At 41.8% G+C, this 468,349-nt stretch overlaps 5 protein-coding genes and 3 long non-coding RNA genes across 19 annotated transcripts; 4 read left to right on the forward strand and 4 right to left on the reverse strand.

Moving 5' to 3' along the window:
* Window positions 1–263: 263 nt before the first annotated feature.
* klhl18 (kelch-like family member 18) lies at window positions 264–25,752 on the reverse strand. Its single transcript, XM_063057136.1, has 10 exons — window positions 25,626–25,752; window positions 25,328–25,458; window positions 23,330–23,470; window positions 17,641–17,839; window positions 17,079–17,239; window positions 16,331–16,467; window positions 14,980–15,202; window positions 9,438–9,542; window positions 6,354–6,465; window positions 264–5,477 (listed from the first exon to the last, which is right to left on the reverse strand). The coding sequence occupies exons 1-10, from the start codon at window positions 25,740–25,742 to the stop codon at window positions 5,091–5,093; spliced, it is 1,713 nt and encodes a 570-aa protein (XP_062913206.1). The 5' UTR covers window positions 25,743–25,752; the 3' UTR covers window positions 264–5,090.
* A 1,060-nt stretch (window positions 25,753–26,812) lies between these two features.
* On the forward strand, window positions 26,813–97,761 carry zgc:162816 (uncharacterized protein LOC571260 homolog). Of its 3 annotated transcripts, none has more exons than XM_063040214.1 (8): window positions 26,813–26,940; window positions 33,812–33,975; window positions 39,706–39,986; window positions 56,499–56,679; window positions 68,508–68,629; window positions 73,064–73,253; window positions 76,025–76,130; window positions 94,917–97,761. In XM_063040214.1, the coding sequence occupies exons 1-8, from the start codon at window positions 26,935–26,937 to the stop codon at window positions 95,004–95,006; spliced, it is 1,140 nt and encodes a 379-aa protein (XP_062896284.1). In that variant the 5' UTR covers window positions 26,813–26,934; the 3' UTR covers window positions 95,007–97,761. The 3 variants fall into 3 exon arrangements, with proteins under 3 accessions (XP_062896284.1, XP_062896336.1, XP_062896341.1); XM_063040266.1 differs by lacking the exon at window positions 26,813–26,940 and adding an exon at window positions 32,604–32,818; XM_063040271.1 differs by lacking the exon at window positions 26,813–26,940 and adding an exon at window positions 33,478–33,651.
* A 17,878-nt stretch (window positions 97,762–115,639) lies between these two features.
* LOC134341972 (tumor necrosis factor receptor superfamily member 16-like) lies at window positions 115,640–145,353 on the forward strand. Of its 4 annotated transcripts, none has more exons than XM_063040001.1 (6): window positions 115,640–115,794; window positions 116,852–117,114; window positions 118,153–118,234; window positions 140,754–140,961; window positions 141,712–141,854; window positions 142,268–145,353. In XM_063040001.1, exons 2-6 carry the CDS (start codon window positions 117,094–117,096, stop codon window positions 142,573–142,575), a joined length of 762 nt encoding a protein of 253 aa, XP_062896071.1. In that variant the 5' UTR covers window positions 115,640–115,794; window positions 116,852–117,093; the 3' UTR covers window positions 142,576–145,353. The 4 variants fall into 4 exon arrangements, with proteins under 4 accessions (XP_062896071.1, XP_062896016.1, XP_062896209.1 ...); XM_063039946.1 differs by having other exon boundaries at window positions 115,640–115,790; XM_063040139.1 differs by having other exon boundaries at window positions 115,642–115,790; window positions 141,712–141,782.
* Window positions 145,354–166,969: 21,616 nt separating this feature from the next.
* On the reverse strand, window positions 166,970–299,700 carry setd2 (SET domain containing 2, histone lysine methyltransferase). 4 transcript variants are annotated; one of them, XM_063057166.1, is made up of 24 exons: window positions 299,036–299,700; window positions 289,410–290,101; window positions 266,709–266,828; window positions 246,104–246,119; window positions 233,052–237,742; window positions 230,584–230,712; window positions 229,322–229,450; window positions 226,024–226,147; window positions 221,924–222,001; window positions 219,063–219,160; window positions 218,044–218,179; window positions 216,855–216,989; window positions 215,581–215,709; window positions 210,977–211,600; window positions 209,409–209,463; window positions 207,480–207,666; window positions 197,293–197,962; window positions 196,971–197,123; window positions 190,237–190,376; window positions 188,042–188,153; window positions 185,304–185,372; window positions 182,222–182,305; window positions 169,566–169,667; window positions 166,970–169,047 (listed from the first exon to the last, which is right to left on the reverse strand). In XM_063057166.1, the coding sequence occupies exons 3-24, from the start codon at window positions 266,768–266,770 to the stop codon at window positions 168,886–168,888; spliced, it is 8,085 nt and encodes a 2,694-aa protein (XP_062913236.1). In that variant the 5' UTR covers window positions 266,771–266,828; window positions 289,410–290,101; window positions 299,036–299,700; the 3' UTR covers window positions 166,970–168,885. The 4 variants fall into 4 exon arrangements, with proteins under 4 accessions (XP_062913236.1, XP_062913227.1, XP_062913218.1 ...); XM_063057157.1 differs by lacking the exon at window positions 289,410–290,101 and having other exon boundaries at window positions 190,237–190,373; XM_063057148.1 differs by lacking the exon at window positions 289,410–290,101.
* Window positions 299,701–299,762: 62 nt separating this feature from the next.
* On the forward strand, window positions 299,763–355,766 carry LOC134351121 (uncharacterized). The gene is made up of 3 exons (XR_010019076.1): window positions 299,763–299,880; window positions 350,631–350,765; window positions 353,534–355,766. It is a non-coding gene; the product is annotated as an uncharacterized LOC134351121 (long non-coding RNA).
* On the reverse strand, window positions 338,199–360,797 carry LOC134351116 (uncharacterized). Of its 2 annotated transcripts, none has more exons than XR_010019075.1 (4): window positions 360,677–360,797; window positions 350,629–350,692; window positions 348,388–348,461; window positions 338,199–338,548 (listed from the first exon to the last, which is right to left on the reverse strand). It is a non-coding gene; the product is annotated as an uncharacterized LOC134351116 (long non-coding RNA). The 2 variants fall into 2 exon arrangements; XR_010019074.1 differs by lacking the exon at window positions 338,199–338,548 and adding an exon at window positions 347,778–348,250.
* On the forward strand, window positions 360,765–395,961 carry LOC134351125 (uncharacterized). Of its 2 annotated transcripts, none has more exons than XR_010019077.1 (4): window positions 360,765–360,873; window positions 382,010–382,117; window positions 382,609–382,742; window positions 395,766–395,961. It is a non-coding gene; the product is annotated as an uncharacterized LOC134351125 (long non-coding RNA). The 2 variants fall into 2 exon arrangements; XR_010019079.1 differs by lacking the exon at window positions 395,766–395,961 and adding an exon at window positions 388,201–389,094.
* On the reverse strand, window positions 364,910–468,103 carry kif9 (kinesin family member 9). 2 transcript variants are annotated; one of them, XM_063057198.1, is made up of 21 exons: window positions 468,005–468,103; window positions 465,760–465,861; window positions 458,350–458,515; window positions 439,486–439,592; window positions 436,062–436,286; window positions 419,020–419,103; window positions 415,238–415,330; window positions 412,271–412,418; window positions 410,651–410,715; window positions 406,023–406,100; window positions 400,133–400,201; window positions 398,849–398,953; window positions 394,791–394,846; window positions 394,091–394,181; window positions 382,569–382,696; window positions 380,249–380,401; window positions 379,112–379,320; window positions 378,239–378,418; window positions 375,187–375,299; window positions 370,720–370,824; window positions 364,910–365,104 (listed from the first exon to the last, which is right to left on the reverse strand). In XM_063057198.1, the coding sequence occupies exons 2-21, from the start codon at window positions 465,853–465,855 to the stop codon at window positions 364,991–364,993; spliced, it is 2,385 nt and encodes a 794-aa protein (XP_062913268.1). In that variant the 5' UTR covers window positions 465,856–465,861; window positions 468,005–468,103; the 3' UTR covers window positions 364,910–364,990. The 2 variants fall into 2 exon arrangements, with proteins under 2 accessions (XP_062913268.1, XP_062913258.1); XM_063057188.1 differs by lacking the exon at window positions 458,350–458,515.
* Between the last annotated feature and the right edge of the window lie 246 nt (window positions 468,104–468,349).

A 468,349-nucleotide genomic window follows, 5' to 3' on the forward strand; every position in this document is an offset into this window, starting at 1 on the left:
GTAATAGATGACTGTAGTTTACTTGAGCCATCTTATTAAGAGACAAAGACTGAGGATCTGTGCATACAAGGAATAGAATACTCCTAATTGCATGGTTTTCCAACACTTCCCACTGTTGGCCAACAATTTGAACTAAGAATACTGCTTACTAGACACCAATTTGTATATACTAGAAGGTTACACACCATGGGTGATTAAGCAATCAAACTTTGAGCTATAGTCCAAAGAACTGGTAACATCCTGCTAATAATAAATAAAACACAGATTCATATGATTTGGCTCAGTACGGATGCACATAATTTATTAGTTTTTACATTGAAAACATTCATGTATTTCAAAATAATCTGGTAATCAAGATACTGTTTACACCTCCGAGAAAGGATATATATTTCATTCATGAACTGAAGTGTGACCTATCATTTGCTAGGGGGTTGTCATAAACATACTACAAATAGAAATATGTTTCCATGTTGTCCATATTCCATGCAAGAGATCTCCATTAGCCACTTTCTGATGGTGACAAACTTATATTTCCATCTTAATCTTTCCAAGTCAGAGAAATGTCCTCACGCTGGATATGAGGAGGAATATGGAAGCACAGGGATCAAATTATCCTCACATTTCACCTTTCTATTGCACCTTTAATGTAGTAAAATATCCATAGACTCAAGAAAGATCACACCTTGAACTGCAGTGTCAAAAATCAGAAAAGTCATTAAAGGAGTGTATTACGAATGAACAAGTTGTTCAGTAACATTGCTTCCCACAAGCTCCCACTACAGTCCAGTAAAGGTCACTAGCTAAGGACTCAGTTCAGGTGTCCTGTGGAAAGTGCATTGTTCAGTTAATCTTTATCAACCACATTAAATGACAAAAAGATACAAGTGTAAGGTTAGTAGAATAATGACTAGAAAACTCATACAGACTCTCAAGTCTGATAGAACTAAACATTCTATAACATAAACACAGAAAAGTACTTGTGTACCCTTAATTAGGTTTGAACTATCCTTCTGGGAACCTTACATTTAAAAGAAATTACATTGAACATAGGTCCCAAGCAGTGCAAAAAAAAATTATGTGTTCCAGAGATAACTGCGTGGAGATTATAAAGTTTTTTTTTGTAACAAAAACTTTAATAGTTATTCCACACTGCAATCCATTTGGTAGAAGTCTCTCCCAGTCACATTTTCAAGTCTAATACTTAAAAATTTGAAGCAACATATGAAATGCAGAATGAATGAGAAGAATTTGTAATACCAACACTTTATATGAGAATATATTTAAAAAGGAAACATTCTGGATTGTAGGGAAAAAGCAGGAGAATAGGATCAAATGAATTAAGTACCTGCACAGTCATGATGGGCAGAGTAGTCATTTACTTTTTGATCTGAAGTTTTCTTTTTGATCTGAAATGAACTGTATTTCAATGAGATATAGTTTCTCTGGTGTATTTTATCAGATCTAACCAGTTGTGGTAGAGACCAATGTGCAACAACAGGCACACTTTGTGATGTGAATTAACCATTTCCAGCTGTTGAATGCAACCGTGATATCAACAAGACCCGAAAGTTATTTACAAACAGAGCAAAGACAGGGGTAACAGATATCCAAAACTCCCCCCATGTGCAGGGAAGAGAATGACAGAAATCACTTCCATTTTTATTCATGAGCTAAGGTTTACTGTTAGCATATATTAAGGATAACTATATAGTGGCAGCAAAACACAGACACTTACCATTAAACTGTGTAAAGTGAGGACTGACATCTACTGAAGTAGATGAAAACAAAACAAAATGCTAGAAAGTAATTTTGGTGTAACAATATTATCTAGAGACTGTAATATCTGAACCTCGATTGCAATCTCATCACTCTGACAATCAATTACATTCAATAAATAAATGAACTCAATCCCCTAATCAACACAAAATGCTGGAAGAACCCCTTAATTAGATTTGAGTGGAATTCACTACTGAATACCTGTTCTACAAATTAACTATCCAAGCACTTCAAATTTTTACTCCAAATATTTCATTAGTACATAGTAGTTAACAGTACAATATTAAGAATAGAATGCAATTAAGACAAAGAAATTAATTATGTAATATACCTCCAGGAGGAAAAGTATCCCACAGCAGCAAAATTAAGCTAAATGTTATCTTCCTGCTTAAAACAACCTCTTTAGATACCCTCATACTTGCAAAGACAGCATCTATAATCATACAGCCAGTGGTTTTTTGTTGAACAAAATATTGCAGGTGGTTTATATACACATCACATCCATTCTAACATATGGAAAACTTAACTACACCCCACTCCCATCTATCCAGCTATTGAAATGTAGTTATTGTAGTGCATTTAGAGATTAGCACATATGATAGTGTGGGCATCGCTGAGACGGGGTCGAAAGAAGATCATAGTTGGGAGCTTAACATCCAAGGATACACCTTGTATCGAAAGGACTGGTGGGTAGGCAGAGCAGGTGGGGTGGCTCCGTTGGTAAAAAATGAAATCAAATCCTTAGAGTGGTGACATAAGGTCATAAGGTGTAGAATCCTTCTGGGTAAAGTTAAGAAGTTGCAAGGGTGAAAAAGGCCCTGATGGGAGTTATATACAGGCCCCTGAACAAGATAAGGGCTCATGGTATTACAGGAAAGATACTAGCATGGATAGAAGATTGGCTGAATGGCAGGAGGCAAAGAGTCGGAACAAAGGAGGCCTATTCTGGTTGGCTGCCAAATGGTGTTCTGCAGGGGCCGGTATTAGGACCGTTTCTTTTCATACTATACAGCACGACAACGATTTGGCTGATGGAACTGATAGTTCTGTGGACAAGTTTGCAGGCGATACAGACATAGGTGGTAGAGCAGGTAGGGTTGAGGAAGCAGAGAGTCTGCAGAAGAATTTGGACAGCTTGGGAGAATGGGCAAAGTGGTAGATGGAATATAATGTAGGGAAGTGTACGGTCATGCACCTTGGTAGAAGGAATAATGGTGTAAACTATTTTAGAAATAGGGAGAAAATTCAAATATCAGTGGTGCAAAGGGACTTGGGAGTCCTTGTGAAGGGTCCCCTAAAGGTTAACTAGCAGGCTGAGTTGGTGATAAGGAAAGCAAATGCAATGTTAGCATTCATTCCATGAGAATTAGAATATAAAAAGTGTCATGCTGAGGTTTTATAAGGCATTAGCCAGATGGCATTTGGAGTATTGTATGAAGTTTTGGGCCTCTTATTTAAGAAAAGATGAGCTGGCATAGATTGGGGTCCCAAGAATGGTCCCAGGAATGAAAGGGTTAACTTACGAGGAGCATTTGTTGGCTTTCACTGTACTCACTGGAATTTAGAAGAATGAGGAGGGGGGATGTCTCTGAAATATATTGAACATTGAAAGGCCTGGAAAGGGTGGATGTGGAGAGGATATTTTCTCTTGTGGGAGAGTCTGGGATTAGAGGGCACACCTCAGAATAGAGGGATGACCATTTAGAACAGAGAGAAGGAATTTCTTTAGCCAGAGGATGGTGAATCTGTGGAATTCATTGCCACAGATGGCTGTGGAGACCAAGTTATTGAGTATATTTAAAACAGAGGTTGCTAGGACTTGGTTAGTCAGGGCGTCAAAGGTTTCAGGGAGAAGGCAGGAAAATGGGACTGAGAGGGAAGTGAATCAGTCTGATTAAATGGCGGAGCAGACTCGATGGGCCAAATAGCCTAATTCTTCTCCTATGTTTTATGCTGCCACTTTCCATAAAATTCAGCAAACTGAGGAACAATCTCCCTCTGTACCAGGATCTCACCTGTGTCCCTCAACATCTTTGAACTTATGCAAGTCAAGCTTTTATATTCCATTGCTTAATCCAACATGGCAATTTCAACCAGAGAGATCTTAGAAATCCAAATGGAGATCACTAACAAACATCTTGGTGAAAGACCTGTTGCAGAATTTTGATTTTCTGCATGGGTTATGGTCATTTTTGAACTGCACCCACACAAGCTACAGTAGACGTGGGTAAATGTCACAAATAGAAAATAAGAACTTCTCCTGTGTGGGATTATGGTCATCAACACATGACATTTCAATAGCTGACTCACAAACATTAAGAATGTATTGTAGTGTTATATTCAGCCACCACTGTACAATTATCTGGCTCAAACATTCACACGTAAAATCATACACACGCCCTTTAAAGGGAGTTCATGACCAATGATTAATTCTAATCAGATATTCATTCTTGACATTACTCTAACAAACAAGGAAAGAAAAGTGAAGACCTATGTTAAATATCAAGATTGTTGTAAACATTGAAAATCTTGACGGAATTTCCAAAGGACAAATAGCACATGAATTAAGGTTGAATTAGAAGAGGAGTGAGACAAAGGTTAGAATCAGAAAACTGAATTATCATATATGTGCAAATTTTATCTGGTTTAGGAACAGTAGCAGACTGCATTAAAAATCATCCTAGAAATGTATAAACAGACTCTTCCACATTTGAACACTAACACATTCATACAAAATTAGAGTATTCTAACAAATATTAACAGGGCATAAAATTCTATTATCTTTACAACTTGTATCAGTAACTAGACAAACATATATGCATCAAACAATCAACCTTTCTGAAATGGTAGATTGCCCATTAGCCACGGACACAAGGAAGACATGGAGCACCCCTAGCAAAACTGAAGAAGAACTCCCTTTGGAATGCTAATTTAGTACTTCCCACACAGATCCTGATGCTGATAGAAAGCACCTAATCCATGACAAAACTAGTTTGAGGGACTCCTTTAATTGTACAATTTTCTGCATAATTACAGAAACAAATGATTAATAAGTTAATTTGGTTTTTTAATAGACATTTATAAGTGATTTATTATTTTACTAAATGGATGCCTTTAAAACACCTGCAGACTGAACATTGATGACTAGGAAGTACTAGCAACAGCTGCCAGTCTTTGTTAAGAGATTGTAATAGTCATTGGACACCACCAATGAGCCATCAAAAATGGTGTCTAATTTTCACCCCACAAACGTACCATTGTTTTGACACAGGTACCAAGTACTAGACTCCCCGATATAGAGAACGTTGACTGCCCTATGCACTGAGAAGTGGTATGCATCCTACACCAACTCCACCTTCGTGGCACACCATGGGCGCCATGAACGTCCAGCTATTCATCTCAGCGTCGTACATTTCCATAGAGTTCAAATTATATTGTCCATCATAACCACCAATGGCATACAAGCGGCCACAGTTTGATACAAGGGACACTCGACTTCGACGAGTGTTCATGGGAACAAGAGGATACCACTGGTCGGAAGAAGAGTTGTAAACCTCCACAATACTCAGGAAGCCTGAGCCGTCATAACCGCCACAGACATACATCTGGCTACCCAGGGTAGCTGCCCCATGGCGACAGCGTTTGTTGAGCATACTCGGTGCAGGGTACCAGGTAGTGGTGTGATGATTGTAACATTCAACCTGTTTTACATATATGTAAAAAAAGAAAATATTTAAAACAGGACTTAGAAAAAGAAATTTAATTCAGCTTGTTCATTCAGATTAACCTAGAAATCTCCCAAAACCTCAACTAATATATTTTTCAGCTTTTCAAAACTTTTGTTTTCATCACTGTCCAGAAGCCCCTCTCTGCAAAGGACTTCAAATGAATGAAGTTCAAGGTACGGTTTTCACATTTACCCCTGGAATTAATGACAAGGTGACATTGATCACCTTTTCCCTTCTGCACCAAAAGTGGTGCTGTTTATGGGCCATAACATGAACCAGCCAAAATCTTTTACGTGAAGATACTCTTTCTCTATTGAGTAGAAAGTTCGAGATTTTAATTTGAAAATCCTGGGGAGTACATTCAAATCATGACAGCCTATTCTTAATTTTCTAGACAGTGAAACTCTTGAATTGGCAAATTGCTGTAGTCCCTACTATATGTAGGTGGTGCACACTACTGCTCTGATGCATTTGTAGAGGAGGAATGCATTACTGGCCCAGTTGTGTTGCAATTATGAGGGAGTACATATATTTGATCCATTTCTATTATCCTTGTAGCCTGGCACATTGTGCACTCTTGCACATTAGCTGTTGTCTCTCCTATGGGATGCAGTCTTTCATCGACTCTACTGTTTTATGGATTTACCATGCATGCTCACAAGAAAAGGAAATTCCAAGGTTGTGTATGATGACATATATGTCCTTTGACAATAAATTTACTTTGAACTTTGGTTAACTGTTTTTCACCCAGTGTTTTCTCATTTGTTCCATTTGAAATTTTCCACTACACACTTCAAGTACCCCATTACTGCCTCTCTCCCTCACTTGAGCTTGGCTGTCAGAACATACCGTGTTAAATATCTGCAATCCATCATGGCCTCCTGAAACATAGATCCTTCCTTCAAACACAGTGACTCCTGCTGCACTGCGACATGCATTCATCGCAGTCACTGCCACCCATCTGTTGGAAACCAGAGCAAAGATCAATTACCTTTTGCTGATAAACCTAAATTTAGGCATATCAGTACAATTAATGTTATCCTCTTTATTTTATAAGAACTTTCATAACCTTAAAAACTCACTTCCTAGATCACAAACAAGAGGAAATCTGCAGATGCTGGAAATCCAAGCAACACACACGAAATGCTGGAGGAACTCTGCAGGCCAGGCAGCATCTATGGAAAAGAGTACAATCGATGTTTTGGGCCGAGACCCTTCATCAGGACTGGATAAAAAAAGATGCAGTCAGAGTAAGAAGGTGAGGGAAGGGGAGGAAGACAAAAAGTGATAGGTGAAACCGGGGCCGGTGGGGTGGGCTGGAATTGGGTGAAGTAAAGAGCTGGGAAGTTGATTGGTGGTCTCTTTCAGTAATCAACTTCCCACTCCTTAATTCACCCCTCCACCACCCCCCTCCTGGTTTCAACTATCACCTTATGTTTCTTCCTCCCCTCCCACTACCTTCTTACTCTGTTGCATCTTTTTTTCTCCAGTCTTGATGAAGGGTCTCAGCCTGAAACGTCGACTGTACTCTTTTCTTTAGATGCTGCTTGGTTTGCTGAGTTCCTCCAGCATTTCATGTGTGTTCCACCTCCTGGATGAACTTTTTCATCACTCCTTCTAATCTCTAGTTTGGGAGTCTATTCTTCCTTTACACTGTACAGGAGTGGCTTGGCTGTTAATCTTAAGAAAAAGTGTGAGATTAATGTTATCAAAAAATGCTGTTGGTATCAGCTAACTGACTCTTTATTGGTGACAGCTGTGGCCCAATTAGTAGCAGTCTTGCCCAAGTCAGAAGATGTGGGTTTGCCATGCTAAAGATCTGAATACAAGATCTAGCTTGATGACTACATTACTGGAGATACACTGGAGACTCTAGCTTCCCAGACCTTTTCTTCCCTCAGATGAGCATAAAAGATGTTATAACTGCAATTAAAAAGTATGATTCCTAAACGCTTCCCTAGCATGCATCTCTGAATGGAAGTACCAAGGTGAATATTTTGCTGTTTCTGTATAGTGGAGCTTGTAAGCAAATTAACTAATTTCCTACAGCACCAGAGTCACTATGTTCAAAGAATAATTTACTGGTTGTAAAATACTTGGTTACTTCCTGAGTCATGAAAAACGAATAAATTACTATATTTTCGTCCGAAGAAAGTTGATAGGAGGCCCAAGTGCTAATTTGCTCAGGTTTTGATCCTGTATTTGATATTCCATTTAATAAATGGAATAAGTGAACCTTTATGTTTATTTTCCAGATTGCCACCTATCCTACTTCTTTCCCTAACTTGTAAATCTGATCATCTCAAAGTTCTTCTTATAGATGGCAAATAAAACAATCTGTTTAACCAAAAGTCCTGTGTATTCCTTTTTAATGCTACATTACAATTTTCACAAAATAATCTTATTGTCATAGTATATATCCTTAGAGATGGGTGCCAATACTATTAACATTAATAACAATCCTTGCATTTACAAAGCAGCCTTTACATTTTGGATATTTCAGTGTTTTGAATCAAATGGAGTACTTGCAAAATATAGGCATTGTTATCTGTTATAATGAAGGACACTGTCGAAGCAAGCTTCCACAAATAGATAATGATCAGAGAATATAGTAATGTTAGTTAAATAATAAATATTGACTATAATTATCATACTGGATTCCAAAGTTCATAGACGAAGCCTTGGTTTACTACTCATTCCTGAAGTTGGTTATCCAGTCTTTGTAGTGGACCTTGAATACAACATTCCAAATTAGAGGCAGCAGTGCTTTCTATCTCACCATAAGTGAATATGTTCATGAAAAATACCACGTTCTTACCCTTAACCAGCATCCCTTCCATTTTATATTTTCCATATCATACACAGTATCAAATATTACTGAGCACTTCTTTTAAAAAGTCTACATACATAATTTGAACTGCATTTAGTTTGCCAACACAAACCTCAACATAAACACAAGCAGCATCCATCATCAAACCATGCTCTCTTCTCGCTAACATGAGGAAATCTGCAGTTGCTGGAATTTCAAACAACACACATAAAAGTTGCTGGTGAATGCAGCGGACCAGGTAGCATCTCTAGGAAGAGGTACAGTTGACATTTCGGGCCGAGACCCTTCGTCAGGACTAACTGAAAGAAGAGCTAGTAAGAGGTTTGAAAGTGGGAGTGGGAGGGGGAGGGGGAGACCCGAAATGATAGGAGAAGACAGCAGGGGGAGGGATGCGGCCAAGAGCTGGACAGTTGATTGGCTCCATCCCTCCCCATCCTGTCTTCTCCTATCATTTTGGATCTCCCCCTCCCCCTCCCACTTTCAAATCTCTTACTAGCTCTTCCTTCAGTTAGTCCTGACGAAGGGTCTTGGCCCAAAACATCGACTGTACCTCTTCCTAGAGATGCTGCCTGGCCTGCTGCATTCACCAGCAACTTTTATGTGTATTGTTCTCTTCTCGCTATTGCTATTGGGAAGGAGGTGCAGGAGCATAAGGTCCTTATATCACCAGGTTCAGGAACAGTTATTACCCCTCAACTATCAGACTCCTGACCAGTGTGGATAACTTCACTCATATCAATTCTAAACTGATTCCACAACCTGTGAACTTAATTTCAAGAACTCTACAAATCAGTTTCTCAATATTATTTATTTGCTTGTTTATTTTTTTTATATTTGCACAGTTTGTCTTCTTTTGCACACTAACTGTTTGTCAGTGTGTGTCGTTTTTCCATTGATTCTATTGTATTTTTATGTTCCTTTATGAATGTCAGCAAGAAAATCAATCTCAGGGTAGTATGTGGCTACACACAGGCACTTGGATAATAAATTTACTTTGAACGTTGTATTTTCATAATTCCTTCATTCATCACGGAATCTCACGCATCTTTCTCAGTTAACCATTTATCTTTCACGGTTAAAAATGGACCATGAAAATATCTTACTTGTCAGTTTCTGGAGCATAACATTCCACTGAATTGAGGGAGGAGATCCCATCGTACCCACCACAAACGTAGATATGTCCATCCATTACAGCTGTCCCCATTGCACTAGAACAAAGAACAGAAATACACTGAGATACTAGTTATTTGGTCCCGAAATCCAGGGATCCAATTATATCATAGACAGAAATAACTTTTCTGAGTGTGCACGAAATAGGTCAAATCTATCTACTTAGAAAAGTACAAAATGATGTGCGTGTCATTCTTCGCAAGTTTGATTTGACTCAAAGTTCTTGTCACAACTGAAGTAATGATTCTAATCAAGCTTTTTCTTATCAGTTACTTCCTTATTCAATGCCACTCGGAAGCATTGAAGTTGGTGCAGCATAATCGTGGGAGATTGTCTCAAGACATTTTACTTCCGATCGCAAGACTCTGTTGCACAATGATAACGTAAATTGCCACAGGCCTGTTACCCTTGTCTGGTGGAGGGACAGTTGACATGAAAACTGTGTAGCCTCAGCTGTAGCGAGAATTAGGCCTCAAGCCTTGGGCTTGTCTGCTACTGCAGACCAGGTGAGAGACGCTGAAGTGCTATAGTGTGGTTGAGCTCGGCTGGGCCTGAGCTCTCCCACTGGTGCTGCCCTCCCATGTTCAACCAGTGGAATGACAGGCTAGAATGCATGCATCTGTACACTGCCGGAAGACTGTACCATCGATTGTTGGATATTGTCACTCAGGGTCTAGGACTATATATTTTTTTTGAGTGAACATGCTTCTTTGCTCAATATTTTGAATTACGTTTCTTGCTATTTTTAAATTCTTGCTTGCTATTTTGAATTTGCACTTTGGCCCCAGAGGAATGCTGTCTTGTTCAGCTGTATCTACGTAAGGTTTGAATGATATTTAAACTTGATTTGATTTGATTTAATTGATTATATCCCTCTGAGCAATTACCCTACAGGCAACTTACTTCCAGGCCAAAAAGTCCAGGATCCCCAACTGTTCCGTATAATTCAATTACCTGACACCAGGGAAATCTGGTGGCTCTCTGCTGCACTTTCTCTACATATAAATACCCAAGTTAAGGCTCAATTTGGCATGTACCCTCACAAATATTGAACTCATTTCTGGACACTGTGGGTCCCAACTTACTTTTTTCCCCAAAGTTCAAAGTGTATGTATTACACCAAAAAGTTCTATTTTAACTTCATCAGTCCACAGGACTTGTTTCCAAAATGCATCAGGTTTGTTTAGATGTTCAGAATAGAACTTTTTGGCCGCAATAAGCAAAGGTATGTTTGGAGAAAAAAGGTGCAGAATTTCATGAAAAGAACACCTCTCCAACTGTTAAGCACGGGGGTGGATCAATCACGCTTTGGGCTTGTGTTGCAGCCAGTGGCACGGGGAACATTTACTGGTAGAGGGTAGAATGAATTCGATTAAATACTAGCAAATTCTGGAAGCAAACATCACACTGTCTGTAAAAAAGCCGAAGATGAAAAGAGGATGGCTTCTACAACAGGATAATGATCCTAAACATACCTCAAAATCCACAATGGACTACCTCAAGAGGCGCAAGCTGAAGGTTTTGTCATGGCCCTCACAGTCCCCTGACCTAAACATCATCGAATATCTGCGGATAGGCCTCAAAAGCGCAGTGCATGCAAGACGGCCCAAGAATCTCACAGAACTAGAAGCATTTTGCAAGAAAGAATGGGCAGAAATCCCCCAAACAAGAATTGAAAGACTCTTAGCTGGCTACAAAAAGCGTTTACAAGCTGTGATACTTGCCAAAGGGGGTGTTACTAAGTACTGCCATGCAGGGTGCCCAAACTTTTGCTTTGGGCACTTTGCCTTTTTTTGTTATTTTGAAACTGAAAAAGATGGAAATAAAGTTTTCTTGCTTAAAATATTAAAGAAATGTGTCATCTTTAACTTTATGCCTTTTAGAAATCAGTTCATCTTTTATTCGCTTAGCTATTCACAGTAACAGAAATTTTGACCAGGGATGCCCAAACATTTGCATGCCACTGTATAACAGTGGTCCCCAACCACCGGGCCACAAAGCATGTGCTACCGGGCCGCGAGGAAACAATATGAGTCAGCTGCACCTTTCCTCATTCCCTGTCACACCCACTGTCGAAATTGAACGCATGCGAGGTCATTACCCACGCGAAGTCATCAGTCGGTCATTAACCTACAACTACTCGATGAGTAAGAAACAAACGTCGCTTGAGAGTTTCTTTGGAAGAGGTGGTAGGGAACATAAAAGGCCTAATGATGATGAGGCCGAGACTGCAAAAAAAAAAGCTTCCTTCAACAGAAAATATGACGAGTATTACTTAAAATATGGCTTTACTGTGACCGGTGACTCGCACGCTCCAAGCCCCCTATGTGTGACATGTGGAGACAAGCTGTCTAATGAGGCAATGAAGCCCTCAAAACTGCTTCGGCACCTTGAGTCCAAGCACCCTGCACTTAAAGGCAAACCCGTTGAGTTTTTGGAGCGGAAGAAACGTGAGCAAGCGGGACAGAAGCAAGTGTTGAGAGCCACCACCTCCACAAATGCTGCTGCTCTGAGAGCGTCGTACTTAGTGGCTAGCCGTATTGCTAAGGCTAAGAAGCCTTTCACTGTTGGTGAAGAATTGATTCCGCCTGCTGCCAAGGACATGTGCAGTGAACTGTTGGGAGAAGCTGCAGCTAACAAGACGGCACAGGTTCCTCTTTCAGCTACCACAGTTTCAAGGAGAATCGATGACATAGCGGAGGGCATCGAAGCACAGCTGTTGGAACGGCTTAACGAGTCACCATGGTATGCTATCCAGGTCGACGAGTCTACCCATGTCAACAAGGCAATACTGCTGGTTTATGTGCGATATATATTTTAAGACGATGTGCACGAGGATATTTTGTGTGCACTGCCGCTGCCAACTAACACAACTGGGGCAGAACTATTCAAGTCTTTGATGACTACATGTCAGGCAAACTGGACTGGTCATTCTGTGTTGGAACATGCACAGATGGGGCTGCAGCAATGACTGGACGTCTGTCTGGTTTCACTACCCGAGTCAAAGAGGTTGCTCCTGAATGCAAGTCTACACACTGTATCACACACAGGGAAATGCTGGCTAGCCGGAAAATGTCACCTGATCTTAACAGCATATTGAGTGATGTTGTTGAAGTCACAATCACATCAAAGCAAAAGCCCTTAACTCACATCTGTTTGAGCAGACGCCTCCTCTTACACACTGAAGTCAGGTGGCTATCAAGGGAGAGAGCCCTGGCCAGGGTTTTTGAGTTAAGAGAGCAGCTACAGAGACTTCTCAGGAAAAAAGTCACCACTGGCAGCACCCTTCAGTGACAAGGAGTGGGTAGCAAAACTCACTTATCTGTGTGACATCTTCAACCTGCTCAATGAACTCAATTTGTCACCTCAGGGGAGTATGACAACTGTCTTCAAGTTGGCAGATAAAGTGTCTGCTTTCACAGCCGAACTGGAACTGCGAGTGGACAGGGGCATATTTGACATGTTCCCAACATTAGCTGGGATTTTGCGAGAGACTGAGGCTGCACCGTCCTTCTCATAGCTGGTGGGCGATCACCTATCTTCGCTGTCGACAGAATTCAAGCGTTACTTCCCAACCGCAAATGACCCAAGATGTGCAAAGGAATGGGTCCGTGACCCATTTGTGAATGTCCCCGGTGAATCATCCACGTCAGTGCGGGAAGATCAACTCCTCGAGCTTGCAAATGACGGCGGGCTGAAAAGTATGTTTGACGTAACATCTCTGCCGGCATTCTGGATCAAAATCAAGGCTGAATATCCTGAGATAGCCAAGAAAGCACTGAAAACGTTGCTTCCATTTCCAACATCATATCGCTGTGACTATAATTGACTTAACACTATATTCATGCGAGGAAAATATGCGCTGTGTGTTTAATATTAAATTTGTTAGATAAACCCTTTTAGAAACAAAATTGAGTGTATTAGCCACTTACAAGTGACTTATAGTTGACTTATCACCTATATTCCGGTTGTGATTAACACCCTCCCCGCCTTCGGCCGGTCCGCAAGAATATTGTCAATATTAAACCGGTCTGTGGTACAAAAAAGGTTGGGGACCCCGAATATAGAATGAATTCTAGTGCCTATAAAACAAAGAAAAATTAAGATAATCAAATGGGTAAGGGATTGCTGCTGTAAAAGATGGCCCCTTCTCCCCTTCTCTCTGACACGTGCTGTGCTCTGGTCCAAGGATACCAATCTCCTTCTTGCAACTAGACTTCAATTGTTAATATAGCATGACATTGGAATCGACACGATATAAGTGGACCAATACAACACAATATAGTCAGCTATTAATTTATGCAGGCAATCCCTTGTTAAGTCATTAAAGCACCAAATTTAGTGACCTTTTTCCCATTCTTCAATTTTTCCTCTCTTCTCCCCAAAACCTCTCACGTTTAGTAGCAGATACACTGCTAACTCATTTATTAATACCTCTCATAACACTGATTTGTTGCAGTATTTTATAATCATATAATCCAAATGTGCCCACTCTTGTATTTTCAAAAGGTCATCTATTTGGGATACTTCCTGCTGTGCTGGGAATTTCTACAAACCACTGTCCTTCACAGATCATCCCACGGCAATGAAATGGTAATCTCATCATTGCCTGGTCTGTGTCGAGTGAACGACCAAGGCAACATGCAACAAATGCCTGCAAGGGCTGTGGCTACATAATATCGTATCCTGAATGGCCTGGTGAGCACAAGTCATTGCTGTGAACTGGCAGCAGCTGCTCCACATGTGATTGTCCAAATCCCACTAACTCTCTCATCACCTCCAGTTAAATGTGACTAAGCTGCTCTCTTCCTCCCTCTCTCTCTGCTTGATTGCTGAGCTCTGACCTTGCAACCCCTGATCAGGGTCATGTGAAGCCATGGGAGCAGGTGACTGATGGTTGCATGAGCGGCCTATGCATAACACAAGGCCTAGTTATGTGAGCACTGACACCAGGCAGACAATCTCTGAAAGGTATAGATAATGGCTGGGGTCACCTGTCTTGTAAAGACACTGCCAGAAGAAGGTAATGGCATACCACTTCTGTAGGAAAATTTGCCAAGTACAATCACGGTCATGGACAAGACCATGATCACCTCTGTCATACGACACTGCACATAATGATGCCGATGACTGTGCAGTAGTGTCAGCAGGGTTTGAACCTTCGGCCCGGTTCCGGCCCTCCAGTGACATGAAGGGGAAGGATTCACGCCAGGCTCCAACTCAAATAAGTTGGTGTCAGCTATCAGGCAAACACAAAGTGAACAGATGGCAAAATTTTGAAGGACAGCAGATTTATCATACAGTCCTGGCCAACATTAGTCTGGAGTAAACATCATTACCACACACTATCTAGTTATTATCACATCACTGTTTGTGGGAACTTGCTGCGCCCACGTGGGCTGCTTTGGGATGCTGCTAGGTCCAGCATACACAGGATAGTCCACAGTGTGGCTGGTCATGCCCATTTGTTCCTACCTGCGCTTACTGTTCATGCTGGCCACTTTGGTCCATTTGTCCGTCTCTGGATTGTAAACTTCCACTGTGCTCAACCTCGACTGCCCATCAAACCCACCTATTGCATACAAGAGCCCGTTTACCATGGCCACACCCACACGGCTCCGGGAGGTCATCATCTCCTGACACCGCTCCCATCGGTTGGCAATGGGGTCAAACACCTCTGCCACGTTCAAAGAGTCACCTGCAAAGTCAAACATGCAGCAGAGAAGCTGTTAGATGAGCAAGAGGTAGAATCTACAATACATTCCCATTATACCAAGGCAATCTAGCATCTAGCTATCCAGTTAGTTCCACAGAATACTTTGCTTACAACAGTTAAATAATATGTACAAAAGTGAACAAAATTGCTGGCTAGCATTGTACTCTTGTGAGGGCCAACAGATGGACCACTTGTTTCAATGGTCCCACACAAGGGCGCACAGCCTTTCCACATTTGAAATGCTTCACGACAACAGCATCCAATCAGTACTTTCCGCAAGTCCACAGCATGCATTTAAAAATTCTATTTGGCCAGTTATCCTTTCCCTTCTTCCAAAGCATTCCCAGAAATACAAACACACCAACTGGGGGTGAGTGGCTAATACATTTATATCAATGAATATAAATATCAATGCATGGTCTACGTCAGCAATTACAACCCTGCTGCCTCCATTTTTGAGCCAATTTCAATATTCTTATATTGGGGCGGCATGTTGGCGTAGTGGGTTCAATTCCTGCCGCTGCCTGTAAGGAGTTTTTTACGTTCTCCTCGTTACCGCATGGGTTTCCTCTGGGTGCTCTGGGTTCCTCCCACAGTCCAAAGGTGTACCAGTTGGTAGGTTAATAGGTCATTGTAAATTGTCCCATGATTAGGCTGGGATTGAATCAGCAGATTGCTGGGTGGCGCAGCTTGAAGGACCTATTCTGTGCTGTATCTTAGTAAATAAATATAAATCATACAATCTGCATGCGATTACTAGGGTAACGTGTTCTGTAATTTGTCCGATTCAGAGATACAATTGTATGAAAAACATACACAGATACAAGACTTTGACTGTCATCCAGAAGCAGAAACCTAGGGTGATGGCAATGGACACAGATTTTCCAAATTCCTTGAATGATACTTGCTGCAGGTGGATCTTTAATAATTTTTATCAAATTTCAGACAATGCAACTTATTGCTAACTTACTACAAGCCTCCAGCCAAGAGAAAAAATTGCTAACATCTCTGCTGTTCGTTGATGAATAAAACACAAAAGCTGCTCAATGAGAAACACAAAATGTCCTTCAAAGGAGCCAGAATTTTTGAACATCCTGAGTTAATACAAACCAGCAGAATTGAGACCTCCCACGGCATAGATCAAGCCAGCAATAGAAGTGCAGCATCTTGGCCGTGTTTTGAAAGATGGCAGGTGTGGTCGGCGCTCCGGCATCAGATGGTAATCCTTTGCCTCATCAACAAGGTCCCTGCAAAACAAAAAGTCAGTCTTGCGCTACACAGATTTACAATAAAATAAACTATCATCCCACACAACCAAAATCTAGAATTCATCTGCCCATGTGGTCCTGGAAGTGCTAGCAAGCTACTGAAACATCCCAAAGAGTGCAATTTTTACATATAACCACTCAGGTCCTTGCCAACGTCATGTGAAGGGGCAGGGTACGAGGGATATGCGCTGAAAGCAAGAAATTGGGAGCTGGTTGGGCACTGGGGTCAGTATGGACACATTGGGCTGAAAGGCAAATATCGGTGCTGTATTGCTCCATAATTATTTAAGAGCACTCCCCAAGAGATTTCACTAGAAGACAATTAGAGACTCACCCACTCCTTCCACCAACAAAATACTTTTCCTTGCCAAGCAATGCTAGGACTACAAATAATATTTGATGGACTGAATTCTTCGATCTCTGACTAAGCTCGTCCAACCATTCAATGTGATCATGGCTGATCTACCCAGGCAGAGAGGTCAATCTAGCTCATCTGTAATTATGACAATGAAAAAGAAAGTTGTCTCTGACAAAGTGTAACTTATACCTTGTTTCTGAACATTGCTAGAGGAATTACTACGTGACCTTACCTGCACTTGTGACAGCACCGAACCAAATCATCCTGTTGGACTCTGTCAGTTAGGAACTGTGGTCGGCAGAGGGGGAGGCGTACTTTGGTTAGCAGCTGAGGCAGATAGCTCTCTCGATTTTCACGATTAAATCGTACCCAAGCAAGAACTGCCTCAAACACCTGCAGGACAGAAGGAATGGCAAATCATTAAACAAAATACCAAAACTATTCTAGCCCTACCTACTCTTCTCCAAATTCCTGGTGCTCTCAAGTCTCATGTTATCGATTCAGTTTGCTAATAGAATGAACATATAGGAGTTATGTTTACATTTTTAGGATTTAAAAGAGATATTATATACATTTCTAAATGGCCACATATGTGTTAATCACTTAAGAGATATAAATCAGCAGTCATGGTTTTCAGGAAGTCAGGAATAATCCAAGGTATTTTATTATTTAAAATGAAACCCTTCACTTTTCCCTGTGCTTTTCCTGCAATCATCATCCACCCTCGTCACTTAGCTTTCTTTTCGTAAACCTGCGCTCCCACCAAGTCGCTCAAATACTATAAATCCCCATACCTGTTCTTCGGATTTCACATTGAGCTCATCTCGAGCAACAAGTTCCAATACTTCCTCAAAGGATAATGCCAAGAACTCCTCAGACATGGACACCTCCACAAAGTGCTGATGAATGAAACTGTTGGCAGAGTCATAAAGGACAGTGCACATCATTGTCTCTGCAAACTGACGCACGCCCAGGCAGTTTTTAGGATGCAGCCTGAAAGATGAAGGCAACAGTTGTTACTGGAAAATGATATCCAGCCTTTGGTGTTGAGAAGGATTAGCATAACCCATTAGCACTAGAGTGAATTATAAATTCAAATCTAAATGATGTAATCAGTACTTCAAACCAGTGTTGAAATATATTTTGGCATTCAGCAATGCTGCTGCAGGACTCAAGGGCAACCGAGGAATAGCATGTTAAAAAATGGAAGGTAATCGACTAAATATCTTGAAATTAATTCAATTGTCTGAATTTGTTTCTCCTTTGAAGTTCCTGCCAAGTGAAATGAAATGGAATTACAAACGTGTGCCAGATCTAATCAGCTGAAATTCAGCACCCACATCCTTGGAACTAGATATCCAGTGGACTCTCAATGTTGCAATACCATCCGTATATCAGCAATAAAGACTCTCTCAATAAGCTCTGGACTCATATATTTGAGAGATGTACACTCCATAGTAACTACATGGCTTCAGAATAAGGGGTCACCTAGATTCAGATTAATTTACTTATCATGTGTAAATTGAAACAGTATCATGAAATGTGTTGTTTGCATCAACAATACAACCTAAGGACGTGGTGGGGACAGCCTGCAAATGTCACCACACCTTCTGGCTGCAACACAGAATGCCCAAAGTGTTCAGCAGAACAACACAGAACACAGCAAGCAACAGAATAGCAGCAAGACAAAACCCTCACAGACAGTCCTCCAACCCTAGGCCAGGCTAGAGTTAAGTCGGGGGGTTATTCGGGGATCGCTGTGCAGTGCAGCTCGAAGGACTGGATGGGCCCATTCCACATTACAGCTCTAAAATTTAAAAAACAGGACAGCCCGCCAGCAGACTTGCAGTCAACATGCTCATTTAAAACAGAAAAGAGAATAAATTTATTCTTTTTTGGGGGTAGTATGAATCTTTAGAATTCTCTACCAATGAGGACTGAGGAGGTGAGATTATTCAGGGCAGAGTTTAATTTTTAATGTACAAAGGAGAAAAATCATGGAGTAGGAAACTGGTGCAAAGACCAGGCTTAGATCTGCTAAGATCTTATTAAGTGGAGAAGAAGCTGCATGATAACACCATAAAACATAGGAACAGAATTAGGCCATTCCATCATGGCTGATTCAGGATCCCACTCAACCCCATATACTTGTCTTCTCGCCATATCCTTTGATACCCTGACCGATCAGTAAACTATCAACTTAAATATACCCACGGACTTGGCCTCCACCACAGTCTGGCAGAGCATTCCACAGATTCACTATTCTCGCTAAAAAAAAAAATCCTCCTTACCTCTGTTCTAAAAGGTCGCCCCTCAATTTGAGGCAGTGCCCTCTAGTTCTGGATACCCCACAATTGGCAACATCTTCTCCACATCCACCCTACCTAGTCCTTTCAACATTCAGTAGATTTCAATGAGATCACCCCGCATTCTTCTAAATGCCAGTGAGTACAGGCCCAAAGCTGCCAAATCGTCCTCATATGTTAACCCCTTCATTCCCATAATCATCCTCCTGCACCTCCTTTGGACTCTCTCCAATGACATCACATCCTTTCTGAGCTATGGGGCCCAAAGCTGTTGACAATACTCTAAGTGCAGCCTGACTAGTGTCTGTTAAAGGCTCAGCATTATCTTCTTGCTTTTATATTCTATTCCCCTTGAAATAAATACCAACAATGCACTTGCCTTCTTTATCACAGACTCAGCCTGTAAATTAACCTTCCGGGAGTTTTGCACAAGAACCCCCAAGTCCCTCGGCACATGTGATGTTTGAACCTTCTCCCCATTTAGATAATAGTCTGCACTATTGTTCCTTTTATCAAAATACATTATTATGCATTAAATGGAAATGCATTTCCAAACACTGTATTCCATGTCATTTTTTTGCCCATTCTTCCAATTGGTCTAAGTCCTGCTGCAATCGCATTGTTTCCTCAGCACTACCTACCCCTCCACCTATCTTCTGTTGGTATGTATGTGGCCACCTATCTTGCCACAAAGCCATCAATTCCATTGTCCAAATTATTGACAAACAATGTGAGAAGTAGCGGTCCCAGTACTGACCCCTGAGGAACACCACTAGTCACTGGCAGCCAACCAAAAAAGGCCCCCTTTATTCCTACTCGCTGCCACCTGCCTGTCAGCCACTCCACTATCATCATCAGTATCTTTCCTGTAACGTCATGGGATTTTATATGGTTAAGCAGCCTCATGTGTGGCACCTTATCAAATGCCTTCTGAAAATCCAAGTAAATGGCATCCACTGCCTCTCCTTTGTCCACCCTGCTTGTTACTTCCCCAAAGAACTTTAACAGATTTGTCAAGCAAAATTTCCCTTTTCAGAAACCATGCTGACTTTGACTTATTTTATCATTAGTCTCCAAGTACCTCAAAATCTCATCCTTAATAATAGACTCCAACACTTTCCCAACCACTAGGGTTAGGCTAAGACCTATAATTTCCAGAAGACCATAAGATATAGGAGCAGAAGTCTGCTCCACCATTCAATCATGGGCTGATCCAATTCTTCCAGTCACCCCTACTCCTCTGCCTTCTCCCCATACCCTTTGATGTCCTGGCTAATCAAGAACCTATCTATCTCTGCCTTAAATGCACCCAATGACTTGGCTTCTATGGTCGCTCATGGCAACAAATTCCACAAATTTACCACCCTCTGACTAAATTAATTTCTCCACCTCTGTTCTAAATGGACGGCCTTCAATCCTGAAGTCGTGTCTTCTTGTCCTAGACTCCCCTACCATGGGAAATAACTATGCCATATCTAATCTGTTCAGGCCTTTTAACATTCGGAATGTTTCTACGAGATGCCCCCTCATTCTCCTGAACTCCAGGAAATACAGCCGAAGAGCTGCTATACGTTCCTCATACGGTAACCTTTCATTCCTGGAATCATTCTCGTGAATCTTCTCTGAATCCTTTCCAATGTCAGTAAATCCTTTCTAAAATTAAGAGCCCAAAACTGCACACAATACTCCAAGTGTGGTCTCACGAGTGCCGTATAGAGCCTCAACATCACACCCCTGCTCTTATATTCTATACCTCTAGAAATGAATGCCAACATTGTATTCCTCTTCTTCACCATCGACTCAACCTGGAGGTTAACTTTTAGGGTATCCTGCACAAGGATTCCCAATGCATTTGGAATTCTCTACCCATCTAAATAATAGTCTGCCCATTTATTTCTTCCACCGAAGTGCAGGACCATACTCTTTCCACCATTGTATTTCATTTGCCACTTCTTTGCCCATTCCCCTAAACTATCTAAGTTTCTCTGCAGGTTCTCTGTTTCCTCAACACTACCCGCTCCTCTGCCTATCTTTGTATCATCGGCAAATTTAGCCACAAATCCATTAATCCCATAGTCCAAATCATTGACATACTCCCTTCTTAAAAAGTGGAGTGACATTTGCAATCATCCAGTCCTCTAGGACCATGCCAGATTCAAGTGATTCTTGAAAGATTATAACCAATGCATCTGTTATCTCTTCAGCAACCTCCCTCAGGACTCTGGGCTGTAGTCCATCTGGACCAGGTGACTCATCCACCTTAAGACCTTTGAGTTTACTCAGCACTTTTTCCTTTATAATAGCAATGGCACTCACTCCTTCTCTTTGACATTCACAGACCTCTGGCACACTACTGCTGTCTTCCACAGTTATGATGCAAAGTAGCATTATGTTCATCTGCCACTGCTTTGTCCCCCACCACTACCTCACCAGCATCATTTTCCAGTTGTCCAATATAAACTCTCATCTCCCTTTTAACTCTTTATATAACTAAAAAAACTTTCAGTATCCTGCTTTATATTATTATTTAGTTTGCCCTCATATTTCACCTTTTCCCTTCTTTTTTAGTTGCCTTCTGTTGGATTTTGAAAGCTTCCCAAGCATCCAACTTCCCACTCATTTTTGCTACCCTATATGTCCTTTCCTCGGCTTTTATGCAGTCCTTCCCTCGGCTTTTATGCAGTCCTTCCCGTCAGCCACGGTTGTCTACCCCTGCCATCTGAGAATTTCTTCTTCTGTGGGACTCATCTATCTAGCACCTTGTGAACTATTCCTAGGAAGTTCAGCTACTCCTGCTCTGCCATCATCCTCATCAGTATCCTCCTGGGCAAGCTCCTCTCTCATGCCTCTGTTAATTCCCTTTATTCCATTGCGATATCGATACATGTGAGTTATACTTCTCCTTCTCAAAGTGCAGTATGAATTCAATCATATTATAATCACTGCCTCCTAAGCGTTCCTTTACATTAAGTTCCCTCATAAGATCTGGGCTATTACGTAACACCCAATCTAAGATAGCCTTTTCCCTAGTAGGCTCAAGCACAAGCTGCTCTAAAAAGCCATCTTGTAGGCAATCAACGAATTCTCTCTCTTGCGATCTGACACCAACCTGATTTTCCCAAACCCCTTGCATATTGAAGTCCCCCACTACAATTGTGACATTACCCTTATTACTTGCCTTTTCCAGCTCACATTGCAATTTCAACCCCTCATCTCGGGTACTGTTTGGAGGCCTATATATGATTCCCTTAATGGTTTCTTTACCCTTGCAGTTTCTGAACTCCACCCACAAGGATTCAACATTTTCTGACCCTATGTCACCTCTTTCTAAAGATGTAATTCCATCTTTTACCAACAGAGCCACACCACCACGTATGCCTTCTTGCCTGTCCTTTTCATACAAAGTATATCCTTTGATGTTAAGCTCCCTACTATGGCCTTCTTTCAGCCACAACTCAGTGATGCCCACAACGCCATACCCCCCCAATCTCTAATTGCGCCACGAGTTCATCCACCTTATTCCGAATGCTGCGCACATTTAAATACAACACCTTCAGTTCAGCATTCTTTGTCCTTTTGAGTTTTTCCCCTGTGGTACAATTTAACTCTTTGCTCTGTCTGCTTTTGTACCCAGTCATTGGCTTGTCCTTCCTTACATTCATGTTACACCCATCATCTACTTGTAAACCTGCTGGTTCATCCTCAGCTCTATCATACTGGTTCCCATTCCCTGCCATATTAGATTAAACCACTCTCAACAGCTCTAGTAAACCTGCCCATATTCACATTCATACTCCCATTCCTGATTTTTACCGAATTACGTGGCTGGGGTGGAACTCCATAGATTACATTTATCCCTGCAATAGCTTGTCCAGTAGCCAAGCATTAGCAAGTCCATACACGTTTCAGCTTCAAGCAACTTAATCATCAGCCAGCCATTTGAACATGAGAGAGGTAATGCAGCCGAACACAATTTGCCCTGCTCCAACGTTCACGCAAACTTTCAAGCAGAAATCTGAAAAAAAGTAATCAAAAACCAGAATTCTGATTTAATTATTCCTCTGTCTGACTCAAGAATTGTACGTTTCTGTGAAGTCAGCCCGGACATGCTGAGCCCAAAGCAAAATGGTGACAATGCTTATACATGACTGCAATCTCTCCTACTCTCCACACTTACCTTTCTCTGAGGAAGGTACAGCATGCATCTTTTACATTCTGTAGTTGCAGGAAACTGGCACCGATCAACAATGACTGCACATTCTGTTGGTCTATCGCCAGTCGACCATTGTAGGCAAAGTTAATAAGTGCTTCCAGGGCACTACAAGATAGACAAATTCACCTTAGACTTCAGTCATAATCCTATCATACAAACATCAAAAAAGTTAACAATCACTCATGTCCAAGGCATTTTCCATATATACTTTATAATCCAGAGTCTCTCTCCATCTCCCCTGAAGACATCTGTTCATGTTGAGCTAACCACTATTATTATTATTATTATTATTATAATAACAACAACTTATCAAGTGATCAAAAGCTATGTTCAGTTCCTGCTGCATGGGTATTTTCAGTCAATTGTTTGCAGTTAACAACTAGGCAGGTAGTAGAAATTTTAAGCAGCTTCACATCAGCCAATTTGTGTAGTCAGAACCAGGTCTCGTACAATGTCTTGATCTCCAACATAATAGGAAAGAGAAGAGGAAGGTTTTTTTTTAAAATCCAAAAGGAGAAATCAATGTTCATGCCATCAGGTTGGAGGATGCCTAGACGGAATAAGAGATGTTGTTCCTCCACCCTAAGAGTGGCCTCTTCATGGCACAAGAGCTCTCCTCTTCTATTCCTCACTCTGGCCTCTTATCTCCTCCTCACCTGCCCTGGTGCCCCTCCTTCTTCCCTTTCTCCCATGGTCCACTCTCCTTTCCCATCAGATTCCTTCTTCTCCAGCCCTTTACCTTTTCCACCCACCTGGCTTCGCCTATCCCTTCTAGCTGGTCCTCCTTCTCCCCTCCCCACCTTTTTATTCTGGCAACTTCCCCCTTTCTGAGTCCTGAAGCAGGGTTTTGGCTGAAACTCTGATTGTTTATTCATTTTCATAGATGCTGCCTGATCTCCTGGGTTCTTCCAGCATTTTGTGTGTTGCTCTGGATTTCCAGCATCTGAAGGATCTTTTGTGTTTAAAATTATGGTGTCTGGTCCCAAGCTGCTTGCACAGCCTGATCTCCCAACAGGTCTAGTGTTGTCCCCTTCTCTGTTAGGACATATACACAGCCTGATTTCCCAACAGGTCTAGTGTTGTCCCCTTCTCTGTTAGGACATATACACAGCCTGATTTCCCAACAGGTCTAGTGTTGTCCCCTTCTCTGTTAGGACATATACACAGCCTGATTTCCCAACAGGTCTAGTGTTGTCCCCTTCTCCGTTAGGACATATACACAGCCTGATCTCCCAACAGGTCTAGTGTTGTCCCCTTCTCTGTTAGGACATATACACAGCCTGATTTCCCAACAGGTCTAGTGTTGTCCCCTTCTCTGTTAGGACATATACACAGCCTGATCTCCCAACAGGTCTAGTGCTGTCCCCTTCTCCTTTAGGTCATATACACACTACTATGTAAATATAATTAGAAGTAAAAGGAGGAGGTACCCCTGATCATAGATCCTGTTATGCCAGTCAATTAAGATAAAAGCTCTTATTTAATCTCAGCACCATTTTCCTGCCCTAACCCCACCCCCCGATTCCTTTATACTTAAATTCCTACCAATCTCCACTTTGAACATACTCAGTGAGAAACCCTCACAGACAACCCTCTTGACTGGAGAACTGCAAAGATCTATTACCCTGAAAGTGAAGAGTAACACATAAAATGCTGAAGGAACTCAGCAGGCCAGGCAGCAGCTATGATAAGGAATAAACAGTTGACATTTCAAGCCGAGACCCTTCTTCCTCTTCTTATCTAACCTTATTTTGAAACTGTGATCTCTGGTGTTAGGCAACCAGACGAGGGAAACACCAGCTCTGTATCTATCCTGCCAATTATCCAAGGTCACTTAACGTTGTATTACATTCGTCCAAACAGCTGGCAAACAGCACTGCACTGCAGCAAGATAATGGCGAGGAATAAACAAATTTTAACGATATGGGAATACAGAGATAAGAAAAAGAGTCCATGACTAACCTAGGGTCCATTCCTTGCATGACGATCTCGTCCTGCTTGCATTCGATCATATCGTTAGTGAACATGGCATGAAAGTAGGGAATGGATGCAGCCAGCACAATGCGATGGGCACTATACTTGTGATCACCAATCTATAAAGAAAGGCCGTTAATTCACGAGATATTAGTGAAGCAGGAAGAGCACAAACCCAACCACCCCATACATTCGCCACCAACCAGACGTCCCGACAGCTTCCCCATCAAGTGGAGCAATCAGCAGACGGTTGAGATGCCCCTAACTCCCGCTACCGGGCCCTTACCCGCAGGGTCACGTCGCACAGTTTTCCCTGCCGCCGGATCTCCTCCATCAAGCCGTAACCGCGCACCGGCAAATCGCTGACACTGAAGAGCATCAGATCCTCGTCCGGGTCTGCCATCTTCCCTGAACCAAACGTCACGTCCGGCACAGATTAACTACCACGTGACCTGTGCCGGCCGACAGGTGGTTTAACTTCCGGTTTGCCTTCGCTCCCATTTCGCTTCGCCGCTCTTTGAGCACGGAGGGAACGTCATCAAATCCTCCGCTTTGGAGAAAACGGAAAGAGCAGGCAGATGAAGTTATTGATGAAGACGTGCTGACTGCTGACAACCCAAATAGCTTTCCAAATTCACTAGTGTTATTTCTTATGCACAACACTGCCCCACACTTCTAAATCTGCCAAGGTCAAGCCTCCGCCTTTGAAAATAGGAGCAGGGATAGGCTATACGACGATTCAAACCTGCTACAATCCTGATTTATCGTCCAAATCCACTTCCCTATTCCTGTGATACCCCTGATCTCTTTCACCCTTAAGTTTCAGCTGACTCCTTAAATAAATATAATAATTTGTTTTTATCTTCCTTATTGAAGGTATTCCTCTAAACCTCAGATAGTCAGAGGCTTTTTCCCAGGGCTGAAATGGCTGGCACGAGAGGGTATAGTTTTAAGGTACTTGGAAGTAGGTACAGAGGAGATGTCAGGGGTAAATTTTTTACGCAGAGAGTGGTGAGTGCGTTGAATGGGCTGCCGACGGTGGTGGTGGTGGAGGCGGAAGCAATAGGGTCTTTTAAGAGTCTCCTGGGTAGGTACCTGGAGCTTAGAAAAATAGAGGGCTAAGGGTAAGCCTTGTGGGCGGAAGAGCCTGTATTGTGCTGCAGGTTTTCTGTGTTTCTATGTTTGCTTAAATTAGATTCCCCTATAGTATCTAATTCTGTACTTTTCCATCATCAAGAACTTGTTTTCCCACAGATGTCTATTCAGAACGTTGAGATTTTCTATGTCTCAATGTGGTCCCCTCTCCTTCTAAACTTTAGGATGAGGCAAATGTGACGGACAAGGCAAGTCAAAGACCACATTAAAGGAAAAGAGATGGCATATAGCAAACAACACACATCAAAGTTGCTGGTGAACGCAGCAGGCCAGGCAGCATCTATAGGAAGAGGTGCAGTCGACGTTCCAGGCCGAGACCCTTCGTCAGCATCTGCAGAATTCCTGTTGTTGGCATATAGCAAAAGTTAGCGGGAAGTTAAAGGATTAGGATGCTTTTACAAATCAACAGAAGACAATGAAAATGAAAGAAAAGATGAAATATGAAGGTAAGCTGAGCTAAAAATATAAAATAGGATACCAAAAGTTTTTTTCAGATATATAATGAGTAACAGAGAGGTTGTAACAGTGGAAAATAATGCTGGAGAGGTAGTAATGGGGGACAAAGAAATGGTAAACAAACTTAATAGGTATTTTCTGACCGTCTAGTTGGCCTTCAGCATGGAAGACTCCAGCAGTATGCCAGAAATTCGAGCATGTGGGAGAGGTGAGTGTAATTTGCTATTACTAGGGAGAAGGTACTTGGGAAACTGAACGGTCTGAAGGGAGGTAAGTCACCTTGACCAGACGGACTACACACTAGGGTTCTGAAACAGGTAGCTGAAGAGATTGTGGAGGTAGTAGTAATGATCTTTCAAGGATCACTAGATTCTGGAATGGTTCCGGAGCACTGGAAAATTGCATATGTTACTTCATTTTTTAAGAAGGGAGGGAAGCAGAAGAAAGGAAATTATAGGCCAGTTAGCCTGACTCCAGTGGTTAGGAAGAGTTCATTACTAAGGGTGAGGTTTTGGGCTACTTGGAGGCACATGGTAAAATAGGCCAAAGACAGCATGGTTCCTTAAGGGAAAAAATTACCTGACAAATCAGTTAAAATTCTTTGAGAAAATAACTGGTAAGATGGACAAAGGAGAGTCAGTAGAGGTTGTTCACTTGGATTTTCAGAAGGCATTTGACAAGGTGCTGCATATGAGGTGGCTTAACAAGATAAGAGCTTGTGTTAATTTGCAGGTTGAGTCAGTGGTAAAGAAGGCAAATGCAATGTTAGCATTCATTTTGAGAGAACTAAAAGATAAGAGCAAGGATGTAACTCTGAGGCTTTATAAGGCATTGGTCGGACCGCAATTGAGTATTATGATCAGTTTTGGGCCCCTTATTGAAGAAAAGATGTGCTGGCATTGGGGAGGGTACAGAGGACGTTCACAGGAATGATTCTGGGATTGAAAGGGTAAAGTGTGAGGAGCATTTGAACGCTCTGGGCCCGTACTTGCTGGAGCTTTGAAGAATAAGGGGGGTCTCATTGAAACCTATTGAATGTTGAAAGGCCTAGACAGAGTGGACGTGGAGAGGATGTTTCCTATAGAGGGTGAGCTTAGGACCAGAGGGCACAGGCTCAGAATAGAAGAATATTCATTTAGATGAGCTGGAATTTCTTTAGCCAGAGGGTGGTGAATCTGTGGAATTCATTGCCATGGACAGCTGTGGAGGCCAAGTCATTGAGTATATTTAAAGTGGAATTATTCAGGGTGTCGAAGGTTACAGGGAGAAGGCAGGAGAATAGGGTTGAGAGAGATAATGAATCAGCCATGATGGAATGGCAGAGCAGAGCAGGACTGGCTCATGGGCCGAGTGACCTAACTCTCTCTATGTCTTAGTAAACTCAATAGTCCGAATCCCTTGGTATGCAAGTCCTGCCATCCCAAGAATCAATCGTTTGCTTTTGCAAATAATGGGTGTCTGGTTTTTTTTCATCACTGCATCTAAAGTCCTTAGGCAATCTATTTTTCTCCCTAATTTTCTTGTCCTAATTCTTTGATTTCGTAGATCATGCAAAGATGGATGATGATTGTGTGATTGCACTGGAAGGACTGGTCAAGTTAAAAATGCAAATGCATGAAAACTGAAATAAAGATAGGAAAGGCTGAAAATAATCAGTAAGCCACGTGTATCTGTGAAGAGAAAAGCAGTGCTAATGGTTCTGGATCAGAGTTGGGAAAAGTTAAATTAGAACTCAAACGTATTTTAAAATGCTGAGAAGGCATATACTGAAGCGAACATCTAGAAGATCTGTGATAGGGGAATTGCAACAGGACTGAAAGAGGATGTTCTGCAGAGTGATCATGCACTCTTTTTCGGTATTGATGTTGGTTTATTATTGTCACATGTACAAGGATACTGTGAAAAGCTTGTTTATACTGTTAAAATCATTACACAGTGCATTGAGCTGAAATAATATAAAACAATAACAATGCAGAATAAAGTGTAAAAGATACTAAAAAATTGCAATGCAGGTAAACAATAAAGTGCAAGATGATAACATGGTAGATTGTGAGGCCAAGAGTCCATCTTATTGTAGAAGAGGTTGTGATATGCTGAGCTGTGTTCGTAATTCTCTGCAGTTTCCTGCAGTCATGTTCAGATCAGTTGCCATACCAAGCTGTTATACATCCAGGAAGAATACTTGGTTTCTACAGAGAGCATATTATGAGCATTGAATACAGAATCTAAACTGGAAGAAGTGCAAATGAATTGCTACTTCCTCTGGGTTTCTTGGAAAGGAAACAGGGTAAAAGGCGAGCCTTGCAGTTCTTGGCAGGAGCATGAGAAGGTGTCACGTGATTGTTGTTGGAGTGGACAAAACTGAATTGTTTTCTCTGGAGTGTCGGAGGCTGATGGACAACCTAATACAGTAGAAGTATATAAAATTTTGAGAGCCATAGATAGACGTTTTTGCAGGGTAGAGATATAAAATATTCAAGAGTTTAGCTTTAAGGTGAGAAGGGAAATGTTTAAAAGAGATCTCCTGGGCAGATCTTTTACACAGAGAGTGATAGGTACCTGGAACGCATTACCAGGGAAGCAGTGTAAGCGAGTGCGATGGTGCTGTTTGAGAGGACCTTGGACAAGAGAATGGAGAGAATGTAAAATGTGTGCAGCCAGGTGGGATTAGCTGGACTGGCATCATGGGCCGAAGCTTCATCCTGTGTTGCGCTGCACCATACCGCGTTCTATGGAGTCATGGAGGAAAATGGTCCCTGAAAGCCGTGAGAAAAGGAAGACTTGCCTGGTGGTGGCATTGTGTTACAGGGGGCAGAAATTATGGAGCAGGAACGTGGAGATTGGTGGATGAAAGACGACAACAGGGAAAAGCTTATTCTGCCTTTCTTAGGTGAGAGCAATAGGGCTGGAGAATGGATCAGATGCAGTCAACGATGGTCGAGAGAAAGCCACGGTGAAGGAAAAAAAAACAAAATCATGTTGGAAGCACTGACGTGGAATGTGTTGGCATCAGAAATTATGTTTATGTAACAAAAGAAACTGGGAGAATGAAATAGAGTCCTCAGAGAAAGCAGGGTTGAAGGAGGTGGAGTTGAGAGGAAAGCTAGGGTAGAGTAAATTGCTTCTGCTGGTAGGGGAGACTGAAATGAAATATACAAAATCTTGACGGGCTTGGCTGGGATAAATAGAAAGAAATTACAGGTGACACTGTGTAACACTAATCTTGTTTACCTTTACATGGTTTACCCAAAAATCAATATACGGAATAAGATTTGCCCTTATGAAAGTGAAAAAAGTAAATAAATTGACACAAATTGATTTTCAACTTGCTTTACTCAACACATGAGCATATGACCCAGCTTTGCATTATGGAAAATTGTACTGTGGTGTATATTCTAGGAATGTAACTCCCCTGCAAAATAGGTGTCACCAAAGGGACAAAACCCAGGGATATAGGCTTAGAGTAACTGTTAGAAGATTTAGAGGGGAAATGAGGAAAATGTTTTTGGCCAGATGATACTAAGATTCTGGAGAAACTGCAGAAGCTCTCATTGTACCTAAAGTGTATCTAGGTATGTATCTGAAGAGATGAGGGATTTTGGATCTGGTGCCTGGTCATGGATTTAGGGTGTGCAGCTTTGGTTTGACCAGCACAGATAAAATGGGCCAAACGGCCTCTCTAATATTGCAGACTTTCCATGATTCTGCAACTCACCATTCTGCTTCCAGTTGATCCTGAGCCTTTCAGACTATGGGTAGTGGCGACACAGTTCTCCAGTGACCGGTACAGATGCTCTGATTACAGCCTGCAGCCTAATACAAATAAGTTCAGGAGTGCTCAGGCAGACCCAAGTTTGAGTGGCCAAGTGTTCACTGAAATGTCTCTGGATGGTTGTTAGTGTTCAACACCGGAGATTTTCCTTGTTATGTTCACAGCCATTTCTCTCAGCTCATTGCTGTCTTTCTGGTGTCAGGCCCGCAACTTTTTTCCCCCCACATAAACATGTAGAAGAATAATTTTGTCCCTTTGGTGACACCTATATTGCAGGGGTGTTTTGTTCCTAGAATATACATCATAGCATGATTTTCCATAATGCAAAGCTGGGTCATCTGTTCATGAGTCGAGAAAAGGAAGTTGAGAACAGCTTCTTCCCTTCTGCCATCCGACTTCTAAATTGACTTTGAACCCATGAACACTACCTCACTTTTTTATTATTTCAGCTTTTGCACAATATTTAAATTAACTATTTTATTTATATATCCTGTAATTGATTTATTTATTTTCTAGATTCATCATGCATTGCATTGTACTGCTGCTGCTAAGTTAACATGGATACAGGCAGTCGTCTCAAGTGAGGAGTTTGTGTGGAGATGCAGCTTCCCTGGAGGTGGAGGAAAGAGGACACACCAACAGGTGGAATCAGCTGTGGGAAGACATGGTTTGTCAGGTCTGACGACGAGCTGAATGTACCATTACCTTCAGACTGAATCAGAAAACCATTCTGAGGGTATTTGAAATGTCAGAAGCAGGGGAGATGTGATCACATGTGCAGAGGGCAGGGGTTATGTCTCCATCAGACCCTCAGTGAGATGGTTCAGGTTACAACGTGCAGAGATGAAAACACAGTGTTTGGTACCGGATTTAATCATTGATTCTGACACAGTGAGAGGGTTAGTTTTGTTGTAAGGAGGGAACATTACTGCCCCCTTACTGTCTTCCCTCTCCACCCCGTCTTCCCTCTCACCCCCACATTGGACACAAGTTCAGGGTGAAAGTGAATTCTTTGAGGGGAGTCTGAAGGGGAATTCTTCATTCAGAGGTTGGTGGGAGTGTGGAATGAGCTGCCAGCGGAAGTTGTGGATGTGGGTTTGATTTAGACACTAAACAGAAATTTGGGTGATGAGATGGATGGGAGGTGTATGGAGGCTATGGTGCACATAGTTGGAACTAGGCAATAAAAACATAAACAGGTCAGCATTGACTAGAAGGGCCGAAGGGCCTGTTTCAGCTGCTGGGCTCTGTGACTCTGTGACTCTAATATGCCGGTGATAGTAAACCTGATTCTGATTCTGAACATAAGTTTGTGTCAATTTATTTACTTTTGAGTCCTGAAGAAGAGTCTCAGCCCAAGCTTCGACAGTTTATTCATTTCCATACGTGCTGCCTAACCTGCTAGGTTCCTCCAGTGTTTTGTGTGTGTTGCTGTAGAAGAATAAAACCAGAATTACTCTGATCTCCACATCCAAACTACAGGTGGTGGGACATACACTACAGCTTGGATTTGAGGCATGTATGTGCAGACTTCCTGCTGGTATGGTAACAGGTCCTGCATGAAACACTTCTCTCTGTAGGTGATGCCTCGCCCATGTTGTGTGTCGCTCATGAATGGTGAGTTGTTTCATAGGACTAAAGTGTGGGTGCGTTCCCAGGGTAATTCCTGACAAGTACTGTAGTATTTCAAGTTTTCTGATGTCCTAATCAAAACTCTGAAGGGTATTGATAATGGCTGGGGTTACCCGTCTTGAAAGACGCTGCCCAGAAGAAGGCAATGCCAAACCACTTCAGTAGTAAAATTTTCGAAGAGCAATCATGGTAATGGATAGACGACATCATTTGACACAACACCTGATGATGATGGTGATGAATCAAAACTTAAATCACATGCAACACCAGAACATATCATGTGGCCGTATATTTGCTATTGACAATACTTTGCGCTTTCCATCTTTGTCTTCTTAAATTCAGTTGTGTATGTTTCTTTTGAAAATCAATTTAGGGACAGTCCCTTGACTCACTGCAACATTAAATCTTTGTGTCTAACATGAGCTTTGAAGTGAATTATCCTGAAAGGGACAGACAGTGAAAAGGTAAAACAGTATGAAACAGAATGATTGTATAGCCTATTCCTTACATTTAAATATAGCTATGCTTTTAGTTTGGATGTGTAAGACTTTATTTTCACCACTAATTGTAATGCATAACAGGTACCAGATTCTGCCTTCATCCAATTTATAAACGCTGACTTGCCTTGCATAATTTTAATCTTAATAAACCCACATACAGGAGAAGCCTTTGGGATGAATGTAAAGTTTTAATTTGTTGGGAGGGGCAGCAATATTTTTGTATACCTCTCAGGGGAAGTTCAGGGGAGCCTGATGTAGCTTGGCAAATTGACTCCTCCTTTGATTTGTACACCATGTCGCTGTTTATTAGATCCAGTAACATTTATTGATGGCCTCATCAATATGTCCAGATGCCTTTAACTTTGTTAACATTAAACCATTTTCCTTCTGAGGGAGATCCTCGAGATCTAGGATGATTTGCTTTCACTCTGGTTTTGTGGGTTCTGGGTTACTTCTAAGGTGGTGAAAACCAGATTTTGCCACAAAACCATAAATGGTTGACAGGGTGGGTGGTAATTTGTGAGGTGGTGTTCTCCTCTTGCTGTTTATATCATATGCGCTTTGCGTGCTCCCAGTGCATGGGCTTGAAATTAATGCCATAAAACTTCCAAACTTATCATTGCTGTTCAGTGTTGGTGTATTAGCTTTGTGGTGGGGATGGAATGTTCTGCAGCTTCCTAAAGTTAAATATTAACCTTGAGGACACTATTGTGAGCAACTTAGGAGGGAAAAAATAATGGGGCAATAGAGTGGTAGGAGGAAGACTGTTTCATGATGGTCAAGAATCCTCCAATCAGGTAACAAGAAATCTTTCTACCTCCCATGGAGTAGTTGCTGTGTAGATCGATGTGTCAGGCAACTAGAGTGGCAGGTTTTCATAACAAATCAATGTCATTGACCTAAAGAAAATGCACTACCTGACAAAGTCATTGATCAGAGTTTGTGCTTTTACTCTAGGGATCAAAAGAAGCCATGGTTTCTGTCGCATCAATCCAGCAACTTTTCACCCCAGCGTTCACTGTGGACATCCAGAAGGTTAAAAGTAATGCCAGGAAAATGACTGAGCGATGTCAGACTCTGGGAGTTCAGCTCAGGCCACATATGAAAACTCACAAGACTCTGTAAGTACCTGGCTGATGAAATAGCAAACATGAAAAATCTGGAAATTCAGGAAGCCGGTGGGGAAATAGTTCAGGGTCCTAGGCCTGGAGGAGAGAACATGTTATGGTGAAATCTGTTTTAGAACTGCATGTGGTTAAATTATTATTATTTTTATTCCACGGTATTCTGCAAAAGCTGAAACATTGGTACAGAAAAGATCTTAGAGCATTTTAAATATATGGGAAGAAAGTCAGTGGAAATCATTAATCAAAAAAATGTTTCGAACTTCTGTGACGTTACAACATCAACCTCAATTCTTTGTTGGGAAAGACTGTGCAGGGTCTGAGCCACAGGGCATTGGCAGCAGAGTAAGGTATGAGGTAAATGAGGGGGATTCTGAGGTAAGAAGCAATGGATGGAACTCTGAATCATGAGGCAAGGGGGAGGGGAGAAATGAGTCCAAGCCCAATCAGGGAGGGACACAGAGAGTCACAAAATCAAGGCAGAAGAAGTAGAGTTTAAAGCATAAAGAATATGAAGGGAGAACGGAGGAAGATCACAAAGGGACAGGGTGGACAGGAGTTAGAATTAACCCGTGGATCTTCAGGAATGAATTACAGATGATTAGGCACCCGTGAAAATGTTGGTGCAAATAGAACCTTGTTTGGGACAATGCAGTTTCAGATATAGAGACTTTATTTCATTATTATTAAGGTGTCCAATCATTATTATTAAGGTGCCAAGACAATCGAGGAGAAGGATTTTTGGGATAGTTTACTCCAAACCTTGTAACACTGAGAATCAGCAGATTAAGGGATACTTGTTAGTGTGCGGGAGGGCAGAAGAAGCACAGAATCTTTCGCAGTTAAGAAATTATCAGGCTGAGAACTGGAACAGTTAACCAAAGAGGAATCTGTAAGTGGTTGACAGTGTCAACAGTTTCCAGAATAAACATACTGATAAAGTACATAGATAATCAAGACTGTGACCTCATATCTGCATTCCCTATTTAATGTGGTAATACTGCATGCCCTTGCTTATCAAATATCTATTTACCTCTGATTGGGAAATGTTGAATATATAAACCATGACACTGGGGGTGTGGGCTTTTCAGCCAGGGCTCACTCCAAAGTCCCAAGAAACCGGATAACTTTTGTATACAGTATTGGAGACTCAGGAGACTGCGTATGCTGAAATCTGAAGCAGTGCACAAACGGCAGAGGAATTCAGTGGGTCTTGCAGCATCTAAGGATGGAAAAGGACAGTTGAGATTTTTACCCATCCTCTGGACTAGAAAGAAAGAGGGAGAACGGCCAGTATGAAAAGATGGTGGAAAGAGGTGAAGCAAAATCTGGCAGTTGATAGGTAGATGCAGGTGCAGGGAATTACCATAAATCCGTAAGACATGGGAATAGAATTAGGCCATTCAGTCTGCCTGACATTCCATCATTTGCTTTCCCTCTCAGACCACATTATTTCACCTTCTACCTTTGACACCCTTACAAATCAAGAACCTATCAGCCTCCACCTTAAATATACCCAATGGCTTAGTCTCCACAGCCATCTGTGGCAATGAATTCCACAGATTCACTACCCTATGGCTAAAGAAATTCCTCCTCATCTCTGTTGTAAAGAAAAGTCCCTGTATTCTGAGGCTGTGCCCTCTGGTCCTAGACTTTCTCACTACTGAAAACATCCTTTCCACATCTCTCTATTGAGACTTTTCAATATTTGGTAGGTTTCAATGAGATCTCCCCTCCTCGTTTTTTTAAATTCCAGTGAGTACAAGCCCACGGCCATCAAATTCTCCCCATACATGAACATTGCTGGAATCATTCTCATGAACCTCCTCCGGATCCTCTCCAATGCCAGCACATTTTTCTTAGATATTGGGCCCAAAGCTGTTCATAACACTCCAAATGAAGTTTGACCAATGCCTTATAAAACTTCAGTCTTACTTTTATATTCCAGTCCTTTCAAAATGAAATCACGGACAAGAGAAAATCTGCAGATGCTGGAAATCCAGGCAACACCCACAAACAACTGGAGGAACTCAGCAGGCCAGGAAGCATCTGTGGAAAAGAGTACAGTCGCTGTTTCAGGCCTAGGCCCTTCTGCAGGACTCCTTCTCAGCTTCCCAAGCACCTTCTTGCAATAGCAACTATACTCATTTCTGCTCTCTAACAGTCTCAAATTTCTGGAATACTTCTGTTGTCTTTATTTTTAGTTCGTCCAACATTTCTTTTTCCCCAATTACTACCTCTCCAGCATCACTTTCCAGCAGTCCAGTATCCACTCTTGTCTCTCTTTTACTCTTCTTTGTATGTCCGAGAAAAAATCTGGTATCTCCATTTATATTATTGGCTAACTTACCTTCATATTTCATCTTTTTCTCTCTCAATTGCTTTTTTTTTAGCTGCCTTCTACAGATTCTCAAAAGTTTCCCCATCCTCTAGCTTTCCACTAATTTTTTGCTGTATTGTATGCCCTCTCTTTTGCTTTTTTGCTGTCTTTGACTTCCCTTGTCAGCCTGCTCCCTTTAGAACGTTTCTTCATCTTTGGGATGCATCCATCCTGCATCTTCCGAATTGCTCTCAGAAACTCCAGCCATTGCAGCTCTACCATCATCTCTGCTAGTGTCTCCTTCCAATTAACTTTGGCCAGCTCCTCTCTCATGTCTCTGTAGTTCCCTGTAATACTGATATAGGGTACAGGGTGAATTTTATCATATTATGATCACTCATCTCCTAAGGATTCCTTTACCTTAAGCTCCCTGTTCAAATCTGGTTCATTACACAACACCCAATCCAGAATTGCCATTTCACTAGTGGGCTTGAACACAAGCTGTTCTAAAAAGCCATCCCCTAGGCATTCTACAAATTCTCTCTCTTGTGATCCCAATCTACCTGCATATTGAAATCCACTGTAACCATTGTAACATTGCCCTTTTTACATGCCTTTTCTATCTCCCATTGTAATTTATACCCTATATTCTAGCTACTCTTTGGACGTCTGTATCTAACTCCTGTAAGGGGCTTTTACCTTTGACGTTTCTTATCTCTACCCAGAAGGATCTTACATATTCTTGTGCTATATCACTTCTTTCTAAGGTTTTGATTTTACTAACAAAACCACCCCACACCATCTAACCACCAGTCTGTCCTTTCGATAATGATGTGCATCCTTGGATGTTAAGCTCCCAGCTGTGATCTTCTTTCAGCCACAACGTTGTGATGTCTACAGTGTCATCTATGCCAATTCCAAATTGCGCTACAAATTCATCTATCTTGTTACATATACTGTGTGCATTTAGATTTTACACTTGCAGTCATCGTCCTGTTCAATTTTGTCTCCATGTTACCTGAGGTTAAATGCTTATCTCTTTTTAAATGTTTTGTCTTTTTTTTTACCTTTGGCACTCTCTTTCCCTTTTCCAAGTTGTTGACAATGCCCCATAATATTCAGCTTAAAGCCCTATTCATAGCCCTAGTTTTGTTATTTGCCAGGATTTTGGTCCCAGCATGCTTCAGGTTGAGCCAATCCCATCAGAACAGCTCCCTCCTTCCCCAATACTGCAGTGTCCCTCCCACAAGTTCAAACCCACTTCCCCCCACACCAATCTTTGAGCCACACATTTAGCTCTCTGATTCCACTAACTCAGTGCCAATTTGCACTTGGCTCAGTTAACAATCCGGAGTTGATTAGCAGATGCGCTTGGGGAAAGAGTGGGAATGATGTCAGAAGCTTGGAGGTGATAGGTGGAAGTGACAAAGGGCTGAAGAAGATGGAATCTGATTGGAAAGGACAACAGAGCACAGAACGTGACTGTTGGGAGGAGTGTGTGTGGCTGATGGGCGGGTGTGGAAGAGCAAGGAAATAGGGTGATGTGGCCAGTTAGATCAGATGGAGAGGGAGGAGAAAAAAAAAGAGAGGAAGGGACAGAGAGGGAGTGGTTAGTTTGAGAATTCATTGTTTATGCTGCCAACTTGGAGACTGCCCAGGCATAGGTGCTATTCCTCGAATCTGCATTTAGCTTTGACCTGGGAATGGTAGTGGGGGAGGGGTCTTCGCAGTCATAGTCATAGTCATACTTTATTGATCCCGAGGGAAACTGATTTTCGTTACAGTTGCCCCAACCAAGAATAGAGTATAAATATAACAATATAAAACCATAAATAATTAAATAGTAATATGTAAATTATGCCAGGAAATAAGTCCAGGACCAGCCTATTGGCTCAGGGTGTCTGAGCCTCCAAGGGAGGAGTTGTAAAGTTTGATGGCCACAGGCAGGAATGACTTCCTATGACGCTCGGTGTTGCACCTCGGTGGAATGAGTCTCTGGCTGAATGTACTCCCATGCCCAACCAGTCCATTATGTAGTGGATGGGAGACATTGTCCAAGATGGCATGCAACTTGGACAGCATCCTCTTTTCAGACACCACTGTCAGAGAGTCCAGTTCCATCCCCACAACATCACTGGCCTTACGAATAAGTTTGTTGATTCTGTTGGTGTCTGCTACCCTCAGCCTGCTGCCCCAGCACACAACAGCAAACATGATAGCACTGGCCACCACAGACTCGTAGAACATCCTCAGCATCATCCGGCAGATGTTAAAGGATCTCAGTCTCCTCAGGAAATAGAGACGGCTCTGACCCTTCTTATAGACAGCCTCAGTGTTCTTTGACCAGTCCAGTTTATTGTCAATTCGTATCCCCAGGTATTTATAATCCTCTACCATGTCCACACTGACCCCCTGGATGGAAACAGGGGTCACCAGTGCCTCAGCCCTCCTCAGGTCCACCACCAGCTCCTTAGTCTTTTTCACATTAAGCTGCAGATAATTCTGCTCACACCGTGTGACAAAGTAGATCAGGCAGTGATCCAAGTGATCATGCAGATCAGGCAGTATCCAAGAGGAATGCCTGGTAGTGGTAATGGGGAGGCTTAGCAGATTGTGCTGTGTCCATGGATGGGGAAACAAAGTTGATATTTAAGGTCAAACACTTCTTGTCAGAACTATGAAAGGCAGAAAACAAGTAAGTTGAAAATTGCCGAAGGAACGAGGGAAGGGCCTATATCTGACGCCAGAGTTACCATGGTGATAAGTTGCTGATGAAGTCAACTGGTTTGTAAATTAATGAGAGTATTTAGAGGGAGAACACAAACCAAAGCTGTTACATGCAGTGCTAAAGGAAGTGTCCAATTGATTACGCAGTGCTAATAGAAAGAACCTGACTCAGTATTACATTCCAACCACTGACCCCATGTACTTGGAAAGCACTGGGTTCAAATCTCCATGGGAATCTGTCCCACTTCAGGTCTTACTGTAGAACAGTGTTCCCTCTGGCTTGGGGTGGAGATGGCTCAGGCTTCAGCGTGACCATGCCATGTGGATTTTCATCCCACTCAGATGAAAGTGCCTGCACCAAGTGAAAATTAAGCTACAGTAAATAGTTCGAGCTGTTGTTAAAATTTGTTCCAGATATTATGAAGCAATTCTTGACAAACCTAGGTGGATGTTTTGAGTTCATTAATGGCATGGATGGAACAATATTTTAAAATTATTTCTATATGGGTTTGTAGAAGACATCAGATAATGTTTCACACAATAAGTTATCAGCAATATTGAAGTTTGCACTCTTGTAGGTAACCATGTGACAAACTGTTTGATATGTAAGAGCGGGAAGGTGATCTGATTAGTTTCAAATATCCACATGAAGCTTGTGGCTTCTGCTTTTCTAATTTCAGGGAGTGTGCAGATATAATGACTGGAGGCTCTCGACGCTGCATTGCAGTTTCTACGTTGGCTGAAGCCCGTTTCTATGCTGACAATGGCTTTGATGATATCCTATATGCCTACCCACTTCCTATTGACAAGGTGGAAACCTGTGCAGAGCTAGCAGAAAGACTGGAGATGTTCCATGTGCTGGTTGACAACCAGGTGGCAGTGCTGGAGCTCGAGAGGAGACACCTGCGAGACGAGAAGTCGTGGCTGGTGTGGTTAAAGTTGGATTGCAACAATGGAAGAGGTGAAGTGGCTTGGTGTGATGTATGGACTAGGAAAGGAAAGAAAGATGAAAGGTCTATTCATTATCAAACCATTCAATGCAGGAGACATAGTAGGGATCCACCATGTAGTGATGACTGTAAAATCTGATGATGGGTGAAGGATTAAATGTTGGCCGGGGTATAGTGGAGAATACTCGGGAGGGTCCATGGTACAAAGGGTAATGGGAAAGTTAGAGTATTGTGATACTCTGTCTTAGATCACTGGTGTTATCTTAATCTTGATGTCAGAAGAAATGTGTTGAAACCCTGTATTTGAGGTTCACTACAATGACCTGTTTTTATTCTAATTGTGTCCTTCCTTATTTACATTGTTAATTTATGTTATTTTTGTGAGTGTTGTCTATCTGTGTGCCAGTGATGCTGCTGCAGGTAAGTTTTTCATTGTAGCTGTGCATGTCGTACTTGTGCATATGACAATAAACTCGACTGACTGGTGTATTGACTTATATTTGTAATTCAGCCTTATACTTCAGTGCCACTCCAGGAAAAATTCCTTAAATCAGTAGAGGCATTAAAGTCAGATCCTGTCATTCCACTTGGATGGATGTAAAATTCTATTACCATGTAACATCTTTCGTCTTCACATGTTATCTCTTCTGTCTTCCAGCTATCTCAAACCTGAACTTTTGCTTTCTATTCACTCTTCCCATTTATTTACTCTAAAACATATTTATTTCTGTACTTCCCTAGTTCTGATGTAAGTACATCAATTTGAAATATTAACAATTCTCTCTCCATAGATGCTGAGAGTTTCCACAGTTTTCCCCTTTTGCTTTAGATTGCCAATTTCTGCCCTATTTTGAGACTGTAAGATCCTGTGGCATGACTGACAGAAGAGGAAGGAAGTTGCATTAATCAATTTTCCCTCAACCAGCATTTCTACAAGTATCCCACCGACATCATGTTATTTGTGGGACATAATACTGGCCGACATTTGCTTACATTCCCACAATGTTTATATTTCAAATGGTTATGAAAAACTGAGATTTTCTGTATGTACATGCAAGTTTTTTATTTTGTTAAAACATTGTGCTTTGATGGGACAGTTAGTTACTAGATGAATTCATTTTGATAGGAACACTATGGTGTGTATAAACCTAAGGCGGCATGGTGGTAACTCTTTACAGTGCCAGTGGTTGGGGTTCAATTCATGCCACTGTCTATAGGGAATTTATACATTCTTTCCCTGACTGTGTGAGCTTCTGCCAGATGCTTTAGTTTCCTCCCACATTTCAAAGAAATGTGGGTTAGTAAGTAGATTGTTCATTCTCCCCATGACCATGTAGGTTTCTTTCAAGTGCTCTAGTCTCCTCCCATATTTCCAACCATACATGTTAACAAGGGTCATTAAGTTGTAGGCATGCTGCATTGGCGTTAAGAGCATGGTGACAATCATGGCTGCCCCCAGCACATCCTTGGACTGTGTTGGTTGTTGATGCAAAACGATGCATTTCACTGTGTGTTTTAATGTTTCAATATACATGTGACAAATAAAGGTAATCTTTAATCTTTATGAACAATGAGCAGAAGTAGGCTAAGTTTGGTCCATCACTCAGAAATGGGAGCAGGCATAGGCCATTTGCACCTTTGAACCTGCTGCACTTTTCTGCAGGATCATTGCAGATGGACATCGTTTTCCCTGCGCTACCCTTTGAAGTTGTGGCCCCTGTCTTTGATTCCTTATTCAGGGAAGCACCTTCCCTGCATCCACTTAATGAATCGTGGAAGCATTTTGAAAGTTTCTATGAGATTCCTCATTCTTCAAGACAGGAGAATACTGTTTCAGTCTGCTCAATCATTCCTCATATGGCAAAACTTTATTGCATTTCACTATGCCCAATACATCCTTTTTAAACCAAAGACAATACCCATAGTGGGGTCTCACTGGAGCCCTATATAATTGCATATAGACACCTTCATCCCTGCACTCAAATCCTCCCGTTATTAAGACCAACTTGTGACTTATCTTCCTGACTGTTTGGTGCACCTGCATGTTACCTTTCAGTGAATTACACACACCAAAGTCCTTTAGGACAGAATTTACCAACTGGACAAAGTTTACTCAGTTTTTTTTTCACCCTCTCCCTTAATTTGTCTGTATTCCCTTGAAGATTTCCCTTTTCATCATCCCACTTACTTTTGGTAAAATGACATTCGGTCCCCTTAGCCAAATTTTGACAAAGAAAGTGAACAGCTGATCGTTTTGGTATCCCACTAGTCATAATCTGCAACCTGGAAAAAGATCTGTTTATTCCCAATCTTTGCTTTCTATCCATCAACAAATTCTGAATCCAGGCTAGTGTATGCCATATGATCAAATCTTGTCCAACCACCTGTGTGAAGCCTTACTGAAACCCAAATGTAAAAACAAATACTCCATATCAACTGGATATAGAGTATTTCCTGTTCCCCTTTCTCTATTTCACTGCTCTCAAAGAACTCCAAATCGATCTGGCAAACTTAATTTTCCTTTTATAGTTCCATGCCGGCTGTGTTCAGTCCTTTTGCAGGTATTCTGTTACAATATTCTTTATAGATTTCCTTACTCTGATGTTAGGCTAACAGGTCTCTTTTCTCATTTTCTGCCTTTTTAAATAGTGGAGTCACATTTTGCTCTCTTCAAATCCGGAATCTATGGAATTTCAAGTGACCAGAGTATTCACTATTCAATAGCCACTTTTTCCAGAAGTGGGTGTCAAGGTAGTGGAGTGTTTATTGCAACACTATTGCAGCTCAGGGCATTGTAGTTTGGAGTTCAGTCCCCCCCCCCCATCTGTCAGGAGTCTCCGTACATTCCCCCGCTGGAATACGTGGGTTTTCTCCAGGCCCCCTGGTTTCCTCCCACAGTCTAAAGATGAAGTGGGTGGGTTAATTGGTCATTGTAAATCGACCCGTGATTAGGTTAAGGTTAAATCGATGTCAATAGACAATAGGTGCAGGAGTAGGCCATTTGGCCCTTCGAGCCAGCACCACCATTCACTGTGATCATGGCTGATCATCCACAATCAGTCCCCTGTTTCTGCCTTCTCCCCATATCCCTTGACTCCGCTATCTTTAAGAGCTCTATTTAACTCTTTCTTGAAAGAATCCAGAGAATTAGCCTCCACTGCCTTCTGAGGCAGAGTATTCCACAGATCCACAACCCTCTGTGTGAAAAAGTTTTTCCTCAACTCCGTTCTAAATGGTCTACCCCTTATTCTTAAACTGCGGCCTCTGGTTCTGGACTCCTCCAACATCAGGAACATGTTTCCTGCCTCCAGCATGTCCAATCCCTTAATAATCTTATATGTTTCAATCAGATCCCCTCTCATCCTTCTAAATTCCAGTGTATACAAGCCCAGTCACTCCAATCTTTCAACATATGACAGTCCTGCCATCCCTGGAATTAACCCAGTGAGCCTTCCCTGCAGTCCCTCAATAGCTAGAATGTCCTTCCTCAAATTTGGAGACCAAGACTGCACACAATATTCCAGGGGGGTCTCACCAGGGCCTTGTACAACTGCAGAAGGACCTCTTTGCTCCTATACTCAACTCCCCTTGTTATGAAGGCCAACTTTCTTCACTGCCTGCTGTACCTGTATGCTTACTTTCAGTGACTGATGAACAAGGACACCCAGATCTCGTTGTACTTCCCCTTTTTCTAACCTGACACCATTCAGATAGTAATCTGCCTTCTGGTTCTTGCCACCAAAGTGGATAACCTCACATTTATCCACATTAAACTGCATCTGCCCACTCACCTAACCTGTCCAAGTCACTCTGCATTCTCATAACATCCTCCTCACATTTCACCCTGTCACCCAGCTTTGTGTCATCTGCAAACTTGCTAATGTTACTTTTAATCCCTTCATCCAAATCATTAATGTATATTGTGAATAGCTGCGGTCCCAGAACCGAGCCTTGCGGTATCCCACTAGTTACTGCCTGCCATTCTGAAAAGGACCCATTAATCCCTACTCTTTGTTTCCTGTCTGCCAGCCAATTTTCAATCCATGTCAGTACCCTACCCCCAATACCATGTGCTCTAATTTTGCCCACTAACCTCCTATGTGGGACCTTATCAAAGGCTTTCTGAAAGTCCAGGTACACTACATCCACTGGCTTTCCCATGTCCATTTTCATAGTTACATCCTCAATAAATTCCAGAAGATTAGTCAAGCATAATTTCCCTTTCGTAAATCTATGCTGACTCAGACCTATCCTGCTACTGCTATCCAAATATGTGGCTAATTTATCTTTTATAATTGATTCCAGCATCTTCCCCACCACTGATATCAGACTAACTGGTCTACAATTGCCTGTTTTCTCTCTCCCTCCTTTCTTAAAAAGTGGGATAACATTAGCTACCCTCCAATCAGCAGGAACTGATCCTGAATCTATAGAACATTGGAAAATAGTTACCAATGCGTCCACGATTTCTAGAGCCACCGCCTTAAGTACCCTGGGATGCAGACCATCAGGCCCTGGGGATTTATCAGCCTTCAGTCCCATCAGTTTACCCAACACCATTTTCTGCCTACTGCGAATTTCCTTCAGTTCTTCCGTTACCCTAGGTCCTCTGGCCACTATTACATCTGGGAGATTGTTTGTGTCTTCCCTAGTGAAGACAGATCCAAAGTATCTGTTCAGCTTGTCTGCCATTTCCTTGTTCCCCATAATAATTTCACCCGTTTCTGTCTTCAAGGGCCCAACTTTGGTCTTAACTAATTTTTTCCTCTTCACATACCTAAAGAAGCTTTTACTATCCTCCTTTATATTCTTGGCTAGCTTACCTTTGTACCTCATCTTTTCCCCCCATATTGCCTTTTTAGTTATCTTCTGTTGCTCCTTAAAAGTCTCCCAATCCTCTGGCTTCCCGCTCATCCTTGCTATGTTATACTTCCTCTCTTTTATTTTTATACTGTCCTTGACTTCACTTATCATTCACGGTCACCCCTTACTCCCCTTAGAATCTTTCTTCCTCTTTGGAATGAACTGATCCTGCACCTTCTGTATTATTCCCAGAAATACCTGCCATTGTTGTTCCACTGTCATCCCTGCTAGTGTATCTTTCCAGTCAACTTTGGCCAGCTCCTCCTTCATGGGTTTATAGTCCCCTTTGTTCAACTGTAATACTGACACTTCTGATTTTCCCTTCTCCCCCTCAAATTGTAGATTAAAACTTACCATATTATGGTCACTACCTCCTAATGGCTCCTTTACTTCGAGTTCCATTATCAAATCTGGCTCATTACACAACACTAAATCCAGAATTGCCTTCTCCCTGGTAGGCTCTAATACAAGTTGCTCTAAGAATCCATCTCTGAGGCATTCCACAAACTCCCTTTCTTGGGGTCTTGTACCAACCTGATTTTCCCAGTCTACCTGCATGTTGAAATCCCCCATAACAACCGTAGCGTTACCTTTGCGACATGCCAATTTTAACTCTTGATTTAACTTGCACCCTATATCCAGGCTACTGTTTGGGGGCCTGTAGATAATTCCCATTAGTGTCTTTTTGCCCTTACAGTTTCTCAGTTCTATCCATAATGACGCTACATCTCCTGATTCTATGTCCCCCCTCGCAAGTGACTGAATTTCATTCCTCACCATCAGAGCCACCCCACCCCCTCTGCCAACCTGTTTGTCTTTTCGATGGGATGTATAACCCTGAATATTCATTTCCCAGCCCTGGTCCTCTTGCAGCCATGTCTCTGTTATTCCCACAACATCATACTTGCCAATTTCCAACTGAGCCTCAAGCTCATCCACTTTATTTCTTTACTTATTCCACTTCATGTCGTTGTGGGTTGCTGGGCTGGAAGGGTCTATTATGCCTCTAAGTAAATAAACACAAAATCTGGATTGTATAACATCAAGCCTTTGGAATTTGTCACCTTTCAGTCTCATCAGTCCCTTGTATGTTTCTTTAATCAGTATTAAGTCCCTCCTGCTTGTTGGATCCCTGGTTCTCTGGCAGGTTTTGTTTTGTGAAGGCAGCCACTAAAGTACGGGTTTAATTTCTCTGCCACTTGCTTCTTCCTCGTTACAAATTCTTCTGCCACTGTCTGGCAGGGACTGACATTTGTCTGAAATCCTGTAGAAGCTTTCCTGCCAGCTTGCTGTCACTGTATCTTTCCATTTGTTGCCAATTCTGTGGTCGTTGTAAAACCCTAGTCTCTGCAGTCTATCAAGTGAATCTCCTTGGCTAAAGAGTTCCACGATTATGATCCAGTGCTGATGACAGAATGGCTAATACATTTCTGAGACAGGATGTTTTTCCTGTCCTGCGATCAATGGCATTCCATTGCATCTGCTTTCCTTATCCCTTTGCAGGTAGAAGCTGCGGATTTGGGAGACTCTGGCAAGGAAATCTTAAGAATTTGCTACAATATATCATGCACATGAACGCACTGCAGCCAGACTGAGCTGGTGCTGAGGGGAATGAGTTTTTGGTGCTGGATAGGGTGGCATTCGGGTGTGTTGCTTTATCTTAAACAATGTCGAGGTCCTCGAAGGCATTGGAGCAGCACTTTTTCAACCAGTTTGCAAGTATTCCGTCACTTTTGTGACTTGTGCTTTGTAGATGGTACAAAGCCTTTGGGGAGCTGGGAGGATAATCATTCACTCGAAAATACTCTAGCTCCTGGCCTGCTACAAGTTTTTCTGGGGTGGTCCAGTTACTTTTCTGATTGCAGTGATCTAGGATGCTGATGCCATTAGTTATCAGCTGGAGCTGAATAACAATTTCCAGCTGGAACTTTTCGTTGTTGTACACTTGTAGCATTTCTTGCCATTTCTTAGCCAAGTCTGTATGATGCTTCGGCTTTCTGTCAGGCAGAAATTAATTATGAGTTCGTATTCAGATTCAGCACATTACTTTTTATTAGGGTAAGCACAGCAGTCAATTTGTCTGTAGCAAAATTCCTACAGACCACAGTAAGAAAGGTGATGAAGTTTGTTTGTTTCTGGTAATGTAGGTCAAAGGAGAAATATTAGTTAGAGAACATTTTTTTTTCAATTATTCTATTAAACTCACTTTCTTAGTCTGAGAGCATGATACTCACTTAGTGGTGACTTTATTAGGTACACATGTAAACCTGCTCGTTAATGCAAATATCTAATCAGCTAATCATGTGGCAGCAACTCACCACGTAAAAGCATGCAGATATGGTCAAGAGGTTCTGTTGTTGTTCAGACCAAACATCAGAACAGGGAAGAAATGTGATCTAAGTGACTTTGACCATGGAATAATTGTCAGATGTGGTGGTTTGAGTATTTCAGAATCTGCTGATCTCCTGGGATTTTCATGCACAACAGTCTCTTGAGTTCACAGAGAATGGTGTGAAAAACAAAAAAAAATCCAGTGAGCGGCAGTTCTGTAGGTGAAAATGCCTTGTTAATGAGAGAGGCCAGACTGACTCAAGCTGAAAAAGTAACTCAAATAACCACAACAGTGGTGTGTGCAGAGAACATCTCTGAAAGCACAACACACCGAACTTTGAAGTGGATGGGCTACAGCAGCAGAAGACCACAAACGTAGACTCAATGGTCACTTTATTAGGTATAGGAGGTACCTAACAAAGCAGCCATGAAAAATTGCTACCATGAAATTTTACTTCAGATTTGCAGCGGCTGCATTTTTAAAAAATGTAATTGTCTTTTTATTGAATTTTGTTTGTAACTTGCAAATTTTTCAATGGAAAAGGGAGATTGAGAGCTGCTTTAGCTGCACTTTTCATTGGAGTGAAGAAGATGAGGAAGGTCAAAAGGTGGCGAGTCTTTGGTATGACTCATCCCCTGGCACCCAGGGTTCAAGGCAGGAACTTGATGGGATATGGTAATAAGGTTGCCTATAGCTTCAGCAACAGTTAAAAAATCCCCGAACCATCTGGGGCGAGCGAGGTAGAATATTTCAACGACCTTTACCTTTCACTGTATTATTCATTCACTTCAGCATTGATACATTGTGCCGATGGTGCATGTGTGCTTGGCTGAGCTCCCTGCTTCTGTCTGGATCGTTACTAGGTCTGCGAGGGAGTGAAAGAGGGGAAGAGATCCTCTGCAGTGAATATAGCAAGTTAGGAGAGAACCTATGCAGTAGGACTTCCAGAGCAGCAATTTCTGGATTATTCCTTGTGCCACGTCCTGGTGAGTGAGTAGGGGGCCGGCGTCAGGCATGATGACGGACTCTCCACTTCTCCCTCTCCCTCATCAGTGTGTTCAGTTCATCTACATTAGCCGTGCCACTGCCTTCTAGGAACGTGTTGGCCATAGTCTTGGGAGGGCGCCCAGGGTTCATCCTCCGTGCTTGGGCTCCCATATGATGACTAGGCTGGCAGGTAGCTCGGGGTGGCGTAGACAGTGCCCCACTAGATGCAGTCTTCTCGCCTCGATTTTAGTGGTGAGCATCGGTAGGTCTGGAAATGAAGTGACCTATTTATATTTTATTTATTTAGCGATACACCGCGGAGTTGGCCCATGACGTCCCAGCAACCCTGATTAAACCTAACCTAATCTCAGGATAATTTACAATGACCTATTAGTCTACCTGCTATGTCTTTGGACTGTGGGAGGAAATCGAAGCTGCCTCGAGCTGTAATGGCGTCATGCTAGCCGCTACGCTACTGTGGCAACGTGTACGAAAGGGATGGGCTGCACCCAGTGGAGGTGGACAAATATCCTGTTTGGGAAATTTGCCAGTGCTAGTCAGGAGCTTTTAAATCAGAGTTGTGGGGGGTGGGGGGGGCCTGTCCAATAGAGTGGCTGATGAGGGCCGAATTTAGCCATCAGCACAAACAGGATCACAATAAAGAAAGAGTAAAGACCCTTTGTTTGAACTGCATTTAGTACAATGCAGGAGGCTTGACAGTCAAGGATTTTGAGTTCTGCATGGACAGCTCCGAGGACAGAAATATTAGAGCTGTAACAGAAACATGGCTGAGGAAGGGCGAGGCAGCCAGCTCAGTGTTCCAGTGTACAGATGTGACAGCCATGATAAAGGTGTAGGTAGGAAAAGGAGAATGAAAGAAGGCATAGCAGCCCTTAGGAAAGATATTCATGGGGGATCATATGTGTAGAAGTTAGAAACAAGAAGGGGATGGTCACTCTGATATAATTGTATTATAGCCCTCCCACCCCAGTATTCAGTGGGAGTCGGAGGAGCAGATATGAAGAGAGTGCTGCTAGTTAGGAAGTTATATTACAACAGGTGTTCACAACCGTGGACCCCTACCATTAACCAAGGGGTCCACGGACCCCAGATTTGGAACCCATGCATTACAGTTATATAAGATATTGGCGAGGCTGCACATGGACTTTAGTGTGCAGTTTAGGTTGTCTTGTTATAGGAAAGACATTATCACAGTAGAAAGAGTGCAGAAAAGATTAACCAGGATGTTGCCTGGACTAGGGGGCCTGGGTTACAAGGAGGGGTTGTGTAGAGCAGGAGTGTATTCCCTGGAAAGCAGAGGAAGGGGAAAAGGGGGTGACGTGATATATGAAATCACAAGGGGCAAGGGTGAACGTATTTAACCTTTTTGTGGAAAATAGGTGCTAAAAGCAAGAGGACATAGCTTTAAATTCAGAAGCGAGAGATTCAAAGGGACATTAGGACAGTTTCCTCATGTTAAAGGGTGATGGTTATTTGAGCCGCCCGAAATAGCAATATTTAAAAGCCATTTAGATAAGTACATGGATAGGAGATGTTTAGAGGTCTATGGGCCAAACGCAGACAGATGGGACCAGCTTGTAGGGCAATACAGTCAGCTTGGATGAGTTGAGCAGAAAGGCACGTTTACATGCTGTAAAACTCGGTGACTCTATGTCTCTTTAGCAAGATTGAAAATGGCCATCTATGGCAGGTGCTGTATTTCTCTTGCTGCCATGTTGGGGAACATCAGCCAGAAATCCATGACTTTATTACTCATAGCTGGAAAGTGGGGGATACATCAGGAGACCATAATGATGCTGCAATTGTGATGATCTTCAAGAGATGGACAAATCTAAAATGGGGCTTCCTTGCTGCCTGCTGTGGGCAGGGCTGGATTAACCTAGTTTCAAAAGTAGGATATGCTACAGGCCCTGCATTTTCGAGGGCCTCGCCCGCACTAAATGCTTGTAAACTGCAGTCTGATGAAATCAGCATCTCACCGTATTCTCACGACTGTTAGAGTGAGTTTTGGGTAGATGATTCATTTACACTTAAATAAATGACTTCAGCCATCAGTCTTCTGTTCTTTGACAAAGTACTGTGGATTGAGTGCATAACAATGCATTTCCTAAAAGCTGTGAACCCAGTTTCATTTGTAACAATGCATCTCTGGCGCCTCTGAGACAAGAATGCTAAATTTACAGGTAGTTGCAAAGACACCATATCTATGCTTTTTTGAATATGTATTGTCCTCTATGTTAGCATGTAACATAACAAATAATGCATTATGGACTTTAACTTGCATCCCTAAAGGCCACGAATGCCAGTTTAGGCATACTGGCGCGAGTAGAATGAATTTAATCAAAAGATATGAAAACTTCAAAGAATTGTCTACACTTGTAACTATGAACTGTCCTTTGTGTTTAGCAAATAAATATCGAGGCTCAAGCACAAGGTGGTTAGACCTGTTCTGCCAGGGGTCTCTGCCTGCTGTAACCTTGTTTTGTCGAATAAAGAAACTACCTTTTACCTACCGGTAACGCAACACTCTGTGATTTCATCCACGCCACAACAACAACGATCTGGCAACGCTGTTGTTTTCATGTTGGGGGAGCTGCATGCTGCATGGTGCAGTATGTGTGGGCAGGCGTGTGTTGGCTTCTTGCTGAGTCGTGGTATAAATGCTCATGCAAACCAAGGAAGGGGACATAAATCATACCTATCTAAAACAACATGTGAGGAATTCATCAATCTGATTGGATCCAGCATACTGGATCACATTATCATATCAATGAAGTGAAGAAATACAAGTATTATTCTGTTTCATTGGATTCTACTCCAGATATATCTAATGTGGACCAGCTGACTTTGACTGTGTGCTATATTTTGCCGTCTGGACTAGTTGAAAGATTTGTGATGTTTTAGGATATGGAAGGTCATAGTGCTGAACAGCTCGCTCAAAGTTTACTTGACTTTTTAAAAGAAAATGACATTGATATAAAAGACTGCCATGGTCAAAGTTATGACAATGCCAGCAACATGAGTGGCAAGTATAGTGGCTTATAAACACGAATTAAAGAGCTGAATGAGTTTGCAGATTACATTCCATTACACTAAATTTGGTTGGAGAATGTGCTGCTTAATGTTGTCAAGAAGCATTAATTTTCTTTCAATTTGTAGAAAGCCTGTACACGTTTTTTTCTGCTTCTACTTATCGGTGGGATCTCCTTTCTGCTGCATTATCTGATGGTGGTGCTCATTTGCCTATTGTGAAAAGAACACCAGTTACCAGGTGGTCAGCTCGTGCAGATGCAACTAAAGCACTTTTACACAGGTTTTCTGCAATAAAACAAGTCTTGGATGACATTTCAAATAACAATGATCAGAAGGCAGAGTGTTGACAACAGGCTCGTGGACTACTTCCAACCATGATGAAGTTAGAAACAGGAATAATGGTCATATTGTGGGATCAAGCATTACAGTCTTTTCAAATGACCAGTGCTTCTTTGCAACCTTCTGGCCAAGACTCGGACACAGCTTGTGCACTCTATGAACCCTTGCATGGATATATTCAAGCTATGTTTTCAGACATTGAGCAAAAAGCCAAGGATCTGACTAAGTGTGAAGATTATCAACAGCAAACTCGAAGAAAACACAAGCAAAATTGCACGTATGATGATTTCAGTGGTTCCAGCACTCTTGATCCATTTGTTGAATCTCAGACACCTTCTCAGAAGTTTGAAAGCCGAACACTTCTTGCCATTATTGACAGCTTGCTTTCTGCCCTGTAAAAAGGCAGAAAGCTTACCTAAAGGTGAATGGTGTTTTTGGATTCCTTCATCCGTTACAGTCATTTACACCTGAAGAGATCGTAAAGAGGTCATCAAATCTTAGTAAATCATATCCGGAAGATCTGGAAGAAAGTCTTAACGAAGAATTTGTGCAGTTTACTGAACTGTTGAAAACTGATCTTGCTTCTCATATTGGCGCCAAACAAGACCTTGTAGAGTTACAGTTGTACTGTTTGATAACTGTAAATTCTTTGCAGTTATGTTTTCCAAATGTAGAAAATGCCTTGCGCATCTATTTGTCACTCATGGTTACCAACTGCAGTGGAGAACACTCATTTTCAAAACTGAAAAGGATTAAAAATGAACCAAGGAGCACCATGGGTCAAAACAGATTGAACAATCTCACTCTAATGAGCATTGAACATGAACTTCTGCATGTAATAGACATTTCCAGTATCAACAACAAATTTGCTCATGCTAAATCTAGAAAATCTAACTTTTAAATTATAGTTTTGTTACATTTGAAATTGATACCTACATGTAAGTAATACTATTACTGAAATGTCAGACATCTGTCGTATTATCTGGCTGTATAGCAAATGAAAAAATTGAATTACTTTACTATGCAAGTAAAAAATTTATGTTTTAATACTTATGTGCATTTTAAAAATTTAGGGCCCCTTTATAACATATGCTACAGGCCCCTCACTAGCTTAATCCGGCCCTGGCTGTGGGGGAGCCCTCCTTGTCCACCTCTGTCCTGTGGCTCAAGGAACAGGCAGCCATGATCTTCACTGTGAAATAATGTCACCAGATCATTACCACCATACGGCCACCAGGTGGCACTACAGTCTGTGGTTTGAATATCATTCGGCATTAAATAAGACTTCCACACCACTGAATACATATTCAGATTTCCACCTCACGGGTTCACAGAAAGTTTGCAATTCAGGAGGCCATTTCTCCCATTGTGTTTTTCCTATCACATGAGGAGCTACCTAGCCTAATCCCATTTTCCAGCTTTTGACCTATAATTCTGCAACTTTTCATGTATGCATTATGCTTACTATTGTTTACACTTTTCCATAGGTGCTGCCTGGCCTACTGAGTTTTCCAGCATTTTGAGTGTATTATTTTGATTTCCAGCATCTGCAGATTTTCTTTTGTTTGTGATGTATACATCCTGACATGTTTCAAATTTGGTGAGGGTTTCTGTATTTCCTGCCTTTCACGCAAGGAGTTCCAGACCTCCACCACCTTCCAGGTAAAATAATTTTACTACTTCTTCCCTCCAATCTTTTTACTAATTAGTTTAAATTTATTCCTCCTAGTTTCTCAATCCTCTGCCAAGGGAAACAAGAGTCCTTCTTATTTAATCTATCTTTACCTTTTAAGGCATCACAATTTAGTCTCGCCATAGCCTCATCTGTTTCAAAAAAAAATTGCCATTCTATCCATAAGACCATAAAAGACAGGAGCAGAACCAAGCCATTTGGCCCATTGAGTTTGCTCTGCCATTCCATCATGGCTGATGTATTTTTCCCTCAACGTCATTTTCCTGCCTTTGACACGCTTAGTAATCAAGACCCTCTTTAAATATACCCAATGACTTGGCCTCCACAGCTATCTGATAATTAATTCCACCCACAGATTCACAGAAATTCCTACTCATCTCCTACCCAGTGAGATTCCTCTTCATCCTCTGAACTCCATTGAGTATCGGCCCTCAAATGCTCCTCGTACGTTAACCCTTTCATCCTTGGAATCTTCCTCGGAAATCTCCAACGAAGCACGTCTTTCCTTAGATATGGGGCCCAAAACTGCTCACAACATAGAATCTCAGCACCATATCCTTGTTTTTATATTTGAGCCTTCTTGAAATGTATGATCACATTGCATTTGCCTGTCTTATTACTAACTCAGCTTGCAAGTTAACCTTCAGGGAATCCTGCACCAGGACTCCAAAAACCTTTTCTCCTCCAAATTCTGAATTCTCTCCCCATTTGGAAAACAAGTCTGCACCTTTATTCCTTCTACCAGAGTGCATGGCCATACACTTCCCTACGCTGTATTCCGTCTGCCACTTTGCCAATTTTTCTAACCAGTCCAAGTCGTTCTGCCGACTCCCTGCTTCTTCAGCCCTATTTGCCCCTCCACCTACTTTGATCGTCTGCAAACTTGGCCACAAAGCTGTCAATCCATCATCCAGATCACTAATACACGATGAGAAAACTTGATCCAGCACTGAGGTTCGTCTCCTTACAGGCCAACACTGACCCATGGGAACACCACTGGTTACCGGCAACCATCTAGAAAAGACCCTTTTGTTCTCACTCTTCGCTTTCTGCCAGTCAGCCAACCTTTCTATCCATGTTAGTACCTTTCTTTCAATACCATGAACTCCTATCTTATTTGTCTCATGTGTGGCAACTTGTCAAAGGCCTTCTGAAAATCCAATTAAGCAACATCCACTGATACTCCTTTGTCTATCCTGCCTGTTAAGAAAACACCCCTGACTTCTGCCTATTTCATCATATGCTTCCAAGTACCCCGAAACATCCTTAACAAAAATTGTTGCTGAAATCTTAATAAACAAGCACTAAAGTCCAGCTAGCTAGTTTATAATTTCCTGTCTCTTGCCTCCTTTCCTTCTTAAAAAGTAGAGTCACTTTTGTGATATTCAACACCACTGGAACCATAGCAACACACACAAAATGTTGGAGGAACTCGGCAGGTCAGGCAACATCGATGGAAGTGAACAAGCAGTTGATGTTTTGGGTTGAGACACTTCCTTAGGATGGGAAAGGAAGGGCGAAAACACCAGAATAAAAGGGTGGGGGGAGGGGAAGAAACCAGGTGGGTGGGAAAGGTTAGAGATTAGAACGGTTAAAGATTAGAAAGGCTGGAGATGAAGGAATCTGATAGAAGAGGAAAGTGGAGAAAGGGATGGAGGAGGGGCACCAGGGAAATGTGATAGGCAGGTGGAAGAGTTAAGGGGCCAGAGTCGGGAATAGAAGAAGAGGGGAGGGCAAGGGAAAAATTATTTTACCAGAAGGGGAAATCGATATTCATGCCATCCGGTCAGAGGCTGCTCAGACGGAATATGAGGTGTTGAACCTCTGGAACCGTTCCTGACTCTAGTGATTCATGAAAGAGCATTACTCATGCTTTACAATGGATTTAGTGATGTTCTCTCTAAGTTCTTTACAGCTACGCAGACCAACCATTGCCCTGAGCAGCTTGAAAGCCATGTGGCACTGTAATAAAACATTATAGAAAAGAAAGTTCCAGCTGCACAGCAACAAAGGCAATGTGTGTAGGAACATTTCTGTTACTGTACTGTGTGGCTGCGCACCCATGCAGCTTATATCGAACAGTGCACTTCAGCTATCTTTTTCAGCATCCTAGCCTGTCGTCCATTTTACTTCATAACTAAATCGGTTTAAGGTGGCACTACTGAAGAACAGTGACAACTCATGGGCAGTTCCCTAAGCAGGAAATACAACTAAATACTTTATTAATAACACTTTTTCTGTATGAAATTATAGTAGATGATCACTGCAAACAATGAAGAGGAGAGCAAAGGTGAGGCTGACTCGAGGGTCAAGGCATGTGGTTTGGAGGAGAAGTGGTTGGAGTGAAGTTGAGACATGGTCGAGGTGAAAAAGCAGAGAAGAGTTGGAGTGGAGGAGTTTCGGATCTTGTCCACCTTAACTGAGAGTGAGGTTTGATTGATCTAGCGCCAGACTGATCTGGAAAGGTCGGGTGCGGGCTGCAACATGGTGGCAGGGTCCAGGCCCAGAGCATATCGATGCAACAGGGCCTGGGTCTTAGATCGAGGAAGGATCCAATGTATGTGCGATTTAAACGCTGGGCCAGATGGATTGGATTGAAAAGGCAGGGTGCTGGGCCTGGAGGCGAGGCTCAGGTTGGTTCCGCTTGCTGCTCTGCAATATTTGCTCGGCTCTTTGTGACACCGAGACTGAGGCGGTGGCTTCTGGGCCTCGTGTCTGCAAGCTCCAGGATGTTTGGCTCCACTGTGTGATGAACTAAGGCTGAGGCTGCTCCGGGCCTCATGTCTACCGACTCACCTTCATCCTTAATGCTGTAGCTCGCTCTTATTGCTTGCATGATTTGTATTTTTGTTTCTTTTTGGTTGTTTGATGGTCTATTTTTAAATGGGTTATTTTGGGTGTCTTGTTTTGTTGCTGTCTGGAAGGAGACGAATCTCAAGGTTGTATGATGTACACGTACTTTGATAATAAATATACCTTGAACTTTGAAGTCCTCCTGTACTGCTCATTATCTCATAAATCTCTCCTGCACCCTCTCCGGTGTAGAAAACAGCCACAGGAGAGGTAAAACAATATGCCTTCTAAAATGGCTCAGGCCTTTACAGTGCCCAGCTGTTAAGTAATTTTAATCCTGTTATTTTATTGATATCTGCACTTATGTTAACATCAGTAATACTGTATATTTACAAAGTCACATGACAATAGCCTACTCCACATTCTATTCCTTATGTTCTTAATGTTTTTCTTCCTGCCCAGCCGGAGTGCACCCTGAGGACTCAAAGGCATTGTTACTGGCGAAGTCTATAGCAGACAGCGAGGGGATGGAGCTGGCTGGTGTGTACGCACACTGTGGGAATTCTTATGAAGCCACTGGAGTTGAAGAGATCCAGGCTGTGGCACAGGAAACCACAAGCGCCACTCTGAAGTTTGTGGAAAAGTATGAGTATTTGCTTTATATAATAATTTGCCTTGCATTCTGGCGATTTTGGAGGAAGAAAAGCAAAAGAGAATGCATCCATTTATCCAAGAGGTTATCAGTAGCTAATTGGCTGCATTCTCTCCTCCTATTCAAACGATTGTGGGTTTAATATTACTGCAGAGACAAGCATGATATTTAGGCTGATAGACTCATGATATAATGAGGGAATGCTGAATTGTTGTATGAAATGGTAGGCTCCTCCCTGAACTAACATGATCCTTTGACACCATTTTGAAGAAGATAGGGAGTATTAACCTGGGGTGCTGGTGAATATTGATCTATCAATAAACCACAACAATAATAAATTAATTTCCCCATCATCACATTGCGCAAAAGAAATACTATATTTGCTACTTTCTAACAGTAACTGCATTTCAGAAGTACATCATTGGACGAAAAGTGTGTTGGGGCATTGTGGAGTTTGAAAGAATCTTTATCAATGTCTCACACAAAGGATCAGGTTCAGAGCCAGTTAAAGGCCTTGTGCCATGATCTTCGTCTTGATGTGCTGATAAAAGACTCTATCTACCATTGTGACAAAAGTCGTTTCCAAATCTCCAAGGAAGGATATTAAGTTTGAGTAGGACAAACTATAAAATCAGAAATATGCAAAATTAGGACATATTTTCAAGGATCTTGGTCATAGATCTCCTCTTGGTTCTTCAGATGGTCTTGCATTGACAGCTTTTTCTACAGTACTCCTTTTAGAACTGTGTGAATTAATCACGTGGCACTGGCAGATTTTTAACTCCTCATTTAAGTGGTCATTCTTTAGTGTGGAAATCTAGACAGGGGATGCCTGGAGGGCTATTTGACACCATAAATAATAACAACTTGAATTCTTGTTTTGTTCTTGTTCAATGTCCACAAACACAAATTTTTGAACTTTGCTATTAGGATAAGAGTTGAAATTGAAGGTAAGAGGATATAAAGAGCTAGAGGCTTTTCTTCTGTGGGAACTCTTTAGATGCAATTTAGTTAACGTCTCCCTTCACTGACCCAGCCTGAAGGTTAGAGCTCCAGCTTTGTGCCATGGAGACATTTGAGACATTTTAAGAAAAGCTTCTGGTAATAACACATCCTTTGAACTCAACCCTATCAAACAGTGGGGAAGTGGGGGAGTGGAAAGGTTATTAAGGGATGATGAAGACTAGTAAAAAAGGCTTGTAGCAACCCTGGTAGATAATGGCTGCTTCCATAACATGAATTGTCAAGTGTTTAACAGCTTTTTGTGACACTTTCCTTTTGCCCCTTCTCCCACCCCTGCCTTCAGGGCTCTGACATGTAATCTTTTTTATAATTGCTTGCAGATACTAGAACCTTTAATTATTCTGCTTTTGATGTTGAAAATTCAGTTACTACAGGCTTCAAGCAGGAGGCACAGTCATGACTCAACACTGCTATGAGCTGTCATTGTTTGAAATTTTATTAATTCTGTATTGGCAGCAGAAGATTCGGGGAAATCAGAAAATATGCCTTTGTAAAGAACACCTTAACAAAGAGCACAGGCCAGCAAGACTATTTTAGATAATTTTAAATCACAAAATCATGAAATAATTTTGCTTGTGAGGGGACATAATTCAGTTTCACAGAGAAATTCTTCTCGTTCCCATTCCCATTGGATTATGTCCCTTAGATGGATTCTTGCCTCCAGTACGTTTGGACAACCCAATCTTATCTCTGTTATTCTACATAAAGAAGAATTTCTTACTGCTTATCCTAAAAATGCATTTAATGAATATGCAGTTGTTTCCAGCATTGATATACATTCACCGTTTTCTACATACACGTTTTCCATTCACTTAATTTTCTGTATTTCTCATTTTAAAATGAGCTCCCTGACATTTTGTTTCCAGAACATTAATTATAAATTTTTTCCAGGGCCACGGATAAAACATACATGATTCCAAATATTGCCTCAAAACCTTCTAAAACTTGCTAACATGTGAAATAAACAACATTTAGCCTACTTCATTACTTCAATCATACAAAAGCCTGAACAAGACATTGTTGACTCATTCATCAAAGCACGCAAGAGGATAAGCCTTATGCTCAATACCTGCGCGATCAAGGTGACAAACCAACCTTCCTCTGTTGTACCATGCTGTCCTCCGTCAAGAAAGATTCATGAGGGAAAGCACGAACCACTCCCCAAAGTTTGGGAGCCACCACAATGGTTATTTGTCTGCCTTTGTCTGTGTATTCTATTGTATCTCTTTGTTTTACTCTGAATTCCAGCAAGAAAATCAACCTCAAGGTAACATATGGTGATATATATGCACTTTGCTAATAAAATTAGTTTGAATTTTGAACCCTTTGGGTAGAGTTGATGATGAAATTCACTGCCTTCAAAGAACCAGCAAGGACATTAGTTGATGGAAGCAAAATATACAGAATATATCTGATGATTAATACCCTGATGTGCTCCAAAACCTGTGGTCTACCAGGCAGCAGTGATCCTGTTCTCCCGTATACTGGGTTATCAAAAGCGGACTGTTCCAATGCTGCCTCTGTAAAATCCATCAAATTCTCTCGACGGATAAGAGAGTCAGTATAATCTCACAGAATAACACTGCCAATGCTGAGGCCCTCAATACATTCTGCTGGCATGCCCAACAAGAGACTCCTGAAATAGACACTCCATTCCAAGCCCTGAATTGGAGGAGATAATCAGGTGGTCAGAGAAAAAAATTCAAGAATGTGCTCAAAGCTTCCTGAAAGAAATGCAACATACCTATAGTTGTTCCAGGGATTGTATCTCATCCCATTTTGTAATGCCTTCTTGGGAATTTTCTGTGGATTTACTTTTAGCTTTTATTCTTAATCCTTCTTGACCACACCAGCATAGCAGTCAGTGTTGCTACTTTACAGCACTAGGAATTGATCCTGACCTTGTGGACTGTCTGTGTCCCACCCATGATTTTGTGACCTTGTGAACTGCCTCTGTCATTTTCCACCTCCGATGTTTGCGCCACCCTGAGCAGGGTGAATATACGGAAGGCAGCTGGTCCGGCTGGAATACCTGGCCGTGTGCTCAGAGTCTGTGCAGAGCAGTTGGCCGGGGTCTTCACGGACATTTTCAATCTGTCCCTGGCCCAGGCAGTTGTCCCCACAAGCTTCAAGATTGTCACCAACGTGCCAGTGCCGAAGCATTCCACTGCCACGGGCCTGAATAACTTCTCGGTGAACGCAGCAGGCCAGGCAACATCTCTAGGAAGAGGTACTGAAGAGGTCTCGGCCTGAAACATCGACTGTACCTCTTCCTAGAGATGCTGCCTGGCCTGCTGCGTTCATCAGCAACTTTGATGTGTGTTGCTTGAATTTCCAGCATCTGCAGAATTCCTGTTGTTCCTGAATAACTTCTGTCTAGTTGCACTCACCCCCATCATTGCAAAGCGCTTTGAGAGACTGGTTCTATCTCATCTGAAATCCTGTCTGCCCACTACCCTGGACCCCCATCAATTTGTCTATTGCACCAACAAGTCAACAGAGGACACCATCTCCACGGCACTTCACTCTGCCCTGACCCACCTGGACAGCCCCAACTCTTACATCAGAATGCTGTTCATTGACTTTAGTTCGGCATTCAATACTGTGATCCCCTCCAAGCTGATCGCCAAACTTCGCCAGCTTGGTATCAGCTCATCCCTCTGCAATTGGACCTTGGACTTTCTGACTAAGAGACCCCAATTTGTTAAGTTAGACAACCTCTCCTCCTCCACTCTCAACCTGAACACCGGCGTGTCCCAAGGCTGTGTGCTGAGCCCTCTTCTGTACTCCCTTTTTCACCTATGTCTGCGTTCCTGTACATGGTTCTAACTCCATAATCAAGTTCACAGACGACACCACGGTGGTTGGCCTGATCGGAGGGGATGACGAGATGGCCTGCAGGCCGAGGTCCAGCACCTGGCCGCGTGGTGTGCCAATAACAACCTGGCCCTTAACACCCAGAAGACCGAGGAGATTATTGTGGACTTCAGGCATGCTAGGAGCCACACTCTTGTCCCCATCTACATCAACGGAGCTGTAGTGGAGCGTGTATCAAGCTTCAAATTCCTTGGTGTTCACATTTCCGATGATCTCACCTGGTCCCTGAACTACTCCATCCTGATCAAAAAGGCGCAACAGCACCTTTATTTCCTGCAGAGCATCAAGAAAGCTCACCTCTGTCCCAGGATACTGACGGACTTTTACTGCTGTACCATGGAGAGCACACTCACCAACTGCATCTCAGTGTGGTATGGCAATTGTCCCGTATCGGACTGCAAAGCACTCCAGCGGGTGTTGAAAACTGCCCAGAGGATTATCGGCACTCAATTGCCCACAATTGAGAACATCTACCATAAACACTGCCTGGGCAGGGCGAAAAGCATTATCAAGGATGCATCTCACCCTAACCATGGACTTTTTACTCTCCTCCCATCCGGTAGGCGCTACAGAAGCCTCCGCTCCCGCACCAGCAGGCTCAGGAAGAGCTTCTTCCCTGAGGCTGTGACCCTGCTGAACCTCACATCACAGCGCTAAGCAGTATTGCATCCATATTGTACTGTCTCAGTACTTTTATATTTGTGTGCTGTAGCACTTACTTTTTATTCACAGTTATTTTGTAAATAATACTATTTTTTTGCACTTCTGGTCAGATGCTAATTGCATTTCATTGGCTTTGTATCTGTACTCAGCACAACGACAATAAAGTTGAATCTAATCTTATCTAATCTAATTTTGTGTTTCCAATGAGTGCTCTTGTTTCCTATCGCATATCAAAGATAGATTAATTGGCTGCTGTATATTACCCCTTGGTGTAGGTAGTTGCGAGAAAGGATGACAGAGAAATAAGAAGAGAGTATTGGGACTGATGGGATTTCTCTGCTGGATGCAGCATGAGCCTGAGTGGCCAAGTGGTTTCCTTGTGTCAAGTAAGAACTCATTGACAGATGTGTGTCACGTATGTTATCAACATCTTCTCTAACATCTGGCTGAATTTCATTATTACCTTTATGCTTTTAGACTGATTATTCAACACCCATTTCAAATGGTTAAGAATGGAAATGACCAAAGTTCTCGTCAAAAACTCTGTAACCTCAGCAATTCACTGCCATTCCTGTCCCTTTTATTATCAGGTTGAATTGGGCAGCATGAGCTTAAATTTCTCTTTGACTGCAAAGTAAGCTTCATTATAAAGAAATATAATGGCCCTATTCTTCATTATTTAGGCTTCTTGCTTCCATCTGTGCTCTTGACACCAGAATATTGCCCTCCTCCTTTCTCAATCCCATAATTTCTCCCCCTTCTTTTCCAGCCCTGATGAAGGGGCTCGGCCTGAAACGTTGAGTGTTTCTTCCTCTCTGTTAATGCTGCCTGACCGGCTGAGTTCCATCAGCATTTTGTGTGTATTACTGTGGATCTTCTCAAGCTAAAATGAAAAGAAAATATATTTATATTTAATATAATCACTAACCATCCTTTTAGTAATATTTTCCAGCACCCCATGCATCCTTCTGGGCCAGAGTTTAGCTTAAAAGATTTAGGTAATCTTTGCATTCTGCTTCAGTACAATTCGTTGCTCTACTTTTGCAATGAACCCTGCTTCATTTAGGACAGCAGAAGCCAATACAGATGTATCTGAAACTGTCAGCATGATGAAGCTGCAACACAGCACCACATGGATATTAAGCAGTAAAAACAAAATGCAGTAGACAGGGGTAAGAGACTAATGGATAAGATCAAAGCTCTGATGCCCTACCATATCTATTCCTGAATGTTGTGGAGAATTGTACAGCTGATGAGAGGAGGAGACTCCAAGAATATCCCACCTTCTCACACCTTAAGGCTTTGCTGCCATCCATAAAATGCAAGTCAGAAGAATGATGGAGTGTCTCTGAACTGCCTGATAGAGTAAAGCTTGAAAAGCATCAAGAAACCCGACACTGTTGAGAACAAATTAGTCTACTTGATTGACACCCCATTCATTCATTCCCTCCCCCACTGGTGCACAGTGGCCTACCCAATGCTTCACAGGTCTTCACAACAGCTCTTACATAAATTCTATCTCCAAGAAAGTACAAAGGGTGCATCACAGGGGAACACTACCATAGAGTCATTGAAAAGTACAGCACAGAAACAGGCCCTTTGGCCCATCTTTGTGCCAAACCATTTAAACTGCTTATTCCCACTGACCTGCACCAGGACCGTAGCTCTCCATACCCCTATCATCCATGTACCTATCCAAACTTCTCTTACGTGTTGAAATCAAGCTCACATGCACCCCTTGTGTTGGCAGCTCTTTCCACACTCTCACGACCCTCTGAATGAAGACATTTCCCCTCATGTTCACCTTAAACTTTTCACCTATCACCACTCACAGGCCTCCCTCCAAGTTGTACACTACACTGACTTGGAAATCTATCACTCTTCCTCCTTTGTTGCTGAATTGAAACTATCCCATTAATGACACTGGACTACAGCAGTTCAAGAAAGTGACTCATCACCAGCTTCTCAAGGATAACTAGTGATGAGCAATAACCACAATGATCCCAAAATTGGAATTTAAAAAAGCATACGTTTCCTTCCTTAAAAAGATTCCATAAACCTTCGTCTTTGTTCTGAAGCATCCTGGGTTCTACTCAAAGGATTTGTAAAGATGCATAGGGTTGCATTGTCACTAAATTTAAAGAAACACAATTGATAGGTAAATTTATCTTGTGCAGCAGTGAAATAGGAGACTTTTACACTGTCTATTTTTGTACTTTAGTTCTTTTGAAAGGGAAATCAGGTGGATGTAAACTGAGCTACCAAATAGCTATTTCTCATATTATGCTGCAACCAACGTGTTACCCAGGTTCAATTTAATTGCAGTTTGGCACTGAGGCCTGTAAGTGTTCACTAGGAAATGCGGGGAAAGACAAAAGTCCTTCAAGCATCCGTCATTTCACCAATGAGAATGTGGGTGACTATGTCGCAATCCTGTGTGAGAAACTAAAAGTACATTTAAGGTCAAGAACTTTTCTCCCACCCTGGTGTCATCATTAGTTTACTCATTAAAAGAGTCACTGTACAAATACTTCCAACGAAATTTCCCCTGTCCACAATATGTTGGCCATCAGATCCAGGTCTATCACTTATTTTAGGAATCATATAGCACAGTTCCATTTTGTTAGTTCCAGGAATGAGACATGCTTTTTTTCTCAATTTGCTGCGTTGGCAGTGATCTGTTTTATAGATGTTGTCTGGTCTGTTCAGTAGAATGGGGGAGGGTTAGCTATAAAGATAAAAGAGGGTTGCAACATCACTGCTTAGAAATAGAGTAAGTATATTGTCCAAGTACATAGATGTCACCATATACAACCCTAAGATTCATTTTCTTGTGGGCATACTCAATAAATCCCCAGTAGAATAATAGCAATAATAGAATCAATGAAAGGCCGTATCCATGTGGGCATTCAACCAGTGTGCAAAAGACAGCAAACTGTGCAAATACAAAAAGAAAGAAATAATAAAAATAGATAGATAAATAAGCAAGCAAGCAATAAATATTGAGAATGTGAGATGAAGTCCTTGAAAGTGAGCCCTTAGATTGTGGGAACATTTTAATGATGGGGCAAGTGAAGTTGAGTGAAGTTATACCTTTTGGTTGAAGAGCCTGATGGTTGAGGGGTAATAACTGTTCCTGAACCCGACGTGCGAGTCCTGATGCTCCTGTACCTTCTTCCTGATGGCAGCAGCACGAAGGGGACATGGCCTGCTTGCTTGAGAGTTAAGTCCGCTGAGTCCTTCATAAGACTGTGAAATCTGTAGATCATTAAGTCAATTTAAAAGTACATTGCTTAAAGGGAAATTACATGCTGCAGACTGCAGTGAGAATAACTCAAATGAGGTATATTTAGAAGTATTGTACATAGCCTGCAAAACTTCGCGGTGGTTCACCAGCGTCATCTTGCATTAAGCTAGATGGTTAATGGTTAGTGGTTTTCTTTGTCCTCTTCCTCTCCAGAATGGCTTGGAGAAGCAAGTTGCTTAACACTGACATTTCATCTTGGCTACTTTGTATAGACAGGGCACCATAAACAAGAATGATGTTATCCTTCCCATTTTTTTAAACATGAATACACAGAACTATTAACTCTTCTCCCACATACTGAATATTCACCTCTGCTCAGGAATTCACATATACACTGACACACAGGACTTCATGAACATATAGACCAACACATGTAATTGTGGACATTTACCTATGCAATCAAATACAGTCAATGAAGTATTCACATTCACAAGCACATTCACATTTAAATACGCGTATTTACCCACACGCATGCACACATGTACACTTAAGTATGTACAGATGGACACTTTCCTCCATACACTTACCTCATGCTCAAACAGACATTCTTGCACATACAATTATGTATGTTGACAGACCTGCTTAAAAACCTGCAAAAAATACATGCATTTCCTAGTCAGAAAATGATGTGACCTTGAAGAGGTTCCAGGGATCATTTTTCCCATCTCAATCCAGAGGATGTTGAAATCAATTGTAGCTGACTTCCAGCAGCTAACAGCACAAATTTAAACTTATCACAATTTAACAGTGTCTACACCTGTCCTAGGAATGGTGGATATTCTTAAGTATGAGAGTCATAGACTTATACAATATGGGGACAGGCTCCTTGGCCCAACTCATCCATACTGACCAGGAGATTTGTCCAAGCTGGTTCCATTTGCTTGTGCTTGGCCCGTATCCCTCTCAACATTTTCTGCCCCTGAAACTGTCCAAATGTTTAAACATTGTAATTGTACCAACATTTACAGGTTCCTCTACCAACTTGCTCCATATATCCGCCACTCTCTGTGTGTAAAATATTAGATTAGATTAGATTAGATTCAACTTTATTGTCATTGTGCCGAGTACAGATAGAAAGCCAATGAAATGCAGTTAGCATTTGACCAGAAATGCAAAGAATAGTGTTATTTACAAAATAACTGCGCATAAAAAGTAAGTGCTACAGCACACAAATATAAAAGTACTGAGACAGTACAATATGGGTACAATACTGCTTAGCACTGTGATGTGAGGTTCAGCAGGGTGACAGCCTAAGAGAAGAAGCACTTCCTGAGCCTGCTAGTGCGGGAGCAGAGGCTCCTGTAGTGCCTACCAGATGGGAGGAGAATAAAAAGTCCATGGTTAGGGTGAGATGCATCCTTGATAATGCATTTTGCCCTGCCCAGGCAGCATTTATGGTAGATGTTCTCAATTGTGGGCAATTGAGAGCCGATAACCCTCTGAGCAGTTTTCACCACTCGCTGGAGTGCCTTGCGGCCCGATACGGAACAATTGCCATACCACACTGAGGTGTAGTTGGTGAGTATGCTCTCAATGGTACAGTGGTAAAAGTCCGTCAGTATCCTGGGACAGAGGTGAGCTTTCTTGATGCTTCACAGGAAATAAAGGCGCTGTTGCACCTTTTTGATCAGGATGGGGGAGTCCAGGGATCAGGTGAGATCCTCGGAAGTGTGAACACCAAGGAATATGGAGCTTGATACATATTCAATGCAGCTTCATTGATGCAGATGGGGACGTGAGTGTGGCTACTAGCATGCCTGAAGTCCACAATAATCTCCTTGGTCTTCTGGGTGTTAAGGACCAGGTTGTTGTCGGCACACCACTCAGCCAGCTGCTGGACCTTGTCCCTGTAGGCTGTCTCGCCATCCCCTCTGATCAGGCCAACCAACGTGGTGTCGTCTGCGAACTTGATTATGGAGATAGAACCGTGTACAGGAACGCAGTCATAGGTGAAAAGGGAGTACAGAAGATGGCTCAGCACACAGCCTCGAGGCACGCCGGTGTTCAGGGTGAGAGTGGAGGAGGAGAGGTGGTCTAACTTAACAAATTGGGGTCTGTTAGTCAGAAAGTCCAAGGTCCAATTGCAGAGGGATGAGCTGATACCAAGCTGGCGAAGTTTGGCGATCAGCTTGGAGGGGATCACAGTATTGAATGCCGAACTAAAGTCAATGAACAGCATTCTGACGTAAGAGTTGCGGCTGTCCAGGTGGGTCAGGGCAGAGTGAAGTGCCGTGGAGATGGCGTCCTCTGTTGACCTGTTGGTGCAATAGACAAATTGATGGGGGTCCAGGGTAGTGGGCAGACAGGATTTCAGATGAGATAGAGCCAGTCTCTCAAAGCGCTTTGCAATGATGGGGGTGAGTGCAACTAGACAGAAGTTATTCAGGAACAACAGGAATTCTGCAGATGCTGGAAATTCAAGCAACACACATCAAAGTTGCTGATGAACGCAGCAGGCCAGGCAGCATCTCTAGGAAGAGGTACAGTCGATGTTTCAGGCCGAGACCTCTTCAGTACCTCTTCCTAGAGATGTTGCCTGGCCTGCTGCGTTCACCGAGAAGTTATTCAGGCCCGTGGCAGTGGAATACTTCGTCACTGGCACGTTGGTGACAATCTTGAAGCTTGTGGGGACAACTGCCTGGGCCAGGGACAGATTGAAAATGTCCGTGAAGACCCCGGCCAACTGCCCTGCACAGACTCTGAGCACACGGCCAGGTATTCCATCCGGACCAGCTGCCTTCCGTACATTCACCCCGCTCAGGGTGGCGCAAACATTGGAGGTGGAAAGTGAGGGAGGCAGTTCATCAGGTGGGAGATCCGCTTTGAGGGTGACCTTGTTCTCTTGGTCAAAGCAAGCGAAGAAGTAATTGAGCTCATCAGGGAGGGAAGCAGAGCTGGAAGTGGGAGCAGTACTAGGTGGTTTAAAGTCTATAATGACCTGTATGCCATGCCACATGTGCCGGGGGTCTGAGGAGTTGAAATGGTTTTCGATTCTCTGTTTGTATATGTGTTTAGCCTGAGAGATTCCCCTCCTCAGATTGGCCCTGGCAGAGCTGTAAGCCTCCTGGTCTCCAGACCCGAAAGCTGAATCTCTGGCTTTAAGCAGGAGGCAAACTTCTCTGTTCATCCATGGTTTCTGATTGGGGGAAACTTCTATTTGCTTTTGTGATGTCACTCTGTCTACACACTTGTTGATGTGCTCAAGGACAGAGTTGGTATGTAAGTCAATGTTAATCTGAGAGTCTGTGGTGGCATGGGCAGCAAACGTGCTCCTCATTAAAATATGCCCCTCAAATCACTTTTAAGTCTTTCTTCTCTCACTTAAAATCTATGTCCTCTAGTTTTAGGTGTCCTTACCATGACCATCTACTTATAATTTCCTCAATTTACTGTATTGGCAGTGACCTGCTGTCTGGTCTGTTTGGGGGTTGGCTGGATGAAAGGGTGTAGCTTAGTGGTCTTCCTCTTCCTCTCCAAGCCATCTTGGAGATGTGGTTTGCTCAACACTCTCATCTCATTTTGGTTACGATTTCATACTCCTCTTTAAAGTCAACCCTCAGCTTCCTACACTCCAGGGAAAATGTCCCAGCCTGTCCAGCTTCTCCTAGTAACTCAATCCCTCCAGTCTCAGTAGCATCCTTGTAAATCTTTTCTGCATATCACCTTCCTACCGTGGAATGACCAGAACATCAACCAGTGATGTTCCTATCTACCAAATTTTAAAGTGATAGTGAAAATATAACCACTGGAAATTTTAACTAAACAGAGAGCATTCTGGGAGTACAGAGCACATCTATTGAAACAGAGAAGGAATTTGAAAAGGATCTCCATCCAAAGAATTGATCCATTTTCATGTTTTTTTGGTCTTATTGGCCATTAAGATAATATTTGCCTACCATCAGTTGCTGGAACCTGTGAACATGTGTTTAAATTATCATTAACTTTGCAGGTTGGAGAAGGCAGGTGTGAGGTGTCCTCGCAGTAGCATTGGATCAACACCTTCCTGCAGTCACCTCGTAACAGACATGGGACGTCTCAGTGAACTCCACCCTGGAAACTACATCTTCTATGGTGAGATTCACATCATTTTGTTGCTGAACCTTATCCGGATTTGGTTGAGATCACCTGAAGCCATTTGGATAATAGTTAAGAGTCCAACATTTTATGATGGAAGTGGAGTGTCAAAATACTGCAGAGCCAATGCAGAGAATCAGGGATATGGGCTAGGTGGATGGTGTGCAAGAGTACATAACTTTGTCCATCATAACAAAGACATGCATCCTTGCCTTTCCATAAGCTTGTAAAATTCAAATACACACACACATCCTTACAGTGTAGATGGAGAGAAGCTCTTCACATTATGAACCCCCACAGCCCCCCATGACCCTGTGATTTCAGTCTCTGAGGCCAATGTGTGAGCACCCTTCCAGAGGGTGAACTCACAGGAAGCATCTGGCAGATGGGGTACATGGCCGAGTACAGAAAACCTCTGCTGATAAACTGACTGGAGTGTCCACTAAGATCTTTAACCTCTCACTTCAGTAGTCTGAGGTACCCATCTGCTTTAAGCTTTAACCTCACCATGTCCTATCAATCCAGCTCCAAGAAAACTAACGTTGATGCCCTGTTATGACAGTTTGATGCAGCTGAAGCAGAGAGTGACTCTCCGCCCATCATTCCATCCTCGCCCCGATTGGTTGGGACCTTGAGAACCAGATCTGCCAAGCCCTAAGGCACGAGACTGCTGCGGGTGACACGCTTGGCAACCGACTGTACGTGCTGGTGGCCATGCCCTCTGAGGGATTCCAGTGGACCCACTCCTCACCCCTCTCCGGTCACCCAGGGGCACAACGGACTCCGGATTTTCTGCTGTGCCGATTCTGGTGACCCACTGTGATTGCAAATGTACGTAAGTTCGATGCTGCCTGCCTTCAATCTGCCCAGTCTAATTCCTCCGGCCAGTGGTCCTCTGAGCTCCTGAGGCCCCTACTGGTCTCCTAATTCCTGTGTTTCCAGATTGCCGTGGGTTTGAAACATTCTTTTAGGGTACTGGTGATCATGACAATAGTGGACCATTTCTCCAGGGTGGTTCACTTCATTACCCTCCCTGATATTCCTTCAGCTGCTGAGACGGTGGACCAGGTTCCCCAACATATTGTTCGCCTCCATGGTTTCCCTCAGGACATTGTGTTGGACTGGGGCCCACAATTCATCTCCCGCTTCTTGTGAGCCTTATGCTCCCTCTTCCACATCTCAACGGGTTTGTCCTCTGGCTATCATCCACAGACCATTCTGGTCACTCTAAAAGAGCTAACCAGCAAGTGGAGAAGCTTCTATGATGCTTCGCCATCTCTATCCCTTCCACATGGCAGAAGTATCACCTCCTCTGCCACAGGTACGTCACCTTTTGAGCTGCTTCATGGCTTCCAACCCCCACAGAGGAGCCAACAGTGGAGGTCCTGCCTACCAGGGCCCAGTTCACCACTGCCGGAATGCTTGGAAGATGGCATGGAGAGCCATCCTAGCTGGCAATTGCACCCACTGCCACCTGGCCAACCACCATCTGTGCCCTACCAGACTACTCTGGCTTGGGGACTGTCCACCCAAGACTCGCCCCTTCACGAGCTCTCGCTCCAGTTCATTGGTTCCTTCAAGATTGCCCATTTCCTCAATCCAGTCACTTACCTGCTCCAAGTGCGACCAACCCTCAGGATCACATCTACCTTACACATGTCGTGCGTCAAGCCTGTTGTCCATGGACTGCTCAACCCACCTGAGCCTGCGTCTCCAGAACCTAGGTGATCCAGTGTACCCGGTTCACCAGTTGATGGATTCACGTTGTCATGGGCATGGCGTGCAATACCTGGTTGTCTGGGAAGGGTATGGCCAGAAGAGAGGTCATGGATGCTGTCCAGTTTCATTGTGGAAGCATTGGTCATCGAGTAGTTCCACCTGACTCATCGAGATCATCCTGGGCCATCGGGTGCCAGCCATAGGTGGTGGGTCCTGTCAGTCTCCCCACATCTGCCCGACTAGCAGGAGTCTCCTGCCACTTGTTTCCAACTCATCACCTGTAGCCTATTTAAGCCAGTTCTCATCCTCAGTCCTTATCCACCCATTGAACCAGCCAGCCTCAATCAGATGCTTCTCAGCTTCAGTTACCCTATTTCCTGTGGCATTTAGTATCTGCTGTCCGTCATTTAGTGGCCCCGTGTGGCTTGTTATTTTCATAGTCTTTCATTAAAGTTATTGTCCATTGCTGAATCGTCTCCGTCATTCTGCTTTTGGGTCAAGCCTCCTCTGCAGCTCCTAACACTTCGTCCTCACTGAGATCCGTCATCTCTGTCATCTTCAAATACAGCCTTGCCTGCATACCTGGAGTGCATTGTTCCTGGAGTGCATTGTCCATGAAGGTCAAGGTTACAGTCCCTCAGCTTTCTAGCCTCAGTAACATTCCAAGCACATGCTGCTGATCTGAGCTACTTAAGAAAATGAATCTCAGCATTGTATGTGGTGACATGTATGTACTTTGATAACAAATGTATTTTGAACTTTGAACTTTGATGTCCCAGTTTGTTTCTTATGGCCATTAAGGGTGTCTTCAAAACTCCACACAGAAGGAGAGGAAATTTCATGTACTTATCCTTCTGCCCACAGAAGCAGAGGAGGCAGACTTGGGCAATGGAAGGGCTGGAAAGGATTGCAGGGGTTCTTGCTGGAGTTTATTCTGAGTAGCTGCAAACACAGAGGACTCTCTGATCTACAGTCTGTTCCCAGGGGCACCCAACTAAGGGAAACATCAAGGCACTGAAAGGTGCACTTTGCACCCTGATCAAAACCTATTGGTCTTCCAGACAAGATGTCTACAAGGGAACACCGCTTACAAGCTGCAGGAGTATGTGTTAGACGATGCACTACAGCTTGGTGCAGCCAATGCAGTGTCTTTGTATGGAAGGACTACAGTCTAAGGACCTTCTGCCACTAGACACTGAGGAGCTAAGCCCTGTGTAAAACCTTCTCAATTACTTGATCCAAGGAGGCTAGGAGTCTCAACGGTGCTCTGTACACATGAAGTGCTAACACTACTAACGTAAGTGGCACTATGAAGAAAACCTTGCAATGTTTACTGTATTGTAAGTATTTTTATGAATGAAGTCTATCTTTTTAAATTTAAAAATTGGCTTCACTAAATTGGCATTCACAGACTACACCTCCCTAAAAATTCCCTGCAGTAGAGATTGACTCTGGCCTTGGAGATCTCTAGGAACCCCATAAACAAAAAGTTTGGCTCCTGTGGGCACTCTTTTGCACCAGCTTATCCAAGTTCCTGTGAACACAGTTCCAGTGTTCATTCGTTTGATAGCAACAATCCCTTGTAGCATGAGGAATATTACTTTTATTGTTGTACAGCAGGTCCCTTTTAAAACTCACTGTAGAGATCCCAGTTAACAGACTGGGAAGAGCAGTATAATGAAGTAAAGTTACTGGGCTAGTAGCAAGTATTTTGTACCGTTGATAGAGAGTTGGATCAAATCCCACCATGGCTGCTGAAGAATTAAAGTAATTATTTAAATTTGGAATAAAAAATAATGTTAGTGATATTAACCGTGACAATATTGGATTTTTTATAAAACATTTGGTGAACAAATGTCCTGGAGAAACAAATGTTCTGCTGTTTACTAGCCTTGTCAACAGTACAGGTGACTCATATGCATCAATGCTGTTGACTCTTTAGGACATTAGGAATTGGCAATAATATTGGCATTGGCAATAATGTCTATCTGAATGAATAAAAAATGCTTTAAATGACAGAGAACATATGGTGGGAATAACAGTGTTAAGTTTAGTATGGCATTGCACAGGGTAACCTGAAAGTTTGGTGAACCTCTCAATTGAAAACCTCTATCTTTGGGCAGTCTGGTGGCGCAACGACATCGGCGCCGGACCCAGGAGTGGAGGTTCCTGGGTTCGAAACCAGTCGGGTCCGCTCTCGAGTACGCTTTCCATCCATGCCGGGTTGAGTGTCAAGATCGCAACTCGACCTCATAAAATAAAGGGAAAAATACTGCGAAGGTGTCTGTGTGAGGAGTGGCGCTCCACACAGTCTCTCTCTCGCTCTGCGCCTTGTGGAAGCCATGAAAAAGACATCATCACGGACGCACGTACGCACATGCCAAAAAGAAAGGAAAGGAAATCTCTATCTTTATGTGACATACAGAGGGGATGTCAGGGGTAAGTTTGTTGGGTGTGTGGAATACACTGCCAGTGATGATGTTAGAGGCAGATGCAACAGGGTCTTTTAAGAGACTCTTTGGTACATGGAGCTTAGAAAAATAGAGGGCTATGCGGTAGGGTGATTCTAGACAGTTTCTAGACTAAGTTACATGGTCGGCACAACATTGTGGGCCGAAGGGCCAGTAATGTGCTGTAGATTTCTATGTTCTATGTTCTGTTTTCTATTATGTTAGTAAAAATCAAACATTTTTCAAATTTATTTTCTTCCAGATGTCCAGCAGCTAATGATTGGCTCCTGCCAGATGGATGATATCGCTGTGCGTGTGTTGACAAGAGTCATAGGTCATTATCCTCATCGCAACCAACTACTAGTCAACTGTGGCTGGACAGGATTGAGCCTGCATAGTCTAGGAAAACTGCCTACTGGTTATGCAATCATTGAGGGGCATCCTGAGCTGAAGTAAGAAAATATGAACAAGATTGATTTCTGAGTCCTCTCCGTGTTCTCCCTAATAGTTTTAATTCTGGCTGAGTTACTTCTACCTGGGCAGCTATCGGCTTCAAGTTCATCACTCAACAGGATGCTCATCAATCAGCACAAGGAAGCAGATTGAAGTAGCCCGTAGTAGTTGTGTTTTTTATCCGCAGAGAGAATTGATTTCAACGGCAAGGCCACGATTGCTAGTGCACGTCCTATGCAAAACCCAGGATGATCAGGCTTTTCTACCTACTCACATTTACAAGGTTGGATTAAGTACATTATATCTCTGGATAGGTTGGTTGGATCCAAACAGATCAGAATTTCCCTGACCGCAAGTTCCCAGACTTGATGGAGGATAAACTCTTCCCAGGCAACAAAAGGATGTTTTGCATACATATATATACATATATAAAATGTTTCTAGTGGACTCAGTACATTCCATATACTTAAAATTCGTTGAAGCATCTTTTGCAGTCACTATGAAAATGGAAAAGCACAGCTTGATCTTTTTAGGCAATCCTTCAAGATAAGAATGACTTGCTTCCATTCTGCTTCTGTGAGTTTTTGAGGTGATTGTTGAAGCCAGTTTGGGAACCTTAAAGGGGACAGGAGATTCCCAAAAGAATGGGGGGATCATTAGATTATATGGTGGTGACTCTTTGTATTCCTGATGCGTTAAGTCAATGTGCTCAATACCATCCTGAATGCTCCTTGTCCATTTTGAGTGTTTGTGGACTTGGAATTCATAAGGTTTATTGGGTATGTTGTATTTTTTTCAGGGAGGCTTTGAGCACATCCTTGAATCTTTCCCTCATCTGTCTAGCAACCCCCTTGACATAGAATGCCTGTTCTTGGGTTTGTTGTCAGGCATTTAATAAATTTGCCCAACTGAGGCTACTTGAGGCCTCAATGCTGGGAATGCTGTCCCGGGAGGAGACCCTGACATTAGTTTGCTTGTCCTCCCATTTTTTTTTGAAGAGTTTACATGACAGCATTGATGGTGCCATTCCAGTGCCTTGAGGTGCTTACTGTAGGTCATCCAGGCCTTTTAGTCCCTGTTGTGGGGTCTGAATCTTCAAACATAGTTGACCAAAAGCCGTCCTGGCACACCGAAGGCAATAGTAAATTTTACCCTCAATGTCTGAGAGATGCCTCCCAAAATAAGACTGTGATATGATTTTTATAATCAAGTAGTTTCTTACTGAGGTTGGAGTGACTTTGGTTCTGAAGTGTATCCACCAAGGTTTGAAGAGTTTCCCATTAGATCAGAACCAAGTTTACTATTGCTGCTGCATATGAAGTGAAATTTGATGTTTAGCAGCAGTCGTACAATGCAAAAACCTAAAATTACTATATAATTATTAAGAATTTTTGCTATAATTATTAGTTCAATGCCTGCAGGAAGTTTGTTGATGAGAAAGTTTGGAGGACGGTAACAGCAGACAAATTGTAATAAAATTATATGTACTTTAATGAGATAATGATGCAAATGAAGAATAATTATTCCTCATAATAAGGAAGAATTCCTAAGCTTTTCTTCATTCTGTTGTTGTGGGATCATCTGTGCCATCTGAGAGGGCAAACAGAGTATTGGATTAATGTTTCATTCCAAGTCTTTGCTCAGTTCGGGTAATATAGTATATCACTTCTGGTGCAATATAATTGAGGTTCAAGCCAAAGGTAGAGAAAGATATTTTCTTTGTCCCTTTAGCTTTAATATGCACACTAGAGACAGGCTGGGGGATAGGACTTAAAGATCAAAGATTAGCTTTATTTGTCACATGTACTTTGAAATATTGAAACAGCCAACACAATCCGAGGATTGGATTGGGACATAAGTGTCACCATGCATCTGGCGCCAGCAGGGCATACCCACAACTCACTAACCTTAATCCTGGACATATGCCTTTGCAATGTGTGAGGAAACCAGAACACCATGTGATCACAGGGAGAATGTACAAACTCCTTACAGACAGTGGAGGGAATCGAGCCCCAATCTGTGCTCTCTGGCACTGTAAAACATTGTACCTTGCACTCTTGCACGAGCTCAACTAGCAACTGCTCCCTCTTTGGATTACCTTTAAACATGGAGAACAGGATTATGTCATTCCACCTCTTGGGCCTGTTCTCCGACTCAAAATGATCATGGCTGATCTGATTGTAACCATAACTCTTGATTTCTGTCTACTCTGGTAACCTTTCACCCCTTTACCTCTCAGCAATTCTACAGTATTCTGCTTTAGAACATTCAAAGGCTTTCCTCCTCTGCCCTTTGAGGAAAAGAATTCCAGGGACTCAGGTCCAAAGGGAAAATCTCATCATTGTCTAAAATGGGCATACCTTTACTTTTAAACATTGACCTTCAGTTCTAGATTATTCTAAATGAGGAAGTATCCTGCCCTCATCCACCCTGTCAAGCTTGCTCAAAATTCTATGCTCAGAAGTCCTTGCTCAATTTTTAAAATCCAGATGGATACCAGTCTAACCTGTCCTCATAGGTCAACGCCCATTCCAGGCACTAGTCTAATAAGCCTTCTCTGAACTGTTTCCAATATAGTACCATTCTTCTATAAATAGGGAGATTGCTACTCTACAACATATTCCATTGTGGTCTCATAAATGCCCCATTTAACTAAATACTATGGACACTTAACTATTGATTTAACCCCCACATTTCTGGATCTTCAGTTTTGTCTACTAGGGCTGACACCCTTTACTACTTTAGTTTTAATTTGTATTTTTCATTACAGGCTGGTGGGAATGACACAAGAACATGGGAGGATCGAATCAATCTCAGGAAAGCTGGATTTTGATAAGTTCCCACTTGGGAGTCTCATCTCACTCATCCCTTATCATGTACGTATCCTGCTTTGCTATGATAAATTTCTTAGTTTGCTGGTGTGCAGACTTGTGTATGTGAAGCTAAGAATATCTTAGAGGTTCTTGCAGTAGTGGTTGCCTGTCGTGTCTGACAATGATGGGAAACCTGTGCGGGAAGGTTTTTAAAGTGCAAAAGCCATTGCACAGGGATGGTTCCACTCTCTCAACCTCAGAAGTCTGGATCCAGTGGTGTGAGCAAGCACCTCATACTGGGGTCTTCCTTGGTTGCAGTGGGTGACCATGACGTCTTCTGTGCTTTGGCATGCTCTTTGTGCTCCATGGACTATCCATGCACTGTCACCTTCCTGGCCATTGGATCTCACCATAGATCTCATCCGCCCAATCCACTGGAGCTGGTTTCGCATGGTAGGACAGGCATGTCCCTGACGTTGGAGAGGGTACAGAGAAGATTCACTAGAATGATTCCGAGAATGAGAGGGTTAACATATGAGGAACATTCGTCCGCTCTTGGACTGTATACTTTATACTTTATTGTCGCCAAACAATTGGTACTAGAACGTACAATCATCACAGCAATATTTGGTTCTGCACTTCACACTCCCTGGATTACAAATATTAAATATTAAAGATATTAAAAATAGTTTAAATTAGTAAATATTTAAAATTTAAATTATAAATCATAAATAGAAAATAGAAAAATGGGAAGTAAGGTAGTGCAAAAAAAAACCGAGAGGCAGGTCTGGATATTTGGAGGGTACGGCCCAGATCCGGGTCAGGATCCATTCAGCAGTCTCATCACAGTTGGAAAGAAGCTGTTCCCAAATCTGGCCGTACGAGTCTTCAAGCTCCTGAACCTTCTCCCAGAGGGAAGAGGGACGAAAAGTCTGTTGGCTGGGTGGGTCGTGTCCTTGATTACCCTGGCAGCACTGCTCCGACAGTATTCCTTGGAGTTTAGAAGAATGAGGGTAGACCTCATAGAAACATTTCGAATGTTGAAAGGCATGGACAGAGTGGATGTTGCAAAGTTGTTTCCCATGATGGGGGAGTCTAGTACGAGAGGGCATGACTTAAGGATTGAAGGGCGCCCATTTAGAACAGAGATGCGAAGAAATTTTTTTAGCCAGAGGGTGGTGAATCTATGGAATTTGTTGCCACAGGCGGCAGTGGAGGCCAAGTCATTGGGTGTATTTAAGGCAGAGATTGATAGGTATCTGAGTAGCCAGGACATCAAAGGTTATGGTGAGAAGGCCGGGGAGTAGGACTAAATAGGAGAATGGATCAGCTCATGATAAAATGGCGGAGCAGACTCGATGGGCCAAATGGCCAACTTCTGTTCCTTTGTCTTATGGTTTTATGGTCCCTATCTCAGCGGAGTATGAAGCCACTGGCTACCCCCGCCCTCGCCTGTTGAAGCAGTGAACCGGGGCATGGCCACTGTCACATGCAAACAGCTGTGTGGAGCCGCTGGTGAGAGCTGAGTGTCTGGTAGGGATCGAAGATCAGTGAGTTGCCCCAGAATGGACACGCGAAACCCCTACCCCTCCATGGACACTCGATACATCTCGGTTCTTACAGTAGTACACACTTAGAACCTGCATCAACTATATAGACACAAACTATAGTGAAATTTAAAAGTATAAAAGCAATGTGTTACAATTTCAGTCCAAACAACCCAGAGTGAAAATATTTCCCCTACATAATTTCTGACTAACTCAATGAAACAGGTAGAAGCACAAAGGCAGAGAAGGTCACAGACACTATAATATGGAGCTATGGCTATGGGTAACCCTAGGTAATTTCTAAGGTAAGGACATGTTTGGCACAGCTCTGTGGGCCGGAGGGCCTGTATTGTGCTGTAGGTTTTCTATGTTTGTATGCTTCTATGGAGCAACACACAAAGCACTGGAGGAATCTAGTCAGAGTTTCAGGTTAAGACCGTTCATCTGGACTTCATATGAATAGTCCAGTTGAAGGGTCTTGACCCAAGATGTTAACTATCCACTTCCCTCCACAGATGCTGCCTGACCTGCTGCATTCCTCCAAAATCTTTGTGTGTTTCTGGGGGTTGAAGTACAAGGCCTTGGAGAGAATTTAGGTTCTTCATAGCTTAAACTGGTCGAGTTGCTTCTGCTACACAAAGAACAAACCTAGTACTTCATTCTTACCTTAAAGTAAGAGTGAGCAACACTTCTACAAAGTAATGTTGGTGAGGGGAGGGCATAGTTTCAATCTAGCCTGCCCAGTGGGAGTCTGGAGGGCTCTGATCAGTTACACCTTTAAAATTCCAAACAAGTTGACTTTCTATCAACCTTAATAGAAAGAAAACCAGGTGAGGAGTAGAGCAACAATTGGATCAGTATGGTTTGAATGTTTAAAGGGAATCTTCTTGATTGTTGGGAAACAAGCAGGGAACATTTAAGATGGCACAGCCCATTTCTTGCCAGTCCTCACTATCTCTGCCTAAGTTCCAGCTATGCACTCGTCATAAACGGATGGGAGAATAAGTGGCGATGATTAAGTGTTGACTGCTAAACAGATGATATGGTCATCCTTAGAAACCAGAGAAAATATTAACTGATCCAATTGACCTGTTGTCCAGATCCTGTCCTAATTATATTGCTGTCAGTACTCACTGTAGCAACAAGCAATATGCTAGAGCAGGGGTTCCCAACCTTTTTTATGCCATGGACTCCTACCATTAACTGAGGGGTCTGTGAATCCCAGGTTGGGAACCCCTATGCTAGAAGAATTCCGTGGGTTGAGCAGCATTTCTGGGGGACAGGGATGTGGGTGGGGAAGGGGAGGAAATGTTGCCATTCCAGGTCAGAGCCCTGCATCAGGACTGTTGTTACCCCAGATTCCAGTTTCCACTGTCCCTTGTGTCTCATCACTGGTTGAAGTGCTCTTTGAATGCGGATCTGGAAATATCCAATAGGACATTGACTCAGTACTGAGCCATTAGAAACAGATAGCCCTTCCATCTTCTCTTAATTGGCTGATTGTGGTTGAGGAGGTAGTGTGATTAGACATAGCTAATCCTGACTCAGGAGAGGAAATGTGAGCATCTTGTCAAACTTTCATGTTAAGTTTGTATGCATTTGAAGGTATCTTTGTTGCTAACAGTGTGTGCAAGTCTGCAACTGAGTCAAGATTTTAAGCAGTCATGCCTGATACAGTAGAGCCAATACATCAGTGTATACATACATGCAGTACAAGTTATGTAAAGTGGAACAATTACTTCTGGATGATGTAATATCGCAGCATGGAGTTGTTAAAATACATTAGGACAGGTAAGTCCCCGGGGCCTGACGGAATATTCCCCAGGCTGCTCCACGAGGCGAGAGAAGAGATTGCTGAGCCTCTGGCTAGGATCTTTATGTCCTCGTTGTCCACGGAAATGGTACCGGAGGATTGGAGGGAGGCGAATGTTGTTCCCTTGTTCAAAAAAGGTAGTAGGGATAGTCCGGGTAATTATAGACCAGTGAGCCTTACGTCTGTGGTGGAAAAGCTGTTGGAAAAGATTCTTAGAGATAGGATCTATAGGCATTTAGAGAATCATGGTCTGATCAGGGACAGTCAGCATGGCTTTGTGAAGGGCAGATCGTGTCTAACAAGCCTGATAGAGTTCTTTGAGGAGGTGACCAGGCATATAGATGAGGGTAGTGCAGTGGATGTGATCGATATGGATTTTAGTGAGGCATTTGACAAGGGTCCACACGGTAGGCTTATTCAGAAAGTTAGAAGGCATGGGATCCAGGGAAGTTTGGCCAGGTGGATTCAGAATTGGCTTGCCTGCAGAAGGCAGAGGGTGGTGGTGGAGGGAGTACATTCAGAGTGGAGGATTTTGACAAGTGGTGTCCCACAAGGATCTGTTCTGGGACCTCTACTTTTCGTGATTTTTATTACCCACCTGGATGTGGGGGTAGAAGGGTGGGTTGGCAAGTTTGCAGATGACACAAAGGTTGGTGGTGTTGTAGATAGTGTAGAGGATTGTCAAAGATTGCAGAGAGACATTGATAGGATGCAGAAGTGGGCTGAGAAGTGGCAGATGGAGTTCAACCTGGAGAAGTGTGAGGTGGTACATTTTGGAAGGACAAACTCCAAGGCAGAGTACAAAGTAAATGGCAGGATACTTGGTAGTGTGGAGGAGCAGAGGGATCTCGGGGTACACGTCCACAGATCCCTGAAAGTTGCCTCACAGGTGGATAGGGTAGTTAAGAAAGCTTATGGGGTGTTAGCTTTCATAAGTCGAGGGATAGAGTTTAAGAGTTGCGATGTAATGATGCAGCTCTATAAAACTCTGGTTAGGCCACACTCGGAGTACTGTGTCCAGTTCTGGTCGCCTCACTATAGGAAGGATGTGGAAGCATTGGAAAGGGTACAGAGGAGATTTACCAGGATGCTGCCTGGTTTAGAAAGTATGCATTATGATCAGAGATTAAGGGAGCTAGGGCTTTACTCTTTGGAGAGAAGGAGGATGAGAGGAGACATGATAGAGGTGTACAAGATAATAAGAGGAATAGATAGAGTGGATAGCCAGTGCCTCTTCCCCAGGGCACCACTGCTCAATACAAGAGGACATGGCTTTAAGGTAAGGGGTGGGAAGTTCAAGGGGGATATTAGAGGAAGGTTTTTTACTCAGAGAGTGGTTGGTGCGTGGAATGCACTGCCTGAGTCAGTGGTGGAGGCAGATACACTAGTGAAGTTTAAAAGACTACTAGACAGGTATATGGAGGAATCTAAGGTGGGGGCTTATATGGGAGGCAGGGTTTGAGGGTCGGCACAACATTGTGGGCCGAAGAGCCAGTACTGTGCTGTACTATTCTATTACCCCATGAAGTCATAGTCACAGAGGTATAACATAGAAACAGGTCCAAACTTCAACATGTCAGTTTATACAGACATGCAGTAAAATGGAATAATTACTTCTGGGTAATATAATATCTGGGCAGTTCCTTGTGGAGTTATAGTCATAGAGAGATATTGTATAGAAACAGGCCATTCAGCCCACTGAGTCCATGCTAACCACCAATCTACACTAAAACATTTTTATTCTCTTCAATTATTCCTGTACTTGTGCTGTGGACGCTACATAGGGAATAATAGTGTACAATTCATTACTGACTTGTATTGTACAGTTTCAACCAATACAACTGTAAGTCTCCATAGATAAATATCTTGTCATTAACTCCTTTCTGTTACACTTCCCACATACTCTGCAACATTTTAGCCACCTTGGGTTAAAAAGTTATTGTTCCAGGGCTTCTCCTAGGAAGACCAGTCTCAGGTGACATTCAGTTTTCATTATCAATTACCTTGAATTTTTCCAATTAAGTTGTGGTAATTGATTGACCATTCCTATAAGTAGACCGTGTGAGGAATGATCAAGTCTTTGGTCACTAATAGATATCCTCTCTCACAAAGACACATCACACATCAAAATAAGAGAGGAAAGAGCTTGATGAATGTGTCTCTCACTCCTCTTTATTGAATTCTTTAGTGTTGACATGCTTTCTCTCTTGAGAAAGATTCTTTCTAATATAATAGGAGATTCTTTAAAGATTCTTTCTAATATAATAGGAGAAACAAATTACAGATTTTTTTCCCCCCGATTTTGGCGGCCTCTGACAGCAGATTTCATTTCATTTTCAACCTGTGATTGAAAGCTGCAGGAAGCAGTAGAGTTGTCTAAGCACCAGACATTCATGGACAATGTGTGACCCACCACCTTTAGTTTTATTCATGAATGATGCATTATCAACTCCCCTGTTTAGATCACATCAAGATACTGCATTCAGATTTCAGAGTAAGTGTTTATTTTGGAAGGTGATGAAATGCAGATTTATCAAAATTATAACCAGACCAAAATGCATTAAAGCATGAAGACAGTATGGTAAATCATGATTTGGGTTCCCTTGTGAGTTATCTGATGAATGAAGGATTAATGGAGTGTACAGCTAAAACTATTTCCTTCGAAGGGGCATCCAGAAAAAAGGGCGCAATATAAACTTAGTGAGATGGGCGTTTTGGGAGTGAAAGTCAGGAAACATTTTAAGCAAAAGTTAGCTATGATCCTTTCCCACTCTTTTGAGCTGCAGGGTAACCTCCTCCTGAATTGTTCTAATCACAATACATTCATTCCCATGTACGGGTGCAGTGATATCATACGCCAAAGCCCAGAGTTTGAGCTCCTCCAGCTGACAACAATTCCCGCATTTGTTGATGTTCAGGACATGGAAATGATTTGGAGTTCCCACATGGCACAGGATATGCATTCCAGAGGAGTGAGCTGCCCTGCTATGCCTCAATATATTAATTTAACCCAATAACAGAAAGAATGTTCTTAAAGCAGTAATGTACTATTGTTATCTACCATCTCCCAAGAAGACTGTATCGATCATTAAGGATCATCACCATCTGGCACATGCCCTCTTCTTGTTACTACCATCAGGGAAGAGGTACAGGAGTCTGAACATCCATACTCAATGGCTTAGGAACAGTTTTTCCTCCATCCAGCATCTGACTTCTGAATGGTCCCTAAACCCATGAACACTACCTTGTTTTCAAACTTCACGTCTTATGTCGGTGATAATTCTGATTCTGCTGTTAGATTACTTGCTGTCTTACTCATCCTGAGGGGACTTATAGAATTCCCAGATTTTTTGCTTAAACCAAATGCTCCTTTAAACTTACTTGGCCTTTGCTTCTCACACATCTTTTGAAGTTATCCCTAGTGTATATGAAATAGAAGCAGGAATAATCTACTCTATTATGTTTTGTAACTTCAGAAGTTAATTGAAAGAAAACCACAGGAGCCAAGGTACTGGTCTACTTAGTTTTTCTTTTGATTCATTTCTGGAGTTAAAAAACATAACAGAGGTGATGAGGAAGTTTTGAAATAAACCCAAGACTGCTACCTACCAGTTGAAGCACAGCATGTTTTCCTTCAGAAGGGGAGAGCAATGTTCAGGTTTTGAAAAAAGGCAGAAGACCAAAAGACGAATGAAATTAGCAAGCAACAAGTACAGGCATGGGTTCATAAACAGTGTATACCGGAACATAATAAATAAATCAATCAAAAGCAGACATGGCTGGCTGCATAGGAAAAATAGACATGTTTGATTGCACAAGAGATAACTGGATGATGTATACTGCATGAATTGAGCAATATTTTGAAGCAAATGAAATAGCTGATAAAAACTGCAGTGCAGCTGAGTGCCATGGGTGGAAAGGCATACAGTTTGCTTAGAAGTTTAAGTACTCTAACCAAACCCTGAAGAAATGGGCTTTGCTGATATCGTGAATGTAATGCGGGAACATTTGGAATCAAAACCATTGTTGACTGCAGAACACTTAGGTTTCATAAGTGGAATCTAAAAGAAGGGGAGTCTATTTCACCTTATGTGGCTGAATAGAAGTAATTCTTTAGTCATTGTCAGCACATTCGCAACACGCTGGAGGAACTCAGCAGGTCGGGCAGCATCCGTGGAAACGATCAGTCAATGTTTCGGGCCAGAACCCTTCATCAGGACTGAAGAGGGAAGGGGCAGAGGCCCTATAAAGAAGGTGGGGGGAGGGTGGGAAGGAGAAGGCTGGTAGGTTCCAGGTGAAAAACCAGTAAGGAGAAAGATAAAGGTGTGGGGGAGGGGAAGCAGGGAGGGGATAGGCAGGAAAGGTGAAGAAGGAATAGGGGAAGGCACAATGTGTATTAGGAGGTGGAACCATGAGGGAGGTGATAGGCAGCTGGGGGAGGGGGCAGAGTGAAATAGGGATAGAGGAAGGGAGAGGGAGGGAATTACTGGAAGTTGGATAATTCAATGTTTATACCAAGGGGCTGGAGACTAACTAGTCGGTATATGAGGTGTTGCTCCTCCAACCTGAGTTTAGCCTCATCGTGGCAGTTGAGGATCTCTGCCCCCTCCCCCAGCTGCCTATCACCTCAGTCATGGTTCAGCCTCCTTCTACTACCCATTGTGTTTTCCCCTATTCCTTCTTCACCTTTCCTGCCTATCACCTCCCTGCTTCCCCTCCCTCACCCCTTTATCTTTCCCCTTACTGGTTTTTCACCTGGAACCTACCAGCCTTCTCCTTCCCACCCTCCCCCCACCTTCTTTATAGGGCCTCTGCCTCTTCCCCCTTCAGTTCTGATGAAGGGTTCCGGCCCGAAACGTTGACTGATCATTTCCATGGATGCTTCCCGACCTGCTGAGTTCCTCCAGCGTGTTGTGAGTGTTGCTTTGACCCCAGCATCTACAGATTATTTTGTGTTTACGATTGTCAGCACATTGGTAGGCTTAATAATGCACTGAGAGATTGTTTAGTTTGTGGAATCTTACAAGAAAGCATCATAAGTGGCTCCTAACTAAAGCAAAAGAGCAGTTGAAATTACTGTATCAATGGAAACAGCAGCCAGAGACAGCAATTGAGCTGCAGTCAGGAATGAAAGTAAAAGATGAACAAAATTGCAACCTAAACAGAAACTTGCCTGGCCAAGCAAATTAGAATCGTAGAATCAAAGAAAAGTACAGCACAGTAGCAGGCCCTTTGGCCCATTTATTCCATGTCGAACTATTTAAACCGCCTACTGCCATCGACCTGCCCTTCATAGCACTTCATATCCATGTACCTATCCAAACTTCTCTTAAATGTAGAAATTGAGTTCACATGCACCACTTGTGCTGGCAGCTCATTCCACAACCTAACAACCATCTGAGTGAAGAAGTTTCTCCTCATGTTCCCCTTAAACTCTTCACCTGTCACCCTTAACCCATGACCTCTATTATAGTCCCACTCAACCTCAGTGGAAAAAGCCTGCTTGCATTTACCCGATTTATACCCCTCATAATTTTGTATACCTCTATCAAATCTCCTGTCAGTCTTCTAGGTTCCAAGGAATAAAATCCTAACCTATTCAATCTTTCCGTATAACTAACACCCTCCAGTCCAGGCAACATCCTTGTAAACTTTCTCTGTACTCTTTCAACGTTATCTACATCTTTCCTGTAGGTAGGTGACCAAACTGCACACCAAATTAGGCCTCACCAATGTCATATACAACTTCAACATAACATTCCAGTTGTGTTACCATTGTGGCGGGGCTCACATACACCAGATCAATGCAGGTTTAAGGGCGAAACATGGAAAATGCAGTGAAGTAGTTCATATACAAAGAGCATGTTGGGCAAACTAAAATAAATGGATTGCACAGGGAAGGGAACAGGATTTTTAAAAATCAAGTTACTGTTTCAAAATGAGCACTAATCTGCATGCGGTTGATGAAAAATCTGATAATGATGACAGTGACACAGGACTGCATAGCTTTGAGATTTTCAATGTGGAAACTAACAAGAGACAAGCAATATGGCTCACACCAGAAGTGAACGGCAAATTAATTAAAAGGGAAATAGACACTGATTCGGCTGTGTCAGTCATTCCACAAAATGAGTCTGAACAGCACTTCAAAGGTACTGAACTGAAGCCTAAAAAATACCCAACTAAGAACATATACTGGAGAAAAGAGAACTCCTGTGGGACTGACATTCATAACAGTGAAAGACAAAAACCAGCAAGCCACATTGGGTGTGTATGTGGTAAAAACAGGAGGGCCAGCATTGTGGGGATGTGATTGGCTGAGACAACTACAGCCTGACTGGAGATCCATCCACCATTTGTATGCCACATCCCCTGCAACAGAATCACCTGAAAGTGAATTAAGAACGGTACTGGATGATGCCACAGCAGTGTTCGAGGATGGCATTGGAAAGCTCAAACATATTAAGGGTAAAATAGTGCTACATAAAAATGCCACACCCATGTTTTACAAAGCCAGCTCAGTTTCTTATACCATCCATGATAAAGTAGCCAGTGAGCTACATTGCATGGAGGCAGAAGGAATTCTTTCCAAGGTTGAGAGGAGCCCAAGGGAACATCAGTGGTCCCAGTAGCAAAAAAAGATGGGTCTGTCAGGATCTGTGGTGTTTTTAAAGTCACCATCAAACCAGTATTGAAAGTAGGTCAAAGCCCTCTACCCAGGATCAAGGATATCTTTGCAAACCTTTCTGGAGAGAAACACTTCAGCAAAGTGAACATAGCTGAGGCCAACCTGTAGATGGAGATGAAAGAAGAGTCCAAAGTTTTTTTCACCATAAACACTCACAAAGGGCTTTATTGCTATAATAGGTTAATTGTTGGAGTGACGCCTGCACTCGCATTCTGGCAGAAAGCTATGGACCAGAAGCTGCAAGGCTGCCCAGGCCCTGTGTTACATGGATGATATCATTGTTAACAGTGTGGATGACAAGAAACATTTCCAAAATCTCAGGACAGAAGATTAGAAGATTATGACATAACAGATGTTAATTTGTTAAATCAAGCATCACTTACTGTGGTCACATCATTGATGCACAAGACTTACACAAGTGTACTGAGAAAATTCAAGCAATAGTGGATGCACCAAGGCCAAAGGATGTGTCATAGTTGCAGTCCTTTTTAGGTTTTGTCAACTAATATAACAGGTTCCTGCCAAACCTGTCTACTGTGCTCCACCTCTTGAACTCATTACTACAGATCACTAAGAATGGCAATGGACAAAGCAGCGTCCACCATCAACTCTGCTCTTAAATGCATCTCCCCCATTTCACGCACATCTGCTCTCACTCCATCCTCCCGCCACCCCACTAGGAATAGGGTTCCCCTTGTCCCTACCTACCACCCCACCAGCCTCCGGGTCCAACATGTAATTCTCCGTAACTTCCGCCACCTCCAGCGGGATCCCACCAGTAAGCACAACTTTCCCTCCCCCCCGCTCTCTGCTTTCCACAGGGATCGCTCCCTACGCGACTCCCTTGTCCATTCATCTCCCCCATCCCTCCTGGTACTTATCCGTGTATGCGGAACAAGTGCTACACATGCCCTTACACTTCCTCCTTTACCACCATTCAGGGCCCCAGACAGTCCTATCAGGTGAGGCAACACTTCACCTGTGAACAACAGGAATTCTGCAGATGCTGGAAATTCAAGCAACACACATCAAAGTTGCTGGTGAACGCAGCAGGCCAGGCAGCATCTATAGGAAGAGGTGCAGTCGACGTTTCAGGCCGAGACCCTTCGTCAGGACTAACTGAAGGAAGAGTGAGTAAGGGATTTGAAAGCTGGAGGGGGAGGGGGAGATGCAAAATGATAGGAGAAGACAGGAGGGGGAGGGATAGAGCCGAGAGCTGGACAGGTGATAGGCAAAGGGGGTACGAGAGGATCATGGGACAGGAGGCCTAGGGAGAAAGACGGGGGGGGGGGTGACCCAGAGGATGGGCAAGAGGTATATTCAGAGGGACAGAGGGAGAAAAAGGAGAGTGAGAGAAAGAATGTGTGCATAAAAATGAGTAACAGCTGGGGTACGAGGGGGAGGTGGGGCCTAGCGGAAGTTAGAGAAGTCAATGTTCATGCCATCAGGTTGGAGGCTACCCAGACGGAATATAAGGTGTTGTTCCTCCAACCTGAGTGTGGCTTCATCTTTACAGTAGAGGGGGCCGTGGATAGACATGTCAGAATGGGAATGGGATGTGCAATTAAAATGTGTGGCCACTGGGAGATCCTGCTTTCTCTGGCGGACAGAGCGTAGATGTTCAGCAAAGCGGTCTCCCAGTCTGCGTCGGGTCTCACCAATATATAAAAGGCCACATCGGGAGCACCGGACGCAGTATATCACCCCAGTCGACTCACAGGTGAAGTGATGCCTCACCTGGAAGGACTGTTTGGGACTTCACCTGTGAGTCGGCTGGGGTGATATACTGTATCCAGTGCTCCCGATGTGGACTTCCATATATTGGCGAGACCCGACACAGACTAGGAGATCATTTCGCTGAACAACTACACTCTGTCTGCCAGAGAAAGCAGGATCTCCCAGTGGCCACACATTTTAATTCCACATCCCATTCCCATTCTGATATGTCTGTCCACGGCCTCCTCTACTGTAAAGATGAAGCCACACTCAGGTTGGAGGAACAACACCTTATATTCCGGCTGGGTAGCCTCCAACCTAATGGCATGAACATTGACTTCTTAAACTTCCCCTAATGCCCCACCTCCCCCTGGTACCCCATCTGTTATTTATTTATATACACACATTCTTTTTCTCTCTCTCCTTTTTCTCCCTCAGTCCCTCTCACTATACCCCTTGCCCATCCTCTGGGTTTCCCCCCTCCCGCTTTTCTTTCTCCCTAGGCCTCCTGTCCCATGATCCTCTCATATCCTTTTTGCCAATCAACTGTCCAGCTCTTGGCTCCATCCCTCCCCCTCCTGTCTTCTCCTATCATTTCGGATCTCTCCCTCCCCCTCACACTTTCAAATCTCTTACTAGCTCTTCTTTCAGTTAGTCCTGATGAAGAGTCTCGGCCGGAAACGTCGACTGTACCTCTTCCTAGAGATGCTGCCTGGCCTGCTGCGTTCACCAGCAACTTTGATGTGTGTTGCTTGAAAGCAGTGTGAGGTAACTTTCCAAAAGACAAAGGAAATGGTGGCGTCAGACACTTAACTCACATGTTATGATCCCCATTATCCAGTCAAGCTTGCCTGTGATGCCTTGTCTTATGGTTATAGGTACAGTCAATGTCGCATGATGGAAGTGAATGCCCTGTAGCTTTTGCATCACATTCACTTAGTGCTGCAGGGAAAAATTATGCACAGATTGACAGAGAGACATGTAAGGGAGAGAGTTGGGATGTTATATTGAAGTTGTTTAAAATGTTGGCGAGGTCTAATTTGGAGTACTGTGTGCAGTTCTGGTCACCTACCTGCAGGAAAGATGTCAATAAGATTGAAAGAGTGCAGAAAAATTTACAAGGATGTTGCCGGGACTTCAGGATTTGAATTATAGGGAAAGGTTGAATAGGGTAGGACTTTGTTTCCGAGAGTGTAGGATAATGAGGAGAGATTTGATGGAGGGATGCAAAATTATGAGTGGTATAGATAGCGTCAATGCAAGCATGCTTTTTCCACTGAGATTAGATGAGCCTAGAACTAAAGGTCATGTGTTAAGGTTGAAAGGTGATATGTTTAAGGGGAAAATGAGGGTGAATGTCTCTACTCAGAGGGTGGTGAGAGTGTGAAATGAGCTGTCAGTGGAAGGGGTAGATTCTGGTTTGACTTCAAAGTTTAAGAGAAATTTTGGATGGGAGGGGTATGGAGAGCTATGGACTGGGTGCTGGTTGATGGGATATATTCAGAGTTCAGTATGACAAAGATGGGCTGAAGGACATGTTTCTGTGCTGTAGTGTTCTATGACTATCAGGGCAGCAAACCACACGCCATCATAAATTGAAGTTATATCACCTGTCCTCCATTCTCACTGGGTCTAAATCCGTTTTTCTCGAACAGTTTTGTGGGAGTACCTCCACAAAGACTGCACTGGTTCCAGGAGACTGCTCCTCACCACTTCCTCAAAAAAAAGGTTTAGAGTAATGCTGGCCTTGGCAACAATGCCTACATCCTAACACAAGATACTGCATTTTGATGCATGTGTACACCAGAGAAAGACAGTGTCTTCAATCAATCATTGGGGTTGGAATCAAGAAATAGCATAGTTAAAGTGAATAATCTAAATTAGTCTCATTCAGACTAACCAAAGTGTAACAATTAGAAGAGGTGAGTACTGAATTGAAAGACTTGCTGGAAACCACAAATTAACACAAGAAGCTCATTAGTTGGTGCCTGGCAGAGAACCATGTTGTGCATGAGATTAGTCATAAACAACAGGAGTTCTGCAGATGCTGGAAATTCAAGCAACACACATCAAAGTTGCTGATGAACGCAGCAGGCCAGGCAGCATCTCTGGGAAGAGGTACAGTCGACGTTTCAGGCCGAGACCCTTCATCAGGACTAACTGAAGGAAGAGTTAGTAAGAGATTTGAAATTGGGAGGGGGAAGGGGAGATCCAAAATGATAGGAGAAGATAGGAGGGGGAGGGATAGAGCCAAGAGCTGGACAGGTGATTGGCAAAGGGGATATGAGAGGATCATGGGACAGGAGGTCCGGGGAGAAAGACAAGGGGGGGAGAACCCAGAGGTTGGGCAAGGGCTATAGTCAGAGGGACAGAGGGAGTAAAAGGAGAGTGAGAGAAAGAATGTGTGTATAAAAATAAATAACGGATAGGGTACGAGGGGGAGGTGGGGCATTAGCAGAAGTTAGAGAAGTCAATGTTCATGCCATCAGGTTGGAGGCTACCCAGACGGAATATAAGGTGTTGTTCCTCCAACCTGAGTGTGGCTTCATCTTTATAGTAGAGGAGGTCATGGATAGACATGTCAGAATGGGAATGGGATGTGGAATTAAAATGTGTGGCCATTGGGAGATCCCGCTTCCTCTGGCGGACAGAGCGTAGGTGTTCAGTAAAGTGGTCTCCCAGTCTGCGTCGGGTCTCGCCAATATATAGAAGGCCACATCGGGAGCACCGGATGCAGTACATCACCCCAGCCGACTCACAGGTGAAGTGTTGCCTCACCTGGAAGGACTATCTGGGACCCTGAATGGTGGTAAGGGAGGAAGTGTAAGGGCATATGTAGCACTTGTTCCGCTTACAAGGATAAGTGCCAGGAGGGAGATCAGTGGGGAGGGATGGGGGGAACGAATGGACAAGGGAGTCGCGTAGGGAGTGATCCCTGCGGAAAGCGGGGGGGGGGGGAGGGAAAGATGTGCTTAGTGGTGGGATCCCGTTGGAATAATATGTTGGATCCGGAAGCTGGTGGGGTGGTAGGTGAGGACCAGGGGAACCCTATTCCTAGTAGGGTGGCGGGAGGATGGAGTGAGAGCAGATGTGCGTGAAATGGGGGAGATGTGTTTGAGAGCAGAGTTGATAGTGGAGGAAGAGAAGCCCCTTTCTTTAAAAAAGGAGGACATCTCCCTCGTCCTGGAATGAAAAGCCTCATCCTGAGAGCAGATGCAGCGGAGACGGAGGAATTGCGAGAAGGGGATGTCATTTTTGCAAGAGACAGGGTGAGAAGAAGAATAGTCCAGATAGCTGTGAGAGTCAGTAGGCTTATAGTAGACATCAGTGGATAAGCTGTCTCCAGAGACAGAGACAGAAAGATCTAGAAAGGGAAGGGAGGTGTCGGAAATGGAGCAGGTAAACTTGAGAGCAGGGTGAAAGTTGGAGGCAAAGTTAATAAAGTCAACGAGCTCAGCATGCGTGCAGGAAGCAGCGCCAATGCAGTCGTTGATGTAGCGAAGGAAAAGTAGGGGACAGATACCAGAACAGGCACGGAACATAGATTGTTCCACAAAGCCAACAGAAAGGCAGGCATAGCTAGGACCCATACGGGTGCCCATAGCTACACCTTTAGTTTGGAGGAAGTGGGAAGAGCCAAAGGAGAAATTATTAAGAGTAAGGACTAATTCCGCTAGATGGAGCAGAGTGGTAGAGGGGAACTAATTAGGTCTGGAATCCAAAAAGAAGCGGAGAGCTTTGAGACCTTCCTGATGGGGGATGGAAGTATATAGGGACTGGACATCCATAGTGAAAATAAAGCAGTGGGGGCCAGGGAACTTAAAATCATCGAAAAGTTTAAGAGCGTGAGAAGTGTCACGAACATAGGTAGGAAGGGGGGACAAGGGGGGATAAAACCGTGTCGAGGTATGCAGAAACGAGTTCGGTGGGGCAGGAGCAAGCTGAGACAATAGGTCTGCTAGGACAGGCAGATTTGTGGATCTTGGGTAGGAGGTAGAAACGGGAAGTGCGAGGTGTGGGAACTATAAGGTTGGTAGCAGTGGATGGGAGATCCCCTGAGCGGTTAAAGTTGGTGATGGTGTGGGAGACAATGGCCTGGTGCTCCTTAGTGGGGTCACAATCGAGGGGTAAATAAGAGGAGGTATCCGCGAGTTGTCGCCGTGCCTTGGCAAGGTAGAGGTCAGTACGCCAGACTACAACAGCACCCCCCTTATCGACAGGTTTAATAGTAAGGTTAGGATTAGTGCGGAGGGAGTGGAGAGCAGAGCGTTCCAAAGGAGTGAGGTTGGAATGGGAACAAAGTGCGGTGAAGTCGAGACGGTTGATGTCCCGTCGGCAGTTAGCAATAAGGAGATCCAGAGCAGGCAGAAGACCAGAGCGGGGTGTCTATGAAGAAGAGGAGGGTTGAAGACGGGAGAAGGGGTCATCGGTGGGGGTGGAAGAGTCCTTGCCGAAGAAGTAGGCTCGGAGACGGCGGAAGAAGAGTTCCGCATCATGGCGAACACGGAACTCGCTGAGGGGTGGGCGAATGGGGACAAAGGTGAGGCCCTTACTGAGGACAGAGCGTTCTGCCTCCCCCTCCCACTTTCAAATCCCTTACTAACTCTTCCTTCAGTTAGTCCTGACGAAGGGTCTCGGCCTGAAACGTCGACTGTACCTCTTCCTAGAGATGGTGCCTGGCCTGCTGCGTTCACCAGCAACTTTGATGTGTGTTGCATGAGATTAGTCATCATGGCTTTTGAACTTAATAGGTATTTTGTGTCAGCTTTCACTGAGGAAGACACTAATAGGATGCCAGAAATGCAGGAGTGTCAGGATGCAGAAGTGAGTGCAGTTGCTATTCCTAAGCAGAAGGTGTTTGGGAAGCTGAAAGGTCTGAAGGTAGATAAGTCACCTGTACCAGATGGACCTCACCCCAGGGTTGTGAAAAAGGTGGCGGCAGAGATTGTGGAGGCATTAATAATGATCTTTTAAGAATCACTAGATTCTGGAATGGTTCCAGAGGACTGGAATATTGCAAATGTCACTCCACTCTTTAAGAAAGGAGGGAGGCAGAATAAAGGAAATCATAGGCCGATTTCAGTGGTTGAAAAGGTGTTGGTCTATTAACAAGGACGAGGCTTCAGAGTACTTGGAGGCGCATGACAAACTAGGCCAGAGTCAGCATGGTTTCCTTCAGGGGGAATCTTGCCCGACAAATCTATTAGAATTCTTTGAGGAAATAGCAGGCAGGATAGAGAGAGGAGAGTCACTGGATGTTGTGTACTTGAATTTTCAGAAGGGTTTTGACAAGGTTCCACACATGAAGCTGCTTAACAAGGTAAGAACATGTGGTATTACAGGTAAGATACTAGCATGGATAGAAGATTGGCAGACTAGCAAGAGGCAAAGAGTGAGAATACAGGGGGCCTTCTCTGGTTGGCTGGCGGTGTCTAGCGGTATGCCAAGGGTCCGTGTTGGGCCTGTTTCTTTTCCCATTATACGTACATGATGTGGATGAAGGAATTGCTGGCTTTGTGCCAAGTTTGCGGACGATATGAAGGCAGATGGAGGGGCACGTAGTGTTGAGGAGGCAGGGTATCTTGTAGAAGGACTCTGACAGATTGGGAGAATGGACAAAAAAGCGGCAGAAGAAATTTAGTGTAGGGAAGTGCATGTTCATGCACTTTGGTAGAAGGAATAAAATGTGAGCTATTTTCTAAATGGGGAGAAAATTCAAAAGTCAGAGGTGCAAAGGACTTGGGAGTCCTCATGCAGGATTCCCTAAAGGTTAACTTGCAGGTTGAGTCAGTGGTAAGGAAAGCAGATGTAATTTTGCCATTTATTTTGAGAGGACTGGAATGCAAACACAAGGATGTAATGCTGTGGCTTTATAAGACATTCATTAGATCACATTTGAAATATTGTGAGCAGTTTTGGGCTCCTTATCTAAGAAAAGATGTGCTGGCCTTAGAGAGGGTCCTAAGGAGGTTCACGAAAATGATCCCAAAAATGAAAGGAATAAAATATATGGAGCACTTGATGGCTCTGGCCTATACTTGCTGGAGTTTAAAAGAATGAAGGCGGGGGGGGAATCTCATTGAAACCTATTGACTATTGAAAGACCGAGGTAGAGTGGATGTGGAGAGGATGTTTCCTTTAGTGGAGGAGTTTAAGACCAGAGGGCATAGTCTCAGAATAGAAGGATGTCCATTTAGAACAGAGATAAGGAAGAAATTCTTTAACCAGTAGGTGGTGGAATCTGTGGAATTCATTACCACTATGGCTGTGTAGGGTGTCATTGGTGGAGGTTGATAGGCTCTTGATTAATCAGGGCATCAATGGTTGCAGGAAGAAGGAAGAAGAATGAGGTTGAGGGGGATAATAAATCAGCCATGATGGAACGGCAGAACAGACTAGATGGGCCAAATGGCCTAATTCTGCTCCAATCCCTTATGATCTTATAGTCTTGTCATGTCTGAGGCCTCATCAGCAGCTGAGTAAATCTGGTGACTTTGGTACCTCACTGTTACCATTTCATGGCACTACACCATTTGCTTGTCTCACCCACACCACTTGTTTGCTCTGCCCATGTCCTTGAACTCTTCCTCTCCCTTTAAATTTCCTTCATACACTAAATTTGACATTTTCTGCCTCACCTTCCATTCTCCTGCAGATTCTGAAAATGTAGAAATGGATGAGTATTTCTGAATAAATGCTTGTTGTGTTTTGTACAAATCATGAAGTAATCTCACATTTGTCCATTTGTTTCTCCTTCCCCCTTTGTCTCTTCTCTGACTCCTTTATACAATCTCTTCATTTTCATCCCATTGTTCCAACATCTGTTCTCCTCCCTCCATAACCTTTTAATCTTTCCTGCTGTACTCTATTTCCCTCTTAAATTCGTTGCTCTCCTTTCTGTTCTATCTACTTCTGAATTCTCTCTGTTTCTTTATTTGTTTTTCCCCATTTGTGATGACTTTCTTTCATACACTTTCTGCCTATTTGATTCATCTCTCTCTCCCCCCCTCCCTCCCTCTCTTCCTCATTTTCTCTTACAATCTCTCCTTCTATCTTCCTGTTTCTTTTTTTTTCCCTCCTGACAGGCCTGTGCAACTGCAGCAATGCATCCCGTCTACTACGTGCATTCGGAAGGGAAAATTATAGCTGAATGGAGACCAACACGAGGCTGGTAGAGATGTTGAAGAACATTTTACCGGTTGCTTGGCAAACAGGAGAGAAAGCATACAAATTTAGGCTTAGAAGTTCATCATTTTTTTTTTAGGTCAAACAGTTACAATGTCCCTATTGCTGTTTTCAAAAACTCTCCAAGGTATTATTTCCAAGGTGGTGCAGAGGTTCTATTTTGTGTTCTCTGTGTTCAATGGAAAGCTCTACTGACAAAGTGAGGAAACTTCAGTTTTGATAAACACCATTATTAGACTGATACCTGGAAGGACCATTTGGCTGCACTGCAAAGAAATAAAAAGTATAGATATTTATAGAGCTCTTCATGCCTTTCCAGACACCTGGAGGTGAGTTTGCAGAGTTTTGTAGCTCACTGTCTATAGAAGTGCCTGACCCTTAAATAACATTGAAACTTAACCATCAGTATTATTAAAATGCCATGCCTTTATGAGAGAACATCGCTGGTTGTGATTCTCACAAATGTAGTTGAAAATCTCACCTGAATCGAATTTTGGATGTCGCACTATTGCAGTTGAGTACCTCTTATCTGAAATAACAAAATCTGAAAAACTCCGAAATCCAAACTTTTTTTGAGCGCTGATGTGATGTCAGAAATGGAAAATTCTACAAGGTGCTGGAAGGTTCCCAGGTGACATTCAGGTCATTGAGCACCACAGACAGTTCTGAGAAGTGACCTCACATATATGACGAACAGAGTTTAATGAAAAATAGAAAAAAAACATTGCTTAAAATGGCAAATGAAGATCTAAATCATATATTGTAAGAGTGGATTCATCAGTGTCGGAGTGGACGTATGCCACTTAATGATATACTGATCATAAAACAAGCAAAAATCTATCATGACAACCTAAAAATTGAAGGTACTTGTAAATATTTAGCAAGGTGGTTGCAGAAATTCTAAGAAGAGGCATGGCATTAAATTTTTAAAGATTTGTGGTGATGACGTGTCTGCTGATCACGAAGCTGCCGAGAAATTCATTAATTAGTTTGCCATGATTGTTGCCGATGAAAATCTAACATGTTGATCGGCTGCATTAGTACATATGTATGATGAACAAGTGAAAGACAAATACTGCTTAACAGTTGCACATAAATTCAGAGTCAGAAATGATAGCAATCCTGAGCTTTCTCATCATATATTCCAAAATCTTAAAAAATCTGGAATCTGAAATACTTCCGGCCCCAAGCATTTTGGATAAGGGGTACTCAACCTGTGTTAATATCATTTGTGTGACTTTATTGAGAGAGGAACAATGCTAGGAGCTCATGTTTAATATCCTTATTAACGATTAGCGTGGAATCAAATGAAAAGATGTAAATTTGGTCAATGGTACATTGATACATGTTATGTCTGTTTCTTGGGCCAAGTGTAGGGACATTTTAGGTCTGAAGTCTTACAGATACACATCAGTTAAATCTTGACTGCTAAAAAAGATGATAAGCTCTGGACTCCTAAGATGAAATACTGAAATAAAGCTTACCGTGTCAACAGCCTACGACCTCTGGGTAAATTTCCTTTTCATTTCATGGAATTTTACTTTGTTGAAGATTGTGTTTTGCTCTGTTTACACTTTTCTTATTCTTTTTCCATTCACCCTCATGTTAACCATACCTCCAGAGATCCCTTTTTCAATATACTTTAAGGTTTAAAAATGATTTGTAACTAGTAACTAGCAAAACAAATGAGGGAGAACTAGTGTCCATGTGTATTTGGACTTTTGGAAGTCTCTGATAAGGCACCATGCAAGAGGTTATTGAATGTACTCTCTAGAATTTGCAAGAAATGAGAAGTGACCTCAATAAAATGTATAAAATTCTTATGGGTCTTAACAGAGTGAATGCAGAGATGATGTTCCTCATGGTTAGGTCATCTAGAACTAGGGATAACTGTGTCAATGTAATGGGTCGGAAAAGCTCCTCATCAAGAAAGGAGTATATAATTGTATTCTCTTCGTAAATGGCTGTGGAGGCAAAGTCAGGATGTTGATAGATTTTTGGATATTAAGGAAACATAGAAACTTAGAAAATAGGTGCAGGAGTAGGCCATTCGTCCTGCCATCCCAGGAATCAATCTGGTGAACCTTCTTTGTACTCCCTCTATGGCAAGGATGTCTTTCCTCAGATTAGGGGACCAAAACTGCACATAATACTCCAGGTGTGGTCTCACCAAGGCCTTGTACAACTGCAGTAGTACCTCCCTGCTCCTGTACTCAAATCCTCTCGCTATAAATGCCAGCATACCATTCGCCTTTTTCACTGCCTGCTGTACCTGCATGCCCACTTTCAATAACTGGTGTATAATGACACCCAGGTCTCGTTGCACCTCCTCTTTTCCTAATTGGCCACCATTCAGATAATAATCTGTTTTCCTATTTTTGCCACCAAAGTGGATAACTTCACATTTATCCACATTAAATTGCATTTGCCATGAACTTGCCCACTCACCCAACCTATCCAAGTCACCCTGCATCCTCTTAGCATCCTCCTCACAGCTAACACTGCCACCCAGCTTCGTGTCATCCGCAAACTTGGAGATGCTGCATTCAATTCCCTCATCCAAGTCATTAATATATATTGTAAACAACTGGGATCCCAGCACTGAGCCTTGCGGTACCCCACTAGTCACCGCCTGCCATTCTGAAAAGGTCCCGTTTATTCCCACTCTTTGCTTCCTGTCTGCTAACCAATTCTCCACCTACACCGATACCTTACCCCCAATACCGTGTGCTTTAAGTTTGCACACTAATTTCCTGTGTGGGACCTTGTCAAAAGCCTTTTGAAAATCCAAATATACCACATCCACTGGTTCTCCCCTATCCACTCTACTAGTTACATCCTCAAAAAATTCTATGAGATTCGTCAGACATGATTTTCCTTTCACAAATCCATGCTGACTTTGTCCGATGATTTCACCACTTTCCAAATGTGCTGTTACCACATCCTTGATAACAGACTCCAGCAGTTTCCCCACCACCGACGTTAGGCTAACCGGTCTATAATTCCCCGGTTTCTCTCTCCATCCTTTTTTAAAAAGTGAGGTTACATTAGCCACCCTCCAATCCTCAGGAACTAGTCCAGAATCTAACGAGTTTTGAAAAATTATCACTAATGCATCCACTATTTCTTGGGCTACTTCCTTAAGCACTCTAGGATGCAGACCATCTGGCCCTGGGGATTAAGCAGGGAAGATGGCTTAGTGCAGGAAATTGGTGCTGAGGGAAAAGATAATTTTGCTATGTGAATGCCACATGGAAGATGTATTAGATAGACTTTCATCTGACAGTTCCTACGTTTCTCTGATACTTCACCTGAACTCCAACATTATCACAGAGAAACTGTCTTAAAAAATCTCAAAAATTGTTACTCAGTGACAGTACCCAAAAGGAAAATAGTTATTACAGATGGGAGAAATTCCTTGTTCAATCCGCAGGTTGTGCTGATGTACTTGCACACGGGGTGCATGTTTCGGCATCCACCAAATCTGGGAGAAGTTAAATTACAAATAATTTGGGTGAGTATCAACCAACTTTCCTACGCGTGGTTCATAGAAGATGGTGCCTTCTGGAAACATGAAAGGCAGATGAAGCATAAATCAATTCCACCTGCAGTGCCATGCCTAGCACATTTGGAGAGTTTGCCCATTCTGGAATAATTGAGTGACATACTGGAGGAGTCTTGTTCAAGCAAAAGAACCTCTGTGAACAAATTGCAGTTTTGAGGGAACAGAAAAGGATTGTATTTGTTTCATTAGGTATGTTCAATTTATGTTAGTTATTGATTATTCTTGTCTGCTGTATTGTATCACCTATGAGTGTGAGCAGGTGAAAATGCTCTAGTGAATCAAGATGGTTCCTCCCCACTAGAACAGGAACACTCATCAGTTGTACAGAAACATGTTCCGTGAAAAGAAAATCAAATAAAAATACATTTGAAACATTCGGTTTTACTTTCTTAGACGCTTTTTGTGGGTTGTTATAGATTGCAGAGGAGAGTTGTCAGTTCTGGATGGTGATTTGGAACCATTTTAACTTGTTTTAGTAGCAAGTTAGGTACAATTTGCCATTGTGGCTGTGTTACTGGACTGGTAAATTAGAGCAGTGGTTCTCAATGTGGTCCATATGGCTCTCCAGAGGGCCACAAGTAAAAACAAGAAACAGGGGAACACAGGAGTTTCTGAATGGGCCCTGGTAAGTGTAAAATAAAAAATAAAACAAACTGTGCAAATACAAAAAGAAAGCAAAAAGAAAAAAGAAATAATAATAAATAAATATCAAGAACTTGAGATGAAGAGTCTTGAAAGTGAGTCCAGTTCTGTGGGAATAGTTCAGTGATAGGGCAAATGAAGTTATCCCCTCTGACTCAAGAACCTGATGGTTGAGGGGTAATGGTGATGTCGGTCCAGACCTTCTTCCTGATGGCGGCAGCGAGGAGAGAACATGACCTGGATGGTGCGGGTCTTTGATGATGGATACTGCTTTCCTGCGACAGTGCTCCGTGTAGATGTGCCTGATGGTGTGGAGAGGCAAATCAAGGGTGGTGACAAATGATGATGTCAGTATCAGGGTACTCAAAGCCTGTGCCCCTCAGCTATGTGGAGTACTTCGCCATGTATTCAACCTGAGCCTGAGGCTCTGGAGGGTTCCTGTACCGTGGAAGACGTCCTGCCTCGTCCCTGTGCCGAAGACGCCGCACCCCAGTGGCCTCAATGACTACAGACCGGTGGCATTGACCTCCCACATCATGAAGACCCTGGAGAGACTTGTTCTGGAGCTGCTCCAGCCTATGGTCAGGCCACACTTAGATCCCCTCCAGTTCGTCTACCAGCCCCGACTAGGAGTTGAGAATGCCATTATCTACCTGCTGAACCATGTCTACGCCCACCTGGACAAGCCAGTGAGCACTGTGAGGGTCATGTTTTTTGACTTCTCCAGTGCGTTCAACACCATCCGCCCTGCTCTGCTGGGGGAGAAGCTGACAGTGATGCAGGTGGAAGCTTCCCTGGTGTCATGGATTCTTGATTACCTGACTGGCAGACCACAGTACGTGTGCTTGCAACAGTGTGTGTCCGACAGAGTGATCAGCAGCACTGAGGCGCCACAGGGGACTGTCTTGTCTCCCTTTCTCTTCACCATTTACACCTCAGACTTCAACTACAGCACAGTCTTGTCATCTTCAGAAGTTTTCTGATGACTCTGCCATAGTTAGATGCATCAGCAAGGGAGATGAGGCTGAGTACAGAGCTACGGTAGGAAACTTTGTGACATGGTGTGAACAGAATTATCTGCAACTTAATGTGAAAAAGACTAAGGAGCTGGTGGTAGACCTGAGGAGAGCTGAGGTACCGGTGACCCCTGTTTCCATCCAGGGGGTCAGTGTGGACATGGTGGAGGATTATAAATACCTGGGGATACGAGTTGACAATAAACTGGACTGGTCAAAGAACACTGAGGCTGTCTACAAGAAGGGTCAGAGTCGTCTCTATTTCCTGAGGAGACTGAGGTCCTTTAACATCTGCCGGACGATGCTGAGGATGTTCTATGAGTCTGTGGTGGCCAGTGCGATCATGTTTGCTGTTGTGTGCTGGGGCAGCAGGCTGAGGGTAGCAGATATCAACAGAATCAACAAACTCATTCGTAAGGCCAGTGATGTTGGGGGGATGGAACTGGATTCTCTGATGGTGGTGTCTGAAAAGAGGTTGCTGTCCAAGTTGCATGCCATCTTGGACAATGTCTCCCATCCACCACATAATATACTGGTTGGGCACAGGAGTACATTCAGCCAGAGACTCATTCCAACGAGATGCAACACAGAGCATCATAGGAAGTTATTCCTGCCTGTGGCCATCAAACTTTACAACTCCTCCCTTGGAGGGTCAGACACCCTGAGCCAATAGGCTGGTCCTGGACTTATTTCCTGGCATAATTTACATATTACTATTTAACTATTTATGGTTTTATTACTATTTAATTATTTATGGTGCAACTGTAATGAAAACCAATTTCCCCCGGGATCAATAAAGTATGACTATGACTATAAGCATATAGGCTGGGCTGTATCTACTACTTTTTATCGGCTTTTCCATACCATTGATATTTCCATACCTGGCCATGATGCAACCAGTCAATATACTCTCCACCACACATCCATTGAAGTTTGTCATAGTTTTAGATGACATGCTGACTCTTCGCAAACTTCTAAGAAAAATAGAGGCACTTATGTGCTGCACCCAGGACAGATCCTCTGAATTGATAACACCAAGGAATTTAAAGTTGTTGACCCTCTCCACCTCCGATCCCCCAATGAGGACTAACTTATATATCTCTGATATCCTCCTCCTGAAGCCAATAATCATCTCCTTGTCTTGCTGCAATGAGTGACACCAGTCAGCCAGAGTTTTCAATCTTCCTCCTATATGCTGATTCGTCACCACTCTTGATTTGGCCAATGGCTGTGGTGTCATTGGCAAGCTTAAATATGAAGTATGAGGCACCTAGAGTACTGTGAGCAGTTTTGAGACTCTTATCTAGGGAAAGATGTGCTGACATTGGAGAGGGTCCAGAAGAGGTTGATGAGAATGATTTCTGGGAATGAAAGGGTTAACATATGAGAAATGTTTGACGGCTTTGGGCCTGTTCTCGGAGTTCAGAAGAATGAGGTGGGATCTCGTTGAAACCTATCGAATATTGAAAGACCTAGATAGAGTAGATGTGGAGAGGATGTTTCGTATAGTGGGTGCGTCTAGAACCAGCCTCAGAATAGAAGGGCCTCCCTTTAGAACAGAGGGGACAAGGAATTTACTTACCCAGAGGGTAGTGAATCTGTGGAATTCATTGCCACAATTGGCTGTAGAGGTCACCTCATTGTGTATAATTAAAGTGGAGGTTGATAGGTTCTTGATTAGACATGTTGTCAAAGGTTTTGGGGAAAAGGCAGGGGAATGGGGTTGAGAGGAATAATAAATCAAACATGAATGGGTAGGCTCAATAAAGTATCCTATTCAGAGCTTTGAAATAGTTTTATTTTTCATCTACACCCATATATAAAACATTATATTAACATATAATATCTAAACCTGTGAAAGCCTAACTATTGACTGTATATTAGAATAATTAGTACAGTTGACCAAAAAAAATATAGCAACTAATGGATACTATAGAAGATGAGGGCCACTGAGGTAAATGAAAGTCATGTGGGCCACAAGCAGGAAAAGGTTGAGAACCACTGATGTAGAAGAAATTAATTCATGATCTCTATGTAACAGTAATAATCTGCATAAGTGACGCTAGCTGTTAGATTTTCTTTAATACCCTTACAGGTTCCCTTAAGTTCTTTAGAAAAGGAAACATGATGCCCTGAACCAGTTTGGATCATTTTCAATGCCAGTTTTACAAACACATGGTTGATTCTAACTATTCATTAAATTGCACTGCGATGCACTCAGTTGTATCACTATCTTCTCAGAATGATAAATGACAGTCGTGCCAGTGACCTCCTGAGAATGAATTAAAATAACGATTTAAGTCAAATGTTGAGATTTCTTTCTCAAAATCTTCCTTTTTCCTCAGCCAGTCAGTTCAAACCTTTTCAAGACAAATTACAGTCCCTATAAAAAGTATTCACCTGCCCCCCCCCAGAAGTTCATGTTTTATTGTTTTACAACATTGAATCACAGTGGATTTAATTTGGCTTTTTTTTTACACTGATCAGCAGAAAAAGATTCTTCCATGTCAAAGTGAAAACAGATCTCTACAAAGTGATCTAAATTAATTATAAATATAAAACACAAAACAATTGATTGCATAAATATTCACCCCCCCCTTTAGTATCACACACCAAATCATCACTAATGCAGCCAGTGGGTTTTAGAAGACACATAATTAGATTAAATAGAGCTCTGTTTTTTGCACACCTGTGCAGAGTCAAGATGTTTCAATTGTAGTAAAAATATACTTGTATCCAACTTCTGGAGAGTCACTATCCTGGCAAAGACTACACCATGAAGACAAATGAACACTCTAAGCAACTCCAGAAAAAGGTTATTGAAAAGCACAAGTCAGGAGATGGATACAAGAAAATTTCCAAGTCGCTGACTATCCCTTGGAGTACAGTTAAGTCAATCATCAAGAAATGGAAAGAATATAGCACAGTTGGAAATCTGCCTAGAGCGAGCGATCCTCAGAAACTGCACAAGAAGGGGACTACTGAGGGAGGCCACCAAGAGACCTATGACAACTGTGGAGGAGTTACAAGCTTCAGTGGCTGAGATGGGAGAGACTGTGCATACAACAACTGTTGTCCAGGTACTTTACTGGTCGCAGTTTTATGGGAGAGTTGAAAAGAAAAAGCCACTGTTGAAAAAAACTCACACGAAATCTCAGCTGGAGTTTGCCAAAAGCATGTGGGAGACTCTGAAGTCAGCTGGAGGAAGGTTATAAGGTCTGATGAAACCAAAATTGAGCTCTTTGGCCATCAGACAAAACACTATATTTAGTGTAAGCCAATACTGCACATCATCAAAAACACGCGCCGTGAAGCATGGTGGTGGCTGCATCATGCTGTGGGGATGCTTCACTGCAGCGGGCCCTGGAAGGCTTGTGAAGGTAGAGGGTAAAATGAATGTAGCAAAGTTCAGGGAAATCCTGGAGGAAAACTTGATGCAGTCTGCAAGAGAACTGTGGCTTGGGAGAAGAGTTGTTTTCCAGCAAGGCAATGACCCCAAGCATAAAGCCAAAGCTACATAGGAATGGTTTAAAAACAACAAATTTAATGTCCTGGAGTGGCCAAGTTAGAGTACGGACCTCAATCCAATTGAGAATTTGTGGCTGAACTTGAAAAGGACTGTTCACTTTGACACAAAACAGTCTTTTGACACGATCAGTGTCAAAAAAGCCGAATTAAATCCACTGTGATTCAATGTTGTAAAACAATAAATCATGATAACTTCCATACGGGGTGAATACTTTTTATAGGCACTGTATATTTCCATATCTGGGTATATATTTTCTGCCTCTCAGACTCTGAATGGCACACAAGGAAACTTGCCATCTTTTTCTGGTATACCCCTTGCAGAGTTTTAGTTTTATGTGTTGGTTCTGTGATGATTGATACTCTGATTTTTTATTCTGACTGCAAAATTTCCAATTCTCATCCTCCTGCTCACCTTGATGTTATTCCATAAGACCATAATCCCATAAACCCATATGATATAGGAGCAGAATTAGGCTATTTGGCCCAGTGTCTACTCCCCAATTCCATCATGACTAATTTATTATCCCTCTCAATCCCATTCACCTGCCTTCTCCCCTTAATTTTTGCCATCCTGTCTAATCAAGAAATATCAGCCTCTGCTTTAAATATACCCAGTGACTTGGCCTTCACAGCTGCTTATGGCAATGAATTCCACCGATTCACTATGCACTGAAGAAATTCCTCCTCATTTCTGTTCTAAAGGGCCATTCTTCTCTTCTGAGGCTGTGCCCTCTGGTTCTAGGCTCCCCCACTATAGAAACCATGTCCACTCTTTCTAAGGCCCTCCATTGGTCAAGGTCAACCATGGATGTTCTATCATAGCTGTTGGTACACAAGCCAGTATTGCAAGCCAGGGCTGTACAGTATGGGGAGCATGCTGTTGTCCATACAACAGAGACCACTACTATTTGGCACCAGCAGCATTGCAGGAGTTGCCAGCCGACGTTGACCTCAATGTAGGAGTGCCTTTGTGACTCCAGCTTTGGATTTTCCCCTCTGGGTTTACTCCCAAAGCCTTCCCTATGAGTGGGTATAGCTGCAAGGCAGCGGAGGTTAGAAATCAGAGTCTTCCTTCTCTTGGATGAGCTGCCAACTACAGCTAACGAGGTCCATCTGTCTGAAGCGGCTGGTTTTAAGGTGCCAGTAATCTGCCTTTGCCCCTTCTCCTGTCAGTGAAAACGGTTCTGCTGGGCTTAGTAGCTAATCTACATATGAAGGTCAGTAGCTAGACATCGTTGTAAGAGACTATTTCAGACGCATGCCATTAGGAGCATTTTTTATATAGGCATCCGTCAGTCTCATGAGACCATGGATTTGTGCCTTGGAAGGTTTCCGGGGTGCAGGTCTGGGCAAGGTTGTATGGAAGACCAGCAGTTGCCCATGCTGCAAGTCTCCCCTCTCCACGCCACTGATGTTGTCCAAGGGAAGGGCATTAGGACCCATACAGCTTCACACCAGTGTCATCGCAGAGCAATGTGTGGTTAAGTGCCTTACTCAAGGACACAACACGCTGCCTCAGCCAAGGCTCGAACTAGCGACCTTCAAATCACTATAAGAACGCCTTAACCACTTGGCCACATTGGGAGCATTAGTAGGAGCTTATCTCCACCAGCCCACCCCTCGGCTCTGACAACTTTAATGAACCTGACTCTTTCTAGGCATTTCACTATTTGATGGGTTCAATGAGAACATTGCCCCCTCCATTCTTCTAAACTCCAGCGAATACAGACCCAGAGCCATCAAACCTTCCTCATACGTTAAACTTTTCATTCCCAGGATCATTCTCCTGAACCCCCTCTGGACCCTCTCCAGTGCCAGCACAACTTTTCTTAGAGAAGGGGCCCAAAACTGCTCATAATACTCCAAGTGTGGTCTGACCAAAGTCTTATAAAGCCTCAGCATTACATATTTGCTTTTATACTCTAGTCCTCTAAAAATGAATGCAAACATTGGATTTGCCTTCCTTGCCACTGACTCAACCTGCAAGTTAACTTTTAGGGAATCCTGCACGAGGACTCCCAAGTCCCTTTGCTTTTCTAATTACTGAATTTTCTCCCTATTTAGAAAATAGTCTATGCCTTTATTCCTTCTACCAAAGTGCATGATCGTACCCTTCCCTATGCTATATTCCATCTGCCACTTCTTTGCCCATTCTCCTAATCTGTCTAAGTCCCTCTGTAGATTTCCACTCCATTCATTTTGAATATTGGCCATACCTCAGTAGTAGCACTTTGGCCTCTATAAAAGAAAATTGTGGATTTAAGCACCATTCCAGAGACGTGGGTACACTGATCCAGTGTAGTACTGCTGCACTTTCAAATGTGTGCTCATTTGGACAAGATGTTAAACTGAGGTATAGTTTTCCTTCTCACGTGCCTGTAAAAGATCCCATGGTGAGGAGTGGAAGGTTAGTGGACACTGGCTGGTAGTCATGATCCTATTATTATGCTGCAACCAACATTACTGAAATTAATCTTCTCATTATTGTATTGTTTCTGGTAACTTTCTCTGAAGTGGTTAAGAAGATTACCACAACAACTAGACTTCAAAGATTCTCATTGAATGTATATACTATACGATATCTTTAAACCTTGAAATAAGCTTATAAGTGGAAATACTTCTTGGTGCCTTTTTCTCAACAGTTTATACATACGCGTACTGCAAAATATTAATTCCCATTGCCCACCTTGCAAAATCCTCCCTGAATTCGCCTTACCAATGCCTCTATAACAACAGTCATGTCCCCCTCCCACATCCCTGTCAGCCCCTAATCTTGACAATCAACAGAATTTTTAAACAAAATGGCTTTAGGTTTTATACATTGCTTTACCTTACGTGTTACTCACTGAATTCTGACTAAAATAAAAACTGTATTACAAAGCAATTACTTAGGCTAAACTGAGGCAGGAATACTTTTGAGCAAGATGTTTTTATCACTGTCCAGTTTTGGTTTCTCTACTGCTGTAAATCTTCCCAGTCCTCCCCAGGAGGAGGGTCTAGTCCTGTAGTGCACACATACACCTCCGGACATCAGTACACTGCTTTGATGTTGGGGCATAAGCTATTGTTAGGCAGGAAGCTTCCATCTGTCACTTCAGACAAGAACTCCCTCCAGGGGGTGAGGGGAACTTCAATAGATTACAAGCGGCTGCAGTAAACCACTGTTTGTTGAATGACCAGGAGAGGAAAGTGTTAGGGGATGGGCACGGAAGGAAAAGCAGATTTTAAGACTAGTACATGATCATTTGGAGTTTAAAAAAGAGTATAGACGAATGATAAGAAGATCCAAAACCAGCTCATTTACAGATGGGAACCTTCTTCATTTAGATTCATCAGGCTCCTGAACCAGCATGGATAACTTCACCCAACTCAACTCAATTCCTTAATCTACACACCAGCTTTCAACGACTCTACATCTCATGTTCTCAGTATTATTCATTTGTTAATTTGCATAAGTTGTCCTCTTTTGCACATTGGTTGCTTGTCAGTCTTTGCTTATGTATAGTTTTCATAAATTCTATTCTATTTCCTTATCTTCCTGTAAACCCCTGCAAAAAAATGAATCCCAAGGTAGTATACGGTGACATAGATGTACTTTGATAATAAATTTACTTCGACAACTCTGATGGTTCAGTTAGTTAATGAACCACCAGATCTGGAGTGCAGATGCATAGATCAGCAAGATCCCAGGCCATCTCCTTGTCTGAGTTGACATTCAGTTGATCAACAGGAATGAGCCAAACAGTAAATGAGGAAAGGTATTGTTCTAGATTATTCATCCAAGAGATCATGACAAGATAACATACGTACACACAACATGGAGGAATTAGAAATGATCTTTTATACTTTATACTTCATAACGTAAAGATGTAGCAGACAACTTGCAAATGGTAGGATCCCACAAAGGAAAAAGAGGTAATGGCTATTTGAACTCTTTCCATGAGGTTTCTTAGCAACACACACAAGATGCTGGAGGAACTCAACAGGTTAGGCAGTATCTATGGAAGGGAAGTAAACAGTCCGAGGCCCTTCATTAGGACTTCAAAATTGGCAGTAAGGTACTTTGAGATGCCTTGAGGCTTCAAATGAATCTGTTTTGTGTTTCTTTAACAGTTTCATGATTCATCACAGGTAATTCCAGGTCAGTCATGCATGGAGATTGCATGAATTAACATATTTATCTTCTTTCCTATCTTTTCTGCTGTTTTTACCTCAGTCCTCAGAAACAAATCCAACATCCAACCATTGCTTCCACTCCAAAACCTGTACATGTTTGCACAAACATATGCTGGAATCTGGAGCCAAGAACAGACTTCTGGAGGAATGAGCAGTCTCTATGGGGGGAACAGGGGAAATTGCTGTTGACATTTACATTTCTCCCCCCTTCCTCCACAGATGCTGTTTGGTCTGCTGAGTTCCTGCGGAGGTTTTGCTTTTGTACAATGTTGTAGTCACCACATTCATGCCCATCTTTCCAAGGACTTCTTGTTCGAGTGCCTCCAATCAGAATTTTTGCTGTACCATAGTAGCAAAATGACCCTCATTAAAGACACAAATGAGCTCCGATATGACTGTGAGAACTTCCCAGCACCACGTTGGTTGGGTGTGTAGATGAGTGATGGAGTCTGGGGGATGTGTTGAGAACGTAAGGAGAACGTAAAGTGGGATGAATGTATGATTATTATGATACAACAATAGGATAATAACTGAACTTTTTTGTTGTTGCTATTTTTGTGTGATTTTGATCGAGGTGGACAGGCCTGTGGCCTGCAGATAACAAAGATACAGTATTTTCCACATTTAATCTGAGGAACCAGTTCTACCTCATCAGCACTTCTACGATCTACCCCTCTAAATTGCCATTAAGTCCTTGATGTGCACTAGTTTATTTTAATGAAGTACAGAGTACTTGGAAGAATGTAGCTATGGTTTTCAGTTCCCACTGTATTGTTACCTGGTTACTGTTTCCTCCCCCCCACCCCCCCAGCAACTATCTGAAACTGAATGGAAACTTTTTTCACGTTTAAGTAATCTCCTTCAGTTTTACACCCTTGGTTATCTCAGCATCCTTCCAGTCCTCCCTTGTTCATAACTGGATTTAATCGCTGTCATTAGCCACTAAGCTGTCAGCTGCCTAGGCTCGAATGGCTGCAATCTCCCTCTTACACTCTTCTGGGTCTCTCTTTGTTTGACAATGCTCTGATGAAGTCTCTCCGAATGTTTTGCTGCATTAGAAACGCTATATAAACACAAGTTGTTAATGTTGTGTTAGTCCCTTCCCCTGCTTGCATTGCAGTGCTGTAAAATTACCTCTTAATTGGCCACAGTTTATATGGCTGGAGCAGACAAGGAGAAGGTTCACGTGTGAATATGTAAAGAGGGTTGGCGAGGGGCAGGGCCAACGCTGGGTTTGATAGACGAGTTGTATAGTCTACCCTTTTCCATCCAGCATGTTTTTATAAAGCTTACTCTGTATTTCCTGTGCTGGAACTCAGAATGCTTCAAAGGCACCGAAAACCAAACCAGGCTTAAGTACAGGAAACCTAGCCTCCAGGCCTCTAAACAAAACCCACCCCTTTAAAGCAACACTTCTCTCCATAAATTTAATATGAAGCAGCTCTAGTAAAACAAACCATGTGAGAGACTTTAAAAAAATGTACCCCTCATACATTTGATCATTTTTATGTAAAATATTAAAGGAGTAGATTTGATTTATTGAATATATAATATAAAACTGGAGTCTTTTATGTTATAATTATTCTTGAGGTATAGCTGTAAGCATTAATACACAGCTGCTCTTACTGGCTATTTCTAGTTACCCAAATTTGATACAACTGAGGGACTTATAAAATTTCCAAAATAGACTTCTTTCATGAAATACATGAACAAGAAGTACAAAAAGCAGTGCATGGATTTCTTTCACAAACAAGAGAATATCTGCAGATGCTGGAAATCTGAGGAACACACACAATGTGCTGGAGGAACTCAGCAGGCCAGGCAGCGTATATGGAAAAAAGTATAGTCGACATTTCGGGACCAGTCCTGCGGAAGGGTTTCAGCCTGAAACGTCGACTGTTCACAGTTTTCCATAGAAACTGCCTGGCCTGCTGAGTTCCTGGAGCAATTTGTATGTGTTGTATGGATTTCTTTACTTTCATAGCATTGTATAGTTTATATACTTACATAGTGCTATAAGGTCATACATTTATAGCACTAGTATATTCTATGTCCACGCTGCATTACACCCCATGAGGCATTTTTGAAGAATACACACATTGGTAGATTGAGAAGCTTTTCCACAGAAGCCAGCCAATCACTCCATTCAGTGGTGACAGAACCTTAGCCTGCAGTCTTTCCCCACAAAGCCTTTGTGTTGGCTGCACTATGCTTCAGTGTGTTCGTTAATATGTATTCCTGCACCTGGAAAGTGCCAAGCCCCAGCAATCCCCTATAGACATCTTGTACTGGAAGCGCAACCCATTTCATGCAGACCAAAGTGAACTTTTCAGAGTTGATGATTTTCCAGCACACTTGATGCTTGTCTCAGTATGTGTCCTTAGGAACAGCCCTTATATCAGAATGGAACACAGTTGTTTGGGATGAACTTTGACTAACACCCTTGCATCCTTTTATTGACCTTCTTTGCATTATTCACAGTCCCCAAAGGGGTGATCTCAACTTCATCACAGCAATTTTAAAAGCACCATTATTGTGGTGAGATGTTAACTGTGTAGGAGAGATCTGAAGGGGAAGGAGTCATTCTCACTGCCAGCCATGTGAGGTCTTCGTTGCCCAATGGCAAATTCTGCTGATGAGGTGTTCCACCAAATAGTTCTGGTAGTCTTCTCAGGCAACCATTCCACAGGATCCATCATGTTCTTCTCCCATGCTGACCACTGCCTGATGGACTTGCGGATGAAAATGTTTTTTCCTGAGAGAACGTTTCGACAAAGGACAGGCAGCGCAGCAATGTTCAACTCAAAAGAACATGGCATGGCAGAAAGGTCAGGCTCATCCTTCACGACACCAGAGACAGTGAAACCTCAGCTCAGAGTGACACTTGGTGCTAGTGTACTTCAGTTCAACATACAGTTTGAAGTAATCACCCACAAATGTGCCCATCAGGGCAAGGGCAATGATGAGCGTGCTCTCCCACCCATTTCTCTGGACACTTGTGCATCGTGCAGGATATGTGCCATACCTGCATCATCAACAGCAGCACCGAGAGCATTTTGCACCTGATGGGCAAGTTCTTGGCCACCACTGAGAGGGAGTACACTCCCCTTACCAGATCACTTCACAGCCCAGATAACATGTTCATGTGGGACTAGAAGTCAAGGTGGTTAAAGCCTTTGTTTTTAAATCATTCCAACTTTTGAGTTTCAATTTTTTTAACTGAACTCAATTTTTTAAATTGCTGTGCTGGGAGATGAACACATTGTTCTCAGTGTAGTCTCATAGCTGGGTGAGAATTTATATTTTGTGCCAAAGTCAGATATGTAGAAGAGCAGATCTGGATGGATGATTCCGAGATCCAAAAGTCTTCGGCACCTGTAAAAAAATTACAACGAGGAGAAGTTACAGGGGCTGCCTATCACTATGTAATCCCTATTAGAATAGGAGTAGAGGGTAGAATCTGGCATAGAATACCTATCCCCCCCTTCCCCCCCTCCCCATAGTGCATGAAATTGCTCAATCATTTGAAAATTGAGTAGTCTTCTGTCAAGTCTCTTCAACATAATTTAGATTGGAATTCCTGCATATTAAATACTGTGTATGTTGCAGTGTCAGATGCCTAGTATGTTGAATGTAATGCAAGAACACAAGAAACTAAGGATATCCACATTTGAATTCATGCCTGAGATGTTTCCACTTTTAAAAGTTATGTCTCTTACAAAATTCTATGTGTGTTGAAAAGTCAAACAAAGGATTTGTCCATTTATATACCTTTGCAACATCAGGACACCCCAAAGAGCTTTACCACTAGTAAAGATCTTCTACAACATCATCACTATTCAACCCAGTGAAATAATTTGCATATGCCAAAATGCACAACCAGCAGATGATAATCATCAGGTAACCCACTAAAGGCGACCAAAACTCAGTAGTGTAGTACCGTCTTGGCTAAGTACAACACTGTTAACACTAATTCATTTCTCAACTGTCTTGGGTGGAACCTCGAATTTCTAGCTCGAAGACTAATGTGTTATCAACTGAGTCAAGTGTGACCAAAGTCAAAAAGCTACAAGTTGGGTCACTCCTCAGTTCAGTTCAATAACACTGAAATATTCTTGATTGTTGTAGAGAACTTCCAGTCATGCAGTTCACTGAAGCTAAGAAAGCAAAGTCATATGAGACAAGGTAGGTGAGGTTTTCAGTTAATTGTCTTTATTGAGTTGGGTAGTATGATAGATAAAGAAATAGGTTCTATCTTTAGCTCAGAATCCCTTGCAAATCAGAGATTCACATTCCAGACTGGTGGCAAACGAGCCTAACTGGACTGTCTGTCCACATGATAGCAGGCAAGAGCATGTTGTGATGTATCTGGTGTGGCCAAAGAAAAAATAAATGCTTCTGTTTATATAGCATTCTTTGACTCCGGATTCACCCTAAAGCAGTTTGCAGGCAAGGAAGTACTTTTCTGTTGGAAATGCAGCAGCTAATTCGTGAACGGTAAGTTCTCACAAACACTAATCTTTTCACTTACAGTTTTGATTAAAGGATGAATATGAACTAAAACACTGCAGATAGTTTGCCTATTTTTTTCCAAAATAGTGCTGTGAGACCTTGTAAGTTCACTAAAGAATGTAATCAGACATCTCTCCCAAAATGACACCAACTTACTACATATGTATATAGCCTCTTCAGTATTGCAAAAATACCCTAAAATGCATTAAAATTATCAAGCAACATTGAAAGTCTAGCCACATAAGGATATATAAATAAAGATGGACAAATGTTAGTTCTATGGAGTTTGTCTTTATGGGATCTCATAAAAGAGGAAGGGAGGTAATGGAATGCTTTAGGGAAATTTCAGAGTTTAATGCCTCAGGATCTGAAGGCACAGCTGCCTGTGTTAGAGTAATAAAATTCAGGGATGAGCCAGGGTGGGGGTGGGGGTGGGGGGAGGTGAGGACTGTAGGTATTTTGGAGGGATAAAGACCAGAAGGAGATTACAAAGATAGTGTGGGGCAAGGCAATCAAGAGAATTAACATCAAGGCATTCCTTAACCAGGCTCCATTAAGAATGACAGCACCACAGCAGAGCCTCGGCCTCGGCTCTGCATTGACGTGTCAGCCTAAGGTTTTTGTGCTGAAGGCTCTGGAGTAGGACTTGAGCTCACCATCTTCTGAGTCACAGGGCTACTAACTAAATCCAGACGAGATAATCTGCTGTAAATCACCGTCTCACCTCACTCATATCAAGGGTGGCTGCTTAGGGTCTTTACCCCAGCAAGGTACAGACCCTAAGCAGCCACTCTTGATTTGAGTGAGGTACGGTGAGGTACAGCAAGAGGTTAGTGCGACAATATTATGGCTGGCTCGTGGTGTCCTGGAGTCTGGAGTTCAATTCTGGCGCCATTCTGTAAGGAGTCTCGGTATATCCTTCTGGTGGAATGCATGGATTTTCTCCAGGTCCTCCCTCCAGTTTTCTCCTAGAGTCCAAAGATGTACCGGGTAGGTTAATTGGTAATTGTAAATTGTCCCACGATGAAGTTAGGGTTAATCAGGTTTGTCAGGTGTAGCTGGGGCAGCGTGGCTCAAAGGAATAGAAGAGTCTACTCTGCGCAGTATCGTTAAGCAAATAAATAAATCAATAAACAAAATGAATGAAGGAGTAACAGTACAATTAGAGAAAGTGTGGGAGGGTATGGTTAAAAAGAGAGGAGAGCTCATGCTTTGAATTGTTGCTTTGCCTTCTGGACTTCAAACATTTCCAAAGGAAGTGATGTGTTTGGTGTTATTTTAAGTTAAGTTCACCCAAGTCATAGTTTGAATCTAAAAACAGCAATAGAAAAAAAACAAGATTGACAGTTCAAACTGAGAGTACTGAACAAATCTGTCAGGTTAACATTTGGGGAATGTATAGCTCTAGGCAACCCAAGTAATAATCAGCTTTCCTTTGCCTAACACAGTAGTGAGGACACTAACTGATAAAATTAAATTCTGCACAATGACAGTCTTGTGTTTGTGCTGCACAATTTACGACTGAGTTAGGAGTGAATTAGCCAACCTCGGATCTCACTTCTGATCGCTATCCTTTGTCAATAGAGCACTAGCAGGCAATTCAGCCTGTTGTCTGTGTCACCATTCAACCACATCAGGGCTGACCTGAACTCCAGCTGTATGTAAGCCTCATTGTTCCTGATACCCTGGTTCCATTGCCTGGCATTCCCCTAGTCTTGAAGAACTTAGCCTTTTGAAGGATGGAGTTCAAGATTTCTGTTCCTTTTGTGTGAAAGTGGCTTTTTAACCTTAATTCTGCATAATCGAGCTAATTTTAAGAACATGCTCTCTTGTGCTGGTTCCTGAATGAGATGATTTTGTCTTTTCTGCAACCTCCACTTGGAACATTTGGCCAAACTGAGTGAGGAGAAGATTGTTGTGTATAGTCTAACCAAATGCTTGATCTTACACAGGAGTATCTAACCCACCTGAGACTATTGTGTAAGCACCATGGCTACAGGGACTTGCGTGTTTCAAGAAGATCATAAGACCATAAGATTTAGGAGCAGAATTAGGCAATTCAGCCCATCAAGTCTGCTCCATCATTCCATCATAGCTGATTTAGTATCTCTCTCAATGCCATTCTCCTGCCTTTCTCCCATTACTTTTGACACCCTGACTAATCAAGAACCTATCAACCTCTGCTTTAAATCCTTCCGCTTTCAGAAACTATGGCATGCTTGCCAAATCCCATTCTTGCTTGCGATATCTGGCACTTTGAAACTAATTGAATACCAGTGGAACTTCGCCTTCAGAAAGTAACATTTCTGGACAGAAGTAGTGAAAAGAATTGGTAAGATGAATATAAGATCGGAAAAGTATAAACTGTTTTATCCACGAGAAAGGGGGCGTATTCTGTTGTGTTAAATTGTGTTTAGCTCAGTCAGAATCTTTGTCATGGAGTTAAAGAGTGCAATCTTGAGCCTCACTCCACAGTCATAAGCACATCATCTAATGCAACACTTTAGAACTTCACTGTGTGTGAGCTGCATGGCTGATTGTGTCATGTATGAAATGTTACATTGGCACTCCATCTGCACTCTTAAATGGATATAAAGGATCACATAGCATTGTACCGAGATACACAATGCTGGAGGAACTCAGCAGCTCAGATAGCGTCTATGGAGGCGAATAAACAGCTGACTGTTTCTTCCAGCATTTTGTGCGTTATTCTGGATTTCCAGAATCTGCTGAATATTTTGTGTTTAAGTCTTGAGATGTTGCAATAGTTTGCTGACAAACTGAATTTACACCTCCATCAACAATATCAAGTACACAACATTCATCTTCATCGATATGTGTGGGATATTGGCAAACATAAATCGACTTCTTTTATATAATTGTAACTACCACGTTAGTATAAAAATAATTTGCTGTCAAATTATATGAGAGCTTCTCTATAAAAATCAGTTCTTATTCTCTTTGAGGTTTTCCTTTAGTAAAACAATCCAACAAATCAGTTTAATTTGATGTTTAATAGTTAGACAATTTAAAATCGCAAGCGTGTGTGGTGCAGCTTTAAGAGACCACGCTCGGGAACGGGATTATTATCTCCCGGGGAGTTATAATACTGCAGCTCCCAGCCAATCACCATGAAAGTATGTTCCCCCTACCTTTTCCCCTCCCTACATTAGTACCACGTGGGGTGGAGGTTTAACTCCCTCCCTTTTTTTTGTTGAAGATATTGAAAAGTGACGAAGTGATTGAGTCATTGAAAGACGAGAACGAGAGAGGGGTAAAAAGAGACGGGAATCATAAGAGAGTGGGGCTGAAAACCAGAGGGAAACAGTACACACGTGAGTAAGAGAAGCTTATTCACTCTAAGGTTTCGGGCTTGTCCAGTTTGTGATTTAAGATCTGTCTGCTCTTGTGTGTGGAGTGGGGGGAGGGGGTTATTAAGGTTTGCCTTGTGCGAAGTGAAGGATCGCTTGATGTACTGTGAGACCGAAGACTTTTTTTTTGCCTAGTGTGAGACTGGAGGTTTCTGGCTCTCCAGTGCAGTTTCATCTTTCCTTGTGCGCTTTTTAGAGTTTATCCAGTGCGCGTGTAATGTTTCCCTTGTGTGAGATTGAATGTTTGTCTAGTTTTGGGTGCATTAGTTTGCTGTGTAGTGTAGAGTTTGTTCAGTGTAGGGACAGTCTGCCTGGTCAGCGGCATAATGTTTTCCAGTGCGGAGTTAATTTACCTGGGGTATAATATCCGTGGGGCGAGGTGGGTCTTTTTTTCTTCTTGTAGCTATAACGTTTGTCCGACAAGGGGGTGAGTTTATCTGGCGCGGGGATTTCTGTTGGTCTGGTTTGGCATTTAGGACCGTGATTAATCTGTGCCTGGTGTGGACTTTATGGTCTCCCTGTGCGAGATTCGGTGTTTGCCTGGGTGGCATTTATGGTTTGCCTGGTGGCGGTTTGACGATCTGTTCAGTGCGTGGTTTGGAGTTTCCTTTGTGGTGTCTTCTATCTGTCTCAAGAGTGAGTTCTAGTCTCTCTTGGGCTCGGTAGATAGCTCTCTCTTGTCTATGTTAATGGTAGGTAACTGGAACCCACAACCAGGAGAGGAGGTGGGAAGTAGAGGCATTTGAATCAGCAGCTAAGCATGCAGAGAATTGAGGAATATAGATTACAAGCATATGTGTAGTTTAAATTGGCGTCAGGGTGGGTACAGACATCGTGTGTGGAAGGGCTTGTTCCTGCTTTATATATTGTGTGCACCCTCATTTGCCACCTTGTGAAGTTGCCATACTGCTAACACTGGCTCCAGGTCTAGGAGCAGAATTGTCTGATACCAGGACAAAAAGAGATTACCATGGTACCTAACTTCATAAAACTCTTCATGATTTCCTGTTGCTTCTGCCTTCCAGTTCTCCATTGCTTTTGCAACACTTGGGTTATGTCCTGGACTCTCTCCTCAGAGTAGTACAACTCTGACATCAGTACCGCCAAGGACCTCAATCAAACCACAACTGGAGGACACCCTAAACTAAACCAGACCTGAAATTCAAGCCACAGCTAACCAAACCTGCATACTGAGCTGAACCAATCTGCGCAGAGCACCAGAACATGAATTTAATTGATTCAGAGCTGGAGGCTGATCAGGGGCAGAATGCAACCCCTTTTTTCCCTGGTAAGTGGAGCACTCCAGACAGCAGAGGCCACCTGTCTTGTTATAATATCTCTTATAAGATTTCAAAGTCAGTATGTCCAAAAATAATTTTTAAAAAACTACATGTTTGGTGTCTTTTACCAACTCCAGAGTTGCAGTTGCTTTGGGTTAATGAAGTATAGTCTTTGTGGGGTCAGTTTGGCAGACAATTGCTTGTCCAGCAAAATCCCACTGTAAGCATGAAAATAATGATGCTGGGCCACATTGCAGAGAGTGAATTGTAGAAAACTGATGACGGAGCTGTAGAGTACAAAGAACTGAGTCCTCTTCCTGGGGTCTTTCACCAGATACCCTCCACCATATTGGACAAATTTGAATGAATGCTGGTACTCAGCTTGAGTTCCAATTACCAGCAAGATCCCAAATTTTCCTGGTTTTGTTGGTAGCAATAATGGCTTTCAATTCATTCTCTCTATAACTTGTTCTCCTGAGAAAGTGAACTTTTTGATCCACTTCTCAAGACATTTAGATACAGCTGAGTTTTAGGTCTGTTACTTTGGAGGTCAATCATGAGTTGAGCTCATTCATGTGGAACTAGTTTGAATTCTCCGAGTTCTGTGACTGGAATATTTGTCGAAATACTGCATTTAGTTTGTGTACATTCGAACCGTTGGTTGCTATTCTCTGCTCACGACTCATTCCCTGTGTGCAAATCTGTGTTTAGGGTCAGTCTGTTCTGTGACAATGTCTCGGGTGGCATTGACAGGTCACATTTAGGAAGGGTAAAAGGAGAGTTTGTGGGAATGTAACTCAACAAATGTTAACAGTGTCAGTGGACAAATTTAACAGTTGTTGGGAAATAGGAAGGGATATTGAGAAGTCCTTCAGGTCATGACTCCTTTTGTGGTTTGCTTGAGCTTGTTTGAAATCTGCGATTCATTTTGCACTGGTTATTTATAAAGTTATAATCATTCCAATTTGACTTCTTTGGATGATACTGTTAAATCCTGCAGAGCAAGAGTGTAATATTCTCAACACTACAATGCATTTATTTTATAGATGGACCATAGAAAGCATCATGTCTGGATGCATTACAGCCTTAGTATGACAACAGCTCTGCCCAAGTCCACAAGAACTTGCTGTGAGTTACCAATGCAGCCTGGTCCATTACACAAATCAACCTCCACTGACTCTGTCTACTTCCTGCTGCCTTATAAAAACCACTAACATAATCAGTGACCCCTCACACCCAGTCATTCTCTCTTCTCCTCTCTTCTGTCTGGCAGAAGATGTAAAATTCTGAGAGCACAAATGACCAGACTCGAGAGTAGCTTCTATCACACTCTTATCAGAGTACTGAGTGGACCCTCATGATAAAGATGAATTATTGCTCTCCCATTTGATCTCGTCATGAGCCTTGGACTTTATTTGTCTACCTGCACTGCAACACTATATTCTGCACCGTTTGCTTTTCACTACCTCACTGTAATGATCTGTCTGCAAGGCACACTAAAGCTTTTCACGGTATTTTGCTTTATGTACAAATAATAAACCAATGCCAAGTCCCTAACCCCACAGATCTTCTACAGGACCTATTATTAATTAAGTTAACTTTTATAATCGACGTGGCTTTGCTAGGAGCACAAGTTACCTGAGTTACTAAGCAATGAGTTCAAGACCTGCTCCAAATCTGTTGCTGTTCTGCGGTGCTGAAGGAGTGGTGGACAGTTGGAGGTGGTGGCCAGGAATTAGGTTTTAAACCAAGGTCCCTCCTGCTCTAGCAGTAGGATGTAAGAAGCAAGGGAGTTACCCTTAGTGTCCTGTCCAATAGCTGCTTTGCAAACAGTTCCACAGAAATAAATTATCTTGTCATTTTTTGCTTTACTATAATGTCCAAACTTCAAAATTACTTTGGCTGAAACTTGCTTTCAGATGTCATGAACATATTATAAAATGAAAGTTGCTTGATACCATGTCGTAGCAGTCCTCTTGTAGAGTCCAAACAGCCAATTCAACAGCATGTATCATGGAGTCCTTGTACAGTGCTAATTCTTACTCAACACTTCAATCCGACTCTAGAGCAGAGGCCCCTGAGCATGATTAAAGATGGGAGTCTCCCATCTCAAGTATTTTATCATTGAAGCCAGCTAGCGCTCAGCCTAATTCTTTGATGTGCAAACCTAGATCAAAGTATGACTTCTGTTGCAGGTTGAATCATGCAATGTTAGCATTCAGTTCATAAGGACTAGAATATAAAAATAAGGATGAAATGTTGAGGCTGTATAAGACATTGGTCAGACCGCATTTGGAATATTATGAGCAGATAAGGGGCCCAATCTAAGAAAAGGTGGAGAGGGTCTATTGGATGTCATGAGAATCTTTCCAAAAATGAAAGGATTAATGTATGAGGAACGTTTGATGGCTGTGGGCCTGTACTTGCTGGAGTTTGCAAGAATGGGGGGAAAGTTAAATATTGAAAGGCCTAGACAGAGTGGATGTGGAGAGGATATTTCTGATAGTGGGGTAGTCTAGGACCAGGGCACAGAATAGAGGAATGTCCATTTAGAACAGATGAAGAGGAATTTCTGTAACCAGAGGGTACTGAATGTGTGGAATTCATTGCCACAGACGGATGTGGAGGCAAAGTCATTGGATATCTTTAAAGCAGAGCTAATTCTTGATTAGTCAGGGTGTCAAAGGTTACGGGGAGAAGGCAGGAGAATGGGGTTGAGATGGATAATAAATCAGCCATAATGAAATGGCAGAGCAGAGCCAATAAGCTGAATAGCCTAATTCTGCTCTTCGGTCTTATGAGATCTCAGTGTATAGCTAAATCTGAAAGTTCGGTCCCTATTTTAGAGGTTCAGTGCCATGGTTAGGCTGACAGTTCAGTGCAAAGTTGAAGGAAGGCAGCACTTTTGGAGTTGTTAATTTTTCAGCAGAGGCATTAAAACTATGATGTAAAAGATTGCATGCGACTGTTCAATAAAAGGTAGCAATTACTTTCCTAAGATTAGATCAACGTTAGTAGAATAGATTAGGTAGCCATTTATGTCAGGTTGTGGAATCTTACTGTGTGCAATTCAGTTGCTACCTTTCCTCAGCAGTAACACACATTCAGATACTGTATGGGTGCCCTAAGGTTGTGTTGGGTGATTATGGTATTTTGTCTATATAAAACCAATTACTTGTGAAAATCTTAAATCAGAGCAACTCTGGGGAAAGAAACATTTTAAGTGCAATGAACTGGATTAAGGAACATTGAAATTGGTTTCTTTAGTTCTGTGAAATAAGCTCTGTGTGAGGTGGTAAGAGTGTTTAAGATGACGACTGTCTGCTGAATTGCAAATAATTTATGCTCTATCAGAGGCCACTCGTTACTGGAGGAATGGTGGTATTTTGGTTAAAAGGGCAGATTACTAATCTTCAAAATTCTGATTAATAATACGGGGCATAAGTTCGAATAGCAATTGGGGAATTTAAGTTCAATTAATTAAATGTCTGAATGGATATTTGGAGCAAATGGGGAATTGAAGAATTATGAGGACCATGCAGGAAAGTGGAGGGCAAAATCAAATTTGCCATGATCTTATTGAATGGAGAGGTTTGAGAGGCTTTTGTAGTTTATTCTTGGTATGATTTATGATATGATTGTTAAATTCTTGTCACTTTGCTCCATGAAAATCAGTCATTCATCCGGTTTGCCTCATTCCTCATCACCTGGGGTGGGGTGGACTGTCGAAGTTGCTAGAAAAGACCTTCTAGTCAACCTTCTTCCAGAGTGCATCTGAGGAAGTTTTGTACCTTTTGGACAACAAGGTGACAAAGAGCTCTTCGAGCAGTCAGGAGAAATGGCAAAGACCTCTGCACACAAAACAGCCAGGAACACCTGTCCAACAAACCAAAGCATATGTGGCTAGGCGTCAAGGGCATTACTGACTATGCAAGGAAAAACGGTCAACTGTATTAGTGATGCCTACTTCCCTGATGTTCTAACAACTTTTGTGCATGCTTTAAGGCATGCAGCACAACCCTCCCCACCCCGGTGAGTAGCCATTCTCTGTAACAGTAGCAGATGTTAGAAGAACTCTGCAGAGAGTCGACCCCTGTAAGGCAGCTGGGCCAGACAACACCCCACCCTAGGCTGAGTACTTGGGGTTTGTGCACACCAGCCCACTGATGTCTTCACAGACATCTTCTTCAACACTTCCCTCATTCAGGTTCCTGTCCCCACATGCTTCACATCAGCAACCGTCATCTCGGTACCAAAGAACTCAACATCCTCAGAGCTAAACGACCTCTGTGTGGTGGCAATGACACCAATCATTATGAAGTGCTTTGCGCATATTAAAGACTCCATTCCGGCCACATTGGACACTCACCAATATGCTTACCAACAGAACCACTCTATGACAGATGCCATAGTATCTGTTGTGCACTTGACTCTGACACACCTAGAAAACAAGGACACTGATGTCAAAATGCTGTTTCTGGATTTCAGTTTGGCATTCAACACTGTTGTCCCACAGATGTTGGTGATCAAACTCCTACTCCTCGGTCTCAATACTCCACTGTGCAACTGGGGGTTGGACTTTCTAACCAACAGATCTCAGGTGCTCGGGATGCACAACTGATCCTCCCTTCTCATCGTCCTCAGTTTGTGTCTCCCCAGGGCTGTGTGCTGAGCCCATTGCAGTACACTCTGCTCACACATGAGTGCACGGCCAGACACTTGAGTAATCACTTCGTTAAGTTTGCCAATGACACGGCAGTGGTGGGGCTCGTCACCAATAACAATGAGATGGCTGATACAGAGGAGGTGGAAGAACTTGAGGTCTGGTGCCAGGCAAATAACCCCTTCCTCAGTGTTAACAAGACAAACAAGATGGTTATCGATTTCAGGACAACTCATAACCCACTTTACATCAACGGCACAGCAGTGGAAACTCCTAGCATTTCCAAACTCCTAGGAGTGCACATCTTGCACAATCTCTCATGGCCCCAGAACACATCCTACACAATCAGGAAAGCTCACCAAATGTCTGTACTTTCTGAGGAAGCTGAAGAGGGCAGGCCTATGTGCATCTATACTCGTGTCCTTCAACAGATGCATAGCAGAGAGTATCATAACCTGCCGTATCACTGCATGGTACAAAAACTGCACTGCAATGGATAGGAAGTCTCTACAACGGGTAGTCAAAACTGCCCAACATGTCACCAGCATCAGCCTACCTGCCATTATGTAGAAAGGTGCCAGAAAAGGGCCAGTAACATGAAGGATCCCACTCGCCCTGTTTGTGGATTGTTTGTCCCGCTCACATCAGGAAGGAGGGTACATAGGATCCACAACAGGACCACTAGACTCTAAAACAGTTAGTTTCCCCAAGCAAAGAGGCTGACCAACACCTCCATCCAATTAACCCAGCCCTCCACGATCCCCCCCCACACCATCATTCATCATGTCCTGTCAAAATCACCTTGTGTACGGACACTCCTGTGCCTAGCACCACTTTATGTACGTACAATCAGTCTAAGTATATAAGCTATCTTGTGTATTTATATTTGTATCTCTCTATCTTATTATGTTTTCTTTGTGCTGTAGTGGATCCAGGGTAAGAATTATTTTGTTCTCCTTTAACCTTGAAGTCTGGCAATGACAGTAAACAGTTCGAGATCAGCAGCAGCTGCAAGTTTCCCTACAAGCTGTGCTCCAAGATTATCTTTGTTACTTCATTGTCAAAATTGTTGAAGTCCCAACCCAAAATCATTGTTGGAGCACTTTCACTGTGACTGTCGCGGTTTAACGAGCGACTTCACTGTTGCCTCTCGGGCAAATTGAGGATGGTGATTTAAAAGCTATCAAAAGCATCCACACCCTAAGTAGAAACAAAAAAAGAAAACCAATTATTAAATTCCCACTTCAGTACAAATGTATATGAGCAAAGTGCAATGTGTTCCTTTTCTAGTTTGGATTCCAACCCCTGTTTCTGTGTTCTGGGGCTTAGTTACATTTTTCCGATGAATTTGCTGGATACAGAACATGTGCAGGCCTTGCCTGACCTTTCGGCTCTTTCCCATCCCCCTACGAGCCTGAGGGCGCAGACACCAGCAGTTGCAATTTCATTGATGTCCTGCCTGTGTTCAGCTAACTAAAATCAGATTGCAATGTCAAACCTTTGGAGTTTTTTTGCTTGGCTTGGCTCAGTACCATATCAGATGGAACAGTTGCCTATTAGACAAGCCTGAATTAAAAAGCAGTTTTAAACCCCGACATGCTGAGAAAAGAAATGGGCGTCATTTTTCCTCAGCGACACACCTGAAGCCAACTTTAGACCCAGAACTTCAATGCCAACAAGTTTTTTTGCTTTGTATTTCAAAGCAGAGAGCCAGTAAAGAGTTACATCAGTTTCTGTATAAACAATTGGAACTCCCCTCCTGGTGAGATAATTAATCCCAGGACATGGCTTTCAATAAAAAGGCCTGCATTCAATGCCCCTTCACAGTTGCCCTTAAGGAAGTTACGGTGGGTCTTTCTCTTGAACAACTGATTTTCTATGAGAGGAAAAAGACCAAGTACTCTGAACTGGCAACTGAAGCTGCCCAGAATGGCTGGAAGACCAAGATTTCCCCTGTAGAAGTGGGATGCAGGGGATTCATTGCTGCATCTACGACCAGTCTATTGAAGAAGATGGAGGTGAGGGGTCACTCCCTCCAACAAACAATCAAGGCCTTGTCAAACGCAGCAGAAGAAAGCAGTGACTGGATTTGGATTAAAAGGAAAGACAACAACTGGGTTGCAAGATGGAGGGTATGGAACTGAGGGGGGTGTATCTGCGATGCCAGGTAGCACCGTTGAGCCCTCTGGAGACATCGTGGGCTTATCAACAAACCGTCAAAGAAGGAGGGTGCCCAGCTAAAGACCCCGATGACAGACCTACCTTCCTTGTCACCACTCCAAGCCCACTGCCAACATCGAGAGTGCCGACTTACCATAGGGATCGAAACATCAAGTCCTAGTAGCTCTACTGTAGTTGTGCTTATTGTTAGACCAGTCAAGTCGTCTCGGCTGTATGTGGAGGTGTTGAAGCAGGTAAGCAGAATTCAGCGGGTCATTTGAAAATCCTTTACCTATAATTCCAGCACTGCTGTCTATTCTTTAGCAGTTAGATTTTTCAATACCCAGAAAACTTGAGTGGCCGTGTTCGTGACATGATGATTAATTATCAGATGCACAAAATCAGAATCAGGTTTAATATCACCAATGTAGGTTGTGAAATTTGTTAACTTAGTGACAGCAGTACGATGCAATACATTAACAGTAAGTGTGTGTGTGTGTATATATTAGTTAAATTAAAAATAGTGCAAAAACAGAAAAGAAAGAGAGGTAGTGTTCATGGGTTCAGTGTCCATTTAGGAATTGTATGGCAGAGGGGAAGAAGCTGTTTCTGAATCGTTGAAACATAGAAAACCTACAGCACGATACAGGCTCTTTGGCCCACAATGCTGTACTGAACATGTCCTTACCTTAGAAATTACCTAGGGTTACCCATAGCCCTCTATTTGTCTGAGCTCCATGTACCTGTCCAGGAGTCTCTTAAAAGACCCTAATGTATCCACCTCCACCACTGTCACCCCATTCCATGCACTCACCACTCTCTGCATTTAAAAAAAAACAACTTACCCCTGAAATCGCCTCTGTACCTACTTCCAAGCACCTTAAACCTGTGCTGTCTTGTGCTAGCCATTTCAGCCCTGAGAAAAAGTCTCTTGACTATCCACACAATCAATGCCTCTTAGGCTTTGTACCTCCTTCCTGACAGTAACAAGGAGAAGAGGGTATGTTCCAGGTGATGGGGGGCCCTAAACTTTGGATGCCACCTTTCTGAGGCACCATTCCTTGAAGATATCTTGGATACTATGGAAGCTAGAACCCGTGATGGAATTGACTCGTTTTTACAACTTTCTGAAGCTTCTTATGGTCCTGTGCAGCATCACCAAACAGTGATGCAGTTTGTCAGAATGCTTGCCGCAGTACATCTATAGAAGTTTGAGTGTTTTAGGTGACAAGCCAAATGTCCTCAAATAACATTTTAATATGTAAGCTGCCAACCCAGGTCCTGGGAGTAGATCTGTTATCTACTTGAGCTTCTCAATCTCTTTGCCACCGTTCAAACAAAGTGGGTTAGAACCAGTCTAGGACTGAGCTTTAGAATGTTGGCCTTTTAATTTCCCAGCCAATCCGAGCTTGCTTCTAATTAGTAGTTGGAATGTAGCCCTTTAATCACTCTTATTAATGCGCCAGCTAGTCTGGAACTATTCTCTGGATTTGCAATTTTGATTAAGCAATTAAAAACATATTTTTTGTAGTTTGTAGCATCATTAGCATAGCCAGCTTTGAATTGCAATTGACCTTGAGAAGGTACAGGTGAATCACCAGCTTGAACTGCAGCAGTGTTTCTGGTGAAGGTCTCTGACAATGCCACGGGTAGTGGAGCTCCAGTATTTAAACACACTGAAGCACTAGCAGTGTACACTCAGTGGCCACTTTATTAGGTACTCGGGGATGCTTTTCTGCACAATACTGTTGGGACGTGTGGTTATCTGAGTTACTGTCTCATCCTTGTCAGCTTGAATCAGTCTGGCCACACCCCTCTGACCTTTCTCATTGGCAAGGCATCTTCGCTAAGAGAACTGCAGCTCACTTTTTTTGGGTTTCTGCAGCATTCTCTGTAAACTCTTGAGACTGCTGTGCATGAAAATCCCAGGAAATAAGCAGTTTCTACGATACTCAGTTCATCCCATCTGGCACCAACAATCATTCCACAGTCAAAGTCACTTGGATCACATGTCTTCCCCATTATGTTTTCTGGTCTGAACAACTTGACCATATCTACATGCTTTTGTGCATTGAGTTGCTGCCATGTGATTGGCTGATTAGATATTTGAATTAATAAAATAGCCAGGTCATGTTAAGATGATAAACGTCTTGGAAGAACTCTGCAGATGCTGTTAATCTCCGCTGCCCTTGTTCTTGGTGGTAGATTTACAGCTGGATTAGCGTAGGTGAGTAAGTGCAGTGCAGCCACGGTACATAGAATAAATATCTAAAATAGGGATGGAGTGTCAGCCAATCAGCTGTTTTGTTCTGGATACTGTTGAGCTATGAGTATTGTTGGACTCATCCAAACAATTGAAGCACATTTCATCATCCTGACTTGTGCCTTGTAGATTCTTGGAAGTATTTAGAGCATCTGGAGTTGCATTGTTCATTATTTGCCTCTATTTGGAACTTGTCATTATCTGGCCCTTTGTGGTGCAAATGTTACTTGTCACTGACCAAGTGCTCTCTGAATTTTTTTCTTGGGTTTGAGGTAATCATCTTGCAACCATCAGTAACCACCTTTTATTTGTGCAAGACATTGGAATGCTCGACCTTGATGCTCATTGACTTTAGATCTAGCCAAGTTGACTTGACCAGGGTCAGCTGTCAACTGCATGTCAATGTCTGTGAAACTACGCTGCTGAGACTCCGACTGTCTTCCATTTGGCTCGAAGTGTTTGAACTTGTATAGTGTGCGTCTGTATCTCCTTCAAAAGTTAACCCATCATTTGAAGAGATCTTGCGCTCTCTCTCATAGTATACAACAGATTATCAAATGAATTGGGTTTTTTCTATTGCTTTACAAGTTTATTCCAAACAATGAAATAGTACTTGTCATAACATTTTTTAGCTTTTAAATTTTTGAATCTTCAAGGAAGAAGTACTGTGGGGAAGTAGTGGGGAAGATCAACCTTGGTTGAATTGAACAGCAGGGCAAGCTTGGTGGGGTAGGTGGTGGTAGTTGGATCCAGGGGCTTATTCCTGCTTGTGTTCTTAACTATTATTCATTTCAATTTTCCATTTGTTCTACTTCCACAGTATAATTGGAAATAGAATTCTGGATCCCCCTGACCCATTATTATTATTTATAGCCCTCTGAGATGATTGCTTATGCTCTTTTTAGCTGAAAAACCTCTGACAAGAGCTTTCTTGCTGTTCAAGTGACTGTTATTTCACGATTAAATCAAATTCAAACCACTTTATAGTTTCATTGTTAACTTCATTTAAACTTCAGACCCATGTCTGAAGTTTAGCTTCCTGTGTATTCGGAGAAATCTGCAGTATAAATGAGGCCATTTAGGCCTTGGTGCTTGTAACATCTGTTTGAAAGAGTTTGTCCAAACAGCCCCTCTCCTCTGCTCTAACATCATAAATTTTAGTCCAGGAATTTTTTTTCCTTTCCAAGCATTTAGCTTCAAGAGTACTTTTGTTTCTGTTTCTATCATCTCAAATTATACAATTTAGTTTTCTTTCCTTGCCTCCAGCTGGCATGTTGACTTTCGCTACTGGAACTTCGCAGGCGCTGCATCCTCTCGGGTACCTTCCCTCATTATTTGGGTGACCACATACTGAATACACACGACTGACTACAGAATACCAATTGTTTTCTCATCCAACATCAATCTCAAAATCACACTGGAAACACACATCACGTTTGAGAGGGCTGGTTTCATAACATTGAACCACCGTGGTGCAGAAAACATTTCCCACGGGTAAGAGAAAGACTACAGTCAATGTTATGCTAATTAATGACTTAACAGTAAGGTGGCAACTACCTCCTTGTTAGGGGAAGTAATCAAGTGATGCTTCCTATGGTGTGGCATATCTAAATATACCTTGACATGCAGGTGACAGTTGACCCCAGTAAAGTCACCCTGCCAGATCAGATGGTTTTTAATTTTTGTAACAATTTATTTTAGCGATACAGCCTGGCATAGCCTTTCTGCCTCTTCAAGCTATGCTGCCCCTGCATCCCTTGTCAAATCCAGCCTATTCACGGGACAATTTACAATGGCCCGTTAACCTACCTGGTATGTCTTTAGACTGAGAGGAAACCAGAGCACCCAGGGAAAACCCAAGAATTCCACAGGGAGGATGTACAGAGACTCCTTACAGAATGGCACCGGAATTGAACTCTGAATTTCGGAAAGCCCTGAGCTGTGATAACGTCATGCTAATTGCTACGCTGATTTCCCCATTTTATGATGGGTTTGTGGGCCTATTTTAGTGATCTCAGCAATCCTAGGGAATTAGGAGCTCAGGAATTTGGGTCTTCATGTATGTGATTCATTAAGCGTGTTCAGGAAGGTTTCCTGACACAATATGTGGATAAGCCTACAAGAGGAAAGGCTGTACTTGATCTGGTATTGGGAAATGAACCTGGTCAGGTGTCAGGTCTCCCAGTGGGAGAACATTTTGGAGATAGTGATCACAATTCTATCTCCTTTACCATAGCATTGGAGAGGGATAGGAACAGACAAGTTAGGAAAGTGTTTAATTGGAGTAAGGGGAAATAGGAGGCTATCGGGCAGGAGCTTGGAAGCATTAATTGGGAACAGATGTTCTCAGGGAAATGTACGTTAGAAATGTGGCAAATGGTCAGGGGATATTTGTGTGGCGTTCTGCATAGGTACGTTCCAATGAGACAGGGAAAGGATGGTAGGGTACAGGAACCATGGTGTGTACAAAGGCTGTTGAAAATCTAGGCAAGAAGAAAAGTTTACTAAAGGTTCAAAAAACTAGTTAATGGTAGAGATCTACAAGATTATAAGGCTAGCAGGAAGGAGCTTAAGAATGAAATTGGGAGAGCCAGAAGGGGCCATGAGAAGGCCTTGGTGAAGAGGATTAAGGAAAACCCCAAGGCATTCTACAAGTACATGAAGAGCAAGAGGATAAGACGTGAGAGAATAGGACCAATCAACTGTGACAGTGGAAAAGTTTGTATGGAACCGGAGGAGGAAGCGGAGGTACTTAATGAACACGTTACTTCAGTATTCACTACGGAAGAGCATCTTGGTGATTGTAGGGATGACTTACAGCAGATTGAAAAGCTTGAGTATATAGACATCAAGAACAAGGATGTGCTGAAGCTTTTGGAAAGCATCAAGTTGGGTAAGTCTCTGGTACTGGATGAGATGTACTCCAGGCTACTGTGGGAGGCGAGGGAGGAGATTGTCGAGCCTGTGGCGATGATCTTTGCATCATCAATGGGGACGGGAGAGGTTCCGGAGGATTGGAGGGTTGCAGATATTGTTCCCTTATTCCTACATTCCAACCTGGGCCTTAGCACTCAGATCTGCAGCTGGATCTTCAATTTCCTCACAGATAGGACCCAGGCTGTAAAAATAGGGGACAAGCTCTTCTCTACAATCACTCTGAGCACCGGTGCCCTACAAGACTGTGTACTCAGCCCCCTGCTGTACTCACTGTACACCCATGATTGTGTAGCCAAGTTTCCATCAAACTCAATATATAAGTTTGCTGATGACATAACAATTGTAGGCCGCTTCTCGGGTAATGATGAGTTTGAGTACAGAGAGAAAATTAAGAACCTGGTGGTATGGTGCGAAGACAGTAACCTATCCCTCAACGTCAGCAAGACAAAGGAATTGGTTGTCGACTTCAGAAGGAGTAGCGGACCACGGGACCCAATTTACATCGATGGTGCGCAAGTGGAACAGGTCAAAAGCTTTAACTTCCTCGGGGTCAATATCACAAATGACCTGACTTGGTCCAACCAAGCAGAGTTCGCTGCCAAGAAGGCCCACCAGCACCTTTACTTCCTGAGAAAACTAAAGAAATTTGGCCTGTCCCCTAAAACCCTCACTAATTTTTATAGATGCACCGTAGAAAGCATTCTTCTAGGGTGCATCACAACCTGGTATGGAAGTTGTCCTGTCCAAGACCGAAAGAAGCTGCAGAAGATTGTGAACACGGTGCAGCACATCACACAAACCAATCTTCCGTCCGTGGACTCACTTTACACCGCACGCTGTCCGAGCAGTGCTGAGAGGATAATCAAGGACACGACCCACCCAGCCAACAGATTTTTCGTCCCTCTTCCCTCCGGGAGAAGGTTCAGGAGCTTGAAGACTCGTATGGCCAGATTTGGGAACAGCTTCTTTCCAACTGTGATAAGACTGCTAAATGTATCCCGACCCGGATCCGGGCCGTACCCTCCAAATATCTGGACCTGCCTCTTGGTTTTTTTGCACTACCTTACTTTCCATTTTTCTATTTTCTATTTATGATTTTATAATTTAAATTTTTAATATTTACTAATTTAAACTATTTTTAATATCTTTAATATTTAATATTTGTAATCCAGGGAGTGTGAAGCGCAAAATCAAATATCGCTGTGGTGATTGTATGTTCTAGTACCAATTGTTTGGCGACAATAAAGTATAAAGTATTCAAGAAAGGGAGTAGAGATAGTCCAGGAAATTATAGACCAGTGAGTCTTACTTCAGTGGTTGGTAAGTTGATGGAGAAGATCCTGAGAGGCAGGATTTACAAACATTTGGAGAGGCATAACATGATTAGGAATAGTTAGCATGGCTTTGTCAAAGGCAGGTCGTGCCTTATGAGCCTGATTGAATTTTTTTTAAGGATGTGACTAAATACATTGAGGGTAGAGCAGTAAATGTAGTGTATATGGATTTCAGCAAGGCATTTGATAAGGTATTCCTTGCATGGCTTATTGAGAAAGTAAGGAGGCATGGGATCCAAGGGGACCTTGCTTTGTGGATCCAGAACTGGCTTTCCCACAGAAGGCAGAGAGTAGTTGTAGATGCTCCACAATTCAGCATGGAGCTCGGTGACCAGTGGTGTGCCTCAGGGATCTGTTCTGGGACCCCTTTTCGTGATTTTTATAAATGACCTGGATGAGGAAGTGGAGGGATAGGTTAGTAAATTTGCTGATGACACAAAGGTTGGGGGTGTTGTGGATAGTGTGGAGGGCTGTCAGAGGTTACAGTGAGATAATCAATAGGATGCAGAACTGGGCTGAGAATTGGCAGATGGAGTTCAACCCAGATAAGTGTGAAGTGGTAGGTCAAGTATGATGGCAGAATATAGTAATAATGGTAAGACTCTTGGCAGTGTGGAGGATCAGAGGGATCTTGGGGTCCAAGTCCACAGGATGCACAAAGCAGCTGCGCATGCTGACTCTGTGGTTAAGAAGGCGTACGGTTTATTGACTTTCATCAACCATGGAATTGAGTTCAAGAGCTGAGAGGTAATGTTACAGCTATATAGGACCCTGGTCAGACCCCACTTGGAGTACTGTGCTCAGTTCTGGTCACCTCACTACAGGAAGGATGTGGAAACTATAGAAAGGGTGCAGAGGAGATTTACGAGGATGTTGCCTGGATTGGGGAGCATGCTTTATGAGAATAGGTTGAGTGAACTTGGCCTTTTCTCCTTGGAGCGGCGGAAGATGAGAGGTGACCTGACAGAGGTGTATAAGGTGATGGGAGGCATTGATCATGTGGATATTCAGAGGCTTTTTCCCAGGGCTGAAATGACTAACATGAGAGGGCACCGGTTTAAGGAGCTTGGAAGTAGGTACAGAGGAGATGTTACAGGTAAGTTTTTTTAAAAATGCAGAGAGTGGTGAGTGCGTGGAATGGGCTGCCGGTGATGGTGGTGAAGGCGGATACGATAGGGTCTTTTAAGAGACTCTTGGATAGGAACATGGAGCATAGAAAAATGGAGGGCTATGGGTAACCCTAAGTAATTTCTAAAGTAAGTACATGTTTAGCACAGCATTGTGGGCCGAAGGGCCTGTATTGTGTTGTAGGTTTTCTATGTTCCTAAAAGGTAGCTCATGGCTTCAGAGGGTAGGGATAGGAAAGTAAGCAAGTGATTATTCAGTTGCCATTACCCTTGGTCATGTACAATGAAGGTAGTTGGCATAAACTTGTTTAAATATCTGAAATGTGATCTAATTAAGAGAATTAAAATGGCAGTCTTGGATACAGCTAAATTATTCCTACTGATACAAAAATCAAGCTGAAGAGCGTAATCTCAAAATTCATGAGCAATAAATATGGGGCTCTGGAGAAATCAGTTCTCCACTGCTACCATAACAGGGCAGCAGGGTAAATTTGGTTACTTAGATTAGTTTTAGAATTTACAAAAAAAGTCCAATCAGTAACAATGACCAGAACTACCAGTTTGATTCAGCTAAAGCCAAAGGAAATTGGCCATCCTTGCCTTGCCCGGGCTATTTGCGATGACAGACTACAGCATTTAGTCTGTCATCTTTTAATGGTCTTCTGTAAAGGCTCAATAATTTAACATGACACATTCAATTGTAACAATTATCTGCATTACAACTTTGTATAGTAAAACTCAACAGGCAAGTAAGCTTCACTCTCAGTACTGTTTTTGGTTGGTTGCAAGTCATGATTATGTTGTGCTTAAACTGGGAGAGCTGACCCACATACTTGATAAGCAATGACCCCACTCATTGAATTAAAACTGTCATCTAATGTCCCAGCCTTCTCCAAGTTCCCTGGGTATACTATATCACACCAACAAGATGAGCCCACTGGGGCAAGTCTTACCGTGGTTGAGAGCTGTGGCCTGCCTTCAATATTACTTCCATACCCCAAGTAATCTCATCCCATCAGGCCAAGCAGAGCCAAGGAATCATCCAGTTGATTACCACCTATCACCCTCCATCAATTGCTGTATCAATTCTCAAGGCTGGAAATCACACTTCAACGGTTACTTTCATTCATTTATTTCATTACTTCAATGTGCACAAATGTCCCAAGTTTTACCAGAGTAAAGTTAGTGCTGAGCCACAAAAAGATAGATTTTATTTGTCACATGAACATCAGTGAAATGTGTCATTTGTGTCAGATTAAATCAACAATGATTATGCTAAGATCCACGCTTCTCGTGCAAACAGCATGTCCACAATTTACTAATCCTAACCATAGTCTTTGGAATGTGGGACGAGCATACAAACTCCCTACAAACAGCGATGGGAATCAGATTAAATGGCATGATAGGGCTTGAGTGGTTGAATTTTCTACTGTAATTTTTCGTATTTTACAGTTGGATGTTGATGGCCAGTAATGGCCAGATTTTGTTGGAGAAGACTTGGATAATGTTTGGATGTTTAAATTAACTGGAAGGGGACTGACGGGTGAAGAACTGCAAATTAGTTGTTATCTGCACTGCTCTGTATATTCTATGACTGTAGGAGTGAGATGATGCAGGAAAACAGATTTCCCACATGGTTGCAAGTAAATTGCAGCACTAATGGAAAGACATGGCAGAAAACTTGATTTGGGTCTTCTGCAAATTCTTTCCTGTACTGCTGCTATTTGGTTGCACCCAGATACAGTGGCACACTGGAGCAGCAGTTAGTGCTGCTTGCTTGCAGCTCCAGGGGCCTGGCTCAGTCCTGACCTCCAGTGCTGAGACTGCATGTTGTCTCTGAACAAATCGGCTTGCTCTGGTTCTCCCCCCACAACCTAGTGACTTGCTAGTAGCTGAATTTGCTACTGTAAATTAACCTACTCCAAGGGTAATGTTAAAAAGAATCAAATTGTCACATGAGAGGAAGAATTGTTAAATGGGTACAAATAAACAATCACGGGCCTGCCTGTTGGATTGCTGTGCTGGGGAGCCAGCTTTGCCTGGTGGTCTGGCGTTGCTATAAATATGCTGACTTTCATTGCCTCTCTCCTTTCCATCCCTTGTTGCCAGAGCACAGCCTTGACCCCAAAATTAAGAAAGTTTATGATGCTAGAGAAAAAGGAGTTGGAACACCGATTCATCACTATCAGCAACAGTGTAAATTGGCGGCAGGAAGCACGGTAAATTTAGATAGATATTTGGTGTGTGGCTGCTGTATTTCAATGAAGACCAGCACCTTAAAAAATGTCAGTTTAAGATACTACTATCTCAGTGTGAATACCAAGGGAAACCAACCGTATTACAGGTTGGTTCTGTCCCAATGGTTTTCAAGTAACCATTGGGACAGAAAGAGGTTATTTGGTCCATTGTCTCCAGTGATATACTGGTTTAATAAAGTTGTTATTGTCACTAGAATAGGCAAATAATCCAGTGTTGAGACTACACAGTACTCTTGTTCTTCAAGCAACTGTAGTTTACAGGCAAGATGCCATGCATGCTTCGTGCAAAACTACTTGAGGCTTAATTATCAAGCCAATCTGCTTTTAACTTTGCAGTCCACCTCATTTTAGAGGCAGTGGGGGAGAGAGGGGCAGAAAGAAGGAGAACTGTTTTTGAAAGAAAGTCTGCAGGAGCTCATTGTGGAATGCACTGGTTGTCTGCATTCAGGACCTCAAGTTGAGTTTAATTTTCCTCTTAAGAAAAAAAGATCCTGCTTAATCATGGAGAGAGGATGTTTGTCATTTTCTGTCAGGCACACATTAATCTCCAGGCTCTGCCACAGATGCATCATCTGCAAAGATTTTATCTGAACTCATTTCCTCCTTAATTGCCTCTTCACTCCTATTGTGTGGGATTAAGGAATCTTAACTATTTACAGTGAAGCTTCACTGCCCTTTCTCTTTGTGGACTTTGATTCATTTTGTTTGTGTGTGGCTTTGGCCAAGGACTTGTACATATGTTCTCTCCTTCCAAAAGCTTTGCTGAGGAGCACGCCCGTTGCCGTCATTTGTTTTCCCATTATTTTGTGTTGGCCTTGGTTCAAAGGAAAATGCACCGTCCCAGTGAGAAAGAAAGGGGGAGCAGTAAGCTGATGAAGACTGCACATAAGGCCACATTCACAGGTCCAGAGTGACATAGGAAGGGTGGAAGACCATGAGGCATAGGAACAGATTAAGCCATTCAGCCCAATGTAAAATGCTGCAGACTGTAGAATAGCACTGAAATCCAACTCTTCATTAATCTTTCCCTGTGATAGACTGAGCAATGTCTCCCTGTCATATAAGTGAGGAATCATAATGATGTTTGGTTTGGTGTATTGGGTCTTAATGCCTCTGGAAAAGTGAAGATCAGTCGAAGGATTAGTTTAAGAGACTACTAGACAGACTAGACTACTAGGATCAGTTTAAGAGACTACTAGACAGGTATATGGAAGAATCTAAGGTGGGGGCTTATATGGGAGGCAGGGTTTGAGGGTCGGCACAACATTGTGGGCTGAAGGGCCTGTACTGTGCTGTACTATTCTATGTTCTATGGATCTGAATCCGTTAACTGAATTCGTGAATTGAGAAAGGATGGAGGTCAGGTATTTTGAGCCAAGTGCTACTACCCTCAATCAGAAGATGAAGCTCGGCTGTCTACAAGTTTCAGAGCTGTCGACTGTGTATTTGCCTCCTTAGATGTAGCCTGACTTGCTGAGTTCCTGCAGTATTTTGTGTGTGAAGCTGTGCTGTAATGGTTCCTGCCACAGAATTACTAAACAATGAATTATTAAGATGTAACATACATCAAAGTTGCTGGTGAATGCAGCAGGCCAAGCAGCATCTATAGGAAGATGCAGTCCTGACGAAGGGTCTCGGCCTGAAACGTCGACTGCGCCTCTTCCTATAGATGCTGCTTGGCCTGCTGCGTTCACCAGCAACTTTGTATGTTGCTTGAATTTCCAGCATCTGCAGAATTCCTGTTGTTTGCGTTTAAATTATTAGGATGTACCACTTAATGAAGTACACCACATATAATGCTATATCTTCTCCTTTTGTCTTGTGAAGTATGGTTCAATTGTGAAGTGGCAGGCAGAAGGACCCTGGGGGGAAAACTTTCAGGATCAGAAACCTCAATATAATTCTCAGTGTTGGAAATGAAGATCAGACAGAATGGGCCCCAGCAGCTGTTAAATTCCTTCTTCCCATTGTGTTCACTGTGGGGTTTTTCAGAGTAAGGATATTGACACACGGAATTTAAAGCTGTAAATAGCACTAAGGATCTGAGGCAGCTTCACATGAGTTGCATACCCACAGTGTCCTAGACATGTTAGAATGAACAAAGGAATTTTGTTTTGTACATGGATGTGTGTGTTACTGCAATGGCTGCCATTTTTATCCATCACTTTCAATCTTTAGAAGATGATGGTTAGCCACTTAATCAAACCATATCAGTACCTGGATTTAGTGCAGAATTTTACTGTTTAGAAGAATCCAGTCCATAGCTATTGTTTGTTTTTAAAAAAACAAGCAACAGAAGCTGCTGTAGGGCATTCAGTGCTTTGTCCCTTTGTTGACAATGTCTGATTTCTTCCCTTAGTTCTACTTTCCTCTATCAATATCATATCCCTTGCTTTACTTAATATCCAACAATGCAGTGAATATAATCAAAAACCAGGACTTAACCATAGAACCATAGAAACTACAGCACAGAAACAGGCCCTTTGGCCCTTCTTGGCTGTGCCGAACCATTTTCTGCCTAGTCCCACTGACCTGCACACGGACCATATCCCTCCATACACCTCCCATCCATGTATCTGTCCAATTTATTCTTAAATGTTAAAAAAAGAACCCCCATTTACCACCTCGTCTGGCAGCTCATTCCATACTCCCACGATTCTCTGTGTGAAGAAGCCCCCCCTAATGTTCCCTTTAAACTTTTCCCCTCTCACCCTTAACCCATGTCCTCTGGTTTTTTTCTCCCCTTGCCTCAGTGGAAAAAGCCTGCTTGCATTCACTCTATCTATACCCATCATAATTTTATATACCTCTATCAAATCTTCCCTCATTCTTCTACGCTCCAGGGAATAAAGTCCTAACCTATTCAACCTTTCTCTGTAACTGAGTTTCTCAAGTCCCGGCAACATCCTTGTAAACCTTCTCTGCACTCTTTCAACCTTATTTATATCCTTCCTGTAATTTGGTGACCAAAACTGAACACAATACTCCAGATTCAGCCTCACCAATGCCTTATACAACCTCATCATAACATTCCAGCTCTTATACTCAATACTTCGATTAATAAAGGCCAATGTACCAAAAGCTCTCTTTACGACCCTATCTACCTGTGACGACACTTTTACGGAATTTTGTATCTGTATTCCCAGATCCCTCTGTTCCACTGCACTCCTCAGTGCCTTATCATTAACCCTGTATGTTCTACGTTGGTTTGTCCTTCCAACGTGCAATACCTCACACTTGTCAGTATTAAACTCCATCTGCCATTTTTCCAGCTGGTCCAAGTCCCTCTGCAGGCTCTGAAAACCTTCCTCACTGCGTACTACACCTCCAATCTTTGTATCATCAGCAAACTTGCTGATCCAATTTACCACATTATCATCCAGATCATTGATATAGATGACAAATAACAATGGACCCAGCACTGATCCCTGTGGCACACACTAGTCACAGGCCTCCACTCAGAGAAGCAATTCCCTACCACCACTCTCTGGCTTCTTCCATCGAGCCAATGTCTAATCCAATTTACCACCTCTCCATGTATACCTAGCGACTGAATTTTCCTAACTAACCTCCCATGCGGGACCTTGTCAAAGGCCTTACTGAAGTCCATGTAGACAATATCCACTGCCTTCCCTTCATCCACTTTCCTGGTAACCTCCTCGAAAAACTCCAACAGATGGTCAAACATGACCTAGCACGCACAAAGCCATGTTGACTCTCCCTAATAAGCCCCTGTCTATCCAAATGCTTGTAGATTCTGTCTCTTAGTACTCCCTCCAATAACTTACCTACTACTGACGTTAAACTCACCGGCCTATAATTTCCCGGATTACTTTTCGATCCTTTTTTTAAACAACGGAACAACATGAGCCACTCTCCAATCCTCCGGCACTTCACCCGTAGACAGCGACATTTTAAGTATTTCTGCCAGGGCCCCCGCAATTTCAACACTAGTCTCCTTCAAGGTCCGAGGGAACACTCTGTCAGGTCCCGGGGATTTATCCACTTTAATTTTCCTCAAGACAGCAAGCACCTCTTCCTTTTCAATCTGTACAGTTTCCATGGTCTCACTACTTGATTCCCTCAATTCCATAGATTTCATGCCAGCTTCCTTAGTAAATACAGACGCAAAAAACCTATTTAAGATCTCCCCCATTTCCTTTGGTTCCGCACAAAGCCGACCACTCTGATTTTCAAGAGGACCAATTTTATCCCTTACAATCCTTTTGCTCTTAATATACTTGTAAAAGCCCTTTGGATTATCCTTCACTTTGACTACCAAGGCAACCTCATGTCTTCTTTTAGCCCTCCTGATTTCTTTCTTAAGTATTTTCTTGCACTTCTTATACTCCTCAAGCACCTGATTTACTCCCTGTTTCCTATACATTTCATACAACTCCCTCTTCTTCTTTATCAGAGTTGCATTATCCCTTGAGAACCAAGGTTCCTTATTCCTATTCAATTTGCTTTTAATCCTGACAGGAACATACAAACTCTGCACTCTCAAAATTTCCCCTTTGAAGACTTCCCACCTACCAATCACATCTTTGCCAGAGAACAACCTGTCCCAATCCACGCTTTTTAGATCCTTCCTCATTTCTTCAAATTTGGCCACCTTCCAGTTCAGAACCTCAACCCCAGGACCAGATCTATCCTTGTCCATGATCAAATTGAAACTAATGGTGTTATGATCACTGGAACCAAGGTTCTCCCCTACACAGACTTCTGTCACTTGCCCTAATTCGTTTCCTAACAGGAGATCCAATATTGCATCCCCTCTAGTTGGTCCCTCTATATATTGATTTAGAAAACTTTCCTGAACACATTTTACAAACTCTAAACCATCTAGACCCCTAACAGTATGGGAGTCCCAATCAATGTATGGAAAATTAAAATCCCCTACCACCACAACTTTATGTTTCCCGCAGTTGCCTGCTATCTCTCTGCAGATTTGCTCTTCCAAGTCTCGTCGATTATTGGGTGGCCCTCTTATGAGTATTACAAGCATCTTCACTTTCTTATTGAAGATATTCTTTCTCATCCCAATCTACTAAATCTAGCTCTTAACTTTGAGACTGACTCCTGGTTTAGTATCACCCCTGTCTTCACTCTGGAAGAAATTTGTATCCTTCAATGAGAGTATTCTGCCAAATTTAATGTTAACAACCGTAGTCTGCTTAATCTGTCTTCATAGATCAATCTCTCTGGTAATTGTTGCATCTTTAATACACTTCCTCTATTGCAGGTGTACCCAACCTGGGGTCCATGGACCTAGGTTAATGGTAGGGGTCCATAGCATGAAAAAGGTTGGGAAACCCTGCTCTATTGCGATGTTCTTTAAATGGGATGAACACATTATTCCAGATGTCACACCAATGTCCTACATGATTACTGTAAAAGGCTATTTACTCTTCAATCCTCCTGCAATAAAGCCAACATACTGTTTGCCTTTTTATTGCTACAGTGTTCACATGTTTACTTTGATTGTGTAGAATGACATCCAGATCCTTTCAATAGCATAGCTTTTCATTCTCTCACCTTTGTATTTATTCTGCAAAATGAATAATCTCTTGTTTGTCCACTTTGTATTTAATTACTTGGTGTGTCCATATTGCCGAAGGTCTCTTTGCATTATGCTCTGGCCTATAGTGCTATCTAGCTAAAGCGAGAAAACCAGCTTGCACTGTACGTACTGCATTCTCTTTCAACGACAGAAAAATTTTGTCTGCCAGTCTCAACATTAATGTAAATTTACATTTTAATTTAGACTGTGGTAAATTAAAACCCTTTGCTCTACCATCTCTATGAAAACCATTAAGTACCCTTTTTTTAATACTAACCCCATTTACCAGCATTCAGTCGATTGTCTACATTGTCTTGGCAAACTTCATTGCAACTTCTTGCTACGATCATTGCTTCTTTTCAACAGCTCGATTCTTTCCTTCCCACTCTTGAGTTCTTCTCCAGCTTTGGGAAGATGAACTTGCCCTGATTCAGGACATGTAACACTGAAGAACTCCTGGAGGCAGTTGCTTTGAATATTATTTATCCCTGTGATCCTCTCCCTTACCACAACTACTTTCTCTTTCACACCAGCCACCCCACCCCATGTCATGAGGAGTATTGTTTTTCTGGGATATTTTTAAGCCAAGGAGATCACAATTTTACTTTTCATAATTATATTCCCCATCTACTGCTCTCTCCAGTGACCCAATTCTAATGTCCTGCTTGTTCTGGATTAGAACAATACTTCCTCTGCCTCTATAGTCTTGATTTTGTTTAATATATAGAATGTTAAACACCTCATTCAGCCTTCTCTGCTGAAGAAAATAAAACATGCATTTCTTCAGCTTGTCCTCATTTAATCCTCGATCCAGATACCATTCTGTTCCCTGATGGTAATTTGGCTAAACTGGAAATAATCTAGTTTAGTCTTATTCCTACACTCTTAGCTTGTGTTCAGTTCCCTATAAAACAACATTTTCTGTCTTATTAGCCTCATTTTTTAAAGTTAAAGTCTGTCCCAAGCCTTGTAGCCCATCAGGCTGGTGCTTATGCCGGTTTCTGTGGCGTGAAGTGACTGAGAGTACGAGACTCCCCGCCCCAGATAGGTTGCCAGTCTATCGCGAGGTTAACCTCCAGCATTTGCTGGTACCCATTTTTAGCTGGGTGGACTGGAGTAGTGTGTGGTTAACTGTCTTGCTCAAAGACACAACATGCTGCCTTGACTGAGACTCAAACCCACGACCTTCAGATTGTGAGCCCAACGCCCTAACCACTTGGCATCGCGCCACACTATTAGCCTCATTAGGTAACTGAAAACTTTCTCCTTCTGTTCTACCGATTTTTATTGGATTAGTCAATGGAACTAAATTGTTGCTTTCATTTCCTCTTGCCTACTATAGACAAAAACTCGACGCTGTTGAGGAAACCAAGGATTGGACTCGTGAAGGATGATCTCAAGTTCCTGACAACTGCTGAGCCAATGCCCACCACCATAATGGGGCCTGTCAACTTCACTGCCTATGACACAGGGAGGGACATTATACCAGTTTACTGCTCCATCCTTGCAGCGGTTATTGTGGGACTTGTCATCTATGTTACCGTGAAATGGTGAATATCACATCCCCAGGAACTTCAAGTGAAGAATTTTCAAAAAAACTGTGCTCTTTGCATTTGGCTATTGTTTTATTTCTGCCTTCTCCCAACAAGAGGCAAAATGTACAAATGTCAAATAGTCAGAAAGCCCCAAGTTAGATGAGATTAGACCATGTATACCATGAGATTGTCATGTATACCTGTTTGCATGAAGCTTAAACAGTTTACCTGTTAATATAAAGACACCAGCGTGAAAATAGCAGAAAGGTGAAGTACAGCAGGTTTGACTGCTGGGACCTGGGGTTGTCTAGTTTCACCCCTTTGGGTGGGAGGGGGGAAAACAGGAATGAGAAGGGGTAGGGAGTGAGAGAGAGGAAAAGGGGAGGGGTGGAGAGGAATGGCATGGGAGAAAAGTGATTAAGGGAAAAGTGGAAAGGAAAAGAAAATAAAGGAGTGAAGAATGAGAAAAGAAAAAGTAATAAGGGGAAGAACAAAGATGGGGGAGGCAGGAAGCAGAAGGGGATGATGGAGGAAAAGTTTTTAACTGAATGCTGTTTGATGACCTTAGATTTGTTTTGGCAGACTGATTAGTCTAATTGTTGGTGTTCACCTTGTTCCCTGCTGCCCCAGATGCCCTCCCTTCATTAACTACATCCCCTCTCTCCACAATAATAGGCTACTCCACATTTGGAAAATGTACTGCACTCTTGTTACCCCTCTCTCGTTGTCCTTGCACTTAATATTCTTCCTCCTTGCTCCCTGCAGCTGGAACACATGCAAGCAGAAGCAGCAGCTGGCCAAGGCACGGGCTGGTGAGCTCGACGGAGGAGGTGAAGGTGAGAAGCTGCACAGTGACAGTGGAGTGTTTGTTGACACACACAGTCTCTATGAACCACAACTCAGCAAAGGTATGCCGGCATTGGCAGGAACCAGCAATTTGTTTCACGGGTTCCAACAATAGGTGCATGGGAATGCCTTGGGTATTGACTTGTTTAGTCTGAATGCCATTCAGTGGTGGAGACACTGCTAGCAGGCACGATAATGTTGCTAACTAAACTTTAAGTTGTTGGGGAAGATTATCTTCATTTACTGGTGACATAATCTCCTTCCTACCTTTGGCATATCACACTTCAGATCCATGGTTAAATCCTCATGATACCTCAGGTCTGCAAGCCCTTCATCCATTATACATTGTGCAATATAGGTTGTTCTCACCGGTCAGCACCTGAGCCCCTTGATCCTCTGGCTCATTCCAGGGTATCCATTCTCTTGATAATTTCTGCAGTTTGTTCCAGTGTTGACAGCTCTCTCTTTTCTTCAGTTGTTCATGCAGACCCAGCCCTTTACAGTAAGCTTCCACCACAGAAACGGGAGGAGATTGAGCAACTACTTGATGGCCCGGGAGCCAACCGAGCTGACTGGCGCAACCTGGCACATCTCCTAGGCTACGATGAGGAACGTGTGGCCACTATTGGCCGAGGGGAGGATCCGGCTCACACGCTGCTGTCTGATTGGTCAATGAGGGCTGATGCCAACTTGGATGTGCTTTGTAAGGCTCTGGGAAGGATGGACAGGAACGACATCATAGAACGCCTAAAATCAGAGCCAGCTGTGACTTCTGTAGTGTGAAGGAGAAGCCACTACCCATTGTTAGAGACTGAGTGGGTCACCCTAATTCAAAAGTCCATCTTGTTCTTGCAAATTTATTTAAAAGTAAACCCCCTGGTTGTAGCTTGGACATGAGGCAATCCATTAATTGTATAAACTGGAAATCTTATCAGTAGCCATTTGTTTATACCTGACAACTTAGCATGAAATTTGTGGGGAAATTTCATTTCTGTTGATTTTGAGCATCATGCATCCTGCACTCTGTTCCTCAGGCTGTGTGCCCTGCTCAGCCTCATTTGGAGTTTTTTAAATATCTGCTCAATTCCTCCTCTTGTACCAATTCCCATTTGTAGATTCCTTGAACTCTCACCCTGCAAAGCCTCATGAAAGTGCCTTCACTTGTCTGGAGCAGCAAGTTTTGGGAACTTTTTGGAGAGGCAACATGGCCAAGCCAGTCTTCTCTGCTCCTGATCTGACAAGGTGGGACAGACTCTTCCTGTCAGCTGAGGGAAAGGGAGGAAGAAGCTGAATCACAGTACACTATTCAGGTTTGGGATTCCTCCACATTAAATTAAATCTAACAAGTTAATATGGTTCTCTGGATTCTGCAGGTAATACCCAACTTGTCAAAGGATGAGTTTAGGACCATTCTCCTTGATGGTGGTATTCCATATTCATAAATCACATTGTATGGAACAAGAGTTAGACACTCAAAATGACAACAACCTTTTGTGACTCCCTACAAAATGGTTTCCTTCAAATGGAAGTCAACACTGGTGCATTAACCCACTAAGGTTAAGGAAGGGGAAAATGGAGTCGGAGATATCTTCACTGTGGACTGTCTGGTGAACTATTAGAGTATGCATTAATTGGGTATAGAGAGGCTTAGAAACTGTTTTGTAGCATTTTCTTGACCCGGGGATTTTTGGGTGGGGGAGGAGGGAGGGGTTTAACCGAGCACTGTTTGTGGAAGTTACATAGTGCAGACTTCAGATATGAGGTTCCACAAAGTTTTTTGCTAGATGTATAAAGCTGCACTAAAAATGATAGTATCAGCACAACATTCTCTGTTAACGTGCAAGAAGTTCTTGCAGTTGTTGCAAGTAGCCAGCATGTGCAATTTTTTGCAGTCTCTGAATGCCGGAACTTCTGAGGGGAGCCTGTGCCCAGTCTGTCTGCTCTGGTGAGCTACAGGAAATGTAGATCAAGTCTTACTCAGTTTGGAATTTGAGTGTTCTAATTTAGTAATGAGCAGCGATGTGGCAGATATCTTCACAAATAGAAGCTAGGAATGATCCTGGGAAGCTGAGAATGACTGTGACTCTAAATATCATGGGCATGGGGTTGTATAAGGTCAAATATCTTGCAGTCTTTACCCCTTTTAAATATCATTTTAGTGGAAATGGGATTAGAAAAACAAAGCAAAACACAAACCGCTGAGGAACTGGTGAGTAGGCAGCTGAATAGAAATGGACAGCTCATGTTTCTGGTTAAGACCCCTCCTCTAGTACCAATCTGGCTGATCTGTGGATAGATTAGACATGCTAGGTTGGAAATCACACTGCAGATGAATGTGCTGCCCTACCATTTTTGTCATTTGGTGGAGTTTTAGCCAGCTAAGAAATGCTAGGGAGAAGAATCAAAACTTCAATGAGAAATGAGATGAATTTCCTGATGTGGACCAAGGCACCCAGAAAATGCCAACCTAGTTTTCTGCAGCGCAGTAGTTTTTTATTTTGCAGTCATGTGAGTCAATCTAAAGCCTGAGTAATTTGAGAGAGGGTATTATTAGTTGTCACCCCTACATTGTAATCCCATAAGATGCTCTAAGTCATGAAAGGCAGTGTGAGAGAGAAGTGGAGGAGTGGGGAGAGTTGGTCTGTGTGAGAAAATGTTCCTAGAGAAAACAGGCAGCAGTATCATGAGAAATGGATTAATGTGTTATTCTTAAAAATCCAACTTATTTGGCCGAAACCCACCTTTGCATATTCACTTCAGAGTTCAAAATGAAATCTCATATTGTAAACAGATGCAAGTTTTCAGAGTCCATGTGAAATGAGTTCAAATCTATCTTGGAATCTAGTTCCCAATGGAAGGAACGTAGATTTAATCAACTGGGATGACGTGTAAAACAGAATACACAAATGCAGAAGTTTCCAAGAGAATCTGGTATAAATGTTGCCTGATTCCCAAAGACAACTGTGTGTGAAACCCCAAATGTAGCTTGATCAATGGTGGATCTGTGGTTAATGCTCAGCCCATTGGAGATTATGGGGAGGCATGCCTGTACTAAAGATAATTTCAGAGGAGATTGTAACTTTGCTCAGCCTAATCATTGCTAATGCTGTCCCTTTTGTCCTCTCACAAACTACAGCGTGCTGAGTATTGAAACCTTCACCTAGATTCATACACTGTTCAGTCAATCCAAATAGTCAGATCTATCAAAATGATCCCTTATTAATTAAAACAGTTGTTGTATTGAATAAAATGGCAGCTAATGCCCAATAATGAAGTATTTACTAATTATTTGTCATTTTTTGAGGCAATTTGTTAGCATTATTTGTATTGTTTATATTTTTAATATTAAATACTGGACATAGGTAGAAAAGGCACAGCCTTGGAGAAGGAAGCTTTTAACTCACTTTTTTAATGGAACTTGTACAATAAAGAAATGAACAGTGGGTTTTTTGGCTCTTGTTTCAAATCGTCTCAATGTGATATTGTACTGTAACTGTGTCAGTGCCTTATGAATAAATTCATATCCTAAATAATCAATTTTACATTATGGCAAATAAACATTTGGAAAAAAAAATCATATCCCATCTTCTCTCGTCATTGTCTTGTGGTACCCTAAGATGTTCAGTAATGTGATGTTCCAATTATTTCCTTATTCTGCAAGCACAAACATTCCTCTTCCCAGTTGCCAGACTCATTGGAGTTGATGAGTTTTCATAAAGCCAGTTCAAGTATGGATGGACTGTGGGCTTCCGTCCATGATAATTCATTCATTAAGGAGTATCAGAATCTGTTGGTCTCAAGTAGGACAACTGGGTTGCTGGTGTCTGTAATGAATGTAAAGTAGCCCCTTAATTTAATTCTTTCCTGCTGAGGTTTCACTGCAAGTGCTGCTGCTCTGCTTGTCCCCATTCAGCATTAGCAGAGAAGGAAAGATGTTTTTAATTGAGATCAAAGTGATTGAAGGAGAATGTGATACTCAGGGTAAAAAGAACTTCAACTAGTTCAGATTTGCAGAGGTCAAAGGTGAAAGACTGCACCCGCACAACTGGCATTGATAGTTGCTGTGTATGGAATCTATATACTACCAAAACTCTCGTGCTCTGTTTGTCTGTTTGTGACCTCCAATTAGTGCAAACGGTGCATTACAGCAGCACTTTTTTTGGCTACATCAAATTAAAATGCGCTAGCTTACAAAATGCAGGCAAAGTTCAGGGTTATACATGTGTATAAAATCGTCCATTCGCAAAAATCAGCAGGCTCCCTTTTAACCCGAGAGCCGATCTGCCATCGTGGAAAGCGGGACGTGACAGCCCGATGCATGCGAATGGCCAGCCTCAGCAGCGACACCTACCGCAGCAAAAGGGCAGGGCAGCTCTATTTCGAGGGGTCACATTCTGCTAATCATCATCAGCATGTGCAGGATTGGGACAGATCAAACTGCCACCCATCAATAAGAGATAATCAAATCTTATTGTAATGACGTACTTCATGACACCCATAAAACCCTTTGCTGCAGTCAGAGGACAGTGGTGACTATATCACGTCCATTTAGAAGCGCTCCAACCACATCATCAAGAATAATCAGCATCCTTTGGTGTTAGTGCTTCGTATCTTCTATCTAGCATTTGGGTAAAAAAAAAGGTCAGCCTAATTATGCCGCCTGGAAAGGGAAGGGGGATATTATGGTCAAGAGATGACGCCAAATGTCGTTGGTAAGTGGCAAGGAGAGGGAGAGGACAAGAATCAGACGAGGCCAGGGCTGCGTGACTCCAGGATCAAAGAGGACAAAAAAAGATGAGAGAAAAGAGACAGAGGAGGAGAGGCATTCATGTCTCCAGGATCAGAGACAAAGAACAAACAGCAGAAGAGATGAAGTGATGGGGTTGAAAGGACTGCATGTCTCTAGAATGACAAAAACAGGCACAGAAGGAGGAGAGAGGAAGAGACAAAAGAGCTGAGAAATGCACGACTCCAGGATCAGAGACAAAGAACAAACAGCAGAAGAGATGAAGTGATGGGGGATGAAAGGACCGCATGTCTCCAGAATGATAACAAGAGCAACAAGGGTGGCAGATAAACCAGAAATGATGCCATTAAAAATGTCCTTCGTTAAATGAGGAACAGCTATATTTGCTTTGCTATGCATCTTCTTTAATAAACTTTGATTTTCTACTTCAGTTTCCAAAGCAAAGCAATACTAATAGCATTCAGGAAAATTTAATGTTCATTCTGGTCACATCAGACTGCACTACCCTTCTCTCAAAGGGTGCCCCAATGGATCACCCCGTTGTCTAGTATATTTATATTGACAGGTTTCGAAGGGTGAAAGCGTACGAGAGACCTGAGTGAATGAATATCTCAGAATTCCCCTCTTCATTTTATTTCACCAAGAAGGTACTGATTGTTTTCCAAAGCTTCAACCTTCTGACCAGTTTATCTTTGAATGTAGTAAATGTATCACACAGATTTTTAAAGGAAAACAATTAATGTGTCAGTACAGAGGCGTCACATCTCATTAGGAGAATGCTGTGAAGATGTTACATAAGAACATAGGAGCACTTGGCCCCCTCAAGTCTGCTCTCCCTTTCATGGCTGATCAGTCCCAGACCTTCTGTGCCAGTACTACAAAGCCCTCAAAAAATTATCTACTTTCTCTTCAATGAACTTGCCTTCACAACCCTCTGAACAAAGAATTCTGGGGATTTGACACTGTGTTCTAAATGACCACCTCCTAATCTTGCAAGTATGAGTTTGAGATTCTTCCACTAGTGGAAATATCTCAACATCTATGCTAAGATCTTACAATAAGATCACCCCTCATTTTTCCCAATGTCCAAAATAACGTGAATCGATTTTCATTAGCAGCTCGTGATAGAAACATCCTTTCATTCCAGGAATTAGGCTAATGAGTCTCTTGGCAAATATATCCTTTTTTAAACAAAGAAACATCCTGTACTGGTGTTCTCCCACATTCCAAAGATGTACACGCTAGTAGGTTAATCAGTGACATAGGTGTTAATGGGACAGTTACCGTGCTGTACCTCTAAGCATAGTAAAAAAAATTGTAAAAAAAGTAGCCTATGTCCAAACACCTAGACCAGTATCATCCCAGTACCTAATAAAAACAAGATGGCAGGCCATAATAAGTACCACCCAGTGGCTCTGACAACCATCATGGAGAGCATCAAAAGACTGGTCATGGCATGCATTAACTTAGGGCTTCCAGACAATCTTGATCCACTGTAATTCAGCTACTGCTGAAAGGAGTCTACAGTGGGTGCCATCTCCCTGGCCCTTCACTAAACTCTGGATCATTTCGGCAGTAAAGAGAGCGACATAAAATCATTGTTTATTGACTATAGTGCCACCTTCACTACGATAATTCCAACCAATCTCTGGACCTTGGGAGTCATCACGTCCCTTTGCAACTGAACTTCCTGACTAACAGACCATAATCAGTAAGGATGCCACTATTATTATGAACACTGGTGCTCTTCAGCCCCTTTCTCTGCTCCCTATACATTCATGACTGCATGGGCCAGACTCTGCTTTAACTCCATCTACAAGTTTGTGGAGTTCCCTCAAAGTCTGCAAAGTAAAAGAGTGGTCATTGACTTCAGGAAGGTGGTGGTGGGGGCACAGTGCACGTGCTACTTCTACATACACAATTATGAGGTTGAGAACGTCAAGTTCTGAGGAATGGACATCACCAATAGCCTGTCCAGATCCACAGCAAGAAGGCACGCAGATGCCTCTACTTAATCAGAAACCTAAAGAAATCTAGCATATCCGAATTGACACTTACCAAGTTTTATTGATGTACTATAGATGAATCACAGCTTGGTATGGCAATGGTTCTGTCCATGATCACAAGGAATTGCAGAGCTGTGGATATAGTTCAGCACTTTACAAAAGCTGGTCTCTCCCTCCATGGATTCGGTCTATACTTCACCCTAGCTTAGTAAAACACCAAGCATAATCAACGACCTTACCCACCCTGGACATTTTCTCTTCTCCCCTTTTCCATCTGGCAGATAATACAAAAGCCTAAACTCACATACCAGCCGGTTTAAAAACAGCTACCACCCAATTGTTATAACACTATTAAATGATTCCCTAGTATGTTAAGGTGAACTCATGACTTCACCATCTATCTTGCCCACACTGCACTTTCTCTGTAGCTATTAGTTTATTCTGAATTCTGTAATTGTTTTACCTTGTTCTACCTCAATGCACTATGTAATGATTAGATCTGTATGAGCAGTTTGCAAGATGAGCATTTCACTGTATAGTGACAACAATAAAGCAGTTCAGATTCTAACTCTTGAAATAAAGGCAAATATGCAATTTGCTTACCTGATACCATGTTAGACAAGGAACAGATGGATTCTTGTATCTTTTGCACATCTTCAATCTTTTTCCATTCAGATAAGAGCTTGAAGTGAACCTCACATGGTCCCAAGGTAGACTTCATTTGCCAAGTTTTCACCTACTCACTCAATGTACGTATATCCAGTTACAGAGTGCTAATATCACAACATGCTCTCCTACTGATTTTCATGTCATTGTCAAACTTGGATACCTTGCACTGTGTCCCATTTCCAGGTCCCATCTCCAGGTATAAAATGTAAATAATTGCAGGCCAAGAACTGGTCAGTGGGGCACTCCACTAGTTACGTCCTTCCATCTGCTTATACCATCTCTATCCTCTGTGCAAGAAACCATCTTAAATTAATTAATCTCAGCACACTACTTGAACACCAGCCGTTATGTGCACCTTGTTAAATATCTTCTGAAAATTCAAATATGCTGCATCTACAGGTTCCTCTCTGTCTACTCTGGATGCAGGTTACATTTTGTCAAAGTGCATTTACCTTTAAAAAAAAACACATTTACTTGGTTTGAGTAGATTAAGCTTCTTTAGATGACAAGCCTCTTCTTCCATCAAGCCAAAACTGTTGAAGGGAAAGCTGCAAGTAGTAGGGCAAAGAGAGGGGGAAGTTTCATGGGCTAGAGGAAAGAAATAGTCTGCAATGATGACTATGGAGCATTTTATTCAGTCAAAAAGAAAAAGGAAAATAGTGGAACAAGTCCTTCAAAGTTTACAAAATGCTGGACGCCCCTCTATCCTGAGGCTGTGCCCTCTAGACTCCCTCACCATGGGAAATATCCTTTCCACATCTTCTCTGTCTAGGCCTTTCAACATTCAAAAGGTTTCAATGAGATCTCCCGCGCACCCCCCCCCCATCCTCCTAAATTTCAGCGAATAAACTGACACTAGAAATGCAGTAAATACAAGGGTAGAGGGCTTGGGGGTGGAGAAAGATTTATGGTTTTAGATGGCTTGAGGACAAGAAGGGCACTTGGAATTAAAGGGTGAAGAGGGAGGGTTTTATTAGAAGAAACTGAGATTAGGGACCATGACTAGGATTAGGTTGAGGGATTCATTCCATATCTTGCCACTTTTAGTGTTTAAATTCATAACCTCTTGAGCACTATCCAAACCACATGGTTACCCACATTAACCAAGCAAGTTGGTACAAGCAAAGCCTAACTGAAGAAAGAAGGTGAGAATTATGAAAGAAACATCTGAAAAATGTACCTCTGGAAAGGTTTGTAGACTTAAAAGCAAGTCAGAGCTGTTCTTAGCCTCACATTTTAATCAGTTCAGTCTCTCTGTGCATTTGGGAGGTATTCACTAGGTAAGTCAGGAGATAACGTGAAGTTAATGAAAAGCCTCCTCTCATTTATTAACTGAATGGTGAGCCCCTGATTTATTTTCTGTACAGTACTTAAGCTTTGAGAGAAATGGTACCTTTTCTTGTGTTTGCATCCAGCACATCAAACAAAGCAGTTCATTCAAATCTTTGCTATTCTCTGAAGCTGAAAAATATTTCTCCCACTTTGGGAAGCATATTTATGTTACCACCCGTCTCCAAAATAACTTTCAGCTTGGGAGGTTGGATGGTTATTTACTGTAAAACCTCCTCAATTTGAGGTCTACGAAATAAAGAAAAATGTCAACCCTTATCAGACTGAAACCCAATCCATGTACAAATACAAAGTTACACCTAATTTCCACAGGTAAGACAGGATTTGAAGGAAAATTTACCTGTTGTAACTTGTTTTAATTTCTGACAGAAGCCTGCCCCTTGCGAAATTGGATATGGCATTTTCTGTTCTCATTACACCATAAGATAGAATTACTTCCCTGTCATATTTCCTGCATAAGATAATATTATCAAAGTGAAAGGCCTGTTTAAATTATATAAATTATTATTATTGGTTTATTATTGTTACTTGTACTGAGGTACAGTGAAAGATGAGTCTTGCATACTGTTCATATAGATCAATTCACCTCAACGGTGCATTGAGGTAGTACAAGGTAAGGCAATAACATAACTGCAGAATAAAATGTTACAGTACAGAGAAAGTACAGTGCATGCAGACAGTAAGGTGCAAGTTCACAATGAAGTAAATTGTTAAGTCAAGGGCCCATCTCATTGCGCTAGGGAGCCATTCAAAAGAAGTGGGACAGAAGATGTCCTTGAACCTACTGTACATTCTTTAAGGCTTTTGAATCTTCTGCTTGCTTGGGGTGTGGGATAGTAGGGTGAAGTTGGGGAGGAAGAGAGAATATCCAGGATAAATGGGATCTTTGATTATGCCGGCTGATTAGTAAGAGTGTCAAAGGTTATGATGAGTAAGGTCATCAAATTTTAAGGGGAGAAGGCAAGAGAATGGGGTTGAGAGGAATGATAAATCAGCCATGATGGAATGGCACAGCCTAATTCTGATCTTATGTCTAATGGTCTTGTGGCCTTTCCTGAGACAGTAAAATATGTAGAGAGTCCACAGAGGGGAGGCTGGTTTCTGTGATGTGCTGAGCTGTGTCCACAACTCTGCAGTTTCTTGCAGTCATGGGCAGAAAGGTTGCCATACCAAACATGGTGGGGGAGGGATGGCAGTTGTTGTGGGTATGTGGGGGGGTGGATTATCATGGCTCCAGCTCATGCCGGATCTGAATGTGGCTGACTGCAGCCTTTCCCTCTACCTCATATTCAGCATTTCCAATTGGACCCCATCTGGCTACTGGCTTCAACAGGCTTTTCCATAGCACAGAGAGCACTGGGATGTTAAAACCCATCACATTCCTGATTCCCCATTCCCATCTTAATCTCCACTGGCTCCACTTGCCGCATAGCCCTCATCCTGATCATCATCCTCCCCTTCCCTTCCTGATCATATCACTCACTACACACACAGTTCATCAACAGTTCTCCACTATTTGTCTCTGGTTCCATCTGCCATTCTCCTCAAAGTTCAAAGTAAATTTATTATCAATATCTATGTGTTAAACCCGGCTGGTGGCGTAGTGGCATCAGTGCTGGACTTCGGGATGAAAGGTCCCGAGTTTGAATCCAGCCGGCTCCCCTGCACGCTTTCCATCCGTGCTGGGTTACGAGCTGGTGATCTCCTTGGAAACTCACCCGGCAGAAGGCAATGGCAAGTTACAGCCTTGTACGCGGTTCTGCACTACATCAGAGAGGCATGGAGGGAAATCGTCCACGAACCGGAGAAACTCTGGATGTGACGTACCTTTCCTTTTCCATCTATTTGTTACCATATATTACCTTCAGGTTAATTGTCTTGCGGGCATTTACAGGAAAAAAGTAAATGCAATCAAATTTTATTAAGAACTTCACATAAACAGTCAGGCAGCGAATGTGCAAAGGAAGACAAACTGGGCAAATAAGAATAATACTGAGAATGAGTAAAGAATAATACTGAGAACATGAGTTGTAAAGAGACCTTGAAAGTGAGTCTGTAGGTTGCAGAATATGTTCAGAGCAGTGGTAATTTGAAGTTATCCATGCTGGTTTGGGAGCCTAGTTGCTCTGGGGTAATAACTGCTCTTGAATCTGGTAGTGTGGGACTTAAGGCCAATCTCCTGCCAAATGGTAGTCGCGAGAACACAGTGTGGCCTGGGTGGTGGAACTCTTTGATGATGGATGCTGCTTTCTTGTGGCAACGCTCCTTGTAAATTTGCTCAATGGTGGGGAGGGGTTTTCCTTTGGTGGAGTGGTTGTATCTTCAACTTCCTGTAGTCTTTTCAGTTCCTGGGCATTACTGTTTCCTCACCAGGCACTGTTACAACCAGTTAAGATATTCTCCACCATGCATCTATAGAAGTTTGTCAAAGATTTTGGTGATATGAAGAATCTTTGCAAACTTCTAGGGAAGTAGAGGTGCTGTTGTGCCTTCTTTGTGATGACACTAATGTGCTGGTCCTAGGACAGATTTTCAGATATGTTAATGCCAAGGAATTTAATGTTACTGACCCTCTCCACCTCCAGTCCTCTGATGAAGACTGGCTCATGGACCTTTGGCTCCTTCCTCCTGTAGTTGATAATTAGCTCTTTGGTCTTGCTGACGCTGAGTGAAAGAGAGCTTGTTGTTGCGCCCCATTCAGCCAGACTTTCAACCTTCTTCCTATATGCTGATTTGTTACCACATTTGGTTCGGCCAACAGTGGCAGCAAAATTAAATATAGCATTGGAGCTGTGCTAGGCCTCAGTCACAAGTAAAAGGTGAATCAAGCAGCGGTACTTAGCCTCTGTGGTTCACATGTGCTAATGGAGGAGATGATATTGCCAATCCATACCGACTAGGGCTGCAAGCATCCTGATGTATGCATCTTCATCGTCCAGGTGTTCCAGAGCAGGTGAAGAGCCAATAAAATGGTGCCTGCTGTTCACCTGTTGTGTCGGTAGGCAAATTGGAGCAGATCCAGGTCACTCCTCACGCAGGAGTTGATATGCTTAATGACTAATCTCTTAAATCACTTCATCACAGTGGATGTAAGTGCTACTGGGCGATAGTCATCAAGGCAGGTTACCATGTTCGGGTTAGTCACCAGTATGATTGATGCCTGCTTGAAGCAGGTGGGTACCTCAGGCTGCTGAAGTGAGAGGTTCAAGTGTCTATAAGCACTCCAGCTACTGATTAACATAGGTCTTTTGTACACAGTCAGGTATGCTGTCTGTGCCAAATGCTTTCCATCTGCACTGGAATTCACCCTCCTGAAGGATGCTCTCCCATTGACCTCAGAGACAGAGATCATGGGGTCATCAGGGGCTGTAGGGTTCGTGAAGGTGCCTTCATATTCTGTCACCTCTTCTCTAATGGTTTCCTGTCACCTCCTTCACTTATCAGCAGTGATAGCCTGAATATTCCTGATTCTCTCTCTCTAGCAGCTATCTCCAACCTCTTCCTTCCCTCCACTCAGCTTGCTCCATCAGCCTGTCAATATTTTTTTCTCTTCGTCTGCCTCCAACCATCATTTACCCACCAGTGTCTCCCAAACCCAACCCATCCCCAACGCAACGTGCTATCATCTTACAGCCCTCCTCAATCCATCAATCCTTACCGCCCACTGTCGTTACTCCATATTTCTGTCTGTACTGGCCATCTCCCACCCTCAGTCCTGATGCAGGGTTTGACCTGAAATCTTGGCAATTCTTTTCCATTCATGGATGGTGCTTGATCTGTTGTGTTCATGTAGCAGATTGTTCATTGATCCATCTCTCCAAAGCCTGAGGCTGCCAAGGAGAGAACTGCCTAATGGTGCTGACCAACTGGATGGGTTTAGAAACACGGGTCGCTTCAGCTGTAGCTGTGATACATGGAGAATGGTTTTTAACATCTCTCAGAGAGAGAAAACCATCACAAAGGCTGAGTTCACTCAACCTATTCTCATAAGGCATGCTCTCCAATCCAGGCAACATCCTTGTAAATCTTCTCTGCACCCTTTCTATGGTTTCCGCATCCTGTCTGTATTCAGGCGACCAAAACTGAGCACAGTACCCAAACGGGGTCTGACAAGGGTCCTATAAAGCTGTAACATTACCTCTTGGCTCCTAAACTCAATTCCACGATTGATGAAGGCCAATGCACCGTAGTCCTTCTTAACCACAGAGTCAACCTGTGCGGCAGCTTTGAGTGTCCTATGGACTTGGACCCCAAGATCCCTCTGATCCTCCACACTGCCAAGAGTCTGCCATTTATGCTGCCTGACCTGCTGAGTTTCTCTGGCATTTTGTGATGGTTTCCCTGGATTTCCAGCAATTGTATAATCCCTTCTGCTTATTATTACACTCATGTGACTAATTAACCTATACGTCTTTGGAATATATGAGGAAACCAGAACATCTGGAGGAAACGCCTGTGGTTACGGGGAGAATGTATTAATTCCTTAGAGAAGGTGGCGGAAAGGAACCTGGTTCGCTGGCATTATACTATTGTTACACTATCCACAAAGCTACCTCTATGGTTAGAATCTCTGTGAGATTCGCAAGCAATTTCTTTGCAGCTGGTGCATGCGACATTTACCTAATTATATCTAACACCACTCTCAGATCATGATCCCCAGATTAAGGTCCTAAATGAACCCAGTCCACACCAATGGGCAGGCCAAGTCTTAAGCAAACCAAACACTGGAATTCTGACAGATGCTCTCTTCCGAATTCTCCTATGGGAAGAGTTTACACTGGACAACAAAGATTTTGCTTCCTGAATACTTTTGGATGTGTCTTATAGATTTTAGGCAGCTGATCATGAAAATCACCATATTTCCCTATCACGCACCACTTTAAAAAAATCACCTATATTTGTTCTTGCAGTTGATAATTCAGATCAATTAAAAGGTTGCCCACAATGTAAGCAGAAAAGTTTTCTATCTTGTCCAGGCATGTATTTTCAGGAATATTTGTGATACAAAATGTCTTGCCAATGTTGGAACAGCCGTGATTTTTCCTGTTATATCTGTGGCGAGTATATGCTTAAATCTCAAAGATGGAGCACGCGTCCTCTTATTAAGAAAGCCTATGAGCTCTACTTTGGGTGTAAAATTGTCAACCAAGATAAAGCCTGGGCTCCACACATTTGTTACGCAACATGCGCTGTTGTTCTTTGAGCTTAGCTCAGAGGTACTCTGATGTCAATGCCATCCGGTGTCCTGATGATATGGTGAGAACAGGGGAACATGTGACAAGATTGCTACTTCTGTCTCACTAGTGTGTCTGGTTTCTCTGCAAAAAAAACAAGCAATCCATTGAATACACCAATATCCCTTCAGCCATGACACCTATGCCATGTGACGATAGTCTTCTAGTACCAATGCCATTAGAGACATGGAGTCTAGAGGAGGCAGATGAAGATGCCATAATGCATGAGCCAGGAATCAAAAACAACACTGTTACAGATTTTGAACCCCTTATGTTGAGTAAGCCTCATCTGATAACTCAATCCAAGTTAAATGACATTGTCAGAGACTTGGGTTTGTCAGAGGCAAAATAGTCATAGTCATACTTTATTGATCCCGGGGTAAATTGTTCTTTGTTACAGTAGCACCATAAATAATAAATAGTAATAGAACCATAAATAGTTAAATAGTAATATGTAAATTATGCCAGTAAATTATGAAATAAGTCCAGGACCAGCTTATTGGCTCAGGGTGTCTGACCCTCCAAGGGAAGAGTTGTAAAGTTTGATGGCCACAAGCAGGAATGATTTCCTATGACGCTTAGTGTTGCATCTCGGTGGAATGAGTCTCTGGCTGAATGTACTCCTGTGCCCACCCAGTACATTCTGTAGTGGATGGGAGACATTGACCAAGATGGCATGCAACTTGGACAGCATCCTCTTTTCAGACACCACCGTGAGAGAGTCCAGTTCCATCTCCACAACATCACTGGCCTTACGAATGAGTTTGTTGATCCTGTTGGTGTCTGCTACCCTCAGCCTGCTGCCCCAGCACACAACAGCAAACATGATAGCACTGGCCACCACAGACTCGTAGAACACCTCAGCATCGTCCGGCAGATGTTAAAGGACTTCAGTCTCCTCAGGAAATAGAGACGGCTCTGTCCCTTCTTGTAGACACCCTCAGTGTTCTTTGACCAGTCCAGTTTATTGTCAATTCGTATCCCCAGGTATTTGTAATCCTCCACCATGTCCACACTGACCCCCTGGATGGAAACAGGGATCACCAGTACCTTAGCTCTCCTCAGGTCTACCACCAGCTCCTTAGTCTTTTTCACATTAAGCTGCAGATAATTCTGCTCACACCATGTGACGAAGTTTCCTACCGTAGCCCTGTACTCAGCCTCATCTCCCTCGCTGATACATCCAACTATGGCAGAGTTGTCCGAAAACTTCTGAAGATGACAAGACTCTGTGCAGTAGTTGGAAGTCCGATGTGTAAATGGTGAAGAGAAAGGGAGACAAGACAGTCCCCTGTGGAGCCCCAGTGCTGCTGATCACTCTGTCGGACACACAGTGTTGCAAGCACACGTACTGTGGTCTGCCAGTCAGGTAATCAAGAATCCATGATACGAGGGAAGCATCGACCTGCATTGCTGTCAGCTTCTCCCCCAGCAGAGCAGGGCGGATGGTGTTGTACGCACTGGAGAAGTCAAAAAACATGACCCTAACAGTGTTCGCTGGCTTGTCCAGGTGGGCGTAGACACGGTTCAGCAGGTAGACGATGGTGTCCTCAACCCCTAGTCGGGGCTGGTAAGCGAACTGGAGGGGATCTAAGTGTGGCCTGACCATAGGCCGGAGTAGCTCCAGAACAAGTCTCTCCAGGGTCTTCATGATGTGGGAGGTCAATGCCACCGGTCTGTAGTCATTGAGGCCGCTGGGGCGCGGCGTCTTTGGCACAGGGACCCTCCAGAGCCTCAGGCTCAGGTTGAATACATGGCGAAGTACTCCACATAGCTGAGGGGCACAGGCTTTGAGCACCTTGGTACTGACACCATCCGGTCCTGCAGCCTTGCTTGGGTTGAGACATTTCAGCTGTCTTCTCACCTGTTCAGCTGTGAAGCCCACCATGGTGGTTTCGTGTGGGGAAGGGGTATAGTCATGAGAGCAGGGTGGGGGACTGTGAGGAGGGGTAGGAGGGGAGAGTGGAATATGTGTTGGTTGGGGGCCGACAACAGATGGCTCATGTGGGGTCACAATGTCAAATCTGTTAAAGAGCAGGTTAAGTTTATTGGCCCTGTCCACACTGCCTTCAGCTCCTCTGTTGCTAGTTTGCCGGAAAGCAGAAAGCAAAAGCAGAATTACAGGGTTCAAGACCGCAAGGATGGAATCAGCTGTCACCAGGAACAAAATTTCTGTGAAGGATTTCGATATTTGAGACAGATGTTTCCCAAAATAACTGACGCCAAGATTAAGGAAGGTATTTTTGTTGGTCCACAAATCAAACAGGTCATCAATGACAGGCAATTCGAAGACCTTCTAGCGGGACTGGAGAAAATCGCATGGAAGGCTTTCAAGGATGTTGTTGAAAATTTTCTTGGCAACTACAGAGTGCCAAACTACGTGCAGTTGGTTGACAACATTCTTCAATCATATGCAAATGGCACTGTCAGTGATGAGCATGGTGAAAGGCTTCACCGGGACATCGCGGTCATGGAGAAATGGTATCAGGGCAACTGGATTCCATCAATGCTGACTGATTATTGTTGGACACTTAAGTGAGAAGCCTCATACACTGAGTACAAACGAAAATCATCAACAAAACACTTCTAGCTTAGTCGAACTATTGCTAAGTGTCAGCAGTGTTATGCAATTAAATGCATTTTATTCAATAAAAGTTAATTTCTTGTTTCTCCAAATTCCTGTGTGATACAAGTAGTCTGAAATTATAACACGAGGAATTCTGCAGATGCTGGAAATCCAAGCCACACACATCAAAGTTGCTGGTGAACACAGCAGGCCAGGCAGCATCTCTAGGAAGAGGTACAGTCGACGTTTCGGGCCAAGACCCTTTGTCAGGACTAACTGAAGGAAGGACTAGTAAGAGATTTGAAAGTGGGAGGGGGAGGGGGAGATCCAAAATGATAGGAGAAGACAGGAGTGGGAGGGATGGAGCCAAGAGCTGGACAGGTGATTGGCACAGGGGATATGAGAGGATCATGGGACAGGAGGCCCAGGGAGAAGGAAAAGGGGGAGGGGGGAAAACCCAGAGGATGGGCAAGGGGTATAATCAGAGGGACAGAGGGAGAAAAAGGAGAGAGAGAGAAAGAATGTGTGTATATAAATAAATAACGGATGGGGTACGAGGGAGAGGTGGGGCTTTAGCGGAAGTTAGAGAAGTCAATGTTCATGCCATCAGGTTGGAGGCTACCCAGACGGAATATAAGGTGTTGTTCCTCCAACCTGAGTGTGGCTTCATCTTTACAGTAGAGGAGGCTGTGGATAGACATGTCAGAATGGGAATGGGACGTGGAATTAAAATGTGTTTTTCCCCCTCCCCCTTTTCCTTCTCCTTGGGCCTCCTGTCCCATGATCCTCTCATATCCCTTTTGCCAATCACCTGTCCAGCTCGACTCCATCCCTCCCCCTCCTGTCTTCTCGTATCATTTTGGATCTCCCCCTCCCACTTTCAAATCTCTTACTAGTTCTTCCTTCAGTTAGTCCTGATGAAGGGTCTCGGCCCAAAACGTCGACTGTACCCCTTCCTAGAGATGCTGCCTGGCCTGCTGCGTTCACCAGCAACTTTGACGTGTGTGGTCTGAAATTATATTTGTGTTCTGCTTTAAGCGTGCTATCATAACCAAAATAAATTTCTGAGGAAGTAACGCTTTGGAAAAAAAAATTGCTGCCCATTGTTACCAAATAGAACAAAAGCATCAAAGATGCTCTCAGATTCAGAAATCTATTTGCCAAATTGTGGCTGTGCTGGCTTGTTTAAAGGACTTGCTGGTTAGTACCAATCCCTTTCCTTTTGGCACTGCAGATCAGAATATTCTGAGAAACTGTCCTCACCCACCTGCTTATCATTTTGCCTGTTATCTTAAATTTGTCTTCAGTTTGCCAATCACGCTTGTTATAGTACATAGAAAAGTCACAGTACAGGACATTGCGGCGAAAAAGTTCTATTCAAAATGTTCCAAGGAACATCTAAATAAGCCTGATGCATTTTGCAAACAAGTCCTGTGGACTGATGAAGTTAAAATAGAACTTTTTGGCCGCAATGAGCAAAGGTATGTTTGGAGAAAAAAGGGTGCAGAATTTCATGAAAAGAACCCCTCTCCAACTGCTAAGCACGGGGGTGGATTGATCATGCTTTGGGCTTGTGTTGCAGCCAGTGGTACGGGAAACATTTACTGGTAGAGGGAAGAATGAATTCAATTAAATACCAGCAAATTCTGGAAGCAAACATCACACTGTCTGTAAAAAAGCCAAAGATGAAAAGAGGATGGCTTCTACAACAGGATAATGAACCTAAACACACCTCAAATTCCACAATGGACTACCTCAAGAGGCGCAAGCTGAAGGTTTTGCCATGGCCCTCGCAGTCCCCTGACCTAAACATCATCGAAAATCTGTGGATAGACCTCAAAAGAGCAATGCATGCAAGACGGCCCAAGAATCTCACAGAACTAGAAGCCTTTTGCAAGGAAGAATGGGTGAAAATCCCCCAAACAAGAACTGAAAGACTCTTAGCTGGCTACAAAAAGTGTTTACAAGCTGTGATACTTGCCAAAGGGGGTGTTACTAAGTACTGCCATGGAAGGTGCCCAAACTTTTGCTTCGGGCCCTTTTCATTTTTTGTTATTTTGAAACTGTAAAAGATGGAAATAAAGAAGTTTTCTTGCTTAAAATAGTAAAGAAATGTATCATCTTTAACTCCATGCCTTTTGGAAATCAATTCATCTTTTACTCAGCTATTCACAGTAACAGAAATTTTGACCAGGACTGCCCAAACTTTTGCATGCCACTGTATACCTATCTAAGAATCTCTTAATTTCTTAATTATTCTCTTAATTAAGAATGCATCCCTAATGTATCTGGCTCTACAACCACCCTGGCAATGCACTCCACAAAAACTTACCTCTGACATTCCCCTGATAGCTTCTTCCAATCACCTTAAAATTATGCCTTCAGGTACTAGCTATTTCCGCCCTGGGAAAATAAAGGCACCAGCTGTCCACCTATGTCTCTTAACATCTTGTACATTTACCATCCTCCTTTGCTTTAAAGAGAAAAGCTCCTGTTGGCTCAACTTTTTCTTATAAAATATGTTACTGTCTGTTAAAAGTTTTCTAACTAATGGCCTGTTAATTATTATTCCCAGCAGTCATGAGATTGCCTGTTACCTTAAATCTATCTTCAAGTTACTGATCACACCTGTCAGTTACAAGTTTACTGAGTAATGGCTTATTATTATTCCCAACAGTTATCAGTGGGATTTAATAAAAATCAATTAAAAACTTACCCTTGACTTAACCCATAGGGAATAGAGCCAAAGTGGAAGATATGAAGGTGGTTGTCCGTTGGTACCCATTATCTTGTATCTTGTTTAGAATTAATCTGTTGGAAAGAAAAAGACATGGAACCAATCTAAAAAGTGTTTGAGAGAAAGAATTTAAATAGAAGCAGCAGATTAAAAAGCGACAGGCCCTTGTATTTGGCATCCCTCCGTCTTATCTTTGTCCACCCCTCCCCCACCACATTTCTCCAGCCTCCAATGCCACCTCGAATGCTAGTAAATCGGCTGGAATTAATCCTGGATTTTGGTTTGCGATGTCTGCATGAGATTAAGCCACAGATGCAGAGGCAGCTGCTCCATTCTTTCTAACTTTGATCATCACAGATGAGAGGAACAGGGAATGGAATCCACATTCGGTGTATGCAGCTACAGTTTGGAGTGATCGATAGTAAGGGGGCTTGCTGAAATGGGGATTAAATTCATAACTACTGTAAAAGATTTGGGGCAATCCATGATCCAGCACTCCAGAAATAAATAGATCCATAAAAAGGAAGTCAGCTGATTCTTGTGTTTGATTTCTTTTGCCATAAGCTCCCCCCACCCCCCTTACACAACTTATCTGCTTTCAAAAACACACTTACATTTGCTGTAAGGAATTCAGCAGAAATCCAGTCACGATTTAGCAACCCACAGTAGGTTTTGATAAAACCTCGCTTGTTCTTTGTTGAGAAGTACACTGTCTTGATCATGGCTGAAGTGTGAAGTCCATTTGGAAGTGAAGTTGCACCAACCATTGCATTTCCTAGTGTTCAGAAGATTCATGAGAGATCTACTCAAGGTATTTGAAGTGATAAAAAAAGGGGCAAACATTTACTCTAAATTCAGGCCAAGACAATAATCTTAAAAGTTGAGGGAGGCATGGAAAAAAAGAAACACTTAGAACACACCAACTGCTGTGGAAATCAGGAACTTTACTCTTGAAAAATTTGCAACAAAAACAGAAAAGTATCGAAAACAGACCAGGCAGTATCTGTGGTAAAACAAAAGACTTAACCTTTCAAGTTGAAGATACATCAGTGGAACTAGGAAACACTCCTCCACCTGGTTGAACTTGAATTTGTGTTGAACAATCTTTCCAATTCTCAGTTTCTCCCAATCAAAGGAGAATATTCATGAGCCCGAGCTACACCCGTCTTTTTATGGGATACATGGAGCAGTCCTTGTTTCAGCTCGAGGATGCTCCGATATACTTTAACCTCTGATACATCTCTGACTGTATTGCCACTCATATGCAATCTAAAAATGCCACTACTTTTGCTGCCAATTTCTACTCTGCTCTCACCTTCACATGGCCTCTGACTCCCCCCTTCCTCTTCTGGATCTTTCCATCTTTTTCTCAGGAGAGGCCAGCAACAAACATCCACCACAAGCCAACAGACTTCATGGCTTTCTCCATCACACTTAGAATCATAAAGTAATCCAGAATGAAGAGGCCCTTCGGCTCCACACAGACCATGTTGCCCACCAATTGAGTCCCATTTGACAGTGTTTAGTCCACATCTCTCTAAACCCCTCTAACCATTTTGCAAGAGCTATTCTTTCAGCTCCTCCTCCTCCTCAGAGCTCCAAAATCATGGATTTAAAATGTGCATCAGTGGCACTTATAGAAGAGCACAAGAGAGAATGTGGCAGTGTGAATGAGAAACAGAGAGAGGCAATGGGCAGATATGAGTAGAAAGGATCAACAGATGGACAAAGAGGGAAGTGAGAGGAAATGGGGTTAAGAAAAAGGTGATGGACAAGCAGGGAACTTGGGTAAGGAAGGAAAGATGAAGGCAGTAGTGAGGAGGAAGAGAATGAAGAAAAGGGAAAGAGGGGATGCAGGGGACAAAAAGGTCATTGTGAGATTAATGACTGAGCCTAGTTACAAGGGACTGACTGATGGGGCACAGGGAACAAGTTATGGTAGGTACAGGCGTTAAGGAAATGGTATGTTGGGGACAAGTAACTAAACAGGTGGGGGAAGAGGTGAGACAGATAATGAAGGGAATGTGGGGGCAAGTATGTGGAAGTGTGAGAAGAGGAATTAGAAGGCAGATATAGAAGCTACAGGCAATTACATCGGTGAGACAAGGGGACATTGGTGGTGAGGAAAGGGAAGAGGGAGTAAACTAGGAGGGAACCAAGCTGGAGAGCAAGTGAAAAAAAAACCACATCACTGGGAGCATTTGGCACACTTGTCGTCACGAGTCAGGGCAGTGAGTATAGGAAACAAAATGTTACATTAGTTATACAAAATGCTGGCGAGGCCATACTTGGGAGTATTGTGTACGGTTTTGGTCACCTTGTTGAAGGAAAGACATTATTAAACTAGGAAGATTTACCAGGTTGTTACCTGGACTTGGGAGCCCATGTAACAAGGAGAGGCTGAGTACACTAGGATTTTATCCCTGGAATGTATGAGGTTGCAGGGTGACCTGATAGAAGTATACAAGATCATAAGGGACATAGACAGGGTGAAGGTACATAAATACAAGAAGTAGATGCCACCTCTGCTTCTTCCTCCTTCCATTCCAGTCCTGATGAAGATCTCAGCCTGAAACGTCAACAGTTTATTCATTTCCAATGATGATGCCTGCGTCCAGCATTTTGTGTGCCTGCGTCCAGCATTTTGTGTGAAAGTACAGTCTTTTCGCCGGGGAGAAGGTTGCTAAAAACAAGATCAGAAGTGAGAGAGATTTAAAAGGATCATCAGGGACAGTTTTATCATGCAAAGGGTGATGCATATTTGGAATGAGCTGCCAGAAACTGTGGTTGAGAAGGGCACATAAGCAACATTTAAAAGCCATCTACATAAATACAGGGATAGGAGTGGTTTAGAGGGCTCTGTGCAGATGGGACTAGCTCACTGGCAAGAGTAAGCATGGACAAGTTCGGCTGAAGGGCCACTTCCAACCTGTGTGACTATGATGGAACATGTGATTTGGAGATGGTGTGAGGGACAGAGGTGACGACTATGCAAGATAGTGAGAAGGGCTACAAAGAGAGCATGTGTGAGCTGGGGGTGCAGGGGCAAATAGTGTGTGAGGGACAAAACCAGTGTGGAAGCAGATGAGGGGATGTGGTGGGAGAATGCGCAATGGGGGGAGGGAGTGGCAGTGAAGGAGGGGTGGGAGATTGAGCATGGGGTTTCTGGGGAGAGGGGCTCCACAGGAATCTGACAGGCAAGGGATGAGGTCAGCAAAGAGCTTTATGGGAGTGCGAGTTGAAGTGTGCAAGAAAGTTATTATTTCTAAAATCTACAGCAGTGATTTCTTATGGGGGTGGTCGCGGGGCATTAAAGGTTCTTGTGGGGGGAGGGGTTGGCACGGTGAGCTGCACCCTAACCTAAGGGATGAGACCTGACTGACCGTGTCAATTTGCTTCAGTTGTCAATATTTGATGGACATTTCCAGTTTGTGTTAATTTTTTATTTAAATTTATCCTCTTTAATGATGGATAACTCGCATGGCGCAATCTCTAGGAGTCTGAAGGCGGTGAAGCCTTGAATTTTAAACCTGCTAAGAAACAAACTACAATGTTACATACCTGGAGTACAGTTTTATTCCATTCCTGTCAGATCAGCAATACCCCATGAGTCTTATTTGTAATACTGTACTGTCTAATTAAGCCATGAAACTATTAAGATTGTAGGAACACTTCTGTAAGTCACACTGTAAAGGCTACTTATTGTTTTACTCAGTTTCAGAAGATGAAAGAAGCATTTGAAAAGTATTGCAGACTTGAGTCATTTGCTAAGCAGGCTAAAAATGACTTTAATAGTGGTCTCATGGCATTTCCAAAATGATAGCAAAGTGCGGAAAATCTCAAAATTGGTGGAAGATTAATAATGCCTGCAACACACACAAAACGCTGGAGGAACTCAGCAGGCCAGGCAGCATCTATGGAAAAAGTACAATTGACGTTTCAGGGCAAGACCCTTTGGCAGGACTGGAGAGAAAAAGCTGAGGAGTAGATTTGAAAGGAGGGGGGAAGGAAGAGAGAAATGCCAGATTGTAGGTGAAACTGCATTAATGTCTGCTGTAACAGAAGTGCTCACCATTGTTCTCAAAATTGATAAGTCAACTCTGCGAGACGACCAGGCATTGCTAATAGCATATGTACGGTTTATCAAAAACAGAAAAGTTTTCATAAACTTCTCTTTCGTAAAAAGCTAAAACCAATTATCAATCTATGACAAGCTCAAAATGTACATCGAGGATAAAAGTATTCTGATTAGGAACAAGATGTCTTCTGTAACAGATGGAGCACCATATATGACAGGTCACCATGCTGGTTTAGTGACACATTTTAAAAAAGACATTTCAAGTCTGCAATCCATTGTGTAATTCACCATCAACATCTTGCAGCCAAAAACGTCAGCCAGCGACTTTTTAAAAGCATGTTTCTTCTAATATCTGCTATTAACAAAATGAAAGCTCATCCATTAAATAGCAGAATATTTCACCAGTTATGGCAAGATAACAATGAAGAGTTGAATGCTTCCTTCTTCACACTAAAGTTTGTTGCTTGTCAAAGGGCTGCTGCTTAAAACAACTCTTTGATCTTTTTGACACTGTGGTTGAATTTTTGCTTAAAATTGACAAGAGCTTGGGAAACAAGATTGAACTTTTATGTGGAGATGTGGCATACCTAGCCAATCTGTATGACAAAATGAACATTCTAAATATGAAACTGCAGGGTGAGAATTTCAATCTGGTCCAGGCAAAAAGTGCAGTGTCCACTTTTATCGGAAAATTGGAAATATACAAGCAAAGTATTGGGAGATGAATATTCTCATAATTCCCCTGCATGGAAAGTATGGCACTCCCTTTCAGACTGTGATTTGCAAGAGTACTGCTGACGCCTGCAGTCACTGAAGACGGATTTTCAGAATCGATTCAAGGGTTTGAACAATCTGGAAATTCCAGACTGGGTAATTAACCCATTTCTTTGCAAGATGGAAGAACAAGAAGAAAGTTTGCAAGAAATTATTGAAATTCAGAATGAAGAAGCAAAAATACTTTTCAAAAACGTCGTCTTTTAGGGTATGTGGTTACACTGTCAGACAAAGTTTTCTGGTCCTTGGAGAAGAGCCAAACTGCTCTTCATTGCATTTTCACCCTCCTGCTACAGGAAGGAAAGCGTAGGAATGGATCAAGCACAATGACAGGCACAATGGATTATGGGCATAACCAGGAGCAACGGAATGAGTGGGGAGTTGGTGAGGGCAAAAACATGTGAGAAAGTGTGCAAGAGTAAGAAAACACAAGGTGAGATCGAGCAAAGGATAAGTGAACAGAGTGAACACACAGGGAAGAGAGTAAAGATATGAGGTAGGGGATGAGAGATGGAAAGAGAAAGCATGGAGGAAAGGCAAAGGCTTGGCAAGAAAGTGTCGGGAAAACAGGGAAAGCGCTAGTTAGAGCACCCAGATAAGTTATACAGCAAGTACAAGTAATAATAAAGGGAACAGTGAATACAGATAAAACAGAATTGTATGTCAGCCACATAAAATGTACATAACATGAAGATAATACAATGACTCCTGAGTAAAACTGTGCAAAATTGTTTACTTTCCAGTGAGTTACTGAGCATTAAATTTAATAAACTAGTGGCTCATTGTACGAGAAGAGCATTTAACCTTAGCTTTCCAGTCAGACCCTTTCAAGTGTCCCTAATATGACCTCAGAGGGCTACTGCTTCCTTCATAATCACGCTGGTTCCACACACAACCTCACACAGGTATCTTACCTCTTCCAAGAGCCACTTCACATTACAGGGGTCTGACCTTAACCTTAAATAATTAAAAAAAAACTCTAATTGACTATTTTAAAAGGAAGACTCCAAATCAGATTTCAAACAATGTATATTTTTTTTACTTTTAAAAATACACGACATTCATCCCTGCAAATTTCCAGCTCCTAGCACCAAGTGAAATCTCTGCAAATTGTAAAAATTACAAACGCACAAGCCACTTTAGCAGAGAGCACCCACTGAAACCATTTTCCAGAAAGTCAGAGAGTGAGAAAGAACATCTAGCAGCAGTCCTTCTTGGGTGTCAGCATGTCTCCTTGCAAGACTGTTTTCTCTAGCTGCTTAACCATTTCAGAAATAACTGGGGAACTGTTGTTCTATTTAAAAAATCGTTGTCTATAGTACAGAATCAAATTGATTTTCAAACTGGAGATTTTCTTCAAACTTTTACTACCAGCTACTAGATAATTCATGTATCTATTCTGCTACCCTCACCATTCCTCAGTCAGGGTTTTTAATTTAATTAATAATTAAAAATCCTAGGTAAATCAAACATTTTTTTTAAATAGCATATTGGCTCACGCTACATATGGTTGAGGCTAATGGATGTTGGACTGAAATTAAAACTGTTGCAGTGAGGGAAACAGTGATGGGTACTAAGGCTCAGCTGCTCATTATAAATCCATTACTGTCAATTGGGACAGCGAAGGCTATGAATGAGCAACAAATCTGTTACGGCTCCCACAAGAGTTCAAAGCTCAGCCCACTGAATCTGGAAGTAGTAACCTCTGAGGTTGGTTGCGGTAGGGGAGGGGGAATAAAAAAGGCTAATTTAGTTATGCCAACACTAACTGTAGTGCTCAAAACAATGATCACGCACATATTTTGGGAGCAAGCCAGGTAAATTGTGCCTTCTTAAAATAAAATTTGATGGCACCTTCTTGCTTGTTTCTACCACCCTTCCAAAAATCATTCCGACTTACAGAAGGTTCCTTGCATCCCAATATGGCTGCTTGGGTGCTGCCTCGAGAGACCATTCACATGTGCGAAGCTGGATTGTCAGTGCCGACAGCCTATTTAATTGTAGGGTGGCATGATGAAGGGCAATAATCCTGTTCTCACACAATCTCTTTCTGGCTGAAGATGGGAGATGGGAGGGGAAAGGAAGGTGGGTGCACAAGATGGTCACTGAGAGCCAGAAGCCTGCTCAAGCGTTTGTCATTTCTTAATTCCACTCAAACATATAGTTGTTAACACCAACGAGCTCCTCGCCAACTCCAAACCAGAGGTAGGGTGGGGGAGAGGGGTGGGAAGGGGGAGCCTCAACTTTCCTGGCCTGGATTTTCACTGCAGTTTTTGAAAGTGGATGCGAAGAGAAAGGGTGATCCCAATTAAAATTCATTTTGTTTAACCAGACACTAAAGTTTTTCTTTACTTAGTGAATTAACACCACCGTCTGCTATCCAAACGAAAAAAAACAGCAACCTTTAAGTCAGTACTAGTCACAGATCATTTTGCACAAGTTTTTTTTAAAAAAACAAAAACAGTTTTAAAACTTTTTTCCAAAACACTTATTGTCACAATTCTTTTTGCAGACATTAAATTGTAAGCAAAAAGTATTTTTTAAACATTTTCTTTACATAAAAAAGTCCGTAAAAATTTAATACAGTAAAATGATTCTTTTTAAAGTATGAGTTTTTTTTGCTGACTGTCGATGATATACAGTCAGACTGAGTTGATATCTAACCAATATTATAGTATTTACATAGTAAAAGAAGAATAATGAATCCACCACATCCCCACAACCTATCCCCCTCAAAAATGTACTTATCAAAGTGAATGGGGTAAAGTTAACTAGAAGTGGTTTCATTGCTTTCTCAATATATTCACATATGCATTAAAACAGTATAATACAGATAGTTATGAGGAGATTGAGAAGCTAGTATAGATCCACATAGTTTTTGCTCAAGGGCAGGACAGGCCTGTGGGAAGGGGGAAACGGCGGGATTTATTATTCAGTCAACGTCTGGTTCTTCTTTAGGCTTGTAAACTGCGCCAAATTTCTGCATGTACTTCTTGATGTATTCCTTGGTTTTATGCTTCACATTTTCATTGCACTCCAGATCCTCAGGATTCTTGCATTGTTTCAGCTCCTTGTTCATGACACCATGAGTCAACTGTATGAGAGAGAGCAAAGTGAGAGGTCAGGAGATTCAAGGGCAGGGTATTTGAGAAGAGGGGCCAAAGTGGTGGGAGAACTGATGGGGAGAGGATGAGTAGAAAAGGGAGAGAAAACCAGGGGTGGTCGTGTTGGGGAGAGAAGAAGAGGGTTTGTGGAACATAAGGGGTATGAAGAAGTGGCAGTGAGGGCATGCTGAGGGCCAGTGGGCTGGAGAAATTTTCATTTTCATGAACATGGGAGCTGGCACACTTGTACATGTGCTTTGTTCCAGCCAAACCTCCCCTAGTGGTCTTGTGCACAAGTACGTTCCCTTTGCTGTCCCAACTTAAAAGTTGGCAAGGGCACCTAAGGCTTATCTACAACTCAGGCTTAGGTCAGTTGACTCAGCAAGTCTCACTGTCAGTGCACCTCAGTACTATTACCAGCTTGGCCCACGTGACATACAGGTTTTCCAGCTAAGGCTCAGGAAAGTGATGCCACAAATCAGGGGAAAAACACTTGCTATGTCTTTACCTTACGAGCCAGATGTTTGAAGTCCTCTGTTGCTACGATTCTTCCTATTTTACAGTCAGGTTTCCGGTAAGGATTCAGGCACAGAACAATGAACTGGGAGATCTGGAAAGAAGGAAACAGGTAAAATGGGACTAAAGTAGAATATCCCAGCTGATACACCACTGGTCAAAGGACTCCGGTCTGGAAAAATAATACTCCACTACCACAGTTTGTCTCCTTCCACTAAGCCAACTTGTGTCCAATTGGCTAGTTCAACCTGATCCCATTTTGGAAAGTCACAATGAATGATAGGATCCTAAGAAGAGATGGGGAACAATTGGACTTTTGTATATAAGCCCAAAGATTCCTGAAAGTGGCAATACTGGTAAATACAACTGTGAACAAGGCACGTAAGATGCCAGCCTTCATTAGGTGGGGCAAAGAACACAACAGCAGGGAAGTTATGGTACAGCTTTACAAGTACATCACGAACACATCCATCCCCAGCACTGGTAGCATTTTCAGGAGGCACTGCCTCAAGAAGGCCACATTCATCAAAGATGCCTCCACCCCACGCCATGACATCTTTTCACAGCTACCATTGGCCAGGATTTACAGAAGCTTGAAGTCCCATGTGGCCAAGTTCAAGGTCAGTTACTTCCTTTCAAACATTTGGTTCCTGAACCAATCGGCAAAACCCTAATCACTACAGTTTAGCAACATTTTGAACACCTTGCACTTAGATAGACTTATTTGTTCTAATTGTGTTTTCTTGTAAAGAATTGTGGATATTTTACATTTAATTCCTGTTTTTCTGGTGAATGCTGTTTATTTGATGCTGACGCAAGCAAAATTTTCACTGCACTTGTGTGTCCATGTATTTGTACATATGACATTGACACTCTGACTCTGAGGCCACACCTGGAACACTGTGTGCAGTTTTGGTTGCCACAGTGCATAACGGATGTGACTGTTATGGACATGAGTGCAGAGAAGATTCACCAGGATGTTTAATGTGATGGGGTGAGTGTCTCAGTTATGAGACTGGACAGGTTGCACTCATTATCCTTGGAGCAGAGAAGGTTGACAAGACACCTGATGTAGAAATATAATGAGGGGCACATTTAAGTTGCGCTGTAAACTTCTCCACATATATGAATTAACTATGACCCAATGGCGTGGGAGTGAGGACACAGTAAGAGGTTCAGAGGGGATATAAAAGAAATATTCTGAGCAGATGGTTAGAATTTGTACGATAGAGACAGGATCTCTCTCAATATTCTAGTCGTATCTGGACAGGCACTTAAGTTGCTAAGGCATAGAAAGCTACAGACCAAGTTATAGTCGGTACAAACAAGGCAGACCAGAGAGGTTGTTTCCATCCTGTGACTCAATACACTCACCCGATTGTACTTGAAAAGAACTTTTATCACACATTCAATTCTCAGCACTACTCCATCAGTCTCTCTTGCAGGGAAGGTGGGACATATATGGAAGGAACAGCTTGCACCTGAACTGGAAGGGGACAAATATCCTGGTGGGAAGGTTTGTTAGTGCTGCATGGGGTGGGGGGGGGGAGGGGGGGAACCAGAGTGCCAGAAGAGATACTGGAGCGGTTGTGGAGACAGATGTTGTTAAGACCTCAGACAAAGTCATGAATCACCATGAATCATGGAGCAACTAATGCCCTGAGCTGTATACATTTCAATGCAATAAGTCTCGTAGGAAAGGCAGATGAACTCAATGCATGGATCCATACTTGGAATTATGATATTGCAGCCATTAGTGCATTCCCACAATCCTGATTGAGAAGTTGCAGAACCCGGACCTCTGTACCTCCCTCTGCAATTGGATCCTCGACTTCCTAACTGGAAGGCCACAGTCTGTGTGGATTGATGATAACATATCCTCCTCATTGACAATCAACACTGGCACACCTCAGGGGTGTGTGCTTAGCCCACTGCTCTACTCTCTATATACACGATTGTGTGGCAGGCATAGCTCAAATACCATCTATAAATTTGCTGACGACACAACCATTGTTGGTAGAATCTCATGTGGCGACGAGAGGGCATACAGGAGTGAGATATGCCAACTAGTGGAATGGTGCCACAGCACCAACCTGGCACTCAACGTCAGTAAGTTGAAAGAGCTGATTGTGGACTTCAGGAAGGATAAGAGGAAGGAACACATACCAATCCTCACAGAGGGATCAGAAGTGGAGAGAGTGAGCAGCTTCAAGTTCCTTGGTGTTAAGATCTCTAAGGATCTAACGTGGTCCCAACATATCGATGTAGTTATAAAGAAGGCAAGACAGTGGCTATACTTTATTAGGAATTTGAAAAGATTTGGCATGTCAACAAATACACTCAAAAACTTCTATAGTTGTACTGTGGAGAGCATTCTGACAGGCTGCATCTCTGTCTGGTATGGAGGGGCTACTGCACAGGACTGAGAGAAGCTGCAGAGCGTTGTAAATCTAGTCCGCTCCATCTTGGGCACTAGCCTACAAAGTACCCAGGACATCTTTAGGGAGCGATGTCTCAGAAAGGCAGCATCCATTATTAAGGTGATTTCAACTTTCCACATATTGACTGGGAGTCCTGAACTGTAAAAATAGATGAGATAAGAGTTTGTCAAACTGATTCGGGAAAGTTTCCTTAATCAATACATTGAAGTCCCATTGAGAGATTGTGGAATACCTGATTTGCTATTAGGGAATGAGACAGGACAGTTGACAGAAGTTTGTGTAGGGAAAGAGGAAGGAACTTTGCATCTACTGATCACAATGTCATTAGTTTCAAAGTAAATATGTAAAAAGATAGGTCTGGTCCTTCGGCTGAGATTCTAAATTGGAGAAAAGGCAATCAAAAAATGATCTGGCAAGTGTGGATTGGGACAGGCTGCTTTCTGGTAAAGGTGTACTTAGTAAGTGGGAGGCCTTCAAGAGTGAAATTTTGGGAGTATAAAGCTTGTCAGAGTAAAAGATTTCCTCCTGTTTGCGAAAAGATAACAAGTTTAGTGACCCTTGGTTTTCAAGAGACATTGAGGCCCTGGTTAAGAAATAAAGGAGGTGCATTACAGGTAGGAACAAATGAGGTGGAGATGGAGTACAAGAAATGCAAGAGTACACTTAAGAAAGAAATCAGGAAGGCTAAATTAAGGCATGAGGTTGCCTTGGCAGACAAGGTGAAGGAGAACCCAAGGGGATTTTACAGATATGTTAAGAGCAAAAGAGATGGGGGAGATCTTAAGTATTTTTTTTGCATCTGTATTTACTCAGGAGATGGACACAGTTTACAGCAGCGAGGCGACTCCAGATCAACTTCATGGACCCTACACAGATTACAGAGGTGTAAGGAGGTGTTTGCTGTCTTGAGGCAAATTAGGGTGGATAAATCCCCAGGGCCTGACAAGATGTTCCCCCAGACTCTGCAGATGCAAGTGCTTAAATTTCTGGGACCCTAGCAGAGATATTTAAATTATCCTTAGTAACAGGTGAGGTTCCAGATGTTGTTCCGCTGTTTAAGAAAGGCTCTAAAAATAAACTAGGAAATTATAGACCAGTTAGCCCGATATCAGTAGTGGGAAAGTTACTGGAAGATATTTTGAGGGAACGGATAGAAACATAGAAAACCTACAGCACAATACAGGCCCTTTGGCCCACAGAGTTGTGCTGCACGTCCCTACCGTAGAAATTACTAGGCTTACCTATAGCCCTCTATTTTACTAAGCTCCATGTACCTACCTAAAAGTCTCTTAAAAGACCCTATTGTATCCACCTCCACCGCCAATGCCGGCAGCCCATTCCACGCACTCACCACTCTGAGTAAAAAAACTAACCCCTGACATCTCTCCTGTATCTACTCCCCAGCATCTTAACCTGTGTCCACTTGTGGCAACCATTTCAGCCCTGGGAAAAAGCCTCTGACTATCCACACGATCAATGCCTCTCATCATCTTATACACCTCTCTCAGGTCACCTCTCATCCTCTGTCGCTCCAAGGAGAAAAGGCCGAGTTCACTCAACCTATTCTCATAAGGCATGCTCCCCAATCCAAGCAACATCCTTGTAAATCTCCTCTGGACCCTTTCTATGGCTTCTACATCCTTACTGTAGTGAGGCGACCAGAACTGAGCACGGTACTCCAAGTGTGGTCTGACCAGATTCCTATATAGCTGAAACATTACCTCCCGGCTCCCAAGTTTAATTCCATGATTGATGAAGGCCAATACACCATACGCCTTCTTAACCACAGAGTCAACCTGCGCAGCTGCTTTGAGTGTCCTATGGACTCGGACCCCAAGATCCTTCTGATCCTCCACACTGCCAAGAGTCTTACCATTAATACTATATTCTGCCATCATATTTGACCTACCAAAATGAACCACTTCACACTTATCTGGGTCGAACTCCATCTGCCACTTCTCAGCCCAGTTTTACATCCTATCAATGTCCCGCTGTAACTTCTGACAGCCCTCCACACTATCCACAACACCTCCAACCTTTGTGTCATCAGCAAACTTACTAACACATCCCTCCACTTCCTCATCCAGGTCATTTATAAAAATCATGAAGAGTAAGGGTCCCACAACAGATTCCTGAGGCACTCCACTGGTCACCGACCTCCATGCAGAATACGACCCATTTACAACCACTCTTTGCCTTCTGTGGGCAAGCCAGTTCTGGATCTACAAAGCAATGTCCCCTTAGGTCCCATGCCTCCTTACTTTCTCAATAAGCCTTGCATGGGGTACCTTATCAAATGCCTTGCTGAAATCCATATACACTACAGCTACTGCTCTTCCTTCATCAATGTGTTTAGTCACATCCTCAAAAAATTCAATCAGGCTCATAAGGCATGACCTGCCCTTGACAAAGCCATGCTGACTACTCCTAATCATATTATACCTCTCCAAATGTTCATAAATCCTGCCTCTCAGGATCTTCTCCAACAACTTACCAACCACTGAGGCAAGACTCAGCGGTCTATAATTTCCTGGGCTATCTCTACTCCCTTCCTTGAATAAAGGAACAACATCCGTAACCCTCCAATCCTCCGGAACCTCTCCCGTCCCCATTGATGATGCAAAGATCATCGCCAGAGGCTCAGCAATCTCCTCCCTCGCCTCCCACAGAAGCCTGGGGTACATCTCATCCAGTCCCGGCGACTTATCCAACTTGATGCTTTCCAAAAGCTCCAGCACATCCTCTTTCTTAATATCTACATGCTCAAGCTTTAAAGTCTGCTGCAAGTCCTCACTACAATCACCAAGATCCTTTTCCATAGTGAATACTTGTATTCATTAAGTACCTCTGCTTTCACGTCTTATCCTCTTGCTCTTCACATACTTGTAGAATGTCTTGGGGTTTTCCTTAATCCTGCCTGCCAAGGCCTTCTCATGGCCCCTTCTGGCTCTCCTAATTTCCATCTTAAGTTCCTTAGCATTACAATCTTCTAGATCTCTAACATTACCCAGCTCTCTGAACCTTTTGTAAGCCTTTCTTCTTGACTGGATTTATTACAGCCTTTGTACACCACAGTTCCTGTACCCCACCATAACTTCCCTTTCTCATTGGAACGTACCTATGCAGAACTCCACACGAATATCCTCTGAATATTTGCCACATTTCCTCTGTACTTTTCCCTGAGAACATCTGCTTCCAACTTAAGCCTCCAATTTCCTGTCTGATAGCCTCATAATTCCCCTTACTCCAATTAACTGCTTTTCTAACTTGTCTGTTCCTCTCTCTCTCCAATGCGATTGTAAAGGAGATAGAATTATGATCACTAATTCATGTACGAGTATTTTGATAGACATGGTCTGATTAAGGATAGTCAGCATTGTTTCATGCATCGTAGGTCATGTCTAAACAATCTTTAAGAGGTTTACAAGTTACCAGGAAAGGTGATGACGGTAAGGCAGTGTATGTTGTATACATGGACATGACCAAGGATTTGACAAGGTCCCACATGGAGGTTTGTCAAGAAGGTTCAGTCACTCAGCATTCAAAATGAGGTAGTAAATTGTATTAGACATTGGCTTTATGGGAGAAGACAGAGAATGGCAGTAGATGGTTGTCTCTCTGACTGAAGTCCTGTGACCAGTAGAGTGCTGCAGGGATCGGTGCTGGGGTCCATTGTTGTTTGTCATCTATATCAACAATCTATATGGTAATGTGGCTAATTGGATCAGCAAATTTGCAGATGACACCAAGATTGGGGGTTTAGTAGACAGTGAGGAAGACTATGATAGCTTGAAATTTAATGGAGACAAGTGCAAGTTGTTGCACTTCAGTAGGACCAAAGTATACAAAATTATGAGGGGTATAGATTGGGTAAATGCAAGCAGGCTTTTTCCACTGAGGTTTGGTTGGACTGCAACTAGAGGTCATGTGTTAAGGGTGAACGGTAGAATATTTAAGGGGAACATGAGGGGAATCTTCTTCACTCAGTGGGTGGTGAGAGTGTAGCATGAGCTACCAGCGCAAGTGATGCATATGAGCTCGATTTCAATTTTTAAGAGAAGTTTGATTAAGAGAACATAGAACAGTACAGCACATTACAGGACCTTCGGCCCACAATATTGTACCGACCCTCAAACCTTGCCTCCCATATAACACCCCACCTTAACTTCTTCCATATACCTGTCTAGTAGTCTCTTAAACTTCACGAGTGTATCTGCCTCCACCACTGATTCAGGCAGTGCATTCCACGCACCAACCACTCTCTGAGTAAAAAAAACCTTCCTCTAATATCCCCCTTGAACTTCCCACCCCTTACCTTAAAGCCATGTCCTCTTGTATTGAGCAGAGGTGCCCTGGGGAAGAGGCCCTGGCTATCCACTCTATCTATTCCTCTATTATCCTGTACACCTCTATAATGTCTCCTCTCATTCTCCTTCTCTCTAAAGAGTAAAGCCCTAGCTCCCTTAATCTCTGATCATAATGCATACTCTCTAAACCAGGCAGCATCCTGGTAAATCTCCTCTGTATCCTTTCCAATGCTTCACAGTACCCCAATTGTGGCCTAACCAGAGTTTTATAGAGCTGCATCATTACATCGCGACTCTTAAACTCTATCCCCTGACTTATGAAAGCTAACACCCCATAAGCTTTCTTAACTACCCTATCCACCTGTGAGGCAACTTTCAGGGATCTGTGGACATGTACCCCCAGATCCCTCTGCAGCTCCACACTACCAAGTATCCTGCCATTTACTTTGTACTCTGCCTTGGAGTTTGTCCTTCCAAAGTTGTACCACCTCACACTTCTCCGGGTTGAACTCCATCTGCCACTTCTCAGCCCACTTCTGCATCCTATCAATGTCTCTCTGCAATCTTTGACAATCCTCTGCACTATCTACAACACCACCAACCTTTGTGTCATCTGCAAACTTGCCAACCCACCCCTCTACCCCCACATCCAGGTCGTTTATAAAAATCACAAAAAGTAGAAGTCCCAGAACATTAGGTACATGATGTTAGGGGTATGGAGGGCCGTGGGCCCAGTACAGGCCGAGGAGAGTGGGCAGTTTAAATAGCTCGAGACAGACTAGATGGGCCGAAAGACCCGTTTCTGTGCTGAACTGTGACTCTAATATACTGGCCTTGAAAGTTGCAGATCACAGATTAATCATAGCTCATTAAGACTTTTAATGATTAAATTAAGAAGATAGGGTCAACTAAACTCCAGGATATCCACTCCAACATAACTGTTTTTCTTAAAACAGATTCCTAAAATCCCATGACCAAGTTTATGGGCTCTGTCCTTTGTGACTTGGAGTCAAATTTTATTTGGTAACATCTTTATGAACACTTTTGGATGTTTTACGGTGTCAATGGCAGTGTATAAATAAGATCTTGTTGCTGTTTGTGTTGGAAGAAATTAAATACGTTAGCTGACTTACACACTAAACCTCAAAAACAGCAAATAAGTTAATGAACATATGATTTATTTAACAGTACTATTTCGAAGATTCAAAGTACATTTATTATTAAAGAACATATAAATTATACAACCTTGAGATTTGTCTGCTTACAAGCAGCCTCAAAGCAAGAAACCCAAAAGAACCCAATTAAAAAAAAAGCCCAACCCCCAATGCGCAAAGAGAAAATAACACAAATCATACAAACAAAAGAAGCCAGCTACAACAGCATTCCAACCATATTGAGTTCTTGGGTCCAAATTCCTGGAGCATTCCGGAGTAGGCCCAAAGCCTGGGTATTCAGTCCATCGTAATAGCAGGGCAAATCATTGCAAAGTTCGTAGACACGAAGCACAGCAGCCGGGGTCTGTTTCAGTCTCAGTGCCGCAGAGAGAGGAACCTCCAGTTTATCTGGGCCAGTGTTTAAGTTGCCTGAACAGCAGATCATTAGGACCTGGGCTCTGCCGTGGTGAATCGCTCCCGGCTTAGAACACATTGCTCAACAATTTGCTTCGGGCCTAGATTTTGCTGCTGAAAAAGCTGTCCTCAACCACTCCAAAATGGCTCGGTGCTTAAAGCGATCCAACCTTGCCCGACTCATGACATTCTGCCTTTCCAGTCTATCTGGGCCGGCATTTAAATTGTCCAAACAGTAGATTATGCATCGAAGCCTTCCAGCACTTCAGATACTACCCTACCTTTTTCTTTTGCATTAACATGGGTCCAGATTACATCTACTTTTAAAATCTGGAAGACAGCATCTGCCTCAGACCCTATCATTCTTCTATACTAGCATTTCAGCATAGATTATGGCTTAAGCATTTGCAATGAGTAACTTGATATAGTAGAGAGAAAACATAATACAGTTTTTGAAGAATGTTAATGAACTGGTGGACTTCCAGAGTGTGATTTGATACTCTATAATAACTCTTCTTGGATAACATAACTCTAATGCTGCTGTGCTGTGCTTTGCCTCTTCCTCGATCCCAACTAATTTGTAGCTGTGTTAAGCCTAGGCATTCTCGCATGATGGCCTTGGGTAACCTTTGAACATCGTATCACAAAATAGACCATTTTTAGAAGCCAATTCACTGTCACTACTATGAACTGCTGTAATAAGATGATATTATGGGGTTCACTCTTAAGATTGACCAGTAATTTTATTTCATTTGCCAAGATTTTTGGAATGATTCTCCAGTATTTTTCAAATCAACCAGTGTCCTTAAGACCATAAGACATAGGAGCAGAATTAAGCCATTCAGCCCATCGAGTCTGATCTGCCATCCATCATGGCTGTTTGAATATCCATTTCATCCCCATTCTCCTGCCTCCTCCACATAAACTTTGATGCCCTTATTAATCAAGAACCCATCAACCTCCACTTTATATATACCCAATGACTTGGCCTCCACAGCCATCTGTGGTAATGAATTCCATAGATTCACCACCCTCTGGCTGAAGAAATTCCTCCATCTCTGTTATGAAGGGATGCCGTTCTATTCCGTGACTGTGCTCTCTTGTCCTAGACTCCCCCACTGTAGGAAACATCCTCTCCATGCCCACTCTATCTTCTTATTCTATTCCCCAGCAAATAAAGGAGTTGGTTTATAATGGGCATGGAACTGTGGCGATCACTTACATCTTGGTCTCTTGCAACTCTTCAAGTAATTTGATTGTGGGGCTTTTGTACATGAGCCTCATTCATGCTACTACCAGTAGGTCAAAAGGCAAATAGAATCAAAAGAGGATTCTGGATAATTGGGCTATTGGTTAATCAGGGCAGCCAATTCTTTGGGAGAACTCTTAAAGAATAAAAATGAATTGAGAAAATAGCCAGGATTCCCTTTGTTTATTTGGGATGCCACACCGCTTAATTGGGACAGAAAACTGATACTGAACAGCCTCTAACTAGCGTCAGTCACATGAACTTGTGTGGCCATTAGACACTACACTGTGCTTAGAGCAAACAATTTTTAAATAGCATCAGCTATGTGTGTTTATGTTCAAAAAGCAGTGATTTTTGTGACTGATAGTTGGTGAGAAATAATAACATAGTTCTGAATTACGGATACAAGCATTCAGGCTTGGAGATGCCAGAGACAGCAAGGAGTGCAAATGAAACAAGTCCATACAGCAAGTTAGGAACTACGAATGTTATGATAAAAAAGAAGATTTGGAAGATGCAACAGTTTCTGTCTGGTGCATTTGTGTGGATGTTACATACTACACTGTGCTTAGGGTGAACAGTTTTTCAAAAGTGTCAGTTGCATATGCTTGTGTTATGTTACTCATCTGAACCAACCAATGCCAAATTAAAAAGCAGTGATATTTGACATTACCTCATGCAGGAAGGAAATGAAGGCAATCCATTATCTACACCAGGTGCCTGCACTGATTTTGTTCATTTACAGTGAATCAAAAGAACATGGCAGTCTAGAGAAGGGCACGAGCTCATGATCAACTCCATTTCTCACCAATTAAAGCATCGAGGAAGATTGAAATATTGAGGTGACTGTGGAAGGCGAGTGAATGTTCAGTGCTATCTACCAGCCTCTTATTTGCTGCTGCCGGAGGAAGGTGTCTCTGTGCGACATCTCTCACTTGCTGCTCTCAAAGGAAGGTCCCTGTATTCAAATGGTCTCTTTCCCTCTGTGCTGTCAGAGGATGGAACCAAAGTTCTGGGTGTGTGATTTAGAGATTGCACTTAGTAGTTCACTGGAACCCTTTCAGATTTACGTTTTTGTACTCTGTGTTTCCGTCTGACCTTTCTGGTTGACGTTTATGGAGTTTGTTTTGTTTTGCGGGGGGGTGGGATTTTGATGTTCGGTGCCATTTGCGTGATTTTTTTGCGCATGGGGACTTGATGCTCTTGTTGCCATTTGCATGATTTGTTTTTCTGCACATGGGGGAAAGATTTGAAGACCTTGTTGCCACTTGTGGTATTTGCTTTTGCGCACGGAAGTGGTGGGGGGGGGGAAGAGTGTTGATATTTCGTGGCTGTCTGGAGAAAACGAATCTCAGGGCTGTATACTGCATACATACTTTGATAATAAATGTACCTTGAAACTTGAATTCCTCTGTTGGTAACTATTAGTAACTAATACAGAGTTTTATAGGACTGTAGTAGTATTGGTAGTATTCTAATTTGATCTGTATTTCATTTAAATACATAATTTGTTACTCAATTAAACAGTAGATTCTCTTTTAAAAACCATTTCCCTGAAACTTCAGCTAATTGAGGCAGCCGCTTCATTGGGTCAAAATGAACTGGTTCCAGTTAAGCAGAATCCACTGTATTCCCTAATCCTGCCACCATACCCTCACCAACTACCTTCATTGAATGCTGTCCTGGCAGACTTGTTAGTCAAAGGGTCTAAGAAAAATTGCCTTGCCGGGTGGTGTGCAGATCTCTTAATAAAGAAAAAAAAGAGAATTTTACATAGTGAAAGGTGCTAGTCAGATTGTCACCTTCTAATGTATGGCACCCAACTATCCCCCTCACCATGGCAGTTGCAAGTACAGATGCACTATAGCAACTAACTGGGCCTATTAAGCATTTTCCAAATCCATGACATTGACCAACTCAAAATGCAAATGCATTTACAATTTTTACTCTAAATTGCACATTATTCTGACCGAGTCTTGGTTGTATTTTCATTGTCATTGGGCTAGTGTTCTGGAAATCCCTAACAACAGTGCCCCACAATTTAACAGTGTTGAAAACAGCTCAACACCACATTTACAGGGCGAAAGCAACACCCATAAGATATCTCTTTCATAGGAGGGCCGGGATGGGGGAAGATGCTGTTGGAATGCCCATGAAAAATTGGGTCATCTTTGGAAGGGCATTTCCATGAGAGAATGGAGTGTGTCTGAAGGAATGGATCATGCTCATGGGAACTTGGGTTATGTGCGGACAGCATATTCACTGGAAGTAGGGTGCATTTTGATGCAGTGGACATACTTGAAAGCTGGGATTATTTTCAGGAAGAAAGTATGAAGGAGGAAAACTTCTGAACTAACGGCCAATTTACAATTCAGGAAATGAGTTACTTATTAAAAGAAAGCATGGAATTTTTCTCTTCATACCATGCAGTCTAAATAATTGGTTTGTTACAGAAAGGAAACCTACTTACTCAAAATTATGCCGAACTTTTCACTCTCCATTAATCCTTTCTTTAGAAACACACTGATCTGTTTTTGTACATGTATATATATACACACACACACACACACTGATGAATTTAAAACACTTTCCGAGTAACTTGTTCGACAGTTCATCTATCTCCTAATTCTGCCCATTTCCAACTCCCCATGACTCTGCCTACTACTAACTTCTATAGCTTTACCTGTGCTGTGCTACAGGAGAAAATACACAGATAGGGAAGATGTAAAATATATTTATTATGCACTCAAATAATACTTCATAGGTATTGTTTTGTATCCAATCAGTTATGCATGAGTTGCAGTCATTAAGGCAATGCGGTATTTTTTCATGCAAACCAAATTCAACACAATCCGTTTAGGTAAGTGACTTACCCTGCATTTAAAGAGGGTTATTGGGGCCTATTTTATATGCAGCAATATCTAACGAGATGCTTGACAGAAACACTTTTGAATGTTTTGCATGAAACAACAAGTAAATTTCTCCTTTCTGAGAGTAAGCATGGCAGACTACAAGCAAATATGGGAAGTGGAGATGGATGAGAAGTGGAGACAACAGAACGGGAAGGAGAAAACTGAACTCACCTCCTTCCTGAACATCTCTTTACTCCTCTTGGCAAGCTCACTTGAAGTGTCAGCCTCTGCGGTCTTAGGCTTTTTCTTGATAGACTGTAAGAGGAGAATGAGTGGGATTTCGGTAACTTCAAAAATAAAAATGTAGCAAGATAATTAGCTGGAGGATATCCAGATTACCACTGGCATCACACCAGATCGCACTGGTAATTCCAACAACACTCAGCAAATGACATGAAAAGGTCATTAGCACAAGGAATCCTTTGATCTCAGTTTTTCTTCACCAAGCCCATTCTCTTTTCAATTCCTGCCCCCAGGGTTTTGAACCTTTTGCACCAGAAAACAATATCTTAATTTACATCACTAGTTTATTTCATAATTAAAGTAATAACATTTTTCAAACTCAATATTTTTTGATGCCAAAAGCTCTGTCAGACACAGTGCCCCAGGCTTGGGTGTCACCAGATAGGAGCCCCTAACCTGCTGACTCTCTCCTCGAAGCCCAACTCACTGCAGGGGGATTTGAGCTCTACAGAAGAAACTGAGAGCCAACTGCACTAAAATGGTAGGGCATATTGTTTCAATATCCAACAGGAGAAGCTGCCCTTAACCACTTTTTCACTTGAGCATGGGGAAGAAACAGAGGGCCTCAGTGATTTCAAAGGAGTGGGGGGGGGGCATGACAGGGAGACGAGAGCTCACAGCCATCTGCAATTATCCCTAAAAATAACAGTTCAAAAAAAAAACAGACAGCTGGAATATCATCTGGATGGCAGAACTGCAGAGCATGTCTTTTTTTTTAACTTTCAGTTCTGAGGATTGTGTGTAATTTTCCCCAAGAAAAGCTCAAGCTTTTGGTTCTATAGTAATATGGCCATTTTGCTCACAGGTGTCAGCATAACTTTCATTTTTAGGATAAAGGACAATGGTATGTAGAAGTTGAACTATAAATTTATCAATTACCTCTAAGAATTTCTCTACAAATCATTACTTTCGAGCAAGCTGCAGTGGGCTTGAATTTTGGCTCACTATGCTTAGATGTTCATTTTCTGTAGTATTTAATAGAATTTGCCTGAAGCTTGTTGTGTCAATCATATTAGCATGGGACTGGAGCTAAATGTAGCTCATTTTGGGAAGGACAGCTGGTTTCCTTTGCTAAAGATGGACATAAGTGTTTCCCATATGGCACTGGACGTTCATTCAACAAGACTGAGCTAACCTGCCATCCGTTGTTCATCAGACTAATCCATGATTAAGGTTTCTAAGCACTTTATTTTTAAATTATCTTAGTGGTGAATAATCAAGTCAAATATACCTTTTCATCTAACAAGCTTGGTTTGTGTTTTTAAAATTCACTAACACATCAAGCAGAATTGCATGAAGAAGAAAGCAATTTAGAAATACACACACACACACACACACAGTAGCATGCAAAAGTCTGGGCACACCAGTCAAAATTTCTGTTACTGTGAATAGCTAAGCAAGTAAAAGATGACACATTTCTTTAATATTTTAAGCAAGATTACTTTTTTTATTTCCATTCTTTACAGTTTCAAAATAACAAAAAAGGAGAAGGGCCCAAAGCAAAAGTTTGGACACCCTGCATGGTCAGTACTTAGTAACACCCCCTTTGGCAAGTATCACAGCTTGTAAACACTTTTTGTACCCAGCTAAGAGTCTTTCAATTCTTGTTTGGGGGATTTTCACCCATTCTTCCTTGCAAAAGGCTTCTAGTTCTGTGAGATTCTTGGGCCGTCTTGCATGCACTGCTCTTTTGAGGTCTATCCACAGATTCTCAATGATGTTTAGGTCAGGGGACTGTGAGGACCATGGCAAAACCTTCAGCTTGCGTCTCTTAAGGTAGTCCATTGTGGATTTTGAGGTGTGTTTTGGATCATTAACCTGTTGTAGAAGCCATCCTCTTTTCATCTTTGGTGTTTTTTTTTACAGACGGTGTGATGTTTGCTTCCAGAATTTGCTGGTATTTAATTGAATTCATTCTTCCCTCTACCGGTGAAATGTTCCCCGTGCTACTGGCTGCAACACAAGCCCAAAGCATGATCGGTTCACCCCCGTGCTTAACAGTTGGAGAGGGGCTTTCATGAAATTCTGCACCCTTTTTTCTCCAAACATACCTTTGCTCATTGTGCCCAAAAAGTTCTATTTTAACTTCATCAGGCTTGTTTAGATGTTCCTTTGCAAACTTCTGATGCTGAATTTTGTGGTGAGGATGCAGGACAGGTTTTCTTCTGATGACTCTTCCATGAAGGTCATATTTGTGCAGGTGTCACTGCACAGTAGAACAGTGCACTCAAACGGGGGTTTTGATTTGCCTTTCTAGCAATCCTATGAGAAGTTCTCTCAGAAAGTTTTCTTGGTCTTCCGGACCTCAACTTGACCTCCACCGTTCCTGTTAACTGCCATTTCTTAATTCCATTAGAACTGAGGAAACAGCTACCTGAAAACGCTTTGCTATCTTCTTATAGCCTTCTCCTGCTTTGTGGGCACCATTTATTTTAATTTTCAGAATGCTAGGCAGCTGCTTAGAGGAGCCCATGGCTGCTGATTGTTGGGACAAGGTTTGAGAAGTCAGGGTATTTATAAAGCTTTGAAATTTGCATCACCTGGCCTTTCCTAATGATGATTGTGAACAAGCCATAGCACTAACAAGCTAATTAAAGTCTGAGACCTTGGTACCGTACAAGTTATCTGAGAGCTCAAATCTCTTGGGGTGCTCAAACTTCTGCATGGTGCTTCTTTCCTTTCTCCCCCCCACTCTAAAATTGTACAAAACAAAAATAATACACTAATCTTGCTTAAAATGTTGAAAAGAATGTTTCATCTTTAACGTTATGACTTTTGGAGATCAGTTCATCTTCTACTCACTTAACTAATCAGTGATGGAAATTTTGATCAGGGGTGCCCAAACTTTTGCATGCCACTGTAGACACACACACATATAATAAAAATAAATAAAATAAAACAAAAGAAAGCAGAAAAGTGAACGGGAATGAATATCCTTTTCTGAAAGTGAATACTCTGAATCCTTTCCCAGCAGCATATGTACAATTATTTGATATACATGTTCACAGACCTGGCTGTAAGAGTTGGGCGTCCCATCTCCACTTCCATCTGGTCCATGTCGATCAGTGAGCATTGGATCCTAAAGTTCAACAGGCAAAACACAATGAGATACTGGACATATCACCCTCTTGGTCCTCACGAAAGAGCAGTACAGGTTTCCCCCGCCATCCAAAGGTAGAGTGTTCCTATGAAACGGTTCGTAAGCCGGAATGTCGTAAAGCGAAGAAGCAATTACCATTTATTTATATGGGAAAATTTTGCGAGCTTTCGTAGACCCAAAAATAACATGCCAAATAACAAGTAAAACCTAAAATAACAGTAACATATAGTAAAAGCAGGAATGGTATGATAAATACACAACTTATATAAAGTAGAAATATTTTTTCACAATCATTGCCTAAACTGTTCTCCGTAGCGAAAATCTCACGCAAGCGCCGTCGGTAAAAACACGGCGCAAGCACTCTCCAGTAACCTTTAAGCTATGAAGCTGCCAAATCATACCAAATAACACGTAAAAATACACAGCCTATATAAAGTAGAAATAATGTATGTACAGTGTAGTATCACTTACTGGAATTGGATCAGCGTCGAGCACACTGATGATGGTGTGTTAGGCTGAGTTGGAGGTTGAGGTGGTGCAGTGGCCCCCACCCTCCGGGCAGCAACCCGATACATTGCCACGAAGCATGCAGGGGTCCAGCAGTAGCCGGGAGACACACAGCACATCTTTAAGAAAAAAGCCGAAATAAACAAGCTAATTAATTAGGTGCTGGGCGGTACCTAATAATTAGCATGTTTATTTTGGCTTTTTTCTTAAAAGATGTGCTGTGTGTCTCCCGGCTACTGCTGCATTCTCCACGAATCGGTATCTGTCCGCAGCCTGGGTGTTGGGGTGGTGGGACACTGGGGTGTCATCTCATCATCGTCTGTTTCCATTAGAGCAGGCAGCTCATCTTCTCCTATGACTGCCCGCCTCCATGTCGAAGGTTGAGGTTCATCGTCTGCTGTGGCTGATGTGGAAGGCTTGCTTGACTGCTGAGCGTCGCGCATTTTCCTATCATACAGTTCTTTGTAAGCACTCAAACCATCCTGCAAATATCCCCTAAACCTACGTACCCTTTCAAAATTAAAGTCGTACTTTATCATTACTCATTCGGTTTCGATTGTTATCCTTTCCTCTTCCAATTGCATCAGCTCTTCATCTATCGGTTCTTGGTCATGGGATGCCAAAACCTCGTCAACATCATCTTCGTCAGCTTCCACAAGCCAAACTCACTTAGTCCTTACTTCGTTCACCACGATCAAAATGCTTAATTATGTCTAGTTTTATGCTAAGTGTAACACCATTACGAGGTCTTTCAGACTTTTCCGATACCTTAGAACTCATCTTGCAAACGGCTGCTCATAGGCACGTGTTTAAGCAATGCTGGCGAGAATGCGGTTCTGAATCTGGGGAGAGTGGCTGCTTGGAGTGCATGCTGCTTTTTTCGCGTGCTGCTTTTTTTGTAACAGTGAAAACACCTTCTGTTAGCAAAAACAGGTCTTTCGTAACAGTGAGGTTTCATAAAGCGAACGTTCGAAAAGCAGGGGACACCTGTACTGTAGTATCATACTTCAGAACCTTAAGATTCAAGATTGTTTAATGTCATTTTCAGTACAAAGTATAAACGAGAGCAAAATAATTGTTACTCCAGTTCTGATGCAGAGGTAAAAAAACAATAAATACAAATAAATAAGATAGCTTATATACATAGATTGATTGTATGTCCATAAAGTGATGCTAGGCATAGGAGTGTCTGTACATAAGGTGACTGACAGGAAATGATAAAAGTAATGGTTGTGTAGGGGTGGGTTAGTGAGCAAAGGTGTTGATTAGCCTCAATGCTAGGGAAAAATAACTGTTTTTGAGTCTGGCACGGATATTACATAGCCTCCCCCCGATGGGAGTGGGAAGAACAGTCCACAAACAGGGAGGATGGGTTCCATCATGTTACTGGCCCTCTTCCAGCACCTTTCTGTGTATATGTCTTTGATGGGGGGAGACTGGTGCCGGTGATGTGTTGGGCAGTTTTGACCTCCTGTTGTAGAGCCTTCCTGTCTGCTGCAGTACAGTTTCTGTACCATGCAGTGATACAGCATGTTGGGATGCTTACTACTTCTTCGCATCTGTAGAATGAAGTGAGTATAGATGTGTGTAGTCCAGCTCTCTTCAGCCTTCTTAGAAAGTAGAGGCATTGGTGAGCTTTCCTGATTTTGTGTGATGTGTCCTGGGACCACCATGAGAGGCTGAATGAGATGTGCACTCCTAGGAGTTTGAACCTGCTTGCAGTTTCCACGGTTGTGTCGCCAATGTAATGTGCTATGCAAGTGGTGCAAGTTCTCCTGAAGTCGATAACCATCTCCTTATCTTGTTGACATTGAGGAAGCGGTTATTTGCTTGGCACCAAGCCACCATCTCTTCCACCTCTCTGTAGGCCATCTCTTCGTTGCTGGTGATGAACCCCACCACTCTTGTTAACTGAATATCAAGGGAAAGAAATAATGGCAGATATGCAGCACAATTTCAGGGAGCGAGGAATCTCATGTGTGTTGGTGAGGCTGGGGAGGACATGGTACCAAAGAACATAGGTAATGTGAACGAAGGCATGGAAAACACACCTGTCAACACCGAGTGACAGAGTCCGAAAATCATTTCTGCTTAATGTGAAAATTTTGTTAAGTCAAATATTTACTCCCAAGAAAGGTTACCTTGGCAGGATGTTCATCATACGTGGGCGTCCCCAGATCCATTTCGGCTTCATGACCCATGTTCATTTCATCACTGCCTCCATCCCATAACGGTGGGTCCCACTGTGTTTGCCTGAAGAAAGATTGGGCATACCTAGAGTTACACAGGGTTTTCAGTTACCAAGTCTTGTGGACTGAAGTAAATGATCAGGAGATTGGCAATAACTCAGGGAATGATCATCATTAAAAGTATAGCAAGTATTTCCAGTTTGACTGAAGCCGTGTAAAGACTGAAGCAAAGGACCTTTGACTGGATGCCTGAGCAAAGATCATAAGAATAAAAAATGTGAATGATGGAATGATGGAGAATGGGACTCTAAAGGGGGAATGCCTATACTACTCAGTGTTTTGGGGTTGTAGACATACCAGGGGTGATTGATAAGTTTGTGGCCTAAGGTAGAAGGAGATGAGTTATTAACTTCAAACTTCCTGCATAATCACTCAAAGAGTTGAACTGCATGTGCATGTAACGAGAGTTGTATAACTCATCTCCTTCTACCTTAGGCCACGAACTTACCAATCACCCCTGCTGTGGACACTTTCTGGAGGTCCAAGATCCGTATGCTCCATGACCACTGGACTAAGTGTGTAAATGTAGGAGGGGACTATGTTGAAAAATAAATGTGCTAGGTTTTCTAAAATTGACTCCTTCTACCTTAGGCCACAAACTTATCAATCACCCCTCATATAGGAAATGTCTGCCCTTGGGGTAAAAGTCATATGTTATGTTTGTTACATATCAAGGGTATACAAATGACATTAAGCAATAAATGTTAGCTAGGATGCTGGGTGGGGGGGGGTAGGGGGAGTTTCCCCCCCACAAAAAGCAGCTTTGAGCAGATAGTTTCACCGCTGACTGAAAAAGAATTACAGATTCTCTGGACACTGCCACAATCATGCAATATCACAGTGAAGCATAAACTAAATTATGCAATTTAGATCCTGGAGAAGCAAGAACTTAGTCAATCAGAACTAAACAGCAGAGCCCAGTACGGTCTGTATGAGTCAAAAATTATCTCTGTGCTGTAAAATTTTACAACTCTACAAATTAAACTCTCTCCCTTGAAGACATGAAAAGAAGAGCTGCCAGGGTTATCCTAAGTTTCTAGTTACATTTCATTTTAATTCGCTATTTCACTTCCAGTATGACCTCACTATCTTCAACCTCCTACATCTTTTCTATAAGGAACAGCACAAATTTAAGGACCAGCATCTCTCTGCCCATGTACACCTGCTTTGGTCCTTGAGATGCAATTTCAAATACCTAACCTTTCAGGTTTGCATGAAGGTTATCAACTCAGAAGAAATGTGATCAAGATATAATACAACTCAATTTTTGTCTCCTACATTTGTTGCCAGACCTGCACTTTGCCTTGGAAGCTTCATTCATCATCTCTGGGCCCAAATCCTCCTACAACTCCCTACCTAACAGCAGTGGGGAGCACTGTCACCAGCAGAATCGTAGCAGTTTAAACTCCAGCATGTTCTCAAGGGTGCTTTGGGATGGACAGTAATTACTTGTCTTGCCAGTTTGGTTTTGATCCCAAAATGTTAAAAAGAAGCAACATTCTCTTATTTCAGATTTAGTTTTTTTGTGTTAAGAGTTCCTGGATCTTCCTCCTTCTTTCTTCTCATTCGACTGCATCTCCTTCAAACTTGTCAGCAAATGCAAACAAGTCTTCACCAAACAGACATTTCTTTGGTTATCTCCACTATGTAGGTACCTGTTCCACATCCACCTTCTCTTCTACTTAAAACACGTCCAATTACTTTTAAAAATCTGGAACACTTACTTTTCTCTAATAATTGCTGCCCGACCAGCTGAGTAATTCTGACATTTTGTTTCTTTATCTCAGACTTTCAACACCCGCATTATCTTTATTTTATTATAGTGATAAAAATGTAGTCAGCAAGATACTTTGGCTAAAAGGAACAGAAGGGTTTCCCATTCTTACTGAATTAAGTATTTCCTAGTCAGTAACACAATAGTAATAGAAGCAGCTCTTCTTGACACCTGTTCAGCTTGAGCAGCTGCTACCACACTTTGATTTACATTATGGAATTAATATAAGCTCCACTAATAAATAGGTTGAAATGATTTTTCTTTAATTTTGGAACAATGCGATAATGTGTGGGGCTTGTTCAAACAGACCAACCTGGTTATTACGTGGTAATAGTAAATCTTTCCCTCAGGATCCCGGGCTGTCTTCCAGTTGGTAGGGAGCACAATGGTCTTTGGCTTTGGGGGTGAAGGTGGTGGCAAATCGAGAAGGTTGTTGACGATTATCAACTCCTGCTGGAGATTACAGACACAATAGAGAATTTAAAAGACAAGCTAATAACAGCCTATAGAGTATAAAAATTAAGAAAAACAAGCAAAGTTAAAGCAGTGTGTTTCCTACCCACATTGATAATGAGATTGCTTATTTGTCACACAAACATCAAAATACACTTTGAATTGTGCTGATTGTGCCAAATCAGCAAGAACTGTGGTGGCAGCCCTTAAGTGTACCCACGTATCTGGCCCCAACACAGCATGCACACTACTGACTAACCCTAACCATACGTCATTGAAATGTGGGAGGAAACCACAGCACCAGGAGGAAGCCTACAGGGTCATAGGGAGAATGTACAAGCTCCTTAAAGATAACAAAGGGAATTGAATTCTGATCTTCCAGATGATGCTGTAATAGCTTTATTTTGCAACGCTACTGTAACTAAACTTAATCAGAAACTGAATCAGCTACTATGATCGAGAAGGAATCAAAGTCCATTCAGTGGACTGTCAACGTCAGATTGACTTGAAGCAATGACTTTGCTCTGCTCATCCACGCCAACATCCCAATCAGACGAATGAGCATTTGGGAGACTGACTGGATGGATGGGGTTGGACATGCCAGCAGCTGCAGGACTGCAAGCTTCTTCTACCAGATAGTGAGGGGGCATTTCCACATGCCTTCGCTCTCCCCTTAAGAGCTGGCTCCAATGATCCAGCCATCCTTTGATTTAGAGGGCACAAAGAACAATCTTGTGGGTAAAGTACTACAGTGAAATTTTCTGTCTGAGCCAAATCTTCAAGAGATTAGGGGAGAAAATCAAAACAGAGGCAAACAAAGATGAGGGTGCTGAAATTCATCCATGTTTAGCATGCACTGGGCTGTGCCCTGCCATTTTAACGTGCTGGCAAAGGTAAACATAAACCATTGCTTTATAAAAATAAAGATAAACAAGTCTATCTCTAGCCAATCTTTATTAAATTGCTTCCTAAGGTGTAGGAGGCAAATATTGAGTGCTGTTGGCTCCTAGCAAAACAAATTTCATGAGCCCCATTTATCTTATTTCCCTCTAGCCCTGGGAATTACATGTCTTTCTCACATGCAATGTGCTCACCTTTAATTCTTCTGCCACAAACCTCACACTGAAGCTACAATAACCAATTATTCTATCTGTACGTTTTTGGGAACTTGAAGAGAACTAAAGCAGCAGGCAAAAATACGTAGAGATTACGCGGTCCACGTCCCTGGAGCCGTGAGCCACCAGCACTGCTGTGCCATCCCAAACCTTGATGCATGATATGACTTGCCTGCTGGTGCTTTGTGAAGTCTTTCCCACAGCAAGATGGCAGGCATACTTAATCACTTAAAAACCAGCTCTATAACGGTGAACAGGTTAAATGATTCCAGTCGAGTGTCAAAGAACAAAGCTGAAGCAATGGCAGCTACACACTGGGAATGCCAATCAAGTATGTACAATACTGTGCAAAACTCTTAGGCACATGTAAAGAAGAATCTATAAAGTGGGGGTGCTTTCAAAAATAATCAAATAAAAAGTTTCTAAATATCAAAAAGTACTATAAAGAGCAGAAAACACCAAAAATTAAATCAAATCAAATTTGGTATGACCACCCTCTGCCTTTAAAGCTACATCAATTTCCTTAAGTACATTGTCATGCAGTTTTATAAGGAAATCAGCTTGTAGGTTGTTCCAGACAGCTTGGGAGGATTTGCCACAGTTCTTCTGCAGACTTTGGCTGTCTCACTTGCTTCTGTCTCTCCAGGTAATCTCAGACAACCTCAATGATATTGAGATCAGGCTCTCTGGAGGCCATACCATTTGAAACCATATAAAAAATCTCGGGTGCCTAAGACTTCTGTACAGTATTGTACCTTGCTTACACGCTCATTTATTCCTAATGAGAGTACAGCAGCACTGGAATAAGACAATGGAAACAGATAAAACAAAAGCTCGTTAATGGAGGCCATGATTAAATGGGTGTGTCTGCTCATAAGCGGCTGAAGTTAAAGCAAGCTCAATTTGATTAAAAAAAACACTTGCTTAGTAAATGCATAACACAATGGCAACAGTAATCAGAGCAATCCCTTATTGCACTGTTTTATTTATTGCCATCTGCAATTGTCTTCCTGTCTGAAACGCCATACACTTCTATGATAATGAATTACTGTATGGAATCATTTATTAATTTCACCCAGAAGATTTGTGGGGAGATAAAGATTTGTGTATTTATTTACCCAGCATCCATTGTTTGTTCACTGATCTCAATAATTCAAGGACATAGGAAGAAATAATGACTACTGCAATTCTTTGGGAAACTTAATGGATTAAAAATCATGGCTCAAATCTTGACCAACTTTTTGAATGTTTGGAGCATCACAGCTGAACTGCAGAAATTTATATATGCTCTTTCAGCTAGAATTTAATGAAGTTCCATTTGTGGACAAAAGCCAAAAGATCATATATGCAAGATATGCATCAAGTTAAGGGTTTTCAGGAGGAATCACTCCTCCTCCCCAAAAATGGTTAGATTATGGAACTCACTACTATAGGGAGTAAGGAAGACAAATAGTACAGATGCTTTTCTTTTGAGAAGTGATTAAATATGAGTGAGAAGGGAATTAAAGGGTATGCTCATAAATTTACAAAAGGAGTGTGGAGTAGCAGGAGACTCCCGTGGACCAATAACAAGGCTGAACAAACCACCTCTATGCTTTACTGTGTATACAATGCCGGAGAACACTCTGGACAGGGAGAAATCTGCAGCCTGACTGTGGTTGTCATTTCTTCTTAGAAACATAGAAACATAGAAAATAGGTGCAGGAGTAGGCCATTCGGCCCTTCGAGCCTGCACCGCCATTTATTATGATCATGGCTGATCATCCAACTCAGAACCCAGCCTTCCCTCCATACCCCCTGACCCCTGTAGCCACAAGGGCCATATCTAACTTCCTTTTAAACATAGCTAATGAACTGGCCTCAACAGTTTGCTGTGGCAGAGAATTCCACAGATTCACCACTCTCTGTGTGAAGAAGTTTTTCCTAATCTCAGTCCTAAAAGGCTTCCCCTCTATCCTCAAACTGTGACCCCTCGTTCTGGACCTCCCCAACATCGGGAACAATCTTCCTGCATCTAGCCTGTCCAATCCCTTTAGGATCTTATACGTTTCAATCAGATTCCCCCTCAATCTTCTAAATTCCAACGAGTACAAGCCCAGTTCATCCAGTCTTTCTTCATATGAAAGACCTGCCATCCCAGGAATCAATCTGGTGAACCTTCTTTGTACTCCCTCTATGGCAAAGATGTCTTTCCTCAGATTAGGGGACCAAAACTGCACACAATACTCCAGGTGTGGTCTCACCAAGGCCTTGTACAACTGCATTAGTACCTCCCTGCTCCTGTACTCGAATCCTCTCGCTATAAATGCCAGCATACCGTTCGCCTTTTTCACCGCCTGCTGTACCTGCATGCCCACTTTCAATGACTGGTGTATAATGACACCCAGGTCTCGTTGCACCTTCCCTTTTCCTAATCGGCCACCATTCAGATAATAATCTGTTTTCCTATTTTTGCCACCAAAGTGGATAACCTCACATTTATCCACATTAAATTGCATCTGCCATGAGTTTGCCCACTCACCCAACCTATCCAAGTCACCCTGCATCCTCTTAGCATCCTCCTCACTGCTAACACTGCCACCCAGCTTCGTGTCATCCGCAAACTTGGAGATGCTGCATTTAATTCCCTCATCCAAGTCATTAATATATATTGTAAACAACTGGGGTCCCAGCACTGAGCCTTGCGGTACCCCACTAGTCACCGCCTGCCATTCTGAAAAGGTCCCGTTTATTCCCACTCTTTGCTTCCTGTCTGCTAACCAATTCTCCACCCACACCAATACCTTACCCCCAATACTGTGTGCTTTAAGTTTGCACACTAATCTCCTGTGTGGGACCTTGTCAAAAGCCTTTTGAAAATCCAAATATACCACATCCACTGGTTCTCCCCTATCCACTCTACTAGTTACATCCTCAAAAAATTCTATGAGATTCGTCAGACATGATTTTCCTTTCACAAATCCATGCTGACTTTGTCCAATCATTTCACCGCTTTCCAAATGTGCTGATATCACATCCTTGATAACTGACTCCAGCAGTTTCCCCACCACCGACGTTAGGCTAACCGGCCTATAATTCCCCGGTTTCTCTCTCCCTCCTTTTTTAAAAAGTGGGGTTACATTAGCCACCCTCCAATCCTCAGGAACTAGTCCAGAATCTAACGAGTTTTGAAAAATTTGTCTAGGTCAAGGTCACTGAATTGTGTCAACCTTCCCGTTGACATTAGCTCACACAGGATAGAGAAAAGATCCAAGATCTGTAAAATGTAGACACCAGGACAATTGTTGGACTGAAATTTTTATTTTCAAAGAAAAAATTAAGATTGGAGAGATTAACTTTTCACTCCTTGCAAACTTCTTAAAAAAAACCCAAGAACAAATGTGTGACAAATCTCCCTTGCCAGATTTCATTCTCTAACACCCAGTTCAGATGAAGGCCGTTAGCTAAAATTGTACTGTGTTTTCTTAATCACAGCATTTCCAATTTTCATCGTTTTCATCCTTTTCAACATTCTCCCGCTGAGTGAAAGACCCTTTGGGTCAGGACCTCAATCTTAACTTATGTATTTGTGTTGAACCACATCTGTGTATGGAAGTATGCATGTATACAGGAGTGTATAAGTGTGTATTCTTAGGATCGAGAGCCTACCTACGTGTATTTGAAAAGTCGTGGCTCTAAAAACTGTTGCTGACTTATTTTTTTTTAGATTCAGAACTTGCTGGGTTACCTGTCCAATAGTTTACCATGTTGAGTTTGCTTTTTCTAAACATTTTAATACTGCTAGCAAGAAGCTTTTATGGTTTCCTGTCACTTATCAGATTCAAATATCCAACTGAATATCAATTGTGACATTCAAATGATCTGCTTGAACCCAGATCAATCCTTACCCCTTCTCATTTCAAGGTGGGGATATTGATGCAATTCAATCTGTGATCTTCAAAGATAGAGATGTTACATTAAGTTATAGAAACATAGAAAACCTACAGCACAAACCAGGTCTTTTGGTCCACAAAGTTGTGCCGATCATGTACTTACATGAGAAATTCCCTAGAGTTACCCATAGCCCTCTATTTTTCTGAGCTCCATAAACCTATCCAGGAGTCTCTTGAAAGACCCTATCGTATCTGCCTCCACCACGTCGCCGGCAGCCCATTCCATGCATTCACCACTCTGTGTAAAAAACTTACCTCTGACATCTCCTCTGTACTTACTTCCAAGCACCTTAAAACTGTGTCCTCTCGTGCTAGCCATTTCAGCCCTGGGAAAAAGCCTCTGACTGTGCACACGATTAATGCCTCTCATCATCTTATACACTTCTATCAGGTCACCTCTCATCCTTCGTCACTCCAAGGAGAAAAGGCCGAGTTCACTCAACCTATTCTCATAAGGAATGCTCCCCAATCCAGGCAACATCCTTTTAAATCTCCTCTGCACCCTTTCAATGGTTTCCACATCCTTCCTGGAGTGAGGTGACCAGAACTGAGCACAGTACTCCAAGTGGAGCCCGACCAGGGTCCCAAGTTGCTGCAATATTTCCTCTCGGCTCCTAAACTCAATCCCACGATTGATGAAGGCCAATGCACTGTATGCTTTCTTAACCACAGAGTCAACCTGCGCAGTAGCTTTGAGTGCCCTATGGACTCGGACCCCAAGATCCCTCTGATCCTCCACACGGCCAAGAGTCTTACCGTTAATACTATATTCTGTCATCATATCTGACTTACCAAAATGAACCACCTCACACTTATCTGGGTTGAACTTCATCTGCCATTTCTCAGTCCGGTTTTGTATCCTATCAATGTCCCGCTGTAACCTCTGACAGCTCTCCACACTATCCACAACACCTCCAATCTTTGCGTCACCAGCAACTTTACTAACCCATCCCTCCACTTCTTCATCCAGGTCATTTATAAAAATCATGAAAAGTAGGGGTCCCAGAACAGAACCCTGAGGCACACCACTGGTCACCGACCTCCGTGCAGAATATGACCCATCTACAACCACTCTTTGCCTTCTGTGGGCAAGCCAGTTCTGGATCCACAAAGCAATTTCCCCTTGGATCCCATGCCTCCTTATTTTCTCAATAAGCCATGCATGGGGTACCTTGTCAAATGTTATATACAGACTGCAATTCTGAATATAGTTCAAAATTTGGTATTCTCTGTCAGATTGGTGCACAGAGAAAGGAGGCACAAAGGAAAGAGCAGGCAGTAGGTTGGAACTGAAGGATGCTGACATAACAAACCAAATTGGTGCAGCAATAGGAAATGAAAGCAGCAAGTGCTGGAAATATTCAGCAGATCAGGTCACGTCCATGGAGAGATTAAAAACAGAATTAACATTTCAGGGAAATAACCTGTCATCAAACCCTTTCCCCAAAGAAGTGATTGACCTGCACTGCTGAGCATTTCCATTATTTTCTGCTTTAACCTTAGCTTTCCAGCATGTGCGATATTTTGCTTGTGGCACAGGAATGTACCTGCTGCACAGTCTGTGGCTGCCCAGGCTGCTGGTAAGATGGGGCTGATGATGTCACGAGCATTCCTGTCGCTGGCTGTGTGCCAGAGCTCTGTGGATGAGTCAGGAAACACTGCTGCCCCTGTGCGCATTCAGGACTTGACTGAGTGTAACTCTGAAACAAGCAAAGAAAGGGTTTGGAGGATGGGACAGAAAAAAGAGAGGCAAATATGCAGACCACTGAAAGACGGACCGATATCCATTTATGTTTGCCGCATCACTCCATTAACACATGCCTCCCCTTCCCTGCAACAAATGACAAATATGAGAGGAAAAGGTAGTACCTGGACAATTTGCGGCGTAGCTTGTCCATAGGGAGAGGAGATGCTGTAGACGGTCTGGCATTGCTGTCCTTGATAATAAATTGGTGTTTGTGATTGTCCACTGGCGTACTGCTGGTGAACTGCTAGAGTCTGCTGATTGGGATCCCACACCCCGTAGTTCTGCCCCGTTGCTTGAGTGCCTGACACCTGTATCACCGCCACACTTGGATCCTGGGAAATAACATTGGGAGTCTGAGCCAGATACTGCTGGCCCTGGACATCTACTTGGGGAGACAGATGCTGGACCGCAGGGTGTCCCGTTGGCATGGATTCTCCTAGTATTGGCTGTGGATGCTCATAGCTCATCTGTGGCGGGCACATGGGCTCTACATTCGGTGTTGGGAGGAGTACTTTGCCAGCGTTGGGGTTGACTGGGTCAACGTAAGTCTGCAGAGGATAGCCTGGAGGGTACGTGGCAAAGTTCTGGTGAGAGGTGGTATAGGTTCCACTGTCATAAGGCACCTGCGAGCTGACACAAATCGGCTGTATCTGCTGCTGTTGCTGTACCAGGAAAAGGTTCTGTTTCTGGGCTTCCCGCTGAGCCACCTCTTGCTCAAAGAGTTTCCTTCGTTCTTCAGTGGAAAGTTTACTCCTAGTTTTCTTCTTCTTAGCTGGTGTCGCACCATCATACCTTTTCAATATAAAAATGCAATGGTACACAGTTCAGTAAAAATTTTTAATTAGGTAAACAAAACAAAATTCTTTTCCATCTAAGACTGAACTCAAGAGCCTCATTTTAAAAATAAAAGGAAAAAAAACCTGCAGAAATCTGAAATAAAAAAAGAAAAAATGCTGCAGCACTCTGCTGGTTAGATAGCATCTTTAGAAAGAGAAACGGTTAACATTTCAGGTCTGGGAACTGACCTGAAACTGCGACAGAGAAAAAACAAATGACATTACAGTAGCAGGGAAAGTGGGGAAAGCGTGAAAATCGAGTCCGAGTCGGACAGCACAGAAGCAGGCCCTTTGGCCAAACTGGTCCCACTTACCAGTCTTTGCCCATAACCTCCTAAAGTTCATTTTTAAAATCTTTTTTATTGATTATTATTGAGATCAACAAAAAATACATTAAAGTAATCAAGTCAATGAGGTATTAAATTACCAAATAACTAACAAAGCTAAACAATATATCAATAATAATAAGAAAATAAAGTGTTAAGAATATTCTTTTTTGGAAAAAAGGAGGAAAAAAGAACCCCTACTAACAAAAGAAACCGAAAAGAGAAAAAAAAACCATTGGGAGCACAATCCTGGAGCTACACGTCATACAAGCTTCCATAAAAGAAAAACATCAATCCGCCAACACAAATCCATTTAAACAAGAATCAGAAAGAAACCATCTTGATTAATTCAAATCAGATTATATTAGTGGGAAGAAGAACCCCACCTTTTCTCAAAGTCAAATTGAGGATCAAAAGTTCGACTTCTGATTTTCTCCAAACTAAGACACAACATCACCTGAGAGAACCATTGTATCAAAGTGGGAGCAGAGGCATCTTTCCATTTCAATAAAATTGCCCTTCTGGCCAACAATATAACAAATGCAATTACATGTTGGTCTGATATAGAAATACCATGAATATATTGAGGGATCATACTGAACAAAACTGTCAATTTATTAGGTTGTAAATTGATTTTTAAGGCTTTAGAAATTGTAGAGAAAATAGATTTTGAAAACTGTTTCAATACAGAACACGACCAAAACATATGTGTCAATGTAGCTGTCTCGGTTTTACATCTACCACACTATCAACATCAGGAAACATTTTAGAAAGTCTCTCCTTTGTCAAATAGTAACAATGTACAATTTTAAATTGAATTAAAGAGTGACTGGCACAAATGGAATTAGAGTTAACCAACTTCAAAATTTGCAACCAATCCTCTATTATCAAGGACATGTTAAGCTCTCTTTCCCAATCTTGCTTGATCTTAAGTGAAGGGTAATTGTACTGTTATAACAGTAAATGATAAATTTTCCCAATAAAACCTTTCACTAAAGAATTCATTTTTAAAATAATGTCTAACAGGTCAGAATCCTGTATATATGGAAAATTACTTAAATATTCTTGTAAGAAATGTCTGACCTGAAGATATTGCAAGAAATGTGAGTACGAGAGAGAGTATTTAGTGACTAATTTCTCAAAAGACATCAATTGGCTTTCTTGGAACAGATCCATGAAGGAATAGACTCCTTTATTCCTCCAAAGAAAAAAGGTAGGATCACTAAATTTAAGTTTAAATAAATAATTTTGATAAATTAAACTAAGAAGGTTAAATTTTTTGAGATTAAAAAAATTACGAAACTGGTACCAAATTCGTAACAATTGCTTAATCACAGGATATAAATTTAGATTAGAAATTTTGGCCAGTTGTACAGGTAAAGAAGCTCCTAATAACGAGGTTAAGTAAAATTGTTTCACAGTTCTCAATTCCACATCAACCTAAGGTGGTCGTTCATTTTTATCAACCCAATTCAACAGGAACACATATAACATATATTAACAGCCCAACAGTAGATTCTTAAATTAGGCAGAGCAAGACCTCTATCTTTTAAAAAAAATTTTTGTAAATGATATTTTCCAATTCTTGGTCTTTTATTATTCCAAACAAAAGATGAAATAATAGAATCAACCTGATCAAAACACTTCTTAGTTTAAAAAAAAAGGAATATTTTGAAATAGATATAAAAGTTTTGGTAAAATCATCATTTTAACTGCATGAATTCGGCCAGCTAACAAAAGTGTAAGTGGATTCCATCTACAAAACAATTGCTTCACAAAATCCACAAATTAGCTCTATAAAGGACTCTGTGATTTTTAGTGATAATAATACCCAAATATTTAAAAGAGTCCGTAACTTTAAAAGGAATGTCATCATATATAAAAGCAGAATCATTTAGAGGAAATAATTCACTTTTATGAAGGTTTAATTTATATCCCGAAAATTTTCCAAATTCATTTAATAATTTCAATAAACTAGGAATGGATTCTTCAGGATTCGACACATAAACTAAGATATCATCAGCATAAAGGGAGATCTTATGAATAGTCCCATTTATGGAAATTCCATGGATATCCTTAGCTTCACGAAGTGCAATGGCCAAGGGTTCCAACACCAAATTAAATAACAGGAGACTTAACGGACATCCTTGTCTCGTACCCCGTGAGAGTCGAAAAAAAGATCTGCAATTATTAGTAATAATAGTAGCAATAGGGCTTTTATATATCATTCTAATCCACTTATTAAAATTAGTACCATAGTTGAATTTCTCTAAAACGTTAAATAAGTATTTCCATTCAACTCTATCAAATGCCTTTTCAGCATCAAGAGAAACAACACATTGGGGAGCCTTAGAAAAGGATGAGTAAATAACATTTAACAGTCTCCGAGTATTAGAGAAGGAATAACGGCCCTTTACAAAACCTGTTTGGTCCTCAGAGATAATTTTAGCTAGAATATTCTCCAGTCGATTAGCCATTATTTTTGAAAGAATTTTAGCATCCACATTTCAGTCAGTAAGGTCTTTATCTTTCTTAAGAATTAAAGAAATAGAAGCTTCATAAAATGTGGGAGGTAACTCTCCTATCAAAAAAGAATCTTAGCGTTTCCAACATATATGGAGAAAGCAATTTTTCAAACTTTTTATAAAATCCTAAATAACTGTCCAATCCAGGAGCTTTACCAGATTGCATTGAAAGAATAGCTTCCTGAATTTCTTTTTCAGTAACAGGAGTATCAAGTGTTTGTTGATCTTCAACAGAAATTCTAGCTCAAGTTTATTGTCACCTGACTGTGCATACGAAACGAAACGAAACGAAACATTCCTCCAGACTGTAGTGCACCCACAAAGTATTAACCACACACAGCGCATAAAACAAAATACTACAATAAATATGTTAATAAAATATAATTCAAAAGGCACATTGTGCATAGCACAGGTGAACAGTAAACAGCTCACTGCCCTAGCGACGAGACCTTGGTGGTGGCAGGGTATTAATCAGTCTCACATCCTGAGGGAAGATTACGTTACCCAGTCTGACTGTTCTCGTCCTGATGCTGCTGTACCTCCTTCCTGATGGTAGTGGATCAGAAAGATTGTGGGTGGTAAGGATCCTCAACAATGCCTTGGGCCCTTTCTTTACAATGCTCCTGGTTATTGTCACAAATGGGGGTGGGAAGAAGACCCCGGTGATCCTCTTGGTGGCATTTACTATCCCTTGTAGGGTCTTGCGGTCCAATGCTTTGCAGCTTCCATACCACACAATGATGCAGCCAGACAACACTCTCGTTGGTGCTTCTGTAGAAAGTTATAACAACTGGGGCAGGGAGCCTTGCACGCCTTAATCTCGTCAGAAAGTGTAGATACTACTGTGTCTTCTTGACTAGTGAGTAGGTGGCATGGGTCCAGGTTAGATCATTCATTATGTGCACAACAAGGAACAGTGTTCTTCACTCTCTCCTCGGCAGAGTTACTGATGTGCAACGTAGTGTGGTCGACCTGCGCCTTTCTGAAGTCCACAATCATTTCTTCTGTCATTTTCACATTAAGACTTATGATGTTGTTCTCACACTATTTAACAAGCCTCTCTACCTCCACCCTGTATGCCAACTCATCATTGTTGTTGATGAGGGCAACCACAGTAGTATCAACAGCAAACTTGATGACGTAGTTTGAGTGGGATCTGGCAGTGCTGTCGTGAGTCAACAATGTGAACAGTACACAGGTCAGGGGGCACCAGTGCTTAGCGTGATGGGAGCTTCATATGAAGAGACACTGAGGCCCTGGTTAAGAACAAAACAGGAGATGCATAGCAGGTATAGACAGGTAGGAAGAAATGAGGTGCTTATTAAATATAAGAAATACAAGAGAAAACTTAAGAAAGATATCACAAGGGCTAAAAGAAGGCATGATGTTGCCCTAGCAGACAAGGTGAAGGAGAATCCTAAGGGATTCTACTGATATTTAAGAGCAAAAGGATTGTAAGGGATAAGATTGGTCCTCTGGAAGATCAGAATGGTAATACATGCATGGAGCCTAAAGAGATGGGAGATTTCTTAAATGAATTTTTTTGCATCTCTATTTACTCAGCAAATGGACATATAGTCTATAAAAGTGAGGCAAAGCAGCATCGACTTCATGGACTCTAGACAGGTTTCAGAGGAGGTGGTGTTTGCTGTCTTGAGGCAAATTAGGGTGGTTAAATCCCCAGGGCCTGACAAGGAGTTCCCTTGGACCCTGTGGGAAGCAAGTGCAGAAACTGCCAGGGCCCTAGCAGAGATACTTAAATCATCCTTAGTGTCAGGTGAGGTACAGGAGGATTGGAGCATAGCCAAAGTTGTTCTGTTGTTAAAGAAAGGCTCTAAAAGTAAACCAAGAAGCTATAGACTGTTAAGCCTGATGTCATTAGTGGGAAAGTTAGAAACATAGAAGACCTACAGAAAAATACAGGCCCTTCAGCCCACAAAGTTGTGCTGAACATGTCCCTACATGTTATTGGAAGGTATTCTAAGGGACCAGATATATGAGTATTTGAATAGAAAGGGGACTACTTAGGGAGAGTCAACATGGCTTCATGCGTGGTGGGTCATGTCTAACCAATCTTATAGAGTTTTTCAAGGAAGTTACCAGGAAAGTTGATGAAAGCAAAGCAGTGGATGTTGTCTACATGGACTTTAGCAAGGCATTTGAGAAGGTCCCGCACGAGAGGTTGATCAAGAAGGTTCAGTCGTTTGGTGTTCAAAATGAGGCAGTAAATTGTATTAGACACTGGCATTGTGGGAGAAGCCAGACAGTTTGTAGATGGTTGCCTCTCAGACTGGAGGCCTGTCACTAGTTTACCCAACAACCTGAGGGATGGACATGTTAAACGGTGAGCTGAAGTTGATGAACAACATCCCGGCATTTGAGGCCTAATTCTCAAGGTGTAACAGTATGCAGTGGAGAGCTGAGGCTATAACCTCGTTAATGGACCAGTCTGAGTGACAGGCGAACTGGAAAGGGTCCTATGCAGCTGGAAGGTGGGATTTTATATGATCCACTACTAGCTACTCAAAGTCAGTGCCACTGGGCTGTAATCCTTTAGGCCAGTTACCGTTGCTCTCTTGAGACACCAAAATGATGGTGGCTGCCGTATATGGAGGAATTTAAGGTGGGGGGTTATATGGGAGGCAGGGTTTGAGGGTCGGCACAACATTGTGGGTCAAAGGGCCTGTAATGTGCTGTACTATTCTATGTTCTATGCCTTGAAGCCTGCAGAGACAATGGACTGTTTTCAAAGAGACATTAAAGATTAAATTATTCCAATCCATGCCACTTCTGTCTTTTAAAAATTATTATTGTACTTGCCTCAACCACGATAGCTGATTCCACATAGATGCCACCCCAGTGTAAAAAAAGTTATCATACCCTTCCCCTCTCACTTTACTCATATGTTCTCTAGTTTCTAATTCCTCAAACCGGGGGAAAAAGACTGAATGCATTCTATCTATGCCCCTTGTGATCTTACACACCCCTAGATCACCTCTCCTTTGCTCCAAGGAATAAAGTCCTAGCCCGTCCAACCTTTTCCTATAACTCAATCCCTCAAGTCCTGGCAACATCCATGTAACCTGGGTTCATTTCCCGCCACTGTCTGCGAGGAGTTTGTACAGTCTCCCTGTGACCACATGGGTTTCCTCCAGGTGCTCCGGTTTCCCCCCACAGACCAAAGTCATACCAGTTGATAGATTAATTGGTCATTGTAAATTGTCCCGTGATTAGGCTAGGTTAAATTGAGAGTTGCTGGGGTGTGCAGCTTGCAGATCTGTAAGAGCCTATTTGGCACTGTATCTCAATAAATAAACAACCTTTACTGCATGATTTCCAGTTTATTAACATCAATCCTGTAACAGGATGACCAAAACTGAACACAAATAAAAATTCAGAACCACACTGTTAACTCACTTAGTCTCAGCTAATCAAAGATATTGGTGAGCTCACACTTAGAGAATTGTATTTTTTTTTGTCTGTGTAATGTGTTACTAATAGGCTGTGGGACATGCCCAGCAGGCTTGACTATACAAACCAAAAAGAAAAACTAAGCCCAAATTAGACAGGGAGAAATGGCAAGCTCTGATAAAAATAGAAAGAATGAGTTACCTGAAGTTGGAGAATTTGATATTCTCCTCTTGTTGCACAGGAAAATATGGGGAGTGCTGAGAGGGGATAGAAGAGCAAACCAGGGAGTGTCTGAGGGAGTGACCCAATCAAAGTCTTGAAAATGCTAGAGGTTCGGACCGGCTGGTGGCGCAATGACATCAGCGTCGAACCCTGGAATGGAGGTTCCTGGGTTCGAACCCAGCCGGGTCCGCTCCCGAATACGCTTTCCATCCGTGCCGGGTTGAGTGTCGAGATCACAACTTGACCTCGTAAAATAAAGGGAAAAACACTGCGATATGTCTGTGTGAGGAGTGGCGTGCTACACAGTCTCTCCCTCTCTCCACACCTTGTAAAGGCATGAAAAAGACACTGTCCCGCCAATATCACACACGCCAAAAAAAAAAGAAAATGCTGGAGGTTCAGGCATTGCATAGGTTGAAAATAGTAATTGATAAATTTCTGGATATCAAGAGACGTGAAATGGGAATAGTGTTGGAAAATGCTGCCAGTAATGAAAATCTACCATGAGTACAATGAATGCTAAGAATATTCCAGCTCTTATGTTAAATCTAGTGAGACTACAAAGCATAGTTGGAAACTAGGATCCTAGTACATGAAACAGAAAAACTTGGCATGCAGTTAAAGAAAGGAATCAAGAAAAGTAATGGAATTTTAGTGCTTTTTGTGAGGAGTATGGGGTGTAAAAGTAGGGCAGTTTTGATAAAATTTTACAAATGCATTACCAAAAGCACACCTAAGGGGATGTGCAGGGTGGGGACAGACAAAAAGGTGGTATTGCAGTGAAAACTGGACCAACCACCATATTACTAAAAAGAGGAAGAAATTTGAAGTGTCAACTAGCAGACTCTTGTTCCTGTTTTTCATGCTACTGGATTGATTTAATTCAGTATCACAAACGTACATACCAAATTACAATGCCTTGATGGCATTTCCAAAACCGGTGCCCTCCATTACCTGGAAGGACAAGGCAGTGGCGAATGGAAACACCGTCAAATGCCAACTCTACTCCAAGGAACCCAACATCCCAACTTCAGACTCCTTCATACATGGTCAAAATCTTGGACCCAAAGTAGCACTGTGGTAACTCCTCCATTATTACAGTGGGTCAGAAGGCTACTTGCAAACAGACAGGGGTGGTCAATAAATCTAGTTTATCTTCAAAATCTAAAAATTACTTAATTATTTTTCGCTTGTGGAATTTGATTTAATTTCTTTCAAGCTGTTAGATCAATGCCACGAACAGCACGCTATCACAATTGACAATATATAAATATACTTTTCACAACCTTAAGATGTCCCTGATCGTCTTACAGCCAATGAAGTACTTTAAAGCAGTGCTCCCCAACCTCCGGGCGGCAAACCGATACTGGGCTTCGAAGCGCGCAGTGGAGATTTCACTTGCTCTACGCAATCGGGAACTGCCTCTGCTCTGGGCTGACATTTACGTGCTGGGCGGCACCTAATTAATTAGCTTGTTTATTTCAGCTTTTTTCTTAAAGATGTGTCCCGGCTACCACTGCACCACTGCATGCTTCGCGGCCTGGAGGTTGGGGACCACTGCCTTAGGGTACTAGAAATGTAGTTGGAACATAGTTAATGCTGCAGTCAATTTGCACAGCCAGAGCAACTTGGGCACTGATTCCAAATGAACAGTTCAGTACCACTGAGCGAATGTTACACAGTTGGGAGTGTCGCCCCTGATACGGCATAAAGCCAAGATCTAGTTTGACCTGTCAGGCAATGCAAAAAAATCCCATGATTTGTAGGGTTGTTCGACAAGCCAGGAGGTTAGGTGTAAATATTTTCTCACCAATCTTGGTGACGTTATTAGTGCGCAATTAATTGAGTGTTCTTCCTGCCAAGTGCTTGCGTTGATATTGTTCTGACTCATTGTTCTCATTGGTTGGCTGTTGTGCTGGCCTCTAGTCTCCGCTGGTCCTGGCCAATCACATAGCTGAGTGATCTTTGCCGGCCTGTACTCCTGGATGTCGGTCATTGTGTGTGGTGTTTCCTCGGGTGCCCATGGTTCAACCCTTGGCCCCAATCCCGAAATGCTTAGGCTCGTAAGTTGCATCTAGTTCAATATTCTTCTTTATAGAGTCTTCCATTGAGAACAAGGCTTCTAAGAATTCTCTTGAGTTCTTGTTTTGTGCTTCTGCCAGAATTTCCCAGACAAACTTGTCTCATTCTTGGTCTTCATCTACTGAGATGAGAGACATGTCTTCTTATGGCTAACTGATGATCATGTAGTCTTGGGGATAGTTTTATGAACCTATGCACCTGTGGATTCAGGGCAAGGGTTGAGCCATAGACACCCAAGGAACCAATGCTCACAACAAACGATAACCAAGGATAAGGGCCAGCAGAGATCACTCAGCTACCCGGTTGGCCGGGACCGAGCGGAGACTAGCGGTCAACGTGACACCCAACCAATCAGAATAATGAGTCGGACCATATAAATGCAAGCATTTGGCAGGAACAACATTCAATTGCACACTGATGATGTCACCTTGACTGATGAGGAATCGCTTGTGACCTAACCTCCAGGCTCAGCAAATAATTCTACAAACAGCCAACCCGAGCTACCAATCTTCTCTTTTATTTTGAAATCCCATGACATTAATTGATTAAAAGCCAGCCAGTCCTCAAAGGCATCTTGACCAATAATTTTCTATCAACCAGCATCACTGAGAGGATTATGTGGCTACTATATCACTGCAGCATGCAGTGTGCAAATTGATTCCATCTTTCATACAATAGTCACCACAACATTTGCTGTAACTGCTTGGAGACACCCAAAAGCTTGAAAAGCACTATACAAATGCAAGTCTACATGATACACATTTCTTGTTTCCTTTCTTCAAAAAAACAAGAATTCATATCAAAATACTACTCAAGGCCAATTATACATTCTGCTGTGAAACATTACTATTAAATAGCTGGTGGCAAGTGCTCGTCTAAGGCTTAAGGAAAAAGAAAAGAAGCTTGCCTTTCATCTGGAACGGATCGCTTCAGTCCTTCTCTCTCATAGGCAGAGGGTGGAGGGGAGGTCGTTGGCCTGCGTTTCTTCCGATCTTTGCTGAGAGATTTGTCCACATCTTTCTCTTTGCCCAGGTTCACTGGTGTTTTTGGAACCTGAGGGGCATCTTTTTGTGATGTCCCCTCCCTGCCACGCTCTGGAAAAACAAGTACGTGAGCAGAACTTCAGCATCTTCTACCATCTTAACATGGGATTAAATCAATAGGCAAATTGACAGTAAATTGCTCTTTAGTTTAATTTTGTTCCTATGTTCTACTTAACATAAAACACAAGCAACATCAAATATACTGGTGTCCAGCCTAGCTGGCATAAAAGCAGATCAGGACAAGGACTGGCAGCTGCTTTGATATCAAGTCTCCCTTCCCAACCCAATGCCTACAGATCATTCCACATGGGTACCAAAGCAGTAGTTATTAGCAATGAAGTACAAAAAGATAACTCTTGTCTTACCCCTGGGTGATAAAGGATTATGGGCAGGAATGGACTTGACATTAAGCCTAGCTCAACATAGGTGGCTATCTCTTAAACGGCTCTCTGCAGAGTTCTAAAAGGGTATGGTTTTTATTAAATGAACCACCACTTCCCAGAGCAACAAGAAACTGGTAACAGAAATGTCACCCATAATCTGAGGGAAAAAAAAATTTAAAATATTTGATTTCAAGTGAACTGTCAGATTGGACTAAGACCTCAACATCTACTTTTCGGATGTTTTTTGTATCAAGCACATGCTCCATAAGACTTTTTTTTGGTTTGAAGGGCAGGAGATCTGAAGAACTTACAAATTCTGTTCACAAGTCCTTTTGCCAAGTCTCCTGAAGATGATTTGAAATGCAATACCATTTAGACCTCAGACCTCATCATTATACCTCTACAGCTGTTGACTTACTCAACCACTCCATCACCCTCCTAACTCCTCCCAAAACTGCTATCTCTATCTTCTATCCTGAAGTGTTTTGGCATGTGAGTGTGTTTTATCAACTGTTAGATCCAGTCTTGACAAATCCTGTCAAGAGTTTATCATGAAAATCTTAGCCATCAAGTGGCCACCCACCCAGCTCTTCTCCTTCCCATATCAAGTCAAACCTCCTCATTCCCTCACCATTATTTTCACTTTATCTATTACATTTCCATGAAACTCTCCTCCTGTCTCCTCATCCCAATAGCTCCTTTTCTATTCTGGATGAGGTAATCAAGACATTGTGTTCCTCTTGAAAACACCATCATTGCTTCACCTCAAAAATTCACTCCCATTCCCTTAAGTCAAGCAATGGCCAGCCCTTCTCTCCTCTCCACAGTTACTGAAGGTATCTATTTTTCTCTTATTTAATTTGCGCCGATCGATGTCAACTCCTGTCCCAGCATCAACCCAGCAAATCACAAATATCATGCTCTATTTCTGTGACGATGATGTTACCCCATTTCCCCTTAAAGAACAAAAAGACTTTACAGCCCACAAAAGGATATTCTGCCCCTGGCAAACCACCAGCTAGTTTATTCCACCACCTTGGTCCATAATTCTTAAGTCAATTTTAGGAGTTGTGGGACTTTATAAATACATTGGGAAATTTCACCGTCACCCCACATTTTCATACAGTAAACCACGCTGCTTTTTGGGTGAAAATATTTTTCCTCAACTCCATTCTCGCTCTTATCTATTCGTATTCGCTCTTATCTTAGAACAGAGATTAAGGGAAAAACCATGGGAACACAAGGCTCAAATTGTACAAGGTTGTACACTTCCAAATGTAATGCAAGGCAAAATAAATGAAATGCAAATATATTTGAAGCTTAACTGCAAAAAAAGGTTTAATTTCTACGTGAGTAAGATGCCCTCCATTTTTCCACCCTCCTTAGGAATTCTGCAATGCTTATACGCACCAATACTTTCTCGTTCTGTTTGTGTTCGGTCCTTCTTGGGAATTCTATACACCTCCTGATTAACAAAGATTGCACTGTTAGAAACAAGCATTGATACTAAACTGACACATCTTAAGGTAATTCAATGCCAGCCAGCTTCCAGTCATGTAAAAGGCTGATAGACAAGGCAAGAACTCAAAGTATTGAAAATTGGTTACTACACAGAAGACAGAGAGTTGTAATATGTAAATACCTCTTCATGCTTATTGAGTGTACCTAGTGGACTGCCCCAAAGATTTTTTCTAGTTTGCAATTATTTACTATTTATTGAAGGATCTGTAAGGTATTCAAATTTGCCACGGACATGAAATATGTGGCAGTGAACGTAGACTGCAGAAAGTGTGAAGTTACACACTTCCATTTGGGGACATCAAAAGACCATTATCTAAATAGAGAATAATAGCAAATGAAATACCAATGTTCTTGCGCACAAATCACAGAAAGTTAGCAGGCAGGTGTAGCATGTAAATAGGAAGGCAAAGAGCATTTATAGCTTTATTGCAAGGGGTTTGGCTGAAATTACAAATAACAAACATTGTTGCAACTGTATGGGCTGTTGGTGAGGTCACACCTGGAGTGCTGTGGGCAGTCTTGCTCCCTTTATTTAAGAAAGGATACACTAATGCTGGAAGCAATTCAGAGGAGATGCACTCAAAGTTCTAGCATGAGAGGGTTGTTTCGTCATGAGCCACTGAGGAACCGTCTATATTGTTTAGTTAAGAAGACTGAGGGATGACGTTATTGAAACATACAAGACAGAGGGACATGACATGGGAGATGTCATTCCAGTCATGAGAGAATACTGAATGAGTAGACATAGTTACAACATAAACATATCTCCTTGGTCATTTCAAACAGAAGCACATAGGAATCTCTTGCAGAAAGTGGTGAATCTCTGGAATTTTTCTGCCCAGAAGGTTAGAACTAGATTACTAGAGATATTTAAGAGTAGATACACTTCTGAAATTTGGGAAATGCAGGGACATGAGGATTTGGCGCAGGAGAGGAGCCATGACCTGGTGTGGATCACGTTGAAAGGCACGTCAGGGTTAGCCTCTTCTGCTCCAGTTTTGTGTCCTTGCGTAAACAGTGTCATAAAGTATGACTATTATTTTGTGCAGACTAAAGAATAATAGCTCAAAGTTTTGTTTGAGGGATAATGGTTGCCTACGTCATTGGAAAAACATTACCCAACCTTCTTCAAATAAGAGCATTGAGATCTATGGCATCCAGCTGAATAACAGGATGAGACATCAGTCTAATGGTTCTGTGGCCATAGACTACTCCCAACCAGAAATGATCTGAAAACTTGATCACTTAGAGCATTAGGAACTCCAGAGGTCAAAAGCTTCTTTCCTCACATGCTTTAAATGATACAACCTAGCAAACATGCCTTTGATTTGAACGTAATGATCTCCCAAGGGAACCCACTGACCACCTCACTCATTCACTATTTCCAAACATTAGCTCCAACTTCTCCCACCTCTCGTGCAGAACATGCCCTCTCTCAGTTACATGCCAACACCCACCTTCAGGTCTTTCCAGACATCGAGTAACTTCATTGCCAGTTCGCTTACATCTTCAATTTTGCAGGACTGTTCCTGGCTCCGTTCACTCTCTACATCTGACACACCTTCCTCTTCATCCTGTGATGGAGTCTCCACCAAGGCTCCATCATCCAGCTTTGTTCCGTTGGCTGCTTTCAATGCAGAATCCTGGGAATCTTGGGGCTCTGCCTCGTCCCCTGGCACCTCACTCTGTATCTCCTCCTCATCTGCAGGAAGACATGGCGATGGCTCGACTGTTGTGACCACCTCATCCTTTGCCTCTTTGAGCTCAATCTCTCCATCAGAGGCTTTGCTTGTGTCCGACAACCCACTGTCCATGCTGTTCTCGCTCATGATCTTCAGCCTCCGCATCACCAGCTTTTTTGGAGTGTCACCATCAGCTTCACCACTCTGCTTCAGCCCAGGATCCTGGGTATTCAGTGGTGTTTGTGCACGGGAGGTGTTCTCACTTGAATAACCATCTGCCTCACTGACCTGGGGAACAGATGCCTTTGACTGGGCCCAACGCTGAATGATGGGCAGGAGCTTACTTTCCTCGAGCATGTTCTTTGTGGGAATTGGTAACAGCTCTAGAGTCTTCATGATCTGTAAAAACAAATGATTCACAACTCAAATCAGGGATACTTCCTCTCTGCAATTCACTCATTCTTTACAAAACATCATGTTGCTTAACTTACTGCCTCCCATTTCTGAACTTCTGCATGACATTATTTGCTTCATCTTCTCTCTTACTTATTCCAACCTTCCTGGAACCTGCGCTCTGGACTCGTCACCCAAGGTTTGCAGCACAACTTTGCCCCCACTGATCTTACTCCCCACTTTCCTTTTGTGGGACCCTATCATTGTCAGTTTCCTAATAGAAGAACAGTTGTTTTGCAATTGAAGCAGAAAATATACAGCAGTGTTCATCTTATCTAGCTCTCATTGTTCCCTGTTTTATCACCACTCTTTAAGTTTCAAAAACACACTTAACACTGTCCCACAAAGCTACATTTTATTTTAGTTCGAGTAAAGTTCCATCCTCAGGGTACCATCCACTAGCTGCAGCACAGTAACAACTGAAGCTCCCTCTATACAGTTCTATCAAATATTCCAGGGTAAGTGTGACACTTTATTTTCCTTTCAAACCAATCCAGAACACTAGTTAGATGTAGAGGAAAACTGAGTGGAAAAAAAAATTGTGCAGAGGATATGGAGAGTCTGCAGAGAGAAATAGATGGGTTAAATGAGTGGGCAAGGGTCTGGCAGATGCAGTACAATGTTGGTAAATACAAGGTCATCCACTTTGGAAGGAAACATTGAAGATCAGATTATTATTTAAATAGTAAAAGATTGCAGCATGCTTCTGTGCAGAAGGATGTGGGACTGCTTGTGCATGAATGGCAAAAGTTTGGTTTTAGGTGCAGCAGGCTATCAAGAAGGCAAATGGAATGTTGGCCTTCACTGCTGGATGGATTGAATTTAAGAACAATGAGGTTATGCTGCAACTGCATCTAGAAGCTGCATCAAGAGTACTGAGTGCAGTTCTGGTCGCCTTACTTGAGGAAGGATTTACTGGCCTTGGAGGTGGTGCAGAAGAGGTTCATCAGGTTGACTATGAGGAGAGATTAAGTCATCTGGGACTGTACTTGCTGGAATTCAGAAAGGATGAGAGGAGATCTCATAGAAACATATAAAATTATGAAAGGGATAGATAAGATAGAGGCAGGAAAGTTGTTTCTACTGGTAGGTGAGACTAGAACTAGGGGACATAGCCTCAAGATTCGGGGGAGTAAATTTAGGACGGAGATGAGGAGGAACTGCTTTTCCCAAAGAGTGGTGAATCTGTGGGATTCTCTGCCCATTGAAGCAGTAGAGGTTCCTCAGTAAGCATATTTAAGACAATGTTGGATAAATTTTTGCATAGTAAGGGAATTAAGGGTTATGGGGAAAAGGCAGGTAGGTTGAGATGAGTCCACGGTCAGATCAGCCATGACCTTATTGAATGGCGGAGCAGACTCTATAGGCCAGATGGCCAACTCCTGCTCCTATTTCTTATGTTCTTATGATTTCAATGAAATACATCCAGGTTTTTAAGAACATATGAAATTGAAAGCTTAGATAATTCAATTTACCTATTTTATAAGCTCATGGCCAAACACGTACTTCAATAGCACTTTCTTGCACCAGCCCATATCTACCAATCTATTGAATTCTTTGATGGAGCAGACTAGCTGGATTTTACTCAGTATTTTCAATGCAACCACATGCTGGAGTAAGACTTCAACTACACAGCAATATTCTCACCTAAGAAATTACAGCGGCATGCAGAAGTTTGGGCACCCCGGTCAAAATTTCTGTTACTGTGAGTAGCTAAGTGAGTAAAAGATGAACTGATTTCCAAAAGGCATAAAGTTAAAGATGACACATTTCTTTAATATTTTAAGCAAGAGAACTATTTTATTTCCACCTTTTACAGTTTCAAAATAACAAAAAAGGAAAAGGACCCGAAGCAAAAGTTTGGGCACCCTGCATGGCAGTACTTAGTAACACCCCCTTTGGCAAGTATCACAGCTTGTAAACACTTTTTGTACCCAGCTAAGAGTCTTTCAATTCTTGTTTGGGGGATTTTCACCCATTCTTCCTTGCAAAAGGCTTCTAGTTCTGTGAGATTCTTGGGCCATCTTGCATGCATTGCTCTTTTGAGGTCTAATCACAGATTCTCGATGATGTTTAGGTCGGGGGACTGTGAGGGCCATGGCAAAACCTTCAGCTTGCGCCTCTTGAGGTAGTCCAGTGTGGATTTTGAGGTGTGTGTAGGATCATTATCCTGTTGTAGAAGCCATCCTCTTTTCATCTTCGGTTTTTTTTTACAGATGGTGTGATGTTTGCTTCCAGAATTTGCTGGTATTTAATTGAATTCATTCTTCCCTCTACCAGTACACGTTCCCCGTGCCACTGGCTGCAACACAAGCCCAAAGCATGATCGATCCACCCCCATGCTTAACAGTTGGAGAGGGGTTCTTTTCATGAAATACTGCACCCTTTTTTCTCCAAACATACGTTTGCTCATTGCAGCCAAAAAGTTCTATTCAAAAGTCAGTGGTGGAGGCAGCTACACTAGTGAAGTTTAAGAGACTACTAGACAGGTATATGGAGGAGTTATATGGGAGGCAGGGTTTGAGGGTCGGCACAACATTGTGGGCCGAAGGGCCTGTACTGTGCTGTACTATTCTATGTTCTATGTTCTAAAAGGTTCAAAGGACCATCTAAACAAGCCTGATGCATTTTGGAAACAAGTCCTGTGGACTGATGAAGTTAAAATAGAACTTTTTGGCCGCAATGAGCAAAGGTATGTTTGGAGAAAAAAAAGTGCAGACTTTCATGAAAAGAACCCCTCTCCAACTGTTAAGCACGGGGGTGGATCATGCTTTGGGCTTGTGTTGCAGCCAGTGGCACGGGGAACATTTACTGGTAGAGGGAAGAATGAATTCAATTAAATACCAGCAAATTCTGGAAGCAAACATCACACCGTCTGTAAAAAAGCCAAAGATGAAAAGAGGATGGCTTCTACAACAGGATAATGAACCTAAACACACCTCAAAATCCACAATGGACTACCTCAAGAGGCGCAAGCTGAAGATTTTGCCATGGCCCTCACAGTCCCCTGACCTAAGTATCATCGAGAATCTGTGGATAGACCTCAAGAGCAATGCATGCAAGACGGCCCAAGCAACTCACAGAACTAGAAGCCTTTTGCAAGGAAAAATGGGTGAAAATCCCCCTAACAAGAATTGAAAGACTCTTAGCTGGGTACAAAAAGTGTTTACAAGCTGTGATACTTGCCAAAGGGGGTGTTACTAAGTACCGCCATGCAGGGTGCCCAAACTTTTGCTTCGGGCCCTTTTCCTTTTTTGGTATTTTTGAAACTGTAAAAGATGGAAATAAAAAAGTTTTCTTGTTTAAAATAGTAAAGAAATGTGTCATCTTTAACTTTATGCCTTTTGGAAATCAGTTCATCTTTTACTCACTTAACTATTCACAGTAACAGAAATTTTGACCAGGGGTGCCCAAACTTTTGCATGCCACTGTATATAGTCAATCTCCACCCAACATAGTCTAAGACCAGGTTTCCAATTCTGAATTTTGGTTTGATATCTGCTAAGGAATGTGGTGATTGCTGGTAGACCCTGTTGGAAGGAAGGACTGGTGAAATCTGCTAAACCCTTAGCTAAGTATTCTATTGGCTCCAATAATTACAAATGTGGAAAGAAAATACATTTTGCATCCTGCTGGCTGTGAGTAAGCCTGCAAGTCCTGCTATCGCAAGGTAAGAATGTGAAGTTATAGATCATTAAATTGTTACCGGGTGTTCAGTTTTCCAGCACTAGGATACACATACATGTTTAAATCCTATTGGGATTACCAATCAACTACTGATTGCCCTTTACACTCTCCACAGCACTGATGCTTGAGCTCCATCTGCTGTGAAAGCTGAGTACTGCAGGACTAACTCAATCCCATATTCAAATGACTTCACTCCCAACAATCCCTGCAGGAACACAAGACACCTTGACACAACATACTTCAGTTTGAAGCTTAATATTATTGCTGGAATTCCCTCGGCTATCACCAAGCTCTGTCATCCAGATCCACAGCAGAGACAATCCATGATACTCCAGAAAGGACTTCAGGCAACTCTGCGAATGCGTGTTCTGAAAAGTAAATAAATGTAAATACTGCTTTAAGAGAACTCTTCATTCCAAATAACAACTTCTTCTCAGTGTCACTCTCTTTCTAAAATCAAGATTGATCTTTTGAACTTGGGCATCATCGATATGACCAACCGACACTGCTCTTCCCCAGTCACCCCGACAGTGCATTTGTGAATTTTCTTGATCCTCTGTGATCAGTGTACTGAATTTTCTGAAATATTGTAAGGTAGGAAGTTCCAAGTGCTCTTGAATTGCTAGCTGCAATCTGATGTAATTGTCTGTCTTATCGCACACTTCAAGGAACAACTAAGAGACAATCAAGGAATCATATGACGTAAAATAGTCAAGGCGAGCAGATGTCCTTTGCTAAAGTACACCAGCGCCAGTGGAGACTAAATTAATGCAATGGCTTTGTAGTCACTTTTATTGATTTCAGTTCTTCTGAATCCCAAAATGCTTGCAGGGCTTGAAGCAGTACTCTCAGAATTACTAAATAAATTCATTTTCTGGATTATGAGCTTTACTAGAAAGACCATCATTTATTGGAAGGGAACGTACAGGAGGTGATGCTTCCTGCTGCCCTTAAACATTCTCCTGGTACATGTCACTTCTGAGGTGCTGCTAGAATACCTGGATGAGTGACTGTCGTGCATTCTGCATACAGTACACATCACATCAATGGTGAAATGGTGGAATGAATGAATGTTTTGAGTGTTTGACTGGGTGTCAATCAAGCACTTTACTTTGTCCTGGATGGTGTCGAACCTCTTGAGAGCCACACTCATCCAAGGAAGTGGAGAGTACTCAATCGCTCTGCTGACTTGTGCCCTGTAGATAATGGAAAGGCCTTTGGGGCATCAGGAGACATTCACTACTGGTACACAGCCTCCGACCTCATCATTTGGCCACAGTTATTTACGTGACTAGCCCAGCCATTTCTGGTCAGTGGTGACACACAGGGGGTTGGTCCCCGAATGGTTTTGTCACTAAATGTCAAGTTTAGGTTGGCTAGAGAAGATTGGGTAGCCAGTGACCCTCCCTGCAATAACACCAAGTTTAAATTTTAGCTCCAGTTGCAATGGCATTTCTCCCCAAAGCAGACCCTCACACTACCCCCACCCGCTGACCTGGGATCGAGTCATTACCTGTATGATCTTGAGGCAAGTCAACTTCTGCTCCATGGTCTCTATGCGGACCATCAACCGGGTTAAACTGAGCACTTGGTCTGAATCACACAGGCCATCACCATTTTCCAGGAAGGCCTCTAGTTCTTCGTCCACCTGACAATGAAGAGGAAAGAGGGGTTTAAACTAGCTGGTCAAGTGATACTGCTGCAATTAAAAAGGGCCAGTGTTAGCTCCCATCTCCTCCTGAATTTCTCAGGCACTCATGTCAGCTAAAAGCGAACATTTGTCCTGTGCCTCCACAGGTTGAAGCAAGTATATCCCAACCCATAAATCATATATAAAGGGCAAAGAAACCATGCACTGTGACATAAAACCACATGAATCGTTCTCAGGAAAGCACATGGAATTCTACAATATGGACTATTACAATCCGAGAAGCCAAATTCAAATTTTCAAATTGTTCAGGTAAGATTTGAATTCCTACCTACCACTCTCTTGATTAATAGTTATAACATAATTGCAACACTTCTGTATTGAGGGTGTGATCTCTTGACTATGGTTGAAGAGCCCGTTCATTTGTATAAGATGATAAAAATTAAACTTGTTTAAAGTAACACGGATATCAAGCTCCATGGAACATACACTCCTGGGCTTGTACACACTGGCAACGGTAGGAGAAGTGAGTAAGATGACTTATTTAGTTTTTTTGATAACGGCTTGACTGGGAAGGCTAGCATTTCCTGCCAATTTCTAATCACCCTTGAACTGAGTACTTTGCTAGCCATTTCAGAGAGCATTTTAATGTCAAACATTATTTGTACAGACACATGGAAACTAGAATTCAGCAAACATACCCTAAGTCATTAAGACAGAGAAGTGGAATTAGGCCATTCAGCCCTTTGAGTCTGCTCTGACATTCCATCATGGCTGATTTATTATCCCATTCTTGTGTTTTCTCCCCATAACCTTTGACACCCTTACTAATCAAAAATCTATTGACCTCCGCTTTAAATATATTTGGCCTCCAAAGCCGCCTGTGGCAATAAGTTCCATAGATTCACCACCCTCAAAGCTAAAGTAGTTCCTCCTCATTTCTGCTCTAAAAGGACATTTCTGTATTCTGAGGCTATGCTCTCCGGTCCTAGTTCCCCCACTGCAGGAAACACAGATCAACACATATCACAGATGGGTTTCAAATAATACTTACGGAGTCTTTCTTTCGAGATCGGTCCTTGTCCTTTAGCTTAACCTTCCCTCCAGCTGCCCGAATGCTGACCCGGTTTTCACCGCCCAAGTAACCACGACAGTTTGCTGATCCACAAAAACATTTTTGAGCTTCCTTCCTGCATTCAGGGAGATTAAAATCCGTAGTAACACAGCTTGGTCAGCTGAGCATTGTGTTCAGACATGGCTGCACCAACTGGTACACAATTTTGTACAAGCAAAGACCAACTAGCTTGCCTTCTGATCCATTACCATGCATGGGCAGGACAATGGTCCCTGGGAAGCCCAAGAACCAATATAGGAGTGGCCAGTGATATCATTAAAGGAAGTGACTACTTTTGCTATAAAGAATGCAGCCAAAGAACCCCCAGCTGGTACTCGGGGCCATCCCAACTTCAGCCCCCAACTGCGCTGGATCCAGGATCAAAGATCCAGGGATAAAATGAACAGGAACAACAGAGGGTCTAGTCTGATCATCAGAGCCCTAGTCCCAATCAAGGTTCAGGTCCACATCCTGATCAGGACCCAAGTGGATTGTACTGGTGGACACGGGGCTGTCAAGTTATCACTGTACAATACGGGTGCACAGGCCTCTCACTGCATAACAAGATGGTAGGGAAATGGTAGAGTGGGTCTGATTGGTGGAAGTGAGCACTTGTGACTCAAGGAACAATAACGGGGAGAAACAAACAGCAGCTGAGGGTGTGGGCAGCAGCCGGGTGAGCTGATGAAACGAACAGCAGAAGGAGCAGTAAGGAGGCAGCAGAATGCAAATTCAAGGCAAATAGTTCCCTTGTCATTCTAGGCACTGAAATCACAACTTCCATCGAGCCATGCTGTTCATATGCATTCAGTGGATAGTGCACATTGCAGAGTCCAGATAACAGCACCGGTACAGCACATTTGTACATTTGATACAAGACACAGTATTGAAGATCACTGTACAAACAGAGGAAAACATAGGCAGATCAACTATGGAAACAGCTCAATGAAGAATCTTACCCATATCGCTGAAACTGGTAATCAAAGGTTAGCTCTGTTCCAGCTGGAACTGTCTTGGTTGTGAAAAATCCAACTCGAAGTTGCCCATTCACTGTCCACTATAAAGAAGAAGTGCAAATTCACAGCTTTTTTCTAAAAAGATGCATTTTTATGTCAAGAAAATCAGCTAGGCTCTACTGACGTTTCCCTCCACTGACGATGTCTGAACCACCATGTTCCTCCGGCATCTTCTTTGTTTCATACTGACATCCTTGTCCAGGTTAAGACTTCTGAGTTTAATTCCCGCTGAAGATAATAAAACCTCTAATCTCCTTTGATGTCCCAGAACAGCATGGAGGAAGTGCTACACTACACTTGTCAGAGGAACATCAGACTGAGACTGTCCAGTCGAAAGTAAAGTTAGCTATGGACTGTAAAAAAACACAACACTATTTGTTATAGCTAAGTTTTAATCAAGTTTGGGAAGTCAGAGTGAAGGCAGTATGTCAGCTAGTAGACTTTGTGCTCCAAAAATCCAGTGACCTGTATTCAGTTCCAACCTTGGGTACTATATATGCTGAGATTGCATGTCCTTCCTGTAACTAGCTGGTTTTCCTCTGGTCTGCTTTCCTCTCATATTCTATATGATTAAGAGGTTAACTGACTACTAAATTGCCCTGATGTGAGTAATAGTGAAAGAATCTGTGGGGGCAGTGGCAAGGGAGGAGGAGCAGCAGGAATGATTTATAGAAATGTGGAGAGAATAAGTTAAAAAAGGAAATTACTGGGAGAAAGGGAATACTCTGAGCAGTGGGATGGGGTCCACCACTTTTTCCCCCGAAGAGATCCAACCACTTTTCCACTGCCACATATAATCATTTGCCTCGATGAACTTATTCTCACATAGAACAACTTCTTCAAACCCACCTCACTTTCTGCAGATCAAAGTGTAGCAATAGGCACTTATCTGGGCTCAAGTTATACCTGCCTTTGTGTGGTATACGCAACTTTAACAGGAGTTTCCCCTACATCTTTTCTTTCAGCACACTGATGCCTGCATTGGCATTGCCTTCTGTACTCATGCAGAACTTGATCAATTCATTACTTCTGCTACTGATTTCCACCCTGCTCTCATCTTCAATTGGACAAACTCCTAGATCCCTTTCCTGGCTCTCAAGAGATTACCTGGCTACTGACACCCATCACAAGCCTACCGACTCCCACAGCTGTCTTGAGTAAGCTTTGTGCTGCCTTGACTCTGTTTGATCACTTCCTTCATCTCTGTTGTATTCACTTCAAAGATGTGACTTTCCGTACAGATGGCTCTGAAATGCCTTTATTTCTCATCGACTTTGGCTTTCCCTCTACCATTGTCCATAAAGTGCTTTATGACATCTCATTCATTGCCCAGACACCAACCCTCACCTACTCTTCTCTAGGGCAGAACAAGAATAGAATTCCATTGATTCTCACCAACTGCACCATCAGCCTCCTCATTCAAAAGATCATTCTTTGCAATTTCATACATCTTCAAAGAGATTCCATCATCAAGCATTTCTTGACCTCCCTACCTAGCGCTTATCTTCCCACCACCCCACTTCTAACAGCACTTTCCCTTGCAAACCCAGGCAATTCAACACTTGTCTTTTTGTTTCACAGGAAGCAGTGATTCATTTGCACACTTTCCAATCTGGTCTCACATTGTGGTCTCCTATATATCGAACTAAACACACGCAGATTGTGCAATCACTTCCTGAAATGCCAGGTGTCTAAGCACACAACCACCTTTAGGACTCAGTATTGTGTTGTACTACTCAAGGTAACTTGATTTCTATCTACATCAGTCATCCACCTGTGATATTGACTCAGCTTATTTGTTCCTCTTTCCTTGTCTTTTTTTTCCTCTCTAGGGAATATTTGCATATATATTTACATTATATCAAACATTAATCAAGTAAAACACTCAGACTCAGTAAACACTTGTGCATTTCAGCTCATCCTAAGCACAGTCTATTATTCAATATCAACCTGCTAATCACAATTAGATGCAGATGGATTTCCATTTAGAATGTGGCTAGTGCTGAAAGTACTGGACAATGCAGGGCCAAAATTTTGTTGGTTAATGCCAATTCCTGAAAACTGAAGCTTGCTAGATGATTTAAAAGATAGTTTTTTGGCCAGCTTAAGATACCCCAGACCATTTTCCATCTAAAGTAGTACTTTGAAAGCACATCCATTGATTTTTCTGATTTGCTGGTGATTGCTCTCTGAAACTATCTTGAGAGCAGATGTGAACGGGTTATATTACCAGGAGTTGGGTATGACATAATGCTGCCATGCTGGCATGGAAGAACAGGCACGGCCCACCAAACAGCAGAGAAAAACCCACCCCTCCACTTAGCAAACGCTAAATACTTACCAACATCTCTGACCTGCAGGAATATCCCAAAATATTCAAAGATTATTAAAGACTGATGAAGTAATAATAAAAAAAATACATGTTTAAATACTTAAAACATTTAAGCAAATTTTAAAAAGGGGAGACTGCTTGAAATTTGACTAATTCACAAACAGCTGCTCTTTATCACTCAAATAGCTTTAATGTTGAAGCTGCACCAGGTCTTATTTGGTGCAGGTTCAGTGGGCGTAACTGCTGGGCTAATACATTAAGTTCACATTCTGCTGAAGTAGTCCTTAGAGCTCAATTCTGGAAATAGGCTGAAACGAACAGCTAAGTAGTTCTGGATGTCTGCCTTTGTGTGGGAATTCTGGTGGCAGCCAGAAATGTTGGTGGGATGGGCAGAGAGATGGTGAGAGGGGGATGTAAAATGGAGGGAAAAAGAGGAACTGTGATCAACTATTATCTGTTTCTATTCTCTCACCTTCTGGGTTTCACAATTGGGTTCACAGCTGTGGTTCATGAAACGAGAACAATTTCCTTTCAGGGTTGCATCAATGATCTGGTGAAAAGAAAAAGCAAAATTAAAGGTGACGTTTTTACAAATGGATATATTCATTATTATCAAACTAACAAGTACAGTAGCAGCTTAATTACTATTGTATTTAGATTTATTGCAGCTAGAGGGTATTCCACACTGTCAGAATGCACGCCCTTGGGGCTGATGTGTCTTGATAAAGATCCATCCTGCCCTGGCACAGTCCTCCTTCAGCTGATCAGTCAATAGTTTACTGTGGTCCTCGGAGCTGGAATGTTTTTAACACTGCATGCAATTCAAGTTTTTTCTTTGTCAGCCTCTCCAAAAGCCATGATCGCTACCACCTACAATGCTGATTCCCAAGATCCGCAATGTGCCAGATTGGAAGATGAGATGCAGAACATCCATATTTAGGCCCCAAGAATGACCTCACCCCCAAGTTTCCAGATGCTTGTCAGTTTAATTTCTTCCGCACTCCTGCTGTTTCATTCGGTTCCACATGAAGTGATGTGGACTAAAGGATCAGGCTGTCATCTTGCAAACTGACATAGTGCTGGCATCAGTGCTGATTGCCTGCAATTGCAGATAACTGGCTATTCCAGTCATCATCCAATCAATATTTTTCCCCCACTGTAGAGGGAATTGCAATGCCATCACCATAACCGTTGCACCACACACTACATAATGTGTTATTCAATTTTTTCTAGTAGTGAACCTATAAAGGTCTTCCCTTTTGTTCTCCCTTCCCGTCTCAGAAATTGGAAAAGCATCCATGTCAAAATACAAAATGTTGCAGACATTTCATGTAGCGTAGAAGTACTACAATAGCTTAGGGGCATTGCAGTTCCCTTAATACTTTACAGTGCCAGCGATCGGGGTTCAATTGCCACTACCGGAGTTTGTACCTTCTCCCCATGACCTCATGGGTGTTAGTGTGCTTGGGATAACCCGGCAATGGAAAAGGAACCTGTTCAATTTCATCAAGTCACCTGGAGTTTGTTTGGAAAGGCCTTGTTTCACCATTTATACTGCTTGCTCTGACAGGCCATTTGATGCTGCGTAAAATGGAGCTGCTGTCAGGTTCCTAATATCATTTGTCTTGACAAACTCTCTAAATTCTGCACTTGTATTACATCTGCTCTCTGTAGTCAGTCAAGTTCCTCTTCTACCTTTGGGCCCACTGCATATGGCACCGGATAGGCCTGTACAACTTTAGCCAGCATTTTTGCTCAAACTTGAACTTGGCTGCTGGACTATGGCATTGACCCCAAGTGTCAGCATGGAAAACCTGCCGGTGCTTTTGTAGTAAAGAATTCAAGGCAGGGCTCTCCCAATATGGTCAATCCAGGACAGCACCTGTTATGCATTGCATGGAGCAAGAACAGCAATGACGTGGTATAATTAAGCTGGTCAACGCACCCTTTTGGACCATCAGAGAGGGGCAGCTTCCCTCTCTGTGCCTTCCTGATTAGCCGATGATGCGGGCAGTGAACTGTGAAGGGCCTCTTCTCTTGATGAACCGCTATATTGGTTCATCTGCTGGGACGCTGGGTTCATTAGCAGAGGATGCTTCTGGGGCTTCCCTGGGTAAACAGATTGAGTCGCATGGGCACTCTCCACATTCTCGCAATCAATTTGATAAGGTACAGCACTGATGGCATCTTTTTAATCCAATTTCTGTCCAGCAAATTAGGCCACTGGCCTCCTGACTACAGAAAGGTGGGCAAGTGAAATCGGTCCTGCTCATGAACCACTTCTGTCGTAAAGACACCAGCACTTTGGTACACAGAATTCAGCGGTCTTAATTTTGGAATCTGGCACGAGGATAATCTACTTACCACAGTGACGGCTGAACCAGTATCCAGCTCAAATTTCACGGGCTGGTTGCCCATTGTGAGTGTGAGTGCAACCAAGTAAGGTTGCTGGTTTTGGTGGCCAGTCATGGTTTTGGAAAATAATGCCCAATTCTTTGCTCTAGCTGTCTCCTTGCGTGAAGGTTGAACTCTGCCGTTTTCTCATGGCACATTGCTAAGTGAAGTACATCTTCTCAAGGTGCCCTACTTTCCGAGAGAACCGACAGACTGCCTTTTGATAGCTACAAGAACCCAAATTGTCTTAAGTTCTCAAAATGTTGTCCAAAGCCTCAAATGCTTGTATCAATTCAGACTTATTCCATAGGTGCAGAGCACTGAAGTATTTCTGCCTGAGTTTTCCCAAGTGCATGTGGAACCGCTTCAGTTTTATTACTTTTTCCAGCTTTGCCGCTGATGTTAAAATTGGTAGGGGTTCTAAGTAGTCCAAAAAGGCTTTTTTTCCTTTGCAGCCAGGTCCCCACAGTCAGTGTTGCCCAAAATGGTGCTTGAAGTAGAGCAGCTATTCTTGCTCTGATCCCATCCTTGTTATAAAATGTTATGTATGTGTGGAACAAGAATGAGGACAGTGTAGTATGGCTAAGCATTTTTACTGAGTTGTTAGCAACAGTACATGCTGGGCAACTTACAGTGTGGGAGCTATGAACCGGACCCGCTGAGACAAAAACTCAAAAGCCCGCACCCAAAAGAGAAAGCCCCCCACCACGCTCAGGAGAAACAATCGATTTGCCATGCTATCAAATGGCTGCATGTGCCCATCACACTTTCACAATTGACCTGATACTGTGCACAAACCTCTGCAGTCACTTACAATCCTATGTATTGGGAGGCTGTAATGCAATCATTCAGAATGCTCTCAACTGTATATCTACTGAAATTTTTAAGTCTTCAGTGACATATTGAATCGCTTGAAAATTCCAAATAAAGGAGAGCTGCTGGTGTGATTGCATCAATGTATTGGGTCCAGGATACAGCCTTTGAGATGTTGACACTCAGCAACGTGAAGCTGCTCAACCTTTTCACCACTGACCCCTCAATGAGAAGTGATGTGTGCTCTCCCAACTCCACCTTCCTGAAATGCACAATCAATTCCTTGGTCTTGCTGATTTTGAGCGCAAGGTTATTGCTGTGACACCAAACAGCCAATCTACCTCTCTGCTGTGCACCATTGCAGCAGTAACATACACATGACTTCCAATTGGCTGGCTTTTGATAAACAAAATATCAAAGCACAAACATGTGGATGTATGTACATAACCTTACAATATTTGAACAAGTATTAGATGTGGTCAGGGTACTCATGTCCCTGTTTGCTTGCAATCGCCCCTCCCACCCCAAATAAGCAACCTCTTCAAGGAATTATGGAGTGGCTAAGTGCACAAAAGAGTGAAAGAAGCATTCTTTACCAATGTTGCACAGAGTAGGACTTAGCTTCACACAGGGCTATGACCCATCAATGTTTGTTTGGCAAATTCAGTCAGGTTTCCCTCAGATCTTGCACTTACAGAATACATACCACATCCTCACAACGTTTCAATGTACTCCACAGAAAAATAAGGTCTTTTATGGAGGAGTCATTGTATTGTGAGAAAATACATCTGCCAATTTTGGTATTGCAAGATCCCACAAACAGTAATACTGAGATCAGAAAATTTGCTTTCCTTCTTATCTATCAATATTATAGGATCTTTTATATACTTTTTATGCTGTTCTAGTCTCGTGTGGCATTCTAGAGATGGCACCTTTGACTGGAGCAGTTTAACAATGCACAAAAATGTACAAAGTAAACTGCCCAACAATAGTTTCCTTGCCTTGCACTCAGAAGACTGAGAGCTACTGTAGTCTGGATTATATAACCATACTGTAACTCAGATACTCCAGTATCTAATATGGCAACGTTTTTACATCTATAACAAAAGAACAAATGAGAAGTTGGGGAATTTCTTCTTAAATGAATGTTTGTTGGGATATGAATTACTCTGTTTAGAAACAGTGGCAGAATCAGAATCCATACTGGCTTCTGAAAGGGAAAGTAAACGTCTGACTGACAAATTTACAAAGGCATGTTCAAAAGGTACAGAAATAAGGGGATAATTCCTTCAGTGAGTCAATGTGCACCAAATGGGGAGAGACCAAGGCCATTTGAATCACGAGTCACAGAGATAATTTTCTCACCTCATCGTTTTTCAGTGCCATGAAATAGTAATGGATGTTCTTATTGCGGGCATACTCCTTAACTCGGGTTTTGAATTCCTTGTGGTCCAGCACTTCCCCACAGTACTCCAGAACAAAGCTATTCCTGCAAAGACAAAGCCCACCTTTATTACAACAGTATTTTATTCCCTCATAACCAAAATCTGCAACCTTCAAATAACTTTTTCCACCTGATGGAGGAGATGGTGTTCTGGAAAAGGTGAGGTCTTTGCTTGACTATGAATGTCTGTGGTTGAAGACCAAGACTTTAAAGATGATGAAAGCTGAAGGCCAAACCTAACAGTGTGGAGTTGTTTAATTCAATCAGAAGACACCAACCAGAGAGATACAAGATCCAGAGTGATGAACAGTGCAGTGAGTGGATCTCATAACAGTTATACAGATGAATGAAAACCTTCTGACCAACGGCAGAATGAACTTACAGAGACACCCACTGTAAGTAACTTCAACATGAGCTTAAGTAATACATCAAAGCATTCAGGCAGAGATTCAAAGTGCGTACAACTTTACAATCACAGGTAAATGGTCACTTTGGAAATTAAGGCAATATCTTTATTTTATTTAGAGTTACAGCGCTGAACAGGCCCTTCTAACCCTTTGAGCTGCACCGCCCTGCAACCCCTGATTTAGCCCTAGCCTAATCATGGGACCAATTAACCTACTAACCGGTAAGGATTTGGATTGAAGGAGGAAACCGGAGGATCGAGAGAGAACTCATGCATTCCACCGGGAGAATGTACACACTCCCCTCAGATGACATCAGAATTGAACTCTGTACTATAAGAGCATTGCGCTAACCTCTAATAGTCCAGTAATCTTACATTAAATTGGTTTATTATTTTAACATGTACTTAGATCTAGTGAAAAACCTTTCCTGTGTACAGTTCAAAGTAAATTTATTATCAAAGTAGGTACAGTATACACCACCATATATTAAAATGAGACTCATATTCTTGCAGGAAATTCACAGCAGATACAAAAAAATGCGATAGAATCAATGAAAAACTATACCCAAAGACAAACAATGTGCAAATGACAAACTGTGCAAATACAAAAAAAATAAAGCAATAACAATAAATAAAACACAATAATAAGAGTTGTAGATTTCTTGAAAATGAGTCCCTAGGTTTTGGAATCAGTTCAGGGTTGAGGTGAGTGAAGGTATCCACACTGGTTCAGGAGCCTGATGGACGGAGGGATCACTTCATACAAATCAATTCTGGTCGTAAGTTTCCAAGATTTTATATCTTTTGCCTGATGGGAGTGAAAAGTGCAAATGTCCAACGTGGGTAGGGTCTTTTGAGTATGCTAGCTCACTTACTGAGGCAGCGTGAAGTATAGACAAGATTCCACAGAGCGAAGGTTGGTTTCATAAGACTTTAAGATATAGGAGCAGAAGTAGGCCATTCAACCCATTGAGTCTGCTCAGCCATTCAATCATGGGCTGATCCAATTCTTCCAGTCATCCCCACTCCCCTGCCTTCTCCACACACCCTTTGATGCCCTGGCAAATCAAGAACTTATCTACCTCTGCCTTAAATGCACCCAGTGACTTGGCCTCCATAGCTTCTCATGGCAACAAAGTCTACAGATTTACCACCCTCTGACTAAAGTAATTTCTTCACATCTCTGTTCTAAATGGACATCCTTCAAACCTGAAGATGTGCCCTCTTGTCCTAGACTCCCCTACCATGGGAAATAACTTTGCCATCTCTAATCTGTTCAGGCCTTTTAGCGTTCAGAATGTTTCTATGAGATCTCCCCTCATTCTCCTGAACTACAGGGAATACAGCCCAAGAGCTGCCAGACGTTCCTCATACAGTAACCCTTTCATTCCTTGAATTATTCTTGTGAATCTTCTCTGAACCCTCTCCAATGTCAGTATATCCTTTCTAAAATAAGGAACCCAAAACTGCAGACAATACTCTAAGTGTGGTCTCACAAGTGCCTTACAGAGCCTCAACATCACATCCTTGCTCTTATATTCTATACCTCTTATATATTCATTGAGTGCAGGCTTCATGTCTGCCTGGAGTGGGATATAGACAGCTGTCATGCTAGCTGAAGTGAACTCCCATGGCATATAGTACAGGCAACACTTCACTGTTGAATATTCCATGCTGGGTGAGAGGAACATGCCAGGACTGTTATATCCATCCAAAGACCATGAGTGTTGATGTTCAGGAGAACATGAGAAACTTTCAGTTTGTATTGCAGTCAGGTGAGGCAGGTGTAAGCCACGCTTCACTGAGATATAGCACACAGAAGAACCTCAGCTCTTGAGATGAAGGATATCGTCCTAAAGCATCGACAATTTATTTCCCTTCATAGATGTTACCTGAACCGCTGAGTTCCACCAGCATTTTGTGTGTTGATCAAGATTTCCAGCATCTGTACAATGTCTTGCATTTCAGTTCTCTTTGGTAGGTCAGCCTCGCTCTATTTCATCAGCTATATTCTGAATGGCCTGGACATTAGCTGGTAGTATGCTGTTTCATCCTCACCTGCAATCCAGCCCTCTTCCCACACATCCAATGTAAGTGCCTATGTCTGGTCAGCCCTGGAGTAGAACCACTTGGACTGGAAGGCAAGTGATTTCTTCTGGGCAGACCTGGAATGGATTGAGCTCACCATTGTTATCTGGTGTCTGGTGGTTTTCAGGAGTGCATGCCTTCAGGGGTAAAGTGCATTGAGCCAACAATGTAAATATGTTTTTTTTTTGGTTTTGGGCTGGAGAAAAAGCAAAAAGGAAACCCATAACAGCACCCAGTCTGTTTATAATTAGACATAGTGACATTAGTGGAACCCTGAACCATTTGAAGGAATGATGCACAAGGGGGGACAGGAGAGCAATGGAAAAATGGTGACATGTCCATCCTATAAATCAGTTGGTAATCGCACTGTACTTATGAATTAATTCCATATCCGATTGATATGGAGTTAGTTAATTTCTTTGATGCAATAACATACCATAGTTGACTTTAGCAATCTTAGGCTTGTGGATAAAAGTGGTGGGAAGTAGGATGAGGAAGACAAAAAATCTAATGCCAAAAAAAATGGGTGTAATTGAATGTTGCATAAAGATGAAGTTGGGCTGGTCAATGATGGCCTTATGGTCGAAGAGACCACCTCAGAGCCTGAGGCCATTTGCAGCCCACAGAATAATCATGTTTTGAGAAAAGCCAACATCCACAGGCCTCGGGTGGAAAGAAGAAAGAAATGATAAATCTAGAATGTTTTAAAGTTCAGTTTCACTCACACTGACAATTCTTTATCTGTCCGGAGGCCCCAACCTTTTCTCTCAGTCAGGATGACTTCTACATCAGCATACTGCCGTCTCTGAAACCTCCGGTTTGTACAATACTCTCCGTGCAAGCACCTTGACGAACTGAGAGGACACAAGAACAAAAATGTCTGATATCATTGCAAAATAATTTATCCACAGATAAGCAAATTCAATATGGCCATTCAGTACTGCATTGAGCAGCTTACTTCTCACTCCCCATGTTAGACAAGTCCTTTGAAACTTCCATTACTTGCGTGTCACCGCCTTAAATTTCTCTAACGTTTTGACATAGACCACTCTGCCATTTTAAAAATGTCATGCTGTTTGCCAGTAAATCTTCATTGCTCTCTTGGGTTTATTGTTAATTTCAAAAAATAGCATTTTCCTCTCTCTGACACGATAACAATCATAACTTACTTTTAGTGGGCCCTTCTGCATCTAATGAAACCCCTTGATTTACTGGGACCTCAACTGGAAAGCCAATCTTCTCCAAAATTGTAGGTCAGAATTTTGCAAAGGTTCAATTTTTGAAAAAAAAAACTAATCAATTAATCCAAAAAGGACTGGGGGAACTCACATATTCAGTTTTTCACCATAGCTTTGTTATCTCCTTTACACTGGCATTTAGCTGTTATACAAACTGTGCGTAACTCAGCTTTATGAAAGCTAGGTACATTCAAGACTCCTGCTCTGCTATCTTGGGTGGCTTCTCCAGTACTTCATTTGCAAGAAAGATGGGCAAGAACAGACAATACTTTTCTCATTAAAGCCTTCACAGAATCCTTCTTAGCTTATATTTAAAATATAGAGTCTGTTATTATTAACTTTCTTCTTGCTTTTAAGTTTTCAATCTCAACATTCACATCTGATCATGGTTCATTTTTCAAAACTTTAAAATTGTGTGGCTCATTACATTCTTTTTCTAATTCTTTAAAAGCTTTCCAGACCCAACAACCTGAATATCCTAATCACTAAGAATACTGAACACACTTCTGAATGTGATACATGTCCAACACAAAGGGACCTGAATCATTATTAGGATTTTCAGGTGAACACAGAAACATGTAGAAAGATGGATGCTTTGGAGCATTTGATTATTCCCTGCATCTGGAGACAGAAGCCAAAACTTTTTTTCACAATGACTGTCTAAGCAAAGGTCTCAGAATCTGTATAGACCTGGGCAAAAGAGTCAATTCTGGGCCAAGGTAGTTTCTAATCACGAGAAAAACATTTACCATTCTATCATGAGTAACCGATTGAGGCAATCTTCACCACATGCCAGCTCTCCTCTTTCTCGATCCTCCCTTGACAGCACGCATTCACATTGCATACGCTTAATATCTCGGTGAGACTTGCTTTTCTTCCTGTGAAAGAAATTAGCTCACTTAAAGATTGGGAAAGGCAATTAACAAACCTGGCTAGGCTACACAAATACCTCTTAACTTTGACAATACTACCCAAAGATAAAGGAAGTAATGAAAATCACTGTGAGCAAGAACTCTCCAAACTCAGTTCACATTGCTCTAGACTCTCCTTTGATTTTAAGGACCATAATTACACTAGATCCTCAATCTCCTAATTCAAAGGATAAGTCAACGTTCCTTTCGGACTTCTCGGTAGAAGTCTGAAGATAACAAAACAACAATAGCACCAAGTATGATGTAAATTTACCTTTTCATGGCCTTAAGCATCAATGAATAGTCTCAGGTTCTTTCAAAGACGTTATAGTGCCAACAGTCGTGAAAAATGGCTGGCCTTGATGGAACATAGGGCAAGCCAAATATTGCAAAAACAGAAATTATTGTAAATATATTAGGATTAGCATCCATGATCAGAAAATATGTTATCGATTCTCATCTTCACGTCCTCAGTTAATTGTTCCAAATTATTTCCAGCATAATCTATTTTTAATCCAAGGTTACAGGTCCCTTCTTTATTAGCAAACAGTTGCTCAATCTCCCTAAGTCTCGCCATTGGTAAAAACATATTCAATGTGCTCCATCCATTAATTCTACTTCTTTCCACAATATCTTCCAGTTTTTTGCTTTATTTCCACTGATCATTCCTGTATTTAACTTTTTCTCATCCCTCTTTCACATTACTAAAACTTCCTGAGCTATACACATAAGATGCTCTGGATTCCAGCATCTGCAGAACATCTGGTGTTAGTAAACATTCTGCTTAGTTTGCATAGATCGTGTTGAGAATTCTTTCTATTAGCCACTCTCAACAAGACTCTAAAACTCCTTTCTTGTAATCTGTTTCTCCTCTAGCATCTCTCTCTCTTCTTCCCCCAATTCACCACACATCAGCCAGTCTCTCATTTTCACACATCTCCTTATTGATGTACGTACTTGCTCTGTATGCCCTTGTCTGTATCTTTCTTATTCAAGCTCCACTCTTGCATGTATGGTCTTTTCTTAATTAGCTCATTGGAAACTCTTCAAGGCAATAAAAATCAGATCCTGGGGACAAAATTTAATAGCTCTGGCAATTTTTTTTAAAAACACTATTGTAACTTAGGACCTTACTTAGAAAACCTAAAATACAAGATTGAAGCTGTTGAAAGGCTGATGTACTGCCAAAACTTTTGACTCTTAAAGGCCATGGTGAAATCAAGCCAAGCCAAATCATAATTTCATCCTCTCCAAAATGACTGAGTTAGGAAACCCAAGGACAAGAAACTTAAGTTAAGCTGAAATAAGGAAAGTGAACTGCTGTTCTAAACTACACAATGGAAAACTAACACAAGATATACTTGTTGTCAGCCTGGCTGAATGGTAGCATTCAACACTCTTTCTCATGGCTGCAGGTTTATTCTCCAGTCCAAAGAATTAAGCATACCCAGTCTAGGCTAACAGTATCATATGGTGTAGAGGAGTGCAGAATTTCTCTTAATTTCCTCAAATTCCTTCATCATTTAAACTAGCTTAAACTTCTAAACTCAAGAAAATACAAGTCTGCAATCTGTCCCCTTTTTATTTCCTGGTACCATTTTGGTAAATCTCTGCTGTACTGCTTCCTGAAGACTGGTGTCCTGACTACATTGAAAACAACAAAATCTGCAGGTTGTGTAGACTAAAACCAGGAAAAAAGATCAAAATGATCAAGTTTTTGTTTCTTTTTGAGAAGTGCAATTTTATCACTATATTGGTGATGAAATTTATACAGTTTTATTTTTCATCAGCTGATGTGGTACCAGGCTCACCCAATCTGATTTAAATATGACTCCAAACCCTCCAATGCTATTGACTCTTAACAGCCATTTCTGTAAAGAAGCCATTAGGAATGGACAAAACAAAATGCGGGTATTGCCCGTGACATCCACACTGCATCAATGAATAAAAAAATTCTCAAGTCTCTAATTCTTTTGCCAATAATCCTAAATCTATTTCTTCTAATTAGCACATTTCCTTTCAAACTCCTTTTATGATTACAACTGGTTTTATTACATCTTTTGTTAAAGCTCCTCTGCTTTCAAGTAAACAATTCCAGTTTTTCTAGTTCTTCCTTAAAAATGAAATCTCTCAGGCCTGGCGTTATTCTGGCAGATCTCCCTTGGATTTTCTTTCCTTCTAAAAATTGGTTCAAAGTCTAGCATTAAACACAATCCTTAAGTGACTTAGGGTTTGGCAAAACCTCCATTTAAACCTTGGGTTAAAGTTTAGTTAAATAATAAATAACATTAATGCTCAAAAATTACCTTTCTGTCAGGTACAAGTTTTCTTCAATTAACTCAAAGTAAGGTGGCATCATTCCTAATTTTGATTGCTCCTTCCACCACTGAGAGTTTTTGAATTCCTCCATTTTACACACAACACTGACCCATTCTTTGGATGGCACTGTGACCAATGGATCAGGCTCAATACGGACTTGCTCACAATACCGTGTGTCGGCATCACTTTCCAAATCAGTGTCCACCTCCTCCACCTGTGGCTTCTGGGAGTATCCTTGTTCATCGTCCAACTTCTTTTCTAATTCTCTGACCCTTGACTCTTTATCTGCTGTAGAGTCGCTGGCCTTGAGTACCAGAGTGGTCCCCTTAGTAGAGTTACTGGTTATTTCGTGAGCCTGCAGAGAGCTCACACCTTTGGGAACAGATCGTGGGTCACGGTTGACTGTTTCCCAGTTGTCATAGCTTGCAAAGTCATCGGTCATTGAATCGGGTTGTACCTGTCCTTGAACATCCGAGCCAGAAATATCTTGACACAACTGATAGTTATTGCACATGACTGATTTAGCATTTAGTTTGGGATCCCAACTGGCTCTTTTATCTTGCCAGTGATCACCCGTTTTGCCTAACTCTGCTTCCTCTGTTTGATAGCAATACTTCCTGTATAATCCATAGCTGCTATCTGGTTGCTGACAACTGCTACTAGGTTTTTCTGGCTGAGAGAAATCCCAGTCAAGGCTTTCCAAATATTCTGGGCTATGAAAAGATCCTTGATCTTGGGTCAGCTGCTGAGGCCAAGAGACAGCCTGTCTACTATCTGGCTTTTCTCCAAAGCTTTTATCTTCCCCATGAAGTGTCTGAGCACTGTTTTGTTGGGCTGTTAGACTGTCCAAGTGACTACTAGGTGAGTGCTGGTACCTTTCTGCTATTCCTTCTGAACCTGGTGATTCCACTGAGCCAGATTTTTCATTTGACAGAGGGAGCTGATTTTGGTCAATTGAAAACCTCTCAGGCTGACTGGTGCTATCCGCCTTGTCGGTCAACAACTGCTGCTTGTAGCTCTTGTGACTCTCACTAACAGGCGAAAGCTGACTTGAAGAAGCTTGTGGTTGGTCCTCTAATACTTCTTGGAATAAAGAGTGGGTACCCTGAACTGTGTCAGTGCCCTCAACAGGGTCACCAACCATCTCCCGGGGGATATTTCCAAGCTCCACACCATTTGGCTGATGCACCGCACTGGGTTTCTCATCTGTTTCTCGCTTGCTGCCTTCAACAGCTGAATGCTTCTTTTCTTGCTGACTTATTCTAGAAGATGATATGGAAGATGAAGGAGATGACATTGGACTCTTCTCCTCCAAAGTCAGGGTAGAATTCTTTGGCACTATCACTACAGACTGCAAACGGTTCTTTGGGACACTACCATCATCAGAATCTGAGCTGGTTTCACTTTCTTCACTCTCTTGTTCACTGCTGCTCTTAGCATCCTCAGAACAATCTCCATTTTCAGAGCTCACGCTGTTGTATTCGACCTTCATACAGCTACTGTCACAGTCAGACTTAGTTCTATAAGTCAGTGAATTGTGTGCCACTTCATTTGTGCTTGTCAGGTTGGCAGAGCTCAAATGCAGTGGACCTTCCGTGACGACCTCCATTGTTAACTCTTCATCAGTTCCTTCATCTTCGGAAATTTCCATTCTCTGCTCTGGCTCCACTTTAACAGAACTATCGGGTCTGGCAATGAAAGAGGTTTCTTCATTATTTGAAGATGGTGTTTCAGTCTTCACTGCTCCAGACTCCTTAGCTTCTGAATCAATGTGACTTGGCAAATCCACGTACAATCTAACTTTATCAACTGAATCCCAACTTTGGTTGCTAGGTGTTGCATTCTGTTTAATGCTGTAACTGCTAAAGCTATTTGCATTGTGAAACAGTTTATTATTCTTCAGTTCAGACCTATTTCCTTCATTGGCATGTTGTTCCTTCTGACTATCTACAGCCCTATTTTCTGTTGACTCTTTGCCTGTGAGCTTTACATCTCTCATGCAACTTTCAGGGTCTGCTGAAATGGTCACTGTTTCATCCAAATTTGAGCGAGACACAGCTGTGAACTCATCCATTTTGGGATAGGCCAAAATGTGTTCTCTCTTGGTGTAGTGTGAAGTGTTGTATTCCTCCACTTTTTGGTAGGCCAAGTACTTGACCTCATCTGGGCTGGGATAAGGTGAAGCTTGCATGGTATTCACTATGAAATGAGGTGGGGACTGCAAGTCAATTGGTAAGTCATGAGATGAAACCATCAAATTAGCCTCACACTGAGATGAAGCTCTATGTTCTTCATCCGATTCTGAACAAGATGAAACTTTTGCCAAAAGTCCATCTAACTTGGAACTATGTGATGAGCCAGCTATTTCAGAGGGCCTGGAGAGACAACATGTCCTTGATAAATCTGATGTGGGATACGGTGAGGTGCTTACACAACTGTCTGATTGGTGATCAAGGGAGGAATAAATATCATCTGATCTAAAAACATTTTGTTTTGTCCCTGAATTGTGTAGTTCAGGAACCTCTCTCATTTCATCTTCTGACTCAGAGGATGAAATCCTTCTCAATTCTCTATCAGGTGAAAAAACTGGCAAACTCCTTATCTTTTGGAACCTGGAACTCGAAACATTTATTCTTGACTTGCGGTCTACTCTACTATTTTCCCAAAGGTCTACTTCTGTTTCTGGTTCAGAAGATTCCACTTTACTTAAGCAAGCATATGAGTTAGAGTGAGATGGGGCTACTATTGAGTGCTTATCTGACCCACTGTTAGTCTGCGAATCTAGTTCTACTCCTGCAGGATCCATTTTAACTACTTCTACACCACAAAAGGTTTTCGCTTTAGTACGAGATCGTGTCACTATTACATTCTTGTCTGATGTACTATTAGTCCATGAATCCAATTCTGGTTCAGAGGAGTCCATTCTAACAGCCTTTGTTTGATGACAATTAGTTGATTTGGAGTTCTGTGGAGATATCTGTGAATTAATATCTGGTTTGAGATTTCTCCTAGAATCAGGTTCTAACTCTGAAGAATCACCCTGAGCTCCTTCTATTTCACAATAAACAAGTGTCTTAGAATGAGATGGAATTGTCTTTGAGTTACTGTCCAGCTTAGAGCATTTTCTCAAGTCAATTTCTGGTCCTGGGGAGTTCTTCTTTAATAAAACTTCATGGCAAGAGATTACAGATTTGGAATGAGATGAAACCATCCTCAAATGACTATCAGATTTGGAGATTTTCCCGTAGTCTAATTCCAGATCAGATACATTAATTCTGGCTGCCTCAGGTTTATGACAGGAAGTTGATGACTTTGAATGACATATTTTTGAATGACAGTCAGATTTGGACAATTTTCTAGAATCTAGTCCTACTTCGGAGGAATTAGCTTTAGAACTTTCTGATTCAAAACAAGATGCTGGTATCCTGGATATTTTATCTGTTTTAGAATGAGATTTAGTCCTTTTAATTTCTCTTTCTGATTCAGAGCAGGAGGAAGTTGCTCTCAGATCTCTATCTGACCGTGACTGGTATTTTCTTGAATCTCTATAGGATTTAGAATGTAATGAAGTCCTTCTTACGTCATTTGACCTAGGATGATATCTTCTAGAATCTTCTTCAGAATCAGAACAAGAGGAAGCATCTCTTAAATCAGCACACAATTTGCTACGGGAAGATTTGCTCCTTTCTGAGTAAGGAGAACCTCTACGATATCTGTCTTTATCAGAATAATAAGAGCTCCTTGACCAGTCTGACTTTGAGTATGAAGAAGGTGCCCTTGAATCTCTATCAGAGCGAGATCGAGATGAACTGAGTCTTTCTTCCCTTCCATACTTTGAGTGAGATGAAGTCTTCCTTGCATCGCGATCAGATTTTGAACGGCCACTGCCCCTTCTATCTCGTTCAGATTTGGAATGGGAAGAAACCTTTTCCACCTCATCAGTTCTGGAAGCTGTTGGATATTTCTTAACTTCCCGACTGGATTCAGCATTCTTGGTGTCATGCGACTTCAAACTAGGAGATTTCCTTACTAAGTCAATCTCAGACTCAGAGTCAGCAGATAGTGCTTGCACAAAATCTTCTGTCCGAGCAAGTTTCCTAAGCTCATCATTTTCAGAAGACAAAGAGACATTCTTGAATTCTTCTATGTTATCATCTTTCCCAACATGGGATGTACCAAGATTCAGATTTGTTGGTTTAGTTTCAACAGTCACCTTTATCACAGTTTCAGTTCCTCCTGCAGAAAGTTTCTTGACGGCAGCGTCCACAGGTTCCTCCACTGATGAACTACACTGTTCCCTGTCTGACAAACTTAGAGGTTTGGCTGCATCATTCAGTTGCTTCTTCTTGAAATGCACTTTGCTCCACTCGACCTTTGATTTCGGTGGTGACGACTTTGCTGCCTCCGGAGCATCAGCTGTTTCCGAATCACTTTTATTCTCCTGGTTCCCTTTCACAGAAATCAGCGGCAATGCTGTTGGCAGAGTTTTGACCTCGTCTAGCTCAGACCCAATGGCACTTTGGAACCTATTCCGTAAGGTCTTTGTTACATTGAAGGTAAAAGACACCTTCTGACGTCCTTGGTCCTCAAGATTGACCTTTGCCTTGGTGCCCTTTGGTAGAAAGCGACTGCAGCCTTTCGATGCTTGACCCTTGGGAAAATTCAACACTGCTTTGACCTGCAACGGTATTGGGGATACTTCAGGTACAGTTCTGCAACATCACATACATTTCATTACAAATAAAATCTCAAAGAAATGGCAACTGCAGCAACAATTCCTTAAATCAGAAACAATCTAGAAATTGAAGTTAGGTCACAAAAGTCCTCAAGTATGTTCTGCCATAACCTTCATGAACTTCATGAATCTTAAAATCTTTGATTTTTAAAAGTTTATCAATATAAAACTTGAAAATAACAACTCATCAAAGAAATGTCACCTGTGGAAGAATGGTTCAAATTTATATCCACATCTGCTTGACGAAGCATTACCTCAATTCATCCCCGAAACATTTGGATCTAATCTATCGGCTATTGCACTCATCATAAACTCCAGTCCTCTCTGACTACACTACCAGTTTTCTGTAAATGCCCTGAAAACTTTGGAATATTTGTGTATCACTCCCTCATAATTTAACTCCTGGGAGTTCAGGTTTCATTCGGTTTCACCTGAATGAACTTACAACAAGAATACACAGGTCTGAATATGACTATGGGCGGAAATAAGGAGAGAAAGGAGGTACTACACTGGTGATCTTCTTCAAAAAAATGGCTGAACAAATAAGTACTAGCAGCAGATACCAGAGTATCAAAACCTATCCTATCCATACTAAAGAATATCTATTATTTAAAAAACAGCAGAAAACACTCAGTTGATAAATAAGATTATAACCAATGTGCCAGTGCAGAAGATATGCTGCGGCATGTGGAATCCACAGATCAATGACAATAGCTATATCTTGGTTTCTGTGGCTTGAGGAAATTTTGCTCAGTTTCACGAGGTAAGTTTTAAAAAGTCAAGGGAAAAAGGGAATAAAAAAAGGTGTGGTGGCAATACAAATATTGATATGCGTGTGACAGTAAAGGGACATGGAGGAAAAAAATAAGAGTGCAACAATAAATTCAAAATGGGAGCATTCGAGAATACATGACACTTTAAATGGTGCCAGGATAGCAATGCTAATGGTTGATGAGGTAATAGTGAGAAACGACCTCGGTTTCAAAGATCAAGGCACAAAATTGGTTTGGATGGAGTTAAAAATAACAGCAAGAGAAACAAGTTATTAGTGGGAATGGTCTAAAGGCCCTCAAACAGGATAAAATGTTAATCAAATAATAATGGGAGGGAATAAAAAGGCTTTTTTAAAAAATCGGAGTCCTAGAACACAACAGCATGAAAACAGTCCTTCCTGCCCATCAAATCTTTGCCAAACCATTAATCTGCCAAGTCCCATTGACCTGCACCCGGACCATTACCCTCCATAACCCTCGTATCCATGTACCTTACCCCACACAAAACCATTTTGACTATCTCTAATCAGGTCCTTTCTATTCAAATACTTCTATATCTGGTCCCTTCGAATACCTTCCAATAACTTTCCCACTACTGATGTCAGTTTCATTGGCTGAGAATTTCATGCCTTATTCTTAGAGCTTTTCTTAAACAAGGGAACAACATTAGCTATCCTCCAATCCCCGGCACTTCACCCGTGGCTAAGGTTGTTATAAGCATCTCTGCTAGGGCTCCTGCAATTTCTACACTAACTACCCCCCCCCCCCCGCCCACAGGGTTTGAGGGAACACCTTGTCAGGCCCTGGGAACTTATCCACTCTAATTTGCCTCAAGACAGGAAACCCATCCTTCTCTGTAATCTGTACAGGGTCCATAACCTTGCTGCTGGAATGCCTCACATTTATAGACTCCGTGTCCATTTATTTATGCGGGGTATATGGGGTGTCAGGGAGGGGTAGCACCTCTGTTGGGGGAACATGTCGCGTCCTTTTCAGGGCGGTTAGTCCACCTTTGGTCCCCACCTGGCACTCAGCTCTCACCTGTGGCTCCCCGTAGCTGTTTGCATGCGACAGCGGCCACACCCCGGGCAACGGCTTCGACAACCCGGCTAAACCAGGTGAGGGTAGCCGACGGGTCTCAAACCCTTGGTGAGATAGGGAGTTGTCTATCCCAGCATGTGAAGACAGACTCCGGCGGATTGAGCGGACGAGACCAATGGAAGGTCCAACGGTCAAGAAGGCAGTCTCTGCAAGCGTCGTGGAACTTGTAGAGCAGGACAAGACACAGAAGACGTCCTGGTCATCCACTGCGCCTAGTCCCTTCTCCAGCCGTCTAGACTCTGTCTTGCCACTGGATCCAGATGGGAATTGGGAAAAGAGAGTGAGGCTGACGCTGCGCAACTCTCCCTCACTTAAATCCAAATCACGCGCTAGTCTCGACACCATCATTATGGTGTCGAGGTCCTCATCGACGTCAACGATGGACGAACAACAACAAATACAGATGCAAAAATCCATTTAAGGTCTCGTGTATCTCTTGGCTCCATGCATAGATTACCACTCTGATCTTCTAGCGAACCAATTTTGAACCTTGCTATCCTTTTGCTCTAAAATATACGTGTAGAAGCCCTCAGGATTATCCTTCAGGTTGTCTACTGGACCACCTTAATGCCTTCTTTTAGCCTTGCTGATTTCCTTAAGTGTGCTCTTGCATTTCTTATGCTCTTTAAGAACCAGATTAGTTTCTGCCTGCCTATACCTGCTATGAACCTCTTTCTTTTTCTTAACCAGAGCCTCAATATCTCTCAGAAATCAAGGCTCCCCAAACCGGTTATCATTGCTTTTATTCCGACAGGAACATACAAATTCTGTACTCTCAAATTTTCACTTTTAAAGGCCTCCCACTTACCAAGTACACCTTTGTCAGAAAATAACCTGTCCCAATCCACACTTACGAGATCATTTCTGATAACATCAAAATTGACCTTTCTCCAATTTAGAATCTCAATCTGAGGACCAAAACTATTCCTTTCTATAATTATCTTGAAACTAATGGCATTATGATCACTAGATGCAATGCATTCCCCTATAAAAATTTCTCTCACCTGCCTTGTGTCATTTCCTAATCTAGTGTCACTCTCTCTCTTGTTGGACTTCTATGTACTGATTAAGAAAATTTTCCTGAACACATTTGACAAACTCTTTCTCATACAGCCCTTTTATAGTATGGGAGTCTCAGTTAATATGTGAAAAGTTAAAATCACCCACTAACACAACCTTATTTTTCTTGCAGTCTACTATTCCTATACAAATTTGCTCCTCTAAATCCCGTGGACTATTGGGTGGTCTATAATATCCCATTAATGTGGTTATACCTTTCTTATTTCTCGTTCTACCCATACGTCTGCACTAGACAAGCCCTCCGGTATCCTGAATGAGCACTACCGTGACATTTTCCTGACTAGTAATGGCACTCCTCTCTCTTTAATCGTTCTTGCTCTATCATGCAGAAAACAATGAAACCCCAGAATATTGAGTTGCAAGTCCTGCCCCGCTGCCAGCAAGTCTCACTAATGGCTACAATGTCATAATTCCACATACTGATCCATGCTCTAAGCTCATCTGCCTTTTCTACAATACTGCTTTCATTGAAATAAACACAGCTCAGAACATTAGTCCCAACTCAGCATATTCAACCTTTTGATTCCTGACTTTGTGTGTAAGCTTAAGAATATCTTTCCCCACAACCACTGTCCTGGTGCTCTGGTTTCCATCTCCTTGAAACTCCAGTTTAAACTGCACCCCCCTCCCCCACCATGTAGCACTAGCAAACCCTTTTACTAGGATGTTAGTCTCCCCCTACCCCAGTTCAGGTGCAAACTGTCCCTTCTGTACAGGTCCCACTTTCCCTAGATGAGAGGCCAATGATCCAAATATCTGATGCTCTCCTTCCTGTATCAATTCCTTAGCAAAGTGTTAAACTGTATGATCTTCCTACTTCTGGCCTCACCAGCATATGGCACAAGTAGCAATTCTGAGATCACAACCTTGGAGGTCCTGTCCTTTAGCTTAGCACCTAACTCTCTGAACTCACTTTGCAGGACTCTGTCACCCATCCAACCCATGTCATGGCAGCTTTCATCTTAAGACCAGAAGACACAAGAAAAGTATTAGGCCATTCAACCCACTGAGACTGCTCTGCCATTCGATCATGACTCATTTATTTCCCCCCTCAGCCCCATTCTCAGGACTTTTCCCCTGCAACCTTTGACGGCCTGACTAACCAAGAAACCATTCGCCTCTGCTTTAAGTAAACAATGATTTGGCCTCCACAACTGCCTGTGGCAATGAATTCCACAGATTACCTTCTGGCTAAATAAATTCCTCCTCATCTCTGTTCTAAAATGGCTTCCGGTCCTAGATTCTCCCACTGTTGGAAGCATCCCCTTAGTTAGGACTTCAATATTCTACAGGATTTAACGAGACCCTCCTCATTCTTCTAAACTCCAATGAGTACAGGCCCAGAGAATAAAATGCTGCTCACACATTGGCCCCTTTCACTCCCAGGATCATTCTCATAAACCTCCTCTGGACCCTCTCCAATGCCAGCATTGGGACCTAACTAGGCTCACTAAACTCCAAATGTGTTCTGACCGATGCCGTATAAAAATCCTAGCATTACATCTTTGTTATTATATTCTAATCCTCTTGAAACGAATGACAACATTGCATTTGCCTTCCTTACTACTGATTCAACCTAGAAGATAACCATTACGGAATCCTGCACCGATTTACACCTCTGATTTCTGAATTCACTCCATTTAGAAAAGAGGGTACGCCGTTATTCCTTTGAACAAAGTGTATATTCATGCACTTCCGTATATTGCATTCCATCTGTATGGCCATTCTTTGCCCATTCTTCTAATTCTCCAAATCCTTCTGCAACTGCCCTGCTTCCTCAACACTACCTGTCCTCTACCTATTTTTGTAATGTCTGCAAACGTGGTCATAAAGCCATCAATTCCACCATCTAGATCACTGACATATAGGTGAAAAGAACCGGTCCCAGAACTGACTTTTGCGGAACCTCACTAATCACTGGCAGCCAACCAAAATAAAAAGGCCCTCTTTATTCCCACTCGTTTGTCTCCTTCCAGTCAAACAATCTTCTGTCCTTGCTAGTATCTTTCCTGTAATACTATGGGCTCTTATCTTGCTCAGCAGCACCTTGCCAAAGGCCTTCTAAAAATTCAAGTAAACAACATTCACGTACTCTTCTTTGTTTAACTTGCCTTTTATTTCCTTGAAGTCTAACAGATTAGCCAGGTAAGATTCTCGATACTGACTTCAGCTGATTTTATCCTGTGCCTCCAAGTACCCTGAAACCTCATCCTAAATAATGGACTATAACATCTTCCCACCATCAGGCTAACTGGCCTATAATTTCCTGCCTTTTGCCTCCATCCTCCTTAAAGAGATGATTGATATTTGCAGTTTTCCAGTCTCCAGGAACCATTACAAAAACTAGTGATTCTTCAAAGATTACTACTAATGCCCCATAATCTCTGCAGTCACCTCTTTCAGAACGCTGGGCTGAATCCATCTGGTCCATGTGACTTACCTACCTTCAAACCATTTAAGCTTCCCAAGCACCTTTTCCTTAGGAATAAGTGACTACACTCACTTCTGCCCACTAATAATCTTGCATTTCTGGTGTGCTGCTGGTGTCTTCTACAGTGAAGACTGATACAAAGCACTTCATCTACATCTTCATGCAAATTAGATAATTCAAATGTATTTGCATTCAATTTTTGGGATTAACGTTTTGCCGGCAAGACCAACATTTGTTACTCATCCTTAATCACACCCAAGATGTAGTAGCAATTAGTGCAATAGCCAGTCTGGTGACAGTACTCTCACAACATTGATGGGCAAGGAGTTCGGGAAGATCGGCACAAAGATGGCGAAGGAACAGTGATGCACTTCCAAATCAGGATAATGTATGATTTGGAGAGGAAGCCGGAATTAGTGGCGTTTCCATCCACCCTCTGCCCTTGTCCTTCTTAGAGGCGATGTTTTCTGATTTTGGAGGTGATACCAGAATAATTAAATAAGTAGTTCATTTTATAGATGGAAATTGACTTATCTACAATCTGTATATATGGTCAATTGCTTCTAGAGATAGCAGGGTGGACTTGCCAAATGCTGTGGGGTTGCAGACATCTTATGCCATGTGAGTTTGTGGCCTCGCTGCCAACTCACAATCTGCCTGGGTTACAAAGAGTTCAGAGGTTGAATCCTGCTGTAACCTGAGGAGGTTCTCTAGTTTGACTGGGAGTTAATTCGCCAGATTAGATATATTCTATTTTTTTGTGAAAAGGACATACCTATGCAATTCTTCCACAGTGTCAGGAAGATGCCACTGTGGTAAACATACTTAACATCTTGGTTAGAAATACTGCTAGTTCTGTAGAAAAAAATCTTTAATATTATAGCTGCAAAGTTGTCTGGTCAAACAGCTTTGCTATATCTAGTGTTATTAATGCCTTCTTGATATTATGTAAAGACAATTAATAATGGGGATCTCCAAAGGAGACTGAGATGGGTCGTCTATTCTGCATATTTGGCTAGTCCCTGCAGTGGTGCTTTAGTTTGATCTTTAAGACAAACATTTGGAACCCTGCCAATGCTGAGAATTATGATTTCCTCAGACTCCTCCTGCTGTTAACAGTTTAATGAGCTAACAGTTTTAATGAGCCGTGTTCAACTATGCAGCTTTCATCTAATCTTTCTGTTGTAGGATCGGTTAGCTTTATCTGTTACATGCTATCTAGCTTGACAAAACTTCCCAAACTGGGTCCTCTTTCCTGCTCCCTGAAATATGGGTTTCCCTCTGTAATTATTGACAGAATCCATGACTGTACCTTATCCATTTCCCAATCAGTGCTCTCACCACCTTTCTGCCAAGACAAAGCAAAGATAAAGTTCCCCTTCCATCACTTTATACCTACCAGACTGGGCAGCTGATCATAATCCCCATAATTTCCACTTCCTTCAATCAGATTCTACCAACACAAACATCTTTCCTTCCTAGTATTCCAAAGGTACGCTCCACCATTCCATCAGGGCTGATTTATTTTCCCTCTCATCCCCATTCTCCTGCCTTCTCCCTATAACCTTTGATGCCCTTACTAATCAAGAACCTATCAACTTCTGTTTTAAATATACACTATGACTCAGTCTCCACAGCTGTCTGTGGCAATGATTTCCATAGATTCACCACTCTCTGGCTAAAGAAATTCCTCTTCACCTCTGTTTGAAAGGGATGCCCTGGTATTCTGAGGCTCTGCCCCCTCGTCCTCCACTATAGATCCACTCTATCTAGACCTTTCAATTTCTGATGGGTTTCAGAGAGATCCACCAAACCCCCCATCCCCCAATTCTTCTAAACTCCAGCGACTACAGACCCCAAGCCATCAAATGCTCCTCATATGTCAACCCTACAACCTTTTCATTCCTGGAAGCATTCTTGTGAATCTTCTCTGGACCCTCTCCAATGCTAGCACATCCTTTCTTCGGCGAGGGGCCTAAAACTGCTCACAGTTTTGGGAGTTAAGGGAGCTAGGGCTTTACTTTTTGGAAAGAAGGAGGATGAGAGGAGACATGATAGAGGTATACAAGATATTAAGAGGAATAGATAGAGTGGATAGCCAGCGCCTCTTCCCCAGGGCACCACTGCTCAATACAAGGGGACATGGCTTTAAGGTAAGGGGTGGGAAGTTCAATGGGAATATTAGAGGAAAGTTTTTTACTCAGAGGGTGGTTGGTGCATAGAATGCACTGCCTGAGTCAGTGGTGAAGGGAGATACACTCGTGAAATTTAAGAGACCACTAGACAGGTATATGGAAGAATTTAAGATAGGGGGTTATATGGGAGGCAGGGTTTGAGGGTCGGCACAACAATGTGGGCCGAAGGGCCTGTACTATGCTGTACTGGAGTACATTCTATGTACTCCAAGTGCAGTCTGACCAATGCCTTATAAAGCCTTAGTTGCTTCTGCATTGGACAAATTAAATGGAGATTGTGTGTCTATTTTTGAAGCACCTGTAACTTCCTTTCGCTCTCCACTTTAATTCTCTATCTCACTTCTACTCCTATTCCGCCCTGTCTGTGGTATCATATACTGCTGTAACTAGGCCCTGCATGAGCTTCAGAAACAACACCTCATTTCTCATCTGGGTAACTGAACACTGATTAATACAAATTCAATTAACACTTCTTCTGGACATCCAAGAGGGTGAAACTCAGGAATTAGCGATGGGAAGTTTGGAAATGCCAGAGATTTTGAACAAACAATACATAACTAGTTCATTGCAGCAGACATTAAAAGTATCCAAATAATAACAGAACATCAGGGACAAAAGGAACTTAAAAATAGGCAACTAAAGGCCAACAAATTCTCCAGATTGAAACAGACCAATTCCTCCAACAAGGATTAAGTTACAATTAACTGAACATTTAAATCCTTACTGCATTCTCGTCTTCTCTGTTGCCGATGATGAAGCAAGCCATGAAAGAAAAGAATAAAAACATAAGATTAGAAACTCATTCTAATATAGAGGGACAATTTCATTAAGTTACACAGATTATTTTTCACATTCGCTTGAAGATGTGCACTTTCCCAACTATGTATCAAAAATATATATAAATAATAAACTGCAACACACATCAAAGTTGCTGGTGAACACAGCAGGCCAGGCAGCATCTCTAGGAAGAGGTACAGTCGACGTTTCAGGCCGAGACCCTTCGTCAGGACTAACTGAAGGAAGAGCTAGTAAGAGATTTGAAAGTGGGAGGGGGAGGGGAGATCCAAAATGATAGGAGAAGACAGGAGGGGGAGGGATGGAGCTAAGAGCTGGACAGGTGTTTGGCAAAGGGGATATGAGAGGATCATGGTACAGGAGACCCAGGGAGAAAGACAAGGGAGGGGAACCCAGAGGATGGGCAAGGGGTATAGTCAGAGGGACGGAGGGAGAAAAAGGAGAGAGAGAGAAAGAATGTGTGTATAAAAATAAAAAATCTCACTCTCCTTTTTCTCCCTCCGTCCCTCTGACTATACCCCTTGGCCATCCTCTGGGTTCCCCCCCCCCCCGCCCGTCTCTCTCCCCAGACCTCCTGTCCCATGATCCTCTCACATCCCTTTTACCAATCAACTGTCCAGCTCTTGGCTCCATCCCTCCCCCTCCTGTCTTCTCCTATCATTTTGGATCTCCCCCTCCCCCTCCCACTTTCAAATCTCTTACTAGCTCTTCCTTCAGTTAGTCCTGACGAAGGGTCTCGGCCTGAAACGTCGACTGTACCTCTTCCTAGAGATGCTGCCTGGCCTGCTGAGTTCAGCAGCAACTTTGATGTGTGTTGCTTGAATTTCCAGCATCTACAGAATTCCTGTTGTTTAAATAATAAACTGGCTGTTTTTTGTATAAGCTCATATGGCAACATTGGAATACACTGAAGGACCAGTGATCCCTGATCCCAACCGTACCAATCATTAACATGGATCTAATTTTTACCCAGGCATAACAAGATTGCAGTTGGAAACAAGAACCTTTGTTTCCCCCTTCATGGTTTCTTATTTTGTTTTACCAACAAATGTCACTGAAGTGATGGCTCAATTATTCCAGTTGCAGTTAATTGTGAAAAGAGCACAAGACTGGAGGGCTCTTACATACCTCGGCTATAATACGGGGTTTTTGCCTGAAGCGTCATGCTGTATGTGGAAATTTAGACATAAATGAGAAATCTCACCGAAGAAGGCATCAAGGCAGAGATTGAGATCCACTTTTCGCTTGCCATTGAAACCTTGAAAGTTCCAATCCCACTCCAGACACCCAAGCACTTAAACTCAGTCTTCACGAAGCAGTATAGAGTAGACGGTGTCATACTCTTGTTAATATCACTTTTCAGGTCACAACAATCTGATATCTTTCTCTCACCTCCCTTCCAAGGATTGTGAACCTACAACATACATGCCCAAGGTAGCATGCACAAAAACTGTCTTGGACAACGGCATACAGAGCTGCCCCTCGATTCTTTAAATTCCACCCATACTAAACAAATACATAATGGTTATCTTTTTTACAATCTGAGAGCCATGAAATATTTTCACAGAAATGGCGCATGCTGGCTTGGTGCCAGCTTGAAAACATGACAGCGTATGACACATTTTGAAATCCCTGCAGACCAGAGCTGTACAGTGCCTGTAAAAAGTGTTCACCCTCCTTGGAGGTCTGTCTTCATGTTTTATCGTTTTACAGCATTGAATCACAGTGGGTTTAATTTGGCTTTTTTCACTGATAACAGAAAAAGTCTCTTTTGTGTCAAAGTGAAAGCAAAAAGTGATCTAAATTAATTACAAATATTGTATAAGTATTCATCATCATCAAGTGCCATGCCCAGTTTGAGCTTTGACTACCAGGGCCCACACACTCCTGCTTTGGGTTAAGTGGATCAATTCATTGGTATTCATTTCCAGTTCTCTGGCTGTTGTCTCCATCATTATTTGTCTTTGCCTTCCTCTTGCTTTCTTCCCTTCAATCTTTCCCATAATTACCATTCATGCTAACTTCTCTTTCCTAATCATATGTCCAATGAAGTTACATTGTCTTTTCATGATCTCATACATTATTTCTCTTTTTGTGCTTGCACTGTTCATGACATCCTCGTTAGGTATTCGTTTCGTCCATGATATTCTTTGCATCCTCCTCTGCTGCTACAATTCGTTTCCTCATGTTACTAGACATTGTCCAACATTCTGAACCATATAACATAACTGGATAAACGTAACATTTCAGTACTCTGAGGCGGGATGTCATGCCTAGTTTAGTGTTGGTCAGTATATTCTTCATTCTCGTAAAGGTGTCTTTTGCCATCCCTATTCTTCTTTTGATGTCATGTCGCATCTGCCATCTGATGTCACTCAGCTTCCTAAGCAGCAAAAGTTCTGTACTTGTTTTATGTCTTCCCACTTATTCTCAGCCTGCAGATAGGATTCTCCTTTTTGGATATCACCATACATTCTTGTCTTTTTGCTATTGATAGATAGACCCATTTTTTCACTTTCTTCAACAACTATATCAATTAAGTTTTGTAGTTCTTCCTCCGTACTTGCAATTAACACAGTGTCACCCGCATATCTGAAATTATTGATGATTTCACGCCAACTTTGATTCCCAAAGATGTCTCTTATTTTTTGTAATATTGTTTCACTGTACACATTAAACAAATCAGGGGAGAAAACACACCCTTGTCTAACGCCTCTCTTGATTTTCATAAACTGACTCACTTCTCCATCTATTCTTAGAGCGGCAGTTTATTCCCAGTACAGATTTCTGATTAGGCAGAGGTCTTTCGAATCTAGATCTAGAGTTTCCTGTAATATTTCAAATAACTTATTGTGCTTCACTTTATCAAATGCTTTTGTGTAGTCGATAAAACAAACAAACAAATCTTTTTGCACTTGAATAGCTCGTTCTGATAGAATCCTTAACACCAATATCGTGTTTCTTGTACCTTTGTCTTTCACAAAACCATATTGTTCTTTACCTATTTCAGCTTGTATCTTACTTCTAGCTCTTGTCATCAAAATTCTTAGAAGTATCTTAGTGATATGACTCATTAAATTCATGGTCCTATGTAATTCACATTCTATTTAAAATATGAAGTTTGTAATGCAATAAATAAGATGAAGAAAGGAAAGGCAGCAGGACCTGTTGAATTAGCAATAGAACAAATTATCGTCCTCGAAGATTATGGAATTGAAAAACTTACTGATTTAATCAATGACATTTATAAGACACACTAAATTCACTGGTGCAGCCAATTTGTTTTAGAATTCACATAATTAGTTAAGTGGAGATCTGTGTTTTGGAGACTTGTGTGCAGTCAAGCTTGTTTCAATTGATTGTAGTAAAATTACACCTGTACCTGGAAGGACCAACTGCTGGTGAGTCAGTATCCTGGCAAAAAATACACCATGAAGACAAAAGAACACTCCAAACAACTCCACAAAAAGGTTATTGAAAAGCCCAAGTCAGGAGATGGATACAAGAAAATCCCTTGGAATACAGTTACATCAATCATCAAGAAATGGAAAGAATATGGCACCGCTGTAAATCTGTTTAGAGCAGGCTGTCCTCAAAAACTGAGTAACCATGCAAAAAGGGGACTAGTTGGGGAGGCCAGCAAGAGACCTATGACAACTATAGAGGAGTTACAAGCTTCAGTGACTGAGATGGGAGAGACTGCGCATACAACAACTGCTGCCCGGGTGCTTCACCAGTCACAGCTTTATGGGAGAGTGGTAAAGAGAAAGCCACTGTTGAAAAAATCTCATGAGATCTTGGCTAGAGTTTGCCAGAAGGCATGTAGGAGACTCTGAAGTCGGCAGGAAGAAGGTTCTATGGTTTGATGAAACCAAAATTGAGCTTTTTGGCCATCAGACTAAATGGTATGTTTGGAGTAAGTCAAACACCGCACATCGTCAAAAACACGCCATCCCGCCTGTGAAGCATGATGGTGGCTGCATCATGCTGTGGAGATGCTTCATTGCATCATGCTTCAATGGAAAGCCTGTGAAGGTAGAGGGTAAAATGAATGCAGCAAAATACTGAAAAATCCTGGAGGAAAACCTGATGCAGTCTGCAAGAGAACTGCGACTTGGGAGATTTGTTTTCTAGCAAGACAATGACCCCAAGCATAAAGCCAAAGCTACACAGGAATGGCTTAAAAACAACAAAGTTAATGTCCTGTAGTGGCCAAGTCAGGATCCAGACCTCAATTCAATTGAGAATTTGTGTCTGGACTTGAAAAGGTTGTTTACTTGCCATCCCCATGCAATCTGACAAAGCTTGAGCCCTTTTGTAAAGAAGAATGGTGAAAAATTGCAGTGTCCAGGTGTGCAAAGCTGATAAGAGACTTATCCACACAGACTCAAGGCTGTAGTTGCTACCAAAAGTGCATCTACTAAATACTGACTTGAAGGGAGTGAATACTTAGGCAATCAATTATTTTGTTTTTTATATTTGCAATTAATTTAGATCATTTTGTAGATATCTATTTTCAGTTGATCAGTGTCAAGAAAGCCAAATTGATTCTACTGTGATTCAATGCTGTAAAACAACAGAACATGAAAACTTTCAAGGAAGTGAATACTTTTTATGGGCACTGTATATCAATATTTGGATAGTAACTGGTTACAATAATAATAGTTCAGAAATGTTATTCTTCAATTATCTTAAGATTAATATTAATAATTTTTGAACAGGTTTTTATAAAATTGCTTCATTTCAATTTGTCTCTGTTCTACTTCTATACAAAGAACACACATATATAAGCAATAGAACTCATCCTTTTCCCCTCAAGTTCATAACTATTGTTACTAATTCATTAATGATAACCCCTGACAAAATAACTAAGCCATATACAAGAATCTTTTTTTAAGAAGATAACTTGGGCATATACACTCAAAAAGGTTAAACATCCCTGCCTTACCCTCCAATAATTATCAGTCCATGTCTCCCAGGCAGTCTTGGACTTCTGGTGATCTTGTCTCCGTAAGAATTTAGTTTCAGTGCCCTGAAACACAGAAATGTGCTAACCTCCTTCTGAAAACCCACAGCCTAGATGGTCATGGTTCCTCTTGTCCCAACTTATTTCTTACTGCCTTGACTTTTGCTTCCCTCCTTTTCAAGTCAATTTCCTCTTACTTCCATAACACCTTTGTTTGCTTGTCTCAACTGGTTTATTTTAAGCTGGATGTCCAATTTCTCGACATCATGATCGTCTTGGGATCTTTTCACTCCAAACATACAAATCAAGAGCAGAAGGCGGTCATTAGACCTGTCGAGTCTGCTCAGCCATTTAACAACTTCATGGCTGATTTAACTGAAAGACTGGCATGTCCAATCTATCCTTATAAATCAATTCACACCATTCCCAAGCTTGAAAGTGCATTTATTATCAAAGGACGTATAAATTATACAACCCTGAAATTTATCTGCTTACAGGCAGTCGCAAAGCAAGGAACTCGAAAGAACCCAATTAAAAACAAGACCAACCCCCAACGTGCACAGAGAAAGAGAAAGCAAATAGAAAACAAATCATATAAAGAAGTGAGCCACTGCATTCTGAACCAAATTGAGTCCTTAAATCCAAATCCCTACAATAGGCCCAAAACCTCAGTATTATATTTATATTAGCAGGGCAAATCGCCGCAAAGTTCTCAGACATGAAGCACAGCAGCCGTGGGAAGTCTCACAGTCTTAGCGTTGCGGAGAGAGAAGCCCCCAGACTATCTGGGCCGGCGTTTAAAGTGTCCGAACCTTGCACTAGGACCCGGGCTCCGTCACCAGCGAATTGCTCTGGACCTAGATTTCGCTGCCGAAGAAGCCGTTCTTGACCTCTCCAAATCAGCTAGGGCCTAGCGCAATCTAATCTTGTCCAACTCTCAACACCTGCCTTTCCAGTCTATATGGGCCAGCACTTATATTGTTCAAACAGCGGATTGGACCTTGCTTTAGGACCCGAGCCTTACAGTGGTGAGTCGCTCCGGCTTCACCAATGCACTTTGGACCTGAATTTCACTGCCGAGGCTGTTCTTGACCTTTCCAATTCAGCTCAGCGTTTAGAGAGATCCACCCTCGTACCTGGGTTGGTTGGACAGGGATCAGTATCCTCTGTCCCATGTTCTCCCCTCCGAGTCGTTCACACCAACCAGCAAGGCTCCAAGTCCAAGTGCATCGATTTTGCAGCGGACTAACAGGGCACATCCCGTGAATTTGCTCTGCCTTCGCTCGCTTCTTCATTGACTGCAGTGATAGTTTACCACAATTTACTGAAACAAGTGTTCTTAATAATGGTTTTAATTGAATTTCTTTGCTTTCGAACTACCAGTAAGCTGCTGCACATCTTCGGTAGCGCCATCTTAAACCAGGAAGTTATATATATCAGTTCAGTAAATTTTCTTTGAACTGTTTTAATGCATTATGTAAGGACAGTAGTAATTTAGAGACTATTGCAAACGTGGTCTCACCAGTGCCCTATGTAACTGAAGGATGCCCTTTCTTACTTGTTTTCAGTTTACTAGCAATAAACAATAATGAATTACAGTAAGGTCATAAGAGATAGGAGCAGAATGAGGCCACTTGGCTCATCATGTCTGCTCTGCCATTCCATCACGGCTGATTTGCCTCTCAACCCCATTCTCCTGCATTTTCCCCGTAACCTCTGAAACCCTGACTAACCAAGAAACTACAAATATCCGCTTTAAACATACTCTATGATTTGGCTTCCGCAGCTGACTGTGGCAATTAATTCCACAGATTCACCACCCTCTGGCTAAAGAAATTACTTCCCATCTCTGTTCTAAACAGATGTCCTTTTATTCTGCGGCTGTGCCTTCTGGTCCTAGACTCTCCCACTATAGGAAACATCCTTTCCATAACCACTCTGTCTAGGCCTTTCAATATCCGATAGGTTTCAATGAGATTACCCCCACCATTCTTCTAAACTCCAGCGAGTACAAGCCCAGAGCCATCAAATGCTCCTCATATGTAAACCCTTTCGTTCCCAGAATCATTCACATAAACCTCCTCTGAACCATCTCCAATACCAGCATGTTTTCTTAGAAAAGGGGCCCAAAACTGCTCGCTATAGTTCAAGTGCAGTCTGACCAATGCCTTATAAAGCCTCAGCATCACATAATTGCTCATCAGTCCACTTGAAACGAATGGTAACATTGCCTTTGCCTTCCTTACCGCGACTCAACCTGCAACTTAAACTTCAGGGAAGCCTGCAGCAGGTCTCCTAAATCCCTTTGCACCTCTGATTTTTGAATTTTCTTTGTTTGGAAAATAGTCCACACTTCTTTCTGCCAAAGCGCATGACCATACACTTCCCTACGCTACATTTCACCTGTAACTTCTTTGCCCATTCTCCCAATCTAAGTCCATCAGCAGACTCTACTTACACTACCTACCCCCTCCACCTATCTTTGTATCGTCCACAAACTTGGCCACCAAGCCATCAATTCCATTATCAAATGGTTGACATCTAATGTGAAAAGAAACTGATCCAATACCAACCTCTGTGGAACACCAATCGTCTCTGGCAACCAAACAGAATAGGCTCCCTTTATCTGACTCTTTGCCTCCTGCCAGTAAGCCAATCTTCTATCCATGCCAGTATCTTTCCAGATCACTCTGAGCACTGGTGCCCCACATGGCTGTGTACTCAGCCCCCTGCTGTACTCACTGTACACCCATGATTGTGTAGCCAAGTTTCCATCAAACTCAATATATAAGTTCGCTGATGACACAACAATTGTAGGCCGTATCTTGGGTAATGATGAGTTTGAGTACAGAGAGGAAATTAAGAACCTGGTGGCATGGTGCGAAGACAATAATCTATCCCTCAACGTCAGCAAGATGAAGGAATTGGTTGTTGACTTCAGAAGGAGTAGCAGACCACACGAACCAATTTACATCGGTGGTGCGCAAGTGGAACAGGTCAAAAGCTTTAAGTTCCTCGGGGTCAATATCACAAATGACCTGACTTGGACCAACCAAGCAGAGTCCACTGCCAAGAAGGCCCACCAGCGCCTTTACTTCCTGAGAAAACTAAAGAAATTTGGCCTGTCCCCTAAAACCCTCACTAATTTTTATAGATGCACCATAGAAAGCATTCTTCTAGGGTGCATCACAACCTGGTATAGAAGTTGTCCTGTCCAAGACTGGAAGAAGCTGCAGAAGATCGTGAACACGGCGCAGCACATCACACAAACCAATCTTCCGTCTTTGGACTCACTTTACACCGCATACTGTCAGAGCAGTGCTGCCAGGATAATCAAGGACACCATCCACCCAGCCAACACACTTTTCGTCACTCTTCCCTCCGGGAGAAGGCACAGGAGCTTGAAGACTCATACAGCCAGATTTGGGAACAGCTTCTTTCCAACTGTGATAAGACTGCTGAACGGATCCTGACCCAGATCTGGGCCATACACTCCAAATATCTGGACCTGCCTCTTGGTTTATTTGTACGACCTTACTTTCCATTTTCTATTTATGATTTATAATTTAAATTTTTAATATTTACTATTGATTTGTAATCCAGGGAGCGGGAAGCGCAGAATCAAGTATCGCTGTGATGATTATACGTTCTAGTCTCAATTGTTTGGCGACAATAAAGTATAAAGTATAAAAGTAATATCGCAGGCTCTTATTTAGTTAAGCAGTCTCATACGGCAATGGTCCCCAACCTCTAGGCCGCGGACCGATACATTGCTGTGAAGAATGCAGCGGTGTAGTGGTGGCTGTAATGCACCCAGCACATCTTTAAGAAAAAAGCCGAAATAAACAAGCTAATTAATTAGGTGCCACCCGGCACGTATATGTTGGCCCAGATCAGAGGTGATTGCTGTTACTTTCTCAAAGAATTCCAAAAGAATTGGTATACAATATCCAGCATTTTGTACAGATCCTTCTATATTTTGTGAGCATTGCAACAACTCACCATTTACATAATTTTAATTTTAAAAAAAGATGCATTTTTCCTACCAGTCACATTTTCCCATATTATACTTTCCATTTCCTATTAAATAGTCAATTATCTATCCACACCAATATGTTACTCTTTACACTGTGAAATATCATTTTCTTCAATAAACTTTTATCTTATGCTTTCAGGAAATAAAATATTTTACATCCACTCTTTATCCAAAACACATTATATCTTCAAAGGGCTGCAATAAATTGGTCAATGATGGTTTTTTGTTTTTCCTCGACATAAAACTATGTTGACATTGCCTGATTACCTTGAATTTTTCCATTGCTATGCTATGACATAACTGCTATGACATAATCTTGAATACTTTCCTCATGACAGATGTTAAACTAACTGGATTGCCTTCTGTTTCCTTTCCTTCACGAATAAATTAGTTACATTTGCTATTTTCAAACTAATGGGATCCTCCCAAATTGAGGAAAGAATTGAAAAATCAAAGCCAAATTATCAACTATTTTACTTTAATTAAGATTTAGAACAAAGTACATCAGCAGCTAAGTCCACAGCTCCAACCATTTGTTCAGTACTACTTCCTTGGTGGTTACAAGTTTCCCCAAGTTCCACCCTCCCAAGTACAGATATTTCCAGCGTAATACTTTATCGTCTGTAATGAAGATTAACGCAAAATACTTGCTTAATTCACTTGGCATCTCATTTTATTCCACAATAACTTTCAATTAGAACTCTGATAATTATTTTCTTTTTTGGAAGGTTACAGAAAATGTTACTTGGTATTTCTGGCTGGCATTGCTTGTACTCTAATTTTACCTCTGTTAATCTTTTAGTCAATCTTTGCTGTTTCTTTTTAACCTATCATATACAATCTGATTGCCACGCATGTTTGCACAATTATATGCTTTTTCATTTAAATTGGGGGCTACACGGTTGCTTAGCAGTTAGCATAATACTATTATGGCTCCAGAATGTGCTGTTCTAGGAACTTATCCTGAAACCAATATGAACTCCTTATTGTTCATATAGGAAAAATACCTTTCCTTGGTATTTTTATTTTATTTGTAAATAAAATTTCCCTTGAAAAGTCCAAATTCTCCTTTAATTTCACTCAATTCCTCTGAATCAACACTATAGCTACAGGGAGCCATATGCAATAGAACAACGTTTGCCTTATTCCAGAAGACTTGGAACAACCTGTATCAAAGTTCAAAGTAAAATTTATTATCAGTGTTTTCTCGTGGGTATACTTAGAAAATCTATAGAACAGTAACTGTAAGCAGGATCAATGAACAACAAACTCTGCAAATGCAAATATAAATAAACAGCATGAAATAATAAGATAAAGAGTCCTTAAAGGGAAACCATCGGTTGTGGGAACACTAGAAAAAGAATGACTGTAGTTATCCACTTTTGTTGAAGAGCCTGGTGGTTGAGGGATAGTAACTGTTGTTGAACCTGGTGGTGCAAGTCCTGAGGCTTTTGTACCTTCAATCTGATGGCAGCAGTGAGAAAAAAAGCTTGGTCTGGGTGGTGAGGACCTTTGATGATGGATGCTGCTTTTCTAGGGCAACATTTCAAGTAGATGTGCTCAATGTTTGGGAGGGTATTACCTCTGCTGTACTGGGTTGAATCCACTACCTTTAGTACAATTTTCTGTTCAAAGGCATTGGTGTTCCCATACCAGGCAGAAATGAAGCCAGTCAGCCCACTTCTGACCACACATCTACAGAAGTTTGTCAAGGTTTTTGCTGACATGCCGAATCTCTGCAGACTCCAAAGGAAGTAGAGGCACTGTTGTGCTTTCTTTGCAATTACATTTAAGTCCTCTGAGATGGTGACACCCAGGGATTTAAAGTTACTGACCCGCTCCACCTCTGATCCTTCAATGAGTACTGGCTCATGGATCTCTGATTTCCCTTTCCTGAAATCTACAATCAGTACCGTGGCCTTGCTGATATTGAGTGAGAGGTTGTTGTTATTATACCAATCAGGCAAATTTTCCATCTCCCTCCTGCATGCTGATTAATCACCACCTTTGATACAGCCCACAACAGTGGTGTCATCAGCGAACTCTTATATAGTGTTAGAACTGTACTTAGCTGTACAGTCATAAAGATAAAGCGAGTAGAGCAGGACAGCCAGATATTCCATCTGGACTGGCTACTTTTCTTGGATTCACTCACTTGAAGGCAGCCTGCAAGTCATCTTCAGATACTGAGACCAAAGGATCATTGAAGGACATATGAGTGTGCAATGACTCCTCCCTGTTCTGGTGGTCAAAGTGAGCATAGATGATGTTGAGTTCATCTGAAAGTGATGCTCTACTGTCCCTATGTCACTAGATTCAACTTTGTAGGAAGTTATAGCAATCAAGCTGTCAAGCATCCCTCATTGATTCTAGTCTAGTCTGGAATCTCCACTTTGCCTGTAAGATGGGTTTCTGAAGATCATAGCTGCATCCCTTGAAGTATTCTTGATCTCTCGACTTGCATGCCTCTGATCTTGCCCTCCATAAATTCTGGATTTCATGCTTCATCCAGGGTGTCTGATTGGGGTAAACTCTGAACAATTTCATGGGGACAGACTCATCTATAGCTGTCTTAATAAAGTCTATAACGACCCTGGTGTAGTCACTCAGATCCTCAAATGAATGCTTGAACATAGCCCAGTCCTCTGACTCAAGACAATCCTGTAACTGTTCCTCTGTCTCCCACTACCAACTCTTAGTTGTCTAGATCTCTGGTATCAATCCTACTTGGGCGCTGTCTCTCATCTTTTCAGATACTGTGACAACTTAATTTTCTGCAGTCACACAGAATTTGAAGATTACATCAGTTTTGCTAAAATTTCCACTTGGTTCTCACTTCCATATGGTTCAACTCAGAATCTTGCCCCTCTGCATCTCCATCTCAGGGAATGTTTGTTGTCTAGAATATATTACAATTCACCAACTGTATTGCTATCTTCACTGCAACTCCCCCATCTTGCCTCCAATCCATTTTCCCAGTGTTTCTGGCTCTGTCATATTTGTTCTGATGATTAGACTTTCAAGTGCTTCAGAGATGCTTTCCTTAATTGTGTCTCCCTTCCACCATTGCTCACAAGGTTCTCAGTCATTACCCACACTTCTGTTCCTTAGCTCTCTCCTCCCACTCCCATCTTATGCATTCAGAGAAACCTCCTCTAATTTCTGCCACCTTCAACACAACACCACAACCGGATGCATCGTCTCATCCCCTACCCTCCCAGCATTCCAAACTGACCATTCTGTCTGCGGCTAGTTCAGACTTCCTCCACCAACATTCTCCCTCTCATAGTAGCTTTGCGAGCAACTGCAGGAGATGCAACAATTCCCCCTTCACACCATCCAAACACTTCTTCCAGGTAAAGCAGTGGGACATTTGCATCTCTTTTCAATTTAGTACTCTGTATTTGGTGTTAATACAGTTGCAGAACACCTTTGGTCAAATTGAAAGTGTGACCCTGAGTTTTCTATAAACACAAGAGATTCTGCAGATGCTGGAAATTCAGATCAACACACACAAAATGCTGGAGGAACTCAGCAGGTTGGGCAGCATTTATGGAAAGGAATAACTAAATGATGTTTTGGGTTGATACCATAGGGGTCTATGACCCTATTCCTTTCCGTAGATGCTGCCTGACCTGCTGAGTTCATCCAGCATTTTAGGTGTTGACTTTAAGCTTTCTGTTGCCTCTCACTTTATCTCTCCATTCAGCTTCCAGAGACATCAAGAACACTTGAAGTTGTAAAACTTTGTGAAAAATTGTTTCCTGATTTCACTAATGAATAATACTTCTTTCCGATTACTCCTATTTGTTTTGGATTTGATCACTACAGGAAATAGTTTCTCTGCACATAGCGTCTGATCTTATTGTTTTAAATACAGGGGTGAGCTTCTCCCACGCTATCTGGCAAATACAGTTTTGGAATAAGCTGCCAGAGAAAGCAGTGGAAACATTTGGACAGATACTTTGACAGGAAAGGGGAAGAGGGATACAAGACTAATGCAGGCAAATGGGAGTAGTGTAGAGAGGCATCATGGGCAGCATGGACAAGGTGAGGTGCAAGAGCCTATTTCTGTGCTTCATGATTCTATGATACTATCTCAGATTGATTATACTTCAAGCATGTCAACTGTGAAAAGAGTTGTGTGAAAAATTCATGCAACTTCACTATCACCTTCTAGCTTGTACTCATTCCCTTCCCCCCACATACTTATTCTGGCTTCTTCCCCCTTCCTCTCCGGTCCTGATGAAGGTTCTTGGTCTGAAACGTCAACAGTTTATTCATTTCCACAGAAGCTGCCTGACCTGCTGAGTTCCTCCAGCATTTGGTAGTGTAACACAGGGGTCCCCAACCTTTTTCGCACTGCGGACCGGCCGACTGGGGGGGGTGGCGGTTGCCAGTGGACAAGAGTAGCAGTCAAATACGCTGGGTTTACCCCGAGGAAGACTACAATGACCATGAAGCCTTGCGCGGACACCAGTGCGCATGCATTACTTGCGCATGCGTGTACGATTTTTTTCTACAAATCACTTTCGGCGATTCTGTTCAGGGGGAGGGGGGTGTTAATCACGATCAGAATATAGATAATTAGCTAATACACTCAATTTCGTTTCTAAAAGGGTTTATCTAACGAATTTAATATTAAACACACAGCACATATTTTCCTCGCATGAATATAATGAGAAGTCAATTATCAGGGGAGGGCAGGGGAGCTTCAAGTAAATGTTGAATGAACTTCCAGTAGAAGTAGTGGTAGAGATATTATCATTTAAAGGAAAATTGGATAGGTATATGGACAGGAAAGGAATGGAGGGTTATGGGCTGAGTGCAGGTCGGTGGGAATAGGTGAGAGTAGCGTTCAGCATGGACTAGAAGGGCAGAGATGGCCTGTTTCCGTGCTATAATTGTTATATAGTTATATAAGTCAATAGCATCATAACATTTTAAGTATCTTTTGGATATTAAACACGCAGCACATATTTTCCCCGTATGAACATCTAAAATCATTGCAACACATCAATATTGCTGTATCAGTGGGAGCCCTGGGCTTGTTTTCCTGCAACAACACGGACCCATCGAGGGGTGGCAAGAGACAGCGATACTCGAACGGGGTTCCTTATGTCCAGTCTATTCCGCAATTTAGTTTTCATTGCATTCATTGCAGAGATATGTTGGAAATGGAAGCAATGTTTTCAGTGCTTTTGTGGCTATCTCAGGATATTCAGCCTTGACTTTGATCCATAATGCCGGCAGAGATGTTATGTCAAACATGCTTTTCAGCCCGCCGTCGTTTGCAAGCTCCAGGAGTTGATCTTCTTCCCGTGCTGAAACGGATGACGCGCGGGTAATGACCTCACATGCGTAATGGCTCAACAGTGGCCGTGACAGGGAATGAGGATAGGTGCAGCTGACTCCTATCGCCAAATCGTATCGTTTCCTCGCGGCCCGGTAGCGCATCTTCTGCGGCTCGGTGTTTGGGGACCGCTGGTGTAACACATACAACAAGTTCCCCTGATTAGCTCCAAGTAACCTTTACTCTGCTCCATCCCAAAGCCAGTACAAACTTTCAGGGGAGACTGCTCAAACTGATATGTAAAGTTGTGCTCTTGTCAAATGCTTTGGAGCCTTAAGTTCATAATTCGAGCTGACAGTTCACAAGGCACCATTTCAGCAGAATACTGAAGGAGTGCTGCAATGTAGGGCAGCATTTAACAGAGGCTGGGACAGCCTTCGCCTGGTATCATGGCCAAGCTGTTCAAATGCAAAAACTGCTTATTTATATAGCCTGCAAATGTACTTACATTAGAGGGACTGGAAGGCCACAATTTGTGTGGATCAGAAATAACATCTCCACTTCACTGATAATCAAAACCAGCTCAGCTCAAGGAACAGGAATTCTGCAAATGCTGGAAATTCAAGCAACACACATCAAAGTTGCTGGTGAACGCAGCAGGCCAGGCAGCATCTCTAGGAAGAGGTACAGTCGACGTTTCAGGCCGAGACCCTTCGTCAGGACTAACTGAAGGAAGAGTTAGTAAGAGATTTGAAAGTGGGAGGGGGAGAGGGATATCCAAAATGATAGGAGAAGACAGGATGGGGATGGATGGAGCCGAGAGCTGGACAGGTGATTGGCAAAGGGGATATGAGAGGATCATGGGACAGGAGGTCTGGGGAGAGAGACGGGGGGGGGGGAACCCAGAGGATGGGCAAGGGGTATAGTCAGAGGGACAGAGGGAGAAAAAGGAGAGTGAGAGAAAGAATGTGTGTATATAAATAAATAACGGATGGGATACGAGGGGGAGGTGGGGCATTAGTGGAAGTTAGAGAAGTCAATGTTCATGCCATCAGGTTGGAGGCTACCCAGACTGAATATAAAGTGTTGTTCCTCCAACCTGAGTGTGGCTTCATCTTTACAGTAGGGGAGGCCGTGGATGCTCAAGGTCAGCTCAAGGATGTGTGCTTAGCCACTGCTCTACTCTCTCTACACCCATGACTGTGTGGCTAAGCACAGCTCAAATGTCATCATCAATTTGCTGATGACACAACTATTGTTGGCAGAATTTCAGATGGTGATGAGAGGGTGTACAGCAGTGAGATATATCAGCTAGTGGAGTGGTGTTGCAGCAATAACCTTGCACTCAACATCAGTAAGACCAAAGTATTGATTGTGGACTTCAGAAAGAGTAAGACAACAGAGGGATCAGAAGTGGAAAGAGTGAGCAATTTCAAGTTCCTAGTGTCAGTATCTCTGAGGATCTATCCTAGGCCCAACATATGTTTGCAGCTACAGCAGCTATATATTTCATTAGGAGTTTTGAGGAGACTTGGTATGTTACTAAAGACACTGGCAAATTTCTACAAATGTACCATGAAGAACATTCTAACTGGCTGCATTACCATCTGGTACGGGGGCACTGCACAGGATCAAAAGAAGCTGCAGAGTTGTAAACTTAGTCAGCTCCATTATGGGCACTAGTCTCCATAGTATCCAGGGCATCTTCCAGGAGTGATGCCTCAAAGAGGCGGCATCCATCACCAATGACATGCCTTATTCTCATTGCTACCATCAGGGAGGAGGTACAGAAGCCTCAAGGCACACTCAACCATTCAGGAATGGCTTCTTCCGCTCTGCCACCTGATTTTTGAATGGGCACTGAACCCATGACTTAATTTCTAATAGGTACTACTAATGACAAATGGAATCCTGGATTTGAATGAATTCCTCTGCCCTTCCCTCTACAAGGATCTCTAACAGTTTATCTGTCTCATCTTTTCTAGAACAACCTGATACTTCTGGACATTATTTCAAGGTTCAAGCAGTAGGATTAAGTGCCCCTATTCAATAGAATCAGAGCTGATCTTTTGCCTTATCGTGTTCTTGTACAGGTAACCACTGCATTATAGCAATGTGGGTAACAAAAATCCACCATTATAAAATTGACAAATTATAACCCATAATTTTGAGACATGGAATTAAATAAAATTTCTCATGTAAATTTGTTAACAAAGTAAAAAATTTTTAAAACTAGTTTCTTGATGCATGTGCAGATGACATGACATCTAAGAACACAAAATCCCCATAACATGGGCTCATCATGTAAACCTAATATCTTAGCTCCATACTCTCCAAGACAGAGAATTCTTAAGATTCACCACAATCTGGGTGAAGAGATTTCCTATCATTTTACCTCAACTGGTAGACCTGTTATTTTGAGGCTACGACCTTCATTTCTAAATACCCTTTACAGGGTAAACATCATCCCTACATCTATTCTGTATAGCTCCAGAACAAAGTTGTATTTTTTCTTCTGAAAGAATTATTGTCCCAGCCTGTTCAATATCTCCTGTTAGACCAATACCTCTCCATCCTAGGAAATAATCTGCTGAAGCTTTGTTGTACTCTCTTCATTCGCCTTAGGTAGTAACATGATGCCTGAACACCATATTTCAGGTGCAGTCTTACACTGGCCAAATAACATACAGTATAATCCTCAATTTTCCCAGAATTAAAAATGTTTAATCCTCTAATAGAGTTGATGACTCAGTATCTGCAGAAAGCTGGAAGCAGAGTTCAAAAGATTCACCATATTCAGTATTAAATGGTCAACACTGTTTTCAATACTCTTTAGTTCTAAGCCATGTTGTCTTTGAAATAAGCTTATGGCATCATCCTTAAAACTTCTTCAGAATTTTAAATATGCTTCAATGAGATCACCTGTCATTCTTCAAAACTATAGAAAATATTAGTCCATTTGGACTTTCAAAACAACTCCTCAGCCCAGGAATAAATCCAACAAATCTCTGCTTTACCCTCTCCAAGGTAAATGTTTTCTTAAATTAGGAAGCCAAAACTTTACCAAACTTCTGGACAACTGCTTATTTTCCCTCATTACACTTCAGCTGCCAATCATGTTATTAATTTGACTTGCATTGACCCCCTCTTGTAGTCTTTGTTTCCTCCTATCTTTGTATCAGCAAACTGGGATGTCCAAGTCTTACCCACCCACCACACACACACACACACCTCTAAACCCAAGACAAGCCAGCTCCAGGCCTCCAGTCCTTAGCCCTAGACTCACAAACACCAGGCCTTTGACCTCCAAACAAGCTGACACAGAGGCTTTGACCTTCAAGTTTCTACCTCCAGACTTTGCCAATCTCTGTGCATCAAATCCGTAAATATCCAATCACAGGTTTAACATTTGGGTTTTGACCCAGGACTTGCTTATCATGGGTTTGACCTTCAGGCCTTGATGCCAGGATTCATCGATCCAGGACTTGACCTCCGGAGACACACAGATTTCTTACTCTGGTGACCTGGTGGGGGAGTTGGGGGCGGGGGTGTGGTGGGATCCACTGGCCTTTGCATCTCCCAGTTGGATAGATCTTCAATCCAGGGCCTAGGGATAGCCAATGTGAAAATCATTGGTCTCCTCAGTTCCTGCAGACTCAACCTCTGAGATCGCTGACCTTCGACAGAGGATGATGAACACCGGCTCCTGCCCTGACCTCTAATTCTCCCTCATCCCAGTCCCTGAACCCTAACCTGGCCTCTAACGCACTGCAGTGTCCCAAAAACCATTGCCATGAACCTAAAAAAACAGCAACTAAGTTTGAGCCATGACATCACTGGACATCACAGCTTGGCATAATCTTGACCTAAACTTATCTTTTGTAGTAACCTTTTACATATGACATAATCAAAGTTTTTTTGCAAATCCTTTTATTCTATGGGATACTTCAAGAATATAAACTTATTATAATATCTTTTCATTAAAGCACAGATAAACAAGTAACACCCGTTATCATTCAACAGCAAGCACTAGCATTTTCCACAACACTGAATCTAGGCTAACTGCACTGTTGTTGCTGCTTTTCCTATCCCCAGAGTATGTTTCATTTGCTGTTTTCTGACTTGCCGTAACAGTTCCAGAATCTAGAGAATTAAAGGTAAAAAAAAACCCCTCCTATATTTGACATTATTAAACACTGTGACCAGTACTGTTCAGAGTACTCTCAACTGTGGCTTGTTACAAGCCCAACATACATTTGCTGCTCCTTGATTCTCTCAACACTTGGCTTATTTCTCCCCTACTACCCCCAGAAATGTCTTTAGTGACTTGTACTCTTCTTCACTGCACCCTTTCGTGTAACTTGGACACTGATTTCCCAAGTAGTTCATAGCTTGATTATTCATACTACCAAAATTGAATTCCTCACATTTGTTTGCTATTTACACTCCTCCTACAAATTAATGTCTTACCTCTATTTATATCGACACCTTCAGTTCTCCATTTGCATGGACTCTTATCCAGTTATACACACACCCAGATTTTATACAATACTTATAACTTCAAATCAGTGGCTATAACACTGATCCTTTCCCGAGTCAGATTTATTACATATATGCTTGCAAGTAAAAGATAAAATTATTATTATTAGCATAATCATTACACATCAAGGACAACCAGTGTACCTTTAAGATACACAGAATCATATACTCTAGGATCGATAATTTGGCCTCATATTTTTCATGTACAGGTCCTAAAGTCTAAAATTATTAATATGACGTGCCACCCTTTTCAATAGGCTGTTTTATAAATTATGTTAAAAATTGTGCTTCAGAAATTTACCAAGGTTACAGATACAGTATGCCCCTCTCCCATAACCTCTACCATTGAGGACTAGGCATTACATTGACCACTTTGTAAGAAAACAGTTTAAAATACATTGAAATGCTTTCACTAAACCAAGAAAATACACTGCAGTCACACGGAGACCCAGACCATTAAAAGTAATAGGTTCTCTTTTCAAAGGGCATTGATCAGTGAGTTGGGATTCAATACCTATTACAAAAACCAAGGGTCTTTGAGGAGAAGGAGAACTGAAAGTATAGGGACTCTGTGCAGGAAACCCACGGTAGTGCACAGAGTGAAGAGCGGTGCTTTGCAACAATTTGTCAACATAGCAAAGTAAAATGGTTGACCTAAAAGTCACGTAGTCCCTTTGAGCATTTCATTCAAAATAAACAGGACAGAACATCTTTATTCAGAGGAGGAGGAGGAGGAGAAGAATGCTATAGTACTTTGAATATTTGAGGTGAATAACATGGATGCATTAAAAAGGATGCCGGCTGCAAGGTTCATTCTTACACCGCAAAAAAATGCAAGCTGAGCCAATCGCATTGAGTGACTAACTTTATAAAACTCGCTGCATAAATATTAATTGGAAAATGAAATTACAATAGCTGGTGTTGATCAGGACTGAGATATGTTTAGAGTAATTAGTATGTTGCGAGAACAGGAAATAATTCACTTTGACAAGTAATGGCTTCCCATGGCAATGAACATGCAAATCAGGAATAAAGGCTGATCCTCATGTTCATTGCCATGGGAAGTTATTACCCTGTTAAAGTGAACATTTTCAGGTTAAAGTGGAAATAAGGGAGGCAAACAATTGCCGATACATTTCAGTTTCCAAACTATCCTCACTTACATATTACTATTTTAAATTAATACAGTTATGATGGAAATTTGCAATGCAACAATACTATGCTTTATTTATACCATCCTATAAGTTTGAAGTCCTGCAGTGTCTCCCAGCAAGGAGGATGTAATTAATTAGATAACTTAGAAATTGGGAATTATACTGAATTGACAGGTTAATTAATTGGATTAATATCAGAAAATAATATACACCTATTAACAAAATAAAATTCATGAGAATGCTGTTATATCGTCTTCATTTCAACCTAAATTAGTACCTCCTCAGACTTCAGTACTTAGAAGGATATTGCCATTTCTAGCCTGGTTCATGTCTGCATTCTCCAATGTCAACATGAGAGCTAGGTTTTAAAGTAAATTTATAGTCAATTAATACTCGTACAACTTTATAGAAATAATTGCTGAAAAATATTTTCATATCATCTTCATATTGTATAGATTCCATAAACATGGAACATCCAATTTTGGATGCAGAACTGTGGAACATTTAATTAAAAGCATGAGTAATCACAGGAGTTGACTGTCTCACCCCATCGTAAGCATGTCTCCAGTGGACTGAACTTGGGGAGGCATCGATAGTCCAGGTGACATATGCAGTTCGGTCCATCCTTCCCTTGTCGGTGATGGAGGGCGAGGAGAGGCAGGAGCCCTTGTGAGAAGACATGAAAGACAAGTCAACAAATTGAACGTCTCATAGTCAAAGCATTGTGCAAATCATCACTTTGATGATACAGACTGAATGCTTAATGTGATACTTGTCTGCATGGTCACACATAGGTCACATAGTAAAGAAAACATTTGCCAAGAATTGCTTAATATTGACTAGGAACTCAAAGATTAATCTTCTGGGCATTGAAAGGAAATTGGATACATGGCATTAGAAAAGTAGAACTGTATGACTTAATTCTGCCAGATTATTACTGAGTAATCCTTTGCCTTCAGCAATACAACTGTACTTCCACTGTCGTTAAGTCAAGTATCTTACACAATCAGGCATCCAGGCAACCTCCATTTGCCATCTGTAAGATGAGAAATTGACAAGCCACCAAAACTCTTTTATATAGAGGCACTTCAATTAAACCAGTTTGACTACTGTGATCCAAACACACAACTGGTTCTACTTTAGTTAAGAAAGTACTCGCATCTTTTTTAATGCAGAAATAAGAGGGCACACAAACCAGTTTTCACCTGGAAATCAGAAAAATGGTGGTACAGGCACTGGCACTTAAATGAGTAAAAGGCAAAGATACATAAAATGTTCTTCAAGCTTCATACTTTGTAATGACCTCCCAAGCAGTGGTAGAGGCAAAACTTCCAGAATCACTCAATAATGAACTGGATACAAAATTGGAGGAATCAGCTGAGGGGATGAATTAAGGTGATCTGTATGACTTTCCTCATTTGCAGTTTTCTCTCAAGAGTGACTTTGGTAAAACATTTATATCTGGGCTTCTCAATTTACCCAAAGCTTCTGAGAATTTTCTACAAACAAATTACATGCTCTTAAACATATTTACCGTGCAACTTTAATAGCTTTCAGTGCTCTTTCATATCCTTATGAACATCTTCCAGTTTATTTTCATCAAAAATGAATTTGTTTTGTGTAATACATACTGACACCCTCTAATTACTCTCTTCAGAAAACAGATCTTGGATGAATGTGACTTTCCAACCTATTCAAACTGCAAGAACACGTTCAACACATGCACATTTTTTCCATAAAAGCTACATTTCTGCCAACTCTTGTGCAGAGGAAGGAACACCACATACTTGCAGTCATTCTCTTTCAGATGAACAATAAACAAAGATCTCAGCACATCCCAAAAATACTTTACAGCAAGTGAATTACTTTTTACTTACATTAAATTAATATATTAACCAGTTTATTTATGTGCTGACTGAAGAATAACCATTCAGTGCTGTTAAGGGTCAGCCTAGATTGTGCACAAACATCTCAAGTGGGATCTGAACTACTGATCTTTTGGTTAAGAGCATTTCCAAAGGTGATGCATAAACAAATAGAATTCTACTCTTTCTCAAAAAGGTGCAATGGTGTCTTAACTATTATCTTGGAAGACAGAAATGTTTAACAATTTATCTGAAAATTAGCATCTCAATACTGCAGCATTGTCTTTTTACTGGACAAAAGCATTATTCTGGATTCTGGACTTCAGTACTTGTATGATGGGTATGAGGGTTTGAAGTCACATTGCTTTCAAAATTGAGAGCTTTACTGAGTCATGATCAACTCCAAATGACGGTTTTCTCAAGTGTCATTAAAGATTTATTGACCCTTGCCACAGTTATGCAATGTTCCTTGTTAAATAAGCTACTACAGAAAAATCAACTATATTCTTCTAAAAATCAACTCACTGCTTTGAGTTGGTGGACTGTATTCATCTTCAAGTCTGAATGAATACGCCACAGTTGTTAATTTAGTAAAACCTGTGAGGATGAGTGTGTGCCTATGACAATGTACCTATATCTTATGGTCTTATACTGTACATACCCGAATCAAAAGTAGTGGCTGAACTAGGAGATCGTTGTCTGCTGAGAGCTTAATCTGTGGCATTCAAGTTTGGTGATCCACAACTATACAAGAAGGTCAGTGTGTTGCCCTTAAGGCATTGTTGGGTCTTCGCTTTAAATTATTCGTTTGTAACTATTTTCTAGTTAAAGTTAAAGGTTGATAATTCAGTTACAGTATAACAAAAGTAAATTCATTGTTTATGGTATATCGCGGCATGTGATGAGGTCACCTCCGGTTTCGCCGCGTCTTATGTGTCACCTCCGGTTTGGAGAAGGTGTAAAGGTGGGTGCCATGCGTGCAGCATGATCGTGAAGAGCTCCGTGTCTACTCACAAAGGAACATTATAGAAGCAACGTCGTAAGTTCCTATGAAAGTATTTGAAGTAAAAATATTAACGCGGTTTCTGTTAAGGAAGTGGCGGTTCGGGTGGCGCACGTGTGTCGGCTTTTCAATTTCACATGCAGGGTGGGTTCGAGCCTGGTGGCAGTTTGACAGGACTCCCCCCCCCCCCGCTACTCGGGGCGGCTGGAGACACTCGCTAAAAGAGAGCGCGCGTGGTCTCCAGAATGAAACAGACGCTGTATGTTTGAATTTTCTTGTCAACAGTTTTCACCATACGATGTTAATGTGGAAAAGTGCATAGTAAATGGTTAACCTTACTACCACTCTGTCTTCACTGGCTCCGGTTTAACTTGGTGTTTAGTCAGAGTTTCAACATAGTGCACAAGAACACTACAGTGAAAATACGGTATCATTCGGTGTTTTGACAAGTGGTACCATGGCTTCGCGATCAAGCACCAAGTCGCTTGCACTCAGCGCCAAGAGCAGTAGGACGTCGACAAGTGTGGCTGCCCTTGTAAGAGCTAAAGCAGAAGCCGCCAAGGTGCGAGCCTCATACGTAACCAAGAAGCAAGACTGAAAATGGAAAAAGCTGCCAGAGAAGTGGAAAAGCAGTTGGAAAAGGCAAGGATAGATACAGAGTTAGAGGTGCTGATGCTATGAGGAGCTGATGTGGCCGCGGTGGAAGCACAACTGTTGGAAAATGCTGAAAAAATGTACGTTCTCAACAAAACAGGAAAATCTATGTCAGAAAGGACCAAATTGGAACGCATCAGTAAATATGTCCAATATCAAATTGACCTGCAGATTCATTCTCCCTCTCCATATTTGCCTATTGGCGTCCCATCTTGTGAAATCACAGGGAAGCTTCGTTGCATCGCGTCCACCTGGGGAAGACAACTCACAATTGCAACCTTGCCACAAAGTCAAGTATGAAAGGGCTGACTACGAATACTTCCTGACACCAAACTTACCAGACCCGGCGAGATCAGAGACAAAGGCCGAAGTCAGAACATCAAATCTCATCATGAACGTACACGCTCAGTCATATGTCCCCCAACATATTCCCCCAGCTAGCACGCCACCTGCAGCAGAACCCTTGACACAGTATTTAGCGCGACGAGACCTCGTCAACTCAAGACTGTACCAGTTTGACAATAAGCCTGAAAGTTACCATACATTGTACTCCTCATTCACCAGCGCCACCAGCGGAGTCTAGCTCACAGCAATCCAAGCGTTGGACCTTATGACTAAATGGCTGGGAAAGGAATCAAGTGAACAGGTGAAACGCATACGCTCAGTGTACGTCAGCAACCCCAAGCTAGCCTTACACAACGCATGGGAGAGACTGTGGGAGTGCTATGTGGCCCCTGAAATTATTGAGATGGTGCTATTTCAACGGCTGGACAATTTTCCTAGGGTGTCAGCCAAGGACCACACTAAATTACGAGAACTCGGAGATTTACTCATGGAGATTCAAGGTGCTAAAGAAGATGGCTATTTAACTGGCCTGTCGTATCTGGATACCTCACATGGAGTTGGACCAACTGTGGACAAACTTCCATTTGAGCTGCAGGGAAGATGGGTGTCTATTGGCTCAGAGTACAAGGAAGAGAACGGTGGTCGGTTCCCTCCCTTTGAGTATTTTAGTAGGTTTGTGTGCAAGGAGGCGAAACGACCCTAGCTTCATGAATCAAGGCAGCACCACAACTCACACCAACCCAGTCAAACCCATTTTGAACAATTTTGTCATCAATAAACCCATCTCAGTGCATAAAACCGAAGTCTCCACAATCAACGATGCCCTAACAAGAATTGTCCATTGCACAACAAACCCCACCCCCTCAAAAAATGCAGAATGTTTTGAAACAAACCCTTTGACGAAAGAAAGGCCCTTCTCAAGGAAAAAAGAATATGTTTTAAGTGCTGTTCCTCTACCTCCCACCTTGCTAAAGAGTGTACGTTCCTCATAAAGTGCTCGGAATGTAACATCACTAATCACGATGGAGCCATGCATCCTGGCCCGTCACCGCAAACTGCCAAAGCTCCTCCACTCCCACAAGAGGATGGCGGGGAGGGAGAGCATCACTCTGATACAACTATTGTCAGCTCAAGCTGCACAGAAGTTTGCAGTCCAGGTCAGTCGAGCCATTTGTGCTCAAAGATCTGCTTCACTAAGATGTACCCTAAGGGAGTTAAAGACAAGGCCATCAAAGCCTATGTAATTCTGGACGACCAGAACAACCGCTCGCTACTGAGACCAGAGTTCTTCGAGTTGTTCAGCGTAAAGGGTAATCCATTCCCATACTACCTCAGAACTTGCTCTGGCATCGCAGAAACATATGGCAAGAAGGCAGAAAGCTTCCAGCTCGAGTCGCTGGATGGCAAAGTCGTCATCAGTCTCCCTCCACTCTTAGAGTGCAATGAGATCTTAAATAACCGATCCGAGATTCCGACGCCAAGCACAGTGCTACACCAACCCCATCTCCACCACATTGCCAAGCACATCCCAGAACTGGATCTGGAAGCAGAAATACTCCTGCTACTCGGAAGAGATGTTCTTAGGGTGCACAAAGTCAGGCAGCAGGTCAATGGACCACACAACGCCCCCTTTGCCCAACGTCTGGATCTGGGCTGGGTGGTGATAGGAGAGGTGTGCCCTGGCAACGTACACAAACCGACAGTTAAGACGCTCAAGACTAACGTGCTAGAGAGAGGCCACCATTCAATTTCTCAGCCCTCCACAAGTGTTGCGTGTATCAAGAAAGCACAACAAAGAGCAGGCAGTCAACCGGTTCACATCTTTACAACGAACCCTGAAAAGGAAACCTGAGACCAGTTACAGAGATTGTTCTACTCCACTTAAAGACTGATCTAGAGACTAAAGTTCTATACCATGTTATAGTGACCTTACAAAGGTCAGGCGGGGAGTGTGTTGCCCTTAAGGCATTTATTTGACTTTGTTGGGTCTATGCTTTAAATGATTTGTTTGTAACTATTTTCTAGTTAAAGTTAAAAGTTGATAATTAAGTTACAGTATAACAAAGGTAAATTCATTGTCTATGGTAGATCATGGTATGTGATGACGTCACCTCCGCTTTCGCTGTGTCTTATGGGTAACCTCCGGTTTGGGAAGGTGTAAAGGTGGGTGCCATGCGTGCAGCATGATCGTGAAGAGCTTCGTGTCTACCCACAAAGAAACATTATAGAAGCAATGCCGTAAGTTCCTATGAAAGTATTTGAAGTAAAAATATTAACGCAGTTCTGTTGAGGAAGCAGCGGTTTGGGTGGTGCACGTGTGTCGGCTTTTCAATTTCAAACGCGGGGTGGGTTCGAGCCCGGCGGCAGTTTGACAGGACACCTCCCCCCCCCCGCTCGCTACTCGAGGCGGCTGGAGACACTCGCTAAAAGAGAGCGCGCGTGGACTCCAGAATGAAACAGACGCTGTATGTTTGTATTTTTTTTTTAAATCAAAGTTTTCACCATATGATGTTAATGTGGAAGAGTGAACAGTAAATGATTAACCTTACTACGACTCTGTCTTCATTGGCTCTGGTTCAACTTGGTGTTTAGTCAGAGTTTCAACACACTGCACGAGAACACTATAGTCAGGTATGATTTACGAAGGGCTATCTCGAGAGCAAAAGACCAATTCTGATTGAGGTTAGAGGTGGAATCAGATGCATATCAACTCTGGTAGGGTTTGCAAGCCATTACTTCCCACAAAACAAGGGAGAACAAAACTACCCATGAGGATCCCGGCAGCACTTGGTGACCTTGTGATCCCTGTCTCGGAGGCTGACCTCAGAACGTTTTACAAGAGGGTAAACCATCACAAGGTGACAGACTGCAGTGGTGTACCTGGTAGGGCTCTGAAAACCTGTGTCAACTAACTGGCAGGTGTGTTGAAAGACATTTTCAATCTCTCACTACCACTGGAAGTTCTCACCTACTTCAAAAGGGCAACAATCATACCATAGCACAAGAAGAGCAAGGTGAGCTGCCTAATGACTATTGTCCAGTGGCACCCACATCCACAGTGATGAAATGCTTTGAGAATCAACTCCTGCCTCAGCAGAGATCTGGACCCACTGCAATTTGCCTATCACAACAACAAGTCTACAGCGGATGCGATCGCATTGGCTGTTCATGAAGCCTTGGATCACCTGAACAATACTAATACTTACATCAGGCTGCTGCTTATTGACTACAGCTCAGTACTTAACACAATCATTCCTACAATTCTGATTGAAAAGCTCCAAAACCTGGGCCTCTGTACTCCTCTTTGTAACTGGATCCTTAACTTACTCACCAGAAGACCACAGTCAGTGCAGATGGAAATAACATCTCCACCTCGATGACAATCAACACTAATGAACCTCAAGGATGTGAGCCCATTGCTCTACACCCATGACTGTGTGGCTAGGCACAGCTCAAATGCCATTCATACGTTTGCTGATGATACAACTATTGTTGGCAGAGTTTCTGATGGTGATGAGAAGGTATACAGGATTGAGATAGATCAGCTAATCGAGTGATATCGTAGCAACAACCTTGCACTCAATGTCAGTAAGACCAAAGAATTGACGTGGACTTCAGAAAGGGTAAGACGAGGGAACACAGACCAATCCTTATCGAGGGTTCAGCAGTGGAAAGGTTGAGCAATTTCAAGTTTCTGGGTGCCAGCATCTCTTGAGGGTCTATCCTGAGCCCAACATATTGATGCAGTTACAAAGGCGGCATGACAGCAGCCATATTTAATTAGGTGTTTGAGGAAATCTGATATGTCACCAAAGGCATTCGCAAATCTCTACAGAAGTACTATGGAGCATTCTGACTAGCTGCATCACTGTCTGGCATGGGGAGGAGTGCGAACTGCACAGAATTAAAGTAAACTGCAGAGTTGTAAACTGAGTCAGCTTCTTCACAGACACTAGCCTCCCCAGTATCCAGGATGGCTTCAAGGAGCGATGCCACAAGAAGGCAGCATCCAACATTCAGGACCCTCATCACCCAGGACATGCCCTCTTCTGACTGCTACCATCAGAGAGGAAGGACAGGAGCCTGAAGGCACATACTCAATGATTCATGAACAGCTTCTTCCCTGTGCCGTCTGATTCCTGAATAGACACTGAACCCATGAACACTACCTCACTACTTTTTTTCCCTCTTTTTTTGCACAACTTACTTAATTTAACTTTAAAATAAAAAAATATACATTTACACACACACACACACACACACACACACTTATACACTTTTAATTATGTATTGCAATTGACTGCAACTGCATAACAAACTTCACGACATATGCCAGTGATATTGAACCCGATTCTCATTCTTATCATTGGTAAGGGTCAACACAAATCTTTAATCCATTTTAATCTCAAGGTTACATATTCATCTTCTAAGAGGAAATAGTTTCTGACCTAGTAGTGAAATATTCCCAACTGGGCCACTTTTGTTTTTCCTTCAACCCCAATTCCATTCACTACTGATCTTCCCTCTCAAATTAAGATTTTATATATACTGAAAACAGTAAACAGATTATTACATAGATAGGTAACAGCTGATTTCTCACTAGGTCACGTGTGGTGATATAGTAAAAGAAGAAAGTCACAAAGAGGTTTGCACTTTTCATTATCTTGATATGCTTGATGTAGTATACAGCGAATTAGTACTTTCAAACAGTTATAAATGCTAGAAACGCATGCAAGAAGAATTCAAGATTCAAATTCAAAGATTCAAAAAACTTTATTGTCATTCTAACCGTACATCAGCTCTGCAGGGCAGAATGAGAATACATAGATAATAAAAAATATCCTTATCTATACAATGTTAATTTAGAATTAAATATGAACTAAGGAATAACTGCAATGCCCTCCTTTGAAATGTTGCCAGGGGATCTTATTTATACACTGATAGACTGTGGCCTGGTTTAAAATCTCATCCAAATTTCTCAACTGCCAGAACTGCAGCATTTCTCCAGTATTTCACCAGAATATATATATACATACACACACACACACATACATCACCCTGAAATGGGATGTTAGACCTTAGGACTCAAGAGTTGAGAGTGCTTCTAATAAGATTGATACTCAAATAAATAGATCAGCAACAAATGATCAAAGATTCAAAAATAACATCAGACATTTATAATTGGTCACAAATGGGTTGTCATCAAAATATATTTTGAATATACTTATGTTTTATGCATTTTAATTTTCTTTTCTTTTATTGGAGCAGAACTCTTTTGTGGAGATGGCTATCTTGATTATTCGAGATATTTTTCAGGTCCTTTCAAACAATATTTTCAGAAACAGGTCCTCCTCACTGTCACTCCCATTCACCATAACGTCTGAGTCCTCATGGAATACAGCTTCCTGCAGAGCAGCCTTAATGAAAGGACTCAGCCTAAAACATTGACTGTTTATTCCCCTCCACAGATGCTGCTTGATCTGCTGAGGTCCTCCAGCACTGGAGAGTAGTACTTTTGCTTTTGAGTTGGAAGCATATATGCTCAAGTCTCACTGAATTTCTTTAACCATATAGCATAACCCTAGATTCAGTCTAAGATCCCCTCGTGTTTTAAGAAGGCAACGGCACACATCAACCACAGCCTACTGGTCAACCTCGATGCTTTGCAATTCACCTACCGGAGCAACAGGTCAACGGCAGATGCCATCTCTCTGGCCCTACATTCCTCCTTAGAACACCTGGAGAATAAAGATGCATACGTAAGTCTCCTTTTCATTGACTTCAGCTCTGCCTTTGATATCATCATGCCAAATAAACTGATTCCTAAACTTCGGAACCTGGGCCTTAGCACTCAGATCTGCAGCTGGATCTTCAACTTCCTCACAAACAGGACCCAGGCTGTAAAAATAGGGGACAAGCTCTCCTCTACAATCACTCTGAGCCCCGGTGCCCCACAAGGCTGTGTACTAGCCCCCTGGTGTACTCACTGTACACCCATGATTGTGCAGCCAAGTTTCCATCAAACTCAATATGTAAGTTTGCTGATGACACAACAATTGTAGGCCGTATCTCGGGTAATGATGAGTTTGAGTACAGAGAGGAAATTAAGAACCTGGTGGCATGGTGCGAAGACAATAACCTATCTCTCAACGTCAGCAAGACGAAGGAATTGGTTGTTGACTTCAGAAGGAGTAGTGGACCGCACGACCCAATTTACATCGGTGGTGCGCAAGTGGAACAGGTCAAAAGCTTTAAGTTCCTCGGGGTCAATCTCACAAATGACCTGACTTGGACCAACCAAGCAGAGTCCACTGCCAAGAAGGCCCACCAGCACCTTTACTTCCTGAGAAAACTAAAGAAATTTGGCCTGTCCCCTAAAACCCTCACTAATTTTTATAGATGCACCGTAGAAAGCATTCTTCTCCGGTGCATCACAACCTGGTATGGAAGTTGTTCTGTCCAAGACCAGAAGAAGCTGCAGAAGATCGTGAACACGGCGCAGCACATCACACAAACCAATCTTCCGTCTTTGGACTCACTTTACACCGCATACTGTCAGAGCAGTGCTGCCAGGATAATCAAGGACACCACCCACCCAGCCAACACACTTTTCGTCACTCTTCCCTCCGGGAGAAGGCACAGGAGCTTGAAGACTCGTACAGCCAGATTTGGGAACAGCTTCTTTCCAACTGTGATAAGACTGCTGAACGGATCCTGACCCGGATCTGGGCCGTATCCGCCAAATATCCTGACCTGCCTCTCGGTTTTTTTTTTGCACTACCTTACTTTCCATTTTCTATTTATGATTTATAATTTAAATTTTTAATATTTACGATCCAGGGAGCAGGAAGTGCAGTATCATATATCGCTGTGATGATTGTACATTCTAGTCTAAACTGGCAACAATAAACTATAAAGTATAAAAGATAACTCATCAGTGCAATACTGGAGAGCTGAATTAACGGTCCCATATCTTGAATTTGACATTAAAACATGGTTGCTCACCAATCAGGTAGACATCAAAGATCTGGCTCTATTTAAAGAACAAATAAATGGGCAGATTTGCATTCACATGGCATGTTTCATAACTTTAGAGCCTCCCAAAATACATAAAATCTCAGGGTTTAAATCAAGCCCCGAGAGTCCTCTCCTTAGACTGCAATCCTTATTCTTTTAAATTAATACGTTTGGTACAATTGCTGATTCTAGTTACTTCCACATCTTCAGCACTCAGTTGCATCCCAAGCTCATGAAAATCTCTCTCCGAACTCTTACATTTGATCCCCTCCAATCTGGCTTGTGCTCTGCCATTGTACTAAAATTCCTTTAATCAAGTTCACAAATGACTTCGTGTGTCTGTGATGCAGCTGGACTGAACCATTCACCTTTGCATTCAAGTCTTTGTAAAAGTAAATAAAAGGCACTTTGACAATGTCTGTTCCCACCATCCAACTCAAGGGGATTCACCCTGCTCATTACACAGATCCAGGTATGGCCAGAGAATTACTTCTGATGGCTTCACACCAGCAGTTTTGGCAAATGCTGATTCACAGAAAAGATCTCCACCTGTCTCTGCATTCACAGATCAACTGTTGGGATAAATATTTACAGAAATTATCTAATTTCACACACATCTGGAAAACAGAAAATGCTAGAAACATTCATCTGAGGAGGAAGAAACACATCCAGTATTTTAGGATGCTAACGCAAGTCTGTACTATCTCACTTAATTCCTGAAGTCCCTTTACAGCGATAAACTGGCTGCCCAACAGCCAAACTTGGATCAGTCACAAATCCCCCTAGCTAATGTGAGAATTTCAAAACCACTTCCTATAGAGACGTACAAACCCCATTTCCAGAGAAGTTGGGATATTTTCCAAAATGCAATAAAAACAAAAATCTGTGATATGTTAATTCACGTGAACCTTTATTTAACTGACAAAAGTACAAAGATTTTCAATAGTTTGACTGACCAACTTAATTGTATTTTGTAAACATACACAAATTTACAATATGATGGCTGCAACATACTCAACAAAAGTTGGGACAGAGTTAAAATAAGATTGAAAAGTGCAGAGAATATTCAATTAACACCGGTTTGGAAGACTCCACATTAAGCAGGCTAATTGGTAGCAGGTGAGGTATCATGACTGGGTATAAAAGTAGCATCCATCAAAGGCTCAGTCTTTGCAAGCAAGGATGGATCGTGGCTCACCCCTTTGTGCCAAAATTTGTGAGAGAATTGTTAGTCAGTTCAAAAGGAACATTTCTCAACGCAAGATTGCAGAGAATTTAGGTCTTTCAACATTTACAGTACATAATATTGTGAAAAGATCCAGAGAATTCAGAGACATCTCAGTGCATAAAGGGCAAGGTCGGAAACCACTGTTGAATGCGCGTGATCTTCGAGCACTCAGGCGGCACTGCCTAAGAAACCGTCATGCTACTGTGACAATTATAGCCACCTGGGCTCGGGAGTACTTCGGAAAACCATTCTCACTCAACACAGTCCGTCGCTGCATCCAGAAATGCAACTTGAAACGGTATTATGCAAGGAGGAATCCATACATCAACTCTATGCAGAAACGCCGGTGAGTTCTCTGGGCCCGAGCTCATCTCAGATGGACCGAAAGACTGTGGAACCGTGTGCTGTGGTCAGATGAGTCCACATTTCAGCTAGTTTTCGGAAAGCACGGGTGTCGAGTTCTCTGTGCCAAAGATGAAAACGACCATCCAGATTGTTATCAGCAAAAGGTGCAAAAGCCAGCATCTGTGATGGTATGGGGGTGCATCAGTGCCCACGGCATGGGTGAGTTGCATGTATGTGAAGGTACCATTGACTCTGAGGTGTATATTAGGATTTGAGAGAGACATATGTTGCCATCAAGGCGACGTCTCTTCCCAGGACGTCCATGCTTATTTCAGCAGGACAATGCCAGACCACATTCTGCACGGGCTACAACAGTGTGGCTTTGTAGACACAGAGTGCATGTGCTTGACTGGCCTGCTGCCAGTCCAGATCTATCTCCTATTGAAAAGGTATGGCGCATCATGAAGAGGAGAATCAGACAATGGACTGTTGAGCAGCTGAAGTCTTATATCAAGCAAGAATGGACAAAATTTGCAATTGCAAATCTACTACAATTAGTATCCTCAGTTCCAAATTAAAAAGTGTTATTAAAAGGAAAGGTGATGTAACACAATGGTAAACATGCCTCTGTCCCAACTTTTGTTGAGTGTGTTGCAGCCATCAAATACTAAATTTGTGTATGTTTACAAAATACAATTGTTGGTCAGTAAAACTACTGAAAATCTTTTCTTTGTACTTCTGTCAGTTAAATAAAGGTTCACGTGAATTAACATATCACAGATTTTTGTTTTTATTGCATTTTGGAAAATACCCCAACTTTTCTGGAAATGGGGTTTGTATTTTAACCACAATCTTAGGCCAAATGGTATTCCTTCACAACCATAGCATTACTTTTAAATTTACCCATTTTCAAGGAACTAGATTCACTATCAAGACCAGTATTTCTTGCCCCTATTTGGCTTTAAGGTAGTGGTATCCTGTTTCAGTTCTTGTGCTGAGAGAACTCATCAATGCTGTGTGGATTTGGATCAGTGATAAAGTTCTTTCGGTGGCAAGAATCACATAGAAAGCTATTTAGTTCATCAAGTGTTGCCAGCTCTCACACCAACTCCAACAGTCCTATTCCTTCATTTACTTTCTCCGTGACCTATTGTCTCACTTGCCCATGAACACTCCTTTGATTCCCCAACAGAAATTTACAAAAGTGGTAATTTATAATGGCCAGTTTACCTATAAGCGGACTCATCTTTGGGATATAGGAGGAAATCAGAACACCCAAGGGAAGACATGGTCACAGAGGGAACAGAGAAACTCCATCTGACAGCACAGGGCAGAATTGAAACCAGGATGCTGGAGTTGCGAAACTGCTCCGCTACCTGCAGTATCATTACATAGTCCATTTTGGTGTTGGGCATTTGGTAGATCAGTAAATTCAGTGCATTTTGCAACCACTGTGTGCTAATAGCAAAGGCGATGAATTCTTAGCAGGATAAACGATGGATGAGCTGCTCAAGTTATTGGTGCTGCATTCATCCAGGCAAGTGGACAGTTTTCCATCACTTTCCTGACCTATAACTTCTAGATGGTGGAAAGTGGGTGTTCAACCACACCCAAACAATCTGTGGGTGGCTCTTTTCGCTACACTATTTATATGGCTGGTGTTATTGAATTGAGCTTCAGATCAACTGGGATCTCTAGGATTCTAGGATTTATGTAGGACTCACTAGAACTCACTGATAGGAATGCCAATGAATAAAATCTGGAGTGGAATAGTCCTGGCAAAATTCAAACAGTAAGCTATTGGTGTGTATGTGTCACTTGAAGAGATTGGCAATGATACCTTGCATCACACTTGACAATGATGAGAAATAAACTAATTGAACAAGTAGTAGTTAGACTGGATTTGTCCTGTGGAGTGTTATGTAGGCAGTTTCCTACACTGCCCCATAGACTTCAGTGCTGTAGCTGTTCTGAAAAAGAAGCACTATTGGTTCTGGAGCAGAGATTAACCTTGTTCAATCTTACCCAATCTTCAAATGAGAAACTAACTTTATATCCTCTCCACAAAAAATTCCACTTCCTCCCACTTATTTCACATCTCAGCAATGCACATCCATACATCTTTTGTTTCCAAATTTGACTTTTTCAATATGCTACTTAAGAGTGTAACTAAAAATGAGACATAAAATTAACTTTTTCCAAAGAAAGATCTTTTTAAAAACTATGAAAGAATGGGGCAGAATAAATAGAAAAAGATTTCCTAGTGATGAGTGAGAAAAGCTACAAATACTTGATTAAAAAGGCAAGAAGTTTAGTGGACAGCATGAGACTTGCATTTAAAGATTAGCATGGCAATGCTTCAAGATGAACTATAGGAGTTGGTGATCAAATAAAGATCCTTCACATCTGCTTCTCAAGTGGAGAATAAACATCAACATGGCCAAGTTGAGTCAAAGTCTCACTCCAGTCTGGTTTTGATTTACTTCATCTGATTTCTTATTACTGTCATTAATACACTGCCTTTAGCAGAAAGCATCACCCTTACAGCCATCCCTCAAATCTAGTTGTCATAAAGCAGATTATCTAGCCATTTACCACATTATTCTTTCCACATTGGCTCTAATAGTGTTGTGCTAATTACTACAGTTAGCGCAGTGTCTCATGATTAGGTCATGGTTAATCACGTTTGTCAGCAGTTGCTGGCTCGGCATGGCTTGAAGAGCTGGAAGGGCCTACTAAACACGGTATAGTTAAATAAATAAATAAATAAACACCACCATCATTATTATGTGCCATGTTGTATGATGTGGGTGATCATGGCCTTCTGTCCATGATAGTTCTTGGCAAATTTTTCCAACAGGAGTTATTTGCCATTGCCATCTTCTGGGCAATATCTTTACAACACAGGTGACCCAGCCACTTTCAATAATCTTCCGAGATTGTCTGCCTAGCGTCAGTGGTTGCAAAACCAGGACTTGTGAGATGCACCAGCTGCTCAGACGATCATACACCTGCTCCCATGGCTTCACATGACCCTGATCTGGGGGGTGGGGGCAAAGCAGGTACTACACTTTGCCCAAGGGAAGGAGGACCTTACACCTCCTTTGGTAGAGACACATCCCCACCTCGCCACCCAAAATAAATAAACATCCTTGCTATAAGTAATGGTGAATGATAAGGCCCTGGAGTGCTAGAGAACAGAGGGACTAAGAGTGCAAGTACATTGTTCCCTGAAAGTGGAGTTGTAGTTAGGCATAGATAGGGTTAATGTACATAGTCTTTTTCCCCAGACATGGGGAAATCAAGAACTAGTGGGCTTTGTAGGGGGAAGAGATTTAACAGGGATCTGAGAAGGAATTTTTTCCAAACAGAGGGTGATCAGTATATGGAATGGAAGCTAAGTCAGGAATATTAACAACATATAAAATACATATGGACAAGAAAAATTTGAAGGAATGCGAACCAAACGTAAACTAATGGTACCAGCTTAGATGGGAACCTTGGTTAGCATGGACCAATCGGGTCAAAAGTCCTGATTCCATTCTTAATGACTCAATATGCAAATGCACTAATTTATTGAAAAACAAGTAACTACAGGCAGTGAAAAAAGCTAATGGCATGCTGGCCTTCATAACAACGGGAATTGAGTATAAGGTCCTTCTGCAGCTGTACAGGGCCCTGGTGAGACCACACCTGGAGTACTGTGTGCAGTTCTGGTCTCCAAATTTGAGGAAGGACATTCTCGCTATTGAGGGAGTGCAGCGTAGGTTCACAAGGTTAATTCCTGGGATGGCGGGACTGTCATATGTCGAAAGATTGGAGCGACTGGGCTTGTATACACTGGAATTTACAAGGCTGAGAGGGGACCTTATTGAAACATATAAGATTATTAAGGGATTGGACACACTGCAGGCAGGAAGCATGTTCCAGCTGATGGGTGAGTCCAGAACCAGAGGCCACAGTTTAAGAATTAGGGGTAGGCCATTTAGAACGGAGTTGAGGAAAAACTTTTTCACCCAGAGTGGTGGATATATGGAATGCTTTGCCACAGAAAGCTGTGCAGGCCAAGTCTCTGGATGCTTTCAAAAAAGAGGTGGATAGAGCTCTTAAAGATAGTGGAATCAAAGGTTATGGGGATAAGGCAGGAACTGGATACTGACAGTGGATGATCAGCCATGATCACAGTGAATGGTGGTGCTGGCTCGAAGAGCCGAATGGCCTACTCCTGCACCTATTGTCTACATTTGAAAACTATTTTATTGACATGAGCCATTTTGGAATGTTCTGGGAGCTAAGGGCTTTTCAAATTAAAATCACACAAATTAATGGAAATCCTCTCTATGTGGCAGACATTTTCAATTTAGATCTGGAAAGAAAAAGTCTAGGAGATATCAAATGTTCATGTAATATCATTACTATATGAATCAGTGCTTCAGGAAAGAAGGGGACAGAACATGAGAATAGACAAAGCTCTGATAGCACTAGGCAACAAATTTTTTTGAAAGGTGTTGCCTCCTCAAAATTTTTTTGTTTATGATAGAACACTTGAAGCTGAACACAAATATAATTTCAGACTACTTGTATCACATAGGAATTTAGAGAAACAAGAAATTAACCTTTATTGAATATAATGTGTTTAGTTGCTTTAACAGTGCTGACGCTTTGCCACGTAGTTCAACTAAGCTAAAAATGTTTTGTCCATTGTTTTCATTTGTACGCAGTGTCCTAGGGTTCTTGCTTAAGTGTCCAACAATAATCAGCCAGCATTGATGGATTCCAGTTGCCCTGATACCATTTCTCCATGACTGCAATGTCCTGGTGAAGGCTTTCACCATGCCCGTCACTGACAGTGCCAAGATTTGCGGGGAAGGTGTCTAAATGGAAATGCAGAAAATGTATCTTTAATGACATGTTGCACTTCATGGTTTCGTATGCTTGAAGCATGTTGTCAACCAGCTGCACGTAGCTTGGTGCTCTGTAGTTGCCAAGAAAATTTTCAACAATATCGTTGAACTTCATCCATGCCATTTTCGCCAGTCCCACAAGAAGTTCTTCAAATTGCCTGTTGTTGATGACCTGTTTGATTTGTGGACCAACAAAAAATGCTTTCCTTAATCTTGGCATCAGTTATTTTGACTTGAATTATGAATTGAAATAACAAATGCAGGTGATTTTTTAAAAAAGTGCGTGATAGGGAAATTTCATGGTGATTTTCATGAATAGTAGCCCAAAATCCATAACATACTCCCAGAAATATTCAGGAAGCAAAATCTTTGTTGCCCAGTGTAGTTTCGCCACTTACAGTCATCATGAAATTGGATTCAATGAAAAATCTGATAAATCAGTTCTAGATTGCAGGAACTCTTTGCAAAACACACAAAATGCTGGAGGAACCCCGGAGGCCAGGCAGCATCTATGGAAAATGTACAGTCGACATTTTGAGCTAAAACCCTTTGGCAGGACTGGAGGAAAAAAGATGAGTCGATTTAAAAGGTGGGACAGGGGAAAGAAAAACAGAAAGTGACAGGTGAAACCAAGAGGAGGAAGGATGAAGTAAAGAGTTGGGAAGTTATTGGTGAAAGAGATACAGGGCTGGAGAAGGGAGGAGTCTGATAGGATAGGACAGAAGGCCATGGAAGAAAGAAAAGGGGGGGAGAGGGAGGAGCACCAAAGGGAGGTGATGGGCAGGCAAGGAGATAAAGTGATAGAGGGAAAAAGGGATGGGAAATGGTGAAGGCAGTTGGGGGGTGGGGGGGACATTACCGGAAGTTCAAGAAATCAATGTTCACGTCATCACGTTGAAAGCTACCCAGACAAAATACAAGGTGTGTACCACCAGCGTAAGTCTTTGGCTTGTTCTGACTTGAGTCAAGTGGTATAGAATTTAAATCCCACTTTTGACAAATCTGGAAAGAGGAGGCTGCAGCTCTGGTGTTACAGTCTGGATTAATGTTCAGTGGAATACCAGAGTTCAATGGTTTGGGATGCTCTCACTCCTCAATGCTCCTGCCTTATGCAAGCTACTGTAAAGACTAAAAACATGGAAGCAGCAACTAACTTGAGACCAGTCTGCTACTCTTGTTATCTCAAACTGATGAAATGAAACCATTTACACTGACAAATCATTTTTGGCTGCTTACACCATTACCTAGGAATATCCAATCCTTGACATCAGCAATCCGACCCAATAGACACGGCAACTAAAGCAGGTTGACAAGATAATTTGATGAAACACCGTCTAATCAACTTCTGTGATTAATTTATATCCCATATATAGTTGAATCCAAGGAACATGTAATTATAAAAAAGGGGTAGTAAAAGGAAGTATCACACAAATGGAAAAAACTTAGCAACTCAATGTAATTTTGCTAGATGTTAAAGCTGAGAAAATAACTAACCCAGTTGTCTCAAAAATTCCCAGTGTGTGCAGGCAATACACTGCTATATTTTCTCCACTGACATTAAAATTTAAAAACTCTATATAAACTAAATGAACACGTTCTGCTTCTCTTCCATTTGAGAGAATAGTTTCTGCCAGTAATCTGTTACTGTAGTGCTGAATGTACGTATCGAATGCTTTGTACTCACAATCTTCGTGACTTGCACAGATTATTATTTAAAATTTATCCCTATATCACAAGAAAGCATTAAATAGGTGGAATGTCAATGACAGTTTTGCTAGACATTAAATGGAAGCCCCATTTCTTCCTGGTGATAAAGGTCACAGTAGGATGCAGAATACTGGATAGTTTGAGGAAAAACTAGAGCAACCACAAGAAAGAAAGTTTTCAGTCAGTCAGGAAAGAAGCAGACAACTTCAGATCAAAGACTATGTTCTAGAAAGATGTTTATTTCAGATCCTTAGCATCTGATTTAATTTGCTTTGCAAAAACCAGCTTCAGGAAAAGGCATCAGATGGTTTTAAGTCTGTAACTGCTTTTCTTAGTGACTAACAGAGGAGCCTTAGGTCCTACACCACCAGTTCAGTTACAGTGGTTACCCCTCAACCATCAGGCTCTTGAACCAGAGTGGATAACTTCACTCAGCCCAACAATGAACTGATTCCATAACCTACAGTATGGACTCACTTTCAACCTATGTACTCACATTCAAGGACTCTACAACATATGATCTCAATATTTATTACTTATTTGATATTATTGCTTTTTTTCCCTTTTTTGTGTTTGCATGTTTGTTGTCTTTTATACATAGGTTGTTTCTCAATCTTTGTTATGTGCAGTTTTTCATTCATTCTATAGTGTTTTTTGTACTTACTGTGAATGCCCACAAAAAATTAATCTCATGGTAGTACATGGTAACATATACGTACTTTGAAAATAAACTTACTTTGAACTTTGAGAAGCAAATCCTTCTTTACTTGTTGGCCTGTCTACAAATTTAGTCCCATATGACAGTAACGCACAGGACAGACCCTTTTTCTTGTACACAATTTGTATCCCTCCATTCATGAGTCTAACTAAAGCCTTCTTAAATGCCAATGCTTCCACCACTACCTCTGGCAACTCACTCTCTGTACAAAAACTTGTCATGGTCACCTCCCCTCTTACTTTAAAAGCATGTATTTTAGTATTTGATATTTCTACCCTGGGAAATAGATTCTGACTGTCTACGCCTCTCACAATTTTATAAATATTGATCAGGTTTCCCTTCATTCTCCAACACTCCAAAGAAAACTACCTGAGTTTGTCCAACTTCTTATAGCCCATACCCGCTAATCCAGGCAGCATCTTAGTTAACTTCTGTACCCTCTCCAAAGCCTCCACATCCCTCTGGCAATGCACACACCAGCTGTGTGGCAAAAAAAAGCACAACAGCGTCCCTTCCATTTCAGGCAACTGAAGAAGTTCGGCATGAGTCCCCAAATCCTCAAGAACTTCTACAGGGGCACCATTGAGAGCACTCTGACTGGCTGTATCACTGCCTGGTACGGGAACTGCACCAATCTTGATCGCTGTGCACCGCGGAGAGTGGTACAGACAGCCCAGCGCATCTGTGGATGTGAACTTCCCTCCACTGAGGACATTTACAGCAGCGGGTGCATAAATGAGGCCTGGAAGATCATCAAGGACACCAATCACCACAACCATAAACTGTTTCAGTTGCTTCTGTCTGGCAAATGGTACCGCAGTATTCAAGCCAAGACTAACAGGCTATGGGACAGCTTCTTTCTATAAGCCATTAGACTTATAAATTCATATGTCTGTACATTGTGACAGAGTCGTAATGCAAAGATTTTTACTCCCTCACGTTGTGGGATGGATGTAAGATTTAAATAAATTCAAATGCGGTGACCAGAACTGTACACAATACTCAAAGTGAAGCCTAACCAAAGTCTTAGACCAGGGGTCAGCAACCTTTTTGCCTCTGTGGGCCGGATCACGTATTAATGAGCGGATGGTGGGCCAGATAAATGCCATAAAAAACTCGAAATATGGGAATTATCCATTTAAATAAATCTAGTTATGTTTTGCCTCAAATTAATGAATAACACATGCTAGAAAATCATTTGTGCTGAAGGTTGCCTACCACTGTCTTAGACAGTTGCAACATGGTTTCCTTACTCTTATATTCAATGTCTTGGCTGATGGTGCAAATCATGTTATTATGATTTCTTTACAACCCCACCTACCCTTGTGGGACTACTGACTCTATCCCTCTATATATCAAAGTAAGTCCCATACATTTAGGATTAACTACTCTTGTGGAGTTATTTATCAAGCCACTAAATTATACAAAAACACTAAAGTCAACATGAAGAAGCACCTTCACGACATAGTGTTTGTCTTATTCTTAGGGATCTGCAGTGATACACATGTTCATAAAGTTAAAGTCCAAAAGATTCCCCTGCATTGTTCAAAGGAGGGAAGAAAATCCTTCCGATTCTAACCTGTGCTAAAAAACGGTGAGACCCCTAATCAATTATGCTCAAAAAAGTCTAACTGGTCATTCACCTCATTGTGTGATCTTACTGTGTGGAAATTACTGACTATGAAAAGCTGGCTTGATTTTAACATGATACACAAATTCTCAATAGGCTAGTGTGCAGGAAAGTTTAACAGAATGTTATTGTTTATTTCTCAAGAAACTGATTACAAAGGTAGGAAGATTACACTACAATTAGAGAGTACTGTTAAATTCACACCCAGAGTATTGTGTGCAGTATTGATCCTATTTAAGGATGTTAAGGCATTGAAAACATTCACAGATTTGTTAATCTGGAATGGGTGGGTTGAATTTTGAAGGAAAATTAAACAGGTTTAGTTGGCCTTCAGAATTGTGGGAAGCCACCACATTAGACCCAGAGGTGGATGTGGTGATGATGTTTTCTCTTGGGGGTGGGGGAGGGGGGAGGTGAATCAACAACTAAGGAGTCACTGTTAAAGGTAAGAGCATCACCCACTTAAAGCAAACAATAGGAATTCTGCAGATGCTGGAAATTCAAGCAACACACATAAAAGTTGCTGGTGAATGCAGCAGGCCAGGCAGCATCTCTAGGAAGAGGTGCAGTCGACGTTTCTCGGCCTGAAACGTCGACTGCACCGCTTCCTAGAGATGCTGCCTGGCCTGCTGCGTTCACCAGCAACTTTTATGTGTGTTACCCACTTAAAGCAGATGTGCCAAAATTATTTCTCTCAGAGTTGTCAATACTTGTATCTCCTTCCCCAGGAGTAGGGTGGAAGCAAAGTCTTTGAATATTTTGAGGCAGAGGTAGATGGGTCCTTGATAAGCAAGGGGTGAAGGTTACCAGAGATAAGCAGGAATGTGGAGCTGGGGTACAATAAGATCAGTTGCAATCTTATTAAATGCTGCTGCAAGCTTGAGCGGCTGATTAACCTTTAACTTTTTCTAATTTGCATGCAAGCATGTATTTGTACATGTTTTTTATACCACATTAGGACATCCTTGGTATTGTTTACTGCTGGCTGTGCTTAACAGAATGATGATGATGTTTAACTACCCACAGAATCTGAACACCTCCCTTAATTACTCCTACTTCTGACTAATTGTACTACATAGTTCCCACCTTTTTTAAGAATCAGAAAGTTGAATATTGAGGGTCTGTTCTAGGGAGTAGACCATATGCAGATCACTGCACTCTGGTGCAGTGGGAGCAGTATACTCCTAGAAGTACTATACTTTAAAATATAAAATATAAGGAGGCATAGTAAGCTGAAACAGTTGGACGAGGAGTGGACTCCCTGCTTTCTTCCCATCATCACTTTCATAGCTTTGATCATTCACATCACTGCTGTCTATGAAACCTCAATAGCAAAAGCTGGCTGTTGTTTCCAATACTACAATAATGACCATACATCAAAATTCTTATTGGATTCTTATTCCAGTGTATTTATAATGTACAAATTCTTTATTTCCACCACACCGGAACCCAAGCCCACACATTGACAACTGCCAAACATGAGTGACGTGACAAACACAACTCAGTATCTTTATGTTTATTCATTAATGAGACATGGCCACTGCTAGTAATGGTAGCAATTTGGCATTAAGGTGGTGGTACTGGGTTACCTTCAACTACTACAGTCCAAGTATATGTTCTACGGGTGTACTGTTATATAAAAAGTAGCTGAAGAAATGCTGAGAAATTTACAGGCCACAATGATATATGGCCTAGAGGGCAACCTGCAGCTGTGTCCCCATCAAATTATTTCCGTGTGCACAGAATGGCTGTAGCCAGTGTCGCCATCCATTCTATTTTTTTCTAAAATGCTGCTTTGATGTCAGAATCAGATCAGACACTCCCAACTCACCTTCGAATTTCAGCCCTGCTGTCTGTCCATCTTTGGATAAAGATTGCATTGCGGCTTGGAGGCAAGTGGTCCAGGTGGAGACCAAAGAGAGGTTTGGTGAACGAGTTACGGGTTTAGGAACAATTTAAGAGCACTAACATTGACATCTCCCATCATAATGCTGGTAATTCAGAGAAGAGCAGTTGTATAGTAACTCCACAGCTTGGACTTGTCTTGCTTTCTATGGACAGGTCACATATGGCCAATTTTCACATTTCTGGGTAATAAGCTGTTACAGCCAACACGCAGATAGTGTGCCAGAATGTCTTTATAAGTACAGCCAGGTTGCTGAAGCTTAAACGTTTGGGCTATTTCTTGATATTATACACCACGAGTGGCTTTGACGATGGTGGGGATGTCAGTAGATGATCAGCCACTCAGCATTTCTGGGGGACCACAGCTGCAAAAATTTCAACACTGTCTTTTACAGTCAAGTGTAAGACTCCACCATCTTTGAGGCGAGAATGCTGAAGGATCCTCCTCCTTCCATTAACTGTTATACCGCTCCACTGGCATTCATGGCTGGATGTGGCAGAAGTGCAGGATTGCTGAACTGCTGTCGTGGGATCATAAACACAAGAGATTCTGCAGATGCTGGAAATCCAGAGTAACACACACAAAATGCTGGAGGAACTCAGCAGGTCAGGCAGCATCTAAAGAGAGGATTAAAGAACCGACGTTTCAGGCTGAGACCCTTCATCAGTGTCATGGGATCACTTAACACTCTATAAAGCACTGTATCTGGTGTTTTCAAGGATGCTGCTGATTATTGCTACTTTACAAGCAATGCTTAACTTAAGTACATCTGATGGTAGATTTTGCTATAGTCATTTACACAGTATTGTTGATTCCTTGGCTTGATGACAATGGCATAAAAGGAAACACCGGGCCATGGAGTAGTGGATCTTGGTGGCATACAGATCTACGGCTGCTGATAGCCCATAATGTAACATGAATATGCAGCTTTGAGCTGACTGACATGTTCTAATGTTATTGCATTTAGCACCAGGGCGCTGCCACTCTTTGCCTCCAGACGGTAGGAAACTTTGTCACATGGTGTGAGCAGAATTATCTGCAGCTTAATGTGAAAAAGACTAAGGAGCTGATGGTAGACCTGAGGAGAGCTAAGGTACCGGTGACCCCTGTTTCCATCCAGGGGGTCAGTGTGGACATGGTGGAGGATTACAAATACCCAGGGATACGAATTGACAATAAACTGGACTGGTCAAAGAACAGTGAGGCTGTCGACAAGAAGGGTCAGAGCCGTCTCTATTTCCTGAGGAAAATGAGGTCCTTTAACATCTGCCGGACAATGCTGAGGATGTTCTACGAGTCTGTGGTGGCCAGTGCTATCATGTTTGCTATCAGTGTGCTGGGGCAGCAGGCTGAGGGAGGCAGACACCAACAGAATCAACAAACTCATTTGCAAGGCCAGTGATGTTGTAGGGATGGAACTGGACTCTCTCATGGTGGTGTCTGAAAAGAGGATGCTGTCTAAGTTGCATGCCACCTTGGTCAATGTCTCCCATCCACTACATAATGACTGGGTGGGCACAGGAGTACATTCAGCCAGAGACTCATTCCACTGAGATGCAGCCCTGAGCGTCATAGGAAGTCATTCCCGCCTGTGGCCATCAAACTTTACAACTCCTCCCTTGGAGGGTCAGACATCCTGAGCCAATAGGCTGGTCCCGGATTTATTTCATAATTTACTGGCATAATTTACATATTACTATTTAACTATTTATGGTTCTATTACTATTTATTACTTATGGAGCAACTGTAACGAAAACCAATTTCCCCCGGGATTAATAAAGTATGACTATGACAAACCTTGCAGTGATCGCTCCTAACAAATCTGTTACAACAGATGAATCTACGATAAATAGATTGAGCCAGACAGATTGATGAGGAGAAGGACAAGTAGGATTTTACCCCTTGTGTTGGTTCTTTAACCACCTGCCCAACCCCAATTTGCACTTTTCACTTTGTCTCTTTCCCAAAGATAACCTCAGTGACTCCTGTAGGGAATGAGGAGAGAGAAAAAAGACAACTTGTGTTTATCTCATCACCATCATTCCTCTGTTATGTCCATCTCATACAAGTTATTTGCCTAGACATAATCTGTCCATTTCTGCAGTGGAGAATTCACTATTACGTAGAAAGATACAATGACTGACCAGGTACCAAATGCTAACAGGGAAACATCACTGATGTGACCAGTATTTGATGCTTAGTTAATTTTCCTGTGTGTGGTAGATCATTTCAGAGGCGATTTGATAAACATAATGACCACTCGTTCTGATGTTACGTCTGAATTTTAAAAAACTTGGTTCAAATTCTCAAACCGCCACAGCAGTATCTGAACTCTAGAGACTCTATACTTCTAGTGCAGTAAATTAACTGTCCTGAAAACCGGGCTATGTATTTGAGTGCACAGATAGCACCTCATTTTAGATAAGATGTTAACCTATGATGCCTATGACAGTGTAGCACTTCCCTAGAGCTGTACTTGTCAGCCCAGACTGCATCCTTGACTAAGGCTTAAATTTGCAAACTACAACTCACTTAATATAATTTTAACAAAACAAAGGCAGTTATTTATTTATTGAGATGCAGCTCGTAGCCATGTAGCCCTGCAATCCAGCAATTTAATGCTAGACTAATTACAGGACAATTTACAATGACCAATTAACCTACCGACTGCATGTCTTTGGTCTGTGGAGGAAAATGGAGCACCTGGCGGAAACCCACGTGGTTATGGGGAGAACGTACAAACTCCTTACAGGCAGTTATACTGGAAATTGCAGAACTTATTAGATACATTCTTAGATACAGAAAACTTGGTAGTTTTCCACAAATTTCATGACTTTCAGAGGCAGCTCAGGTCAAAAGCATCTTTATTACAGAATGGTATTTTTTTGGGAAAAAAAAACTCAAGGAATTCAAAAACTAGATAGAAACTATTTCCTCTAGAAAAAGAGGTATAATCTTACAAATAGGTTAAGCTCTTCACAAGTAAGTCCATGCAAGAAAAAAAAATTGGAATTCTTCTTCCTCAGAAAGTTTCAATTAAAATTCTTGAACTTTGAGATCGATAATATTTTGCTGGGCAAGGATATGGATCAAAGTTGATTACACAGAGGAGGTATAAATTTGAACAGAACAGGTCTGAGTTACCAAATCTACTTCTTTTAAATTATCTGTTAAACACTGAACTATATTGAATTACAGCTCTGTCAATAGGGATTAAACCAATTAAAATTAGCATTTGGGATATGGAGGATGCTGACAAGTTTAGCATGCATTTCCCACTCCTGGTGCCAAGGTGGTCATGCATCCTCTCAGATAGGATGGAGATACATACCAGTCAGGCTGCAATGGAAAGATGGAATAGGCCAGAGGAGCTGACTGAACTATTCCCCTTCCTACAAAAGATCAGTGTTATTTCTGACCTCTAAATATAACTGACCACTTCATATTCTAAACAGATGATGTACCACAAGTACTACACCTAAGGGACAGAGCCAGCTATGTATCCACAACATTTCAACTGCAGAACACTATCAGGTACCAAATGTATGTCAGCTCTCACAGCGTCACAATTATAATGCAGAAGATGCAGTACATTAGGTTCTGCATCTCTGATAACTTTGGGTAGGTGGAGCCTTTGTAGTAGGAACATTAGACTGCTTGGTTTTAATAGTCCCAGATTTGCATGAGTGAAGTGGAAGAAAATAAATTAACAAACTTAAAGACTCCCATTCTTGGATCATGATCCTATGAAAAATTTGCTCGTGTGGATGTTGGATGAGGACAGGAATGGCTGCACCCCAGAAAGCTCCTACAGTAGAATTGTCTATCAATACTCTCTAATCTTTCAAATGAAAAATGGATATCAACATTCAATTCTGCATTATCACTCTAGGCTATCTGCCCCTTGTCAAGTTGCTTCTGATGTGCTCAAGAGTGAAGCACTTGAGAATTCTTACTTTCTTCTTCTTACTTTTTAATTTACATTATTTTTTGTATTTTTTTTCTCACCGTAACACGTCAAAGCTGCACCCTCTCGAACATGCTGGTAGAGAGTTTTATTTGGGTCTTTTTTAGTGCTGGAAATAAGATACACCCCGACACGCGGGACAGAAGCAAGGTCGCATTGTGTATTCCAGAAACCAGCTAATGCCGGCTGGTTTAGCGAGCAGAGTAGCGGACACCCCTGCTGAAATCCAGAGGAAAACACACAGAGCATGCAGAGGGGGATCACAAAGTCGAGGAAAGAGGACCGGGTCGAGACAACAGAGACTTTTGGAGAAGAGGAGTTCAGTGGGTAATACTGTTCCAGCTGACCGGAAGTGCACTGACAGCGGTAAGCATAAAGGAGTTGGGTGCTTACTGATCTGGTTAACAATGAATGGTGCAATCCGGGGCATATTACGATTGAGGAATGCGTTTGCAGACTGGATATTGAACTTTTTACTGTTGGACTTCGGCCACATTTCACTGTGATACAACACTTGGTGGCATGGGAGGTCATTCCTGCCTGTGGCCATCGAACGTGCAGCTCCTCCCTTGGAGGGTCAGACACTCTGAGCCAATAGACTGGTCCTGGACTTATTTTCCATCTGGCATAGTTTGCATTTTGTTGTTTGATTGTTGGTGGTTTTGTATTGCTATATTTACGCTCTATTCTTGGTTGGTGCGGCTGTAACGAAACTAAATTTCCCTTGGGATTAATAAAGTATGTCTATCTATCTAGCTATCTAATTCCCATTGCCAACAGAAATAAAGATGTTTAACAAAGTCAACTTCGTGGGGATTTCACTTCAAGTAAATGAATGGGATTTCAATCTGAAAACCACAAATATACAAGGCAAGTGAAAATACTAACTCAAATTAAAGTACTTATGATGCTATTTTGAAGAGGGAAATATTCTAGAAAATAATTTTTACCTCAACCAGAATCACAAAACACAGTTCAGTTAGTCAATTGGAAACACACAGACTGAACGTGTTGTAATCTTGAGGAAAAAGTAAAACTGCTGGAGCATCTCAGTAGGTCAGGCAACACCTGTCCAAATGGGAATGATTGATGTTAGACTGACACCCCCTGGTCTGATGCCCTGTGATTTCAGTCTCTAAGGCCAATGTGAGAGCATTCTTCAGGAGGGTGAATCCATGGAAAGCATCTAGCCTCTACGGCACATCTGGCTAAGTACAGCAGACTCGTGCTAATCACCTGGCTGGAGTGCTTATGGACATCTTCAAACTTTTGCTTCAGCATTGAGGTACCCAGCTGCTTCAAGCAGGCTTCAATCATACTGGTGTCCAAGGGGGAAAAAACATGGTAATCTGCCTCAATAACCATCATGCAGCAGCAATTACATCTTTGAGAGGCTGGTCTTGAAGCATATCAACTCCTGCTTGAGGAGTCACCTGGATCCACTCCAATTTGCCTACTGTCACAACAGGTCAACATCTATTGCCATTTCACAGGCTCTTCACTCAGCTCTGGAACACATGGACTGTGAAGATGCATGCATTAAGATGTTCTTCATTGAGTACACTGCAGCTCAGCATTAACACTATCATCCCCTCGAAACTAACCAATGAACCCTAAGACCTGGATCTCTATATCTCCCTGTGCACTGGATTCACGAGTTCCTGACTTGTAGACCTCATTCAGTACAGACAGGCAACAACATCTCCTCCACAATTATTATTTGCATGGGTGCACCACAAGGCTGTATGCATAGCCCCTGCTCTACTCGCTTTATACATATGACTGTGTGGCTAAGTACAGCTCCAATGCCATATTTAAATTTGCTGATGACCCTCCTCTTATTGGCTGAATCAAAAGTGATGATGAATCAGCACATAGGGAGGGAGATTGAAAATCTGGATGAATGATGTCACAGCAACAACCTGTCACTCAATGTCAGCAAAACCAAAGAGCTGATTATTGACTACAGGAGGAAAAAGGCACAGGTCCATGAGTCAGTCCTCAATCTAGTGAATCAGAGGTGGAGAGGCTCAACAACTTTAAATTCCTCGGTGTTACCATATCAGAGGATCTGTCCTGGGACCAGCATGTAAATGCCATCACAAAGAAGGCATGACAGCACCGCTACTTTCTTAGACATTTGCATAGATTTGGCATGTTATCTAACACGCTGACCAACTTCTATAGATACACAATGCAGTCCTGACTGGTTGCGTCACAGCCTGGTATGGGAACACCAGTGCCCAGGGATGGAGAATTCTACAGACAGTGATCACAGGCAAAGCCCTCCCTACCACTGAGCACATTTACAAGGAATGCTGCCGTAAGAAAACAGCAACCAGCATGAAGACCCCATCAGCCAAGCCACACTCTCTTCACTACTAGCATCAAGAGGACGTACAGGAGCCTTAGGTCCCACATCACCACGTTCAGCAACAGTTTTTACCCATCAGGCTGTTGAACAAGCTTGGATAACTTCACTCTCCTCAACTCTGAACTGATTCCACAACCTACAGGCTCACATTCAAAGACTCTACGATATATGTTCTCGTATAAATTTATTTTTTATTTGCGTAATTTATCTTCTTTTGCACGTTGGTTGTTTGTCACTCTCTATGTAATTTTTCATAAATTATGTCTTTATTTTATGCAAATGTCAGCAGGAAAATGAATCTCAAGGTAGTATATGATGATATATACATACTTTGATAATAAATTTATGTCACCAGACCTGATAAAGGATCTTGTTCTGAAACAGTGACTGCCTATTTATTTCCATAGATGCTGCCTGACCTTCCGAGTTCTTCCAGCGTTTTGTGTGTGTTACATAAATGTTGTCTCATTTACCTTTTCTCCTCAGGGGATCTCCTTCACTTCCCAACAGGTTCCAGATGACCACAGGATAACATGGTTTAGTGAATGGCAGAAGTCAAACTGGCAAACCTCAAAAAATTTGATTCCAGTTCTTGACTCGAGCCAAAAGGCAACTGACCCGAATGTCATTCAACAGAAAAAAAAACAAACGGCAGTGATTTAGGAAATAACTCAACTGGCGCTTCTGCACCATTTTGTTTAATCATGTGGAAATCACCAACAAGGCTGGCACTTACTGCCCCCCCCCCTTTTATGGGGGTGGCAGGCTGCTTCCTTGAGCAACTGCAATCCATGTTTGCAGTAACTGATACAACTAAATGGCTGCAGAGAACATTTAAGAGTTGGATGGGATTGGAGTCAAATATGGGTCAAAACTGATATCCTTTGGGAAAGAAGCTTTCCACTGGTTACCATCCAACTGTGTAATAGACAAACCAGTAACGTTATATGTTTTATTTCTGGGATGTATAAAACAAATGAAAGTCTTTAACTCACAAATTATTAGTTCAAACTTCAGAGTTGGTAATCTGGTAACAAAGATGGGCTTATGGTTTCTGGTCCCTCCTTTTTTTGGCTGCTTTGAATCAAACGGCTTGCAAATAATGAGCACCTAGCTGAACTGAATAAGCCCGGTCCTTTTCGATTTTTTGTTTTATATTCAGCATTTTTTTGGCTCTTTTTTTTTGCCGCTGTTTGCGCAATGCTTTTTTGCGTGGGGGGATGTTTGATGGTTTTCTTTGTTTCATGGCTGTCCGTGGGAAACACAATCTCAGGGTTGTATACTGCATATATACTTTGATAATAAATGTACTTCGAATCTTTGAAGATACAACTTCATCAATAATCAATACTAGGCTACTAGAGATGAAAATGGCAAGCTTGGAGGCGCAGAAAAGGATTAGATGAGCATTAAACTTAGCTGGGTTACTCTTTATGGTACAATAATCACCATCTTAGCTCACACATTAATGGTAAAAAGATACTGTGGGAAGTCTATTCAGTCTGTAGTCCCATCATTTAGTTGAGGCATTAAACTAAATCTCTCTCAGGTGGTTGCAAAAGATCCTTTTTCAAGCAGAAGTTCATTACCCAGGTCAATAGTTTTCTTTAAAACAATCAAAAATAGATGCAAACAACAGGAATTCTGCAGATGCTGGAAATTCAAGCAACACACATAAAAGTTGCTGCGTTCACCAGCAACTATTATGTGTGTTAATCAAAAATAGATTATTTGTTTATTTATTTCAGTGTTGCGAAAATTTGATGTGTGCAAATTACCTGCCGCATTACCTTATGATATAACCATAATTAAATCTTGAAACTAATATGTATGAAGTACTTTAGTGAGGGAGTACACTATATAAATTCACGTTTGTTTGTTCAGAACTAAACTAAGTCGTGCTGATTTGAATACAAATTCTATGCAAGTTGAACAGCAAGGTAAAGTACTACAAACAATATAAATTGAAAAGCAAAAAAAAACTTTGCATGTGCTAAAAATCTAGACTGGGGTGAGCAGCATTTTAAGGAGTTATTTTGAAAAAAGTAAGTCAATCCTTCTGGTGTACTCCCCTCACCACCTCTGCTTAGGTATAATGAAGGGTTTTCACCAGCAACACAAACTCACCTAAAAAGAGATTTAAATACTTACTATTTCCAAAATATTCCACAGTTTCTTATTTTAAAATTATGCAGTGTCAAAAGCTAGTCAGAATAAAATGTGTATGAAGGACTTCCTCCTGCTGACAGTGGAGGTTAAATAAGGGCTCTATTCTTATTTGAATAATGTTTCAATACTAAGAAAGTAAAATTCTTCCTGTTGCACATGTGCAGATTTAGGGAGAGATTTAGTTGATTTGTAAGAGCAGGATGTGTAAAAGAAAAAAAACCATTGCTTGTTACAAAATTCATGATTATTATTTTCTTTGATGGCTGTAAGAATTTGTGATAACAGCTTTAAGTGACTCAAGATGGCATCCAACTGTCTTCGTGGGTAGTGATGGTCACTGTGTATTTGTTATTTTTTGGTCTGACTGTTGCTCAGTCTGCTCTGTGTTACTCGTGCTTGTCCCACTATGTTCAATGAGATGGAGACAGTTGCCGATTGTTTTATACCAAACATCAGCACTTTGCCAAGTAAAACGAAGCCTCCTGAATGTAGTCTCCACTAGCCCTTCCCTGTAAATCTAATCTTCCCACAATTCTCCTTCTTTCTGCACTACCGTCCAATTAATCTAACCAAGACTGCTCTTATCACCCTTCAAAATACCGTACCTACCATCCCCCTAAAAAAGCCAGGTGTCGCAAGATTCGCCACCCACCCATTAGAATTACGCGAGCACCGTGGATTTTAGGCCTACTACCATCTCTCCCCAAAGCTATCTCGTGTGCGTCTGTGTTTTTATTCTCCTCTTTTTAAAGTTTACCCACCATTTACTTTACCTTCGAGCCACACAAAGGGTGAAATAGTTTTAATCAAAATAGGGGTGGAGGGAATTAAAACACGAGGAAGAATGACCATCACGGGGGCCTGGGCTCCAGTCATTTTTGGACCTTATGCCGAAGCACTGGTTCCATCTAATTTCTTTACTTTTTGCACTGTTACCTCAAGCCACATTTTATTTTTTATATTAAGCTTCACTGAAAACGAATCAGATGACAATTAAATAAAATTATGTGATAAGAATAAAGAGATATTTCGGTTACTTACTCGGTCGGGTGCTCTGGGTCATAAGCGTCCCCCATCTTCACCGAGCGGCGCTATTTTACTCAAAACATTCAGCATGAAAAACGAAAAAAAATAAAACAACGAGGGCAAAAAAAAAACCTCCAACGATTTTCTGAGCCGGCGTGTAAATTTCTTCTCCACCTTTGGAAGGTTCAGACTTCTGCTCCGGGACTGACAACTCGACGTTCCGAAATTAGGATCCCGGCGCCTGCGACGTTCCAAAATCGAACCTTTTTGTATCAATTCTCCCTTCCGATCCGATAAAAATGTTGTCCTTCAGTTTTATTCCATGCTCGCTGCCGCTCCGCCGCCCGCCGCCGGCCGCCGGCCTCCTTATGGAATCCACACTCGAACTCCCTCTTTCTAAAACATCCTTCCCATATTTAAATATATATTGTACCTTGTGTGTGTATATACACATATAAAAAACACCAGGCACGAGATCTATTTAATCCCCGCTTCGCCTCTGCAAAACAAAATGAATGCGAAAAAATTCTTCCATCAGAAAACAATGTACTTTTTTATATTTATAGCCATTTTAATTTGTCTTCTTTCTTTCTGGTTCCCCTTTTGCTTTAAGCACACATTATATTTGTGTGTGTTTGTATTTTTTCAACCTCGAGAAAGAACACTAGGACGATGTACGTCGCTCCGTAACAAACGGAAATGAACCGAGAACAGTTTTTTTCGATGCGACTGGGACTTTCCTGTGAAATTGACAGTCATCCGGGCCAACTGAAAGTGTCGAGCCAGTTTATGAAACTGACTGCCATAAGAGATATTTTATTATGTTTCGTTTGTGAGGAGCTGCTGCTGAAACTGATCAGGTTTGTGTTTGTTTCGTTGCATTTGTTTTCTGGAATAATTCTTGTTCCGACTTTTAATCTAAAAATTAAAAAAATCTGCAATGGATTTGGCGTCCAAGCACGCTTGCCAATATATCAGTTCTTTAATTCGATACATAAAGATAAATTGGAAAGAAAATGCTGCCACAGATAAAGGGATTGAGTTTAACCTGAACTTTTAAAAAATTTAGTGCGACGCAGTGTGGGAGGGTGAGGGGCAATTTCATAAATCTTTCGTCAACCTCCGGGCACTTTCATTTTTTTAACCCTCTGATCCAATGCCCAGACAATAGACTGTGACCAATCGGATTAATATATAACGCTATAGTATGATAACGCGTTGAGTTTTTTTTAGGGACAATAGCATGATTTGGGATTCCTCCAAGTCTTTGCCAATATTGAATCTTACAGAACAGGAAGCGGCCATTCATGTTTCCATGTTGTGCCAGTAATTTTAAAGAAATTATTAATCTAATCCCAATTATTTGTTTATGCTCACATTTATTTTTGCTTATTTCTTTGAATATATATCCAATTTCCCTTTGAAACTTGCTATTGAATACTCTTGGACTATGTTTTATGATATACTGTATATTCCAGATATATGAAACAAATTTGCCTCATCTCTTTGGTCCTTTTACCTTTTTTTCCCCAAAAATATACTTTAGTCACAAGTCACAAAAATACAAGTACCTATCTTTTCTTACATTCATTGTACCATCAAGTCAGGCACTCTTAATCTGCATTAATGATACTTTATTTTTTTCCCCCTCTTTAAACAATTCATTCACCCATGAAGTACAAACACTGATGATACACAGGACTCAGCCCCTCTGTGTCCAGGAGTGGTAGGACCTTAACTATGGTCTTTCCCTACAAAGACTTTGCAGTGGGAGGACTGAACTTCTATGCATCCTCAGCACATATTCCTGCACATCGGGACGTGCCTAAACGCCTTTTACTGGAAAACCAGCAAGTTTCAGGTGGACCAAACTGCATCTTTCACTGAGTTGATGATTTTGCAGCAGTTGATCTTTGTTATTGTGTGTGACCCTGGGATCAGCCCATGGAACGAAGCCCTCTATTGCATCCGTGCCCAGGAGACACTTCGATGAGAGTCACTGCATTCTTTTCCAGGCCTTGGCAAACACAGTCCTCAAGAGATGGACAATCATCTCATGTGCACCACAGCCATCTCGAGGGCAGTGTGCAATGGGACTGAGAACTCTGGTTGTGCAGAGAGGATCTGATAGGGAATGCCCCTCTCAGCCAAGCAAGTCCTGATGTTTGTTTGTGAGTTGTCAGTACTGGTGATGAGGCATTGTGCCAAATGACTGACAGTGTGCCCGGGAAACCACTGTGTAGATCCATGATGTCCTTCCCTTATCGGACCTGTAGGACATTACATGTTGATTAATGCCTGATGAACCAATGACCAAAATGTTCTTCTGCAGAAACCTTTCCACAAAGGGGAAGTGGTGTGGTATGATACAAATAAATGCAACATTGCATGGCAATGAGACCAGATCAATCCTTCTCACTGGGGACAGGATGAACCTCACACTGGTTCTGTGCAGAATTTAATGCAGCCTAACACAAAAGTCGCCATCAGGACAAGGGTTCTCCAGATGAAATGACTACCACAATACAAGAGCAAGGTATGGGCCATGTGTGCTCAAATACAGCAATACTGAGTGCACCTTGCACCTAAGGATCAGGTTCTTGCTGAATATTGAGAAGGTTCATTGCTTCCACGTACCCAGTTGTTGCTTTACCTTGGCTATCCGGCCCAGCCAATTCTTACATAGCCCCTATACCATTTCCAACTACCAACATGCACCTCCACCACCAACCCCCAGCTCCCCAGATTTCCAGACCTGATGATGAAGGAACAAAGGATTGGTTGTATCAGTTGCCAAAGAATATGGGCTCAGTCGTATTGTGATTGATTCTGTTTTTCTGAGGCCAGCTCAGATTGGTTGTAGATGCTGATGGACTATGGGTCTGATGGTGATGTTATTAATATACATGTAGACAGTTCTGATGCAGAGTTTCAACTCAATGTCTATTATCTCTTTCTATCCACAGATACTGCTTGATAAATTAGGTTTCTCCACTATTTTGTTTTTTTTTGTTGCTCCAGATTATAGGATCTGTAATCTCTTGTGTCTGTAGATAGACTAGAGGTCTGAGTGTCCCCATTGCCAGGCATTATTATTCCTCTTATACCCATGTCTTTTCTGCTGGATTTACCAAAGGGCCTGATACAACATACAAACCAGTCAGTGTGTAGAGCCATGCCTTACTCCAGGCTCGACAGGGAAGCTTTCTGTTTACCACCCATTAATTTCAACTGAGCCTGTTAATGACTGTGTGGAGCATTTCTATCCAATTCCTGATTTCCTCCCATTTTGGAAAGTAAATGTGCGATATCATGACAAAGATCTTCACCTGGTGTGAGCTGATCAGGCACGTTTCCCACTCATAATTCCTGGTATCTATGAGCAGTGCAATATTATCAATGATTTTCCTGCTCGGTTTGGTCTAATGCTTCTGCTTTTAGTATGTTGCTTCTTAGTACCCTTTATATACCTGAAAGACAGATATTTGGTTTTACGGTAAGATTAACTGACCAATCATCTGGTAAGTAGGTTACAGCCATGGAAGGAGCATTTACAATGTAGTATAACAAAATGTAAATTTATTTACAAATACTTATGCTGTTTCACAATGTGTTTAGGTTATTCATTTCCATAAACCCACTTTGATGTTCTTCTAGATTATCAGTGACCAATAGCCATGTTTTATTTATTTGTCCTTGGTTCATGTAAGATGCAAAAAGAACAATCTCTCCCTGACATTGCAGACAGGTGAATTTACTATTGAACTGTATTCTTGAATTAATTGGGGAGAGCTTTTTATCGGCTTTTGTTTCTCTTAGATTATGGAAGGATTGCTATTGTAAATGCTGGAAAGCATGTAAGTGAAAAATGAATGAATGAGTAGGTATTTTCTTAGTTATTTAGTTCTAAGGGAGTTTATATTTTATCTTCAAAAAATAAAAATAACGTGTGGCCCCTTTGATAAGGAAGCCGCATATGAGGCTGCTAAAAAGGATAGGAGCCCTAGATATTACGGGAAAGGTACTAGAAAAGATAGAAGTTTGTCTGACTGGCAGAAAGCAAAGAATGGGAATAACCTAGGCTCTTTCTGGTTAGCTGCTGGTGACTAGTGGTGTGCCACAAGGATTGGTATTATGCCCAGTACTTTTCATATTATATATTTACAGACATCCCACCCTGCAAAAACTCATTTTAGGGAGGTAGCACCATCAATTTGCGGGAGACTCCTGGAACTTCTGGGAGAGGTGGGATGTCTGCAATACAGTAGCTCCTTATCAGCCAGCCAGCTAGTTTAAATAACGTTAGCTATGCTAATGAATGAATGACACCTGTTAAACTCACCTCAACATGTCTTTTACAGTCCTAACCCACCATGGGCAATAGAAAAGTCACTGTTGCAAACAGTTCAGTGAGCAACACTGTCATTATTTTTGACCCCTATTAGGCAGGGGTACACTTTAGTGTAGTCTGGGGTGACGTACATTTTATATTTTCTTTTTTTGGAACACTCTGCCATGGCGCGCTTGTGCTCTCTCTCTCTCTTTCTCTCTTGCGTACTCTCTCGCTCGCTCGCTCGCGAAAAAAATCGATTTCCAGGATATTGTATATAATTTGTGGGCATCAGGGAGCCACTATCAATATATGGGAGACTCCCGGAACTTCCGAGAGAGGTGAGATGTCTGTATCTATGATCTGGTTGATGAAATTGATGGCTTTATGGCCTAGTTTATAGATGATACAAAGATGGATGGAGGGATAGGTAGTGTTGAGGAAGAAAGGAGTCTGCAGAAGACTTGGACGGATTAGGAGGATGAGCAAAGAAATGGCAGATGGAATACAGTATGGGAATGTGTATGGTCATACACTTTGGTAGAAGGAAGAAAGACAGACGATTTTCAAGATGGGAGAAAAATCAGAAATTGGATATGCAAAGGGACTTCAGTGTCCTACTGCAGGATTCCCTAAAACTTAACTTGCAAGTTGAGTTGATGCAATGTTCATATTCCTTTTGAGAGGACTAGAATATAAAAGCAAAGATGCAATGAAAGGAAGCAATGGCAAAACCTCGTGGAGTGCTGTGAGCAGTTTTGGGCCTCATATTTAAGGAATGATATGTTGGAATTGGAGAGGGTCCAGAGGAAGTTTAAGAGAGTCATCCCGAGGATTAAAGGGTTAATGTATGAGGAGCATTTGTTGGCTGTGGTACTGTACTCATTGGAATTTAAAAGGATGAGGGTGGAGTCTGACTGAAACCTACAGGATATTGATATAATGAATGTGGAGAGGATGTAAGGGTGTCAAAAATTGCAGGGAAAAAGCAGGAGAATGGGTTTGAAGGAATAGTAAGTCATCAATGATTGAATGGTAGATTGGCCAAATGGCCAAATTCTGATCCTATGGGCATTTGAACAGTGGCCTATCAGCGATTAGGAGCGAGGGAAGAAGTGACTCACACAGGTTGCCAAGTGTGCATTAAAAAGCAACGCTTTGCGGGTGTTTTGGCATTTGAACTGTGGCCAAACAGATTGGAATTCATTAGCAAGGGCAAATAAAATAAGAAGGGGGCAGCAGAGCAGCCTTTGTTGGAGTGGGGAGTTGAGGCTTTAGCTTTTCGAGGCTTCAGTGAGGGGAGGCTTGAGTGAGAGAAGGCAAAAAGCTGTAAGATTTTTTTAAGCTAATTTATTGTTTCCTTCTTTCTAATGGCACAGTTAGAGCAGCAGGGATGCAGCAGGGAGACCTCCAGTGTCCCTGATGATTTTACCTGCAAGAAGTGCATCCAGCTGCAGCTTCTAACAGACCGTGTTAAGGTGTTAGAGCTGGAACTAGATGAACTCTAGATCATGCAGGAGGCTGGGGCTGTGATAAACAGGACATATAGAGAGGTAGTTACACCCAAGGTGCAGGACCCAGGAAATTGTTTGACAGTCAGGAGGTTGAAAAAAGTTAAACAGCCTGTGCAGTGTACCCCTATGGCTATCCCCCTAAATAACAGGTATGCCACTGGATACTGTTGGGAGGATGACCTAGCAGTGGAAAGTCACAGTAGTCAGGTCTCTGGCACTGAGTTTGGCTCTATGGCTTGGAAGGGAAATGGGGAGAAGAGGAAAACTGTGGTGAAAGGGGATTCATTAGTTAGGGGAACAGAAAGGAGGTTTTGTGGATGAGAACGAGATTCCAGGATGGTATGTTGCTTCCTGGTTGCCAGGGTCTGAGCCATCTCATATCGAGTCCTCAGCATTCTCAAGTGGCAGGGTAAGCATCCAGAGATCATGGTCCATTTAGGTACCAATGACATAGGTAGGAAGAGGGACAAGGTTCAGTAAAGTGAGTTCAGGGAGTTAGGTTCTAAGTTAAAGGAAGGGCCTCCAGGGTTGTGATCCCAGTATTGTTACCCATGCCATGTGCTAGTGAGGCCAGAAATAGGCAGATCATACAGTTCAACATCTGTCTAAGGAGTTGGTGTAAGAGGGAGGGCATCAGATTTTTTTATATATCATTGGGCTCTCTTCCAGAGAAGGTGGGACCTGTACAGAAGAGATGGTTTCCACCTGAACTGGAGGGGGACTCTTATCCTACTGAGAAGGTTTGCTAGTTCTGCTTGATGGGGTTTAAACTAGAGTTGCAGGGGGACGGGAGTCAGCGTGTCAGAAGAGATAGTGGAGTACTTGTGGAGACAGATATTGTTAAGATCTCAGACAAAGTCAGGAAGCAAAAGGTTGAGTATGGTGCGATTAATGTTCTGAGTTTCATATACTTCTTTGCAGATGAGCTCAGTACATGGATCATGGAATTATGATATTGTAGCCATAAGAAGAAAGGCATGACCATGTTAAGGGGGCTGTATGATAGACTACCCAACAGTCTCCAGGATTTAGAGGTACAAATTTGTAGAGAGATCATAGACTTGCAAGAAACATAAGGTTGTTATGGTAGGTGATTTAACTTCCCACATATTGACTGGGACAACCATACTGTAAAATGACCAGATGGGATAGAGTTTGACAAATACATTCAGCAAAGTTTCCTCAATCTGTACATAGATGTCCCAACGAGAGAGTGTGCAATACTTGAATTGCTATAATGGAATGAGACAGGGCAGGTGACAGAAGTTTGTGTAGGGGAACACTTTGCATCCAGTGATCATAAAGCCATTAGTTTCAAGGTGATTATGGAAAAGGATAGGTCTGGTCCTCGGGGTGTGATTCTAAATTGGAGAAAGACAAACTTTGGAGGTATCAGAAAGGACCTGGGAAGCGTGGATTGGAACAAACTGTTTTTTGCTGAAGATGTACTTGGTAAGTGGGAGGCATTCAAAGGTGTAGTTTGTAGGTGCCTGCCAGAATAAAAGGCAAGGATAACTGGCTTGGGGAACCTTGGTTTTTGAGAGATATTGAGGCCATGGTTAAGAAAAAAGGAGGTGCATAGCATCTGCAGACAGGTAGGAACAATTGAAGTACTTGAGGAATATAAGAAATGCAAGAGAACACTGGAGAAAGAAATCAGGAGGGCTAAAAGAAGGCATGAGGTTGCCCTAACAGACAAGCTTAAGGAGAATCCTGAGGGCTTCTACAGATATGTTAAGAGCAAAAGGATTGCAAGGTACAACAGTGGTCCTGTGGAAGATCAGAATGGTAATCTATGCACGGATTTTTTGCATCTATATTTTCGTGGGAGATGGATACAGAGCCTATAGAAGTGGGGCAAAGCAGCAGTGAGTTCATAGACCCTATGCAGACTACAGAGAAGGAGGTGTTTTTTGTTTTGAAGCAAATTGGGGTGGACTAATCCAGAGGGTCAGACAAGGACCCTGTGGGAGGTGGGTGCAGAAATTGCTGAGGCCCTAGCAGAAATATTTAAATCATCCTTGGTGACAGGTGAGGTACCAGAGGATTAGAGGATTGCTAATGTTGTTCTGCTGTTTAAGAAAGGCTCTAAAAATAAACCAGGAAGTGATAGGCTGGTGAGCCTGACATCGTTAGTGGGAACGTGATTGGTTAGATATCAACTGATTAGGGATAGTCAGCATGGCTTTGTGTGTGATAGATTGTTTCTAACCAATTTTATAATAGAGTTTTTCAAGTAAGTTACCAGGAAAATTGATGAAGGTAAGGCAGTGGATATTGACAAGGCCCTGCGTGGTAGATTGGTCAAAAACGTTTAGTTGCTTGGTATTTAAGATGAGGTAATAAATTGGATTAGATATTGGCTTTGCGGGAGAAACCAGAGAGTGATAGTAGATGGTTACCTCTCTGACTGGAGGCTTGTGTCTAGTTGAGTGCCGCAAGGATCAGTGCTGGGTCTGTTGTTTGTCATCTATGTCAGCGATTGGATGATAACCTGGTTAACTGGATCAGCTAATTTGTGGATGACACTAAGATTAGGGGTGTAATGGACAGCGAGGAAGACTATCAAAACCTGCAGCAGGATATAGACCAGCTGGAAAAATAGGGTTGAAAAATGTGAGATGGAACTTAATGCAGACAAGTGTGGGATGTTGCACTTTGGGAGGACCAACCAGGGTAGGTTTTCCACAGTGAGCGGTATGACACCTAGGAGTGCTGTAGCACAAAGGGAATACAGATCCATAATTCCTTGAAAGTGATGTCACAGGTAGATAAGGTTGCAAAGAAGTCTCTTGGCACATTGGCCTTCACAGATCAAAGTATTGAGTACAGGAGATGGGATGGTATGTTGGAGTTGCATAAGACATTGGTGAGGCCTAATTGGGAGTATTGTGTGCAGGTTTGGTCGCCTACCTACAGTAAAGATGGAAAGATTACAGAGAAAATTTACAAGCATGTTGCTGGGATTGGAGGATCTGAGTTATAAGGAAAGATTGAATAGGTTAGAAATTTATTCCCTAGAATGTAGAAGATTGCGGGAGATGTGATAGAGGTTTTGAGGGGTATAGATAAAGTAAAATCAGAATCAGGTTTATTATCACTGGCGTGTCGTGAAATTTGTAAATGCAAGCAGGCTTTTTCCACTGAGGTTGAGTGAGACTACAACTAGAGGTTATGGGTTAAGGGTGAAAGATGAAATGTTTAAGGGGAACATGAGGGGAAACTTCATTCAGAGGATGGTGACAGCAGTGTGGATGCAATTTTGAGTTCAACATTTAATAGAAGTTTAGATTTATATATGGATGGGAGGGGTATGGAGGGCTATGGTCCCAGTGCAAAACAGTTGGACGAGGCAGTTTAAATAGTTCTGCACAGACTAAACAGACAGAAGAGCTTGTTTCTGTGCTGTAGTTTTCTATAGCTCTATGTCTTTTGGTGTAAGATGACCAGCACAAGGAGGTAAATAGAATCAGTCTTGCATATTGTAAAAGAAAATTTATTTTAAGAGAGGATCAATGGGTGCATTTACTGGCCAATCCTGGCTGTGCCGAGAAAGGACTTATGGACTTCAGGGTCACTTTAGAAGCTATAAGTGTCATTCAGTAGTGTGGGGTAGGATCCACATTCAGGCTAAGACTAAGTGGGAGTTTCCAAGACATTAATGAAGACACTGGTTTTTGCCCTGCTTTATCGCCTGAGCACTGCAACTCCTTGGTCAAAAGATAAATTCAAGATCCATGCCTGAAGTTTGATGACCTAATCCAGGCTGATAGTGAGTAGTGAGAAGTGTACTGAAACAATATGACATTATTGTGATATTGGATGGCACAGTGACACAACAGTGAGTACTGCTGCCTCTCAGCACCTGGAATTTGGGTTCAGTCCTGGCCTTGGGAGCCTCCTTTGTGGATTTTGCATATTTTTCCTTGACAGGAAGGGTTTCCTCCCTCAACCCAATGACATGCCTGTCGGTTAACTGCCTGATGTAAATATTCACTTTTTGTAGTTAATGGAAAAAGTATCAAAACAGTGCATCGATGGGCAAATATGAGAGAGAGCATGTGTGCAGGGAATAAGGTGAGGGGGAATAGGACTGACGTGGTGGCTGCACTGGCCCTGTGGGCTGTATGGCTTCCTTTGGTGCCATTGTAAGATAATAGATGTGCCACCCTCTGAATCAAATAATAAACCCTGCCAGCTATCTCAGAACTCACGACCTGTATTTGAAGATGATAATGGAAATTCTCCCTGTTGTCCTGGTCATTAGTCATCCTCAAGCCAAATAACTTAAGATCAGTTTATCTGGTGATCCATCCGTGTAGATTTCCTTGTCATTTTCCATATTTCACTCTATCTTCCTCCTAAGGTTTGGTCTGAGTTTTAAGTGAACACATCCAGGGGGTCAGGTTTGAGTTGGACATTCATTTCAGACCCTGATCCATTTTGTCACTGGGGAGTAATATCACTTAGATTGTAAAGTTAACATCTGTCTCATACCTAGCCTCACTGGCAAGGCCAGGCTTTTTTAAAATTTATACATTACTGTCAAGATCTATTTTTAGTGAGCCAAGCGTAGAGCAAGCAGCAGTCACTAGATTCGGATGTGGGAAGTTCCTTGTTTTCTCCACTGGGAGCATATTTAATCTTAAAATAGATCTAATCATTGGGGAAGCAAATCTAACATTGAACAGACACTTTTAATGTTAAAGATGATTCTTTTTTTTGTACTGTTATTAGTTTTTTTTAAAGATTAGTTAAACAAGCTGGCAGAAATTAGGATTCCATTGAAAGATTTGAGAGTTTGGAATTGAAATATGGCATTTCCTGGCAAGAATGAGTATGGAATCTGTTGAGTCCTACTCTCCATCACTGATGAATTTATTACTTGGGGAGGAGCAAGTTTAGTTTCCAATGTAAGAATGTGCATTTAGATAGAGTATTTTATGACTTCAGGACATCTTGGAGTGCTTGTAGCCAGTTAAGTACTTTTGAAGTGCAGTCACTGTGTAATGGAAGAAATGCGGCAACTAGTTTCAGCACAGAAAAAAATATAGCTGATTTTAATTTTCTTTTCAAATTTTTGCATTTTATGGGACCCAGGCAATGCTCGTTAGGGTAGCATTCATTGTTCATCTCTAATTATATTTGAGAAGGTGGTGCTGATTTGCATTCTTGAAACAGTGCTTTCATTTTGAAAGTACTGAGAGTACTGTTGGAAAAGGACTTCCAGGAATTAAACTCAGTGATAATGAAGGAATGGTAATTTACAGTCAGCTCTCCTTATCCGTGGGTTCTGCATGCGCGGATTCAACCAACCGCGGATCCGGAGAACCTGGAAGTTCTCTCTCCAGCACTCATTGTTTGTTCGTCTCGCGTCTTGTGTTGTGAGTGAGAGGAAGGACTTTAATTAGATTCAACTTTATTGTCATTGTGCCGAGTACAGATTCAAAGCCAGTGAAATGCAAAGAATAGTGTTACTCACAAAATAACTGCGAATAAAAAAAGTGCCACAGCACACAAATATAAAAGTACTGAGACAGTACAATATGGGTGCAATACTGCTTAGTGCTGTGATGAGAGGTTCAGCAGTGTCACAGCCTCAGGGAAGAAGCTCTTCCTGTGCCTGCTGGTGCGGGAGCGGAGGCTCCTGTAGTGCCTACCGGATGGGAGGGAGTAAAAAGTCCATGATTAGGGTGAGATGCATCCCTGATAATGCCTTTCGCCCTGCCCAGGCAGTGTTTATGGTAGATGTTTTCAATGGTGGGCAATTGGGTGCCGATAATCCACTGGGCAGTTTTCACCACACGCTGGAGCGCTTTGCAGGCCGATACGGGACAATTGCCATACCACACTGAGATGCAGTTGGTGAGTATGCTCTCAATGGTACAGCGGTAAAAGTCCGTCAGTATCCTGGGACAGAGGTGAGCTTTCTTCATGCTCTGCAGGAAATAAAGGCGCTATTGCGCCTTTTTGATCAGGATGGAGGAGTTCAGGGACCAGGTGAGATCCTCCGAAATGTGGACACCAAGGAATTTGAAGCTTGATACACACTCCACTACAGCTCCGTTGATGTAGATGGGGACGTGAGTGTGACTCCTGGCATGCCTGAAATCCACAATGATCTCTTTGGTCTTCTGGGTGTTAAGGGCCAGGTTGTTGTCGGCACACCACATGGCCAGGTGCTGGACCTCGTCCCTGTAGGCCGTCTCGTCATCCCCTCTGATCAACCACCGTGGTGCTGTCTGCGAACTTGATTATGGAGTTGGAACCACGTACAGGAATGCAGTCATAGGTGAAAAGGGAATACAGAAGAGGGCTCAGCACACAGCCTTGAGGCACACCAGTGTTCAGGGTGAGAGTTGGGGAGGAGAGGTTGTCTAACTTAACTGATTGGGGTCTGTTAGTCAGAAAGTCCAAGGTCCAATTGCAGAGGGATACGCTGATACCAAGCTGGCGAAGTTTGGTGATCACCTTGAGGGGATCACAGGATTGAATGCCGAACTAAAGTCAATGAACAGCATTCTGACGTAAGAGTTGGGGCTGTCCAGGTGGGTCAGGGCAGAGTGAAGTGCTAGTTCTTAAGGCTAGTAAGCAATGGCTGGCTAGGTATGTAAAGCACTACAGCCTCAAGAACTTCAGGATCACGGGAGAATCGGGATTGGCTGATGCGGAGGCGGCATCAGTGTTCCCAGAAGAGCTACGATGGTTGCGTCCGTACTGAACACGTACAGACTATTTTTCTTGTCATTATTCCCTAACTAACTATCTAACTAATAATACAGTATAACAACTATTTACATAGCATTTACATTGTATTAGGTATTATGAGTAATCTAGAGATGATTTAAAGTATACGGGAGGATGGTCGGTGGTCCTCAACCACCGGGCCGCAAAGCATGTGCTACCTGGCCACAAGGAAACAATATGATTTGGTGATATGAAACAATATGAGTCAGCTGCACCTATCCTCATTCCCTGTCATGCCCACTGTTGAACTTGAACGCACACAAGGTCATTGCCCATATGTCATCCATGTCAGCGTGGGAAGAAGATCAACTCCTCGAGCTTGCAAATGACGGCGGGCTGAAAAGTATGTTTGACATAACATCTCTGCCAGCATTCTGGATCAAAGTCAAGGCCAAATATCATGAGATAGCCACGGAAGCACTGAAAAAGTTGCTTCCATTTCCAACATAATATCTCTGCGAAGCGGGGTTTTCTGCAATGAATGCAACAAAAACTAAATTGCGGAATAGACTGGACATAAGGAACCCCCTTCGAGTATCGCTGTCTCCCATCACCCCTCGATAGGACCATCTTATTGCAGGAAAACAAGCCCAGGGCTCCCACTGATTCAGCGATATTGGTGTGTTGCAATGATTTTACATGTCCATACGAGGAAAATATGCGCTGTGTGTTTAATATCCAAATGTTACTTAAGTCATAGTCATAATCATAGTCATACTTTATTGATCCTGGGGGAAATTGGTTTTCGCTACAGTTGCACCATAAATAATTAAATAGTAATATGTAAATTATGCCAGGAAATAAGTCCAGGATCAGCCTATTGGCTCAGGGTGTCTGACCCTCCAAGGGAGGAGTTGTAAAGTTTGATGGCCACAGGCAGGAATGACTTCCTATGACGCTCTGTGTTGCATCTCGTTGGAATGAGTCTCTGGCTGAATGTACTCCTGTGCCCAACCAGTACATTATGTAGTGGATGGGAGACATTGTCCAAGAAAGCATGCAACTTGGACAGCATCCTCTTTTCAGACACCACCGTCAGAGAGTCCAAGTTCCATCCCCACAACTTCACTGGCCTTACGAATGAGTTTGTTGATTCTGTTGGTGTCTGCCACCCTCAGCCTACTGCCCCAGCACACAACAGCAATCATGATAGCACTAGCCACCACAGACTCGTAGAACATCCTCAGCATCGTCCGGCAGATGTTAAAGGACCTCAGTCTCCTCAGGAAATAGAGACGGCTCTGACCCTTCTTGTAGACAGCCTCAGTGTTCTTTGACCAGTCCAGTTTATTGTCAATTCGTATCCCTAGGTATTTGTAATCCTCCACCATATCCACACTGACCCCCCGGTTGGAAACAGGGGTCATCGGTACCTTAGCTCTCCTCAGGTCTACCACCAGCTCCTTAGTCTTTTTCACATTAAGCTGCAGGTATGATGTTATTGACTTATAAGTGACTTATAATTAACTTGTCACTATATTCATGCAAGGAAAATATGCACTGTGTTTAATATTAAATTCATTAGATAGAACCTTTTAGAAACAAAATTGAGCGTATTAGCTACTTATAAGTGACTTACAAGTGACTTATAGTTGACTTATCACCTATATTTCAGTCGTGATTAACACCCCCCACCCTCTGTCGGCCGGTCCGCAAGAATATTGTCGATATCAAACCGGTCCATGGTGCAAAAAAGGTTGGGGACCCCTGACTTAGAGGGTAACATGCAGGTAGTGGTGTTTCTATGTGTCTGCTTAAAGGTATTTGGTGTGCTATCACAGTAGCCTAGACAAGAAAATGCACTGCGTACTGTAAATAGTACATGCTGCAGCCACTGTATGTTAGTGGTGGAAGAATGAAATTTTTAGAGTTATGGATAAGGTGTCAGTGAGGTGGGCTATTTAGTCCTGAATTGTGCTTTACAAATGGTGGGGTAACAGGAGGTGAAGCACCCAGTGCAGCATACTCAGCTTCTGACCTGCTCTTGTAGCCATGATATTGATTTGGAGAGTCATGTTGAGTTTAGTAAATAGTAACTTCCAGAATGTTGATGATGTGGTACTTGATAATGCTAGTGTAATTGACTGCCAAAGGTAGTGAATGAATCTTCTCCAACTTGAGCAGTCCAGGAGTTAAGTGGGCACATGCTTGATTTGTTTTCTCTGCCTCCAACCCTATCATCATCTTCTTTGGAATTGAGTTAATTTAAGTCTATTTTGTTGTTATCATAAATGTATTTGCATATTTAATTTAAATGTATGCTCATGCTTTCATTCTTCTGTTTTTGATAGATGTCAAGTATTTTTCATGGTATGTGAAAGCCAGAGGCATTCTGATACCCTGGTCATGTATTTCAGGGTGCAGAGCTTGCCATTTACACCGTTTTGGTGTGCAGCCAATTGGTAAGTGTAACTTGAGCAGCAGCAGGTGTGATGAGCCCACAGTACGGACATAAGCATACCACAGTCCAGTTGTTTACCACAGGAACTGTAATTGTCTTTTTAAGTTCACCTCAGAGGGCATAAGGGATCCTTCTTTAAAGTTTCACTTTAAAAATCAGAAACTCCAATGTCCTTGTACTTTGCATATTGTACTTGAAGGGCCTGTTACTATGCTGCATCTTTAAATAAAAATAAATTGGTACAGTGAAAAAGAGCTTTGACCAGTGGACAATCTGGACATCAGAAGTTTTGAGAGGAGGGGACTTCAATCAGGTCCACTACCCGAGTACAGAAGGCAGCAGTGGGTCAGTACAGTGAAAAAGAGCTTTGAACAGTGACCAATTGGAGGTTGCGATTGATTAGCAAATTAAAGGAAGGCAGGGGCAAGTGCAGTGATGGTTGTCTGAGTGAAGAAAGTCAGAGTGGTGATATTGAGGCTTTAGCTCTTTGAGGCTTCTGAGAAGAGAAGACTCAGTCAAAGAAAACAGAAGAAAAGAAAAGCTCTAGGTGAAGTTTTTTTTTCCTTCCCTTCTAGACTAGAATCAGCTAGGATATTAGAGATGCCAGGCAGGAAATTGAAATGCTCCTCTTGCAGGATGTGGGAAGGCAGGGAGACCTCCAGTGTCCCCGATGACTACAACTGCGAAAAGTGCATCCAGTTGCAGCTTCTAACAATATGTTTTGGAGCTGGAACTAGATGTACTCCGGATCATTTGGGAGACTGAAGGGGTGATAGGTAGAACATACAGAGTGGTATTTACAGCCAAGGTGCAGGACATAGGGAGATTGAGTGACAGTTAAGAAGGGGAAAGAGGTTAAGGAGCCAGTAGGGAGTACTCCTGTGGCCATCCCTCTCGACAACAGGTATATCACTTTGGATATTGCTGGGGCGGGGGGGGGAATGACGTAACAGAGGGAAGTCACAGTGGTTGGATCTCTGGCACTGAGACTGCCTCTGTGTCTCAGAAGGGGGAAGAAAAGGCATGCTGTGGTGATAAGGGACTCATTAGGGGAACAGACAGGAGGTTCTGTGGGTGAGAGTGAGATTCCCAGACAGTACATTGCCTCCTGGGTGCCAGGGTCTGGGACATCTCAGATGATGTCCTCAACATTATTAAGTGGGAGGGTGAACAGCCAGAAGTTGTGGTCCATGTAGATACCAATGAAATGGGTAGGACGAGTGACAAGGTTCTGCATAGGGAGTTCAGGGAGTTAAGTGCTAAGTTAAAGGGTAGGACTTCCAGGGTTGTGATCTCAGGACTGCTACCTGTGCCACGTGCTAGTGAGGCTAGAATGAGGAAGATTATACAGTTTAATACGTAGCTAAGAAGTTGGTGTAGCAGGGAGGGCAAAAGATTTTTGGATCTTTGGGCTCTCTTTCAAGGAAGGTGAGACCTGTACAGAAGAGACAGTTTGCACCTGAACTGAAAGGGGACTAATATCCTAGTGGGAAGATTTGTTAATGCTGCACAGTGGGGTTTAAACTAGAGTTGCAGGGGCTGGGAACCAGAGTGCCAGAACAGTTAGTGGAGAGTTTGTGGAGGCAGATGTTGGTAAGACCTCTGACAATGTTAGGAATAAAAAAGTTGAGCATGGTGTGACTAGTGTCTTGAGCTGCCTATATTTCAATGCAAGAAGTATTGGAGGAAAGGCAGATAATAGTGCTGAAGATGAGGTAGCTGGTTTACAAACAGAGACAATGTGTAGTGAGGAGAGGCTGTTGATAGGGCAAAGTTATAGTCAACAGGATAAGCTGCAATGTAAAAGGCGGCCAAAATTGAAGAGGGTGAATACAGGACTGAATGTTTTCTCTTTGAATGTGCACAGTATACGGAATAAGGTCGATGAACTTAAAGCACAGTTACAGATTGGCATATATGATGTTGGCTGAATGAAGATTTATGAGGGAGTTTAATGTCCAAGGATACACATTGCATTGAAAGGACAGAGAGGAAGGCAGGCAGAGGGGGTGGTGTGGCTCTGTTGGTAAAAAACAGAATTAAATCATTAGAAAGAGGTGACATAGGAAGGTGTTAAATCATTAGGAAGGTGTTGAATCATTGTGGATAGAGCTAAGGAACAGCAAGGGTAAAAAGACCCTGATGGGAGTTGTATACAGACCCCCAAATAGTAGTAAGGATGTGGTCTACAAGTTACAACAGGAGATGGAAAATGCATTCCAAAAGAGTGATGTTACAATAGTCATGGGGGATTTCAATATGCAGGTAGATTGGAAAAATCAGGTTGGTGCTGGATTCCAAGAGGGGGAGTTTCTATAATGTCCAAGAGATGGCACTTTAGAGCAGCTCGTGGTTGAGCCCACTAGGGGATCAGCTATTCTGGATTGGGTGTGGTGCAATGAACTGGAATTGATTTGAGAGCTTAAGGTAAAGGAACCTTTAAGGAGAAGAAGCTAAAGTTAGATGTAGCGGTATTACAGTGGAGTAAAGGGAATTACCAAGGTATGGGAGAAGAGTTAGTCAGAATTAATTGTAAAAGAGCACTGGCAAGGATGACGGCAGAACAGCAATAGCTGGAATTTCTGGAAGCAATTCAGAAGGCACAGGATAGATACATCCCAAAGAGGAAGAAGTATTCTAAAGGCAAGATAACACAACCATGGCTAACAAAGGAAGTCAAAGCCAACATTAAATCTAAAGAGGTGGTATATAATAGAGCAAAAATTAGTTGGATGTTAGAGGTTTGGGAAGCTTTAAAGTACCAACAGAAGGCAACTAAAAAAAGTAATTAAGAAGATAAAAATGGAATACTAAAGTAAGATTGCCAATAGTATTAAAGAGGAAACCAGAAGTTTCTTCAGATACATAAAGTGTAAAAGAGAGGCAAGAGTGGTTATTGGACTGCTGAAAAAAGGCGCTGGAGAGGTAGAAATGGTGGAATAATTGAATAAGTATTTTGCATCTGTCTTTACTGTGGAAGACACTAGCAGTATGGTTGAAGTTCCAGGTGTCAAGAGTCATGAAGTGTGAGAAGTTACCATTATTAGTGAGAAGGTTCTAGGGAAACTGAAAGGTTTGATGGTAGATGATGTACACCCCAAGGTTCTGAAAGAGGTGGCTGAAGAGTTTGTGGAGGCAATAAGCAATATAATATTTTGATCCTTCAAGAATCACTAGATTCTGGAATGGTTACTGATGACTGGAAAATTGTAAATATCACTCCACTCTTCAATAAGAGAGTGAGACAGAAGAAAGGAAATTATAGGCCAGTAAGTCTGACCTCAGTAGTTGGGAAGTTGTTGGGAGTCGATTGTTAAGGATGTGGTTTCAGGGTACTTGGAGGCACATGTTAAAATAGGTCGTAGTCAGCATGGCTTCCTCAAGAGAATATCTTGCCTCACAAACCTGTTGGAATTCTGTGAAGAAATAACAAGCAGGATAGACAAAGAAGAACCGGTACATTTTCAGAAGGTCTTTGACAAGGTACCATGGTATTACATGAAAGATTTTAGCATGGATAATGCAGTGGTTGATTGGCAAGAGGCAAAGAGTAGGAATAAAGGTAGCCTTTTTTGGTTGGCTGCCAGTGACTAGTGGTGTTCCACAGGGGTCTGTGTTGAGACCAATTCTTATTATGTTATGTGTCAATGATTTGGATGATGGAATTGATGGCTTTGTTGCAAAGTTTGCAGCCGATACAAAGAGAGGTGGAGGGGTAGGTAGTTTTGAGGAAGTAGAGAGTCTACAGAAGGACTTAGACAGAGTAGGAGAATGTGCAAAGCAATGGCAGAAAGAATACAGTGTCAGCAAGTGTATGGTCATGCACTTTGGTAGAAGAAATGAAAGGGTTGACTTTTTTCTAAATGGAAAGAAAATGCAAACAATGAGGTGCAAAGGGACTTGAGAGTTCTTGTGCAGAATTCCCTAAAGGTTAATTTGAAGGTTGAGTCTGTGGTGAGGAAGGCAAATGCAATGTTAGCATTCATTTCAAGAGGACTCCAAGATAAAAACAAAGGATCTAATGTTGAGACTTTATAAAGCACTGATGAGGCCTCACTTGGAGTATTGTGAGAGGGTTTTGAGTTCTCCCTGAGAACTCAAAAAGAAACGTTTTATCAAATCTGGAATAAATGGATTGAATATATAACCCCAATGCGAGCAGACTTTAGATGACTCTCCTAATGATTTATATTGCTCTTCTCATCAACACAGTAATATTGCTAATGTAAGCACCCCTAGTCTAAATGTTTGTTTTTTTTTGGAAAATAGAGAATTAACACAAGTAAAGGGAACGATTTGGGAAAGGGATAAAAAAAAATGAAAAAATTAAGTAAATAAGTACATAGGGATTGGATAATTATGTCTGCGGGCAGGAACAAGCACGAACAAATTGGGATATAAACACCTACAATGGTTGGTATATAGGCTTGTATGCAACATTTTGGACCAGTGGAAATGGTCCGGAAGGGTTGTATGGAAACTATTATTACCATTTTTCTTAACAACTAATTTCATTACTTAGCCTAATAGGTTAGATTTACCACAGTACATAATTATCTATTTAAATGTTTATTTTCCTTTTATATCATCTCAATGTGTACTTAAGAATGTATAAATAATTGTAGTTTTATACATATAACCTTTTCCATTTTTTTATATGTGTGAAAAAAGTACATGATAAATGTGAATTCCTTATCCAAATAAAAATAAAATTTAAAAAAAAAAGAAAATGATTACAGGATTGAATGCCCTGTCATATAAAGAACGTTTGGTAGCTTTGGGCCTGTACTTACTAGAATTCAGAAGAATGAGGGCTGACTTCATTGAAACCTATCACATGGTGAAAGACCTTGATAGAGTGGATGTGGAGAGGATGTTTCCTATGATGGGAGAGTCTAAGGCCAGAGGACACTGCCTCAGAATAGAGGGGCAACCTTTTAGGACGCAGAGGAAGAAAAATTTCTTTAGCCAAAGCGTGGTGAGTCGAATTCTTTGTCACAGGCAGCTGAGAAGGCCAAGTCTTTATGTATATTTAAGGCAGAGGTTGATAGATTCTTGATTGGTCAGGGCTTGAAGGGCTATGGGGAGAAGGCAGGAAATTGGGGCTGAGAGGAAAAATGGATCAGCCATGATGAAATGGCAGAGCTGACTCAATGGGCCAGTTGGCCTAATTCTGCTCCTTTGTCTTATGGTCTAAATAAAATAATTCACTTACAAAAGTAAATTGATTTTTGAAAGGAGCACCATGATTTATGGGTCGTATCGGACTATTTCAAAAATTTGAGTAGGCGTATCTAGTCTCAAATTATGCTTGTATTGGTGATTATGCCTTATGTGCTCATTTTGACCATCAAAACACGGAGGAACCATCACAAACTTCCACATCCTCTGATGATCCAATGATTTCAGTCTCTGAAGCCAACGTCCGAGCAGCCTTCAGGAGGGTGAACCCACAATAACATCTGGCCCAGATTGGATACTTGGCCAAGCACTAAACACCTGTGCTGAACAACTGACTGACCTTTAACCTCTCAGTTTGGCAGTGTTCGGTACCCACCTGCTTCACACAGGCTTCAGGTACACCAGTGCCCAAGAGGAGTGTGGTAACTTGCCTCAATAACTATTGCTCAGTAGCACTTAAATCCACAGTGAAAAAGCACTTTGAGAAGCTGATGATGAAACACATCAGCTCTTGGCTGAGAAGCGACTTTTAATCACTCCAATTTGCCTACCTGAGCAACAGGCCCACAACAAATGCCATCTCATTTGCCTCTCACTCAACCCCAGAACATCTGGACAGCAAAGATACATAAATCAGGATGCTCTTTATGAACTACTGCTTGGTATTCAATATGGTCATCCCCTCAAAACTAATCAATAAGCCTCAAGACCTTGGCATCAATACCTTCTTATCCTGGATATAGGAGGGAGACTGAAAATCTGACTGAGTGATGTCAACCTAGAACAGAGAACAGTACAGCACAGGCACAGGCCATTCAGCTCACAATTTTGTGCTGAACCAGTTAAAAAGCAAATCAGAAACACCCAAACACAAATCCCTCCTACTTACACCATGTCCATATCCCTCCATTTTCCTTACATCCATGTGCCTATCCAAACGTCTCTTAAAAGCCACTAATATATTTGCCTCTACCATCATACTAGGCAGCACATCCAGGCATCTATGACACTCTGAGTACAAAACTTACCCTTCACATCCCCCTTGAACCTACCCCCTCACACCTTCAATGCATGCCCTCTAGTATTTTAACCCTGGAAAATAGATACTCTCTGTCCATTCTATCTATGCCTCTCATAATCTTGTTAACCTCTATCAGATGTCCCCTAAGCCTCCGACGCTGCAGAGAAAACAATGAAACTTTATCCAGCTTCTCGTGATAGCCACTGCCCTCTAAACCAAAAAACATCCTGATAAACCTCTTTTGCACCCTCTCCAAAGCCTCAAACATCCTTCCGAACTGTACACAACACTCCAGGTGTGCCCTAAGCAGAGTTTTATAAGTTGCAACATTAATCTCCTGACTTTTGAACTCAATGCCTCGACTAATAAAAGCAAGTATTCCATAAGCTTTCTTAACCAACTTATTGATCTGTGTAGTCACTTTCAAGGAGCTATGAACTTGGATCCCAAGATCTCCGTGCTCAGCAACACTTCAGGATCTTGCCCTTAACAGTACAATGTCTCCTTGCATTTGCCCTACTGAGGTGCAAAACCTCACATTTATCTGGGTTAAACTCCATTTGCCATATCTCAGCCCATCTCAGCATATCTTTGCCAGTCTTCTACACTATCTACAACTCCACCAGTCTTGGTATCATCCACAAATTTACTAACCCATCCATCTACATTTTTATCCAGATCATTTATACACATCACAAACAACAGAGGTTCCAGCACTGATCCCTGTGGAACACCACTATTTATGGACCCCCAGCTCAAATAAGTCCTTCAACCATTACCCTCTGAATCCAAACAGCCAATTCGCCAAGGACCCCACGCATCTTAATCTTCTGGATTAGCCTGCCATGAGGGACTTTGTCAAACGCCTCACTAAAATCCATGATGACAACATCCACTGCCTTGCCCTCATCAATCCCTCTTTCAACTTGTCAAAAAACTCAGTCTGGCTCTCTCAAATTAGGCTATGGATTTCCAAATGCTCATACATTCTGTTCCTAAGTATTTTTTTCCCTTCAATTTCCCTACAACTGATGTGAGACTCACTGGTCTATAGTTCCCCAGATTTTCCCTTGTTCCCTTCTTAAATAGAGGTACATTAGCCACTCAGCAGTCCTCTGGGACCTCGCCTGTGGCTAGAGAGGACAGGAACATACTAGTCAAGGGCCCAGCAATCTAGTCTCTTGCCTCCTTAAATAACCTGGTGTAAATCTCATCAGGCTCTGGGGACTTAACCACCTTAATACTCATTAGAAGACCCAACACTTCCTCCTTCTTGACCTCTAAATGCACAAACATATTTATAAACTTATCCCCTGGGCCTCCATAATCTTTTCTTCAGTAAATACTAAAGCAAGGTACTCATTAAGTACCTCACTCATATTCTCTGCACCCAAGCAAATGTTCCCCCTTTATCCTTAGTGGTCCCACTCTCTCCTGAGTTATCCTCTTACTCTTGATGTATGTATCGAATGCTCTGCGATTCACCTTAATCCTACTCGGCGAGGACTTCTCATGATCCCTCCTGGCTTTCCTAATTCCCTGCTTTAGTTATTTTTTTGGCTTCTTTATACTCCTCATGTGCTTTGTTTTACCCCAACTTCTGAAGCTTTACGTACTTTTCCTTTTTTGACTAAATTCATCACCTCTCTGGACATCCAAGCTTCTCTTAACTTTCCATCTCCGTCCTTACTTCTAACAAGAACAGACTCCTCCTGTATTCTGTGCAATTAATCTTTAAGAGACCCTCCAAGTGGGGTGTGGACTTGTCAGAGAAAGGGTGTTGCCAATTAATACTTCTTAGTTCCTGCCTAATGCCCATGTAATTTGCCCTACTTTAAAACTCTCCCAGAAGGACCATAACTATCCTTATCTATAGCTATCCTGAAAGTTAATGAGTTATGATCACTGTCCCCTAACTGTTCTCCCATTGAAAGATTAGTAACCTGGCCAGGCTCATTACCCAAAACCAGGTTCAGCTCCTTTTGTTGGACAGTCTGCACATTAATTTAAGAAAACTTCCCGGATACACTTCACAAATTCTGCCCCATCTAAACCCCTTGTTCTAAGGTGGTCCCAGTTTATATAATGGAAGTTGAAATCCCCCAAGACAGCAATCCTATTATTTATACAAATTTCCTTAATCTGTTCCTCAATGTCCTGGTGGCGGATAGGGGGTCTGTAGTACAGTCCCATCAGTATGATTGCACATTTCCTATTCCTTAGTTCCACTGAAGTGGTCTCAGTGTCTGACCCCTCAATTATGACTGCAGCTGTGATATTGTCCCAGCAACACTAACCCCCCTCAGCTTACCTCCTCTATCGTTTCTAAAACTTTGAAAACCTGGTACATTAATCACCCATTTCTGCCCCTCTCTCAACTAAGTTTCAGTAATGGCTACAACATCATAGTGTTGTGAACTATGTCCATCAACCTTACCCATAATATTCCTAGCATTAGAATATACATACTTCAAACTATCTGACCCATCATACCTGTTATTTCGATCTTGCCTTTCAATACTCTCCCTGACATCTACCTTCTGGTTCGATTCTTCCCTTACTGACATGTGGCTCTGGTTAAACTCTCCTGAGTAGCATCAGCAAACCTCCCGGCCAGGATATTGGTTCCCCTGAAGTTCAGGTGCAACTCTTCATAGCAACAACCTCTCACTCAGTGTCAGCAAGACCAAGGAGCTGATTATTGACTAGAGGAGGAGGAAACCGTTGTTCCATGAGTCTGTCATTATTGGGGGATCAGAGGTGGAGATGGTCAGTCGCTTTAAATTCCTTGGTCCTATCATTTCAGAGGATCTGTCCTGGGTCCAGCACTTAAGTGCAATTATGAAGAAAGTACTGTGGCACCTCTACTTTCTTTGGAGTTTGTGAAGATTTGAATGACACCTAAAACTCTGACAAACCTCTATAGGTATGTAGTGGAGAGTATAGTAACTGCATCACAGCCTTGTACAGGTACACCAATGCCTTTGAACAGAAAATCCTACAACAACTAGTGTTAACGGCCCTGTCCATCATGGGTAAAGCCCTCCCAAACACTGAGCACATTGTCATGAAACACTGTTGCAGGAAAGCAGCATCCATCATCAGAGACCTCACCACCAAGGGAAAGCCCTCTTCTCGTGCTGCCATCAGGAAGAAGGTACAAGAACCTCAGGACCTGCACCACCAGGTTCAGGAACAGTTACTACCCTTCAATCATCTTTCAAGAACTCTTCATCGCATGTTCTCGACAAGTCCAGATCATATGTGGAGGGTCCTTTTTTGTATTTTTGTTGACTTTTGCACTCTGGTCGAACACTGTAGTTGGACAGTCTTTCATTGTTATTATTATTATTATATTATTCTGTAGATTTATTAAGTATGCCCACAAGAAAATGAATCTCAGGGTTGTATTTGGTTACATATATGTACTTTGAAATAAAATTTACATTGAACTTTGATTTCTATAGCAAATTCATGTGGAAGAAAAAGTCATTCTCTATGAAGTACTCCGACTTAATAGCAATGTCAAGGTATTTTGGGGCGCACTTATCACTGGGCATAATCAACAACATGCAGTTTTGAAAAGTGCTGTACTCTAAGCAGGTTCCAACCATGGGCTGATTCCCCACCCAAGTAGATTCTCTCCTTAGTTCCTCTCCTTCAGGGCTTCACCACTGCAACAATTCCCCAACTGGCCTCAGATTTTACCCAATTCATTACCTCTTACTTCCTGATCTGACACCTCACTGAGGTCGCCAAATGATCCTAACTAAGGTGATGCCTTAATTTCACTCCATGTTCTCTCTCTCTGCAATTTTCTGGATCTAGATTCCATCCTGGAATTAACTACCTGATACTTCACTTCATACACTGTGTAATGTCACAGCTTGCAAATATAAATTTAAAAGGGCTGTTCAGTTGCATCCAGTATTGATGAAATCTATCAACTTCAGCCTGTAGTGTACCTCCAAATACCTTGAAACCTCATGCTTAATAATGGACTTCAATATTTTGCTAACCACTGAAGTCAGGCTAAATGGCCAATAATTTCCTGTCTTTTCCTCCCTCTTCTCTTAAAGAGTGGAGTGACATTTGTGAACTTCCAGTCCACGGGAACCATTCCAGAATCTAGTGATTCCTGGAAGATTACCACTAATACTTCCACAATCTCTTTAGCTACCTCTTTGAGAGCCCTAGGGAGCAGTCCATCTAGTCAAGGTGAGTTATCGACTTTCAGACCTTTCAACGTTCCAAGCACCTTCTCCTTAGTAATAGTGACTACACTTACTTCTGCCCCAACACTCTTGAATTTCTGTCATGTTGTTGGTGTCTAACAAGTGAAGACTGACGCAAAATATCCATCCAGTTCATCCACAATTTCTTTGTTCCCTATTACTACCTCTCCAGTGTCATTTTCTTGCCTTTTGGTATCCTCTGATATTATTGGCTTGCATACCTTCATATTTCATCTTTTCTCTTATCACTATTTTTAGTTGCCATCATGGGTTTTCGAATGGTTCCCAATCCTGTAGATTCCCACTTTTTTTTTTCTGTATTGTATGCCCTCTCTTATGTTTTAATGCTGTCTTTCATTTCCCTTGGCAGCCACAGTTGCCTCATCCTCCCTTTTCAATACTTCTAATATGGGGTGAACTGATCCCAGTTCTTTCAAATTACTTCCAGAAACTCCAGCCAGTGGTGCTCTACCATCATCTCTACTAGTGTCACCTTCCAGTCAATTCTGGCCAGCTCCTATCTCAAGTTTCTGTAATTAACTTTACTCAACAACAATACCAATGTATCCAATTTTAGCTTCTCCCTCGCAAACTGCAGGGTAAATTCTATCAAATTATTATCACTGCCTCCTAATGCTTCTTTTACTTTAAGTGTGCTAATTGAATATGGTTCATTACACAAAACCCAATCCAGAATTATCTTTTCTATAGTGGGCTTGACCACAAGCTGCTCTAAAAAGCCACCTTGTATGCATACTAAGAATTCCTTTTCTTGGGATCCAGTGCCAACCTGATTTCCAATCTACCTGAATTTTGAAATCCCCTTCATGACTATCATAACATTGCGTTTCCTACATGCCTTTTCTATCTCCCATCATAAAATTTATGTTTTCTAGATTGTTAAACCAATAATAGGTGGCTGGTGGTGGTGTGACATCAGCACCGAACTTTGAGGCGAATGGTCCCAAGTTCGAAACCGTGCTGGTTAAGCTAGGAGCTCAGCCTCATAAAAAAAAGTCAAATGCTACGGAAACTGCAAAAATGCTGCCCAAAGCGCCAGAAAGCGTGAAAGGGAACAACAAACCAATAATACAACAGCCATTTAGCCAAATATTTTTAAATTCATTGCCATTTTAGAAACATGGTTGCTCCATTAACTCGTGGTTCAGTCCAATTAAACATCCTTGTCAACTGAGTTAGACTTTCACTGTAAACTAGTACCCATCTTCATTCCATAAATGTCCTACTTCTTTTCACCCATTTCCCATATCCTAGTAATCCATTCTTCCTCATATATGGTAAATGTTGTTTGACTAAATACTGGACTTTAAAAAGCCACCTACCGTCTCAATCTTGCTTTGGAGTTTTATTTACCCTAGCAACGAGTTCAACAAAATCTTGAAATCAATGCGAACTTCAATGATCTTGTACTGAGCCTTTCAGTTTTTAAACACACAATAATCCTTGGCAACGAGGCAGGTAAGTTCTTTGCAAAGAAATGTTTTGAAACTGTCCTCTTAACATAAACAAATCTAACAAACTTCATCATAAGAGGTATAATTATTTAACTAGCTTAAAAGCTGTGTTTGGAAATAATTGGGGAACTGTGTATACAATAGCTGTTTAGGCATGTTTTTGCCTTGGAGTTTTCCATTTTTTATCTTTTTATTCAAGACCATAAATCCCAAATAATTATGGATGAAGATGACAAATTTGGCCAAACTGCTATGCCTGTCATTGCAACATCAGTTATTTTTTTCAACCAATGTCAGGCTAGTTCAGCTGATTGCAATCCCAATTACTGAGGTTTAATAAATTAGGAACATAAGAAGTAGGAGCGGGAATAGACCATATAGCCTCTGGAAGCATTGTGCCATTCAAAACATGATGGTTTTTGTCTTGGGTTCAATGCTTTTCCTACTGATAGCCTACTTTTACACTGAAAATCTATCTCAATGCTGAATATACTTAGTAACCCTATCTCCACAGAAATCCAAATAATTATAACCTTCTAAATTAAAAGATTCTTTCTCATCCCCATCTCCTAATTTCAAATTATGTTTCCTTGTTCTAGATTCTTCCACAACAGCTAACATCCTCTCAGTATCTATCCTTTTCAGAAATGTTTTGATAAGACTACCTGACATTTTACAAATTTCCAGTGAGCATAGACCAAACCTGGTCAATGTTTCCTCATAAAGCAAAACCTTTAAGCCATAAGTTAAAATGGTGAACTCCTTAGAATTGCCTCCAATAATATTCTTTCTTAAACAAAGGATAAAATCTGTACCAACTACTCCAGCCATGGTCTTACCAAAAACGTAAGAGATTCTGCAGAGTGACACATACAAGATGCTGGAGGAACTCAGCAGGTCAGACAGCATCTATGGAAAGGAATAATCAGTTGATGTTTTGGGACGAGGGGAAGGAATACAAGCTAGAAGGTGACAGGTAAAGTCAGGTGGGTGGGAGAAGAGGGATGAAGTAAGAAGCTGCACTATTCTCCACAGCTTCCACCAGCTTCAACAGGTTCCTACTACCAAACACAATTTTATCTCTCCCTGCCCCCCCCCAACCATCTGCTTTCTGTAGGGATCACTCTCCCTGTGATTCCCTTGTCTATTAGTCCTTTCCCCCTAACCTCCCTTCTGGCAATTATCCCCAAAAGGGGAAGAAGTGCTATACCTGCCCATTTACCACTTCCATTACCTCTGTTCAGGGGCATAAAACAGTCCTTCCAGGTGAGGTAACACTTCACCCGCAGGTCTCTCGGGGTTATTTACTGTATCTGGTGCTCCTGATGTGGCCTCTTCTATTGTCAGACCCAACATAGATTAGAGTACTGCTTTGTCAAGTATGTACCTTTGCTCCATTCACAAAAAGCAGGATTTCCCAGAAGCTAATCATTTTAATTCCAATCCCTATTCCCATTCTAATATTTTGGTTCATAGCCTCCTTTACTGCCATTATAAGGCCACTCTCAGGCTGCAGGAGAACACCTCATATTTTGTCTGGGTAGCCTCCAACCTGATGGTACGAACATTGATTTCTCTAACACCCGATAATTCCCACCCCAACAACCCCTCCCCCCCACCATTTCCCACTCTTGGGATTCTGCAGATGCTGGAAATCCAGAGTAATGCATACAAAATGTTGGAGGAACTCAGCATGTCAGGCAGCATCAATGGAAAAGAATAAAAGGAGTCAAATTTTTGGGCCAAGACCCTGCATCAGGACTGGAAAGGAAGAGGAAAGAAACCAGAATAAGAAAGTGAAGGAAATGGAAGGAGTATAAGGTAGAATATGACAGGTGAAGCCAGTTGACTGGGAAAGATGGTGACTGGGGGGGGGGGGGGTAAAGACGTGAGAAGCTGGGAGGTGATAGGTGGAAAAGGTAAATGGTTGAAGAAGAAGAAAGCTGATAGGAGAGGGGAGTGGACCATGGAGGAAAGGAGGAAGGGCACCAGGAGATGGGGGTTGATATGCAATTGAGGAGAAGAGAAGAGGTAAGAGGGGAAGGGAAGAAGATGGAAAGGGGAAGGGGAAAAATTATGGAAAGTTAAGAGAAATCAATGTTCATGCTGTCAAGTCGGAGACTACACAGATGGAATAAGAGCTGTTGCTCCACCAACCTGAGAGTCGAGGAGGCCATGGACCAACATGTTGGAATGGGAATGGAGATTGAAATTAAAATGATTAGCCACCAGGAAATTCTGCTCATTGTGGATGGAGCGAAGGCACTTGACAAAGTGTTTCCCAATCTACATCGGATCTCATTGATGTAGAGGAGACCACAGTGGAAGCACTGGATATAGTAGATGACCCTGACAGGCTTGCAGGTAAAGCGTTGCCTCACCTGGAAGGACTGTTTGGGCTGTTAATGGAGATGAGGGAGGAGGGGAATGGACAGGTACTCCTGCTTTCAGGGATAATGCCAGAGGGAGACTGGAGGTGAAGGACAAATTGACAAAGAAACCATGGAGTGAGCAATCCCTGAGGAAAGAGAAGAGTTGGGGGAAGGTAAAGATGTGTTTGGTGGTAGAATCCCATTGAAGATGGCAGAAGTTGGGGAGAATGATGTGCTGGATGCAGACGCACATGGAATTGCAATTAAGGACAAGAAAAACTCTATTCCAGTTAAGGTGGTGGGAACATGGGTAACGGTGGATGTCCGGGAAATGGAGGAGATGCAGGTTAGGGCAGCATCAATGGTGGAGGAAGAGAAATCCCATTCTTTGAAAAGGGAATACATCCCTCATCCTGAGAACAGATGCAGCAGAGTTGAAGGAACTGAGAAAAGTGAATGGCATTTTTATAGGTTACAGGGTGGGATGAAGTATAGCCAAGATAGCTGTGAGAGTCAGTAGGTTTATAAAAGATGTTGGTAGACAGTCTGTCTTCAGAGATGGAGACAGAGAGATTGAGAAAGGGGAGAGAGGTGTCAGAAATAAACTTAGTGAATTTAAGGATCGGGTGGAAGCTGGAGGCAGTTTATGAAATTGATGAGCTCAGCATGGGTGTACGAAGCAGCATTAATGCAGTCATTAGTCTAGTGCAGAAAGAAATGGGCAGCAAGACCAGTTAAAGCTTGGAACATGGGCTGTTCCAAACCTTGGTCTTATTAAATTCTACAGAATTGTAGTCAGAATTTTTTACTTTGTATTCCATCCTCTGTGCAAAGTAAAAACCTTCCTAATTACATGCTGTATCTTCATTCTAACTTGCTGTGACTCATGTTGCCTGGATTGGAGATCATGCCTTAATGAGAATAGGTTCAGTAAACTTGCCTTTTCTCCTAGGAGCAAGAGAGGATGAGAGGTGATCTGATAGAGGTGTATAAGATGATGAGAGGCATTGATCTTGTGGACAGCCAAAGGCTTTTTCCCAGGGCTGAAATGGTGTTTTAACATGAGGGGTATAGTTTTAAGGTGCTTGGAAGTAGGTGCAAGGGGGATGTCAGAGGTAAGTTTTTCACACAGGGTAGTGGCTGCGCGGAATGCACTGTCAGCGACGGTGGTAGAGGCGAATACAATAGGGTCTTTTAGATAGGGACATGGAACTTAAAAATAGAGGGCTATGCAGTAGGGAAATTCGAGGCAGTTTCTAGAGTAGGTTACATGATCCTCACAACATTGTGGGCCAAAGGGCCTGTAATGTGTTGTAGATTTCTATGTTCTATTACTTTTCTATAAATTGCATGTAAAATTGGAACAGGAGTATGCCATTTGGCCACTCAAGTCTGCTTTGGCAATATACTCCTGAATTCAGTTCTATTTGGCTTGCATATTATTTTGAGATTCTGATCCCTTATCTTATTACCTGGAAATACCCTTCCCATGTCTACACTGCTGAGCCCTCTAAGGATTTTGTCATTGAGTCTGCTCCACCATTCCATCATCCCGGATCTCACTCAACCCGATACACATGCCTTCTCACCATATTCCTTGATGCCCTGATCGTCCAGGAAACTATCAACTTCAACCTTAAGTATACACTGATTTAGCCTCTACCGCAGTCTGTAGTAGAACATTCCACAGATTCACTACTGTCTGCCATAAAAAATTCCTCCTTACCTCTGTTCTAACACAGAGGTCCCCAACCAGCGGGCCGCAAAGCATGTGCTACCGGACCGCGAGGAAACGATATGATTTGGTGATATGAAACGATATGAGTCAGCTGCACCTTTCCTCATTCCGTCACGTACTGTTGAACTTGAACACACACCCCCCACCGTTGGCCAGTCCGCAAGAATATTGTCAATATTAAACCGGTCTGTGGTGCAAAAAAGGTTGGGGACCCCTGTTCTAACAGGTTGCCCCTCAATTTTGAGACCGTGCCCTCTAATTCTGGATACACCCACCATAGGAAACATTCTCTCCACATCCATGTTATCTATGTCCTTTCAACATTTGGTAGGTTTCAATAAGATCCCCCAGCATTCATCTAAATTCCGGTGAAAATAGGCCCAAAGTTGCCAAACGCTCCTCGTATGTCAACCCCTTTATTTTACGAATCATCCCCGTATACCTCCTCTGGACTCTCTCCAATGGCAGCACATTTTTTCTGAGATATGGGGCCCAAAACTGTTGACGGTATCCCAAGTGTGGCCTGACTAATGTCTTATAAAACCTCACCATTATCTCCTTGCTCTTATATTCTATTCGCCTTGAAATAAATGCCAACATTGTATTTGCCTTGTTTAACACAGACTCAACCTGTAAATTAACCTTCTGGGAGTCTTGCACGAGGGTTCCTGAGTCCCTTTGCTCCTCTGACGTTTGAACCTTCTCCCCATTTAGATAATATCTGCACTTTCGTTCCTTCTACCAAAATGCATTATCATATATTTCCCAACACTGGATTCCATCTGCCACTTTTTTGCCCACTCTTCCGATTTGTCTAAGTCTTGCTGCAATCGCATTGCTTCCTCAGCACTACCTACCCCTCCACTTATCTTTGTATCATTTGCAAACTTTGCCACAAAGCCATCATTTCTATTATCCAAATCATTGACAAGCAATGTGAAAAGTAGTGGTCCCAACACGGAGCCTTGAGGAACACCACTCGTCACTGGCAGCCATCCGAAAAGGCCTCCTTTATTCCCATTTGCTGCCTCCTGCTTGTTAGTCATTCCTCTATCCATGCCCGTATCTTTCCTGTAACGCCATAGGATTTGATCTTGTTAAGCAGCATCATGTGTGGCCCCTTATCAAATGCCTTCTTAAAATCCAAGTAAATGACATTCACTGCCTTTCCACTCCACTTCTTACTTCCTCGAAGAACTCTAACAGATTTGTCAGGAAAGATTTCCCTTCACAGAAACCATGCTGACTTTGACTTATTTTATCATTAGTCTCTCAGTACCCTGAAATAGCATCTCCTTAATAATAGACAACACTTTCTCAACCACTGAGGTTAGGCTAACTGGCCTATAATTTCCTTTCTTTTGCCTTCCTCCCTTTTTCAAGAGTGGAGTGACATTTGGAATCTTCAAGTCCTCCGGGACCATGCCAGAATCAAGATCATGACCAATGCATCCGTTATCTCTACAGCAACCTCTCTCAAGACTCTGGGACGTAGTCCATCTGGACCAGGTGACATATCAACCTTAAGACCTTTCAGTTTGCTTAGCGCTTTTTCCTTTGTATTAACAATGGCACTCACTCCTGTTCCCTGACACTCACAGACCTTTTCCACAGTGAAGACAGATGCAAAATACCCATTAAGTTCATTTGCCATTTCTTTGTCCCTCATCACTAGCATCAGTTTCCAGTGGTCCAATATCAACTCTCACCTCCCTTTTACTCTTTAAATAACTGAAAAAACTTTTAGTATCCTGCTTTATATTATTGGCTAGCTTGCTCTCATATTTCATCTTTTCCCTTCTTATCGCTTTTTTAGTTGCCTTCTTAGTTCAATCCTTAGTTGGATTTTAAAAGCTTCCCAATCATCCAACTTCCCACTCACTTTTGCTACCTTATATGTCCTTTCATTAGCTTTTATGCAGTCCTTAACTTCCCTTGTCAGCCACAGTTGCTTACTCCTGACATTTGAAAACAACTTCTTCTGTGGGACTTACCTATTCTGTGCCTTATGAACTATTCCCAGAAACTTCAACCATCACTGCTCTGCTGTCATCCCCGCCAGTATTCTCCTTCAATCCACCTGGTTCAGCTCACCTCTCATGCCTCTGTAATTCCCTTTATTCCATTGTGATACTGATACATGTGACTTATGCTTCTCCCTCTCAAATTGTGGTATGAATTCAATTATATTATGATCACTGTCCTTAAGGGTTCCTTTACATTAAGCTCCCTAATAACAACTGGGTTATTATACAATATCCAATCTAAGATAGCTTTTCCCCAAGTAGGCTCACGCACAGGCTGCTCTAAAAAGCCATCTTGTTGGCATTCAAAAAATTCCCTGTCTTGTAATCCAACACCAACTTGATTTTGCCAATCCCCTTGCATACTGAAGTCCCCCATTACAATTGCATCATTACCCTTATTACATGCCTTTTCCAGCTTCCTTTGCAATCTCAACCCCACATCTTGGCTACTATTTGGAGGCCTATATACAATTCCCATAATGTTTTTTTTTACCTTTTCAGTTTCTTAACTCCACAAAGATTTAACATTCTCTGACCCTATGTCACCTCTTCTAAAGAAGTAATTCCATCTCTTACCAACAGAACAACACCACCACCTATGCCTTCCTGCCTGTCCTTTCAATACAAAGTATATCCTTTGATGTTAAGCTCCCAACTATGGCCTTCTTTCAGCCACGACTCAGTGATGCCCACAATGTCATACCAACCAATCAGTAATTGCGCCACAAGTTCCTCCACCTTATTCCAAATGCTGCACGCATTTAAATACAGCACCTTCAATCCTGCACTCTTTGCTCATTTGAATTTTGTCCCTGTAGTACAATTTAACTTTTTGCACTCTCCGCATTTGTACCCAATCATTGGCTTGTCCTTCCTTACATTCATGTTACATCCATCATCTATTTGTAAATCTGCTGGCTCATCCTGAGCTCTATCATCATGGTTCCCATTCCCCTGCCATATTAGTTTAAACCGCTCTCAACAGCTCTAGTAAATGTGGCTGCAAGAATATTGGTCCCCCTCAGATTCAAGTGCCTTTTGAACAGGTCACACCTGCCCCAAAAGAGGTCCCAATTATCCAGGAATCTGAATCCCTGACCTCTGCTCCAATTCCTCAGCCACACATTTATCTACCACCTCATTCTATTCCTATCCTTTCTGTCGTGTGGCACGGGCAGCACTTCTGAGAATAGTACCCTTGAGGTCCTGCTTCTCAGTTTCTTTCCTAACTCCCTGTATTCTGTTTTCAGGACCTCCTCCCTTTTTCTGCCTATGTCATTGGTACCAATATGTACCATGACTTATAGCTGCTCGCACTCCCTTTTCAGAATATGTTCAGAAGCATGAGCCCTGGCACAGGGGAGGCAAACTACCATCCGTGTTTCCTATTCGCATCCACAAAATTGCCTATCTGCCCCCCTAACTATAGAGTCCCCTATTACTGCTGCCATCCTCTTCAGAAGCAAAGCTGTCTTTGCTTCCCCCAGGTTGGTCGTCTGCCCCCCCCCCCCGCCCAACAGTACTCAAAATGTTGATGATAATTGGGCAGACATTTCTTCAAACAAGCCTGACTGAAGTCCCTGACAATGTTTTGAAAGGTGTCAGTGCAGGTTGTTTCTCGTTTGCCGATGGCAGTACTGAATATTTCGAGTGCTTGTTTAACATTGGTCCTTGGTGGTATGTAAACTACAGTCAGAATCATGGAGGGGAAGTAGAATGGTCGGCACTTAATCGTTTGGGGAACAAAAATGCAACAAGACCACTGTGTCTGAGCACAGGAAATAATTTATCATGAAACACAGACTCCCACCATTTGGCTTCTCCGAATCAGCAGTCCAGTCCAGTCCATCCTGTGTATCAAGAAACCCTCAGGTCTTACTAATGTATCAGGCATGCCCAGAGTGAGCCATGTCTCCGTGAATCACATAACACTTAAATTCCTCATTTCCCTTTGATACAGCAGTCTTGTTCTTCAGCAACTGTAGGTTTGCTAAAATGATGCTGGGTTTCATTCCTTCATACTTCAGCCTGGCTTGGAGCTTTCCCTTCCTCCACCTCTTTTGGCCATGGCGATGTACCTTCATCCGTTTAAAGGTGCTGTACCTGCATGCTTGAGAGCTAAGTTCGCCAGGTTCTTCAGAGGATCGTGAAATTGCTAGTTCATTAAGACAGTTCAAAATTACATTGCTTAAAGAGAAATTACAGGCAGTGAGTGTAATTACCTTCCTTAGGCCAGCTAAGCACCAGTGGTGTAACGGGTAGAGAGCAATTCAGAAGTACATTAAAAGTTTTGTAAGCAGCCTGTAGCACATCGCTGTGGTTCACCAGCGCCATCTTGAGCATCAGTCTTGTACAGCAACATCTGCAAACTTTCATTATTTAAATGGTATTCTGTTTATACCAACATGGTTAACCTCACAATTCCCCACATCAAATACTGCCAGCTGTACTGCCCACTTGCTTATCCTATATGTTTTTATTTTACAGCTTCTTCACAACTTGTTTTTCCACCTTTCTCTGATCATCAACGAAATTGGCAATAATATACTCAGCCCCTTCTTTCAAGTCATTGATGAAGCAGCTAAATAGTTGAGCACCCAGGACTGATCCCTCTGGCAACCCTCTAGTTACAACTTGACAACATGGAAATGAACCATTTATCCTGCCTTAAGCAAAAAAAAAGCTCATTTTTTGGTGTGTTAGTGAGAGGCTCCACTTTGCACATGAGATGTTAAAAGGAGGCCTGGTGTGATCTCAAATATTCCATGAAACTGATCTATAAATTCCTTTGCATAACTATAAAACAAAATCTGTACATTTGAAAATGAAATTGCTTGGAATAGAGCTATTGCTGGCACTGTTCTCTGCTAGCCTATCCATTATTCCAAATACAAATGGCCACTCAATCACCAACATCCTCTCCACTCCTCTTCCTCCTCTCCTCCATTATGAAGCAACACCCCTTTGCTGCTGGAAGAGTGCCATGTGGCATGTATCTTTGAAAGAGATCACCTTGAAAAGCTAAGTGCTGGTAAATTTAATATCAATTGAAAGCAATCTGTTGAAATTGGCATAGAGTAATGTTAGACAGGAAATCTGTGTATTTTGCAACTGAATATTTTAATTCTAAGGAACCATTCATAAACAGCATTAGAGTGACCTCAGAATGTCATTTTAATGTCACTAAAAGCTAAGAAAGAAATTTCTAGGCTTCTTTGTTCGAAAGTAGAGCAGGTTATTAATCCAAGTACCTGGTCAATAGTTACTCCTCAGTTTACATCATTAAAATTCAGAATTATCATTATCACATTGCATTTACTGCAATTCAAAACTCAGTGAACAGTGGGGCAGGGATCTGGGAATACAGCTCCATAATTCATTAAAAGTGGCATCACAGGTAGACAGGGTCATAAAGAAAGCTTTTGGCACGTTAGCCTTCATAAATCAAAATATTGAATACAGGAAATAGGATGTTATGTTGAAGTTGTACAAGACATTGTTGAGGCCTAATTTGGAAAGATGTAAATAAGGTTGAAAGAGTAGAGAAAATTTACAAGGATGTGCTGGGACTGGAGGACCACAGTTATAAGGAAAGATTGAAAAGATTTGGACTGTATTCCTTGGAACGTAGAAAATGGAGAGGAGATTTGATAGAGGTATACAAAACTATGAGGGGTATAGATAGGGTAAATACAAGCAAGCTTTTTCCACTGAGGTTGGGTGGGACTACAACCAGAGGTCATAGGTTAAGGATGTAAGCAGAAAAAATTAAAGGGGAACATGAAGGGAATCTTCTTAAGTCAGAAATGCCGTGAGAATGTGGAATGAGCTGGCAGCACAACTGGTGCATGCAAACTCGATTTCAATGTTTAAGAGAAGTTTGGATAGGAACATGGATGGTAGGTACATGGAGGGCTACGGTCCTGGTGCAGGTTGATGGGATTAGGCAGTTTAAATTATTTGCACCGACTAGATGGGCCAAAGAGCCTGTGTCTGTGCTATATTTTCCTATGACTCTAAGTGGACCTTGTGATTTTAATCAAATGATAGAACAGATTCAAGGAGTTGATTAGCCTGCTCTTACTCCTGTTTCTGATGTTCTTAAAAAGAATTTAATTGTTTGTGAAGTGCTTTGCAGCATTCTGGAGTCATTACAGATGCCTTAGAGCTACAAATTCATTCTTTCGGAATATTAAAATCTTTCAGACAGTATTTACTTACAATAGCCTACTAGGATTTTTCTGCTCACTCTGATCTTTTTTTTCTTGGGACTGAATGAGTAGTTAGAGTACAACGTTGCAGCCAAAACACAACAGTTATGACTCAGATCATCTGAGCCTTCAAATGAGCACACTGCAGCCAAAAGTGTGCATAGATGAAAAGCAAAAGCTGTACTTTTATGTCTGTATTTTTTGTCTTTCTTACACTAGATATCCACAGAGAACTTCAATTTTATGAATGGGTAAGGAATTAAAAGGAATATAGGAGCAGAAGGAGGTTGGGATTATTTAAAATATATTTTTAGAGATACAGCACAGAACAGGCCCTTCTCGTCCAATGAACCCTGCCTCCCAGTAACCACCTATTTTTTTTAACACTAGCCTAATCACAAGACAACTTACAATGACCAATTAATGTCAAGTTTATTGTCATTTAACTATACACATGTATGTAACGTATATAACCATATAATGTATTTAGAAATGAGACATTTCTCCAAACCAGGGTGTAAAGCACAGTAGTACACATAACATCCATAACACACTAAAACTTATGAAAGCAAGGATACAATCCACAGATGAATCATACATAAATTACAAAGTAAAGTACATTAATATTAAATATTGTGAGGTATGGAACAGGTTAACCAGTGACACTTCAAATACGATGCAGCGGGGAGTTCAGAAGCCCAATGGCCTGGGGGGCAAAAGAATCTCTTTCCCATCCTGACCGTTCTTGTTTTATGCATTGTAGTCTCCTGCCTGATGGAAGAAAGTTAAAGAGGATGCTGGCTGGATGGGTGGGATCCTTATGAACACTAAGGGCCCGGTGTACGCAGCGGTCCTGATAAATGTCCCCAGTGGATAGTAGGGAGACCCCTATGATCCTCTCAGCTGTTCTCAGTCCTTTGAAGGGACTTCTGGTCCAATGCTCGACTGCTCCCATACTAGATGGAGATGCAACTTATCGGGACGCTCTCAATGGTGCTCCTGTAAAACGCCTTTAAGGTGTGGGGGAAGCTTTGCTTGCCTTAATCTTCTGAGGAAATGGAGGTGCTGCTGTGCCTTCTTGTTCAGGGAGGTGATATTAAAGGGCCAAGTGAGGTCATCCGTGATGTGAACTCCCAGGAATTTAGTGTACTTTACTCTGTCTATAGAGGAGCCATGTATTCGCAGAGGGGTATGCACCTTCCTGAAATCCACAGTGATTTCCTTTGTCTTCTCCGCATTCAGGCTTAGGTTGCTCTTCACACCAATCCACCAGCTACTCCACTTCCTCTCTATACCCCATCTTGTCATTGTTCTTGATAAGGCTCACCACTGTTGTGTCATCCACAAACTTGATGATAAGGTTTGAACTGGATCCTGCGACACTGTCATGAGTCAGCAGTGCGAACAGCAGTGGGCTGAGCACACAACCTCGGGGCGCACCACTGCTCAGCGTAATGGGATTATAGATATTGCAGCCCACATAGGCTGTCTGTGGCCTTACTGTTAAGAAATCCAGTATTCAGTTGCAGAGGGAGGTGTTGAGGCCCAGCAAGGACAGTTTCTCAGTTTCCGGGGTATGATGTTGTTGAATGCCAAAATGAATTCTACAAACAGCAGCCTGGCATATGAGACCCCATTTTCCAGGTGGGACAGGACAGAGTGGGGGGCAGAGGCTACTGCATTATCAGTGGATCGACTTGAGCAATAAGCAAACTGAAAAGGGCCCAGTGTAGCCAGGAAAAAGGCTTTAATATGCTCCATAACCAGCCGTTTAAAGCATTTCATAATGGTTGATGTAACACCACAGGATAATAGTCATTTAGGCAGATTACTGTTGCCTTCTTTGGCACTCAAATGATGTTTGCCACCTTGAAAACCAAGAGGACAATGGATTGTTCCAGAGATATGTTGAATATATCCGTCAGCACCTCCATCAGCTGGGCTGCATAGTCTTTCAGAACCCGACCTGGTATGTTATCGGGCCCTGTAGCTTTGCATGGGTTGACTCTGGCCAGGGTCTTCCTCACCTCAGCTTCAGCCAGATGGAGTATTTGCTCCCCTGGGGGAGGGGTGCCTTCCTTGCCAGCATTTCGTTCTGCACATCAAACCAGGCATAGAAGTCATTCAGCCTCTCAGGGAGTGAAGCATCCTGGTCACTGGCGCGCAGGGTAAACTTGTAGTCTGTAATCCTCTGAATTCCCTGCCACATGTGCCCCATGTCTCTGATGTCGCAGAAGTGGCTGTAAGTCCTCTGAGAATGCTCTCCTTTCACCTTCCTGATGGACCGGGAAAGCACATCTCTTACTTCCCTGAGAGCTCTTGCATCCCCTGAACTAAAGGCAGCATCACGATTCTTCATATGTTTCAGTAAGATCCCCCCTCAATCTTCTAAATTCCAGAGAGTATAAGCCTAGTCGATACAGTCTTTCATCATATGAAAGTCCTGCCGTCCCAGGAATCAATCTGGTGAACCTTCTTTGTACTCCCTCTATGGCAAGAATGTCCTTCCTCAGATTAGGGGACCAAAACTGCACACAATACTCCAGGTGTGGTCTCACCAAGGCCTTGTACAACTGCAGTAGCGCCTCTCTGCTCCTGTACTCGAATCCTCTTGCTATGAATGCCAGCATACCATTCGCCTTTTTCATCGCTTGCTGTACCTGCATGCCCACTTTCAATGACTGGTGTATAATGACACTCAGATCTCATCGCACCTCCCCTTTTCCTAATCGGCCACCATTCAGATAATAATGTTTTCCTGTTTTTGCCACCAAAGTGGATAACCTCACATTTATCCACATTAAATTGCATCTGCCATGAATTTGCCCACTCACCTAACCTATCCAAGTCACCCCGCATCCTCTTAGCATCCTCCTAGCATCCTCCTCACAGCTAACACTGCCGCCCAGCTTCGTGTCATCCGCAAACTTGGAGGTGTTGCATTTAATTCCCTCATCTAAGTCATTAATATATATTGTAAGCAACTGGGGTCCCAGCATTAAGCCTTGAGGTACCACACTAGTCACTGCCTGCCATTCTGAAAAGGTCCCGTTTATTCCCACTCTTTGCTTCCTGTCTGCCAACCAATTCTCTATCCACATCAATACCATACCCCCAATAGCGTGTGCTTTAAGTTTGCACACTAATCTCCTGTGTGGGACTAACCAAGAACCTATCAATCTCTGCTTTAAATATATTCAATGACCTGGCCTCTATAGCTGCCTATGGTAATGAATTCCACAAATTCACTACCTTCTGGCAAAAGGAATTGCTCCTCATATCTGTTCTAAATGGTCATCTCTTATTTTGAGGCCTTGCCTTCTGGTCCTAGACACCCCCACATCCTCTCCACATCCACTTTATCCAGGCCTTTAAATATTCAATAGCTTTCAATAAGATCTCCTGTTCATTCTTCTAAATTCCAGCCAGTACAGGTCCAGAGCCATCAAACACTCCTCATACTTTAACCCTTCAATTCCAATCCTTTCTAATGATAGCACATCCTTTCATCGATGAGGGGCTCTATACTATGAACAATACTCCAAATGTGGTCTACCCATTAACTTATAAAGCCTCAGCATTATATCCTTGCTTTTACAGGAAAGCTCTACAACAGCTGCCAAAACTGTCCAAAGCATCACCAACACCAGCCTCCCTGCCATCAGACATATATAGAGAAAGGTGCTGGAAAAAGGCCAGAAACATCATGAAGGATCCAATCCACTGTCCTCATGGACTGGTTGTCCTTCTCCTATCAGGGAAGAGACCTTGCCAGGACCACAAGCCTTAAAAACACTTACCCTTTTATACTATTGGCTCACATCCCTACATATTTCATCTTTTCTGCCTTTATTGCTTTTGTAGTTCCCATCTGTTGGTTTTTAAAAGCTTCCCAATCCTCTAACTTCCCACTAATTTTTGCTATATTATATGCCGTCTCTTCTTTTTTTGCCCTGTTTGATTTCCCTTATTCTTCCACATCTACCAAATTGCTTCCAATCAACTTTGGCTAGTTCCTCTCTTATGCCTCTGCAATTCCCTTTATTCCACTGTAATACTGATACATCCAATTTTAGCTTCTTCCTTTCAAACTACAGGGTGAATTTTAAATTACACTCACTGCCTCCTAAGGATTCTTTTACCTTAAGCTCCCTCGTCAAATCTGGTTCATTACACAACACCCAATTCAGGATTGCCTTTTCCCTAATGGGCTCAACCATAAGCTGCTCTAGAAAGCCATCCTGTAGGCATTCTACAATTTCCTTCTCTTGGAATCCAGCACCAACCTCTGAGTTTCCTAATCTACCCGCATAGTGAAATCCCCCATGAACATCGTAACATTGCACTTTTTACATACCTTTTCTATCTCCCATTGTAATAAGTACCCCACATCTGACTACTGTTTGGAAGCCTGTATATAACTTCCTTCAGGATCTTTTACCCTTGCATTTTCTTAACTTTATCCACAAGGATTCTACACTTTCCAATCCCATGTCTTCTCTTTGTAAGGATCAGATTTCGTTTTTTTTTACCAACAGAACCTGATGGGATTTACCCCAGGTTATTGAAGGAGGCAAGAGGCAAGATTACTGGGCCCTTGACCAGTATCTTCTTGTCCTCTGTAGCTACAGGCAAGGTCCCCAAGGACTGGTGAGTGGTTAATGTTGTACCTCTATTTAAGAAGGGAACAACGGAAAATCCTGGGAACCATAGACCGGTGAGTTGTCAGTTGTAGGGAAATTGCTTGAGAAAATTCTTAGGGATAAGATATACAAGCATTTGGAAACCCATGGCCTATTGAAGGATTGCCAGCATGACTTTGTGCATGGCAGGTCGTTTTATTGACAAGGTGACAAGAGATTGATGAGGGTAGGGCAGTGGATGTTGTTGACATGGATTTTAGTAAGGCGTTTAACAAAGTTCCTCATTGGAGGCTAATCCAGAAGATTAAGATGCATGGGATACATGTCAAATTGGCTGTTTGGATTCAGAACTGACTTGCACGAAGAAGTCAGAGGGTAGTGGCTGAAGGGACTTATCCGACCTGGAGGTCTGTAGTTAGTGGTGCTCCACAGGGATTTGTGCTGGGACCTCTGCTGTTTGTGATGAAAATGTCGAAGGGTGGGTTAGTAAGTTTGTGGATGATACCAAGATTGGTGGAGTTGTGGATAGCGTAGAAGACTGACAAAAAATACAGCGTGATATAAATCAGTCCCAGATATGGGCAGAAAACTGGCAGATGGAGTTTAACCCAGATAAATATGAGGTGTTGCACCTTGGCAGGGTGAATGCAAGGAGACAGTTCACTGTTAGGGGTAAGATCCTTAACCGTGTTGCTGTGCACAGAGATCTTGGGATCCAAGTTCATTGCTCCTTGGAAGTGGCTACACAGATCAATAAGATGGTGAAGAAAGCTTATGGAATACTTGCTTTTATTAGTCGAGGCATTGAGTTCAAAATTCAAGAGATTATGTTGCAACTTTATAAAAATTGAGTTAGGCCACATCTGGAGTATTGAACACAGTTCTGGTTTACCCACTATAGAAAGAGTGTTGAGGCCTTGGCGAGGGTGCAGAAGAAGTTTTACCAGGATGCTGTCTGGTTTAGAGGGCATGTGCTGTCATGAGAAGATGGATAAACTTGGGTTGTTTTCTCTGGAGCACTGGAGGCTGAGGGGAAATCAGATAGAGGTTTATAAGATTGTGAGAGGCATAGATAGAGTGGACAGAGTATTTTGTTTTCTAGAGTTGAAGTGTCTAATATGAGAGGGCATGCATTGATGGCAAGATGGGTATGTGAGGGGTAAGCTTTTTACTCATAGAGTCATGGATGCCTGGAATGTGCCGCCTGGTATGGTGGTAGAGGCAAATAACATTAGAGGCTTTTAAGAGACATTTGGATAGGCTCATGGATGTAAGGAGGATGGAGAGATATGGACATTGTGTAGGTAGGAGGGCTTAGTGTTTGGGTGTTTTTGATTTGCTTTTTAGCTGGTTTGTATGTGCAATACCGTTCTATGTTCTATGGAGCCACCCACCCTCTCTGCCAACCTGTTTGTCCTTTCGATACAATGTGTATCTATGTATGTTAAGCTCCCAACTATTCTTTCAGCCACAGTGTCATACCTGCCAATTTCTAACTGTGCTACCAGATCACCTACCTTGTCCTGTATCCTGTGTGCATTCAAATATAACACCTAATAACATAGACAATACACAACGAATGGAAAGGTCCCAGGGAATGCTGTTGGTACAGACAGCCCTTTGGGTACAAGGCAAACTTTCCTAGGCTGCCCCAAAATCATTTCGGAAAGTCTACATAGTAATGGTCATTTGTAAATCTGTTGGGTTTTAGGTCAATCCAATGAATGAGAACTTCTTGTAGTCATCTCACAAATGACAAACGTTTTGATTTGAAACATGGCCTTTACTATATTCATTTACAACGTTGTATTTCAGCTTCCAAGAGTTTTTGACAAGACTCTGCCAGAAAATTAAGCCATGTGATTTGCAGATAGAAAAAAATGGATTAAGCATAAAAACAAACGAGTTTTGAGAAGTTTATATTCTTAGGAATGGTAAGATTGCTGAGCATGTTCTTCTGATGATGAATTCTGGTTTGTTGCCATTTCAGTATTACATGAATAACTTAGTTAAATAAATTGGTCAAATTTTGGTGCTGAGATTTGCTATAATGATACAGATGTTCCCTGCTTTTCGAACGTTCGCTTTACGAAACCCCACTGTTACGAAAGACCTACGTTAGTACCCTATTTTCGCTAACAGAAGGTGTTTTCACTGTTACGAAAAAAGCAGCGCGTGAAAAAGATCAGCGTGTGCCCCGAGCAGCCGCTCTCTCCCCGGATTCGGAACTGCATTCTCGCTGGCATTGCTTAAACACGTGCCTGTGAGCAGCTGTTAGCAAGATGAGTTCTATGGTATTGGAAAAGCCTGAAAGAGCTCGTAAGGGTGTTACACTTAGCGTAAAACTAGACATAATTAAGCGCAAACAACAGGAATTCTGCAGATGCTGAAAATTCAAGCAACACACATAAAAGTTGTTGGTGAACACAGCAGGCCAGGCAGCATCTCTAGGAAGAGGTGCAGTCGATGTTTCAGGCCGAGACCCTTCGTCAGGACTAACTGAAGGAAGAGTGAGTAAGGGATTTGAAAGTTGGAGGGGGAGGGGGAGATCCAAAATGATAGGAGAAGACAGGAGGGGGAGGGATGGAGCCAAGAGCTGGACAGGTGATAGGCAAAAGGGATACGAGAGGATCATGGGACAGGAGGTCCGGGAAGAAAGACAAGGTGGGGGGGGGACCCAGAGGATGGGCAAGGGGTATATTCAGAGGGACAGAGGGAGAAAAAGGAGAGTGAGAGAAAGAATGTGTGTATAAAAATAAGTAACAGATGGGGTACGAGGGGGAGGTGGGTCATTAGCGGAAGTTAGAGAAGTCGATGTTCATGCCATCAGGTTGGAGGCTACCCAGACGGAATATAAGGTGTTGTTCCTCCAACCTTGAGTGTGGCTTCATCTTTACAGTAGAGGAGGCCGTGGATAGACATGTCAGAATGGGAATGGGATGTGGAATTAAAATGTGTGGCCACTGGGAGATCCTGCTTTCTCTGGCGGACACAGCGTAGATGTTCAGCAAAGCGGTCTCCCAGTCTGCGTCGGGTCTCGCCAATATATAAAAGGCCACATCGGGAGCACCGGACGCAGTATATCACCCCAGCCGACTCACAGGTGAAGTGTTGCCTCACCTGGAAGGACTGTTTGGGGCCCTGAATGGTGGTAAGGGAGGAAGTGTAAGGGCATGTGTAGCACTTGTTCCGCTTAGTGCCAGGAGGGAGATCAGTGGAGAGGGATGGGGGGGACGAATGGACAAGGGAGTTGCGTAGGGAGCGATCCCTGTTGAATGCAGGGCGGGGGGGAGGGAAAGATGTGCTTAGTGGTGGGATCCCGTTGGAGGTGGCGGAAGTTACGGAGAATAATATGTTGGACCCGGAGGCTGGTGGGGTGGTAGGTGAGGACCAGGGGAACCCTATTCCTAGTGGGGTGGCGGGAGGATGGAGTGAGAGCAGATGTACGTGAAATGGGGAAGATGCGTTTAAGAGTAGAGTTGATAGTGGAGGAAGGGAAGCCCCTTTCTTTAAAGAAGGAAGACATCTCCCTCGTCCTAGAATGAAAAGCCTCATCCTGAGAGCAGATGCAGCGGAGACAGAGGAATTGCGAGAAGGGGATGGCGTTTTTGCAAGAGACAGGGTGAGAAGAGGAATAGTCCAGATAGCTGTGAGAGTCAGTAGGCTTATAGTAGACATCAGTGGATAAGCTGTCTCCAGAGACAGAGACAGAAAGATCTAGAAAGGGGAGGGAGGTGTTGGAAATGGACCAGGTAAACTTGAGGGCAGGGTGAAAGTTGGAGGCAAAGTTAATAAAGTCAACGAGCTCTGCATGCGTGCAGGAAGCAGTGCCAATGCAGTCGTCGATGTAGCGAAGGAAAAGTGGGGGACAGATACCAGAATAGGCACGGAACATAGATTGTTCCACAAAGCCAACAAAAAGGCAAGCATAGCTAGGACCCATACGGGTGCCCATAGCTACACCTTTAGTTTGGAGGAAGTGGACATCAACCATCTTGACTTCACCGCACCTTGTCCCCATTCCAACCTCACTCCTTCGGAACGCTCTGCTCTCCACTCCCTCCGTACTAATCCTAACCTTATTATTAAACCTGCCGATAAGCGGGGGTGCTGTTGTAGTCTGGCGTACTGACCTCTACCTTGCCAAGGCACGGCGACAACTCACGGATACCTCCTCTTATTTACCCCTCGATTGTGACCCCACTAAGGAGCACCAGGCCATTGTCTCCCACACCATCACCGACTTTATCCGCTCAGGGGATCTCCCATCCACTGCTACCAACCTTATAGTTTCCACACCTCGCACTTCCCGTTTCTACCTCCTACCCAAGATCCACAAACCTGCCTGTCCTGGCCGACCTATTGTCTCAGCTTGCTCCTGCCCCACCGAACTCGTTTCTGCATACCTCGACACGGTTTTATCCCCCCTTGTTCAATCCCTTTCAACCTATGTTCGTGACACTTCTCAGCTCTTAAACTTTTCGAAGATTTTAAGTTTCCTGGCCCCCACCGCTTTATTTTCACCATGGATGTCCAGTCCCTATATACTTCCATCCCCCATCAGGAAGGTCTCAAAGCTCTACGCTTCTTTTTGGATTCCAGACCTAATCAGTTCCCCTCTACCACCACTCTGCTCTGTCTAGCGGAATTAGTCCTTACTCTTAATAATTTCTCCTTTGGCTCCTCCCACTTCCTCCAAACTAAAGGTGTAGCTATGGGCACCCGTATGGGTCCTAGCTGTGCCTGCCTTTTTGTTGGCTTTGTGGAACAATCTATGTTCCGTGCCTATTCTGGTATCTGTCCCCCACTTTTCCTTCGCTACATCGACACTGCATTGGCGCTGCTTTCTGCACGCATGCAGAACTCATTGACTTTATTAACTTTGCCTCCAACTTTCACCCTGCCCTTAAGTTTACCTGGTCCATTTCCAACACCTCCCTCCCCTTTCTAGATCTTTCTGTCTCTGTCTCCGGAGACAGCTTATCCACTGATGTCTACTATAAGCCTACTGACTCTCACAGCTATCTGGACCATTCCTCTTCTCACCCTGTCTCTTGCAAAAATGCCATCCCCTTCTCGCAATTCCTCCGTCTCCGCCGCATCTGCTCTCAGGATGAGGCTTTCCATTCTAGGACGAGGGAGATGTCTTCCTTCTTTAAAGAAAGGGGCTTCCCTTCCTCCATTATCAACTCTGCTCTTAAACACATCTCCCTACGTTCCCTACGCAACTCCCTTCTCCATTCGTACCCCCCATCCCTCCCCACTGATCTCCCTCCTGGCACTAAGCGGAACAAGTGCTACACATGCCCTTACACTTCCTCCCTTACCACCATTCAGGGCCCCAAACAGTCCTTCCAGGTGAGGCAACACTTCACCTGTGAGTCGGCTGGGGTGATATACTGCGTCCGGTGCTCCCGATGTGGCCTTTTATATATTGGCGAGACCCGACGCAGACTGGGAGACCGCTTTGCTGAACATCTACGCTGTGTCCGCCAGAGAAAGCAGGATCTCCCAGTGGCCACACATTTTAATTCCACATCCCATTCCCATTCTGACATGTCTATCCACGGCCTCCTCTACTGTAAAGATGAAGCCACACTCAAGGTTGGAGGAACAACACCTTATATTCCGTCTGGGTAGCCTCCAACCTGATGGCATGAACATCGACTTCTCTAACTTCCGCTAATGACCCACCTCCCCCTCGTACCCCATCTGTTACTTATTTTTATACACACATTCTTTCTCTCACTCTCCTTTTTCTCCCTCTGTCCCTCTGAATATACCCCTTGCCCATCCTCTGGGTCCTCCCCCCACCTTGTCTTTCTTCCCGGACCTCCTGTCCCATGATCCTCTCGTATCCCTTTTGCCTATCACCTGTCCAGCTCTTGGCTCCATCCCTCCCCCTCCTGTCTTCTCCTATCATTTTGGATCTCCCCCTCCCCCTCCCCCTCCAACTTTCAAATCCCTTACTCACTCTTCCTTCAGTTAGTCCTGACGAAGGGTCTCGGCCTGAAACGTCGACTGCACCTCTTCCTAGAGATGCTGCCTGGCCTGCTGCGTTCACCAGCAACTTTTATGTGTGTTACATAATTAAGCGTTTCGATCGTGGTGAACGAAGTAAGGACTAAGTGAGTTTGGCTTGTGGAAGCTGATGAAGATGATGTTGAAGAGGTTTTGGCATCCCATGACCAAGAACTGATAGATGAAGAGCTGAGGCAATTGGAAGAGGAAAGGATAACAATCGAAACCGAATGAGTAATGATTAAGTACGACTTCAATTTTGAAAGGGTACGTCGGTTTAGGGGATTATTTGCAGGATGGTTTGAGTGCTTACAAAGAACTGTATGATAGAAAAATGCGCGAGGCTCAGCAGTTAAGCAAGCCTTCCACATCAGCCACAGCAGACAACGAATCTCGACCTTCGACATCGAGGCGGGCAGTTATAGGAGAAGATGAGCTGCCTGCTCTAATGGAAACAGACGATGAGATTGCACCCCAGTGTCCCACCACCCCAACCCCCAGGCCGCGGACAGATACTGATTCGTGGAGAATGCAGCGGTACCCGGGAGGCACACAGCACATCTTTAAGAAAAATGCCGAAATAAACATGCTAATTAATTAGGTGCTGCCTGACACATAATTGTCGGCCCAGATCAGAGGCAATGCAATTGGCAATCGGCACTGATCTGGGCTGACAATTACGTGCCGGGCGGCACCTAATTAATTAGCATGTTTATTTCGGCTTTTTTCTTAAAGATGTGCTGTGTGCCTCCCGGCTACCGCTGTACTGCTGCATGCTTCGCGATCGGTATCGGTTCGCTGCCAGGAGGGTGCCACTGCATCACCCAAACTCCGACGACTCAGTCTAACACACCATCATCAGTGTGCTCTGTGATGTCCCAATTCCAGTAAGTGATACTACACTGTACATACATTATTTCTACTTTATATTGGCTGCGTACCTTAACGTGTTATTTGGTATGATTTGGCAGCTTCATAGCTTAAAGGTTACTGGAGAGCGCTTGCGTCGTGCTTTTGCTGACGGTGCTTGCGTGAGATTTTCGCTACGGAGAACAGTTCAGGCAATGATTGTGGAAAAGTATTTCTACTTTATATAAGCTGTGTATTTATCATATCATTACTGCTTTTACTATATATTACTGTTATTTTAGGTTTTATGTGTTATTTGGCATGATTTGGTAGGTTATTTTTGGGTCTGCGAACGCCCACAAAATTTTCCCATATAAATAAATGGTAATTGCTTCTTCGCTTTACGACATTCCGGCTTACGCACCGTTTCATAGGAATGCTCTACCTTCGGATGGCGAGGGAAACCTGTACCAGACAAGAATCTTCAGTTATGAAAAAACAGTTCAAGGGTATATTTTGGATAAAATACATAACTGGGCAGAGGAATAGAAGATGAAAACTTAATTTGCCATTAAATATAAAAAGATAAATGTCCAACGCACCTGCACTTCATGAATAGTGTTTAAAAGATGAAAAGGTTCTTGAGAGTTAACGCAGACTTAATGCTCAAGAAGTCCTACAAATGTGAAGTAGCAAACAGGATGTTTCAAAATTCACGTCTGTGTCAACCATGATGCCAAAACAAACTAATCCCATCTGCTTCATGTGGTCTATATCCCTCCCTTCCCTGCCAGTTCACATTTCCTGTATATTGGCCCTCACCCCATCCTCCCACTACGATAACAGGGATAGGGTTCCCTTTCTCCTTACCTGCCACCACACGAGCTTCTGTATCCAGCCAATCATCCACCGTAACTTCCACCATCTACAGCGGGACCCCACCACTTTGCACATTTCCCTCTCCGCACTCTCTCTGCCTTCTGTAGGGATCACCTTATACGTGATGCCCTTGTTTACTCATCCCTCCCCTCTGATCTCCCCGCTGGCACACTCCTACACCTCCCCTCTCCTACAATTAATGTCCTTCCAGGTGAGGAGTCTCCAAGTCTGTTAGAGTTATCTATTGTATTCAGTGCTCCCAGTAAGGCTTCTCTACATTGGTGAGGCCCAATGTAGACTGGGGGACTGCTTTGTTGAACACCTTTACTCTACCCGCTGCAAAAACTTAAATTTCCCTGGTGGCCACTCATTTCAAATCGACTTCCCATTCCCTTTACAACATTCACAGTCTTCTCTACTGCTACGATGAGGCCACACTCAAGTTGGAGGAGCAACACTCCATATTCCATCTCAGTAGCCTACAACCTGATGGCATGAATATAGACTTCTCTAACTTGGTAATTTCTATCCCGCCCCCTTTCTCTCTCTTTCCATTTCCCATTCCAGTTCTCCTCTTACCCTTCTCCTCACCTGCACATCACCTCCTTCTCGTGTTCACTCCTGTTTCCCTTACTTCCATGGTCCATTGTCCTCTCCTTTTAGATTCCTTCTTCAGCCCTTTACCTCTTCTATTTATCCAGCTTCTTACTTTATACCTTCTCCTCTACCCATCCACCTTCCTCCTCGGACTCTTTCTCCCCGGACCTCCTCTCCCATGGTCTTTCTCCCTGGACCTCCTGTCCCATGTAACTTCCGCTAATGCCCCACCTCCCCCTCGTACCCCATCCGTTACTTATTTTTATACACACATTCTTTCTCTCACTCTCCTTTTTCTCCCTCTGTCCCTCTGACTATACCCCTTGCCCATCCTCTGGGTTCCCCCCCCCCCCGCTGTCTTTCTCCCCGGACCTCCTGTCCCATGATCCTCTCATATCCCCTTTGCCAATCACCTGTCCAGCTCTTGGCTCCATCCCTCCCCCTCCTGTCTTCTCCTATCATTTTGGATCTCCCCCTCCCCCTCCCACTTTCAAATCTCTTACTAACTCTTCCTTCAGTTAGTCCTGACGAAGGGTCTCGGCCTGAAATGTCAACTGTACCTCTTCCTAGAGATGCTGCTGGCCTGCTGCATTCACCAGCAACTTTGATGTGTGTTGCTTGAATTTCCAGCATCTGCAGAATTCCTGTTGTTCACCTTCCTCCTCACCTGGTCTCACCTATCACCTACCAGCTTGTACTCCTGCCCCTTTCCCACTGCCTTATTCTGGATTGTGGCCCTTTCCTTTCCAGTCCTAATAAAAAAAAACACAATATGAAATGTCTTTTGTTCATACCCCTCTATAGATCCTGCTTGACTTGCTGAGATCCTCTTGCATCTTGTATGTGTATATCCTCTTAAAAACCAAGATTTCAGATACAGTAGAACTCTGTTAATTCAGCACACTCCACACTTCAGTGGTGGTAAACTAGCAGACTTTCTGGGCTTTTGAATATTATTCTATTAATATTCTATGACTATTAATTAATTTTTTTAGAAAATGTTGCACAGAGGAATCATATTTTTTTCCAGTGAACCCAATAAATTTAAAGGGACCACATGATCCTGGAGAGTCTAAAGAGAGCTGTGTATTTCCAATTTGTTTTTTTTTGTTTATTATTAAGAATGATTCAAGGATCATTTCTTTGATGATAGAACATTGAACAGTACAGCGTAGTATAGGCCCTTCGGCCCATGATGTTGTGCTGAAGTTTTAACCTACAAGACTAGTCTAATGCTTCCCTCACACATAGCTCTTCATAACCCACCCTTGTGATTAGTTGGCTATATTGTTAATTCTAACAAGCTTATAATGTTATGTGAAAAATTCCCATTAATTTAGAGGCCTTACAAAACATAATCTACTTACAGGTTATCTGTCATGGGCTTTTGCCAGAGGATGAAAACGCTTACTTTGCTGCATTTTGGAAAACCTGTAGAAAGAGATGGAATAATTGCATTACAATCAGTCACAGCAGTGCATCCAGAGTAATGGCACTGGTTCTGGTGAGCAAACTAATCTATTTACCTATTGTACAAGATGATTTCTGTCTCTAGCTAAAAATGATTCAGCTACCTGTTGAAGATCTAGAGGGAATCCATAATAAGAAACAGAAAACTGTTTTACCAGTTTGCTATTCCTTAGAAAAAGAACACCCTTACATCCAATCCACATCATATTTGTGCTAATTTATATGTCATGCCAAAGCGGGAAGCATTGAATCACAGAATAATTAAACATAGAACGCTATTTAGCATGGGATATCTCCTGAAAAAAAAAGTCCTTTCTTCTTCTCCAGTGAAATGCAACATTTTCCTCTTTCATTAATTGTCCAATGTCTTTACATTAACTTTTTGGCCTAAATCTGATTAACTACCCTCTGAAAAGTTTCTTCCCATTTGTTGTAAGAAATTAAAAATTCAAAATATCTTTACACTCCCTTTAAAGACTCTTAATATGATTACTTAGGCCACCACCACTTAAAACAACCAGAGATTCAGTCAAGCTTCATTTAGAGATATAGACGGTTGAAATGGCAGATGAGGTTTAATCTGGAGAAGTATGAGATGTTAAATACAGTAAATAGCAAGACCTTTTGGAGCACTGATATACTGAGGAATTTTTTGGTGAAAGTCTGTAGCTCTATGAAAGTGGCAAGATGTATATATGATGATAACAAATGGCATTGCCTTTATTGGTTGAGGCATTGAGCATAAAAGTCCAAAAGTCAAGTTACAGCTATATAAAACTTTAGTTTGGTCACATTTATATGACTTCGAGAACTTCTGATCTCCATATTACAGGAAGTCTGTGGAGGCTTTGGAGAGGGTACAGAAGAGGTTCACCAGGATGTTGCCACAATTAGAGAGTGATAGCTGTTTGGAGAGGTTGGACAATTTGGATTGGTTTTCTCTGAGGCACTGAAGGCTGAGGGGAGAAAAAATAAAAGTTTAAAAATTATGAGGCATGAAAAGGATTGTCAGAGTTTTTCCCTCAGGGTGTAAATTTCAAATACTTGAAAGCATAGCTTTAAGGTGACAAGGCATTTAGACAGGTATATGAATACATAGCGAACAATGGATATGGATCCCATGCAGGCAGATGGGATTAGTTTAATTCGGCATTATGGTCAGCAGAATCACTATGGCCTGAAAGGGCCTGTTCCTTTGCTATATTCCAAATAATTTCTGACTAAAATAACCGTATCCAGAATACTGTCACTTTATTGCTTCAATGACACAAATAACTTTCCCCAATGTCTATGTTTGTAAAAGCTAACTAAATATGCTCACTGCAAATTCACTGCTAAACAATCACTGCAAATTGTTTTCTTCATATGTTTTATCCATTTCCTTTTTAAAGTTTTTACTGAATACTCTTGCACTGCCAACAGTATTCAAATCATGAATTCCAGATCACAGCTTACTGAGTTTCAGTGAATGGGATCAGTCTTAATTATTAGCCTCAAAAATATACCAATAATATCTTCTGTAACAATTTAACAAGCAAATTTTAATGTAGATGTGTGTTTGATGGTTGGCATAGGTTAATGTTTGTTGTTGTATTTATGACACTATAGGTGTTATAACTGTTTGGACAAGGTTATTCCAGATCAAGGGTTACCAACCTTTTTAATGTCATGGAGTCTTACATTAACCGAGAGGTCTGTGGACCCCAGGTTGGAAAGCCCTCCCTGTTCTAGACCTTCCATATTTTGAATCCATCTTGTAAGGGTTCTTCTGTTGGAAGAGTTTTCCTTTAGGTGAGAAGCTTAGTCAAAGCTCATTCTAACTATTAAAGTGCATATTATTTGAACATGAATAGAGGGCCCTTTTTGGGCAATAATTAGGGTAATCTGGTCAACAGTTTCCATTAAATCTAGTTTCACTACTTTTTCAGTTAGTATACACAATCTCTCTTCTCTCTCTCCTCCTCGCCCTCCCCCTCTCTCTCCTCATGATGAACTTTTGACCACGTGGAATCAAGGAGTAAATGGAGATGAGATCAGTGATATGTTAACAGAAAACAGTTCATAAATTAATGGCTGGGGAGGGTTCCAGAAAGATTAATTCTGGAACCTATGGTCATGTACATAAATGAGAATTAATCATTGAAGGGACAGTTTCAAAATTTCCAAAGGTGCCATCAAATTCAGAGTACTGCAAGACTGAGAAAGTTTAGGATTATCATTCAGTGAATTAAAATATTGATAAATGTGACATTATACAATTTGGAAGAGAGAAATCAGAGAACACATGCTTCTTGGATAAAAATATACTTTAGAAAATGGAAAACTTAAGTATGATTATGAAAGAATTTAATAGAGTAGAATTGTCAAGATATTTCTCCATGAGTTAAAAAAAACTCTGGATGCAAGTAATAAATCCAGTAAGAATTCCAGAGAATCTTATTTTTCAATGCCATAGATTTAAGAAAACATGAGTAGCTTTGAGAAAATCGCTATAGGTGCATTTAAAACAGAGGTTCTCAACCTTTTTCATGCCATGGACGAATACCAATAGGCAAGGAGTCCATGGACTCCAGGTTGAGAACCCCTAATTTAAAGGGTAGCTGGATACATATATAGGAGAATGGAATAAAAGGTGTAAAACAGAAAATGGTGGGAGGATCCTCGTATGGGGCATAAATATCAGGAAAGATCAGCTGAATCAAATGACCCTTTTCTATCCTGTAAACTCTTACTGTGAAACAACAGGCCTAAAGCTTTTCAGTCTTAAGCATCTACTGCACATTTTCTTTTGCTCTATCCTAGGACCAGCATGTAAGTGCCATTACAACGAAGGCATGACAGTGCCTCTACTTTCTTAGAAGTTTCCGCAGATGTGGCAAGACATCTGAAACTTTGACAAACTTCTATAGATGTACATTGGAGAATTTCCTCATTGGTTGTATCACGGCATTGTATGGAAACACCAATGCCTAAGAACAGAAAAGCCTACAAAAAGTGGTGGATGCGGTTCAGTCTATTACAGAAAAAGCCCTCCCCATCTACAAGGAGAAAGCAGTATCCATTATCAAGCACCCTCAGCATCCAGGCTATGCTCTCTTCTTGCTGCTGCTACCGGGAAGGAGGCACAGGAGCTGCACCGCCAGGTTCAGGACAGTTCTTACCTTTCAAACATCAGGCTCCTTCCTACACCTGCATAGATAGCTTCACCCCCCACAATTCTGAATTGATTTCACAGGGGCTCACTTTCAAGGGCTCGACAACTCATGTTTCACTATTATTCATTTAGTTATCTGTATTGATTTATTTATTCATTTTAGTGTTTGCATATTGGTTGTTTGTCATTGTGCGTAGTTTTTCATTGATTCTACAGTATTTTTGTTCTAATGTGAATACCTGCAAGAAAATGAATCTCAGAGTGACACATTTTTCTTTGATAATAAACGTGAAATTTGAATTTTATTGAACTTTGATTGTAAATAATTGGGAATCCAAAACTTCTTCCAAAATATAAAAAAAGACCTGTTTGAAAGATCTGTGAATTGAATTTCCACAGGTACAATGAAAAATGTACTTGCAGCAGCATTACAGGCACAAAGTTCAAAAGAAAAACACAAATTACACAAAAATTGTACAAGGAACAACATGATTAGAACTAAAAAAAGATGATATGAATTTTTCCGGGATACTTTGCTTTCTTTGCATATCCTAAAACATTGCTGATCGTGGGGTTAATTAAGTTACTCATCATGTAAAGTAAGTGGTAGGAGAATCAGAAGTAGTTGATGTGGAAGAGAAAAGGGAAAGAAGTGGGAGAGTGAGGTTAAGGAAACTGTTTGGAATAGACTAGATGGATCAAATGGCCTCCTACACTATAAGGAAAAAGAAACATTTTGTCACACTATTTGAAACAGATGCTCAAATCTGCTGAATTTAAATTCTGTTAATTTGGAATTGTAACAATAAAATAGTTCTAGTACTGATGATACTGCTATAAAGCCCATTTAGTTCACTAATATTCTGCCATCCTTACATAGTCAATGCATAAGGGTACATCTCCAATTAGAGTCTAAACATGGAAAAATATTGAAGAGACAGGATTGAAGGTTTTTCATTGATGCTGCAGATAACCAGATTGATGAATTAATGGCAGAAACAGAAATAATTGGGTTTGGAATATAAGAATTTATTGAAATATGATGGCAAAATAGCCAAGTGTTGGGAACAAAATGCCCAATTTTTATTAAGTAATAGATAAAGAAGAAAATGAGAATGGCTAGTCCTGATAAGAAAAAAAAGTCATGAAGACATATGAATGAAAGGATCATAGCTCAGGAAATCAAATAGAAGAATCAGTTTGGGTAGAGCTAAGAAATAGCAAGTGACGGAAAAAACTAATGGGAATTGTCAAAAAGCCCCAAACAGAAGTGAAAGTAAGGAATCATGGACTTGGATGTGCATAAGAACAAGAGTAGGAATAGGCCACTTAGGCTACATCCACACTAGACCAGATAATTCTGAAAATGCCGGTTTCGCGTAAAAACGACAGGCATCCACACTAGGCGTTTTTAAAAATACCTCTGTCCACATTAAAACGGATATTTGGGCGAATCTCACTGGGCATGCACAGGACACACGGAAAACGAGCAAAGAGGAAACAGTATACTTGGTGTGCGTTTGTCCAGTTACAGACTAGAAAAACTTAAAAGGAAATTGCCAAACGATAGACTTGCTGCATGTTTGTTCAGTTACAGACTAGAAAAACTTAAAAGGAAATTGCCAAACGAAAGACTTGGAGCGTGTTTGTCCAGAAACATTTCCTACAGCCATAGTCTCTTCACCGATGAAAGGGACAACAGCTACAACTCAATGCCATAAGGCTCGTTACTGGGCAAAAGTGAAATTTGCTGTTACCTCATTTGTTTGCCTTTACTCTTGCCATGTCTTTGTATTATTTTGCTGTATTTAACATGTGCAATAAAACAAGTTACTGGGCAAAAGTGACAATTGCATCTATTGAATGTTTGCACAAGCAATACATAAATAAAGCACCTTGTTAAGTGTATAAAACATGTCTGCATCAGTGTTATCTTGTATTTCCATACAATGTTACATTAGGCTGTTACACATCTATTGTCAGATATTGTTGTGGTGCTGGAGGTTGCATTCAAGAAAACAATGAAATGCCACGCTGCCACCACCATTTGTTCCAGCATGTCATGACAGCGGTTTTAAAAATAGCTGGTTACCCCGTACACACTATGCCGGTTATTAGGTGTTTTCAGATTTATTTACTCTGGAGAGCGTTTCTGAAAACCTCCGTTTTCGGGGGAGGAAAACACCGTTTCAGTGTGGATGGAGGGTCAAAACGAAGAGAAAAAGCTTCGGTTATGGATTTATCCGGTCTAGTGCGGATGTAGCCTTAGTGCCTCATGTCTACCGTGACATTCAATATAATCATGGTTGATCTGCTCCAGGCTTCACCTCTTTTGTGCCAGTTCCTCATTGTTCTCAGTTCTCTGATCTTTCATCAAATTATCTACTTCCTCTTTAAATATTTCCCAGTGATCTAGCTTCCACAACACTGGATCCCACAATAAAGTTGCACTAGAAAGGCTGGAATAACCTGTTCCATGCTGTATCTCAATAAATTAAAAATATAATTTCTACCTTGCTCATTTTATGTTATTTCCCTTTCTTATTCTATTTTTCTTGAACCTTGTCTTACAGCTCCAATACTGTACATTCTATACTCCAATAGATCCTTACCACATTTAAATATTTGTTGCAGGTCCTCTTTTTTTTGTTTGCCATATCATAGAAACATAGAAACATAGAAAATAGGTGCAGGAGTAGGCCATTCGGCCCTTCGAGCCTGCACCGCCATTTATTATGATCATGGCTGATCATCCAAATCAGAACCCCGCCCCAGCCTTCCCTCCATACCCCCTGACCCCCGTAGCCACAAGGGCCATATCTAACTCCCTCTTAAATATAGCCAATGAACTGGCCTCAACTGTTTCCTGTGGCAGAGAATTCCACAGATTCACCACTCTCTGTGTGAAGAAGTTTTTCCTAATCTCAGTCCTAAAAGGCTTCCCCTCTATCCTCAAACTGTGGCCCCTCGTTCTGGACTTCCCCAACATCGGGAACAATCTTCCTGCATCTAGCCTGTCCAATCCCTTTAGGATCTTATACGTTTCAATCAGATCCCCCCTCAATCTTCTAAATTCCAACGAGTACAAGCCCAGTTCATCCAGTCTTTCTTCATATGAAAATCCTGCCATCCCAGGAATCAATCTGGTGAACCTTCTTTGTACTCCCTCTATGGCAAAGATGTCTTTCCTCAGATTAGGGGATGAAAACTGCACACAATACTCCAGGTGTGGTCTCACCAAGGCCTTGTACAACTGCAGTAGTACGTCCCTGCTCCTGTACTCGAATCCTCTCGCTATAAATGCCAGTATACCATTCGCCTTTTTCACCGCCTGCTGTATGCCCACTTTCAATGCCTGGTGTATAATGACACCCAGGTCTCATTGCACCTCCCCTTTTCCTAATCGGCCACCATTCAGATAATAATCTGTTTACCTATTTTTGCCAACAAAGTGGATAACTTCACATTTATCCACATTAAATTGCATCTGCCATGAATTTGCCCACTCACCCAACCTATCCAAGTCACCCTGCATCCTCTTAGCATCCTCCTCACTGCTAACACTGCCACCCAACTTCGTGTCATCCGCAAACTTGGAGATGCTGCATTTAATTCCCTCATCCAAGTCATTAATATATATTGTACACAACTGGGGTCCCAGCACTGAGCCTTGCGGTACCCCACTAGTCACCGCCTGCCATTCTGAAAAGGTCCCGTTTATTCCCACTCTTTGCTTCCTGTCTGCTAACCAATTCTGCACCCACACCAATACCTTACCCCCAATACCGTGTGCTTTAAGTTTGCACACTAATCTCCTGTGTGGGACCTTGTCAAAAGCCTTTTGAAAATCCAAATATACCACATCCACTGGTTCTCCCCTATCCACTCTACTAGTTACATCCTCAAAAAATTCTATGAGATTCGTCAGACATGATTTTCCTTTCACAAATCCATGCTGACTTTGTCCGATCATTTCACCGCTTTCCAAATGTGCTGTTATCACATCCTTGATAACTGACTCCAGCAGTTTTCCCACCACCGACGTTAGGCTAACCGGTCTATAATTCCCCGGTTTCTCTCTCCCTCCTTTTTTAAAAAGTGGGGTTACATTAGCCACCCTCCAATCCTCAGGAACTAGTCCAGAATCTAACGAGTTTTGAAAATTTATCACTAATGCATCCACTATTTCTTGGGCTACTTCCTTAAGCACTCTAGGATGCAGACCATCTGGCCCTGGGGATTTATCTGCCTTCAATCCCTTCAATTTACCTAACACCACTTCCCTACTAACATGTATTTCGCTCAGTTCCTCCATCTCACTGGACCCTCTGTCCCTTACTATTTCTGGAAGATTATTTATGTCCTCCTTAGTGAAGACAGAACCAAAGTAATTATTCAATTGGTCTGCCATGTCCTTGTTCCCCATAATCAATTCACCTGTTTCTGTCTGCAGGGGACCTACATTTGTCTTTATCAGTCTTTTCCTTTTTACATATCTATAAAAGCTTTTACAGTCCGTTTTTATGTTCCCTGCCAGTTTTCTCTCATAATCTTTTCTCCCCTTCCTAATTAAGCCCTTTGTCCTCCTCTGCTGAACTCTGAATTTCTCCCAGTCCTCAGGTGAGCCACTTTCTCTGGCTAATTTGTATGCTTCTTCTTTGGAATTGATACTATCCCTAATTTCTCTTGTTAGCCACGGGTGCACTACCTTCCTTGATTTATTCTTTTGCCAAACTGGGATGAACAATTGTTGTAGTTCATCCATGCAACCTTTAAATGCTTGCCATTGCATATCCACCGTCAATCCTTTAAGTGTCATTTGCCAGTCTATCTTTGCATATCGTTTGACATCCACAACATCAGGATTTAAGAGATTCCTTTTCACTTTACAGAAAGCAGATTTGAGTCCAATCCCTTTAATACGCCTTAAAGGGTTATTATCCCACTGCTCCAATACTGCTTTTCCTTTGAGTAGCATGTCAAGTCTTCTTTTGTTAAATCACACAGCTTGACAAAATTGACCTTGTCCAAATTTAGCATACCTTCAGCCTTTTCCATCATACTAAATCTAATAAAATATATTTTTGCCTCCAAAATCCTCCACCGCAATCACTCTTTTCAGCTTTCCAAGTTATTCCCTAAAGAGGCCAATCCTTTTTCTCCCTCCTCAGACTTCCCACTTGTTTGGCCTACAACAAATTGCATTTATTGATCTCAGTTACACAATAATTATAGAATAGCAACTCATACAGACCAGAATGAGCAAGCATGGGCTTCAGAACAGCTTCTTAGTCACTTGTAGGAAGAGTGAAAAATCAGTTAAGCTTCTTCCTCTGCTTCAGTATAATAACTCATGCAAAGAAGTTATGGATCAAGTTTAAATATCATACACTCATGTTTCCCCTCCACATGGATGAAGAGTCTAATATATTTGATGAGTATTTATTTAGGCGTGGAGAATGGGCCCACAGGAGGTGCAAGAGACTGCAGATGCTGGAAGCTGAAGCAACACAAAAATGCTTGAGGAATTCTACAGGTCAGGCAGTATCTATTGAAGATAATTGGGCAGTCCAAATGAAGAACCCCAAACTGAAATGTCTATGATTCATTTTCATCCATAGATGCTACCTGACCAGCTGTTTTCTTCCAGAATTTTGTGTGTTAGAAGGAGATTGAGCTGTTGGCAATCCTAAGTAAATATAGTACCTCAAAAACTATTTGATGGTGGCTGAATAAAAACTGCAGGGCAGGGTGACCATTGAGAACAGATGTTGGCCTCTAATGCTATTAAAACTCACTGCACTCCTGGCATAGTAATATAAAAATAGTCCATTCAGTTCCACCACCAATTAAATATGATTAATTTGTTTTTTTAACTTAGATCAATTTCCTTCATTACTCTTACTTCATGAAAAACTAATAATGTGTTTTGAAGTTTTGTATTGATTCAGTGTGACTGAAGGGTTGATATGAATAACCACTGTGCATCCAAATCCCATCATCGTGTGGTTTAAAAAAAATGGAGCACTAAGGCTTACAAACGTATACCATTCGTAAATTACAAGATTTACTTGTCTACCGTAGCTGCAGTAGTGGCAGCAGGACCAACAGACTAGAGGCCTAGGAACCTAAATGCACTAAACGCTAATACATTTGTTCTAGTGAAGATCCGGTCACATTGTTTCCACAGCCGCGGGCAGGCAAAGGGAATCCTAGTATAAATGACAAATTATTTTATTCAGCGGGCTGTTACGTTTGATCAATTGCCTGAAAAGATTGTGGATACAGATTCCAAAATAATCGTCGAAAGTAGTGTATATATTTGAAAAGCAAACAATCTATGGGTAAAGAGCTGGGACTCTATATATTAAAAAAACATTGATAAAGGTTAGAATTGCCTTGTATTTTCGCTCTACCAATCTGGCAAATGACCTGAAGGCTGAAGGAGACTCTTAAGTAAATGAAAATCTTCCTCTTCTGAGCCTAATGTCCTTCAGATCTCAGAAATGCACGCCCAGGCTCATGGTGACTGGGAATGCTTTTCTCTACTGAAAGATCCTCTATCGCTGGCCGATTTATCGACTGATCAGCTCTTCCCCCGACCCCGGCTGGTAATCAGTTGTGGCTTCGCTGCCATTTTAGGAGGGCAAAATGAGCGCCAGTCTGAAGACCTGGGCCTCAAATCCGGGCAATGGAGCACGTTGTGGGCCCACTCCCCCCACCCTCCGTCCATTGTATACCGGCCTAAAGCATAAACCCCGCTGATTAAAAGATGTGTGTTCCCTTCCTACCCTCGCCTCCTGGGGCACGATTCCATGAGACTGTAGGTCAGCTTCCGACATCTTAGCAAGGCTTCCCCTCGTAAGTGATCGCGAGCGCCTGGGCCGTTTCACCTGCCGGGTGCGCTGCTCGCGGAGCCAGGCCGGTGGTTGGGACATCTCCCGCAGAAGCGTGCGTAAATGCAGCCGGGCGACACTGGAAACCGAGGGTAATTTGCGAATGGTCATTAATGTGAAATGTGCCTTCCTCACAGACTTGGATGGGGCAGATATTGGTAGATAAAAGGGGCGAATTTTTTTTAAAACACCTCATTTCGGGAACTGCAGGTAGGAAACATTAGTTCTCTCAGCATCTCTACTAAGATTTTGGAGTGCCGATTGCACCTACATTACAAACCAGATATAGGCTCGCTGGCGGCGATTACTAACATTTTCGGTCCTACATTTTAAGGCTGTCGGCAAAAGATCTGGCTCAACAAATTACGAGATTAAAAACTTTTTTTTTCATGAATTTAATGGATTGTATAGCTGTCTGTAAAGGGCAGTGTGGAATAATAGTGAACAAGTCCACTGAGAAAGGTATATACATTTTCTGAGAAATTTAATGGTCGGGTTGACCCTAATGGAGAAACTGTGTCTGGGGAAATGAGATTAAATTAGCAGCAGTAGTGCATCTGTGGTTGTGCAAGTTCTGCAAGCTAAGATTATTATATCAATACACACAAAATGCTGGAGGAACTCAACAAGCCAGGCTATGGAAAAAAAATACAGTCGACGTTTCCCGCCGAAACCCTTGGGTTGGGCAAAACTGGAGAAAAACAGCAGAGGAGTAGATTTGAAAGGTGAAGGGAGGATGTGAAACTTGGAGAGGAGGGATGAAGCAAAGAGCTAGAAAGTTGATTGGTGTAAGGGACAGAAGGTCATGGAAGAAAGGGGGGACAGAGGAGCACCTGAGGGAGGCAATGGTTGGGCAAGGAGATAACGAGGCAAAAGGGGATGGGGGGGAGGCGTTACTGGGTTTGAGAAATTGATGTTCATGCCATTGGGTTGGAGGCTACCCAAATGAAATATAAGGTGTTGTTCCTCCAACCTAAGTGTGGCTTTATCACAACAGTGGAGGAGGCCATGGATGGACATATCAGAATGGAAATGGGAAGTGGAATTAAAATGGGTGGCCACTGGGAGATCCCACTTGCTCGGTGAAGCCGGACTCCCAGTCTGTGCTGGGTCTCACCAATATACAGGAGGCCACACTGAGAGCACTGTACACAGTTTATGACCCCAAGGACTGTTTGAGGCCCTGAATGGTAGTGAGGGAGGAGGTGTAGGGGCAGGTGTAGCACTTGTTCCGCTTGCAAGGATAAAGGCTAGGAGGGAGATCAGTATTAGAACACTACAGCACAGAAACAGGCCCTTCAGCCCATCTAGTCTGTGCCAGACCATTAAACTGCCTCAGCCTATCACCTTGCTGCCAGACCACAGTTTTTCCATACCCCTCCTATCCACATACCTATCCCAATTTCTCTTAACTGTTATCTAACTTATATCTACCACTTGTGCTGGCAGATCATTCTACAATCTTACCATCCTGAGTGAAGATGTTCCCCTTAAACATTTTACCTTTCACCCTTAACCATGACCTCTAGTTCTAGTCTCACACAAACTCAGTGGAAAAAGCCTACTTGCATTTACCCTATCTACACCCCTCATAATTTTGTATACCTCTGTTAAATCTCCCCTCAGTCTTCTACAGGAATAAAGTCCTAATCTACAAGTCCTAACCTTTGAGAAAGGTAAAATTATAAAAATAGGGGAAAGATAGCCACTAGTCTTCAAGGTATAGATTCCAGCAAATCAATGGCTCAAAGCAGCACAACCTGGAGTACTCAGATTGAAAATCTGGCTAAATCGAGCTATAGCAACAATCTCTTACTTGACAGTGGGGAGGGACGAATGGAAAAGGGAGTTGCATAGGGAGCGATCCCTGCGGAAAGCCAAAAGTGGGGTGGGGGGGGGGAAGAAAGATGTGTTTGGTGGTGGGATCCAGTTGGAGCCGGCTGAAGTTTCAGAAAATTACATGCTGGATGTGGAGGCTGGTGGGGTGGTAGGTAAGGACAAGAGGAACCCTATCCCTGATAGGGTGGCCGGAGGATGGGGTAAGAGCAGATGTGTATGAAATGGAAGAGATGCAGTTGAGGGCAGCTTTGATGGTGGAGGAAGGGAAGCCCTTTCCTTTGAAAAAGGAGGACATCTCCTTCGTTCTAGAATGAACAGAACCTGAAGATTATTATGTAGTTGGTTTGAATTTATGGGAGCGGGGAGAAGTGAAGAATTGGTTAGTCAGCAGAAAGTATCAGTTCTATGGAAGGAGTGGTCTGTTTTTATTTAATCAACAATCATCTGGAGGAGCTCAGCAAATTCAGCAGGAATTGTTGACATTTCGGGTTGAAACCCTACATGCATCAGGACTGAAAATGGGGAGGTGAAGTGGCCAGCAATACAGAGGACAAGGGAGTGAGGTGAATGGTGGATTGAAGAGGGGTATAAGATGACAGGGCAGATTGCACCAAATCAGGGAAGGGATCAGGAGTGGCTTTGGGAGACTCGAGCAAGTAAATAATAGAGGTAAGAATTGAGAGGTAGATAGATCAAGGTAGAGGGAGGGGAGTGTGAAGGCTGGAGACTACTATGGAAAGGGGGAAGTGGGAACACAAAGGACAGACAGTGATGGAATCTGATAAGGGGGAGATAATGGGAACCCTTGGAGGCTTAGAGAGAGCCAAATGGCAGCACCTTCATGGACACTAGCCTCCATGACGTCCAGGATATCTTCAAGGAGCAAAGCCTCAAAGAGGCACCATCCATCATTAAGGACCTCCATCACCCAGGAAATTGCCTTCTCATTTCTACTATGAAGGAGGGGGTACAGGAGCCTGAAGGCACACACTCAACACTTCAGGAACAGCTTCTTACCCTCTACCATCAGATTTCTGAATGGACTTCTAACCCATGAACACTAACTCACTACTTTTTTTTTTCTTTTTGCACTACTTTTAATTTTTAAATATATATCTATACTTCTTACTGTAATTTAGTTTTTATTATTATATATTGCAATGTATTGCTGCTGCATAACAATAAACATGACTTTATTAAACCTGTTTCTGAGTCTGAAACAGAATGGAGGGAGGAGGGAACTGTGTGTGTAGTGGGTGGATGAAGCCAGAAGAGTGATTCTGAAACAGAATGGAGGGAGGAGGGAACTGTGTGTAGTGGGTGGATGGAGCTAGAAGGGTGAGGGTGACAAACGTGGGATGGAGGGGGGTGGGGTGGGGTGCTTTGAGAGGAAATGTACAAAATCGGAGGATCGGAAGGGACAGAGGTTACAGTGGTTCTCATTGTAAAAGAAAATGTGGCAAAGTCAGCCCTCCCAGAGCTTGCGGATAAACTACCACAATCCTCCTTGCTATTTTGCATGGTTTCTCATCACACCTAATTTTCATAAATTTAGGTTTTGCAGTTACTATTGTAACTGTACTCTAAATCCATACTAAATCAGCAATTGAATTTTGATCATACAGTGAAATAACATACAATGTAGGCTGTGGTCTGAACCATGACTTTTTTTCTTGTAACTTGGAATGTAATGACATTGAAGATTGGAGGGTGGCTTGTTCTTGATAGTTGAGGTGATCATTCCTGGTTTCTTCTTTATGGTTATTGGTTGGGGCTGCCCCATGGCTTTGGTATAATTGTGCTGAAAGGAAGGAAAAATTCATATAGTGAAATAACATGCCATTTAACAGGAGGCATAATATTCTGTTATAAACAACTCTAGCATTTTGCATTGAGTATTGGACATTAGGTCTTTGGGGGTATAAATCTGAAACACACTGCCACTAAAAAAATGAGTGCTGAGTCAACTGAAACTTTCAAGACTGAGATCCATAGTTGTATGACATTAGTTAACTCACTGTGAATTAGGGATAGAACTTTGAACCATAAAAAGGGATAAACTTACTCAGAACAGGCTGGGTACTTAACGCTAATGCTTTGGATAAGCACCATCCAAATTTTCAGCTTTGTATCTGAAAACTGTTTCTGAGAACAGTTTCAAAGTAAAGATAAAGACACTTCTATTCAGTGAAGCACAATATGATCTTAAATACTTTATTAAACTTTGTACAGTACTTATTTTCAGAAGGGCCTGGCTTTAATTTTTTTGCCAGTAATTTCAGTCTCTATCTCAAAACTAAATAATATATTCTTCATGCAGAAGACATGACTGGGTTCCTTTTGGTCACTTTTTTTCTTGTAACTTGGAATTTAATGACATTGAAGATTGGAGGGTGGCTTGTTCTTGATAGTTGAGGTGATCATTCCTGGTTTCTTCTTTATGGTTATCGGTTGGGACTGCCCCATGGCTTTGGTATAATTGTGCTGAAAGGAAGGAAAAATTAATATAGTGAAATAACATGCCATTTAACAGGAGGCATAATATTCTGTTATAAACAAATCTAGCATATTGCATTGAGTATTGGACATTAGGTCTTTGGGGGTATAAATCTGAAACACACTGCCACTAAAAAAATGAATGTTGAATCAACTGAAACTTTCAAGACTGAGATCCATACTTGTATGTTGACTAAGGATGTGGAACAAAGGAAAGTAAATAGTTTGAAGAATGGAAGTAAAACTAGACCCTTACGAATCCTTGCAGCATCTGGTGACGCTGTAATCTCTGTCTCAGGCCGAAGTCAACATCTTTCAAGGGAGTGTATCTTTGCAAGGCGTCAGGCCCCAATGGTGTACCTGATAGGGCACTGAAAACCTGTGCCAATCAACTAGTGTTCAAGGATATCTTCAATCACTCAGTGCTGTAGTTGGAGGTTCCCACCTGTTCGAAAGGGTGTCAAACATATCAGTGCCCAAGTAGAGCAGAATGAGCTGCTTGAATGATTATTGCCCAGCTGCACTCACATCTACTGTGATGAAGTGCTTTGAGAAGTTGGTCGTGGACAGAATTAATTCCTGCCTAAGCACGGACCTGGACTCACTTCATTTTGCCTACCGGCACAATAGGTCTACAGCAGATGCAATCTCACTGGCTATCCATTCGGTCTTGAACCACGGAGCCAGCAGCAATACCTACACCAAGCTGCTGTTTATTGATTTCAGTTCAGTGTTCAACACCATCATCGCCTCAGTATTAACCAATAATTTTCAAAACTTTGGGCTTCTGTACCTCCCTCTGCAACTGGACCCTTTATTTCCTTATTGGAGATCACAGTCAATGCAGATTGGAAAAACATCTCCCCCTCACTGACAATGAGCATCGGCGAATCTCAAAGATGTGTGCTTAGCCTGCTGCTCTCTCTACATCCATGACCATGTGTCTAGGCACAGCTCAAACACTATCTATAAGTTTGCCAAGACACAACTGTTGTTGGCAGAATCTTAGATGGTGATGAGGAGGCGTACAGCAGTGGGATATATTGTCTGGTTGAGTGGTGTTGCAACAATAACCTTGCACTCAATATCAATAAGACTAAGGAATTGATTGTGGACTTCAGAAAGGCAACTCGAAAGAAGACACACCAGTTCTCATCAAGGGATTAGTAGTGGACAGGGATGAGCAGTTTCAAGTTCCTGGGTGTCAACATCTCTGAACATTTATCCTGGGCCCAACATATTGATGCAGTTATGAAGAAAGCACCCTAGTGGTAAGTAGAGCAAACTCATCTTCAGATTCCTAGACCTGGGACTCAATACCACCCCCCACCCTTTCATCTGGATTGTTGACTTCCTGTCCAACACACTGCAATCAGTAAGGATAGGCAGCAACACCTTCACTATGATTATCCTCAGTGCTGGTGCCCCACAAGGCTGTATGCTCAGTCCTCTACTTTACTCCTTAAACTATGAGTCAGAATACGGGAAGAAATATAGAGCCAAGCCATGTCAACAACCTTTACCTCAGTGTCAGCAAAACAAAAGAGCTGGTCATTGATTACAGGAAGGGACATCAATGGAACTGAGGATGACATGCTTGAGAGCTTCATGTTCCAGGATTAAACATCACTCTTAGCCTGTAGTCGTCCAAACACATAGATACCATAACCAAGAAAGCACACAAGTGCTTCTACTTCTATAGGAGGCTAAAGAAATTTGGCATGTCCCCGTTGACCATCCATTACCAATTTTTACAGATATACTATAATAAATCAACCTATTCATTTGCATTCAACATTCATCAAAGTTGCTGGTGAACGCAGCAGGCCAAGCAGCATCTATAGGAAGAGGTGCAGTGGACGTTTCAGGCCGAGACCCTTCGTCAGGACTAACTGAAGGAAGAGTGAGTAAGGGATTTGAAAGTTGGAGGGGGAGGGGGAGATCCAAAATGATAGGAGAAGACGGGGGGGGGGCGGTGGATAGAGCCGAGAGCTGGACAGGTGATAGGCAAAAAGGGATACGAGAGGATCATGGGACAGGAGGTCCGGGAAGAAAGACAAGGGGGGGGGTTGACCCAGAGGATGGGCAAGAGGTATATTCAGAGGGACAGAGGGAGAAAAAGGAGAGTGAGAGAAAGAATGTGTGCATAAAAATGAGTAACAGACGGGGTACGAGGGGGAGGTGGGGCCTTAGCGGAAGTTAGAGAAGTCGATGTTCATGCCATCAGGTTGGAGGCTACCCAGACGGAATATAAGGTGTTGTTCCTCCAACCTGAGTGTGGCTTCATCTCCACAGTAGAGGAGGCCGTGGACAGACATGTCAGAATGGGAATGGGATGTGGAATTAAAATGTGTGGCCACTGGGAGATCCTGCTTTCTCTGGCGGACAGAGCGTAGATGTTCAGCAAAGCGGTCTCCCAGTCTGCGTCGGGTCTCACCAATATATAAAAGGCCACATCAGGAGCACCGGACGCAGTATATCACCCCAGTCGACTCACAGGTGAAGTGATGCCTCACCTGGAAGGACTGTTTGGGGCCCTGAATGGTGGTAAGGGAGGAAGTGTAAGGGCATGTGTAGCACTTGTTCCGCTTAGTGCCAGGAGGGAGATCAGTGGGGAGGGATGGGGGGGGACGAATGGACAAGGAAGTTGTGTAGGGAGCGATCCCTGCGGAATGCAGAGAGAGGGGGGGAGGGAAAGATGTGCTTAGTGGTGGGATCCCGTTGGAGGTGGCTGAAGTTACGGAGAATAATATGTTGGACCCGGAGGCTGGTGGGGTGGTAGGTGAGGACCAGGGAAACCCTATTCCTAGTGGGGTGGTGGGAGGATGGAGTGAGAGCAGATGTACGTGAAATTCATTTGCATTACCGCTTTGTATGGCAACTGCTCTCCCCAAGATGACCATGTAAGAGAGACTAGATTACAGGGAAATAGGTGATGGAATAGGACTGATGGGAATGCTCTGGAAGCTGGCCTTGTTTAAGTGGGCCTCCTGAGTTCTGAGACCAAAATGAAAACTACACTCTTCCTTCATGAGCCTAAAGATCTGCCTCTATTTCTGCCAATCCTGAGATCAGTTAATATTTAGATGGTAGCACATCCTTGAGTCCAAGTATTACTCTTTATGGAAGTGTTGAGAGCAAGTGTCTGGATATTTAAAAACAAATGCTTTAAATTTAACCAATCTGCCAATCATGTGATTGATGGCCATTAGTTGGTCTGAGTTCGTGATTTTCAACCTTTGCATTTGATATCTTTGGAATTTCAAGAATCTGATTCAGCAATAACAGAATACTGAACCAGCACTTGTACAATAACAGCTTTGACAAAATATGTTTTCCAATAAATGTAGCTACCAAAATTCTGGCAAGATATTATAGAACAAACCACAGGCAGCAGGCATAGTATGTTAGTAGTAGGGCAGACAGCTGACCAAACTTGTGGCTCTCTCCTGGGAAGCACCAGTTTCTTAAGTATCAGTTCCAATTCTCTGCTGAAAGCTTAAAATTAATTTCACTGCTGTAAAACTTCTATTCATTGCTGTGTTCCTAATTTTGTTTTGGTATTTATTGAGTTAATCCTTAAAAATGTAATGTATTCTGATCAGTCACACACCAAAGGGAAACATTCCATATTTGAGAGGTGGTCCAGTAGCTAAAAATCTTGGACTATTATCCAGAAATGTAAATAGAAATTCTATCTTGGTATCTTGGTATCTTGGGAAAATTTTTAAAGGACGCTGAAGCTTAGAGAGTATTACTAAATGTGATCATGAGTTGATGTAAAAATCCAGCTATTTCACACTGTCTTAGGTAAGGTGGTCTGGTTGCACCTGTGACTATAGTCCCATATCAATGCAGCTGATTCATAACTTTAAAGCTGTACAAGATATTTCGGCACTGACGAGGGCGATTTATTCTGTTGAATCTGTGCTGGCAATTTGCAAAGCAATACAGGTAGTTGCAATATTCCTTTCTCTGGAACCTTGCAAATGATCTTCCCTCAAATACTTTAAAAAACCCTGATTGGATGCATTCCTTTCATCCTTACAGCACATTATTTCAAGAACTTAGAAAACTCCCACTTTTGCTCCTTATATTCTGCTAATCACTTTAAATATGTGTACTTTGATCCCTAAGTTATTTCCTAAGGAGAATAACTCATATCTTCCTATCTGAACCCATAACGTTCTTGTAAACGTCTTATATGTCCATGGAACACTCTCTGCTCCAAAGATCAATCCAAGTTCTTCCTCCTGTTCAATACTTTTGTGTGGAAGTTCCTCATCTCAGGAATTTTATTTACAAATCTTCTTTGCATCTTTCCTAGAATTTTTACAATCTTCCTAAAGTGTTGCCAATGTAATTATATGCAATATTCCAGTTGGAGCCCAGTCACTATTGTAGAAGTTCAATTTTTTTTTATCAAATCAGAACAAATCGCAGTGCAGAAGGACCTCATACAGCTACTCAGGCCCTTCTTTTGGCCAAAACATTGAACCATTTGGGTTACTGTCACTTCTCATAGAGAAATATGGCATCAAAACTTGCCCTTCAGTCTTTACGCTCATCCCATTTATTTCCCACTTTCTAGCAATTTCTCCAAAGGCTAAAGAGGCTGAAGGTGAGTAGCCTTGCAGATTGCTATTACTTAAATGATCATACAGATATTTTTTAAATGTGATGTTATGATGGAATCTGAGAACTGCATCTTTATCTTCCAAAGAGAAACCATTGATAGGCTTTGGCAGCAAACCTACAACTAATGAACTAAAATAATGAACATTCTTTGTGATAATTCTACTGTCTCAGAAAACTGGTGTCCTTTAGTCATCTAAATCGCAGAAAAAAAATTAAAACCCCTATTTACGTTTTCTCTTGGACTTTTCCTAAATCCATGTTCTGAAGGACAGCCGGTCAGAATGTGATGCACCAGACAGAATTCTAAATCACCGCTGCATAAAAACTGAAGACTGCATCCTGAAATTTTGACAACTTCATATGTTGTCTGTTTCATAGGTGAAAACGAAACAAAGGAGAGATGGCATTGGTTATGCTGATTAAGCAAACAACAACAAAGGAAATATAATAAAAATACATTAAAGTAAGAAAGGTTTTGCTTGTTGGGGGAAGAAATTTTCTATCAGTATTTCTAGAAGCAGAACACTGAAAGCAGGTTTTATGCATTAATTCTGGTGGAAAACCATTGTTTTCCTTTTCCCATTTACAGTACATCATTAACGTTTGCATCATTTAACATAGCCAGTTAACTTTATTTAAAGGCTTTGGTTCTGCATCTGTTGACCTTGAGAGAGAAGTTGCTGAGAAAGTGGGGAGAATTAAAATGGTTTAGTGTAAATGGGTGGTTAATGCTCCGCACGGACTTGGTGGGCAGAAGGGCAAGGTATTGTGCTGTATTTCTCATTGTTTTTACTTCATCAGTGCTTAAAAGTATATCAGTTTTGGCTAATCTCTGAATAAATGCTTTCAATGTGGAATAAAGAAGTCACTAATTTACTTCCATTTGACAGTACAATGAAGATTTTTCTTAATAAGTAACTCTTGGTCTGAATCTCTTACCAAGCACTATCCACATCTTCACCTACCCGTTGTTCCAGCTTCATTTGTGCTTTGTAAAATGACACTGACTCTGGATTCAACATCAGGATTTCATGTTGGATGCGCTGGAATTTCTCTTTATCATCTTCTTCCTAAATGATGAAGTCACAAGATATTTAAATGGATAATATGCACCAATATTCTCCTCTCTTGAAGTTGATTTATTTTGCTAAGGAATGAGATAAATTTTTTCAGGTTTTTCCTGCAGCAACACCAAGCACAGTACTTATTAAACATTTCCCTTTTGCCATTTAACATTTTCCTTTATTTTTCTTCCAACTTCAAAATTGGATTTATTAAGCAATTGGCTTTCATTGGCTTTATAAGGCATTGGTCATACTGCACTTGGAATATTGTGAGCATTTTGGGCCCCACATCTAAAAAGCTGTGCTGGCATTAGAGATGGTCCAGAGGAGGTTCATAAAAATGATTAGGGTAATGAAAGGGTTAATGTATGAGGAGCATTTGATGGCTCTGGGCCTGTACTCACTGGAGTTTAGAAGAATGGGGGTGGGGGGAATCTCATTGAAACCCATCAAACACTGAAGGGTGTAGACAGAGTGGATGTTTCCAATAGTGGGGGAGTCTAGGCCCAGAGGGCACAGCCTCAGAATAGAGGGACGTCCACTTAGAATGGAGATGAGGAGGAATTTTATCCAGAGGGTAGTGAAATTGTGGAATTTATTGCCATTGGATATATTTAAAGCGGAGGTTGATAGATTCTTGATTAGTCAAGGTTATAGGGAGAAGGAAGAATAATGGAATTAATAAATCTACCATGATGGAATGGTGGAACAGATTTGATAGGCCAAATGGCCTAATTTTGTTCTTATGTCTTATGGTCTTATGGTATTTATGGCTTAATTCAAATAGAATGGGGTTTCAATAGCTACTGCAATCAATTCCTACATAAATTTTTTAAACTCTTCTTCAATCTATGCAGCATGCCAATATCATTATTCCTCTACTTAAATGGAACCTAACTGAATTGTATAGGATCCCATGTTCTGAAAGGTGATTTCTTGTTTGAGAACTAATTAATTGCTACTCCAAAGTCTTACTCATGTTAAAATCTGAACTTCCCAAGCAAGGATAGCATTCAGAAAATTATTATATAGTTTATCCCTTAAATTTCTTTCATCATGTTGTATTGTCTGTTTTGATTTCCGTGTTCTGCTTTTATGCTATTTCTTACCTCAGGTGACAATACTCAATTTTTTAGTTGTGCTTTTCATGATTGAGTGTGCTAGATGTTCAAACAATGAACCAGGGAAGCAAATCACCATTTGTTGCTCTGGTGAAATATGCATATAATTCTACATGCAAATTCAGAACATCATAAGCTGCTTTTTCTCTACTTTCCCAGATAGGTTACAGAACTGCTCTAGGTTTGCCTGTTGCAAACAACTCATCTGTGTTATTAATCTCCAAGGAAGAAGAACAGTTAGAGACAACCGGGAATGACTGCTTCTTTCACGTTATCTTACCATGATTTATGTGCTACAGTTTAGGTATTGACACTTGTTTGCTAGTTGCTTAATAAAAAAAAAAGGACTCTTAAAGCTTGATTTTCAACTAGAATGACAACTTGTAAATGTTGCAAGAAACATCATCCAGAACCTGGATCTATGAGGAAAATGACTCACAGTATCTACAACAGTCAATTTTTTTCATCTGGATGGACTTCCCAAGTGTATGGAGACCAAGCAACAGCAGGATTAGGTAGAATAAAATATTAAAGGGAATAGGGAGGAAGTAGGTTAGATTAGTTGGCATTGAAAAGTATATAGGAAATGGGAAAGATTTAAATTGCACAGTATATGGAAGGGGTGCATTTACAATAAGTAGAATCAAAGAATCTGAGGATTAAGACCAAGCATGATATTGAAAGAAATGTACATGAATAGGAATGGGGTTAGATAAGGTAGAATAGTTAAATACAGTGGATTCTGGTTAATTGGGACACATCAGGACCAGAACATTTATCCCCAATTAAGCGGCTGCCCCAATTGGCAGAAGTTTCATGAGAATAGTTAAAAAGATATTAAAAAAAAGACAACTATTGTTTAACTCAGTAACAAAATATGTATTTAAATGAAATACAGAACAAATTGGAACACTACCAATACTACTACAGTACTATAAGACTGTGTATTTGTTCCTAATACTTATTGATGGAGGCATTCATCTAGTGTACACGGCACTGTTCTTTTGATTGAGTAAATTAACAAAATCAGCGCAGACACCTAGTACAGATAATGGATTGCCTTCATACAATTCTTTCGACGATTGTATCCAACAAATCTTTATTTTTCATTGTAACATTCAAGATGATTGTCAATATATTCAAATTCTTCATAGTTCCTAACTTGCTGAAGTGGTGAAATTGCTTCATTTTTACTCCCAGCCGTTTTTAGTATCTCAAAGCCTGTAACCTTGAAACCACAGTGAGCAAAACAGTTCTGAATTGTCTTACTGTTTATTTCTTGAGAACCATCCGTGACAAAAATCACTGCTTTTTGAAAAATAACATATGCAATTGATGCTATTTAAAAACTGTCTGCTCTATGCATGGTGTAGTGTCTAACAGCCACGAAAATGCAAAATGCCTGGCGCTAGTTAGAAACTGTTTGGCAGCAATTCCTGTCCCAATTAAGAGGCGCAGTGTCCCAAATAAACAAAGGTAATCTTGGCTATTTTCTCAATTTGTTTTTGTTATTTAAGGGTAATTAGTCAGCTGTCTCGATTAACCGATAGCTCATTTAACTGGAATCCACTGTATATGAGAAAAAAGCAAAAGTAACATTAGAGTGTATATGTATTATTAAAGGACAAGGGGAAAAAAACAGAAGGGTGGGATTAGACAATGTGGGACATTAACAAATGTTAGACCATAAGGACAAGATCTGGCAGAATTAGCCAGTTTGGCCCGTCGAGTCTTCTCTGCCACATGATCATAACTGATTTATTTTCCCTCACAATTTCAATTTTCTTGCCTTCTCCCTTTAATCTTTGGCACCTTTACTAATTAAAAACTGATCAATCTCCATGTTAAATATACTCAATGACTTGGACTCCACAGCTGGCTGTGGGAATGAATTCCACAGATTTACCACCCTCTGGCTAATGAAATTCCCCCTCTGTTCGAAAATGATGTTCTTCTTTTCTGAGGCTGTGACCTCTCCCACTATTAGAAACATTCTCTTCACGTCCATTCTATCAAGGACTTTCAATATTTGGTATGTTTCAATGAGATCTGCCCCTTCTAGTGAGTAGAGGACTAAAGACATGAAACACTCCTCATACATTAACCCTTTCATTCCTGAGATAATTTTTGTAGATGTTTTCTGGACCCTCTCCAATGCCAATATATCCTTTCTTAGATATGAGCCCAAAAACTGCTCATAATATTCTGCATAATAAAGCCTCAGCATTACATCCTTGCTTATAGATTCTCGTCTTCTCAAAATGAATGTTAACATTGCTCTTGCCTTTCTTACTGCCAACCCAACCTGCAAATTAACCTTTAGGGAATCCTGCACTTGGACTCCCTTTGTACCAGACTCTCCAATTTCTGAATTGACACCCTGTTTAGAGAACAATCTATGCTTTTATTTCTTCTACCAAAATGTGTAACCGTGCATCTTCCCTATGCTGTATCCCATTGCCTTTTCTTTGCCTATTCTCCTAATCAATCCAAGCCCCTTTGCAGATTCCCTGCCTCATCAACACTACTTGCCCCTCCACCTACCTTTGTAATGTCTCCAGTCTTGGCCTCAAAGCCATCAGTTCCGTCATCCATATAACCCTAACACGTAACTTGAAAATTAGTGGACCCAAGCCCGACCCATGCAGAAGACTACTAGTCACCAGCAGCCAACCAGAAAAGGCACCCTTTATCCCCACTCTTTGCCTTTAGCCAGTCAGCCAATATTCTATCCATACTGGTGTCTTTCCTGTAATACCATGGGCTCCTATCTTGTTTAGTAGCTGCATATGCAACACCTTGTTAAAGATCTTCTTAAAATCCACATAAACCACATAATTGACTTTTCTTTGTTTATCCTGTTGTTACTTCCTCAAAGTCCACCAATAGATTTGTCAGGCAAGATTTCCCCTTTAAGAACCATTGCTGACCTGCCTATTTTTTCATGTGCCTCCGAGTACCTTGAAACTTCATCTTTAATAATGGATTCTAACACCTTGTTGATGTTAGATTGAATGGTGTTGGACTGAGTGGGAATATGAAATTAGTTTGGATAGATTATGCAAGAGTACAGGGGTAAGCAAGAGAATACTGTTGCCTAAGGCTGAATCATATGTGTTGTGAGCAAAATGTGAGCTTTAACACTGTGTTGAATGACTGTTCCATGCTGGGCTCTGCTCATATTGTAACAACACCAGGAGAAAGCATACAATCTATTTCTATTGCAAGGAAGACTTGTAAAACTTACCAAAGATATCATTCTGGTAAAGGGGACCAACCCTGGCCGAATGTTATCTATTTGTGGTGCGAGTTGAGCTTCACTGGAAATCAGAAAGGATTCGTTGTACCAAATATCAAACTCTGTATGAAAAATAATTATAAAATAAATGATGATTAAATGTTGCCAGTGTCTGACCTTTACCAACTTGTGGAGGTGGGTGGAGGGTTGCAGGTTCCTTGTGCACCAGCTCTTTTGTGCTAAATATTGAATCTGTTGAAGTATGCGACTTGACCAGGACAGTTCAAAAAATAGCCTGTAGTTAAATTTATCCCAGGACTACCCTTGGTCTGGCATGATAAAGGACAACACTTTTTTCACAAAATAAAAGATCCAAGACATTTTGTGTAGTCGAACAGACTTGTATGAGGAAATATGCATATAAAATTTTTTCTTCATGACCAAGATTATGGAGAATGGATATCGCAAGAAGTATGTATTTGGAGGGAGGAGAAAGTTGCTGTGGAATGTACTTGTAGAGCGGATTGTGGAATTTGAAAACAATTACATTGTTGAATGTTAGAGAGGGAGTTACATGGAAATTGGGGAGACAGATGACCATTGTGGGGGAGAAGGAAGGTTTGGGTTGAAGATTAGGGGAATCAAAGTAATCCATTTTTCTCTATGTAGAATGCAAACAGAATGAATTGGTTTAAGATCATTAGTAATGATAGGGATGTGATGAGGAGGTCATCAATGTTAAAAGAGATATCTACATGGAGAAAAATGGATTGCTTCGATTCCCCAACAATGGTCCAGATAACGCCAGGACCTTTTATCCTAAAGCAGGCCTTCAGTTAAGAACTGCATTTTTGTTTAAGCCCACCCCCTCCTCTTTGTGAGGCTCATATGGTTACTTAAGCCTTGAATAAGGGACATCAAAACAAGTGTAGCATTTCCCTTGATATCACTGCAAATGCTCAGTGATATCTGTGCACACTTGCAAGAAAGCTCTGGAAACAGTTTAGACCCATGGTCTTTTTCTCCAGCCTGAAAATATTCCTTCATGCATAAATAGTTGGGCTTCCTAGGTTTCAGTGGTGACCACAATCTGCATGAACAAATGGTAAATTAACCAAATTTTTCTCTTTACAAGATATGGATGCTGCTGACTCAACTGACATTTTCATCTCTAGATTGAGGGAAGATATGAGAGTATAGAGTACTCTCATATGGTGAAGATTACAGTGCAGAATCAGACCACACTCAGAGAATTACATAAATTCTGTGTGACATATGAGATGAGAGAAGAACCAGAGAGAATAAGGGTATTTTGAAGAGTTAGGATACAAGGGGTTGGTTGGAAGAAGTGAAATAGTACTTGGTAATAAAGTATTTTTGATCTTGGATATACAACTTAGAAGCCACAATTTTACTCCATGGTAGATGATTACCAGAACAAAAACTAACTAGTTGTGGATGTCATTTAAAAATAAGGCAAGGAAGTAATATTGCTTTACTTAATCAAGGGTACAAGTGGTTGCAGTCACATGATAATTCTTAATGTCCTCAAAAAATGGATAATTCACATTATTTTGTCAATATTTACTCAAGACCAAGCAGGAAGAATCAAAGAATGAGAAATAGCATGCTCTTCTTTATGAACTGAAAGCATTTCTGTTGCTGATTGTTAGGTTTACTCGTGTGTAATTGGTTTGATTTGTCAAACTATGCTGGGAATGGCTGGTGTGTATAATATATAATCACTGAGTAATCAATTTTGCTAGAAAGTCAATGGTTTTCATAAGTTTGTAGTTAGTTTGTAATGTTTTGTTAAATCTGCTTTTTATGTCTGATACTGGGCCAATGGAAGATATGTGCCAATACTGTGGAATTTGGCAGCCACACCTCACTTAACTGTTATAAGCCTGTTCGTGAAGCATTGCTTTCCTGAGATTAATGAATACAGGGACAGAGGTTCAGTTATTGACTTTTCTGGATGTATGATGTACAATGGAAACATCAATTCAGTGGCTCTGTGCTGTTCTTTTGTGTAATGTATATTTCTAAAGCTTTCCTTGCTCAAAATATGTTGATTACCTCTCACTAAAATTGGATCACCCTGTTTTCAGGATGTATCTAATGTATTGGAATTATAGCTTGACTCTTTTAACTTCTAATTATTTTGTATTTGAAGCACTGGTGGATTTCGTTAAGAGTGCATATTCTTGGACTCTGAGGATCATATAGATATTTATTGCATATAACATTAATTGGCAGATCAAGATTCTGAATTTATGGTCACAATGATGATGCAATGGTTGGATTACATTATTGATAATGTTGGGAGATATCTTATTCGTTGAGGAATAACAGGTGGCAACACCACCAATGATGCATCAAATCCATTTTTTAGTGCATTTTCTCTAAAGATAATTGTTCCAGTTTGACAGGAGGTCAGATCAAGAGCTGTGTGACTTTATTATAATATGACATTCTTTATAGGATCTGTCAGGATGTAGGGTTAAGTTTCCACACACCATCACAGTGTTCCTCTGATAAAGGTTAAGCACATCACCGAATTAAACAGAATAAAGAAGGGGACGTAGATGATGCCTATGTGGCATCAGTGTTACCTGTAAGGACTAAATGTTTTTAAGGGACAAGGGAGAAAAAAGTTTTCCTACAAAACCCAAGACAATTTTTTAGTTTATATTGATTCATAACAGTCATGTTTACATTATGCTTTATTGTCTCTTTCAGAAACATTTCACACCCAATGGGTGAGCTTTTAGCTTCTGTTTAAAGTAAGATCTCACTAACAGTACTGGGAACAACAATTAGCACATCTGATTGAGGCAGGCATGATGACAAATGTATGCACTTTTTTCAATTTTCTTTAAAATCCATATGAGTCAATGCAATACGTATGACGTTTGACATAAAGGACAGACACTTTAACAATACAGTAATGCCAATGGTATCATTCATCTTTGCTAAATGATGACTGGTTTTGTTTTCCTGGTCATTGTACTTGCAACTATTGAGTCATGACACACATTATACCATGGCCTGTACATACCAGTCAGCAGCCGCAGCCTGCATTGATCTACCAGCTTCTGGCAGTACTGCACCTCCACTCGCAGGTCTTGCAATACATCAAAATCCTGTCGGTACTGCTGTTTCAGATCCTTTAACTGAATGATCAGGTTGAACTCATCTTCATCAACTATAGGTTCATCTTGTTCATTCATGTATTCACCTAGCATGAACATGTCATAAATCAAAGACATTTCAAGATTTTAAGTCTATTGTGCTCACTGCAGAATATTGTCACAAGAACTACAGGAAATGAATTCATTATAACTCTGATAATAAATTACATATGACTTCTGAATTGCATTATATACTTGAGGTTTGTCCCTTTGATTTCTCACATGTTAATGATGACCTATCATCAATTATTTAGATTTTAAAAGGCTAATTTTGTAATAGTGACCAAACATTAACAAACATTATTGAACTATGAATCACTGTTACAAACAGTAGAAAGAAGCAGAAAAGTAGAAAGTGAAGACAGAACTATCCAAACTGTAAGTCCATCCACATCTATTCAGTGTGCATGACATTTCATTACAGTTAAGGATATTTAGTGCTATTCTGTCCATTTCTAGCCTAAAGCTAGTTGATTTTAATTGGGGATGCTAAAAATAACAGCTTGATTCCTTGGTGTACTGTATAGCAAGTGACGGAACCATTTTGAAAAATGTTAAGTCCACGAGATTTGCAAGCAGAATCAAAAAATAGTATTTTTCTGTAGATTTAGCAGGTTAGTGATGAGAAGGGGAATACTGCTGTCTTTCATAGCAGTTAACTCTATATATACTACGGAATTAAACTTGCAGCCTTTGAATATGTGCTTCTCAGAACCCACATGCTTTCCTTATGACATTACCTTGATCTTGTTTCTCCCGTTTCTTGATGTTGAGTGACCGCTTAGTGATGTCAATCTCTTCCTTGGTGTTGTTGATTCGCTCAGTCAGCTCCTTCATGCTCTTCCTCTTTTCAATGAGAATACTTTTATTCTCAATAAGAATTCGATTAATCTCACGTCCTTTCTCTGCTTTGAACATCTCAAACATCACTGACTTCTGTGGAGGAGTGCTAAGCCATGGAAGTGAGAAGCAGAAATCAGACTTTATCCTAAGTATTATTTTTCCTTGGTTTTGCTCCATTTTATATCTCTTGTCTTCACAAAATGCTGTCTTTGCTCTGGTACAAATCCATGGGTTATTTGTCAGCGGGCACATAACAGCTATTTCAGAAATCAACGATCCTGATTATTTGCTGCACATTGGCTCATTTTGCTCATCCTTTAATCCAAAGATGCCAAAGAAATCATCACCCCTACAATTCAGTGTAGATAGAATTATGAACTCTACATTGGCCTTATGTCACATATGGCTATGAGTGAAGGATGCATCTCAAGTTACCTTCAAACCCTCCTGACTGCCCTTTCATCATTTGTGCAAAACTTTACACATCTATAATAGGCAAATGATACTATTACATTTAGTAGCATCACTGTTGACTTAAAGTTGTTTTGTTTCTTCCCTACTGTGCAGTGGCATGGAGATTATTGATAAGTTTCAAAGACATAACAGGCAGTGATGAGGGCCAAATGAGGGGAGCCAAGAAGGACTTGTAACTCATTCAGATCTTACATGACTAGACTTCTCTGCTAAACAACATATAGGCTGGTCAGCTTTCACCAAGGAAATGCTCACTGGGATTTATGACCTCCCACCACTGCAGAATCCATGCTGAAACAGCAGCATTTTCTAGTGTTTTGAGTGCATTTCTTCAAAGGCCGGGTCCTGTAATTTCAGTTGTGAGGCTAAGTACTGGTACACTAAAACTGAGGTTTGTATTAGACTGGGAAATTCAATGATGTTGCACTAGAAAACCTTGATTTTTTAATGGGACTTTTAAATGAAAGAGAGTGACACACAATACTGTTTTAATATCAGTAACAAATAGAGAAGGGACTTCTAGGGGTTTTGCACACAAATTTTCCTTAAATTCTATTTACCTAGGTTCGATCTCTTCCACTTTAACAATTGATTCTGATAGTGCAGACTCAGCACCAGCTACCTCTTGCTCTCTCTGTGCTATAAGTTTTGCAGGAACATCAGGAACAGGTTCTTTTGCTTGGGCTATCATTTCACGTTCCTTCTTGGTAGAGCTAAATTAAACACAAAGAAGGGAGAACTGGTGAAGAAAATATACAATGGACTGCCTTAAGGCATGGTATTAGGATCATTGTTCTTTTTAAATATATGAATGACCAAGCTGTGCACTGAGGAAATAATTTCAAAGTGTACAGACGGTAGAAAATTCAGAAATGCATTACATGGTGATGAGGGCCATAATGGAGTGAAACTGAAATGGGCAGACCAGTGGAATGTTGAAATGATATAAAATTTGCTGTGAAATGACACAAGAAAAGATGGATGAAGAATGGAAAACTGAATCTAGATGGTGCAATATTCAGCAGTGCGAAAAATATTTAAACTAATAATTATCAGCAGATGGACTAAGATATTAAAAAGACAACCAATATCCTTGAGTTTATAAACAGAGATACAAAGTGCGCAGAAATTCAATTAATCCATCAAAAATCCCTGATTTGGCTCAGCTGAGTGTTATGTTCAGCTCTTGCCACTAAATGCTAGGAAGGATGTTAAGGCCTTAATGAAGACATAGAGGAGACTTACCGGTTACCAGGAAAGTCACTAAATATAAAGTATAAAAGAGCACAGAAAAAAGCATAGAATCTGGCAAATGGGAGAGCTGCAGAGAGTAACAAAAGGAGCACAAACAAAACTTGCACATTTATCAAAGTCAACACATAAAAATTTCATAACGCAGAAAAAGAGAAACTTTAGAAACTATTTATCCCATAAAAGCTGCTACTGCAAATAAGATACTGCCAAAACTTGTTAAAATAATTACATTGGTAATTTAGTAGAGGAAAAGAACCCAAGGGGAGTAATATTATAGCCTTGGTTGAGCTGTTGTATTAATGCCAAAACTGTGTGTATTGGCATTGCATTTATAGCAACTCTTGGAGTGTGAACAGTTAAAACGAAAAATCTAGAATTTGCTGTTATTCTACACAACTCTATAGATGGTGTGATTCTACAGGATTCTGCAGGATGATCTTTATACAATCAGTAAATTGACATGAACTTCAGGCATTTAAAATCTCTTTTTGTGTAAGCCACATAAGATGCAAGTTAGTTGCCACTAGCTACTAAGCCATAATTGTTGCTTACCCACTTCTTTTGTCCTAAAATCTAATTTTTTATATGCAGATTGTCAATTAAGCTATAATTAATTGAAAATTCTGTGTTATTTAATTTTTCTTCAAAAAATTCATTTATGACATTCCAGTTTCTAACCTTTCAGGTGTTTGTATTAATCTTCGTTTTCTGTTCTGTATAAAATATTAGTGATAAATTATAGTTCTTCTAGGCTTTGCTATGTGTAAAAACATTACAATGTGACTGGCTGCCCGAATGGTTAATGCTATTATTATTGCTGAATGCCAGAACTACCCAAATGCTGGGAATTGTGATCAACAGAGGCGAATTATACATCATGGGGATTGCCAGATGGTTAGCTGTCAATGGAGTCCGCAGTTGAGTACAATTTCTTTGCCAGTCACTGTCCTCTGGGTCAGTGCATTAGGAAAAGGGGCTCACCAAAATTTTGTAAAGGAATTAATAACAATGAAGAAAGCAAAAATAACATCAAAGAGACTCATCTTCAAACCTGCATTTCATTACAGGCTATTAAGATAAGTAGCTGAAACACTGCAAGAACTCTGTCTATGATCTTCTAAAGTTCAAGCGCTTCATGGACCAGTGCTTCAGATAAACTCCACTTTTAAACTAAGGTAAGCATTGCAAAACAGAGAATTATATACCAGCTAACTAAACAACAGTTATTGAAGACAATACTAAAGTTCATAATTATGGATGAAATGAGAGAGCTCATTAAAAATAACTTACTAACTCAGGGTTCTAAAGTGGAGGTCACGCTTGATAAACCTTATAACTTTTTCAAAGAGATGACTGAAGAAGAATATCTAAAGATGTTAATTCTGTGGGATTCACAAAGGCTTTTGCTCTAGTTCATTCACAAGAGTGAATGATTGAAACAAATTTGATGGCTCTTTAAAAGAGTGGGCTAAGGCCAAAAGTCCGACTTCTGAATGTCTGTTTCCATGATAGATTGCACACAAGAGCAAATCTGTGTTGTCAAATAAAAATCAATCAAACATTTTGATGTATCAGGTTGTATGATATTAAACTAAGGTAAGCCAAAATAAACTTAAAGCCACTCACCCAGTTATTTCTTTGTTCTTTTTATTTTTTAATTTCTTAGCTTTAGCTGATGTAGGAGCAATTCCAATTCCAAACCCTTCTCCACTAAGGAGTCCAACGTGGGATTCTTCAGATATCCTGTGCTCCACCTGTAAATACCAGATGCCAAGATATTAAAAAAAGTCAAAGCTCAAGGTAAATATATTATCGAAGTACATATATGTCACCATATAAAACCCTGAGATTCATGCTCTTGTGGGCATACTCAATAAATCCACAATAGAATAACATTCATAACAGAATCAAGGTTGTTTTCTGTTCTGTATAAAATATTAGTTATAAATTATAGTTCTTCTAGGCTTTGCTCTGTGTAAAAACATTACAATGTGACTGGCTGCCAGGATGGTTCATCTACTGTGAACCAGTAGCAGTGTTTCAGCTACTTCCCTTAATATCCTGTAATGAAATGCAAGTTTGAAGATGAGTCTCTTTTATGTTATTTTTGTTTTCTTCATTGTTATTAATTTCTTTACAAAATTTTGGTGAGCCCCTTTTCCTAATGCACTGACCCAGAGTGCACTCTTTGTCACTGGCAAAGAAACTGTACTCAATTGCAGACTCCATTGACAGCTAACCATCTGGCAATCCCCATGATGTATAATTCGCCTCAGTTGATGACAATTCCCAGCATTCAGGTACTTCTGGCATTCAGCAATAATTTTGTGAGAAGAGAGAAGAGAGCTTGGGCTGGGTGGTAAGAGTCCCTGATAATGGATGCTTCTTTCCAATGACAGCTCTTTGTGTAGATGTGCTCAATGGTGGGGAGGGTTTTACCCATGACGGACTAGGCTGTATACACTACTTCGTGTAGGATTTTCTGTACAAGGGCATTGCTGTTTCCATACCAGACTGTGATGCAACCAGTCAATATATAATCAGAATCAGGCTTTCACCAGCATGTGTTGTGAAATTTGTTAATTTAGCAGCAGCATTTCAATGATAATATAGGATGAAAAAAAGTAAATCAATTACACTAAGTACTGTGATTTTTTTTCTTTCTATATTATCATCTACTCCATTGAACTGCTGCTGCTAACAAATTTCACGACATATGCCAGTGATAATAAACCTGATTCTGATATACCCTCCACCACACATCTATAGAAGTTTGTCAAAGTTTTAGATCTCATGCCAAATCTTCGCAAACTCGTAAGGAAGTAGAGGTGTTGCAGTGCATTCTTCATAATTGCACTTTAGTGCTGGGCCCAGGACAGGTCCTCTGAAATGATAACACTGGAATTTAAAGTTGCACCTCTGATGAGAACTGGGTCATGAATCTCTGGTTTCCTCCTCCTGAAGTCAATAATCAGTTCTTTGGTCTTGCTGAGATTGAGTAAGAGGTTGTAGCACCACTCAGACAGAGTTTCAATCTCCCTCCTATATGCTGATTGGTCACCACCTTTGATTCGGCCTACAGGAGTGGTGTTGTCAGCAAACTTGAATATGGCATTAGAGCTGTGCTTAGCCGCACAGTTATAAAAATATCCACACCATAACAAAAATGGAAAGGCTTAGCAAATGTTTAGCTCACTTTCGCTGTAATTAAAATCTGGAGATTATAGACTTCCAGTTTGACTTTTAGTATGAGATTAACAGATAAATTGATTTGCAACTTTTGAAAGATAAGTTTCACTTCCTTCATCATGACCAGTCTTAATTCTTAAATGCTTTTATGATACCTTTTCAAAATGATGCAAAATGACTCCGACCAAGATGTTACCCAAAAAAAAACATGAAAGGCATAAAGAGCTTATTGGCATAAAATGAAGGTTATTGGCAAAAGAACCAGAAACAGACATGGTGAAAAAAGTATTTATACAGTGACTGGTTAGGGTCTGGAAAGCACTTCCAGGGGTACACATGAAGATTCTTCAATTGTAAATTTCACAGGTTGGATCTTAGACAATGATGAAACAAAGTACAGAAAGGAGATAGAGAACCTAGTGTCAAGCCAGCAGTCTTTCTCTCAACACAAACAAAATGCTGGAGGAACTCAGCAGGCCAGACAGCATCTGTAGAAAAGAGTAAACAGTTGATGTTTTGGGCCGAGACCTTTCACCAGGACTGGAAAGAAAGAGAAGTCAAAGTTGGGAGGGTGGGAGGAATTAATACAAGGCGGTAGGTGACAGGTAAAACTGAGAGGCGGGAGGGGTGTAGTAAAGAGCTGGGAAGTTGCTTGGTGAAAGTGATAAAAGGCTGCTGGAGAAGGGGGAAATCTGATGGGAGAAGATAGAAGACCGTGGAAGAAAGAGAAGGAGGAGCAGCATCACAGAGAGTTGACGGGCAGCTGAGGAGATAAGGTGAGAGAGGGAAACAGGAATGGGGAATCGTGAAGGGGGGAGGGGGGCAATTACCAAAAGTTGGAGAAATTGATGTTCATACCATCAGGATGAGGGCTACCCAGATGGAATACAAGGTGTTGCTCCTCCAACCTGAGTGTGGCCTCATCATGACAGTAGAGGAGGCCATGGACTGACATGTTGGAATGGGAATCGAAAGTAAAATTGAAATGGGTGGCTACCGGATATATATACCAAAATGGTGCTTGGCGAAGTGGTTTCCCTCAATGTCAGCAAAACGAAAGAGCTGGTCATTGACTTTAGGAAGCTGGGTTGGAGCACATGTGCTGAGATGGAGATGATTGAGAGTTTCAAGTTCCTCAGTATAAATATCACCAATAACATCCTGGTCCAGCCAAACATTTAATATGACCAAGAAAGCATACAGGCACTCTACTTCCTCAGAAAGCTAAGGAAATTTGGCTTGTTCCTTAAGACCCTCATCAACTTTTATAGATGCGCCACAGAAAGTATCCTATCTGAATGTACCACAGCTTGGAATGGGAACTGCTCTGCCCAAGACTGTGTATAAAAATTGCAGAGTTGTGAACCCAGCCTAGTCTATCACGACTAGCAGCCTCCCCTCCATGGCTGGAATCTGTCTATACTTCGCGATGCCTCAGGAAAGCAGCCAACACAAACACAGACCTCGCCTGAACTGAACAATCTTTCTTCTTCCCCGTCCATTGGGCAGACCAAAACTCGAGAACATGTCTCATCAAGCGCAAGAACAGCTGAACAGCTTCTATCCTGCTGTTATAAAATTCTTGAACATAGACTTCATCTGGGGTAAAGATGAACTCTTAACCTCTCATGGTCATTGCACTTCATTTATCTATCTGCACTGCACTTTCACTATAACTGTAACACTCTATTCCGCATTCTTTTATAGTTTTTCCTTTTATACTACCTTGACGTATTTATAGTATATATTTCAAGGTAGTATAAAAGGAAAAACTATAAAAGAATGCAGAATAGAGTGTTACAGTTACAGTGAAAGTGCAGTGTAGGTAGATAAATGAAGTGCAATGACCATGAGAGGTTAAGAGTTCATCTTTACCCCAGATGAAGTCTACCGAACCTACTGAAAGAAGCTGCAGAAGGTTGTAAATCTAGTCAGCTCCATCTTGGGTACCAGCTTACAAAGTATCCAGGACATATTTAGGAGGCAGTGTCTCAGAAAGGCAGCGTCCATTATTAAAGACCTCCAGCACCCAGGGCATGCCCTTTTCTCACTGTTACCATCAGGTAGGAGATACAGAAGCCTGAAGGCACACACTCAGGGATTTAGGAACAGCTTCTTTCCCGCTGCCATCCGATTCTTAAATGGACTTTGAAGCTTTGGACACTACCTCACTTTTTTAAAAAATATACAGTATTTCTGTTTTTGCATATTTAAAAAAAATAATCTATTCAATATACGTAATTGATTTACTTGTTTATTTATTATGTTTTATTTTATTTATTTTTCTCTCTCTCTCTCTCTCTGCTAGATTATGTATTGTATTGAACTGCTGCTGCTAAGTTAACAAATTTCACATCACATGCCAGTGATAATAAACCTGGTTCTGATTCTGATGAATGGCAGGCAAGCATAGGTTTTCAATGTATCTTGATACATGTGACAAGAATAAACCAATTACCAAAAGTGTGCCTCATAGTCACCTGAAAGAAAAGAACTTGCAGAACCACAAGTGAGTGCAAAGAAGTGGAATTATTCAGATTGCTTCCAAAAAGACTTGATAGATTAACTAGCTTCCCTGCATAATTTGTGATTCTATGAACATCTGATTCTCATTCCTCACTGCTTCCACTATCCACCTTTATTCCTTTTCCTCTGAGCTCTTTGCACTTCCTCTCTACAATTCAAAAGAAGGTTCGATATTGAAAGGATACAAGATCTGTATCTAATTTTCCATTTGCACTTAAGAGGCTACGCTTGGGAAGAGGAATGAGTGGAGAATTTTGATGTACAGAGCCAGAACAGATGGAGGACTATAACAGTATACAAAATTGAAATAATACTTACACAGGAAAAACAGAACATACTACCCAATTGGCTTACAAGGTGCATACACTTCCATCCTTCTTCATATAATCTTAATACATACCTTTCTAATCCAATGTCCCTGTGTGTTTTGAGTTTTTCCTTATGTAATTATGCTATTCAGTCCCAATGCTTAGTATTTGTGATTGTGAGGTCCACATTTGTGTCCATTGCCTGGGAATGGCTTCTCTGAATTTTATTCAAAGATTCAAAGTACATTTATTATCAAAGTGTATGCAGTATACAATCCTGAGATTCGTCTTCCCACAGACAGCCATGAAACAAAGAAAACCATAGAACCTATTTAAAGAAAAACATCAAACCCCCATGTGCAAAAAAAATCACGCATCCCGTAAAAAAAATTGGTGAAAAACACAGAATACAAATCACAATGACATCGAAAAAGTCCAAGCATATTCTGTTCAGCTCTGTTCAGTTCAATCCAACACCACTGTATACTGTTATATCTGCAGGCTGCAGCACTAGTCTGCCCTGATCAAATCACACAAAACAGCAACAAGAACGGGGCATCCGGAAACCAGAAACACATAATGAGAACTATAGAAACCAATCTACAAATTGCATCAATAAAACCTTGCCCAAGGCCCATGGACTCCGGAACCATCAAGCGAGAGAGAGATAGAGAGAGACCACTCGTACGAAGGCACCTTCCTCCGGGAGCAGTGAGCGAGATGGAAAGAGACAATGTTCACACCCAAGTAGATGGCAATGAACCTTCGCCCACCTTTCACTCTCATCCTCATTGACTTCAATCTTCCTCAACGATTTAATTGGCGGGATTGGTGAGAAAAGGCGTCGATCATGGGTTCGCACCCTGTCTCCAGGCTTCTTGGCTTCTAGGCAGCATGCTTTGTTTGAAACCTTGCTGAACTCCCTCAGAGACAGCAAAACGTCAGTTCGTTCAATCGGCCCGAAAACACACCACCAAAATGTAGTCATAGTAAACGAAGTGAAAGAAGTAGTTTCATGAACCATCTGCGTCTGAAGTTCATGATCATTAGTGATCATCTAATATTTGTGGCCTCTAAATTAGACCTTGATAAAAAAAAAATGCCTTATGTTCTTGTTGCATGTGTATGTTATCTTGTTTAACAATGATCATAAGAATAATCAATAATATTAGGATATTCGGGGGGGGGATGATTCTATGTGGAATCTAATGCATGTTTTACTTAACTTTCTGTAGTTTCACAAAGTTTTCTCATTATAAACCCTGAAGAAAGCTTCTGGATCGGGTGATTTTTGAGAAGGTGTTTAACTCACGTCTGAATGCCATACGTTTGAATGTCAGCAGCCAACCCCAGTAACATAGATTGCTGAGCCCTGGAAGTTAGGTCAGAATATGGCACATCAATCACATCTTTGTGATGCTCAAGCAAAACCATGCTTAGCATAGTTGCAGCATGAGCCCATGCCAGAGCCGAGGTGGCAAGAATGAGAGCAGGGTATGGTCAACATGAAACTGAAATGCTAATTGAAAAAACTCATGTAAACATGGAGAATGTACACACAAACATGGAGAAAGCTGGTGTAGAAGCTACATCGAGTGCGCTCAAGGAGGACTATGAAGTTGTGGCTGCTTTAGCAGAGGCAAAGGTGTATGAAGCAGCACTGACTTAAGACAGTGATGGTCATTTCTCTAGGAAGGTGACTGAAGAACCATCCATTGGTGCAAGTCCTCTAATATGACGTGATTGTTCAACATGTGATGAAATCAAACCAGCAGACAAAGATAGGAACCAGCTTTCTGCCATACTTCACACCAAATTTTTACCCAATACTCAAAGGTTCATATATTATTAAAGTATACAAACCTGAAATTCTTCTTCTCTGGGTAGCCATGAAACCAAGAAAGAAAAGAAAGGCAGCACGGTCATCAACTCCCAAATCCACCCCCTCCCCTCACAAAAGAACAAAAAAGGAACAGGCATGTCAAACCCCAAATTCCTCCTCACACACAAAAAAAGAACAAAAATGGAACGGGTAAATCAACCCCCACCCACACAAAAAAAACGAGGAAGACTGGGTGAAAAACACATAATATAAAAAACAATAAGACTTTTCAAAAATCTATGGTCCAAGTCCACATCCAAAACACAGAAAACCTGGGCAACGCTCTCTGGGCAGAGCAACAGGTTCTCCCCGCTCCAGTTGTGTAGCAGAGCAATCAAAAAGTAGGCACCCTCCGGACTCGTCTCGATGCTCCTATCTCCCTCGTTGCTTTACTTAGTGCATAGCAGAGCCTTTAATCAGTGAAATGGAGTCAACATTGGATTGTGCCCTGTCCCACAGAATGCCCACCATGATGTTCATGTACGTTGCCTGTCTCCTGGAATTCTCTTGGAGACTGCAGAATGTCGAAGCACCCAAACAATCTATAAACTTCCGCATCTGGCTCAATGCTTCAATCTCCCTTGTCACTTTAATCGGCGAAATGGGGTCGAACATCAGCTCACGCACCATCCTGCAGCCTGCCCGCCATGAGGTTTGTGCACACTGCTTCAGTCACCTGGAATCCTCTCCAAACAGCAAATCACAGGCTTTAACAGTTCCAGAATCACATGCAAGACAAAAAACAAATGTAAAGGACATAAAAGAAATGAAATATATGGTTTCATGATCTATCCAGAAGATGGTGACTGAAGGAGCATTGTACACAGGAGCCATCTTGACCGGAAGTCTGAACTTGCATCCTCTGCTTCAAATTCAAGCTCAAAGAAAGATGAACCCTCATTTAGGTACAAGTTGAAAAGTTCCCCAAATCACCCAACTTGGGAACACAGTGGGGTTCACCACTTGATAAGAGCACACAAGGACTCAACAGTGCCCCAAGTGCATCAGTGGCTCACCTTTCAGCAGAACCAACTGAACAGCCTTCAATAGCTGCACCAAGCTGTGGTGATAAATCACCATTGGACAATAGTTTGAGTAAGATGCTGAGACTGACCAGAGAAACCCTGGTGTAGAGTCAGTCTAAAAGTGGACTCCAAGAGAGTCATCTGGAGAGTGGTGGAGAATCTGGGGAGGGTAGCAAGGAGAACTAGATGAGCAGTAATAATATGATACAATATACCCTCCTGCTGAAAGGTCTTGACCTGAAACGTTGACTGTACTTTTTTCCATAGATGCTGCCTGGCCTACTGAGTTCCTGCAGCATTATCTATGTGTTGCTTGCATTTCCAACATCTGCAGATTTTCTCTTGTTTGTGACAATATATTGCAGAACACAGATGGACATATGGTCTCCAGAAACTGAGTCAAGAACCTATTGACATATTGGTAGAATTAGACCCAGATACAGCTGTAAATTCAGAGCCAGCACCTTGGGCTACTGGTTCTAGCTCACCTACAGCAGAGCACGGTGGGGATCCAGCTGAGCATCCAGATGTGACTATCTCTCTGCACACTAAAGAGGTGTTCTGGAATATCAGAAGTACTAAAGAGGTGTTCTGGAATATCAGAAGTTACCGGAAGCAGAGCTGGTGGATTTGTCATGAAGGCAATAGGAGGGGAGGTCTGCTTACCTCGCCAACTCTCATTGACTGTGACCATATTCCCAATAACTGGGATGAAATCCCAACTCCTGAAGTGGCACACAGCTGTTAACATCTTAAGGACATAGCTGACAAGATCCTCCCATTCAACACTTCTGCTGAGATTCTCCTTTTGCTTGACAAAGGCACCATCAGTGCACATAAGGTACGTGAAGAGCGCAATGCTTGTCATGGTGCACCTTATGCCTAATGACTGGACCTGGGTTGGGTCAGAATGGGGGAAGTATGCCTTGATGGTGCTCATCAGCCCACTGTCATTGCATTTAAGACTAATGTCCTGAAAAATGGGCACCCAAAGCATTTCAGACCCTGTGGGAGTAGTATCAATATGAAAGTGAAGATTATAGGAGTAGCCAAAGACAGCCTCTGCTGTGGTTGGTATATCTGTAAGCAACCCCTCAGCGCAGAGCAACTGAATTGGGAAAAGGTTAGAATCCTTCTTGTTTAAACACGGGTGAATTCAGCGTACGTGCAGTGCATCAGGACGCAGGAACCTCTTCCTATCCAAAATTACCTTCATGAACTCTGTTGACTTTGAGGAGATACAGCAAGTTGGAGGACGTATTAAGAAGGCACAACTCACTTCAGAGGGATCTCACCCATTCGTTAACCCTGTCAACAGTCTGCTCATCAGACATTACCATGAGAAAGTATATCATTAGGGATGACATTCTTGAAGTGGAAGCAGTTAGACTGTCCAGTAAGAGTGCTTCAAGACTAGTCTGTGAGACTGTCCATTCTTTTGCCAGATGTAATGAAATGATCATTTGACTTTTAGTTTCTGTAGTTAACTTTGACATTGTGGATATCAGGCAGGGAGTGTTCTGCCTCTATAGGCGCTGTTCATTTTGTATGCAGTTTGTCTTTTACAAAGATCACTTCCTGTTTGCAAGATGGTTTTTTTAACATCATTTCCTGCGAGTGTTAATTCGGATTTCAATTTGAAGCACGCACTGGAGAAAGACATCTATCTCTATCCACTCAGCAGTTTCACAAAGTTTTCTCATTAAAAATCCTGAGGAAATCTTCCGGCTTGGGTGATTTTTTTCAGAAGGTGTTTAATTCCCTGGCTAGCTTTGTACATAACACACTGCAAGGGCAGTAGAGTTACCCTGTGGGATTTTTTTTTGGGGGAAAAGTGTTCCAGTTTAGTTGATATTTTATGGTAGATATAACCTCCTAGTTCTGTCATCATCCCAGTAAAACTTTATGTCACTTTACAAGTGCTGTTTTTTTCTTGTAGTATGGATATCAGAAATGTTTGCAGCACTCTGTGGATGTGGTTGAACAAGGTTCAAGTCAAGTTTAATGCCCTGTGCATAAATACAGTCAGCTACAGCTACACTGAAAAACTTGCTTGTTGTGGTATCAAGGCGACTCACAGAATATAAATTATATGTAAATTACACAAGGCAAAGACTTCCAGATAGGATTTTTTGTACAAAATTCTTATCAGAGACAATTTATGATATTATAAAAGGCGGTCGGTAGTGTCTTGTTGAGGTTGGAGAGTTATGAAGGTCAGTTCAAGAACCTGATGATTATAGGAAAGTAGCTATTCTTGAAACTGGTGGTGTGGTACACTCCAGGCTTCTCCACCTGATGACAACAGCAAGAAGGCAGCATGACCCAGATGGTGGCAATCCCACACAAATTTAATAGATCATATCTACTATTCAAATATAATCAGATTGGATTGAATCTGTTTTGTTTTCTTTTTACAGATTTACTCATACCCATTACTTTAAGTGACTGTTAAATATGTATTCTCAGGTCCCTCTATTTCCCGAGCCAACTAAGCAACATATGGCACATTTCTCTTTTCGTAAATGTATAACAATACCCTTCGCAATGGACTGAAGTTCAAATGTGCCATTTAACTATATTGCATGCTCTTCTATTTTTGCACGCCTTCTTATATTAAATTGTAGCTCCTCTCTATATAAGCTACCTCCCAATTTATGTTCGCAAGTGTTCAAATTATATTTCCAAAACCCGAAATCAAAATTGTTTATGTAGATAGTGACACAAACACTGAATCTTCAGTCAATCTGTAAAAGACCCCTTGGAGAGGACAGCATTGGAATCAATAGGTGACTTTAACATGCTGTTGCTGTTGGCAGACCATGATGACAAAACAACTGATGCAAATCTATAGTGCCCTACCAAACACCCATCCACCCATATCCCTCAACCAGCTACATTTTCAACCATTTACTTGCCATCATGGTCTTTCTCAACCACTTTGCCTTGGAGGAACCCTTGAAATAATTTTCAGGTCTCAGGGGACCCCTGTGTAAAAATTATTATATCTGCAGCTCACTGTATGTTAGTATTTTTAGCCAAACTTTCTTGAAAAAAAACAGGCAGTTAAGCTTAGCTTACCTTTCTTGAAATTAATCTCTTTCTTTCCCTTTCATAAATTTTAAAAACTCATAAGTCAAACATAATAAATTTCTGTTAAATAACTAGCTTAAACCAAAATGGGATTTATTTTTTCTAAAGGTAGGGTCATAAATTAAATAATGGTTATAAATTGATTTTAATTGATGCTATTTACAATATGAAAATTTATTGAAAATTTGAATAGTAAAGTTAATAAAACTGTAAGTCAAAGCAATATGAATAAAAATTTAGCCTAAGACACAACTTTATACAAGACTTTGAAAAAACAGTTCGTTACTAAGTGACATGATCAGGCTCAAATATAGACCAGCATGTGAAGCCTGTGCTTGTTTTTTGCTGGACAAGTCAGTTGGCGGCACGTCAGGGGAAATTGGGGGAGTTAATTCGGGAAGGAGAAGCTAATGTCACATCCAAGTTGGGCGAGTCCATTCAATGCTCAGAAAATGCACTTCGCGCTCAACTGCCTACCATCCTCCTCTCCGTGCAATACAACACTCACCAATTATCAACGGTTTCCCCTATCTTGCATCAAAAACTGAGAATGGACTCAACCAAATAAACATGGTCCCACTGCACACTGCCAGACTGGCTGAGAGACCTCTAACAAGATTGCAAAACGGGGCTGCTCGGTCACTGCCTACCACTGCAAGTGCTAGCATCGCACAAAGTTCAAAAAACAATGTTTTTCTTTTTAATCATGATCTCTCGTGGAAACCTAGGGTTCTGCAGAACCCCAGTTGAGAAACCCTGGTCTAGGAGAAGGAAGACTTTGATACTTAACCGACAGCCTAGTAGTCTCTGCAGTAATTGCAACTTGCTGTGCAATTGTGGAACGTCCCCCGACCTAAAGAATGGAATCAGTTTGTGCACACCGATCGTCACTATAAACCTACGTAGCACAGGCGGGAAGAAAAGTCCTACAGCGATGGAGTTCCCTCCTGATCTTCACAAGCAAAGATCCAGCCATCCATAAAATAATGCATCTTTTTTCTTTTTCTAAATTATTCCTAAGTGCCACATACACCCTCCCTCACTATATATTTGTGCACATGTATCAAAGTCCCCATAATAATCCAGTTCTGAAGAACAATATTTCTTAGCATTTCAGACACTCACCAGATCTTGTGCAAGGCCTGAAGCTTTATTAGTTTTATCAATGAGGATGTACTTCCTCCGCAATGCAGCCTCAATGTCCTGTTCCTGTTGCCTTGGGATAATAAAGGGAAAGGTTGTTTTTGAAAACGAACTGAATTATGGAAAAGGCTCACAGTCTAATATTTATTCATGCAGCTTCTTTTGCTACCTTTTCCTTATCTGAACTGTAAAAATCAATAGGGATGTAGACAGCAGTAAGGCTGAGGTCTGGGAGGAAGAGGTGAGAAGGTTGGGGGTTGGGATAGATTAGAACAGGCACAAAAATAAATACATTTGGTGGGTCAGTGCAGAGGGAGTTTGACTTTACATTGTATCTTTGGTGCACCTGCAGAGAAAATGATTTTTTTTTCAGGTAGTGTGGAGGAAAATTTGTTATATATCTGAGCACTCTGTAACTGATTTAGGAACATTTATACAAGAGCATAGAGAGCTTTGTTCTGTTACCTAACCGCAATGCAACTTGTCTGCATGTACAGTATTTTATGGAGTAGGATGGAGACAGCTTCACTGTGTTGTAGATACCCTCCACCTTTATTAGGACGGTGTTAATTTAGTGGAACTTTTCCACTGTCGCTTCCCTAGGACTGTTTTATATGTAGGGAATCATCACAACTTAATGAGCATGTAATTATTTAAGATAAGAATATACATCAATACTTACTGCAAAATAATCTTGAATTGCGCAAAGGACTCACGGAGTTGCCTGACATTTGTAATCTTTTGTTTTAGAGAAAGAATTATAATGTCAGTGTTGGCATAATCAGCATAAACAATTATTCCATTTTCTCTTTAAGGTTATAACTTCAATCTCTGTGACAGATTTTTTTCTTAAAGAAACTAAATTCAGATTTTTTGAACTGCTTTCATGGATCTATTATATGTCCTTACCTATATAGTCAGATTCTTATTGGAAAATTGTGGCATCTTCTCAGCTTCAGCATTAATGGCCAATACAGTACTCTCAGCAATTCTTAAGAGCAGTTTACTACCCAATTTTTCGTTATGTTACAAGATGGCTCAATATTAGTTTTGAAATTGAAAATACTGGATCATAAGTTCTGGCAGTACATGTCATCTTGTTTTCAACTAAACATGGATTAAAGAACAAGCTGATGAGATATATTATTGTACTCAAAGGAGACTGGCCTAGTTCAGACCAGTTTAGGTGGACAGGAGTAACACATCAAGTGAGTTGAATATGTAAAATACCCTCCATGCTTAGCTTACTTGATAATTCAAGACAGCAATATTCCTAATGGCTGAGAACGTACTTGCCAGATTGTAGCAGACATTAAAACCTCCAGGAAGACCTGTTCTCACATTAACTATGATGATGAAATTAAGAAATGCCCTTAGTTCATTTGTGGCTAAATCATTTCCAGATTTCTGCCAGACACATATCTAGGATCTCCCAGTTAAAGGCAGGCATAATTACTAGTTTTGGTAGACAATTTTTCAAATTTGAATGTGCTGCATGAGGTGGAATGAAATGTAAGGGGGCTTGTATCCCTGGTCAGTTAAGTGTTTGGGATGGGAGGGGATGATGTATCACATTGCTATACTGCGGTACATACATAGCATCAGTGCTACAGATCAACCAGGATTCAAAAGATCAACAAAGTGTTATTTCTTACAGAAACATCTGCATGATGCTAAGCTCGGGCACATCATCAGTGATTCTTCCACTGAGCAACCTCAAAAAAATGTGTGTGCGTTCCAAATGCACTGCAAGTGCAATGACAATGTCCTTTCATTATCAAACCTCTCGAATCTGCATGAACCTTCAAAAATGTTTAAGTTGTGGTTGTAAGGAAAATATAGATAGTCCTTCAAACATTACAAACAACACGTGTAAGATGACAAATCAATAAAATACAAAAATTGTACAGATTCAGTTTCAGACTTAGATTTATTTATCACATGCACATCGAAACATACAGTGAAATGCATTGTTTGTATTCGCAACCAACAAATCCAAGGATATGGTAGGGGCCAGCCTGTAAGTGTTGCCACACTTCAGGAGCAAACAAAAATTTTATGACGACTAGATATTACTGATGAACTGAATGGCATGCTGAAGATGTACTTTGGATGTCTATATAGATTTGGATACACCCTTCAGCCAATGTTCAAGATTCTGAAGAATGAGTGTAGTGTTCTCCATTCTGGACAGTATCAGCAGCAAATATTAGGGCCGCAGAATGAAGATGGCACCAGAATGATCATTTAGGATTGATTCTGAGAAGGTGATAAAGATGAAACCCAGAACGTGACATCAGTTGTTCACAGTGATGCCTAAGTAAAGTATTTTCATGTAGAGAGAGATGCAAAAATAATGGTGACTCTCAAACCAACATAACATAACCATATAAATTAGGCAGTAACTAAATGAGTATTTTCTTATTGGTCTCCCATCAATTCTCATCTTCCTACTTATTAATAATCAACTCAAAAGGTGAGTTGAAACCCTCACAACCAAGAATGGACAACTAGGAAAAATGGCGCAAATTTATGTGATTCAACTGAACAATAAAAATTAGACAACATGGATTTTCCTCAACATAGGTTGGTATAACTACAAAGATTTAGCCTTCATTTTCCTATGCTCCTATTATGTACAAATATTACGACGGAACAGAAATACAAGCAAGTTATTACTGTCATGGTTAAGTTACCGTTGAATGATGGACATATTGGTACTCAGATGACCATTTTATATCCTCTCGTGGAGGGGCAGAATTAAAATAAAAAGAGAAAACAACAGTTTGTGTACTGAGAACACAGGTGTGAGGATGCAAATCGATAATGGGAGAGAAAGTTGAGTGCTTTGAATGGAATTTTTGAATTCCATTCCATTTTGTTATAAGTCTCATATCAGTGTAGGTCAGTGGATATTGTATACATTGAATATACAATTTGACAAGGTCCCAAAAGAGTAAATTACCTCTTGTCTATGCTATTCATTATAACTCCCTAAACTCTAGCAGATTTATCAAACATGTTTTCCTTTATCAAAATGTATGCTTACTCTACCCAATTCTATCATTATTTTAAATAAATATTATTTTTAAAATATTAGCTTTATTTATCACATATACATTGAAATATAGTGAAATGTGTTGTTTACGTCAAGTCAAATCAGCAATGATAGTGTTGAGTAGCCCACAAGTGTCGTCATGTTTCTACGCCAGCATAGCATGCTCACAACTCACTAACCCTAAGTAAACGTCTTTGTAGTATGGGAGGAAACCCATGCGATCACAGGCAGAATGTACAAACTCCTTACAAACAGGTAGGAAACGACTCCCAAACTTACCTTTGGTTGTTGTAATGTGTTGTGCCATCCACTATGCTACCATATTTTCCAATGCCCTGTTAATACTACCTTCATAAATTATTCCAGCATTTTCTCTATCATTGGTGTCAAGCAAATTGGTCTATAATTCTCAGTTTTTTTAGTGAACCTATCCTTGCTAACTAACTCTCACACCACCACGCCTCCCCCATCTATGGAAACAAATGTAGAATCAATGGAGTTTCGGAAAATGGCAACTATAGGCACTCCTTTCTGAACCCTGGGATGGTGATCATGGGATTCTAGGAATTTATCAGCTTTCAGTCTCATTAATTTCAGCAATACTTTTATTTTCTCAACTCACGCTAATATTTTCAAGTCATCATTGACTCTAATCCTGTTGGCCTTTACCATCTCCTCTGAAGAAGACTACACAGAAGAACTGCTAAAAGTAGACATGAAATGCTTCTTTGACTTCTCTGCCACTTTATTTTTCCCTGATAGAACTTTTTTAAGCCTCAGTAAGTTAGGGGTCCACATAAACTTTAGCTAACTTACGTTTTACAAATCTATTGAAGATTTTAGAATTTGCTTTCTGTTTCTCACTGATTACTTCTGTATTCAACTTTTCCTTTACTTATTAATACTTTTGACCCTCCTTCACTGAATCCTGAAATGTTCCCAATCCACAGGTTTATTGTTATACTGGTAATATTAGATACCTTTTCCTTTGACCTAATACCCAAAATGTTAACTGCTTATTCCTCCCATAGATGCTGCCTGACTTGCTGAGTTCCTCCAGTATTTTTTGTGTCACAAAGATTTCTAGCATATGCAGGACTACTGTGTTTACCATCCCACACTTCTCAAGATAGCCAGGGCTGGTCTATTTTTCCTAGTTCCTCTTTGCTTTAATTAACGCTTGTTATTCAATTCACCAGGCTAATGTTCTAACAGAGAAAAAACTTATCTTTCTCCAGTGCTGATGCCATTACCATAATGAATCGAAACCCATTCATTCACACTACTCATTGAGCCATATATTCAACTCTTTGATCTCATCGATTTGATTTTAACACATACTGCTCAGGTAAGGATAATAGCCTTTGTTGTTCTGCTTTCCAATATATCAATCTAATCTCTCATCAATAAAACACCATCTTTGATAATACCTGATTGTTAGCCCAGATCTTGTATTCACAATTGTCTGACTTACAGACAAGACTGCTATCCTTAAGCAACAGCAATACACAAAGTCCAGTGTATATCATTTAAGTGGGTAAATTAACTACAGAAAGCAAGCATTTCATTTGTAACAGAGCTTGTGATGGAGAATCAATGCTTGTCGTAGCCATATCTGTGACTCCTCAACAGTACTGCCATATCTTCTAGGTAAAAATTTTTATAAGTTTTCAGTCACTCACATTAATTTCTTCTATTGTTCCATCTAAGTACCTACAGACTTGAGTTTTGATGTCTTGAACCTGATTTACAGTTAAAGTTTCATAGCTGACTTGTCGACGGTTAGCCTATTTAGGAAAGAAGAAGATATCACTTGACAATCTGAGGAATTAAATGAATACTTAATTTAATAACTAGAAAAAAGGCTAGGGTATGGCAATATTCTGTAGCCAGAGCTAATTGTGAGAATAGATCATTCAATATTCAGAGATACAGTATATTTCAAGAATATATTACTTAATAATTCCTAAGAATATCTGTATCATAGATTCCCAAACAGAATACACACAATATACCTGTATAATTTGACATTCAGAGATAATCACAATGAGGAAGCAGCTGATGTCAAGCTAATATATCCATTGCTTTTCAGAGAAAGTTTCTAGAATATATTACTCAATATCTACAGAGAATTGCAGGAATATTATCTATAGATATCCAGACAGCTTTACAAAGGTACATTATTTTATAACAAGAGGTGTATTACAAAAATGTATAACTGGGCATCCAAAGAAAATTATTCTCCAAAGTAAAATCTACAATAAATGCTGGAAAAATAGAATATCTAGAGAACATTGATTGAGTATATCATACAAAATCAAGACAATTTCTTGAGGAATTTTGAAAATCACTCAATAGCTACATGGGCCAGAACAGCATGTTATCCTGCTGCATCTCTAAATAAAATAAAATATTTCAGAAGTACACGTCTAGTTATTCAAAGGGATTTTACATGAATGCATCACTTAAGTGTTCAAGCAGTAAATGGAAATATCAGTACTGAATATCCAAACGTAACACTGAAATGATTGGAAAATATTGATGCAAAATGATATCACATAGTTGCAGATGTCTGTGTTCCTATGAACAGCATAATAAACAGATAGAAAGCACTATATACAAATTCTGGAGGAACTCAGCAGGCCAGGCAGCATCTATGGAAAAGAGTACAGTTGAGGTTTCAGACCGTACTGTCAAAGGTCTTGGCTCAAAACGTCAACTGTTCTCTTTTCCATAGATGCTGCCTGGCCTGCTGAGTTCCTCCAGCATTTTGTGTGCATTGTTTGGATTTCCAGCAGATTTTCTCCTGTTTGAGATAGAAAGCACTCTACAGCCAGGTATTATTAACTTGAAAAATCATACTTTCAATCATGTTCAAAATTAATCATACTTTCAGTTTCTTAACTAATTTTTATGCTATCAAAAATGATGCAAATATTTGAAGGAGGTAATGTGAAATATCTCACCAGTATATTATACATAGCCAGCTCATCCTGAAGCACCTGGATGTCATGCTGAAGTTTCTGAATTAGTTTCTGGGATAAAGAAACATAACTTAAATAAGGATGGGATATTAACTTTCTAAAGATCATTAGCTCTCTCTTTATCATTTATTGATAAAATTGCTTTTTGTGTCACATTCATTTTTCACAAGGGACCAGATACTTATGGATAGAAAAGTTGAAGACAAGGTTGAATGCGAAGAATAGCTAAAAATTTAGCATGTGGAAGTCTTGCTAAATTTAGTGCCAAGACAAAGTATTTTTTCATTCTGTTTCCAACCCAACAGCCAGTCAGACTAACCAGGCAAGAAATTCAGTGGTGCATTGGAGCAGCAGTAACTTGAACTGTACTGTTTGCTGCAGTGTCTTAGCACATTAAAAATACATGCCTGTGATGTCAAATGTATAATAGTATTCAACAAAAAGTGCCATTTGAAAAGTCCCTATAATTACAGAGGCCAGTGTATGCCCCTGTAAGCAATTGAGAGAGAGAAAAAAAAACAGAAGAGTTGCTGTACAAGAAACTGAGGTACTTACATGGAAAAAAGGTGGGAGTTGGTCCTGAATACTGCACATTCAAAATTGTGAGGGATAGGGGGTAGTCAGAAGATCCAGGGGCAAAGGTTATGTGAACATATCATGGAATAAAAAATGGTTTTAGAAGTTTGGAGATAGTAGGGGAGTGTGAAAGGGTTGGGGTTATTGGCATTTTATAGGACAGAATGAGGGGGAGGGATTGTAAAGACATGAATGGAATGGGGAAATTGATAGATTGGATGCAGCAAAGGAGGCTTGCGGTAGAATATTGCAGGCATAAAGCAAGAGAGGTTGGCAGATTGGCAGAGGTTGGATGAACTGGGCCAGAGAAAAATCAAACTATAGGAGAGGGTCAGAATACCATGGAGCAGAAGATGGATTTGGAACATGAATAAGGGAGTGTGGCAGATTGTGGGTAAAGCTTAAGGAGATCATAGATAGGGAGAGTAACAGAAATTATGCGCAGAAAAGATAAGAAAACTAGTTGAAAAAGTTAGGTTCTTGCAGCAGAAGGGAGTCAGATCAAGGTGAGAAAAGGTTTAAGAAAGGTAGAAGAGGGTTTGGCGAACTGGAGTGGTTTTGAGGAACATGATGTAGGAGGTGAATCAAAAGATATATGAAAGAAGGAGTTAGAAGAGAGAAGTAAAGAGCATAATCTGCAGATTTTAGGGGCTTTCAAGGAGAACCAGGAGAAATACGGAAGGATCATTGGAGGAGCCAATTTACAAAGCACTCACATTCTGTCTCACAAATACATTGTGGAACTTAATTGAAATGTTATGACAAAAAAACCTATCTTGAAAAATACAGGTATGCACATGGACAATAGCCTATAAAAAGTAGCCTTCCACCATCTATTGATGCACCAGGAATCTAACTTCCATACCAGGAATTTCATTACACATTCTAAGAAATGCATTATAATAGCAGGTTCTGTACTTTGTATGAGATAATAAAACAAGGTCTTTTGATTCTTGGGTCCTGATAGTAGACTAAAGTTCCAGTAAGACTACTTGAAAAACAGCAGATAACTATTTCTAGATCATAACTATGATTTTCCTTCAATTATTATCACAAATAGACACATTTATCCATCTACTATTTGTGATGGGTAAAAGAATAAATTGCCAAGCTAATGATAGAGACTGTTTTTCAAAAATGAACAACCTAATGTTCTTGGAAACTTTCTAAAAGATGTAAGAGTGTGATGAAAGCTAATGATAAATGTTGAGTGCCTGTTGGATAACATATTAAATTCTACGGCTTAGGTTAACTGGGCTGTTTATAAATAAATGCGCTAAGTTTCAGTTTTCAAGAAGAGAATTTTACAACACAGAAGCAGGCCCGACAGCCCACCAATTCCCTGCCAACCCCTTTCCCATTTACACTTTATTCAGAATCAGACTACATAAGTTGTCCTGATGGGACCTGATACACATCACCTTGATGGTCAACTCAGACTTACAAACATGAGTCTTAACTGATCATCAAGCATCCATTTATACTAATCCTATACCAGTCCCATTGTATGTTATTCTCCCTATTTATTTATCAAGTTACGTGTGCTCATCGTCTGTGCAGGGCAGTTGGCCGGGGTCTTCACAGACACTTTTAACCTGTCCCTGGCCCAGGCAGTTGTCCCCATAAGCTTTAAGATCGCCACCATTGTGCCAGTGTCGAAGCATTCCACTGCCACGGGCCAGAATGACTTCCACCCAGTTGCACTCACCCCCATCATTGCAAAGTGCTTTGAGAGACCAGTTCTATCACATCCGAAATTCTGTCTGCCCTCTACCTTGGACCCCCATCAACTTGCATATCGCACCAACAGGTCAACAGAGGACACCATCTCTACGGCACTTCACTCTGCCCTGACCCACCTGGACAGCCCCAACTCTTACGTCAGAATGCTGTACATTGACTTTAGTTCGGCATTCAATACTGTGATCCCCTCCAAGCTGATCGCCAAACTTCGCCTGCTTGGTATCAGCTCATCCCTCTGCAATTGGACCTTGGACTTTCTAACTAAAAGACCCTAATCAGTTAAGTTAGACAACCTCTCCTCCTCCACTCTCCCCCTGAATACCGGCGTGCCTCAAGGCTGTGTGCTGAGCCTTCTTCTGTACTCCCTTTTCACCTGTGACTGCGTTCCTGTACATGGTTCTAACTCCATAATCAAGTTCGCAGACGACACCATGATGGTTGGCCTGATCGGAGGGGATGACGAGATGACCTACAGGGACAAGGTCTAGCACCCGGCTGCGTGGTGTGCTGACAACAACCTGGCCCTTAACACCCAGAAGACCAAGGAGATCATTGTGGACTTCAGACATGTTAGGAGCCACACTCACGTCCCCATCTACATCAACAGAGCTGTAGTGGAGCGTGTATCAAGCTTCAAATTCCTTGGTGGTCTCATTTTCGAGGATCTCACCTGGTCCCTGAACTCCTCCATCCTGATCAAAAAGGCGCAACAGCACCTTTATTTCCTGCAGAGCATCAAGAAAGCTCACCTCTGTCCCAGGATACTGACAGACTTTTACTGCTGTACCATTGAGAGCATACTCACCAATTGCATCTCAGTGTGGTATGGCAATTGTCCCGTATTGGACCACAAAACACTTAAACGTGTGGTGAAAACTGCCCAGCGGATTATCGGCACCCAATTGCTCACCATTGAGAACATCTACCATAAATGCTGCCTGGGCAGGGCGAAAAGCATTATCAAGGATGCATCTCACCCTAACCATGGACTTTTTACTCTCCTCCCATCTGGTAGGCGCTACAGGAGCCTCCGCTCCTGCACCAGCAGGCACAGGAAGAGCTTCTTTCCTGAGGCTGTGACCCTGCTGAACCTCACATCACAGCGCTAAGCAGTATTGCACTCATATTGTACTGTCTCAGTACTTTTATATTTGTGTGCTGTAGCACTTACTTTTTATTTGCAGTTATTTTGTAAGTAACACTATTCTTTGCATTTCTGGTCAGATGCTAACCGCATTTCATTGGCTTTGTGTCTGTACTCGGCACAATGACAATAAAGTTGAATCTAATCTAATCTAAAACATAGAACATAGAAAACCTACAGCACAATACAGGTTCCTCGGCCCACAAGGCTGTGCTGAACATGTACTTACTTTAGAAATTACCCAGGGTTACATATAGCCCTCTATTTTTCTAAGCCCCATGTACCTATTCAGGAGTCTCTTAAAAGACCCTATCGTATCCACCTCCACCACCATTGCTGGCAGCCTATTCCACGCACTTACCACTCTCTGCGTAAAAAACCTACACCTGACATCTCCTCTGTACCTACTTCCAAGCACCTTAAAACTGTGACCTCTCATGTTAGCCATTTGAGCCCTGGAAAAAAGCCTCTGACTATCCACATGATCAATGCCTCTCATCATCTTATACACCTCTATCAGGTCACCTCTCATTCTCCATTGCTCCAAGGAGAAAAGGCCGAGTTCACTCAACCTATTCTCATAAGGCATGCTCCCCAATCCAGGCAACATCCTTGTAAATATCCTCTGCATCATTTCTATAGTTTCCATATCCTTCTTGTAGTGATGTGACTAGAACTGAGCACAGTACTCCAAGAGGGGTCTGACCTGGGTCCTGTATAGCTGTAACATTACCTCTTGGCTTTTAAACTCAATCCCACGGTTGATGAAGGCCAGTGCATCATCTGCCTTCTTGACCACAGGTTGACCATACAGTCAACCTGTGCAACAGCTTTGAGTGTCCTATGAACTCGTACCCCAAGATCCCTCTGATCCTCCATACTGCCAAAAATCTTACCATTAATACTATATTCTGCCATCATATTTGACCTACTAAAATGAACCACTTCACACTTATCAGGGTTGAACTCCACCTGCTACTCCTCAGCCCAGTTTTGCATCTTATCGATGTCCTGCTGTAACCTCTGACAGCTCTCCACACTATCCACAACACCCCCAACTTTTGTGTCTGCAGCAAATTTACTAACCCATCCCTCCAGTTCCTCATCCAGGTCATTTATAAAAACCATGAAGAGAAGGGATCCCAGAACAGATCCTTGAGGCACACCACTGGTCACCGACCTCCATGCTGAATATGACCCATCTACAACCACTCTTTGCCTTCTGTGGGCAAGCCAATTCTGGATCCACTAAGCAATGTCCCCTTGGATTCCATGTCCCCTTACTTTCTCAATAAGTCGTTGCATGGGGTACCTTATCAAATGCCTTGCTGAAATCCATATACACTACATCTACTACTCTACCTTCATCAACGTGTTTAGTCACATCCTGAAAAAAATTCAATCAGGCTTGTAAGGCAGCACGACCTGCTTTTGACAAAGCCATGCTGACTATTCCTAATCATATTATGCCTCTCCAAATGTTCATAATCCTTTCCTCTCAGGATCTTTTCCATCAACTTACCAATCAGATTCTTCCACTCACCTGTTCATTAGGGAAATTGTCCAGATTCTTCCACTCACCTACTCATTAGGGAAATTTTTACTGTGGCCAACTAGCCAACTAACTTCTATGCCTTTGGAGTACAGGATGAAACCAGAGCACTCTGAGGAAACTCACATGATCATGGAAAGAATGTGCCACTCCATAGATATGGCACTCGAGGTCATGATTGAACTTGGGTCACTGGAGTTGTGAGGCAGAAGATTTACTATATGTGTCACAGTGTTGCTCCGTGTTGGGTTTGGATTGGGTCAACTGTCAAAGGAATCATGTCCTTGGGCTTGGATCAGTCTTGATTGCCACGGTTGCGATCAGTTTTGGTTTTATATTCAATGAGATACCTGGATGTCTGGAATGCACTGCCTGGTTTGGTGGTAGAGGCAAATACATTAGGGGATTTTAAGATACATTTGGATAGGCACATGGGTGTAAGGAAGATGGAGGGATATTTGGAATGGTGTAGATAGGAGGGATTAGTGTTTTTGATTTGCTTTTAACTGTTTCAGCAGAACATTGTGTGCTGAGTAGCCTATTCCTGTGCTGTATTCTTCTATGAGAGCTCCAAAATCCAAAATTCAAAAACAGAAATTAAAATCTAACTTCTTTTGTTTCTAAACAAGGACATAGATTTGAAATGTGAAGTCTTGCCTATCTCTACAGATGCTGCCTGATTTGCTAAATGTTTCCAGCAATTTTTTTTGTAAAGGAAGAGAGAAGATGTCATTCTCTCAATCAATGTAGGAGTGAGATTACAGAAATATTATACTAACAATTTGTATTTGTGATGTCCGAGTACTTATATGTGTTAGAAAGAATTAAGAAATAAAATCAATAATTTGTACACTCACCATAGGGTCACTATGTACATTAGCAACTGGTTCAGCTGGTATACACTTCATTCTTGATGCAAACCGGAGTGTAGATAACTGAAACAAAAGAATGACACTATCAGCCTCCAAGGAGGAAGATGTTTATTTTGGTTTATACCTTTTAATTGCTTTCTGTAGTCATTATTATTAATGTGTGAGCTTAATGTATGTTGAAGAGTTATTGGATCACTTGTGCTCCAAAGTCAAAAGTAGTATTCAGCAGATCTCCATATTTACTAAAGTTCTAGATTTGGACTAATGATTAAAAACAAATGCTTTCCTAATAGCCTTTCTCCATACCAATACACTTTCTATCATCCTGCCACAGCTCAGACTAGAGTTGGAAAATGACACCTTCTAAATTTATGCCTTACTTTTAAACTAGGCAGTGCATTTACATAAGAACTACACGAGGAGTGCCTGCAGGGTGTCTAGCCACCCTCCTTATCAGGCAGGACAAAAAACAAGACCTGTCAAAGGATGGATGAACCCTCTCGTAGAGTCAATGGCTAGCTAGCAAACACATGCCATGAAGTGCAGAAAGGGCATCCCTTGGATCGAGGCTTGGTCTGACCATTCACTGTAACAGAACTTCCCCCAGCCGTCTTGGACCCCACCATGCCACTGGATCCGGTGGGGGGGGGGATGTCGAGAGGGTGGGTCTGGACCTGTGAAACCCCCTACTCACCTAAAATCCATTCACGCACACGCTCTTCCTTTCTGAGGAGTAGGGTATCCCCACTAACTGACTGAAAGGAACTATCATCATCCTGAGGGAGAGGGAGGAGGAGTTTCATTGGTGTTAAATCAATTTGTGTGCCATTTGCACTGAATGGGAAATATAACAATAGTGAAGATGATTTGCCATTCTTGGGATATATGCATTATTGACAGAACTGATTTTTAGTGCCAGTCCCAAAGAAGGTGATGCTAAGCCTCTTTCAACTGCTTACAGTAGTTTGATGCAAATGAACAGACTGTCTGGTTACCACAGAAGAAATCAAGAATTGGTTGTGATAATATTAGATCGTAGGCCACACTAGTTGTGTGAGGCAAGTTTCTTTTTTAGACTAAACTTGGATAACAGAAGGATGCTTGACAGCTGTGACAGGTACAAAGTAAAACCATGCAATGTAAATGACAACAAAGTTTCACTCCCAGATGAGCTCAATACCTTTTATGCTCACTCTGACCAACAGAACATGAAGGTCCCCACAACCCCCAATGACCCAATGATTTCAGTTTCTGAGACCAACCCAAGAGCACCCTTAGGAGGCTGAATTCATGGAAAGCATCTGGCCTAGACAGCATACCAGGCCAGGTACTGAAGACTTATGCTAATCATCTTGCTGGAGCATTTACAGATATTAACATTTCGCTTCGGCAGCCTGAGGTACCCACAAACAAAGGAGCTTAGGTCCCAACACCAGCTGCAGGAACATTCATTACCTCACAACCATCAGGCACCTGAGCCAGCATAGACAACTTCACTGACCAAAACTCTGAACTGATTCTACAACCTAATGACTCACTTTCAAGGGCAACTCATGTTCTCAGTAATTATTTTATTTGCACAATTTGTCTTCTTTTGCACATTGGTTGGCAGTCTTTGTTTATGTATAATTTTTTTACAAATTCTAATGTATTTTCCTGTAAATGCCTGAAAGAAAATTAATCTCAAGGTAATCTGTGGTAACATATACGGGTAACACCCTGGGAAAGGTCACTGTTAACATAATGGTCTTTCTGTAGAAGCAATGTTTGGGTTATGGTCAGAGATAACAAGTGCTTTGGAATGTGAGCTGGGTCCTTTGTTCGGTGGAGATGAAAAGGGAAGACGCTGGAGAGAACCGGTTGTAGGATTTGACCCGGTGGGGGACCGTGATTCGATGGAACAAGGTGCCTTAGTCAACTGAGGATTGGTGAATTTGACTTTTGGAAGAGTAGAGCTCCAATTTGTGCACATTTGACTGTTTAATTATAATGGGCCCTTTTTGTTTTTTCTTTCTTTTCTTGACTAATCGTTTAGTTAAGATTCATAAATATAATTCCTTTAAGCATATGCAGTGTGCTGTCTGTTATTTCTTGGCACTGAGTCGTAGCAGAGTAGCAAATCACACAGTATCCACACAAACCGGGGTTTGAGGTGGGACAGTCGTCTCAATCTATGGGTCTGGCAGGATTGGAGTATGTATTTCCTAGACTTTATGCAGCCAAGGAAACCAATGGAGTTTCATAAGTACTTTAAAAATAAATTTACTTGATTCTGACTTTAAAATAAGAGAATTGTGACAGATTCATAATCACATCAGGAGCATCAGTTTTTATTTATTCCCAGATTCTTTAAAAACTCTGAATGAAGAGTCACAAATGAATAATTAGTTCTCTAATTGTATCTCTCTCTCCACTTTCAAAAGTATTTTGGGATCTTGTTGAATTGAATTTTCCTGTAAAGAAATCATCAATAGGTTCTTTTTACCCAGTGGCCATATTTATTGCATGATCCAGATAGATATCTCAGGCAGATTGTCTGAGCTCACCACTGTCAGACCTGGACTATTCTCATCTGACATTTAGAGTCTTTTTATTTTGTAACAATAAGAACTGTTAGGTATCTGGAGATGAATCCTACTTTGCTCAGTGAACAGGCTGTTTAAAAATATTTAAGAGACACAAGTTCATAATCATGCCGGTGGACAGAAAAACACACAGGATCAAAGCCAAGCAATACATACATGTTGGCTTATAGACACAAATAATATCAAATTGATCATTTGATATAAACAAAGTTAGAAGAACCTCTCGTGGAAATATGGTTTGATAGAAGCACCAAGATGCATGAACTATGCTTGATTTCCTACTGTGTTGGATTGGAAGAAAGGCATTATAATCAGTCTCAACACCTTGGTTTAGGAAAGCAGAAAACTCATGCTGCTCTGCATAGCTGCAAAACATTTTTGTAGACTGTAGAAGTACTGCAGGTAGTTATTGGACTCCAGTAAAAGATAGTTAGGTAATGTTGTACATCAGTAGTCTTGGATCAGATGGACCAGGGAAGACAATCTCATATTCAATCATCAATATATACACTTGAAATTTTGTCATAGACCATATTTAACACCGAGAATTAGACATCAAATGGGACTGGTTCCTGACCCATATTGCTCATTTTGCCCCCATGGAACTGTGGGCTCTTTTATACATGTCGTATGGGAATGTCCAGGGGTTTTTGGTTTGTGGGGGAAGGTTATCGGTACTCTTACAGAACTAATGGGGGTACAATTACCAATGGACCTTGCTGTACATCTTCTAAATGATGACTCCCACCTTTCCCTTATGGAAAAAATATGCAAAGTCTGGCTGGCAGGCCTGACTGCAGCTAAGAAGATTGTAGTTCAGCGTTGGAAACCTCCCCATGATATTTCAAGTACTCACTGACTTCGGAGCTTTTTGGACATTTCTTACCTGGAACTATCATCAGCAAGAGTAAATGATGCACGACCAAACGCAATCTTAATGTGGACAAATTTGATATCTAACTCAAAAGATCTTCTGTTAAAAAATAGGAATGCTCTGTGTATGCACTACTATTCAGTTGGTTGGTGGAGGGGCGAGGGATGGGGGAGAGAGGGGTGGAGGGGCGAGGGATGGGGAGTGAGGGGTGGAGGGGTGAGAGATGGGGAGAGAGGGGTGTAGAGGGAGTGGGGATGAGGAAGAGGATGAGGGGTGGAGGGGGGATGGTGATGAAGGTTGGGGGGGGTGGCTGGGTTAAACAGTCAAAATGTAATCGGCAACTGATTATATTGAATGTAATTTGTTGATTTTGCAATTAAAAAAATGATTAGAAAAAAACAATATAATAAAGGTACTTAAACTGTAATTGCTGTTCTCCCCCACTACGCTATGACATTTTCTGTGACACCTATCACTCATTTCGCTATACAGATACATATTCTCATTCATTCTCTCTCCCTCTCCCTCCTCACTTCCACTTCAGTTCACCAGGTTCTGATATGTCTGTTAGGAACAACAATCTGCAGCAGGTTAGATGACAGATGTTTGATGGAACAGATGGGGTGTGGATGGAATTTTGCACTTCATCCATCTCTTATGTGATTCATTTGTGTGCTCTTGACAACTTTCTTTGCTGTTGATTCCTTTTTATCGACCGCCATCCTTCCACATTGTTACATGCTCTTCTCACACATATCTAGGAAAAGCAGGCTGTTTCAATGACAATTTGTCCATCTTAAACATCCATAGGTTCCACATTTAGTTACATTGTGAACTATTTAATCTGTGACAATTTGTCAATACTTGCATGGCAATATCTTCAAATTTTACAGTGCTTAGATGGACAGAGTGAATTAGTGTGTTGTTACTTCTTTACTTGCAGGTCAAAATCTTAGAATTTCCCACCTGACAGCAATGTGGAAGCACCATTGTACATGGATTGCAGTGATTCAACCTGAGGACTTTTTATCATATCACTAAGACATAAAAACAGAAGGCCATTAGATAATGGATCTCCCATTTTGACAATGACTTTAAGAAAAACATAGTCAAAGGAACAATGACAAATCTACGTTTTCCCATAAGGTCCTTACCGTTTCCTCAATTTGAGCAGCCTCTCCATAGATATTTGCTACCAAGATTGTGTTGCAGGTTCCACCTAGAATATTGAGAAGTGACTGTTATAATACTGCAGGCTCAAACTAAAAGTTGAAGGTTTTACATTAATTGTTGTATTGCTTCCACTCATGAGAGAAAAGTATCTGAAAATAGATGATATAAATATATAAAAAGAACATGTCCTGGAAACTGAAGGCCTTTGCTTGTTCAGCGGCATATTGTTGGGAAATTAAGTAGCAGATTAGGTCAAAGGGTCATGTGGTACAGTATAGACTAATCAAGCACGTAAGGGCAGTGCAGTGGTGCAGCTGGTAGAGCTGATGCTTCGTAGAACTAGAAGTTTGCACATGTTTGCTGTCACTGCTTGGGTTTCCTCCCACATACAAGTTGGCAGGTATCCTGGCTCCTGTAAATTGCTCCTGGTGTATAGATGAGTGGTAGACTCTAGGGAAGCTGATGAGAACATAGTGAGAATGAAAAAGACCATTATTTAGTGGAGAACAATTGAGAAAACTTTGGAACGAATCAGAGGAAATCCTTTCATGGGTAGGACACCCACATTATATGTTTCCTTGGCACATTCTCCTGGTACCACTACAATGGCAGAGGTACAGTAAATTAAAGCTTTATTTTAATTCTCAATACCTAGGTGGGAAGAGAAGGATAATAATAAAAACCTGTTCATCCTTGTTAAGAAGTTGAAGACTGAATGAGTGCTTGCTAGTTCACTTCTGTTAAAATTCATCTCCATATTGGGCAGGAGTCATAAAGGTCGTGTAAGACAAGAATAACAACTTTCCTTCCCTAAATACAGTAATATTAGTAAGTGGTTGAGGTTTAACCGCAATATGAACAGGTTTTTATTCCCAATTTAAAAAAAAACACACAAACTTTAAATTTAGGATTTCCATAATAGGACTAAGATATCTTTGCTGGATTTCTAGTCCAGGTCTCTGGATCACTAGTCTAAATATAGCAATATACTAATACTCATTTTGTCTACTGCCAAGTTGAGGCTAGAAGCAGGTTAGAGGATAACACCTTGTATTCCATTTTGGTAGACTCCAACTTGAAAGCATTAAAATTGATTTCCCAAGCTTCCAGTAATCTCTCCTCTCTGTAACCCTGCCCCTTTGTTTTCCATTATCCCTCTGGCCCCATTGCCCCTCCCCCACCCATCACCCTCACATTCCCCACCTCATTCCCTTTATCTCGTGGTCCATTACCTCTTCTATCAGATTCCATCTTTTTTAAGCCCTTTGCCTCTTCCACGTATCACTTCCCAGTATCACACATCATTCCCATTTCTCCCAACCACCTGCCCCCCACCTATCTATCTTGTCCCTCTCAGTTAGATTCACCTATCACCCACTAGTTCAAGGACCTTTCCCCCTCCCCACAACTTTCATTGTGACTTCTGCCCTCTTTCTTTTCAGTCCTGATGAGGGGTTTCGGCCAAAATACTGACTGTTTACTTCTCTGCATAGATGCTGCTGGATTTGCTGAGTTCCTTCAGCATTTTTTTGTGTTGACCTTATTTCATTCAATTAATTTCTGATGCTTCTGTGCATTCACTGCTTCTTCTACATGCTTACCTATGGAATCCTTCAGTACATGTGTGAGTTTGCTCTGTCTAAATGGAATATGTTCTCTCTTGGAATCAGTAAGAGCAATAATGGTCTGCTCAAGGAAGGAGAGTGACTTATTGATGTACATAGCTTCTCGCATCACTTGTCCTTCAGACTGAAATAACAAAAAAGAAGTTAGTCCAGATTAAAAGGATATGATATAATGGTTATATTGTTATTTGTGTTTTGTTTCTGATTTATTAGTGGCAGGGAAATCAAACATTTTACAATTTGGATTTCATGTTTGCCTTATTTCATTCAGAGTTCTGCTTTTCTTTCAATATTTTTATTAGTTTCTACATAAAAGAATACAGAGTACAAAGAAGTATATATAAAAGTAGAAACAAACTGAGTTAGTCCTGACGAAGGGTCTCGGCCTGAAACGTCGACTGCGCCTCTTCCTATAGATGCTGCTTGGCCTGCTGCGTTCACCAGCAACTTTGATGTGTGTTGCTTGAATTTCCAGCATCTGCAGAATTCCTGCTGTTTACCAATTACATTATATCTATTCATAATAACAATCTCATTACCCCATATTCATGTAGGTTAGTCAAAGTAATATTGAAATATACTAATTTATTACAAAAAAAATCTAACCCCTACCAAGACCGAAGCTGTTTATTAAGGAGAAAAAGAAGTAAAATACCTTCTCGTATAATAAAAATTAATAATATCCAACATCTAAATTTAAACAATGAATTAAGGGTTTTGAAAATTTTGAAAATAATTCGGAAAGGGTCCCCACAATGTTTGAAAGTCTTGACGAGATTCAGAAATTGAACAACGAATCTTCTCTAAATCTAAGCATGACATAACATCGCATAACCATTGAGCATGAGGAGGAGGAGAAACATCTTTCCATTTAAACAAAAGTGCCCTCCTAGTTATAAGAGAGCTAAAGGCCAAAATATGCAAATCTGATGTCTTCAACTTGATATCTTGTCCAGCTGTCAGAGGACGGTGGCTAGGAACAGACCCAAGTGTAAGACACAGACACTGTACTAGGGACAGGACTAGGATACAGGGGGATGACAAGGACATGGACAGGAAAACTAGGAACCTGGAACAGGACTGAACAAGAGAGCTAGGAGCCCGGGCTTGGACTCCGAGTCAGAGACTGGACAAGGACCTAGTACCTGGGTCTTGCCTCTGGCTCGGACCCCAGAACTAGGCAAGGATGAGGCTTGGCAGGCAGGCAGGACGAGGCTGGAGTCTTCAGGCTAGAAGCTAGAGGCTAGAGACTTGGCTTGGCTTGGCAAGAGGCTCGAGGCTAGAGGCTAGAGTCTACAGGCTCGAGGCTAGGCAAGAGACAAGGCGAGGCTTGGCAGGAGGCTGGAGACTTGAGACTAGAGGTGAGGCTGGAGGCTTGAGGCGAGGCGAGGCTGGAGGATCGAGGCGAGGCGAGGCTCGAGGCGAGGCTGGAGGCTCGAGTCTTGAGGCGAGGCAAGGCTGGAGGCTGGAGTCTTGAGGCGAGGCAAGGCTGGAGGCTGGAGTCGTGAGGCGAGGCAAGGCTGGAGGCTGGAGTCTTGAGGCGAGGCAAGGCTGGAGTCTTGAGGCGAGGCGAGGCTGGAGGCGAGGCAAGGCTGGAGGCTGGAGACTTGAGGCGAGGCTGGAGGCGCGGATCACCACCCGACAGAGGCAAGGGACAGGAAGGGACAGAACCAACTCCAGGTGACGGCAAGACGGCCTGGTTTACTTGGGTGGAGGCGAGGGACAGGAAGGGAGCTAGGTACAGGGTGGCTCCAGGACCAGGCAGCAAGACAAGGCAAGGCAAGACAAGAACTTCAGGCAAGGTGAGAGTTACCGGCAAGGCTAGGCAGGGCTTCTGGCAAAGCAAGGCGAGACAGAACTTCAGGCGAGGCGAGAGTTACCGGCAAGAGAAAGCAGGGCTTCAGGTGAGGAAACAGAAGGCAGAGGAAGGGATCCAAGGAGTAAGGACAAGAACAATCCAGCAATCATGCCCTGATCTCTGGAGGTATTTATGCAGCCAGCCCCAACTAGCATCAGCTGCCTCAATTAGCTCAACAAGGACAGAAACAGGGTAGATAGGAAAACCTGGAGCAAGGGTCGATGACCGGACCGTGAACCGGAATACGGACTTCATGGACCGGACCATGACACCAGCAACGATACCGAATAGGGCCGTCAGAGGATTAGGTTTAAAATTGACTTTGAAAAGCACAGAAAAAGTTTGAAAAACTTCCTTCCAATATTTTTCAAGACACGGACAAGTCCAAAACATATGAATTAATGAAGCTTCTCCAATATTGCATCTGTTACAGTAGGGAGATATATCCAAATAAAAATGAGTTAGCTTATCTTTAACCATATGGACTATGTACCATCTTAAATTGTATGAAGGAATAGTGAGCACATAGCAATGACGTATTAACCAGTTAAAAAATTTCATTGCAAGTTTCCTCAGATATTGATGTCTTTTAACTGCACGGTGCAAGTTGATCTTCCAGAGCAGGGATCTGTATTCTTTGCATCAAAGATATAGGATGGATAAGGAGAAGATGGACAACTTCCCATTATCATTGTTGATCTTCATTTATCTCTGGACCAAAACTTCGAAAAACAGATGAGGTGGTCATTTATTCCATTGCTGTTTGTGTTACCTCATGTGCAAAATCATTACCGAATTTATCGACAGTATAAAGAAACACCAAAATGTACTAGAAAATAATGAATATGCTTAAAGCTATGGCAGGAAAGATGGCCTAACATTGGATAAATAGTGTGCTATTTTTCCTTTCAGGCAATGGACTGTTAACACTCTTAGTGGTTCTATCTCATCTGAAGATACCACTATTTACTAATATGCTCATTAAAGTACACAAGTCCTGTTTTGGGTAGCTTGACCACAAATGTCTGCCCTGGAGATTTACCATCTGGGTAAAAATCAGAATGATGCATTTGATGGTCACTCACTCCTGTCTTTCCTAAACGTTCAGAACCTGCAAGATCCACCATGTTGAGTTTTGAGGTCAAGTACTTGACTTCTGAAGCCTCCTTCCATCGGGTCTGCAAACCAAGAATATTAAGGTATAATTAAGAGGCTTTACTAAAAATTTAACTTGTGGAAATAGCAATCAACTGAAAGACAAGAGTTAAGTGCTTGAATAGATGAGGGATGTATTATTCCTTCATCAGCTTTCCTGATTTGCTCAGTTGCTAGTAACAATCAGTAGATATAGGTCCTCCATAGAATACCCAACTTATTTACATACCAAAGAGCACCTGGGAGACCAGCAGGATGAATTTGCTTAGTGCCATGGGGCTATAGGAATCTTCTAACAAATGGGAATATGGTTCATCGCAATATCCTAATGGTTGAGTTAAATGTCATGGTTTAACTACACATTGCCCTTGGTTGATCTTTCTTTTTACTAAAGTACATTTTTGGGTATTTCTGACAGGAATGGAACCTTGTTATAACTTGGAGAGGACATGTATCTCACAACCTCAGTGAATGTTGCTCAATATTTACTTCTGAGGCACCATAAACCAGTACCTTAATAATATCCCCTATATGAACAAGATATTCAAGTTTTCTGTATATACGCCTTTTCAACATTCTCAAAGTGTCATAAGGGGGCATTGGGAGTGGACCCAAATGCAAGACACAGACACTGAAGTACTAGGAACAGGGCTTGACTAGAGGGCAGGAACAAGAACACAGACTTGGGCTAGGACATTGGCTAGGAAAGCGGGACCAGGACAAGGAACTGGGAACTAGGAGCCTGGGCTTAGACTCCAAGCTGGAGACTGGACAAGGACCCAGAACCTGGGTCTTGACTCGGGCTCGGACCCCGGAACTAGGCGAGGACATGACGTGGCTACAGGACTGGACATGGCTTGGGTTCTTCGAGGTGAGGACATGACGAGGCTTGGGTTCTTCGAGGCAAGGACATGATGAAGCTTGGGTTCAGACTCTGAGCCAGAGATTGGACAAGGACCCAGAACCTGGGTCTTGACTCAGGCTCAGACTCCGAAACTAGGCGAAGACATGATGTGGTCTTGGGAGACAGGACTAGGCAAGGCTACAGGACAGAATGAGAGGCCCCTGGGCAGGATGAGGGAACTCCAGTACAGGACGAGAGAACTCCAGCACAGGACGAAGCACATTGACAGGACGAGGCACATTGACAGGATGAGGCACATGGACAGGACGAGAACATGAAGCCTTGACTTGGTACTCAGGAACAGCCGAGCCTTGGACTTGGGATGACAGGAACCTCGGAACCTTGGACTCAGGACGACAGGAGTGCAGAACACAGAGCAATGGTCTTGGGGAGGACAAGAACACAGAGCCTTGGTCTAGAGCATGGGAACATGGAGCCTTGGACTTGAGAGACAGGAACACAGGGACATGGAACACAGAGCTGTGACCCCTCCTTGGGAACAGGACTTAGGGCCAGGACTTGTACACGGAACACAGAGCCAGGACACCTCCTTGGGAACAGGACTTGGGGCTGAGGCCTGACACAGAATACTGAAAATGATGAGATGGTTCCCAACACTAGGTAGCAGCAAACGGCTGGACCTACCTAGCGAAGGCGTGGACACAGAGACGGTACCCAACACTAGGTAGCGGCAAACTGCCGGACCTACCTAGCGAAAGTGTGGACACAGAGACAGTTCCAACTCAAAGATAGACAGTTCCTTATCTTGACACAGCAAAGCTCTGGTGGTAGAACTTGACAAGGTTGCAGGCAGAGCTCCAGGCACAGGCTGCAGGCAGGGCTCCAGACACAGGCCACAGGCAAGGCTTCAGAAGGAAGGGGAAGGGAAGGGAACAGTCCAGCCTCAGGGTAACGGGAAAGACGGCCTGGCTTATCCCACAGAGGTGCGGACAGGATACTGACGAGACAAACCAGCACCCACACTTGAACCCAGGCCCAGCCCCAAGATGAGCATCAGGTGCCTATGATTAGGCCCAACTGAAACAAGGGACAGTCGGAAGACCCGGAGTCCACGGACCAGACCGTGAACCAGAACACGGACTTCACGGACCGGACCATGACACAAAGGCAGATTGAGAAAACCTCTAAGACTAGGTACATATCCATGTCACTTTGTTCCAAAATCTGCTGAACACATAGAGGAGTAGGAATAGTTACAATTGAATTTATTTAATTCAATCAGCTCATCCTGTTTTTGAATAAAAGCACAAAAAGGTTGAAAATGTTATCCTTCTTCATCCTAAGGGTCATTTTGCTGAGATAAATGAAGTAAATTCTGATGACTATTTGTAAGATTTATGAACACCTTCCCCTTACAATTTCCCTTTCAACAATTGAATGACCACCTGGTTCGACTAGTGTTCTCAACCCAGAAGGACTGGTGACACTCAAGGCACATGACATCCCAATAATAGCATTTTCTTTATTTATCGCTAGGGGAAATTAGGGAAGAGTAATAAATAAGGAAGGTACGTCTTTCTAAACTGCTGGTGAAGGTACCCTCAGTTTTGAAGGGCAGGGAGCTTTAGTTTTTAGAACAGTTGATTACGAAGGTGGTGATAGATTTGGATGCTTTCCAATTTAGATGGAAAATGGTGGTGTTCCCAAGTATTTGTTTCCCCTGTATTCCTGACCATACAGGCTTGGAAGCTGTTGTAGCCAAGACAGGAAACTGCAGTGTATTTTGCAGTTGGTAAATTACATAGCCATGGAGTGCTAGATGAGGAGATAGTGAATGTCTAATGTGACAAGTTCATTGTGAAGCACTGCTGGATACCTAACCACTGGTTTGCTGTAGTTATGTTGATACTTCATCACACACAGTAGCATAGCAGTCAGCACAAAACACTTTCTTACAGGATTCGATTCCCACCGCTATCTATGAGGAGTATGTACATTCTCCCTGTGACCATGTAAGTTTCATCCAGGTACTCCTGTTTCCTCCCACAATCCAAAGACATACCGTTAAGGTTAGCGAGTTTTGGGCACGCCACATTGGCGCTAGAAGCATAGCAACACTTGGAGGCTGCTCAGCACAATTCTTGCTGATTTGTTTTGATGCAAACAACACATTTCATAGTATATTTAAATGTATATGTAACAAATAAAGTTAAACTCTCAGCGTTTATCCTGGGATGTTTTACTTGGAGGATTGAGTAAAGGCAATATCACTTGGTGTCAAGGGAATATGATTAGATTCTTTTGTTAGTGGTAGTCATTGCCTGACACATATGGCTTGGATATTTAATGTAGCTTTTCCATCTGTATGTCTTGTGTTGCAGGTATGGTCTGTTTTATATTCTGAGGAGCTATAGGTTGAATTTAACTTCCTGTGATATTGGTGAACATCCCATTTTTGATTTTGTGATAGAAGAAAGTTCATTGATAAAGATTGTTGGGTTTAGTTGTGACACATTTACAGCTGTTCAGGTTGGCTAATAACGCTACTGTTTATCTCGCTTGGGAATTTGTGAATTATTATTACTAATGTTAAATAATTGGATCATTTCTTAATGCATGCATTACTAAATGACAATAAAAGAGGACTGTGTGTCTTCATAATGTAAAAAAAATAGAAACCTGTTGGAATTCACTCTACTTCACATCACACCAGCTTGTGCGTTTATCCTGTTGTTTCATTTGAAGAATTTAAATAAATTTGTTTAGGTGGCTTTTAGGTAATAAGAATCTATGCATGTTGGGAAATTAATAAAGGCTGCAGGGCAAAGAGATGGCATCTCAGCTTACCTCAACATATATTGTAAAGATGCAGTGAGATCTGGAAGAGTTCGTATTCATTGAATGGGATGCAATAATTCTGTTGGTTTCGCCCTGTGACACGAAAGAGTTGCAGTCTCAATAAAAACCACAAGGGTCAGAGAGGAATTACAGGGTAAGCAAGTCAATAATGCTGCTACAAATATAAGGATACGATACAATACAGTGGATTCTGGTTAATTGGGACACATTGAGACCAGTACATTTTGGCCAAAATAAGCAGCTGCTCCAATTAGTGAAAGTTTCATGGAAATAGTTAAAAAGGTGTAAGAAAGACATTACTGTTTAACTGAGTAAAAAAAAACTATGTATTTAAATGAAACATAGAACAAATTAGAGCACTACCAATACTACTACAGTACCATAAAAAAGTGTATTAGTTCTGACGGATATCGACGGAGGAATTCATTCAGTATACACTGTACATGAACAATATCAGAGCAGACACCTAGTGCAGAAAATGACTTTGATGATTGCATCCCCCAAATCTCAAAGGTTCAGAGGTCCAATTTAATGTCAGGGAAATGTATACAATAAACATCCTGAAATGCTTTTTCTTCACAAACATCTACGAAAACAGAGAAGTGCCCCAAAGAATGAATGACAGATAAACCTAAGAACCCCGAAGTCTCCAGCAGCTCCCCCTCCCGTGCGAAAGCGGCAGCGAGCAACAATCCCCCGTCCCCCCACCGGCAAAAAAAAGCAAGCATCAGCACCATCTCCAAGCACTCGAGCGTGAGCAAAGCAATAGCAAAGAAACAGATTTGCAATTACCCCAAAGACTTTGCATTACACCCAGCCTTCGACATACCGCAGATTCTCTCACTCCCTAATAAGGGAGAAAAAGGTGTCTCCATTTTCCCAGTGAGATGGGGAGACACAACAAACAACTCATTGGTTTATGATGTTAGAAGTCCATTACATCACTTTTTTCAAGCTCTGTGCCCGAAGATCGCAAAGATTCTGGGTTTTCAGGTCCACAGCAGATATCCTGACTCCCCAGCGACACACGGGTCTCCTGTTGTGACACCAATCCTCGATCCGCCCATTTCCAGAGCCCCGAGATCTTAGGCTTCTGAATTCAAGCTGGACTCTTAGACCGAACCCTTGGCATGCTGAACAACAGCCAGTCCTGAAACCCTGAGAACGGGTTCCATTCCCGCAAAGAACCAAAGTCATTTTTATTTTCATTATAACATTAATAATTGTCTCTGTCTGGCCTCATCTCAATAATTTCTCCTTCGGCTCCTCCCATTTCCTTCAAACCAAAGGTGTAGCCATGGGTACTCGCAAGGGTCCCAGCTATGCCTGCCTTTTCATTGCCTATGTGATTGTTGATACCTTCAAATTCTTCGTATTTCCTAACTTGCTGAAGTAGCAAAATCTTTTCATTTTCTCCCTGGCTTTTTCTGCCATCTCCAATCCTGAATGCGTGAAATTCAGGATTGTGTTACTGCTTATTTCTCGCTAACTATTAGTGACAAAAATCATTGCTTTTTGAACAAAAATACATGCAAGTGACACTATTTAGAAACTGTTCACTCTAAACACAGTGTAGTGCCTAGAAGTGCATGCGACTGACGCCAGTTAGAAACTACTCAACAGTCTTCTGGCCAAATTAAGTGGCATAGTGTCCCAAGTAAATTTAGGGAATCCTGGCTATTTACTCAATTAGTTTTTGTTCTTTAAGAGTTGTCCCAAATAAGCAGCTGCCCAGATTAACCAATGGCCCCTAATTAAACATAACCTACGGTATACTGAAACATGACATTTTAATTATTGCACAGCAATACATGCTCCAACCTACAGGCAGTTGATCTTTGATAATTTTGCTTATGGAGTCAGCGTTTAGTGAATTATTCTCAGAGTGTGCTAACTAAACTGCCATTTCCGTTGCACTATATTTTAGAAGTTTGATCAATTAATTTTGCACCGTTACCCACTTCCGCAATTAGTTTCCTGACATATCAGATCCCAAAGAATATGTTTAATTATGGCTACTGAGATATTGAGAAACCCAGTTATGCCACCGACTGCTGGTCTTACTAGTGCATTTTGCATTAGACTGAAAGTGGTGACACAGCTGGACAGGATGGCAAAGAAGGATTTTGGTACACTGGTCTTCATCAGTCAAAGCACTGAGTATAGAAGTTGGGATGTTATGTTGTAATTGTGCAATATATTGTTGAGACTGCATCTAGAATATTGACTAACAGACTGAGCCAGTTCCCCTCCACCACCACTTTCCTCTGTCTGGCAGAACTGGTCCTCATCTCAATAATTTCTCCTTCTGCTCATCCCATTTCCTTCAACCCAAAGGTGTAGCCATGGGTACTCACAGGGGTCCCAACTATGCCTGCCTTTTCATTGCCTATGTGAAACAGTCCATGTTCCAAGCCCACATTAGGATCACTCCCAACTCTTCCTAAGCTACATCAACAACTGCATTGGTGCTGCTTCCTGCACCCATGCTGAACTCATCGATTTCATCAACTTTTCCTCCAACTTCCACCCTGCGTTCAAATTTAGATGCACCTCTCTCTACTATTTCTCGATCTCTCTGTCTCCATCTCTGGAGACAGTCTATCTACTAATATCTTTTATAAACCCACTGACTCTCACAGCTATCTGGACTATACCTCTTCCCACCCAGTCACTTGTAAAAATGCCATCCCTTTCTCTCAGTTCCTCAGGCTCATTCCAGAACAACTGAGATGTTCCCCTTCAAAGAAAGGGTCTTCTCTTCCTCCACCACCAACGCTGCCCTTACCCACATCTCTTCCATTTTGCACATATCTGCCCTCATCCCATCCTCCTGCCACCATACCAGTGATAGGGTTCCTCTTGTCCTCACCTACCACCCCACTAGACTCAGTGTCCAGCACATAATTCTCCATAACTTCCACCATCTCAAACAGTATCTCAGTACCAAGTACATCTTTACTCCCTCCTCATTTTCTACAGGATCGCTCCTTATGTGACTCCCTTGTCCACTCGACCCTCCCTACTGATCTCCCTCTTGGTACATATCCTTGCAAACAGAACAAGTACCACACCTGTCCCTACCTCCTCCCTCACTATCACAGTCCTTCCAGGTGGGGCGACACATCACCTGTGAGTCTGATGGGGTCACCTACTGTGTTCAGTGTTCCCGGTGTGGCCTCATATATAATCAGTGAGATCTGACGAAGATTGGCAGACTGTTTCACCAAGCACCTTCACTCCGTCCACCAGAAAAAGTGGGATCTCCCGGTGGCCACCCATTTCAATTCTACTTCCCATTCAGATTCTGACATGTCAGACCACTTGCCTCCTCTACTGCCAGGATGAGGCCACACTCAGGATGGAGGAGCAACACCTTGTACTCCCTCTGGGTGGCCTCCAACCTGATGGCATGAACATCGATTTCTCAAACTTATGGTAATGCCCCCCAGCCCACCTCCTTCACCATTCCTCATTTGTGTTTCCCTCTCTCACCTTATCTCCTTACTTGTTCTTCCCCTCTCTCTTTTGCTCCTCCCCCTTCCCTTTATTCCATGGTCTTCTGTCCTTTCCTATCAGATTCCCTCTTCTCCAGCCCTTTACCTCTTTCACCAAACAATTTCCCAGCTCTTTACTTCACCCCTCCCCCTATCCTAGGAGGAGGAGAAGATGGCAACGTGACACAGTGCGCAGCGGCCACTCCGGTGAATGATATCTGTAATCTGTCAAGTAGGGTGCCGTGCACAATCCTGATTTGATGGAGCCAGACGTGAGATCACGGAGGAACGTCAGGAGAAACTTCTGAAATGCCTTCTTCGCTGCTACTGCTACTGTGTGATCCAGAATCTCCAGAGGAGAAGGCTCCAAGTCGTCGGGGCCAGGGTCGAAGCGCTCAGCAGAGATGGTGCTTGGTGCTCGGCGTCAGAGGGCTGGTCAGAGGCTCGAAGTTTTAGGATGGACTCAGAGTCGGCTGTGGTCGGGTGCTTCCAATGCATCGGCAGTTGTCGGCGCCTGGAGGTTTATGGCAGGGAGAGTTTCTCCCTTTTGCTGCCTGCTATCGGGACTATCGGGAGTCGATCGGAACTTTGAGATTTTTTTTTACCACATTCATGGTCTGCTCTTTATCAAATTACGGTATTGCTTTGCACTGTTTGTAACTATATGTTATAATTATGCGGTCTTGTCAGTGTTAGTCTTTGGTTTGTCCTTTTTTTTGTGATATCACTCTGGAGGAACATTGTATCATTTCTTAATGCATGCATTTCTAAATGACAATAAACGAGGACTGAGTGTCCTTATAATCTAACCTAATCCTGGTTTCACCTATAAACTGCCACCTTGTACTTCTTCCTCCACATGCCCCACCTTCCTTCTCTGACCTCCCCCTCCTTTCCAGTCCTGAAGATGAGTCTTGGCCCAAAACCTCAGCTGTTTACTTTTTTCCATAGATGCTGCCTGACCTGCTGAGTTCCTCTAACATTTTGTGTATATTACTTCGGATTTCCAGCATCTGGAGATCTTCTTGTGTCTGCAATATTGTATATAGTTTTAGTCATGGCGAGTAGGAGAATAAGGGGTGATCTTATAGATGTGTATAAAATCATGAGGGGCATGATTTTGTGTGAATGTGAATGCACACTGTCTTTTTCCCATGCCTGAGGATTCTAAAAGAACATGGGCTTAGGGTCGGGGGGTGGGGGGGGGGGAGATATAGTAGGAATGTGAGGAGCAACCTTTTCACCAAGGGGGTTGGGGGGGGGGTAGTGTCGGTACATACATGGAATGAGCTGCCAGAGAAAACGGTTGAGGCAGGTACATTAGCAGCACTTTAAAGACATTTAGATAAGTACATGGATAGGGAATGATTAAAGGAATAGGGTCAAGTACAGCCAAATAGTTCAAACTTTAAACATCTTGGTAGGCATTGATTGATAAGGCTGAAAGGCCTGTTTCTGTGCTATATGACTCTGACTCTGTGTCCAACGTCATTACTGACACTTATATTCCATTTGTGAATTCATTTGGACAGAATAGTAGTAATAAACGTACAATTAGTTTCTTCTCCTAGGCTCTCCCAAAAGACCCCAATCACATTGCTTAAACCCATTTAATGCAACAGAATTGTGGTAGATTAGTAACAATGCATGATCAAACTGAGTGCTCACAGAGCTCATTTAGAGCTAATGAAATTATACCTGCATTAAGTGTACAGAAGCATAAGCGTATGGATCAAAATGGTAAAGTGCCCCCGTGGACTGAACTATATAGAGATCAATTTATACAAAGAAGGATGCACTAAACGTAATTCTTACTTGGTGCACTAAATGCAGTTTGCCAGCAGCACCAGCAACAAAGCAAGAACACCTACAAGAAGAGGAAATAAGGACTTTCTCATGTATTGTGGTTCTCTTCCTTTTGAAAGCAACAGAACATGACCTGCATATTTATAGTTGCCTGTTATGCTGAGCTCACAGATGCTATATCATTCATGAGCTGGACACTGGGAAGTCGGTCAACTCATCTTACAAGCAGTTTCCACTGTGATCAAAGAAATTTCAGTGGAGGCAAACTGAAAATAGGATGGATGTGGGATGGGCAGGGATGGGGGAGTGTTGAGGTGTTCTAGTCTCCTCATAGAGGCCCCTAGTGCTATGAAGCAGCACATTTGGGCTCTATGCCACAAGTGTGTCAATGCCATAAGTAACCGGATCATTGAAACTACAGAGCATAATATTTCCACATATACAGAGTTGCTGCAGTCTGAAAACTGTGGTGAGGAGATCAGTAAATAAAAATAAGTGTGGGCAAGTCAGCGCTTAGAAAAGTAATTTCTCAGAGGAAACTTCACCTATGGTTGCAAACTTGCTATGTGGCTTGATCTTCCTTTTAGTTAGGTCAGAGATCATGAATTTTCTGGTAGAAAGGAAGTAATAAGTGCTTCATTTATTGGTGATGTTATTGTAAATATGAATGACCTCGCAGAAATAACTCCCACACTGGGCTGAATTACTTCTGGAATTGACAGATCGAGTTTCCTAACAGGACCCTTAGTTGGAAATAGTCATAAACATATCAAATCTTAAATACAGTAATATTTTTGAGCATGATTTACTTATTAAAAAATCAGTCTGAGCAATTTCTAGGGAGTATTCACACTTTCTTATGGTTGCAAAGTATGTGTAGCAGTGGATTATTAACCTTGAATGAAGTGCTACAGAATGTGCAATGTGATGCATAAGACAAGGTGGGTGTGGTTTATTCCAGGGCTCATTACTGGTTTGTTCTGGAAGTTTATTCATGTTATATTGCAGACCAGCTATCAGCTTGCCACAATAAATCTTTAAAGCAGTGACAACCTTAAATCAAGAATTGTTGTTTACAACCAATATTACTTACCTTATTTCGAAAGTCAAAGTTAAAAGTTCAAAAGTAACTTTATTATGAAAGTACATACAGTATATGCCACCATGTACTACCCTGAGATTCGTTTTTTTGCAGGTATTCTCAGGAGATACTAAGAAACACAAGAGAACCAATGAAAAACTACATACAAAGACAGACAAACAACTAGTGTGCATAAGTAGACAAACTAAACAAATACAGGGAAAAAAACTAATAATAATAAATATATAATATAGAAAACATGATTTGCAGAGTCCTTGAAAGAGAGTCCATAGGGTGATTAAAGTTATTTATGCTGGTTCAAGAGCCAAATGATTGATTGGCAATAACTGTTCCTGAACCTGGTGGTGTGGAACCTGAGGCTTCTGTACCTACTCTCTGATACCAACCGTGAGAAGAGAGCATGACTTTGATGGTAGGTGTCCTTGATGATGGATGCTGCTTTCTTGTGGCAGCACTCTTCGTGGTGACGTTCAATAGTGGGGAAGGCTTTTCCTGTGATAGACTGGGATGTCATCACTACTTTTTGTTAGGTTTTCGGTTCATGGGCATTGGTGTTTCCATCCCTGGCCATGGTGCAACCTGTCAGGATACTCTCCACTGTGTATGTATAAAGTTCAAAGCTAGGATGCCATTTTCTGATTTTCTTCTGATGATAAGAGCCCTTCGTCGCCGAATGAACATGCATAGAAATCATAGGCGCAGACTTTTGTGTAACAAATATGCAAGACAAATTGCTTACTTAGATGTTCATGCAGAACACCATCCCTGCCCCCATAAATTAAGTGGCTCCTAGTTGAATTACTTCATCTTCCCACATGGTGGCAGTGGGTTGCTTTGGTACAGAATTTCTTTGAGCACATCAAACTTCTGGATAGGAATGGAAGCACAAGGCCAATATTCCAATTCTTTCTTTTTATTCTTGATATTCTAATTTTGAATCTATCAACAGTTGAGTTACACTGATAGTGGGTGTAGAAGTACTGTGGTAACCAGTCATGGTGGCCCTCCGCTGGTCTAGGGTGACCATGGATGTTGAGTAATAGAGGAGACCTCTATTGCAAAGGTCACAGCTATAAGTGATCTCAGCTCTGCTGGAGATGCAGTGTTCCTTTCTAAGGGCCCGTTACTCTTCTGCCGCTTTCAGGATTTTTTCCTCACCTGGTGTATTTTCAGAATGCTTCTCCACTGGGTGCGGTCAGCTACAAGTTCCTTTTAGGACTTAATGCTGATATCCAGCACCTTCATGTCCCATTTGCAAACAACTTTGTAGTACAGTTGTTGGTAGTCAGTGGTTCTCTTGTCTGAAGCCAGCTCACCATAGAGGATGTCTTTTGGGATGTGACTGTCTTGCATGCGGCGGATGTGGCCCAGCCAACACAGCCAATGTTGACTGAACAGGGTGTATATGCTTGGGATGCTGGCGAGAGAGAGAGAACCTCAGCACTGGGTACTCTGTCTCACCAGCGGATGCTCAAGATGCGATGAAGGCACCTTAAAAGGAAGCTGTTGAGCCTTCTCTCCTGCTTAGCATACGTTGTCCAGGTCTCACTGCCATACAGCAGTGTGCTGTTGACCCAAATGTTGTACACTGCTATCTTTGTTTTTATTGAGAGATTAGAATTCTCCCAGAGTCGTGGTGAGGCGGGTAAGAATTGCAGCTTTCCTGATGAGCTTGTCAATTTTTGTGTCTAAGGAGAGGTTGCCACTGATGGTGTACCCTAGGTATGTGAACTGACAAACAACATTCAATTTGTAGTTATCAATGGTAATGACTGGTGGTGCCACCACATCTATCCCAAGACATTTTTCTTTTTCAGGCTGATAGTCAGACCAAATTCTTTGCAGGCCTGAGAGAAGTGACCTATCAAGCTCTGGAGGTGTTGTGGACTGTGGATTGCGACTGCTGCATCATTAGCAAACAGCATGTCTCTGATCATAGCCTCTCGCACTTTCATTTTCGCTCTTCGGTGAGGTTAAAATGCTTGCCATCTAATGTAGTGTGGAGGTAGAACTCCTCTATTGCAGTGCCAAATGCATGCTTCAGAAGAAGGACAGAAGATCCTGACGAGTACTGGGATGAGAACATAGCCTTGCTTAACATTACTGTTTATGTCAAAGGGCTCCGAAGAGCTACCTTTGTACTGCACAGTCTCCTTCATGTTGTTGTGGAAGAATTTGATCATGCTTTGCAGTCTTGGCAGACAAATTTTCTCTCTCTGCCAACTCCAGAAGAAGTGCAGAGAACAAAAGAAGCCCTTCTATGTTACGCTTATTGATCTCACCAAAGCATTTGACTCAGTCAGCAAAGAGGGCAAGTGCAGAACATTGTCATCGGTCAGCAGACACAGGCTCTTTTGGAACCTCTCCAAGGTAGGCTGCCCACCAAAATTGCAGGGTAAACAGCATTCCTGGTCTTATTGGCCAAATCATCAAGAATAGGTAGAAGAGGTAAAAGGCTGAAGAAGGAAGAATTTAATAAGAGAGGACAGTGGATCATGGACTTCTTCTGTTTTTCCATCCTCCATTCTGGTTACCCTTTCAACCCTTCTCTTCTCCTCACATGCCCATCACTTCCCTCTTGTCCCTCCCCTCCTTCTTTATGGTCCACTATCTTCTCCAATTAGATTCCTTTTTTGTCAGGTTCTTCCACCTATCACCTCCCAGTTTCTTACTTCATCCTCTCATCCACCCATCCACCTTCTCCCTCACCTGGTCTCACTTATCACCTGTTAACCTGTGCTCCTTTCCCTCCTCCTTAATCTGGCTTCTGCCCCCCCTTCCTTTCCAGTCCTGATGAAGGGTCTTGGCCTGAAATATCAACTACTTATTGCCCTCCATAGATGCTGCCTGACCTGCTAAGTTCCTCCAACATTTTGTGTGAGTTGCTTAAGATTTCCAGCATCTGGAGAATCTCTTGTGTTTATAAGTGGATCCAAAATTGGCTTGGTGGCAGAAGGATGTTTTTGTGATTGGAAGCTGTCTGACAGGAATTGGTGCTGGGATATTGCTGTTTGTAATATACAATATGTAAGCTTGGATGTGAATAGAGTAAGTATGATTTGTAAGTTTGCGGATGACATGAAAATTACCAGGTTTTGGAAAGTGAGTAAAGTTACCTCAGGGTACAGCATAACATAGATCAGTTGAAAAGTTGGGCAGAGTGTTGTCAGATAAAATTTAATCATAACGAGTGCATTTTAGGAAGACAAATACAGGTAGAACATATGCAGTTAATGTCACTGAGGAATGGTGATGGACAGCGGGTTCTTGGGATTTAAGTCCATAGTTCATGAAAGTTGTAACACAGGTAGATAGAATGACAAAGAAGGCAAGTAGTATGCTTCATTCATTGAGATGCAGAATATAAGAGTTGGAATATTATGTTGCAACTTCACAAAACTCTGGTTGGGCAAAACTTTGAATATTTTGTATAGTTCTGGTCTATATAGTTCTATTAAAAAGATTATGAGATGCCTATATAGGGTGTAGCTAAAATCTGTTTCTTCTGGTACGGATATAATAGACAGGAGGGTATAGTTTTAAGATTAGAAGTAGGAGTTTTAAAGGGAATTTGAGTGGTAGGTTGTTTGACAAAAAAGGTGGTTGATAACTGGAATGTATCATCTGCCAGAGGAGATGGTAAAATCAGGTATAATTACTACATTTGAGAGGTGTTGAAGGCCAAAGGGACTATTACTGTAATGCACAACTTTATGACTCAACATATGTGTGGCCAGAGAAGGGCATGGGCATGGTGGGCAGAAAAGCCTGTCTTTGTGCTACACAAATTTATAATTATGATCAATAAAGGGTTGTGGGTGAGGAGGAAAAAAAGGCAAAGCTTCAATCAGAGAGTTCTGTTATTGGGGTCATTTGGCCCATTCATCATGGCTGATCCATTTCCCTCTCAGCTGAAGTCTCCTGCCTTTTCCCCATAACCTTTCATGCCCTGACTAATCAAGAATCTATCAACCTCTGCCTTAAACATACCAAATGACTTGGCCTCCACAGCTGCCTATGGCAACAAATTCCAGAGACTCACCAATCTCTGGCTAAAGAAATTTTTCCTCCACTCCATTCTAAATGGACATCCTTCTATAATGATGCTGTGCCCTCTGGTTGTAGAACTCCACCCCCCCCCCACACCACCACCACCATAGGAAGCATCCTCTCCATTTCCACTCTGTCGAGACCTTTCAACATTCGATAGGTTTCAATGAGCTCCCCCCTCATTCTTCTGAATTCCAATGTGTGCAGGCTCAGAGCATGAATTGGTCCTCATATAGTACCCTTTCATTCCGAGAGTTATTCTCGTGAACCTCCTCTGAACCCTCTCCAATGTCAGCAGATCCCTTTTTAGATAAGGGACCCAAAACTGCTCACAATACTCCAAGTGAGGCCTTACCAGTATTTGACATTATAGCCTTGCTTTTATATTCTAGTCCTCCCAAAATGAATGTGAACATTACATTTGCCTTCCTTACCACTAATTCAACCTCCAAATTAATATTTAGGGAATCCTACCCAAGGACTCCCAAGTCCCCTCGCACTTTGAATTATTGAATTTTCTCTCCATTTAGAAAATGGTCTACACTTTTATTTCGTCTACTGAAGTGCATGACTAGACACTTCCGCACGTTGTATTTCATCTGCTACTTCTTTGCTTATTCTCCTAGTCTGTTTATGTCCTTCTGCTGCCTCCCTTCTTCCTCAATGCTACCTGCCACTCCAACCATCTTCGTATCCTCCACAAATTTGGCCACAAAACCATCAATGCTGTCATCCAAGTCATCAACATATATCATGAAACGAAGCGGTTCCAACACAGACCCTCGTGGAACACCACCAGTCACTGGCAGCCAACAAGAAAAGGCTCCCTTTATTTTCACACTTTGCCTGCAATGCTCTATTCATGCTAGTATCTTTCTTGTAATACTATGGACTCTTAACTTGTTAAGCAGCCTTACGTGCAGCACCTTATCAAAGGCCTTCTGAAAATCCAAGTATACATCATCCACCGATTCTCCATTCTTGATCCTGCTTGTTATTTTGGTAAAGAATTCCAACAGATTTATCAGGCAAGATTTTCCCTTAAGGAAACCATGCTGACTTCAGCCTTTTTTATCATGTGCCTCCAAGTATCCCAAAGCCAGATCCCTAATAATTGACTCTGGCATCCAACCACTGAGGTTAGATAAATGGGCCTATAATTTCCTTTCTTCTGCCTCTCTCCCTTCTTGAAGAGTGAAGTGACAATTACAATTTTGCAGTCTTCCAGAACTATGCCAGAATCAATTGACTCTTGAAAGATCAAGACTAATGCTTCCACAGTCTCTTCAGCCACCTCTTTCAGAAACCTGGAGAGTAGACCATCTGGTCAGATGACTTATCTACCTTCAGACCTTTCAGTTTCCCAATCAACTACTCCCCAGAAATGGCAACTTCACTCATTTCTGCCTCCTGACACTTGAACTTCCAGCATACTCCTAGTGTCTTTCACAGTGAAGTCTAATGCAAAATACTTATTCAACACACCCATAATTTCCTTGTCTCCCCACCTCACTCCCCCCCTCCCCCACCAACCATTACTACCTCTCTGGCATTATTTTCCAGTGGTCTGATATCTACTTTCGCTTTTTTTTACTCTTCATGTAGCCAAAGAAACCCTTGGTGTCGTCTTTAGTATTATTGACTAGTTTACCTTTGTATTCCATCTTTTCCTTCTTTATGACTTTTTTAATTGCCTTGTATTGGTTTTTAGAAGTTTCTCAATCCTCTAACTTCCCACTAATTTTTGGTTTATTATATGCTCTCTCTTTAGCTTTTATGTTGGCTTTGACTTCCCTTGTCAGTCACGGTTGCATCATCCTGCCTTTAGACGTCTTCTTTGGCATTTATCCATACTGCGCCTTCCAAATTGCTTCCAGGAATTCCAGCCATTGCTGCTGTGCTGTCATCTCTTCTAGTATTCCCTTCCAATCAACTTTGGCCAGCTCTTCTTACGTGCCTCTTTAAATCCCTTTACTCCACTATAATGCGGATACATCTGATTTTAGCTTCTCCCTCTCAAATTGCAGGGTGAATTCTATCATACAGTATAATGATCACTGGCCCCTAAAGGTTCCTTTACCATAAACTCTCAAATCAATTTTGGTTCACTGCACTACGCCCAATCCAGAATAACTGATCCTTAGTGGGCTCAACCACAAGCTGCTCTAAAAAGCCATCTTGTAGGCATTCTACAAATTCCCCCTCTTGGGATCCAACACCAACCTAATTTTTCCAATCTACCTGCATATTGAAATCCTCCCATGATTATCGTAACATTGCCCTTTTGACATGCTTTTTCTATCTCCTGTTGTAATTTGTAGCCCACATCGTTTCTACTGTCTGGAGGCTGGTGTACAACTCCCATCAGGGTCTTTTTACCCTTGCTGTTTCTTGGCTCTACTCACAAGGATTCTACAGGTTCCATTCCTATGTCACCTCTTGCTTTCTTTTTTTAAAATTTTTAAATTTTTTTTTTGCTCAACATAACAAAACTTTCAATTTCCAGATACATTTACATTTACATTTCTTCCCTTCACAGATATCAAGTATCAGAACTCTCCAATACTAGACTTACAATAGAAAGTAAAACTCCACTTTAAAACGAAACTGCGTCATGAGACGAATACGCAGCATAATGGAGTAACTGTCGAATTAACTGACGAACTAAACTGAAACTAACTGCGTCACAACAGTGGTTTCCCTTTATGTACCTGTTGAGAACATGTCATCACGTGACCTCACACTGGCAGGAAAATCACATCACTCCACCATCACAAGACCATTACATCAGGCACACAAGATACTCAATTACATCATGGTCATAAGACAGTCACAAGATACCTACGAGGTATGTAACACCTGCCAGTCTCTAACTGTGCTACAAGTTCATCTACCTTATTCTGTATACTGCATGCATTCACATATAAAACCTTCAGTCCTGTATTCATCACCTTTTCAATTTTGTTCCCATTTTGTCCCCCCTCTTACACTGCAACTCATCCCATTGACTGCAATTTTGCCTTATCATCAGTCTGTCCTTGCTAGCAGCCTCTGTTTGTAAACCAACTGCCCCATCTCAGCCCTATCACTTCAGTTCCTATTCCCCTGCTAAATTATTTTAACCCCTCCCGAACAACTCTAGCTAACCTGCCCGCAAAGGTATTGGATCCCATCTGGTTCAAGTGTAACCCATCCCTTTTGTACTGGTCATACCTTTCCCAGAAGAGATCCCAATGATCCAGAATCTGAACCCCTGACCCCTGCATCAGTTCCTCAGCCACACATTTATCTGTCAAATGCTCCAACTTTTGCCCTCTCTGGTGCGTAGCACAGGCAGCAATCTAGAGATTACTGTGTTGGTGTCCTACTTTTCAGCTTTCTACCTTGCTCCCTAAAATCTCTCTTCGGGACCGTCTTTGCCTTTCCTGCCTATGTCATTGGTGCCATTATGCATCAAGACTTCTGGTTACTTACCCTCCCCTGTCAGAATGCCATGGACTTGATCCGAGACATCCCTGACACTAGCACCTAGGAGGCAACATACCATATGGGTGTCCCTATGATGTCCACAGAATCTCATCTTTATTCTTGTAATTAAGGTATCTCCTATCATTACTGCAGAAATCTTCATCTCTCTTCTCTTCTGAGCCACAGCGCCACAGACACAGTCATTGTGGCTCCCCACTGGTAGGTCGATCCCTCAACAGTATCCAAAATCGTATACTTATTATTGAGGAGAATGGCCACAGGGGTACTCTGCACTGGCTGCCCAATTCCCTTCCTTCTCCTTACAGTCACCCAGTTACCTACCTTCTGCAACCTAGGGGGTGACTACCTCCCTATAGCTCCAGTCTATCATTTCCTCAGTATCCCATATGAGTCAAATGTCACTGAGCTGCAGCTTCAGTTCCTTAACACGTTCTCTGAGGAGCTGCAACTCAGTGCACCATAAGTGTGATTCTAGTCAGTGCTATTGATTTTAGGGTACTAATTCAAGTTCCAGTTCTGGTTATTGTCATGATAACCGCTAAACAAAACAATGTTCCTACAGACGAAGGTGCATAGCACAGTACATATAACTCACACATATAACATTTAATGTTAGATTACCGGTAGTAAATTAACAAATAATAAGGTGCATTTATGATATAGTTAAAAAGTAAACAGTGTAATGCAATTGGCTCTACATGCATGATGAGACCTTGGTGGAGGCAGGGAGTTCCGTAGACTTATGGTCTGAGGGAAGAAGCTGTTTCCTATCCTAACAGTCCTTGTCCTAATGCTATAGTACCTCCTCCCTGATGGTAAGGGGGTAGGGGGTTCAAAGAGATTGTTGGATAGATGGGAGCGATCATTGACAATGCTAAGGGCCCAGTGTATGCAGCGCTCCTGATAATTATCTCTATTGGGTGGAAGAGATCTGATAATCCTTTCAGCCTTGCAATTCCTGTACCAGACAGTGATGCAGCTCAACAAAACCCTCTTGATGATGCTTCTGTAAAACCGGGTTAGAATGGGAGAAGGGGGAACTTCATTTGCCTCAATCTCCTCAGGAAGTGGAGATGTTGCTGTGCTTTCTTGATCAAAGAGGTGGTGTTGAGGGACCAAGTGAGATTGTTCGTGAAGTGTATCCAAAAAACTTGGTGCTCCTGATGACCTCCATGGAGGAACCATCTATATGCATTAATAAATGGTCAGCCTGTACCTTCCTAAAGTCCACAATCCTTTCTGTGGTCTTATCCACATTGAGACTCAGGTTGTTATGCTCATACCATTCGACTAGCTGCTCTACCTCCTCTGTTTAAACCATCTCATCATCATTGTTGATCAGGCCAATGACTGTTGTGTCATCAGCCACCTTGATGGTTTGGTTTGAACAGGATTTAGCAGTTCAATCATGCATCAGCAGCGTGAACAGCAGTGGGCTAAGCACACAGCCCTGAGGAACTCAAGTGCTCAGCGTGATGGAGCTAGAGATGTTTCTGCCAATATGGACTGTAGCCTTTCTGTCAAGAAACCTAGGATTCAGAGAGGTGTTGAGACCCAACGACAACAGTTACCCACCAACTTCTGAGGGATGATCGTATTAAACGCTGAGCTGAGGTTGATTTATCTGCATCCTGGCACACGAGGCACCATTTTCAGATGGTACAGAATAGAGTGGAGGCTATGGCATCTTCAGTTGACAATCTGAGCAATAAACGAGCTGGAAAGGGTCCAGTGTATCAGGAAGATGGGATTTAATGCGATCCATAACCAGCTACTCAAAGCACTTCATTATTGTTAAAGTCAGTGCTACTGGACAGTAATCGTTGAGGCAGGTTACTGTCACCCTCTTGGGCATCGGAATGTTGGTAGCCACCTTGAAGTCTGAGGGGACAGTGGACTGTTCCAGAAAGATGTTAAAGATGCGTGTTATAATGTCTGTTAACTGTTGCAAACAACGTAGCCTAGAGACTCAAACCTTGGGTTGAACTGAAAAGCCACATCGCAGTGTCTGGCCATGACATCGCAATGTCTGTCATGTGCCACACTGAAGGTTCACATGAAACCTGCTACTGTGAATCCCTCAGCACCCAACAAGGTATGTTATCAGGCCCCGCAACTTTGAAAGAAAGAACAGAAGAAATTCTTCCATTGCCCTGGCCATACTCAGATCCCAACTAATTCCACCAGGAAGAGATTAATTAGACATTTACCTCATACTGTTTGTTTTGTCTTGTCTACACAACCCCAGTGAATGCACTTCAAAAAAGAATTAATGTATTTGAAGCAATTAAAGATGTGTCTGAAAGCTGATGAATACATGTTCTTGCTTTCTAATTGGTGTAGTTTAAAGGAATCATTTAATTGGGAACAAGACAGACAATAACAAGGCTTAAATGCTATTCAAAGTATTGCCAGAGAGAGGATGGTTTACAAAAGCACTTGAAAAACAAACAAATTACTTAGGAGGCATGTCATTTTCCAGTTCTTAAAAGTTTTTAAATATCCAAGACTATTTCATTCAAAATTTGATGGCGTGGTATTTATATGACAAGACTAGTTTAAGACTAATAGCATAGAAAGTGAACATTCAAATCTCATCATGGGAGTTTTGAGGACATAAATGTATGAAAAATAGATCTTATAAGTGACCATGAAGCGACTGAATTGTTATAACAAACTTTGGTGGGAAGGAAATCTGTCGCCCTTTCTCAGTCTAGACTATGCATGAATCTAGTTCCACATAGGATTGGTTAATCCTTAACAGCCCTTTGAATAGCTGCAAGTTACTCAGATGTATCACAATGCAACACTGCAGCAATTAGAGGATGTCTACCACACTACAGCCTCTCAAGGGAAATTAAAGTTGGGTAAATACAATAACAATATGCTGGAAGACAAGTTGGCAAGCCAAGGCAGTATCTGACAATTTACAATTAACATTTCAGGTCAAACCCTATCAAATAAGCAATAAAGTCTACATAATTTTTAAAAGATTTCCATCTAGATCAATTTGTTCCTGAAAACTGCCCACTATTATGCCCTTGATCACATTTCCTTGCTTCGTCACCTCCCCTCACTTTTCTCACCTCAAACAAATAGTTCAGGGCATCTTCCTCATTGGTGACCAAATGGATGGAAAGTCCTTTGATACGTACACCATGGTCGTCCTCTACTATTGACATGTGTGTATCAGATGTTGGGCTGTCAGGCATCATGGACAGCAGGTCAAAGAGAGTTTCATTATAAATCTCCAAGTAAGAAACATATAAGGTGAGGGCAAGGTCTGCTTGTTCTTCCACCTCTTTAAAAATCTGTAGGCAAAAGCAAAGCAAGATTTTTCTTTGTGTTCTTTTTCAAGATTTCCCCTTTTCCTCTGTAGCAGTCTAGGTGGTGGAGCGAATAACTGAAACAGGTGCCTTAATGCTAGTTATCAATGTTAGTATAAAATAGCCTATGTTCCAAAATGGATACCGTTTATGTTTTATGTATGGTACTTCTTCAATTCCAATTTCATCGAAGGTGGACTGAGTGAAGACAGGCTCAGGTAGTGTATGTAGAAGTTCAATTGTATACAATCACACTTATTTTACTCAAAAATTGATAAACAGAAATAAAAGAGGAAGTGCACTTACAGAGCACATCAAGGCCTTAGTACATCCCAAACAATTTTATAACTATTTGATATGTATTCGGTCACTATGGGAACACATCAAAACGTGTTGTAAAGAGAACTGACATACAGTACCTTGGAAAAGTATTCAGCCCCTTTGTTCACATAAATGAGTATTACAACCAGGGATTTAAATCAAAATAACTGAGAATTTTTATTTGTTCACAGTAGAGCCCAAAAAACCCAATGAAAATTGTGAAGTATGAAAAATAAAATATTTAAAAACTGAAATGTCAGCAGTTCAAAATTATTCATCCCCCCCAACTCTTGCTCAGTACTTAGTTGAGCCGCTTCTTGCAGCTATTACAGCCTGTGGTCTTTTTGGATAAGTCTCTATCAGCTTTACACAATGGTGGAGCAAGATTTGCCCATTCCTTTTTTGCTAAATTGCTCAATCTGCGCCAGGTGAGTTGGGGAGCAGCGATAGACAGCAATCTTGAGGTCTTTCCAGAGATGTTCGATCAGGTTAAGGTCATGTTTTTGACTGGGCCACTCAAAGACATCAATTTTCTTCATTAGAAGCCACTCCATGGTTGCTCTGGCCGTGTGCTTTGGATCGTTTTCCTGCTGAAAGACAAATTTACTCCCCAGTTTAATCTTTATGGCAGAAGCTGCAGATTTTTATCCAGGATCTCTCTGTATTTAGTATTCATCTTCCCATCATTCCTGGCCAGATTTCCAGTCCCTACTGCTGAAAAGCATCCCCACAGCATGATGCCACATCCACCATACTTTAAAGTAGGGATGGTGTTACCTGGCTGGTGTGCAGTGTAAGATTAACGCCACACGTACTGCTTAGTGTTGAGGCTAAAAAGTTCCACTTTAGTCTCATCCGACCAGAAGACCTACTTCTTCTATCTTCCAAGAGCCAGGACTTGCCACTCTTCCAAAAATATTCTTTTTGTGCAAGGCCTTATAGATTGTGCAGTTATGAACTTCATCTCCAGTTGCAGCCACTGATTCTGTAGCTCACTCAGAGTGACTGTTGGCATTATAGTAGCCTTTCTTGCAAGTACTGTTCTTTTCCAGGGACTAAGCTTAGAGGGGCGGCCTGACCTAGACAGTGTGGCTGTGGTTTCATATTTTTTCCACTTTTTCACAACGGACTACCCTGAGCTCCAAGGTACGTTCAGTGCCTTTGAGAAGGTCTTGTACCCTTCCTCAGATTTGTGCTTCGCTATCACCTCTCTGAATTGTCTTGAATGCTCTTTTATTTTCCTTTTGGCTTGGTCTGTTGGATCTCTACTATACTGTTTGACCTTACAGAGAAACAGGGTAGTTACTCTTATGAATTTTTTCAAAACAAGTGATCCTCCAATTTTCTACATCAAAAATAGGGTGAGTTGGTAAGGTAGCAGTATTTTGCATCTGAGGAAAGTTTGTGATTGCTATGCTGAGAGGATGAATACTTTTTCAGCTTCACAATTTTGGTTTTTAATTTTTGTAAATTGTTGAGGTTTTAGAATTTTTTTTTTTGATTTGACATGAAGCACAATGTTTTGTAGATCAGCTCAAAAATCCTACTTCAAAATATTTTAAATTTAGAAAATGAGACAGTAAAATGTGAAAATCGTTGTGGGGGCTGAATATCTTTTCAAGGCACTGTACAAGATTAGATCATGTTTTAGTGATAATGATTAGAGGTAAACTGGAGAACAGCTCTACTTGAATGTGTCAGAAGATGTTCTAGTTCATTTTGGAATACACAGCACTTCAGTTTTACACTTAATTTGACATACTTCATCTCAACTAGGGCAGTGTTTCCTCAGTGTGCATTTTAGAATAAACTCCTTGGATGGGATTTGAATTCCTAACTTTCTAGTATGCAGGAAATTCATTCTTGCAGAGTAGAACAGAAATTCACTTATCATCAGCCTTTTCTTACTATCGCCTACCATTTCACAGTTCCTTTACTCCATCTTCCTATCCATCCCTCATATTATTCTTGTTATCACTGATACCTTTGCTCTCTTATCACTTTCTGAATTCTGTTGTTACGCTGTCAAACAAAGTCATATGTAAATTAACCTAGGCTGTTGTTTCAATGAAGCTCTGAGATAATATTTTATTTCTGGTTGCATATCCTTATACCAAAGCTCTTTCCTCCCTTGAATAGATATTATCTCATACCACTTTTTCGACATATGGGGAGTTCTGCTGTTGTCCTGTTTTATCTTTAACCAGTTATACTAAAAGATTACTTGGTCATTTAACTCGATTGTCCTTTAGAAGATCTTGCTGCTTTAAAATTGGTTGCTGCTTGGTCTACAATCCAATAGTAAATATGCTTCAAAAATAATTCTTTGACTATTCCAAGCATGTGTAGAGGATTATATTAAAGAAAATTTCTTTCTGACTGGGATTTCCTTTCATTTCTATCCTCTAACTTCTATTATGATTTTGTAAGCTTTGTTTTATCCTAACAATAAATCCCCTATGGCAGCGACATTAAATTTAATTCTGTGGTCACAAACAAGCCAGAGATATGCCACTTTACCTATTGGTGGTATGATATTCTAATGTTATGGTTAATGTTATATTCATCTTTGGGCAAATTCTTCCTTAAAGTTCAAAACCAGAAATCACCAAATTTATACTCCAGTGATTAAATAAAACTAAAATGTTCATCTTTAAAGCACATAGTTGCAAGATTTATGAGATAAATTAAAGGGTTTCTGGTTTTGAGAATCTCCAAACAAAGTTATTGTAGGGTGTAGAACTATGATTATTGAATAACATACGGTGCAAGATAAAGAAGAACCTGTATCTGGTGCCCAGAGTGAACAGGAAATGAAATCTCTAAGTCACAATTGATTGACATTGTCCCTGCAAATCGGTACCTGTTGAATTGCCCTGGGAATGATGCCACGGTACTCATATTTCTCTGTAGCTCCAGTCATTGTGTAAGTTTTTCCTGCCCCTGTTTGTCCATAACACATTATTGTACCTGTAGGAAATGTGAAGGACAGTCATTTATAACATGGTATTGGTTTTCTGTCTTGATGAGAGAAGGAAAATTTACTATTTCTTCATTTGTTGACCAAGGTGAGAGATTTGAACCTTGTAGAGCTTGAGTTTGGAGAAAGATGCCTAAAACTTGGACTGCATAATACTGGGGCACTATGTGAGTATCAATAATTAAATGTTACGATGGCAAAATTTATAGTCATTCATACATCAATGCAGCAATTTGCAAAATTTGACCAACATATCTGTTTATGATATACAACAGTACATGTTAGATGTTTGGCAGAGACATGCACAAAGAGATACCATTGATGGCGCAATTTCCATTTGCAATATTGGTAAATAGAAATCAAGTCATATATTAATTAGGTCATGTATTGTCTCCTCAAAAATTTCTTTATGATTCACAAAGAATATTTGTGGACTTATTGCACTTCGTTTTCAAGTCAAAGTTATTGTCATTGTGAACATTTAGCTTCTGGGTCATTTCAAGGGGCTGCATCTGAAACCCAGATATTCGAAGATCAACACCCTTGATTTTTTAATATTTATCAAAAACATTGCTTTGTTATTCTACTGAAATAGCTGACCTCATTATCGATACAATCTGCCCTGTTCTCCCCGAGTCTTAGTCTAATACACCACTGAATTTTTTCTGCACTCTGCTCACAGCAACACTGCCACCCAGCTTTATATCATCAATAAGCTTGAAAGTATTACACTTGGTCCCTTCATTTAAATTTTTGATCTAGATTATGAACATCTGGAGCCAAGCATTGGCACCTGCACTGGTTTACTGTCATAGTATCCCTAACTCAAAAGATGTGCTGTTATTTTTGAGATACTTAGTTCTTAGCTTTGGTCACCCTGCAAACACATTATAGCTATCTATTTCTACTTGTGCCATTAATTCTTAACCTGAATGAGGCAACTTTAACATGTTTTCATTTTAATCCTGTTTTCTAGTTATCATTGTCTTTGTTCTTTTTTAACTTCCACTTCCTGCTGTTTCTCTTCTTCCTTAATAATATCCCTAATCCCATTAGCTCTTTTTTTCATAACCTTGTGCAGCACCTTAGCAAAGACATTGGGGAATTTCAAATGCAACACATCCACTAGTTTCTTCCTGCCTGTTCTGCTGGTCACAACTCTAAACATGCAAACACATTTGTCTAATGTGATTTTTTTCATGTGACAATATTAACTGAGGCACCCTCATCTGGTGAATAGTTTCAGGATTTCTGTTTTTATTTTAGATTTATAGCATCTATGCTTCTTTAAAATTCTTAATCTGGGATACCCCACTCCTTGGCTCCGTGCCCACACAATGAATAAATAATTTGCTAACATCTTTTGCCCAGGTCCTACTTCAAGAGAACAAAATGTGAATCCTACTCTGCACTTTAACTGTAATAGACCTCACTCTCATTTGTTTCTAAAAGCAACCAATGCCTACAACTAAAGCAGAAACAAGTTTCAATATTGTTGATCAGTTGATCATATAGGACAGCTGTTACATAGTTCCAAATCTCAAAAGGGCATCAATTCAGTGCCTTGAAAATAATTCTAAGTTTGGATGTATGATCAAGTTTTAAAGATTCCATGGAGGTAATTCTGTTGTTAATATCCATGCTTAGCATAGAAGAATCATTCATTCCAATCACAGGATGGTTAACATATGGGGGGGGGGGCAGAGGGGGAGACAACAGTTGTGAATTGTATTGGCCCAATGTAGGAGCTAGCCAACTAATCTCATTTCCTTGCTCCTCCATGTAGTATTTCTTTTTTTTTTGAAATAACTATGCAGCTATCATTTGAACATTTCTTTCCACTGTGGATTCTCTCATTGAAGTGTTTACACCTGACAACTTGATTAATACCCATAAAATTGTATTTTCCAGTATTCGACTGGGCAGAAATGTTTTCTATCTGCAGCTCTCTCAGTTTAATTGCAAAGCCTTAAAGATCTGTTCCTTGTAATTGTCCATTCGTAGGGTGGGGTATTAAGACCAGGGAACTCTTCATATTGTAAGGAGCAGCAACATATCAGACCTGACTGGAAGATCAGTAGGACAGGACATTCTGTCAGTGATGAGCTGCCTGCATCTACTGCTGACATATGTATGAAATATAGTTTCAGTTATATGATGTGAAAATCAGAATCAGGTTTAATATCACCAGCATATGTTGTGAAATTTGTTGCTTTGCAAGACATAATAATAAAAAACTATAAATTACAATGAGTATATATAAAAAATTAAAATAAATAAGTAGTGCAAAAATAGAGGAAAAACAATGAGGTAGTGTACATGAGTTCATTGTCTATTCAGAAATCTGGTAACAGAGGGGAAGAGGCTGTTCCTGAAACGTTGAGTTCATCTCCAAGCTCTTGTTCCTCCTCCTTGAAGATAGCAATGAGAAAAGAGCATGTCCTAGACGACAGGGGTCCTTAATGATGGATGCTGCCTTTTTGAGGCATGACCTTATGAAGGTGTCCTCAATGCTGGAGAGGCTAATACCCATGATGAAGCTGGCTGAGTTTACAACCATCTGCAGCTTTTTCCAATGCTGTGCAGTGACTCCTCCATACTAGATGGTGATGCAACAAGGTAGAATGCTCTCCATGGTACATCTGTAGAAACCTGCAAGTGCCTTTGGCTGCATACCAATTCTCTTCAAACTCCTAATGAAATATAGCTGCTGTAGTGCCTCCTTTGTAATTGCATCAATTTTAGGCCTAGGGTAGATCTTCAGAAATGCTGATACCCAGGATGTTGAAACTGCTCACTCTTTCCACTGCTGATCCCTCGTTGAGGACTAGTGTGTGTTCCTTTGACCCTCCCTGAAGTCCACAATCAATCCCTTGGTTTTACTGACATTGAGTGCATGGTTGTTGTTGTGACACTACTCAACCAGCTGATTTATCTCGCTCCTGTATGCCTCATCACCACTTGAAATTCTGCCAACAATCATTGTGTCATCAGCAAATTTATAGATGGCATTTGAGCTGCGCCAAGCCACACATTTGGGTGTAGAGAGAATAGAGCAGTGGGCTAAGCATGTGTCCTTGAGATGCACCAGTGTCGATTGTCAGTGAAGTGAAGATATTATTTCCAATCTGCACAGACTTCTAGGGAGGAAGTCAAGAATCTAGTTGCAGAGGGAGGTATAGAGACTCACGTTTTGGAGCTTGTATATAGAACTGAGGATATGATTGTGTTGGACGCTGAGCTGTAATCAATAAACAGCGGCCTGACGTAGATATTACTATCGTTCAGGTGACCCAAGGCTGAGTGTAAAGCTAGTGAGATTACAACTGTTATAGACCTATTCTAGCGTTGGGCAACTTGCCATGAGTCCATGTCCTGGCTTTGGCAAGAGTTGATTCTAGCTATGACCAACCTCTAACGTGCACTTTATCACATTAGATGTGAGTGCCACTGGATGACAGTCATTGAGGCAGCTCACCTTGCTCTTTTTGGGCACTGGTATGATTGTTGCCCTTTTGAAAAAGGTGGGAATCTCTGACTACAGCAGTAAGAATTTGAAGATGGCCTTGAACACTCCTGCCAGTTGGTTGGCACAGGTTTTCAGAGCCCTACCAGGTACACCATTGTGATCTGATACCTCTCGAGGGTTCACCCTCTTGAATGTCAGCCTCCAAGACAGAGATCACAGGATCACAAATAAGGGAAGGACATACACAATGAATGGTAGGATTAGTAACAGACCCCCAGAACAATAAAATGGTCTCTGGATCTCACAATCTACCTCATTATGGCCTTGCACTCATTGTCTACCTACACTGCACTTTCTCTGTAAATGTAACACTTTATTCTGCATACAGTAATTGTTTTTTTTTTCTTATGCTACCTTAAGGCACAGTTGTAATGAAATAATCTGCATGGATGGCATACAAAGTAGTTTTTCACTGTACCTTAGAACATGTGACAATAATATATCACTGGGAGTATTGAGGAACACATTGATTTTCGTGAAGTCCATACATTCCTAAATTTGGCATTACAGGTAGATCTCTGGCTATCCATCCCATAGGATGATGATCGTTCCTTTCGGTCAGTTAATGGGGTTTGATATGTGCTTCCTGGAGTGGCTGTACAGGCCGATCCTTGACAGGCACTGCTTGCCACATACTTGGCAGGTGAGGCCTGGAGGGGCAGCAGGGGCAGAAGCCCTGTGCCTTTCCCGTTGCCTCGTTGAGCTTGTTCTCAGCAGCGTCCACACCTTTTCTGATGGCGTCCCTCCACTGTGAGTGATCTTAAGCCAGATCCTCGCATGTTGATGGGGCAATGCCAGCTTTCTCGAGGCTCCTGTGCAGGACATCCTTGTACTGTAGTCCCTGGCCTCCTCGTTTTCGGGTACCACTGGACAGTTGGCCGTACAAGATGTTCTTGGGCATTCTTCCGTCAGGCATTCTGACAACTTGTCCTGCCCAGCGCAGTTGGGCTGACATCACCAAGGTTGAAACTGCTGGCATTCCGGCTCGAGAGAGAACCTCGGTATTGGAGACCTTGCCTCGCCAGGTGATCCTCATCAGAAAACGCAGGTGATGCTGCTGCAGTTGGTCAAGCTGGTGTAAGTGTCTCTGATATGGGCACCATGTCTCACATCCGTATAACAAGGTTGATATGACAACGGCCCTATATACCTTGCACTTGGTGGCCAACCTGATGTTCTGTGACCAAACTTGATCTTTAAGCTGACCAAAGAAGAAGGCACATACATGCAGTAGCCACTTTATTATGTACCTCCTGTACCTAATAAAATGGCCACTGAGTGTATGCTCGTGGTCTTCTACTGCTGTAGCCCATCCACTTCAAGGTTCGATATGTTGTGCATTCAGAGATGCTCCTCTGTACACTACTGTTGTAACATGTGGTTATTTGATTTAATGGCACCTTCCCATCAGCTTGAACCAGTCCGGCCATTCTCCTTGGACCTCTCTCATTAACAAGATGGTGTCGCCCACAAAACTACCTCTTGTTGGAATACGGAGATTATGGTACAGTTTTATAACATATCGATTAGGCCACAGCTGGAGTATCATGTACACCTCAAGGCTGTGTGCTTACCCCACTGCTCTTCTCCCTATATACTCATGACTGTATGGCTAAGTGCAGCTCAAATGTCATTTACAAATTCACCAATGATACCTCTGTTTTCAGTAGAATATCAGATGGTGAGTGATATAGATCAGCTGATTGAGTGGTACAACAACCTCACATTCAACATCAGCAAGACCCAAGTACTGATAGTGGTCTTCAAGAAGTCAGGAGAACATGCACCAGTCTTCATTGAGGGGAGGTGGTGGAAAGGGTGAACAGCTTCAAGTTCCAAAACATAAGCGTTTTAGGAGATTTGATATGTCACCGAAGACTCTTCCAGGTTTCAATGACTGTATGGTGGAGAGCATTCTGACCAGTTACATCACAACCTGATATGGATCCTCCATACACATGGCTCGATCATGGACACAACCTTCCCTACCATTAAAGGTCACATTCATCATGTAGCATGAAAACCATAATGACTGAGGAGCAACTTCTCCTTTGTCATCAAACTTCTGAATGATCCGTGAACATTACCTTATTATTTCTTTTGTTGCACTGTTTATAATGTATAGATTTTTATGTCTTTGCACTGTACTGCTGCCACAAAACAACACATTGCCAGTATGTCAGCGATTATAAATCTGATTCTGATTCAGTTCTGGTTACCACACTATACGAAGGACATTATTAAACTTAAGAGGGTGCAGAGGAGAATTAGATTAGATTCAACTTTATCGTCGTTGTGCTGAGTACAGATACAAAGCCAATGAAATGCAGTTAGCATCTAACCAGAAATGCAAAGAATAGTGTTACTTACAAAATAACTGCGAGTAAAAAGTAAGTGCTATAGCACACAAATATAAAAGTGCTGAGACAGTACAATATGAGTGCAATACTGCTTAGCGCTGTGATGTGAGATTCAGCAGGATTACAGCCTCAGGAAAGAAGCTCTTCCTGTGCCTGCTGGTGCGGGAGTGGAGGCTCCTGTAGTGTCTACTGGATGGGAGGAGAGTAAAAAGTCCATGGTTAGGGTGAGATGCATCCTTGATAATGCTTTTTGCCCTGCCCAGGCAGCGTTTATGGTAGATGTTCTCAATGGTGGGCAATTGGGTGCCGATAATCCGCTGGGCAGTTTTTAACCACACGCTGGAGTACTTTGCGGTCTGATATGGGATAATTGCCATACCACACTGAGGTGCAGTTGGTGAGTATGCTGTCAATGGTACAGAGATGATCCTTCTTGATGCTCCGCAGGAAATAAAGGCGCTATTGCGCCTTTTTGATCAGGATGGAGGAGTTCAGGGACCAGGAGAGATCCTCGGAAATGTGGACACCAAGGAATTTGAAGCTTGATACACGCTCCTCTACAGCTCCATTGATGTAGATGGGGACGTAAGTGTGGCTACTAGTATGCCTGAAGTCCACAATAATCTCCCAGGTCTTCTGGGTGTTAAGGGCCAGGTTGTTGTCAGCACACCACGCGGCCAGGTGCCGGACCTCGTCCCTGTAGGCCGTCTCGTCATCCCCTCTGATCAACCACCGTGGTGTCGTCTGCGAACTTGATTATGGAGTTAGAACCATGTACAGGAATGCAGTCATAGGTGAAAAGAGAGTACAGAAGAGGGCTCAGCACACAGCCTCGAGGCACACCGGTGTTCAGGGTGAGAGTGGAGGAGGAGAGGTTGTCTAACTTAACTGATTGGGGTCTATTAGTCAGAAAGTCCAAGGTCCAATTGCAGAGGGATGAGCTGATACCAGGCTGGCGAAGTTTGGCGATCAGCTTGGAGGGGATCACAGTATTGAATGCCGAACCAAAGTCAATGAACAGCATTCTGACCTAAAAGTTGGAGCCATCCAGGTGGATCAGGGCAGAGTGAAGTGCCGTGGAGATGGGGTCCTCTTTTGACCTGTTGGTGCAACAGACAAATTTATGGGGGTCCAGGGTAGTGGGCAGACAGAATCACCTGTATGTTGCCTGGGATGGAGTATCTCAGCAATGAGGAGTAGCTGAAAAGGCTGGATATGCTTTTCTTGGAGAGGAGAGATGGCTGAGTGAAGTCCCAACAGTCATGTGCAAAATGATGAGGGATATTTTAGATAGTCAGATACACCCCATATCAGAGACTTTTAAAACCAGACTTCATATTTTTGAGGTAAGCAGTAAGAGAATTAGAGAGGATCTGACAAGGGCTTTTTCACCCTGAAGGTGGTTGGAATCTGAAACACATTGCTATCATAAGGAGGAAAGAACTCTCACAATATTTAAGAATTATCTAGATGAGCAGTATTAGAATTGCTAGCTTGAGTATAAGGAAATAGTAACATCAGTTATGTATTTTTCTTTAGTGACAGTCTTCCAATCTGATTTGCTGGCTCTATTGCCTCTAAATCATACCTCCTCCGGGGCACCTAGGGACGACTCGAGTAGCAGCAGAAGTCTCAATGGATACAATTAAGTATTTTCGTTTCAGCCTGATACAGCTAAAAAGCACAGCTGCTTCCAAGGTCAGTACAGTCAACAAAGATGACAGTGCATTTAACGAACTATCACTGCTTGAAGCTGATGGAAGTATTACTGATTGTGGACCGATGTGTCCTCATAGGATTCCATGGAGGAAGTGTGACTGCAGATCAGGGATACAAGTGTTTTTAAGGAACTGGGGTTTTAAACTCCCAATACCAACTATCTTGCTGGCAAATGTGAGTCTCTGGTGAATAAAATTGATGATCTCAGAGCTAGGGTGCTGAATCAGAGGGACTTTAGGACTGTGTGACGGGCTTACTATACACAGTCAGGGTAGATCTACAGAGTCTCTCAAAAGCAGAGGTGGAGGAGTATACTTCAATATCAATTCTTCTTGGTGCACAAATATACCAGTGCTATCCTAATTCTGCTCACCAGATCTGAAATATCTGGCAGTTAAGTGCCGTCCTTTTTACTTACCGTGGGTTCTCTGGAATCATTTTGGTAGCAGTATACATTCCACCTCAGGCCAATGTCAATCAGGCTTTAGATGATCTGAGCAATGGGATCAACATGCACGAAACTGCACACCCTAACACCTTCACCATCGTTTTGGAAGATTTTAACCGGGCTGGTCTGAAACATTCACCAAGCAATTACCATTAACAGATCACTTTCCATACCAGAGGAAACAACACACTGTACTATTGTTACACCACCATCAAGAATGCCTACCATGATGTTCCACGCCCTCACTTTGGGAAGTCTGATCACCTGGCTGTACTACTACATCTTGAGTACAGGCAGAGACTGAAGACTGCAGCACCAGTAGTGAGGACCAAGAAGGTATGGACAAGGGAAATACTGGAGCAACTACAGGACTGCTTTGAATCAGTGGACTGGACTGTATTCAGGGATTCACCTTTGAACCTGGATGAGTATGCTGCAGTTGTTACCGACTTCATTAAAACCTGTGTGGTTGAGTGTGTGTTCACAAAGACTTACTGTGCATTCCTGAACCAAAAGCCGTGGATGAATCAGGAGGTACATCGTCTGCTGAAGGCTAGATCTGTGGCATTCAAGTCTGGCAACCCAGGCTTATACCAGAACACCAGGTATGATTTCCGGAGAGCTATTTCAAGGACGAAGAGACAATTTTGAATGAGGTTGGAGGTGACTTCGAATGTGCGACAACTCTGGCAGGGTTTGCAAAACATTACTTCCTACAAAGTGAAACCTAATAGCATGAATGTCAGCAATGCTTCACTACCAGATGAACTCAACACCTTCTTGCCTGTTTTGAAAGGGAGAATATAACTACAGCTGTGAAGATCCCTGCTGCACCTGATGACTTGTGATCTCTGTGTTAAAGGCCAATGTTAGGCTGTCTTTAAAGAGAGTGAACCCTCGCAAGGTGGAAGGTCCTGATGGAGTACCTGGTAAGGCTCTGAAAATCTGTGCCAACCAACTGGCGGGAATATTCATGGACATTTTGAACCTCTCACTACTAAGGTGGAAGTTCTCACTTGCTTCAAAAAGGCAACAACTATACCAGTGCCTAAGAAGAATAATGTGAGCTGCCTTAATAACTATCGCCTGGTATCACTCACATCTACAGTGATGAAATGTATTGAGAGGTTGGTCATGACTAGACTGAACTCCTGCCTCAGCAAGGATCTGGACCCATTGCAATTTGCCTATTGCCACGCTAGGTCAACGGCAGTTGCAATCTCAGTGGCTCTTCACACGGCCTTAGACCACCTGGACATTACTAAACCTATGTCAGGATGCTGTTCTTCGACTATTGCTCAGCATTTAATACCATCATTCCCACAATCCTGATTGAGAAGTTGCAGAACCTGGGCCTCTGTACGTCCGTTTGCAACTGGATTCTCGACTTCCTAACCGGAAGACCACAATCTGTATGGATTGGTGTTAACACCTCCTCCTCGCTGACGATCAACACTGGTGCACCTCGGGGGGGTGTGCTTAGCCCACTGCTCTACTCTCTATATACCCATGGCTAGGCATAGCTCAAATACCATCTATAAATTTGCTGACGATACAACCATTGTTGGTAGAATCTCAGATGGTGACGAGAGGGTGTACAGGAGCAAGATATGCTAACTAGTGGAATGGTGTTGCAGCAATAACTTGGCACTCAATGTCAGTAAGACAAAAGAGCTGATTGTGGACTTCAGGAAGGGTAAGACGAAGGAACACATACCAATTTTCACAGAGGGATCAGAAGTGGAGAGAGTGAGCAATTTCAAGTTCCTGGGTGTCAAGGTCTCTGACGATCTAACCAGGTCCCAACGTATCGATGCAGTTATAAAGAAAGCAAGACCGTGGCTATACTTCATTAGGAGTATGAAGAGATTTGGTATGTCAACAAATACATTCAAAACCCTCTATCGATGTACCATGGAGAGCATTCTGACAGGCTGCATCACTGTCTGGTATTGGGGGGGAGGGGGCTACTGCACAGGACCGAAAGCAGCCGCAGAGGGTTGTAAATTTAGTCGGCTCCATCTTGGGTACTAGCCTACAAAATACCCAGGACATTTTCAAGAAGCGGTGTCTCAGAAAGGCAGTGTCCATTATTAAGGGCCTCCAGCACCCAGGCATGCCCTTTTCTCACTGTTACCATCAGGTAGGAAGCACAGAAGCCTGAAGGCACACACTCAGTGTTTCAGGAACAGCTTCTTCCCCTCTGCCATCCGATTCCTAAATGGACATTGAACTCTTGGATACTACCTCACTTTTAAAATATATATTATTTCTGTTTCTTGCACAATTTTTAATCTATTCAATATACATATACGGTAATTTATTTATTTATTTATTTTAAATTTTTTAATTATGTATTGCATTGAATTGCTGCTGCTAAGTTAACAAATTTCACGACACGTGCTGGTGATAATAAACCTGATTCTGATTCTGATTCTCTGTGCCTGTAACCAGGCTGGGAAATTGGAGGTGAAGAACGTTCCACAGCACCACTGGAACGCTCTTGAGGCTAGGCACATTATGGCTTGTGTATCATTGTCTTCATATCTAAAGAACATAGATTATCAGTTCCAAGTTGGCAGAAGTCTTTTCCCTGATGTGAACACTGTACTGGGTTGTAATATTTCGACCCATAAAGACCAGCAATTTGCTCTTGGGTGACAGTGCGCTTCAGTGATATTACTGAGTACAAAGACTTTGGACATCCCTTACCTGCATTTCAATGGACACAGAAAACTGCTCCATGCATAATTGTATCTTGAGTGTGCAGAGCTGGCTAGCATGAAGCTTGTAAAGACCAGAAACGTTGCTCCTGTGGTTCTATATAAAAAGAGTTGGAGACAGGCTCTCCTACACCCTTTGTGTCTTCACATATCACCAGGTATGGTTGCAAGATGGTGCTGGTGAATCACGACCGACGCTCTGTTGGCTACGTACAATACTTCTAAATATATTTCTTTTGAATTACTCTCACTGTAGTTTGTAGATTGTAATGTCCCTTTAAGCAACACATTTTAAATCAACTTACTGAACTACAGATTTCATGATCTTCAGAAGAACTCGGCAGACTTAGCTGTCAAGTAAGCAGGTACACCACCTTTAAGCATATCAAAGTTCATCGCCATGGCCGGAAATGAGGCAGGAGGGAGGACTCCAAGCCGAGCTGAAATGCAGAAGGATGAGGACCCTCTAACCAACGTCTTGTTAGCAAATATGCAGTTGCCGGAGAACAAAATTGCAGACCTGGAGGCAAAATGAGTATATCAAAGGGAAATGAGAAATTGTGTTCTGTGTCTTATCTCCGAGTATGCCTGTATGGTGATCAGAACTGAAGGCTTCTTGAGACACAGAATAAGCCGAACTGCTGAGTCAGAAAATGCAAAAGGCAAAAAGGTGTTTCATGATAAACTCTCTATGGTGCTCTGATGTGATGGATTTGTCAGACTCATGTTCCCCAGACCTTGAACACCTAACAATTAAATGCCAACTGTTCTATTTACCAAGGGAGTTCTCTGTAATCCTGACTGCAGTTTACATACAATCAGCAGTTGTCTATAATCAAGCACTTGAGATATTGGTTGATGCCATCACTAAACAAGAAACAGTCCACTTCCATGCATTTCACATCACAGTTGAGGAGGGTTTCAGCTCGAAACATGGACTGTACTCTTTTCCACTGATGTTAACTAGTCTGCTGAGTTCCCCCAGTATTTTGTGTGTGTTGCAGGGATTTCAGTCAAGCTTGCTTGAAGAAATCCCTGCCCAATCACCATCAGCATACAATCTGCAGCACCAGAGGTCCCTACACACTAGACCACTGTTATATTAAGATAAGGAATGCTTACTGTTTCATGTCCAGGCTACGGTTTGGGAAATCTGATCACTTGGCTTTCCTTCTACAACCTGCATACAGGGAGAGGCTAAAGCACAAGGTTCTAGAGATAAGGACAACAAAGAAGTGGTTGTGGGAGGCAGAAGAGTGGTTACGGGATTTTTTGAGTCAGTGAGTGGGCCGTGTTCAAATACTCAACAGAGGATCTAAATGAATACACCATGGTTGTCACGGACTTTGTAGACGAGTGTGTCCCCACAAAATCATTCAGGTTTTCACCCATCAGAAGCCCTGGATGAACGATGAGATCTGCAATTTGCTGAGATCCAGATCAGAAGCATTCAAGTCTGGCAACTAAGAAAGTTAAAAGAAGTTCAGGAGTCATCTCATGGGCAAAGTGGCAATTCCGGACTAAACATGAATCAATGAAGGATGGTCAACAGTTGTGGTAGGGCTTGAACACCATCACCTCATAAATTAAAATCAAGCGACAGAGGCGACAACAGGGCTTCACTTTAGATGAGCTCAATGCTTTCTGTGCTCGTGTTGACCGTCAAAACAAGGAGGAACCATCATGAACTCCCACAGCCCCTAATGATCTTGTGATTTCATTCTCTGAGAATGATGCCCGAGCATACTTCAGGAGGGTGAACCCATGGAAAGCGTCTGGCCCAGACGGGGTACCTGGCTGAGAACTAAAATCTGTACTGATCTACTCACTGGAGTGTTCACCGAGAGTTTTAACCTCTGGCTTTTGCAGTGTGAGGTACTCACCTGCTTCAAACAGGCTTCAATTATACCGGTACCTAAGAAGAACATGGTAACCTGCCTCAATTGCCATCATCCAGTAGCACTTACATCTACAGTGATGAAGTGTTTTGAGAGTTTCGCGATGAAACATATCAACTCTTGCCTGAGAAGTGACTTAGATCCGCTCCATTTTGTCTACCAGCACAAGAGGTGCACAGCGGATGCCATTTAATTGGTTTTTCACTCAATCCTGGAACATCTGGACAGCAAAGATGCTTACATCAAGATGCTCTTTATTGACTACAGACTGGCATTAAATACTATCATCCCCTCAAAACTAATCAATTAGTTTCAAGACCTTGGCCTCAGTACCTCCTTACACAATTGGATCCTTGATTTCCTGACTGGCAGATCCCAGTCAATTCAGATTGGCAAAATCATCTCCTCCACAACCTCCATGAGCACAAGTGCACCACAATGCTGTGTGCTTATTCCCCTGCTCTACTCGCTTTACACTTATGACTGTGTGGCTTAGCAGAGCTCCAATGCCATATTTGCTGACAACACCACTGTTGTAGGCAGAGTCAAAGTTGGAGATGAATCCACACATGGGAAGAAGATTAAAATCTGGCTGAGTGACGCCACAACAATAAACTCTTTTACTCAATATCAGCAAGACCAAGGAGCTGATTATTGACTTCAGGAGGAGGAAACCAGAGGTCCATGAGCCAGCCCTCATTGGGGGATCAGAGGTGGAAGTTCAGCAACTTTAAATTTCGTGGTGTTACCTTTTCAGAAGACCTCTCCTGGGTTCAGCGCATAATTGCAATTACATAGAAAGCACGGCAGTGCTTCTACCTCCTTAGGAGTTTGCAAAGACTTGGCATGATACCTAAAACTTTGACAAGCTTCTATAGATGTGTGGTGGAGAGTATATTGATTGGCTGCATCAAAGCCTCATATGGAAAGCCCAATGCCTTTGAACGGAAAATTCTAGAAAACGTAATGGATACAGCACAGTCCATCACAGGTAAAGCCCTCCCGACCATTGAGCACATCTACATGGAGCGTTGTCACAGGCAAGTAGCATCCATTATCAGTGACCCCCCCCCCCCCATCACCTAAGTCATGCTATCTTCTCATTACTGCCATGGGAAGGAAGGTACAGGAGCCTCAGGACTCACAACACCAGGTTCAGGAACAGTTATTACCCTTGAACTAAAGGGTCTAACATCACTCAACTTCACTTGTCCCATCACTGAACTGCTCCCACAACCTATGGCCTCACTCTTCATCGTATAATCTTGATATTTATTGCTGACTTTTTAATTTATTTGTTTATTACTATTTCTTTTTTTCTTTCTTTTTGTATTTGCACAGTTTATTGTCTTTTGCACACTGGTTGTCCACCCTGTCGGTGTGGTTTTATTGATTCTGTTATGGCTATTGGATTTATTGAATTTGCCTACAAGAAAATGAATCTCAGGGTTGTATAGGTTAACATTTATGTACTTTGATAATAAATTTACTTAGAATTTTGAAGTTGACAGGACAAATGCACATATTTCAAAGTACATTTACAACAATCTTTTCATTTACACGTATTTTAGAATTGATCCACATCATCTGGATAGAGTTGTTATGGAATCTCTCCTCCCAAAGACCTGACCTACAAGATCCTCCATAACTCTGTAGCACCTTCAGCATATGCCATAGTGTATATGCTAGGTATCTCTCTATGTAAAATGTGCATATCTAGCCTAGTTTGTTCAAGCATCATTTACTCCATGTCTGATCTGATGTCATGTTCTGTGTTTATCAGACTGATTTGATGACTTCCCCCACCACTTCTATGCTCTTTGCCAGATAGTGCAAGGAGAAGGAGAAGCCCAAGGAGGGCAAGAGTGAGTAAGAGGAGGAGAATAAAGATGAGGAAGAAGAGGGTGAGGGTGAGGAGAGTTTGCAGAGTTGATATCTCTTAAAATATTGTAATACAAACTTAGAAAATAGCATGTGTCACTGACTGCAAGGAATTCCCAACATATATTTAAAAAATAAAATATTCATAGTTTAAAGGAAGAAGATATGGACAATCTCTTGAAGATACGTGCTTTCCCTTTATACCTAATATATATCATCAGTTCAGATAGGATTTTGGCCTAACGCAACACCCAAACCCAATAAAAAGGAGGATCCTCTCCTCCAGTCCGGTGAGCCATTGGACCTGGAATCATCTCCCTTCATTTTGCAAAATAAACTTTTTTCCTTTCAGATAAGGTATGAGATACTTGGAATCATGGAACACTAAAGTGTGTACAAGGGCAGTCAGAGAACTTTCTATCACAATGGAATACGAGTGTGAGTGGGATAAGTGTGGGAGAGGGAGAGGGTAATGAGGCATCGTGTTTTCTGATATTGCAGCTGAATTTGCTTCATTGTTGTATTTGTGTGATAAACTGCAGTGGTAGCGATAATTTTGAAAAATATAATTAAATTTAATACTTTTGGGTACCTTGCTTTCTCTGTTTGTATCATAACTGGCCAGTTCTGCTGAGGATTATCCATCTGTTGTATTAACACAATTTTTCTGTCTACTGACACAGATTGATCTACAGGGAATTTTCTACAACTCTGACCTACATTTTGGTGCTTTTACATATCCCTTAGTTTTCAACCAGAAGACATAGCAGCAGAATTAGGCTACTTGGCCCATTGAGTCTTCTCCATCATTTTGTCATGGCTGATCCATTTTCCTTCTCAGCCCCATTCTTTTACATTCTCCCTATATCTCCTCATACCCCGATTAATCAAGAAATTATCAACCTTTGCCTTAAATATACATAAAGACTTGACTGCAACAGTTGCCTGTGACAACAAATTCCACAGATTCACCACTCTCTGCCTAAATAATTCCTACTCCTCTCTGTTCTAAAAGAACACACCTGTATTCTGAGGCTGTCCCCTCTGGTCTTAGACACCCCTGCCATAGGAAATATTCTCTCCATATCCACTTTATTGAAGTCTTTCAATATTCGATAGGTTTCAATGATAATATATTGTAACATTAGCAATCCTATATTTATGAGCACTTCAGTATTTTTAGACAAGAACATTCTCAATACAAATAAAGGAAACTGAAAATTCCAAGATTTATTTTATATTTGGGATACGTGTCTATTATAATGCTTGTATTCTTAAAAAAGAATGAAGGGAGAAAAATAGGATATCAAAGATCAGTTAGTCTGACATTCATAGTTAGAAAAATGTTGTGTTCCATTATTAAGGATATCATAACCAGTCACTTGAAAAATCATCTATTTGGCAAAGGCATTCAGAATTTCTCAGATAAAGAAGCAGAGTGCACACACATGATCTGGAGCACATTCTATCTGAGGCAAGTAGCATTCCTATACTTTAAGAGTCAGCATTCAAATCATACCCTGCCTGCTTGCATGAGTCCTGCTTCAAAACTACTGTGGCTACAAGAGCAATTCAGAGTCTGGGTATATGAGCAAATAACTCTTCTGCTGGCCATCCAAAGCTTTTCTTCTATATATAAAAGTACAAGTCAGGAGAATGATTTAATACTCTCTACTTGTCTAGATGAATCCAACTCCAACAACAATCATGAAGTTGGATACTAGCCAAGGCAAAGCAGCCCGTTTATCTCAGCGCCTATTTAACAATTTAAACAATGGGCCACATCACACTGGTGGCTACCTGGCAGTTCTGTGGAGAAATGCCAGCTAACTACAGTGGGGCTAGTGTATTCCTGATTTCCATGTCCTTGCATTACAATGCATCTGATCTCCTGCTTCATTGCTGCTCTCACCACAAAGTCCAGAGATAGAATTCAGTCCTAATGAGGCAAAAGGCTTGATACATATCATACCGGACCCCCTTAGATTTACTTCAACAATGGCTAGCCTTTGTGGCATTAACTCCATTTATTAGAATTCAGTTTCCGGCATGCATTAGAAAGTACAAGTAGATAGTTATTTTTCCACTTTATTTAATCTTGATGTTTAATATTAATTGGAACGATACAGAAATTGCTGGAGAAACTCAGAGGACCAGACAACATTGACGGGGGGAAATGGACAAGTGCTGTGTTGTGTAAAAGCCCTTTGCCAAGACTGGAAAGAGAAAGAGGAAACAGCCAGTATGGTAAGGTGTGTGGGGTAGGGAGGAATGAAGTAAAGTGGAAGGGCGATAGGTGGATCCAGATGAGAGGTGGTTGGTTGGTAGGTGAGTGAGGGGAGAGCGGAAATGATGTAAGAATCATTTCTTATGTTTGTTAATGATCGGTGGAAGTGATAAACGGAAGAAGAATGAATTTGTAGGTGAGGACAGTGGACTATAGAATAAAGAGAACGGGAAAATGGATTAGAAAATGAACAACTCAGACTAGTTACAGTACAATTTATACGAAGAGGGTAAATGCAAATTAAATTCACTTGGCATGAACTCACTCCCATATCAGGCAAAGCATGTGATGGAAGCTGAGAAAATTTACTTTAAGATTGTATTATCAAATCTGACAACATTGGAACATATTGATTGAATACAGGAATAAGTTTGGAATTACTCCAACAACATGTCCTCTCAAGCAGTAATCTACTGAACAAAGTCAGCGGGTCAAGGAGCATTTGTAGGTCTAGTATCCTGATGCTCCAGATTCAAGCATCTGTAGTTTCTTCCTTCTGTGTATGTCCTCTCAAGCCTGCTCCACTAATGAATAGTCTCAACTATAGTCTCAGCACCTCTCGTTTGCTTGTTCCCCTCAACCCTCATCTCTTGTATAGTCCAAATATCTAACTCAGCCTTGCATAAATTCAACGATTTAGTTTCCAAAATTCTCTGGGATGGAAGATTCATGGATCCAGACAGAAGAAATTCCTTCTTATCTCCATCTAAAATCAGTGAACCCTTATTCTGACATTATGACTCGCAGTTCTAGATTCTCCCATGACAGGAAACTTCAACTTAACACCTATTTTTCAAGCCTCCTTTTCTGGATCTTCAGTAAGATCACCTCCCATTCTTCTAAACTCCAATGAGTATAATCCCAACCTGGCAAAATAGTGTTTATTGCCTTCATCCCAGGAATCAACCAGGTGGACCTTGTCTATACTGTGCAATAGATGTGTATCTCTCCTAAAATAAGATCAAGAATGTATACATTCTAAGTATAGTCTTATCAACACATTGCACAAATGTAGCATGACTTTCTAGCTTTTACCCTCCTCTCCTTTGCAATAAAGACCAACAGTCTTTACTGCCTTCTTAACAATTGGCTGTATCTGCATACCAACTGTGATTCATGCACACACTCAGATCCTTATGTAGAGTACTATACTCCAGTCTCTTCCCATTTTGCGCATTATTTTTCCCATTCTCCCTTTCAAAGTTGATAAAGCTGTAATATATCCCATATGCAGAAAACACACCTTCTCACTAAACCAATATGTTTCTTTTGTAGATTCCTCACACCCTATATGCAACCTCTTTCCTACCTACCTCTGTATGACAGACTTATTAAGTCACTAAAATAGTTTAGTCCCCAGATCTCATCCTAGAAATAAGAAAACAATTTAGAGAAAGTGATCAAGAAACAGACATAAATGTAGTTTTAAGGAGTCTTTCGACAATGGGGACATGTAGTATGTTACAATGATTCATGGAATATGAAGGACTGATATTTGACAGATCTGCCACTGACGGTGGATTGAAAGTCAGTTCTTTCTGTTAATGTTTCAGTGCTTTTAGCACCTGGGCTTTTGTCAAGTCACTGTATATACCTTAGGGAAATGACCACCATTCACCTGGAACACACCTTATTTGTCAAGAGTATTAAACGTATTATAAGTTTTAATATTTCATATCACTTATTGCATCTATTGGGGAAATCAGGTTTCCATACACAGCTACTGCACTGCCAACTACAACTTTACTTCCATGTTCATACTGCAGGATAGATTTTTCTTTCAATGTTGTAACCACAAGTTCTATTCCCTTTGTGGTCAACAACACGATCTTTATACTCATGAAAATGGCTAGGGTGAAATTCCTCACATCTTCACCAACTTAAAAATTTAAAGCTACGTACTGCTGAAGCCATTAATCATGCTGGAGACTGCTTTCTTTGCAACGGCATTATACACAACATCTTGAGGCACATCATGAAGAATTTCATCTACTTTGAATAACCAGTTGCAATGTTGATTGTTGGCTACCTCTTTACGCTGGTCTGGTCTGGTGTGAATTTTAATCGTCTGCAAAGTATGTTAAACAGAAGTTATTTGTCTAAGCTTTGAAAATCAGTTCAAGGTAAAGTCTACAATAACACAATTGATTTATAAATATACTGAATTCAATTTGGTTCTAATGAAACTTGATGGTTTAACTCTCACTTGTGCTGTGGAAGAATTAAGATTGACAGCTATCTTAATTCTGAAGTTTACGAGATCTGCTGGGGTATAAAAGTAATATTTAAACCAATCCGTAAGTGATTTCAAATAGTTTAATCCTGACATGAGCTTCAATACACAGTCTTCTTTTTCATACCCAGATAGGAGGCACTTGCAGAAAAGTTGAAAAATTCTTGCATTGTTTTTGATCAAGAACAGAAACTATACATGATAATATCCAATAACTCATCCTTACTTTTTTAAAGTACTGAGATAGGCTAGCACAGCCTGACTGACCTAAACTAAAATGTATCAAAAAAATTTATACAACTTGGTTTAGGCATACTGTTTTTAATATGGATAACACATGACCTCTCTGTCTTTATAGTCTCTTTTGTTATTCAATTGAATCCAAATGTTACTTGAAGAACAGCATTTGATATTCCAATTCAACATATTTCAGTCATTAGGACACCACAATGTGATTAGAAAATGGTTTTCTAAATCTAACCTCATCTATTCACAGGCCTGTACAACTCAGGCTGTGCCTCTTTACTCCTTGTGAAACAGACAACATTGGAAAAGTTTCATTTATGTCTGTATTTAGCTATTCTCAGAAGATGGTAATTGTTTTCTTTTGCAAATGATGCTCAAGGAAGTCAGCATACAAATAATTAGGAAAGTAAGTGGAAGGTTGGCCTTTATTGCAAGAGAGTGGAGTAAAGGCAAGTCATTCAACAATTGAATCAACTGTTGGGGAGACATACGTTTAAGGGATATACTTGCACAGGAAGCAGTTGAGGAGATAGAAAATACAAAACAAAAAGAGAAATTGTTGAAAATAGCCAGTCAACATTCTAATTTTATTCCAGTTTTGTCTAGCTCTGATGAAAGATCAAAGGTGGTGACAGATTGCAGATGATCTTTCTGGAGGAGATGTAAATAAAGGAACTGAATGAGGGCAGGAGGAACAGATTAAAAGTAACACTGGAAACACATTGCTGAATATCTGAAATGGGAGGGGAATGCTGGAAATACCCAGCAGAGCAGCAGCATCTGTAGAGTTAGGACTTTTTTTTTGTCAGAACTCAGAAATTCTCATACATACTGGAAAGGTTAGTTGCCTGAAATCGTTGAACTCAATATTGAGTGCTGAGGGCACTAATATTCCCTAATTAGAAGATTCAAAGATCAAAGTAAATTTATTATCACAGTACATGAAATCATATACAACCCTGAGATTCGTCTTCTTGTGGACATATACAGTAAATCCAAGAAACACAATAGAATCAATGAAAGACTGCATCTAGCAGGGTAGACAACCAATGTGCAACGGACAACTGTGCAAATATGAAATAGAAAAAATAATAAATAAATAAGCAATAAATATCAAGAAAATGAGATGAAGAGTACTTGAAAGTGAGTCCAAAGGTTGTGGGAACAGTTTAGTGATGGGGCGAGTGAACTTATCCCCTCTGGTTTAAGAGTCTGATGGATGAGTGGTAATAACTGTTCCTGAATCTGGTGGTGTGGGTTCTAAGAACCCTGTATCTTTTTTGTCATGGCAGCAGCGAGTAGAGAGCATGGCCTGGATGGTGGGGGTCCTTGATGATGGATGCTGCTTTCCTGCGACAGTGCTGTATGTAGATGTGCTTAATGGTGGGGAGGGCTTTACCTGGTGTCATTACGGAGAAAGCGTGGCAGTGCCTCTATGTTCTTAGAAGTTTGCGAAAATTCAGCATGTCATCTAAAATTTTGACAAACTTCTATAGCTGTGAAATGGTGAGTATATTGACTGGCTGCATCACAGCCTGGTATGGAAACACCAATGCCCTTGTACATAAAATCCCTCAAAAAGTAATAGATACAGCCCAGTCCATCATGCTTAAAGCCCTCCCCACTATTGAGGATATCTACATGGAGCACTGCTGCCATCAGGAAGAATGTACAGGACCCACATTATTCTAGCAGGTGCAGGAATAATTATTACCCCTTAACAATCAAGCTCTTGAATCAGAGGGGATAATTTCACTTGCCCCAATACTGTAGTGTTCCCACAACATATGGACTCACTTATAAGGACTCTTCATCACATATTCCTGATATTTATTGCTTATTTATATTTTTTTTCTTTTTGTATTTTCACAGTTTGTTGTTTTTTTTTGTACATTGGCTGTTTGTTCATCCTGTTGGATGGAGTCTTTCATTGATTCCATTGTGATTCTTGTAATTACTGTGATTGCCCTCAAGAAAATGAATCTCAGGGTTGTAGATGGTAACATATACACTAACTACTTTGATAATAAGTTTACTTTAAACTTTGAGTTTATGTTAAATTTAGTTTGAACAGTACAAGAGGCCAGAAAATTAACACCAGTCTTTATACCTGTTCCCTTCATATCTTCCCAGGACCCAACACACTTTCCAAGTAAAGTTTGTATGGGTACCTGCTGCTCATGCTGCGGCCCTGTCTACATTGGTAAAACAAAATGCACATAGATGACCATTTGTGGATCACCTCCATTTAGTCATCAGGACGACTTTGAGCTTCAAGGTCCCGTCACTTTAATCCTTCAACTCACTCTCATTCTGATCTCTGGTTTTGGTCTCTTGCATTGTTGTAATAAAGACCAACATTATGTTTGAGATACAGTATCTGATCTTTCGACTTAGCATGTTACAGGCTTTAGGACACAACACTGAATTCAGTAATTTCAGAAAGCCTGCTTTTTTTTGTATTGGAAATGGTCAATTCTTATACAAAAATTCAATATAAGTAGGTAACACTTGCTTATATTTTCTCTCTTTAAATGCTGTGAGATCGCCTGGACCCCTGGATATTTACAGCATCTTTTTATTTTATAGTTTGATCAATTGGATCAAACTCCTTCCCTCCCCTCCAATTGGATGTGAAATAACTGTCAGTTCTAGCATTCCCTTTTCTCTTGCCTGTCTCCATTCATCTCCTGTATCTGTTTCTCTTTTAGATACATCATATGCAGTTGACATTCATTTTCCAATATCATCTAACACCATCATCCTTTGTTGCATTAATTTTTCCTTAGGCTCCAAATTATCACTGATTCCCTTTTGTTTTCTCCACTCCTTCTCACCATCTTCAGTTCAATAGAACATGCTTACTTTCTAACTGATAAACACAAGAATGTCTGCAGATGCTGGAAATCTAAAGCAACACACACAAAATGCTGGAGGAACTGAGCAGGTCATGCAGCATTTATGGAAATGAATAAACAGTCGGTTTCAGACTGAGACACTTCGTCAGGACTGACTTGGAAGGGGAAAGATGCCAGAATAAAAAGATGAGGGGAGGGGAAGGAGGCTAGCCAGCAGGTGATAGGTGAAGCGAAGTGGGTGGGAAAGGTAAAGGACTGGAGAAGAAGGAATCTGACAGGAGAGGAGAGTGGACCAAAGAAGAAAAGCAAGGAGAAAGGGACCCGGAAGTGATAGACAGGCAAGAAGAGGTAAAAGGCCAAAGTGAGGAATAGAAAGGGTGGGGGGAAAAGAAGAAATGTTTTTATCAGAAGGAGAGATCGCTACTCATGCCATCAAGTTGGAGGCTAACTACATGGAATATAAGGTGTCGCTCCTCCACCCAGAGGGTGGCCTCATCTTGGCACAAGATGAAGCCATGGATCGACATGTCAGAACAGGAATGGAAATCAGAATTTAAGTTTTGGCCACCAGGAAGTTCTGCTTTTGGAGGATGGAGCGTAGGTACTTGATGGGTCTCACCAATTTAGAGGAGGCATCGGACACAGTAGATGACCGCAGCAGATTTTCAGGTGAAGTGTTGCCTTGCCTGGAAGGAATATTTGGGGCCCAGAATGGAGGTGAGGGAGGAAGTGCCTCATGAAACTAAATGTCTCAGGTTACTGACTGGAATAATAACTGACTTCCTGTCCACTATGTGATGCTTCCTAACTTGGTAAGTATATCTAGCATTTTTCTGTTTTTGTTTTACAAGTTTGATTCTTGAGATGAAATGGTTATCTGAGAAGGAATGTTTGAATGATTGGTCTCTAGTTATTCTAGTTTCTAAGAGGTGATCCTGTTGAACCACAAGCTTCCAAGGGTTTGGCAAGGCAGATGATGAGAGGATGTTTCTACTCATGAAGGAAATGTGGAACAACAGGCCGAAGTTTCAGAATAAGTGGCTGCCCGTATAGGATAGAGATGAGAACAAATTTCTTCTTTTAGAATTCTCAACTCCAAACAACAGTGGAACTAAATCACTGGACATATTCAAGGCTGACATAGACTTTTCTCAACAGGGGAAATCAAAAATTACAGAAAGGTGGAGCTGCGAGCAGATTGAAATGATCTAGTATTTCATCGATTAGTGGATCAGTCTCAATGAGTCATCTGGCCTATACAGGTTTATATATATTTTTTGTGTTCCACTGATTTTCTTATGCATCTGCCAAATGGGAATGGTTAAGTTATTTATGGAGTATGAGTAAAATTAATGCAAGAGCTGTAGATCAAAATATTTTTATATCTTTAGTAAAACTTTCAAAGCACTTCACCAAAGCATGATCAGGTATCAATTTTTCCAAATCAAAGTTCAAAGTAAATTTGTTATCAAAACTACATATATGTCACCATATATAACCCTAAGGAAATGAATCTCAGGGTTGAATATGGTGACATTTATGTACTTTATAATAAATTTACTTTGAACTTTGATTCAGAAAAATTGATATCAAATCAGTGAAGACATTAAAGTTGGTGAGTATGAAAATTAGATCAAAAAGAAAGGCATTAAGACTAGTAGATTCATTTTCACAGTAACAAACCTGCCATTCCAAAGTTGGGGGTAGAAAGACAGGGATATATTGGAGTCCACAATTAAATGAAAATAGGGGTAATACTGTAGAGGATTGTAGGATCAAGAATAGGATGGGGATGAGAACAATGAAAAATCTGAGCGCAAAAAATACTAAATTTGATTCACTGATGAAACAAGAGCAAAAGTAGCAAAGAAAACAAGATAATACTACCTTCTCTTGTCTGTGAATTATTGGTAAATTAGTTGAGCTTTCTTAACAGATCGATTGTAACACATTTGTTTTAGAATGCCTGCCAGGCTTTCTAATGTATTAGAGGACATGAATGACCAATCTGAAGAACTGTACAGGTCAATAAATCTAGCCTAATTCCTCATTCCAGCAACGCAGCTTGTAGTGGTTACTTGAAAACAAACCAAAACCGCTTAGATACTAAACGCAGGGGATTGATACTGTATGACGTGCTATCAATCTAGTAACCAAGTTCCAATGTTGAAGTATACATTTGATCCTTTATTAATAAACTAGCCAAACAATTTTGAAATGATAAAACAAATGAAGCCAAAACTAGCGATTTAACAAAATAAACAGTATCAGTCTATTAAATGTACTTAAGCGTATTTAAATGGTCAACAAAAAAAAGACATCATATCCGGCCCACTCTCCAGTTCTACCCAAACTAAACTTGTCTAAAGATGAAGCATGAATATGTAACTAAACTCTTTGTTTCTACCATGCCTCCACCCATGCAACTAACTATCAGTAAATGCGCAACACAAAATACAGTGCAGATAGAAAATAGATATATGGCTCATACACGGGTCACAACTCCTTCAATACACATCCAAATACATTCATATATGATGAGTGTTCCTGATTCTACCATCTTTACAGGCAAATGTTACCCATCTCCCTTTCAATGTTTCTACTAGTTATTTTAAATCCATGCTCTGTTTTTTTAAAATTCTCTCCTAAGGGAGATTGTTAATTTTGCATTAAGGAGGTGCCAATCAATATTAGGGAAGCTGAAGTCAACAACCTTGTTATTTTTGCATCTCATGAAATCTGCTCCTCAGTGCCTCTGTTGCTGTTGGGCGGTGGGGGTGGGGGGGGGAGCCTACAGAGTGCTCCTGATAGAGTGATTGCCTCGTGAAATCTGCTTCTCAGTGCCTCTGTTGCTGTTGGGCAGTGGGGGTGGCGGGGGTGGGGGTAGCCTATAGAGTGCTCCTGATAGAGTGATTGCTCCTTTTCTGTTTCGGACTTCAACCACACTGACTCAGTAGATGACCCCTCTATGGTATCACCCTTTTCTGTAGTTGTGATACTTTCCCTGATTAACAATGTCACTCCCCTACTGTTTTTACCTCCCTCCCTGTCCAAGTGAAACATCTGAACCTCGTAGCATACAGCAGCCATTTCCTGCCCTTGTGACAGCCACGTATCCATAATGCCACAGCACTGTAGTTTCAGATACTACTTGCACTACAATAGGCACATTTCAATCCATCCCATTGACTCCAATTCTGCCCTATCCTTCCTCACATTCTCTCTACATGGTTCATCTAGCTGTATACCAATTGCCCCATCCTCTGACCAGTCATTCTACTTCCCATTGTCATGCCAGACCAATTTAAACCCTCCCCAATAGCTCTAGCAAATCTGCCCGCAAGGATATTGGTCGCCCTCTGGTTCAGGTGTAACATGCTTTTGTACAGGTCATACCTTCCACAAAAGAGATCCCAATGATCCACAAATCTGAAACCTTGCCCTACGGTCTTCTGACTCTTCCACCAATCAACCTCTAAGATCTTTACTTCATCCCTCCCATTCCAGGTTTCACCTATCACCTGGTTTTCCTCTCTCCCCTCCTCCCACTTTTTAAATCTACTCCTCAGCTTTTATCTCCAGTCCTGCCGAAGGGTTTCGGCCTGAAACGTCGACTGTAAAAAAGATTACTCCCCTACGCAAGTTCCTCAGCCACACATTCATCTGCCAAATCATGCTATTCTACCCACACTGGCACGTGGCACAGGCAGCAATCCAGACCTTACTAACCTTGAGGTCCTGCTTTTCAGCTTCCTACCTAGCTCCTTATATAATCTCTTCAGGACCTCATCCCTTTTCCTTCTAAGGGCCACTCTTCTTAAACTGCCAACTGCCGAATAAAGTATGATATCTCAAGCCCACCAAAAAGTTCCACAAGGCCCCACTCATGTTTTTATCTGTAATAATTCAACTGGATTTTTATCATTATTTTTCTTTTAAAATTTAACCCACCATGGTGTTCTACAATACTCTTACCTCATTGTCAGAGAAGCACTCAATCATATCTGTGGCAAAATTAGCTGTTGTCCTGATTCTTACAAACACCTTCACACCTGTATTTTTGCTGTCCATGTTATACTGAAAATGGAATGAAGTACAAACATTAGAGAATGAAATATTAGGTATTCTTCCAGCTTCAAAACTCTAAGACCAGTGAAGCACCAGCTGTACTGTCAATAAACCAAGCCTCAGTGACTTAAATATTTATTGTCTCGAGTGGTTAAATTGTTAAAGGTCTCAAATACAGATATATTTAGAAACATAGAAAACCTACAGCACAATACAGGCCCTTCTGCCCACAAAGATGTGCCGAACATGTCCTTACCTTAGAAATTACCTAGGGTTACCCATAGCTCTCTATTTTTCTAAGCTCCATGTACCTATCCAGGAGTCTCTTAAAATACCCTATTGTATCTGCCTCCACCAGCATTGCCAGCAGCCCATTCCATGCACTCACCACTCTCTGCGTAAAAAAACTTACCCTTAACATCTCCTCTGTATCTACTTCCAAGCACCTTAAAACTATGCCCTCTCATGTTAGCCATTTCAGCCCTGGGAAAAAGCCTCTGACTATCCACACGATCAGTGGCTCTCATCATCTTGTACATCTCTGTCAGGTCACCTCTCATCCTCTGCCGCTCCAAGGAGAAAAGGCCGAGTTCACTCAACCTATTCTCATAAGGCATGCTCCCCAGCCTAGGCAACATCCTTGTAAATCTCCTCTGCACCCTTTCTATGGTTTCCACATCCTTCCTGTAGTGAGGCGACCAGAACTGAGCACAGTACTCCAAGTGGGGTCTGATTAGCATCCTATACAGCTGCAAAATTACCCCTTGGCTCCTAAATGAAGGCCTATGCACCGTATGCCTTCTTAACCACAGAGTCAACCTGCACAGCAGCTTTGAGTGTCCTATGGACTCAGACCCCAAGATCCTTCTGATCCTCCACACTGCCATGAATGTTATCATAAATACTATATTCTGCCATCTTATTTGACTTACCAAAATGAACCACTTGACACTTATCTGGGTTGAACTCTATCTGCCACTTCTCAGCCCAGTTTTGCATCCTATCAATGTTCTGCTGTAAACTCTGACAGCCCTCCACACTATCCACAACACCCCCAACCTTTGTGTCTGCAGCAAATTTACTAACCCATCCCTCCACTTCCTCATCCAGGTCATTTATAAAACTCACAAAGAGAAGGGGTCCCAGAACAGATCACTGAGGCACACCACTGGTGACCGACCTCCATGCAGAATATGACCCATCTACAACCACTCTTTGCCTTCTGTGGGCATGCCAGTTCTGGATCCACAAAGCAATGTTCCCTTGGATCCCATGCTTCCTTACTTCTCAATAAGCCTTGCATGGGGTACCTATCAAATGCCTTACTGAAATCCATATATACTACATCTACTGCTCTACCTTCATCAATGCGTTTAGTCACATCCTCAAAAAATTCAATCAGGCTCGTAAGGCACGACCTGCCTTTGACAAAGCCATGCTGACTATTCCTAATCATATTATGCCTCTCCAAATGTTCATAAATCCTGCCTCTCAGGATCTTCTCCATCAGCTTACCAACCACTGAAGTATGACTCACTGGTCTATAATTTCCTGGGCTCTACCTACTCCTTTTCTTGAATAAGGGAACAACATCCGCAACCCTCCAATCCTCTGGAACCTCCCCCATCCCCATTGATGATGCAAAGATTATCGCCAGAGGCTCAGCAATCTCCTCCCTCCCCTCCCACAGTAGCCTAGGGTACATCTCATCCAGTCCCAGTGACTTATCCAACTTGGTGCTTTCCAAAAGCTTCAGCATATCCTCTTTCTTAATATGTACATGCTCAAGCTTTTCAGTCCGCTGTAAGTCATCCCTACATTCAATGGAGCAAGGGATATTAATTCAAAGATACAGAGGGCAATCTAAGTTAAGAGAATATTTGAACATTAGATCCAACACAAATTATTTCAGTAGCCACATCTTTTTAAGATGCCACGAAGATCTGGAGACTTGTCATCCAAAGCTCCAATAACGTATACGACTGCCCTGGTGAATGTAGCTTTCCTATGTATGCCGCCTCCATCTTCCAATAGGAGTATAGCAAAAAGTTTTCCGTATGCCTTTCCACACCCCTTCTCACTGAATTATGAACAACTAAGCCCAGATAAAGCCAGTCTATATGAGTTTAGGATAAGATTGAAGAAGTGTTACCAAAGTATAACTGCTTTCTCTCTCTTTCGCTCTTTAAATTGAAGTATTGAAGACCTCGTCTCCCTCCCCTTCTTCCTCTGGCTCTCCTATCGCATTCAGAGAGCTCCAACTTGCCGCATTGGCATTGCCGGGCCAGTGATACCTTGGAAACTATACCCATGGTAACGGGGCAAGAGTGCTCTGCCATAGTGGATCCTCGCTGGTCTCGTTCAGTGTTATTCACGCGGGTTCCATTAACAGCACGCGGGCGGTCTGCTTACTCCTCTGCTCTCAGAGGTGACCACGGTTCGTTCCCCAACCCGCGTGCTGAGCGCACGCTGGCGACCGTTGCCATGGCACGGTCGC

The sequence above is a fragment of the Mobula hypostoma genome, chromosome 1 (assembly GCF_963921235.1).
Source record: "Mobula hypostoma chromosome 1, sMobHyp1.1, whole genome shotgun sequence".
In the NCBI taxonomy this organism is placed as follows: domain Eukaryota; kingdom Metazoa; phylum Chordata; class Chondrichthyes; order Myliobatiformes; family Myliobatidae; genus Mobula; species Mobula hypostoma.

What these genes read in the sequence shown, in the direction of transcription:
- zgc:162816 (XM_063040214.1), top strand. An exon ending in ATGAAAACTCACAAGACTCT is followed by an intron (nt 33,976 to 39,705) that starts GTAAGTACCTGG and finishes TTCTAATTTCAG; the next exon opens with GGAGTGTGCAGATATAATGA. An exon ending in TGGAAACTACATCTTCTATG is followed by an intron (nt 68,630 to 73,063) that starts GTGAGATTCACA and finishes ATTTTCTTCCAG; the next exon opens with ATGTCCAGCAGCTAATGATT.
- setd2 (XM_063057148.1), bottom strand. Translation starts at nt 299,070, where the DNA reads ATGGGGGACGCTTATGACCCAGAGCACCCGACCGA. An exon ending in CTACGCCGCAAATTGTCCAG is followed by an intron (nt 197,124 to 197,292) that starts GTACTACCTTTT and finishes TGCTTGTTTCAG; the next exon opens with AGTTACACTCAGTCAAGTCC. An exon ending in CGCCCAACTCTTACAGCCAG is followed by an intron (nt 182,306 to 185,303) that starts GTCTGTGAACAT and finishes CTCCTCTTACAG; the next exon opens with TCTATCAAGAAAAAGCCTAA.
- klhl18 (XM_063057136.1), bottom strand. Translation starts at nt 25,742, where the DNA reads ATGGCAGACCCGGACGAGGATCTGATGCTCTTCAGTGTCAGCGATTTG. An exon ending in AGCATGAACAGTAAGCGCAG is followed by an intron (nt 9,543 to 14,979) that starts GTAGGAACAAAT and finishes TCTTTGTTCTAG; the next exon opens with TGCAATGGGGACAGCTGTAA. An exon ending in GATTGCAGATATTTAACACG is followed by an intron (nt 5,478 to 6,353) that starts GTATGTTCTGAC and finishes TATGTAAAACAG; the next exon opens with GTTGAATGTTACAATCATCA.
- LOC134341972 (XM_063040001.1), top strand. Translation starts at nt 117,094, where the DNA reads ATGCAACCCCTTTTTTCCCTG. An exon ending in ATCTATGTTACCGTGAAATG is followed by an intron (nt 140,962 to 141,711) that starts GTGAATATCACA and finishes TGCTCCCTGCAG; the next exon opens with CTGGAACACATGCAAGCAGA. An exon ending in TGAACCACAACTCAGCAAAG is followed by an intron (nt 141,855 to 142,267) that starts GTATGCCGGCAT and finishes TCTTTTCTTCAG; the next exon opens with TTGTTCATGCAGACCCAGCC.
- kif9 (XM_063057198.1), bottom strand. Translation starts at nt 465,855, where the DNA reads ATGGACAGCAAAAATACAGGTGTGAAGGTGTTTGTAAGAATCAGGACA. An exon ending in TTCCCAGGGCAATTCAACAG is followed by an intron (nt 436,287 to 439,485) that starts GTACCGATTTGC and finishes TTTTGCCTACAG; the next exon opens with ATTTTTAAAGAGGTGGAAGA. An exon ending in CAGGCTGCGGCTGCTGACTG is followed by an intron (nt 375,300 to 378,238) that starts GTATGTACAGGC and finishes TTTTTCATACAG; the next exon opens with AGTTTGATATTTGGTACAAC.